This window comes from Eleginops maclovinus, chromosome 18, assembly GCF_036324505.1.
Source record: "Eleginops maclovinus isolate JMC-PN-2008 ecotype Puerto Natales chromosome 18, JC_Emac_rtc_rv5, whole genome shotgun sequence".
NCBI lineage: Eukaryota > Metazoa > Chordata > Actinopteri > Perciformes > Eleginopidae > Eleginops > Eleginops maclovinus.
This window is the reverse complement of record NC_086366.1, coordinates 17,984,479-18,480,621: the sequence shown is the minus strand read 5'-3', so window position 1 is coordinate 18,480,621 and position 496,143 is coordinate 17,984,479. Positions and strand designations below refer to the sequence as shown.

At 39.7% G+C, this 496,143-nt stretch overlaps 15 protein-coding genes across 26 annotated transcripts; 6 read left to right on the top strand and 9 right to left on the bottom strand.

Annotated features, from left to right (window-relative positions):
* Positions 1-2,837: 2,837 nt before the first annotated feature.
* Positions 2,838-14,523, top strand: postnb (periostin, osteoblast specific factor b). Of its 3 annotated transcripts, none has more exons than XM_063907580.1 (22): positions 2,838-2,975; positions 3,467-3,565; positions 6,543-6,607; positions 6,822-6,979; positions 7,059-7,223; positions 7,312-7,458; positions 7,816-7,957; positions 8,754-8,966; positions 9,082-9,216; positions 9,879-10,027; positions 10,247-10,383; positions 10,578-10,708; positions 10,797-10,927; positions 11,079-11,181; positions 11,265-11,332; positions 11,663-11,708; positions 11,800-11,829; positions 12,321-12,590; positions 12,675-12,722; positions 13,022-13,087; positions 13,178-13,213; positions 13,887-14,523. In XM_063907580.1, the coding sequence occupies exons 1-22, from the start codon at positions 2,857-2,859 to the stop codon at positions 13,913-13,915; spliced, it is 2,487 nt and encodes an 828-aa protein (XP_063763650.1). In that variant the 5' UTR covers positions 2,838-2,856; the 3' UTR covers positions 13,916-14,523. The 3 variants fall into 3 exon arrangements, with proteins under 3 accessions (XP_063763650.1, XP_063763649.1, XP_063763651.1); XM_063907579.1 differs by having other exon boundaries at positions 13,175-13,213; XM_063907581.1 differs by lacking the exon at positions 13,178-13,213.
* Positions 14,524-38,968: 24,445 nt separating this feature from the next.
* Positions 38,969-46,245, top strand: spartb (spartin b). Of its 3 annotated transcripts, none has more exons than XM_063906399.1 (8): positions 38,969-39,264; positions 39,713-40,551; positions 42,050-42,247; positions 43,483-43,639; positions 43,739-43,933; positions 44,026-44,184; positions 44,284-44,374; positions 44,566-46,245. In XM_063906399.1, the coding sequence occupies exons 2-8, from the start codon at positions 39,718-39,720 to the stop codon at positions 44,591-44,593; spliced, it is 1,662 nt and encodes a 553-aa protein (XP_063762469.1). In that variant the 5' UTR covers positions 38,969-39,264; positions 39,713-39,717; the 3' UTR covers positions 44,594-46,245. The 3 variants fall into 3 exon arrangements, with proteins under 3 accessions (XP_063762469.1, XP_063762468.1, XP_063762467.1); XM_063906398.1 differs by having other exon boundaries at positions 38,970-39,349; positions 45,121-46,245; XM_063906397.1 differs by having other exon boundaries at positions 38,972-39,264; positions 45,121-46,245.
* A 2,278-nt stretch (positions 46,246-48,523) lies between these two features.
* On the top strand, positions 48,524-63,683 carry LOC134879854 (serine/threonine-protein kinase DCLK1-like). Of its 2 annotated transcripts, none has more exons than XM_063906396.1 (16): positions 48,524-49,009; positions 49,368-49,740; positions 49,937-50,283; positions 56,588-56,687; positions 57,800-57,916; positions 58,029-58,123; positions 58,840-58,927; positions 59,023-59,192; positions 59,621-59,740; positions 60,025-60,171; positions 60,687-60,820; positions 60,962-61,039; positions 61,194-61,287; positions 61,409-61,489; positions 61,608-61,721; positions 63,003-63,683. In XM_063906396.1, the coding sequence occupies exons 2-16, from the start codon at positions 49,380-49,382 to the stop codon at positions 63,207-63,209; spliced, it is 2,253 nt and encodes a 750-aa protein (XP_063762466.1). In that variant the 5' UTR covers positions 48,524-49,009; positions 49,368-49,379; the 3' UTR covers positions 63,210-63,683. The 2 variants fall into 2 exon arrangements, with proteins under 2 accessions (XP_063762466.1, XP_063762465.1); XM_063906395.1 differs by having other exon boundaries at positions 61,191-61,287.
* Positions 63,684-68,253: 4,570 nt separating this feature from the next.
* nbeab (neurobeachin b) lies at positions 68,254-247,588 on the bottom strand. The gene is made up of 57 exons (XM_063906394.1): positions 247,009-247,588; positions 207,659-207,890; positions 206,435-206,535; positions 206,105-206,200; positions 204,960-205,081; positions 202,917-203,043; positions 201,366-201,485; positions 199,565-199,711; positions 193,641-193,838; positions 193,388-193,521; positions 191,512-191,620; positions 189,258-189,410; positions 187,581-187,749; positions 182,850-182,929; positions 182,017-182,079; positions 181,536-181,633; positions 180,982-181,074; positions 179,364-179,472; positions 179,185-179,266; positions 178,969-179,092; positions 177,806-177,998; positions 176,708-177,646; positions 175,603-175,820; positions 175,235-175,388; positions 173,903-174,083; positions 172,943-173,070; positions 172,560-172,667; positions 171,956-172,121; positions 169,849-170,266; positions 163,414-163,571; positions 161,771-161,894; positions 161,013-161,132; positions 160,106-160,234; positions 156,079-156,145; positions 151,561-151,625; positions 149,574-149,682; positions 147,465-147,631; positions 138,944-139,068; positions 131,261-131,407; positions 125,829-125,965; positions 104,728-104,845; positions 104,540-104,642; positions 103,763-103,878; positions 101,445-101,557; positions 92,197-92,337; positions 91,021-91,140; positions 87,354-87,506; positions 84,628-84,795; positions 80,095-80,183; positions 78,904-79,097; positions 78,046-78,117; positions 77,776-77,931; positions 76,923-77,093; positions 73,767-73,868; positions 73,245-73,441; positions 72,720-72,871; positions 68,254-69,995 (listed from the first exon to the last, which is right to left on the bottom strand). Exons 1-57 carry the CDS (start codon positions 247,279-247,281, stop codon positions 69,905-69,907), a joined length of 8,739 nt encoding a protein of 2,912 aa, XP_063762464.1. The 5' UTR covers positions 247,282-247,588; the 3' UTR covers positions 68,254-69,904.
* Positions 122,935-125,232, top strand: mab21l1 (mab-21-like 1). Its single transcript, XM_063906312.1, has one exon. It carries the CDS (start codon positions 123,289-123,291, stop codon positions 124,366-124,368), a length of 1,080 nt encoding a protein of 359 aa, XP_063762382.1. The 5' UTR covers positions 122,935-123,288; the 3' UTR covers positions 124,369-125,232.
* A 2,304-nt stretch (positions 247,589-249,892) lies between the features above and the next one.
* On the bottom strand, positions 249,893-320,669 carry stard13b (StAR related lipid transfer domain containing 13b). Of its 3 annotated transcripts, XM_063906756.1 has the most exons (18): positions 307,909-308,090; positions 305,451-306,543; positions 299,150-299,293; positions 297,835-297,981; positions 293,317-293,350; positions 259,869-259,940; positions 258,692-258,773; positions 256,568-256,631; positions 254,287-255,647; positions 254,005-254,175; positions 253,598-253,757; positions 253,222-253,420; positions 252,837-253,050; positions 252,274-252,388; positions 251,934-252,155; positions 251,353-251,570; positions 251,064-251,240; positions 249,893-250,793 (listed from the first exon to the last, which is right to left on the bottom strand). In XM_063906756.1, exons 2-18 carry the CDS (start codon positions 306,423-306,425, stop codon positions 250,676-250,678), a joined length of 4,473 nt encoding a protein of 1,490 aa, XP_063762826.1. In that variant the 5' UTR covers positions 306,426-306,543; positions 307,909-308,090; the 3' UTR covers positions 249,893-250,675. The 3 variants fall into 3 exon arrangements, with proteins under 3 accessions (XP_063762826.1, XP_063762827.1, XP_063762828.1); XM_063906757.1 differs by lacking the exons at positions 297,835-297,981; positions 299,150-299,293; positions 307,909-308,090 and adding an exon at positions 320,541-320,669; XM_063906758.1 differs by lacking the exons at positions 293,317-293,350; positions 297,835-297,981; positions 299,150-299,293; positions 305,451-306,543; positions 307,909-308,090 and adding an exon at positions 274,791-275,238.
* On the top strand, positions 320,234-322,834 carry hdac12 (histone deacetylase 12). The gene is made up of 8 exons (XM_063906760.1): positions 320,234-320,475; positions 320,568-320,711; positions 321,048-321,207; positions 321,298-321,494; positions 321,600-321,750; positions 321,948-322,064; positions 322,148-322,290; positions 322,422-322,834. The coding sequence occupies exons 1-8, from the start codon at positions 320,347-320,349 to the stop codon at positions 322,443-322,445; spliced, it is 1,065 nt and encodes a 354-aa protein (XP_063762830.1). The 5' UTR covers positions 320,234-320,346; the 3' UTR covers positions 322,446-322,834.
* Positions 322,835-322,876: 42 nt separating this feature from the next.
* Positions 322,877-329,604, bottom strand: trmt9b (tRNA methyltransferase 9B). The gene is made up of 4 exons (XM_063906759.1): positions 329,334-329,604; positions 325,754-325,956; positions 325,370-325,543; positions 322,877-324,991 (listed from the first exon to the last, which is right to left on the bottom strand). Exons 1-4 carry the CDS (start codon positions 329,468-329,470, stop codon positions 324,054-324,056), a joined length of 1,452 nt encoding a protein of 483 aa, XP_063762829.1. The 5' UTR covers positions 329,471-329,604; the 3' UTR covers positions 322,877-324,053.
* Positions 329,605-336,530: 6,926 nt separating this feature from the next.
* n4bp2l2 (NEDD4 binding protein 2-like 2) lies at positions 336,531-339,490 on the bottom strand. The gene is made up of 6 exons (XM_063907348.1): positions 339,372-339,490; positions 338,226-339,142; positions 337,781-337,905; positions 337,399-337,487; positions 337,241-337,317; positions 336,531-337,144 (listed from the first exon to the last, which is right to left on the bottom strand). The coding sequence occupies exons 1-6, from the start codon at positions 339,378-339,380 to the stop codon at positions 336,979-336,981; spliced, it is 1,383 nt and encodes a 460-aa protein (XP_063763418.1). The 5' UTR covers positions 339,381-339,490; the 3' UTR covers positions 336,531-336,978.
* Positions 339,491-339,959: 469 nt separating this feature from the next.
* brca2 (BRCA2 DNA repair associated) lies at positions 339,960-354,557 on the bottom strand. The gene is made up of 27 exons (XM_063907347.1): positions 354,459-354,557; positions 353,415-353,521; positions 353,029-353,262; positions 352,769-352,829; positions 351,989-352,041; positions 351,858-351,886; positions 351,629-351,740; positions 351,485-351,540; positions 351,137-351,221; positions 350,356-350,991; positions 345,997-350,244; positions 345,694-345,792; positions 345,544-345,613; positions 344,963-345,456; positions 344,687-344,877; positions 344,395-344,582; positions 344,098-344,268; positions 343,387-343,759; positions 343,142-343,297; positions 342,895-343,042; positions 342,593-342,705; positions 342,305-342,503; positions 342,044-342,210; positions 341,812-341,950; positions 341,474-341,730; positions 340,759-340,902; positions 339,960-340,676 (listed from the first exon to the last, which is right to left on the bottom strand). The coding sequence occupies exons 2-27, from the start codon at positions 353,473-353,475 to the stop codon at positions 340,314-340,316; spliced, it is 8,847 nt and encodes a 2,948-aa protein (XP_063763417.1). The 5' UTR covers positions 353,476-353,521; positions 354,459-354,557; the 3' UTR covers positions 339,960-340,313.
* A 1,666-nt stretch (positions 354,558-356,223) lies between these two features.
* Positions 356,224-399,517, bottom strand: frya (furry homolog a (Drosophila)). Of its 2 annotated transcripts, XM_063906732.1 has the most exons (62): positions 399,128-399,517; positions 390,740-390,939; positions 386,985-387,038; positions 386,009-386,148; positions 385,786-385,876; positions 385,578-385,657; positions 385,401-385,481; positions 384,341-384,509; positions 383,937-384,029; positions 383,733-383,831; positions 382,957-383,058; positions 382,518-382,621; positions 381,887-381,984; positions 381,671-381,768; positions 381,132-381,303; positions 380,855-380,987; positions 380,533-380,640; positions 379,776-380,031; positions 379,468-379,647; positions 379,295-379,381; positions 378,429-378,688; positions 378,032-378,221; positions 377,659-377,783; positions 377,339-377,396; positions 377,120-377,211; positions 376,762-376,934; positions 376,160-376,320; positions 375,514-375,624; positions 374,891-375,045; positions 374,288-374,387; positions 374,019-374,190; positions 373,370-373,626; positions 372,780-372,926; positions 372,514-372,682; positions 372,267-372,345; positions 372,097-372,179; positions 371,482-371,632; positions 371,245-371,348; positions 370,491-370,676; positions 369,577-369,778; positions 368,675-368,796; positions 368,387-368,574; positions 367,758-367,852; positions 367,079-367,659; positions 366,646-366,743; positions 366,397-366,567; positions 366,162-366,302; positions 365,445-365,624; positions 364,594-364,758; positions 364,231-364,305; positions 363,952-364,122; positions 362,380-362,580; positions 361,667-361,810; positions 360,707-360,858; positions 360,428-360,629; positions 359,989-360,138; positions 359,807-359,905; positions 359,626-359,709; positions 358,469-358,486; positions 358,134-358,244; positions 357,833-358,038; positions 356,224-357,738 (listed from the first exon to the last, which is right to left on the bottom strand). In XM_063906732.1, the coding sequence occupies exons 1-62, from the start codon at positions 399,318-399,320 to the stop codon at positions 357,480-357,482; spliced, it is 9,126 nt and encodes a 3,041-aa protein (XP_063762802.1). In that variant the 5' UTR covers positions 399,321-399,517; the 3' UTR covers positions 356,224-357,479. The 2 variants fall into 2 exon arrangements, with proteins under 2 accessions (XP_063762802.1, XP_063762801.1); XM_063906731.1 differs by lacking the exons at positions 382,957-383,058; positions 383,733-383,831; positions 383,937-384,029; ... (6 more) ...; positions 390,740-390,939; positions 399,128-399,517 and having other exon boundaries at positions 381,671-381,757; positions 381,877-381,984; positions 382,518-382,623.
* A 19,393-nt stretch (positions 399,518-418,910) lies between these two features.
* On the bottom strand, positions 418,911-470,808 carry b3glcta (beta 3-glucosyltransferase a). 4 transcript variants are annotated; one of them, XM_063907556.1, is made up of 16 exons: positions 470,682-470,808; positions 470,045-470,120; positions 464,207-464,250; positions 453,356-453,395; positions 444,997-445,106; positions 440,661-440,737; positions 439,875-439,986; positions 438,857-438,993; positions 438,663-438,726; positions 437,606-437,737; positions 432,781-432,850; positions 430,871-430,984; positions 424,286-424,385; positions 423,706-423,825; positions 422,691-422,835; positions 420,249-421,456 (listed from the first exon to the last, which is right to left on the bottom strand). In XM_063907556.1, the coding sequence occupies exons 1-16, from the start codon at positions 470,727-470,729 to the stop codon at positions 421,289-421,291; spliced, it is 1,557 nt and encodes a 518-aa protein (XP_063763626.1). In that variant the 5' UTR covers positions 470,730-470,808; the 3' UTR covers positions 420,249-421,288. The 4 variants fall into 4 exon arrangements, with proteins under 4 accessions (XP_063763629.1, XP_063763626.1, XP_063763628.1 ...); XM_063907557.1 differs by having other exon boundaries at positions 420,250-421,456; positions 470,045-470,176; positions 470,682-470,794; XM_063907559.1 differs by lacking the exon at positions 422,691-422,835 and having other exon boundaries at positions 418,911-421,456.
* Positions 470,809-473,339: 2,531 nt separating this feature from the next.
* wdr95 (WD40 repeat domain 95) lies at positions 473,340-487,075 on the bottom strand. Its single transcript, XM_063907451.1, is given in 32 exon segments — positions 473,340-473,657; positions 473,803-473,875; positions 473,978-474,159; positions 474,632-474,720; positions 475,119-475,158; positions 475,262-475,394; positions 475,965-476,023; positions 476,126-476,221; positions 476,321-476,483; positions 478,916-478,975; positions 479,364-479,409; positions 479,497-479,551; positions 479,890-479,969; positions 480,070-480,176; positions 480,317-480,419; positions 480,607-480,758; positions 481,240-481,345; positions 481,434-481,674; positions 482,215-482,284; positions 482,460-482,577; positions 483,137-483,183; positions 483,292-483,337; positions 483,418-483,469; positions 483,472-483,509; positions 483,634-483,718; positions 484,072-484,306; positions 484,745-484,810; positions 484,977-485,060; positions 485,148-485,201; positions 485,377-485,400; positions 486,347-486,546; positions 487,066-487,075. Coding segments are annotated over 31 exon segments (2,871 nt in total). The 3' UTR covers positions 473,340-473,657; positions 473,803-473,845.
* Positions 487,076-488,046: 971 nt separating this feature from the next.
* LOC134880496 (testis-expressed protein 26-like) lies at positions 488,047-492,413 on the bottom strand. The gene is given in 11 exon segments (XM_063907450.1): positions 488,047-488,061; positions 488,164-488,256; positions 488,259-488,317; positions 488,391-488,552; positions 488,725-488,881; positions 488,987-489,021; positions 489,024-489,148; positions 489,261-489,345; positions 490,004-490,043; positions 491,767-491,913; positions 492,222-492,413. Coding segments are annotated over 11 exon segments (1,110 nt in total).
* On the top strand, positions 491,688-494,421 carry hmgb1b (high mobility group box 1b). Its single transcript, XM_063907673.1, has 5 exons — positions 491,688-491,921; positions 493,035-493,190; positions 493,300-493,445; positions 493,541-493,715; positions 493,854-494,421. The coding sequence occupies exons 2-5, from the start codon at positions 493,044-493,046 to the stop codon at positions 493,980-493,982; spliced, it is 597 nt and encodes a 198-aa protein (XP_063763743.1). The 5' UTR covers positions 491,688-491,921; positions 493,035-493,043; the 3' UTR covers positions 493,983-494,421.
* The last annotated feature ends 1,722 nt before the right edge of the window (positions 494,422-496,143 follow it).

The window sequence follows — 496,143 nt, the reverse complement described above, 5'->3', positions numbered from 1 at the left end:
AATGAGCACATCAAATATGATGTCCTACAGTCCCAAACTTTATGAATTTGTTAAAACTAGCTCCACTTGTAATATTACAAAGCTGTATCATGCAAATACATAAGCTAATAATGATCTAAGGATAGTCAAACATAACTCTGAAAGGGGCAATTCTGCTTGTTGATTTTGATGTCATTACCAACTAGATAGGGAGTTTAAAACGTTGACATTTAAAGACTTTCTACGTCTTCTTTTCCAGTACTTATAAGAACTTCAGAATGTGCCGGTCACCTCCCCATTCTTGCTGAATTAGATATTTAGTTTATGTTTTGTTTTAACTACTATTGAATTGTGGATATTTAAACAATAAATCACTGTATAGAGACTTCACACCCTCCCCCATAAGTTACGTTTAAAATAGATAAACCCCTAGTGGGGCCAATCAGCCCTGCAGCAGCCACGGTTAAACTCCGGCCCATGTGCCTTTTCTGCATGTTGTCCCGTCTCACTCCACCTTTGCTGTCTGTGTTATCGATAAAAGGCAGAAAATGTAAAAATATAGGAAAACCTGTGCGGAACTTGCCATGGAAGCTGTATTCAGAAAAATTGCTCTCGTTTTTAATCTACAATCAATAACATTATTTGTGTTACAGTAAATACTATATTACAGCTATACCTAATGGTTATAATGTATTATAAAAGCAGTAAATTATCAGTTATTGGTGTTGTGCTTTTAAAGTTAGGACACTTATATACTGTATTTGCCCAGATTATCAACTCTACACCTTTTATATCTTGAAGCTGCCAACACTTTGGAGCATGAAGTCTTTAGATTCCTGTTAACCATAGCAGATGAGCACAAATCCTCTAACTTTAGAAAGCTTATCTGCAGATTGTTGTAGTATGTGTATATCTGGAAAGCACACTCAAATTAGATTTTACCTTTTATTTCAACTTAAAGAAGAATACTACCAAGACACAAAGAGAATAAACTGTATGTTAGGATGAAATGTAGCTACTTTTTCTAATCTATGTAACACATGTTGTCCTTCAGAATGTGTGTGTTTGTGCTTGTGATCATTTATGAAAGTATCTCAATAGAGAGCGTTCAGATTAAAATTGTAAAAGCATGCTGCATTTTATTATCACTGCAGCAAATTCATCTGAATATATATTTTCCCTGAAAGTGAGTGAAGAGTCTTCTGTTCCAAAATTGGCTGCTCCTTGGAATGTTGTGATTGTAAAGTTAATTTATTCCAGTCTTTCTGAGATTTTATGTGCAAATGTTTTTCTAAAGGTCTTGACTAATCAAGTTCATAAGAAGCTTACAGCTTTCAAAGTATCATTATCAACGGTGGTTCAGTCTGCACATACTGTATACAAGCATTAGCAAAGGCACTGGTTCTCTGTTGGATGTGTGCTGAGTTTTGATCCTGGGTTAGGATATTTTTTTAATGATTTCACCATCCATTGCCATCCAAGTTGGCATGGAGGAGATTACTTTCTTGGCCTGGAGGTTTAGCAACATGTGGTAGATTGTCTGGTGTAAGTAAAGCCACTTGGGTATGCTATCAGCAACATCACCCACTGGTAAAGCTTAACAACAGCTGCACGTTAAGAGCTTATAATCTTTGATGCCATGGGTCATTTTGGTTGTTAGTAATGTACCAAATATACTGTATATAATAGAAAATTGCAAAGTAATGCATGACACAGGTATGCTCACGCTGTTTGTAATTTGCACCTTATAATTCTTTTTAACAAATCTGGGGTTTGATTTTGTGCATGTGAGCCAATTCACACACTGTTAACTTAGTGTTTGTCTGTAGTTGTAGCCAAGATACAATTGCTAACATGAAAGTAAAAATGTCTGTGTCCTGTTAGTTCTCACAAACTCAGGTTTATTGGATTTAAAACAGAAACTATACTTTAAACTAACATTATGGTTGGATTGTCCGGTTGTTGGCATTATATGGCATTTTCAATATTTAAAATACAAACTAACCTCAGTAATTATTCTCTGTCCAATGTAATAATGATTACATACAAATATTATCCATGAAAGAAAGTGACGTGCGACTGACTGCCTGCACTCCCTACCACCACTAGGTGGAGCAAACTACACTCTGAAAGATTTATTCAGTTAGATTATGCAATTGTTCTTTGTTTGCAGTCCAAATAAGTGACACACAGTAACAGACAAGATGAATTTGGATTATGTGTACCATCTGCTCATTTTGTGTGTCTCTTTATGTGATGCTCATGTTCAGTTCTCAAAGAAATGTGCAAAGATATTTTGTAGCAGAACACTCAGAAGGGTACTCATTTAAGACATCTGTTACACTTTCATTTGGAGATTTTCCATTTAAATATATATCAAATAACAAAAGTGAGGTAATCTGTCCTGGTTATTTGCTTTATTTTGAATTCAATGCAATCTTCCCCAAGTAAAAGTCTGTGCTATGGCTGTCATGTGGATAAATGTATTAAAACAAGTGGAATAAACACATTTTGAATGTTTTAACATAACAACCTTTTTTTAGCAATGCATTTAAATATGTGTGCCTTTTAAATGTGCATTTAAGACAATTGTCAGACTAAAAAAGCATTTTATGAATGTGATGGTGTTCCCATTTTGTTTGTTAATAACCCCAGTAAATTATTTAATACGTGAAATAATCCACTATAATCCATTTTAATCACCAACAAGAAATGAAAAGGCTTGGTATATACAAATGAACAAAAGTTCTGGGTGGTCTATGCATGCACAAAATGTTGCCATCCTCCTTGAGTGGGGGGTGAGACATGTGGTATATAAACTCCCACTCTGAGTCTGCTCCCATAATCTGTCTGGAGGGGCTAGCTGAGAAATCAAGGATGAAGCTCCTTTTTGTAGCTGCCTTTGCACTTTTTGTGCTTTCTGCATTCGACAAGGCTGACTCTTCAGCTTATGACAAGATAGTTGCCCATAGTCGCATCAGGGCAAGAAAAGAAGGGTAAGATTCATATTTTTCATTATAGTTATATGATAGTTGGATTATTTATTTTTGAACACCCTTGTGATACCATGTTTGATTACACTGCATACATTATTAATTTGCCTTGAGCATTAAACACATCAGTTATTCATTTTATTTCTGCATGTATGTCTGTTCTGTTTTTCTGTGAATCTGCTATATTGTGTTTCAGTCACAATAGTTTCACTTACATAGCTCATGTATGATATTACATCTCACTTTGTAAAGGAGTAAACCAGCAGTGTTATAGTTTATTTCAAATGACTGAAAAACCAATATCATCATCTCAGTCAGCAGTAGCAGATGTTGTGATAATTATTTATGTTTGCCTGTGTTGTCTCAAAAGCAGCAAGGGAGAGTGTCTTTCCCAGCAAGGCTGTTTTTAACTTTTGCATGTGGATTATTTCCATTTCCAAAGAATATTTTCCCATGTTACCTGCCAATATTAATTCACCCTCAATTCTCATCAGACCCAATGTCTGCGCACTCCAACAAGTCATGGGGACCAAGAAGAAGTACTTCAGCACTTGTCGTAATTGGTACCGCGGGTCTATCTGTGGAAAGAAAGCGTGAGTGTTGTTTCAAGTTTCCAATATGACAAGATGCCTATTCTGTTTAAAGATTAAAGTACAAGCAAATTAAATGACTGACAAGTTTAACCTGAACATCAGTTGAAAACCCTGCATGAATACTGTATTTCGTGCCTGCTTTTTTAAGGGTTTTCATGGAAACTTTAATGTTTCCATAGAGACAGACATCTGTTATCTTACTTTGAACAAATCCACCGCTTAAAAGGAAAAACACATTTGTGGAGGCAGCCCTGAATTCTTTGTTTTGGAGACTGTCCTATTTGATCCTTTAAACCTAATGTTAGGGTTTTTATAACCTTGGAAGCCCGTTCGTCCTTGAAAGCCAGAGTGGTGAACCTCTGATTGCAGTATATGATGTGGCTGCAAAATGATGGCTATATTGATGAACGAAAAAATATCAATTCATTTGTTTTCAATCATTCTTGTCAACCTCTTTTTGTTCCAGTCCCCTCAGCACTTTTTGGTTCAAACATGGATCAAAGCAATGCCTCTTTTATAGTTCCCATCCCTCTCTCCCAACCACAAACACATACAGTACATTAAGTCTCAGTACTCCAAATAGACCTGGCTTCTTCACATTAATAATACCAAATACACGCTGCTCATCAAACTTTGTATTTCAATGAAAGTCTGACATAGGACGCATAGGAATCAAAGAAAAATATGATGTCAAAGTTACATTTAAATGGTAAACTGATGCAATGGGCTACTGGAAGCAATACCAAAGGTACTATAAAAGAGATTCCAGTTTGCGCTAAGCAAACTTTTCACAAAGAACCTCTGCATTGGAAGCATTAATATTTATATTAGTTGACACATTAGTTATCGAGACATAGATCATCTTACCTTACCAAACCCAATCTACAGTATAACCCTCCCATCTTTCCTCCCACCCTTTATTCTGCAGGCCCCGAAGATGTTTCCCACAATTTCATAAACACAATAACAACTTAAAAAGGGGTTTCAGTTCAATTATATGTATAATTCTGTCAATCAGCGTACATTGCACGGGAACTGATTTAAAAACAGCTGTAAATTTTGCCTTTGGAAGAATACAAACCTTTGACATTATCGATTTCTCTGATTTAGGAAGTCAGAGCAAGGACCTTTATATACAATATATTAAATAAGACTTAATTTCATTGAAGGTTACATTTTGGATATAATGTGATGTATGATAATACATGAGATATCTCCTACTGTACCTAAGAAGTTAAATAATAGTACCATCTTGAACATATATCATAATTAAGGCTAACTTACTGCTAGTTTATAACTTGATTTGGCCACCCAGAATAATATAAAATGATTCTGCTTACAAAGCAGCTCTGTCTCAAAGAAAACTCTTTACAACCAAACTGCCTATTAGTGATGGGTTGAATTGGAATAAAGCCACATAAAACCTTTTTTGTTTTGGAAAGTGTTCTTGATCTATGTGGAACAGTTATTTTATAGAGATGCTGACAAGTCAAAAGTTTCCAACACCATGATCCCTCTGTGTGGGAAAGCAATGTAGCGAGGGTTTTGCTGACTCATCCCAGTCCCTCCGACTCCATTCGATTAAATTATAGTTGTTCAAGGAGTGCAGTTTGCCATGACCCAAGATGTCTGGGTCTGTACCCTGTCTGAGACAGTTGACATATGTTTTAACTTAAATCTTAATGCTTTTATTGAAGGGTTTCGAATTCCACTACTGTAGGTTTTTGCCCAAGAGCAACTATTCACAATGGTTATATAAGTTTTCTGATCATTCATCCAGTTAAGATTTTGAGGCCAAAGTCACTATGTCCATTTTGAACTACACATGGTGCACATATGGAGCTTTTCCTGGTGTAGGAAACCACTGATGACACTCCTGAAGTGTTCCTATAAACTTTGAACACAATCAAATGTTTTGCAATGTGTTACATCATGCCATTTGTAAGCTAACAATCTTGAGAAAGAAAAACAACAACTTGATAATGTTCTAAACATTTGTGTTGATTATTTAATCACAGGGGGGAAGAAGCAACTTATTTGTTATAGTTTTCTAACAATAAAAACTTGGCATTCCAAAGTGCCCAGCCAACTCTGGACGCATATGGTTTTGTTAACCACTAATATATATCTGTGGTGTATTTTTATTGTTGCATATCTGTTAGTTATTTGAGGTCAAATGTTCATCTGCAAATGTCTGTTTTTCTAAGAGCTGGAAACAATGAAATAGTTCCAACATGTCTAAACCCGCTGACGCAAGGGGTACTGATTTGGCATATTTATATGTAGCAGCTGCAGCTTTACTATCCTACTCAGGCTACAGCGTCCAAAACTGTTTACAGTGCGTAGAAAGCAGAAAGGTATTCCTAAAGGTTTTACATCAATAAATATACATATATATTTTATATTTTATAAATCACAAATATTGTTCTGTAAATCATAAAAGTCTTTCAAAAAATGTCTAAAACTCTGGTGATAATTGAATGATGTTTTCAGTTTAATTCAACAGTGTTTTATAAATACAATCAAACCCTTTTTCTCTGTGTCAACCAACATAACATAAACCTCAACTTTAAACACTGCAGGTTCTCTAGGCATGCAATGTTAGTGTGTCTGAGGTTAACCAAAGGCCAAGTAGAGTCCAAACTAACTGCCCAACTTCAAAGAGGAGGTCTTGGTTATTTAAATCTACTACTGGAACGGTAGCAGTCCTTGAAGCTACTCTCCATGAGGTTTTGGCATAAGTTGTAGGATCACATGATGTATTTGGGTAATGGAGATATAGGAGATAATGACTAACATCTGGTAACAATGAACACAGTAAACGATTGTGGAATGATGGATCAGTTTGAAACATGGTAGCTAGAAACATTAAAATGTTTCCCATCTATGTTGAAAGAGACTTGAAAAAAGTATTTCAAATGATATTTTACTGAATTGAGATATACCCTTGTTTGTGATCCATGTTTTTCACCTGCAGGACTGTGCTTTATGAGTGCTGCCCAGGGTACATGAAGCTGGAAGGCATTCGTGGATGCCCTGCAGGTACAGTGCTACAATGTTGTACATGTTTAAAAGTTAAATGAGGACATTTCCTCCACCTGCAGAGCAGCTGTGTGAAATTAATCCAAACAAACTAGGAAGGGTTGATGTAGCATATTGTCAACACATAAATAATATTTCTTTCAAGTCTTTCATAAGAATGGCAGGGCAATGACAGGCATCTAATAATGCTTATTTGATGCGTTTTATTTCTTAGTTGCCCCGATCGACAATGTGTATGGCACCTTGGGTGTGGTGAAGGCCACCTCAACCCAACAATACTCTGACATCTCTAAGCTGAGGTCTGAGATTGAGGGATCTGGATCGTTTACCTTCTTTGCCCCCAGCAATGATGCATGGGAGCTTTTGGATGAAGTGAGTCAAGAACAAAACAAAAATCTGGAGAAGCTTTCTGTTTGTGAGGTTTTAAAATGTCCCTCTGTTCACCTTACAGACAATGAGAAGTGCACTGGTCAGCAATGTCAACATTGAATTGTACAACGCTCTCCATTATCACATGGCCAACAAACGCCTCTTGACCAAAGATTTAAAGAATGGAATGACAGTCACTTCAATGTACAATGAACTTGGTCTCCAAATAAATCATTACTCCAATGGGGTAAGTATTAACATATAGTATTATCATAGCAGTCCATTCAACTAGAACAACTTTAGTGGTATAACATTGATGTGAATGTTATGTGCAGGTGGTGACTGTGAACTGCGCCAGGATTATCTATGGTAACCAGGTTGCCACCAATGGAGTTGTGCATGTCATTGACCGAGTTATCAGCGCTGTTGGCAACACAATCCAGGATGTCATTGAGGTTGACGATGATCTGACAACCCTGAGTGTAAGTAAACTCATACATTGATGAAATATTTTTAGCACTTAAAGAACAAGGATTCTGAAGTAAGTGCAGCATAATTTACGTGTTTTCAAATGGGAATATATGCCTGAAAAGCAATATAGAAAAAAACATATGCTTAATTCAAAAACTGCAAAATTGAATAAAGCCCATAGACTTAAACATGTCTTGGCATTGAGTTTGAGGGAATTGAAAATCTTGCAGAGTATCTGTGATTTCATTACTTTGACATCTATTTATTTTTTAAACAGATTTTAATGTCTTGCTTTTGCAAATGTTTTAACTGTATATATTTTATTTTGATGTTCACTAAAAGTAATTATGCTGGTTATAACAATGTAGGATGTGGCTCAAAACTCTGGTCTGCTGGAGAAGCTGGGTCAGCCAGGACATTTCACTCTCTTTGCTCCCACCAACGAAGCCTTTGAGACTCTGGGCAGTGAAGTGTTGGAAAGACTTCAGGGCGACAAGGAGGTCCTCAAAGGTAAACATGACTCTTCTTCTCAGAGCTGTCGCTTAGTTCTTAAGACCACTCATTTAAAACATTTATTGAGGAAACTGATATTTATATCAGTGGTTGAAAATAGGACCATATATATATTCATTGATGAAGGTTAAGACAAAGAAATGCAATGATTCCCTAGCGGCCTTTTTCCTAGGCTTAATCCCCCATAAAGTGATGTTTCAACTTCCTCCAACGCAAAACAGATGGCGCCACAACGGATCTGGAACTTAAACACATCTGGCAAGCTGTGCATGACAAAGTTTTTTTAAAGCCTAATAAAAATACATCGGAAGATTCAAGTCTTAAGATTCAAGTAGTACATTAAGAAAATTGCAAAAATAGCACCACTTTAATTACAACAAGTTCAAGCCTTTCAATATGCAGTGACTCTAAGTTTTGAGAATCCTGGGGAATCTCATTCAAAACATTCAGGCAACACCAAGAGGAAAGAAACAGCTGCTCTATTGAGCAAACTGGTGAAATTGGCAACATCCCAAAATGATTTAGTAGCCCACAGTTCGCCTTACTTTGTGAGACCAGATCAGACCATTTCACACAAAGTTAAACAGAACTGTGACGAAATCACAAGCCTACTCACTCGAGGACCCAAGGGATCTAAAGGTTCCTCAGGTTCCCAGCACGTCATATCCTCAGCTGCAACATAACATGAGAAAGAACCTAAAACAGCCAAGGCAGTCAACCAACCTACTCAAATAAACATCTACCCATATCCCTCAACCACATAACAATTCAAAACTTGGTCCTGCGTTTTCAGCTCTCCTGAATTTCCACCTCCTGGACTCTGTCCAGTGCTCTGAGGCTATCATGGCTGGCACCTCCTACGAGACCCTGGAGGGCAACAACATTGAGATCGGCTGTGATGGCGAAAGTTTAACAGTCAATGGCATCAAGATGGTGCTCAAGAAGGACATTGTCACAACCAATGGTGTCATCCACCTTATTGATCAAGTGCTCATGCCAGACTCAGGTTAGTCTTGCATATGTTCCCCTTATTAATGATTACTTGATTTACTGCATTAATACATATATTGTTTTCTGTAATCCATATTTTAATGGAGTTCATGTTCCCTCTGCGCCTCAAGCTAAACAGGTGATGGAACTGGTTGGAAGTTCCCAGTCAACCTTTGGAGACATGGTGTCTGAGCTAGGTCTTTCTGCTTCCATGATGTCAGACGCTGAGTACACTTTGCTTGCCCCCCTCAACACTGTCTTCAATGGTGAGTAACACACTTGTGGTTAAATAAAGCATGCCCCTCTGTTTCCTATTCAGCGGATGGCTAAAGTCAAAGCCTGGATCCACTTCACCTCTTCTAGTCACATCCTGGAATAATTGGGGGTATTTTGAAATGTTCTTTTATTTACCTTTCATATGCTGAGGCATTAGTCAATAGATGTGTAAATGTATGGAGCTTTAGGGAAACTATAAATATGTTTGGCACACTGCAGAAGCTTAATGCCATGAAAAACTAAATGCCCACTCCCCCAGAGAACATTCCTGGACTTCACCCAAAGGGGGTTGAGATGATTTGTTTTTTCAACGAGAACGACAGAGAACATTTACCTTTATGAGCACGGTTTTTAATGGGTGTGAGGAATGCACTGGCAACAGCTGGATGTAAGAGGAACAGGAATCATGTCACATGTGTAGGTTACTTTGGTCCATCAACTGTGCAGTAAATCAAGTGACTGACAGCAGACATGTCTGTGATCACAGTTAGTTTAGCAGCTGCTGATCTTGTGTTTTACATTATGTTTAAAATAAGAAGAATACAAAAAAGCATTTATGTTACTTAAGCCAATACATCAGAAGGAAGTGTACAATGTTGCTGGTATGTTTACTCTGTTATAGGAAATATAAAACAATGAATTCCCTTTACAGATGAGGTGATGTCCATGGATCAGAGTTTGCTCAAGATCATCCTGGAGAACCACATCTTGAAGAGTAAAATCGTCTTGGGACAGTTGTTTAATGGTCAGCGCCTGGAAACTATTGGAGGAAAATTTCTGAGGGTCTTCATCTATCGCACGGTGTGTCTCCTGCTTTGAAGTTGTGCCCAAAAATTGTTGCTGGGTCTCACGAGAGACATCCTATATTCATTCCATCTGTTGATTACATAAGCGTCTTTATTAATATTTATTTATTATTATTGTACTTTTTATTATGTTTAACCTGTGTTATTTGACCTTCAATCGCCATATCTTTGAGGTATAACATTAATACCTTTGACTTGTGTATTATTTCTCCAGGCTGCGTGCATTGAGAATGCCTGTCTTATAAGAGGCAGTAAAGAAGGAAGCAATGGGGCCCTTCATCTCATGAGGACTCTGTTGAAACCAGCCGAAAACTCTATGTTTCAGATTCTGACAGAAAACGGAGGGTTCAAGTAAGTACAGAACATTTTTATTGAAAAGACACTGTTGGAGTTAAATGCAGCATAATAATCAAACCACAATTTTCTGTATCTTTCCATTAAGTCCACATGGCACATATGGTAATAAGAAAATGCTGTTGTTACAACATGTCCGTCCTTAGTGTTTTTTGTAACATAGTCTCTGTTTTTTATTCTCTTTGCTGCAGGATCTTTTTGTCTCTGATGGAAGATGCTGGCTTGACTGACCTGCTGAAACAGGAGGGAGACTTTACTCTTTTTGCCCCAAGCGACAAGGCTTTTGCTGGCTTGAGCAGCAGTGATTTGTCCTTGTTAAAGAGTATGTCTCTATATAGTCCTTTTATCTTTAATGCGTTACAAGCAAGGAACGCAAGTTAATAGTTAATGGTTTGCCATCTTTTTTTCAGGTGACACCAATGCACTCAGAACCATCCTTTTGTATCACATCAATAATGGTATCTTCATTGGTGGTGGTTTGGAGTCTGGGGTGACAAATCTTCTGAAGTCACTTCAGGGCAGCAACCTCAAAGTGATGTTTGTAAGTATTCAAAAATTCAGTACTCAATTAGTCAAATACTTTAAGATTCGTATAATGTACTTTGTTGTTTCTTTAAGTATGAAGCTATTAAATGTGTTTAAATAATTCAATGAAATAATAATCATTTCATTTTGTGTTTTACTTCCTTCAGGCAAACAGCTCAATGCAAGTGAACTCTGTCCAAGTCCCTGAATCTGATATCATGGCCACAAATGGAGTCATTCACTTTGTTAACCAAGTCTTGTATCCTGGAGGTACAATCTGGAAATGAAATGACGCACTCTCTGCACTGTTTTTTTTTTGACTGCCACAATTAACACCCGGCGTTTTCTTTCAGATATCCCTGTTGGAAGCCAGGATTGGGTCATGCTGTTGAAGAGGCTCATCAGTTACATGCAGATTAAGGTGACAAATCAAAAAAATACTTATTTGTAATAAAGCTGTAAGGCCTATTAAATACCAGTTGTCATTTTCAAAGTTTGTTATTTTTATTTCTTCTTTGGCTGCCAAAATACAATTTATGTAACTCAACATGAATTACAAGACAAGAATCTGCTTAAAAACAATCTGTTCAAAGCATCAAGCGTGGGTTTTGAACAAGGGTGTTATCATGTTCTCAGCAGTTGGTTTATTTTTATTTTACAGGGTAATCAATCACTGAAAATGAGCATGGTCCAACTTGAATCCATGCTGTTAGTGTCATCTGCAGTAAAATATTTCTTTCTTTTTTTGCAGTACATTTCAGGATTCAGATATCAGGAAATCCCCCTTACATTTATTAGTAAGTAGTACAATTATGATGATTTTGGGTTTTATATTTTTATGACATTCTTCACCGTCAATAATGGCTTAATATCTCCTGTCTTTATTAGAGAGGACCGTGACTCGTATCATCCAGGAAGGTACAGTAATAGTGATTATAGAGTATCATCATCATGCGATTCCTAATCAGTAAAGTATAACACAGTGTATGATATTAATAAAAATCTGTTTCATGCAGAGAATTGGAGAATAAATAGGAAGGCTACTGCTTTTAAGTTGAAACATGTACTGATTAATCACTAACACTTTTGATTATTAATCCATCTTGTCAAACATCATACAGTATTTGACAGCTGGAGTAACAATAATCTGAGAGAAAAAGAAGAAATCTCTTTAATGCTTCTGGATAATTGTGTAACAGTCAGCTATATAAATAGTGTTGAAACATTAACAGCAGTGCAAGAATACTATTTAATAAATATAAATAAAAGATGGCAGAAATACATTATGAATCACATTTTAGTTAAAGCAAACCTTTCTGATCCAGTGAAGGGTCAGTTTTGGTTTGAAACCAGCTTACAAATGGAAAGCTCCTCGCCTATAATGACACATTTCTTCTTTGCTATTATAGTTCCTGATCAGACTAAAGTCACAAGAGTTATTCAAGCGGATCCCTCTAAGACCAAGGTTACCAGGGTTATCCAAGGAGAGCCCACTATGTCCAAGGTTACCAGGGTTATCCAAGGAGAGCCCACTATGTCCAAGGTTACCAGGGTTATCCAAGGGGAGCCCACTATGTCCAAGGTTACCAGGGTTATCCAAGGGGAGCCCACTATATCCAAGGTCACCAGGGTTATCCAAGGGGAGCCCACTATATCCAAGGTCACCAGGGTCATTGAAGGTAGATATATTTCAGTTAAATCAATATGTAGGTAGTATTATATCATCTATCATCTCAAAAACTCATGTATGCTGTTGTCTGCAGGCCCTCAGTTCTCAAGCAGCTATGCCACCACCAACATAGCCCTGGAAGGTGAGTAAAACTCATGTCGCTACAAACACATTTACTACAAGTAACCCCACCTATAAAATAAGAAATGACCTCAACATAATACTATGGTTAGTAATCGGTGATTAAATGGACTTGAAATAAATGTGTAAATCTTATAAAATGCAATTAATTATATGTTAAGATACAAGGTGACTGTCATCATTGCTATATTAAGGCTGAAAAAACAAGAATGTAACCTGATTATTATTTAGGCAAACCGAACAACTCTCCTGTTTAAAATAATTCAGTTTTACTTTAGGGATGTTTTCTTTTTCCTTCAGGAACTGACATTTCAAGTCTTACCAACACTGAAGAGGATAGTGATAGAATTGCCAGGATTATCCAAGGTGAGTTTTATTAGTTTGTACATCTCAGTGATTGGAAAGAACAATTCGTAAAATATGTGTGACCTGTATGTTTGTTTGCCTTTATAGCAGGCAATACAAGAAGAACTTCTTCCAGGAGAGTTGTAGGTAAAGAAAATGAGCTTGTCCAAAAGAAACAGCTGCAATTTGTAATAAAAGCAGCGCTGCCTTTGAGCTAGTTGAGACTCATCTTGAGTCCGCTCTTTTGTTCACGTGGCATATTCCTCTGCATAAATCCAATGCATCCCTTCAGTCATAGTGGGTGTACTTAAAGGATTTATTTGACATTTTTGGGAAATACACTTAAACTTCTCATTTTTTGGCTGAAATTTAGATGAGCAGATTGATACCACTTATAAAAATTGTCTCATCTAACTTTTGTCAAAAAAAACAAATAAGCATATTTTTCAAAATATCAAAGGTATTAAGGTAATTGGCTGCTATCTGTTTTGCTGCCATGCTTGCCAGCACAACGCTCACGTGAAAGCTATGCTGTTACATGGTGCTAATGCTCCTGCTGCTGCGGTTCAAACTGTATAGCATTTTATAAGTCTCACATCCAATGCAGCATCCACATGTAGGCTCAGTGTCTATACGCTTTTGTATGCGTCAGGATATTGACCTCACTTCCCGTTCCCTGCGGTGCTGAGCTTATTGTTTCCTTGTGGGGACTGATGAGATCAGAGCCTTGATGCCTAGCTTCAATGAAGTTCATATTCAACATTATCATCATTCACTGACTGACATGTATGGTTCTATCCTTTTCCTTTTTAATTACCAGCTGGCAAAAGGGGGAGAGGAAGAGACTGAGCATGAACGGATGAGAAAGTCGACGTTGTAGAAGAAGAAAATGACACCAAACCAAGAGGTTGATTTGGAGTTGTTTTAATACAGGTGATACACCTAAAAGGCTGGTGACTTTAAATATACTGTAGGTGGTATAATTGACAAAAACAAACTTTTTCTCATAAACAATTTAATGGTGCTTTGAATGTATATCTATTTTGAGTGTGCTATGTCTAATAAAGCGTTTGGAATATGTAAGTTTGTGTTAAATTAACATTTTGGCATTGCTTTAGGGATATAAAGCAAGTTAAGATAACAATAAAATGTTTTACATCCAAGCCATTAGAGTAGCTATAAAAAACATTTCAGTTTTAAAACTCTCTGTTTCTTTGCCAGAGGAGAAGGTCAAAGCAAGTAGATTTTACTAGCTGTTGGGGGAAATTTATAAATGTCAGCAGAAATGATAATGTGTTTTCAGATTTAAACTGTTACATGAATGTTGTATTCCTGTGGTTGGAAGTTGTTTGAGGTTTCATGTAAATGTTGCTTGTATCATTTGGATAAATGTATTCAACTGCAGAATTTTTTCTTTCCTATTTTATAAACATTTTCTAATAAACTGTTTGAGAGATTGTTGTTTGGAGTATTTTCTAATGTACTTGGGTGGCCCTTGAAGGGCCAACAATAGTTCAGAAAAGAGAATCTAAAATCTAAATAACATGTCTACATTTTCCAAATTCAAATTCCTTAAATTACATGCTAATTAGATGAGGCATCCTCTTTAATGGAACAGTCATTTTTCTGTTTGTTTAGGCATCACCATATAATACAGCATATGACACATGCATTAAAACAACTTTGCATAATGTGAAAACAAATCAGCGGGTTTTATGTCATTAATAAGGATTTGATTTACAGTGGTCAAATGTTCATCAAAAGAATTAATCATATTTAAGATTGTGTTTTCAACAGCACAGCCAGTGAAAGTATTTGCTCTGGAGTTGCAGGGACATTGTGTGAGATGTTGTGTGCAGACATTTGGTACAGGCCCAGCTCCTCATGGCTCATATCCCAAAATCTTCAGTGCTCTTTATGGTTTTTGGATTGAGTAAGATGGTTAAAATCTGAGGACTGCCAAGAAACCAATACACATTCCTGCAGCATACAACAATACAAATATGGCAAAGTGTAAAAGGCATTGTTTTATTCATCTGTCATTTCGAATTAAAATAATTCACAGTGCAACAACAGGCTTTCTTGAGCCAGGCAGCTGGTTTCCCACTGCTTGGAATGATAGTGTTGTTATTTGAGTGTTGCTTTATTCAGTAAAACTCAAATGACATCTTAAGTGAACCATTCTGTCTGTTCATCCAGTCAGTGGGCCACAGAAAACCAAAATAAAAACGTGCACACAAAACACACAAGAACAAAAACATGCTGCTTTATTATCTTTATGATTTACTATGCAGCAAAATCACTTGATATGGCAAAAATAGAAGCTAGCCGAGGGGTCCTGTTGCCAATGACACCATAAGTCTCAGAAAAACCTCCTCAGCTGCCTGTATACTTTCTGACAGTATGTCGATTGAATTAAGTTTCTTTTATAATGCTACGGTGTGCGCTGGGAATTAAAAGAAATAGTCAACCATTGCATGTTTGGTTGTTTAAATTATATTTTGCCTTTTACTAAAGCCACTAATCGTTTTAGTTACCTTGGCAATGTGTTAACCAGCAGAGTTTGATTAACTAGGCAAACTCCTTAAGTTAAAGGCAAACGTTGCTGCAGGAAGAGTGAAAATGTTCTGCACAGAGGCACAGCAGGCTATATTTTATACATTAACAACAGACGGAAAATGGAGAAAACATCTGCTAGAGGATCCTTCTGCTTTTCCACTTAGTTTTCCACACTGTACTCAACAATCAATTATTGAGTCATTTATGAGCCCTGTGCATCACCAACAACTATTCAAATTTCACCTGACAGTTTCCACTGTTCATCACTGTCACCAACAGGCAGCTGTATGCTCAACCTAAAGGGAAACCACACATCACAAGTTTTCATTTATCTGTCAGGCGTTGGTTGTTTGTAATTTTGTGACCAGACAATTCATTAATAATTTAGTTTGAGTGCCTTCAAAGAGGCGTCAAGCTGTGGCTTTTAAACAAGACACAGTTCTTAAAACATGTACTTACTGCTAACTGAAATAAGTGTTGGATGAATAAATGAACTGCATTTTGTTTCTCTATATTCAGCCAAGGAAAAAAATAAGAGACTACTTCAGCATTATCAGTTTCTCTTGTTTTATTTTTTATAGGTAACTCTTGTGAGTTAAATGTTGTTTTTTTTTTTTTTTATTGCATTCTATAAAGTACTGGCAAAAAAAGTTGTTCTTGATTTAATTCACAAGTATCGTCATGTGACCTACAAATGTTGGAGTTCAGAGGAGGTTTCAGTCTGATTTTAATTTGTCCAAATCATATAAGCATACCAAGAGAATTCCTTGGCCCAGTAAAAGTGTGTATTGCTGAATGCCTTGGATGCAGCTGTGTGAAAGTGGCTCATCATCTGGACGCATCAGAGTCCAGAGTACTGACATGTTCCTGGCACAGCAGCTTTGTGTCTTGGATTAGTTTCCACTGAAGTGCCATAATGTATAGACTTGGCCACAATAAAAAATAAATCTGCCCGCATCCACATGAAATTAATCTGAATGCAGCCAAGCAGTAAGGCAATTTGAAATGTATTCATACTGAGGTGAACATGGATCAATAGCTTCCAACTGAGTTGAGTCCTGAGGGACAGTTTAGGGTCAGGGGAGGGTTTCTTGGGTTTGCCAAAGCCATAACAAGTCATCCAAGTCTGACTTTTGAAAAGACTTAGGCTACCTACAGATACTGATTATTTGCTTAATCGTGAATCCACTTTTTTGTTCTTCTGTTTGTCATTACTTCCACTTTACTGACATGTATACGCACATCAAACCTCAATTTCCCTCGGGATAAATAAAGCTTCTTGAATCTTGAATCTGGGTGACCATCAAGATAAACTTGTTGTTGTTGTTGTTGTTATTGTTGTTAGCTCTCCAAAATACAGACTGCAATATTTTCTTGGATAGTTAGGTAAATTCTATTGTTCTAAGGAGAGTACCATAAATACATGTTTACGGGACTATTATCGGGTAACGTTAGATATCAAACGATCCAAACACTATTACGCCTTCTCAAAAGTTAAGTTGTTTGATATTGTACAAAGTGGACAAGGATATATACATTTTTTTGTGATCAAATGTTTTTATTCAGAATAATCACACAGGGTGGCAGAGCACCATCACATGAGCGCTCTTTCAAATTACAAACTATATGCTGAGACAAAAAGAGGTGTCCCAGGACCAAAAAACACACAGGGAGGGAAGAAGGAAAGGGGAGGGAGACATAATAAAACACAACAGTAAGAATGATGTCTGCAGCTTACTAATAAGACATATAGAAACAGACATACACAAGCACACACATAAACAAACAAACAAACAAATAACATTGACGGAGGAACAGACACATAATAAGACATAAGGGACCAACCATATGTGCAAATAGAAGTAAGAAGGCTATAGCACACATCTACAGCATATTTTCAAAGACTCTGCAATGTTGAGCCAAGTGCCCAAAGTCTTTTCTGATGCTCCATTTATACGAGCTGTAGAGATCTCCATATATATGACATCCAAAGAGCAAAGGGTCCATGTTCGAATAGACAAGTCATGAGGTGGTTTCCAACGGGTTGCAATCATTCTCTTAGCGGCTGTAAGTCCGGCAAATGTAGCACGCTTTTGTATTTCATGTGATGCATTTTGACAGGCGTGAGATATGTCCTATGAATGAAATTGTAGTGAATCTGCTGATGGTCTGGATTGCGTGATATTTCTGGAATGTTAGACCATACATCATGCCAGTCGAGATCAATGTCCAGGTCTGGGCAATCGCGTTCCCAGATCCTCTCAATAGGAAGGCTGAAGCGGCCAGGTATCACCAAAAACTGATAAAGCTTGGATACCATACCGCTGGTTTTTTGCTGCATTGTAAATAATTTACTGATAGGATGGATGGGCAAAGATCTCTGCCAGAGGACACCATATGCCTTGAGTGCTGATCTTAATTGAAGGTAAAAGAAAAATGAGAACGTGGTAGACTGAATGAATTTTGTAAGTCGGAAAAAGGTAACAAGCCAGTCACGCTAAAAATGTCTTTTAGATAATGAACCCCCCTCTGTTCCCAATGTGGCGCTATTATAGGCCTCCCACCAATCAGGAGTGCTTTATTGTTGAATAGTGGAGAAAGTGTATGCCAATTGCATGGTATATGGCAATATGTTTCAACCAATCTCCAAGTTTTGATAAGATGAGAGATAATGGGGCCAAAGCGCAGCTGGTACTGTTTATTAGAGATACTGGCACAAAGAACGTCATGGAGTGACCATGGTTCTGTCATAGCACTTTCTAAAGCACGCCAGCACACAGAGGTATCTGGGTCGAACCATGTAAGGAGAGGCCTTAACGCAAAGGACCAAAAATAAAGTTTGAAATTGGGAACTGAAAGACCACCATCCTCTTTCCTCCTCTGCAGAGTAGACTTTTTAAGTCTCAGGCCGTTTGCCATTCCAAATAAATGTAGATACTGCTGACTCTAATTTGTGCCAATAATCAGAAGGAGGGGAAAGAGGTAGCATAGAGCTCACAAAATTAATCCTGGGTAAAACGTTCATTTTAACCAGAGAGATACGGGCTTGAATAGACATGGGGAGACTCATCCATTTTTCCATATCTTTCAATATGTTGTTCAGAGCAACAGAATAGTTATGCTTAATAATCTGGTTTAAACAAGGAAAAACCTCAATACCTAAGTATTTCAACTGTTTAACAATGGGGATGTTAGCAGGGACGATTGAATTGCAAGCAGAATCGTTTAGATGGAGTAATGCAGACTTAGACCAGTTAATTTTGAAGCCTGATAGTAATGACCCCTCAAGTCCGTCAAAAGGAATGACCCCTCAAGTCCGTCAAAAGCTTTCATCGCGTCAAGAGAGAGGAGTGACACGGGTGTCTTAATGTCTTCTGCAGCGTCAACAATGTGGAGAAGGCGTCTAACATTATCTGCTGCCAATCTTGTTTTTATGAATCCTGTTTTGTCAGAATTTATTAATTTTGACATATGTGACTCCAAACGACGGGCTAGGAGCTTAGCAAGGATTTTTAAATCAGAGTTTAACAGGCTAAGGGGACGGTAGCTAGAGCACTTTGTAGGATCCTTATCCTTTTTCAAGAGTAAGGATATCAAGGCAGTGTTAACATCCCTTGAAAATTCACCCTTCTCAATTAAGAAGTTCACCATGTCAAGCAGGAATGGACCCAACTGTTCCCAAAAAGTAACATAAAATTCAGGGGGGATCCCATCAAAACCTGGTGACTTTCCCTTTTGCATACTCTGTACTGCCATTCTTAATTCTTCTATAGTGATCACATTGTCTAAGTCAGCTGATTCCTCTACTGATAATTGAGGCAAGTCAAGCTGATTTAACCATCTGTCACAGTGTGTTTTATCTAAAGTAAGCTCTGATTCATACAAATTAGCATAACATGTCTGAAAGGATTTATTTATTTCAACAGGGTCAGTTCTGATATTGCCATCTGAAGATTTAATGGCAGGGATGTCTGAAAAATGGTCACTGGACCTGATTCTCATGGCAAGAAGAAGACTAGGTCTAGCGCCCTGGAAATAATAACGCTGTCTCGTTCTATGAATTAGAAATTCAGATTTCCGTTTCAGAATGTTGTTTATTTCTTTCTTGACTAGTGACCGTTCTAAAGCTATTTGATCAGTAAAACTTGTTTGCATCAATGAGTCTAATCTGGTGAATTCAGTTTCGAGGTTTTGCAGTTGGAGTGACCTAGCTTTGTTTGCATTCGAGCAGAATAGGATGGTATTGCTCCTAATAAAACCGTTTATCGCGTCCCACAAGATCCTTGGATCTTCTACAGAGCCAACATTAATTCCTGCAAATATCTGGATTCTGCAATAAACTGTGCGACATAGGATTCATTATTCAATAAAGAGGAATTGAAACGCCATCTAACAGCACGTTGAGACAGTCGGCCTAGGGTGGTGGAGCAGAGGACCCCTTTATGGTCAGATAGTGCCATTGGGAGTAGCACCGCTATATCAATTGAGTTAAATAAATGAGGGGATGCAAAAAGAAAATCTATTTTAGAAAAAGATTTGTGTCTACCTGAGAAAAAGGAGTAATCCTTACAGGTGGGGTTAACTGCACACCAAATATCTATAAGCCCCAAGCTGTTGGCCCATGATTTCAGAGCATTTGTGGACTGAGCCTGCTCCCCTGTGGCCTTTGCGTTCGACCGATCAATCTGTGGGTCCCAAACAGCATTGAAATCTGCACCAACAATAAAAGAGTAGTCCGTTAACTCCAACATGTGATTGGTGAGCGTATTATAGAAGTTGGCATCAAAAACATTAGGCGCATAAGCCGACACTAGAGCAATTTTCCTAGTATTGAATTCTATCGTGGAGATCACAATCCTGCCTATATCATCCGACCAAGAGGACAGAACTTTAAGTGGGAGATGCAATTGTGTGATAGAATCTATTGGCTAAACGGCCGGTGTCAGCCTGTAGCAAATGCGTGTCCTGTAATAATGCAATGTCAATGTTTCTCTTTTTTAGTAAGCCCAGAGAGCTGGCTCGTTTATGAGGGGCATTCAGTCCTCCACAATTCCAAATTAAAAATGAAAGATCACCCATTGTCAAAAAGGCTGCGCTCTAAATGAAAGTGTATGTGGAGAAGCATAGTGCTACCGCTCTTCACTTCGCTAACTCCTAACAATAGTGCATCCAAAGTTAAGTCCCTCACGACACAAAACACGTAAGACAGAGATTAACAACAACAGACGAGACTGTGATACGGAGGGGAAAGCGGGTGAAGGTGGGGAAACAGCCAAAGGGCAAACACTCAAAGTAGGTCTGTGATCCAGAATGGATATGGGGCAGCAAAAAGGGACACGTAGCCCACAAGTACCTGGTTGCAACGGCAACTGGTTCCACATTAAATAACGTAAAAATAAAGCACATTTCTCGTGAAAAACAAAAAGCACAAAATCGCAGGCAGTAAAGGCCTGGTTAACCTAGCTACTATGCCTAGTTAACCTTACCTAGGCTAGGCTATAGAAAGCAGTTCGATATGGCATTCAGTCTCTGTAATCATAGCAGATAACCGTGTAATAACACTAGAACAAGGATATTAAGACAAACCGAAGGTCCATGGTCAACAGGCAGATGCTTTATTCCTGCTCTTCCTCCAAGGCATTTCCCGCAGTAGAATCCGATGCGTCGGTCATCTCTGTTGCAGCAGGTGGATGAAAGGCAACTCGGTTCACGAAGTCCTCAGCATCCTCAGCGGAGGTGAATGCTCTATGCTGGGCGCCTTCCTTTATCTTCAGGGTTGCCGGCAGTGTTGTGCCAGTTCACAGCTTTTCTGAACTAGTTCAAGTTCAGTTCATACATGCTCAAAGTGAACAGTTCACGTTCAAAGTTCACAATTTTAATTCTGAACTAGTTCAAAGTTCAGTTCATTTCACTTTTTTCGTGAGATATTCAAATAAATACTTTTTTTCACACTACGAGCTAGAAATCACTATACGTTCTTTGAAACTGTTCATTGTAGACATTTGCTCATAACACTGCTATTGTTGGTTTCTTAACAGGTGCTGAAACTTGTAGCAATACAGACAAGATAGACCAGTTCTATACTTAGTGCAATGAAATCTACTAGCATTCAATTAAAAAAAGAATATATAATATGAAATATGAATATATTATTTGATATATATGATATTATATATACCTATGTGTGTGTATGAAATGAGCAAAACTCTTGAATTGCATTCACACTGGATGGATGTTTTAATTCAATGTGCCGTTTCAAATTCGAGAAGGACGTTGTCGATGTCCTAACTTGTTTTTGCTGCGCAGGTGGACACATCTTACACAGAAAGGAAAGAGTTTTGCCGTCGGGGTCTTGGTTTGCAAGAGTGTAAAATTGTTTTAAATGTTCGTGAGGAGAATCGGAGTCCGTCTCCGTGCCATCACTTCCACTAGCCATCTTGTTTGTTTTTTTTTTAAATCGCAGCGCTTTCTCTCACTCTCGTCATTGGTCTCTCTCTCTCTCTCTCTCTCTCTCTCTCTCTCTCTCTCTCTCTCTCTCTCTCTCTCTCTCTCTCTCTCTCTCTCTCTCTCTCTCTCTCGAGCCTCCAGCCCTCCGCGCTCTCGGCGTTGCTATGCCTAAGCCGCTCTGCTGCAATTCATCATGGGTAACGTCGTGCGGAAGCCAGTACGTTTCAACTATTCAACTCAACTATTCTCAGCCGGACACTACGTTGCCCGCAATGCATTGCGCATACAGTGCCAAAACTATTTCTGCGTTGATACATGATTTAAGCGGCACCTACAGGAGGGAGGAACTTTCTCTCTCGTTGCGTTTCAAAAGAGAAAACAGATGTCACACAGTTTTCAATGGAAAACAAATGCCAACGTTCATTTACAGTGATGTCTGCCGTTCATGACACATAATGTGAACTAATTCACGTTCAAGTTCTTTATTGAAAAATGTGTTGCGTTCAGTTCAACGTTCACGAAAAAATGAGCGTGTTCAATGAACGCGTTCTTTTGAACTCGTTCACGCACAACACTGGTTGCCGGATAGAGCAGGAAAAAATCAAGCGCCTTGGCTCGTGCTGAATCCATAGCTTGATGAAATGCTTGGCGACGTTTGACCGTGTGGTTGCTGTAATCCCGGGAGAAGCGAATTTTCCGACCATCGATGATGAGAGGAGATTCCCGCGCAGCCTGTAAAATCGCCTGCCTGGTTGTGTAGCGAAGCACGTTGAAAATCAGTGTACGATTAGTAGTGGCATTCTTCTTTGATCCAGGCCTATCACTGTAGATTCGGTGAGCTCTCATAATATCGATCTGAACCTCTGCCAGTTGTGGGAACCACTCAGACAAGGAGCGCGAAAGATATTGAATAGCATTAGAGCCTTCTAGCCCCTCTTCAAACCAATGACACGAATATTGCACCTTCGGTTTCTGTCCTCCATATCAGCTAGCTTCGCCTCCAGCTCTTGAAAAGCGTGGCCATGACTATCAAGTAGCCTACGCTTGAGTTGCTTTCCACGGTAGTTTTTAGGTTGTCCACATCAGACCTGATAGAGCCAAGGCTTGCAGTAAGAGATGCTAGCTGTGTTTGAATAGCAGTTAGCTTCTCGTCGTTGTCAATCCCCACCTGTTGAATCCGAGCAAGACGCAGCTCGAAGTAGCTTCGCTGCTTCTCCAGCAATGCCTCGGCAATGGCATCAGTATCATTGCGTTGAGGTCTGCCTTTGCTTGCCATTCTGCTTTAACTGACTTTTTCGAACATAAAATGGTAAAATGTCGAAGTTGGAACCAAATAAAACAACTATTTGACACGGTTGGGCTAGGAGCTAAACTTTAAGCCGCCATCTCTGTCAAGCTGATCACGTGACTCCCCCAAGGATACATTTTGGTGACTTTTGTTTTTCAAACTCTGTGGTATCTCTCATACGAGACGCAGATTCAAAAGTTACATAACCTGTCATGCTCAGACAGACTGCCAGCAATAATTAACAGACCATCATAAATGGTGCCCAATAAACAATTCTCTTTATATTTTAAAAGACAAGTTATTGAACATCTTTTGCCAAGATGTGTATTACTCTAATGTTACGTGGCTAAAAAAAAAAGAGAGAGAGAGTAAGCTTTTTTTTTATTGTACTGTACCACATCCAAATGTATTTTGTTTTTTATTTACTATCATCTAAAAATAAAGCTATAACTATAAATTATAATATAAGTATTATTCATTAATAAGGACAGTCAATTATCCATGATTATTTCCAAAATACGCAGACCTTGAATTTTGTTTGACTGTTTCCACTCATGAATACCAAGACATCACGTAATATTTTGGTAGAATCATACTTGAGAGAAAGATTGCAGGTTCATTCCCCTGGATACAAGAACAGATTTCCCTTGACGAAACTGTATCACTTTTGACAGCTCTTAATAAAGATAAAAGCAAACTTTGAATTTGTGAATTACAAATCTGGCATAGCTAATGAGGAACTGAATTATTGACCGAAATGTGCCAAACACATGTGCAAACTTTACACACACCATGATCCAACTAATCAAGCAATTTAGCATCAGTGAATATTACAATGGGTCTGCTGTTGCTTCGTAGTAAAAGCGTTAACCATGCAAATTGCTTTAGTGTTTTCAAAAGGAGCACTGCAATAAAGCCGATGAAAGGCTTTGGTTATTTGAGAGAAAGCATACCAAAAACCTACGAGTAAAATCAATAATTTAAAACAATCAAACTTATCCTAAATTTAAATGTAAACATTAAACATTTTGCAAGAGGGCAGAATTATTCATCTATTCAATTTTTTAAGAAGGCAAGATCTTACTCCATCAAAGATTATTTGGAAGGTATTGCATTTTTAACATCTTTCTAATTTGTTTTCTTTCTTTTGAAGTAAAACTTAAAGGGAACATTTGGTATCTTTAAACCCAGTTAAATAGTCTAATAGTAGACAATAGTCTAATGCAAGAATTATGCACTTTATTATAACAGAAAAGACATGCTCAGACAATAACCTTGAATGTGTATCATGGTTTCTTACACACATTTGTGTATAACATAGAGATCAAAACCTCAATGATGTATACATTAATCCTGTCTTCAGATGGATTCAATATTCTTTGTTTTATATTACTCTATACTATTCCAAATGACCAACATTTGGCTTTGGATAAGTATGTACAAAGCGGTAAAAAGCCCATGTGGATTAAACTCTCTCCATATTATTTTTCAAGGACATCCATCTACCAGCGTAAAGTTGGATGTAAGTTTGACACAATTCAAAATAAATATTCTCTGGAGCCTCCACTATAACGCACCAATCCTCAAGTGTTCAATTGGGATTAAATGATGTAGTATCTGTAACAAATTTTGAAATTCATTGAATAAAAGTCACATGGAAGCATTGATGGTCCATATTTCAAGAACAAACTATTCCTGGACACTTTTCTCTTTCTGGATCATGGTTCTTAAAAAATCACATATGAATAAACCGTGTGACCTAGAATGATATTCATACTGCGTCAATCCAAATGTGGCTTTATGAATATGTATCCAATACTTTTTCAGGCCTCTCCGCAAATTTAAAAATGCTTATGTGCTTGATAATGATTTCTCCTAGAACTGGATGGTTTTTGCTTGAAATGCATCTCACAGATTTTTGTGTGATTTTTACATGGTGAATTTTGTGTTATTGAGTGTCTTTGTGTTTAATGTTTAGATGCTTTTTATGTTTCATCAGCAAAATTAGGTAATGTAGATAATATGGAAGCACATTGTGCTATTTCCCTGAGAAATGCTATTATATTAATAGGTTGGTGATGTAATGTATACATTTTGGCCCAAGTACAAGCTATTTTTATCAAGACCATTTAAGATTTTTCCCTCTATCTAAAAAATAAAAGGAAAAGAATATTGGTCTTTGATTTGCAAGGCATTACACAGCATACAGATATAAAGGTATTTGTTCCATGGAAATGTAAGATGGAGTTATGGACAGGTCCCCTTGTACCTTGCAGAGGAAAATGGGTTGGATGCGGAGATAAAACATTTTCCAGAGAATGAGCCTTTCTTTCATACATATTTCATTTTTCCCTTCCTCATTTTTTTTCTTCCCAAACTGGTCTTTCCAACTCAACGCTTTTGTCTTCAGTGGTTTTTTTGAAGATGTCACTGGGAGTTTTTTGTTGTTATATATAATTGTGCATCTCATATTAATACTTTCTCAGTGCTAAACATTCACTATCTAAACAGAGAGACCAGCAGGATTACAACATAAAATGCAGGCCGCCTGACCAGCAGCAGCTGCAGTCTGTATGTTTTTTTCCCAAATTGGCAGAGCCACAAGGGGTATCAGCAGCAGGCAACAACCTCCCAAAAAAATTATGCAAGACAGACGGAGAAGATAATAATTTTACGGAAAATCATTATCTGCTGATAATGGCATTTAGATCCAGTATTTCAATTATTGTCTTAGTTTTGACAAATATGAGAATTCTACCTTCATTACAACCACATCACTGATTGAACTAATACTATACGTGTGTTTCTTCTGAGCGCTAAACTGGGCAGTTTTACATTTGATCTACTGACTTGTTTTGAATTATTAAGTGAAAGCAGAGCCCCTGCGTGCTGATAAAAGGACACATGAGGACACACATCATAATCCTTTGCCTTCAGGTTTAACATCTTAATTGCCTTGGCCAACACAAATACTGTTAAATTACCTTTCTGAACATGAGCCCTGGAATGCAGGACATGTTGCATGGCATAAAGAGGATCTTGACTATTTCAGAACCCTTTAAAAGAATGAATATGCAATAAGCTTATTCTGCAAGTCAGCTGATACAAAATAAATGGCAGTCCGGTAGCCTTGTTGGTATTAGTTACCTTATTACAGATTTTTTTTTAAACCTCAGAATAACAGCTGGGAAATGCTTTTTAGTGCAACTGAAGTGCTTCTGAGAACATTGTGGTAACATGTCTAAATAGGAGTTGAAGTACAGTGTGTGACGTTAAATTAGATTTCTGCTTTCCTCTGAAGCATCATCCTGCTATATTGCACACATACATTGAACACTGGTGTCATAACACTCTTTATTTTTACTGAAAATGTACTTGAGCACTTTTGGCTAACGTGACAGCTAGAAGAATGTTTAATATTGTTAGGAAAGTGTAACACCGTTTTAATTGGACAGTATAACCAACAGACCGTTTGCAGGTTTGGTTTCATGTGTGTTTTTTTCATGACTCATCCTTGGGGGAAATATCCAGATGTTTTCCACGTCTGGCATAGTGTTTAAGTATCCAAATGTTCACACCATACATTGATGTCACTCCTCCCTCTTACCCAAACCTTTATCTTTTGGGGAATACCAACGTTACATAAATTAGAAGTAGCTTAAAGAAACACTAAACTGTTACAGATTGAAATCATACTGTGTCAGTAAGTGCAACTTTTACAACCCAGACAATAATGTCAACATTGGATGGTTCTGCAAAACCCCAGAATATGTTCAATGCTAATGTTTGAAATTCACCACAATGACTGCACATCACACATAATGTCACACAAATCACACTCATGTTCAGCCTCACTGGGCACAATACATACATCAAAATTGGCACTGGATATAAATGTAAGCTGCGGAATTTTCCATTAAAGACGAGATACACCGGAATTCTGTCCTGACTCTTCTATAAACACATCTGTATAATGTCTTCTGTGGTTTCTGGAGGAGGTTATGAACTGCATAGTCTAATATAATAACCTGTGTAATCACACCAGGATTATCTCGACTTGGGCTTTGAGGGTAAACATTTTTAACAGAAAGCGTATACATTACAACTGTGGGCGTAGTGGGAAAATGTATTGCATTAGGGGAGGCTACGATGGTGGACTGTATCAAATTGCATATGTCAGAAATGTAGGTTAATGCATTCTTAGAGCTTGGTTACAAAGTTTAAATATTTTGGCCTCAGCTGCATGAATTCTACATGTTATTTTTTGGGAGTCCCACAACTTTATGGATGCTCTAGGGCTCTTTTGACCAAGTTAAAGTTACTAAATTATTTATTCTCTGACCTAAACCAGATTATATAAATGTGTCCCTTGTAGTTGCTTATATTTGGAGGAATCCAGTTCTACATTGTTTTTTTTAAAGTTACAGTTCATTCGGATGGATTAATGAACTAATGCACAGTAAACTGCCAAGAACACTCTGAATGATGGTACTTCAGGGAATGATGTTGAAAACTATAAACTGCACCTGGCTACACAAGTTATCCAGTATACAGGTTCACAGTATTATCCCTGTTCATTATGGGCTACATTTAAAATTTCAGTTAGCTTGTAGCCAACAACCCTCCCCTTCCCTTCTGTTCTTCCAGCAGTTCTGGGAGTCATGCGCCACGTAGATGGGATTCCCTGTACTTTTGTTGTCCAGATTTCCATCCTGCGATGTCGTCTCTATCAAGCTAGTTTGATAGATAGTCTGATGGTCTGAGACTTGGCTCAGTGTTTCTTCAGCGTTGCAGCGAGGCAAAGTTCACAGTTGACTCAGAAATGTGAATATTCTTTGGAAGCTTACTAGTCGAATCTTTAACACAAGGGACTTTGAGTATGTTCTTTTCTCTACAAAGTAAGACTTTTTAATTTGGTTTTGTAAAGGCCAAGCCTGACATAAGTCCTCTATCCACCATGTACTACATTAAGTCCATTATCACAAATTCATGTTGTAAAGCATTTTTCATCCCACAGAAATTCATTTTGAATTCAAGACTCACTCTTTAATGTAACTGACAAAATCTGTACAATGTTATATGCAATTACTTTACTAATTATTACTACATTCACAAAAACTGATCACTTGGATATGACTATTTCCTTCATTTAAAACAGTCAACAAAATATCATATGGGAGTTGAAACAGCTTTTTAAAAAAAGGTTTAAAGATCCCATTAGACTTTAAATGAGATGCAAAATAATGCTCTGCTACATTTAAAAGATGTCCCCCACTTCACTGGTCTATTCAGTATGCTCCGGAATCTTTGAGTTAACAACTTCTATAAATTGTATGTTGGGCTTTTATTGGCTGCTGAACTATTTGTGATGACGCACAATCCTGCTTGTATGTACATGCATTGAACTCAGATTAAGGTGAACGCTGAAACTTCCCCCCTTCGGCAGATCAAGTTGAAAACCGATTTATGGTTTAAAATGCTGCACATACATCTTTCAGCACAGCAAAGCAATCCAAGTAAAGTAACAGTGTGTCTAATAAAATATGTTGTCTGGAGGAGATAATTAATTGGTGTTTGAAGCTCCATGGAACATTTAAGCAGATTGTCAATGTTAGGATTTGTGTGGTTAATGGTAAACTAGAGGGTTTAATTGATGATGGTAAACAACAACAACTTTTAAAACCATGTTTTTGGGTTCATAGAGGCCATCTTTAACACCAGCTTCTGGCATTGTATTCAAACATAGAATTTATGACATTTCTAAATGTCATGTGTTTTCAGACCCTGTAATTAGAATTGAATGTATCAGTTGTAGCTTTGAGATAAAAAAATATATATATAGCAGAGCCACACCTACGTGGAGCTGATGAATTCCTCTGTCTGTGCTGGCATGCTGTACACATCTCCATTTTTCACACTTGAGAGCCAAAACCAAAATTGCTGTAAGTCCTGATGTGTTGAGACAAGAGGTTCTTACCTTGATGGGTTGGGTTACACAAGTAAATAAATAAATAAATGTGACTTTGTTTTACTGTTTTTATATTCTATCTATACTAAAATCATGATTTAGCCAAGACAACCAGAAGAAAGTTTATCTTTGTGTTGGAAGCTGTAATGTTATTTTCCTGACTTTGCTGAAGTGCACTTATCTCTTGAAACAAATCCCTCCTACTGTATTATACTCCACATTGATATGATACTACAGAAACACAATCCTTAGCAACAGTATTAACACACCAAGTTATCACACCAGGTCATCATTCATGCTTTTTTCCAACACCCATTACTCACACATACATAGCTACCTTGTCATGATGATAATACAGGTTTTTTTTGATCTCTCTAAGAGATGCTTTGTCTCTAAGATATGCTTGAACTAAGTTATTTTCATATCAGTGATTTAAATCCAACTTAAACTGCACTCTGCATCATACAACAAAAATCACTTAATTAATTACAAAAAGTAATTTACCTTTGCCTTTCCGAGAACCAGCACCTTATCGTGGTGGAGAGGTTTGTGTGCCCCGTTAAACCTCGGGGCTGTGTTGTCTGGAACCTTGTGCTCCTGGTAGGGTCTCCCATGGCAAATTGGTTTCAGGTAAGGGGCCACTCTAAGATTGGTTCAAAAGACCTCATGAAAAACACACTTGAAAGCAAGGATACCCGGCCCGGAGGAAGCCCGGGATCCCCTTCTGGAGCCAGGCCCAGAAGGAGGACTCGTCGGCGAGCGTCTGGTGGCCGGGCTTAACACGGAGCCCAGCCGGGCACAGCCCGAAAAAGCAATGTGGGCAACACCTCCGCTTCCCCCGTCCCGCTGGCCCACCACCTACGGGAAACAGCGATGGGGTCAGGTGCGCTGCCAGAAGGCAGTGAAAGCAGAGGGTCTCGACGGACCAGACTCAGGCGACAGAAGCTGGCTTTGGGGACGTGGAACGTCACCTCTCTGGGGGGGAAGGAGCCGGAGCTTGTGTGGGAGGTGGAGCGTTACCAGTTGGATCTGGTGGGGCTCACCTCTACGCACAGTGTCGGCTCTGGAACCTTACTTCTGGATAGGGGTTGGACTCTATTCTTCTCAGGAGTTGCCCAAGGTGTGAGGAGCCGAGCGGGTGTGGGGATACTCACAAGCCCCCAGTTGAGTGCCGCTTTATTGGAGTTTACCCAAGTGGACGAGAGGGTTGCCTCCCTACGCCTGCGGGTTATGGGGGGGAAATTCTGATTGTTGTGTGTGCTTATGCACCAAACAGCAGTTCAGAGTATTCAGCCTTCCTAGAGACCCTGAAAGAAGTCCTGTATGGGGATCCTGAAGGGGACTCCTTAGTCTTGCTGGGAGACTTCAACGCACACGTGGGCAATGATGGAGACACTTGGAGGGGCGTGATTGGGAGGAACGGCACCCCTGATCTGAACCGGAGTGGTGGTTTGTTACTGGACTTCTGTGCTAGTCATTGATTGGCCATAACAAACACCATGTTCGAACATAAGGATGCTCATGAGTGTATGTGGTACCAGAGCACCCTAGGCAGAAGGTCCATGATCAATTTTGTTATCGTATCATCGGACCTGATATCGGACATGTTTTGGACACTCGGGTGAAGAGAGGGGCGGAGTTGTCAACTGATCACCATCTGGTGGTGAGCTGGGTCGAGTGGCAGGGAAAGCCTCTGGACAGACCTGGTAAGCCCAAACGTGTAGTGTGGGTGAACTGGGAACGTCTGGAGGAATCCCATGTCCAGGAGGCCTTCAACTCACACCTCTGGCAGAACTTTTCAGGCATCCCTGTGGAGGCTGGGGACATTGAACCAGAGTGGGCGGTGTTCAAAGCCTCAATTGCCGAAGCTGCGGCGGGGAGCTGTGGTCTCAAGGTCTTAGTTGCCTCAAGGGGCGGTAACCCTCGAACCTCCTGGTGGACACCGGTGGTCAGGGAAGCCGTCCGACTGAAGAAGGAGGCCTTTCGGGATACGTTATCCCTGGGTACTCCTGACGCAGTTGCAAGGTATCGACAAGCCCGAAGGGCAGCAGCCTCAGCCATGGCCGAGGCAAAGCAGCAGGTGTGGGAGAAATTCGGAGAAGTCATGGAGAAGGACTTTCGATCGGCACCAAAGTTGTTCTGGAAAACCGTCCGACCACTCAGGAGGGGGAAGCAGGGAACCATCCAAGCTCTGTACAGTAAGGATGGGATGCTGTTGACCTCAACTGATAGTGTGTTAGGGCGGTGGAAGGAACACTTTGAGGAACTCCTGAATCCGACAACTCCGCCCTCTATGTTAGAGGCAGAGCTGGAGTATGAAGGGGGATCAACTCCAATCTCACGGGGGAAGTCACTGAGGTAGTTAAACAGCCCCACAGTGGATGAGATCCGCCCAGAAATTCTGAAGGCTCTGGGTGTTGAAGGACTTTCATGGTTGACACGTCTCATCAACATTGCGTGGAAGTCGGAAACAGTACCGAAGGAGTGGCAGACTGGGGTGGTGGTTTCCCTTTTTAAAAAGGGGGATCAGAGGGTGTGTGCCGATTACAGAGGCATCACATTACTCAGCCTCCCCGGGAACGTTTACTCTAAGGTGCTGGAAAGGATGTTCTGACTGATTGTCGAACCTCAGATTGAGGAGGAACAATGTGGTTTTCGTCCTGGTCGTGGAACGACGGACCAACTTTTTACTCTCGCAAGGACCCTGGAGGGGGCCTGGGAGTACGCTCATCCGGTCTACATGTGCTTTGTGGATTTGGAGAAGGCGTATGACCGGGTTCCCAGGGAGATACTGTGGGAGGTGCTGTGGGAGTATGGGTTGAGGGGGTCTCTACTCAGGGCCATCCAATCTCTGTACTCCCAAAGCGAGAGCTGTGTCCGGGTCCTCGGTAGCACGTCGGTCCGATTTCCGGTGAGGGTTGGCCTCCGCCAGGGCTGCGCTTTGTCAGCAATCCTGTTTGTGATATTCATGGACAGGATTTCGAGGCGTAGCCGTGGGGGAGGGGGTCTGCAGTTTGGTGGGCTAAGGATTGCACCACTGCTTTTTGCAGATGATGTGGTCCTAATGGCTTCATCGGTCTGTGACCTTCAGCACTCACTGGATCGGTTTGCAGCCGAGTGTGAAGTGGCGGATGAGGATCAGCACTTCCAAATCTGAGGCCATGGTTCTCAGCAGGAAACCGATGGACTGTCCACTCCAGGTAGGGAATGAGGCCTTACCCCAAGTGAAGGAGTTCAAGTATCTCGGGGTCTTGTTCTCGAGTGAGGGAACAATGGAGCGTGAGATGGGCCAGAGAATCGGAGCAGCGGGAGCGGTACTGCAGTCGCTTTACCGTACCATTGTGACGAAAAGAGAGCTGAGCCAGAAGGTAAAGCTCTCTGTCTCCCGGGCCATTTTCGAAAGAACGAGATGCGGATACAAGCGACCGAAATGGGATTTCTCCGCGCCTCCCTAGGGAGGTGTTCCAAGCACGTCCAACTGGGAAGAGACAAATGGGTAGACCTAGGACCAGGTGGAGGGATTATATCTCTTCGCTGGCCTGGGAGCGCCTTGGAATCCCCCAGTCAGAGCTGGTTGATGTGGCCAGGGAAAGAGAAGCTTGGGGCTCTCTGCTGGAGCTGTTACCTCAGCGACCCTGACGGAAAAGCGGGAGAAGATGGATGGATGTATGGATGGAAAATACCTTTGCAGCTAAATAAAGTTTGCTACATATTTTATTATTTATTTGTATTTATTTTAAATCTACTGCAAACAAAACCTTCAATATGTTTTTAATTTCGCTATCTGTTGGATTGCTTGTTGGCTGTCTTGATGTTGATGTAGCTGACCCAATATGTTTGGCCTTTCCATTAAACTGTCCTGCCAATGATACTTTACTGTCTTGGGAAACAGAACCAATAACGTTTGCATGTGTTTGTGAATGTTCCATTACTGGCTTTGTCATTAGTGAAGCTCATCTCCTTGATAGTCTTCAAGTATAGGAAATGACCTCTTTAGGTTCACACAAACATAATATTCAACATGCACATACATTTCAGCCAACTCATACTCCTGATTAGGGATTTATCAAACATGTTTTAAGACAGATCTTTACTCAGAAGCACACAATTTGTGCAGAAAGTATTTTATTGTCCTCAGGAAACATTATATTGCACTTAGCACCATGGACTGGAAGTATAAACAGAGTGAAACATCTTATCTAAATAGAGTGTAGCTACAATTATACTTCACAAAAAAATTCTTATGTGCTTTTGCCTTAGAGTTATCCACAACCTCAGAACCACAATTTCCTTGTTGATCCATGCACAGGCAAAATTTAAGCTCTGAAGCTCCCATACCCTTCGATAATTAAAATTTAAGAACAAAGAAACAAGAAGCAACAGGGCTAACTGAACTAAAAATTGCTTACATGTCACTTTTTCTGACACAACAGCCTCCCTAGATTGGGATTTATGGGAAACATGCCATCCTTTAGTGCAAATGACCTCAGATATCTCAGAATTTTCTCCTGAGGCAGAGCGTTCATGCACACAGTGCTGTCAGATTCCTGGAAGGACTCTCTACAATCCCGGTAGGGCTAATAACTTTTCAACAGCTGATTGATTTATTGCCTTTTATTTTATTCATTTGTTCTTAAGGTTTTCCATTATATTATACTTGATCATTCCTATTGTCATAGTGTTTCAGATTAATTGTTTCACCTTCCATATATAGCACACTTTGAACCACAGCTGTTAAAGAGAGGACGGTTTGTTGACATCAGATCCTTGTTTCACCTCCAGACTCTGCAGCTTCTTGGAGTCAGAAAAGAACAGGATCTCTGTGCACATAAATCACAGGGCAGAGAAAGGTTTACTGGGGAGTGTGATTCAGTCCCGCTTTCTATTTTTTACCCACCATTTTCAAATCTTTAAATTAGCCTCATGTGAGTTTTGAGGGTATCAACCAAAAACAATGAACACTTGTTAGAAAAAAGAATAGAACCTCAAACAGCTTTTAAACTCAATGAAAGTTGTTCATGCTGTTTCAAAGTCCTTCAATTTATTAACTAGACAAGCAAAAAAAGAGTGTACTGATTCGATCTGTTGAGCATGGAGGCGCAGTCTTCCTTTAACTCACGTTAGTGGAGGTTAAGCAAAGAGTCATTCCTTTTTCTTTAGCCTTGATTTTAGGAATACAGTCTAACACAGTCCTTCGACAACATCCCTCGTGTCTCACGTACTGATAATCACAGGTGACTGAACAGATAGAACTAGCGTGCCGTGCACCGTGTAGTGACGTCACATATTACGTAGTAATACCTGGAGTAAGCATCACAAAATAAAACGTAACACGATTTAACCCTCATCCGTCTTTTTGTTCTCTCTGTGAAACAACAAATGTTATCATTTTTCACTTTGACAAAATACAATTAACCAAACCACTGCTGGAATAATATTTTTAACCTGATTTATATGAAGAGTTGTTTTGAACTTGTTTCTTGAAACCAGAGCACAATTTCGGTCCCCGAAGGAAACTTATTCCAATCACACTGTGCTGTGGGGATAATAGTAGCTCAATAAATATGAGCCTCATCGTAGTGGGAAAATGGGGCTTGAAGTTCAGATGTCCATTACGAACTGCATTCATCCAGATGGGTTTTATTGGGATTGCACAAGACATATGTATTTGTGTCTCAATGATAACAAACTGTGGTACAGAGAACACAGCTGTTTGTTTTTGTTAGGTTTTAATAGGAAAAATGCCAGTTCAATATACTCTGGATATTTTGAGTTGTCTGGTTTAACTAAACCTAACAAACGCGATCCCACTATTCGGTCCTACGACGCTGGTTATCAACTCGGTAAATCAACCCAGGGTTTTCTCTGTCCCGCTATGAGCGCGTTCATGTGAAAGGGGCGGGGTTGGCAACATTTGACCAATCACAAACCCGGAGAAGCGTACTGACAGCGGAGCGTCATGATCATGAATGAAAAGTAAACTATCATATCATATTAAGAAGTTAAACTTTAAACATACATGAAATAAACATTTGATCCAGGATAAAACCAACATAGTTGTCTATGTCCTTCATCCTGTAATATGACATCATAGTTGTAAACTCCCCACACAAAGCTCTGATTGGTCATCAGGCAGGATTTCCATGAGTTGATCTCTATCTCGAACATAATCTGCTCCGGAGCAGGTTAGGTGTTCAGCATAAATTACCATGGAGATCTACCGGTAAATTATTAAGTGAACCAGCATCGTCGGACTCGCAAACCAAAAATCCTGCTTCGTCGAATAGGCCTCTGGGTGAATCCGTCTTGTTCTTAGCTTATTCTTATCAACCTTTAATAAATCAGTTTATCTCACTTACACAAAACACATGGAATTAATGGTTTTCATACATTTGTGAGGATATGGTAATTTGGTGCAGCATGCATTGCTCTATGTTGATTTCAACATCTGTAGACTTTGTGCTTTGCCATGTCTAAATAGTCAACCTCATGTGGCATTGATTCACATATTCCTTGTTACGTTACGGATTTGACCCTCATCCTAACAACACATCCGAGCAAAATAGCAACTTTTGATGAAGAACAATAACAAAACAACAAACAAAATAAAGAAAATATAAAGTGGGCATGGTGTCAACTTGGTAGCTACTATTATTAGTGACTCCCATGACTTTATTTAAAAGTTTTTTGCTTTTTGTTTACCTTTATCTTCATTTTGTTGTCATCTTGAAAATATTATTGACGTAAACAAACCACATCTGATTCTATAGATTTAAAACATATCAGCCTAAAAGAAAATGAAGACCAGATATGTTTCTCAAGCAACATGAAAGACAATAAATTAGTTTCTTCAGCCTGTTTGAGTGCCAGACATTTGGTGTTGTTAAGCTCACCAAAGAAACATAGTAAATAGTGTTCTTCCCTTTGGAAGTTGAGTTTGCAAAGGTCAACAATCTAAAAAATGTGCAGTATATTTTCAATATAGTCAATTCCTCCCTGATGCATAATAAACTAAACAATGCATGAGGGCAACTTAACTTATTCCAGAAAATCTTTTTTAAAAGAGTTAAAAAGACTTTAGTTTTCACAAAAGATGTATTAAAACAAAAAAAGTGCTTTTATTCACTTTGATTAAAATTTGGTAACATGCATAATAGTTAACATGGTCCTGACCAAATAATGATCCCCCAAATCTTAAAACATAAGAGTGTGTTTAGTTTGTGTGAGGACAAAAAAAAAAAGACTATTTGGTATAACCTACTTGAACAGGATGCACATGGGCAATATTAGCTCCTCATGTGTGAAGAGCGTGTCCAGTCGGGCCTCTCGGTTGCTGTGGTGTGTGTAGGATTTATGCTGACGATCTGTCAAACCGGTGATGAGACAGTTTTTTATTCATATGCCTTCAGGCTCATAGAGATCTTCTGGGCTCCGCAGAAACTGGCAGCAGCCACAACATAAATTGGGACATGAAAGATTCTGAAAAGTGACTTCTTGGTAGATTATGCATGTTTATTTGACTTTAAATGCCTTCAGCTTCTGCTTAATGCACATATGCTGGCAATTAAAGGCTCATTAGTGGCACATGAATACCAAAATGTTGGCGTAATCATTTCCATGCTCGAACAAAATGCCTAAATTACAAGGGTTATAACATTTTTTGATGAACTTGAACCCACAGTAGTATTACCACAACTTATTTTCTCGATTTCCTTGTCTAATCAGTTCATTCATTTTGAGATTTGATGCCCTCTGCAGATTAGATAGAGTCATCTATACTCCTCTTTATCAAACAAGCTTCTGTATTGATAGATAACTTAAACAAAACTCCAAGTTGATCTACAAAAATGTACACTATAGATTTCACAAAGACGTATATCTTAAAGACCTTTTTTTTTTACAATTAAAACTGTAAAGATGACATTATTGCAGCTAAACGGTTATTATTACGTGTGCATAGCCTATATCCAAACTCTGCTAACGTCTACTTGTCTAGTTACATTTTCCACATAAACACATTTTGTTGAAGTTGTAAACTTTTATATACAGTATTATTTTAGGTTAGAATAGAAGCAGTATCAATATGTTACTCTACTCCAACATGACCTGATGTATTTGAAAATGTACAAATCTTCTATGTGATTTTAAAATCTATTTTCTGCAAGCTTTGTCCTAGAAAGATCAGACTTAGTTTTCATTTGCATATGAATCAAGTCTGACTCCATCTACCTACAAATATTGACACAATGCTCTAAGAGTCTAGTTATGCCTGAACCTTCAACTAAAACAATTGATCTAATATGAATTATTCTGCACCCCTGGAGGTCAGAGATCAGCTCCAGATAAAAATGTCCTTTATTCATCAACTCACAAAAGAAATTCTCTCTGACATATTTAGTTCTGCTGCACCCTCAGGTGGTGGATGAGTGCCACTACACACTGATGGAAGGCATATCGAAACCATTAGTTTGTGACCTTGTGACCACATATTGTGATTTATTTCTGAGCCACCAAACTGAAAACTATTTATTATAAATCTCCAGTCCTATAATACTGGTCTGTAAGATGTCTAAATTTATATTTATATATGGTCTTTATTTTAGACTGGTTGTATAAACGTTATGTTACAGAGGTTACATTTCACTGTTTGCTGGCTCAACCTGCAGCCTCCATCTACACCTGCAGACAACTGCCATCCAAACCTCAACCTGCAGCTTCCGACTTCACCTGCAGCCTCTGTCTCCACCTGCGGCCGACACAGCAAACACCCATCAACTGAAACCTGACTGAGTGTGATGCTAAACTTCATCGACCATAAGGAGCTCCCTTTCCTCACTCGCCTTTGTACGCAAGCTAGTGTTAATAAGGCTGATTTATAGAAGTATCAAATATTTGTTAGTGCTATCTCAGTTAATCTTATCAAGCCTGTGGAAGTAATTAAATTAAAACTGTTTTATATATGTGTGAATATCTTATATCTGAGGATTGGAACTTTGGTAGTTTTGAATGAAAACTATTTTAGAGCAGACTCTTGTTGTTTAGATTTTTGATGGAGGTTTGGTGATGATTTTAATGTAATACTCCAATGTCCAGATTTTGAATTCCACATCTACCAGGACCTGATCCAGGACTGTGAGGAAGATTCCTTCTACAACAGCTGTGAACCAGAGAGGCTTCCTCCTTCTTCTCATCCGGTTCCTCTTCCGAACTGAGCGGTGCCACATTTTAACCCTTGAGGTTGACTGATGCTTGTTCAACTAATTTAAAGTGGCCCCAGCTCCTCAGTGTGGCCGCTAGATGGCAGTAAACACTCACAGACGAGAGTATATAAAATGGTGAGTGTTTTCTGTCCTCCAGTGGCCACACTGAGGAACTGCAACGCTTAGGTCACTGTTAGCAAGTGTATTACTATCAGTTCTGCGTTGACCTTGATTTGATAACTACTGCAGTTTTTCACGGTTGCCAGTAGTAAGCAATACAACACAGTGATTCCGAGTTTACAGGGTCGACTGCTTGAGATGAGTGTGTTTCATGCATGTATTAAAATAACGTGTATTTAATCAAACCACCGTCCATGCCACCCTGATAGTATTGTATCACTTCCGGTGAATACTTTCACAATAAAACTTAAGTACAGACACGTTTGACGCACATCACGTTGCATGTTATGTTTTCGTGTTGAAGCAGATCATCGATACATCCTGTCACAATACTTTGGCTTTTTCAACAGTTTAGCGAGAAGTCTGTGAAACATCCCTTCTCTACATTAAGGGGAGTTGAAAAGGTCCATCGGCACGACCTAAACTTTACTTACAGACAGAGGCAGAAGTTAGCATTATTCGGTGGCTAGAAGGATCATTTTTGACAACTACGTAACGTGAGCTACAAGCTAACCGAGCTAATCAAGCTGTTTTTCTGAGTTTTTCTTTTACCGGGGTGAGTGGACTATGGATACCTTTAGCTCATGAAGGACCTTATACTTACAATAATTGAACGAGTGATATTATCGGAAATCCCAGTGGTATGTTTATGTTGCTCTTACCACTATCACATTATGGTGTCAGCCGTTGTCTGTGTGTTGGAAACTTAGCGTTACTTTAGAGACCTATTTTACAATGGATGACGCATCTAGGGGGATCAGGTATCATTTGTTGTAATTTGGTAATTTATTACAAGTTTTAAATTGTAAAATTACTTGTGAGTGTCAATGGGGTGCTCTTAACTCTGTGACCAACGTTAAGTAATCATTAGGTTATACATATCCGAATGTATAAGGACATATTTTAAATTCTAGGTAGGGTAAACATCTGCTCTTGTGCTGTCAATTCTTTACGTTAGTTCTGTAAGCCCATGTTTGGTTGGATGCTAATTGTACTTTTTTCAGAGGGAATGGAGAAAGCTAAACAAGATGCATTCGACAGTGCCAGACTCCAAGTGATCAAAGATGGCTATGAGAGGGCCTTTGAGTGCATAAATAAAGGACTGTCTGTAGATGAAGCCGGAGACAAGACACAGGCCCTGGAGCTCTACAAGCAAGGGAGGAAGCACCTCCTCAGGGCCATCAGTGTGCCTTCCAAGGGAGATGAGTGTGTCGGCAGCTCCTGGGCATCAGCCAGGCAGATGCAGCAGAAGATGCAGGAGACGCTGGACAACATCACCACTCGCCTGGCCATACTGGAGACCAGCTCTGACCTTGAATCTACACCTACACTGAACACTAGCAGTAAATCTGACCCTGATGTGGCAGACACGTCCAAAGAAGCACTCTACCCAAAACTTCCTTCCAAAAACAAGCCAGATCCACCAAACCAACTTTCTGCTAACAGCCAGACAGCAGGGGCTATAGGAGGCATGTCTGCCTGCAGTAGTAAGGGTCTCCCCCTCTCACCCACCAGACAGCCTGTGGGTCCAGTGGAGCAGCCTCCAGCTTACTCTCCTCAGGCAGCTGATGGCCACCTCTCTGTTTCATATGGGACAGATGCAGGGGAGATGTCTTTGGTTGGGGAAGAGTTCTACAGTCGTACGTCTAACTCAACACCATCTCCCCAAAGTATGGGTGAAGACGGAGAGGAGCTGATGTACATCCCTCATGGTGTACAGATATTCTATGTCACGCCTGAAGGCGAGGTGAGCGCCCCGTCGTACCCGGGCTACCTGCGGCTGGTGAAGTTTACCAGTGAACACTCCGACAGTATGCCACACCGCCCACCAGCTTTTCTGCAGGTAAAAGCAAATCAGTACACACACACACACACACACACACACACACACACACACACACACACACACACACACACACACACACACACACACACACACTAAAACGCACTTTGTTACTTAGCCTGAAATGAGTTGATAAGCCACCCTACATGACCATCTGATGCAATTAGCAGGAAATGTCATCACTGCCATGTCACCAGTCTGTCTCGTGCCCTTTAACCTGATTTGATAATACATTTGCTCGGCTCATCAAGATCTGTCTGACTATGAGTCATCAGCAGGAGGAGGCTGGTTAATGATCTCTGACCTACTATGATCACATTAATATTGTGATTGTTGTTTACTTGGTGACCTAAGCCCAATTGCTTTATGGATACAGTTTCATGCTTCCCGGAAATCTTGCATCAGCATCATAATTGGTACCTCACTCCTTACCACAGTAAATCAACTTCCTCTACATCAAGAAAACTTTGATAATCTTATGACTATTTGATTAAAAAAAAAAAGTATATTATTTTATATATTTGGCTAAAAGTAAAAACAACGTCAAAACGTAACTTTTATATTTATATTATAAATGGGCTATGTTTCTAAGCAATAAACATCTATGTACACCTCAGGAAATCCTACACAATTGCCACCGAAGCAGATCTAGTGCCTGAAATGCAGTGATACCAGAAAATAGTTTCACCTTTACAGATCAAAATCATCAGCACTATAATACATCTTACATTTAGGAAGTTTATTGTTTGTGTCAAAACAATTAGGTTTTTTCAAGGACTGCTTTATGCTATGCTATGTTATGCCCAGTCTACAGACAGTCAGTCCTTTCTAAGTCTATTTTTGTTTGTAAATCAGGAGCTCATAAGAAACAACTAAGTGATAAGATAAGAAAGTAAATGCAAACATGTCAGCTTGGGTTAAAAGACTTAAGTCAATGATACCGCTTTTACTTCATCCACCTTATCCTGTCTTGAGCAAATTTGTGTTTCTTTTTTTTTCATGTCAATGTTTTACCCTGCTGTTTAAAACCACCAATACACACGTGGATCATGGGACTGAAATTTGACTCTTCATTGGGGAATTTCCCAGTTGCTATTTCCATCCGTGACATCAGTGATTCACAATAGTGCAAGTAAATAAAGTAAACCCTGCTTACACTGTTGTGTCCTATAATCCTATTAGACATGCAGAGGGAGAGTGTGTCCTCTGGCGTCTCCTCTCCTACTGTTCACTGTTATGTACTATATAGGATCACACAAGATCAACTAGAAAATGAGCATATTGTGTCGTCTTTAAGCAACATCTTTTTGCAGAGCTTTATTCCCCCTATAACATTGATTTAATCCTTTATCCTTGATCCTTGATAAATATTGAAATAAATTGAAGTGTTGGTCTGATTTGCATCTTCCTCACATCCTTACGTGTAGTTATTTATCCTCACATTGCCCGGAGTTGCATTTTTTATTTCCTCGTACCTTTTTGTTTTGCTACCTGGCAGGTGTGTGACTGGCTGTATCCTCTCATGGCCGTGGACTCCCCTGTGTTGCTGTGTAACACTGGTGTGTTTATGTTTCCGGACATGATGGCGTCGGCTCCAGGTTATTATGTCGGGGTGGTGTTGTCCTCTGAGCTGCCTACTGTTCACAGAGAGCTTTTCCAGGACCTGCTGTCCCAGATGACAGATCTCAGGGTACAGGTCAGTGTGCAGACAGTTTTGCAACAGCACACACATTTGATATTCTTCGGGGAACAAATGCATTTGCGGCCAATACATCTGAATATAAAACATTACAGCAATTTTTTTTTCAAGCGGACCGAATGCTCAGAGAAATGATCCTTTGAAATGTTTTTGTACAGTTTTCACATCAAAACATGTTGTCATAAGTCACCACAGAATTACACAAAGCCTTTTTGCAAATCCTCTTGTGCCGGTCAGGGGTACAGAGAGCTATTTTAGGAAAATGAGACTCAAGTTAGAGTGCTCAACCACTATTGGTAGTTACAGGCATGTGACAGTGGGTGTATCTTCCTATTGGATAGTGTTTGAAAGCTGCGATCTCACATATCAGAATCTGGTTCATAGATTTTTCCTCACACAAACAGACACTTTTTGTTTGTAAACTCTGCCTTAAAATGCAGCTGTCAGTCCAGGCTGATGCATAGTGTGGCATAATGAAGCAAGTTAGCACTTAAGTCACTTAATAGCCTTCACTCTCCTCCTGCCATCACTGACACCTTCTGCAAATACTGCAGATATTTAATCAGTCCCTTCCATGAAAAACATTGAAGTTACTGCTTACAGCATGCTTTGAGGCATCATTGTTTTTGCCTGGCGTGAAACTCTTGCTCCTGCTTACTTCTGAGCTGGCACACATCTCCAAGTTAGCCCTGCCTCAGCATTGTGGGGATTTGAGAAAGGCAGGTGAGGAGAATTAATCAGTTATAATGCTCTTATCAGCAGCAGTTGGAACAGCTTCAGAGTTTCGGCTGAAAGACAAGTGCCAGTTCAGCCATGAAAGAGGTGGAGACGCTGGCTCAGATCAATGCGAAACAAGGTCATTTTTTTGATGCACGCAATCAGGCTAGTCATCTTTTCTGATGGACCTGATTCCCTGTCAGCAGAGAGTAGGCACTTTTGTGTTGTTTACATTTTTTAGGTCAAGTGGAATTTCTCAAATTTGAGCACAAAGGGAGACTGTTTCATGATTGCATAGAGACCTTTTAAAATGACTATTTGTTTGTGGCAAACAAAAGCCACATTGTAACTAAAGCACCGAATAATAAGAGGAGCTGTTGTGTGAATGTAGGGTTACTTGGAGACAAGCTTCTGGACGACAATGTCAGCTTTTAACTGACATTTAGGTTTTAATTTAAGCCCATATTGTCTTATCTTTATATTGCAGTAGTGAACCAATGTGTCTTTATAATCAGGCTCCAGAAGAAGCTGCAGAGACCATTAATCTCAGTCAGAAGGTGTCCATCGCTACGCCTCAGGAGACTGCAACAGGGGTCACAGAAGAGGATGAGAACGAGGAGGAGAAGGCTCTGCCTGAGTGGAGTGAAAAGGTGGCAAGCGGGATTCTGACAGGTGAGGAAGAACTGCGTCTTCCCCTTTGTAAAAATCTTAATGCTTCCGTTTGTTCACTCTTTGTTAGACTTGCCTTGTGTGATCCTGTTGTTCTCTCAGGTGCATCATGGCTAAGCTGGGGTCTGGTGAAAGGAGCTGAGTTCACAGGCAAGGCCATTCAAACAGGGGCATCTAAACTCCGGGAACACATCACCCCGGAGGACAAACCCACCCACGTCAGCCCCACAGTCAGCAAAGGCCTCCACGTAGCCAAGCAAGCGACAGGGGGAGCCGTCAAAGTTAGCCAGTTTCTAGGTGACTAACTCATCCCCAATTAGCATATTAAACTGACCGTCTGTGGTTATGTAACAGCGGACCTCTCATTGAGTAATGCTTTGTTACTACAGTGGACGGGGTGTGCACCGTCGCTGGCTGTGTGGGGCGGGAGTTGGCTCCACACGTGAAAAAACATGGAGGCAAGCTGATCCCAGAATCTATGAAGAAAGACAAGGATGGGCGTTCTAACATAGATGGAGCCATGGTGGTGGCTGCCAGTGGAGTGCAAGGTACATTTATCACATCACACATATCCATAATAGGACATTTTTGACAAGAGGTGTAATATAATATGCCCAACATGCATTGTGTTCTATGGTTTTGCTCAGGATTTGCGACTATGTGGACTGGTTTGGAAGTGGCCGCAATGAACATCACTACAAGTGTAGCATCAGAGACCGTGAGCACCGTAAAACACAAGTAGGTTTTCCCTTCCATTTTAAAGGACATGTCTCACCATGGCACATGCTTTAATATCAAGCCATACCAAACAAATTGCTAAACACTGCTTTCTTAACCGGTTTTGACGTGTATGTTGCATATGACCTCTTGCATCATACATGCAAAACCAAACCTGCACTCACTGTTTTATTTTATAATTTACTTTGCAGATTTAGGGGTCTACAAAAACATCTTTGACTCACCTAAAGAGAATAAGTGACATTTTTCCTAACTAAAGGAAGCTATTCAACTTGTTTCACCACTAATCACTAAGCACAACTTCTTTTAATGAATTGGCTGTTGCTCAAAGCTCTGTAAAATCGTTGATGCTATTCTAATTCACTGCCTGTGTGGCAATTCACTAGATGGTACTGCTTTTCAGTTATTCCTTTATGTTTCTAATGGTACTTTCCCAATTTGCAACTTTTCTGTCCTGCCTTAAATTTAAATCTTACAATATTCTAGGATTGTGTTTTAGTTGTATCACTGCATTAGCCCAAAACAAACATTCCCATCTGAATAAGTTATCATTTAATGGTTTCTTCATTAATTTAAGCAAATATCAATAATTTGGAGATTTTGGACTTGCATGGGTGTAATGCTCACATAACACTTAACATACACCATGGCCTCTTTGCATTCCTTGCACTGCTTACTAATTATTCTCAAATCCTCTGTTTCTCGCCTCGCTGTGACCTCTCAACTTAATCTAACTTCTGATGAAGGTACGGGGCTGCAGCAGGACAGGCCACAGACCACGCGGTCAATTCTGCCATTAATGTCGGTCGCACTGCCTTCAATGTTGACAACCTGGGGATCAAAGCTATAGTGAAAAAGACGGGCAAGCAGACGGCGCATGCCATTCTGGAAGACTACAAGTGTCTGGAAAAACCAGAGAGTGGGAAGCAAGTGGAGAAGTCGGGCAAATAGCTGGTATTAAACTGCCTTATTATCTCAGCAATGCCTTAAACTGTAATTCTATCAAATAAATCTATATTTAATTTTCACTATTTATAAAACATGTTCTGTGTTTAAAAGATAACTACTGTTATTTGAAGATCCTATAGTTTAATTCTCCTAAGCACTTTAATCTTTATGTAAAATGGACCTAAATGAAGAGAAACAGCTAATTATATAACCAAGATTAAGACATGATTATACAGTATGTTGATACACTGTAACATTGTATTATCAATTCACTTGAAGGATATCAGTTTAACTCTGCTCTTTATACTAAGACAGCACAGAACTGTGGACTTGGCACGGGAACATTTCCTAATCTTCGTAACACATCTGTGTATTTGAGTTTTTCCCTTATAGGGTGAGTGCAATTTATATACTTTGAATGAAGGATTAAAATCAATATCTATATTTATCTTCAGATATCACCCTATCAGACCAAAAAGTGTTTTCCCTGTGTTGTTTAAAATGAGAAGTAATCACTGCCTCTTACTGTGCCTGCAAACATCTAACTTTATGTAAAACTGAAGCTGTCTATACCAACATGTATTTTTGTTACACCGTCATTAAGTACCGGTAAGAAGATGTTGATTCATATAGAGTAGGGGTGACTCAAATGTTAATGACTACTGCAACTCTTACTAGTCTAGGACTATGAAACCTAGATGTGTGCTCTGCTACAGCATGAGGTGTGTTCTTCTGAACTCAGTTCTGTGAATATTGTTTGATATTAAATCTATATTTTATTTTAGTGGACGAAACCATTTAACAAGCTCTGAGCTTTGGTGTGATGATAACTTTGCAAACAATTTTTCTTTTTAATGATCCGATTTGTGCTCATCAAATCCAGCTTTAAGGTAAAAGTTGTTTTCAAGTGGCTTTCAGGTACTCTAGTTTAAATTGTCTGAAAAAATAAAAAAATTGACAAAAACGTGATAATTATTAGTTTTATTTAGTAGATTTGGGGAATCACAGCTAACTTTTTTTTTTTAATCTATGAGCAGGATATTTTTGATCAGTTCTTTTTAAATCAAGAAAATTATTTCTTGAATATTTTAGTCTAATACCTCCAGCTAATGTGTTACAACATGTATGTTTACAGGATCATACTAATGGTTTATTCTTTAAGTGTTCTTATAATTAGGAACATCCATCCATCCGTTTTCCACCGCTTATCCAGAGTCGTGTTGCAGGGAAAGCATTCCAGCAGATTCCAACATCAATGAAGGAAATTTCAAATATTTTTTTCTTTTTCTTGTTCAACCAGGGTCAGCGAGATCACAAGTTTGTGTACCAAGTTTGATATTAAGTCGAGATGGTACATATTCTGATTGCCTGACATTTTATTTTATTTTATTTCTTAAAATATTCAGTTAAAATTGTTCTGCAGAAAAATACAATATGTACTATAGATGAACAGTTATCTGTAACAAAGTCCATTGGACCTTGTTCTAGTGGTGTGGCTAAGGTTGTTACTGAAGTCTTTTGAGATGGACCATAGACTTGGTCAAAATTCACTGCAACAGGATCCACCGGGCCAGGAGTGGCATTCTATAGCAGAGACGAGTGTGACCCCATCGGTGTTTAAAGGGCGCTGCCAATCATTGTTGATGGGAAAGCACACAAAGTTGGGTTCATAAATGCAGAGGTCGAGTTGAACCAGTTATTTATCAGACTGAAATGAGGTAGAGAGAAATTGATCCTGTCACACTTGCAGCATTTGTCCCCGGGGACATGCCGGTTTGTCCAACAGTATTGGGGAAGGAGCATGCATGGAGGTCATGCAGTCAGCTGGAGGAAGCATTTGATCTTTTGCCAGAGGGTGAGTGCATATTCTTGAGACATGATCTGAAATTAAATGTAAACAAACTCTTACTAAGGCTCAGTCAATACAACTACATCAACAAACACATAATTACAAAGTAAAATAATAATCAGCTATATACCTTGCTGTTCTTCTGTGGAAAAGAAGTCCAGGTTGCCAACAATGTGCTTTTTCATCTAAACACCTTTAAATCAGGGACATTTTGTTTTGTTTCTTCTGTTGTCTTTGTATGTTTCCACTCACATTGTGCTCATCGTTATTGTATAGCTTTATAGACCTATGGAAAGTCAGATGTAAGTTGTGAAAATTATCCCAGCTAAAGATTGTCTTTCCTTATGCCAATAGGCAGCCAATTCGTCTTTGGACAGTGGCATACAGTAGAATAAAACCGTTGTTGCTTTACATTTGACTTAAGCAAGTAAAGGTGGAAAATATATAGTGCACTTGTCTTAGTCAAGTACATTTTCATAATGCCATATACATCAGGGGCTATCTTTAAAGCCCTAGAATCCTACTGCTCTGGTGTTGAACTGTTATAGTGGGTGATTGAAAACATAACATGCTAAAAGTTGTAAAAGTAAAGTAGAAGAAGAAAATCAATCTCAACAAGTTTGTCAATAGTTTTAATATTGTTATGCAATCTTATCAAATGAGACTTCTTTAAAATAACCTTCCGATTTTTGAGGATAAGAAATTTGCCTTTAGCAAGCCAGCTGGACAAAAGCCATATACTAAAGTAATTGTTTGCAGCAGGTTGTACACATTCAATAATGCTGATAGTCATAAAAGTAGACCCATTGCCACAGTCATGCAACTTTTGGCCTTGTAAAGGTTTAACAGTCAGCTGTTGCGTGTTGCTTTTGATACAAAAATACGTGAAATAACCAATCAGTTTGTCTTCTGCTGTTTATTGGAGCACGTGTTAAATGTGTCCTTTAACCGCTGATCACACTTATCCATGCCTCGGAGTGACTGAGCCAATTAATTACCATCACCTACACCTGTGTGGGATGGTCTCAAATAATGCCAGACACGTAGGCACATATGTGTATTGCAGTATTCAATCTGTAACCCCCAGCATGTAAACGCTACCCGCTCGGTCTTTTTTTTTTTTCGGATTTCTTATAGCTACATTTTATTTTAGCAGTGGAATCAACCGTGTGGCAAAACATTTGCTTTGAGTATTTGAAACTACGAAACAGCTACTACAGGCTTCAGCTATAGACATATACAAACTATATAAATACATAATAACTGAAACGTTAACACAATAATACAAAGTGAAACTTTTAATGTCAGAGCAGTGATTTATTATATTTGTTAGTCACCTTACACATAGCAAGTTGGCTAGATATAGCTTGCATTAGATGGTAAATATAGCCTTTTGCATGATGTTGAAAAATATGCTAAAAGAAAGACAGCATTTAACTCCTTGTACGTTTTTTAGTACATGCACGGCAATTGGTGATTGCTAATAAGTGGATTTGTTTTACTAAGGAATGAGGTTAAGCATGCAGGTCAACATGAACGCGCATCGTAAAAGTAATCACTCATGGAGGTTTCGGTGAGGGTGCGCGCTGATCGCAACGGGAACGCGCAATGCTGATGACGCGCAAGCATGCCGATGTAAATCACTGCAATGAGGGGCGGGTGGAGGACACCGGCTACAGCCCTGCCTCCAAGACACACGACAGGCAGGCAGAGCACCATCACAGGGGCAACAAAGGGACGCATGGTTCCTCTCAGGCATCAAATGAATAAATGATCCATTGAGACAAATTCTGCCTACAGAAAAACGACTTTTTTTTCCATCTGTCCTCACCTCAAAGGTAAGATATTGCACCAATTCAAGAAAGGATGTGTTCTCTATACATGTATCTGTTATTGTTTTAACAATGCATTAAGCCCAAAATCCTTGCCAGGCTTATATGTTTAATGTTGTGCTATCCACTGTAATAGCATGTTCTTTCATTGCTGTTAAGATTGATTTAAGGCACACCATGGACCATGAAATGGGTGTGACATGTTACTTCATAATGTGTGTGCGAGCAGCAGCAGCAAAGCTTGTATGCTATGTAATAGGAGTGTTTGACTGAGAGCTTAATTTGTCCCTGTATTTCATGAGTTCAAATTAAATAGCTTATTCTAATAGTAAGCATTTTCCCTGTTTCATTTATGGTGTGATAGCACTACGCAGTCATGGAGCTGGAGCACTTTGATGAGCGGGACAAGGCTCAGAGAAATACCCGCAGGGGCTCAAGAGGGAATGGGCTCCCCAGTCCCACTCATAGCGCTCATTGCAGCCTGTACAGAACCAGGACACTGCAAGCACTGACCTCAGAAAAGAAGGCCAAGAAGATTCGTTTCTACCGCAATGGGGACCGTTACTTTAAAGGCATTGTGTATGCCATATCTCAGGACAGATTTAGGTCTATAGAAGCACTCCTTGCTGACCTCACAAGAGCTCTGTCAGATAATGTGAACTTGCCACAAGGGGTTCGAACCATATATACCATTGATGGGACAGCAAAGATCACCAGCATGGACCAGCTGGTGGAGGGTGAGTGTTTCTTAAATGTATGTTTCTTTTACCAAAATGTGTGTGCAACTTCATCGGTTTTCTAGAGCATAATAAGTCAGTGTTACACTATCATGTAAGCTTTGCTTTTTATCCTTCATGTACTTTCAATTCATGTTCCATTACCTTTTGCCTGTGGGAAAATAGAAAACCATTTACTCTGCCTGGATTTTTTCAGGGGAGAGCTATGTTTGTGCATCCATAGAGCCCTACAAGCTGCTGGACTACACAAAGAATGTAAATCCTAACTGGTCACATGGTGCAAGGACGGCTGTGTCCATCCGTGATCCTCCTTCACTTGGTAGTGCCAAGGCTGGATCCCCAGAAACCAGGGAGAGCAAGGACTTTATTAAGCCTAAACTGGTAACCATTGTCCGCAGTGGAGTAAAGCCTCGCAAGGCTGTACGTATCTTGCTCAACAAGAAGACTGCACACTCCTTTGAGCAAGTCATGACTGACATCACAGACGCCATCCAGCTGGACTCTGGTGTCGTCAAAAGGATATATACTGTTGACGGCAAAATGGTAAGTGTTAAGTTATCATTTGCAGTGTATTTTGTGAACCTCCTCCTTTGAGACTAATATTCTAACAGTGCATTTGTTTTTGTTTTTTTGTGAAATCTTGGAACCAACAACTCTTTTTGAATTGAATGCAGATTTAAAACTATCAAATAAACTTTATATAATAATCATGTAACACATTCTTTCGCCCTTCCGCTGTCTGTGAATGACTTTCAGTGCTCCCATTACTCCAGGGAAGAAGATGGTGAAGTTTGTTCCACATTTGTAACAACAATTAATCAGAATCTTTTGAAAAAAAAACTTGATTTCCATAAATTGAAGAGAGGTTAACTGTCATAAAGCCCATATTGTAATTTGTTTAACAGTAAGGTTTTTTCTAAATGAAGCTTACTGTTTACAAATTGTTTGCATTTGAAAGTCATTAAGCAATACAACCGGAACAACCTTAAGTGCTCTATGAGAGTGCCTTTACATTACACTTTTTTTCCTACCACTGATAATTGATTTGCTCACATGTGGTCAGCTAGAAGTCAAAGCAGACTGGTATAACCTTAACCAATCTGTTGATCACAGCTTGGCTGTGTGTGGTAGATTAATTTGGTTGTGGAGACTGGTATTCTTCATTTAAAGTATAAAAGTTTTCCACAGTCATAGTTTGCACATTATTTTTGTGTTACTGCATCGTGCATTGAAACTTTACATAACAACAATGCATTTGAGTCAGATATGGAGTTTATCTAGCACATTGAGCCCACTTTATGGTTCATAGAAGAAATGTAACTATTCCTCTGTTCATGTCTCTGAGAATACCCAAAGAGAGAGAGACGGCCCAGTAGGTTCAAAGTCAACTGGGAATAATTGCTAAATTTGTTACGAGAAATGGGTTTCTAGGACTCGTCTTTTATTCCTTCTAAACTGTAGCACACTATTGCATTGTACCGGTATTCACTTAGGGAGTTAGTACCAGATGCACCTAAATAACAAGCTGCATGAATTTGATAAAACTAAGTGTGTGCATTATTGAATTGAACTTTCTAGAGAGTTGCAATTATTTACAATGATACATTTATAAGCAAATGCCTTGTTTCACGATATTGTACCACTACATTCAATTAAATCCTATTCTTCTGGATATTTTAAATTACAGGGGATGTGGATATTTATGGTCCGATATAAATAGACTTAAGTGGCAACTGCACATAGAGCTTACAAAACATCCCACCTAAAAAGTCCACTCTTTAACTAAACATAACAAGTTTATCACTTGCTCTCCACATTAATATCATATCCACTCACTACACTACGTTTCTTACTTTGATGGTTCCTATGGTGATGTGATTTCCTGAGCTGGTTGCTAAGGAACAGCCTCTGCGGCAGAGCGGTGCAGCAGTAATGTCAGGACTGTAGGTAGAGTGTGAAAAGGGCCATACATGCAGTGCTGGGTCTGTCAGCCTTCTTATGCACATGGCGGCAAGATGGAGCACATGGCTGAGGCATAATCTATCTGTTCTTTAATGGTGTGTAGAGGAACAACTGGGGATTTTCACATCAACAAACAAATCTGCTTACACTAATAGGAATTTAGGTATTTTATAGAAGCATTCATGGACATGAAGTTGCAATAGATCGAAGTGAGTTGTACAAAGAACATACCATTTTAACTTTTTTTCTATTCTGCATTTGAATCTCACCAGGTATCACCTTTTTATTACCTATTTAGTTTCGAAGTTTCAATGTCATCTATTTCTTTTCCAAATAAGCTGTTTCATGTGCTTGTGAGTGCACCTCTGTGCTGTAGTTTCTCTGTTATTTTTATTTATGTTTACTATTTGCCATGTTGAGACCCCAGATGGCCAAATCAGCACCCATTGGCATTAAAAGGCCCGTCTTCATGGGTGCTTAATCTTTGGTAAATGACCCGCTTGTGCTGTTGGTCCTGAGACAGTCATTCTGTGGAAAACAATTAATTCAGCCACATACTTCTTGTGTTATTGTATTTGCTGCAGTTTTAACCAAATAGTATTCATTTTTATTACGATAGAACATTCTGATGATTCTCATTCAGTCACAGTCACGTTTCTATTTGTGGATTTATTTAGCAGGTGGCTCAGTTCGATGACTGTGATCCTTGGCCAAATGGATAAAGCCATGGTCTTGCTAATGGCTGCTTTTAATAAACCTCACATGTTTGATATCTTAAAAAAACATTATCTCTGAGTAGTACATATTTATATGGTAGAGAGAAAACCAAAACATGATAGAGGAACAGATCTACATATGAGGCAAGAAAACATGCCATGGTCCAGCTGTTGAGCGTGGGATGGACCAGAATTTTTGTTGCATGAGGAAGTATGTTTGAGCAGATTCAAACCATGAAATTCTACTCCCTGCTATAAATGATGCGGTTCTGCGCAGTAATCGTGTTGTGCACTTCTGTGTTTACGAGTCAACACTTCTTATTGAGATGGATGTCAACACGGCCACTGTGGACAGAGCCTGGCTGGAGGCAGAGGACAACTTCTCAACAGTAAAATGATATATCACTAGATGGGATAAAACAGTCCAATATATTATTAGATCTTTGCGCATGTGTCAGCGAGAGATCCTTAAACTGAAGTTTTCCAATGTTTTTCTTCGGTTGACCTGACTGCCATTTCCTGGTTTGGTCTATATGTGCCCACAACAATCTCTTGAGACATAGATTTACAAAATTCTTGTACGAATGTCACGTAGTGAATTGTGTTTAGCGCTTTTCTTGTTTAATGAATTAATAATGCTATTAATGGTAATTATGTAAGTGTTACTTGCTTGTGGTGACAGAAAACATTCTCAAACTCTATTTTTAGATCTCACTGTAATAAAAGAGGAGAAAGAGGGATGGAGGAGATAAACAGGCTGCTTGGCTTTCCTCTCAGCTGCTGCTGTGACTGGGCTGTTAATCACCAAAAAATGAACATGCCCAGCATGGTTCTGTTAAATTTTGTGTAACGAAGAACATTTGATCCGCTTCTTGTTGTTGGAGGCTACCATTATGCTTGAGCTAAAGTGGAATTTGATGTTGCTTTTTAATTGTAACACTGCAGAAACATTAAAGCATTTCAAATGAGTACTGGGAGATATGTTCTTATGAAATCTATCATCTGTATTATTAATGCTAAAAATATGTGGGATAGTATTACTAATCATTATGTATTTTATTCTGAACTCGCATGCGGGTGTGTCTTTATGGATGCCTTAATAATGCTGACTTGCACTTCTTAAGGCAGCTATTACTCTTATCGGCCTTTTATAGTATCTGCAGTTTAGTCACATAATTCTGGAGCAGACATCCTTTAAGTCCTGTTTTATTCATGTCAGTGAATATGCAGTTTTATATCCTTTTGTTTTATTACTGAAAATGTTTAGATCCTAAAAAAAATGTACAGCATGCTCTCACATTGCACATTAGAGCAGCTCATGCAAATGAACTCGAATAATTTGCAAATTCCATATGAAGGGGAGACATGTTTGTCACTCACGTGTTGTGGGACACTGCTGTGTTTAGTCTTGCACTTCAAAGGGGAGATTCAGCACCCTGGAGAGGTCCACCTGTCCACTGGCAGAGGGGATGTTGTATTACCAAGCTTCTGTTTCTTCTATTGTCTTTACTCCAGATTTATTAACTTCTGAAGCATGCATACCTCACCCCATGTGTTTTTTCTTTAGGAGCAGCACACAGATAAAACCCTGCAAATCAATATTTGCACAGGATGCTCCCAGACTGCAATGAGGCTGCGTGCATGTGTGTGCGTTAGGGGGATGGTAGGCCTGATGGAGCTGCTGTGTCACTGAGCCAGCAGGCGTAAGAAATCAATATAAACCCACAGAGTCATGATTGCCCTAGTTATGCCATTCAATAACAAGTTTTATTTTTTCTCGCGTTTCATGCAAACACTATGTAATTACAATCCTACAATAATGGAAGGAGTCTCTGTCTGTCTCAACATTTGCCTATTGCTTGTTTTTTTGTTTTTTTCATATTAGACTAAGGAGAGACATTAGGAGTTATAGCAGGTGTCAATCCCCAAAGACCTGAAGCCAGATTTCAACCCACATCCTCAGTGTGAAAGGTTGCCTAGCCTTAAGGATTTCTATTGTCTGTAGTTTGTACTGACCAGTGCTCCACATAGGAACTGACAGGGAATTTCAAAGCAGCCGTCTGGTCTCCTTGGCAACAGCTGTGCAGGTCTCCTCCCTTTGCGATCTCACACTCTTGGAGGAGGGGGAGGTGGTGGGATGTCAGAGTGGGCCCCTTTCTAAGCAATTTTTAGCAGTGGTTAGGGTTTGATGGGGGAGCAACCTCTGATTGATTTATCAGTAACCAGCAGAAAAAAATCCTTCCTTTGCTTGGTGGATAATCCAGCGTTTCCTTATTTACGTTAAAAATACACTGCCCGGCCAAAAACAAGGTCCCAAGCCTGTGGGGGGCAGTGCTATGATCTGAGGTTGCTGCAGTTGGTCTGGTCTAGGTTCAGCAACGTTATGCGCCCAAAGAATGAGGTCAGCTGACTACCTGAATATACTGAATGACCAGGATATTTCATCAATGGATTTTTTCTTCCCTCAAATTGTGAAAGAGTGGTTCAGGGAGCATGAGACATCATTTTCACACATGGATTGGCCACCACAGAGTCCAGACCTGAACCTAATTGAGAATGTTTGGGATGTGCTGGAGAAGACTTTGCACAGTGGTCCGAATCTCCCGTCATCAATACAAGATCTTGGACGAAAAAGTAATGCAAGACAGAAATAAATGTTGTGACATTGCAGAAGCTTGTGGAAACGATGCTGCAGCGAATGTGTCCCGTAATCAAGGATAAAGGCGGTCCAACGAATATTAGTGTGACCTTTTTGTGGCCAGGCAGTGTATGACAGCTGCATATGCTAATACCATTATTACTACTAATACTACACTACTGATGATGATGATGATGATGATGATGATGATGATGATGATAATAATAATAAAGTCCATTAGTAATTTATCTTGGGCTTAACAGTTTGGTTAAAACACATCAATCATAACTCATGAAATTATTAATGAAAATGTAATGAATTGTCTTTATTGTTGACCACTTTAAATTGGATATTTCTTCTAAAACCTGAGATCTAACAATGAAAAAACTGAATATTTCCACAATCATAACTTAGGAAGATGGAACCATGACATTTAATAAATGGTTAGAGGGCAATCTGGTTGACGGACTCGGGTGGCTTTCTTGTCTGTGGTTCGCTGCGCTGTCTAAGCACTTACGTCATCTTATTAGACTCATGCTGACCTCCATGTTTTTTCAATGATAGTGTGTTTACCTATTAGGTGTTTGCAATTGTCCGTCTTGATTTTTCAGTTTACCTACAATCTTTGATTAACTCAATACCAACATTTAACATAAACTATTTCGATTTTTAGCATTATAATTTGAGACAAGATAAATATCCACTTAATAAATAATATTAACTTGCGATCACAGGTTTGCTGATACATGTTTTGCTGCTTCCATCCCCCCTGTAGAGGAAATTAAAACATTTTCTGGCGTAATGCTGCAGCTAAGCACATCAATTACGCTTTTGAGGAGAAGGCCAGGACTCCATCAGCATCTTCATTTATTTATGACAATGCATTTACTGTGATGGGCTTCTGTCTTAATGAGAGCAGCAAATGTAGGCTTGGTCATCTACTACTCTCTTCGTAGAGACAGGGTATGCTAACATCCTTTCTTAAACATCAAAACCATGTCCTTGCTTAAGGTAATATTACACTTTTTAACAAATAATGTATTACAATTTCAGAGGTTTTAGGTTATTTTGTGGGTTGTGTTATTTATGCCACCACAGACTTAATAAAGAACATGCTCAATTTGAGGAACAATATGCTTGCTGTGATTGGTTGATTGACTTTATGATGAATAAACTAAAACTACACAGAACAATTAAACAAATCTCTCACAAGTGATGGAAACAGCATTGTCACGGTGTACTGAATACAATCGAACTGGTCTACTAGGAGCTTTTCTTTTCTCCGTTGTTACCCTAGCAACATTCCCATTTGCAGTCAGGCCAATAAACCAGACACTGTTGGATCCACCTGGTAGGTGTTTTTGTGGGAGATGGTCTTTAATTCACACAGTAAGACCACTTCATACCCATCAGTTTGTGAGGAAAATCAGGAGTCTTTGGAATGAACACAGAGCAATATCACTGGAAAGTACACATATGTCGAACTTGAGTTTTTTCTATGTCTAAGAGAATGAATCTCCATCTTCACCAGGTGTCCTGCCTTCAAGACTTTTTTGGGGACGATGATATATTTTTTGCCTGTGGCCCTGAGAAGTTCCGCTATCAGGATGACTTCAACTTGGAGGAGGGTGGTAAGTGTTTTCTTTATGATTCACCTTTTCACTACACGATTACTAGGCTTGATAATTCACTATAATCATACAGCGATATCTAAAACAAAAGACAATAAAACAATTCTAAAAGGTGTTTTTTGTCAAACAATTTATCTTTACTGTACATTTTGTCTCTGATAAATTATTGAAACTGATCTGTGTGTGTGACCTTTGGGAGGGGGGGGTGACAAAGCTTAACTGTTACTGAAAAGAATGTGAATAATTTAGGAGGCGCTGGATATTTACACATACTGTGAAGGTTTTTAAGCCGTCCTCCTTTGAAACCAAATACACTTCTTCTTAATATACTAAACACCTCAAACTGCTGTTGTGGTGCTTGCAAGTTTGTACTTATTTGTCAATGTATTCAATTGTGATTAGTGCTTCTGCTCATACTGTTAGAAGCACTACCAATACACAAAACAAATTGTTACCACCTTGTTGCCTGTCACCTTTTTTCACTTAAAAAAATCTTTGTCTAAAATAAAGAACCAGCTCACGTGAACCCATAAACTGGAACTCTAATTGCAAAACTTAGCATATAAAAAACCCACTTATAACTGAAAGTGTGGTAGATTAGCCTCCTCTTAATGGGCTACTGCTTAAGCACATATGTTATGCTTGCAGTTGTTGTAGTGACAGTTTGAATAAAATACAACATTTTCTTCAAATTGAAGACAAACTATATGAAGGCCTGTAGTGACTCTAATATACATAATTCACCGCCATTATTATTATTATTATTATTATTATTATTATTATTATTATTATTATTATTATTAACTTGACCTAGTTTTACTTATAGTTGTGGAACTAAGAAAAAGAGAGGATGTCATCACTCGTATTTTGTGGCTTTAAGGCTGGTCCTGAAAGAAAGCAGTCCTTATTAATCTTCTTGTATAATACCTACACACCTATTGTGTGTCCGCAGTATTTGCCGCTCTTGTTCAACACCTTTTATTACTCATCTTTCGACTTTTTCTGAAACCAAAAGAACTTGAGTGACTCCAGCAGATTGAACATTGTGAGGAAGCCTACTATTATGTGGCAAGATGTTGCTCCAGCTGTTTTTATATTTGTCTTTTTTATAGAGTGCCGGGTCGCAAAGTCTGCCTCATATGGCCGGCTCCCTTCCGGGCATGGTCTCTCCTCCCCAAGAGTTGGTGGGATGTCCCGCAGAAGCAAGTCTCCATCATCCACTGGTTCAGGTGTGTGTGTGTGTCTGTCTGTCATGTCTTTAGAGTGTTCTTAAAGTATATTTTAGTTTACGCTACAGTATTTCCTTACGATGCTAATTGTTGGTTTTCAAATTATGATCAGCAAATGGCACTGCAGGCAGTCAGCTGTCCACACCTCGATCTGGGAAGTCTCCTAGCCCATCTCCAACAAGTCCAGCTAGCCTTCGAAGACGACGGGTAACAATACATTTTCATTTAAATAAGTTAATGTCCTTAAGATTTATTTTATATTATGTCCAACATTTTATCAGATAATCTTTGGTAAAGGAGTACAAAAATTGTCTTCAACAATGAGTAATATTTCAGGACACTGATTTAAACAGAAACGTTTTAATATATAAATGGGTTTATATGCCTCTCATTCAGAATATGGTAAATATACATTAACCTCCTTGCTGTTTGTAACTGAGTGTTATATGTTTTATAGAGGTGTCTCAGGTTTGGTTTGTGTTTGTTCATGTATAATAAAGCTTCAGAGCTACCTTTTTTTTGTAATACAATTTAATCCCAACTGCAGCAGCACATTTTCCCTGTGATTATCACAGATCTGGGGAGAACAAACACATCTTGAGACTGCATAGCACAGTCAACTGAGGAGAGAAATCCATTTATCAGGGATACCATCATTAATTAATCATAAGGCTGTCTGGGGTGGGTGTTGTGGCTGTGGCAGAAGATATTCATTTCTTTTAATCCATTTTGGAACCACGTGCCAGTCTTTATGCAGGTAGAACGGTTGGTTTAAGGTTTCACCACACTTACTAGTACTCATAGGCTTTGTGTAAACTGTCTGTAATCCCATTTTTAAACGCTATATTTTCTCTTAAGTTTGTAAGACGAGTGCATCAGTGTGTCTTTCATTCTCAATTACATGGATGTCTCTTTTTTTCCAGGGATCTCAACACAGTGGCTCTTCTCTCTCTTTAGCTTCCACTAAGGTTTGCAGTTCAATGGACGAAGGAGATGGGCTCAGCAGTGAAGGTAGGACTCTGACTAATAATAACAGATTGTAAAAAGACTTTCTAAGTGTTGACCGGGCTAGTTTCCATAGATTTTCATTTTTTTCCCCCCTTCAGCTGAGCCAGTGGATGAGTGTCCCTCAGTCCCTGCGTCCATCGCGGAGAGGTACAAAGTGGGGCGGACATTAGGGGACGGAAACTTTGCCGTGGTCCGAGAGTGTGTGGAGAGATCTACTGGAAGGGAGTATGCTCTGAAGATCATCAACAAAGATAAATGCAGGGGAAAGGTGAGCCTGCCTCTTCATCTGCTGAAGCGTTCATTATCACACCTCCAAGTTTGACCTAAATCATTTTCAAGAGGGTTTATATTGTGGACTATGTTAATAGAGTTTAGTTTTGGACTCAATTGTGTTATTGTCTTCATTAGTCAGCAGATGGTGCTATCTCCTCTGGGACAATAAATATGTATAACTTTTTCAGTAAAAAAAAAACCTCATGAACCCTAATTTAAATATACATTCACATTTGTTATCTGTTTCTAAATTGGTTTTGCAGAAGATCGAGTTTCCCCACGGGGATTAATAAGAGTCCATCTTTTTTATTTGATCTGAACTAATGGCAAAAGATGCCTTACCATTGTACATGTCTCAGATATGCATGTTTATACATTTGTTGTTTCCCTATACAGTGTTTATAAATGTTCTTTGTTACCCAGGAGCACATGATCCAGAGCGAAGTGTCAATCCTTCGGCGTGTGAAACATCCCAACATAGTACTCCTAATTGAGGAAATGGACACCTATAGTGAGCTCTATCTTGTAATGGAGTTGGTTAAGGTACTGCTCATTGGGTAATTCTTACAAAGGAATGTCAAGCTAAATAAGTTTTAGGGCCCATTGTTAATGTTTTTAATCAATGTGTTTGTTCTATCCAAATTATTATTTGTTTTTTATTATCTGTTTTTTAGCATAACTTTATGATAGTCATATACTGTATATATTATATATCATATACATGGATTTAACTTGATTCCTGTTAATGGCTAAACCATTTAACATTGTTGAAAACTAACAACAGGTACTGTTTCACATCCTAATAACGCTCTATAAATATTCTCCAGGGCGGGGATCTTTTTGATGCTATCACCTCCTCAAACAAATACACAGAGCGAGACGCCAGCTGTATGCTGTTCAATCTGGCAAGTGGCATCAAGTACCTCCACAGCCTCAAAATTGTCCACAGAGACATAAAACCTGAAAACCTGTTGGTGAGTATGCCTCTTCAAAGACGCAGTGAGGCTGCATTGCAAAGACATCCCCTCTTCAAACCCAATAGATCAAACTTGCCTTTTAGTTTTTTTTTTTCTAGGAATATTTTTCATGCAACTTTTTGGTGTGTAATTTTAGTCTGTTATTACAAGCTTGCATTTTTATCTAACAAAAACATGAAAATTATACACCTATAAAATACATATGTGCATCTAACATTATAAAATGTGTACATTTCTTTACAAAAGCTCTTTACAAAGCCATTTTCTGTATCACTGTGGTAATTTGGACCCCGGTTTGTAACACATCTGCTCTCTGAAGTCTGATCTATCTGGTAAATAATATTGAAGAAGCAGAAGATCTAAGATTTTTTTTGTCAATGAATGCAGTTAGTAGTTTCATCAGCAAATTGAAATTCAAACAAGAGGTTCATCTCACTTTGAGGTCCTTAATGTAATATTTGTCCTTTTTGCTTATGGCTTCTTCCTTACTCCTTATTGTGTGTTTTTAACAGGTATTTGAACACCAAGATGGTAGTAAGTCTCTGAAGCTAGGTGATTTTGGCTTGGCTACCATCGTCAACGGGCCCCTCTTTACTGTGTGTGGCACGCCTACCTATGTAGCGCCAGAAATAGTGGCTGAGACCGGGTGAGTCAGAGGCATTTTCTGAAACATAAGTAAGGCATGTGCTTTTCATGTCAAATGACCAGTACAGTAACTGTTGTGGACTTGTGTTACTTGCAGAGGTTCTTTGTCTCTGATTCCTGTTATATTTTTACTCAATTACAGATATGGCCTCAAGGTTGACATTTGGGCAGCTGGTGTGATCACTTACATACTTTTGTGTGGCTTTCCACCTTTCCGTAGGTATGTGTTCCTTTCAGGAGGATTAATTCGATTTTTGATGTGAACCTGATTCACTGAATTAATGACATTTAATAAAAATATATATCAGGTTCTAGGCTATTATGTGGAACTTAGTTTGAGCTTTATGGGATACATGTTTTATTTACTACAGCAGTGGTGAAGATCAGGAGGCCCTGCTTGAACAGCTTTTGAAGGGTCAGCTGGATTTCCCGGCACCATACTGGGACAATGTGTCTGACAATGCCAAGGTGTGTGTGTGTGTCTGTCCTCATCTGCCAGCGTTATGCTCCATGTGAAACACCAGAATACTGTTGTCTCATGCTAGCATTGCGTGTCCAGTATAATAATGCAGCATGTCTTTTTATTTAGGCTCTGATCACTTTGATGCTTCAGGTAGAAGTGGATCAGAGATGCACAGCTGCGCAGGTGCTCGATCACCGCTGGGTTAATGTAAGTTCAGTTTTTTCACATTTGAACCAGAATCCCTTGTTCACAAACGGTATTGATAAGGAGTGAAGTACGGGGCAGCAGGTGGACTTTCTGAAACTTTGTTCTTTGAATGCTCCAGGATGATGGTGTGTCAGAGAATGAGCCCCAGCTGCCTGTGGCTGGCAAGATCAAGAAACACTTCAACACCGGGCCCAAGCTCAACAGCACCGCAGCAGGAGTGTCAGTCATTACAGTAAGCAATGATCTGCGGCCCTACACACAGACGCGGCATGAAGCGCTGCATGAGTAGACTTTTTTCTTTTGCGAAGATTCTTTGGATCTTATTCAAAATGGAAAAAACACATTTTGAACCACTGGTGGTCATGCTTATTCCCTTAAGTGTGCAAATGCTTTTTATATTTATCTGTAAGCTGTCATTACACATCCAGTTGTACCTTACAGTGTCTGTTTCTGCAAAACAGCAAATTAATCCACTACTCATCTCTGTATTTTTATTTAGTGACCTCTTGGCTATATTCTGTGTATCCATCAGTCCATCCATCTGCCTCTTGCTGCCAGGCCTTGCTGTGTGTGGCAGGTGTGTGGCCTTGCTGGCCTTTCATCCTCCTCCTTTAGATGGACTGTCAGCACCTTTTTCAGTAGATAATATTTCTTAAATAGTTTTAAAACTCAGCTTGATTTTTACAATTAATTGGCAGAAATGTAATCAATTTGCTTACCTTGGTAATGCCTGCCAATCATAATGGGCATCAGTTGCACTCCTGTCTCTGTCAGTTGGCACTGACATTCTCAGTTTCTTTCCTTTCAAACACAGCTGTTAACTGACTAAAGTTTAGAGTTGTGCACCTTAATGCTACTCAGGTCATTGATGCTTTGAGTTCAAGGTGTTCCTCTGAGTTGCGCTAATCTCTCTCTGCTCAGCTGAACGAGGACTTGACCATCCAGAGGTCAGGGTCTTTGGACCACTACCAGCATCCAGGAATGTACTGGATAAGGTATGACAAAGCGTAGTGCAAATATGCAGTGCTTCCATGATAAAAGTGCTGGCAGTCTTCATTTCCCATCCACCAAGGACTTTGACCTATTGCCCCTTAAGGTAGATCTTTTCCCGCCTCACCTCGCCTCTTCTTTACCTCTCAAAATCCATCACTCAATCACATTCCTTCGACTCACCAGTGCTGTGGCTGTTTCCTCTCCTTTGCTCATGCAGTTTACTTTATTTAGCTGTATCAAAGATGTCACACACCTGACCTTTTACAATGTTTTTGCTTTGTGTTGCTTATTATGGTTTTTTTTTTAGTGCTGCACTAGAGTGCTGTTCCACAAGATTAAGTTAAACTTTCTGTCACAAGAAGTTTAACTTTAACAAGTGAAGTAAATGCAGCTTTCTGGAGACAATTGCATGCAAACATTGGCTCATTTAACATTTGCCAAGTGTCTCATTGGTGGTTAATACTCCTCATCGTCGTGGTCTTGTAGAGATCTTAATAGCTGCTGTGTCACCCTCTCTCAGACCACGCCACTTGATAAGGAGAAGCAAGTTTTCCGACGAAGACGCAACCAGGATGTGAAGCTCTCTCCTCACCTACCACGCAGTATGGGTGCCGGCGCCTCACGCAGTGCCAACCATGGCCTCTCTGTCGCCGAGTTAACCCCTGAGTCTGAAGACTATTCCCCGGGTTCAGCTGGCACTGTCCGTTCACCCATCTCTCCGTTCTAACAGCCTAAAGAGGCCAAAGCACTGTCCACCCTTACATGGAGAAATGTGAGCCGGTGAAGTGCAAAACTGAAAGACCCAACAACGGGCTTACTCTTATAACTTGGACATTCTCACACTGCATACCTGACCTGTACCCGTTTAGTGTTTTGTTCATAAGATACATGGATTGAGTAAGATAAGAGACAAATGAGTCTTTGGATCAAAGAATATGCCGTAAGAGCATGCAACGATTTTAAATACAGCCCCCAACCCCTTTCAAAAAGTTACCAAACTGCTAAAGTCTTTTTTCTATGCAGCATGTAGTGGTTCATTGTAGTACTTTAGAGCCCTCTACTGGTCTATATTATGTACTGCAGGAAATACATTATACATGAATGGGAGTTGTAGTTTCTAAATATTATAGTACATCATTTTTGTGACGGTACATTTGACTTATCCTGGTTTGAACACAAATAAAAAAACCTCTAAATGTGACATTGACTGTAAAAGTCACCTTTCCTGCTGTGCTGTATAACATGTTAATTACACCGTACAGTACAGCAGTACTAGACACAAAGTTTAAGAGGACTTAAGGAACTTAAAAAACCTGTTGCTATAGTATACCATAAATATTATCTGTATTGAACTTTTTTTTTTGTGTGTGTAGGACAGATGTCCTCCTGCCACCCAGTAGCATGACTCTTTAAGAGAATTGAGGGCGCTAATGTTCAAATGTTGATGGTTCAGCTCACCTGGGCTCTTCAGAATGATTATCGAAACAAATATATTTGTTACCCGGTCTGTGAGAGTGGTTGTGATTCAGTGGTGGTACAGATGAATGTCTGTGATGTGTAGTTGGTAGTAAGTGCATGTTTAAAGCTTTGCCTTGGCACATATGGATTCAAGTGCAATTAGGTGCGTTGCTCTAAAAGTGCAGTAACAAATTACTCCTACCAATAAGTGAGAATGGATCTGTTGCTGGTATTACTGGCAACCAACTGACTCGCCTCTCTATAAGATGGGAGCAATTGGCACCTGCGCAACATTTTTTAATTTTTTTAACAGGTTAAATGTTGGTAAACAACAGTGCTTCCAGTAAAATCCATTATGTGTTGGTCCTTTCGATAAACATGATCAAATAATATCACTGAGAAGTCTGGCTACTAGATTGTATGTACTGAAATGTTCTCTGACAACTCCATACATTGGTTCACCGGAAGACCAAATATTCATGGCTGTGAATGTCTTGTTCCCTTTATCAGAGACTGTAACCTGCATGTGTGCTGATATGCATCCTTAATCCGTTGTTCTGGTCCTCTACTGTTTGATATGCGCCTGTCAACGATGAAACCATATTTGTTGTACGTGACGTCTTGGTGAATGCAGTTCCATTAAGGCAGACTACTGTATTGTCATACCACAGTTATGTTCAGACGTGTATATACTTATTTTAACTGGAATGTAATCTCTCACCACAGACTTTGTTGTAAAAGGGCTTTCACGTTTTTGACTCAATGGGGGTGAACCAAAAAGCACAAGGAAAGCAAGTTGCAATAGTGACTTTTTGGGATTATGTTTTCAAGACTTTCCAAATTCTGAAAAACATAAACATATACTGTTAATATACACCGTAACAAAGACAACTGGGCATGTCAGTATTAGTTCAAAGCAGATGGGGAATGTGAATTCTGTATTATATTTATCCATATTCCATTAATGTAGCCTACGGATGTCATAAAAAAAATCTAAATGAATACAAATAGTAAATTACTTATTTGGAATTAATTACAACAAGGCTTTTATGGTTTAAAAAAAATCATAGTTCCAACAATTTGTTGCTGAAACGCTCAAAGAAAAAAAAAAGATGATTAGTTAATGAGTCAGCGTTAATGTTTTATCAAGATTAAAGAAGCACAAACTGCAGCAACACATCCAGTCAGCAGGGGGCAGCATCATCAAGCTTATGATATCGTCTATAGATTTCACCATTCCAGGTATTTATAGCTTATAGCAGGGGTTTTCAACCGGTGGTCCGCGGACCCCTGGTGGTCCGCGGCGGCATTGCATGTGGTCCGTGACAAGAGGCCTATGTTGATCAGTTCACCATTGTTTTTTTTTAATATAAATTCGCTTTGATATTTCAACACATTTCCAGAATACCGTTACATATCGTGAAAAATATGTTTAAAATAATATAAAGGAAATTCAAGCTGACAGAATGTAGCCTTGCGTCTATCCAGTCTATGGTAGCCTGTGATTTGCTAATGGTAATGAGTTGCGTCGCTAACCTCACTTATTATTCATTACGTACAGTCTTGCGAGCAAAGTTGACACACATTTATAAGCATAGCCGACGAGAGTATTTTAAGATAGGTTGTAGTACAGCAAACATTTGTTACATATGTACTAGTCTAGCTATATATCTAGCACCAATGGATCGTTTTGTAGTGAGGAAAGTGCCAGAGGGACAGGCTGCCATGACAGAGGGTCAGGCTGCCACGACAGAGGGACAGGCCGCCACGATAGGGCAAGGACAGGCTTCCGAAGCGTCAACTTCGCAAAAAAGACGAAAAAGAAAATACAATGAGGAATATGTTAAATATGGATTCACAGTGACGACAGACAGAGCAGGAGAGGAGGTACCACTGTGTTTCGTATGTTCAACAATTCTCTGTAATGAAGCTATGAAGCCGTCGAAACTTACGCGGCATATGGAGACGCATCACGTCCACTTGAAGGCCAAACCCGTTGAGTACATGCAACAGATGTTGCGTGATTTCAAAGGACAGCAGGCTACCATGAGGAAGAGTGCAAAAATAAATGAAAACGCACTGAAAGCATCGTATCTGGTCGCTCTCAGGGTTGCAAAAAGTAAGAAGCCCCATACCATTGCAGAGCAGCTTATATTGCCAGCAGCCATAGATATGTGCAGAGCTATGGTAAGCGAAGAATGTGCCAACAAATTAAAAACTATTCCGTTGTCAGACAACACAATCGGAAGACGAATTGGGGAAATGGCAAATGATGTCAAAGACCAGCTGATGGCAAAACTTCAGACAGTTCTGTTTTCCCTTCAAATCGACGAGACGACAGATGTTACTAATGATGCGCAACTGTTAACATTTGTGCGATACGAGGACAGTGGCACTATGTGCGAGGAATTTCTTTTTTGCAAACCACTGCCCGGGCGAACTACCGGTGTAGAAATATTTAAAGCACTGGACGATTTTTTCACGGAGCACAATATCTCGTGGCAGAGGTGCGTTGCATTATGCAGCGATGGGGCCCGAGCCATGAGTGGCAGCAAGACTGGACTGCGCATGTAAGGAGGGTGGCTCCGGGGGTAATTTGGACACACTGCCTGATTCATAGAGAGGCTCTCGCCTCCAAAGATCTCAGTGTTGAGCTCAGTGGTGTGTTTGATGTCGTTGTCAAGACGGTCAACTTCATAAAACGAAACGCATTGAATACACGCCTGTTTTCATCCCTATGCCATGACTTGGGAAGTGAACACAGCTCTCTCCTTTATCATTCAGAGGTGCGTTGGCTGTCTCGCGGCGCTGTGCTCGCCCGTGTGTTTGAACTACGCGGAGCTATCTACGAGTTCTTGTGCGAGAAGCATTCTGATCTGGCTTCCAATTTCAACGATAGTTACTGGTTAACTAAGCTGGCGTACCTCACAGATGTTTTTGCAGAGCTGAACAAGTTGAACAGCTCCATGCAAGGGAGAGATGCAAACGTCATGCAGCTCTACGAGAAGCTCGACGCATTTGTGAAAAAATGTCAAAGTGGATCGAACGAGTGGAGAGCAATAACTTGGCGATGTTTCCTTCAGTTGAGGAATACCCTGACAGCACTGACATCAACGACACTATATGTGAGCATTTGAGGAAGCTTGTGCGTCAATTCGCAAAGTACTTCACTGATTCGGAAGAGTGGCGCCGTGACAGCAAGTGGATCCTGCTCCCATTCAGTGACGATGCATCAGTAGGGTCAAGTCTGACGGCTGTGGAAGAGGATAAGCTGATTGAGATGTCCACAGACTCTGTCAGGAGGCATATGTACGACACACAGCCCCTTGTTAAATTCTGGATAAGTTGCCAGACAGAATTTCCACAGCTTGCTGCAAAAGCAATGAGGTGTCTTTTGCCCTTTCCAACCACATACCTGTGTGAGAGTGGTTTTTCTACACTGGCGTACTTAAAGAATAAGTACAGGGCTAGGCTTGATCCAGAGAATGACATGAGACTGTCTCTGTCTACCATTTCGCCACGAATAGACAGGCTGTGTGGACTTCACCACGCCCAGATATCACACTGACAGGTAGGCCTAATTCTCCATGTTTTCACTGTTACGACCCTGGCGGGTTTAGGCCCCGCCCTGTGTTAATGGTAAGCCTGTTCTCTCTCCCTGCTTTTCTCAATCTCTCTCTGCTTTTCTCAATCTCTCTGTCTCTACAGCAGGTGATTGGTGACAGGTCTGTCCTGGCTGGGTTATAAAAGCCCTGACCAGCCAGCAGTTGAGGCTGCCTTGGTCTTCATTTGTTGGATTTTGGTTCTCCGGTGTTGTTGGATTTTTGTTCTCCGTTGCTGTTTTGTCACACACCTAGACTGACTTTGCATGACATTTTTAGTTACTTTTCCCAATACTGAATTGCACAACACTTTATTATTCTTTATTCTTTCTTTAAAATAATCTTTAATTTAATTTAATTTAATAAATCTACTTTTATTATTATAAAATCTGCGTGGCCTCTCTTTCATGTTTCATGCATTGAGCTATGCATGTAACACCAAATACACACGCGCACGCGCAGGCACATCAGTGGGCCGCGGATTGCTTTCTAGTCCGAATGGTGGTCCCTGGGACAAAACCAGTTGAAAACCCCTGGCTTATAGCAATAGTTATACATTGTTAATGGCAGTATTTTATTAACACATGCATGAATGTTTTGAGGGCAGGCTACACAAAATACCAGAGTAAAAGCTCAACAAGAAAACTATTGACACTGGTGTATTTATTCAATTTTATTAAAAACACAACAGAACTAATGAAAGCAGCTGCATTTTACAATGATACATTTTTATGATTTCATAAGCATCAAAGATATCCTACCCTTTTAAAATAAAAAATATGAATCATAACTTAACTTGAAATAAATGATACATGAAATTTGAAGTGAACGGCTATATTTCAAAAATTTGTCAAACTAATTTTAGATTCAGAATATTTTAGGAGGAAATTATTTCGGGAGAAGGTAGTTTGGTGTCTGGTAGACCCACTAGAAAAATCAGAATGCTAACTCAAAAATCTATTTGCATATTTTGTTAATTTTAATTTGTCAGCTCACAGGGACAGACTTCTCATTTATCAACAAAAATAGACTATAGTCATTTTTGGAACATTATCATGTTCATTATTAGATCCGTTTTTTGTCGCAGCTGAAACACATGTCATAATATTGCTTACCAATGCACTGATTTGCAGCACGGACTGATGGTCATGAATACACAGATTTAATATGGACAAGCAAACCTTTTTTTCAAAAATAGGAATACTTAAAACTGATATGCTGAAGTAACAGGACTAATGATTGCATTGCCAGCATTGTAGTCTTTTAAAACCTCACGTCCTTTTAATCGTCTTTACCAAACACCTTAAACAGTCATGAGATACAAATCTGTCAGGGAGAACAGGAAACAACAAAACAAACATTGATTACAGCTTTTTCAAATGTCCCGCGTGAAAATATTTTAGGAACCCACAGTAAATTACATTATTTGCCATTTATAATGAAATTGTCTTAAATTTAAAGTGAATATGGAAAATATCACAATTATCCTTTACACTGACATTATGAAAATCAAGTATTTCACAAAGGACTACGCTCACACGGATTTTAAACTTTTTTCCATAAAGACGATCAAACAACAAATGAACATTTAGTCTTTTCACACACACACACACACACACACACACACACACACACACACACACACACACACACACACACACACACACACACACACACACACACACACACACACACACACACACACGGCCACTGTTCTAACAATGAGCAAACAAGGGGCCATACATACGTATTACAACCAACGAATATCTGATGTTCAATGGAGACATTTAGAACATTTACACATGGCTCGCATGATGAAAAAGATGGCAACATGGTGGCTAGTCTAACAGCATTCAGATCTTTATCAGTCTTTACAGGGAAGAAACAATTTACACTGTCCATATTTACATCACAGGTTCACCTCTAGAAAAGTGTTCCTAGTGAGATATGTATCTGCCATACAAATGTTGTATAAATGCTCCTTACAGAGGATTCATTTTGTTTTGCATCTTCACAGTTCAGAACAGCAACTTAAAAGCTTACATCATGTGTTTGTTTATGTTATAAAGTTCATCTCAGTCTCTCATGCTCAGCACAACAGATCTGCTAAACACAGTGGGGGAAGTTGACGGCTGCTGCTCATGTAACACCTGAAAACCAACAGCAAATTCATTCAAATTCTCCTGGAAAAGACGGTTCCCAAGTTCCTTCAGAGGCCAGATGAACACATGTAAGCACACTTTGTCCTTTATAAGTGTCACCATGGTGATGTCCTGCAGCCCACTGGATGTCTCAGCTCAGTCTCTGGTTGGTAAGCATCCTTCTTAACCCTCCACACTAGGCTCCTGCTGCGTGTCTCTCCTCAGTACCTGTTTTGATGCTCGTAGTGCCACCGGTTGAAATCAATGTTAAATGCCACGATACTGCCAGACGCCATCCCTGTGATCAAAGTCCTGAAGAGCAAAAAAAACACACAAATGATGAAATCCTAATGTCAGGAAATGCATTATAAACTCAAAGAATTGTATAATTTAGAAGAATAGAATAACACAATTACAACAACATATTTGATTAAATTATGTAGGTTGTTTTGCAAATCTATCTACTGTATAATATGTTATTTCACATGTGTAACAAACCACCAAGTTTTACAAAATGTGTTCATTGATAAAAATGTGTTCCATGCATATTAACAGTTGGTTAAATAGCTAGCACAGGAGGTCATCAGGGGCTGTTACGGTAAAATATGGGGTCCCTCTGACAACTGAAGGAGACCATTGAGTCTTAGTATCTTTCTGCAACCCCTGTGCTCTTGTGTCCACGGCTGGCTGGTATGTAGGAAAAGCAGCTGATTTCACAGGGTCGTCTTATACTGCTACACCCCGAGGGCTTAAATGCTCAAGCACAATGAACAGAGCCGAGGCAGAATGCCCCGCTGTACATGAAGCTGCGGAAACATGGCTCCCTTGTGTTACCTAACGTCAACTCACTGAAGAAAGAGACTCACTGAATCACGGGGTTCTAACAATACTCAATTAAGTGATGTGTTAAGCGGTATTGAAAGTAAAAGACTATACTAAAAATAAAAGCTAATCTGTTAACAAATGTAATCCCGTATCATGCTATCATCTGTTTAGCTACACAGGTTGTGCCGTTAATCACGATGGTGCAGAGTTATTCTGCATAAGAACCAGGCCTCTGTACGGGCCGCACTGTAAGTGCTGAGGGGGATTTGGCCTGCGGCGGTGAAGTGCAGCTTTAATGTTCGGACTCTCTAACCTCTCTTCGCTGCCAGGGTCACATGATGACGTCAGGCTTATAGCCCGAGAGCAAACAGTGTCGCCCGACAACCCGGCACCCATTAAATGACTCCAGATAAATCTCGCAGAATGCAAACGCTTGGGAAAAACATGCTGCTGACTTATGTTTCAAGATAAGTACATTAGTAACTTTTGTCTCAATAGCAACTGTTAATTCCATTCCATCAAAAGGAAGCTGGGTATCCTTCTAACTAACATTTCTCTGACACTTTGTATCCATACATACACTCTTTTATTCTTTTTGGATGTTGTTTTGCACTCTGTCGCCTCATTTACATTTATTCATTCTGAATTTCATAATGATAGTAGGCCACCAGAGTTCAGTGCTTTAGCTGCCTTGTACGCTACTATTGGCTTTAAAAACAAACAAAGATTTTAATAACATACTGTGACATTTATTTAATCGACAAAGAGAAATGTAATAGTTTTTGATGAAGATTTGGGTTTTTTTTGGCACACCATACACTTAATTTTACGTTGGATACTATTTTGACTTTTATGACATTCTGTATGCTGCCTTATTTCATTTCATTTGAATGACTTTAATATGTATCTTATATATATGTATCTACTGCTTACTATACGTTTTACATGGCTTATGGCAATTTAATAGAATAATAGAACGATGTGTAATGTAAGAGATATTTCAACCAATTTTTGGTGAATTACAATATTATGATTGTTTTGGGGGCATTATTTGTGGCATACCGCTATGCGTTTATGTGAGGATTTAATCGTATGTACTTACTAAACAATTACTTCTTTAGATACGTTCTCTAATTTCGATTGTAATTCTATTTTTTTCTGGCATACAGTTGTTGTAATGACATTTTATAACATACATTAATAGGGATCTTTACTCTTTTGGACACTGTAAAAGATTTATAGTATGATACATAATATAGTTTGACACATTTGTCAAACATTCTATACTATGAGTGTTTTGCAGTGGCAAACTATTCAATAACTTTTAGCGATATATCATACTCTGACATGTGAACTATTACATGACGTACTACATGACCTTTTCATAGTTTGTATGAATACCTATATTATATATTTAATGCTATTTTAAAGGAATATTCAACTATGAAGTTTTTATAGTAAAATAACAATATGTTATGATTGTTTTTACGAAAGTACTATTTTTTGAAAGTATTCATGATATGCTAAAACAAACTTATAATGGCATAAAACTACGGCTTTATGGCATTCTGACTTTTTAAGGACATATACACATGAAACTCTGTTACGATTCACAGAGACGCAGACTCAGTAGTGATAATAAGAAGAAGGATTTAATGTAATGGGAAATGGGGGGAATGGAATCCATGAGGAAGTAGCTGACTGAGGAAGAGGGAAGGGAGTGATGAGCAGTGTCTGGAGCTAGTGAGGTGGGGCAAGAGAGGGAGGAGGTTTGCTGAGTAATGCAGGTGAGGGGGGGCTGGCAAAAAGGGAGGGAGGATGCTGGAGAAGATCCAGAAGCACAAAGAATAAAAGGATTGGGCAAGAAAAGAACAAATGACAGAACGATTGGGCAATTAGGAGCATAGGAGTTCATGCTAGACATACTATGACTTTTTTGTGGCATACTATATTTTAATTACATTAATTGCATATTTTTTAAATCATTCATAACCTGACGGATGCTTGCCAGGGGGCACAGTCTGACAAAGTGGCTAAGAAGTGTATATAATGTAAGCTATTAAAATTGAAAGTATCAAAAGACCGCCTGTGATTAAAACTCAATGAATGCATTTCATGATAAGTTCAGGCGGTGCATTTCGAAAAACTGTGATGTGTGGAAGACGATACATTAAGATGGCTGTAAATATTGTATACAATGTTCGCTCTGACCTTTGATCATGTGACAGGTCCATGGCTCGGACGCCAGCATCACAGCCAGGGTAGACATAGAGCTGTTTGAAGTCACAGGCCTGCCACACCTCCACCACGCCATTGTCTCCACCTGTCACCAGGTTGTGGCCATCACTGCTCAGGAGAATAGCCTACAGGAGAAAAGAGGGTATCTACATGCGACTTGCAACTTATTTTACTGTCCCTTCCTCGGAAATGTGTTTTACTCAACGAAACAGAGACCACATTTGTGATTGTGGAAGTACAGTATGAGAATGACGCGCAGCAGCTGTTTGCACGGCAAACTAAAGATTGACTTTTGTTGATAGATTTTTTAAATAATATGACATTTCATAATGTGATGGGCAACCATCAGTCAACATCCTGTTGCACATAACCATCCTCTTACCGAAAGTCAAAACAAGAAGCCATCAGTGCAAATACATACAGGTTAAGTTTGTAAGACTGAAGATAAACAAAGAACCAGCTCTAGTGGATTGTCCTGGAGTCAGAAAGCCAGCTTACCCTGGTGGAGTCATTGACCTCCAGCTGTGCCAGCAATTTTCCATTAATGCTGAAGTTGCAGAAGCGGCCCCTCTCGTAGTATATGATGCAGTGGCCCTCACTAGATACTGAGATAAGCCGTGGGCACTGATAGTACTCTGGCCCCTCCAGAGCCCGCAGCAGGTCCCCTGTGATGGTGTGGACCAGACATGGGCCCTCTGCCAAAGAGAAACATACACAGGCAAGGTTGAGACAACTGCTCATGTAAAATATCTAGTATTCTGTCTTCTAGTTAATTCATATGATGATATTTTTACAGTTTTAAAAGCTTATCATACAGAGATGGATTCCAGGATTTGCATGTTGTTCATTCTGGTACAAATGCTGGTCAAGAGTGATCTTTTAAAAATATTCTTGTCTGTTATGCTGGTTATAGACTTGTAACCAACAGTATATAAGCAAGCTTGAGGGTGAGTGATCCTGACTTCCTCTTTCCTCTCTGATGACAGTGACCTTAAAAGCGAGACAGAAAAGCACACTGACCTTTGGCTCCGCTGATGACCAGGCCCAGCTCAGCGCAGACTGCCACACACACAACTTCTTGGTCATGACCCGTCAAAACTGCTCGTGGAGCTGGGTAGTCACCTAAAGAACAAGAGAGACGATATAAAAACACATTTCTTGGTTTAATTGTTGACATTTACTGTCTGAGATTGAAAACGATGAATCCCTGAATAGGCCGTCTATAAGCTCTCTTTCTGCATACCCAGCACACCTCCATCAGGCAATAAAATCTAATAAACACAAGCACAGTGAATGTGACACACATCTGCTACCAGGGCGGTCCCTTTGAATTGTCATGTAAATGCAGGGATGCCCGGTGATGGCAGCCGAGCCACTTGATTTCATTGCATGTGTCATATGATTGATGACGGCCGGGCGAGAGGTTAGTGAGGGGAGTTTCATGGCACCCAGAGCTGACCTCAAGTCTTGTTTTTCAAAAGCACTGATCACCAATAAAGAAAGAACCCCACTTCATATTCTCTAATGCTGCTGTGTCTTATGAGTATTTTCCATATGGAATTCGCCACAAAAATAATCAGATCAGTGGTAATGATCTGTATTTAACTGGTAAGAAGTTCAGACGGAATAAAGGCAGGGAAAGCAGAGAAATTGTTAGTATTAAACGCATGTATTTAACCATTAGCGAAGGAGTAGCTACTGTAGGACATTTTGTGTGAACAAACAAAAACAAGGCTTTAGGCAGTCAAATTAGTGTTTATTTTGAAAACTTTTCACTGCCGTTTGCCATGCATATGTACATTGTCTTGTTTTAGTTTTTTGGCTTTATAGGTAACATTTTAATTTAGTTTAAATACTTGTCTTTATTGTATATTTTTTTGATGCTAAATCGTTTTTAAATAATACTTATTTTTTATTATCCTTATAGTTTGACTAAATAAGTTATTATTATTTTTTTTAATAATATTGCAACTTATTTTCTTAGATTGTTTATACTCGCACCACCAGACACCAAAGCAAATGCCTTGTGTAAAGGTACCTGGCAATAAACTTGATTCTTATTCTTATTCATAGTCTATATATTTAATTTTAATGAATAAAATTGAAGTAAATGAATTCAACATCAGTTTGTTCATTGCACCACTCTTCAGCACACTCCCGCCAATAAATATAACATTAGGTGGCATTTGGTGTCCACACATGACTCAAAGTTCAGCCGATTCAGTGAAAGTTTCTCTCTCCACCTGGATGACAGTAAAGTCCTGATAGATGATGTGGACATGTGTCAGACTGCCTCCCTCCTCCTCCTCCCCCCATCTCAGCCTCGAGCTCGGCATATCGCCTCTGCAGCTGTAGCGGGCCGGGCAGGGAGCTGGACTGTGATCGATGCAGCACGGCCCCTTAGAGACCGGGACCTGAGCAGGGCTGTCAGTCCCAGCACCCACTGCTGAGGGAAGCTGAATAGGACAAGTGTCAGAAAAAGCCTCCAGGGGGAGAAAGGGACCTTGTGCAGCTCACCTACCCGACAAAAGATTCAATCAGCCTGCACCGCGTACCCCCCACCCTCTCCTAGCCCTTGGGACGAGTCGAAGTCAGCCACCACAATTACCCGGTGCAAATATCCCCTCGCACCGGTGTGATGGGCTGGATCTGAGAGGCAGGGCCATGATTGAGCTGGAAGTTATTTTAATTATTACACATTTAAGACACATGCAGCCTTTTGGGGCGCGGGTGAAATCAATTTCTTTGGCCCTCCACGTCTGCGGGATGAGGACGCAGTGATCCGGAGGGCTGCCGCTACATATTCACACAACCTTCAACCAGCATTATAGAAAATATGATAGGCATGAAATCAGGAGAACAGGACTTGTGGAAACGATTGTTCAATGAAATAGCGAATAAGCAATGGAAAAAATAGATTTTGTTGCGTTGACATTTATTTGAGGGCTTCAAGTGTAAAGATATTAAAGGCCGGTAGTGGTTTATCCCTGATGATCCTTTCAAATGCCATGTTTATTTGAGGATGACTGATGTTTGCCAGCATTAGAGATTTGTATAACGATTATTGTCAAACATACAGTTTACAAAGTGAGCTGATTCTGACCCGGACTTCCTGGTAGACAATATATTGTATTACAGTGGGGACTTTCTAGCTAAATAAATACACTGAGTTATTTTCCTCTGCACTACCTTTGTTCTTCTCCAAAATAACTTCCCAACCCTTAAGTGCTCTGCATTCTTGACCAAAGCCAGATCAGTAACTTTTGGCTCCACAGTGTCCCTGACATCATGCTAAACTGATGAGATATTGATAAAAGATTGCAAGTAATTTGATCCAGTGAAAACACATCCTGTCTTTTGTTTCTTGAGATGAGTAATGTTTTTTTTCCATTTCGTCCGTTGAAGGTGCATTGTAAGCAATGGGAGTGTGAATATCAGGGGAATACTGTTTTCCTGCTGCAGGAACACCAGTGCTCTTGCCCCTTGCTAATTGGAGGCAACCAAGCTGAAATTCTTAATTAACTGTCTGAGCCTCAGTGAAGTTAATTAGAGAACACTCGCATCTAATATGGAGCGCCCAGATTCTGTGACAATTGGAAACACAAGATGTTATAGCACCCCACCCCCCCGTACACACATACTCTCAATGAATTGTCATCTAAAAATAAAACAAAAACTCTTCCTCCTCTCAAATGTGTATTTCTCACCATATATGGTGCTACTAACTTGTACAGTACTGTCTGTTTCGCCTACCCTGATGGATTGTTTTGAACACAGACAATCAGTGGGAATGAGCAACTAAATGAACTGAGCAGCAGAAATCACACACTGGGGTCTACCATTTTGAATGCCAAGACATCTGGAATCCTCTACTTGAAAGCAGCACAGCTCAATGCAATAAATCACACTAATATATCACAGCTACAGTGCAGATAAATTACCCTCTCCCTGTCTCTTATCATTATTTTATTTCTAGAGGAGAATTCCTTTTTCTCCAGTGTTGATCAAAGGCTCTTGCTTCCTATATAACTTGTTGAAAATACTAGCAATGAACTCATGCACATTTTTGAAGACTTTTATATATTTTATTGGTAAAGTATTAAACATTGTGAAGATTCCTGTAACTTTGTCCAGAGGGGGATGCTACTGTTCATGTGTGAGCACATGCATACTCACTGTTATTGGGGTTGTCGCCAATAATATGGTGCCGTCCGCTCCAATACCACAGCAGCAGTGTAGCATCCCTGGACCCAGACACGATGTAGCAGTCTCCCCCGATGTAAGACTCTGATCTGGCCAGACATGTCACCACGTCCCAGTGTCCAAAAACTATCTGGGTCAGCTTGCCTGAAGAAATATGTACAAACATGTTTTCAGTGTCAAAAGTTCCTCAAATGCAACATGGCAAAATGACTACCGGCTGTGTTTTTAAAGCTCCACTAAGATGAGAAAAGACAAAATATCTGGATTGTGGTTAATTCATTGGTTCCCAGCCTCTTTATCTTGTGATCGCTTCAAATGTTGGCGTGTAAACCATCATCACAGATATTTGGCTTTGGTGTGGACAGAGTTGAACAGTGATTTGTCCCTTTCGGTTTGTAATATATAAAGGACTTTTAGGATGAAAAGAGTGATAGTATGCAGTATTTGTTAGAAAATGAACAGATTTTTCCCTCATCCTTTCCATCCTTTTGACCTCTTGTGTTGTCGTAACCCCAAAGTTTGGAAGCAATTAGGTAAATACCATCTGTCCAGCTGCAGTAATAATCATTTATATAATTAAACGTGTGAAGTGCCAATATTTTTACCTTGCTCCTACTGAATCATCGCCAATGGATAGGAAATAAGCTTGAAAAGTAACTTTTTTATGTATCAGTGTGTTCAAATGTGTAACAGTGTAGTCATTAGTTTTCCTACAAGGCTTGTCGAGAGGAAAAAGCGACAATACTGTATTTTCCCATCATAGCGCTCAGTCCTCCACACATCATTGCACACCTCTATAGCAAATAGAGTTTACACTGTAACCTACCTGTCTCTGAGGAGTACACACGAAAGCTCTTGTCCCAGAAGCCACACACCAGTATGTAACGGTTGTCAGCTGTCACCACGAAACAGTGCGTGGTGATTTGGATGCTCTGGTCCACTAAATCTGTGATCTGACGCTTGTTGCTTCCTGTATTGTTGGCTGTGGAAAAAAAGGAAGAACAGAACTCAGACCCTAAAGATAAAATAGATATTAAAGCCAATGTTTGTTTGTTTGATGCTGTCCTTTCCATTGAAATCCAGGAAGCTTACTCACCAACCAGAGAATCCATCTCTATAGGAAGGTGATGGGCCTGCTCAAGAGAGTAGCCTGGTGCTCCTCGGAGACCTGGATTCATGCATGGAGGCATAAGGAAATTAATCATTGAGGTTTCTCACCTGTGAGTCTGCACATGTGCATTCTTACAAACACACATACCCCTTCATAAGGTCCATATCAGAGATATTCCCACCTGCCTTACTAGGATTTTTTGTTCTTTTTTAGTGGTGTCACACGAAAATAGAGACATTTTTCTGTGCAATTTGTATTTGGGGCCAGTTTTAAAACAGCAACATGCCTGAAAATATGGAGCCCTTATTATCATCATTATTCTGAAAAGCCAAACCACATTTCCCTCCTCTTCGACAGGATGGCAAGGGTGCTGCAGCTGTGTTCATTAGTGTGGGACCAGCCTGAGCAGCCACACAGTGTGGACTCTTTGCTCCTGAGCTCAGTGTGTCTCTGCACTGACAGATGGGGACGTGTGAGGAGAATGTGGTGCAGTTGTGGCCTAATTTCCAAGTAACCATTGCTTTGGCCCTCTGACCCTGAGGTGAGGCTGATTCTCAGGGAGGGGCTCTGTGGGTTATGTTGTTCACACATGTCTGAAAAGGAACATGTGGAAACACTCATGGCCAGCTTACCTAGGAGGTGCTTGCCTCTCACATAGCCAGCTGGCTACAGCTCTATTATGAGTGGTAGGCAGGTTTGTGTGTGACGGTGATGAAGTGATTTCACAGGGCGGCTGCTGTGGTAGGTATCACATGTGGTGTGGCACTTTTTATTTATTTAAAGGAGGTAAACATATGTGTATGTTTGAACACAACTCTGCCATGTGTGCTGAGGTTCACTGACCAACAGTGTTGTGCCATCGGTTGACGGCAAATACTCGGCTGCAGGTAACAGTGACTACAGCGGGGATGCTGAGATGGGGCAGAGTGTTGGCGGCCACATGAGTTACAGGAGAATTGGATGGAAACTTCAACACCATGATGACATCCTGCTGCAGCTGGTCCTTGAACATGAGAGGACTCTGTGGAAGAAAACAATAATTATTAGAAGAGAGAAAACACAGAGTGTAAAGGGTGGAGGGATGTGATGGCGGGACAGGAGGAGGAAGATCATGGAGCAGGAAGGGATGGAGAAGTTGAAGAATGAAATGATGAGAGAAAAAGTATGTACAGTATAAAGGCAATTAGAGTGGAGATTGGAGGAACAACCAGGGTCAGACACAGAGGAGAGCTGAATGCACTGCCCCCCCCTCTGGACAGTACAGTCAGATGATGGACTGGTCAAACGGGTAAGATATGAGGTTGTACACATGTGATGGTGCATACATGATACACATGTGTCAGACGGATTGAGTTTGGCCAACAAACAAGAAGCAATTAAAGAGATTCCATATGTTTTTAAAGATGCACTTATTTCAGCTCAACCTTTACAACAATGTTTTTGTGGAGCGGGAATTTAAGCGATGAAAAAGATAGGGATCATGACAATACTATTAGTTTTAAACCAGTTTTAGCTTTCATCTTCTATGAAAACATTAGCATCTGCTGAAAAAAGGAGGGAATTGAACTAAGAGGTCTCAAAGGGATCTGCCTTACAAAGTTTCTTGAAGGGAGAGAGAAACAGGGAGAGCCATGTGAGGATAATGAGGGCTAGGCTGGCTATTACATGGATTAGACAGGGCAGAGTAGCCTACAGCCGAAAGAGGAAACAACTGGGCCAGCAGGGAGCACTCTTCCCTTACACCACACTGCTAGTTGGCAGTTACCGCTAGAAACAGTGCAGATTACTGGTGCTGAGAATTGTTGTCAAATTGCGTGTCTGTGACCTACATGAGGTTAGATTCTGAAATATATTTTTTTGTTATCACAACAGAGTGGATTGAAGGAAATGTGTAGAAATAAGGAACATTTATTTTGTTCACACACAGGCCTAACACCCACACCACCAAGACTTGCAAAGGTCCACACTTCCTCTTTCACACACACTACCACCAGAGGTGCAGGGATTTTTCCCAGCATGCTCATTGCTCTCACCAGGTGCATGGCAGAGCTGCGTGGAGGATGTGGCTCAATAAGCAACTGAGATGGCGTCTGTCCAATGCTCTGGATCTGTGCCTCTGTGGCCTGCGGGAGAGAGGGAGAGGGAGAGAGAGAGAGCGGCTGTCACAATCAATATGCATCAAAGTGATGGGTCAATGCGTTACTTGACAATGCTAGCAAATCCTAACTCAGCCGTGCTTCTGAGGAAAGGGGGAGGTAAAGGGAGAGGGGAGCACTCCCAATCCGCCTGGGTGCTCCCCCTTCCCCCCTCAGCCTGCAGAGTCATCCAAGTGTTAGTATGGAAGAGACAAGCCTTTTCCTATTAACATGCTTCAGTTAACCATTCCCATTTCCAGGCGCAGGGGCCCCCACTGCATAAACGTTAACCTGGAGTGACATGCAGCTAGGACTGCAGCATGCCGGCCTGCTTTTAGATGTTATTGTGTTTGAAACAAAGGGGAAAAGCATGTCCATGTACACACACAACAGAGGCAGAAAATCACACAGCAGACCAAGGTGATTTGGTAGCGGGTACCTTGATGAGGGATGATTTATGGGGAGTAAACTGAGAATGGAAGCTTGAGAAACAAGAAAGAAAAACACAAATGACCAAAAGACACATATGGAATTAAGCCTTTAGTATTATAGAAAAATAACTTCCATTTAAAGGACAAATATCTCCCCTGCCATCAGTAAGTGAGGAAAAACACAAGCAGGAAGAGCTGCTGAGCTTGACTGAAAGTGGGGCACTCGATGGGAGTGATTGATGTGACTGGAGCCACTTCCACCATCAGAGGGGAGCTTGTAGATGTCCGTCAATGCCACTGTGCACAATGGAACATACATCGCTCAGCCCCTCGCCCGCCCTTCTGACTGCCTCGGTGACTAGCCCTCATTTTCTTCGCCTGTACACACCACTCACTATCAAAATGAGCTATTGGGTAGCACATGCCACAGAGGGAGATGTGGCGAGGGAAGTTTGGAGGTGATACTGAATAAGGACAGGCCACCTGCAAGCCAAGCAGTCGCCCCCAACACCCCCTGGTCACTTCCTATCTTCCACAGCACCAAAAAAGGCCCTGTCGCAGAGCAGTGAAAGTTTCATGTGAGTTGCTGAGCCCATTTGGCAACCATTAAGTGCTATTCAGTGCTCCTTTACAGCGCCGTCTTTCAAGTAATAAGCATCTGACATTATGGCTATTTAAGGTTAGGTTTAGGGTAAGGGTCACAGTGTCTGTTCAAATAACGAAATGTGATACTAAGATCAGAAAGGCTGAGGGGGCCATGTGCAAAACATCACCACATTTCTTGTGATGATTTTGTACCACTGGGCTGCTGCATATCCCACTTCTGTGGTCTTAGACAACTTTGACGCCCAAAGATTGGTCCCAGAGTGCGAGGGGGAGGATTTGTCTGTGTTTTTGTGTGTGTGTCGGGGTAAGGGGTGTCGTATTTGTTGAAGGTTGACTCAAGAACATGTTCCTCCTCTAGATGATCAAAATATGTCAATATCTCTGAGGAGCTTGGACAGTAATCCTCTGTGAGGTATGTCAGAAACTTATCTCTACCTCAGTCTGCGAAGGAGAACACTTAACAGGCAGTTCATTAGTTTAAGTCACTTCAGGCTCTGCTTTTTGGCTGATAAGTGACACTTATTGCCAAAGCCATCTGGATGATCTTCCCCCCACAGCAACAACCACCTTGCTTGGGTGAGCACCAAACATCCATCATAACACACTGTGTCTGCATGTCTGTCTGTGTGACTTTGTTCGCATCCGATTTTGGCATGAGCAAAAGTAGTAGCTGCTTTGCTCTCTCTATCTGCTGCCTGGTTCCCAGACTGGTGACAGAGAGACTCCATGGAGGATGATCCCCCAACAGCATCCTCCAGTGCACTCATGCAACGCAGAAACACAACAGCTCTGTCAGACAGAATGCAAACACGGCCTTGCAGTGACCCGCTAAGCAGCGTGGGATCATGCTGAGTCACGACACCTGAGATCAGCGGTGGCAACCACAAATATGAAGCTTTCACCCTTTGACAAATTGTTTTCATTAAGTACTTCTGGCTTTTAAATAGCAAAAAAAAAACAATTTAAAGAAACAAAGCAGCATAGAAACCATACAGACCCAGGCAACTACCTACTATAGGGTGTGTTACATGCTCCTGCTCATCCTTTATACTCCAAAGTTTTAGTATAATCCTATTTGAGCCTATTTAAATTGTTAAGTCCTAACGAAGAATTAGCCTGAGGGTGTTTTTTGAGTGACAGCTTGGGAGTTGACATGCACTTTTGTATGTGGGAGCAGAAATGTCTGGAACAATATGTTCACTAGTAGCTGATTGTTTCTAATGCAGTTATCATCTGTGACAATACACACCGAATCCTATTCTATAATAAAATTATGAAGGGAGTTTTTATCATAAAGGTCAAGCATTTAAACACTTGAGTCTCTTCAGTATGAGAATATCAAGGTGAAATCTATTTAAATATATCTCAGCTTCTTCAAAACCCTTCATTTGTTAGCTGCAGCACACTTTGTTGTCTTTGTCAACTCAGAGGGGGCGGGAGGGGCGGAGGCAGCGGAGGAAGAATGGAGTCCCACTGATGAATAATTTGTCTGTTTACTTCTGAGTGACACAGCGGGGTCTGAATCAAGGGGTTGCTGTCATGTTTTTCCATAAGAGAAGGCTGTCATGAGTAGCATCACATAGAAGGACTGCTGTTTCGGCAGTGTGCCCAGTGGAGCTGTCACCGTGCCCTCAACCAGAGGCCCGACGGTGTCATCATTTCCATCTGACACACAGGCGGAAATGATCTCTCATGACCTCTAATTTATTGACATTTCAAATGCCTTAATTGTTATGACTAATGCCAGATCTGCAGTTTCACCTGTCAGGCCCAGAATGAATCAATACCCTGGAGTCAATCTTCACATCTGGGCAGGTCTTAGCAAGTCATCCATTGGGTACTTGTCCATGCTCCCCCTCACTGAATCAGCCAGGGCCTGGCCTATGCGGGATAGTAGGAGAGGTAAACCATATTGTGAATAATGCCACAATAAATCCTGTAGGAAATTGCCTAATAAATGACCTTAATGATCCCATACTGTGCAGGAAACTCAACTTAATTCATTTCATAGCAGATCATCAAAGTATAGTCAAACTGATGTGATCTGATCAGCCTAAAGAAATACTGTACTCAAAAATAATACTGGCCGTAAAGCAGATATCCATCTAAAGCAATACAATGATATTTAATACTGAATAATTATAAAAAATATATATTTTAAATGTTACTGTACAGGTGGCTGTTGAAAAATGTAAACGACCTGCTTTGGAAAGTTAATCTTTTTCACAAGACTTCTTCAGACTGCATATTCAGGATCAAGATCTTAGTATGTAATTTATATGTTATAAATATAGGTGGTTTACATACACAAGGTTATACTTTCTGTTACAGGAAAGGAATCCATCTGGAATAAGAAACATGATTGAAGGTATGAAGGCTTGTCTTAATTAGTGCTCATCACATGAGCATAAGATCAGTTGCAATTATCTGAGACCGTTTCTCTCTCCAGCACAAATACAATCACATGTCACAATACCAATGACATCAGCTGGGCACAATTAGGGACTTTGAGTAGCAGGGACCCTAATGTGCAACTAACTAACCAACAGTACTGTCATCTCTCAGGGTAACAGTAGGTGGGGAGAAGACAGCTAAAAATCCCCTCAGCCTGATGCAAAATAAAGAAAGCATCACCTAAATCTTCCTGGAAAGGATGGAAACCAAACCTTTCACAATATGGTTTGGTAATTAGATCAGCCAAATCTTCTGCAGGTGATTTGCATAGTGGTCACTTGATAAATAAAGGCGCCCCTGGAAGTGACAGTATATAAATGACTTGTTTTGCAGACAGCAGATGGTGGATATCACAGGAGGAGACAAGCTCAAACTGGAAAGTACCACAATGCATGCCAGCTGCTGCAGTCTCTGGTCCCCTTTCCCTCTGCGCAATTAAGCTATTCACGAGTAGTATGGCCGAGCTAATAGATATTCAATTAATTGGTTAAGAACAAGAGGATTCACTCCCTCACATATTGACTGCGTGACCCCTGTTGATTGATCATAGAGCTCAGTCAGATTTATTGATCTGATTACAGCGAGGAAGACACAGTATATGGGGGAAGAAAAAAGCCCAGCACTGTGATGTTAAGAGGATCTATGAATAATGTAGACAGATATTAAAAGATTACTGTTTATCTGAGAGAGAGGAAATTAATAACCCAGGTCATCACAAAATGACACTAATCCCAAAACAAGTTGATGAGTCAGCAGCTCTGCCAAATTCTCTCACGGGTTACATTTGTGTGACACAATAATTGATTGACAGATGCGTGATATGAATGCTCCCGGAGCTCCAACACATGCCAGGACAAACAGGCTGTGCCTATGGTGGGGAAGAGAGGGGGGAGGGGCATTGTCTCCATGGCGATGTGTGTGTGTGTGTGTGCGCGCCTTACCTCTCTGATCAAAGGGTCAGTGATACTGTCCAGCTTGACGGAGTTCTCGTAAGTCAGGTAGTGAAAGACGTTGAGGGCACGCACCGCCTCCGGGCCTCGCTGCTTGTAGCCGAAAATAAGGTCAATCCACTGATGCAGCTGACATGACACAAACTCGCTTTCCAGGGCCTGTGAGAGGAGAACAGGGGCAATTAGAGGTGAGAGGCATCCCAGCAGCACATGGGCAAAAAGACACAACACAAATCTTACCTCCACACAACACTGACCAACAAAGCCAACTTCACTGTACTCAGATGACCTATAAGGGCATTGCATCACATTTAAACTCTCAACTCTAATGAGGAGTACTGCATGGGAAACAACTTTAATAAAGATAAATATTCAACCGGTTTTACTGCTTATAAATATTACAATTCTGGAAGGATGGAATATACAAGATAAAATAACAAGCTGCACTCCACCTTTTAATGTTATCAGCTAACTACATACTATATCACATTTCTCTGTCTACCTAAAATACCCAGCCACTATCTTTGCATGGAGACAAAGAAATTGGTTCAATACTAACAGGGATCCAATTTACTGTAAAACCATCTGCAGAGGCAACAATGATGAATTACTTGTGAGAGTGAAAAAGGGAGACTTGATTTCTTGTGGGAGTGTTGGTGAGAGATTCAGGATAGGATTTAAGGCTGATAATTATTATAAATAACCTATGGAGGCCATGCGTTGGGGGTTTGATGTATTGTTCCACAATACAGTACAATATAATTCCCATGCATGCTGGTGTAAGGCTTTGCTAGAGGAATTTACACTCCTCCCCTTGCGTCAGGAGTAACAGCCATTACCAACAAAGCCTGCTCGAGCACACAGAGGCAGAGTTTGCCACAGGGCATATCACTTCAATTGAAAGTGGCACATGCAAAGATGGGAAGTGGGAGGGAGGGAGGGAGAAAGGGAAGGAGGGAAGGGGAAAAAAAAGAGGAAGAGTGAGACAGAGGGGGAGGCAGGGGGAGAGATTCACTGACAGAAATGAAATAATAGATGAAGCAAGAGTGTGGGCTAGCGAGAGAACAGAACAAAAGAAGGCAAAAAAAGATGGAGGCAGAGGACTATGATTTTCTGGGCGTCTGAATGCACTAGTCTGCGAATGTAACAGTGCAGAATCACAATGTATCCTACAACGGTGGGAAAATATCCACAGTCAATCTTTTTTTCAGTCATTCCCTTTTTCCTTGTTTGAGAGATGCAGACATGCCCATAACAACTCCCAGCCTCTCCCTACCCCCCCACTCTGCCAGTATACAAGCCCGATAGAGCACGACCAGGCAGCGTGGGTAGAGCATGGTGAAAGGTCACCTCCATAAGACCAGCCCAGCTCTGTCACTCCAGCTGAAAAGGTCAAGTATGTTTCCAGAGCCTCTCTCTACCTCTGGTCTAAAAAAATGGTGGCCCATGAAGCCAGGATACAGAACCTGCATGACACAAGTGTATTTTTTGCTTCCCTATTAAGTTTATGTGCTTTTCAGAAGAAACTAGTCAATAAGTTGGCCTGAATTAGTATGATGGAGAATGCTTTTGCAGAATGTTTTCCATCATATGTGTCAGTTCACAAGGGCTTTTTCATAAGGGCCTTCACGAATCTTACAATATAAAGAAACTTATATCAAAGATTTTGGGGTTTTCAATTTTCAATTAGCATTCCCCCTACATTTGAGATGTGTTCAAAATGTATCTGCACTGCAGAACATGCAATGGCCATTCATCAAGCGTATAGAGTTTAGCTGTTGAGTTTCCACAGTAAGTGATTCCAGATTAAAAGGGAGAACAGAGTTTATCCGACAGAAAGAGATTGGTTGGATCTTTATTTCTTTCTCCGTCCTGCTCCTGAAACCTGCTGGGAGTTGTGTGGACCACATGTTGATAGGCTGTCTGTATAGAACGTGCACACGCAGACGCTTACACACATGCACACGGAGCCCTGAACGCTGCCAAAGTGATGAGGCCCGGCGTTACTGAATGTAACACTATAGGGCAAACTTGCCCTCAGTGCTGTCCTTTAGTGACATCACTGGGGTCAGGGGTACAGTGTTAGTATTGAGCGGTGCACGTTATAAGATGCTTCATGAATAAGACAAGGAGACACAAATGCATGGGAAGGTTAGAGGGAAGTTTAGAAAAATGGATTGCCGTGAGACGGAGGCAGAAAAGCTGACTGTAAAGAAATAGTTAAAAAAAATACTGCAGACCTATTGTACATTGTCAGAATGTTTGTAGTAATTATTCAGTAAATATTTATAATTAAAAAAATACACCAAAGTTAATAATGCTGCGTTGAAGCATTAGAATGAAGATTGACTAATAAGTATAACAAATCAAAATTAATTACAACTATAAATGCAAGAGTTAATAATAATAATAATAATTTTACTGTTGTTTACTTACATAAACATTGCAAATAGTGCTGTATTAATTTCTAATTATTTTTCTTAATTGGCACAGACAGAAAAGCAGAAAATAAAATAAAGAAAAAGATAAGATGGTTATTATGGTGATTTATGTTGATATATTAACTGAAGATTTACTGAAGTTTTTCCCTGGCTAATAAAGCAGTTACTGTCATAACTGCCCTCTAAAGTGCCTTTCTGTACATTTAAAAGCACTACACAAATAAAATATCATCTTTTCAGATACCATTGTTAATTAGGCACATGCCTAAAGCTTACCATCCTGTTGATCCTAACCAAGTCTTCAGGCTTCTTGGCCCAGGCTGGCAATTCCACGTCACAAACCATGGTCCTGTCCTCCCTCATTCCCAGGTGGTAGCCGTTGCTGTTAACAAACATCTCCGGGAGGTAGTAGAACTCAGGAATCAGTTCCTGTGTTTCAAAGGTAGTGAGGCATTCATGTTCAACAGCTCGCTGAAAAGACCACAATTTCTAATACCATCATGATCACCATATAATCGCCCAAAGATTCAGCAAAGTGCAATACAGACAGAGCCATGAAAAGCAGAGAGAAGAGGCTCTGTATCCCACTGAGATGAAGTGAGAATTCAAGGGGGAAAGGTAACACAAACAAACTTAACAGCAGGGCCATGAGAAGGCGGTGAGAGGTGCTAGTCCAGTTATTCCAGGCAGGGGTGTTAGGTGTGTTAAATTAAACTGTAACAGAGTAGGGTTTTTCTCCCTGGTCTCTGGGCTCTTGTGATGGGGTCAGGACCTGGCAGTGAAGGGGAAGTCAGCATGATAAAAGAGCCCCCGACATAAAACCTGGTGTGATCTCATACATTAAGGAGGAGAGCAAATATTGACCTGTTTGAGACAAGCCTTTTCAGAAGGACTTTCTCCTGGCTTGAATGGCCCTACTGGAATTTGAACATGTTTAACACACTAAGCACATAATGTCTTACCTTCAAGGCAACCATTTAAATGTTATGTACATCAACTTGAGGAGACTTGCTTGAGATAGGCAATCTACTACAGTGAACATTTAAAGGGCTTTTTCCCCCCTGAGTCAAATACAGGAGCTGTTAGAAACTCTCACACATACACATTGGCTTATTATTTTTCTTCTTAGTTGGATTTTCCGAAAAAATACAGCTTTCACAAAGCTTTATGGCAGTTGACTCTAACAAGTAGGCAATGTCCTTGAAAGAAGAGCATTTGGAAAAGGACTTGATTTGAAGTGCAACTAACACATGACACACAGAGATTTTTTTAAGTAAGAGGAAAATACCCGAGGATATTTACTGATTTAATTAACCCATATTTAACTTAAGAGGCAGATTAAAAAGCGACTTCCTGGCTGTAAAGCAGTCAATCCAAAAATAATGGCAATGCTTTGGATAGGTAAAACTACTAAAATGGCTGTTAAGCTATTCTTTAAGATAAGGCATTTGCAACCTAAATTAGTGTATTTATGCTTTATTTGATTTTGCAGTACACTGACCCTTATCCTCCTAATCATACAGCTAAGAAAGGATGAGTGAGTAAAGCCTCTGCACAATGAGGCATATGCACATGAGGAATGTAGATCCTCTACTCTGTCCTCATTAGGAAACATAGACAAGACAAGTTAAATGCTGTTGTCTCTACGCCTGAGATTATAAAGGAGGGTGCAAAGTATTTTAACTCCTTACATGAGCCTTGTTTTATGAATGTAGTGTTTGTCAGATTCAGTGGTACTTGGGAGTTTTATATTGCCTGTGGGATATATAACGTGCAGAGCTTTTAGGCCCCCATAAATCACTTGGTTTTGATAGAGCGAGTTAGCATGACATGGTACAGGCCAATAACCCTGCTGGTCTGCTGTTGGTCACATTTCACCCTCTGCACACGACAGGGAAAGGAGTAAAGTAGCCGTTTCTCTCTGTGTCTCACATTTACACACACATACACACAACTGCACTTTCCCTCCACTTTTTCTGCTGGTAAACTTCCTGCCGTAACTCACCGTCAAGCCGTTAAAACTGCCAGCTCTGTTTTCAAACCACCCTCCCATGGCAGCCATTAATTCTGCAACAGCATCGTAATGGGCTAACAAGTCAATCACACATGCCTCCATTGCTTTACACTGTGTCACCTTAATGACATGTTCGTCAAAATCTGTCACCAGTGGAGTTCTACTGGATTCTTTCAGACAGCATGGTGGCAGTTTTTGTGTGTGTATGAGACAGTATGTGTGTGTGCCCGCTACTTCCTAGAAAAGTCTGCTTCACGTTGCCCATGGTGGCCATGCCAGCTCAACATAACTGTGTGTGAACATAGGACTAAATGAGAGGTATGGATGCACAATAATAAATGGGGGGGGGGGGGGGGGGGGCTTGGTGGGTGCAGGATTATTTCCATTTGACTTGCTCTTTCAGGAGGTCATACCCATCAGGGGTTTAGCCTCCCTTGGTCTTGTCGTCATTACTGCTGGAGGAGGCCGGGGTTAATGAAGGAAAGACCCTGGTAAAAACAAGCTGCCTTTTAATCAGAGGCCTGATGGCCCGCTCGGTGTGCAGGGCCCAGGCTGACCTTAACCCCAGACGCTCCGCTCAGTCTCAGTCCCTACATGGTGGCTGCACATGGCATTTATGTGTTTGGCTACATGTTGGGCTGCCTTTCAGATTGCATGCATGGAAACTTATGCTTTAATTTGATTTAATTTTGGATAGGATTTGAGCAATGCCCTTTTATTATTTTGTGCAATAAAAACAACACATTTAAAAATGATAAACTAGGTAGGAGGAATACAATAGAACCCCCCCCCCCCAAAAAAAAAACAAAACAAAAACAAAACTAGAATACAAGTAATTATAAAAAGGGCAAGAATAAACATGTGATCTGTCAACATAACGGCCCAATGTATCATGAGTAAACCAAACAAGCGCTTCTAATACATTATGAAATACTGTTACTGATCCAGCATTGTCTTCCACAGTACAATGCCTCTCCTAATAGATCAGTAGCCGTCCAATGTGTGTAAAAACGAATGCATGCAGACATACAAGTAGTATAAAGTAGGCAGTATTTGTTAACAGGGTGGCGTTTGACTATTCAGCTGTTGGAAAGCTTGCAGCTTTCTGCCTTGCATAGTTGGCTCCCCCCCCACGCCCCCCAGATCGTGGTGAGTAAAAGCCCTGTCCCTACATAAAAGACTACATTTTAAATAGCTTTTGTCATTAATGCTTTATTAATTGCCCCGGGCAACACTACCCGATGCAGGGTGTGCTAGAAATATATGACACTTTGAGGTCAGTGCATATTCCTGCTGTGTGTTATGCAGTGGGCAAAATGGAGGCGAATCAGCAGGGTTCAGCGTTTTCGGTGACTGCTCTGTGGATTTGCAGAGGGAGGGCTTTGTCTTTCTCTCAGACACAGCCTTTGTTCAAACTCGTGAGTGCCTGCATGCACAGATACAAGATCAGTCCACCTCTGAGATAGTTTGTTTTCTGCATGTGATGAATCAAATGTGCATTTTTGAGTGCTAAGGACTCCCTGTACACCATGGTCTTTGTGATTCACTGTTTGTAGGAGGCATTCATTATTAATGGTATATATTTTTGCAGTGGTGTTGAGGCACATTAACTGAGGAGGGGGGCAGAGCGAGTCAGAGTCTGGTTATGTTTATATTGCCAATTATATATACTGTATAGTTGCAATTTGGCTGGTAGCTATGTTGCTGTAACTCACCTCAGAAATACAAACTCACAGTAAAACAATATCATAAAATCAACTAAAAAAAGGTGTCTGGCAATAATGCCCACATATTTTACTGTATGTATATCTACATATATATATGTATATATATATATATATGTATATATACACATATATATATATATACATGTATCTTTATAAATATAAAATATGGCTTGTTCTATTTTCCTTTTGTTGTGACTCTCACCTTTACATCCGAGATGTCCCTCTGACAGTTTCTCCAAGAGCGGGCGATGGCTGAAAAGGTGCGGTCAGGGTGGTCGAACTTGTCGTTATTGGTACTAAAGAGGAATGTGGTGAAAGGCTCCTAAAAAGAGAGCACATTTGACATCACAAAGATCAAAGATCTCCACCCAAATCTAAAGTTATCGTCATCTTTTTCATCCTCTTGATCTGCATTTCAAATGCAACCATTATAATTAACATAACAAACACATCAGAACTTTGTGGAACATTCTGAATCACCATGCAGCTTATTAAAATAAAAGTGAACAGTCTGAATTCATTTCAATATTTCATTGTCATTTTTTTCTGCGATAGTCTAAAGGAATCAGTCATTCATTGGATCCAAGCCTGGGGGGAAATTAATTAGTGATCTTCGTGAGTCCATAAGCCATAATGATAATTGGCTCAAATTTGGTTTTCTCAGTCTGAGATGGCGACCATTGCCGGTTGGAGCGGATGGATCACTCACCAAAGGAAGAAAGGAATTGTGGGAACAAACCCACAGAGGCTAATCTAACTGCTGTCAAGGGAGCTCCCTCAGTTCATCAGCCTTTTGCAACTAATGATTGGGGAGGAGGGGAAGTACAGTACAAACTCCCCATTTTCAAATTAATAAACTGACTTCAAAATCAAATGTACAGCAACTCAAAGAGTTATAAGGGCATGTTTTGTGGTGGACGGATTGGGAGAGTGCGTGTGCCTCCTCCTTCTCTTGCAGAGTAAATGAGGACAGTGCTCAGTAACCTTGATGGACATGTCTCCAGCGCTCACTGGGTTGCCTGAAACACATAAACCTGTCACAGCAGCCTCTGTAAATCATTACCCAGCCACTCTTTATTTAGTTCACATATGCCGGTTTACTGGCCTGTGAAATGTGTTTTCTGAGCGCCATTGGTCTAACTCAGGCCCAATCAAATTGAGATGTCGAGCTGTTTCCTGTGCAGAAGCAGACAGACCTCAAAGTAACAGCATCATCAAGTCTGACAAGTGACAATCAACTAATGCAGACTCAAAAATGAAAAGCTGTCTGAGGATGTGGGTTTGGCTTCATTCCTATTCGGGTGCTTGACTAATTTGGGGATTTTGAACACAGAACAATAATGAGTGTGAAGGTGGTTGAAAGAGTGATTTTACTTACTATTCTGACAAGCCAGTGCAGGGAGGAGGCAGCTGTGGAGTAGTGGGAGTTGTAATGACAAGGTGGCGTCTGGTCGTCTTCCCAGGTCTCATAATGCTCAGCGTAGAATGCTGCACGCTTTGGATTCAGAGCACCAATAGGCTGGAAACAAAAATGAAATAATAGGTTGAGTTTTTGGAAAGAAATAATTTCCTCCATATTTGCCTCTTTATTAAGACAGAAGTTTTCTCCTAAAAGAAACCCTGAAGAAATGTACACTTTTGTAAGTCATACACACATACATATACACATACTTAGCGAAGGCACCTACATTTTATTGTTTTCATACTATGCTAAAGATGCAAAACATACTGCTGAATTTATTATTTGTATACAAAGCTCTCCATTCCTGATGCTTCCTTTTTAAAGTTGTATTGTTTTATAGTTTTAGGTTTATCTTTTAATGTTTGTTTTAAAGTATAGCACCTGACCTGCATGTTTTGCATTCAGGTTTATCTTCCTCATAAGGAGTTTTATCTGTGAGTATGTCTTCTATTTATGGGATTTTGTACAATGTACTAAACATTAAGTAAAAGGTGGGCGCCATTAAAGCCATTCATATGAAATGTTTGTTATTATATTTGAAAAGTCATATATTAAAAATACAAATGCAACCAAAGTAAAAGTAACAAATGTCATTTAGACATTAAACATAAACAACTTTTTATAGTCTACAAGGGCCCATTTACAGGAACTACAAGACAACCATTGCTTTGATACCTACTTTCTCAAAGCAATGGCTACAACCTCAATATGGGTTAAATATGAAAACAGTAACTAAAGGCATTAGGTCAAATAAAAGTATTGATGTATTTAAACTGTTCTTTGTTTGGTTTAGTGTAGAGTACTATACCAGGCTCATGTCCTGATAGCATATTAACAACAGTGAAAGACAGGTTCATGATTTACAGACAGTTCCAGGATTTTAAAATTCATATTATTAGTAAGCTGTAAGTCATTGTGAATACTTTATAATAGAAGCAATATGAGTTCCTTTTTCTGCTCATACCATCTTAACTGGCCTTTCATCCAAACCACACAATCTGACTCAACTTAGAGTACTGTGTTATTGGGTCAGTAGAAAAACCACACTTCATGTGAAGTTGCTGCAATATATTGCTTGTTGAAACACTGGAATCCTGGAGCCTGAAGTCATAATGTTATACTTCTTGTATGAGCTTGGCTGGGTCAGTGTATCACCATGCAAGTCAATGCATAGTATGTGAGAGTATGTATAATAATCGGGGACCTATATACTATAAAAAGTATGAAAATAGGTATTTCTGGAACCAAAAACAGGTTTTTCTCATAGTGTATCCTCTCAGGACTACAGAAGAGGATTAGCGCCAGATGAAAACTATTTTTGAAATCTGAATTTGTCTCAGGATAATGACTTTAAACTCAGAAGCCACCTAAAAACTTTTGGTAAAAAAAACCCTCAAACTTATAAACTCAAAAAACAAGAACCTAGTTTCACTAATAGCAAATCTGTGATGTGCATAACTTAAACGTGTCTTACTTACTTACTTACTTACTTGGGCAAACCCACAAATTACACTCACACTTATAAAAGAGGGATCTGCATTAGAGGTACATTGTTTTTTTCTGCATTATACCCCTAGTTCTAATCTACTTTGAATTTCAAAATAAAAAATAAATGTAACAGCAGGTCTCATGTCCAGTTTTCCATCCAAACTGTAATATGCATGAAATGATGATGGAAAAATATTCACTCCATAAACTTGTGAAATAGATTATTAGATGGGACTATCTTTATGTGGCACATACAGGGAAAGGTTTTGTACTACAATATGTATATATAGCAGCAGAGTTTCAGCCTGTTGACAATAATACCATCAGGAAGCAGGAGATGTGATGTTGCAAACGCATAGCTGCAGAGAAATGTATTCAAGCCCATTGCAGGCAATAGAGGTACAGTACATCTACTTTGATTTACAGGTAAAAAATGTTGTTGCGTGCCTAGTTTAAATTAGTGCTTTACTATTTATCGTGTTAGGACAGCACACAGAATAGTAAAGAATAATTGAGCATAATTAAGATAGACTTGCAGAGTCTTAGTAGTTCCCTATTAGGCTACCTGTGGTGAGTCTGGCGAAGGGCTGGGTGAGAGTTCAGGGCAGTCAAGGAGCTTTACTCTGGGATTTGTCTGTCAGACCCCATTATTCTCCTGAACCCTAAAAATGTCCTGTTGCGCTGTCTTCTGTCTGAAATTTACAGCGGTAAGGTGGCAGGGGTGAGCAGGATGGCGCGCTGAGGATGGATGGAGGAGATATGAGCGTCTCCTGCTAAATGTTGTGGATAATCCATGTGGATTAACCCCGGCTGACCTGATTTACACCCAATGCACCCACTGAGCCAAACACTTTACTCAGCACTGCTACTCCCATCTGTGTTCAGAGCCCTTCTGTGTGCCTGGGCACAACTGAGGGGAATTTCCATGACTTAAACAATATAGTGTAATCTAATTATGCAACACCATGGCCTATGGTGTTACATCGCCAAAGACTCAATTCAATCATGACTAAAACTTTGAATTTTATAATTATATTCAGCTAGCAGTTATTTCAGTAAACATTTTAGATCATAACATTCAATATTATTAAAAGTTATAATCATTAAAAGTGTATTTGTTGTATTTGAAGAAATGCTTCCCATTTATTGTGGGGATATAAAAAATAAAAAAACTCACTCCTATATTTATTTTAAACTCATCCAATTATTTCATAGTAAGGCCAATCCTTGGGTAGCATGGTTAATTATTTACCCGCAGCCTCGGTAATAATTTCAATATTGTACTGACACCATCACTGGGTTTTTGCCCTTTGGCGGCTGTTTCATTTTCATGTGTTCTTAAGGCAACAAAATTACTTCCATTAAACATACGTTTATTGGTGAATAAATTGCTTTCTCTGCCTTTTCAATCACCCTGTCCAATATAAGAGCCTCCGAGGCATATTGGCAGTCAATATTAATATACTCAGTAACACTGACTCAGTAACAAAGGGGAGAGGGAGGCTGGTAATACAATCAATGGCAGCTTTTCCACCTGAAAGCCGTAGCTCAGAGGTCAGAAGAAATAAAATAAAAGCCCTCTATTTAAAATTCACTTATTTTAACATTATTAAAATGGCACTATTGTTTGAGCTGGAGACGGTTTGTATGCAACTTCAGCGACAGACAGACTCTCTTGGTCATTTTAAAGATTAGGTTCATATCCATGTGTGACACATGCCCTAAAGCTCTAAGTTCAAATTAAATGGGGCCATTTTTTTGTTCTTCCTTAAAATGTAATGGCAGTCCACATCAGTGTTAGCACAATTGAATAGACTGAAAGAGAAGTTTATTGAGATCTGCATAGATTTATGGGGTGATAATAGCCATGCATGTGACGTCTTGGCCCAGCTGGATCGGGGTGCAAGCCACAAGACGTCTCACACTCTGTAAAACCGCCGCTAGAGTAACTAATACAAGTTAGAGCTGTATGAAAGACCCAGTTAGTGCATGAGAGAGGCAAAGAATATGGAAAAGACTCCCCGTGCAATAAGTATGTATCATGGAAAGAATAAGCAGAAAATAAAAGCTAAAAATTAAATTAAAGCTTAAAAATTGGCTTACATAGGGTTAGTTCAAACCCTAAGCCTTACATTTACAGTTTGATTAATTGCTTTACTTGCCCATTTAATTGTCAGAACAGAATAACCTGAACATGAAACTATTTTGACCATACTATTAGTTTGTATGTGTATGTGATATATAACATGTCACTATCTGTTCCAGGGACTAAGCCTACCACAAACACACATCTTTAATGAAGAACTAAGTTAAAGGGAAGTGATCCAAAGACATTTCACTGACAAGTTATATCCTGTTAATTGTTCTACTTACGGCTAAAGTAAATAAGGTCAACATGTTCTCACAGTGGTGCAGTGTAAGCAAAAATACATTAAGACATTTTCTAAGTGACATAGAAGTACGATTGTTTTCATTTTGTTTACAAGAAAACAGTGTTTGCTGAGCTAAGTCAATTATACAGATTGCTTGGCAAAACAGTTCACCTACAGAACATCCCAGAAGTGTGTTGAACACAAATAGGGACTGTTGAACAGAAAATGTATACTCAACACAATGAAATGTAAAAAAACACAAACAAAAAAAAGCAGGAGAAAAATATATAGTTAGGGTAAACATATCAAAACGCTCAACTGGCTTTTTCCCAGGTAAAGAATCTAAAGCAAATGAAATGTATAGATGTAGTAGATCTTTTCTACTCTGTTTCTTCTTGCACTGTTTTAATTTTGTTTTATTGTTTTAGGTCCAATATATCTATGGTTGCAATGTTGGAGGAGCTTGGGACTTAAGATTTTCATTGCTATTTTGACACTGTAGCTATTTATATCCTGTATACGACAATAAAGCCTTTAGTTGAAAATTAAAGCTTGTCTGGTGAATTCTGGTCGCCTGTGTGTATAAAGGTTGGGTTGTAAATCAAAGTGTTCAGTTTTTGGATAGTGAGCTTTTTGTATTTTGTCAAAGTCATCATGAGACTACAGGCCTAATTTATCTTGAGCAATTCCTGGTTGTATGGTCTTCTTTTGCATTAAACAACTTTGTGTCCCAGTTCCCTTGGATATGACCGTCACGCTATAACTACAATAGTTGTGTTTGCAGATCCAATTAAAGTTGGTGATGAATATTCACACTCAGTCTCAGCTCGAGAGGTCTGTTGAATGTTACAATCTTGGTCATTAATTGAGTGAAATATGAGTTACTTTCCTCAGCATCCAAACAGACTATGCACACCAATAAAATAAACCACATGAAATTGTGATGACTATAGGTAGCCTTGAAAGAGACACTTTTTCTACATTATGCTCATGGACAGACAAGACAATGCACTCTCATCTTGGCATAAAGTAACTCCCATACTGTTGCTTGTCGAGGAGTTCAAGCATCAAATAATTAAAAAGGCTACTTCTAAGTTAGTCCAAATGCTGTACATCTCTATACTGTATAGTAAGCCTTGGCCATAAGAATTGCTATGAATATGGTGTATTTTGTTTATAAATGTCACATTCTGGTCAAATAACACTTTCCAAATATTGATATAAATGTATATACTGCTGGTATGCTGTAGAAATATATCAGGAAAATGTATTATTCATAGATCAATATAAATAGTTGTTGAATGGGAAATAAAAAAAACATTTATAATAAGGAAGGATAACAACCTCAGTGGTCCTGCATTTCCTTTATTCCGTCGCATTGGTTAATAATTCCAAATCAGGCTTTGCTTATTTAACTCTATGCAACAGCATTTTCTCTTCGCCATCACACTGATCACAGATATAAGACAATGAAAACAAGTGGTTCAGACAGTCCCACACTTGCTCCTATCTGAGTTCATTTCTTGTATAACACCTGACCCAGTTGAATACATCATCACGTATAAACTAAGTATGATCAAACTTAGATTCGGTTTCAGTTTCAATCAGGATCATTTCTGGTGCTGCATTCCAAATGCATGAAATGAACCCGGGTGCTGGTGAATGAGTGAACAGAGAGTACCTCTGTTTGTTTGGTTATATCTAAGCTACCTCCCAAAGAGACGCATATTGCATTTTATATTTCAGAAGTAATTACATTACAGTATGTTGCTATGGTGCTCTGTCAGGAGAAGTCACGGTCATTTTTGCTTGCCTCGTCAGAGGCAGTGCTGCATGCAGCTCCCGTCTAATGCAATTAAGTTGCTCAAACTCAAGATAAAGCAGATGTGCTTCCAAACAGCCCGACTGGAGTGGAAGTCAGGGTGAAGAAGGCTCCATAAAGAAAGGAAAAGTGTGGAGGGGGGGAGTTTACAGCAGAAAGGCTCTTTCTTCTTGCACAAAGCGTATCTCTTAAAGATGCTCAGTTTTTACTCAGTTCTCCACAAGAACCTTAAATACATAATTAAAAATGGTTTCTCTATCTCAGCATAGCTCATTCCATTGCATAATTACAAGGGAAATCAACACGTTTAGCACTATTGTCATTTTATTTATGGTGGAATCAAAATGTGAACACTTTATATGGGTTGAATAAAGCTCTTGTATGTCTCTTGGAAATGATACGAGGACATATGAACATTTCGAATACATACAAGTCTGAGGATAAAGTAGCACAGTATTAAACCACATCCGCTTCTTTCACATTCTTATGCAATTGTATGATTTCCGCCACATAATTTAACAGCTATGAGGAAGATTGGCTTCCCCAAATCTATCATCCACTTGTCACTCCATCATGAAATAATCATTAGAATCTAATGAAACACTTCACTGCATGAATGTATCTGACATCCAAATATGCAGAACTCTGGCCCTGAGGCAAAGCAATGCAGTGCTCAATAGCGCTGTTCACAGCTGACTGAATGCCCAACTGCAGGTAATTGTAGGTGTGTGCAGTATGTTTGGGAGGATATTATTTGGCAGATCAGCACAGAGCTCAAGCTATTTGTACAATGCTGTCCATCACCTGTAATTAACAAACAGGCATGACTCTGATCTGTGGGAAAGAAAACTCATATATTGTGCAATGCCAGCGTGGGATAATTTGACAAATAGAAATTCACTTTTCTGTCTATAATTTAGTTGTATCCAGTGTTTTGACCTTGGAGTAATGATATGACTATCACTATCTATCACTCAGCTCTGGAGTGACGTATGATTTTACTTGAGGTAATTTAATATAATTAATCTGCAGAATAAACAATTAAACACATAAAACAGGAATGAATGAATACGCTAAATGCAGTAAATAAGACTGCGTAGCAATTGGCAATAATTGAGGTAATCGAAGCTGTCATTTACAGCTTTGGTAGATTTTTCTTTGTCTAAGTCTTTAATAAGTCAGTTAATACATTTTTGGGAATGTTAATTTGTTTTGTTAACTCAAATCAATAATTTTGTAGATAAACATGTTATTGCTTTTGGCATTGAAACATGGGTACTGTATCAACACATTTGAATTGATACACAGTCATAGTTACCATACACACGGCTACACCCGATGGACATACACCTCAGAGAGACACACACCACCCTAATATAAAATGAACATGTCTCCAGAGACTCTGCAGCTACCTCTGATCCATAATTGAACAAAAGGGCAAACCAAGCCGAGAGGAGAAGCGAGGGGGCCTCTGTCCCTCCCTGCATCACTATCAGTGAACTTTTGGAGGTAAGAGCCCCGGGGTTCCAAGGACAACTGTCAGGAGACACAGGCTGTGAACTCATGCTAATGAAGGCAGCTCAGCCCTGTAAACAGCATGGGAGGATGTCACAGGAATACATTACAATACATAACTGTCTCCCCGGGGCCGGAGGTTTGCACATGGCTCAGCCGTGATCACCCGCCCCCCCCCCACCCCAAAAAAGACACACAAACATACGCACACACACACACACACACACACACACACACACACACACACACACACACACATCCCAGGGCTCTCGCAGCCCACCTGGATACCCCACAGGCCGGAGCAGCCAATTGCAGATAAGTGCTGTGATGACGGAGACAAGACACACACCTGAGTGATTTGTCCAAAACCAGCCAGGTTAACAGAAATGATAGAAGTGCAGCACAATTTTTCAAACTCAAAATTCTAGTTTATCCATGTTTCTTTGAGTGTTCCATAACAACTTTAATTTTCATTTCAAATTTCGGCTCTTCTCCCACTATGAAACACACGTCTCGAAAAAGCTGTAAATTGCAACAAACTGTTGAGAACTATGAAGCGAGGCTCTTAGTCAGTATGTCTGCGCTTTGAGGGAAACTAGGGGGGAATAAGGGAGCGAAAACGCGAGCGAGAGAGAGCTCAGACAGGAATGTGACTGTTTTCAGGTCAGTGAGCTGCAGTTTGTATGTGCAAGAGAGAGGAAGAGACCGAGAAAGAGATGTGGGGGTGGTAAACAAATAAACCAGGCCATAATTTGTGGTAGAGAGATCTGCTGCATTTTCCTCTTCAGTCAAAGACAGAGCAGACTAAATGCTGAACTTCATCTCCCAGGGTTGTAGGGCATTAATGTCATCGTGTCTGAGCTCTTGTGATTGGGCAGCGCTAGCAGGACGCTCACTACTGCACAGCTTGATGCATTTTGGAACCGCCATATTTAGAAAGACTTTCACTGCAACACTGTGCTCATGACCCGGTATCCGTTCATCCACCTTGAAAGTCTAATTCAAGCAGAAACTTAACTTGCTCAATAACAATGTTTTATTAATAGACATAACTTGCTATACTCTGCACATTACACTATATGATGAGTGCTTTCTGTAGAACGACTCGGCCTGGGCAACAATTTCACATGAATAGAAATCAGAGCGTTCTGACGCTCAAATTAATGATTTTAAATTATATATATTATTTGATTTGTTGTCTATTTGGGGGTCGCAGAAACAAGCTCTAAATGCAACATTGACATTTTGAAGTTGAATTAAATTAGATGTATTAGGACCCGTTAGCTGTAAAATAAGTAGAAGGTATTCGTCCTGAGGTCCGTAACAAATACAATATTCTATATGTGACAGCACGTCATAATAATTATGAAAATAATCATGTTATAATTCTTGGTGGGTTATCTCTATTAGCGAGTCCTTTTAATTGCAACTAGGCATGTCATTTTTTGTTGATATAGAGATGACAATTTAAATGGCTTTAACATTTTGATAATAGTTTAAACCACACGGCCCTACCTTCTTTGAGATCGTACAATCATTTTTGGGCTACATGTTTGAACTACATCTCCCTATCTATAAAGCTTTGAATTATGAGCATTGTAGGGATTACTATTCAATGCTCATATAGTTATACATTAAAAGTCTCTCTGATGTAGAAACCAAGGAGCCACTTTAAGCTCATAGTCAAGTATATACTCCTGTTTGAGCTGACACAATACAGATCCAAATAAAGTGAACTTACTTAACGTATTTAAGTGCATTGCAGGATGTTAAGATCAGCATTTTCCACATTCAACATTCCACCTCATGACTTTAGACTCGGCACATGATTCCTCAGCTATTAAATATGATATTCTTTTACAGTCTGGATCTTAATAAGGAAATCCCCTGCCGTCAGAGCCAGCTGCCCCTACTTGCTCCCCCTTGTCTCTGTCATACGGAGGTGCACGGCCGAGAGGCCTCGGTACCTTTGAGAGATCTCTGAAGTTCCCTGGCAAGGTCAGGTCCAGCTCCTCTGAGTCGTAGTTGGTGAGGACCCAGGGAAAGACCGGGTACTGGTTCAGGTCATTGTATGTCCTCCCTAGACACGAAGAGCAGACAGAAATCTGTGAGTGATGAAGGATTGGAAGGGAACAGAGGGGTTGAAAGCGGGGCAGGGTACACTTGAGGCTTCAGTTACATTGGGGGATCAGCATGCAACATTCCAACAAGCCCCCAATCTCAGAGCCCTCAATCAGACGCACTTCCTGTTTCATACGGCGTCTGCAAGAGAAACACATAAACTAATGGTAAGCTCTCTCTGCTATGAGAGAATGTTTTCAGAGCTCCCCATGCCTTTTCCTGCTGAGTGTACTTTGTCAATGGACTGTGGGAGTTACAAGAGGCCAGATGAGGCAGCCTTCAAGTTGTAAGGAGTGGATGTAAAGGAGTGTATAAAGATTCTTTGGAGAGTTATGACTCCCAACGCCTGAAATGTAGCTGCAAGTCTGATGCGCTGATTGGCCAGATGTGAGTTTCCTCTATTCTCTTGCAGTGGGAATATGGTTTTCAGATGGCAATATGTGCCACAGGAAATCTATGGGAAAAGCCAAGAGCATGTTGCCTGTTGTCATTAATGTTCTACTTTTTCTTTGAAGATGACACTGACACAGCTGTGAGGTCAGGTGGTGGCCAGTTGTAATCCAGGATTGGGATAGGGCTGCTATAGATGGTTTTGTTGGAATTTTTACTGCTGGTAATAAATCAAGTAAAAAATGTAGGCTCAAAGCAAATTGATTGTAATAAAGGGCAGCAATATTTAATTTTAACCGCTGAGAAAAATGAAACTGAATTGTAAAGGGATCAGTGGTAATTTCAAGGTCAACTTCAAAGTTACACTTAATCACATCATTACACAAGGAACATTACAACTAACACCTGAACATTAATAATGTTATATTTCACGATTGATGACTGACCAAGCATATCTCACATCAGCAATTTCAATGACCCGAAAAACATTGTCTTCTTAAAATGACCTTCTATCTCTATTGTAATGGCCAGGAAGTGGCAACTCTAAAGTCAAAATAAAAGGTTTTGTTACCTCTGAATGAAAGTTCTTGCATTGGTGTTAAAAACGATGCAATACACTGAAATGGGAACCTTATAAGGAAGAAATCTGCTGGCTGGGGCTTTTTTATAATTGTCGACAAAATGTTTTAAACTTACAGTGTCTAGCATGTGTGAGTCTGCTCAATCCTGCAGTGCTGAAGATTGGCATACCCTAATCTAGCAGCACTAGAGATAATGTGTGACAGGCTAGTCAATGGGAAAGCTTCTGCAGAATATCTACGATATTAGAGAAAGCCAGAGAGCTTAATTAGCCAGGTTAATGGCACACAGGGAAAAGAAAGCACCATCTGAGTGTGGGAGAAGAGTTGTGTGTATTTCAACCTGCTGCTGCTGGGGCCTGAGTTGGGTGGCAGGATGTTAATAACAGTGGAATAGTGTTTAATTAGAAGACCACTTCCCGTTCGCACCTCTTCTCAGCACATCACCCCCGCCTGTCTGCCGCCCTACACTATTCTGACATCCCTGTCAGCTCAGGTCATTACCAGGGACTTTTAATGAATTTTGGGCATGTTTTTCTGTCTGCCTTACATCTAATTAGCTGACAATAATGTATCGAACTCAAGCACGAGCTAAATATAAATATGCATGAATATGCAGCAAGAGAGAGGATGACACCTCTCAGAGCAGAGCAGTGTGCAGTCGCTCTCGCCTTCCCTGTTAGTTGCAGTTCAGATCAGAGAGTCGACAACAGAACCTCTCAACTCCGCAGACACACACATGTACACTCCCGCAAAGTCAGGCACTAATTATCTGGCAAAATCTGCTGCGCCGGCTCTTTGCTTCAAACAGCACACTCACATGAACACTGAATCTATCGCGCCGAGCACCACTTACGGTTACCATGGATTCTTAAACAGATACGACATACCCGGGGCCACTTATGGTAAGTTTCAGATGCAACTGACACATACGGTTCATTGATCATGATTGCTAAACTTAAAGTCATAAGACTTTAATGGTGGAGAACTGGTGTAGATAATAGATTAAAACTTTACCCTCTAACTGCTTGTGAATTCTGCCCAGATAAGGAGGAAAACAAATCAGAATCCATCTATGTAACTGATGGCTGAGAAACAGAGAATACATTAGTTTCATACTTTGGGCTACTGTTCATACTTAAAGCACAGAGTTTTACTTCATAATTACAACACTCTAAAGCATGAGGAATCCTTACCTGCGATAGTGTTGAGAAACATGAGGTACTCAAAGTTAGAGATCTCTCTCCTCTGCCAGCGCTGGGTCATGTTGGAGGACTTGAAAAGCTGCCGAGGGGTGGCCATGGAGATGCGCCTAAAACATTAAAACAACAAACCAGAAAAGAGAAGATCGCTGATTGAAACCTATATTCTTAAACAATTAAGAAAAGAACATTAAGTAATTATGAAGCAAGCTTACATTATCACAGAAAATTGATAGAATGATGACATTCGATAGCTGAAAAATAACTCTTGTCGAGCATGTCCGTTTTAGAATAAAGCTACCGAGAAGAAGTCAAGCTTCAGATGAAAAAACAAGTAGGGCAGAATGGCTTTCCCAAGTTAACATTTTGATTCCAGTAGACTGAAAAAAAGGTTGTATTTAAAATGTGTTTACTTGCTTTATATCCAAAGAATCCAAAGAAAAGACTTGAATTAAGGACTTGGGGATATGTGTATGCGTTGTAACAGTGTATAAATGGGCCTGTTAGCACCATGAGAGTCTAAAGGGAATATTTTGGTTTTCTCTGGTCTGTGGCCTGGCTGCAGCCCTGCAGTATAAAGTCTTCTGTCAGAGAATGAGGTCAGTTCAGTCAGGGTCAGTGCACGTACACTTCAATGACTGCAGCAATGGGATTTCAAAAGACTCTGCTGTGCATATGCTACACACAACACAAAGGATGCAACATCAGCCATGAATTAATTACATATGATAAATATTGCACAGTATTGTATTTATTTCTATTTGGACCCACCTTGCTTGCGGGAGTCCATAGCTGGTGCCCACTCCCACTCGAGGAAGACTATAGACCACTTTCTTTACCGTGGCCTGGTCAGGAAAGTTGAACATGACTGATGCTGTGAAACAGTGAGAGATATCCATTAGTGATGAAGAGCCGGAGAGGCATGGATTTCAAGTGCTGTAATTGGCACTTCCACTTACTTCTGTTGGCCATAAAGACCTCCATCGCTGTGTTCTGAAGTAGATAGCGTCGAGAGAATACCGCCCGAATCTCACTGAACATCCACTTACCATGTAAACCCTCAGTGTATGCTAAAACCTAGAAGGAGAAAGAGAGAATGTCCCTCAGGTTATAATAGCTGGATCAAACCAGAGATCAGGCCTACTCTCTATTTCTATATGTTCACGATACAATACACATAGTATGTTACAGATATGATGTTGTCTGATGAAGTTGAGTGTGCAACAGGCTTTACGTTATTGTTTAATGTTGCTCTACAGTGCTGTTGTTATTGCAGTTCTCAGGAGAGTTAGGATTGAAAGTCAAATTCTGAGTCAAATACTCAGATAAAATGTATTTAAACTCAATAAAATTAGCTGCTGCTTTGCTGCAAAAATGGACACAAAAGCAATCCGTGAGCCAAAACTGTTTTCCCAACTTTGTCAGATAACTTGACAGTAGATATGATCGGGGCAAAATTATCAATGTTTAACACTTATTTTCTGCTGTATAAATAAAGCTGGCAGCTACTGTGTTTAGGAACATCTTTGTGAACCGTTTGTGGGCACTACAGTACATCAATAGTCGGTTCGACAATTGGCTAGAGCTTTACTATTCATTATTTCACAGCAGGGAGTGAAACCTGCTGCTTGTTTCTCTAACCTTCAGGCTTCTTACATGAATTATTAATAACTATTCCATGATATTTATCCAAAATGCATTAGTACAGTCCATTTAATCCTTGTTTTTTTTTTAAATGACAGTATACTGGTTACTGAGACTTTGTACCACAACTCAATCCACCTTCTCCATACAGTAATATAAACTTTTCTACAGATTCTCTTTCAGTCTTATACAAAAATTCGGGTTTACTTAAAGAGCTGGACTCATACAAACTACTGTTTGGTTTGTGACACATAAATAATCAATAAAAACTATCAAAGAGAGCAGAGAGCAGACAAAGGATCATTAGTGCACGCAGCACCACTGGGACTGCAGGTCCACACATAAAAAAACAAGACAGTTGTTCTGACAGGTGAGAATGGTCCCCTCACACACCTTTCCCTTTCCCTTCCCCCTCCTCCTCCTCCTCCTCCTCCTCCTCCTCCTCCTCCTCCTCCTCCTCCTCTCTCACCTCCCTCTGAATGAACAATTTTGTCCAACAGCGTGAGCCGCAGAGCAACCTCATCAACTTCCCAGGTTATAATCACACATAGGCACTGTTCAGAGAGGGTATGCGAGAGAGGATAAAGATATAACAGGGTAGTAAGAAGGTGAGGCCCTACAGTACATGTGCGGGTGTGTGGGTGTCTGTATGTGTGTGTGTGTGGGGGGAGGCAGAGTAGGCAGGGTGGGAGGGAAGCAAGAGTGAGATGTTCAGCTGGGTTAGGTCTGATGTTAATGCTCATTTAAAATAGTGACAGGCTCGGAGAGTGCAGCTCGAGCTGGGCCGCATTAATTTCTCCCTGGAATAGCTCATGCCCGACCTCCGTGCCACGTCCAAAATCTCTGGAGCTCAATTAAAATTGGATTAGGTGAAGATGCTGGATGTGCAGCATAGCATCTCTGGTGCTCTCCTCCCAGTAATGCCCCGGCCTGACACCTCTGCAACCCCCAACTCAAACAGTTGTCATAGAGACAGCAAGGCCCGGAGGAGGCAGCGCGCGCTGACTGGCGAGGGAGTAGAGAGGGAAGGAGGTGAGGAGGAGGGACAACCATGGAGCTGTGGGCGCATTGTTGAGGGCCAGCAGTAGCCCCCCCCCCCCCAACACCACCACCAACACCACCCCGTTTTCTACAGCCAGATGTTGTGGAAATAGTCTTCTGAGTGCAATTCTAAAAGGCAACTCATACACATATGCATCATGGGAAGGCTATAACAGCTTACTTCATCAAGGCACTCCGGAGCTGTTATTTTAATCCATATCAAGTCATTTAGATGTCAAGAGACTTTAAATGGTTTGTCATTTTCTAAAAAGTCTCTATTCATTTTATTTGCTCCCAAATTCCTCATTTGTTATATCAGGTATTATTAAAGAAAATGTGACCAGCAAGTAGTAGAAAAATGCAGATAAGACAGGGTTGTCACTTCTGGATGTTAAGAATGGAAAAAGGCATAAAAGCAGCTACAAAATAGTAACTGATTGTAGATATAACATTGTTTTAGTGCTGGCTGTCTCTTGTTACCCAGCCAAAGTCAACATTTTGCTGCTATGACAAAGTACAGGCCAAAGCTTGCTGTCAACAAAAGAGAGGCTAAAGAGGAGAAAAAAGAGCTGATTTCAAACAGCCAAGATCAAAAAATTTGTCATAACAACAAAGCTTTGGCCCAAACCAACATGCAGGGGCCCCTGTAGACTTGGAGATTTGACAAAGCCCAGCCCTCATTTTTGGAGGCCCAGCTGTAAAAAATGCCATTTAATGAACCTGTCTGCTGAAGCTGTCCCCTGCCTGTCAGAGGTGTCAGCCAGTGACAAGCGCTGGGGACGGCCGCCTCCAGTCACAGACAGGCCTGCCAGCTGGAGACTTCGGCCCCAATCTAATCACGCCACCAGGAAGGGACCGGCGCTCTGCTCTTGGTCTGTCACGCTCAGGGCTGGGGGAGCAGTGAGGGGGTGGGTGAAGGGGTCTGGTATGGCCGACAAGTGCAGTTTTTGTTTCCACACAGGTCCCTCCACGCTGGCTCATTAAGAGCCACAGGCGCATGCGCTGCCAGCTGCAGGGAGATATACCTCCACAGCATAATAGCCTTAATGCAATTTAGCGTCTCTGTCCTCCCTTTCCTTTATTCCCCTTCTCTTCTTTCCCTGATTTGACAGAGGGCAGGCTGCATTCTGCCTGTAGAACATCACAGGTGGAGAACAGGAAAATATTGTGACAGATGAGATGAGGGGAGGCACAGGTGACACCAGTGTTTAGGCTGAAACTCATATATGATAATGTGCAGATGCTCAAATGGAGCACATCATACTTAAAAAGGAAAGGAAGCCGCTTCATGCATGGAAATAGATTCTAATCATATCTGACTTTGGAAAAGCTTTAACCCCACATTGGCTGAGGCACTATGACAGACGTTATTAATAAATCTAACGAAGCATTTTTTCTGAAACCTGATGCAATTTTCTCCCATATGGGACAATACAATCCCCCTTCACTGCATTTATACCAAAACAGGAAAATAATATAATTCAGTGAGACCTCCAAGCCAGCATGACTGATATATTTATATGAGACTGTGGAGCACCCTGACAACCTGGTATCACAGCATCTCCGCTGCATTCATCTAAGATTTGTCTAATAGGCTTCCACTATAAAGCTTCACAACTGCATGGTCCCAGGCGCCCAGAGAGAACAGCCAAGTGGAAGAATAAGGGGAGGATACGAGAGGCAGCTTCATTTTGAGTGATATGACTACTCCCCCAGGAGCGAGTGGGATGGATTTCACACATGGCAATTTGGAGGATCAGCACACACTGCGTATACAGTATTCAATGGCTGACCCCAGGCAATATGGGCCAAATCTGTGAAGAGGTTGAGCAGTCAGAGAAAGCATAAAACTTGGTAACAGTGAGAGCAGAGACCAACTCTGTGTGGGAAGGAATCATCAGCTAGAGACAATGTGGTAGACTGGGTCATAAAAAGTATTATGACATAAGAGGTTAAATCATAAGCTAAACAAAATCAATAGAACATACCTTAGAGGGTATGTTTACCAAAATTACAAAATAATAGAAATGTTTTGTTACCAACCCGTGTGATAAGCTATTTATTTACATAGTTTATTCAGCTTTATGTGTCCCCTAGATATTCAGTCTATTCAATACAATGGAAGTGAACTGATTTGTGTTTTTTTGTGCTCATGGAAATCAAGTTTAATTCTCTTTTCAGAAATAGTGTTTCCCAAAAGAAAAGGGGCCTTTGAGTTGTTTTATAATAAATATTTTCAATGAAAAATCTAACAGAAACCATACATCTGAGTACAACAATAAGCATGCAAGAACATATCATTTTATGTATTTTGTGTTTGGCTTCCCCTAACCTACCCTTTAAAATGTCAAATTTAGGAATAAACAGTGTTTTTCTTTCTCAAACCAATTCAGTGTTGGCGCACAGTGTGAAATGGACCTAATATAACCATTTTAAACTTTATGAAACCACGCAAACAGAATTCTTAGTTCTCTGACCACGATGTGCCCAAATCCCCACTTTCATTTCAGCTTTAATCCCTTTTCCATCCTAAAAGATTTATGCCTGAGCATCAAAGCCTGTTCCTCATATGATGCCACCTAAATGTGACAACTGTTTTGAAATGTATAAATATAAAAACGCAAAAGATTCCAACACATTATAAGTAGACTGTATTCCACTGGGTTCCTTACTGTGAGAGCCATATCTCAACTTCAATAAAGTAGCAAGCTCCTAATGCAGGTATTGGAGGAAAACAAGATACAGATTTGCATAATCAGTGTCACTATACATTTGGGTGGTAGCTGGAGTGTGGCAAGATGACACAGCTTGGGTGCTCTGGCAAGACCAGTGGGATAAAGGAGATGAATATGCATTAAATATGCTGACAGTTCACTGCCCCAAATGTCCAGCCAAGTTTGTCAATAACATTTATGTCAGGGATGGTATTTCACGCGCATTAGCAGGCCCTGCAGCGCTGTCTTCAACACTGCCATGGTAGGACAGGTGGGAGGAGCCATTTTCCCAGTATGCAATTTTTTCTTAAAGAGCCTCTTTAAATATTCTTTATATGTCAATGTTAAAATATAAACCCTCAAAGAAATGCAGTGGAAAGAAAATCCAAAGTTATTCAGACTTGTGGTTTTCCTCACTAATGATTCACAAACATTGGCAAAAAGCCACATGATGCCTGTACAACCCTTCTGAAAGGTTAGGAGAAACTTTGTAAAACTAGAAGCGCAATCTGAGAGTGCAGACCTGTTCCGAGGCTAAATGTCTGCTAAATGTTCTTCTTTGGCCTACACCCCTTCACCAAGTTTCGAACAAATTTGACTAGCAATTTTTTTCTGTAATATTGCTGACAGACAGACAAACAAACCAAACAGAAAAAATCCCTTCTTTGGCAAAAGTATTAAAATGAAAACAAAATAAAAAGTGCATTAGAAACAAGTAAGAATTGCGAGTGCATGTTCACACCTTTACCATTCATACAAGTAGAGCAGGAGGCAGAAATGTTTAACTTTAGGAATAGCAAAACTATTGTTTAAGTGACAGTACATCCCAAACACTGTAATACATAATCTGACTCTCACCTGTAATGCTATTTATAAATTACATTACTACTGTTTAAGTTGCTGCGTGTTGGAGATATTGATAGTCTTCCTTCTCTCCACAAATGGAACTAATTGGAACTAAATGGAACTCGGCTTATTGTTTTTCAAAGCTACAAATCAATGTGTCTTTAAAAATACTTAATAGAAAGCTTATCCCCATAAGGACGTTTCAACTGATTTAAATTTACACTGGTACTATTTGCCGATGAAGTTTGTTGTGATGTATTCCACTTTTCTGTATAGTATTTTCAGTGACCAACCACTTTCAATTGAAGTTTTAGGAACTAACCCTTAGTATCAGAATAACTGATGGTGCTCAACAGAACTCAAGTCTGTTTCCACAAAATGCAATTTATTTTGTCTCCTTCCTGTAAGTGGAAACCTAATGATGTTTTACAAAAAAAGTATAAGTAGCTAATCAATAAACAAACAAAGAGACACCACATTTAAACATACATATGAACATGCTCAAGTGATGACCCACTCAGAGCCACAGCCACACATACTGCACATGCACACACTTAGTGAGCACATCATCCAGATAAACAGCTTGAGGATGCCTTCACTAAAGAGCTTGGGAGAAGGGATGCAGTCATTTGGTATGGGGTCTTTCAGCAAGCTTTTCCTAATGGCACTTTTTCAGGGACTTGTCAGCCTTAAGATGACTGAAATCTCCGTGGCCTGAGTACCAGCTTCCTCTGGCTGCCACAGAGTGCCAAGCTGATCGCTCTAAATCCCACTTTTCTTTTCATTTTTTCCTGGTGGTGGTGCGTGGGAGAGATAGGGGCTCAGAGCAAGACAGAGAAGAAGAGAAAGAATGAGACAAGGATGGAGAGGCGGAGAGACAGAGTAGGAGTGGGACGGAAAGAGCAAGCGGTTAGACGAGAGGGCCTGATGAGCAATGAGCGCCTCACTCGTCCTCAATTAATCTTGTCTCTCTACCTTTGCTTTGCCGCTTCCCTCAGCACCAAGGTAATAATGACACCCTCATCCATTATCCTTTTATCCCTGTTATTCACTGGGAATTGCTTAATAATATGTTACAGATTTGGCCTCCTTGGTATAATTCTTTCTGTCATTTGCAGTATATCATCTGGAAAACACACAGCCCCCTTTCTGCTGGACGCTCTTTGAGGATTATCGTGGGTGACACCTTCGGGATGCAGCCAGAATCTGGAGCATCATTTTTTCAGGCATAAAGTGGAATTACCCTGACTTATCTGTCATTGCCAAAAGCACAACAAGCCATTCAGGGCCAAAGCAAAGGTGGAACAGGTTCTTATCGGCTTCTCTGAACGAGAGGGCTTGTAAATTTATGCTAATGAGGGCCTTTTGTCATACAGGCTCACCCCTTGGGGCTCAACGGGGTTTGCAGGGGGATGATAATCTGGCTGTTGAGTGCACTAGATAATTTGTACTTTATCCTCATGTAATTATATAGTTTAAATCTTTTTACCAATGCTAAGCCACGACATGAGGAAGTGTCTTAACCATGTCTACGGTTCTTAGCGGCGCTGGTTAGCTTGCATCAGACTCTCTCTCATAAAGTCACGTAGGAGGAGTACAGCACTGATATAATTACTCTGACTTTCTGTAGCCTGTGCTATGAATCCTCATATCATTTTTATCCACCTTAGCAGGCAGGCAAGAAGCCAAGCTAGCAGCCTGGGGGCATAGATGACAACTCAGAAGATGTGAAAACATGGTAGCGCAGCTGAAAGAGCCCTCCCCATTTTTGTCAAGAAAGAACAATGGAGGAGACCAGGAAGATGGACTGAAAGGAGCAAAAGTAAGTGCAGAAGGGCAGCTTTGCAGGGATTCTAAGGGTCCCATTGCTGTCCAGTGGGATTGTACGCCATCTTGTGAGCCTGCCAAAGCCGACAGCCCCTGACAAGCTGCCTGGGTTGCTGTAATTTGACTAATTACAATGGATTAGACCATATTAATGCAAGCTGTTTTCTCTAGGGTCACTGACCCACCCAATATGTCCCATGCTAGTTTCCCCCTATTTGGTGTGAACAAAACATGCACAAGCAGAAAAGAAGGCTTTTGGTTTCCTGAAATTATAAAACAGAGAAACATGTATCCGCATCCCTGAGATTATTTTTATAATGGGGGAGATGTGTTTCAAAGCAACCACAGCAGCGGAAGCTGTGAAATACACCCTGTACTTTCCTGAGGCACATCATCATAGGATGCTTTGATAAGAAAGCAGATCATTTGCCTGCTTTATCTCTCTCTGCAGGAAAAGGAAAAACAAAATAAAGACTTGCTGGCACTTTTTAATTTAATTTTAATTTAACATTGTGTCAACGCTTCAGATCAGGATGAACCCTGAATGAGGCACTGTCTTTACGTTTGGTTTGGTCCATTTTCTGAGGAAATGGTGTGTTTAAATCAATGAATATTTATAATTGATAAAGGACACTTTCTGCTCAAAGAAAAGTAGAAAACCGGAGGGAAAACTTATTTCTACAAAGGAAACCAAAGCAACCCTTATTTGCATTTGCAAAACTCCAAAATGAAAGGGGGGAAATGAGCCATAGAATGTGTGTGTTTTAATACAAGTGCTCTCCCAATTGTACTAAATCAATTTGAGTTTCACATAATGGAGCGGCAGCTTCACTGTTTGTATGTGCTCCTCTGCCTTGAACATGGTGTAATAATGGTCTTAAACCAGGCGTTATAAAGACAGAATACCAAAGAGGCTTACAGCCTTGGTTTCATGAAACATTTAGGCAAAAGTTCCAAGGGCTGAGGATGATGAAAGAAGGTAAGCTTGGAAATGGGTTTCTGGGATCCACAGCCCTTATTGTACAGAAGTCACATCGAATTAATACTGAGGGCCATTTTCAGCCTTTCTTCTCTTCAGCTTTTCAGAACGGATTAAGCTATGAAAACTCAGAAATTACGAAAGCACCTATTAGGCATCACCCTTTCTCCTCTTTCCCTTTGAAAGTCATTCAATGCGCTTCGCTTCAAATTGTTTGCATACTTGGAAGAACGGCTACTTTTTAAATGTGACATATAAAATGTATTTTAACTTACACAATAACAAACCTATCCCTGCAATTTGTAAATACTTATTCACCCATATCAACATTTAACTCTATTTTACATTTTATAACCAAATTATCCTTTTAAGCAGCTGTATATTACAATAAACTATGCTGTGGTTTGATTTGACAGTACAGGTCACTATATTTAAGCAATTTACTGAAACCCTCACAGTGTTTCCATGCTGATGCAGGGCCTGTATTGCTCATGCTCTCTGAGGCTCCCGCACCCCTCTTTGCTTTCTCAATGGCTCTTCAAAAGAAGCGCAGGGAGTGCATGAATTGTAATTATGGCTCCTAACAGGATTCAAGAGCGACCAAACGATGGCACTTGAGAAGCAGGTCGTGTGGAGTTAAACGGCTGTCAGACACTCAAAGCTCCACAGCATGTGAACAAACCCACAAAGGCTGGATGTGTCCACTTCTAGGGCCCTCCTACCCACTCTCCCTCTCATAGGGAGAGATTAAAAATCAAGTAAGGCCCCTTAAAGACCCATATAGCCTTTCTGCAGTTTCACTCTAAGTTACAAGAGTAGGTAGAGTGTTCCAGGTAAGATGCTAAACCTGACGACAACAGATACACAATTAGTCATTGAGAGCTGCATGATATTGACTTAAGTCCATATCAGTGAAAAGATGTTCTGTTTAAAGAAATACATCCAAAGCAAATCTCAGGGCAAATGAGACAGGACTACAGAAACATTGGAAGGGGGGAAGCAAAGGCTTTGTAGAGATCAGGTAATTGGTACCACCTGAGAAACCAATCTAACCACGGTGTCAGATTATCTCCCGACCTGGCCTTCAAAATAACGGAAAAGATCATCTGTGCTCCCCAGACAGTTTCAATGACTCACCAGGGCACAAGACCCCTCACCACACATTAAAGAGACCAGCCTTCAGTCAGGCGCTATCCAACTTCAGCCCCTTCCTACTCCCCAAAAGCACCCAAAAGAACCCGACCTGCAGCGTGAAGTCTCTATGCATGACCCTTATTAAACTCCTAATTGGATTGAGAGCCGCTGAGAAAAAAAATTCAACATCTCTCATTCAGCTGAGATTTTCTTTAGCATTCCTTCCAGTAGTTTGCCTCTTCCACAATAACATTCAAAATCAACTCACTGAAAACTTTTTTTTGCCCTTTTCAACAAATAACCAGATTTTCCATAAAGCATGGGAGTATGGGCAAAACCTTTTTCACCTTTTCTTTTAAGGCCTAGCACTATTTGATTTTCACAGGGTGCAAGTGACGGGCTGAAACAAAGCCCAGTGCTGGCCATTGTGTAGCCTTTCACTGTTGTAATGGTCTTAAAATGGCTACAAGCAGGGCCCTATTCAGTGGTGACCAGGCTGCTCAGCTCTCTTCTCCTTTTCCAAGATAAACTCTGCACTGAGCGGGAACTCAGAGGTCAGCTGATGAGCGAATGAGGGGCCGAGTTCACCCATAAGCACGAGTCTCAGTCTACCAGTGCCTGTAGAAGTTCTTAACACATTACCTCTAATTATGGGGAATAAATAGTGCCCTAAAAACAACATCAATCAAGTTCATTACAGAAAATAACATAATGACAATAATTACAATAATACCTCATTAAGAAAGAGAATGAGAGACAGGGGAGAATTAATAGCAGACAGGTGTACAACACACTGCAATTATGGAACCTGAAATTAGTTCATTGCCTCGAGGCAAACACAAGAGAAAGGGAAGGTTGTAAGTGAGGGTGTGTGTGTGTGTTGGGTGGGGGGCTGGTTTCACGGCTGGGAGTAGGACTGATAGAGAGAGGCTCACTGACAAAAAAAGGAATTGCAAATAAGCAAACAAAAATGTCTTAAATGTGTAAATTAGGGAGAAAAATAAGAGGGAAAAGCAGCTTTTCCCTGCAGACTGGTGCCTTAGATGAGAAGGGAGCAGCGAAACGTGATCAAGGGGAGCCGTGGAGCGGTGCGGCAGGCGTCAAGATGAGCACTCAGCCAGCGAGTGGCAGCTTCTCCTTTTCCAGTCAATCATTCATTACAGAGCCAAGTGCTGTGGAGGAGTGCCTCCTCTTTTTGACCTATCATATTACTGCTTCTGTAAACTCCTAATCCTCCCTTCGTTAGATGGTGTCAACAGCCGACATGCTCTCACCCTGCGCCCGTACTCCTCGCTCAGACACCTCCCAAACCCTGCCAAGACCACAGAATTGACACTAATAACATCGTTTGAAATTTAACAAGGTGGAAAAACACAACTTTATCCATCTTTTTGGTGCTCTCATCCTCCTTTTCACTTGTTTGTTTCTATGATTAAAAAGAGATTCAGACATGCACTGACTTATTAGTTAACTTTTTGTTTTACCATACATATTCAGGCCTCCAGTGAGCAACTGTCTGACTCTAGCTCTGCAATCATTCATTGGCTGGTCTGAGCGGCCTGCTTCTTTTTGCCTTGGGGCTTTTCCTGAGCAGGTGAAAGCCTGGAGGCAGGAACCTGCACATCAGCACTTCTTCGTCCATCATGACTCTTTCACAGGGAGTCCATCTCTTGAGCTTCTCTACAGCCCAGTGAGATAGCTACTATAATGAGTCCACCAGATGAAAGCCCAGCAGGACAAAACAACATTCAGATACATCTCCACTAACACTACCACACACACAAACACTGGGGTAAGCACCAATCAGGGAGTTGCTGTGTGAATGCTGTTATTTAGGTAAACAAAGGAGTCAGTTGCAGGCTGAAAAAAAGGAAACCAGATCAAGCATCTTTGTTTTGGCAGAGCTCCAAAAGGGAGTTTGGGGTGGGTGATTATGATTGCCATGCTGATCACAAATAACAGTAAACAATCAGGTTTATCACAAGCATGTGCAAACATATCCCATACCAAACTGTCTTTCACTCACTTAAAAACAGACCTCTGTTATCATACTCACACACAGAGATACATACAGTGTGCGTATGGGTTTAGGAAGGGTCCCAATTTAAAGCTGACAGACACCAGAGAGTACACACTTGAGGAAATTATAGCACGAATGGTGCTGAGTTTTGCTTAAAGTGACGCTGTCCTAACAAAGCTATACATGCTTGATAGCCAACAAAGTTCATTCATGTCTTAATGACGTACAGCACACAAGCCTTTTTTGAGCGGTATGAGCCTACAAATCTAACCCTATTGGAATATATATGTAAATTTGTAAGATAAACTTTGTCATGGTTAAGACACACCTACCATATAACACGGTTTGAGGGATGTTAATTACCGTATAAAATAAGCAATTGGCATCCTGTCCCATATGTCCCATTTTTTCCGTGAGGAAGATGGAAATGAGGTTGGGTAGATTTGATTGTGACATGTTCCTCATCTGCGCTTCACAATGTGTGGCTTTTCCAGTAACAGGCTAATATTCAGCACAGCTCACCCCCACCAGAACTAATGAAAGTAGACAAAATGTCTCTGCTGCCATCTTTGTCTAGCATCCGCTCAGGGTGAGCCTCCCTCTTTCCCTCCTTTCCTTTTCACCTCCCCTCTTGAAGGGATGGTGACAGCGGCATAAAATGGTGGCGAGCAAATGTTCCTTCCATGTGGCAGCAGTGGTGGGGGTGACAGGCCAGGCTGAGGCCAGCACTATCAGCAGTGTGTGGCTGTTGCTTTGAACAACCTGGATGCTCGCCATGGAAGATCAGGGCCGAGCTGATCAGACACCAGCAGCTACAAACAAAAGGAGCTCCATACCAAATCAAGAAACAGTCAGGGCAGCCAACCATCTCCAAAAACATATCAGTTCTTTGTTGTAATTGTTGAAATTAAACTTAGTTTTCCAAGGTTGTTTAGAGATTAATGTGCAGAATTAATTTATAAATTATTTTTAGAAAACGATTAAACCAACATGCTATTCTATTAGAGGTAAATTTGAGATATAAAACTTTAAGATGATTATTAAGTTTAAAGATTGAGTATGTCATACATGGGGACAAATTTGTCATTTTGGGTTATATAAATAAAAAGACTTTATATATGTATGTTTATGTACGCATAAATTAAGCTCCTGAACAAAGCAAACTCGCTTCATCCACCAATTTGTGTTTGAGTCATTCAGGGGTCTGTTAGTTAACCCTGAGCTCAGAGGATGATGAAGCAAGGGCATAAATCACAGAGTGAAACAAGGCCGACTCCTCCGATTCATTAATGGAAATGATCTGTCAATATGCTGGAGTCAATTCACACGTGTCAGCTGGGCTCAGCACACAATGGGCCAGCCAACTTATGAACTCCCAGCACCACTCCACCGAGTCCATAAAACAACTGGCATCGCCGCTGGGGAGCACCCTGAGACACCACCCTCTTGCACAGACCACCAGATGACACAGATGGGGCGAAACCAAACAAAGACGAGACTCCCTTTGTACAAAGAGGGACCCCTTTCAAAAGCCATTCATGCAACAAATTGGGGAAATCTGGCCATGCAACACTCTGGGTTTGCTCTTTTTTTAGCGTGATCCTTACGTCACAGTAAGTGAAATCAGATTTATGGCTACAAAGAAGGTTAAAATCAAGCACATTTTTAAGAGATAAAACATTTTTTAACAGTTTAGCTTTGTGAAACAGGGACAGGGACAAGTAGTGGACCATTAAATGTTTTACAACACTTGCTATCTTGCACAATAATGAGGATCAAATAAAGATAAGCTAATGACAATAACTACCAATAAGGATGATGCTTATCCATGCTATCATGTCCTCATAGTAAACAAAGTATTGTATGGCTAAATATACTGTAGAGCTAACTTTCCTACAGGACACAGTTGTATTGTTAAATCATGCTGACGAGCTTTCAAGCAAATATAAGTTAATTATAGTTTCTATTTTTTTGTCATCTGTATCAATTTGAGTAGCAGATAGTAATGATTCACAGGGATATATGACTTTTAATATCAGTCCCAGGTATTGTAAGCGAGTCGACCATGTTATGCGGAAGCAGTCTTAAGCTTTAGTGCTTTCAAAGGCAGCCCATCAGTTAGGGAGGTTTGTTTCAATGTAGGTCATTAAATATGTGCACACAGGCTTTCTCTTATTAGGCCCTCTGCATTTTTCTTTTCTTGTTCTTTCTCAGCTGCACACCCTTTGCTGCTGCAGCAATCTGCATAGAGGGACATTTGTCATCATTAGCCTTGCTCTGACAGTTGGCACCCGGCACCTCAGATCTCTAAGACTGGCAATTATGAACCCTTCATCCCTTATTTAGGCAACACTGCCTAATTTTATCATATGTTTCACCAGCAGTATTTGATTACCAACAGCCACAAACCTAGAATATGCCACCAATTCTTCCATTCTCTTTTTTATGTGCTTCTTACACCTATTCTAAGACCACATGACACCTGGGAGAGAACTGTTAATCTGAGATTTGAAATTGCTTATAAGACACAAGGGCTGCGGAGAGGACTGTAGATGAGCATCATGGGGTCAGTGGGCAGATGATTACAGTGCCCACCTTTAGATGCTAGACATCTCGCAGACATTAAGATTAATCACACTGCTGCTGCTGAATGCTTGCCTTTTACCACAGACAAGATGGTCGGGCATATAGTTTTCCCAACAAATAAAATAAAAGAATCTCCAGATAAACTAGTCAACAATCTAAGCCTCAACAATTTCTAGAAAACAGGAAAAACACTTAGTAAAGAAATAATAAACTAGCCACAAATCCTGCTCCAGTCTCCAATAAAGCCAATGTTAAGCATTGTCATCTACAACTAAATACAACGCTAAACTGCCTGCTAATAAAACGGGTGGAAAACACTGCACCAGCACTTTTACTGCACTCAACTGCCAACTGAATCACCTGTGCAAAAAAGTGCACTGAACACAATGTTAGTCTGTGTTTCCTTTTGTGAAGCAAACCACACATTTTCTGGATCGTTATTTTGGCAAAGGAAACTGAATTGTATTCATTCTAAATTCATGCAAATACATGCATGTAATTTATCACAAGGCTGACAAGCGTACCATATTGCAGAGGGGAGGGGTGAAGGGCCAAATGAAGCAGGGACAATCAATTAACTTTGATAATTTACACTTTTTTCCACCTCTCTGTTTTCTCAAAAATGTCCATCATTCGGGTGCATTAGGTGTGTGTATATGTTATAGATATGGTGCACAGTTAACAATTGAGTAGATCAGTAGAGGGTTTCTTAGAGCCTCTGGCTATGTGGTCCAGCTTCCTGACTTCTCCAAAGGAGGCTGCTAATACACAGCAGAGAATAAAACACATGAATGGACACAATCCAAAGGGGGTCCTCAATGAGGCTCTGGGCCCAAAAATTAACTGGCCTCCAACAGAGACGCCATATTGCTTGAAATTATAATGTTTCATTATTAAAAATCCCAAAGACAATTTAATTTGTGACAAATACAATTATAGGAAATGTGTCAAAGTGAGTGGCTATCCCATGAGATTAAAGTATATTATTTTCACAGTTTGAGAGCCAGTGTCTATGTCACTTATCTGAAGTGTCACTGCTTTTAATCTGATTTACATAGAAAAATGTCATCCTATTAAGTCTACTTTGACTAATCTGCATATTAGCTCTGGAGCTAGCTGGTAAACTCCCTTTGTATGGGACATGGCTTGAGAGTGTCAAAACTAAATGACCCCAGGAATTTAACGAAAAAGCATATGGCAGACCTTTTTTGTTTTCATGTAATTGGATTATTAAAATATATACCAGTCACAGGATTGCTGGTCATTAAAGGTCTTGATTCAGCTTAAAATCAGCTGAATGCTATCCTAATATAAAGCCATTAAGCAGTTTAATAGTCCTGAAGTACTGTAATACAGATAATTGAAACTAAATAAAGCAATCATAATTGTTATTATATAACCTTTTGTTTATGAAATACATTTATAGCCAAATCAATAGAGAATAGTGATGATCAAAATAGTCAATAAACTATCATGTTTAAAGAGAATGGGTTTTTTTCTTTTCCCCCAGGACACTCTTTAAGAATATTATTATTTTTCAATAAATGCTTGAGGCTACATACTCTGTTTTGTACGTAGAATAAAAATCATTTTACTACGATTATGCTCATTTGTAGATATGACACATACTGTATGTCTTAGTTTAATAATTGTATACATGTAAATAACTAATGCATGTACATAATGACTGCATAAAGCCTCAAGGATTAAATGTAAAATAAGGCAATACACATTTAATAATGTTAGCTACAATCAGTGGAATATCACTTTAAGTCACTCAAAACACGTGGGGTGTCATCAAAGAGCAATTTCAGCCATCATACAGGCACCATTGACCTTTTGGTAGTCGATGTTAACAGGACGATCAGTCTTGCTGGAAGAAAGGAAAAAGAAAAATGGAGGAGAAAAAATGAATAACTGTAGAGGCATGCTTTGGAACAAAGACGCCTTGACAACAGGGTCACATGCTTGTGCAAAATTAGGGGAAGTAGAAGTCATTGTATTGATTACACAATCGTGCATGCATTTTGCTCAGAAAAAGGCCTGGACTGGAATCAAAGCCCCATATATCACACTGGAGGGCCTCCAATAGCCTAATGGGATAGTGAATGAAGAAACAAAGCTTGTAATGTTGTAATGGTAAAGATATGGGTAAGAAGTTTTGATTGTCTAAGACTAGACCTGACAACTGCTGGAGTCTTGGGACTGCAGAGCAGGTTGAGTTACTGTGGGATCTGTGCAGCCACATGCTTTAGATTACGAGGTGATAATCTCAATGAGAATCCCCCCTTCTATCACGCATACGAATGGTCAAAGGACGGAGCACAAACTCAAAAGGTGCAACTGGATTCAGAGGTATCTGACTTGGACCAAGATATAGCCTGGAAAGTGAGGCTAGTCTGGTTTCAATAAAATGCAAGTACCTGCTGGGTCACAGACAGTGGGAGAGAGTGAGAGAAAAGACTATCAAAGCCTCAGAGGGCAGGAGGCTTTTAGCTACTCACATGAAAACCTTTCATAATGTCCTCCATATCCTCCAGAAATATGGCAATGAGAAAATATATTTTTGATTGTGGAATTTATCCAGCAATACATCTGAGAAAAACTAGAAATACACCAAATGTTTTTTATGTTTTATAAACCTTTATTTAAAGCTCTACCATGTCCCATATTTAGGATTTTAAGAAGAGAAAATGACACTACTCCATATCTGAAATTTCTGTTTGGTATGACAGTGTTGAATTATCACTGGGACTTGCCAAGAAGCCACAGCAGTGTGTCCATGACATGCTGTGACGATAATGGGAGTTACCTATCTATAAGGGTTGTTCCCGCACACACAAGACAGCTCCTGCTCAGCCGCATCCATGTAGTGAGTCAGAGCTGACGAGCGCCGCTCTGCCCTCATAATGTCTGGTCGTATGCAGTTCTTACTAGAGCAGAGATGAGTGTAAATGCCGTTGTGTTCCTTATCTGATCCGAGCAGCATTATCTTTTTGAAGTCCTCTTCAAAGCCAGCACTATACCTTGTGAGATGGGGTGCCAGAGAAATGATGAGAGCCAGAGAGGGTTTAGTGTTCTTGCAATAGCTCTTTATTGTGGATTACTGTCTGAATCAACCTGAGAGAGCTGTGCCCAAAAACAACACACTGAAACATTATGGGACTTTGCGTTAAATGGTCAGCCATGTTGCAGTATATATAAAATGAATGCTTTTAACCTAGTATTATCCATTTTTTGATGCATTCAAACTATGTTAATAATTATATTGTTTGTTTGTTGTAGTGCTGCTACTGTATCTTTTTTTGATTGCTGTTAAAGTATAATTACCCAATAATGTGTTGTGAAATACCAATTCATGTAATTAATGTTAACTTAATAATGAAATTTAATTTCTGGCATTTAAGAAAAACAAATAAAAACGTAAATAATTTTACAATATAATCTAACACTCTTTTAAACTATCTTCTTTTCGTTGGCAGATAAACACGTTACAACATTGCTAATGGGCTTTCATTTTGAGCAATGTAAGAAATAAATAAACATTTAAAGCACTCCTGTTATAGATGTAAATGTGTTATATTCTAAAAATACAGTAGCCTGAAATGATCAAATGACTGAATGAAATTGTTGCACAACACTGCAGGATGTTGCCTCGCAGCTAAAGAGCATAACAATCTGTAACAAGAGCGGGACTCGTAAACTCGATACATAAACACTCTATAATTAATGTGTCAAATATAATCACAATTATAAATATAAAAAACGCGAAATGTTTCAGAAATAAACCTGCTCAACAGACTGTTGAATTTAACTAACCCTTAAAGATACAATAAATAAACTGTGTTGAAAACTGGATATGGCTTCAAAAAGAAAACGCCTAAATATAGCAAAAACTCATATTTATTTTTTCGTTTCGTTCTTGTAAAAATGTACCTAAATTAAAAAAGGTATAATATTCTGATGCACCTTAATAAATTAGGTCTGAACCACTGGAGAAAAAGAAAATATTTAAATTATACGAACATGATCAACGTTTATTATCCAAACATATTTCACAATCCTACATCCACCTACGGTTTCATATATTATTCAATAACGCGGACTAAAAAAAATAGCAGATATAGTCCAAGAGAAAGCAACGTAACGCTGTGAAATTGTTTTTTGTTCTTCTCCCAAAATGCGTAGCTGTACTTCCGCTCCTGGATATACTACTACTACCTGTACTTTTACTTGTACATTGCACCCGGGGATGAATTTGTTTTCGATAAACTGGGAAGCGGTGACGCATCGGACAGCGATTGGACATCTTGGTTTCAACTCCTCCCTTATAATAAAGAGTGTGTGTGTCTCCTGTTGTAAAACACAGCAACACCGGGCGTCTGCGTCAGGAGGGCACACTCCACTCTGAGCAATTACGCGGACTCCTAACTGGCACAGTAATCAGAAAGAAACCAAAAGGCATTTTTTGAAATGGACTTTTAAGCAGGCCATCCTGATACATTCGAGGACTTGCTTCGTGCACTTCAATGCAGCTTTTAATGTTATGATATTATTATCACGGATGTGCTCTGAGCACAGCTTTAAATAGGTGTCTTATAAATAGGCATTTCATTTCTTTTTAAATAGATTTCTTTCTTCTCTAAAATTGGCTCCCGTACAAACCGCCGCGTTGGATCCCTCGGCTTACTGCGAGACTCCGGTGTACAACCCGGATCTCTGCCCAAATATGATAGCCGCCCAGGCAAAGTTGGTGTATCACCTCAACAAATACTACAACGAGAAATGTCAGTCTCGAAAAGCAGCCATCTCCAAGACCATCCGGGAGGTGTGCAAGGTGGTATCGGATGTCCTGAAGGAGGTCGAGGTGCAGGAGCCCCGCTTCATCAGCTCTCTCAGCGAAATGGATAATCGTTTCGAGGGACTGGAGGTCATTTCACCCACCGAGTTCGAAGTTGTGCTCTATCTGAATCAGATGGGAGTATTCAACTTTGTAGATGACGGATCACTCCCGGGTTGTGCCGTGCTCAAGCTCAGCGACGGCCGCAAGAGAAGCATGTCTCTCTGGGTTGAATTCATCACAGCCTCCGGTTACCTCTCGGCGCGCAAGATCCGCTCGAGATTTCAGACACTGGTGGCGCAGGCTGTGGATAAATGCAGCTACAGAGATGTTGTCAAAATGGTCGCTGACACAAGTGAGGTGAAGTTGCGCATTAGAGACAGATATGTGGTGCAAATCACGCCGGCTTTCAAGTGCACTGGGATCTGGCCACGAAGCGCTGCGCACTGGCCTCTCCCTCACATCCCCTGGCCGGGACCTAACCGAGTGGCAGAAGTCAAGGCGGAAGGTTTCAATCTTTTATCCAAAGAGTGCTACTCCCTGAACGGCAAGCAGAGCTCAGCAGAAAGCGACGCCTGGGTCTTGCAGTTCGCCGAGGCCGAGAACCGGCTCATTCTGGGTGGATGCAGGAAGAAATGCTTGTCAGTCCTCAAAACGTTGCGGGATCGTCACCTCGAACTGCCCGGAACACCCCTAAACAACTACCACATGAAAACTTTGGTTTCCTACGAGTGTGAGAAGCATCCCAGGGAGTCAGACTGGGATGAGAACTGCCTCGGAGACCGCCTGAACGGGATATTATTGCAGCTTATTTCATGTTTGCAGTGCAGAAGGTGCCCGCATTATTTCCTCCCTAATTTAGACCTGTTTCAAGGAAAACCTCACTCTTCTCTAGAGAATGCAGCCAAACAGACTTGGCGACTGGCAAGAGAAATACTGACCAACCCCAAAAGCTTGGAGAAACTCTGAGGTAAAAATATGTTAGTTCACCTCGTCTTAAAACATGTGGTAAAAAGGCCTAACGAGCTCATAAACGGACAGAAACACATTGCCAACCAATTTGCAAAGTCTTAGAAATGTGACTGTCTTCTGTCCTTGAATACGTCTTTGGCCTAGCCTCTTTTGATATTTTTAATGACATTTAGGTTTGCCCTTATCCCCGTGCACCTTTTGGCGGTGTCAATATTTCAGAGCAAATTTAAATTATTGGCTACCATTAATCCAGGAGGCCACACCAACAGTGGTTCCTTTCTCTCCGTGCCACACGGTTGCCTAAATCCGACATTTCCTTAAATAATACAATTAAGCCCCGTGGGAAACTTGGGAAATAAAATAAAAACACACATCTGTACATTTTATACTGTAAATACATTCATAGATTGTGATTCCAGTGGTCTGAAATTGTGAATGTTGTTCTGTGACACGTAAATAGGATCCACCTGTTTAAATCTACTTCTGAACTTTTTCTTTATCTGGTAGAAACGTTATTAATTTATACTTGCATCAGTGGTAGTCTGATTCATCTGTTTAAATGGACATTGTCTAATTTTTGAAGTTTACATTTTGATAGGCGTACAACATTTGCTTCATTGAAAACATTCCAGCAATTTACTTGAATTATTATTTAAAGTACTCGAACATGTTTTGGTTGTTGTTTATCTCTACCATGCTTAGGCCTACATGATAAAAAAAAAAGAAAATGATAACATATATAGTATAAATATATATATTACAGTTTAATTGAAAACAATGCACTTGAAATACACTGGATTATAACATCTGTGATCTGATTTTTTATTTCTGTCTTTGATCTAATTTAAAGCGCTAATAAAACGAGCTGTTTTATATTTGTGTCCCATTATGGTTTTATTAAATGTGATTTCAACAGTAGAACGCCTAATGCCATGCGATAGTAATATAATGCGATCTTTAATTTCAGGGTCTCTTGCTCTTGTAGGCGTTTTTTTTATCGATGTGCTTGACATCTTAAAAATATAGGGAAATAGGAATGAATAATTTTCATACACAGCATTTAAAAAAGACCTCCGACCAGTTAATATTTTCAAAATACAACCTCCCGTGCTAGATATGCGCGTGTATCGTTGAACCTGGATGACGAGTAGGCCACAATAATCATTTAAAAATGCTTCAATAACAGAGCACATTTTAAAACACAAAATAGAAATAAACCCGGACTTTGAACCCAATTTTGAGCACGTCATTAAACTTATGAAAAACACAACTTGGAAACATGGTGTAGCTCACCAAACGCGCTGTTCATGTATAACTAAGTTGTATTTAAAATATAGTAAAAGTGAGTATCTTCTTGTTGGCCAGTTGCAATAATATAAAACCCAACTGTGAAACACATAAGAAGCCAAACGGACCACTTTGAACTTGAGCGGCACACTTGCTTGCAGGTTACTTACCTTAGAGTCGACCCTTTTGAAGGCAGGGTCATCCTCGTCCACCTCGAAGTAGATTTCAGTGGTGGTGATGGACAGAGTCCCCCGGGCCACCAGGACGGGGGCAACAAGCTGGGCCGGGCTGTTCAGGACCACTGGGCCTGCAGAGAGTGGGCAGCCACATGCTAAATCAGTAACATGCTAAAATTATTATATTTATGTGAAATAAAGCAGGTGGAGGAGACGTCTGTAAAAATGTTCAGCACGTTTACATTGAGTATCGTAATAACATAGAGGCCTGTTTGCATCAAACTGCCGCATTTGGACCATGCACCCATAAACAATCATTTTCAAATGAAGTATTGTAAATCAGGCAAATATTATGCATTATTAAAGTCTTAATTTGTATAACCCCTATTATTCATCGACTTACAAATCAATGGAGCTGAACGCCCTGTTGTCTTTGTTGTATGGCCATATATGCGCCGCCTTTACGTACCTATTTGTATTATAATGAAGCACTTCAAATATAAAGATGCTTAATTATTGGATCGGTTCAAATTCAAAAAAATAACCTCGAGTTAGATAAAATAATCAATTTATTTTCCTCACATGATAATAGCATCATAACGTGTTTGCAGTGCCGGTCTGAAATCACAATGTATCACTGACATTCAGGGCTGCTTACAAGGGATCAGCTTATAAGTGCATTCCAAAAATAAAACTACTGCTTTTTATTCTCCAATGGTCTATGAAAAAACACACGTAAAAACAACTAAAAGATTGTTCTCGAGTCTTGATAATCCTCCAGAAATTAAGGTGGCTTTGTGACAGTGCCAGTTGATAGCGATCACATCTTTATTTCAATTCCCCCTCCTTCTCTTCCTCTACTTCGTCCTCCATGTTCTCAGATCAGTGTCGCTGTGGAGCACCGTAACAGTCATGTGTCTGCTCTCACACGAAAGCTCTGGAAACCAAGATATTTATCGATCCCTTAAACTCCAAAGAGCCACTTTAATGTCTCATCAATCTTAATCTGCGTTCCTCAGCCAATTATACCCGATAGTGTTACAGGAATACAAGTGGATTTCGGTCTCAACTCCCACAGCGCCCCTTCATCGCTCCTCAGGCTGCGCAGTCAGACCGCCCTCTCTGGGCTTTTCCTCAGCGTTGCTCGGCTCCATTAACGGTGATCCTATCTGCTGATGCTATCAGACCAGGCGCTACACGTTGCTTACAAGCTTCATATAAAAAGTGAACACTTCCACTGACCGGTTTTAATACATTTAAAATAACGTTAAGTCTATTCATAAAAGATAAAAAAACAAAACAATTGCAAGCCATATAATAACTATTATTTCTTCCAATTCATATTGTCTTTATGTTCACTACAGACCCTAAATAACATCCCATTCACCTTTTACTGAAAATAACACGTTTAGCGCTGATGTATTGTATTGTGGCCCTAAAGTGCTATATAGAGAGAGAAAGACAACATCCTGAAGCATTAAGCTACAGCATCCATTGCTCATGGGGAGGAAGAGGATTAGTCAGTAATCCCCTCAGGGATCTTTCCATAATTAGGGTATATGGCATTAAAATGTTTACAAGAGAATAATGAAATTAAGGGCAAGTTACACAGGATCAGCAGTGTACAGTATATGCTAGAGCTTGAATACCCGTCTGTTTGGTCTTTCTTTTAATGAAAATGTAAATATTTGTCAGATGACAGGCCAATTTAATGAAGTGAGGTGTGGTGGGAGTTTGGGAGAACTATTGACAAGAAGAGTATATTATCACCAATCACAATCCATCTGCCGGATGATCTGTTTACTTTTACACTTTACAAAATTAGAGAAATACAAGTGGAAGTAGGTTGACACCTGAACACTATCATTTATTCATTAACATGCATGTTGATTTATGGTTGTAACACACACATGTGCATGCACAGCTGCAGTCATTACTGAATACTGAGGCTTAGTGGCTTGTTGTTCATTTGAGTCATTGAAGCAGTGGTCATTTTTTCCACTGTTTTCAAAGCAAGCATTTATCTTTCAATGAGGTATGGATGTAAACACCTTGAGAAATGTGTACTGATCTGAAAACTATTTAATAGGGCTGCATAATTCATAATTAAATTAAAATTGACTAAAAATACTTCAATATTTAATTTAAAATGCAAATTATTCAGGGCTGTTAATATATGTTCTGTTAACGTAATCCCTGTTTCCTTAATATTAAGAAATTGAATGTATGCTTTTAAAATATATAAATATGACAACAAACATAGTTGAAACTTTGGCAAAATTGGAATATCATGGTACATTCAGAAGTGTTGCGATGGTTTAACCCTTTTATTAAAATTGGCCTTGTTCAAGGGATCAGTATTACAAATGGGCACTAAAATAGATTCAGAAAGGCCAAATGAGGGCAGAATAAAATGGTTGTGGCTGCTACACCACACCACGGGGTATACTAACATGGTTCCAGTATAGGAAGTGCCATTCAAGGCTCAGTCTATTTTCTTTCACATGTTCATCATAGGGTGAGTTATTTTGGATCACTCAACTTTAAATATCCATGTAAACAAATTGGATTGAATATGCAGAAAGGCCTATTTAATGTCACTGGAAGTATTGCAAGCATTTTCAATGTTTGTGGGGGAGCAAATCTAGCCATAGGTTCAGTAACCAAAACTGCCCGGGCCCTAGAGAGCAGGGGCCTCCCCTTTGGCAGCAGCAGCAACAGCAGCAGGCACTGACCTAAAGGCTGGCAGGAGGAGCCCTCTTGTTGACAAGGATCAAGTCCCAGATCTCTCATTAAGGCTGTTCATGCCTGAGATTAGATACAGACAGTGCATCCTGGTAAAAACATTACCCAAATACAGTGAGAGGGAGCTCCCCCACTGGTAAATACATGAACTTAACTTGGATTTAATATTTATTTTTTTATTCCAGCATCTACTCCTCAATATCAATGATGTCCAGCCTCACAAGTTGGTGCATTATTTGAATCAAGCTTACACATTATAAATGTAACATAAGCCACATAGCCCTTTTCTGTTTTGTGCAAGGCTATTAATGGATCTGTAGAGATAGCACATTGTGCTGGGGTTTTGGCCCCTTCCCTGCTCTTTTGGACAGTGCAGGGTTCATCTGACAGACATGCTGGCCCTGGGACAAAGAGGAGGGGTTAGAGATTCTTCCGTCAGATCTTAGAAGGGATTTCAGCAGTGCCCTGGTTCAGCCTGAGCCTACTAAGCCATGACAACTAGGTAATGTACACAGGGCTGCGTGTCTGGTGGTCTAATTTGGGGCATTATTTTTCTATACACTTTTTTAAATCACAATCTGCACCTGGGATAAATAATTAACATACATGTAACCCTAGTTTAAGACATTTTGGCAACATAATACATGTCACATGGAGGGATTATGCAATCAAACCTATGACAATTATGTAGTGTGCTTTGTAAATTGTAATTATTTTAACTTGGAAAACCTATTAACTATATCCATCAAGTTAGATTTTTATTGCAATTCCATTACCAAATTTCCATTTTCTTGTTCAGTTTTATTTCTTTTGAGAACATTCCAGCACAGTATTAAATTCTCTGAATTAAAAATATCTCTAACATTAGACATGATTGAAACACATTTTTTATACACATGTCAGCCTAAGCGCTAACATTCATATACAGACTTTGATCAGTGAATGTTCATTTTAAATCAACTTGAGTAGCCAATCATTTAAAATAAAACCACATCCAGTGACAACATCACTATACAACAATGACCCATACTTTTTTCTTTTAGACGAGAAAGCTTCACATTTGATTTAGGGTTAGGCTTTATTATCCTTGTCACTGCGATAAACTACATGTTTTTGGAATTCGGTAATGGCTGTCAGGGATGAATATTACTTTGTATTCTTCTAAACCGCCTGTATCATTCAGGCATTGAACCAGTAACAGAATGTACTTAAACGACCAATTACTTTTGGCATTATTGACGTGAATGTGTAGCATTAAACTCAAAATTCAAGTAAGCTCTCGAAATCTTACCTTTTAAAGTCAGGGTTGAGAAGCAGCGGATGGTCGGCTTGTTAGCTTGGCTCACACACAGACTGTGATGCCCGTTAAATTACAGGATATCTGGGAAGCCATTGCTTTAACAGTAGGTTGCACTATTGATTGAATTGCATCTGGCAAAGTATTAAAACTAAGTTAAAATACACGATGAAAAGCAAAACAAATAAAATCAAATGGGTTAAATAAATCAAAGATAAATAAACTCCACTTTTTATTGATAATTCCTCAGCTGTTGAGGGCCAATTCATCGCTAATAATACTTTACTGAGGCTTAATTTAACTGCAAGATAATAAAGTTGTTGTCTTTTCTCCCTTAACATCCACATGCTCACATCCACACTGACAGTACCAAACTTATGTCGTTTTCTTGGCAATGTATGTTGAAGTACCGTTAAAATATGACCATATTCTTTTATTTAAATGGTAAGACTTCACATTTTCCACCAAATTGTAATGGGAATATATTTACTGGTAAAATAAATGTTTACAGAATTGTATTCAGAAAAAAATTGTAACGCTCCAAAAAATTGCATGAAATTTTGCATCTAATCTTTTTACAAAAGTTGTACACATATAACTTTAAACTATGTTTGATTAGCATCTTCAAGATATTGTGTGACAAAGTTTTGGTATCTTGCCTCTCAGCTCTCATGGCCTTTTAAAGTGTTGTGGCCCCTATAGGACATTAGTCTTTCCTTTATTTAACAGTGCTCTTCAGTTACTTGAACGAAACACAATGATTCAAGAAAAAGTGTTCATGAATGTCTTGACATTGCCTATAGGCCAAGTGAAAAGTTTACTAAGGCTACTGTTAAATACATTTGAACAAGCAGTAAAGTAATTAATCATGGCTTTTAAAATCCTAAATATGAGACATAGTGTAGGATGGGATATATCTGGAATGTTAATCTTTCCAGTGTTAATCTAACTTTAATAGGCTTGCATCTGGAGATAACATTCTAGGAAGGAACTGTGCTGGGATCCAAACAAAATATAGCAGTTTAAGTAGAGTGAAGCTGCCAGTTAAAAACACAGTAGCAGTCTTTGACTCAAGGACTAAACTAATATTCACTGCAAAATGCAGAATGCAAAAACTCAAACTTCAAACATTAAATAAATATAGTTTGGATACTAAATATTAGCCAGATATCTCAGATGTTTCCCTGTTGTTTACACTATTGCTAATGCAACACAATCAGCAATTAAAGCCACACTGATCCAAACCCCTGATGCACCGACATTAAACATGTACTCTGTAACTACACCAGTAATTAGGAGTAAGACAGATGAAAGATAAGGGCAGATTCTCCAACAGAGGCGATGTATTCTTGGGGTTGATGGAGGTGCTGCTGTGCTGACTTACCGCCCATGTTGTCCATCTCCTTCTCCTGCAGCAGGCTGACGGCATCTTCGTCTCCCTCCAGCATCAGCTCGGTCTCAGGGTTCTGGATGGCCGCAGTTTGGATGCGGAAGACTTTCTTAGACTTGACCACCTGGTCCTCCTCTGTGCCTGTCAACAGAAATGTTTGGATGAGTACTGAATATTTCACTCTGACCCATAGTTCAGAATTTCCACTAATTATCTCAGTCTCCATTGATTTGTTGTTGTTTAGCAATACTCTAATATCTCATAAGTATCAAAAGGTTTGGCAAGCAAAGGTAAGGAAGTGTTTTGAAAGACAGGCAGGGGAATTGAATTTACAATACATAGCACATTTCAGTAATGCATAAACTGACATATCTAAAATGATACAACACATTTAGTACGAGACTGATGTAACAGCATACTGATTTAAGATTACATTTAAAGGAACAAGAACACATTTTAACACTGCATAACCTCAAAATAGCCTTACAAGGTTTGATTCTAATAAGGTTTAAACACATCCTCAAGTAAAAAAAAAGAAAATCATCATAAAATGCATCATCTAATAAAATATATGAAAATAAATTACCATAGAGAGAATCTCTGCTTGAAACAGATAATACATGCAGGCTGAACCTGATATGAGATGCTCTCTAATGTACTTGCCATAGCTTATAAGAGAATGTCAAGGTACACACGTTTGTTCACTGAATAAAATATCGTTTGCATGGTTGAACATCAGAGGTGTTTCAGCTTTTATTTTTAGACAAGGTCACATATGAAACACTATCTGTATCTTGAAAGACCAACAGCTGAGTCGGGGGATACATCTCAAACTCGTAGTCGATTAGAGATATCATTTGCTGCTTTTGGAGACCTGACAAGAGTGAGACTGAACAGACAGGACAATTAGGAAGATGCTTACAACAGGACATCATCATATGGCTATAGTGGAGCACACTCATTGAAAACGATGTGTTCGTACATCCTGCAAAACAAAGGGGCCTCACAATACATGTATCAGCTTGAATCAGCCCATCTCCAACATGTGCCTGCCACACGGCTGCTAGGAACGTTTATGTGAATTTGTTTTTCTGAAGACCAATGTAGGATATAACCAGAGGAGAAACTTGCGTGTATGAAAGAAGGGAACACATATCATGAAATGGGAGGTGGCTGACACCCGCCTGACATGTTTCCTTTCAGCAAAGTTCTTAATTCCTCTCTCTCCCCCCTGAGGAACATGTACCTTGTCTTGAAGAGGTCACATTTGACTGTTGTCAACACTGCTACTGAGAAAAAAGTCTGCTTCCTGCTCTGTCTCATATCTGGAGTGCTTTCATCAGACGGAGGGAAGAAGTCTGTGCGTTTTGGAAATGAATTCTGTGCAATGTTAGAGGAAAAAGCCAGCCAGCGGTCAGAGATCAAAGCAGAAGAAGGGAAACCTAAATCTGTAATTCTGTAAACCATCATTACGCTCCAAAAACATGAGAGAAAGTTCAGCACACAGGCTGATGTTCTGATTGGCAAGTCAGTACAGGGTTGAGTAGAACAAATAAACCATGCTGATTTCTACATGCAAATGACCAACATCAACTGTTGTGTGTGTGTGGGGGGTGGGGGGGGGGGGAAGCCTGGGGGGTGGGCAATGCAGTTTTTTCCGACATACAAAGTAATGTAGTTGTACATGAAGAACAAGAAATGAGAAGCTATGGCATGAAGGAGAAAATGTGCTGACATGAAAAGCGATCTTCTCATGAGTGATGGCCCGTAGACACTCTTGTATTGAAAGTGCACCATTTGTCACGATTAAAGGACCTGCTGTGCCATTGTGTCGTGGCAGACTCATTACAAGCATTTTCACATGTTCACCCTTGACCATTAATGGCAAAACAAAGACGATGACCCTTCCAAATATCTGAAATATTACTCATATGAATGACCTTGAGACTAAAAAAAAGAAGACAACTGAATATCAACTCATTGTCTACTGAAGGATTTCAACTGATGCGGAAACTCTTCTACATGTTTATATTAAAGAAAAGAAAATAATGTTGCCTATAATGTGTCAACTACCATCTTTGTAAATAACCTTACGAAGGGAGCAGTCTATCAGAAGCCACTGCAGTTGACTTCTCTGTATCTCACAGCCGTTTCACTTCATGTACACTCTCCAGGTCTTGAGGAACAGTGCCATGAAAAGCCACCACTCTCATGGGTCCTCTTGTTCAATCACTGAGTTAAAACTGCCTCAGAGTGCGCTAATTACACTCAGTAAAGTGCATGTCAGAGCTTTCATGACCCCGATGGAGGCTGATGAAGACCTGCCAGCTGCGACCAATGGAGGACGCCCCAAAGCACTCACGACTGGGGCTCAACAAGGATCCATAGTCTTGAAGGGTGCCTACCAAACATTTTTCACAGGTTAAAAATGTCTACCTTTTAAAAAACTAACCAATGAATCTTTATAAGAGCAAAAAATAAATCCTTACTCAGTTAAGTCAGAACAATCGTAATAAAGTGTTGACAGTGACACAAGTTTCAGTTGTTTTATAGCCATTTGACAAACTACGACTTACAAGTAAACTGTATTATTTAGAACATATTTTTAATTCAGCGTATTCTTTAAAACCTAAAACATAGGGGGATGCAAATCCTTTTTCATAAATGCCATCAAATTGCCTCTTTACATCTTTAATGTGAAGGTATTCCTATTGAAACAGGAACTGGTCCCAGGATATGTGTGACCAAGGGGATATATTACTAATACATGTTTTGATTGTGACATGTTTTGAGTATAATTCATTGGGTCTTTACTGTTATAAAGATAAATACATAATGTATACATCCCAGAGTGATAGAATCATGTAAATGTGTCCTTTTGCGAGCAAGCTTAATCAATCAAATCAAAGTACACTTTATTATCTTAGCTTCTGCAGTTCAACTATTCAGCATAGAATACATAAGAGTTGAAGGGCCTTTAAAATACGGTTGACTAACATACCTTTGCCAAGGGTCCATGTTTCTTCATGTACTGCAACGTTGGACAGTTTAGTGGCATAGGCCTTTCCTTTTTATAGCCCCAGTAGAGCATGTGAGCATGAGTTTTTCTAAGTCTCCTATGTATTATACACCCTGCCTCAACCACTTCACTGCCACTCCTCAAAGAGAATCCACACAATGTTTCACTTAAGTTCAAATAAAGTGTATGGGTTTTTCTCTTCTGGAGTAAAAAGCTGATTGCACAAATACTTTGGGTAATTCAATATACACAACTATAAATACAACACAAAATACATATTTGTTGCTCACTTTGAGAGGTTGAATAAGCAAAAGCAAGATCTGGATAATGCTGGTGAAGCAAAAATGCGCTCCACTAGTAGAACACTCAGAATGTTTGACTACTGATTTGACAGGCAACATTTTGGACACAGCTTAAGACACACAGCCATCTCAACCTTTTTCTAAACAATGACTTGAGAAGAGAGCTCAAACTCTGGAGCTTTCACAGGAATAATTCTGTGTTATGTCTCTTCCTGTCTGATCCCTGTAGATAACACGCATTAGTGTAACCCTTGCATCCTAAGCTTATTTACTACACTATCTTATAATGCACATCAGTCTGGTGCAATGACTGCGGTCATATTTATAATGTGAGCTCTATAGTATGTTTTAAATATATCTCTTCCATTTCCCAGACTCTATCTGTTTCAGATTCTGCCCTCCTACGCTCTCTCTCCACGGCTCCACATTCCACACGGAGGAAAAAAGTCCAGTCCATGGGATTGCATTACAGTTAGAGCGATGCAATTCTGCCCTCTGTCTTTTTCTTTTTTATTTACTCAGCATTGAAAGATGAAATGAGGGGGGAAAAATGACAACTTCATACTTCCTGTGATGCAAGCCATCCGTTTTGCAGAGTATGTGTTTTGAGACTGTTAAAGTAAACATTATAACTTTGATGTAGGGGAGTTTACACAGTGCAGACGCTTCCACTTGGCGTGATCTTCATTCAATATCCTGGGATGTGCAGTGTGCGTCTTCTGTGCTGCCAGAGGTTACAAACAGCCTCATCTTCTTTCCATCAAAACAGTGTTTAATGGTCCACATATCTGGAGCAGAATGCCACTCAGAAAAACCATTTCTGAGCATATCATATGTAATTACTGAGAGGCTGCATTCATATGACCGGCTTTGCATGTAAGCAAATGTGCTGATAACATTTGTCCAAGTTTAATATCTTTGATTATAAAGCTGGAAAAGGTTAATACCACATCCAGAGAGCGGTGCCTCTAAAGAGCCATAAAGATCTCTGCCCGGGGCAATCAGGTCTGAGAGAAGCCGCTCACCTGAAATGAGACAGCAAGGACACCCGGAGGTAAAACACCCCGTTAAACACTTGGATCAATATTAACGTGACTTCCATTTCATGCTTGCCCAATTCCAATCACCTAACAATATACTCTAATGCCGGGCCGTGGATGGCTGTAACAGGCCAGGTTATTACAGGCAGAGGGCAGAGACAGAATGTGCTGGCTAAGCTGTCAATGCTGCTAATAGACAACGAGGCAGAGTTTAACCTCACATCACACACCTTCATGAATGTACACACTCTCACACACAGACACACACATTGCACAAAAGCTTTTTGCACTTCAATGTTATGGTTTCTCTTTGCATATATGATACATCTTCTCTAAATGCATTCCTTTCCATTAAGAAGTGGGAAAAATAAATGTTCCCATAATGTCCCTTGGAAATTCACATAACAATATATCGCTACAAATATTTAATGATGTAATGTCCAAGAGAAAATGCTGAAGATTTTCAGTCTCTCTGCTGTCAGAAATGACAAAGGACAATCACTCACTTAAATGTTTCTTTGTGAAAGAAAAAACTTTCCCGCTTGCTTTCATTTTACCCTAGTGAGCTTGTAAGACTGACGCTCACCGTGAACACATCAGTATATTTCTACCCTCTTCAAACCCAAGATATTAGCTGAGCGTATACTGTCACATCCTGCTGTCAAACCAGACACTGTATTCAATTTGGACAACCTACTGGCTCTCCAAACTTTTTTAAAGCTTTAATAATTACTCTCAAGGGTCAACTCAAACAACCTCTTTGTATTTGTAGTCTGGCCAGTAAAAGGTTCAATAGAGTCCCTGTCAAATCTAGAACAAATTATGGATGTTATGTCTAATGGATATCTAACCTCTAAGCCTTTGCACCAGGATTATCTTCTAAAGTCAGGTCCTATCTTTAAAACCATGCAAATCTACTTTACAAGTAGAAAAACACTGTCATAGTAAATTTAAAACAAAAACTGCCAACTGTCACTGCCACAAAATCTACTGAAGCTCTAAAAAAGAACAAAAGATCCTTCTCATTTTATCTCATAACAAAATCTGGCCTCTGCTGTGCAACCACATCAAAGCCTGCTGGAAAAATCCTGAAAGTGCAGCTCACCTCTCGACGAGAGCAAAAAGGCCATCCGACCGCAGGCGATCCCTTTCACTTGACACGTTTATACATTATTTGGCTCATTAAAAACCACCGCCTGCCAGCAGGATTTCAACAAGTCTTCAGTCAACTACTCTGAGGCATCAGTGTTCAACAACAGAAACAAACCTGATAGCTCAAAAGCATATCACATAGTTTAGATGGAATCAAATGATATGCATTTGTGGCATTGTCTTTAGTAAATCCGTCACACTTAAGGAAATAATACAAACATACAAATTTGAGCTACGGCAAAGTACGTAAAGAGTAATGGGAGATGCTAACTGACAAAGCAAATGGAACAATGGAATCTGCTCAAATGTATATTTTCCTGCCTTAAGTATATTTAGTTTAGGAGTCTGTGAGGGTTCGATCCAAGCTACAGCAGTCAACATGTAGATGTATCCTTGGGCGAAATACTCAACCATGCTCCCGACATTGCCATGTGAATGTGTGTGAATGTTAGTTACCCCAAGCAGATGGCGCTTTGTACGGCAGCCTCTGCCCAAATGGCTGTAAATGGGTGAATGCTGACCTATACTGTATATGTTAACCTGTATTTGTTGAGGGGTCATAAAGACTGGAAAATATAATCTTAAGCAAGCATAAGCGAAGTTTACTCCAAATAATTCACACAAAATTAAGTGCTCATTTACAGAAACGTTATTGTTGTAGGTGGTTAGCCTTTGTTGCATCACTAATATACAGTAACTTTAAAATGGAAATGTCCAAGGCATAGCTTAATAAGCCTTTTAACACATTGTCATTGTACTATCCAGTCAACTTACCTCAGAAGTTCAACAAGAACTAGAGGATTTGTTTTAATTAAATATAATGTATCATTGTGTTTGTTACACCAATAATACCAATGCTATCAAATTAATGAATTAACTCAAAAACATTCATAAATAAATAAACAAACAAACAGCTAAACATGAGCAAATGTCAAAAACACATCATATAAATGGCCTTGGGGTATAAGCTAAAGCCAGACTTACGATGCCCATTATTACTTATTAGTTTTGAGGATTGTTTGCAGCATACTGAAACTATACACCAATAGTTGGCACATTGTTCAGTAAAAGTAGTTCGAAAATGTGCAGTTTTACAGGTTTGATGGCAATGTTAATGCAATGCAATGACATTTCTCACAGATGATAGTGACTTTTTAAAAGCCTTTAATTATTGGAAGCAGCTCAAAAGTGCTAATGTTGTGACATTTGTTTCCTTGAGACCTCCCACCAGCAGTATCAACATATATCCATAAGCCCCAAAAATTTGTTTAAGGCTACAAATAATGAAACGACCCGAAATCTAAAGCAGACTGTGCAATTATTACATGTGTGTCTCATATATGGACCACCTGCAGCCAAGGCAGCAGCTGGCACGCGTTTATCTGAAGTCCTGCCATGATCTTCATACAGCAGTCAGTGAGCTAGCAAAGCAGCAAGACGACATCCTGGACCCAACCATACAATCGACTTCAGTAGCTCCAAACTGAACCAGCCAGAGGTCAGTAAACATTATGATCATTATGCCGGTGTCTACAGTAATTTGATATTGCTATCCTGCCCATAATGCATTGCCTGTTTTCTATACATTTAAAGAAGGTGCTTACTCCATTAATTTCCAAATCAATACAATCCTCGTTGTGCAGTTAATACATTTGCTCTGCTATTCAATTACAGATGGGAGAGAAGGGCGACGGGTGTTTTATAGTACTAAGCAGCTTTCCTTTAAAAGTTCGGTGTTGCATGACATAAGGCAAAATTGACACAAGGTGCTGGGCAGCACTAAAAGACTGCTTGGGTCAATAAAAAAGTTTCAGGAAAAGTGAAAAGAAAAAGTTTCAGGCAAATAGAAGAAAAAAAGCGAGGATCCAATAAGTTCTTGAGCATGTGTTGTAATGAAAAAAAAAGTGTGCAATAAAATGGACGTGTCATGTTCAATTCTCTGGACTCATAAATATATCACCTATAAAAAATGACACATAGGCAATATGCTAAACTGTATAGACAAGCTCGGGCTAACTTTAGTGTCCTTTTAATGCCTTTTCAATGTTATTTTGGTGGCAATATTGGTATTCTATATTTAATACGGTGTAATGATGTCCTTCAATGGTCAGCTTAGTGTGGTGGGTTTAAAGACATCCTCTTACCAAAGGAATATTAAACTCACCATTTTCCTTCAGTGATTTGCATGTGACATCTAAGTGGGTGGAGCCAAATGGATTTCTGACAAATCTCCGCCTCCGCCGCAGGTCATCTTCCCAGTAGTCGAGACGCCAGAAGTCATGCAGCTGACTGTAAGAGAGACAGAAAGACAGGCAGGTTAGATAGAGCACACACCCCATAGTGATGGTGTGATTACAGCAGCCACTTCCTTTCAGAGGAAACATCATGAAGGGAAATCAGGCCACAGATAACAGATTTATTACACCGACTGGTGTCATGCTCTGCAGAGGCCTAGTTATGTTAGCTCTGCTAAAGCCTATAGCATCAGAACAGCAGGGAGCAGCAGCAGCAGCACCCATAAATCACTGGCTCTCCCATTAACAAATACAGCATCAAATTACAAGTATAAATGGCACAGCTTGCCTCCTTTTTTACAATGTTTTTTAACAAGTCTTGTAAATCAAAGGTAGGAACCTCAACGCAGACAGCGTGGGGTTTAATGAACGGGGTCTTGGGGCGGTTGAGGCATGAGCCTATAAAACAAGCCCCCTCCCTGCATATGTGGAGCCATGATTAAAATAATGTGCTGAAATATTCATTGAAATGATTCCCAGAGCCCTGGAGCCACCCGCCTGAAAATTGCATTTTTATTCATTATTAATAACATCGAATTAGGGTCGTAAAGAAAAAGAGAAAGAGAAGAAAACAGTTCCAGCATGTGGTAACCATCTTTGTAAATGATTATTCCAACATTAGTGAGGACCTGGGATAATTTTATTGCTTGCAGCTAATGCAAACCATTAAGCAGCAGCCTAGCATTAGGTTACTAAGTGCTGCTTGTTTCAACTGTGCACTAGCTGAAGATATTTCAAAGCCCTTATGTTTCCTTTGGAGGGAATTGCAGCAAAAGTATTTAATTTACCCTTTAGAGGGAGGAGTAATACTTAAAAATAGTGATGATTAAAATAATTGGTGTCCAGTTGAGCGTACGGTTACATGTGATTACATCAGCCTGGCATGAGGTTCATTGTACTTCATGTTGAGCCATATTTTAAGAGAAATGGCTACAATATGTGTTGATAGGGGAGAACATTACCCCCACAGTACATACTAAACATGCATTAGAGGAGCACACCTATTTATCCTATTATCTAAAATGCCTTTGCCTCCATATTATAATCACAAAAGCATAACATTGAATTTGTAACTGTGTAACCAAACCCTAGCAGAGATGTTTCAGTACGTGCAGGATACAGTAAGAGCTTGGCAGCAGCAGTCTATTGCATTGTATGGATTCTGCACCCTTCCCTGCCGCAGTATTGAAGCAGTCTAAACAGATTAAAGTGTTACAGGGGATCACAACACAAAATACTGCCTCCTTGCTCCATGCATATAATATCTACAAATGTCAGAAATCAAGAGGCTCAGGAGACTTAGCTGGGCTCTGACAGCAACAAGAGCTCAGTTTCAGTTAAGTATCAATCAAAATTGAGCATGTGTGTGTGCGCGCTTTGTGAATGCATAACGTATCACGAGCCGCTGTATGCAAAGCAAGACTCAGCGCCTTGAGCTTGTCCCTTGTCAATCTCCCTCAAAGCTTAACAGAGGAAAAGAGAGATGTCAGTGGGTTGAAAGGAGAAACCCACGTAAATGATATTGTAAATGCAAGATTACACTGTGTGAAAAATGTAAATCCACTGTAGGCAACTGAGCGATTACTGCTGAAGATTATGTCCCCTAATTCTCAGTGCAAACAGACAGCAGATGCCAGTGGGGGATAAATCCGCCACTTTGAAGATTTTCTTATAAAAGTATTAACTGCATTTTATTTGGTCAGCTTAAGGACGCTTATTGGAGTAAAACTTTGAGCCATTCATTTGTCTCTAACATATATTAAATGCACAACAAACCAAACCCTCAAGTCCTACTGATTTATGAGTTTGGTGCCAACATTCTGATGTGTATTCCCCTTTGATCTGTCCTGAGCAGATGGTTTCAATTTGACTGTGGTATTATGCCATTTGGATAGGACCTGTAATATTCTTACTGACTATGTTGTCAGTGCTTGACCGGATTTGGACAAAGTGCTGTGCTGAAAGAACTTCCTCTCAGAGGGTGGTCTGAATCCTGCTCAGGAGGATTGCTCTCCTGATTAAGATCTAGGGAGCCTTTGAGGTGCTATAAAAGGGATTGGCACCAAACCACCAAGAAAGCAATAAGGGTAACTTTTTCTTGAAATCAACATCATTCGTCTATTGGACCCAAAACCATATGGTAAAATGGTACTTGGCTAACACATGAACACATGAATCATTTAACACAATGCAGAAGATAACAATGGAAACGTATCCCTATGTTTATTAGGAATGCAGACAATATATTTCCGGTAAAGGTGATACAATTCAATTCCCCATTACCACAGAAAGCTAGTTGTCTCTATTGTCTGCGTAACAACAACAACACATTCTCCATACAATATCATTCATTATTAAGCAGAGATGGCTTTGGACCACCCTATTTTCAAAATCAAATGTGTCTGGCTTCATGACAACCATAAAGAATGGCAGTGAGCCAGCCTCCTAGAAACTGCCACAATTTATTAGCCCCGTCACCCATCAATCACCTAAATGGTTTTCAAACCGCATTTTAAAAGCTAATTTTCCAGCACTGATAACCTACAGGAAACAGGAGCACCATTATTTATGGAAGCTTCAGACTTGCTAAGTGCAGAAAGATAAATGTGGAAGAGGACTATCGTCTATTCTCTTCCCTTTCAAATAGGTATTTAAAGCACACCTTTTCTCAAGGAGACAGTGTGGAGGTTTTTGAGTTGCCAGATCTAACACCCCGTCTACCGGGAATGTGTTTTGTTGGTGAAAGGAAAGGGATAGTTGACAGGCATAATTCAAAATAAGATGGGGAGGAAAATAAAAATAAAAGGATTGATAACAGTTTTATTGAAAACTATAACATCATTCTAGTAGACAGCTGACAAGGGCTCATATTGGATTAGAGGGTGATATATTCTTAGTGCTGCAGTTATAATAGGGCGGCAGAGACCCTGTTTAGTTTTCTCCTATTTTGTCTGATTCTTTTTGGAGAACGATATTGGTAGTAGCAGTTGAGAACATAAATAAAATATTATATGTTTACAGATGGGCATCCTTACTCAAAATAGTGCAATTTTCTTGTAGGATAAATTTCCATTAGAATAAATACGAACTTTAGTTTTTCAAAGTTGCTTAAAACAGAAAGGCTAAATACAACATGTACAGGGCAGATTTGCAGACGGACGAGGATCTCAGGGTTAAAGATATTCTTTTCATTCTATTTATTCGCAGAGGATATTGTGTGAGGCGGTCAAGAGGAAGGACAGGGACATGCTGATTCAATAAAACACCATTATATTCCTTTTAAAAGCTTCCAATCGGTGACATGAGTAGGGGGTAATTATAATAAATACCAGTAATCAGTGAAAATTCTATTCAAAGGCTCTGGTTTGACTGGGGACTGGCTTTCATCACACACACACACTGGGACACTGAACACACGTCAATTTTTAGAGCAACTCAGAGGACAAGTGGTCTTTTCTTTACTTTTTAGTTGTCCTAATAGGGCCTGCGAGTTAAAGAGGCCTTGAGGAATCTGCTTCTAAAAGTAGACATACAAAAATAAAATAAGAAAAAGTAAAAATATAAGATAAAATGTCAATTTAAATTAAAATAATAAAAAATATACTTCATTGGTACCCTATGTGCAGTACCTTCCACAACTGAATTAGAGAGGTCATTCTGGCACCAGATTCAGTCCAGCCATGAAAGAAAATATCTAATTTAACCAAATGACCTCATGGAAGAGGTCCTTTGATTGAAAAAAACAATACAGATATGCTAATCTGTAATGACAGAGGTTCCTCACACTTCAGGAATACCATAAACCTGCTATCAGATACAAACAACATTGTCAAAATGTGCATTCTTTACTGGTTACTATATAACAGTGTATTCTTCAAGGAAATCAATAAATACATTGAAGACAATGTGCATCCAAAAGTGGTGACTGGCAACCACATGGTGATGAGCATTGCTCATTCCACTGCCTTCAAAGCAACCAATAAACTTAGAAAAAAGATAAACAGTATTTATTAAAAAAAACACATCAAGCATGATCATGTGTCTGTCGATGCCAAGTGTGAAGTGACTGTTTGGCCAACATCATGATCAGATTACCAAAGAGGGCTGCAAATGGTACAAAGGGCTTTCATCTCTTTAATTTCGCCATTTCTAATCATCACTGCACTCAACACTGTGGCAGACGTGAGGATGCCAGGCTCAGATCCAAATGCCTTTAGTTATTGGATATGACTTTTCTTTTGTAGATTGAGAGAAAGAGAATAGACACACGGAGGAATGGGTATTGGAGAAAGACGAAAGGGAAACAACACAGCAGAAACAAGATTAACTCCAGGTCATCTGGTGTAATGAAGACAGACGTATGCGACCAGACGAGGGATGAGGAGTCGTACTGTACTGTGCGTGAACCCCCCCTGGATCGCCAGCTTTGCGGATCCCCATCTTTCATCGGAAAAGGGGCACAGTCAAGCGATGCCCAGCTCAATTTCAACGCCCGATGAAATTGATGATTGTGTGAATGGGCCCCTTTCCAGAGATAATTAGCACAGTGTGCAAGGTTAAGAGTGCCCCACGGGAACAGAGCCTGGTGTAGGTCAAGAACAGATGCAAGTACAGAGAATATCAGATTGCAGGAACAAAGGAGCATCATGTTATAAAAAATACCTAATTAAATCAAGAATAAAAACAATAGCACATGCAAGCTGAAGCCGCTCTTTATTGAATCCTTTTTAGTGACTGGAAAATAAAATATGGTTTGCAGAGCAATGGTTCGGACCAAAAATAGCGATAGAGGCATGTGTAGAAAATAAACCTCCAAAGGCTGCATTTAATCCATAGCAAAAGATGGCAGTGAAAGGTATATTGATTTTAGAGTGGTATATTATCATATGCACAGTATATACTCACAAATTGTAATAGACTTCACTACAGTGAACGCACATTTTACAAGAGAGGGAAGAGTATGATGTGTATTTTGCTTCATTACATGTCAGAAAAGAGTAATATTATAGATTTATATCTATGTTATTGTCGCACTGATTTTTGTTTATACTATCGGAGACCTTGGCCTTTTTTCTCTGCCGCAGAGGGGCCATCAGACCCCGACCCTCTGAGGCCCTCTAAAGGTGCTCCCCCATTGTGCTGGTGGACTTCTATTAGAATTGATAACCCTTCCAGGCCAGACTAAAAAGTCTTTGCGCATCGTGAGTAAAAAGGTTCATTCCATCCCAAAGTTATTATCCACAGGCAGATTGTTACCATTCATCACGTGTGAGGGATGAAACTCACTGTTAGTCAAGGGAAACGGCTGTTTCACTGCCTTGCCACAGATCAATATATGCCGCCATTTTCCTTTCTCTCCTCTGCTACAAAAAGTAATTATACAGAAGAAATGTTGACAATCAATAGACTAGTCAGGTAAGGTTAAGGTCTGCAGTGGGGGCCAGCGAAGGCTCCTCCATCGGCTGTCACTGATGCTGCTGATGCGAACACGAACGCCCGCATGGGAACAAAGGGAGGTTTGTCTACTTCAAAACCTTTTACATTTCTGTTAGGGTGGCTGTGTCAAAACAATTAGTACCCGAGGAGTGCAGGCGAATGGATTGTAGAGAATGACACAAGAGGGAGTGACTATTTAAGTGTCAGTGATACGTAGGTGTGCCTGGGTGTCTGTTTGAGCCTGCATCACGCACAATGATCAATACAAATGCATTGTCTGTGGACAGTATTAAAATGCTTCTTTTTTATGAAATACAACTAAGAGTAACTCTGCAAAATATGTTTTTTATAAGTTGTTGCTGTCACACATTTTAGATGTGTGTGAAATAAACAATGGCTGCGTAATTGACTCTTCAGCAGGGTAACATAACAGCGGAACGAGGGCGACTTTATAGTATTGTCACGGTTAGCTGGTCTTGTGCTGCAAAAGTGGTGGACATTATTCTTCAATGAATTCATCAGCGTCGTCTTGACATCTACTTTCACTTCAGATGAGCCTGAACTTTATAATCCACTGGCAGGGTTCAGAGGTCAACAGCAGAGGGGACCAGAGTGCAGGGAAAATCACTCTCTCCCTGGAAAAAACTCTGACATCCAATTTTCAACTTGATTTATCAGTGTAAAGCTAAAATTGATAGTGTGTCATTACTGGGCAGAGAGCTGTCTGGCAGAGATGTATCAAAGCCTCCTCATTTTGATTTAGCACAGCGGATCAATACAACCCTATACTGTTTCAATTTGAGGGGTATTGATTTTCCTATGCCGACTCTATACAGGGGGACATTCATCATCAGGCAACCATATAGCATGATCTAACAGGGCACCATAGGGGCTGATCTGCTTATTCTTCACTCAGAACTCATGACTGCAGAGCAGCTGTTTTCAGAATATTTCCTTGTCGTAGGCTGTTGTCGTACGTGCTGGAAAACAATAGCTTACACTGCCACAAAGACAATAACAGCTCAGATGGAGTGGCCTTCAGAGATGCAGATAATGTGCTCTGTAATTCAGACAATAACGGATTCATCTAATGGCAGGCCAGGCGGTTTTATCAATCTAAGGAGAATCGTTGAAACACAAGCTGGTATGAAATAAATAAATAGCATTATACTTGTTTATGCCCCCTGACCGTCTGAGAATTATTTTGTTTATAATATGCTCTAGACAAATAATAAGTATCCTTTGGCAAGTCTCCAGGCAGAACTTAGGAGTAAAGGCAAAGCAATTTCTGAGCACGAGGGTGAAAACAAACATTAACAACTAAAGTCCCCCTCTCTCTCCCCTCCTCGCAGACATAACAGACAGCCACCTCAAAATGCTTGAGGGCTTTATATCTTACAAGAGCAGCATAAATGGGAAAGTTAATGTAGCATTGAATAAGACTAAGCTGCTGAACTGCAACACTGCCTTGAGCTTGTGAGCATATTGCATCATTTTTCTTCACCAGCAGGTTACCATTAAATTTGAATTTGTTGGAAGTTTTGCGGTATCATTTACAATGCACCCACGCTCAATATCCTTTTGTTTCAATGCAAATGCTATGCCTCTGAGAGGGGCCCCATTAATATTTGAACAACAGCCCAGAATTCAATCCAATACATTTTCTTAAGGGTACTTCGGTTGTATAAAAATGTAATCTTGAATACTGTAGCCTTCTCATTCACAGCCAAAATATATTTTTTCCATTTCACAGTATCTACAATATTAAACACAATTTTTGCAAGCGTCCAGCTTCTCTTTAGTCGTAAGAAATTAATAGCAACAAATAGATGGCCTCTTGAACATTTAATAAAACTGAAAACAACAGTGAAAAATGCCAATATACTTCACTGTGCATAATCTTACATCAATCCTAAATAAATCCCAAAATAAACCAAGTTTAGCTGCTTACGACATCTGTTTTTTTGGGAGCACCTCTTTGAACTACACTGCTAGTCAAAGACATAAAATAAAGCAGTAAAAAGTAATTACGCCAGATAGAATATTTTTCCAAACATGGTTTACGATATGAAACAAACCTAATTTCAGCAAACATGTTTGAACATCTGTATTGTATTTTCAAAAAGTAATAACAAGTCCTGAGCTACTGTTTCAAAAAAGAGGCACAATTTGTTTTGGCAAATCATCAGTGGTGCATTGTGCAAGATGCAGACTTTAAGTCTTCGAAGGACCAGGACTCACAGCATAATTTAGTATTCGGATTCTTGGAGTGAACATTTTTTCAAATTTTGTGTTTGACCTGCATTCAGTAAGGGTGATTTTCATATAGAATTGAGAAAAGCGTGCAAGTAGCAACTGAAGTTCCACTTTCAGGCTTGCTATGCTGTTAACAAAATATACAGTAACTCTTCATATTCTCAGCACTAGTGAATAAAATACATACTGTATGTTGTAACACCTCTGTTTGTCTAATATAACTAGCTTGATCCTGCCACTCCACTGTATCTGTGGGAACATGTGGATGCAGGTGAGAGGTGGGAGGCAGAGCAGGAGAGCCCCGCGGTTATTTTAACAGGGCCCATGGGGAAGTCTGCAACTACCACCAGGTGCTGGGGTGTGTTACTGAGAGGGTCAATGAATGCCTGGACAACACTGCAGAAACACCCCAACCCCCTTTCTGCTATCCCTGTCTGTTGGAAGACTGGCCAATCAGCTGTCCCCAGGGGATTAAGCCAGTCCACACTGTAATTGCGTTTGCTGACCCGATCGCTGACCCTATCGGATCCTGGGAAAATGACATTAGCTGGTGGTCCAATCCCTTCACTGCAGAGTTTTGTGAACTGCAACTTTTGTCCTCTAGGTTGGACCTACCATGGAGCGGCTATGGTTCATGTTAAAGACTTAGCGCGGCCCATGTTGGTCTGAAGGTGAACTTGTACTCATGTGAGGGCTTACCTCTGAGCCAGGGTCCCCCAGGCACCATGCTTGTTGGTGAGGATGTTGACGATTTTCTGCTTTAACTGGTTGGCCGTCACGTGGTCTCTGTGTTTGGCAGCACTGATCAGGTGATCGCACATCTTCTCTTCTTCTTTTCTGTCAGCAGCATATTGGGCACAGTTGGACTAATTTGAAATTTAAGAAAAAGAAAAGGAAGACAAATAAAACAGTGTGAACCTCGTATATTTATGGCTTTCAGTACAGTACATTGAACTAATAGAATTTGAGAATGTTTTACTTGAATAAAGCCAGAATAATGTATACCCTCTAATGGAGCATTTGTCACACTGAAGAATGTTATGGCTTCATTCAACACACTTGAGTGCATTAAGATATTAGCGGACAGCTGAGAGATATATTTCTGCTCCCTTGGAGGAGTGTAGTAAATCACGGCGAGCGCTTGAAGGCAGTCCATTCCCTAACTGCGGACAGATGAGGCTCCCTGCTAGGTAGCTGTGGATGGGGCTATTAGAGGAGAAAGGAAAATACTCTAATAGATCCACAAAGAATATAGTCTGTCAAGGGTAACAAATCGACCCTGCCATTGTACCAAGGGATGTGTTATGGTGCTCTGGAACAAAATGTACCACAAGGATACATTGATATCTGTACGTTGTAAAAATGAAATAAAAACAGACTAAATATTGCTTCATATCCAAGCATCAGAATGATAAAGTGAAAATAATTGTAATCTTAAAAATTAATTGGTCACACTATGAAAAACGGTGACATTGGTTTAAATCAATTTCCAGAAGTCAGTGCAGCTCTCTGAGTGTTCCATGTGACTAGAAGTAATGGTGAGGAGCACATCTGACTGACCCTATATCTGCTGCTGAAACAAGATTGTCTCACTATGCCACCCTGAGGGAACTCTTGCTAATATTCAAAATCTAATTTGCTAACAGAAGCTGGAAGTTAATTGAATTTCCTTCTTCAAATTTGAATTCTGTCAGATATTATACTTCAACATATTCTTCATACGGAAGATAACTCAATCTGTGCTTGTCACCTCGCATCACCACGTGATGCCGTGACAAATATCAAACGTTATTTATCACTTTACGGCATATGACGCCTCGCCCTGACACCAACTTAATTGTAAAAATGTCTTATCTGCGTCCTGAATCTTCAATCTTGCAGAGTGGGTAATAAAGTAACATCAGACTTCGATGAAAAGTGTAGGCTGTCTGGAGTTGGCAGACAGAACGGATGGGGCCAGGTACACTTCCCCCTTCTCCTGACATTGCATATCTAAGCCGTCTCTTCCAGTTTATCTAGCAGGTCAAGGATCCTCAAGAACTGTAAATCAAGTCGCTGTTTGAGGATGGCTGCTCTTCCCAGATAAGAAACTCATCACTCCACACATGTACAAGCTGCTAACAGAGGTGGTATGTGTGTGTGGGTGTGTGTGTGTGTGTGTGTGTGTGTGTGTGTGTGTGTGTGTGTGTGTGTGTGTGTGTGTGTGTGTGTGTGTGTGTGTGTCCTCCAATGTTTATCAACAACCAAACAAACTATTTTATTTTAATACAGAAATATGTGTCTCTGGGGCATTAATCGGCTTCATGTGCTTATTTGCTGACAAGCTTGCACTGACAAAAAATGATATTCAAGGGCAATGATTTTCATATCCATTTGAGAAAAATAAAAGCTAAATAGTTATTACTGCAAGATAATTATTATTCAGACACCAATAACATCTTGTTTGCTTTTCCTTTATTGTCCGAAACAGGAGTTGTTTGATACGGGTGGGATAAGTATAGACTCAGCTGGCTATCTACTGAGTTGGTACGCAAATATAAAACATAATATTTCTTGTATTTCCCTTTGCTACCAATGATTTAATAACTGTATATGAATTGTAATGGTGTGAAATGAAACCTCAGGAGGACACAGAGGGACACAATTACTGGACAATTCCAACTCTAGAAAATGTTAATACGAAATAGGATTTGTTTAAATTACATCTGACGAGCATAATGCAATTGTAATTTTCAGAACCAGTGACTGTTAATTATACATTACTTTCCATTTCACTTTAGGTGTAAGAAAGCATGGCACAGTGTATACCTCGAAATCTGCGTGTTTGTGGACGTCCTCTGCTCGCTGACGGTTCAGGATGAACTCGGCCTCGTTGGCAACCCGCACTATGTGGTCCTTCATGGCATGGCATAGCAACCTATAGATTTAGGGAGAACGTTAGATGCAGAATATAATGAATGTATACTAACATTACCTAGGAAATATCCAGTTTCATAGGCTAAAATATGTGATGTCCCCCAAAGAAGAAGTAGGGCCAATATACAGTAGCTTGTCATGGTGCAACATTCTGCCTGTTGAAAGAGCAGACTAGTAAACAGCATCATTTGTCTGTGTTATATTGCAAGGCTGCAGGTCAGTGACAGATCCCTCTGTAGCATTAGGGAGGGAATGGAGCATCATTAGAGCATGAAGACAGTCTGGCACACTCCTGATTGACTAAGCATCCTTTCCCACTGACCAGACCATCAACCCAGTGACCACAAAGCCAAAAAGACTGGCCATGAACAACTTTACACGTGGCTCAGGAGGCTCTGTGGTCTCCACCCACATTCACATTTAAATTCCAGTATATTTAATCTTTAAGAACACCCTGGCTACTGTGTGTAGATTACATGCCATTTTGCACACCATTAGGCTAGCTCTGTTTTAATTAAAGCAGCCCCTGTTCCTCTCCAGTGCTTGATACAGATTGTAATTTCCCTCCCGTCCCAAGGAGAGGCAGTAATCCCGGGGCTGCATTCATCAGCTGCTATTGCCTCTTTAACTGTTGACAAGCGCTCATTAATAGACAGACGTTCACTGTTCAAAGACAGGAGGCTGACAACGCCAAGCTTTGTTTTGAAACCGAGAATAGATAAGAAAGCAAGTTGACGAGTGATATATGGAGACGGGAAGAAGATATGCACTCCCCTTATCGCACTTCTGTGTTAATATTTCATAGAGGTAACACTATCAAATACAGGTAATCATACTTGGAATCAATGTGACAAATATACTTATTGTTTATCACCTAAAATCATTGACCATCCAAGTTAGAACCTTCTGAAAAGCTGTTTTGTGGTTATGAAATGAAAGACTATGGTCAACAATGTGATCCCTGTACCTTTTGCTTTTTAGATTTGGGATGTGTGCAGTAAAATAAAAATAATGATGGTATATTTAAACACTATTCCAGCATGGCAACCTGGGGCAGTTCTCTCACATGGATGCTGGGATCCAGCTACAGTCATGCAAGAGAGCTGAGTTGTAATATGGAGTAAAGTGATCTCTTTAGTAATTTCTTGGCACATTCAACATGTTTTAAACTGGCTTTGCTTTCAAACAGCTGTTCAATAAATCAAAGGACCAGCACAAAACTACCTGCTGTATGTGCAACAACACATACAGCATTGTCTTTGTCAGCCACGCCTTGTAAGGAAAACAGATTAACTAGATCAGCTACGTCTGGATCTGTCTAGTTAAGCAGAGCAGGTGTGCAGGGACTTGGAGTACCACAGGGAAAGTATGTATGTGTCAGCAGCACCCTGGACAGCGCCGTGTGGCCCTACAGACTGAAAGCCCTTTGTTCCAGGGCCAGCAGGGGACACAGGGAAGCCGGGCTGGGCTGCAGCGAGAGCCCGGGCATAGAGAAGGCCGAGCCAGATGGGTCAGCAGATGGGAGAGGAGGCTGAGCCGCCCCTGATCTGCTCTTTGGAAAACTGTGAGTCTGGCCACACCCAGAGACGAGAGGAAGAGGGAGGGAGACAGAGGAACACAGACATAGGGACGTACAGTATAACAGGCAGGAACTGAGATAAGAAGGCAGAGAATGAGAGCGGGTGACTGCACTCTAGTGTTGATGTTTTTACTTCATGCAGTCACAGTGCAGACACAGAGAGCTTAAGAGCTAAAGTATCTGCAACCTTTCTATGGCCACCAGGGAAAAGAAATATTTTTTAAAAGCACATAACAAGAACGATGAATAAATAATAAATGCTAGGCTGATGTTATGTATAACAGTGAATGGATACATTACCTTCCTTCGTTGATGAGCTCAATGAAAGCCAGGCCAGCGTTCTTCTGAATGGAGTTCTGCCATTCCTGAAATTAAACAATTTGTGATGAGGTACTCAGAGATGTTCTTCTGGGCTGTAAATGGTTGGTGAAAAGCTAAATGTATAATTACATCATTATAATATTAGATATTAGATATGGGTTTGCATTACATGGCATTAAATGTGGGTTTAGAGGAAATCATATCAGTATTGCCAGTTTTCCCAAAAAGGCTAAAAGCTAATAAAGTAATGAAAAAAAACACTCTCTTTAAGAGCTTCAGTTAAAACGAGTATCAAAATACAAGTTTAAACCAATATGCAATAAGATCTTTTAGAAATGCACGACAAAAATCACATTCACCCAAACTGCATATCTTAACTGTAATCTAGGTTACGTTTCATAGTTTGTTATTTAAGTAAGTAAATAAAGCATTTAGCTAATGTATCCTCTGCGAACACAATCATGGCTATAAAAAGCTGAAATCCTGTACAGCCGGTGTAACCATCCTTTCTTTCTCTTTGAAAAGATCTGTAAACACAGGAGAGATGTAATTGTGGGATGAAACTGAATCCTCTCGCTTAAATACAGCCATTTCCTCTGTCCCTTACAGTGACAGATTACCGAGCAGGCCCACTGAGCCCTTCAGTGTGCGACTGGAAGGGATGCGAGCCATGGGCCAGAGTGCCAGCACTTTCTCAAAACATGCTCTGGAAATGATTAAAAAGCAGTTTGAGAGCACGCCTTTCACTGTGGGAAATCCAGCTCTCCTGTATCCTCACTGAGGTGCAAATGGAAGACAAAACAGAGAAGGCCCAGTTCAAAAGAGGCGAAAACAAGATGAATGAAGGAAAAAACATCTCAGCCCCGGGTGTTCCTAATGTATTTGCAATTCCCATTAAAGGAGGCTTTGAATTAAAAATGTGCAGTAAATATTGTTACTCATTGTCACACAATAACAATACATTTGGGTAAATAATCTGTAGTTGTAGATGCAACACAGTGATATAAATATAATGTTTTTCTATGTGTGGACAAAGTAAGCCATATTTTTTTGTTTAGTACCAAAATAACTGACATTGACATTATTATGTATGTGCATGTGTTTTTGTAAGCAGTTGCCGTGCCTGACAGATACCGCCTCACGCAGGAGAACAGTCTGACCCTACGATGCGTTAAGTCAGGGAGATGGTGCTGACAAACTGCTGAGCATCTGGTCTCCAAATGTTCCCTGTGACCCCCTTCCTCTGCTACAGTATCTGCCTGGAATAAGCTGTTCTTGATTTGGAGAGGGATCATGTACAGTCTTCTGAGGTTCCATTTGCACCATGCTCACGTGACAAAAATAAATACAGAAATCACGGCAGACACTTGGGTGTTGCCGGGGAAATGGCAGCAGGTCAGTGTAGGTACGCCTATAGCATGAACTAGTCACATTTAGTATCTTGTCTGAGCTATGCTTGTTGACAGCTGAGATAGCACTTCAGAGGCTCTCTTTTGTCTTGCCTTTTTATTTATTTTTTAAATGGGAAACAGTGCTCCCAGAGGAGGCTGCCTCTGATTGCAGATATTCCTCTGCTGCCTATTAAAAGAGAATATTTCAAGACGTGCATTTTTATAAAAAAGAAACGTGATCCTTGACGTAAATGTAGACCATGATGACAGTGCAGCACCTCTGGCTTTTGGTATTTGGTGTAGAGCCTTAGATATATTTGAATTTACTTACAAAACTTACTAAAACTAGCTTGACCTATACAGAGTAAATACCATTTCCAGTAGGTCAACAATGTCCAGACTGTTGTATTTATTATGAGGTGAATATAACAAAACCCATGGAATTAAACATTTTGTACAAGACCAACTTGCTTATCTGATGCTGTTTTGCGGGTGGTGAAACCATTTGATCTTACATTCGTTTTTACACACAATGGCAGTGGAGACAAGTGCAAACACAGAAAAAAAAGGACAGGCGGTGAAGACAGAGATGGTGATGATTAGATTACAATGGTGTGAATTTCACTTAACTTCAACACTTTAATTAGAAAATCATTTTCAGATGTTTCGTGATCATCTCACCCTCGGCTGTATTCCCAGATTATATTTCATTCAGTGCAATGTTTAACCGGATCGGCCCTGCTTGACAGCAATTCAAGCTATATATATTTTTTGCTTTCCAAACATCAGAAATTGCAATGATTTAAATCAGGTAAATGAAAATGTAGGCATTTTTTGTAGTTAGGACTAACTCAGAAGCTAACCATTGCCTACCAACAAATCCAGCAGGCATGGTTTACATTTACATTATTTTAGTCATGTTTTCAGGAGCCTGACAAAGGAAAGTAAAGTAGTCACTCTTTATATCTTAGATGTAGTTTCCTCCTACTCTCTCACAACTTGCTAACACTGTGTTAGTTCCAGGACAGAACAGAACAGCTGCCTGCTACCGCTGGATATTTTTTAAATAAGAGAGAGGAAAATAAATAGATTGGTGTATTTGTATGTACAAAATAATTCACTAATAGTTGATAATAAACCTGTGAATTATTTGACCCAATATTCAACACTGGGACATTTTGGACCTTCAACAATGAGTTGGAGCAATGGTACCAATTGGACCCATCGTTCTCAGTCACCCATCTTTGCATTTACACTAGAAGAGTTTCTGGCCCCGATAAGATTTTCTCTCCTCCCACTTTCAGCCTGCTGAAATACAGCACTATGTATTTGTGGTGTTTCAATCCAACCTGTCAGTGTGTGGGAGCTTTTGCTTTTATCTACTCAACTTTGCTCTGGTATACTCTCCACATCTGGAGGCCTTCCATCACTAAATCTCTGTGGCTCCACTCTAGATCCCCCCAGTATGTTTAAGCTGTTACAAGAAACAGAGCTGCTTGACCTTTTCATTCAGCTGCCCAGACTGAGGAGAGACACACCGTGTCTGCAGCCACGGACAGCCACACTATGATTGCAGTGGTAAGTATGCATAAATAAGAAAAAGGCAGATCATTAGCACTAATTCATTCATAAAACTGACAGGTAACAAAACAGAGAGTGACCAAAGGTCAGCTCAGTGCCCCCCTTGCTGTCTTAAAACATTAATGTTGAAATATGTGAGGGATATGTTGAAGTTGTCATTTTATAGTGATGTAAGCCAAAGCTCACCTTCCCCTAAGATGCACTATATGATACCACAGGCATTAATTATGAGCACATGTCACAACAGTGTATTTGCTCATGGTAAAACAGCTCGGCATATCTCAGCTCTATCACCTGTAATAAGTAGCAGACACTGACATTACTCATCACAGTGTGATGTTTAAATCACATTAGCTGGCAACATAACTGGATTTGGTGATGGTGCAGGGTTAGGATACAAAGCAATGGCTCCTCTCTATCTGAGAGGTTGTAGAAGGACACCAATGGTCCAGTTTCAAGTCCTCGCTGTCTGATCGATATCTCCGCCTGGGTTTCATCCCTAGAGCCCCTAATGGCAGGAACCTCTGGAGCCGCAGTAATGCTATCTGTTTAAAGGGGGGGTGGACTCAGACCTTTAACAGCATGCTGACGCTCTCATCTACAATAAATCCTAGAGCTGGAAAAAGCCACTTCCCACAGATACTCTACAGACAGTGAATAAGGGAGCTCGTCAAAATCCTTCAAAAGAGCAACAATAACTCAAAGCTGGCTGCCCCATTTATGTATTTTTTTTGAGGGGAGGAAAGCCCCTGAATAATGGCCTCCATATAACAGAGGCTGAGCTCCCTGCTGAAGAGGGCTTTGGACTGCGGATACCACAGAGCGCCTATAGTGGCGATCAACCTCCTCGAGGCTCTGGCCCTGCAGTCTGGATCCACAAAGAGGCACCAAGTAATGGCTTCCTTATGGGCCCCCGATGCAAGACTGATGGGCTGACAGAAGGTATGTTAAATATCTCCTGTTCTAACTGCTACATTGAGGCTTTGACCTTCTCTAAAACAAGGGCTTAACAAGAGATCCAGAGGGTCAGCTTGGAGGTGATCAGTCACTAGCCGCGTTGCATGAATAGGGACTTTTTCTCTAAAGTAGGGATCAGTCAAAGTTCTGGGGCGTAGTGTGAAAGTATCTGTATTCTCAGAGAAATGTTCATGTCTTTATTTGTCTTTGTTTAGGGTACTATGAGTTTAAAAATGAATATTTTATAAAGTAAACAATCTTTTAAGCAAAGCTTCAGCAGATATTAAATCACGTGTTCTCTGATAAAAGACATTTGACCAAGCATTAACAATATACTTATTAAACTATCTACAGTTGTGATAAAGACCAAGCCTATTTCTTGTGTGTATAAACTGTATATTTTGACGAGTTAAAGAGGTCTTTAAATATTTAGTCCATTGGCACATTTAAAAGCAGCCACTAACAGATCTCTACAGTGCTGTCGTAGTGTTCACAGAAATGTGAGAGAAAGAGACAAAGACAGGCTGGGAAAAAAAGGTTGCATGGAGAAGGATAAAAAAATACTCACCTGAGAACAAAGCAGCATGACGAGCTCCACCACTGAGGTGCTTGACTTCATACACACCAGACCTGTGGAGATAAAGCAATGAACCAATTTATTAACTACAAACGTTTTTACAGAAGTATTTTAAAACACAGAATATCTTTGAGTATAACCTGCTATTTTTTCCAGTAATTCAGGAATATTACTAAATAAATATTCAGATTTAAATGTACCACATACAACACAAAACTCAGAAGAAATAAATATTGTTTTTGGCAAAAAGAAAATTACAGGCGGTGGCAAGTTAATTTGTAAGCCCCTTAAATTGAGCTTCAAATGTTTAGATCCTCAAGAAAATAATAATTAGCATGAACAGATGTACACACATGCGAGACCACCCTCCCCAACCTTCTACCCTCACACATACACACACACCCACAGGAGTGAACACCGACATTCACAGCTTCTTCCCTCATCTCCATTCTGTAGAGGGTGAGCCGCAGAAGCAGACAACTCTCTAATGAAACAAGCGCAGGTGTGAAAAGCTCATTTGCAGAAACAATGGCTTCCACTGGTCTCGTGTTCTGCACCTCCAGCTCCTTCTGTTTCACTTGGCGAGAACCATTAAAGGTGCAGTCATTAGTAAAGGAAATAATGCAACTCTGTAGGACTCATTACAGGCTGGCAGAAGCAGAACTCTGAGTCACACACACGCCATTGTTTCAGGGCGAGCGGGGTGTTGATCAAAGGAGGAAAATAATATATTCTTAGTATAAAAAAATGCCCGAGTTGATCACTGTACAACACTTCACCCACCTTATGTGTATGATGGTGCGGTTCAAAGAGGGTTATTTTCTTTTTTGTTAATTGTTTCAATGTTTGTTTCTTTTCACAAAGTTATAAACAAAACATTTATATATTTTTTAAAGAAATTATAGTATGCATTATTGGTTGTGATGACATAATGACTACATTCTCAGGGAGTGCCATTTCATTTTTACGCCTTTCAGCGGGGGAAACAGACCCCACACTGAATTAATAAATGACACTTGCAACAGTGTCTGAACCCTGTTTTATCTGCACTGTAAATACACTGTAAAAATTGGCTATAAAAACTAAAAAATTGTCATTCAATTAAATATCCTCCTGCAAATTTGTAGCCGCACCAATAACAGTCAAAAGACTTGAATTTGCACCTGGTTGTCAGGCCTTCCAAAGAGAAAATAAACAAATATATAAACTGATATCAGATATTAACATTCAATGTATGTAGTTGTGCTTGTGTAAATGCTGTAGTATGTTACAAAGAATGCAAAATATTCAGAAAACTGGATAGATGGATGTTTTGCTAACCATTTTCACATCCGTCTCTATTCATGAGCAGAGAGTGTCCGAGGGAGCGTATTGTAAATACTCTGAGAGGAAGTGACCCCTCTCTTGTACACAGAGTGCCACTGCTGACCTCTTGTTATAGCAGTGACATGCTGAGCCATAAGTCAGCCGGTCTGACACAGGAGTCAGGTGGCCAACTGACCCCGGCCTTGTGCTGGTACACAAACTAAATGCAATCTATTTAAACACGGCCTGCCAGTCCTTTCCTGTAAACAGGGCAGGGTTAAGGCACGGGTGAATGTGGCATTGTGGGGCAATGTGCCGGCAGGCTGGGCCACTCAGGGGACAGCAAGAAGCAGGCGGCAGGCATCACAACAGCAGCAGTGTTCACACACAGGGCTGAGCCACCAACTCCAAGTGTAAAGCTCAGGGTGCACTCAACATAATTGCTGCAGTGACCACGTCTGCAGGGGGGTAGAAGGAATAGGGTGAGGCAAAGGGGCACAAGGGGCACACGGGGGCTTGACCCCGAGCAATCTAAGGAGTGATGGATGACTGGTAATTACTGGTAAATGGAGCGCCTTTGCACTACAGCACAGTATTTCAACTGTGAGCCTGGGAAGGGACAGGAAGAAAAGGAGAAAAAGAGGGAACCGTTGAGCAGTTTGGACAAACACACTGCAGCTGGGACAAGACCCGAGAGGTTTCATAATATAAAGATTTAAAGTCCATGTGGTAAATCTGTGCATTTGTTTTGATAAACCTGCTCTAATTCGTGTCAGAGTTCACAGTCCCAGGCAGAGTTACACATGTCTGGTGAGGAGCATTGAGGCCCGAGCTGTCCATCTACGACCTTGTTTGTGGGGTTACACTCTCAGCTCAGCTCTGGTTTGTCAGCTTGGTCAGTCTGCTGACAGACTTTGAGTGAAAGGGTAACAGACATATTCACACTTGTCAAGGCTATGCTACCTGATTTTTTATTCCTTTCTCCTGAGTGTGAGTGAGGAGCCTTGGCCACATGCCCTGGCATACATGGCTATTTACATATATATATACACACACACACAGTATGTGAAAGCTGTATACACAATGTACGGCGGAAACTGAATGTTTGCTGAACTTCACCGGCTGGAATGGAAACATTTAAAATACTAAACACAAACAAACTGTGATATTTTGAATGTCCAATTACAAATTCTGATTTAGAAAGAAAAACAATCTTCAAATTTAGGATAAAAACGCTTTTAAAAAAGAATAAGCAACATCTAAACTAAATATTACATTTAAGATTGTGATTTAAAAAAGGAATATAGGCAGCAATTAAATACATTTTTGGGGTAGCTTGCCGTTTACATACTGCAAACATACCAATAAATAATGCTCAGGAAAGCAGACACGTGTCAGACAACTTCTTTCTGGATCCGGCTTTAATAAATGAAGTCACGAGAATGCATTCTTCCAGCCTGCTGTCATCCTCTGCACAGACTCTGAAACTAATATTGGTGTTGCTAACTCTTAAAAGACTTTGGCAGGGAGAAAACTCTGAGATATCATTTCAATTTGTCAAGTCAAGAGACTGCAGGCCACACACCAATATTCCACATTGGACACACACAGACAAATGTCTACAGAAACAGTCTCAAGCACTTGTGTGTGTGTGTGTGTGTGTGTGTGTGTGTGTGTGTGTGTGTGTGTGTGTGTGTGTGTGTGTGTGTGTGTGTGTGTGTGTGTGTGTGTGTGTGTTCTTGTATTAAAGCCAAAATAAGCTTTGCGAATAGACCGGCAGAGCGCACACGTGCAGGCAGAGAGTCCCTGAGGTTAGAGAGAGTGCCAACCTGGGAGCCCTCACACAACCACCAGGAAATAAGACCAGAGTAGCATGCAGCAGAAGCATTCAGCGGGCAATGTGCACAACCAAGCCAGTCACACCAGTGAAATATGCCAGTTCTGTTTAAATTAAAATCACGAGGCTTTAATGGGAAAGATGATAATCATAAAGGCTGTGACTCAGAGTACCAGACATCCATAATTCCAATTTTAGCTTGCAGTACTTTATCCCTTTAACAGCAACAAACCTTTACTGCCTTACCTTTTATACCAATACAAATTTGAAGGCTCACTGTTAGCACCCTTACTTAATTTTACATCCGTGTTATTGGATTTGGTCCGTACTGTGTGGAAAAATTCTTTCTTGCACTAAAAGAAGAAAAGGGTCAATTTACTTCTAATATAAATAACGGTCAAGGTTTTAGATTTCCCTACAATGGCAAACAGCAGACAAAAAACACTTCCCAGTTCATTTTTGAATAAAATAAAAAATGGACGATGAAAAGATAAAAATCCACCAAGCAGCAGGGTAACCTAGAGACGCTTAAAATATCACTGGCACGAGGCAAAGGCCACCAATTATTCCAACGTGACATCTGCCTTACTGTGAAACAGGGATGTATAAAAATACCACATATCGGAATAATCCTCGATATGTGGACTGAATCATGAAGAAAGCAAAAACACACAGCCATCACAAGATGAATGAAAGAGAAAGCAGATTTAATCAGTCTGTGACAGACTCCTAGCTTGTGTGCAAAATAGTGACTTTCCTGTCAACACCTACCACTGCGTATGCATCCATCAATGAGGCAGCCGGTGTAGTACAAACACGGGTGAGCAGGGTGGCTGGGGCAGTTTGAGGAATAAAATGTACTAGACAACATCTGTACCTTCTATGAGCAGCTCCTGCCCATGGCTTCCCAGCAGGGTGCGCGACAGGAAGGGCGCAAAGTCCACGAAGATCTCTCTCAGCAGGGGAGCCACCTTCTCCAAGGCCCTCTCCAGCTTTGTAGTTATGCTGTGAAAGAAAACACATCCAGAAAGAAGTCATGAAAGGGAAATGAGACACCTGGATAAGAGTAGGAATGTAAGAGAAGGAGGATTGTGCCCTTCCATCAAGGGTAAGGCAGGAATATGCAACCTCAGTGTCAACCAGGTGCACAGAGCTAATACTAGTTAGCAAGTAGCCTCATTGACAGGGTCTCTGAGTGCAGATGGTAACTAACACAATTCAGAGGAGGCAAACCAAGCTAGGTATCCATGAGATTAAAGCTGCTATCACCGGAGACAAGAGCTTATTTGTATGTTGTCAAAGAGGATTTCTCAGCCATTGTTTGCATTCTTTGTTGTGTTATGTTTCCAGGCTTACACATGTGATCACAGTTGTTCTGCAGACTGCAGAGGCAAGTTTCTTATCTCCTACACACTCACTACATGCTGCTGCCTGACATTATCCAAGCGCCTCGGAGAAACTGTGAGCTGGAGTCATGCAGCCTTACAACTCACACTGTATACAAGCAGAGATACAACTCAGGCTGCAACATAGCTCTGCACTCTTATGTTGCACACACAGATAGTAGTCAACATGAGCAGAGAAAAAAGGCTTGTTTTTCCAGCTAAGATAGGCAGAGAGCAGCAGGATAGGGAGAAACAAAAAAAAGGAGAGGAAAGGATTGGTTTAGTATGAGTGTGAGGTGTAATCTGCCTTCCTGCACCCTGGGAAAACAGAGCATAGGGATGACACACTGGCATTCAAAGCAGGGTGAGGTCTAGGTGGCTAACATAAATGTCCTTGCCTAAGACACTGGCCTGCATCCCTGGAGGCTGCTTGTAATCCTGTCAGGGAGCTAAAGGGTTTGAGCTCGGGAGGGGTCTGTCCCTGGCGTAGTGGACACTGGTCCACTTCACAAAAGGCGCTGAAATAGAAAGAACAATTGAAAATGAAACCACAGGCAGAACTTGCTTCACGTTGTTTTGTCACTAAGCTATTTTATTTAATTAATTACATATTTATTATTTTCACTTCATGGTGACACACGCAGTTTATCATAGCTGTTTTTCTGCTCATCTCAGATATGAGGCTCTGCAGCGAGACAGTCCTATCATTGACTTCACAGTTACGCTAAGTGATGTCGGTTACTGCTGCCATGGCAACTGAAAAGGAAAGAGAGAGAATCTGGAGAAAGACCTGGGCGCTCGGCAGTCAGGGGGAGAGCACGACTAAGGGCGCCTGTCACAAACTATTAGAGCAGATGAGTCAAGGTCACGACAAGATATACACACCGAAATACACAAATATACACAAAGAATTAGGCCCCACTTTAGCACCTGAAGACAACACACCTCAACTTTTATTTGCGGTCTTCTGTTTTTTACAATGCAGAGACAAAGAAAATACCTCCTTGAAGGGGAGTAAAAATTAAATGTGGTTAAAAGATAAGCTTTTCGTGTGTAAACGAGTACATTTTAAAACATTGGGTGCAACATTTGAATAATAATAATGTTAACCAACAGGAAATAGAAGTAGTGCTGAACAGAGAGGGCCCTGCTGTACCTCATGCTTTCTTCTGTGTCTTCAGGCATGGGTGCCACCGTCTGCACGGCCGGGAGATTCCTACTGGTGGCTCCGTTGACAAAACTGGAGGAAGAGGAAGAAGAGGGGGCTGCCTCCGTGGCTCCTGCAGGAAAGACCAACAGCAGCATACCATATTAGTATTACCATTTAAAATGTATTATAAATGTTGTTTTATAATCTTTACAAATTTAACAGAGAGGTAACAATCACATTTTAGGTATCAAAACACATTTCATAATAATAATAATAATAATAATAATAATAATAATGTATTTAAAAATAGAAGTATAAATAAAATCGAGCTCACATAACAACCTTTAACTAGGACAAACCTAATCATACATTAAAATCCAGTCTAAAAAAGGTTTGTTTTTGTTGATGTTTCCAAGGTGGGAGGTGGGTGCAGTCTCTGCTGTGTTCTGGGAGTGAGTTCCAGAGGGAGGGGGTGATAAGAGTGACATGCTGTAAATTATAAAGTTTTAATTGTTCTAAAAACAGCTTTGTTGGCAGATTATTTTATTTTTTTGACTGAAATGACAATTCAGTCCCACATCCAGAGGCTGTACATGGATGTCCTGGCACACAGAGAAAAAAACTGAAGGAAGAAAACTGAATGGCAAGTTATAAAAAAACAGCCGCAGTCAGGCTCGACTGTGGACTTCGGCAGTCAGCGAATTTCTACCAAGTTAAACAAATGAAAACTTGGTAAGCATGTCACATCGTGCAACCAATCTGTAACTTAATCTAAGTGCACCTACAGCACGCTGGTTGGCTAAACCGGTGCCAGCAGCAACATATGGAACTATTTTTCTTACTAAGTCACTGCATCACATTTTTATAAATTGAAATTTGTTTGGGTATCAAAGCTAATTTAGGCTATCCTGAGAGCAGTTTAAAGATAAACCCTTAGACACCAGTATAACATCACAGTGACTTGTCAAATCACGGGGTCTGGGTGAGGGCCTGTGGCGTTAGCTCAAAGCGCACTTTGACTTTGAAACATTTCTCACATTCCTGCAGAGGGGCTCAGAGAGGAGAGGGAGAGGGTTTTTTTTTAATGGAGCACATTAAAAAGGTGTTGGAGCTCCTAATGGTTCTTGGTGTTAAGTGGGTCCTTTCAGAGGCCTGGACTACGGGAGCCCTGAGGTGGAACTGGCTAAATGCAGCAGAGCCCAGAGAGAAGCAGCGTGACAGGGGGGGGTTGAGAGACCCTGCAGTCAATCAGACAGGAACACACTGAACACAGGAGAGCCATTCGTACAAATAATATTCCGTTATTATCTACTGGGGAAGATTAAAATGGAGTTGTGTGTTTTGTCTGTATCAGGAGGAAGGCTTGTGCCTGAAGGAGAGCCTTTTTTATTTGACACAGCAGAGCTGCAGCAGATGCGCATAGGAAGGTGCAGAGGGCCATCTAGTGGTTTCAACAGGGCCCTGCGGAGGGATACAGGCTCACATGATCCAGCTGCTTTGTTTCAATTCTTGGAATTGGTCGTTAAGATGAACAGTATTTACTCAAATTACAGTATAATAGTATCATTTGAAAATTAACCACATGACCAGGGCTGCATGTAGTGTTTTAAATATAGGACTATATTCCAGTAACCTTGTGTGTGACCTACCCGTGGTGTTGATCATGCTTTTGGGGGTCACAGAGGCAGCAGCAAAGATGTTCGGGGTGCTGCCAGCTGTCAGCCCAGCAGAGGTGCTGCTGCTGCCTCCCCCTGTGTTAACTGCTAGGCTGCCAGGGGAGGTTTTCTTCACAGGCACCACCACACTCCTACAGGAAACACACACGCACACAACAAGCACCATTCGCATATGCATGACCTAAAGATGCAAAATGTATTGAAAATATCAGCACAGTGAAGAGGAAAAGCTAGAAGTGGTGTTTGGGTTTCTCCCCGTCAGAGTGCTGTTGAGAAAGACAATACATCCCTACAGGTGTTACAGTCTACAGTTGTAGATGAACTTGTAATAAAGCCATAGAATTATGCATACATCTGATTTGTAGCCCTGCTATGATGATAACAAAAAAGACTGCTGAACAGTTGGTTAACTATGCTTTTTCATCAGGACAGTCGCCAAGAACCAGGCGGTAAAATAAATTAAGCCAGCTATACCAGGTAAGACCAAATATAAATGTTGAGTTAAGCTGAGAAGCCCAATGTGAGTATATGTTGAAACCTTGGTTCCCGAAGACAGCCCAAGAACAGACTAACTAATAATCATTTCTGATATACTGTATTGTAAATCCCCCCTCTATGTCATGTGTTGTATCATTTGTCATTTTGTACTTTTTATGTCTTGCAAAACTTAACTAACTTGCCATTGAAGTAAAAAAAAAAGCTTGTCTTAATACTACAACATTTCAGTACAGCCAGCATCTGGAGGCTTTTCATTACTTTTTTTTATTCAGAAATAATTGAAAAACAACTTTTATTTGAAGTTATAAAGGAGCATTTATAATCTTTATCATCTCCTACTTCTCTCAAGAGGAGCCAGCACGAGCAGGCCCAGACATTATTCAGGACATGGGGAAGGTAAACATCCGGACCTGTAAGTCCATCCGTCAGCGTAACGCAGGCAATCCAAACACATACACACGGAGGCTGGAGTAAATAAACCAGAGGCCAGCCAGACAGCTACTACACTTTCCCTTACATCTTGTCCTGCCACCGGTGGCCCTGGGCTGCCCTCTGCTCTGCTTGAAGGAGCCGAAAACATCCCCAACCCTAATGAGAGGCTCTCCAGGAGCATCTTGGCAGTAGTTACTGACAGACATTTGCATACTGTAGCTGCCGCCTGTGTTGGAACTTACTGAACTACGGCTCATTGAGCATGAGATTCAAGATCTTTGCCTTTGGCATTTGCTCTGTGCAGACATACAGAGCAGCATCTGGGCTTTGATGTGGATGAAGAGTGTTAGACATTTATCTGGATTACAGCCTACATTCATCCTATCCCTATATCAGTTTTGACTTATTAAAAAATAAAAAATGAAACTTTGAAAGTACAGGTGCAAGACAGTGCCTTAAATAACAGAAAAGTTGGAATAAACCATGAATAACTTACATTAGGTCAGAAAGGGAAACATATGATGTGACTGATTGTACCTCTAGTCTAGTCCCATGTATACACTTACATTATTGTATCAAATGAAAGAATACATATTCTACAAATGTACTGTAGATCAAAACACTGCATGTTTAAAAAAACTTTAAAAGTTTAAAACAATTCTCTGCAGGAATATCTTCAATGATAGTCCTGCAGAGAATTGTTTTTCACTAATCCACTTCCTCTGTATAATAATTAAATATAATCACATTTAAAACATGTAAAAACAAAGAAGAACTCATTTGCGGAAAATGTTCTTATTCCATGCCTATATAACATTCCCAAACCTACATGGTGCCTATCAACATTGTTGCTGATGAATATTATATGATTAAAATGTCTAACCCGTTGACTTATTGATAGAGAATAAGGGGCCGCAACCTTAAGGCAGGCAATTTCTCAGCTGTACAACCTGTGAGTCTGGGACGTTTGTGATGGAGAGTCATATTACAGGACTCATCGATTAGAAGCATTCATTCTGGCTTGCAGGAACACTGACAGCTTGTCACATTAAAGAGAGCAGTTGTCACATCAAGCTAGCAGTCAAGTCAATTTGACAAACATAAAATCCAATTTGGCGTAATTACCTTTTTCAATATAAAGGTTTTTTTTCCAAAATAAATCAGTTGATAATACAAGTTATAAGATGCAAATTGGGAGTTTGTCTTTGTGTTTATATTATATACTATCGTTGACATTTTGTTGTCTATACTGTAGGAGGTGGGCAAAAACATATTTATCTAAGAATTTCTATACTACATATCCTTCCAGAAATGTTTTTGTGGCATTTCTCCACCCCATAGTTTATGTGGATTTAACAACAACATTATTCTTATGGACAGTTTTTTCTAGACTTTTTTTTTGCCTTTCAATTCCTAAATATTTATGATCACACCACACACAAATCTGGAAGCTCATCTTTTGCAGCAGTGTTAAGCGAAAGTAAGGAATACCTGTTCATTTTAATTTGTAACTGGAGATATGAGAAAAATATCTAAATGTCTGCATATAAGGATTATTTTTTTGTACAACATTTTAGTTTAATTAACTTAAGACTGTCCTATGGTCTGTGCCAAAGGCTCTACAGTAAGATAAAAAGACCAACTTCCTAGGTGTTGTTACGTTATGTAATATAATGGGGTTTACAAAAAAATTAAATAAAATAGAAATGACTGCTAAGCACTTTGCAGACATAGGAATACTACAACTGGTTGAATGCAGTTTCAGCCTGTTGCTCTATATATAGTTCTAAATATATCGAGCAAATGCATGTATTATCTGAAGCTACCCAACTCTTAAAGCCTGCTCAGGGTGAAATAGTTCCAAAAAGCAATTCCTCCAACCACGAGGCTTGGAGGAAAAAAGTAATATTGTAATTTATGAATGATCGTCGTGGATTCCCCTTTATTTGCGAAAGCTACTGTACAGACCATCACATAGTGCTCAGAGAGAAAGGGGCAAAGCACATGAATTAAACATGTAAAGAAAAGCTTGTGGATGCTGGAGATGAAAGATACACTAGTGACCTTGTGTAACAGCAGACACACCACTAACCCAGCAGACCTCTGTTCAAAAGCAATCTGATTGGCCCAGGATTAAAGATGATGCAGTAGACTTGGTCCTGCAAAAACTCCCCGACAGGAAGGAGAAGAAAAGCTCGTCCTTATCACGTCTGCAGTTGGCCTTTGGGTTTGCAAGGGTGCCAGATAATGTCTTGTCCAATCTCCGGCAGTTACTCTGGGTGACACAGGCCAGGCCTTTGCTCTGTCACGAGCTAGCCTGCTGTCAACTGAAGAAAATACCCAGAAATCCTGTCTCAACAAAACATTGCAGTTTTTTATGTTGCAATTAAACTGTATATCCACAGTCCATGGAATAGATGAAGTAAAAATAGCTGCACTAACTTGCCCTTGATGTATTTTAGGCTTTTTAGTTATTTATCTCTTTATGACACATTCCTCAAAATGATTAAAGCACTGATGTTTTATAATACATTATATAGCTTGGTTGATTTTCTATGGACAAAAATACTACTGAATAATAGTGAACCACCTAAGAAAAAACCCTGGCAAAATAGTTTTTTTAAATTTCAAAAGAGCCATTGAAGTTTGAAAGCTGAAATATGAAATATGATCATCTCCAGAGATACAGCTGAGCCTCAAAGAACACGGATGACAATCATAATTTATTTAGTAGATCTACTGCTCTTCTCCTTGAAAACTCATCTTCAGATATCACTAGCGTTTTTTTGATTATGTGAAGCCGGCGTGGATGATATCTTGTTTTCCAAATGTACTTCTAGGTTGCATCCTCCAGCTGAGGCCTGCTGGTTCTTAGGCAGAGCTGGAACGTTACATTAAATCTACAAGATGAAGATAAAAACATGAACCTCTTTTAATGAATAATTAATTAGTAAAGTACTCATGAATCATGTATAGATTATCTAGCGCATATTTTATTAATAGAATTGTGTTAATTGGCTTGCAGAGAATAAAGAAAGGATTAATCTTGGCATTAATATTAATGAGGTATGCAGCTCTGGCGGACGACTGCACTGTAAAGTGTAACCAAAAAAATGTTTCCTACGAATGTTTCCAAAATCCAATGAATAAAGTCTAATATTGCTTTATTCAGAAATAGTGGGATAGATACAGAGAGACTCTGCTCACCATCAACTTTTAAATTCCCTTTGCTCTACATTTATAGAAAACCAAATACAGCCATGGAAAAAAAATGAAGAGACCACTTCAGCATTATAATTTTTCTCTTGTTTTATTATTTATAAGTATGTTTTTTTTTAATGTATTCTATAAACTACTGACAAGTTTTTCTCTGTGTTGAAATTCAACAAACACTGGAATGGCTGCCATACATGTAGATATAAAGATTTAAGAAAAATTTGGTCCGAGTGGTCTCAATTTCTTCCGGAGCTGTATAATATGGAGGCCAACATTATGGAGCTAATATGGAGACATCTGGGGAAGGACAGGTGTAAAAGCGAAGAAGTTTAGGATTACTAAGTATTTCTGTACTGTATTCCCATCTGGTCAAACGGACATCTGGATGCTGATTAATTTAAACCTCCTCCTTGAAGGTCTGCAGCAGAGGGACCTCTGTTACGACGGCCCCTGTGCAACCCATTTCAAGCCATTTCCCCCTCCTTTTTCTTTTTTGATGTTGTCACTCCCAATCTATTGTCGCCCTGACAGACAAATGAAAGGCATGTCCATGTCTGGCAGCTCATTTTGCTGGCAGGTGGCAAACAATTAGACACAGCAAATAGAGGCCGGAAGGGGGGAGTGACATGAAAAGCATGAAACAAAGTTGTATATGTGGTCAGGAGGGTTTGTGTGAAAGCATTTCAAAAATAATACACTTTGCTGTGGCGACTCATTTCAGGCTGCCAGTTTCCATTACGGGTGTGAGCGGTGAGGGCGACAGGGCCGGGCACGGTGTGGCGTGAGGCCGCTTCTGTTTAATCTGTCATCAACGCCCTGGAGACCCCCACCCTCTCAGCTGTCCTCTCTCCACATACTCCTCCATCTTCTCCCCTATTCATCAAGCTCACCTCAGCCCGGCTCAGCTCAGCAGCATGCATACAAAAAGAAAGGAGGCCCCATTGTTCCTCCTGACTCAGTGTGTTCTCTGCCGCCTCTCTGGGGGCTGGCAGTGATTACACAGACACACACTAACAGTCTACCCAAACGCAGTAGGTCCAGAGGACTGGATGAGTTTCTGTTTTATGATAACCAACCCAAATTACTTTCAGCAATATAGAAAGTAAAAAAAAAATGTGATCTTCAAAACTTTATCAACCATCAGAGATAGGGATCAGGGGCTTGAAGCTTGAAATCCCTGCAGGAACAGGTTAGTAAACTTTCAAATCCAGACAGATTACTGTGTGGGTTTATCTAATCCAGGAACGTAAATAAACCGCAGAAGTGCCACAATGCTTCAGAGACCTTTTCAAACACAGGAATTCCTTGCCGTGGGGGATGGATACAATATAAGTGGCCTGAAATGAATAATGTGTAGCATGCTACTTAGAAACCATTAGTGGTATTCTGGATTACTAAAATAAACCCAGAGGATCAACATCAGCATTTTACAGTCACTTGAGTGATAGCACGCACGCACGCACGCACGCACGCACGCACGCACGCACGCACGCACACACGCACACACACACACACACACACACACACACACACACACACACACACACACACACACACACACACACACACACACACACACACACACACACACACACACATATATGGCAAGAAATGCTAGCCTTCCTCAGAGGAATGTAAACATCATAGAATGATAAACAAACATGTAATGATTAATTATCTTGTTTTATATCATCCAGGTTTGTGTCTAATACCAACATTTCAAGTTGTGAGGTTTAGATTTTCATAGTCAATATCAAGTCTCAACATATATTATTACTTTGCATTGTGACTTAATCAGGCTTCATTTCCCTACATCTCCAGCAGGGGGGAACTCACTGTTCCAGAAAGACTTCCTCTTGTATAGAAGTCTACGAGAAAATTACCCTACTTCTTACTTGATTCGGTTTTAAAACTTTTACTCTTTTATTGTGTGTTTTTTGCTCATGAAATGTAATAACCATTTTGTAACTTAAGATGTATCTTCAGTATTCGGTTGTATTTACCTTTTTTTTTCTGGTTGCAAAGAGTAAACTCATTTAAACTAATGCCTCATTTTTTTTATATGCAGAATGAATATTCACTGTGATGGCTTTGTCAACTTGAGGAAGTGTGTTAATTGATCATTTGAAACAATTAACTAGAAACCATGGGATTCTGGATATATATCTGAAAAGCAAAAGCTAAATTATGAAAATGGAAGGTTTAAAGTCTTCATGATCTGTAGAATATGACTAAAAGAGACCACCACTTACACTTCCTCACCTGTCAAAGGAGTGGAACTGCATGGGCAGCATGGCCTGGGCCTGGGGGTTTGCAGCAGGGTCTGGGTAGGACAGGGGCTCCAGCCCAGCCTCCATGCCCTCTACTGGAGAGGCCACCAGGCTTTTCAGAATCTCCTTCACATTGATGCCCTTTTTGGGCTGGCTAATGCTGAGGATGGAGGAGGGCGGTTTCAGAATCCCCACGCTGGGTGAGTCAGACAGACTCTCCTGAGACTTTTTCACCTCTGAGGAGAGTGTAGAAATGAGCACTCCTGTGCTGTGCTCCAGATCAGAGCCGTTTATGATGCTGGCTAGCTGCTCCTCTCCGATACCAGAGTCTGTGCGGGGAAGTGAGCTTTCCAGGTGGAGGTCTGATTGTGCGGGATGGTCTTTACTGCTGTCAAATGCTAGGGAAGTTTCTGTGGAACACACACACCCATAAACAAATAAAATTCATTTTCTTTTATCTTGTTTATAAGTAACTAAAAAATCATTTAGTAAAACTTTTCAAATTGTTGTTTTATCAACAGACCAATACTCTAAACTCATCAACTTGATTTGTTACAGAACATCACATTAAAACAGTCATGTCATGTTTGGTGCTTTCGCTGCTTTAGTGAGTTTAGTGATTCTAATAGTCAATATTTAAATCATCTCTTGATCACTGCGCTATATGTCTTACCATATTATGCATATTGATCATATTCGTATAATGTGCCTTATAGAAGTAAGATACAGAGATTTAAAATAAGTAAACCAATGCCAAATAATTAAACTTTATTCCAGTGCCAGCTTTACATTAGAGGTGATTGAGCATGTATAGAAAGAGTCATGTGCCAACGCAGCTTCTTAGATCTCTCTCCAGAAGCTCTGATCCTCTAGAGATTATCTCTCTGTTATTCTCCTTCTATGCTAATAAAACATAAATCCTTTTATATCTTTATCTTCCTCCTGCCTTAAGCCCTGGAAGGCCCTCTATTTAAAAAGCTTTGAAGCGCTGATGCAGGAGTCAGCTGCTCTATGATTCTGTACACTGTACCCTTCTATGTATATGGGATGTAGACTGTGCATCTGTAGCATTCTGTCTCTTCGTACGCTGAAACTGCATTAACTATACAGCAAACAACTCTTGTCTTTTTTCCTAGAAACCTGCCGAAGTTCCTTTGTAGTGTGACTTTGGTTCATTTGAACCCAGTGGGTACCTACAGTAGATGCAAGGCCAGCTGTATTAATATTCATCACATGGCCTGTAATGAGGTCAACAGGGCCTGATTTAGCTAGCAAGTCGTCTGGCTTCCTGGTCCATCAGACAATCGTCTGCCACATGCCGCCTGGAAAATTCCCCCATTTTCTGGTGAAATTTATGAAGGCGGCAGTGTGCCTCTCTCCTCCCAGCAACCTCTATGATCCCATTCTCCTCTGGTGGATTGCTTGCCTAATGGGCACTGACAGATGGGGCTGAAAATAGCAAGCCTGGCTCCACTGCCCCAAAAACCCACAGTGGGCCAGCATACTGCCACTTTCCCATCTCTCAACTTCGCAGTGCTCATCTTCTCTGTCTTTGTTCTCCATGTGTTCCGGGCACTTCAAATTACACTTTCATATTTCCTTTGGCCTCTCTCCTCTTCCTCTTGTTTCTTTGATTCGCTTCACTGTTTGTCTGACTGGAAGTTGATAAAGTATGCTCACTCTAGCATCTCATAAGAGCAGGTTGGCACTGCAGCAGGCAATGCGTTAAACCTTTTTTGGCCTGATTTCCTTTCATGTGGCTTAATGTATGATTTATGAGGCATATACTACCTTTCGTTTCAGGGAGAACGATGATGCCTTTTCAAGTTCATAACTACCATCTCCAGCCTCGGTTTCCACATTTAATTCTGTGCAGTGCAATTAGCAGAGCTCATGAATTAATCATAGGTGAGCCAGAGGACTTCAGGCAGGATATTCCTGCTATTTTACTGAATGAGCTCTGAGCCCCAAGCTGGCAGCAGCACATTAGAAAGGAGCGTGGACACTCACCATTCATTTATATCAGACACAGTAACCACAAGGCAAGATTTGTGAGCGGGAACAATGGATGAAAGAAAGGAGGGCGCAGCTGTCAGCACCTGTGCTGGTAGGTGAGTTGATCTCCTGACGCATGCTGCGACCTGATTGGCTTATTCTGGCCGTCTCCCGTTGGGGCTCCAGGATGTCGCGGTACTTGGAGACCATAAGGACAGAGATGAAGTACACCACAGCTAAAGCCAGGAACTGGGCTTGCTTACTGTCATCCTGCGTATAGGGATCACAAAACGGTGATGTCACTTTCACACAATGCATTGCCGTGGCCTGAAATGCTTTCTCGGTGCACCATGCATGGAGAAGGGAAACACGTTCAAAGATCTGTCATCATTTTCAAACTTATTTCTAACACAATCTTATACATATAAAAACATATTCAACTTTGTGTTTTACCTGATGATTTGCCCATTTGTTCGACCAAAAACTGTAATGCTATTTTTATCTTCTTTACTTGCAGCCACGTCAGGTTCATTTCAACACACACACACACACACACACACACACACACACACACACACACACACACACACACACACACACACACACACACACACACACACACACACACACACACACACACACACACACACACACACACACACACACACACACACACACACACACACACACACAAAGAGGAGCACTCACCACATCACGAAAGACCACAGCGCGCAGTCGATTGATGTCCACATCCTGCAAGAGGCGATCAGGGTCCTTGATGGGAGACAAGTTACTAGGGACAGTCTCTATGGCTGTCTAAAGCATAAAGACCACACAATGTGACATGCCACTTTGTTTAGTTTTTTTATCTCTATGGTTTTTCTTCTGAAGAGATCAGAATAGGGTCAATTTCAAACCAAAGTATCTGCCAACATTTTATGTATTTATGTAAAAGAAGCTTAGATTAGGAGAGGTTGCGTAGAATCAGTACAGCTCTTTTCTTAACCACGGGGCAGATTGGTTTTGTTCTTTTGTACAGTAACATGCTGGGTGTAAATGGATTTTTTTATGGGCACATATAATCATCCTACCTTGTTGCAAGTCAAGGCATTCTGCAGGATTTCCTGAGGTTTGTTGTTGTTGTGAATGGAAGACTTATTTCCCCTGTCTCTGTGTCTCTGCCTGCACTCGAGACAGTTCCTTACAGCCACACAACACACTACACACACACACACACACACACACACACACACCATGCAAATCAGCTGTCATTTAAGAGTTAAATGGAAATTAAATGTTGATGCATGACCTCTTTAAATTAATCAGTTATCTCTGATGGTGATTTGTCCCCTGCTGCGGGGATAGAGACTGGGAGTGAAATCAGCAGCCAGACTGATTTCACTCCAAAGCCAGTGATGAGGAAATATATGTTTGCAAGAAGGACACTGAAGTCTGACGGCTATTTCCCCAACTCCAAGAGCACAACATGGAGTCAACAATCCGGGAAACACTCAAGCTCTCACCCACACACACACGCACGCACGCACAAACAGATATAGACATCTCTCACGCATACAGACAAAAGAGACATACATTCACACATATCAAATGTATATGCTTATTTTAAATTAAATTCACCACTTAAAAATTCACAATTTAGCTGTACTCTATTCCACACATAGGGGCAGAAAGATGTTGTGACTGCACTGCAAATGATTCTGTCTTTCCCCTAGGAAATCCAAAATGACGACCCTGTGAGTTACTTTTTGCTGCATCAAAACCCTGCACATTTTCAATTTAGTTAACTATTAGCAGAGCACTCCAAAATTAATTAGCTTTGCTGATGAAACAGAGGATTTTCGGGGATTAGAGGAATTATTAATGTGTGAACAGAATACTATATTGGCATTTTCTAGCTCATCAATTTGCCACAGTGACAGGCAAAAATATGCACTCCACCTCACACAGAGAGATACTGTTAGTGTTGTACTGTCTCACTGCACTGACTATCATTCACGTCGGCAGCGGCTTACATTCAATCATGATCTCACCAAGTCTGAGGCACTGACGCATCAGGCCGCCAGAGGACATGTTCTTCTCCGCCTCGATCTCACTGAAGTTAAGGGAGCTGGAGAAAACCAACACGTCTACCATCACCATGAGACGCGACAGGAAAGTGATGGCCGTCTCAGAGGACATGCCCTGAGTTGCCTCGATGTTCTCCAACTCCGTCTTGAAGAAGCAATAAGGAAGACACCAGTTAGATAAAACAAAATGTTCAATATCATCCCTACCACACTAATCTCTGTATCACAGATACAGACACAGTGGGGGCTCCAGGCTTCATGATTGTTACCTTAGGTAAGAGGAGATTATATTTAAAATTGTAAAAATTGGTGAAAAGTTTAATATATCTTTCAAACCACTAGATACAATATCGAAGCACTTCCATCACTGCCCAGTGAAAGAGCTTCAAGAATAAGCCAAATTGTGCTTTTTATACAAAGTCATCGATGATTGAGCTCAACCACCACTTGTAGCCTATAACTGTTATCAAGGTTCAAGGGTTTTTATTGTCAGATGTACAGTAGCTACAGTGTTGTTATGGCAATGAAAATCTCTAACAATGAAGCATATTATAGAAATACGTAAGACAAAATAATAAAAATAAAACTAAAACATATCACAAACTGAAACAGTAGTTTAAATTAGAGTGAAATAGTGCAGGTATTTTGTAAAACAAGTCTAAAAGTAGTGCAGATTAAGTATGACTTGTGTCAATAGTTATAGAAGAGATTGCACAATACCACTAGGAAAACAGCCTATAAACTAAATCTGGCTTTTTCAAGATTTAAAATGGCCTCTTTTTTTTTATTTGAAAAAAAAAAATTGATAAATCATACTCCAGCTGACCAATAAATATACTTTTTTATTAGTTCTTATTTTCTTTGTGTTAACATAGAAAGGTTTTCTTAGGATAATATGTGAAATGGTTGTTTGCAAAACACCAGAGGGATAGTACATTTTTAGATCTCTTTAATGAAAATAACACAAAACTGTTGTGGATTAATTAAAGTAATTTAAACATAATAGCATACATAATAACCATCACACTCGAGACAGGCACTGACTAAATAAACAAATTAGGATAACTAAAATCTATTTTAGTTTAGGACTGCAATTTATATGTGATAATGACAGAGGATAACAAACAAATATGACACACCAGGAGGTTCATTAAATCATATGTCCTCAGCATTACTGTGGCATAGTGAAAGTGAGCCAGAAGGGGGGCCAAACACATAAAAAGGTCCAAAATGATTTATTAAATCACCGCTAGATGGCAGTGTTCCCCCACAGTGAAGACAGTGAGGCGCACTTACAGTGGGAGAGGTAGCCGCTGAGAGAAGGGGTAAGATCCCTCCACAGGCGATGATGATGTTGTCTACCATTTGTGAGATGAGGTGGATGGTGTTGTGGACAAAAATAATGTTCTCATTGCTGTTAACAAAGTCCATGACAGATTTTGTGGAGTGGCTGTAGGAGTAGCAGGGAGAAAAATATGGGGTTAGTATGGGTAAAAGCATTTCTTTCCCCTAATTGTAGAAAACATATGGCAATATTACTGTGCAGTTAACCAAGCCCGTTTATAAGCAGACAGCAATAAAATGATATGGAAGGGTAATCATTGTCGCACTACAAGCATCATGCTCACCCTCCCTCTCAAGCGAACATAAACCGATTCACACACCTCCTCCAGACGTGGACGTCACTCTCCAGAGCAAACAGCAGGTCAGTGAGTAGCCTCTGGTGCATGGCTGACCATTTAAACTCTGGGATGCGGAACATGGTTGTGCGTGGGCCGGGGCTGAACTGCCGCCGCTGTTCCTCTGTGAGGGGCGTCCCCCGGAAACCAATGTCCGCACATATGTCCCTCTCCATCGAATTGGCAAGGTGGCCGTGTAGATTCTGATGTGGGACAACAATCAATAACAAACTTTAAATTAGGATACACAATAACGGTGCACCATGAGAAAAGATCAATCCTATTCTCCTCCAGAGATCAATAGTGCAACACTAATGAGATATAATGCTATTGTCATACTGATCACTATGGATGATGAATTGCCAAAATTAAAGTGAGTCCTCTGGTAACCTCTCTCTGCCTGTGGTCGAAGAAAAAAACACAACAAGCTCATTAAAACATCTAGGTCCAAGTTGAATGAGTCAGCAAGGTGATGCAAAAAAAGCACAGCGATGAGTTGAACTTTAGCAATTAGCAATAGGTTTAAAAATAAACCCTTCCTCCCAACAGCCCTCCATCAGTGACCCAGTCTGTTCAAAGAGCATGACCTCTGAGAAAGAGCACAGCTCATCTGAGAGGAGGGGAGCAAGGAACAAATCCCAGGGCATTGTTGCAGAATAATGCTTTGTCTATTTTCTTCCCTCCTGTTAGATCAGACAACTATTCCAGCAGCCCACTTTCCTGAGTCTCAGAGGGATGGCTCGTGATATGCACCAGGCCATCCTGTCCCCATTACAACCAGAGTGGAGGAAGGGAAATATCTCTGTGGGTCAGATAAATGAAACTGTTCACGAAAGGCCAATGCATCCTGACAACGGCAGACATTCTCTCTCCTTGCTGTCCACTCTTGGACCCAGATGCTGTAAGTGTTCATGATTTCCTGCAGTTAAATTTCCCTCTCGCAAAACTTTGCAGTTATTTTGAGTCTTGTGCAGTCAGTGAACCTGTACTTTCTTTCATGTGAAAATTGGAAAACTGACTTTTCGGTGTTGGATATTACCGGATGACTCAATTTATATGAATGAACTGAGCGATGAATAAGCAGACCGACCTGTGTGGTGGCTGTCGTCTGAATCTTCCTCGCCTCCTTGTCTTTGCCGGATCTCTCTGTGTCAGAAGTGTAGCTTGTTGTGTCTGCTGCGCTGCTACTCTTCACAGTTGAGGGGTTCCCTTCAGTTTCTGCTGCATCTGTACCCTCAGTGACCTCTGGGCATTTGGAGGAGGTTTCATTCCCAGAACCAGCCACAGGGCTGATGCCCTCCAAGGCGGCCTGTAGTTCAAACTCATCATTCTCCAGGATGCTGGGTAAGGAGCCAAGCTCAGAGCGGCCTGTCATGCGAGCGAGGAGGCCGAGTTCATCACTGGCGCTGGTGTGCACTCTGGGCTGTGTGCTTGGCAGGACCAGAGGCTCAGCTGTACTCAGATCAGGCAGAAGCTTGTCCACCATGCTACCTGCCACCTTGCCAAACAGAAAGTTGCTGTGAGGGACACTGTCCTTGTCATCATCTAGAGTAATTAGGGGGGCTGCATTGTGGTCATCCAGGCCGCCCCTGAGCTTTACTGCGGCAGCACAATAAACATTATCCAACAGAGAATCCACTTCCACCAGTGCTCCATTCTCGGATACTCCCAGAGTTTCTATATCGTCCAGCTTTACCTCCGTAGCCTCAACCTTCTCGGCTTTGATGTCCACCAGAAGGTCATGAACGTCGACGCTAACTCCATCTACCATACGCTCCTCATGCCCCTTCCCTTCAGCCAGCAGAATGCGAGAGTCCACACTCTCATCGTCCTTCTCACTCTCAGGTGTATGGGAGCAATCGTCCATTTCTCTGATATCCACTACACCATTGATGCCAGAAGCCTGCTCAGAGAGACCAGAGATGGTGCTGACCAAGCCCTTCCTTCCTTTTTTGATATTCTCCTCTTCCTGCCGCTGGTACTCTTCATACATCTTAGCCAAGTATTCTTTATGGGCCTCATATGTCACCTAGAAAAATAGAAATAGTAGAGGCAATGTTAGCAAATATTTTCTGATGCAAACGACTATAAAGATTTTCTTTTAGAAGAACCGAAGAGATAATATAGATACTGTCTGCCTCTACAGCAGAGGTCAGTGTTTCCTCTTTGTTGACAGTACAAAACTGACCTTAGAGTGGGCTATAGAGAGCGTGTCCACCCACACACGCCATCCTCCCCACTCATACTTGATGGCATGGTAGAGTAGAATACGAAATATGTTGTACACCATCTCAGTGATCTTCTGTTCGTCAGAGTTCTTAGGGTTGATGAAGCAGAGAGAAAACATCCAGTCCTGCCACACGGAACACTGAAGCAGGCACCTGCAATACACACATCATTAAGGAATGAATTAAGAAACTGCCATATGTAAGCCAGACACTATCAGTTTCAGTAATTTAAGTAAACTGTGATCCTCTTGACTTTAACACCTTTAAAATGTTTAATTGATGTGGTGGTGAATGGATAATTTTTCAGGACATTATACTAAAACTTTAAAAAGCGTTTAGGTAAATCACTATTTTGTTGTTTTTTTAACATTTAGTTATTCACATTTTAGTTTTTTGTAGACTAACCTCACCATCTAAATGCCAACATATTTTGTATTTGCCAACATTTAATTGCTAAAGCTTTTACTGGGTATTGGCTTTCGACGAAAAGAAGGCTTTATAAAAAAGGAGTGGTTATAAGTCTGCATTAAATCATCCTTACATTCCCTACATGTCATAGGAAGGCATACACCAGTGAATTTATGTACAAGTTGTTATGGTTCATCACATTAAATAGTTTGGATGATATGGCAACTGATGTACTAATTGTTTGTTTGTATTGCAGCATCAGCTTCTCACAGAACACACTGACAGCCAAGATTAAAAATGGGGGCATCAATTGAAAACAAACTTAAGAGTTCTTGTTTTTCTTATTCCATTTCAACAACTTAACTCGAAAAAGCACAATCTGACTTTTTAGGAAAGTGCATTTTAGGCTAATTACAGTGTGGATAAAGGTCAGTGGTTTCCAAAGACTTATAATTGCATTAGTAATATGTCTCAAAGAGAGTGTATCAGAATGTAAGGAGTTGTTGGGGGGTGAGGGAGAAAAAAAGAGAGAAAAACAACTGTCATAGACACATCTGCTGGAAATCATGATCATGTCCTCCAACAATGTGTTTGTACCTACATGAGTCTCTTAGTAATTATACAAGAAGGACCGAGTTTGCTCTTCACTTTGATACATTAAATAACAAGATAATGTATGGAAAGGTTGAGTGAAAGTGATTTAAATTCTGCTCACCGTCTGTTCTCTCGGCTGTTACTGAACAGTTTGATCATGTCTGAAAGGAAGAGCCTCCGAACCTCCATCAGCTCTGTACTGGGGGCGGAGTTCTTCAATAGGGTGGCTACCACCTTGAGAATCACTGACATCACATGAACGCAAACACAAATTGTGATTTTATCTAGAGAATACTTTAGACAGAATAAAACTCAATGTGACACATCACAGACTTACTTGGGTTCTGAATCTTGACAGTGGAGTCGGGCTCGGGATGAGGTTTGTGAACTACCTGTGTGCACACCTGCTCTGTCAGAATCTGGTGCGGGAAGAGGTGAGAAGACATAAGTCCCACATTCACAGAAAACTAATGTTGAAGTCATGTTGGGACAGTTGAGAGGAGAATGTTTGGTTACCTCGTACAGGGTGTTGTAGACCGTCACCGTCACAGTGCTGGTGTGCACCATGAGCCTCTCTCCCAGCAGAGTGAAGAGGCTGTGTGTGTGCATGATCTCCACCTTCCTCCTGTAGATAACCGCACACATAATGGTAAAGTGGCTTGTTTAGAGCTCCCTGAGTCTCTGAAAGGATCAGTGAGTGTCATCAGCTTGCCTCCCTAGTCTCACGCTCAGGGATGAGCTCTCTAGACAAGTGTCAAGAAGTGCCTGCTGTCATGAATTGGGGGAATTTCGTTAGAGGGGTGTAGGATAACGAAGTTAACCTGTCACTAGGAAAGACTTTAAGATACAATAAAAGCAAACCATAGGTGAAGTAGTTCAACTGTGACAAACTACAGACAATATAATTACTGGCCTGCCAATGCCTCAGCAGAGTTGGGACCTAAGTCAATGTTTTCATCGTCTACTGCAGAGGCTGGCAAATTGGACACTTAGGAGAAGAGCAGCATTTCTCTTGACTGCATGAATATTAACATTTTTGGGGAGAAAAGGGCAAACTGATGATTCATAGCCAGCTTCCATAAGTGTAACCTTAGACAATATACTCTTTTTCAGGATACTTTTTTAGCAATTAAGACAATGTTAATAAAAATACACTGCTGTAAGAGTTATAAGGAAACACAGAAACTTGACATAAGCTTAATTCAAATAGCCTGGCTTCTCTCTCATGCTTTGTATGGTACATTCAAGAAGCACTGCATGGCCCCAGAAAGCCTTTAGCTCTAATTATTCTGACTGACATTGACCAAGACACTAACTAACACTATCTTAAATCACTGAACTAATGAAAGAGAAATTCTATTGCCAAAAGTAATATGAACAAAGCACTGAAGAAACACGTTTCATTCTTAATGAGTTGCACAAGCTCTCAGAGTGAGCAGGATTGTGCTTTAAAATGTATGAAAGCTATTAAAGCGAGGGTTGAACGCAGGCTCTCGTGTCCCTGGGGGAGGTCTAGTTTGGGCTTATCCTGGCCTTTCCCTCCCTTCAGCAAGCACCGTTGTGAGCACAGCAAACTCCTGTATACTCTCCATCCATCCCTGCATCCCACATTTTGAATCTTCATTAGGGATTTCCTCTTCTGTCCAATGTGCAGCATAAAGCAGGTTTGCTACATGCCCGTAGGAAGTATATTAATAATTTCATGCTGTGGAACAGCTACTTGGACCTCTTCCACTATTCTCTTACGTGATTTAATGGATACAGGGCATGAGGCCAGGAATTCAGGTGTTCTACAAAGTGCAGCCTAATTTACCATCCTGGCATCCAGTCAAACGTTTTTCGGCTCGTCTAATTGTGCACTTTTTAAAAATGTGGCAGATTCAGATGAATCGTTGTCTGGATGTGAGGCCTTATTTATGATTTTGCAGCTTCATCGTAATGTTGTTTACTCGAAAATAGCTGGTTAACGGAGAACAACAGCACAACAACAGCAGTAGAAAACACGATAGACATGCAACAGACTGCTACTTTCAAAACATGACACATCATTAATCTCTTGACTTTTTATTATGAAAACCACTTATGAGTGTGTAATTACACAGCTACTGCACAGCTATTGAAATGGATTACTTACTTGTGGCCTAAATGCTTCAGGAAGTAGCCAAGGACTTTGAGGGATTGCACTCGAATGCTTTCACTCTTCGAGGCCATGAGCTTGTAGATTACTCTGAAATAGACACAAGTAGCAAGAGCTGGCAACAGCACACTGTCTGGACAGAATACAATATAACACTGAAGAGGAAAAGGACCTCCACTGGTGAGCTGACAACCCCTTCCCTACAGAGTGAATTTACATTAACATCGGATGAATGTCCTAATGAAGGCAGCAGCCTTTCCGAAATGAATAGAACTCCCAAGTAGTGCTACACACTGCACATTTATATTTTATAGGATGACATGGGGTTAGTTTGATCATCTGTGTCATATTGGGATATCAATATGTTAATATTGTTGCTTTTTCATGCATAGAGTTTTTTTTCCTCTTCGATGAGCTTATGAATTATTCATGCATCACGTAGACACGCAGCAACAGCACTGCTGTAAGGTGTTCAGCTTTATTTTGTGAAATCACCTCTTCATTGTGTGCCTTAATAGCAAAGGGATTGTGTCTTCCCCTGAGGGGCTTACCGTATTCCATTTCTCTGGTCAAAAGCAGGGATCATGGAGGCTGGATGCTCAGACATGAGGGCTACCACCAACTGCAACACATCATGCAGATTCTCATCCTGCAGACAATCCAGGAGAGAGAGAGACAATGAGGGATACAACAATAGAAAAGGGGTCAGGCGAAGAAAGACAATCATGTTTTTGTTCTTTGCTCAGACTGTAAATGCAACTGCAGCAAAAACATAATGCATGTGTCTTGCAGTATTAGAATACACATGCCCCGTGGTACACCTTGCAACAGTCAAGGAGTTGTGGCTGGTTATTGCACTGTGGAAAATAGGTTAAAATGAAGCATTCATCTTGATATAGTTTAAATGCTAGGAAAAAAAATTATCCCAGAAAAACATTGCTGAAAATAAAATGTGACCTTGTGGTTTAGTGCAGCAGTAAAGTGGCCCTCTGAGATAAATTGAATTCACTCGGTGCAAATTGACTCCTGTACCTCATGCATTGTTAACAAATAGTTCAGGATGCTCTGCAGCTCATCCTCCTTCACACCTCGGTCCTGAAAGAAGAAAAACACAGAATGTTGAATCATCTGCCTTTCTTGCTATTTTGTACAGTTAAGAATGTGGTACTAGAAATTATACAAGCACATGTGTTTCGGCCTTTAGGGCTTAGTGTGGGTGTGTGATTTGGTTTTCTGCAACCAAACAGATTGAAAGCCAGATAACTTGTTTGCTTGTGAACTCTGGTTTGGTGACAGTATGTAGACACCAAATCTGTTTGCTGTCCAATTTATGAATTCCTTTAACAACTGCCTTAAAAAACCCTGTTACACTTAAACTACATTAAAGAGTCCAATATAAAACTTTAGAAAAAGATCTTACTGGGGAAAATGTAGTTTTGTTGAAAATGTAGTTTTTCCCCACTAAGAAAAACTACATTTTTGTGAAATATGTAGTCTGGCACTTTGATTAGAATATAATGTATTATTAGTAATTCAACTTATTCAGTAAGGAAAACGCCAGTCATACATTTTCAAATTTGAGTTCAAAGTGATGTCTTATTTTGATCCAATAACTTAAATGATACAGAAATTACCAAAAACTGAATAAGGTTTGGTCATTACATGTTTCAGCACAACTGGTTTTATTCCAAGCACATAGTTTTTCTCAGGACATAAAAAAGAAATAGCAGTGAATTTATTAAGGAGCAGACCGGCAGAACGTCTTAGGGATAACAGAGAGGGTTGACTCTCTCCACATCTTCCCTGTGCAGCTCATAATCAAGTTGTGTGAGGTGCTGTGAGGCATGAAAACAGGTGGGATATACCTTCAGGATGAGTTGCTTGAGGAAAAGAAGCATGAATGCCCGCAGAGAAACTATTTCTTTCTGGGTCGGCCTCGGACCATCTGTAGTTGGAAAGAGATAAAAATACATTTTATATATAGTATATATATATATATATATATATATATATATGATTGATTACGACACATTCCTTTCATTAATATGTGTGTTCTTCTCCTTTGAGCTGTGAAAAAGCAGTCAACACAGTGATACTGTATCTTCAAAGGATGTTTTGCTGTATCATTAGCTAGGTGCTGATGCGCTTTACCTTGAATGTGTGTATCTCTGTAAACAGAAACATGTGCACATCAACAATTTGTAGAATATATTTTACATAAATTCAGCTTTAAGTTCAGCAGAAGACATTCAAAATGATTCATCCCACATGTATTCATCATTACAGTATGTGTTTATCCCACATACCCAGGTAGCAACATATAGCCCAGGCAGCCAGCCCAAGGTCACACCTGTCCATCACTTTGGCCAACAGCTCATTACAAATACCCAGAATGCCTCTGCCAACTTAAGGTCACTTTGGCTTGCAGAAGTTAGCCTCACAGTGCAATCCATCCCTGTCATGAAGTTCATTCAACACTGACGGGCTGAATGCTGTCGGCAGGTGTATGAATGTCGTGCAAATACAGAAGAATGACAGAATATGACAGAAGGCATTGATTAAATGCCAAATCACAGAGCTGCTTCTACTGATGCTGTATTGGGGTGGTTTGCACTGGAAGAAATTTTGACATGATCAGATCCTTTTCAATATGCTGATTTTTAACGAAAAAATGTTTGCAGGTACACTGAGCAAGCACACTAATAGGCTGCCGCAACAGGCACATAGATACAACAGACAGCTTTTCAGTCAAACACACACCAGAAAATGCAGGATATGGCATACATTAGCACTTATAACAATGAAAACATGAATCCCCAGATTAGCTGCACTCTCTGTAACACAAAGGCTCCATTTTGGCTGTAAAACGCAGAATATTTCTGTTCAGCCTTTGCAACCAGCCAGGTATAGACACTGTGACAAAAACATATTTTGCATTTGCAGAGCTATTAAATGACTGAAGCTAAAGCCTTTCAGGGAAAATTGGTCACTCTTCTCAATGCTTCTCCTCTCCTCTCAGCCCTGATAAACCCTAACCTCCACCTTGTCTGGACACATGTTCATTTGAAATGGGGACAGGGCCATGATGACAGATACCCCGGCAGCAGACACCTGACCATCCTGCTTGCCCAACACCCGGTCAACGTAATCAATGAAGAGTCTCCCCGAAGGTTGCAGGAGGATGGCAAGGGCCGCTGCATCCCGACACTGATTAATAGAGAGCGAGGGGAAAACCCAGTGCAGGGACAGAGCCTGACAGGAAGGGGATGATAAGAACATTATTACCGCAGCCACTGCACCCACGTTATTCACAACCAATTATCCTCGGCGGCTCAGCACAGCTCTTGTTTCTCACTCCCATATTGCTTTACTTCCCACATCCCAAGGGCACAATGTGAAGGAGTTTATTGAAAAATAATTGATGTTCATGTGATTAATGCAGGAATCTTATTTGGGCTTATAACTGATAATAAAGTCATGGCATACAGAACAGCATGCGTCCTCCATACTTGCGCAGGCCTTTAAATAGACAACGAGATTAATTATGTTTTCACTCCCTGGGTGATTTTAAATAAACAAAGGCTGATAAAATACTCTAATGCAACAAGTATTTTTAATCACAGCAGCTTTAATTGGTTTCCAGGATTCATCTCAGGTTGAAACATATGCTCTGCCTGCTGAAACTCCTCTGTTGTGAGCATTTGGAGTATGTTACCTTTGGACTCCAATGACTGAACATTTCTAAGACACAAACAGGGAAAACATTAAGGGAAAAATAAATAATGAATGGCTCAGGCATTCCATCTTTCTCTCAACAACTTTTCTAATGCTCCATCAAACCTTCATTTGATCCAGTGGATATCCCAAAGCCAAACCATTCCTTGACTTATGTAAACTCAGTCATTACAACAGATTAATCATCAGCATGTAGACAAAAAGTATTCACACTCCTGGATCAGAATATCCCTCTGATGTCACTGCTCAATCTTTCCTGAAATGCATCTTGAATTGAACTTGGTGACAAACATCTCTGAAGCCCATCTCATTACTTACTATTGAGTTAAACAGAGGCAGGGCAAAGACAGAGGCAGAGGGAGAGTGATAAAGATTGAGACACATTATGTGTTGCCTTGTGGATACTTATTACGCACTGGGAGAAGCTGAACAATAGGCATCTGTCTGCAGTGTTCCTGTGTATAACTGGATGAATCATTGCTTTAATTTGATACCACTCTCTATTAAGACCTGGGGAAAAAAAGGAGGTACTTCCAGCAACAGAGTGAGAAGCTGGAGGAGCTCCATTTTAAATGTGTTCTCCGTCTCCCTATAATTGAACACTTCATTATCTGCTTGGCTCTCTCCCCCTTTCTATGTGTATTTGTTTGGTCGTTAGTCAGTTGAGAAGGACAGAGAGGAAACTTGCCTATACTTGGCTGCATCACCGGGACCAGACCCACTCTGAAAATGACCCACAGAAGGAAGGCCACACATTTCAAGATATAGAAAAGAATTCTTTCCATTTTCCCAGGCCTTTACAATCTCAAGACTTTAGCGACAATCAGCTTAAGTTGTGTTTGAGAGAGGTATAGTTTTGGAAGGCTTCGCAAGTTACTTTAAGGGGTGATAATATTGGGCATAGCTAATGGAGTACAATATGTGTTTATGTGTAGGTCTTTGAAATCAAATGAAGAAAAATAGATGTCTGTGTATTAAATGAAGCGTTATCACAATACTGCGAAATCAGTCTGTGTGTAAACAAACATATTTCTTGCATCAGCTATTAACTATTTTTTTGAGCAGTGATTCTTACAAATGCTTTTTAAATATCGAGGTCTTTGAAATCAAATACAAAGTCAATCATTTACCACGACATAACTACAGTGAGTGTAGGTCACTACAGCTGCGGGAAAAAATTAAGAGACCACTTCAACATTATCATTTTCTCTTGTTTTATTATTTATAGATATCTCTTTGAGGACTTTTGTTGTTTTTGTATTCTTAAACTACTGACAACATTTGACTGTGCTGAAATTCAACAAACAATGGTTTCCGGAGCTGTATGTGTTTGCATTTGTCTCTCTAGACTCTTTGTTGTACCCATCTTAAAGTTGTAGTAAGCTCATTGGTGGCTGTGTCTCCTTACTTTGATAGTGTTAGTCCTCAAAGCTGCTTCAGAGCTGTGGCTGTCTTGCAATGCACCATGGTCTTTCACCCTAAAACACTTCTTTGTCTAGCACCCAACCCAGACGTCTACACATATCATGCATGTGTTAAGTCCACATATGACACAAGGTTATTTATATTAATATTCCTGCATTTTCTTTTGGTGTTTCTTATAACCCCTGTTGATCTCTCTGAAGTCATACAACTATTTGATCTTCTGATGCTCCGATATAAAGCAGAACTATACTACATTGCCTGATGCTACAAAGCTTCTCCCAATTGATTTTGACAGCAGTGAAAGCCACATAAAACCTACAAGGAGAGTCAAACGAAGGGGACGTAATAGAAATAAAGTCATGATAAAAGTTCCTCCCATAGCTAAATATAGCTCATCATCCTAGAGCATGAGCTCTATTTAGGTTGGGCTTTCATCCCTTATTATGTCTTGTAAAGTTTCCTAGCACAGCATAAGAAGGGATAAGGGACCTGGCACTGTGTAAGTACATGGGATAAGGAACAAATTAAAATCAGGGGGAAAAATGTCCATACACTGAGCCAACTTTCAGATGTGTGTGCACATATTATCCCAGCTAACCTCACTCTGGAGGTCACTTTCACTATTAGAGGGAAATCAATTAGGATCACTCCCAACCCTAGCAGATCATGAATCTAGGCCAGGTGCCTTGATGTGGCTTATAAATAGGCTTAAATACAGCCAACTCTGACACCGCCAGTGAGAATGTATTTCCATCTTGCAGTGTTAATAAATGTCATGTTTGCTTGAGATGAAGATTATTACTGGTACTAACAATGTTGATGGAATTCAGGAAAGAAAAACAATTAGAAGGAATCTCACATGACTGTACAGCACATCAAGGAGTCGGTTTCATGAGGTGAGGCAGTCACTGAGATCTCAGTCAGCGCCATTATAAAACAACACGGATCGTTTTAGAAAAGAATAATGGTTAGCAAAAGGATAAGACAGTTCAAGGACGATTTTGCTTCCAGCATGGCCTGCTTTGTGACATACTGTAGAGAGAGGGTACCACTCACACTACTGGCCCCAGTTTCAGAGGCCTGACACCCACACCCAGCACCCCAGTGGGATGACAGTATTGATGTGGCGTGTCTTCCTCACTGTCATCTGCTGTGATGGCCATCGTCTTAACGGCTGTCAGGCATGTGCTTCCATGTGGAGATGAGTCATTTGAAATGTGGGGGAGCTGCTGCTATTTCAGGAAGACACTTTGATAGCAGGCTTGTGACTGCACACAATGATCGTGATTGGTTTCCAATGATTTCCTTTCCGGAAACACTGAGCTTCACTCGGATGAGCCTTCAGATAAATGTGAAACAGCTTATTTATACAAAACTAAACAAAAAAAAACGTAGTTGGAAGTACGCTGGGGAAACAAAAAGGTAAATATACTCACCTAGACCCTTTGGTGTGATGCCGCTGCTGTCGGCAGGGTTGACGGCCCAGTGGTAATACTTTAGCGTGTGCATGAGCTGCAGCACCGTGCCCACTCGACGAATGGTGTTGTAGATGGTTGCCGTGCCAATGAACTCTGCAGAAAGGTATGTGTACAAAGAGAGCTGTACCTGGAGTGGATGGAAACACACACACACACACACACACACACACACACACACACACACACCCACACACACATGTTATCAAGTGCAATGAATAACTAATCTCCAATAACGTATACAATGTAGACATTCATTGTGGTGGATTGCACATGGAGCAGATTATCCCTGCAAGTTCATGGCACGGATGGCCACTGACCCTATATCTCTTAATGTCGCTGCTCCACTTTGTTCATTGATGATTAGCATGTCCTCTTTAATTAGCGACAGACCTGACAAGAATCCTTAATCCACCCTCAGTCCTTCCAGCTATAAAGCATCAATGGCTCTCTCCCTTATGTCATAAATTATAGGATATTAACAAGGAATGGTATTAACGAGTTATGATGACAGAGGGCAGTGTGGTTACATCATGTGATGTGGTTTGAGGTTACTTAAATTAAACACTGGAAATAACTGATCACCAACTGTTTGTGATTTCCATGAGGACAGAGCAGTGAAATGCACTTACAAAATTGTATTTGTCTACTCGGACAAGGTCAGTAAGCGCACATAATTAATGCATATATTGCAAGCTTCCATTCACACAGCTGGCTCTCCATACCCGGTGCAGCTAGAGGACGGGAACAGAGGAAACATGGACTTTGTAGCATGTCCTAAGGGGAAGAGCCAGGGTAGCTCTCTGTGCCGATGTAGCTAAAAGTGTTCTAACCCATTTCATTATCTCACGCTTTTTCTCATTTCCCTCTCTCTTTCTCTACGTTCTATTTTGAAGGAAAGTTACAGGCAAGCCTCCAGACACTTTTGTATATATTTCCTCCTTTTATTTATTCATGGCTCGGCCCACCGGCAGAATTCTTGAGGCAAATACATTTGCCACACAAACTCAACTCCTTTGATATACCTCATCTCAGTTTTCATGGGTCATTATTTTAAAAAAAAAAGGAAGGAAGGAGGCTCTTGAGCATTTCAAAAATGTGTTAGATTGAAGACAGACAAGTGGAAGCAAGTGATGACTTTCAGTGACTTATAGATGTTAGAATACATCTGGGGTATGTGCTCAACTCAACTGCTCAGCTATGGCTTGGTCAATTTGGGCCATAAATCCAAACTGTAGTTAGTTAAAACAGCCTCAAATTATTAATAATACTTGTTATAACTAAAAACATTGCGTTTGTATTTTCATTTTGCTCATAAATTTGAGTTTAAGAAAATCATAAAAACATTGGTAGATATTTGTTGTTGTTTTTTAAATCTGATACATACAGTATTTCATCCCTACTTTGTTTATTTCCACCTAAAACACGAGTGCTATTAAACATATTCAAAAACTGAAATTGTGAAAACTGAGAAGTGTAATACAAATTCGCAAACACTGAACACTTTCAACAACATTTACAGAAGCATGATAATGTAAAGGATTTTTGAAGCCTTCTGTGGCTGAACGTTTCTGATATGCTTCCACTTCAGCTCTCAGGCTCAGAACACTCATCCCTTCAGGGACTGGATTCCCTCACCTTGGCAGGGGTGTAGATCCAGATGGCTGCATTGAACAGGATGTGGTCACACAGCTGCTTCAGCAGGGGGGCCCCGTGTGTCAGACTGTCCAGATATTTTGCAAAGGAGAGGAATTGCTCTAATACAGCCCTGGTGATGTGTACACGTGATGACTGTAAGAAGAAGCACAAAGTCATGTTAAAAAATAATAATATTTCATATCCTATTCTGCTTTAACCATGTATTTATCTTTATAATTCTGACTGAAAAAATACAAACCTCTCTCTTTTTCTCCTTACCCACTTCTCTAAAAACGGTGTACAAACGAGCTGATCCAGATTTGCTTTCCTTATGACGTGATAAGGAAAATGTGGGCTGGCTTTACATTGAACTCACGGCAACGTCCCACCCATTTGACAATTCCCAACCTATCATCCCCAATATACAGTCGCGTGCTGAATCCCCTCCGCAGCACCTCTGGGTGTCTTTGTATTCAGCAGGATAGAATCAGAGGATGAAACCCTCTTTATTAGTCACATACATGCACACAGCAGAGCGCACACAGTGAAATTGGTCCTCTGCATTTAACCCATCCTAGTACTAGGGGCAGTGGGCAGCTATTGTGCAGCGCCCGGGGAGCAATGGGGAGGGGGGATTGGAGGTGTCCTGGTGCCTTATCAAGGGCACCACAGCAGGGCCTAGGAGGTGAACTGGGACCTCTGCAGGGATGTCTGCAGGAGGAACATTGTATAATAGTAGTTGTATAATACATATAATGGCGTTTATCTAGCGGTCAACACATATAAAGAACATGTCAAACTATGTGCTGTACCAGGAACAATGAGCGACGTGTATCAGTGTCACCTCTTAGAAAACTTTCACAGAGGAGAGAGAGCTGCATGGCGCTGCAAAAGGGCGTGGCCAGCTTCAGCTCAGAAATGTAAAGCTACAGTCAGAGTCAGCACTTCAGGAACAGGGCTGAAATAGAGGGGGCTGAGGCATGCTACAATGGGTGATCTGTTTGGTATTTTGAGCAAAACACTTCAGACATGTTTTGTATAGATATGGCCCTACAATATATTGTTCAAAAATAGCTTGATTGGGGACCTTTAAAGTACGTTTTAAGGTATTAAGTAGTGAACATTTCATCAAATAAAATAGAGTGATATGGACAAAAACCTGTTTTCATAACTTACTACTACTACACTAACAGGTGTATTGGAAATAGAGTGTATGCTTTATTTTATTGAAGGGCTATATTATGCATATGCTCAAGTCTTATCTTAACTATGCCTTTGAAGACTCTCAATCCTTTTTTGTCATTCGAAAGTTTTGTCAATTTCCGTCTGTGTCGACTCATTTAAAGGATTACTAGATTTTGTCGTTTATTCTAATGTTCTGTTGCAGCAAGATAGCAGGTTGGAATAACTGACACGTTGGTCTATTTAGTTCATTTGTCACTAAACCTCAAAACAAGGTTGAAACATTAAATTAGGACAAGTTGTAGAAACATTGCAGCAACTTGCAGAGAATGTCACTTTACGTATTTAGTGTAACCACACCTTCCTGAAACCTGTTCTCTGCCCAGTTGGGGACTTGGTGAGGGCAGAAGTGAAGGAAAATTAAGGCAAAGGGGGAAGGGTAGGTGTGGCATAAACAGATCACGAACAGATGGTACGATATGTGGAAGCCTGAAACCTGGCAGCGGGAAGGATGCAAAAAAATAAAAAGCGCAGCTCTCAGATGCCGACTGTCTGGCTGTTAGTTAACAGCAGCTGAAGCCAGCAGGCAGGCAAGTCACTGAGTGACAAAGTGGAGTCATTTCTCAGAGCTCTGAAAGAGACCACACTCTGGGGAGGCCTGCAAGCTGCTAGATCTGCATCACAAAATGGGTAAATAAAGATTGATGCGGTAAGAGAGAAAGGAGAGAATAGGTAGTTATTCCTCTTGCTCTTTTTAGTTCAAAGACACATTCAGGACCCTGCTACAGGCGATGGGAGACCAGACTGTTGACAGGCCTTGGAGAGTGCAGACACGATACAGTGCACCTTGATAGTGGGGAAGTTAAAAGAGGTTTCAAAAGCAGATGGGCTTGTTAGTAAAAAAAAAAACATCACAGTAAACTTCAAATCACAGTTCCAAGTGAGACATAACATGCTGTGATGAGCATATTATATAGATGTGGGGATAATATGGAAATGGCAAGTTATTATAAATTGATGTGTCACTGAGGTTAGGAGATATTTCCAATATGTAATGGAGGCTCTGCCGCACCTTCTCTAGCAGGTATCCAATCACCAAGAAGCCCTTCCCTCCCAGCATCTGCTCCTGCATGGCCACAGAGCTCTTGAGCAGCTCAACCAGAAAGGCCAGGAGAGTGGCGCTGCAAAACAGGAAGACACAACATGTCAAACAGGAACACAACATGCATTTATCCACACAGCTATTAGGTGCTGATGGAGTGATTCTATAAACAGCAGCAGCATGAGGACTCAGTGTGGCAGAGGTAGGACAAACAAGGTCATTTCTGATGATGTCAGCAATCAGCTGGGAACCCCAGCCCAACACTTTCATCCTTCTTGAAGAAGAAAGAGAAGAAAGACTGGGTGCACTGAGGATCTCTCTAGGGAGAGTGATCTGGGGGGATGACTGGTACCAGGGTGTGTGTGTGTGTGTGTTTGTGTGCATTTGTGTTAGGTGAGGGTTCATGGGGGCAAGTCAGTTCTCTGAAGATGTTTTTTTCTTTTCTTTGTTGGAGGGCTTTTCACTTGAAGCCTCTGGCTGAGTGACAGTGGTGCTCAGTGACACTTTTTAATCGGCTTTCCCCCACATCCTCCAGTGGCCTCCGCTCTAGCGCAACAATCACAAGGACACAATCACTCATGTGCCGGCTTGTCCATAGATACTGCACAAACAGTACATGCATACAAACTCGTACATTAAGTGTGAACTTCGCTCTGCTCTGTGTTTGTTTTCTACCTTGTACGTTTGCATTTGCTCCTTTCTTGCTTGTTGCTCCAACTTATCAATAACTGAGCTGTGGACAAAACATTGTGACCGTGATCTCTGTGTGCAATTGGTTTAGCCTCCGGTACTTCACTGCCACTCCAATTTGGCAGAACAGTAGCAAAAGTGCTGCTTTGGAATTGGCATAATTGGAGTAACATGAGATGCTCAGATCAAAACGAAAAAATTGTTGATCACTATTTTGGGATGCTGTTGAGAACAGCCACTGACTGGCATTATAGAGAGTTAATTGTGTTAGTTGTTGTTTGCAGAGGCTTTGAACTCCTCAGATGAACAGGCTTCAGAATGACTCAATCCAAAAGCCAAGACAAGGACGAAGCAGGTATTGCAGAGAATGACACACTGAGAGGAAAAGACCCTTGACAAGCTAGCGATAGAGAAACAGGGACAGATATGAGGGAGGAGAGGAAACTACAGAGGCGGGGGCTTTGGGCATCAGGGGGTTGAGCTGCTGTGTGGCCACACCCGCATCTATCTGCTACTGCTGTCCTCAAACTAACACGGATTAGAGCAAAGCTCAGACTCCATAAAGGGCACAGTGGGGAAGCTTTGGACTGACCAGCTCAGGATGACAGGGATGAGAGGAGTCCAAACCAGAGAGGAGAGATAATAATAAAAACTGGACTACAGCTTGACCAAGGCTGGTTTTATGAGCGGGCAGTGGATTATTTTGGATACATTATTATGTACCAATATACAGAAAAAAGAAATGTATACAGTATAATTAAGAAATAAGTGCTTGTAATACAGAAACCTACTCTTGTTATATTTCTTTTTTATTTCGGCGTTGTGATTTTTCTGCCTGTAATCATAACACAACAAGTCTATGACATACCAATTAGGAGAAACGTATTGCGTATTCCATATAGGCTTATAATATAGATATTTTAAAAAAGTGTACCCCTTGGACAAATTGAAAACATCATAAATATTACTTTAGTCTTCTCTTCTTAGTGTTTCTCCCCATCGGTCAAATTATAGCCTCGTAAAGAACACTAAAAGGATCAAAATGTACAATAACTCCTTACTGACCTTTTGTCTTTTGCAATTCCATGAATCTAATACATTGAGATGTACAAAAAGTGGGATATCTTTGTGCTGTAACAACATGTCTGCTTCTTACCATACAGTGGGCTCCACCTGGCTGTCATTCAGCTGATGGTAGTCCAGCTGAGCGAAGAGCGGGAAGAGCACCTGTATCCCACCGATGGAATGGATGGCACTGTGGATGGAGTGAGTCCCCGTGGCTTTTACATCCTGCGAGGATAATAACATCAACCTTTATGATGACATTTTGAAAGGAGTGCCTCAGAAATGTATTCATATATATGAGGGTGACACAGAGTTAAGAATCGGCTTTGAGCAAAGCAACTGACCTGTAGCATAAGAGCGTGTGGTGAGTGCACAAAGATGGAGGGATTTTCCTTAGGCGAGGACTGTAGGCAGAGCTGGGCGTCAGTGGCCTTGGCGTTATAGGTGAAGGCGATGGAGCTGGCCAGCTTACCGTCATACAACACCTGCTTGTGATGCTCTGCTAAGTGAATGTCGCTCTCCGACTTAAACTTAAACGTGCTCTGGAAACATAGAGAGAGAGGAAAATAGTTGAGAAAAGATAAGGAGATACATGGAGAGAGAGATGAAGTACACTTCACCCCATCAGGGTGTCTTTGTTGTTATCTTTTAATTAGAACTTCATAAAAAAAATATCCATTCAAGAATGAAAAATGACAAGATGTGTTTTTTGGGCAGGATTTATTTCTTGGCAGAGAGAATTAAAGTGGCCCTATTATGCTACTGAGGTTTTCCCTTTATGTGGTGTGTCATATTGGTTTTTGAGCAGGTAAATGGTCGGCAAAAGCTAACATCCCAAAGTTCCTTTCCTTAAACGCCTTAAATGGACTCCTTTGTTTACTTCAGTAACATGGTGATATCACTAAGTATCACTCATGCTTCTATTGGCTAGCCCTCCGACACATTGCACGTGATAGGCTAGAAGGTAAGATATGACTAAGTGGTTGAGAATTGACAACAGAGCCGTCCAGCTAACCAACCTGGTTTCAGACCGAGGGTGAAAAGAGGAGCTGCAGCACAGGCAGTATGACAAAGATAAAGACCTTTTGAACATTAAAGCATGAAAACGTGTCACAGTAGAGGTAAACATTACAAATATGAATCAGAATATGAGCATAATAGGACCCTTTAAAAGTAATTCAGTTGATCTATCTTATTCATCTTTATCATTCTGTAATGCTGTATGACACCACAAAGCAATTGTGCTTTGGCTTTTATGGAAACCGTTTTTATTAACAACAAGCACAACTTGTCAGGGCAGGTAGATCATTTATCAGTATGAAGTTACCTTGTCTAATAAAAGCTTCACTAAAAGGTGAAAGAAAGAAGGAAACGGGCCGTAATTCTGTTTCCAATAAAAAAAGGCATAAAATATAATAATAAACACATTTTATTTTGCACAGCACAGATTTTAATTTGATTTTATCTTTGTATTTCACGGGGGACATATACAAGTTTATTGTTATGATATGAAAGTACAAGTTGCAAATCTTTTGTTGGTTGGTTTAATTTTGTTTCACTTTTTATCTCTGTGGCTAGTGGATGGTAGTCTGTAGTTGTACAGCAGAACCTAATGATGAAAAGGAACAGGGACTGATGAAAGTTTCTTTAATACCAGAGGGGATTGTTTAACTGCATCTAATGTAACCCAGCCATTTACTCAAGCTTGTACTAAAGCAATTCCGAACCAAACACAGTCACTGCTGAGTCCTCTTGAGTGTGCTATGCCTGCAGTCTCTTGCCTAGCACACAGTAAGATGAATTATGTGTTGGTATTATATTCCTTTCTATCTTCCCTTGTTTGTACTGTTCAGTTACTTTGTACTAATAGAATAGGTGCACATAGGAGAAAAGATGATTAAGTGTGGCTGAAAAAACCTGCAAATTAAAACAAGCAGTCTGTAATTTAGTGTGTCCCCTTACATTGAAAGTAATCAGACTGCGAGTGAAAACATTGTGCAAACACCTGCTGACTTCACAATTCTATTCATTTGTCAGATTGTTTTATTGAATTGTGGCTCACCTGCCTCATACCAGAGAGAAAAAAGCAAAAAAAAAAGCCAACTTGATCGTCTACAAAGCAGAGATGCATTTATAAAACCAATAGCATCAACACATTGATATGTTTCAAGTTGTTGTTCTAACTTGATAAGGTTTTCAGGTCATTTTTTTTCAGTTGAGAACTCTTTTTTCTTATTATTTTCCCACTACAAATGAGTGTAGCAAAAATCTCCAAATCTTAAGGACAGTAACACATGCCTACAGTGGTAACTTAAACATTGTGTATTCTTAACATGCATATGAAGCCATTAAATGACTTAAAAGAACTGGGAGTTCCATTAGTCAGTGGCTCAGTATTTCATTCATTATTGCAGATATAACAAACAGCTGATCAATAACACCCAGGTCTTAATTTACTCAATCAATTAAGTGAAGCGAACATGCTTAATAAGGAAATTAAGTCCTCTAATCAGGCAGGTTGAATTATTAATGAATGAGAGACTTTTTTTTTTTTTTTTTCATCCCTCTCTGACTCATGAACAGCAAGTGGATGGTGATAAAATAACAAGAGACAGAAGCTGAAGTAACAGTGAGGAAACAACCATCTGGTCCGAAAGGGACTGTAGATAAATACAGTATGTTATGCAACACAAGCAAACTGGGTTCATGCAGATGCTTAAAAAGCATCTAAATCTGGGCTGTTTGTTTTCAGTAGGAGAGTAAATGGAACAAAAGACAAGCTGACTCGTTGTACTGAGTTGTACAATCGTTGTGAAATCTATTCTGAGGGCCTATAAACATTTAAGTAGGTGGCGAACTTAAACATAAAACATGAAGTGCTTCACATTATTCTTAATAGTGACCTGTGTATATCAGATTGAAATATTGCACATTTAAATCAGCTTGTTTTGAAATAGTTTTAAATCTTAATATGTTACGTTTTCTGATCCTAGAACCTAATCATCTGGGTTTCAGATTTGACTTTGGGCAAGTTAATCCGTTTTCCAAATCGATGTATGTCAAAATCCATGTACATTTACTGTCCCTATATCTGCAGCCTGGCAGCATTTTTCTATCGGGAATTGTACAGGAACAGCGAGAGTTGAGCCACATTTAATGACGTATTTTCTTCCAGTCAGACTATGATAAAGGAATGAGAAGTATTCTGTTCATCTGCAATGATCAAGTCCACACAGCAGCATGCATCTCATCAAGTAGTCTCTAACATCCTTCAAAAGGTCCTACTCATGAAACTCAACAGACAAGAAATAACAAGTTCCAGTGCCCTGGACCTTAGTGGGAGCCCTGCTGCAGTGTGAACATAATTATCTCATGCTTCGTGGCAACAGTAACAAACCTGTAGTTTTACAGTATCTTTTCACAAGTCTGCCAGTCATAAACAATCATTTAGGCAGAGCTGTCCTCTTTCTTTCCCAGTGCCAAAGGCTGTTGTGGACCAGGGGAATCTCCACAACTACATAAGAGAAACAGGCACACGCTCCCATGCTCCCAAGCTCCCAAGCTCCCATGCTCCAGCCATCATAGAAAGACTAAAGACTGAACAATTACATCTTTCCCAATGAATTCACTACATGTAAAACAGATACAAAGTGTCCTCAGTATTAACTCAATGTTTAAAGTGTATCCACCAAGAAGAAGTGATCAGCAGATCCAGGGAAATGTATCATTGCATGACAAAGACATTTTGAAAAGCTTTGATATTTTTCTCATGACTTATTACTTAAGTAAAAAAAAAGAAGTCTCACTCTTGTATACAATGATATATGACATGTGAATGTTGATGCAAATGAAAACAACAAACAGCTTGGTGTGGTAGTATTTAAACATTTGTAATTGGGAAAGGACTAAGAAGATGTCAATTGACTTTTGCCTATGTTCTACAAATAGCCCTACATTGGCAGGTATGTGTTGGCCTGAATGCTATCTCCAAAGGCTGTGAGACTGTCATCTAATGTTCAACGTCAATATTGTATTATTGGATGGCCTCTTCTCAGAGATAACATTTGTCTTCCGTGACAGGGGAGGACCGGGACTGTGCAGCTGCTCAGTCTCATCTACAGCAATCTGCGGTGCTAACTGCAGAGCCGTGCTGGCACAAATTCAATGGGCTAATCTGACTCATGTAGAACGCATATGGTAGTGATGATAGACGGTCATTCAGATAAAAGCCTCAATGCATTATTTGAAAAGAGCACATAAAGTAATTGGCCTAATTGTCTTGACTTGTCAATTTACTGACTTATATTTTGCTTTACAGACCATGATATTACCCAGACCTGGAAAAAGAAGAAATTAACCAAAGTAAAAACATTTTTATAAGAATATATGCCAGTATACACTTTTAACTATGTTGTTAGGCAATTCCTTTGTATGACTCTCAGCCCACAATCTCCTTGACTTTCCCCAAATCTTATGAACTCTGCTAAAACAGTAGTGATGAATGACAGTCCAATATGTTTCTGTTGGTATCTGTAGAACCGACCCGTCTCTTAATGTTATCACCAAATGTGTGGATATGTCAAGTGAGTCGAAAAACAATGGCAATATAGAGCAAAATGTGTTGAAACTTCAAATGAAATAACCAGGAGTCCATCTTGGTTAAAAGTGCAATTTCCATACAGCAATATGAGAAGAGCCCAGGGATCAGATTCTTCGAACAGGTCTGTCAGATTTCAAAACATAAATCATATAGTGTGGTAGAAAATCGTAACCCTGGGCAGCAATAATCTCTGCATTTCAACTAACCGCCAAAGTTACAGTTACACTCAACACAGTATGCGAGCAAGGGGAAGCATGTCCAACATCAAACATGGATGAGAGGACCACAGATCAGAAAATAAATCATACATTAGCTCAGATGTTTTTTTTTCTCTGGATTTGAGCAGAGTAGAAACAGATATAAGGAAACTCCCAATATACATACCGTAGCAATGCATGCTGTGATCTGCTGCACTCTGACTCTGCCTGATGTTCTCAATTAAAACAGACAAGCGTCTCATCCCTTGGACAGCACTCCCATTACCACAAACCAATCAGTGACCTGACAACTCTCTGACCTTTTCTCCCCAACTCACCTGGCTGGCTCTATCTTCCTCACCATTACCAAGCTTATTCACAGCCTCATCAATTGAGGGTAATTGTCTCGCCGGGTCAGCTCTTCATTATTTTCAGAAATTTGGGGGATGTGTTACCTCTCTAATACAAGGTCTGGAACCACAATTAGCGAGGTAAACGGCAAGTCAGCTGCCATTAGCAAAAAGACCAAACAATGAGTCCAACTGGGAAGATCAAAGCATTCATTGACCTGAATGAAAACAGCATTTCATAAATTATAGCAGCAACAGAATAAGAGAGAAACAAAAGTAGTATACATGAGAATATACACAGGGATATTAAGAATAAAAAATAAATATATACAAGAATAAACATGTATTAGAATAGAAAAAAAAGGAATATGTTAAACTCTGATCAGGTGAATGTTCACATGTACAGATATGTGAACAAGGTTAAATATATACATTTAAATGTTCAGGTACCAGTGCGGCTGCAGCTAAGAGCTTAAACCCAACGGGTGCCAAATAACATTTTAGATAATGTAAACTGAGATACATCCTGTGTTTAAAGCTGATTTGGCAGTCCATGTCATTCTTCCATTTGAGACCGAGTGGAGAGCTTAACACTGTGAAGAAACAGCGGCAGCAGTTTGTGAGCATTAGGAAGTGTGGCAGTCAGAGTGATAGGGAGCAGACTCTGAAACTAAGAATAAGCTGAGGGCACACTCCGTATCTCTTTCAAGATGAGTTAATAAAATAAATACTATTCAAATAAGGAAAATGTGCTAACCAAATATTTATTCCACCATGTCCCAGCTAAATCCCCCTCTGGGTAGGTCAGCATCTTTCTGTATTCACAATCTTTTGCCCCTTTGTCAAGAAGCGTGGGAGTGCAGCACCTGCAGCAGCTGATATAAGTCGGCTCGGGACTATCCCCTCAGATGGTCTGCAGCTCTCCTCGGTGTATTGTTATTTTTCCAAAACCACGTAATTTATGCAGTGTTTATCTAGGAGGAAAGTCATTGCTCCCAGGACACAGACACAAGGGGAAAGTAACATGGGGGGGGGGGCAGCAATCGGCATTGATTTCACAGATTGATAGATGATGCAGACTGCTTACATGGAATCTAACTCAGTCACCCTCAAGTGCATACCTTATAGCCTGATCCTAGCTGATGAATTGCAAAGATCTGTGCTGGATTGAGGGCTTCACTGAACACGTAGACGGCTCCTAGCTGCCCGCAGAATACTCTGTTAGCGTCGGCTGTCTCTGAGGACCCGAGGAAGCACTTATCGTAACTCTGAAAGAGGGACACAGAAAAAAAAGGCTTTATCATTTTATACTTTAGGACTGAAAGGAAAATAAATCTAAATTCAGGGAATGAGGAATGAAGAACATTTAATTATGCAAAATGGATATATATTCCCCAAGTAATTATATTTTCAGTATCCTTTATCCAACATAACATCAGCATCTGTGTTGTTTCAGTGTCAACCTAGACACTTCCCTACCGGAAAAAGGAAAACAATGTCTCTGATTCACAAACATAGGAAACCTCAATATAACCTGCATGAAAGAGTGAATATGTGCTGTGATTGTAATCAAGATCAAATCAAAGGATAACTTACAACAGCAGCAGCTAATTAACACATGCTGAACCAGACAGTACCAAGGCCTATAAGAGTGGGACTGAGGGGCATAGAAACGTTATATCTGTTTAAGGAGAATTCAAAAATCACATCAGGCTCGTGGCCAATTTTGGAAAAGCCCATCTTATCTGATTTAGGTGTTAAGTGATACATAACACTTCTTTAAACCACACAAAATTATGCTCAATAATCAGTCACCAAGACAAAGCTTTTGTCCTACTTCAAAGGATGGCAAAGCAGAAGAATGGCAATAATCTAAGCAGGAAGCAAATGATAATGCTATAATAGAAAAAAATAACTAAAAATGGGAATATTTGTGTTTTAATATCAAAGCCACACTACAACAGAGACAATAGACAAGGAGAAATACAAATGATATAGATGTAAAAGGCTTTTTTCAGGGTGTTATTATAGTCCCACTGCAGGTAACAACATTCTAAATGTTGGTTTACAATATTTTCTGAGAGGAAAAGTTATGCGACCCTACTCTCAGTGGCATGTTTATTTAAATAATCCAGATCAAGAGAAATGTTAAGATGCCAGGGTGCATATTATTTCCTTACTTGGTCATTTGATGTTGGGATGTGATTATGTATGCCACCTCATTAGACACATGTTTACATGTCCTTCATTTGGTTGAATAGAGTAATCTCTTGCTGTGTTTGCTCGTGTCTTTGTGATGCATCTGTTTCTGCACCAATCACTAGAAAGTATCCCCCTCATCAGAATTATGCTCACTTTTCATTCAGGTGTGGAAAAGCTGTCCAAAAAAAACCTATCCTCCACAAGCTAACAAGAATATTTTATGAACCCCACCTACTGTATGCTTTGACCTTTCATTTGCGCACACCTTACATAGAAATACATAAAAGTGCAAGTTGCTTTTTATTTCTGTAAATAGCTGTGTGTGACAACAGCTTTTATTATTTGCTTGGACATGCAAATGCATATAAAAATATATAATTTCTTTCAAACCACAATGCTTCAGTCTGATGGTATTTACACTGCTCAGATTCCATTTTCACTCAACATAAATACATCTGTTTAATATTCCACCTTCAACTCTCTACTCCAGTGCAACTCTGTGAGAAATGGTTATTCAGATCAAGAGCGAAATGTCGTCGTATATCAGAGAAATCCATGTTGCTGGGGTAAAACTCATTTTTTTGAATGAGCTCTATTGAAGATGTATGTATGTCAGTTTTTATCCATGCGAGACGTCGCTGCTGAGGTCCGGTGCCAAAAATCATCAAAAACAGTGGAACATCAGACAGTAGTGTGGAGGAGTAAAAGAAGAGTGCTTACATCATTCGTGTTGACGTGCCATGCCATGTCTCCATAAGAAACGAGCTGTCCATTGACATAGCATCTGATTTCACTGTTCCTCCAGCGGCTGTAGATGTGAACTATACTGATCATGTACCACTGAGGGGAAAAAGAGGGTCGGATTGAAACGTTTTAATAACAGAACCGTGAAATTCTGATTCAACTTTGAATAACTACAGAGCCATGGCCGTGAGGTTTGCTATCTAATGTTTTCAAAACCGCAGTGGAACATTGTGAATAATAGATCAGAGAAAAGGGTAAGAGGAAGCAAGACAACTCATTTGTCACTCTGCAAAATACGAGATGAAACACTAACTATAGCTCATTGAGTCAGGTGAAGTCTACAGAAAGGAGAGGTGACTTCATAAGATCTCATGTCAAATAGGTGCAAACAAAGAAAGAGACATTCACTTTAAACAGCCTTATGTCAGGAGAGGGAAACATGAATTGACTTGTAGTTTCATATTTCATAAAAGACTGAAAGCCTCTTCCGGTGGTCACAGCGTTCAGTGTTTCATCTCTCAACTTTCTTTTAATTCAAATGATAAATCTTCATTCATTTGATTTATCTCTCATTACTGGGCAAAACGTGCCTGGTCACAACTCTGGAGCGATATATGGATGCAATCTGTCACCAGAGAACAGCCTCAAACATTCATTGTGAGCACTGACCGGGTTATATAGGCCAACCACTCACAGCAGAAGGCAATAGATTGTCCGTCTCCTCTGTGACTGTGAGGCCACTGCTTATTAGTTTGACCCAGGAAGGGCGCAGTGGGCAGACTAATAGAATTACAGCCATCTACACACAAAGGTAGGGACACTTAAAAGAGGATTCATGGCTGAGGGGAGGAGAGCAAGCTGCACACAGATCATTTAAAACGGCACTTATCCGCAGATGTCTCAGCCCAAAAATCAATTAAAAACTTAATTCAACATGTTTTATCTTCCAAGAGCTTCTACAAAACGATAGGCGTTGGGAGGTAGTAGCGGTGGGATGAATGCTTGTTCCCAGGTGTTATGTCAAGGCTCTAATTGTTTGAGTCGGTTATCCTTCTCTGCAGGGACAGCTACGCTACACTAACATTTCATGCTAAATTAGGTTTCATTTTCTCATCTACATTTACATCCAATTAAACCTGGAAGACTCCTCTGGGGGCCGTAAACGCTTCAGGTATATGTGTTGACATACAACTTTGTAATTCACATAAAAGAACAGGTGGTGGGCAAAGAGTCAGCGGTACGTGTAGCCAAAAACGTAGAGTGTTTCAAATCAGGTGGGTAATTTCTTGTTTTTCCAAATCATTTTGAGGCCTTAATTACTTTCCTCTCAGTGCAGGCCAACATCATGTGAGCTTCACTTTATTTGGTGGTTGCTAAAATGCAATTCCGGTTCAGATGTGGCTTGCATATACTCTAAGTCGCTACTACCCATGTTTTGGAGTACGGCTGCTTCGATAGAAAAGGGTTAAGTCCAAATAACATAAGGATATGTTGTAAAGCAGCTGAAATGGTTAAAGCTGCTCTTACCTTCCTGGGCTGAAAGTCATACTTCACACAATGCTGGAAGCCTTTTCCTTTCGACTTCAGTGATGTGACGATCAAGCAGTTCCCAACAAAATGTGCAGAGTACCCGATGCCCTTGCTGGTCCGAAAGCTGTCAAAGAGAAACATGCTCAGTTAGAGTAAACATTAAGAGCTGCGAATGCAATTTATGTATTAGAGTTTAAAAGGCATTCTGCATTTTTGTGACTTTACTTCTATCTCTGGACATTTCCTCACCAACAATACTGTGCTCTCATACAAACCAATAACTGTAGGAAACTAGAGGCTTCTTTCTGCATAATAAGATATGGGCCAACGTAATATCTGAATGCCTTGCGCTAGGCAGACACAAAACAATTTGCAGGAGTAATTGACAGGTAATTGTTACGATACTTATGAGAATTATGATATTACGCTTAACCAGCTCGAACATGAAAATGCTCGAGGTGAGACTGCAGCTACTGCAAACTGCGCTGGCATGGTGACAACTACAGAGATGAAGACACAAAAAAAACACTTAGTTGATGATTACACTTCAGTGCTGCTCCCAGCATCTTATTGCTCTACTTTGATCTTCTTGACTCCCCAGATAAAAGATATGTCAAATCAGCACTATGAAGATGCCCTGTATACCGTCCGAGCTGACTATGTCCGCAGTCAAACACTCAGCAATTACCTCCTATCCTTGCCCTTCTGTCATTTACTCACTACAACTGGAGAGTATTTAGGTCTAAAGCCATCTTGAAAGCCCATGCCATCTCCATCCTTTGGGAGCATCTAACACAAACAGACCTCTTTGACAAGATAGATAAAGAGAGCACAGGCTTTAATATTGTGCATGCAGTGAGCCGCAGAGCCCCACACCTAGCTGAGCAAGCCAAGAGGCTCCGCTGAACAAGTCTGCTTGTGATTACACATCAGGACAAAAAACAGCAACCTTGGTCCGCTTCTGAAGATAAAATCCCCTTTTTTTGTACTACATGCCCAGCCACTGAGCCGTGAGGCCCTCAGAGCAATGCACAAACAGGATTAGCTTGGCATATCTCATCCTTTTTGTGACTCTGTCGGTAAGGAACGGCTGTCACATGAATACCAACAACGTAGCTCAGGCAATTCCTCTTTTTATTTTTTTAGTGTTTCACATCAGAGAAATACAGAAGAAGTCCTTCCAAGGTGATTAGACGCTTTCCTTCCATCTGTGTGATGCAGGTAAAGCAATGGCAGCCAACAAGTACAGAGAACTAACTGTTTTTTCCCCACCAATTAGTATGAACAGTCTTACTTGTCAGCCAACTCTACCTTTTCATCTTTATCATCCATATTCTCTTTCATTTCCTTCCACCAATATTTTATATGCCCCAATGTACTCAGCGATTTCCTCCCTGAGCTGCTCTCATAAACAGAAACAACAGCAGTTGAATATCACTTCACTTTTGGATTATTGATTTTAGCACTAATTACCCACAATACCCTGCAAGAGCCAGTATGTGGGCCTCATAAGGCAGATATTCAAATCTAAATGAATCCCTCCACAGAGCCTCCCACTGCAGCAGGCTACCTCTGCGACAGCAGTCGTTCATGCTTCAATGGATTTTAATCGGAATAATCTCACCTAATTCCCCTCTTTCTCTATTATAATACATCGACATTACCTGGAGGGAAATAAATAGGCTATTTCCCAGACCCCATTACATAAGTGTGTGAAAAATAGCGCCTGTAAAACTAGTTTAACCTTGAGAAATAAGTTCCAACCTTAATCTGCTTAGATGGGGAAATCAGTGTAGGTCACAGAGTATCACACAGCATATTGCTTTGTCAATAAAGCTGCCGGTAGCTTTATAGGCCTCTGCAGGGAGAGAGTGATTTCTAATACACGGCTAAAGCAATTAGATTGATGAAAAACAGGAAAGTGTCATTTTCTTCTCTCTGGTGTTATAATGTAGACTTACAGCACCCTGGTGAGAGAGCTGGGGGCATATTGAGGACACCGGGAACATGGAGCACAAATGTATGTTCTTATTTACTCACCAGTAGAGATATGGTTTGTCCTTGTCAACATTGATGTTATTCAAGGGATCCATCCTGAACCAGGTATTGAATGTAAACCCATTTTGATAAGGCCACTTGGCAATAGGAGGTAAAGCAATGGCCTGGGAGAGAATACACAAGAAGATTATGCATGAGAGAGGAATAGCACTGCCTTTGAATTAAGTCTAAGTAAAATGGACATCCACTATGGAGACCTCAACTTGAGTTGGAGCACAACAACAAGGTGTTAATACAGATCCAAAACCTATACGTCCTTTGAATGCATTAACTATTTGCATACGTCTGCATATGTTTCATTGTTCTGTTTTTGTAATTAATGACACATAGGCAATTGCAAATATGTTGTGACCTCAACATTGTTACTGGCCAACTGATCGCATTAAAGTTCCTGCTAATGCTGAATATTTTATGATGCCAAGTGTCCAGCCTTTTTTAAATAATAAATATTGCTGTATACGATTAAGGGCAAGACGTTTGACACCTGTTTTTTTACCATCAGTGAAAAATGATATCTAATAAAACGACTGTGATAACTCATAAACATACTTAATCAACATGATGTGACACGATGAAAAAAGAGCTAAAAAGAATGATCAGTAAATATACTCCAAGCTAATGTCATAGCAGGTTCTTCATCTTCCACCACACATGTACTCTACTATACCTCTTATTTTGTCACAATACCTAACAATCTTTCTTACACAGGGTTGGTTATTAAAATTTTTCCCATCCACAAACATTGAATTTATTTGCTTTCTTGATACACACTCTACAGTTTCAGTGGAGCTGTTTCGATCTACAGGTAAGGAACACTTCATACCCTTTTCTTATTATAAAGAAATCCTAACATTGAATAGTTCATGAGGCATGTTCGATAGGAATGGGTTACAAACCTGTGCTGTAATAAACATATCCTAATATTTTGACGACCAGCAAATAACAGAGGTACAACTTTTCCTAGCTTGATTAACTTTTTACAACATTTCTGCACCAAATAAGAGAGTGTTTGTTCTGCTAATTTGTGCGCATCAATCAGTTGTTTACCATACAGAGGTGTAGGTATCCATAAAAGTGCATATGTCATTTTAGAAGCGATAGTAGAGTGAAAACATGTGAAAGCTTACCGCTGCACTGCGTCCAGGAAAGTTGAAGAAGGCATTGGGACCGTGTCTCTGGGGCATCTGATTCAGCACCGACAGCATTTTGACTGCATGCTTTGGCTGCACAGGTGGCAAAGATTAGAAGAGAGAAGCAACAAGTGAAGGCTCTCACTCTGACTTTTTGGGCCGCAGCAAACGCACTGTCAATTACCTAAATCATTCATTCTGCAGTTTGTCAATTATAGAACAAGCTCTAAACAGATCAGTGTGATGGCTCACTGGGGGCAACTCAAGTGTCAAACCAACACACACTTCTGCCTGCCTCCCTACATTCAGTCCCTCGCGATCACTTACCCAGAGGTTGCCTTCTCCGCGTAGCATGCTGAAGAGCAATTTCAGTTCCTTCACTGTGATGCTGTAGCTGGCCAGCACTCCCAGCATGTCCACTAGCAAGTCTTTATAGAGAACAAAGCATGCAGGAATCATCAGAAAAGAGAAAGTAGAAAGAGAGGACTATTATCAAATACAGCTGCATCTTACAGATATTATATTTCATCCGCACAGCACAGGAGGTCCTCACAGGGGAAACAGATTAATATGCATCAACTCCTGAGATAATAAAAAACAGTCTCGCTAGTTTAGCTTCATTCTCAGTTTAAGGTCTGTGAAATTCCATGTTATTCATCATAGAAGCACTTTCACACTACACCACACAAATGATAGGCTAAATTGTTTAACTTGGAGGAGGAGAAACACCGCAGGGAAAACGCATTTCGATTTCATCAGCTGAAACATCATTTATGAATTACACAAGGTATGGATGTTATTTGCATCGGGAAAATTGTCAAAGTGACACTAACTTCCACAGACAATCCCCCCCAGTGACCTGAATACAGATTTGAGGGGCTTATTCCAGAAAATGAAGAACCACCAACTAGTGTTACTTACAGAAGGCAGCATGTTTAGAAAGAGTTCAGGATGTTACTGCTGTAGACAGTGAGCACAACACAAAAACTCTGGAAGGTTCCCTGAATAAATGAAGACTTGTCATGTGTCCAAAGACCATCATGAGGCCTCGATGCCAGCCGATGAAAAGAAACAACTGTAGTTTATTATCACATACATCTGTAATAATGTGGGGTCTATATTTACTTTGTGGCCTCATTGAGACTTTCGCAATAACTAATGTTACAAAAAAACATGTAAATGAACTATAATGATTCAAAAACTGAAAAATAATTCTAAACACTTCATGTCTTCCACATTTGTCAATATGCTTTAGCAATAATTAAATTCAATGAAGCCTGGCTTCACCGTTTTGCTTTTACATTTTTACAACACAGAAAATACTATGAGGAATATTAAATAGTTTCAGGGTGAAGGATTTGAAATGAACTTTTTCCATCCAAAATCTGAATCCTCTGCCAGTCTATTGAAACTCAAAATGCAGATCCATTAAAAGATACAGACAGATGGTGTGTTGCATGACTGACAGCAAAACTCAGAAGGCACAACCCATGAAAAAAATAGTATGTATTATACTTTTGGTACAAAAGCCCGCTCACATCATTATCATACCTGCAATCATGTCGTCCACCGAGCTCATTCTGAGCAGCACCTGCTGGATGAGGCCCACCTCAGTGCTCGTCTGCAGGTTTCGAACACTTTTCCGAAGGACAGCAGTGAACATGCTCCAGATCTCAGCCTGGCAGGTGACGTCACAGTGGCCCAACAGCTCCACCATGCAGCCGATGCTTTCTGCATCTTGGATAATGAAGTTGGTCTCCAGATCAAACTCACCACCCACCAACTGCAGAACAAGACGAGACAGAAAAGATTGGATTTGTATGCCTTTCACACGCTGCTTAAACGTTCTCCTGTTGATTTAATGTTCATAAGTGAGCGCTAAACTAAACTTTGGCAGCGAGGTTTGCTCTCTGAACCAGCTCTGTTCTTGATCATGTTTTTTCTTTGAGGGGAAATAAGCCAAGTGGACTCTGCCACACATTTTCCGGATCACTTCTTTGATGTTAAGAGTCTTGCCGGGACTGGAAAAAGAAAGTAAAAGGCTGTGATCAGATTTTAAACACTCAGGGAAACAAAATACCCTGGCAATTAATGCAAAAAGCAGAGGAAGGGAGTCCAATAGCCCTGCTGCCACTTTAGAGTCACAAATGATCACCACGATTAAGAAAGTAGAAAATAACAATCAATAATGCAGTTTTTCAAGTTCAACAAGCATGAAATTAGCCCTCTAAATAAGTGCAAGGGATGTATGGAAAGCACTGACAACAACCTGATGGTGTGCATCAAAGCAAGCAGGCAGAAAATGCTTCTCGATACCCACTGCACATTACTGTGATTGACAGGTCATAGCTAGGTGAAATCAAAAGCAGCCTAAAGAAGAAACGACTCTGGTCCACGGAGGTATAAAGGAGCCTCAACCACTGGCAGCTTGGACTTTAAGATTAGAGTGCAGTTGCTTAGCAGTTTAAAAAAAACTCATCTAAAAGCTAGGTGTTTTATTCCCTCCCAGGTATAACACACTAGCTGAAATGTAAGGGAAATCTTTAAGGGGAATGATGCGCTTAAGACTAGGGCTGAACATGTAATGGGGGTTAGTTCCCGCTGTGGGGGACCGGGTTTCGATCCGACCTGGGGACCATCTACCTCTTTCGTAACTTCCAACTCGGTTTTAATGAATCTTTAAAAAACATCAAGTGCAAACAGACATTGCAATGTGTTTTGAAAAAGTGTTTTTTTAATGATAACCAACCAAACCCACTCAGGGGTCACGCACTGCCCTTCTTTCCTTAAAAACATAACGCAAATGAGAGTAGTGCAATCCACGTCAACATATTACATTACTGTTAGGGTAGTGGGGCTCCCTTGCTGCGAATCAGTATTACCATCGTATCCCATGTAGGCAACCCAAATCGCCCCTGTACTACCCAAGCAGTGGCCTATTTTTAACCATAATTTATGCACAAAAAAGGGTTGAGTACATTTTTTGCAGTGAACTGTGCTGTGAGGCAAACAGAAATCACATCTTGCACACACTCATCCAGTCATCTCATCCTGAACATCTTCACAGATTCTTAAAAAAAAAGCTTTGAAAAAGTCTGGACATAAAGCTACTGACATCTCTCCCATTCCATACACGTGTAATGAGTCCTAATCATACTGCAGGTTACGTTGGCCATAACAAAACTTAAATGAATTGTGTTCGCGATCGTTTGGCAGGTTGTGAAGCAATTAGTCTGTAGGGGAGCACGGCGTATGGTGCAGCAATTTATTGCACAACGTTTACTTCCTGTGACAGCAGTAGGCCTACATCATGTCAATGATGACGGCAAATCTGTTCTTGTCATTCTGTAGCTCAGCAGGCAGAGGTACAGACAGCAGGGACAGCTGTATGTTGAGCCACATTCTCACATCTTTGTGGAAAGACTGACCAAGATAGTTCTGGTTTGCCAAAATGTGGGGATTTTTTTTTTTTCCTGTACAAAACATGTTGAAGTGGGTGTGTGTACCATCTATTTGTTGGTAAATAAATGCAAGAACTCCTCAAAACACAAACCAAGTTCCTGTTTGCTAGCCACCTCCAGATTAAAGTTAAAGGGGTTAAAACAGCATAAGGAATACCAATTTATCAACTGATAACGAAATAAGATTTTTCTTATGGATCCAGCGGGAGTGAAAGGTAGTTTACATAAAAGTAAGTCATCTTTTTCAGACTAAAGGCTCTCAACTCACACAGCAAGGAGTGGAACGAGCCATGAGGTGTAGACTGAACCTCTTCATTCTTCAGCGCCTTACCCATTAATTACACTATTCACAGGCTCGCCACCGTCTTGAGAGGTGGTGTAATTGCAAATTTAGATCCTCAGAATAATTTTTACCCATTATGTTACAAGAGGGAAACAAAGGCATGGATTCACTGATTACACGAAGTGAACAGCAGAGCTTGCCTGTACAAAAAGTCTACAGAGTAAATCAATGCAGACTTTGAATACCACTTGAGTTGAATGATGTGAACCTCATAATCAATACTAGAAGTAAATGACTAAATCCAATGTAAACAAGAGCTGCCTGAACATATTTCAACAGGAACGGTGTGAAAGAAGTAAAGAAAGTAAAGAAGTATTTGCTTAAAATCCTCATGTTCGAACGACATATCCCAGAAACCAGATCAAACTCGTTCTAACCATTCTTTCTGTGCATTATTTCATGTTTATTGTTGCTGTAAACCATCGATTAAAAGCAGAAAAATGCCCCAAAAAACATTTGAATCAAACAAGAAAGAACAATATACACTTGTATACTCCCACAGGACAAGCCTGACAAAACTGAAACTAGCAGATCTAAAGACTCTGAGAAAGACGTGTAATTGGGTCTAATCTGTTGAAGGGTAAAAAAATGTTGTATCGGCAAGGACTGTTTGTTAGAGCTTCATTAGGACACAATGGGCACTAACTGCGTTCCTCTACACAGATGGAGAACCTGTCAGAAAGACAACAATCTGAAACGCTCCATTAATTACACCTTCTTGGTAGAACAGCTAAGATGCCTCTTCTAAATAAAAAGGCATACGGCAGCTGGTTAATTGACAGCACAAGACCAACATGTTCTGGAACAAAATAATGGAAAGTTGGTCTGAAGGAGATACGGAAACCAACAGCTAAGGCTTATCATCTGGCTTATACTGTTCCAACAAACAAGATGATGAAGGTTGCAGTGTTGCCAAGATTACTGAGAAACAGGCTCAATGCATTGTTAGTAAACACAGATTCCCCTTAGTGAGCATTCATCTTTCAGGAGTAAATGCTGCAGTGGCTTCATAAAAAGAGTGTTTAGTGTACGAGGAACTCGCTGAGGTCTGGAGAAATCCGGTTTAAAAGCCTGGGAGAAATGTAAAGACTATAATGTATTTGACTGTACCCATTCAATCCGACCGATCTTCAGAAACAGCACAAAGCGGTGCGCTATGTGGTAATGGTAACAGGACTTGCGATGTGATGGCGCCTTCAGAGTCTGAATGTTTTATGTACCGTGTATCATAGTTAATAAGATATTTCTGTTTTACATTACCTAGTAGTTTCCGTCTACAACACAACTTATTGTTGAAAAAGGTGAATGCCGGACTGTATAACTTGACATTTCCCTTGGCATTAATCTTTCAGAAGTTTTTTAGCCGGTCAATTCACTTAGAGTTGTATATTTTACATACAGCCAAAAGAGGGAAACATTCAGAAAGAATGTCCGCTTCCTCTAAAACTTCACCAGCAGAATTAAACGTTTCATTTTCTTCTCAGCTCCCTGCTGGCTCTGCAGGACTTATCTAAAATACTGTAACAGCGGGAAACAGTGGCAATGAGAGAATAAAAGAGGCTCATTTTTCTGGCCCCTATCTCTGACTTCTACTCCTGATGGTTTTGGATGATAGTAGTCTGTTAGCCTTGGTCCGTTTGCCACAGTTAAAGTTAAACCAACTGCAGCTCAGCCTGGTGCTGGAATGAGCTCTGCTGCTAAATCCTTCCTCACTGAGAAGACGATAGCCCTATCAGGAATCTGCACAATACAGCAGGAGATGCTTTGGGATGGACACAGGCTCCAATACATCTAGATGCAAATTAGTCAAAAAAACAAATGGTAATATGACAATCTGACAATATACCTCATTTACTGCTGAGCTGCTGCAATCAATTACACAGCAAGGTAGTGCTAACATTTGTTGTACTCTATAAATTCCAATTTGTATCCATCACAATAATTCATTAAACATCTTCACTATTATACTCTAAGGAGAAAGAAACACTTTGTAATGCACTTTATGAGTTAGCCACTAGTCAGCCGGTCATTAAATTACACAACCGCAACCTAAAACAATATCATTAGATTGATTAATATCTGTATGAAAACAGGAATCACATTTCTGCATGAGTTAATTACTGCAGGCGTTAATGTTCCATTTGGTCACCATGCTGCCATGAATCTGCCAGTCAGCCTGTGTTGTGCCTCTGTTGTTAACAGTTGTCATTGGACACCAACATCTTAAACTCAGCATACTACATGAGTAAAATTGAGGACTGAAAAGCCTTTAGGAACACTTTCAGATGTTTTTACAAACAATAACACTGAAATGTTGATTGATAATGACACTATTGAATTGTCTACGGAAAGCAACCTATTTTTCCCCTGAATTGTTAAAGATTAAACTCATGTTGAAATTAAAAGAGAAAAGCTAGTTAACAGTTGATTGTTAATCTTGTAAAAGTAACTTTTTGGCAAGAAACTCGAAAACAAATGTTTCACAGAAATATATAATAGATATTAGAGGGAGAGTTTGTTGAATTAAATGAGATTAACGGCATTGTTTTGCTGATGTATTTAATTGGTATCAAGAACCATGGAATTTCTTTACTGGATTTCAGTGCACCATCGTTTTCTCTAAGTCTGTGTCTCACTAAAAGGTCAAATTAAATAATGACGGGCTGACAGAAGTCTTTCAGGTACTTCCAGTTTGTCTGTGTTGCAGTTGAGTTAAAGACGACTTTTCAGTAGGCATGGCAAATGTCAGCTTAGGCATTTATCTTAGCACACCCACCCAACCCATCCTCATTCTTATCATTTCCACTCCAACACAAAGAGAATTAAATATTCTGATGTTTCTTTGAATGCACCATAAGTCAACATCAAAGAGGCATGATAGTTCTATAAAGGCTGAATGCACTTGAGTTGCCGAGTCACACACACACACACACACACACACACACACACACACACACACACACACACACACACACACACACACACACACACACACACACACACACACACACACACACACACACACACACACACACACACACACACACACACACACACACACACACAGTGTAATGAAGAGGAGTAAATTAAGCAGCCAGCAATCCATTCTGTAAAATCCAAACACCCATGTGCTGGTTCAAATCAGGGTTTTGCAGACCGAGATAAAGCTAACCCATTTTCCTGTCCCCAGGAGAGGGGGCCCACGGAAGGAGGAAACCTGGCTCTTGCTGCTATGGCTGATCATAACATTTCAATTAAGAATATCTGCTCCGGATTATTAAAACGCTCAGCAGCTCAGTGGGGCTTCAGCTCGATGATTTGCAAAGCAGAGAGGACGGTTATAGAAACAACACTGGACTGTGAGGCAGGAGAGTAATACCACTTTCACCAGGCTCGAGCTGGCAGAGCTGTCAGAGTGCTTACATGAGAGCAGTGAGTGACAGCTAGCTCTCTAATATAGCAAAGAGACTTAGTGAGAAGGGCTTTCCTTTCACAAACGAGAGTCGAAACTACCTTAGCCATAATGACTCGCAGCCACCCTTTACATATTGGCCTGATATTAACTGGACTGCTAACAAGCTTCACTTTCACATGGCTGGCCGGTTAGGAACGGGAACATGTGATGCAGAGAAACCCCGCAGAGCGTGTTGTGTCTGAGGAAATTAAATAGGCTGAATTGTTATCGTGATTCTTCAATGTGCTGGGAGAAGTTCATTCCACCAAGCAGCCATTTATTTTACTGTGCAGAAAAATCATTTGGGGTGTGTGCTTTAGTTTAATTCTTCCCCCCTGGGCTCCGCTCTTAGGTTATGAGCCTCCATCAATTTTGATTTTTTTCTTAAAAAGAAATCTTTTTTGCGTCACTGCTATGGAGGCAGAGAAAAGAGAGGTACATCTGAGCCCTCAAGAAACCCTCCACTCTCAACTGCTTCTGATTAGGCCAGGGCTGAAGGCTCGCCGTCGCCATGGTGACAAGCAGCAAAGATTGGACTTGAGACAGTTTCCAAGGGAAGCCTACAGTGGCCACTAAATTGGGTGAAAATAAATAGAACTGATTGTCCTATTTACAAAGGCTGCTCAAGGAGTGGGAACATTGCAGTAAAGGAGTCTCTTGGGGCAGATGTGGAGAGGAGGGGTTTCCTCCATCCAGCTCCACCATATGATGTTCAGAGACAAACAGCACTGCAATCATAAGTAGAAGGCCAATCCAGGAAAATAAAAAGAAACATTGACGTCATCAAAGAGTCACTATATCTTAAAGGCCAATTCCAGTAAAAGTACTGTCCCCTGCAATGAAAACCCACCTAAAACCCGTTCCCACATGCACTGCAACATTGAATGTATCTAGATATTACCGGGAGGAGCTGTATGTGAGGATATACATTTCTTAATCATTCAGATCTTACATTACATGGACCTTACCCTGCTCCCTAGTATAAAGTCTAGAGAATTCCCATCGATCAAGTGGAAGTGTTGAAGGCGTTTCAATCATGTGGCTGCTGCAAAAACCAGAAGCAAGCGTAAGTGCCAACTGTGTCAGACAAATTACACCACATAGCGACTTACATACACTTAATACCATGGACATGCCTAAGTGAGCTATTGTTGGATTAGCCAAGGACTCTACAACATCTTGCAAGAGGTTTGATTTAACCATTGAACCATTGATTAGTAGATGATCATGATCCCCTGAAGCCACAGCCAAAATCCAGGGAAAGGCAAGGAAGTGTAATGTTTATAACCAGCTGTATAATCCTCGTCATGCCATGCAAACGCTACCCACTTTTCGTGTGAACCAAACAGATTTATTTTAACAATTTCCCGTTATATGTATAATGCCCTAGACGTTGTGCCAATTTTCATGTAAGGAAACGGCTCTAGTTAACAAAATAACAAGGTCTCAATTAAAATAACCTGCAGCTGACTTTATCTGAAGTGAAAAAGATTCACATATGCAACAATGAGGTATGAAGATGCAAAAAGAAGAACAAATTAAGTGACCACTTTGCAGCCTGTACTTGGCAGCACCAGAGGGAGTGCAACACAAAACCCAGTATCCATGTGGAATACGGTTTAGCAACACTCCCTCTCATCTCACAGCCACTTTAAAAACTATTTTTCACCAATGATGAGGCAAAGGCAGATGAATATCTTTGAACTGTTCCAAAGCAAAATAAATAAAAGACAAGTTGTGATATGATAATGTATTCTCCCCTTCACCAAAGCAATTGTATAAATTAGTATTTTTCTTCACAGATGCACAACAATTCATTATTTTCCTTCAACTCTTTTTTGAATCATCCCATTCAAAAATAATGAATTTTAGTTTTGCATCTCTGACATGAAACAACTCCAAAAGGCAATGAGGCCAAAATACATCTGAAAACCCATTGGCAATCATGTGCTATAATTAACTCTTTATGAGCTAAAATTAGCATGTAAACGGGCTACCAGCAAAATGTCAGGTTGCAATGTTGTTTCAGTGCAGCTCAAGTTGAGAATCAGAGTGTAAACATAAGCAGTTCTCATAAAAGGAAGCCTAGGTACAGATAGTCACTGCCTAATTTGTCTTAATACTGATAGTAAATACATTCAAAGATTGCTTCCCTGACAATCATGGGCATTCATTTGCTCTACTTCTTCAATGTGTAAATGTTATAAAGAATGACTTATAAAGGAAGATGTATAAAGATAATATATGAACACAGTATTGGGACAAAAAGGCACTGCCACTGCAGAAAACAAGAGCCTAAGGCCATTCTTTCTCTACTCTTTCTTTACCGAAATAAAGCAAGGCCAAGCCGTATGAGGAACATGGGGATGAGACGTTGACGGGGGAGTGTAATGTGTAAGAAATAAGCTTTGTGCCTCTCTGGTTACATTAAGTTTGATGAATGGACCTCACATCAAGGCTGGACCAGGCTAATGACCACACTTCAAATGCCCTATCTACCCACTCTGCTTCAGTGATGAGTTAAGCACAGAACAAAGCTGCATACTTATTGGGACAGAGAAAAATCATTCTTTTTCTTCCCCTTAAAAGACAATGATCATCTCAAACCCAAAGAGAGAGACTAAACAGAAAGGAGCAAAACAGGAAGGATCAATAGAGTGGCGCAGGAACGATGCCATGTCTCGAAAAATAATGTTGTCTTACTTATATTAGTTTTCGTCCTGTCCCTTTGTTGTCTTGCGCCTCCCTGTTTTATGTTGAAGATTAATTCCCCCTCTCGTTTCAGGTCTCTGTGCTCCCTGCCCCCGTGTGTCTCCCTCTTTCGTGATTGTCTACCCCGGCCTGATTGTTTCCACCTGTGTCTCCTCACCTTGTGTATATATTGCCCTTGTCTCCCCTGTTCAAGTGCTAGTTCGTCATACGTGAACGTCCGACATCTAGTTCCAGGCTCATGTATACTCCTAGACCCTTGTCTCAGTTACGTTTGTTCCCTCATACGAGCGGTTTGTGTTTCCTAGTATTTAGTTCAGATTTTTCCCCTCGAAAGAGTGTTTTTTGTTTGTGAATCCCATTGTACTGAGATCAATCCAGTAAAAGGACTTTTCCTGAAACCCCTTGTCTCCGAGTCGTGCGTTTGGGTTCATGCCCGTAGGTTCGCCCCTTGACAAACGAGTCCTAAAACCCGAAGTGAGTTAGCATTTTACCATTTCCGGTTCCCTCGTCTCAGAGTCAATTGGATTTCTCAGTAGGATTTTGGAAATAAAATTTCCTTTTTTGAAAATTTTGGGAAATTTTCGACATAGGTTGACACAAGTTTAAGACACCGGTCACGTTTTGTTCAACGACATTAAATACAGTTTACAAGTCTGAAAAACGATGGTTGTGAACAAGTGGCTGAATAGGACTGCAGAAGTTGTCAAGGACGTTGTACGTCATTGCGATGAACACGTAAACACTCCCGCTAAATTTGTTCGCCCCTGTTCAGCTTGAAAGCAAGTACCAGCGATCTTGCAAACTCTTAAAACAAACGCTTCAACTTGTACAATTTTGAATCTGTATTTAGGTCAGTTGAAACGATCTTAAGTTGACGTGATGTTGAAGTCATGCGACCATGCTTTAGTCGTCTGTAGTTAGTTTAAAGCATAACGTTAGCTTTTTGCTTCTGGCGATTAGATTTATGATTCGAAAATTGTAAAAGTGGGATAGACATGTGGAGATTATCCGGCTGGACAAATGTGCATTTATCAAACAGGTTCGTTTTCCACAGATCTTATTTTGTACAATATTCCAAAATCCTATGGAGGAATCGCATTGCTTTTTAGTCAAGGGAACCCATGCGCAGCTTATTTCTGGGTCAGCGTACAAAAATATGTCATCCCTGCACCACTCTATGGGCCAAGCTAGCTATATTCATTTCTTTCTTGTTTACCTGAGTTTTTGTTTTGTCACACTGTATATATTATCATGATCTTACTTTATTGGAAATACAGACTACCATTTTTCAGAAATATGCGGCACATTCAAACTACAAGACATTGTATGTCAGTGCATTAATTACATTACTGATCTTAGACCAGGTGTACTGATAATTCCAGTTGGAGGGACCCACAATTGACGCAAATGAAGAAGCTGTGGTAACAATAACAACAATAAGTCATTATGTGTCTGTGCCTCCCTCCTTTCTTAATTCTTCAATGAAAGAAATTCCTGTCTCCTATTCTAGAACTAGGAGCTATAGATAAACGCTGAATGGAATTTAAGCGCACATTGCGATGCATTTTTGGGGCATAATAAAATCGAACCTCTTGAAAACTGTTGCAGCGGTGTCTAGGACAACTTCCAACAAAGCCAAAGTGCTTCCAGGAACCGCATGAATTGGAGGCGTCATGGCAATGCATTCTATTCTACAATGAATTCTATCAACATGCTTGTCGTATTGTGGAACTGGTCATATCATTGAGCGGTATCAAGAGAGACAGAAAGAGCTCTTAGGCAATACTATACGTAATTACAGAAAAGTGACAAGAGCTTGTTTTATATATAGCTTTCTTAAATTAAAACATTTGATGAGTGGAAAAAGAGATGAAGATGTCTCTCACACAGGGAGATGGAGGGAGGGAAAGAGACAGAGAGAGAGAAGGACTTGCAATATAAATGTTTCTCAAATACTGAGCCTCACATTCTTGAAAGAGTGGACTTCTTCCTTATTCACTCTTAAATCCAGATTAATACTTGCGTTGCCACTCTTACATAACCATTTGAAAAGGCATCTTTTGAACAAAGGCCAACTATTTAACATTGGCCATGTGGCCTACTGAATTATAGGGATCAAATCTGCCAGTCTGTCGACTGAACACATAAACAAGCAGCAATGTGAACCAAATTATTTTTCTATCTTGCTACAGACTGTGAAGCAGCAGACATGTACATCATAATTGAGGGTTTCGAACATGATTGAATAGCTCGTCCTTGACAGGTGAAGAACTGCATAATGCCTCTTGCATCTGTGTGACACCTGGAGAATCGCCCTCATTCATTTAGAATTAAGCTCAGTCTAACAGCCAACAGGCAGCAGCACCTGGTATGTCTGAGTTTCCTAATACATCTCCTGCAATGAGGAGTCAATGTAGCGTGTGGAGCTACAGCTAGTCTAATTGACATCCAATAGTTGTTTAACCCTGTAAGGCCCCCGGTTGTAGTTTTACAACATCACTTTAAGTTATCCTAAAAAAGTCAGTGAATGTTTTTTAGTTTTTTTTAAAGACTACATTTACATAGTCAAAAGGTGCTTTTGTTCAGCCTCACAATGCTATTGGGTAGTAAATGTAATAGGTCCCGCCGTCTGGCCATAAACTCACACAACTTCCAAATCTCAAAACCAAGCAACATCTTTTAAGTAAAATGCCTCAAACATTTGTTTTTGTGATATTACAATGTCTAGAACATGTCGTATTCAGTTATTGTGGAATATGTTCATCAAATGTTATTAGGATTTATTTTATTTTAGAAAAATGTCCCTAAAAACGTACAAAACGTAACAAATGTGAAACCTTTCATTTCTGCACCATAGACTTCCTACAACATCTGAAAGGTAAAAAAAATGCAGTGTTTTTTTTCTATATTTGGGCTTTACAGGCTTAATAGTGTAACACATTTGCAAGTGTTAAAAACAATGGGATAATAAAATGTGGAAAGAAAAAATGAAGTTGTATTATCTAACAAACCACAATCCCCTTAATTACAGCTGAGGTGAGGATACCAGTAGCATTTATTTACAGGATCCACACAGCAGCATTGACTGCATAGCAACAAGCCCTATCCTACCAGTAAACACGGACAGGGCTGCACAAAATGTGACTGGACTGTGATTGAGACGTTGGGGTAGGTACATTGTTGTGCAAACACTTCTAAAGATGTACACGTCTAAAGACTGTGTATATGCTCCACTGCACTGAACGCCTGCAGCATACAGATGTGGCTGCAAGCCTCCAGGAGAGGATTCAGTCCATGGGGGAGTCGATCAGCGAAGATTTAGGAAAATCTTAACAATTAATGAAGACATGCTGTGTTTTTCCCTTCTCCTGATTTAATTAAAATTGGCAGCAGTTTATCATCTGTCTTCGTCAGTTTAGTGACAACTTTGTTTTCCAACCTTCTGATATTAGACTGGGCCTAGCTTTGTCGTAGTGAATCAGTAAACTGTTTTACTATGACAAAGTCAAATTGAAATACACAATGTGTAGCTAATGCAAGACGTAGAACAGTCTATAAATGATGTTATTAACATAATTGTTCTGTTTCAACTTGTTTTAATATGTTTGCTTTCAGACACATGCTTTTAAGGACAAGTAGTCTTTTATACTGTTTTGTTTAGCCCAAATCACCAATGAATTATTCCAGACGGATAATTTAACCTAATGTTCACTCACAGCATTAATTCATTTTAAATTCAATTTATTTGTCTCAAGTTTATTTCGTATCTAGGTCACCAATTAAAATACAGAAATGTTAATGTTTTTCTGAATTACTTCAAACCGTATTTCTAAATGAGGATTAAATATGTTCTAGTCATATGAACAATACATGAAGCGGTCCCATCAATCATCATTAGTACACAAACAGAAATGTGCAGAATGCCTTTTAGGGTTGTTAGCCTGTTTATAGTGAACGGATGTATTCAGTGTGCATAAAAACACGTTTCTCTTAACTCATTGGTTGGCTGTACCAGGGCATAGGAAATGGACACATCAATGTTTGTGATGATTAAAAAATATCGCTCTGCCTTTTCAAAATTCACAGGAGCACTGGGGTGATGCCGTAAAGTTTTGGATTTGTGTTAATTTTTAAAAAGTGTTTAAATGCTGAGCTCTAGCGTAGTCATCAGTTTTGTGAACACTTGACCCAGCCTGAGTAGAGAGTCAAGAGTGTAGTCATTTTTCCACTGGCTGCATTTCACTCCAAACGACAGGGTGAGTCTGGGTTAATTGGAGCACAACAGAGACACTGGAAGAGCAGATTCCCCTGCTAGTGTGAAAGCATTGGAAATACAGCTGTGGAAAAAAAATAAGAGACCACTGCAGCATTATCAGTTTCACTGGTTTTACTATTTATAGGTTTGTCTTTCAGTTAAATTATTTTTGAATGTTTTGTATTGTATTCTATAAACTACTGACAACATGTCTCTGTGTTGGAACTCAGACAGACACTGAAATGGCTGCCTTATATGTAGAGATAAAGATTTAAGAAACATTTGCAATGGTCTCTTAATTTTTCCAGGGCTGTATATGTGCCTGATTTCATTTGGCAAAATCTAGGTGGATTTTGATACAATCATTCTCATGATCAGTACTTTAATTTAAAAAACTTTACTTCCGAGTCACACTAGTGATATCCCACAACAAAGTGAGGATTTATTGAAGACTAGCCTTTATATGGAAAAGTTTAAGAAGTGTGTCTCATTGAGAAAGGGAAATGCATTGTATGTGTTTGGGAGTGAAGTGGGAACCACAGAAACATGAGCCCATGTTTAGCGAGGTGTTTTTTTTTTACGATCATTAAAATACAGTTGGGGTTACACATGGCAGATCAACAACAATTTGGAGCCCACTGTTGCTGAGACTTGGAAGACCTCAGACCAGCAGACTGAGCCTCCGGCAGCAGTGACACTTTAAAGCAGGGCGAAAATACTGAGTGTGAGAAAAAGAAACAGTGCACCAAAGAGTTGTTAGAGCGCGATTCAAAAAGAAACTCAAGCAGAGAAAAAAATGATTCTATACTGATAGACCGAGTCAAGATAACTTGCTTGTTTTTATTCAGGGTAAAAAGAAGGTCATTATTTTAACCCTTTGCTACACAAGTGATGCAGACCCCTTCTAAGGCACAACATGGTTACAAAATGAACTGTATTGACCATGAATGTTATTTCATGCATAGCTAAGTTTTTCTTTTTTTTGCTAAATTGTGTTGCTATACATGGGACGTGGATACAAAGAAATGTATACAAACTGTATACAAACATTATATTAGTTCATAAATTAAGAAAGGGAGAATGAAAATAGTGATTTGTTGTCAAAAACAAGATATTTAATACATACTTTGGATATTAATGGCTAAACATATAGATTGTATAGCTAAGATATAGCAAAGAAACACTCAGCCGTGCATGAAATAACATAGGAAAAGAATACAGGTCATTTCGAGTCCCATGGTGACACAAGTGATATAAAATGATTTTTATTAAAAAAGTAAGAAAGGAAAAACTAACAAGTTAATTGAGGAATACCCAAAATTCTGAATGATTAAAGTAGCTGAAAACTAACTTGGGTCACTTTTGACCCATGCTGTGTATCATTAAGGTAGAAGACCAGACCGGAGGAAGCCCGAGGTGAAGATTTGAATGCAGTTGTAGGGAAGGGTACAGTACTACTTCTACCACCAGTATTCCCACTGCTACCTCTTCTATTCATTTACTCATCACTAATTGATCAGTCATCAAATCGTATGAGTGTTATTAGACTCAACATCTCTTTGGTGGTCTATGGTTTGTTAAGGCAGAAAGAGATGCTGTGGGTAAAGCCTTGACAAAGGTCGACAGAGGACAGAGCATCTCCTCCTCTGATCTCCCTCTCATCTCCTGTGTACAGCAGAGAGACCGTGTCCCACCATGCATCGCAGCCACACCATATAATCTTATCTTGATCCTGAGGGTTTAAATCTTTATTTAATGTCCCGGTCTCTGCTCCCAGCCATAACATCGTGTGTCATTTCATTTCCAAGATGGAATCACATCCTGTAATAGCCAATTTATCCAAACGGGGGAGATCATCAAACTGAAAGAATAACACCAACAAAAGTACCGGGCTTCTTAACCTTCTCCCCCGCAAACAAAGAAACAGATGCACACTAACCATCATTTATTCATTAGTATCTTGAATGAAATAATTTGTCTCCTGGCAGACTCCAAGCAAACACTAAAAAGCTGTTTGTGGGGTATTGAGAGGAAGCCTGATCACACAAAAGAGCATAGAGGCAAAGAAACCCAATCTGAATACTAAAACCTCCTTTCATTGTCGAGTGTAAAAGGCCTTACCTTGGGAAAGGTGTGAACTCCATCTGTGTTCATGTTGTCTGCCAATAAATTAAGGAGAAAATAAAATGTAGCAAGTCTTGAAAACGACAGAAAGAGCCATTTGTGCAGCTGTCCGGACTTAAAAGTACAACGTGAGGTTGTTTGCTCACGTTTAAACCTAAATGAATAACCCTAAGCCTCAAAGAGCTGCTGTCATTTGAACGTGTGGTGTCACATTATTCATGATAAAACTTTTTTTTTTTTTAACTTATAACCTCCTTGCTAATCTGGAAAAGTGTTAATAAGATAACAAAAACGGCAATTGTAAAAAAAATAGGTTGTGAGAGAAGGTTTTTAGGAGATGAGTGGGAAACTATTGATTTTGAAAAGGTAGCTCTCTCCCAGGAAGCTCTGGATATTATTCAGATCCCAAAGCCAGAGGGGGGAATGAGTTGAAAAGTTAGAAGGTGAAGCTGGAGAACAATGAAAAAGAAGGGTCCTGTTATTAAAGAGGATCTTGTCAAATAGTTTCTACATTTATCATTTTCATCTCATCAGGAAACACTAACAGGGGGCTGAAGAACCTCAAAATGGGATTCAATGAAGTGAGTGATGACAGAAATGACACAGAGGCAGTTGAACGGTGACACTTTTTCCACAGAGAGCAGCTGCCTGTCTTGCTTTCAGCACCCAGGACAGCTCCCTTCTGGTGGAACCCAGCAGAGGATCAGCGCTACTGACGTCTGATGTGTGAATCACTTTAGGTGAAAGTGAGTTCTCACCCCCTCACTCATGGATTTATGATGGTGTAAAATGTTTTCATACAGCACCTTCACCTCAGCTTCTCAGTCCCATGCCAAACACCATAATGTGGAGCTGTCCATGGTTATAGAAGTGAGGTATTCCATCTGTCCTAAACTTTAAAGCAGTCTGACAACATTTGAATCAAAGCCCAATAATGCAGGACTGTTTTTGTTCAAAAGGAACTTAAGGAAAGAGTAGGAGAGCTTTATGCCTTTGTTACACTCAAAATGTTAGCAGGCCACACATACTGGGGAAGTAAGAAGTCTGGGTCCAAGGGAAAAAAGCTCTACGGGCCACTCTGCTGTTCCTATCTCATATTCACAGCTTACTGTGCGGCGACCTGTTTACTATTCTGGAGGTTGTATCATGTGGTCGTTCTTCTAATCCCGTGAAGCGCTTGGAATTGAAATGCTCACCTCTCTAGAAGGGAAGAGGAAGAAAATTAAAAGGCAACCTTGCAGGAAATATACCTCTCAACAGGAAGGAGGGTGCGCTGCCTGAACCCATCCAAGAGGAATCCTGACTGAGTGTTACACACACAAAACACAGCATCCAGGCCGGTGGAGTGGGGATGATAACACCCTCCTGGGACACGGCAGAGACACTGTGTACAGTTACATTTTCTGAAACAATGCTCTTGCCAAATGTGATGTAGAGCAGAGGCGTCAAGCTATGCAAAAATAAAACACTTTGTTCATATGATCTGAATAGGAACTCTCCAATAATCCGAGACAAGAAGCTGCTCTCTTAAAACTATCATTTTGTAATTTGGCAGCCAACATAACTTAATTATAAAATTTGACCCGAGATAGACAGTCACCTTGACAGTACTCTGCACTGCAGCATTATCCTCCTTGTTGATGCAGCTTTGTGATTTAATCACTGGAATGGAAAACTAAAACAAACAGTTCTTAATGCATCTCTGAATTTACGCCTAGCTCATTTCAAGCTGAGTAAGCACATCAGATATGAAGCAACAGTTGTGAACTTATATTTGCCTTACTGACCTTGAGATATTGCTTTAAATGAAGCTCACATTTGAAAAACATGGTGCTGCACTTACACAGGATGAAACAGAGAGCTGGGGAAGAGCAGTCGAGGGGTTTTGTGGTAAGTGTGTACAGTTTTCTTCTGTGGAATAATGCAGTCAAAAAACATGTGCTCTCTGAATGTCTTCTACACTGGAAAAGAAACATTGAAAAGAGCATCCTTCCAGGGATATGTGCTACTGCTGGAGGAGAGGAGAGGAGAGGAGAGGAGAGGATTGAAAGTCCACTGCTGATATAAACATCTCTTGCTTGATGGGAAGAAAAGCACACTGCAATGCAGACAACAGAGGGGGAGAGAGAGTGAAGACGGAAAACCGAGAGAGTTGAGAAGGACCTTTGGAAGGCTAGAAGGACCAAATATCAAAAAGGAGATGACAGCAGCGAGCCGTTGACTCCTTCCTCTCCAGATCATAAAGTGTCACTTCTGTTACCGGGCGGGGACAGGGACAAGATGTCCTCCAGGTTCAAAACAAGAGATCAGTATGCAGGTCACAGAGCTGGGCAGGGGAAAGGACGTGGTGGAGACAGCAACAACTTCCTCTGTCCAGCCACAGCAGCAACGACACTGCTCCCCCACAGACGGTTTATCAATACACTGATAGCCAGCCGTACTGGTTTCTTTCCCAGAGTCATTATGATATTGGCAAACCTCGGATCACACGTACAGATGCATCTAGATAATGACAGTGTTAGCCAAACAGAAAGTTCTTCAAGAACGACGTCATGCTAAATATACTTTCTAACGTCAGTTTGCTGTTTGGACTGCATCGATGGGATGCAGCATAGAGCCAAAAATGTAAGTTATTGTGGAGGAGTATTGACGTTTGGCTCACAACAAACGCACTGTAAACACAACCCATTGCTCTTCTTTCCAACCACAATAAGCAACAAATAAAACATTCCTCTGGGTTGGGGCCGATGCTTTGATTCCTGAAAGTGTAAAATCACAAGAATAGTGTAGCTGTAGGTCGAAGCTCTCCGCCTCACAGGGAATAAGATATTTCATCAAGCAGGGGTGCTTTGTTAAAGCTCTCTTCTCCCACTGGGTTCACGTACGATTAGTTAAGTAAATAAAGAAAGCATATATTTTCCTTATTAAAATTCATAAGGGAAAAAATGGAAATTGCTGAGCCCTAAACCGAGAACAGAGCTCATACCTTGTCACACTCTCACTGTAAATGCTTAATACGAGGATAAGCATAATAAAGCATTTCCGCTTTTTGGACTCCTGTTCCCTGATTCCCACACTCACAGATCCTCGCCTGGGGCATGTACATTTAAATCCCCATAATCGCTCTCCCTTTTAATACATTTATATTTATAAGTACTACCAAGCAACCATCAACTGGCTATACTTCAAATGCTTCGGATACCATAAAGAGCCTTTCAGTCCTATATCAGCAAAATACCGTAATATTATTGAAGGAAACATGGTATTGAGTCTAACACGATTAAGAGCAGTGGGATGAAAGAAAAAAGGTGGATTTTTGCCCATTTTAAATGACCTGTAGATATGCAACTTGTAAAAAAAAAACACTTAGCAACAGCATATGGGTGGTTGACGTGAACTCAAATCCAAAGTGAAAAAAATAATAATTCAAAAATATATGTCCAATGACATATAATTATATTCCCTTATATGTGAATAATTCAAAACTGAATGTGTCCATTTCTAATTCTTCATATATTTTGCATATTATTCACTTTTTGGTGTGGTAGTCCTAAAATGTGTCCACCGGTGCAACGACATAAAGAATGCCATTATTTAATTCAGAGAATGTTGGACAGGTAAGATAGATAAGCACAAGGCATATTAGTTTGTCCCAATTATATTTCCACATCAAACATACCCCCAACAAATTCAGAATTATGTTATTTATATACTATAAGATGTACACATAGAGACTTAACCCAAATGTCTGGGTTACATTCATTATAATTTGTATAAAACTCAAGGAATCTTCATTTCATCCTTAAAGCTGCATAGTGATGATATCATTGTTATACTATCCAACACTTTTTACATACATTTTTCATTAAAATACCTTTTCCCCTCACAATTCAATTTGTCGCACCGCAGGACATTTTGTTGCACCGTTGGACAACAGAATACTAGTATGCCTATGTTGTGTACAGTCAAATTTATTATTTTAAATTCAGTCAAAACACAGGTAAAATATATATTTTTAATTGAATTCCAGTGTTTCCTCGCTTTGTTTGTGTTTTTTTGTTAGCACGTTTATCCATATTCCGTCTTTGCACGAGGCGTTGATTCTTTCGCCTAAATGTATTTACTCTTCTTCTTTCAGCCTCAAGTTCCTTCATTAATTTCTCATTTTGTTTTTGTAGTTTCCGTAGTTCTTTGGTCATTTTAGTTTTTCTTCTTTTATTGGGTGGATTTTGGTTTCGGGGGGACTTCTCTGGTGTGCTACACAAAACGTGTACTGGTACTGGGACAGCATTGATCACTTCATGCAGAACCGGCCTTGCCACTGAGGCTCCATTGATAACTGGCCTTGAAATGCATATAAAAAACATGAATTTTAATTAAATATTATAAAATTTTAGTTATTTTGTCACTGTGGACACAAAAATTGAGCGTCACGTCAACCACCCATATATAGAACATTATTCGCTTAATAGTGCGTGGGCTTTCTGATGACTGTACTTCAGATCCTGTAGCATTATGGGGTGGCAGGTGAGGATTAAATGAATCGTTGGTTGTCCACGCATCATTAACTACTAGCGGTGGTTAGTCATTATCTAATAGCCAGTGGATGTGCACTAATCAGCTGTTCAAGCCCATAATGATTTTCTCTAAAGCAGCGAGGAACAGAGAGCTTTGCATATTCAACGTCAGGGTGAGGCGGGGGTCAAGTAGATACCCCGTCATCTCCGGTGCAAGTACATTAACAGCTTGATAGGAGCTTCAAAGGCATGCTGCTGGGAGTAATGGGAGAGGGAGGGACGGCCTGGCTGTCCTTTAACTCCATCTGCATCTGATGTTGATCACAGTTCAGCAGCCATGAAGATCTGGACAATTATATAGAGAGACATTTTGGGGGGAAGTTGCAAACTTTGACTATATCGGTGACGCAGGCAGGTAGTGTCTGTGCGGGTGTCAAAATGGGGTTTGGATATTGAGTGGAGGCCTTAAAAATGGGCAATACCTGAAGATACTGTTAGGGAAGATTTTGCTTAGGTGTTTAACCTTTGACCTAGTTCATCATGTTTTCCTTCCTCTGTCTGTATTCCCATGGCATAGTTATTTGGCCAGGGTGCTGTAATCTCCCTTAAGGAGGGGCAGCTTGGGCGCATTGTTGATGCCAGTTTCTGACCGAGCACAAGCTGACATAAGATTTAGAAGCCCTTCTTATCTGGAGCGCAGGTTCCCTGGCCTACATTCTTTTCCCATGGACGACAGCTTTAGTTGGATTTAGGATCCATATTTGTTTATTGGTCGGGCAACCGCTGTGTCAACTCATGGCTGCAGCAAATGTCTTGTCAATTCTCCAGCCGTTAACTTCATAATAAACCTTCAGTGTTTGCCATCAAAGTTCCAGCTCTTCCATGTTTCTCTGAGTTTCGTCTCCATTGCTCCAGAACTTTCCATCCGAGATACTACTGGAGTGTCTTGTTGTGATTGACATGTAAAGCCCGCTGCTGTTTGTCAGCCTGCATACTGCCTGCTCTCTCTCCACTGACCAGGTGTTAGTTACTATCCTCACTGCTCACCAATCATGCCATGTCTTGCCCTCAAGCATCAGCTGCCCTTTCTCACCAATCTGTCACCTCTACCATGGCAGGTCTATCCACTTCAGCCAGTCTCCACACCTCAGAGTCCCTCTCAGAGTCCCTGCCTCCCCCTGGTCCTGCAGTGTAATTACTTCACTGCTTACTGCCTGACCGCCTGGCCTGTCACTCCTGAAAATCTCTGGTCATTACCCAGTGACAAATGGACTCCCATTCTTCTGATGAAAAAAGTTGCATACTTGCCTTAAACATTACAATTTTGACATCCAACATGAAAAAAACCAACTATTTTACCACACAATGAGTAGAATTACATCACACACTGAAACTCCGACACAGAGAACATTTACAGACTGGACAAACCCCCTGCTCCTCTGTGAGGATTTACCTATGGCAGTTGGTATCACCCATGATTTTCCTCTCATGCCAGGTGGAATATAAAACCAGTGCAGCAGAATTTTATCTGAGGCAGGCTACACACTTTCCGGAGCTTTAATCCTTTGAATAAAAAAAGATGTACGCTGCTGGTGTACTAACACACATTCTCACGCTACACATGTAAAACGTCTAGAATCAAAGCAGAACAAAGCATTATAGAAAAGTTTAAGATACACACATCAATAAGAAAACACAAGATAATAGAAAAAAAGAATTTAGATAAGGTGTCAGGGTTTTCCTAGCCTTGGAACAACAAAATAACATGTGCAAAAAAACTACAGTATCACCTCATTGTTGTCTAGTATGCTGGTATGGAAACTTTAATATCACATGTAAAAGCACTAAGCAGATATGCTGTTTCTGGGGAAATAAGTCCACTCAAAAATACCGTAAACAACATTTCTGATTTGGGGTGAGGGGATTTATTTCCCTCTGTTAATCTAAATGAAATTGCAGTGCTGTCATAAATTAACTATATAGCAACTATGTACAGGACTGACGTTCAATTGCTAAAAGGTTAAAAAAAAAAATGACACCACAACAGTGCTTTCCATTCCTCAAGAAATAGTCATTCTGCTTAGCAAAAATATATATTAACCATATTTTCCAAGTCTAAATAAGACTTTTTTTTTATCCAAATTGTTTTTGTTACTGTGTGGCCATGCCACTGTGTAGTCACACAACCTATGTTTACAATGTACACTTTGATTTAAAAACATCACTTGAGGCTTGGTAGTGTTTCTGACAACATATTTAAAGACTTTTTGATTTCATTCACTTCACTTTTAGTAGCAGTGTGAAGACAACATCATTTTTGTCTCAATATGTATAGAGCTCAGTAGCAGATGTAGTAAAACTGTTGTCCCTCTCAGTGATGTTGTATTGAAATGAACAGGACAGTCAGGACACTAAGAGGTTAGTATTTCCTTGGCGTCATGTTCATGCTGGGAGAAAATGAAATAAGAATGAATTATTCAAGCTCAGCCTGGGTGCTCAATAGAGAGAAGCAGAGTAGGGATTCTCACACATCATACCTTAAAGCATGTGAATATGTCCGACTCAAGCTTGTAGCAAGCTGTGTTGCTTAACCAGACTGTGATATTCAGAGAAACATAAATCCACTGCTGAAGGATTTTGTTGGGACAGCGTAGGAGAGAAAGTTGTCCCTTGCCCTTCTGTAGCAGATTTTTTTTATATTCTCTGAAGGCTCCTCTGAACCGAGTCACAGCATCTAACAGGAAACAACATAGGGACCACGCTCATATTAGATGAGTCTAAAAGTCTGTTTTCACTTTTCCCTCCATTTGGAATTGAAATAGGTTATCAAACACCAAAAACCAGCAAAAGAGAGAAAGAACCAGCTGAAATAATTTACATGAAATGCTGTTATTGACATCCTCTTCACATTGAAGTGTAGCAGGGACAACTTGAGAAAATCAATCAAAATCTGAGTTTCAGACAAAAACAAATGCTTGCAAAGTAGACACAAACAGGACTGAAGTGTTAAACAGAGTCCATCAGAGACATATGTGCTACTTCTTAAAAAGGTTGCATATAAAACCAAGATGTCTTTAAACCGTGTGTTTTTATGAGGGTAAGCACATGTCTGTGAATGAGGTATGATCCCAGATTGACAGTTCTAGTATGGTCTTACTTGATTTACTGTGTAATTACTTGCATCATCACAAGCCGTCAGCTCAGCCCATTGAGCATTATGAGGCTGGTGAGCATAATGTGTCAACAATGCATACTCTTCCTTCACACAAGTGATCAAGTCCAGGAAATGGTGCCGACGGTACCTTGATTCTGCAGTGAATATGAATATCCGTTAATTTAACTGAGATTACCTACACTCCGATGGTCAAACATGAAGATTGTTCTCTGTACTGAGTGAAAGTGTAAATTAGTAACCTATTAAAATAAAACAGAAATTAATGCAGCATGGCCCCGGCCGTGGCGCAACTGGCTGGGGCACCTGCACCGTATGCCGGCGACCCGGGTTCGATTCCCGACCCGTGGTCCTTTCCGGATCCCACCCTGACTCTCTGTCCCATATTCCTGTCACTCTCCACTGTCCTATCCAATTAAAGGCAAAAAGCCCCCCCCCCCAATTAATGCAGCATATAATTACTGCCTGACATGCTGTTTCACTATGTTGCCTTGAGACAAAATTCTCTTGCAATATGCCTTTGTCAAATTGTTGTCAAAAATCTATCTAAAATAGCTATTCAGACAGAAATGCTAAAGCTCAGTATAGGAGTTGGACTTATTTCTGCTTGTAAAAATAGACATTTCAGGTCATAAGATTTGAAAAGATATTCTCACACTGCTTTTAGTGAAAACAAAATCAGCAACATTTTAAAAGTCACGGGCTGCCGGCCCTCATTGGCTAGAGCTGGTGGCTCATATGTGTAAACTGCTGCCTAGTAAACCGGTTCAAATCACAAGCTGGCCGAACATTCAGGCAATGTCCTCCCCTCTGCCTCCCCTTTTTACTCTAACATCTCCAATAAAGCCCCTCTGGCCCAAAAATACCTTTAAAACATTGGAATAAATACATGTATAGTAAGAAAGGCTCTGATTCGAGGGCATGCTCACATGCTGGGATGTAACAGACAGGGGTGTGAAGGAGTAACCTGAGTCTAGACGGACAGAGGAGCCAGATGGCTGTAGAACAGCAGTGTCACCCTAGAGTGCCAACAGTGAAGTTTTTCCACAGCGTGAAGCCCTTCATATCATCTGTCTTCAACAGGAACAGCAATCACCTCCACATATGGGGGGGAAAGTAAACATTCACTATAGTGAAAACTGCTGAAGGATCTGGGATTGAAAAAGTGTTTTTCTAAATGTTATTACTCGTCTTAAATGAACTTGTTATTCTTGTAAAGGAGGGCCCAGTATGTCTACTAACTGTACCTCCAAACGACAGACACAGCTCGTCTCCTTCTCGTGTGTCATATGTATCCCCATCTCCAGTCTCATTTTCTTCAGTGTCCATCTTTACATATTATGCTACTACTACCACGCTAGGCGCTGTACCCCATTTGTTTTGGGATTTTTAAAAATAGATTATAGCAAAATATTTCAGTTTGTTGTCCCACAGTTGCTTATCAAATTCAACTTCTTTGAATTCCCCAGGGGACTCCTTTCACTGACGCACCTCTCGAGCTTCGCCAGTTTTTAGGCGGTATTCAGTCAAAGTCAACTTTATTGTCAATCTTTCCATTAGTGTGTACGACAGAAAGTTCGACATACTGTTTCCCACAGTCCCGAGGTATATAAAAAAGGTAAAAGTAAAAATATACAATATAGAATCTGTATATACATTCACTCCTATATACCCAACTTACATATATAAAGGGCATAACTAAAAGAACAGTCAATATATACAAAACAACCCCAAAAAAAACCAGTTCCTTAAAAGTACGAGGTTGGATATATTAAGAGAGATGTAGTGCTAAGGATTGAGCAAATTATTGTTCATTTTCCTTATTGCGGTATAAGGAAAATGAATATTATACGATATAAAGTTCATGGTATTCGGTATGAAACGGTATACTGCCCAGCACTGCCCATGTGTGATGGTCAATGATAAATATATTCTTATCTCATCACATTTTTACTCACAACTCCCTTTTTAAACTGGATAATGGTCCGATCTAACGGTGCTTGTAAATGCAGAATGTCTAACTGTACTGGACAGAATGTGCGTGAGACAAACCATGCTACCTGGAGCCCTATGGCTGGAGAACAGTATAGAAATATGTGTTAAGAATACAGGACAGCATATTAAGACTAATAGGCAAAGAAATGATTGGACAGAAATATGATAACTCAGGCAACACACACTAATCTGCAGATGGCCCCAGAGAGAGACTTGGCAATGCTCTCTCACACATGGCAATCCTACGGCTCAGTACAGAAACACAGGCACACCGTCCAGCAACAAGCGATGGACCTGGAAGCACAAGCTGGCCTATGACTGAGAATAAATGTACTGACAGTGGCCGACTGTACCCCACCCCCGAGGTTTCATATTGGAGGCTTCCAAGTCAGACAGACAAGGTTATCTGGATCTGAACTGAGAGTGTTAAGAACAATGATTTAATCCAATCAGGGGCCACACTTCCAGGCATGGTTCATGTCTTACTTAATCTGGTTACTAGAGTAATCCAGTTGTATGCAGCATGTGTAAATAACATAACGTGTTTAGAATAACCTGGTTAAGCCCTGACTGCAGTATATTATATTTTGGGACATCAACATTTAGCCTGTTGGCTTGATTCTAATATACAGTACATACTTGCTGGAATGTAACTGAATGTGTGTACTTAAATCCCTCGACAGAAAGGAATGGTTGTAGATAAAACACTAGAGGTTTAAGGATAACGATGAACCCGTTTTTGACTCCTCTGCTAAATCGTTTTCCCGTCAATCAGCAGATACTTTTCTGTTTTTCCGCTGTTAAGCTCAAACTGACCCCCCCATATAATAGGTCACAAACTCAATCTCATAAACCAGCGAACATAACACTGTTCCAAAGGCGAAACACGCTTGACTGCTGGAAGCACAGTAAAATCATTCCCACACACTGTCTAAAATGACAGCTGTCAGATGGAATGAACGAACAAGACTCCACTGACAAAGCACAGCAGCTGAACACTCAGACATTCATCGAGGTAGAGTGTTCATGCAGTTGAGATAATAGAATGTATTTCTGTCACTGCCCGATCTGATCATGCAGTACCATGGCAAGTGGATCTCTTCAGTGTGTTTATTGTTGTCATTTTATTGGGATCAGCAAAAAAAGAGGTGACAAACATCTCAATTGCTTTGTGCTCTAACTTTGTATTACATTAAATATGTTGCTGTCCATTTAATACTGTGCCATGTGTCTTTACTTGACATTTTCCTTTAAGCCTCTGCTTACCTCGATAAGCACAAGCCTTTTTAAACATTCACTTGTCTCTCTGTCAGTTAAACTGATTAAAGAGCACCTCCTGGAGGATAGACAGAAGGGTTGGGAGGCTCAGTTTGCAGGCCACCTTTAGGGTGTTTGCTTGTAAGCATGTTACTTAAACCTAGCCTTTCCATGTACAGTCACTATACTCAGGTGTGACTATTTTGAGGTGTGCTTTTAAACAAATGACTGAAATTCACAAGTCAGTAAATAAGAACTTCCCATAGCGGCCTGTTTGTAACCTGAGGAATCACATTGAAATTGTCAGAGCCTTACTAATTTACACAAAATGACATATGGCTCTTGGTAGGTGTTCATGTCCAGATTCATGTTTCAATCCTTCTACAAAGGTAACCAATTATATTATTAAATGATAAAGTGAACAAAGAGAGGGATTCGATAAATGGTTCTAAGAATGGTTAAAAGATTGGTAGTCAAGTCAGCAATAAAATGTGATCACTAGGGCTTTGAGGCTTTTGGGACTGTCAGAGATGTAATGTTCTTCTTTGTTAGACTTGGCAGGGCACATTATTTTTAAGAACCTCTCTAGGCAAGTAGTGGCTCCCTAATTTGTTCAACACTCTTAATAAAGTCTGACAGACAGAACTGTTCCAGAGTAGTGGCTGTGACTGCAGCCCGACAGAGGGCTGGGAGGTCAGACAAACACTGACTCCTGGGTCAATAGACCGTCATAAATATAAGCCTTTTAAATAAAACTCAATGTTCTATGGGACTGACGGAACAGACTGTGGGTTGAATATTTACAGGAAAGACAGTGCCAGACTGCACTTCTTCAAACAAGGGAAATATTATCCACCCTCTGGCCATGAGTAGTAGCCACGGAGCTGCATGGATGATTAGAAACATTAACAGTGACCACTGCAGGCGTGTAGCCACGGGGACCTTTCCTACTTTTAGCCATAAAGATAAACTCAGAACAGTCTAATCATCGATAATGCCTCCATTGTGAACATATTGTTGTTTTAAAGTGCAATCGCAGCGGACACATGGATTTAGCTTGGCTGTCCTCCCGTGCCCCAGAGTTACGATGTGGCTGTCCTGAACTTCTACTCACCCCATTTCCTATCCTCTATCATCTATTACCCCTGTGTGCTGATGCAGCGATTTCTCCAAGGTCAAAAAGACACCTGCCTCAGCCATAGTTGGCTTTGTGCCACTGGAGGAGTAAGCCCTTCAAAGAGTGGAACAAAAATCGAACTCGTATTACTTCAACTAAATATATTCATATGAATGCAAAATGTGTAGGCAATGGGACAAGGTTTGCAATCAGAACAATTCTGTATTGACCAATCATGTCCGTGCATGATTTGGTTGCAGGCCGGTTAACGGTCCATGTAGAGAACAAATAAAGGTGGAAAGCATTGCCCGAAATGCAATCTCCGAACCCATCAGCTATTGTCCGAGAGCAATTTATCCTTTTGCTCTGTAAAAAGAGACTTATTTAGTGATGAGTGGCTTTAACGCTCTATTTGTCACACTGTGAAAGTGATTGCCAAAGACATTTTGTTTTTTCATCCAGCGTTTTGATTTAAGCCTGGGACCCCTGCTGAATGCCTTTACGGCCCAGGTAAGAGTAACGCCAGTAGATTTGACACAGCATACCTATGGACAATAATCCTGTGATACAAGATAACTAGAAAGTACGCCCACACTCTCTCCATAAACACACAGCCCTACACTCAGACTGTGTGCAAGTTGTAAGCCACAATGATAACCGCGTGCTTTCCGTGCTCTAAAAACCAGCACCTGGGATGAAAAGGCATATCGTTACTCGTTTGGATGCGACCTGGTCCCCTTTAAATATTGCACATTAATAAAGGAAGAGTTGTTTGTTGAATCCATCAGAATGGAAATGTAAGTGCAGTAATACACAAAACACGAAGATAAAAGGATGGAATTTCCTAAGTATATCAAGTAGGCCACAATGACCATTATGTCTAGTATTTTGTGTTTGTTCCTACTGAGTGACATGTCAAATACTTATGGGCCCGAAAGCTATTTTCTAGAGTTCTTAGAAATGATTTTTGGTGGGATTTCTGATTCCTCAACATGACCATGTTTTTTCTCGTGATACTATTAGTAAGAAAGTAAAATGTAATAATTGAAAAGAAGAAATATATATTACTGTCTCACTAGTATCTCCCATTGTTGACTTGTTTTGTTGTTTAATCCGCTCCCTCCTGTAGATTCTGTGTGAATGGAGCAATGCCTGGGCCAGATATGGGATAGACAGGTGGGATACTAAACTGTGGATCAATAAAATCAAAACACAGCCCGCAGCTTTGAAAAAGCCAAATACTCGATGAGAAGTAGAATATGCTTGATGCAATTTACAGAAATGGGAAAATAGAAGCTGTGAAAAGAGTGTGGATTTTCTGCCCAAAGCCAGGGAATAAGAGATAAAGTACTGAGACATTAATCAAAGCATGTATTATCAGTCAGAAGCATGATGCCAGGATTCAGCCATGTCCACGGCCTTTCACCACTGCTAACACCCTGGATTCATATTAACAAGCAGAGCAAGACTGCCACTGTCCCAAGCTGTGTTCCATATAGGCCATCTAATTCCATGCTGAATCATCTTCAACTAAATGCCACGGCACTAATCCTCCTCTGCTTGAGACTCTTCTGAGCAACAGTGAGGCTCTCCGGCCAGATGTTCCTTTCAAAGCAGTCCAACTCTCACGACTAACGGCATTAGCCAGAGACACACATTTAGCATTTAGCCTTTGCTTGAAAGTGGGCTTCAATATGCCCATGCGTACAACACACAGAGACTCAATTGCTTCCCCAAAAGCAATAAAAGAGAAATGCAGTGCACTATGAAGCACTTCAATGTATCCACTGTTGTATCATTTTAAGCATAATAATATTATGTGTATTTTTTTTACTGTAGGGTGGCTGTAGGATTTACACTGGCCTTGGTAAAGTGGATCCCTATTCAAATCAGTTTAAACATCGAAAATCACAAAAAGCAATCCATAGGGTGCTGTGAATCAGAATTAGCTCAATGCCAATATAACATAAGCAAAAAAAAACACTGATGTGCACAAATGGCAAAAGTGCAGTTTGATCACTTTATAGGACAAAACAAGCTGCCATATCCATTCATTAATCACAATTAGTAGAAGTAGAACACATGAAGGTGCCCATTAGTGTCATGAATATATGTATGAGCAACAGTTTGAATCAAGAGTTAAGCTCCACTGATGTTTCATTCAAGACGTGCCTTAATATTCAATGGCAAACGTGTCAATCAGTGTAGTTCAAAAGTTATTGCTTTAAAGCAGATGGAAAAATAAGCAGACAGCAGACAAAGTATGTCCAAGTGACTAATTATAAAATACCCAGTTTGAATGTGGCATGGAGGATAATGAGCCATGAAAATGGATGGTGTCTCCGTTCATTACGCTGATCCCCAAGTATTAATTGTAATCCAAACCCCTAACTCCCACTAAGCCCCCCAGTATTTCCCCCTTACTTTAGCTACATTAAATCAGTGTGTGATATAAGTCGGAGTCCTTCATGCTTCAATATCAGCAGGAAATGGTAACATCCCAGCTGTACTGGAGCAATAAATATAAACATCTGGGAGATTGATTGCGCTAACCTTTATCAAAAGCAAAGCCTTTGCAGGATTGCAAAAAGCAGCAGAGGATGAACAGAGCCCCCTCAGTTAGAATGGCAACACACGGCTGCAGTGTGGCAGCACTTCAAGACCAAAGGGAGTGAAGTGCGTATAAAACATAAGGTATTCCAAACAGAACCACCCCATCAACAATGACAGCATTGTCAGGCATAATGTAGAAATCTGTATTCACAGCACACATCATTAACTGCCTAGTGGCTCATGTGCAACACAGAATTACACATCTGTCACTTCCTGTAATGCAGACCTCAGAGGCCTCATGCTACTCGATAAAGTGAGTTACTCTTATGTGTTCCTGTCACTAGCAGCAATGGAAACATACAAAGACCATCTTTCTATTGACAAGGCACTGTTGCAACACAGTGAACATGTTTAAAGTAACTTTGTTTGTTCATGCACTGAAAATCAGAGTAAATGTCAAAGCACACAAACAGATCCATCCTGTCATTCACTGCCTCAGGGAAGTTGAAAACAGGAGCTTAATATGAATCCTTCCAGGACTTCAATGACTGACAAATCACCGCGTTTATGAAGAGATTCAAGTTGAAGAACAGGAATTATTTCATATTATATTGATTTCTATCTCAAATAGGACAAATGTTGCTAGCCAGATATGGTTACGCTGATATTCGATGCCCTGATTTCTGTGTTTTCCCACATATTACAAATTATGTTCAAGTTGTTCTTTTGCTTCACATTATTACACACCCTTTTAACAACCTGGTTACACGAAAGAGGGGGACCTTTGGAATTTACATGATTTAAATACATTTGCATGAATCACTTTCCAATGTTAAGATGAAAAGAGGTCTAACATGAGGTAAGGTGGTCCCAGAGGGAGGTAGCTGCTGCTATCAAAGACAAATACATTTACACAGATGTTGTGAAACGAAAATAAAATAATCCAGCAATAAATTATTCTTTGGATACAATGTTTTCCACTGAGAAAAATAAAAGCAGTGAGATGGCTCAGTTATCTGCTTATATCATCGATTTTGGACACGGAGATCATTTTTACTGGAGCTGATGAGAGAAATATTTAAGTGTGCAATCTCGCTTCTTTGTTAACTGTTGAGAGTGTAATAAGCGCAGTAACGATCGGCAAGATATATTATATAGGCCTAAACACTCTATATTTCATTGGTGCATAGACCTGAGTACTGTCCAAAACACAATCCAGCATTTTGGGCTAGAATAAACTGATAAAAGAGCAAATCTAATGCTGGAGATCTTTTACTTGTTATCCAAGAAAATCCATTTGTTAGGTTGCATGACTTCAGGGTGTACAAATGATTCTCCAACACAGAGACAATTCCAATCACTCACACCCTAACACCCAATTACACTGCTGACTGCTTTTGGATTAATTTGTTTTATGTCAAACACAAGTTCATTTTGAAGCTAGACCACATCTTATACAAGCCAAATAAACAACACAGCAAACATGTCGCCTGGCTTTCATTCACGTATTCTGGTTCGATCCAAAGATGACAAAGATTTCCACTACCAAGCACAACTGTACCAGATAATGACTGTCAGGAACAGGGCCATATATCTTATATGTGTTTGCTTTGGCTGTGCACTGTGATGCCAGTGCTCTGTTGCATTAGCAGGCTGTCACCCAGCTGCAGCCAGAGATATGACTTTGCATGTTATCCTGATCAGGGATGCAGCTCATCTCCATAGAAATGAGCATGTGTGCACAGGGCATTGTTCCTATGGGGGAGACAAGGCATTAACACCCAGGGTAGGTTTGGTTGACTGCCAAAACCAGCTCCACCTGGGACTGAGCCTGATTATTCACATTGCTGCTGCTGATAATCCAACACACTTCCCCTGGCTGTGAACAGGCCTGGTTAGCAGCAGCTTAGTACCTCACTATGCATTGCTTACAATTTGTATGTAGTGCTACTTGAGGGGGTAAAGATAGGATTGCACAGTCAGCAGCTATGGCATGTTAGGTGTAATGTTACAAATGCCACCATTCAAAAGAATCTAATGAGTGAAAGAGACTAACCCTTGACTAAGGAATGTTTTAAACACATATTTCAGACTTGTTTTTTGTATTCCTCTTTTCTCCATTTCTGTCAACCTCTTGTCTTCAAAGGTTGGTGGAGGAAGAGTGGTGCAAAATTGGACAAAGCAGAGTTAACATCACAGCAAAATGACCATCGCACATCCTGTGGTAGAGAAGGAATAATGTGCTTTTGAAAAAGATCAGCAAGGAACCAAATACCATTAAAGTCTAAATAGCAAAAATGGTCAAGTACATTAAATATGTATTAAATAAATATGTCCAAAGAAAATTTGAGCAAAAAGGCTGTAAGCACAATGTCTTAATTGTGTGCAGCTACAGGAAAGAAGAACATTATATGCCTAATTTGTTAAGCTTTCTGCCATCTTAACCCATTTTATTATCACAGGAATGTGTAGCTACACTTTTCCACATCATATGGTAAACAACATAAACAATGTCCTGAAAGACATCGCTTCTGGGTCAACCGGGCATCAGTTGTGGTAAACATTACTCCAAAGACCTGGCCCATGCATCCCAGAATGCACCCTGACACATGATGTAGGCACCAGCCAAATAATATACCATCAGCACATCTCTGGGGTAATACTGCTTGAGCGAGTAAGAGGTATGAGCAATGCGTGAAAAGAGTAAAGCATGGGGGGGAACAGAGAGGAATACTTCCATAGCCATTGTGCAGCTCTTTGAGATATCTCTTTAGCATTCCCTGAAGGCACTGGCTTTTGGTCATCAATGCAACCACAGAAGGTCTATACCAACATTTCAATGAAGCTAATGTTTCATAGAAAGATGACCTTCAGCATTCTCCTTAATTCCTATTCTGGCCCTGTAAATGTAGAATTGTTTTAATTTGACAACTTTACAGTGGTAGCCCCAAAGGTAGCATGAGTAGTTCATAGAAAGCATATTGCTGATTCTATGTAAACAATGTGCATGATTTTTCTTTTGTTAATTGATATAAAAGACACAAATCATAAATAAGATGGATCAAGGGCATCAAGACATGCTTGAATCAACCCGCAAGGATCTCAGGAAGAATAGAAATATGAGAATGCTGTGATACATAAAGCAGAAAAGAAAAAGATGGCCGATTGTTGACTTGTTTTGTATTATTGTTTAGTATTTCCAGTAGAAAGTTTTAAATATGTAATTCATCACTTTAACTTTGGTTGAGGAACAATAAATGTGTGCATGCTCCCTGAAACAATCAACAGTTTCCGTTTCCTTTTAAATAAACACATTTGCACCAAAACAGAATTTCAATTTCCTTCAAATCCCAGACAGATATTATCGTAGATCAGATGAAAATGCTCTGAAATGTGAAGGCTTTGCAGAGAACATTAATTAGTGAGGAAGTAAAGTAGTAGCATACTATAGCCCCCTATTTTGCAAGTGGAAAATATCTATAAAAGGCATATGAAAAGAATTTGATGAAGGGGAACACTTATGCATGTTGAGTAGCATGTTTGGACCTTTAGTAAGGATTAATGCTGAAGGGCATTTCGGCAGGACATAAGAAGAGCTAGGGGATGAAATAAAATGGACCATATGTCAGATCAATAACTAAGACACATCTTTTAGAATGTATTGCTATGATGTCTAACAAATCCAGAAACAGATCCAAATGTCAGAAGCATAAGTCATTTGTTTTCTTAGACAAAAACATTGCAGTGACATGCAGTGAGGAGCAAAATGGCACGGACGCATTAAGTAATGTTTGAAGAGGACATGTCAAACAATTGTGGGGGGGGGGGGGGAATTGTGACATTTGCAAAAAAGTAACACTGCCAAGAGATGATATTGATCTAAGATTTATCAACTGTTCATCTGTCTCGACAGCAGCAGAGGGATGGTTCCGGAAAAATTCGACCATATCTTAAAGCAGTTTAGACCAACACGAGCGTTTGATCTAGTATACATTTCTAATCATACGGACTTCCTTTAACAGCAAAGTTCCGCACCACTATTGTTTAACTTATTTTTCAAAAGAGAAAAGTTATTTAACTTTGGTCAGCTTCGATTCCATTCTCAATTAATTCCTTATGCATGTCCTGTTTTGCTTTACCAAAACTCAAGTTGCTTTACCCAAAGACCATTTTCAATTGCTATAATGGCAAAGTTAAATGTTGCCTTGATGCCGGCTTGGAATGATCTTTTCTTTTCTTTTTTTTTTTTGGTTATTTTTTGGGGGCTTGTTGCCTTTAATCGGATAGGACAGTGACAGGAAAGTGGGAAAGAGAGTCGGGGTGGGATCCGGAAAGGACCACGGGCCGGGAAACGAACCCGGGTCGCCGGCATACGGTGCAGGTGCCCCAGCCAGTTGTGCCACGGCCGGGGCCAGAATGATCTTTTAATGCAGAACAACATGTATTTTAAATGACTTCAAAATAACAAAATAACAACCTCCACAGAGCAGGATATGAAAAGCCCTCCCTTAAACCTTCAGCTCCTAACCTCTTTTATTCCAACCAAAAGTAAGTCCAAACTGTAACTGCAATTGATGTCTGAGAAAACAACATCAAATCACAAAGGCACCTCTCTTCCACCTCCATAACACTGCCCAAGTTCGCCACTTGTAACACAGTCCGAAGCAGAAATGTAAATCAAGCACTCATCTGGTTTGAAGTCTTGTTAAACACTCTTAACTAAAACGACACCGTCCTAATTATCTTTTAAAAACTAAAATAATGATATGACAACAACACATCTATTTCTCCCTTAGTCAGATAGCAGGTATAAAACCTTGTTTATGATCTGTACAGTTATATTAATTGCCCATTGCACAAATCTCATTTTACAAATGTTTTAAAACTTCAGATAAATATTCAACATCACCTTAATCACCAGTATTGATCGTCAGTGACTGGGAGTGTATAGGAGGACCCCCCCCCCCCCATTCTATCCAAAGATACAAGTTTGAAAATGCCTCCAAGTCATATGGCAGAGCTCAAGCGCCCGAGCTTATTTACTGTGGAATTACAACAACCTTGAAGGCATGACTCCACCACATTTTTTAACACATTACCTCAATCTCGATTACATTTCAGGCTGCCTATACTTGAAAGATTAAAATCACTGTCCTCCCATTAGTTTTGATAAAGGATATTGGCACAAAATGAGCATGTGGGTGTTTAAGAAAATACAACACTGTCACACAAAGAGAAAGTTGTAGGTCCATGTGGGACACCGGATGTGCCACCCCCTTTGCAACAAGCCCAAATATACATTCTTTAATGATCGTGAGGCTTGTTTTCACTCACAGCGTGCTGGAGCTTAACTCGTAGAATTCAGTTGGCAAAGGACAAACACTCTCTGGGCAGATCGCCAGTGCATGGCTGGGGCTAAGTCAGACAGACAGAGTTACTCATTCTCACATACATACCTATAAGCCAATTAGAGCCCTCCATCCTTATAAAGTATGTCTTCAGATAGTGGACAGTACATCCACAACCAAACCATTGAAAGTCCACTGAAGGATGGCAGATTATAGACAGCTGCACTGTTTGTTTTAAACGGACAGCTCTACTGCACCATCATGACGTTTTTTTTATTTATATATACACGTTTAAGATTTAAACGGAGGCTCGCAGAATTTAGCCAACTAACCACCTGTGTTTTATGACTTCTAATGTACCTCTATAATTTTAGTTTTTCAATTAAACCTGCCAGGGAATGCATATAGCTTTATGGCTAAATCTGACACATTAACATGATGGACTCAAGTGCTCAGTTATTAATGTGCATTGTCTCTTTAAAAAACAAAAGATACATATGGAGAGTCAGTACAGGTTCCTATGTGTATAAAGCCTTCCACTCTACACTTTGATCTTCAACCTCTGGTCTTGCAGTACATTATTCATTTTCAGGACTATTCAAAGTCGTTAGCGATCTGTTTGATCACTGGCACAACTTGGTTCAGGACAGATCATAATCTTGGCTTAATACAAAAATATTCTGCAATGACTTAGAATACTGAACACAATGTGATTATCAGCATTTAACTGAACTCGAACTCTTTCCCTATACCCTTGTGCTTTATGATGACTGAGATCTTACCATGACAAGACAGGACCAAGTCACAGGAGAGCACATCATCCACTAAAAAACAACTTCCAGAGATTCTGGTGCAGTACTCAAGTGAAGCGCTTCATTCACTTAATAAAGATTGACTCCAAACAAAGAGAAGCAGCAGTAAACAAAACATCCTTTCTTAGTGACAATGTTGATTGCTAGGTACTAATGACGAGCCGAGTGGCAGACTCCAGTCAGAACAGATAATCAGATAATCATCCAGCGCACTCTGCTGACACCAAGTCCGGAGAGCAGTCACATGGTTCAGGTAGGCCAACTCACCGGACATCATATCATCCTTATAGTAATTAGGTTGTTGATACAACAATAGGTCTCCCCTTCAGTTCTGATTCTATAACCTTTCTCTCAAAAGTGATAGTAACAATGATAGTAATCACAGTTCAATATTCATCAATATGCCTAACATAATGGAAGTTATAGTAGCATTTCTAAAGAACTAGTAAAAGTAATTCATTTGCTACTAGTCTGGTCGTAACAGTATGGGCATTTAAAATACTAAGTATCTGTCCATTTCTAATTGAAATGTATTTCAGGATGCTAATGTGCTTTATATCCAAGCAGGCAAATCAAAGTCATATCAAAAAAGCCAGAGGTGGGCATATATATAGTAAGAAGGTTTGCTGTAAAATCACCAACACATAGCAATACTGAGGTAACCTTTCTCTCTAATCCTCTTTCAATATAATACCATTTGAAATGCTTGCAGAAAAACCTTTTGTTTGGCAGCTGGCAAAGGAAGAATGATAAACATGTTTTAAATATCCATGTCCCAGCCTCTGCAGGCATTTTTTACATCGAAAATAGCTGCTCTTTTTACTAGGACTGTCCCATCTTAGTGGATTAGAATACTAAACGGTTGTTTGAGTCTTAGTCGAACACGATTTGTTTTGCCCATTAGCCGTTTTTTACGTTACTTTTAGGCTAAATGACTTTAGTCCAAGACACCATTCTGGTTCATTCTTTGTGGTTTAACGATCTATCCATTAAATGTATTCATCATTTACAAAACCTTATAAGGGTTAGTTGACTAAGAATTTATCAGCCATAATGGTGAAACTCACATCAATCCACAGCTGCAGAATAATCTTGTTCCCCAATGATTTATACAGGCTCAGTGGTCTCCAATTTCATATATTCATCAAAATCTGCAAAATACTCCACAGTCACTGCACCAGTACTTTTTTTGTCAAGCAATCCCATGAGATAAACAAAAAATTCAAAGCTACAAACATAATCATCTAACAGCAGGAGCTACAAACAAACAAACAAACAAACTGTATTTCTCCATATTTTAAATGATTGGGTCAAATATGAAGATGTGGACCATGCACATGCAAATGGGTAGAGGAAGAGTGGATTATGTTGCAGTTTCTATGCGTGTTTTGATGCTTTTTCCTTCCATGAAAACGTTGTAATCACAGGTAACTACGGAACTACTATAGCATTTGGATTAAACACAGCTCCTGTTCTTTATGAAGAAAAAATCCTAGGCTTTAAACACACACCACCTGTCTAAAAGGTGAGGGTTTCAGGAAGCCGGAATAAGCTTGGTAATAACTCTGACCTAACATGACAGTCAAAACCACCACAAGTTTATTTTGTGCATCAACCTCTTTTAGACAGCATGTAAAACTCTGTTGCTCCCACATGTCATGAGGATTAAGATGAGGATGTGCCCTGAAAGCTTTTTCCTAATTCACACCTCTCTCCATTATCCATCAGACTATTGGTGACTTTAATGGTGAACACGAAGGCTGTTGAGATACGTGACTTTCTCTTTTGTCAGAGAAGTTCATTGAATGATTAAATAACAAGTGACAATTAGCAAAGTAGAAATACTCTCTCTTATTTCCTCTTCCATCTTGGAGAAAGCAGTAAGTCAGCTGACAAGTATCATAGGGGTGACTGCTGTAAATTGCACATCTGAGTATGGGACAAATCCAGTTTTTCAAACATCATGGTTAGTGATACCTTTCTGATGGTACGTGCCCTTTTAGGCTCTCATTCTGGTAAAAAGAAAGGGCAATATCAGGTCCATGTATTATTCAATTTCCCATCTTGGCAGATCAACAAGAACTCTGTATAATTATTATTTTTTAAATAAGAGATTAAGACACCTTGTCATAATAGAGGATCCTGGTCTGAAAATCTAAATACAATTTTGTTCCAAGATGCTCCTTGAAAAGGGAAATACATTAATGTTTCATTACTCCACAAATTAGACCCCATGAGATACAGTTACAGATGCTTTTGGATCTCCAGGCCCTCTCTACAGCACTTCGTAAATATCCTGAATTTATGAGACATTCCTGTAGTCATGGCATATTACAGATAGGAGCGTTGTTTGCATGACAGCTTGTTCCACCCTCTTCCTTGGCTAGCATTATTAATGCAGTTTGTGATGTCATTTAGATGAAGGGGGAAATATATAACAACAGTGTCATCTGGTTCCAAGATTGCTATGGTTTATCTGTCCGCACATCATTTGAGTAAAGTTGTATTTTTGTTTGTAAATATATCATGTAAAAGTTCAGGGTTTTTGTGTGTGACTGAGAAATGTTTGGATAAATTACACTATGGTGTATTCACAAATTAGTTTAACATTTCAAAAATTGGTAAATAATTCAAATAAGTGTTGAACAAGACAGTGTAGACTGCAGTGCGTAATTTCTCGTGGACATTTCCTGTGAAAAAGAAAAAACTGCAAAGTGAAAGGGGGCAAGGTGCTATTGCAGTACAACTCATGTGTGAGCATGCCAAGGGCTACAATTTGTCTTGCTCCTCAAAGTGGATTTCTGTTGTGCCAGAATGGGTTGTAATTAATCTCTAGTGTAGTAACAAGGGCAGTCCACCTATCGCAAACAGGCCCTAGTGTTTTAGTCCTCCAGATAAGCAAAAAATGTATGGAGTAGCTCTACAGTCTCTTCATATCATGTGACACTGTACTTTTGGAAGAAATAGCCTTTGTTTGGTGACTCTGGTCATACCATCAGTTTAAACCACCAAACAATTTGTACTCACAACTTATTTCTCATTATTCTCTCACTTTGGCTGGAGCTCATCATTCAATGAATTAAGAGAAATGACTCTCTGTGTCTGTTTAAAAAGCATTACAATACCTTGTGTTTTACTGGGTTAATCTCATTAGAGGGTGATTGTGACCACAAAAAGCCCACATAAGTTAAGAGCAGATCTGGTATACAGCAAGAATATTCATTGTCTTTACAACACTGCTGAGGAGCTGCACTGGCCACATCACCACCAAACGCTGACCAGTATTTCCCAAAAAACACCCTGACCAAAGTTGTGATCCCTGGCATTACATGGAGACCCTTAGATCCAGGGCCCATGCCTTCTTCCACACACAGCACAGCAGACGTCCCCTGCCTCTGCTCACCAACATTAAACATTAAACAAAATACCTCTTCTGATATAAGTTCTGCACCATCAGGCTGAATGTATTCATAAAGTCCACTTACACCTTGCCTGACATCATCCACATCATTCACAAGCAAGCACAAGGAAGTTGGGACTTTGCAGAACTTCAAAACTTGAGATATGTTTCAGGCCTATTCCTGAACTCCCCAATCTGTGAACATGTGTGAATTTTAATTGTATTGACTGCGGTTTAACATATCCAGGAGTGGGCCTACTTGCACTGCGTAATAGTATAGTCATTAACACAGTTTTGAGTTAAAAAATAGTATTGCCAAGATTACATTCAATTGTTGCCACTGAACAGTACACAACAAGGAGGGGGGAAACGTTGACTTACCAAATTCAGCACCGTTTCAACAATATCCCTGTTGTTAACCTCTCCAACCTGGATCAGTCCGATGACAACAGCAAATTTCATTTTGATATTCCGGATTGGAACCGATGGATTGATAACCCCAGCCGGGAACATCACTGAACCTGAGCCGGACATCATCGTTGTCTCCCCGGCGGCAGCGGAGACTGCAGCTCCGTATTGCCTGTGACCTGGGGGAGGTTGTCGGTCCGAGAGCGACATCGAGCCGGGCATTGTCACCGGTCTCTCGCTTGTCATTTCCACCCAAACCGGGCGGCTATAAACCGGTCACACGCTATCTCCTTTCAATAAATCCAACCACTGCTCTGGAGATCAAAAATAAATGAAAGAGAGGAACCACTCGCGAAACCGTGAAAAACAAACACAGAAGCAAGAAATCACTCTGTCAGTTAAATCCAATCCGGAGAGTCCCGGTAAGAGAGTCCGCTGTGTTGTGGGTGCCAGCCGGTTAACTGAGCAGACTGACCCGCTCTGTGTATGTGAGAGTGCCGCTCTCTCAATGCGCGTCTTGGTGTCTGTGCTGCTGTCACCGCCATGTTGCCGCCCCCTGCCTGCGGTTAAACACGCCTGCGCTGCGATAATGGAGCTGGAGAGCCGAGCAGGTCAGCCGCTTCTCCGTGCTTTCTACCCGCCTGGCGGGAGCAGCAGACTGCGGAGTGCTTCCTCGTGCTAATAGCGTGGCAAACGAGTTAAAGCTTGCCAAACCAAAAGAAAACAGTGAGTGTAAATTTTCTTCAACATCCAATGTATGAAGTTATGTATGTTGGTGTAACCAGTGTGGCTATAAGTGAAAGTTAAACTAACGTAACACATTTCATATTTAGGTAACGCTGTAGAACGTGAATGTCGCTTCCTTTCAAACGTTCCCAAACAAAGATGAAAGTCGGAAGTTACCTGAGTTGTGTTTCCGGCATGAATTATATAATAATAATAATGATAATAATAATAATAATAATGATAATAATAATAATAATAATAATAATAATAATAATAATAATAATAATAATAATAATAATAATAATAATAATATGTTTTTATATTAGCATAGGCCAATATAAATGTAACCTTGCACCTAATTTGCATAATAGCATAACAAAAATGTTCCGGATAAAAATATATATATATCTCCAAAATATTTAATTTGTATAGATAGCTATAGCTACAGGAAACACACAGGTGTACATAATGCAATTAATTGCGGCATTCTCTGTGGATGCCTAAGTTAGCTGGCACATATAAAAGCAAAGACTAATTTCTACTATGGGTGCTTTAACGCTCAAGTGTCTCCAAAGGTTTATGGATAAAATAAACATTTGATTTATGCTGGGGAAAAATGCATGCAAACCTCAAATCGAAACTGAAATTATGAAGAAATATGTTATACATGTGTCAATATGATACAGGATACACTAAGACGACCTAATGTCCTTTTGGTTGTTAGAAGTATCCTATAGCCTTGCTAAAAGGTCAAATGAGATCTGTGTTGTATGGCCTTGCCAAATTGTCTGACACGGATATTACCACCAAGCCTATAAAGCAATCATCTTGAAACACATGAATGCACACATGGAAACATCTGACCTGAATTATCATTATCATCCTACAATTTCCTTCACTGTTAACACTAAGGTGTGCTGGTTTCATTAAGTTTTATATTCAGTTACATTTCCTGGATTAGACTGTGAGGCATAAAGGTGACCCTGGATAGTCATGTGCAAAGCAATACATCAAATCCTATTAGAATGAGATTAATTCCCTTGGTCAATTCTTCTTTCAGGGTCCTGGTGAGTATATAGTATTGTCTGCTTGTTGACACATCACATTTAACTGGTAGTTAATAATTAACCATAGACTGGTATACGTGGAAATTATTTGCTACCCTATCACTTGTGACCATTCATTCAATGTGTTATATTAATGAAATGTTTTAAGTTATTTATTCAGTTGAATAATGTGGTCAAATCATTAGCATAGATGCATCGCCTATATGTATTGTGTTTTATAGTAAAAGGTATGCATTTTACTGCCCTTTGGTCTCAATGTTTTAAATGTTTATAATTAGACAATCAAGACGGGTGTTTCTCTAATATCTTATTCATGTCTCATTTTGCTTTGCCCAAATTGATATGGACAAATATTTAAGGTATATAATAACACATAATGACAAAATCAACCAGGTTCCAGTGGTTATATAAAAGACACTCTGACAGCTTGGCAACAATCCTGTCCATCGTCCTGACCGACAGCCAGAAGCTCAGCTTGCATTTCATGACCTCATTAAACTGATGTGTGTCAGCATGTCTTCAATATGTCTCAAGTTAGAAATAATGTTCGGCTGCATACAGCTGTTCCTATCATGTTTATTTTTTTCCAGTTTAAAGCTAGATCTAATTTGCGATAAAATACATAAAAAACATGGTCACAATTATGTCAAATATTCTGCTGATCAAAAACGGCCACCTAGTGGACATAAATGTCAATCAACCATATGTGTTTAGCCCATCTTCTTGTGAGATAAAGCCAGACAAAACTAACTGCACTCTTCATTTGATTTAGCTTTTGATTAACTGATATGTTAGCATACAAATTAGTTGAAAGCTCCAATAAGGTGTCCATGTAAATTCATCAAACCATGTTGATGTGTTTCCTTCTAATGTCCAGTAGAGGTCACTCTCATCCCACATTAACTGGAATGTTGTTGGTGGAGGACTAGTTAGTGCATATGAACAGTACTCTCAGCCTTACTGACAATGTTTTTTCAAGGTATTTGTTTTCTTTCATATATCCATATATCTTGTTTTGTGTTTTCAATGTGAAAGAGCGATGAATATAATAATGCATAAAAACATTTTATAATTTTGATAGTTTTATTGTAAAAGGATGTCTTTTGTACTTGACTTGAAAATCCAGTACCATTAAGCAGGTATGAACAAGTCAAACCTTAAGTCATTCTTTTCACAACCACTCGGGGGTCGAAGTTCAATAAAATTAGACCCATTTCAAAATGGAAATACTGAGGCAAAGTAAAACCAGCTTACAATTTGTACCATGTGTACTACAGGAAGCTTGACACAGTGAAATAATCAATATATAGGATATTAACATATATACTATGTATCCCTTCACATATATACAATATATACATCTAGCTTGCATGTACAGTATATTCAAACACATATTTACAGTCGCTGGAGTCTACATCATAATAATTATAGCTTTAAATCTGAAAAGAATAACATATACATGCTTCCCAGAAGCGTTTAAGGAGCTTGAATGTCCTAGACATTGTAGATTAAAGTAGCAGTAATACAATATTATTAAAGATAATAATTATCATAATGAACAGGTTAAGCAACATTCATGTAAATAAAATCCTAAAGCTAAGGACATCGGCAGGATGATTATTTACCCATTGAGTAATTATGCTCAGCACCTATAAGATGTCCCCTTTTGTCATTGTGCAAGTAAAGAGGAGCTCAAATTTATTTTCAGAGCATTTTTACTCTGAAAAAAAATAATAAACTGTGCTTTAGTTCTGGGGTCCTGTCTATGCTTTGTGTCTGCGTGTTAGCAATGACTCAAAGGCTCAATCTTGATCTCAAGGCTGAGCAGACACACTTGGCAAAGAGTTTCAGATTTTGGTCTCCGGGCCGTCTGCGATAAGCGGCTGAAAGGAGTTGCGTATCCGGGCAGCTTCTGCGGCACAAAGGTGACCAAAGGCTTTGTTGTACCAGTCTGGAGTCCTTCCTCTGAAACAAAAAACTGTATATTCAATATACTATATTTTGAAAGGAGATTACATTTATTATCTCAATAATGCAAATATTACTTGTATAGGTGTAGGTAGAGATGTTGCAGCACAGGCAGTATTAGACAAATACAGCACTTTTTGAACATTAAAGCATGTAAACATGTTACAGTAGAAGCACAAAATACAAATATAAACCTGAAAATGAGCATAATATGTCGTCTTTAGTTATTGAGATTTTATGTCTCATTAAGATTTTTGTGAGACTTACTTCAAGTCCACTCTGCAGATGTGAGTTAGCCTGGACTTTCCTGAGCCGCAGGGCTCTAGCAAGTAGTTGGACTCCAGTACTATTGCTCGTACCCCTCCCACAGGTGGACAATCCTCATGCTCTATAGACACAGAAACCAGGGAGCAGGCACCTTTGGGCAAGTCTGTCCTCCAAGACCTTGAATAAACAGAAAGACATTGAGTATGAGCCCTAAGAGAATTAAACATTATAGCATTTAAAAAAGATATTTAGCTTTGCTTTGCTTTTCTTTTATTTATTTACCACTCACCTGAGTACAACAAAGTCCCTGCTTGGATGAGGGGGCATGCGATTGAGGACATACTGAAACACCTCTGTCTGCTTGTCCAGTGTCTCACACACTTTCCACTGCAGCAGGTCTACATCCCATAGGTGGCGCTCTCGAAGCACACGGTTCAACACTACAGATGGTGGTGCTTCAACCTCCACAGACACTCGCCAGCGTCTCAAAGGGTTCCCATCTCCAACCTGGAGAAACACAAGAAAACATTTGTTTTATTATTTGCACACATATATGCATTAAGTATGAAAGAAAATAACAGGAGAGGTCATGAAGACACAGGCTTGCAAAATCCCCCCCCCCCCTCAACTTACTAAGTTAATATAATTTAGAAAAATAAAACAAAAGATAAATGACAAAAATGAAAACAAACAGTCAAAACTAATAATAAAAATAACTGATAGATTAAACTTAATTTAAATGTGAAGATAAACTACTACTAAGACATGTATAAGGTACAGTGTTTTTAATAACTTAAAATATGTGTTTGAATGATGTATTATATGTTGTTAACTTGTAACTTGGAGTTGATAAGAGGTATAAATATGAACCTTCTTATAAGAGAGCTCTGTGTTATCAGAGCTGCTGCAGGACACCCAGTATTTTGACTTTTCCCGGGCCTCTTTGATCTGGTTCTGAAGCCTCCCCTCCATGTGAGTGTGGTACGTTCCATCCCGATCCTCCAGATGTTTGCACAGCTCATCAATTGTTGGTGCATGCAAGTCAGCTTCCACGTATGAATTACGCGACTGAGTAACCATCTCATGAGGGATCTAATGGGTGTAGGAAAGCATGTGGTAAGATTCATAGCAAATATACACAGAGAGAGGCATTGGGATATTGCATCGAGGATTGAAATTCTTGAATCATTACAACTACAGGTTCTTGTACCTCAAAGAGACGGTTGCACTCTACTATCATGTGAGCGAGGCCCTGTGTTGCTGCTAAGTTTTCGTTCAGGTCCTTCTGGTCTGGTCTGCCAGTGGCATACTTCTTCTGCATGGCCCTGGGGATTATGGGGAGACAGAAAGCTTATTAGGCCAGCAGAGTCCATGGGTCATGGGTCTCCACCAAATTCAGTATATAAACCCTTCCTCCGCTCTGCAGGAGACCCCTTTGATCCCTTTAGCAACAATTTCAACATGGTAAATTAGAGAGCTTTGCTTTGTTTGTACACAGCATGATCTCATAAAACACAGAGTTCTAAAAAAGTGCCACTGCCTTTTAAAATCATCTCAAAAAGAGAGCAATCTACTGCGCCCCTGAGGGTTGAGCAGACTCTGTAACCCATTTTTATGTCTATCTTTATGGAGTAATAGGTGAAGATAATCATGCAGGAGCTAATAGAAAGCATGCATGTCTTGTTTACTAGTTTTTTAGGGAACAGAATGGCATGCAATGTAGCTCCCCCAAAGACGCCTAACTGTAACACAAGAAAATACAAGAAAAAGTACCTTGGTGAGAGATTGTCTTTCTTGAGTATGTTGAGATGAAAGAGGGAGGGGGCCAAACACACAGCAATGTTCATGGGTGTCATCTGGTTCTCCTCCACAGAGGATGTGACATCGCTGAGGAAACAGAGCAGTGTCTGCAGCACCTCCCGGTTTTCATCTGACATCAACATGATGGCTGCCTGAACAGCTTGCAGCCTTTGGTCCTTCGGTACATCTGCACATAAATTGTATTTTTATTATCTCTTATATATGTCCTATATCTTAAGTAATACAAGAGAGAAAATGTGCAAATCCACACAGCTCTCCAGATTAAAACAAAACTAAGTAAGACAATAAGGTTTAAATCTGACACAGGATGAGAGCATGGACAGGTCTATGTCTTTACATTGGTAGATATGGAGAAAGGTCTCCCCCAGCTTGCTGGTGAGCAAAGGCTCTGGTAGATCCCTGAAGAACTGCTTCACCATGTCTGCCACATCGTAGGCAGACTGATCCTCATAGTTCACATTGTCTGGAGAATTCTCATTCATCTGCCTGAGCGCTTGAATTCGAGACTTCACCCCTGATTTACGGAACAGACCCACCTGGAAACAAAATGGACGTGTTAACTTGACAGCTGGCAGCAGTTTCACTCACTGACAATTGTATCTGTTTACAAATTGTGTCATCATTTTCTTTGAAACCTTGGACCACATTATTCACAGTAGATAAAGCCAACCATTTGTCACATCACATGTGAAAATCGAAGTACTGTGGCTTACCTGGTCGAGACACTGACTCCTCAGGTAACGCAGGGCCTGCTGCAGGCCGAGGGGCAGCGGCTGCCCAGAACGCTGCACATGCACTATGAGAGGCACACCGAACACATTCTTATCCTTATAGTCCGGTACCTTCATTCTTTTCATAAACTTTGGCACGGACCTAGAAAAGATAGAGACAATCACATTTACTTAAAATAAAATAGGAAAATAAGAGCTTGTATACCAAAAGGAACTATGGTTCCAGTAATCCATTAAGGCCTGTTAATGACATAGAAAGATTGTGTACTGTACTAATATAATTAGAGAAAAACATACAAAATGAGTTCAATGAAATGTGCTTTAACTGATAAAGAAAAAATGTAACCAATGCACAAAAAGTAGATGTTGGATGTTAGAATTAGACTTACCAGGTCCAGCCATGCTTATTGGACATGGAGTACTTCTCCATGATTGCAGTAAGGCGCAGCAGAGAAAACTTCTGCAACAAACTGAGCTGGCCTGCTGACTGGTTGGTGATCTGCAGGGACGCCACTGAGTGACTTAGGCGATTAGATATCTGAAAGCTGGGCCAACGTAACCTGGTGCCAGGAAAGATTAAACAGCAAAGGAAATCTTTTTTTTTTGTTCATTTACAATAAGTACTGATTCAAATATTTAATATTTAATTCAAAATAGTCAATTAATCTTACCGATTAGGTCTTGTGAGTGAAGCACCTACTCCTGAGTCCCTCCTCTCCCTGAGGACAGTCGATTCTATCTCAGCAAGTGATACTCTGTCTCTGTCACCGTAACTAGGTGTGGTCTGGCTTTCTGTGACTGAATTTCCCTCAAAGTCCAAAGTGATCTGACTGGAGGACTTTTGACCTGTATGTTCCATCTTGCTGTCCACCTGTAACAGTCCTTCTCCCACAGGCAACACATTTTTGGACCAGTGGTCCACTATCTGCTGTAGACCATTGACGTGCAGCAAGATGTCGTCTAGGTGAGGGAACAAGTCTTCCTTCTCCAAGTCTATCAGGTCTCCAGTGCTGGCATACAGATGCGAGCCAGGAACATTATCATACACACTGATGCGACTGCCTCTGGAGCAACACTGGGTGACAGGTCTGGATTCCTTCCTGCATGAGATCAGTGGGGAGTCCAGGTGCATGCTCCCTGTGTGCCAGTTGATAGACGCCCCATTGGTTGGGGACAGGCTCTCTATGGACAGTGCTTTGGGGAAGGTACCTGGCTTGTGGTCTTTGGGAATGTGGACCACCAGGTCTTCATATGAGCAGAACTCATTCCTGCGGTTATGTTCAGCAACTTTATTCACTTGGGTACCTGAGAAGATGTCTAGGTCCTCTAAATACATTCCACTGCGCTTGTGGTCAGCCCGGTGAGGTTTACGCTCTTTTAGGCTGGGTGTGCTGACAGCGCTGCCACTGGAATGGCTGCTACCTTCACTACTGGACTGGGATGGCAGAACTTTGTTGGGCGGTAATTCTGAAGCTTCAGCATCTCCATTAAGGATCTCGATACACTGCAGAGTCTTCAATGCTTGGGCCTCTTGCTGCAGCACCGGAGAGCTGATTACCAACGACTTACGACCCCTTCCCAGTGTTCCTCTGGATCGCAGTGTCTCCATGCGCTTCAGGAAGTCTTTGGCACGGGTGCGGCTTATCTTGCCATGCTTATTAGGTAGTGAGCCGTAGTGAGTAATTTCTTTGGGGAGGTGAGGCATTGTGAGAGAAGTAGAGTCTGGCATTGCTGCAGAATCGGAGCCGGTGCGGTTTGAGCAGTCAGAGTCCTCTGTGCTGAGGCCTCTGTGGCCGCTGCCCCCGCTGCTCTCACTGTGCAGGGAAGAGATCTCCGGCTCACTGAGGTCTGTCAGAACACTCTCGCTGCTGGTGGTGGTTCTCAGAGGCACACCGTAGCTGGAAGGCTGACCCTTTTCCTGGTTTCCCAGCAGACAGTCAATGTCCTGTAACCTGGACCAACGCCGGCTGCTCAACTCAAAGGTCCATTTGTCACTGATAGCAAACAGGTCCTCTTCATCAGAGTCTTCACTCTTGGGAGAGAGACATTTCATCAATTACTCTGACCTACATGATTTAATTTTGTACTTTTAAACTTTTTTGCATTTGTGTTTCTTTTTAGGTCTTTCATTTCATTTTCACATCTTTATTTATATATACCCAATTAATTCATAACAAATGCAAATGAATTAAAGAGAGCATGCATACAAAATAATGGAAATAATAATAGCCTATATTTTTTAATGGTTCTAAAAAAAAGACACATTTTCCTTCTTCTGTTTTGTGTAAATGTATTATTCACAACATCAGCTGGCTTGCAAGGTAATGCATGCTGTATACACTGAAACATAACGCAGATCATCTGATCCAATATGAACAGCTAAATAGGAAATGCAGGAAATGGCTGGAGGATGTATCTGCTCTGAAATAATAATAACATTATACTATCAGCCAACAGTGATAAAGCACCAGACAAATGATTCCCTTGACTTAAAGACCTTTCCATTATTAGACCAGGGCAGGAAAAATATCATTAATATATGCCAGCAGGCTACAATCCAGAGTGAAGACGGATACAAATCCCTTTCAAAAGGCATGAAAACATTTGTGTGGTAAGTAGATAATAGTAGAGAAAATACAATTTTCTTATGAGGGCATTGGCATTTGTCTTCTATTTCTTACACATTTGAAATTAAAACTGTATTTGAGTCAAGGAATAAAGCTTTCTGAGGGGTAAAAAAAACTCCCAAAAACTCATTAAGTATACACACACACAAAAACCTAATCTCTTTTTGTTTGGAGATTTTTGTTTTCCTGAATGCATTTAGGTTGTTGCCACACTTCACACAGTGTCACAGTGTTTCATACCTTTCATACAATAATCCTCCTAAAAATCAATAGACTACAAGCATCCTTTTGATGATGAAGCGGGTAATGTAGAGTCCACACTTACTTTCTTCTTAGGAAGGTTCACGTCAAGTTTCATAGAGGCACACTTGTTCAAGGTGTTGAGACGCCTGAAAGAAATAATAATAAATTAAGTTATTAACACAGAACCTTTTAAAGTGACAAAGTGCTTTACATTGTTAAAACAAGACCAAAAAACCTAGGTCAACAACACAATTCATTTAAAAACAATAAAACAATAAACGTTAAAGTAGAAACTAAATTCATAAAAGGGTAAAGTAAAAGTAATCAGTAACATTCTAAAATAAATTCTAAAACTTACAAGTAACCGGTAGACAGGAATGATGTGTTCTTGTCTTTTAGTGTTTCTTAAATGCTGAGCATCTGCACTTTGTACAAGCTTAAAAATGACCCAATGACAAAAACAGTTCTGGACGAACAAAATAAAAACCTAGAATAGCTTTCTAATGACCACGTTAGAAATAAATCCCATTCTGTTTGCTATTTATATCTTAACCAGATCAGTGGCAAGTCTGGATGTACAGCCAGACTCAGATGGAAATTCAGTTAGTCAGTGCCTGAATATCCTAAACCTAATGAACACCGGTAATTGAAGGTTGCTCTGTTATCTCTCTGTCAGCATCGGATCAAAGTGAGTGTGGCTTGAAAGGTGGTTTGCTGTAGTTCAAAAGGATAAATTTAAGGTAAACCAATGGATGAGTTAGATTTCTGTTTCAATCACAACATTTTTGATTAGTTTTTGGGGGGAATTATGAAGGGTTACATCAATCGTGTTTCACAACTGCTACACAATCATGCAGTCTGTAATAGCATTTCATATTTGCCTTTGAAACACAAATAAAGATGTCCTAAACTTAGTTGTCACAGCAGTAAAATGTTTTCAATATTTGGAATAAAACATACAGTCTATGTCTTGGAGAATATTCTTTGTGGTTAGAGGTTTTGAGGTTGTACAAACTGGGATATATAAAGTAATGAACTAAAAACTGTACAGGACCAATAATAGAACAGGGGGGAAAGATGACGGCATGATGAAGTACAATTAGCTCACTGTGACTTGGCTTTAAACAAAAAGGAACTCCTTTGTGGTATGATAATCACAAGCTCGGGCAGCTCCATATATTACCAAGTATCTCCAACACAGATTGACAGTATTGTTCTGTGATGGTAAATGACCTCAGTTGGAAGCTTTAACTATCCCCCAGGGCTGCAGACGACAAGGGTTAGCCAAATACGAAGTTCTCATGATTGTTACTGGAGATAGTGGGACCCAACTGAAGAGAGGATTTCTAAGTCGGTGCCCCTTTATTCCAGGGGCCTAAAGAGCTTTGAATGTGGTGGCTAAAATGGGAGGCTGCTTAGCCAGGGATCAGAGAGAGCACTCATGAAATGAAATATCTATCAGTTTCCATTCAGACACCCACATGGTTTTTATTTTTGAACACCAGACTGTGGTGTCATAACTGTCAACAAACCCATCCATATGTTACCATAGAGATGCTCGGAAGTCAAGGGCAAAATCAAATTGGAGGTGGAACTGTTTCCAATTGTCTCCCATTTATCCCGTGGCTAGTTTGGAATTTAGATGAGATGCTTTAGGGTTGTTTAGAGTCACAGTATATTGAGCTGTGTGAGGCATGCCTCATGCTCCCCCTCCCTCACTCGTGGGACGGTTGCCATGGTTACTCTGGTAACTGAAGTGCTGTTTTCATCTCGATTTTAAAAAGTACTTGAGCCGTCTTGTCGTACAAGTGAGAGATGTGAAGCCACCAGGTGTTGGCTAAGTACAGTTTTTGTATGGGTGTGAAAAAATGTATTATTTCAGAGTGAATCTCAAAAGAAAATAAAAGGCCCCCAAATAATGTTGTTATTTCAGTTATTGAGTGTCTATTAAATCAATATTAGGCTTGCCATTTAGGTCGACAAGGCTCTTACTAAATATATAGCCTCTACACTACCATATGTTTCAGCCACATCTGAATGAGTCTTCATTACCATTTGGTAGGCACTCCAGATACCTAAATGTTTACACAAAACCACTGACAGGGACTTCCATAAAGTTCAGTTTCCCTGCGGCAAGGAAATTATTTGTAGCATTGACTCATGTATGAGCTACCGTCTTTTTAGTGTCAGTCAAACGTGTCTTTACCTGCACAGAGGTTCCACGAGATCTTTGTCCAGAAAATCATGATCTCTTTTAACAGGGGTTATGTCAATTGGGAATTGGGAATCTAAAGAAAAAGAAGCAAAAAAATGGTCAGATTTGACATTAGACTTCTGGTTTCAGTAGTTCTCCTACAGACAGTGTGCACATCATGAATAAATAAAAAGATGTGGAAACCACATTCTTTCCAGAAGCACATTGAAGGCTGGGAGACCATCGAACTTTTGTATGTGATGCTAATGAGAAAAGACAGAATTTTCGCAGATAACAGCACTCAGGCTTGTGCAGGCATTACGTCTTTCTCTGAGTATGGGCCTCCTCTTACATAACTTAAGAGACTGAATCCAGACCCTCTGAATCTAACATTCCACAGCATTCATGTGAAGTTGTTAACTTTTTATGAAAAGCAGAAGCCGCAGTGAACACTTAGACCTCAACAAGGCCCTGCCTGTTCTTTAAGGGGGCAGACATTGACATATAATGTAAGCTTTGAAACGCTAATACATCCTGATAACAGATCTCCCCATTAATGCAGATTCCTTATATATGATCCCAATCATTAGGACTGAAGCTCATGTTTCAGCTTTCAGTCTTTTATCAGCTATTATCAGCGAACATTGCATGAGCTTTGGTACCACTATCAACAGACCGTCAGCAAACAAATGTATTGCACCAAAGCAAAGGGAGGAAACTACTTTAAGCTCAGATACAACCCATTTATTCCCATGACTTCAGTCTTTAAGCACAGAATACATGTTTATGTTGTAACTGTAGCTTGGAAAAGTGTAGACATTGAAGCAGCTGATATTCGTCTGTGTTTTGGTTTCTGGGGATCTGACTGGAGCCCTAGCTCCAAAGCATCCTGAGGACAGTTGTGTTAAAAAGGCTCAGTATGCAGCCCATGAAAACATAGTGTTGGAAACTAGGGTGACAGACCAGATGACAGTGTACCATTATTCAGTCATCATTTTAAAAAGCTCACCTTCAATTCTAACAGTGTTATGTCTGATATAAAACAGATATAAATAAAGCTGCAATACATGTTTTTGGTTGTTGTTTTTTTATTGGTGAGCTAGTTCATCATTCTCTATCTTTTTACCAAACAACACCCCGCCACCTTTGTGATGAATGTGTGTGGGAGTGCCCTGAGTGCTTGTATTACCTTCAAAGAGCTGAGCATACTGGGGAAATCCTGCCGCACGCAGCCAGTCACACGCCTCTTTTGCCTCAATTTCTGAAACACAAGAAGAAGTGTGTGTGTTAAAACAAAGATAAAAAGTGAAACCCAACCACATTAAACAATTTCCATTTTAATATTTTTAAAAAAGGAGCATTAATCAAAGCAATAAATAAAAAAGCCTCCGCATCAGCAATCCCCTACGAATACAGACTTGGGATACTCAGACAGATCTGAGTAATTCTCAAACTGGACACCTGATTTTTCAAGATAGCACGGATGTGATATCCAAGCTCACTCACATGAAACAACATGGGAACTTATATATCCATCTGCAGACTATTTACTTTTAAGGCAATGTGAAAGATACGACAAGTTATTGAACACTGTAAAAGGCATAATAGGTAATGAGACAGCGACATCACAAACCTGTACAGGGTCAGAGACAAAACCATATAAAAAAAATATACGTTTAAAAGGAGGAAACTAATTTTACACAACACAATTAGAAATGAGAAATAACGAAATATCAGGTTTAAGATTATCTTTATCGGATTTCTTTATCCTTTTTAGTCAAAGCAAGATATGGCATTGACTTCCTGGTAAACAATGCTCCGATCAGTCAGTCCTGCCAACCTACACACCTACACACCTACAGATCCGTCTACAGGCTTCAGAGCCGCCGATGACAAGCAGAGGAAACAGACCGTTGGCACCTTTCCATTAATGCTAATAGAGTCGGGGTGCCATTTATCACCTCTGTGAGACATGCTGTCTGACACACTGGTGCCACAGTACACAATATGCTTTACTTTGAGAAAGAAAATATATAATAATGTTTAATAATCAACTCAATAAAACCAAAAGAAAGAAGGAAACCAAAAGGAAGGGAGAAGCAAATGTTAAAATTCTCACAAATGTACTTGTAAAAATATATCTGAAGATGATTTTCCATTACTTTACTGACAAAAAAAAGATGTAGCTATTTTAGATACAAATATAAATATATTGTGTTTTTCTACATTCCTCTAAAACAATAAAAGAGTAACCCCTGTCTTTTTCATTTTATTTTACTTAGTCTTGATGTTCTAAAGAATTTATGAATTAGCTGGCACAAAAACATGTAAACAGGGATACAAACACAAGCAATTATTTATCAGCATAAATTGTTACACGTAAAAAATGTAATGTAGAGACAATAATTCCAATGTCAAAAGCTCCTACCAGTTCCAGTAGTTGTTTAAAAATCAACAAAGTGTATAATTTTCCTTTTTCACACACCTGTGTTCAAGAAAAGGTTTTGAGATAATTCTAAGAGTCCTTAAAGAATTTAAGGTCCACAAAAACATCCTGTCCAAGAGAAGATTCTTCAAGCTCCATCTCTGGATAAGAAACTCCTTTCCCATCACACATCTGAGGTCTCAGTTCCACTCCCTGTCTGTGCCTGTCACACTACAGCCGAAACATGAACCATGACCATTCATCACACAATACTGTGTAATTACAGCGACCGTAACCTTGCAATGAAGATACTGCTATCACCCATTTTACAAAAACTGTTGATCCAGGCAGACTCACCTGTGCTGCTTCACATCTGTGTCCCAAAGAAATCAATGAAAAGTGACTTTGGTCTTCAGACTGACTAGCAACTGAATAAATATTAACAGTTCCCTGTGTCCTTGGATTACAGAAAAGGTCCACTGTTTACCCCGTTAACCAGCAGTTGAGTAAACATGTGTAGGCAGCCAGGAGCCACTCTGCTCTGTTCCCACCTGTATCACCAGGAGCAACTATGCTCCACTCCCAGGTGGATGATATCTGGCCTGTATTTTTCATCTGCAGCCTACAGTGAGGGCGCTGCCAGGTCCTCTTGTGTCCCACAGCTGCAGGTTGGACCACTGGAAGTAACATGATCTGGGAATTCCTCTCTGTTTGGCATTCTGTAACACGATACCGAGACATTCTGTCCTCTCATCCTCTCTCTAAGGAAATCTCTTGTGGATAAAAGGCTGGGCGGGCATAATGCCAGAGAATGAGAACTTGTGTTTGCTCTCCACAACACACTGCTTTAAAACTGTGTACAGTGTAAAATTACAGTTGCACAAAGAGATGAAACCCAGTTTGGCCGTGACACAATGGCCCACAATGTCAAAGCTGTGTACGACTAAAGTATCTGACTGCAAGGGCAACTCCTTCCTTTACAATTCACTTGATGTAACATTCACTATCAAGAACAACATTGGTTATGCAATTCACTGCCGAGATATGACATGTTACAAAGTGCCGCAGGAAAAGATATGGCACACTTGGATAGTGCTCGGGTTGAGCAATGCCAACATTATGACAGCTTTAAAGACTTGTTCACATTCCACTCTTTCACAAAATATTTAAAAACAATATGGGTAAAACTTTCAAGAATTTGATATGCTTTGTTGTTATTTTTAGCTGCATCTGTCTGACAGCAAAGCTTCATTAAAAACAATAATCCTCTTCCTTTCATACTTTGGCAAAACAAAACAAATTCAGGATTCATTCTTTTGGGTTTAAAACAAGTCATCATCACTATAGCACAGGGCTTAATAAGTCTTCCCTCTAAAATCCTTCAATCAGCTTACACTATGGTTAATTTCCGGTAACAAATTATTGTGTACTTACGGGATATTTTCATCATACAGCCAGAGCGGTTCCTATATCCTTCAAGACTTACGAGTGTCTCTCAACATGTCAGAGCATCTTCATTCCCACGCTGAGCCACATTCCTGCTCTCTCTCTGAACACAGCTTGCAGTTTGAACTCAGATCCACAGCTCCTTCTTTTCCCTTTCTCTTTCTATCTACCCCCAACCACCATGTGCCGGTCCCAACACTAAATCTCTCCTTCAACCCACCCCTTTTCTGTGGCAGGCTCCCTAAAGTTCACCCCCTCTCCCTTCCCCTCCTCCTCCAGCTTCGTGTGCCTGACCCTCCTACCCAGCTCTGCCCACGACAACTCTTTTATACCCCACTCAGCACATTTTTGGCAAAGATCTAAGCTTCCTCTGAATATGGGGACTTGTCTGGAGATTCAAGACCCTGTTTTTTAAACTTGATTAATACCACCATTTCCTGATGTCAATTTGGCAAGTTTGCATAATGTCAGCTTTTATAATCTGGAAAGGATGGAGATTTTATCCAAGAAATGTCAGCTTTAACGTGGGAAATGTTTAATTTAAAAAAAACTAAAAGTGAAGCGTGGTTTAGAAAAGTCCAGATGTTGTTTCAGCAGGTCAATGAAATGGAAAAATGTAGGCAGCTGAACTGGGGGAAAACCATGACATAGACTGTCAGCAATCAGCAGCAGTGAATCATTCTCTGGCATTTGGCTCACAAGACTCCGCGCTAACATCATCAGACTGATATATTCATCTGTTACACCTCCGTCACAGACACTTTGTCTGAGGCTTAATCAATGAAAGAGAGGAACTGTGTGATCTGTGTGATCTGAGACAGCAACAGCACTGCTGTGTCACTTGACTTAAAACAAAAAAGTAATTTATAGCAATACAAGTAAAGACTTCCTTCAGTATAGATTTAATAAATGAGCTTATTATTTATTATTGCGTGCCTTTATTTACCTGCTGCGCCATTTTTTGCTGTACACTGTACATTACCCTGCTGTGGGACCAATAAAGGATTTTAGATTCTGATAATGAATGATATAAACTTAGTTTGAATAAATACATTATATTATTGTATTTGATGTGCTTTATGTATTATGGAATGCATCTACAACGGAATCAAGAAAAAGAAAAGCAAGGAAGAATCATAAAAGCAGCCACCCTGCAAAAGAGAACATTTTCCTGATTGAATGTACTATCAGCCAAATCCATTATAAAAGATGAGATCACAAATGTCCATGATTTGTGAGGAAAATGTATTAGTCTGTCATTAAAATAAGGAGCACTTTAAATACCAGGGATTTGCCATGGCGATGTGATTACCCAAGGACTTCACTTCCATCCATAATTTCCTTTAACGTAATTACTATTCCATATGTAGCCTGGCTCTACTGCGCCTGTCGCTTTGTGACGTTTCTGCCATTTCCTGTTGTAAAACACAACTCCTCTGACCCGCTGGGTCAGGGGCTGTGCACCAGGCGGCAAGCACAGACAGAATGACGCAGGCAGTCCACTTTAGTCACCTTTACAAACGATTTAACAATAAATACACTCGGAGCTTTAAAAGCACTCTAAAACAAACTGCTTAAAGTACTAACAGAGCAGACCTTACACATGTGTGTATCCAATCCTCTCCCACTCCGCATTGCCGCAGAGACATCTGAATGAATCAGCCAGACAGGCCAGACAAATATACAAGTAAAAAAACAGGAGTTTAAGCGAACACTGGGACGGTTGAGATTGTCTGTATTAAAAACACCTGGATGAAGAGAGCAAGCCAGTGATATGGAAAGAAAAAAAAGATTCCACAGTGGCTTGGCTGGCAGAGAGGTGTCGTCACGCTGGGAGGCATGGAGGAGAAGCGTCTCTTCCCCTTTATGATGCTAATTGCATACAGACACCCACTCACAGTGAGCAGTCAGGCTTACTGTAAAAGTAAGACTAGACAGCCAGCCAGGGGAAACACACTGCCCCTCTCCAGTCTGCCCAAAAACCACAGCATCTGATGTCTCATGCCCAAAATAGCCATTTCCTTCTGTCTCACAGTTTATAAATGGGCATAGGGGAGCAAACAGGAAGCACAAATGACTAAAGCAGAAATACGGACGAGATGACATGCTTGTGGACAGAGGACGATAGGAGATCTCTATTTGTGAGAGTCCAGGTCCTCTGAAGGGAATGCTGGCAATGCACAAGGTGGATTACTACCACAGTGCCCCTTGTCATTCATCTGATGTCGTGGGAATAAAGCCTGGCTGATTTCAAGAGTATTTTTTTAATTAACAAAGCTCTGTGTTTCCCTCAGACTCCAACATCCTCGGCACAATATGCCACAATCATCAGCATAACAGGAGGTGCAACTCGCTCACATCAAAACACGTCTTCACTTCACAGCTTTCTCGTCATCCACGGCAAGGTGTTGAGACAAAGGACAATAGCCAAATCTAAGAGATTATCTGTCTACAAAGGTGAGTAACAACACAGCCATTGTGGAAGTCACTTTATTTTTGATGCTGTGATTGGCACATGAGTAGTAGTAGTAATTACAGAGCGCCGGTGTTGAATCACCCACGGACTTCCAGCCCCCTCATTTGATCCCCTGGGGCAAACAAGGGACCTGTTATCCAGTAGCCGACATGGGATGCAGGTTTAAAATGATCGGCACAAGGCTGCGTTGCTAAGACACACAAGCAAAACTTCCTCAAATACAAATGAGCTAGCAAATCCTGGGCCTGCTTATGCCCTGTGGTCCACGCTGACCTGTGGAGAAATCTATTCAGCGTACCACAGGTCTTCAGCAACTAGTGTCTATACAAGCAGATATCAATGCCTCCTGCAGGACGGGGACTTGAGGAAAAAATGCAGTGCCAGCCCAGGAAAAGCCAATGCCAGGGTGGCATTAGCATTCTGAACCTGCGTAAGTCAGGGTTTCACAGACATCGAGGATTCATTAAAGAACCTCTTCATACATCGCATCACAGCCCTTTTAAATAGGGCGCTTATCATTATCATGTGAGCTTTTCCTCCTCTGTAAATAGGCAGACTGCAGATACATTCAATTTATAATACAGTCTGGTTTAAGAATCTTCCAATTTTTTATTGACTCCACTGGTAAAAGGCTGTCTGTCCACCTTTCACTTCACAGTAGACCCACACTCACAGCAAGAACTTATTGATTCTGAGCGTAAATAAAACCACCATGTGAGCTGCTGTTGTTGACCGTTGCCAAAGCCTGCTGGGTCAAAAGTCATCCGAGCTGTGTTTTTCTCTTGAGGTCCTGTATTGAATTTAAACAAGAGCACCACAGCTGTGGTAACACACTCCTTCACCTCTGAAGGACACCCAGAGAGAGGCTTCTTTCATCTTTAGGGGTAACAACCCATCAACTCTCTCTCTTTCTCTGTCCGTCTGTCTCTCTCTCAAGTCTGCAAATACGAGGCACAGCTCTTTCAGCATTTACATTCTGATAATGAACAGTGACAACACTTAAAAACATATACGCTTATTTCCCTTTTTCCTGAGAAGTATCAGTTACCAGTAGAATCATAATAAAAACTGAAGCTGATTTATGACATTCACACAATCCTGCCCAAGAACACAAAACCAAGATGGATCACTGCTTGACGGAGGGTTATATAGTTAAAACTATGTGGGGTGAGCTTTATGTTGTAAACATGTTTAAACTATGGAAAATCACTTCAAGTGGTTTTCAAAAGCAGACATACTGTATATGTGTTCAAAGTCACCATAAAACAGCCTGTGAGAGAAAATGGAGAGATTATCAGAGAGTCACTGCCTCTTCCAACCACAAATAGCCTGTCAGCGAAGGTTTTTACAAATGATCCCAGACCCAAACTGCAAAATGATAGCCCACTGGATCTGGTTAGGTGTCACAGCTAGAAGAAAAATAATGGGCTATACGGTGTGTGGGCTGTGTGGTCTCTGAACAAGTTAAGGATTCAAAGTTCAAGCAGTCTGTTATCCGTCTCGCTGTAGCGTCTCACATTCACCCAGTTTTGAGAAAATGTTCTTACAACCACATGTTGATTCCCTAGGGTCGCTCAGTAAACAGCAAAATGTGAGGAAAGTGTCGAGTGTACTACAGCTCCACACACAGGTGTTCTACTTCCCCCTTTAATCACACTACGGGACACTTAAAGACATGATTTCCAGCCGAAAATCCAAGAGGGTCCTTTGCTAGGAAAGGGACCTCTGACCCCACACTTCAAGGAAGGCGGAGACATTTCCAGATCCTCAAATACCTACTGTTTACCACCAGAATAGCTGAAGTAGGCAGAAATCTATCCGTAGAGCTTTCTGTGAAATACAGCTACTAAAGTGACTTCCAATCCAAAGGCAAGATGCAAAAGCTAAACACTTCCAGACACTGGACTGCAGCCATGTTCCCACGAATGTTTAAGTGTTTTGAGATCCAACTTGGAGGCCTTTATGTAGGATTTGCTTTCTTTGGTGATAAAAACATCAACTTTGGCTTTTGGAGATTTCCTTTTTCATTTCATCCAGGCATACCTCCCTGAAACCTGGGCTTTTTCCTCAACCCAGTGTTGATCTTTGCTGAGTAATCACTGTGCTATAGTTGTTCAGTTGGGGTTATTCAGTCTATTACCAGATAAAGAAGCAACAGTACTGGAAGACTAATGCAGGCTTGTCAGTGATAACACCCATCAAAGGCGAACTATATCTAGGATGATATTCTGCAGCTTTCTTGTCTCAGAAACGGTCATTCTTATCTCTGGTGTTTTTGGTCCACATTCAAAATATATTGTGTTAAGTGTATTAAAGTGAGCTGCTCAGAATTAATAATAGCATAACCAATCTTCCCAGGAAGCATATAAGCAGTAAGATGTAACAGATAGCTACTGTATCCGTGGGCTGCTGTGCTCCCCTTTGCACATGTAAGACCTCAAAATGGGAAAGTCAAACGCTGGGCCTGCCTGACTTTTCCCCAGCTTCGCTTTCTATCCCTTTGAAGCTCCCCACTTCCCTCTTTTCCCTCCTTCCCTCTCTGCTTTACTGTCTTCTTCCTTCCCTCAGCAAGACTCTGATCTGAGCTTTTACAGTTGTCTCTCCTCCTCGTCCCTGCAGCTCCTCCTGAAGTGCCCCATGTAATCTTCCAGTTTACTGTACAGCTCCGGAAAAAAACCACAACCACTTCACATTTTTCTTAAATCTTTATCTCTACATGTATGGCAGCCATTGTCTATAAAATTCCAACACAGAGAAATGTTGTCAGTAGTTTTTAGAAAACAATACAAAAAAAAGAATAATAATAACTTAACTCAAAGACATATCTATAAATAGTAAAACTGGAGAAACTGATAAGGCTGAAGTGGTATCTTAATTTTTTCCGGAGCTGTATTTTTTCTTACCAACATATACCTCTGGTTCTTAGAGGTGTGTTTGTGTTTTTGTGCATCCTGATTTGAAGTCCATACATGTCTTTTTTTATGTAAAGCACATTAGGCTGCATGACTTGCCATGTCATGCTGTTTTCCCACTCTTAATATATGGTTGTGTGACTGTAATTCTTCCGTCCCTTTGATAGCCTATATAAACACTGTAATTTGGTTTTTCCGTGAGTGCCATATAACACAACAAAAAGGAGATGACTATGAATTACTGACAAACACTAACCTAAAATCTCGACTCTAACATGGAAAAAGAAGGACTGGATAGTTATCAACATATGTTCTGTAAGTCCTGGCACCCAAACATATAAATGTTGCATCTTTTCATTAGCAGATGCTAATAAGGACAAAGATACCGTCAACTAACAAATTAGGTTTCATGTATGACCCTGGCTGTGTGAAGCACATGACAGGGAGGAGAAGAAGGAAACGCTGAATCCTGCTCCCTCCCAGTTGATCTGGATCCCAGGAGAGACTACGTAGGGTTCCCACCTTTCTTGGGAATGGCCTCAGAAGAGTCAGAGGGTAGAAAGCGGGCCAATGTCAGAACAAGGGCCCCTACCGTGAGAAAATCCTCTCCGGACATCCACAATAAAAGCATGGAACCATCCCTGTAGATGCTGGTCCTAATTAACGACATCAAAGTGAATGGCCACAAGACAGCCTTAGGAGCCTCACAGCGCTCATAAAACAGAAGAGGATGACACTGTCAGCGTGTGGCGTTATGTATGATGAGGTGCTGCGTACCAAGAATGCTACCCTATGAAAGAGATAAATTGTTCTGCTGTATCAGAGCGAGTCTCTCCCTAATGCACAGAGCTGTAATAGAAAATGTTGGACTATTTGTCATACGGGCCATCAATGACAGGCTGTGTTCAGACATTCTACTCCCTTGCTGAAAAGCCCATTAAATGAAGAGACAGAGGCTGAATGTGGTCTGAATGCATGCATGCTGCCTCATCCCTCAGTTTTTCCACCTCATGACATGTAATGTAAATTACTACCACAGGAGGGCAGCCAAGTACTGAACACTGGCGGATGGGGGTACTATAGTAAACTGTCAGACTGTCCAATATATGTGAAGCGTAACTACCACTAACTCAGGTATAATGTGCTTTGAGGTGAAGCCTGAAAATCAGTTGTTTAATTAATACAAATGTAAACCATTAACTTCACCTGGCAGTTACATCTATCTCCAAAACTCATTTGGATAAGAACGTGTGCATATTTGGATCATGTTGTTAAACAACGTACAAAATGTTTTATATGTACCTACAGGCTTCATTATCCCATGGACATTTTTGTGTCATAACTATGAAGTGATTCTTTAGGTGATAACATATTAAGTGTACTATTGGCTGGATGTAGGTTAATGACACTTTTCTCCCCAATGAAATAGCCTTTTCTCTCAGTGGAATGGAAAGACCTGAGAACAGGAGAGGTTTTCCATCGTGGCTCTGTTAATATGTGACTTTCCGTTCCTGTTACAGTGCAGCCGAGGCATTTCTCGAATCTCTTCTTAGTAAATGATTAGCCCTGCACATGTGGCAGCTGTCAGCTACTCTGGCTGTTTGGAACTACTGAGGGAGATTTACAGGAAGGATATGAGCTCAGTCTGCCACCTACAGGCAAACAATTGGAATCTACATAAGAGCTTTGTGAAAGTGACCTTTATTTATCTAAGGTTGGTTGGATTGAGTCAGTTGGTTCCTGACCGTTATAACATTCTTTAATCATTTCCTCATTTTTTTATCAGCAGGGCGGGAAAATACCAACTGCTATACACCAATTGTCCGTTTTTCTTTGACTGCTGCAGGCACAGTATCTGCTAAGGTTTACAGGCATTCTTAAGCATTTCAGAATTCAGAAATATAGATGTCTAATAACATCATGTACATCATGTGGTAGTGTCTTATTTGATAAAACATTGGGTGTCAATCCAACTTCAACCTCACCAAATATTTATCTTCAAAAAGTGAGAAAAATGTATTATTTTTATGTACCTGTGGCTACTTTATGTTCTCCAAGCTGTCTCAACATCATCAACTTAAAAAAAAAAATCACCTGTGGTATAGTTTAATGAACCACAAGCTTTACATGTTTACAAATTATTTGTGCCATAACTAGCAAGTTAGTGCTACAGGTAGACGACTGGCTAATCACATTGTCAAAATAACTTTTGCGCTCCTAGCCAGTATTATTTACTGACTCCTGAAGCTAGCAAAGTAAATCTGAATAGCAATCACCTCCACAATAGAAAGGTCCGCCATGAATAACAGATAAACTGACCTTGTGTGTACTAAGTACACAATGCATATGGCTACATCTTCACTTATCAAACTTCCATTTGAGTGAAGGAGCAGTTATATTTGTTTCACACACTGATGATCAAACGTGCCACATGGTGAGGCAGACCTTTGAATAATTAAATGAATAATTCAGCTCCTTTGAGAGAGGAGTCTTGAGTGGGAGAGGACAGAGTCTACCCCTTTTCACACCAGGTTTCCAACAATTATCCAGCTGCTAGTCAGAGGAAGAACAGAGGCAGGAGGGTACAGCCTGTCCTCTTCAAATGCTGGAGTGTTCCCGTCCCCTCTATGCTAAGCAGAGAAAAATCTTCTAGAGGAGTTGTACACTATTATCCTGCTAACCTCTTACAGAGCTTTCTTCTGAGTAAATGCCTTTAGAATTTGCAGAAAAGGTTTGTCGTTGAAATTCTGTTAGCCATGACATAAAACAGTTAGTGCTGATAAGATAAGTCAGAAAGGTAAAGTTGAACAAAAATAAAAAGGCAAAGTGTGTTCATATTTGCTGTAGTCCTGAGCAAATAGCAATATGATTAAAAACATGGCAGCAGGAGAAAGCATGTGGCAGACAGCACAATACCCTAACAGACAAAAGCCTTTCAACCATGACAGCCAAATAAAAGGCACGCTTTGTAACTCTAGGACACAGACAGATTAATGATAAGCACGCAGCTGTCATGCAATAACTTGTGACATTTGACACAAGATGCTCAACATCCTCAACCAGGGCAGAATGCACAAATGGCCTTCCCAGGGCAGAGATCGGAGCCGCTGGCTGCACCAAGGTCAATAAGCCATGAAGAAGGGCCACAGAGGGGTCACATCGGACAGAGCTTCTTGTCTGAAACACAGCAGCTCCTCAATGAGAAAAAGAACCAAACAGCCACAGTCAGCGAGGAAGGTTTAGTCACGGTGAAGCATTCAGCTGCTCAGCATTTCCACTTTCCACCAGATGAAGTTTACAGGACTTTTCCGTGGCTAAACAGGAACACTTTTGAACCACAGTCCACAAGGGAAACCGCCGGGAGCCATCATCTAGTGCAATAAATATGTGAGTTCTAAACTATATATGGACCTATTACTATGAAGGGATTCTGTCATATCCTGGCATTTGATCAAATCTGTGTTGAATTATTCAAATTGTGTGTATGAAGCACAACTGATATTCTATACATTGCATCCTCAATATCAAAATCCACAGGAGTACAAATAATGAACCCTAACTAATATAAATACAAAATAAAAGTAATATGCAAAAGCATGCACTGTACAAACTTAGCTATTAAAGGGTTTTGGCATGACACTTACAAATATTGATTTATAATAATTAGTTTACAATAAAATAGTTATTTTAATAAGATCATTGATTGGCAAACTGTGAATTGGATTCATGCAGTATAAATGCATTAGAACAACAACAAATGTTGAAATGCTGAGATTCTTCATTCTGTGGGCTGAGCAGGGGGAAATCAGAAAACTGCCGAAACAGTAGCACTACCAGAGTTATGGGGTATGGAATACTCCACAAAAATCTGAGAAGTACTTTCAGGAAAGGACACACATTCCTCCTCAATGAAAACATGCCCATTCCCTTGCACAACAATCCCACTGTGCAGCACTCTAACGCCTGTTTCTTACTCCACACAGCTGTGCATTTCTATCCATCAAGTCTCTGAGCAGATGACATGTACTGGTCAGAAAATATGCACTTGTGGGTTTTCAGTCTGTCCTGGTACTTTGGCAGTAGCTATATCATAGTGGACTGGACCCAAACACACACACATAGCTCTGCTGGCTTTAAAACACCATCAAATTGGAAACATGACTTAGACCCCACAGGCTTCCCTGGAATTTGGGGTGAAACAATACATGAGTAACTGCCCATCACCATGGCCCCCTCTCACTTTCAACCTGCTATGTCAACAGGGCTGTCCAGCTGGAATGTAGGAGCCACTGCGACAAATGGAGATCAATCGAGTGCCACTGCAGTCAGTCCCTTAAAATACTGTGTGCATCACACAAGTAGTGCTACAGACGCTGCTCTGCTGAGAAAAAGAAAGAAAAACTGCCACACTGAAAGTACATTGCTCAATTAAGGCCAATCAGATTAAACAGTTGCAATTACCAAAATTAAGCGAGAAGATTGCTCAAGGTTACAAAATTTCAGAGTTTAAGACAGCCCGTTAAAATAGTTGGACAAGAGGAGTTCTTTCTCTCTCAAGAGTATCTTTTTTTGTGTCTTTTATCTTCCAAGAAACTAACAGACACCTTTAAAATAAGTGTATTATCCACCGTGTGTGAGATTCATTAGTGAAATTAACTGCTTGATATTATCTGAGGTTAATTCAATGGAAACATTAACTGTGGTTTTCAGGATTCTGTTTTTTAGGTAATGTAGTAACATTTTTAACCAACCCTTCCTCAGTTGTACAGGTTGTTTTTCTACCTTTTCAGAAATTTGATTGTTTGCTTTTTATACATATTTTAAGCTAAACCAGTTGCATTTAAAAAGGAAAAAAAGGAAGAAAAGGATCAATATTGTATACATTAGGGGGACCCTCACAACTCATAGACGGAGATTGAGGCGATGCAGTTAATTTATCTTTAACAGTAGTATTAAAACCCCACAAAAAATGCCAACCTGTGCAATTACAACTCTTGAGTGAGTTAAAAGTTAAGTTAGTACATTATATTTAAAAGTATAAAAAGGTTACAAAGCAAAAGCTGTTAAAATTATTTGATCCCAACTTCAAACATGTACACATTTCCTGTCCTTGTCACATATCAACTAAATTGTTGGTTTGCAGACATGTAATCTGAAAACACATGGCAGGCTACATGACTGCACACGCCTGGGAACATCAGATCAAGAAGATTTCTCCCGAAAACAGGCGTACATACACAAGGCTCTGGGGAATCTTCACACATCATTCTCGTCCTCATAATCACAGAAAATGCCTCATGCGCTGCCTCAGCTCTCTGTGGTGATACAGGAATCCTGCCCACACAAGAGGCTGCATTATCTGACTCATGCTTTCCTCTGTGTGACTGAGAGGAGAACTATGCTGTGTGTTTAAATGTGATGGCTGAAGATGATGACGCTTCATCTGTTATGAAATCTAGCCTCTCTTTGATCTGGTGTTAGTCTCCTCACATTTGCAGGAGGGAGCAGGAGTGGTAGCATTTTGTCCTCTCCATTGTTATGCTGCCCCGCCCCCTCCCCAGACCTCACATCTCCAGGTAAAAGCAAAGGCGACAGGTTACAGGCCTTTGAGAAAGATGATTGGGGGTCAGGCTGCACTGTTGCTCTCCAGGCTTCATACAGCAGTCCACAAATGTGTTGAGGGCTTGTTAGACTGTCAGGAATGACATTCATGGATACCTCTTGTTTACAGTGTAGGCTTTCCTCTTGTTATGTAACTGATCATAGAGGTTATCACCTATCAGTGTTCGCTATAATCAGTCAATATTAACTGTTCACCACCACTACTCCCTTGAATACATATTGGCTAAAGGTCAAGATTGTCTTTCTCTGCAGACACACACACACACACACACACACACACACACACACACACACACACACACACACACACACACACATTGAGCCAGTTTAAGATGCTAGCCAGCTTGAAAGCATGTATTTTATTGTAACTCACAATTAAAAAGCTGTTTTTGTTACTGTGTGATGACAAATGAAGCCATGTTAAAATGCAACAGTAACACAGGCATTACATGCTTGTTTATATTCATTCTCTGCCCTAGCAATATATTTGCAAAGAGCTTAACACTAACGTTGGTTAATCAGCTTTAGGATCCTCAAACTGAAATATGATTGCCATTTTTATTCACCCTTTACTTTCAGTAATTGTGAAATGATGCAGTTATATGTGAGCTTATAAATGAAAATGTGAGATACATGATAGAAAGCTTTATTACAAAACTCCCTGTACTTGACAGAGTTTGAATCTTAACTGTGCTAATACGTCCTTACTTATTTGCTAGTATACCGAATACCAGAAGTGCAGCTGCAGCTGTCATGTTTTTTCAAAGATCAGTGAAAATGAATTCAGCAGGTCACTTCATTGCTTGATTGTTTCCCTTTCATATTTTGCACACACACACACACACACACACACACACACACATATACAATGTTCTCACTCTATTTGTCTTTCAAAGAGATTTTTTATTGAAGTGCCCAGGGAAAGAAAGCTAGAGATATGAACTGACATTTGTCAGAGACAATCAGCTGATCCCAGACAAATACGTTGATGCCCTTGCTCACTTGACACCAGGTTGTCCAGCTTTCACACTGTTATATTCATCTTATTCACTGCATGTTTTGACTACCAGCTCCTCTTACCCCTAGCATTCCTGGATGTATGACAGAAGGATTATTTTAAACTCTTAATAACTAACAGCTCACTCTTCAGCCAAGGCTCAAATACCTGGATGACTTCCAACCAAAAAGCTAAAGACTAAACTGTCACTCCTACCCAAACAGCTCTCCTACCTCCAGCGATCTTCTTGAGGAGTTGCTGCCTGGCAATGATCCTGCCCAGTCTGTACCCGGAGCGTCTGTGGTGATGGTCCATTCTCAGGTAGAAATCCTGAGTCTCTGGGGTCATACTCCCAAGACACTCGCTGCCTGTGGACTCTGGGAGCTCCCGAAACATAACTGAAACACTGTACCCCAAACAAGCCCCTGACAACTGGCTGATACACACTCACCCACACACTCTCCCACTAACAGAAAACTTCACATAGGCGCAAAAAGCCAAAAGTGAGCTGAGAAGGAAGGCACAGCAGAGCCTAGGGGGAGGAGTGCCAACACTTCAGTCTATCTCTGCAGGCCATGTGACCACATGGAGTCCAATGGCAAAGCAGCTGTGGGAGTACAGCCCACCTTGCCGAGCTGAATCCAATGTCTGTGTGAACGCTTGTCAACTTCCCCCTGCTCTGGAGGGAAATATAAATACCGTTGGAATGCCTATGAACTGAGAGGAGAGCAGGAGTGGAAGAAAGAGGGGTGTGGGAGGGCTTACAAAAATAGTGTTTTTTGGAGCCGCCCTGCACTAGAACAACCCTTCTGCTGTTGCCGGTCACACAGGTGCCAAGTTTACTGGGCGACAGTGAGACTGTACCATTTTAGAGAAAACTACAGAGGAAAAAAAAGACAGGGAGAATTTGTTTTCTTGGTTGGAGAATGGTAATTTCAGCTCCCCCACCCCCACCATGTAACCCCTAGCTCCAGCCACAGGAAGGCCTCTCAGCAGGTCTCCTCCAAGTGCCACCTCCTCAGGGGAAAGGACATTTTAGCCTGAATACATACGAGTGACCTAGATCCTCTTTACTCAACACAAAAAGAAAGATCAAGCTCCGACACGTCATCTGTTCAGTTTTGTTGGCTGTTCAATGACAAGAATCAAAGGCTCTTGTGTCACTGTGTCCCTGGTCCCATCATATACTAACACTATAGTGTATGGCATACAGCAATGTCTATAGTATGTTTTGAGAAGGCAATTCACTCTTACATGTTGTACTTACAAGAAGTGATGAGATCTATCAAACTTCAATTGAATAAAGTTGAAAAAACTAAAAATGGGAGGAATTACAAAAGACATCTGAAGAAATGTTTAAAGTAGGAACACGGTGTGTTACAACAATACATTGACATTGTAAACATGTTTTGGTGTTTAAGACTTTGAAGTTTCATGTTCTCTCATCTATTACTCAATTTCTTTAATGTTTAAGGTTTTTGACGTGGTTTCAGTATCTGCTTGCAAATATCTTGGCAGGTACAGTATCTGTATCGAAGTCCTGGTGTTTGTATTGTGACAACACTATTTGGGCCAATAACTTTTATAGAAAATCCAAACTAAAACTAATGCTCTCTTGATTTCAAGACTGCTTGTATCGGCCAGTTTACAACATGGAACAACAATCTCCTCACACCTGAGGTAAAGTCCACATCCGCACAAACAGACCCACCCAGCACCAGTCAGGGCCCCTGCCACTCTCCTGGTGGCTGTCCCAGCCTCTGCATACAAGCTTGCCTGTGTAGTGTAAGCAGGCGCCATACATGTGAATAGAGCACGAATGGGCAAGCAACCAAGTCAAACACAGCCCCTGTCTGTTTCACTCCATGGCTGGCAAATTCTACCCTAGCTTAAGCTCACAAAGACCACAATTCAGCAGCACACTTCAGGCGCTGCACGTTTTCATAAACTTCTGTGTTTAATAGCCCTCTCCACACCCTCAGGTGGAGCAATTTAAAAACGTTATTGTTGCTTTTTTAAAGGAACTAGGTGAAGGTATGACACTATTCAGATGATTTCATTTGGCAGTGACTCATTTTTGTACACACAAACACCTGTGTTCATTCATACTGTAAAGCATCACTTCAGGTCTCAGATGCTAAAAAATGAGTGGCAGCATTGTTGGCAACATTTAGATCTCTCTGAAGGCATGTCGGTGTTTTCTTCTTCTCTCTCCGTCTAGACCAAAACAATTCACAAAGTGCATCATACATATCGCCTTACGGAATCAATCACCCACTGCAATGCAACATCATAATGAATGAGATTAATGTTGTGTTTTCGTCTCTGTCTGCCCTTCAAATACCTCAGCGGGGATTGTGCAAGAGTGACGACATCTGCAGTATTTCCTTTGGATGTCCCTGTGCTTAACTTTGTGCCGCATGCCATAAAGAAATGGCTGTGGTGTGTCCTTAGTGGGAGTATTGTGTGTCAGGCACAGTGACTCCAGCCCTTATCAAACGTGTTCCAACATGGTTTCAGAGCTCAACTACTATACAGCATGGCAACAGGAATCCAGACTCAAGTTACACACACACACACACACACACACACACACACACACACACACACACACACACACACACACACACACACACACACACACACACACACACACACACACACACACACACACACACACACACACACACACACACACACACACACACACTGTGAGCCTGTTTAAGATGCTAGCCAGCTTGAAAGCATGTATTTTATTGTAACTCACAATTAAAAAGCTGTTTTTGTTACTGTGTGATGACAAATGAAGCCATGTTAAAATGCAACAGTAACACAGGCATTACATGCTTGTTTATATTCATTCTCTGCCCTAGCAATATATTTGCAAAGAGCTTAACACTAACGTTGGTTGATCACCTTTAGGATCCTCAAACTGAAATATGATTGCCATTTTTATTCACCCTTTACTTTCAGTAATTGTGAAATTATGCAGTTATATGTGAGCTTATAAATGAAAATGTGAGATACATGATAGAAAGCTTTATTACAAAATTCCCTGTACTTGACAGAGTTTGAATCTTAACTGTGCTAATACATCCTAACTTATTTGCTAGTATACCGAATACCAGAAGTGCAGCTGCAGCTGTCATGTTTTTTCAAAGATCAGTGAAAATGAATTCAGCAGGTCACTTCATTGCTTGACCAACTGTTTCCCTTTCATATTTTGCTTTTCTGACCTTTCTTTTGGCCCTTCAACTTTGAAGTATTTGATTGTGGGTCCAATAAGCCTGTCGACCATCTGTACTTTCGGAGATGAGCTCATATCGGTCTTGATTCTAATAATATTAATAACAGTTATATTAATAAAGCACATTTTTCTGTTTTGATCCCTATCCAAATGGGGTTTTCACTGATGTCACAAAGTTGGACATTAGTTGACAATTTGTCCAAAAAGTTGCCAACATGACAACCCTTACTGCTGAGCCCTGTTACAGTATATCTTGAATCATGGCCCCACAGATGATGAGTATGGAGGCACCAGATTGGGGTTTAGACACTGCTCTGATGTGGCATGATTCAGCAGCAGACACATGTAATCTGCACTGGGCAGCTCTGGCTCTGCATGGCTGTGTTTCCTGTGGTTAAAGCTTAAGAATAGACACAGGGTGACTTAAGATTTTCCCCCACACGAGCCACCAAATGTCTGAATTGAAAGCTCAGTCTGGAATAAAATCACACGTTCATAGCTAGATATCTGCAATACACGAGTACAAATATTTACATTTTATGTAATGGAAATAAATAGGATATGGCGGAAGGACGGTATGGTCATAGCATTTATTTGGGGATTGATTTGATCATAACCGATTTAAATAAAACAGCATTTATGTTATGTAAGGGATTGTTATGGTTGAGCACTTTAAATAATATGGTTCATTATAATTTCCCCAAAAATAATTTACAATGTAGTATGAAACACAATGATTGGCCGTTTGCATGGAAATGATCTAAAATAAATCTCACTATCCTCTCATTTTCCCTCACACTAGAGCAGTGACTGTTCAAAGTTGAGATTTTCATATTGTTGTGTAATTCATGGTGTTGTTAAATTTACTGCTTTGCGTATTTCTACAAAGTTTAAGCATATGAACATATTTTTACGAAGCAGAGAGAAAGGAGCTTTTCCAAACTTACAATTGTAATATTTTCTGACTTACAGCTGGAGTTTCAGCCAAAGATGGAATAATATTTCTGGATTAGTTCTTATCAAACAAACCCACCTACAGTGTAAAATAATGTCCTGCATATATTGGTGTAATTAAAAATAGTTTTGTGGAATAAATGTTTCTATATAAGGTGTGACATTTATCTGTATTTTTCTCCTGCTTTTCAGTTTAGCTGTGAAAGTCAACACCTGTTAATTAATCACACAAGAGCAGATGAAGCTGTGTCTTTCCAAATATTTGCTTACTGATGAGTAACCTTTAACAAAGCAGCAGAGTGCAGATAGAGTATCACAGCCAAACAATAATGTTTCATGCATAAGCTACACATTTGTTAGCTGATTAAATGACGCACATAATGATAAGCCTATCAGTTTGGACTAAAAAAGATTGTATAAAAAGACCACCATCATTGATTTGACATAATGCTGATTTCCCCATTGGCCATACCATTCCTGATGAGTTAATATGAGCTGGTCTAAAATACCTGACCTCAATTATGTAAAAATGAAAGCTTCCTCCCTCTCATACTTAAATCTGTTTCCAAAATGAAAGATGAGTTTGTTCTTCTCTGCCCCAAAATATCAGCCTGATGGGATGTTCGGAATCATCGTATTTGTGTTACAATTATCAAAAAAGAACACAAGGGACCTTCCTGGCAGGGATCAGATAATCAGTGTAACAAGATTATCTCTTTATAAGGCAGTCGGCTGCATCAAGTCTATATGTGTATCCTTGTTCAATATAAACAGCTCAGGGCCTCAGGTCTGCAGACAGACTGCCAGGCACACATGACTTAGTGTTCGTGTCAAATATCCATACAATGCAGTACCAGGCTTCCTGCACAAAATATAACAGTTTTGAGTAACGGTTTTGAATCATTTGAAACAAAGCTATCAACTTGTTGTCTGTATTTTGTTTTGAGCACTGAAACTCCTCCTATTAAATACAGAGCTGTTACCAAGTCATAGCTTTCCCTCTGGAGGAGCTGATGTGGTCAACCCACAGCACCTAGTGGTAGACTTAGGTTACTGCTCAATTGATTTATTCCCCTCTTTTCACACTTAAACACTCTCAAGGCCTTTGACAGTATTACTGCGCAAGGCATGTTACCATAAAACTGCACTGTTGTTTTTTTAAATGTATGTCTAAGTGGAGCTTCAGTGGAGCAGCATTACTAGGAAAACTGCTTTGATCCAAGTTAATTCCCAGCCAGGTATTCGTAATAACAAACAATCAAGGGAAATACAAACTTGTAATACATCTATGATAACCTTTCTATATCTAAAAAATACCAAGGTTAATAGGCTACTCTCAAGACAAGAGACTTGGAAAGCAGCTGCATTATTACTACATTACACACTTTGAAACAGAAACCTAATTAAAGGGAAAATATCTGGCAAACATTAAATGCTAAATAAAATCATAAGACTTGAATTACATGTATGTGTTACAAGATAGATAAAACCATAGTGCTCTATAAACATGTGATAACTTTAAACCAACAATCAGAAAATAATAAAATATTCTCTACCCCCACTGAGTACATACACTTTCCATTTCACAGTGCAAACATTAGCCTGCTCACCAGCGCCACTCTGCGGCAGCAGCACGACCCTGCTCATTGATACTGGAGAAAATTAACACTGACAAAACCATGCAGTCATAGATGTAGGCTACTGCACGTGTGCAAAATGTTTATAAATTGATTGTATTGTATCTGTATTCCGGCTTTCATTCCAGCATCAAATTCAACCAATTGAAATGGAATAACATTAAATGAATACAAATATATGTCATATAGCATAAAAAGAGACAGGACGTAAATGTACAATTAAAAAAAAAAAAAGGTGTACATTTTCCTAAAAGCCCTCTACAAATCTATTTACACAAGCCATCCAGCTTTACCCCCCACATATATATTTTTTAAAAATACAGCCATTGGGGTTTTAGTTAGCTGAAGGCTTACTCAATACTGTTAAGAACTTAGAGTTTCACATTATATTATTAAATGCATACTATTAGATGCACATTTAATATTTATGTATTTTAGGAGTAATAATATTTAGCATTACATTAGAAGACACATCATCTTCACCAATGCCAAGACAAATTATAACAATGTTCTTAATACCCCTGTTGTACCACTTTGACGACGCTTAATGCAGATAATGAAAGATCCCATTGCCATTATTGTTAAATGAATACTACTTTGCGAGTTGAAGGGGTTTTTTTCTGTCGTGGTGTGACCCCCAGCACTGCACTGTGTGGCGGGCTACTGACCTGCCAGCCTCCGCTCTCTAACATTCCTCCAGAGTAAATCCCAGGCTTTGGACGTGGAGCTCCGCAGCTGCTCGCTGAAAGACCGCCGGAGCTTCAGTTTCGCGGAGTTTCTTCTAGATGTCATCGCAAAACCTCCACTTGGACATAATAACAAAATCCTTTTCGTCCCACACAAACACGATATGTTGAAGTCACGCACGTTTATAAACTTAGTTTCTATACTACCCTATCAGCAAACCTGATGTTGGTGCCCGGTCTTCGAATGCAGTCAACATTTTGAATGAAAAAAAATATATATTCCTTTCGCTTAGAAACGGTAATCAAAAAAAGCGAGGAAAAGCAACAAAGTGATTGTAAAACACCAAGACAGACGTTCACACTTCACACCAGATGTGTGTGCGTCGGTGTGTGTGTGTGAAGTGATCCTCGTATGGCCAGCCATACACAACCACGATACCTTCAAATGCTGCGGGAAATATAAGAGTTACCAGCTGAGCGCTATATGATCCACCCAGCTGGAACTGGAAAGGAGGAATGGAGAAGTTGTAGGACTGGTGGTAACAACAGTTAATAACATTGATCATCATTTTATAATCGCTATTTTGCATGATAATATTAAGTAGTGATTATATGTATGTGGGCTATTTAATGTCATATCTTGTTGAATATTGTATTAGACTTTATGACCCAGCCAAAGTACAATTTTGACCCTTTGGCAATGTTTTTTGTAACCTTAAAGGAACATCACAAGGAGGCCTCTAACCTATATAATGTTCTGTCACAGTTATATAATAGCTGACTGATTGTTCTAAAGCGCTCCCAAAGAACACGTTCGTGTAGGTTTCCATAACCACGCAATGTTAAAATATAATATTTGCTGTATCTCAAGACATTGTGTTTCAACAGTATATTCAGACATCTCTTATGGAAAACTATATGAAAGTTTTTTTTGTTTGTTTTTTTTGGTTAACCCTATGGCCTTTGTTCAATTTGTGAAAACAAACTGAGCTTTCAAATATGTATAAAAAACCCTCTCTAATTCGAAGTAACACACATTTGGTTTAAAAAAAAAAAAGAAAAGTGGTGTGTCATTGAGAATCAAGTTGCAGATATTGGAATTATTAAAGTCAATTTAGATTTCATCCAAATACAGTTTGACAATGCTGTTATATTAGATACAATAATGTCTTGGTGCTAAACAATGTTGATTTCCCCTTCAATCTGCTACAGGATCAAACCAACAACCACAAAAGTTTCCTTTGTCACTGAAGACCAACACTGCTTCAGATAAGTTCAACATATTACTTAAGTAATGAACTCCACGTAGGGCACCTGAAGGCATCACAAGCTGAAAACCACTCAACACCCCACCACAAACAAACCTCAGCTCTCAGATGACACCGTTTAATACTGAGCAATCACTTTTCCCTGTCTATCCTCTCACTTTACTTTAATCAGAGGCAAAAATAACTTTGCAAAATTGTAGTAAAGTTCAGTTATAGATAATCCTGCGTCTGTGGTGATCAATAATGCATTTACAATTATATAATCTAAATGCATTTTACATTTTTTACAGTAAAACCTGGTTTTGGTTTTAAATCATCTTATCCTGCTGGGATTCCATCTTTTATGGATGTGTCTAAAACATTTGATTGACATTGACCTATTTATCAACTATCTTTAGGATTTTGACCTAAATTTCCCCCAGCAGGATGTGGCGTATTATTTTAAAACTTAGCGAGAGTTCAGCGAGTTCTCCCCAGGTAGGTTAGAGTAGGTCAACCCTTCAACAGCAACATGGGTTGAGTTTCAGCACCATTTATATTGTTGTCACAATATCTTGCACTGCAGACACCGATAAGAAAAAAAACCTCAGCTCACATCCAAAAAATAAACAGTCATTGTATAAGACTGCATACTAAACAGCTTTAGTAATCATAATACTCAAATAATTGTACCTTCTTTCATTGTGTGCCCGTTAAGGTGGAGCATGAGGAGTGGTGATATGGTCTGTACTTTCATTACCAGCTGGGATTACTGTTATAACAGGTTTGATACTATTATAAACACTCAACGACTGGCTGAAGATTGACAGTTTCTTATATGGACAAATCCTGGCTGCCCTGAGTTTGCCCTCTCTGTGTGAAGCTGAGCTAACATTACTTCATTTCAATGAAGAGACAGACCCCATTTGCCACCGAGCAGGACGGGTGATTTAGAGATTATCACAAGGTCACACAGAGAGATATCTGAGCGCGTAAGGGGTGTGCAGCTCAGGGGAGAATATTAACGAAGGGCTCAGTTTCCTATTTGTACGATCTAAAACTGAAATGATATGCAGCCAAAAGAGGAAAAATAGAGAGCCAGTAACGCTCTGATCTTACTGGATTGAAATACAACATTTACATATATCAGGATAAGACTCTGCTCTCTGCTCAAAACAGAGTTACAGAAACATCAAAGGGTGTACCTTCCAATGAAGAAAACATCCAAACTTTCTCGGTCATTTGCACTAAAAGAACTAAATAATTAAATGTGACAGCTTTTCATCTGCATTTGGATCTAAGTGCATTTGTAACTGTTATTTCAAAGTTTTGCAAGTCACAGGGATGAAAAATGTGCGATAAATTTGGATGCCTTTTCGTCAGAGAGGTAACGTTTTACTAGGGATCAGCTTTTTGCTATATTCAACCCCAATTGTTGAGCCCCAGGCTAAAATGGAGCATGGAGGAAAGAAAATACACTCACACCCTCAAACACACTTGTCTAGAGAACCTGTTTCATTCAAACCCGAGACTTGTAAGGAAGGGTCAGGACTAGGCCGAGTCAAGTACCTTGTTTTCCACTGGTTTGTAAACCAGGAAGTTTACAGAGAAAAGGCTGAAAGTGAACAAACTAATGTTTTACATTTACACAATACTGATAATAAATGTAACTATTTTGTGTATTTCTAAGAAAAGTGAAGACATTTAAAACATAACAGATATTAAGAATTGTATCATAAAATAACCCTTAAGGAATCTTCAAAACATCATCTGCCCATCATTTTGCTAAGCCTTTTTGTCAGGTTAATGAATGAATATGTCAAAGTCGTAAACAAGGTATCCATCTCAATGCCCGGTGACTGACAGGGCAGGAATGGACAGATGGACATTGCCAGTCCTGCCTGTCAGCCCCTGACAGTAAAAGTGATGGAGGAAGCGCAGCAACGAGGTTTCCCTTCCTATGACACGTGAATCACCAGAGAGGTAAACACAGCCCACTGCTGCGCCTCTCTTCTAGATTAACAAGAAAACAAACTTGTACATTAAAGTCGAGCGTTATCGCCTGGAGGCTCATTGTAGCGAGATGATGGCTTAGCCTCTGGTGCAGGCCTTGGCAATGAAAGTAATAGCAGATGCAAGGAGAGGAAACATCAATCAACTTGTGAATGTTTTCCCTTCGCTGACTCACCCTCTTGTTTGTTTTGGCCGGGCAGCTTTTAAAAAAAGCTCCTTTTCCCGTTCTCCCTGAAAAACTGGCACATTTTCAGGGCTATTTTTTGTCCACCATCTCTGTCCTCCACATACAAATAAACGTACACATTGTGATTTGTAAACAAGTTTACTACATTTCAGAGTGTGTGTGTGTTGCATTTGAGTCTGGTGACTGATGTGGAATGCTGCCCCAAAGCTTCAGTGGGAAAATCCCAGATGTGAGGAAACTGATTTCTCCTCTGTGATTGGGTCATGTTGTTGGCAAGGAGGTCTTACACCAGGCCCCCTTGAATAGTCTGTGAGATTGCTCTTCCCAGCGTAATGGAAACAAGGCTCGGGGAGCTGGGAGTGGGGGGGATTCTCCCCTCCACCTCCACCCCGGCCCCTGAAGGCTCGTCCCAGGCATGTGCTATAAATTTCCTGACCATATATTCCCAAGTCGAGTTCATTTTTCCAGAGGAGCCACACATGTGGTGTATATCTGGCTTTAGATTATGGGGTTGGGGAAGGAGGAGCCGACTTTGGTCCCAATCCATTAAAGTGGCCACTAATTCTGTTTTCTTATACTAATTCTGGGCCATGTGTTTAAACGTCATTGTTTCTTTCCTAATGGAAGTTGTTCTTGATAGAATCATTAATTCCTGAGCAAATGACCAATTAGGTCAAATCTGTTTTCAAAATAGAGATTAAAAAAACTGCAGATGTTCACATGACTCATCCATGTGCATACAAGTCTTACTGCAGCAGCACTTTGGTGCATAACTTGACTTTTGGTATACAAATAGAAAAAAACTTTATTTAAATATTCTAAAAATGTCTAGAAGTGAGGGCTAGCAGGGGTCAGAGTTTGTATAAAGAGCCTCGAAGAATGTAAAACTGGCATGACAAGCGTACGTGGCTATTGTTTCATTGAATGACAAAGCATGTAATGCTGTCAGGTCTGAAACTGTTAAAGCTGCATTGCCCACAAAAATGCATGGGAAAACATTTACACCACTGTCCAGCACCTGGTTTCTATTAGAGCAATGCGAATCTAATCACAGAGGTACATTTCTCTCTCAATCACTCTCACTGCCTCCATTTCTCTCTTTTTCTCACAGAGCTTGCAGATGGAAAACATGCTCATGTTTTATTGATTTTTAAGTCATTTTCAATCTGGTTTTAAGTCTCTCTTTCACTAGGGACTAATCTCCATCACCTTTCTGGTGCTGTGAAATACCCTTGGGGGAGTTTTGCTGCAAGGCATCTTCCCAGCAATCACCAATATATGCAGCTGGCAGGATAACTCTTCATAAATTACAGCTTACATTAGCATGACGTTAGCCTCCATGAAACAAATTCAAACAGGAAGTTAATGTTTATATTTCAAGATGAGCAACGTCCAAAAGGAGAAACTACAGTTTCACAAGAACCAAAAAAGAAAAATGACAGCTGCTTAAAATTAGTCCTACAGTTTGGTATTTCTTTAGTTCCCCTTCCTATGACATAGTCTGACACAGTCTTATTTAAAATTACAGTTCTGTCACTAAAGTCTCAAGGTACTACACATCAGTTTCCAACCTTTCCATTTAAAAAAACAAACTGCAACCATGTTAATCAACATCTATATGAACACTTTAAGTATTGTCAGGCCACATGTTTACAAGCTAACGTAACAAAACAGAAGAAAAACATTTGTTATGGCTCCATTATAATAAAAACGTTTTAAGCTTTCCCCTAAATTGCATATAGGGGCTCACTGTGAAACAGTTCTGCTGAACTCAACAGCCATGATAAGCCGGAAGTACAGTGGAGGTATTGTTTCAAACTGAGACACAATCAGGTCCTGCTTGGCCCTTAACTTAAAGCCGCTGAGCCAGAGAGCAGAGAGGATACAGGAAGTCTGCTCTGCCTCCGCCTGCTATTGCTCTTTGATTACCGAGCCAAATTGTTTAATCAGGTCTGAAACCACGAGAAAGTTGCAGTGCTACACTGCCCCTGGACAGAGCCTTTCTCAATGGCGTGCTATTTTTTTGTTATCTGGGTACAGGTGGAAGTGCACAGCTATGTAAATCTCCAGTAGCATGGTTACCCACGGCCTTGCTTCAGCGCAGAAGGACACAGGGTTTGGTGTGAGCCATGCCATGCGCTCTGCAAAGCCGGGATGGGGAGGCGAGGGCTGCAGGCAGCGAGAAAGAGTGGAGTCGCAGACTTATTGCCTCCCTGCAACATCTGGAATCTTTGTGGATTATTTCGGAAATGTGGGAGGCCAATGTGGTTACTGTATCTATTCGATACTGTGTGTGTGTGTGTGTGTGTGTGTGTGTGTGTGTGTGTGTGTGTGTGTGTGTGTGTGTGTGTGTGTGTGTGTGTGTGTGTGTGTGTGTGTGTGTGTGTGTGTGTGTGTGTGTGTGTGTTAGTGAGGAACTACAAAGTAAAACACAAGACTTGATAAGACTTAGATGAGAAAGAAGTTATTGTTCGGAATCAATCCCTCAGAGTAGTGAACATTCGTGGGAATGGTACACACACATAAACGCACACACAAAAGGAGATAACAGGACAGTTTGCTGCATCCTGGTGCAGGGCCCTGAAGTTGTGTTTGGACCGTGCTGGCTCATTATTTCCTTAATCTTGTTTCTGCCTTTCTTCTCAGTTGAGAGCTGGGCCAACCTGTTAGCTTTATGTTGGTTCACACACACACAAGTACACACACATTCACACACAGGGCCTGTCCTCTTGTGACTGGCCTGCATCCTGACACAGCTGCCTGCGTCCACTTCCACTTAGTTTATAAAACCCAGGCCTACATTCCTCAAGTCACACACGCAAAAGCAGCCTCACCTTGGTTGTTTTGAGGAAGTTGTTCCCCAAAGGATTTATTGCTTCTCTTGTAATTGGCAGTGTGGCTATAATTGAGATATCAGAACAATAAACCTGTTTCCTCTCACTGAGGATCATACAACTGGCAGATAACACGGATTCTGTTCAAACAGCTCTATGAACACGGACTATGTAATGATAGGATCAAACTTGATGATTTATACTTGGCAATAGATAATGCCCAAACATGATAGGAATAGTTAAACATGATGATATCATTTAGTTAAAAGGACCTTGAAGACATTGTTAAATGACTATATGTGCTAGTATGATAACTACAGTAATTGCAACGAAAATGTTAAAAGATTTCAGAGCGGGTTAACCAAAACAAAAAAAGATTCTATAATGTTTTCACAACCTTGAGAAATTACTGTATATACAAAGAAAAGTCCAGAAATACGTCCAGGCATTTTTCCCTCCACTTTTGCACTTTCAAACAGCCGAGCTGGCCGCTGCACTCAGGAAACCACAAGTCATTTTCCGTCTTTCCATGTGTGGAATTTTTTATGCACTCGTCATGCCAGGAGCAACCTTTATAGTCTGAGCTGGACCTACAATTGACGACTTGCTTGTATATTTAGCTTATGATGTCACTGATCTGGCACCTGTCAGGCAACGGACAGACAGGGAGCAAAAAGAACGGTACAATCTCATAAAAATGGATTTTCCCTGCTGGCATTTGCATGCTCTAAATCATGGTGTTTCATAATGTCCAGGTCTGCTTTTAATAGTCAAAGAGCAGATGAAAATGTTTAGCCATATTCGAAACTTGTGATGCTTCTGAGCCTTTTCTTTGAAATACTGAAGCCAATTTTAATGCAATACTCAAATTCCTTATGTTGACACAGAGAAACGCACATTTATTGACATTTTAAGCAGGCTTTCAAAGGTCATCGTCTTTATGTATTTCCTTCACAAAGAAAATGAGAGTCTCTTCTCTCTGTAAACTCAAACTAATACCTTTGGCCTTAAGAAAACACATTGTATTTTCTCTTTTATTTTCAGTTTAACTAGAATTTTACAGACCTGTTAATGTCTTCTACATTTATATACAGTCTGAAGGTACACTGCTTGATGAAATAAACAATGGCTTTTTGTCAATTGCTGAACATATGTAGCAGTTCTGCTACATATATGGAAACATAACTCAAACTTCAAGGTTGGGACAGTTTGTCTGTTGCTCATAACAAGAATATATCCTGTTAATGGTGTGATCCAAGGGTTGACAGGTGCCCACAATATTACAATATATTTGACTGTGAATGAACAAAAGTATGTAGGCCCACCTACAAATCCAGAAAAATCTAAAAGCTACAGCATTCAATAACATTTTAGACAATAGTGTGTTTCCTCTATGGCAACAGTTCAAAAATCAAGGTCCATAAAGAAATGTTTTCCCACTTTGTAGTGGAAGAATTTAACTGGCCTGCACAGAGCCCGACCTCAACCCCGTCCAACATTTTTGGGAGGAAAAAAATACAACCTTCAAACAGCATATCACGGTTTAGAAACATCAGGAAATAGTACAATTCCTCTAAAATGACCTCTTCCTTTAAAAAAATGGCCTCCCCTTGAGAACTATGTGACACTTAGCTAAATTTGGACCTTTTATGTCACAACAACAATGATTCCATAATAAAAACAGGACTGAAGTCAGTATTCATCAGAGACCAGTTAATACCAACACAGTTAATAATCTTACAGCTCAACACATCACATATGACTTACATTTTCCACCCACCAGCCTCATAATGTTGTTGTATAAGCTTTTGTGATGTGTATATTATGGTCTGTAACAGGCCTCCCTCTAGAGACAGAAGGAGAGACAGTGCAGCTGCCTGAGGTCACAGTCGGCCTCCAGCAGCAGGCCCTGACCCCGGGTGAGACTGAAGGCCTGGGCTCAATGGGAACAGCTGGGGAACATGCAGCAGCAGTCAAAAACACAGCAGACAACCCTGCTGCAATGCATTAGTATCTATGGACATTATATAATACCCACTGGTGCTTCATCTATAGCTGGACTGGTGATTTATATGGCAGTGTATACTCACTCGGGTCCCACAGAGGATTCATTTCACACTAACGCTGATGCTCACGTTGTCAGTCTCAAATTCTGGGACTCACAACTACAAGGCTGGTAAATGAAGATGCTAAAAAAAATGATGAGGTTTCAAATAATTTTAAATGTTCACATCGTGGATGGAATACTGAACAGTCCTACTGGGCACAGGTGCCTAAAATGTCAGGTCCTGCCCTGTCCTTCACAAACAGAATGTCACTTAAAGTAACAACTAGAAAGAGACTCAAAAATGATCACAAAGAAACATAGAATGACTACAGAGACACAATGACATGAAAAAAAAGCAGCAAAAAATTTTAATATCATAAAGCAACGACAAAGACACTCAAATTGACTACATAGCGACACAAAACAACTACACTTTAGCTGAAAATCCACCTAAGCCTCACCTTCTGATCAAACACCTGATGTGAGTCCTAAAAACACCTAAAGATGTGACGTGTTTTGAGTTACTGAAAGCAGCAACACTAAACAGGGATATCTAAAAAAGGGATGGACTTATTATATGAAGAAATAAACTGCTGAATGTTTCCTGGCCTTATTGTCAGATGAAGAAAAGGTACATCATACCTTTCAATTGACCTGTTATACACACATCGGAAGAAATGTTGCCAAAACAAAGAATACAAATCTAACCCATTACATCCCACATATTCAGTTCACTTCCTCTCACTTTCACAGTCCAGAGCAAATGCCAAAGTCACTTCTCACTGTGTGAAAACAGTTAGGATACAGATTACACACCTCATTCTGAAGCTTATCATAAGTTGACTGCCAGGGGGAAATGGCTACATTTAAACACTTTAAAGCATCCCTTTCCCTCCTTCTCCACAGTCTTTCACTGGGAGTCAGTCACACCGATGTGTGAAGGACATAGGGCTTTACAATACTTTCCTTACAAATAGAAAGAGGTCTCCAAGGGATTCACAGTTTCCTCTTTGCTTTTCTGATAACCAGTAGCAAGAGATTTCCACATTGAATGTAGATTAGCATATGTATTCAGAGAGAGGATCTGTGTAAATGTCTGTCTGTCTGTCTGTCTGTCTGTCTGTCTGTCTGTCTGTCTGTCTGTATGTCTGTCTGTCTGTCTGTCTGTCTGTCTGTAAGTGCATAGTGGGAAACTTCGGCCTGATAGTTCTGGGCCACAGACTGCTGTTTAAGCCCCATTTCCCCTCAGCCTGGAGTTTAGGAAGGTGATGTTTATTAAAACAAAGCAAATAACCATTAATTTATGCAAGCTAAAAGTCACTGAGTTCTGCATTGTTGCTTCTCCTTGGACCCTGTCAATATTTCTGTCCGTCTAAACTATTCACTGCTACCTCTATTTTTCTGTTTATTCAAATATTTTTTACAAAATACACATGAGCTGCGCACAAAAACAGAACCATTACAAAATGTAAATACATGTCTAAGGGCAGACAGATAAATGTAGCTTCATCCACCTTATCTGTACCGTATCTCTGAGAGGAACGCGGCTGGATGTGGGGCTCTCGGCGCTGCAGTGTCACATCGATTCGTTAAGTCTATGATTAATGTCAGTTCAGGGTTTTGAGGATGAAGATAGCTGGCTACTCTCACCAAAGGAAACCATTAATTTCCACACTGCAATTAAAGAGACAGCAGGGAATACATTTCCATACAAATTACACTGTGTGAGAGGGAAAAGGCACTTGGCCCATCATTTACTCAAGACTTGAAAAATGCTCTATAAACCTTAAGTAAGCCATTAGAAAATAAACATATGAGAAGAAGGATTAGGCTTTTTTTTTTCTCACTACATAGTCCAAATCTTCTCTGAGTGTGTCCATATGCGGTTTTAGGATGAAGCGCTGGGTTTTGTTTTTATGCCTCGGGTAAAACCAAACAACAAGTCAAGTGGGCTAAAAGGTCTAGTGTTTTTCCATAAATTCCTTGCGTGATCTTAAATAAATACAAATAAATAAAGGTTAGGAAGAGTTTTAAATCTCTCCGCATTTCCAACCTGAATTGGTTCTTTACAACTGGCTATTGTTAACCATGATGTTTAAATAAAGGTGTTTGTTTATGCAACAACTTGAATGTGTAGAGCAAGTGCATATGAGAGCAATAAAAAGTCTGCACTGCACATTTATAGCACAGAATACCCCAAAAAAATTCACTGCTGCATTTCTATTTTGGATCAGGACCAAAAGAATGTGCTTTCCTCTCTTGGACAATGTAATGAGGTGGACAGTGTTATGGACGATACTGAGAACCATCTGGCCGCCTCGTATCCGTGTCATAAAAAGTGGTCTACTCAGCCCAGCTGTGAAATACAAACAGGGAATATCACACCTAATGTGTATGACACCCAGCCAGCTTGGTCCTTCTTTACAAAATTCACAAGTCTCCAATTTTTTTTATGACTAGATTCAAGTTAAATCCATATGTTGATTTCATTAACTTTGTGACTAAAGACATTGGACAGTCTGGTTTGGTTTATTTTGACTCAGAGATCTACCTCAAAGAGGAAGCATGCGACTTCGAACGCAGCTTGCTACGACAATATTGTGAAAAAATTGAATGATAAATGTACTTGTAGAGAATTTCGGTGCCCTGTTGACAAACTTGTTGATGTAATACACGGTGGTCTCACACTCGGGTTTCCAAAGAACTACAGCTAGGAACGACCAGCGATCAGTCACAGTGCATATCACACAGACACACCAAGCAGACCACACATTTGTTAACTACTGCATATAAAAGATACATGGAATTTTTCCAGACCATAATGTCCACTTGTGCGTTACCATCATGCACAACAGAGGTCATGTGAGACTGCAACCTGAGCCTTCAATGGCATCTACCCGAATCCCGCAGCTGCGCCCCATGGGCCACATCACACAAGCCAAATATTTCCCCTCAGCAAAACAGAAACAATGATCTGGCACTCTGCCTAATTTTAACTGCCTCCCGCCAAGTGACCAATATATAGAAGGCATTTCAAATAAGAGACATTCTCGAGACACCGGCTGGAAGGCAGCTCGCAGACACCTGTGGCTGTCAGTCCTGTTCAATGCATCTGAGGCGGGAGCAGTGCCATGCATGCAAGGACACAGAGAAGGATCAACTTGCAGGAAGAAATTGATGATGTGCCAAACAGCAGCGCAGCCCTGTTTCAACTTCAGTACAGAACTGTGTTCAGACAGAGAGTTTACCTAAGTTATCAAGCCTCAAATCTGATTCAGAAATAAAGGTTTGCCAAGAACATAATTCTTAGATTGTAGAAGCCCATTCGGGCAAGCAAGAAATTGGTCACTCTATTTTTTAAGCCTCATCTCAATTGATTTATCTCTTCTTTTAAAGTCCAAAGCTAAGGCGGGTATTTACATTCTGACAGCAACTAATAAATCAAATGCGCTGACAAAATGGTATCTGGTATGTGTAACTGTAATGCTGTAATGACCAATATATTAGTTTGGCCTAAATGATAGTTGGCAACATTGGGCTGTTTTTTTCTGTTGGAAAGCTTAACGATTCTAGTTTACTCTTTACTTTAGTTTTTTCTTCCATGTGACCAAGCAAAGCTTTAAGGAAAAAATAAATAAAAAGTTTTGTCAGGTTAATCATGCTAAACCTGGATATCCCAGCAAGCACTAAGACAGAGAGGAAGTGAAACAACGCAAACAAGATGTCAGTGCTTCAAAGGCTAATGCAGACAGAAAGAAACACATTCAAAGCTCTCCACCTTATCTGAATTATGGACAACAGATCAAAACTGGCCCGTGGTTATGGAAAGATATACCATTGTCTTCCGATAGATCAATTTACACACATTGCATCAAAAAGCTGTCCAAAAACATAAATAGCTTCTTACCTGCCCCACCTGCATTGGTCATCTTGTTGAAAATCTACAACACAAAATAAATGACAAAGTATCAGTAATGTAATATTGAGTAGGGGCTAATCATCGGCTACTTAAACATAGCTCCACTCTGAAAGCTGAAAAAAAAGCATTTCACATTATTTGGCTGCAACAACCATTAGAGGCACACACATAGTTAGAGGATGTCTCTCTATATCTTCAATAGGGCAATTACTGATGTCATGACAAAGTCAATAGAGACAATCCACCGAAGAAAGGGTGGCATGATTTAGCACAGAGGCTAATGTGCTGCCCACAAGCCTAATACCCCACCTTATCAGTCCGAACACTTTAGAAGAAAAGCAACACAGGGAGATTGAAATGCTGAGCTAGACGTTAAAGACCTTTTCATTGAGGGGCATACTGTTACCTTGTTCATAATGAAAGTGGTGTTGTAAGGAAATATATGATACATATTAAAACAAAATAGGATTCTTACATAAAGCAGTGACGTCCTGGATTTAAATGGTTCATTTTCCTACTTATCTTGCCTACCTCTCTCCTTCATTTCCCCTCTGTGCCCCACTGGTCTGATTTACACTGTTGTTTGCTTTCCCCGCTTCCACATGTCTCCCCTAGCAGAGCCTAAACGCTGCAAAACTCCCAGTCTGCCTGTTTGCAATACCGTTGACCCTCCGTCATGACAGTGAACTGGCAGATAGCCCACATGGTGCTGATTCAAACTTCAATCAACATATCCGCAAAGGTTTTATTGGTCAGTTGGATTCCACACAATAAATAAGTCGTGTACTGCATGTTTCATGAGGCCCGCGGCCCCCCAGTGTTGTCATGGCAGCAGAAATGCTCGCAGTTAAAAAAAGCACTTGGCTGGTTGAGCAACCTACATGGCTGCCACTTTGCTGTGGCAACAAAAAAAACCTGATTGGTAGGATGAAACAGGACAAGTGGTTTTGTATATGTCTTTGTTGCAGGGTCTCTAACACTTTAAGGCCACACAGCAAAAGCTGTCGTAGGACAGCAGGCACCGGCAAGGCCATTTTTGATTAATCTAGACAAAAATTAAAGCATGGATGTCATGACCAATACAATTCTGGAATGTTATATTAAAACACCTTTGGTGTCCATGCTGCTCCAGGGTTAGCAGGCTCAGCCACTAGTTATATTCAGGCAAACAATCCCAACCGTCTCACTGTTACAATACAGAGAAACAATGAATATAGCAAAAGATAAACCAAATCTATGAACAGCCACTGATGTATTCTTCAATATTGACTTTAAGATATAGCACAGTCTGATACAATTTAATCACATAGTTAAACATTTCTGTACCAGAGTTTAAAAGTTGGGTGCAGAAACATGGAGGATCATCATCTCTTTACTTTCAAACTCTACACATGTCTTTGAAGAGAAGGACATGCAATGGACCTTATACATTACTCTCATAGGGCCGGCTTCAGACCCAGTTTCAGAAATAAATATGTGAAAATAACTACTCCAAAAACCAGATGCTGGGTCCCAGTGGAGATGTGCCGATTTGACAAGGCTTCAAAGACTTGAACACATCACTCTCTCCTTTTTTTTTTAACAGCCAGAAGAAAGAATTTCATCCTTGCGTGTTTGAGTGCTGACCCACTTTAAACACATTGCCATAGTTCAGTGTAATCGCAGTCAGATGGTGGACACATGTCAAAGGTTGCAGGTCAGGAAAAGTGACATCCTCCACGCAAGAGTGCAAGTGAGGGAAAACCCTGCATTCGGCAGCAACAACAAGGATGTTTGCATGAACACCCTGTCTGAGAGTCAACAGGGCAGTAACAGGACCGGTCAGTGCAAGTGACTCTGTTCTGCCAATCTCTGTCAACACAAATTAAAAGTGGGAACCTTCAACCTAAATATTTCTCTCCCCACCGAGAAAGAACAACTTCCTTTAACCAGCTATGTGTTGAGCAGCAAAGTCATATATAAAATAAATTGCAATGAAATCTCAATATTATTTGATCAATTAGGGGGCTAATTGTTTAGTCTATAACACATTAGAACAAACAATAGAAAAACGGTTAAATTGCTCATCTTGTCTGACCAACCCTCCAAAACTCAAAGATCTTTAATAAATAATCATATTAAACAAAAAAGAAAATCAATAAATCTTCATATTTGGAAGCAGTATGTTGTAAATGTTAGGCATCATTGATTGAGAAAAGAAAACTTTTCTATAAGTTACGGCTCAAATATATAAGTAAAACAGAGCTTCAAAACTAAGGATTTGAGAAAGCTTTGAGAAAAACAAACACACTAGGGAACATCTGATATAAAAAGGCTTTATAGCATCATCTAACTTTGTCTGAGCTATTATTTAATTCACTTAATAAGATTGGGAAGCCCAGAAAAGGTACAACTACAAACTTGAACATTTCTTAGTTTGTCTTTTACTGTTGGATCTTGGGGGGTGGGGTCAGGGGTTGTCAGGCAGGTGCTGATAACCTTTACCAGATACTTCCATAAAACATTGCTCCATAAATCCATAACTGGGTGCACGGCTCTGGCCTGTTTATTCTTAGACTCCAGGACTGTGATTCAATCTGTATCGCATTCTCGCTCCCTGCTGTCAGAACTTTTTATACGGACTCCAGAGCTCTTATGTAAGAGTCTTATGGGTCCGAGGGGGAAGAGTCTCTCTTCCTGTGCAAAGCTACTGACATATCGTCTCATCTGTTTTTGCAAACTTTACACATTCTTAAACCAGTGGACAAACTTAAATGAATAGTTTGACATGTTGCTACTTATATTTACATGCTTATTGAACGTTACTGGTTTGGGATTTTGCTTCAGCTGGACAGAAGTAGCCTAACCTTTGTCCTCCTCTTTCTAGTCTTTAGACTAGCTAAGCTAAGCTAACCAGCTGCTGTCGGTAGCCTCATATTCAACTACAGATATAAGCAGGGTATTACTCTTCTCTAAGTGACCTTAACTATTTGACAGAAATACAACAAGACAATTTCCTATGTCTTAACTACATATTTTCTTAAGCTGATAAAATTATATTCATCTTAATTTTCAGCCTTAAGAACACCTATTGTATTTTTTAAATGAATTATTCATATATCCTCATCAGATCTTGCCACTGAATAACATGTGATCTAATTTTACTCAAGGTTACACTACAGCCAAAATACTCTTGTCTCTAAATGATGTGAACATTCCCAGCTGTCCCCGAGCCACATTTTAACCTATGCTGCTGCTGTCATTTTCAAGAGATAGTTATGGGTTCCATAAAGAAAAGACAGGTGGCAACATATCTGAGAACTAAACACCATTTAATTTGAAGTACTTGATGCTCACAGACTAAATAATCTTCTTTGACTTTCAAAGCTCAGCTCTGTCTCGCCCTAGAAGTCTTCAGTGAGACCTTACCTATTGCAGTCTACAAGTATTATGGATGTTGTATTTAAAAAAAGCAAAACCAAATGTGACCAAAAATCCTATCGAAGTGAGATTGGAAAATGTAGTAGATTGTGATTGAATCACTACCGTTACTTTATAAGCATCTTGTTTGCCATCACATTGCCTCAGAGAGCCATTACGAAACCATAAAGCACAAGCTGAAAGGCTTTGAATCTAAATGCGCCTTGCATTATGCAAATCTCTCAGTTGTCTGTTTCTTTTAGGGCTGCTGAATAGTGACATTTATATTCTTTGTCCGGCACAAGTGAGTCCGGCTTGTTCAAGAATGGCTAAGCAGACCTTATGGTCAATGCAAACCTCAAATATTTACAGATGTAGAGGAAAGAGCATCTGCACAAAAGAACCTGCCAAAACTTCTCCTGACGGGTGGTGGATTTGTCTTTTCAACGCTATCCACTTAAGCAATTATGTGATTTTTGTCTTCTTCTGTCAACAGAGGGATCATGACATAGAGGTGATTGTGAAATGTAGAATGGTTATTTTCTTCATAAGGGAAATCAATAATAAAGTGTAGATAATTATTTTGTAAGAGGAGAAATCACTCCTCTGTCATTGATGTAGTCATCTACTTTTCTAACCTCAATTTAAACATAAAAACAACTCATACAGGTGAATAAATACCTACATTAAACATAAACTGTATGGCTAAAACTGTTTAGGAAAAAAGGTCAAGCTGAGTTTCATTTGATTAGTTTCAGAAAAAGTGATCTGTAGATAATTTAGGAAGGACACAAAGTGAAAATGTTCCATCAACGGACAGACATGAACTTTGAAATGACAGGGAGAAATACTTTTGGCAGTGCAGGAAGTCAACAGGTCATGGGAGTCACCCAAAAAACGCTAAAGCCAGATTTGGGTAAAAGAAAGGAAAAAGAAAACATGTGCAACCAGTTTTGAAGTGAGACACAAAGGAATGTAAGGTTCACATCCTTAAAGACGAGAACTGGACAACAGAACTGTTTGTAGCCTCTTTGTCCTACAGACTATCTGTACTGTATGATTTATTGTTGACGCCTGCAGGAAACTGCATTACTCAGAGAAACGTACCTTCTTCTTGGTTGACGCTCTTGTTGCTATCAAGGCGCTGCAAGGAGCAGAAGACCTGCACTGGCTCGGACATTCCCCTCTGTCTGGTCTTTGCAGGACTTCGTCGTTCATGGCTTGGTTTAACGTGGACTTTGAGACAGCACCCCACTGCAACAACATCACAACAACAATCAGGACTGGGTCCGTCTCTGTCCGGCCAAACAGACTAGGACAGGATGGTCTCAACGGTGGCCAGGGGAAAAGAAAACAAGAGGCTGAGGTCAACTGCTGGGGAAGTGAAATCTCCACTCTCAATTCAGCTCTGCAGCGGCACACAAAGAAGCCTGTATGTGCGGATCTTCTATTGAGAGGACAGAGATTATGACCTTGTCAAATATCCCAGTAAAGATGTCTTGTCTCGCCCAGTCGCCTGTCATTAGTTAAAGCAAGTAATGGTGAATGCCTGGGATGGTTATGCAGATGCCTGGGAGGCATGTGAGCCTCTCTCAACCATTCCTAATGGACCAAATCATACAAACTCCCTTCAATACAATAGCTCCTCTGTGCGGTACATACATATGGACCCCGAAAGAGCACTTTTGTTCCCAAATGCTAACTCTAGTGGGATATTTCATGAAACATGCCACCATGAGAAGAGCCCCTTTTAGAAACAGAGTTGCATAGTCCCAGTTGCAACCTCAAAAGCACAATAGCTGTCTGTTCATGCCGCACCATTCTGACCCGGCTAAAGCACTGTACGCTCTAGTATCACATCTTAAAGCTGTGGACCTACATCATAAAACAGACTCAAGTCAGAAGGTCCCTATGAGATGGTCTTGACAAAGCCCATAGTGTTGCAGACAGACTGTATCTCACAAGTCAGACACAGTAATGACTCACTAGAGATCTACATACTGACTCCCCTTTCACATACTGGGTTTATGGCTCGCCACTGGTTGATTTGACAAAATCTAAACCTAAAGTGGAGCACTTCAAAAAACTCAGCAGGACATAAATTCTGATGAACACCTGTTGCTTACTGGTCCGAATAATGCATCAGGACTTTTCTCCACAGAGCAAAGAGAATTGATTTAGTGAAGTTTAAAAGCATGAACAAGTATGCAGCATACGCTTCACAGGAATGTGTACAGTACCAACCGTGACAATGGACATACCATAAGGTAGTGAAATCTTCATGCTGTTTTATATCACTGCCAACATACAGTTCATTCTGAGTTTATTTTAAAGTATAAAAAGGGACACATCTCTCGTCCTAGCCTTGAAAGGTGTTGTGAGTGACAGCAGTCATGACGCCTGGGTGTGAACACACTCTCACCTGTTTCTTGCGGGTGGCACAGGGTGTGTCGGAGGGGGAGGAGTTTGCACTCAGAGCCTCCTCTATGTCTAGATTAAGCTGGTCCAGTTTCCTCATCAGCTGGCTCATTGACTCTGACCAGGGAGACTTGACCTGCGGAGACTCCTGTGGGTAATCAGAGAGCCATGTTTGAGTCAAGACAAGCTACTGCCGCTATCAGAGTACTAAGTCAAATACTGAGCCAAAAGGATCAGAAGCATTACCATCATTATTTATACCTTTTTTTTGTGCAAAATGACCCAATTATTTAGTGTAGTTCAATCAGTTTTTGTTTCCTGTTATCACGTATCACGTAAATTGTTGTCTAATTTTATCCAAAAGTTCAGGTGATGTTTTTTAGATTTCTCCCCCTAAATGTCAGGATTTTTGCATCACAGAAAGTTCAATTTAAAGGATAAATTAAAAGAAAAATGATTACATCATTCAATCACATGCACAATTTTATGTAGCCATGATAAACACTCATTTTTTTCAGTTTTCAGGCATTCATTTAAAATGAATGTCAAGTTGAGTCACTGACACTTCATCAAAATTGCTTGGAATCTTAATTATATGCTTCAGATGAACTTCATCAAAATCAGGAATTAATTTCTCTATCTAACTTTGAGACTCCCAGTAAAAGTAATTGAATTCAGTGGAAAAATTGGGTTCATTAGTTAGTCCAGTAATTACCTGTCATCCTTGCCAGACTTATTTTAACACATGAGAGCTTCCCAGTAAGGTGAGAGCATGTGTTGATTTAACACACTGCCCTGAACTCAAAAAGAGTTACAGGCAAACTCAAAAAATGATCTTGTAAATTGCCGAAGCTGCATCAGTGAGGTTCACTGCTGCCACACATGGAAATGTGATCTCCTCTGCCATGTCTCAGGGTGAAAGTGCAAAAGAGGAGGGCTGCAGACATGTGTGCCATACAGAGCATGATGGAATTCCCTGCACGAGCTTTCACTACTCCCCAGACACACTGTGTGTATAAATAGATCGTCCTCACACAGACAGGAGCAGTGTCTGAGGGAGGTCCAGCCTCATAAATCAGCAGGAAACACCTCGGTCACCAAAGCATAAATTAACATTGTTAGACCTGGAGAGGGTCACCGGCCGCATGCTCTTCGACAGCATCAGCGTGGGTCCTTTTCAAGAATAACAATTCAATTTCAGAATGTTTGGAAGGGTGGGAAATTTGGCCAATACTTTGCTTTACTTTGAGTTCCGCAATTTAGCCTTTAATTGCAGACTATCAACATCTAATACGTAGTGATATATAATCAATGAAGACATAGTATTTTTTAGATAATATTATATATTTTTTATCATAACTTTATTCTACCTTATTGTCTTTAATTATCTGTGTTAATACACCAGCCAGCAGCACGGGAACCCACTTATATACCTGTTTACAATTACATTTGCGGGTCTTGTGAAGCAGTTATTAAATGTTTGTATACTCCATGTAAATTCTAAAAAGAAAAACTGAAGGGAACTCAAGGTGTTTAGATTAGCAGGGTTATAAACTAGTAGATACAATCAGTATATTTGCCCCAAACTACATTTTGTGTTAAAAGCCAGAATCTAAAATATGACAGTCCTCAACAAAAAGCTTCCGGTAGATTAAATTATTAAAATGCTCAACATGTTGGGAAAATCCCAAAGATCATTTGAATTGTTGTTGGTTGAAAACAAGTGAAAGATCACAGCATTTGATAACCCTAATTCCAGACATACACAGCCAATGGTCCTTTAATGTGGATGGCCTGTACACGGCCAGTTAAAATTCCTTTCTTGGAATCAAAACTAAATACTGTGAAGAATTACTACCGGCCATGTCTAAATCAAGTCATTATTCCATTTATAACATCAAGCGCCTCAATGCACAATCATTTCATTGAAGGAGCTTGTCAATAAATGTTCTGATAGGAAACCACAATGTCCTGGACAGGGTGTGGTTCTTGTCTGAAGGGCTTTGATAGACTTTTAAATAGTATTACACTTGTTTTTACATTTACATTGGGTTTACTGGGAGCTGAATACAAATAAAGTGGAGGAAGTGGAGTTCAAATAACGAAAGGCCAACCTAATCCCATTTTGTTTGTGTTGGTTATCTGTTGGCATTCGACAGACTGTTAGATAAAATACTATTCAGTTTAAATTAATACTTTGGTGACATAGATCTTTGTAAGTCATAATTTAACATATGAATAATATTCATTTCTACTGTTGTCAGTATAAAAATCATTCATCATGAAGCAGTAAATCTGAATTTAAATTACAAATGTAGACATTGATAAAAACTATTTCATGTGGTATTTCCCCTAAATTGTGTGGAATTAAGGGACCAGACACCAGACGGTCCATTCCCCTGCTGCCCACCCAGAGTCGGCTGACTGACCTGACATTGGGAGAAAGTCTTTTTCCACTCAATCCCTCAGGAATGACCTAAATCTGGCCAATCCCCTACTGACCTAAGGCCTGAGGGGTCATCTTGGGTCACTGAGAGGAAAAAATAAAGCCTCTCTTCTCTGCTATGCCTGCAATGCACCGTGCTGACCAGGGAATATAAGAAAGGTTTGACATGGGATCAGTATGTTAAGACAGCTCAATCCTCTGTCTGCTCAACAAATAAAAGGCATTCACACGCTTTAATATTTTCTAAAGACTGACCAATTACTTCATTTGGGAACAGGTGTGATAGGTGAGCCAAGAATAATGGAGATGAACTTTTACTAAGTAAGTGTTCCTCTCTATATGAGCCTTATACTCCTTCAGAGAAATAAACACTGATTCCCAGAAAAACACTCTGCACACTATAGTTTCTGTTTCCATATTTCTAAAATATTCTTCCGGGAGTATCTGAATGTCAACACAGATTAAACACCAGACTTCTCTTGTTCTCTTTATGGAATCAGAGACTTGAAAAATGTCAGCAGTAGGGACATTTGTGAGATATGAAGACTTCCTTCTATATGGTAATTACATATAGTTATGTGAATCAAAAAAAGACTAAGAGTACTGTTGTGAAGTGAATATGTTTCTTAACAACTATTTGCCAAGTATGACAAAATGATGTTTATATGGTTGGTTATAACAAATAGATAAGGAGCAGGTCACATCCATGGCTTGAGTTCCTCTTAATTATCCTTAGATCACTGTAGCCAAAACTTTTTTTTCATTATACCCAAATTAAAAATTAAAATGAATGAGAAGCATGTGCAAATGAAACACTGAGTTCTGAATAAATCCTTATGTGAGCACCTCAGTGGGTGGACATTCCTCTAAATAAGAACAAGACAGAGGCTGACCAAACTGTTCCAAGTGAGTCTATGGACATAATGTTGTGTCTTGAAGATCTGGAATCAAGCCGTTAAGATGATAAGAACCATGAAATTGACCTTTATCAAAAAATATCTTTTCACTTGTGTTTCTAACTCTTTAGTTTAACGGCTAAAATCTGATATATAATATGTGATGGCAATTCTTGATATTCTAGGCTCAAAGACGGAAAACATTTTGTACAGGAAAAGGAAATGAAAGAAGCTGAATATGTTGCAAGCTGGACCTAACCCCTTGAGTCACACACACACAAATGCAAGAAACAGATTCCCCATTCTGGTACATGCTCAAGGCAAATGAGGAACACATTCATACTGTCTCTTTTCAGTGACATCCCCACAAGGTGCTGTTCAGGAATGTGGGCACTTCTACTTAGAAGGAGACAAATTCCAGAGAGGGCTTGACGCTCAAGTGAGACACTACCCTTGATTCATCTCCTGGTGCCTTTCCCCTAGATCTGGCCCCGGCATTTGTGTGAACTCCTCACACCATGGCAACTGAGCTGGTATGAGTCAATCCTTTAGATAAATGCATTAATGTTATCTTCTGGGGACAAAAACATGTGAGCTGACTATAACTTTATCAGCGCAAATTGGCCACATTGTGGACCCTAACACAACGTCTTTGACATGGAAATGAGTAGTTAAGTGTGTGAGCTCTGGGCTCGGTGCCTAGTCTGCGCCACCCACAGAGAGTGCCAGAGATCACCATGGAGGTATCCTAATGAAGCAGCCGGTCATGCGAAAGGGCAATGGCTACCTGGCTACTTGGAGGAATAATTTAGACACTTAATATTCTGTGATGCAAAACACACACTGAACACAGCCACCATGTTTGTAGAGAGTGGGAAGGATAGGAAGAGAATTGTGTATTTTTAGGGATATTTAGTTACAGTTTAGCTAAATGATGCAAGCACGGGGGAGTCATGAGCTGAACCTCAGAGGAAACTCTATGCATACAGTGCCATCATATGGTTATTGTTAGGAACTGCATCTATGAGCTATTCAACTGACTTCCCTCCGCAAGTCCCTTCAGACTTGTTGTGTTAAGGATGAAAAGATATGCATGCATTAATGATAAATACTGGTCTTTATGCTGTCAATATTTTTGTCCTTTTTACAAGGTGTAACAAACTGTGGTTTTAGAATGAATCCTCTTTTGTTATAAAACTTACATTAAAGATGACCGTTTTAAATGTTGCTCTAATTAAGTTATGTCTCTTTCTTACCACTATCCTTATGTTTTTTGTGGGTATGAGATCAGATTATCTATCTTGCATCTAGGTAGGTAGATACTTTATTGATCCAGAGGGAAATTCAAGGTATCCAGTAGCTTATAGACAACACACACAACATTAAAAAGGATGATATAAAATTAATCTTAATTTAAAAATAAGTATAGGCATAGGATGCTTGCAGTGGCAGGGCCTGACCCTGTGATCCAGTGTGCATTGTAATGTGCTCAAGGAGAATGTGCGCCATGGTGTAGTGCACTCATATAGTGCAATCTATATGAGTATGTCAATATGTAGTTGAGAAAAATAGCTTGTTTCACTACTATTTTAAGGTGTTTTTTCTTTGCTGCCTGTTGCATGAAAGTAAAGCCCTTCCTATAGAGATGCCCACCGTATGATAACAGAGCTTGTGGAGTGACAGCATGAGAGGAACTATCCTTCTCTCTTTGGATAACATAAACAACGGGCGCCCTGGATTCCCTGCATTCTTCCTCTCTTCTCCAAAACAACTCATTCAGAGCAGAGTGTCATTCTGCACATAAAGCTGGCATTACCTCAACATCTTTTCGACCAAAAGAAACAGAAGCTAATCCAGCCTTACCATTCACTCTGCCCTGTTTACTTGTAAACTAGAATGACAGTGATGTGTCGTTGAATATGTTCAATATGCTCAGGCTTTGACAGAAAAAACATATCCAAAGGCTTTGTACATATATGCCAAGGCTTACACAAGGCTTTAAAAAGGCAATAAAAAACAGCGTTGAGGGGTTACAGGACGGTGTTACCAAGGTCAGAGTAGCGGTTGTGTGAAAAAAGGTCTGAAATGTGCCTTGACTTGTTGGAGATAAAAAGAGCTGTTCAGCAATGGAAGGCTAAGTTCAGTGCTAATATGGCCTGCTTTGGGCTCTGTCAAAACACTGCTGCCTGTTAAGGGAGTAGAGAGAAAGCAGAAGCTGTTTGCATTCCTTCTAGGTCTGCGTTTCACCAGCACAAAGTGAAGTCAGTGAACTCCTACACACTAATACCAACAATGCATTATCTCACAGGTTAATGATGTCAGCTGCTAGGAGCTGGGAATATGGGCTCTCACACTGTGTGGACCTCCTTGAACGGGAAAAATAATGCTAAATAATGCCACTACAATTTTGTGGTCTAGAATTCTATACACATGCTTTTAAGCGTCTTTGACTGATCTTTTTTTACTGTAATTTAAATGAGTGTTAGGCAACTTATCACGAACAGTATTACATTAAAAGTATAGGTTTTTATTTTGATTCTCTAAAATGTTATTATTACATTTTTCTTCAAAAAGCTAACTTGCTGAAGATACAACTAAATGAAAATGAAAAACAGTATTGACACAAAGTGTGAATATGTTTGTACTGAAACTGAAATAAAGTTTAAAAATAAAAGGCTTTTATAGGCTTTATTAAAAGTGCATTTATTTAGTGTGGAACACAAATTGCATATTTAGATTAGAAATGTGTGACATTGTTTTCAGATCTTGCATTGTTTGGAGTTATTTCAGGAGAGACTGCTTTTTGTTACATTAATCATTTAAGGTGAACTAATTTGGAAAATTGACATGCTATTTTTTTTTTTCATGTCCATAATTTGTAATGCAGACCGATGCCCTTTCATTATCTTTTATGAATTGTATAAAGATAAATATGTGAATAACACAATGCAATAACAGCATACCTCCAGACTGCACCTTTCCCCCTCTGCTTCATAACCCGACTTTCTGGCTGTTTGATTGATTTCTGCTCGACTTGCAGCACTTTTCCTCTTCAGTTTGTCTTTGCCTGTGCTTCTTTGTCGTTGCTTGACCAGGTAGTCTCTATTCTGAGGCAGCTCTGAGAACACATCATCGTCATCACCATCATCACCATCGTCACCATCGTCACCATCGTCACCATCATGATCATCCTCTTCCAGGGAAGACTCTCCTTCCTCAGAAGTGTCAATGACAAAAACTTGATTGTCGGCCGCGGAGGGAAAGGTGTACTGTGAGAAGGTGATGGAGCTAGGTTTGTATTTCACAATGCGTGGTGGATCCAGGAGACTCGGGCCAGGATCAGAAAGATTGACGGATTCAGGGATGGTGGAAGTGGAGTCCAGATTGAAAATGGGGCAAGGGTCCTCTGGAGGCATAAAGACATGGCCATTTGACATTGACTCTAAGCTCTTCAAGTCTGTTTTTACACATCCCAGTATCATGTTTAATGTCCGACCACCATGATTCAGAACAGCCTGAGCCAACGTGCCTTCTGCAACAGAACCAGAAAGCAGACAGCAATTGTCATGTGATACTGAGGACACAATACCTGCTTCATGCGGCTGAGGGGATTCCAGTGGACTTTGGTCCAGGGGTTCTTTAGTGTGAATGACTGGTTGTTCAGGCTCCTGTAAGCTCACACCTTCCCCAAATTGAATGTTGTGGTCCCGGACACAAACAAAACTCTTCTTCAGCTTGTGTACGTTCTGATCTGGCTCCAACAGCAAGCTTTGGGCTTCAGGGAGACAATCATCCTCCCTGTGGTCTGCCGAGCCATTAGCTAAGAGAGCAGAGCTTTCTGAGGTCAACTCGTGTGTTGTTGAAAATGCTAACTTTTGTATTCCTGAAGCTGTCCAAGACTGCTGTGCCTCCAAACTCACCATAGGTGGATTCTCCATTGCTGTTTTGTTCTATAGTTTCTCATAATTTAAAACATAAATCCACAGGTACTTGTGCTTGATGTATTGGATTGCCATTTTTAGCCAAGATGCTCAGTCCCACCACACAGTAGATAACCTGAAATAAACAGAAAGGAAAGTATGTGAATGGAATGTGACACATCTGACAAGCACAGACAGATGTAGATTATTTCCAAGACAATAAAGGCACAACAACATGGACAAACATACTCCTTAAGATTGTTTCCGCATGTCTCTGCGTCCTGTAATTATCAGAGTCTCAGTTCACTGCCAGAGTTTAATGTAAAGCTGCTATCTCCTGCTCTGAACACCTCTGACTAAGCGCCATTCAGCGAGAGGTTTACTGGGAAATTTAACATCTGGCTCAGGCAGGGCTGTTCAAGTCTGGATCTGTTTCACAAACGATCAAGGTGACATCACTGCACAGAGGAATCCGATTGCTCTTCCCCAGTTGGTGATTTACTATGTACAAAACCATTCATCAGGGCAGAGGATTGTCCCTGGTCAACTATGGTTAACATCCCACTCACGCCTTCATTAGGCCATTCTTCTAAACACACCTTCGACAGGTCAGAGCAATCGGAAGAGCACACGGAAAAGCAAACAAAGCAATATTGTGCAGCTACAGATGATTATCATCTTATTTAGGCACATTCCTCGGGTGACATCTTAAGAAAGGAAAATATCAAATTCTAAAATAAACATAACCTTCACATTGGTTATCCAGTGCAATCCATATGTTTTCACCTTTAGGTTTTAACAGCAAAACACATGATTGTATAGACAGAAGCACTGAGATATTTCTAGAAAAACAATGTAATTTCTTGTGTTTTTCCTTGAAATGCTTAACAGAGCTGCTTCACAGAAAGTTAATTCATTTACACACGAGTCTCCGCTGTTACTGTGAGAAAGCTGCAGTTGCCAGTGCATTATGCAATGGCCTTGAGACACACAAAACACACACACACACACAAAATCTTACTTTGACGATACTTTTAGAAATGTAAAAAAAATGTTAATACTGTATAATAAATGTATAAAGAAATAATAATATAAACTAAAAAGTCTGTATGACCTACACAGTGGATGTGAGTCTACAAGAGATTATAGTTCCTTTCAAGAAATCCCCCGTTTAAAAAACACTATGCAGAGAGGGTCTCATTATTGTCAAATGAATACAGAGCAGATTTAAATGGAGGGAAGAAGTCACAGAGTGCAAATGAACTGAGAGTATCGACTGCCAAGCCGAGACCACAACTTATTTAGGAGAGTGAAAAAAAAAAGGAATCCAGGCTCGGAGAAATTTCAACAGAAAGGGACAAGTCTTTTCACGCACAAAACAACCAATAGTTTAACTGAAGAACTGAAAATGAGCGAAGAGAGAAATAAGGAATTGTCATTTGTTTCTCCATGTCAAGCAGAAGTCAGTCAGATTCAAGAAAACAGTAAACAAAAGACTCACCTGCTGGGTTAGGAAAAAAATGTCTGTGTTTCCCAAACAGTGTCACCATGAGCATGGCAAAACAGTGTCAGTGAGGCTTGTTCGAGTAAGCGCAAAGAGGGTTGGACAGCCCCTTGCAGAGCTACACGTATGTCCCCATAGGCCTGTTCTGCGAAAAGGCAAGCTTGTCATCACAACTACCTCCCCCTCCTCTTGTGTTTCCCTGGGGGGCTGCAGGAGTATTCGCTAACCATTCAGAATATGCGCAATAGAGCAGGGAGTATGTGTACTTGTCGGGAGATGGAAAGAGGAGGAGAAAGGAGACAAGGTTGGGGAGAGAGAAGAGGGAGGGAGAGGGTCGGTGGTGGTGGTGGGGGTGAGCAGCAGTGGTTGGCACTGTAAAAGAACAAGGTGAAATGGGTTTCCAGCCCTTACAAACAGACTGTGGGGAATGGCTGTGCAGGAGCAGGATGAACCGCAGCAGTGACCTATCGCCGATAAACACCGGCCTGAGGAATGCTTTCAAGTCAAAGAGAACAAAGAGTTGTGAAGCACCAGGATGTTCTTTAGAAGTAGATCAAGATGATATCTCCAAGAGAGGATTTAATGCTAAACTGGAACTAAAAGTATGTTTTATCGACTTTATATAGAGAATCTGCCAGTTAGGGGTGAGACTGTTTGCAATGTCACATTTTAAATCCTGAACTGAACGGACGGTTGGTGGTACTGTATCTTCAGGCTAAAGAAACTCACGATTGATAGTTGATTGACCTTCTGTTGAGTGTCTAAAAAATAAACATTAGACATTTCAAGTTGATAAAAGTCATACTAAAGTTAGAACATTGCTTCAATATACGCATCATTAATAAAGTCATCGTTAATGATGAGTCAAACAGAAGCTGCAGGCGATTTCAATTGGACATGAATGACGAATGATCTTGCAAAATTGAACCAAGGAATTTCTCAAGAAACAACAGTCCTCTTGTGAGCTTCAAATGCATGTAGGAGGCATAGCACATGTAGGACAGGTCGGTGAAAGTGAGTACACATGTGAGGGGCATGTCTGAGCATTTGCTTGATGATTGGCTGAGGACTGGTTGTTTGTGCAGATCCTGGGCTCTCTGATAGGACTGAAGTGCCGAAGAAAGAATTTCCGAGTTCTCACTCTGTAGGATGTCCTTGACGTTATACCATGGGGGGCTTTATTCATTCATTTGTTTACTCACTCGCTCATTCAGTCTCCTCACCAGGGGAGAAGTGGTGAATCCACAGCCACAGATCAACACTTGGACTCTGTTTGACCTCTCGAGAAATGAGTGCTGAGTAACTCCTCTCTCATTGATTATACTTTGCAATCTGCCCGCGGCTGTCATCCTCTCTAACCAATTTTTTTCTGACACCTTATTTGACCTTTCCCGAAAAAGAGGTCTTGTCTTTCTTCAGACTATACTATCTTCTGTACTGATATATTAACAATATGCAGATATTAGAATATAAATAGAGTAGAATATGAATACAACTTTAATTCAGACAACTTGGTATAAGACACAAGTAGCCTTTTTTCAGCCAGGTCTATCTGAGCTGTGCAGATGAACAGTCCAAGGCCAGTGGGAGTGAAAACAGTTCCCCTCCAATACAGCTGGAAGCTCTCACAAGCTAGTCTATTGTTGTTAGTGTGGAAATAAGAAAGAAAAAACAGCAAACGTTTGTGACAGTACAAGAAGAACATTGGCTATATTTCCACAGGGGATGTAGGGCAGAATCAGCACCAGAAGCAGAAGGGACTGTGGGTATTTAAAAAAGTCCCTTTACATCAGGCAAACAACAAGTTCTGTCTGGGGGCTTCACTATGATCAAGTCATTTCCATACTATCGTTTACATATGAGTAAGTCAGAAGTCTTTCATGGGGTTCTCAATCTCACTTTAGATTCAAAATGTGTGACTGTTGCTAGGAAAGAGGGTATGTTGTAAAGCCTTTTGAAGCTTGCATTACATCAATTCACTTAACAGAACTTAAATACTGATTATATTCACAAAAAGTAATTAGAGTGACATGTCGGAGCCTGTTTTGTGCATTCTAGAGGTTGAAATGAAAAAATATATCTCCTCAGTATCAATGCTAAATGTAACTTTTATACTCGTACTCAAATAGCTGTGTTGAAATAAATGTAAACAAGACAAGGCGTCCTGCTGCAGATTACCATATGTATGTATGTTAACACAGGACTGCTGGGTGGGGGTAAGGGGGTTGGTAGACAGGCTGCCAAAGCAAACTACCAGGGATGGCAGGCATACCGAGGCCCCCCCGACACAGATCCTCAGCAGACGGAGGAGGTCAGTGCCAACCCCTCCAGAAAGAAACAAATGTGATTGAAAGAGGATATTACTGTTTGTTTTTGGCTGATTTGCAGTGTGATAAGAAACATAATTTCCCATTCACTCACTCACCTCGGGTGTAAGAGTGTAACAGATTGAAATTGACAGAGTTCATGACCCGTTCACTAAAGAATTGCAACACCTTAGGGTGCAAAATACTTTTTCAAGGAATAATTAATTTCAAGCTAGACATTGGCATTTTAATCTATCACCTTTGTTAGTCTATTTTTTATTATAATCTATTTTGGACTCTATTCTTGTCTTTAAGTGTTTTAGATTGTGAAATGTGAAACTATCACGACTGAAAAAAAGATTTTCTGCACTTGCCGATTCACTTGCCCTCTCCTTCCCCTTATCAGTGCCATCAACCTGGCTGTCAAGACGGGGCAGACGTTGTCTGTGGTCTCTCATGGCACAGTGAGATTAAAGTGAGTGGAAGAGAATGGAACCAGGTGTGTTATTGAAACATGTGGCTGTATGGTTGAAGATTTGCCTGTGAGCTATGCAATGTGTTATTGCTGCACAGAACATGCGTGAGTTTGTTAAGGCCGCAGAGATGGACACGTTAAACTACATCTACAGTATGAAAAAGGATTCCTTCTTCACCTGCAACACTGACAACAAACTGTATTTTCATTGTAGGAAAGAATGTCTAAAAGCATAACAAAATGAAACTATATGTGTTTTCCCTGCTGTCACATTAGGCACTATTATGAAACATGAACCACCCTCGGCTGTAGAAAAAGACCAAAACTATTCAAATGTAAACATCATTAGAAGACATTCCAGCAATACCACAGTCTGACTCAAAATCTCTGCTGCTTTCCGACTCCCCTTCAGATTCCCAGCATACCACAGACCATGGGGCAGATGTTCTGCATTATCACTTCTCTCTGCAGCCTCCCTTTGTGTCTATCCCAAGAGCTGATCAGATCATCACAGAGCTGTTGTGGGTCCAAAGATAAGGACGTTTGAGTTCCCAATATTTAACGAGCAGATATTCAATTAGTATAAGGCTTTAAATTGAATATAGACATAGTAATCAATAAATGTTCTCCATTTTGGTTGAAAGCAACTGCTAGCTAACTGAAAATACCAGCTAACAAATGATCAAACAATGGGATATTTATGTAGTTAAATGAAGCAATCATAACAGATGAGAAATGTGTTGTTTTTCTCACTCAGCAGGTGACAACATTCACTATGAAATCAAGAAATTTGTAAGAGCATTTAAGAGTGAGGTTGAAAAAACATTGCTGTAGAAAAGTCTAATTTAGTTCACAGATAAATACTGAAAGGACGAGGCAAAGTAGACATAGTGCCTTCTGATTTGCGAGGCATTTAATGCAAAATTATGCACAGACCCTAATGAAACAGGTGTTCTCTTCTTAACAGGGGTTTGTCTCAGTTTAGGCTTAACTAAAACATTGATTAAGACATTAATTGCAGTCCCAATTGCTTGTACCAATGCAGGTATTTTACTTTATTTCAAACTCCAATTCAAGTTTTTCTAAGGTTGTCCAATCATTCAGATTTTAAAAAACGGTATCGTCTGCCTGACTTCTTTAGGAGTTGAATAACTGATAAAATACTAAACTTTATAACCTCAGACAAAGAAATCCAATTTCATCAGTGTGTCCTTTCACAGATCCATGATCTACATGCAAGAGCTATAGGTGCAAAACTGTCAGATCTTAAAAAAAGATTCTGGCCCCTGCAAATATTAGGTAGGTGTATATTTCTGGCCTTTCTCCTAATCATGAATTCTTGCTTTTTCATTGGCTCACACATTCATGCTTGCTTTCTAACCACACAGAACCCGCTGTTTTCCCACACGGCAGCCAAATTAGAAGTTGTCAAAACGTAATTATCAGGACATTCCCAGACAACGAATGATGCTGTAGAATAAAAATAAGTCCAGTTGTAATAATGTAAATTATACTACTGCACAATGATTTCATCGCCTGTTTTCCCAGCACATTTGTGATAGTCAGGGTAATGAGGGGTGATTCAGCTCAGCATTTCATGCGACCGGAGGGTTCCCTGGACGAGGCCGTCACCATCACAAAAAAAGAGCAGCTATAAATGAATCCACTCCAACAACAGCCTCCATCCTCACCTGCTGCAACACGCTCTGCCAGCTCTCGCAATACGCAAGCAAATTCCTTCCGCTCCGAGTGGCGAGGTGGAGAGTGAGGAAAGGGGGTTTTGTGGGCTCAATGTTGTGATTGTGATGTAGTGTAATTGACAGGTATGTCTGATGCAACAAACACACCGCCCACTTCCCTCCTGGGGTCGGATAATAAACATGTTTGTTTCCAGGAGCGTGAAAATACATGTATGCCAAGATGACAGGGTTATTCAGAGATGACAGGGTCGTTCATTTGGTTAAACACATATTGCATGCAGCAAATTATCGATCCCATCATTGTGTGAACCAAAGAGGCACAATAGGTCAAACAAGTTATATAAGAAAAGTTCACATGTCTTTTTCTGTTGAGTAAACTTAAACACTCTCTTTTAAGAGAGTGTGTTTTTTGACAGCAAAACTGAGAGTAAGAAAAACTGTATTCGAAAGGCTGACTCAAGGGTGCTTGAAATATTTTGCCTGACAAGAGAAGAGAAATTTAGATCAACGCTGAGCAGTTGTCAGCTTCTTTATTTGTTTGATAGGAATAAGACACAGGGCTGCGAAACCTTGAAAGCAGCTGCCCTGAAGCAGAATGCTGCTCACTAACCGCTTGCTCTCAGCTGTGGTTTCTGCGGTAGAAGATATTAAAGAACTATGCCAATGTGTTTAACTCGTACTACAAATCAAATCAAACTTCAATGTATTATTGCTCCATTCAGCCATTGACTTTCATTGATTTCAGAATGTTGCGCTTTTAATTTCATAGATATGCCATATAATACCCCCACATAACACCCCAACAAAACATGCAGAAAGATTCGGGAAAGTGGGTAAGCTGACTTCTCTCAGAGATATGGTTTGCATTTTTCTCAATATCGCTTGAATGTTTGTCCTCAAAGTACCTTTTCAAACACACACATTCCTACACTGATGGCAGGGCTGTCATACAGTGCCAAACTACCCGTTATTTAATCTTAATGAGAATCTTGCTCATCACCCACACTCAAACCCAACATTTTGGGGTTTAGTATCTTGCACATGGACACTACAAATGAGATGAAATGGCTGATATTCTGAATACGGCATGACCTGCTCCATCTGGTGAGTTCCAGCTGCCCAAGTTTTATGCATTTAATGTTTATTTTGAGGGACTATACAACTCAAACATGTTTTACGTCTGCTACAATAAAAAATAGAGGCATAGTGGCTTGTAAAATAATTAATGTAAAGTAAAGTGATTAGTAGTGTATGAGCTTAGACATGCAAAACCAGTGGTATGATCCTTTAAAAATACGAGTTTCCTTTTAGAAAACAGCCAAAGCAGAAAATAACTTCTGCACAAATTACACACTCTTTCTGTCTGAATAAATTGTTGTTAAAGTGTTGTTAAAATAAATTGGAGTCTTTTAATCAGTAATATGGTCCCTACTCCCCCTTCCTATTTGAAATGCCCAGTTGTTAATAAGGCTGAAGTCAGAAATTGATTTTAGCTCTATTATCTCCTTGCACTACTATAAAGAAGATTTCTCCTTTGCATCTGGGGCCAACGCTCCCATATTTTTTCTCATCTGCCTGTGAGTACACTAGCCCTTCCCAGTGGGGGCTGCACTAATCCCCATCCAAACAGAGCACACACACACACACACACACACACACACACACACACACACACACACACACACACACACACACACACACACACACACACACACACACACACACACACACACACACACACACACACACACACACACACACACACACACACACACACACACACACACACACACACACACAAACACACACACACACACACACACACACACACACACACACACACACACACACACACACACACACACACACACACACACACACACACACACACACACACACACACACACACACACACACACACACACACACATGACAGTATGCCAGACAGTGCCTTGAGCTGCCTACTAGCAATGTAAAACAGAGACAGATGGAGAGGCAAAACCAGACACAAGGACAGCTAATCCAATGTCCTTACAGAGGTATGGAAATGATGGCATTATCAAGCTCTGAAAAGCAATCATCATCTATAAAAAGCACCATTGTGAAAATGATAATGTAAAAAATTGTAAAATGTCAGAGTGGTTTCAGTGTGATATCAGAAATGATCCTCTGCCATTGTCATGTTTTGGTTAAACCGGAGGGGAATTGGCTTTGAAGGCTGCAGAGAAGGACAGAATAAAAAATTGGCAGGGTACTGACTTACATCAGAGAGAAGAATAGAGAGGAAACACTAGAAAGGATGACCAGTTTTTCATGGGTTGAAAGCTGAGATGTAAAGAGAGCTTTGATCACTTGAAATATCAGGAGGGAAACAACTGAAGGGTCCTTAATTCACCTTCACCATTCGCATCAAGTTCTCCTCTGCTCTCAGAAACAAATCAATATGTATGATGTCAAATTATAATTGCATAGGACAGGGCAGGAAAGGACAGACTTCAAGTCAAATTGTCTATCATGTTTTCTATGAAAAAACTCAAACCTCCCTGTCTAATATGTTTCAACTAGGATGCAAATATGTAAGGCTAAATGCATTGGTGCTTTGTGAATACAGTGTGTCATTTGGTGATGACTTTACCAAAAGGCCTTTGTTCAGATGTTTTTTTACACTCTAGGGTCAAGAAAAGGCTGTAGCCTAATTGTTGTAATTACTGCAGTATTTACTTAAGTAAGAGTAGCAAGTGTAAAAAAAAAACTGTGCTAAAAGGTCCTGCATATGAAATTATACATTATTATATTTAGTAAAAGTACTAGCAACAAAATATACTTTAAGTACCTTGAGTAAAATTTGTCATGATGCAAAATGGCCCATTCATGCACCATATATTTAAAAAATATTGGGTTATACTTATTGATGCATTAATCTGTTTCAGGGTGGGAATTTCACGATGTCTGTTCCTCGGTCTGGCCGTGATGCCCCGAAAATAATTGTACGTCCTACGGCCATCATGGCCTTTGTGGCCCTGATACTGTTAAAATCTCGAAGTTGCTTTAAAAGCGTTAGTGCAGTGGTCTGGTCTCTGAACTGCATTGGTCATTGTAGCTTGGATTGGTTGCGTGCACGTTGCACATCATACGTCGCATCATTCAAATCCATCTGCTTCAGACGACATTGAACTTGAAAAACTGTGAGTTTTTAAAGTTGCCATTTCCATGGTTCAACTACGGTTAGCTTAGCTAAATTCCCTCTCAGAGTGGGATTGAGTGAGTTGTATATTACGTTGTACTGACATGTATTTCTATAATTTTTCAATGAGTAAGGCTAGGCTAAATAAAATAAACACATTTGTGTATATGTCTTAATGCTTTGCAGTAAGGCCAGTCAGGCTGAAGGATGTGCACAAGGACTGAGACAATAGGGGACATAAGGAGAGGCACAGAGAGACACATACAGGGAAAAAGACAACAAGAGCCACAAGGAGAGACAGTAGATGTACAGGGAGAGACACAACGAGAGGCACAGTTGGAAAGTATGGAGAGACAACAAGAAGCACAACGAGAGGCACAGTTGGAGAGTATGGAGACACAACAAGCAGCACAGGGAGAAGCACAGACAGGAACCCAGGCAGGCCAACTGAAAACCAGGACCACAACAGCCCATACTGTGGACTCCTGGGGATATGACTGGCTCTGCTATGAAAAAGAAAGCGGTGTCGTTACCAAAATCTGGTGTAGCATATGTAGGGATTACTATGAAAGGAATCAGGGAAAGTGTCCTCTGAACACAAGTCTAGAAAAACTTTGCAGCAGTGAACCATATATTTCAGGGACTACAAATGTGAAAAAAGACACTGCCAATACACACAACAAGTCCAAAACCCATGCTACATCATGTCAAGTTTTCACAGCCCAAACAGCTACCATGTCTGAGACAAACCTTAGTGTCCGTGGAAAGGAAGCATGGCGTGGAGCTGGGGGTGACATATCATAACTCAAAAGCCTGTCACATCTTCATAGAGCACATTGCGGGGACCATGAGAGACCATCTTCATGCTGTGGTTAAATGTAAGCCATTCTACTGCTCCTTGCTCTTTGATGGAAGCATTGACAAAGGCACATCAGAGAAAGAGGTGGTCAGCATCAAGTTAATTGAAAATGGCACACCAGGAATCAGACAAGTTGGGTAAGATTTTTATTCTTCATATTCATGTGTTTGGATTTGTTTTGGTATGTCTTTGATATCAATCAAAAAGTCTTGTATTTCTGTACTCAACTCCCATTTCAGTTGAAAACAATAAGAGCTGCCAGTGCCACACAGCATGAAACTATTTAAATAACTAATTTAAATAACTTTGTATTTTTCTGCTTTTGCTTTTCAGTATTACAGAGCCAGATTCATGTGATGCAGCAGGAATACTGAAGGCCATTAGAGAAAAGTGTAAGGAGAACCGTCTTAACCTCAGTAACTGCTTGACTGCAACAGCAGCTGATGGGGCTTCTGTCAATTTTGGGACGACAAACGGTGTCCTTACCCATCTCCAGCAGGAATCCGCTTCGTGAATGATCAATGTGCACTGCGTCGCCCACAGGCTTGAGCTGTGCCTGAAGGGTGCTTTTAAAGATTCTTACTTCACACAGGTACAGTATGTTTAATTAACAATACATTTTGAGAAAATCGTTTAGTAAGGTTTTGCTACATGTTCTACTTGTATACTATTGTTTAAACCATCACAGTATGGAAGAATTTGCTTATGTTGCTTTTTCCGCCTCAGATTGATGAGCTGCTCATGCACCTCTACTCCCTGTACCGTCTTTCCAGCAAGAAATGGAAGGAGCTCAAGGCCATTGGAGAGGGTCTTGAAGAGCATGTCCTGAAGCCAAGTCGCTCTCAGGGCACAAGATGGATAAACCACAGGCAAAAGGTCTTATCCTCCCTCGCCTCCAACTACCGGTGCATCATAGCACACCTTCTGGAAAGGCAGGAGGATTCTGGACCAGATAAGCAGAAGCTCAAGGCTTACTGGAGGCAACTAACATCATCCAAGTGTGTCCTTTACATGGCCTTGTACCAGGATCTGCTGGTGGACCTGGCAGAGCTCTCCCTTGACTTCCAGTCAGATGAGCTGTCCCTTTCCTCTGTCAGGATAGGGTCATGGCTTCCCAGGCTGCTCTGCTGAAACAGAAGGAACAACCTGGCCCCTACCTGCACCCTGTCATAACTGCCTTCACCAACACTGGCCGCACTGGTGTCTTTATGTACAAGGGAGTGGAGATCAGCACCTCATCAACATCTGCTGAGGCCTTCCATCGCCAAAGGAGTGAAATAGTTGTCACTGCATGTATTGGTCAGCGTTTCTCCACATCCTCCACAGATCCTGTGCTCCTGGCTGCTGAAGTTTTCGATCCTGTTAACATGCCTGCTGAAGATAACGTCAGTGCCATTCAGCAGTATGGAGACAGTGAGCTGCGTAAGCTTTGCGAGCATTTTGAGCCACTTCTCACCAGTAATGGCTGCAATGTGGCAGAGGTGGAGAGGGAATGGTTAAAAGCCAAATATGATATTGTGCGGCACCACAAGAGGGAGGCCTTCCTTGTGCTTTGGCAGAGGATGCTGACGGAAAAGGAAAGCAAGTACCCCAACTTACTACATCTCGTCAGGATCGTCCTGGTATTCCCTGTTTCCACATCTCAAGTGGAGCACCAGTTTTCCACAATGAAACGTATGCAAGGAGACTGGGGCTTAAGGCTGTAGACTTCGACCGTCGAGGATCTCCTTTTAATCAAATCCAAGGGCTGTGACCCTGTTGCATACGAGAGCGAGGAGGCAGTGGCAAGGTGGTGGGCAGCTGGCCTCTTGAGAAAGAGACCAAACATTCAATCATATGGGCAAAGACTGAACTTCAACCCTGACCCACAGGAAGCTAGCCCTACTCCACTTACCTCATCCTCAAGATAGATCGAATCGGAAGATGAAACCCTCTTTATTAGTCACATACATGCACACAGCAGAGCACACACAGTGAAATTTGTCCTCTGCATTTAACCCATCCTAGTACTGGGCAGCTATTGTGCAGCGCCCAGGGAGCAATGGGTGGGGGGGGGGGGGAATTGGAGGTGTCCGGCGACCCTACGATTCCCAGTCCAAGCCCCTACTGACTGAGCCACTGTTGGACAAGTGATGATGAGTCAGATTAAAGAGACTCTCGTACACACACACACACACACACACACACACACACACACACACACACACACACACACACACACACACACACACACACACACACACACACACACACACACACACACACACACACACACACACACACACACACACACACACACACACACAAGTTTGCATGTCAGTGTATTGCTTGTTCATACAGTTGCATGTTTGACCTTCACTGTGCACTGCTGACTGATTTATGTACAGAGTTTGACCCTTGAAGGCTGTTTCTTCTGCTCTGAAATTAAATATATTTGTAACATATTAATAGAATTTTTGATTTGATTTGGGTTTTTGAATGGGAGAAGTAGTAGATGAGAACATACCAAACACTAATTATTCAAAGTAGAGTATTTCAATTTCCCTCCATCCATCCATCCATCCATATTTCAATTTATATACGGTAATACTCTAAAAGGAGGCATAGGCTATATGATAAAATGTTTGACATTATTGATATTAAAAAAGTGATTTGTTTTCCATGACATTTGTGTGTTTTTCTTATCAGAAAGTGAAGCTATTTATTTGTAAGCTCCACATCTTATTTTTTCCCTCAATGGCCTTTGTGCCCTAAAAAAATGTGTGACACCAAAGGCCAAATGGCCTTGACCCTAAAATGACAAAATTCCAAGTCTGCTGTTCATCACTTCAATGTTGCACTAAAAGTGGGGGCATTTGAATTACTTTAATTACTAATGAGTGGCTTAACCTTTAATTATATATGATAATGTATTAGTTCATTTAGATGTCGTTTGAATTATCCAAATCGGCAAAGTAGATAGTAACTAAATTTGTGAAGTAAATGTACTGGAGTAAAAAGTACAACATTTGCCTACAAAATGTAGTCGTGTAAGAGTATAAAGTAACATAATGTGAAAATAAGTAAAGTACCTCAATTTTTACTTAAGTATAGTACTTGAGTAAACTGTCTTCTTGGAAGTCTTGGAATCCTAAACTGCCATACATCTGCAGTAATCACCAGTGGGAAGTAACTAAGTACATTTACTCAAACAGTACTTAAGAACAGTTTTGAAGTACTTGAGTATTTTAATTTTTAGCTACGTGTTACTACTTCACTACAATTCAGAGGAACATTGTGTACTTTTACTCCACTACATTTATTTAATAACTTTAGTTACTTTACATATTTGGATTAATGATGTGAAATATAAACAACACTTAAAACAGACTTTAGTTACACCTGGAGTAAATTCACCAGCTACCCTGCAGAACACAAAGTTATTTAAACTAGCTGCACCTTTACCAGCTTTGATAACACTTTAATGCATCAATATTCATAATCAAAGCATGTCATATACAGTATATTATTCTGAAATGGACCAATCTGCAGAATGACTACTTTTACTTTTGGAACTTTAAGTATATTTGGATGGTAATACTTTTGTACTTTTACTTGAATAACATTTTTAATGCATGACTTTTAATTGTAACAGAGCATTCCTACACTCTGGTACTTCTGCTTTTAATCAAGTACAAGATCTGAGTTCTTCTCCTGCCTCTGGAAATAACTCTAAAGTCAGTAGATGGTGAGAAACCATGTCAGCAATTACACCGTGTTGTTTCCACTCCCTTACAGCAGATGGCAATATTACAGAGGACAAATACTTTGAAACATCCGTCAACAAAAATGACACCTTTAGCACGTTGGTAGCCTAGTTTCATAACACCAAACTTCGTAACACTCTCCTGACTTATGTTAGGGAGTTATTTATGTATATTTTAACGTCAGTCAGAGAAATGACGTGCATAAAACTAATATTTTCACGAAGACCTCGCTTAAAAGTCGGCCGGCTGCTCGGTGCAGCTTTGACTTCAAGGAGATGTTTGCATGATGAACAAGTAAGTCCTTAATAATCATACAAAAAGCATTTGAAAGAATTGTAACTCAATGCCTCCAAACTGACCTTACAGTGAGCCTTTGCACCTTGCAGGTAACACGTGAGTCCAGCGCACTTCCCATCATTCATCACAGCAAGTATGTGTGCGACCTCCCTCTCAACCACAGGTTTCCTATGGGCAAGTTTCCCCGCGTGCTGCACTTCTTAATCAAAGATCAGGTTATTACAGAGAAACAGGTGAGCAAGGCATATTTTCAACTACGAAACACTAGTGGTGATTTGTCATTGTGAGTTAGTTCTGTAATGCTGTCTAATGATCGATTGATTATGTGAAATAAATCGACCTTTTAGACAATTTACATTTCATAACAAAAGGATTTTAGTTTTTAAATATAATTTTATTGATTTTGGTTTTGGACAGTTGTTAGAAAACTACATTTAGACATGTGATATGTTTTCCAATGGTCGATCATTAAGAAACAGAAATTGATATAATAATAACACCAATTGCTACGACTTTAAAAAAAAAATCTTACAGTACCCTGTTAATGTAAATGTCCTTCTTCCCAGTAGGTGTGGGTCCCTGAAATAGCCTCTAAAGAACTACTCAGCTGTGTGCACACTGAAGAGTACTTAAACAACTTCATAAATGGAAAAATCAATGAGCAGGAACAGAGGAGGACAGGTTTCCCCTGGAGTGAAGGCATAGTGAGGCGCTGTCGATATGAGACAGGTGAGAAGAACATCAGACAAGTCTGGGCGATGTAACATCTCAACGGCCCCTAGAGATCACACCACATGACACCTTCTCTGTTATTGACAGGTGGGACTGTTCTGGCTGCTGAGGTAGCTTTGCAGAGGGGTCTGGCCTGCAGCACAGCAGGAGGAACACATCACGCCTTCCCAAGCTTTGGTTCAGGGTTTTGTCTCCTTAATGACTTGGCAGTTGCCGCCAAATACCTGATGGGCATCTCCTCGCACAAAAGGAAGATTCTGATTGTAGATCTAGATGTGCATCAGGTAGTGTTACCTTACCTCTTTTTTTTTTTTTTTCTCTTACGAATATGTCATAAGTCCCAAACTTGTCTTTGCATTTGATCGGCTCAAATCTTTTGAGTCCAACAGGGTGACGGCACTGCTTTCATTTTTAAAGAGGAGCCGAGTGTGTTTACATTCTCGGTGCATTGTGGGAAGAACTTCCCCCTCCGTAAACAACAGAGTGACCTAGATATCAGCGTGGAGGATGGGATGGAAGACAAGGAGTACCTCTCCACAGGCAAGCTCACACATAATAATAAATGCAATGTGTTCAGAGTTCAGAACCAAGTAGTGTTGTCACTAAATCAATTAAAAATAAATTTAAATTTTGTGTTTAGTTTTCTCACCACTCACAATAAAAAGTATTGCAGTTAGTAGTAAGTTATATGAATGAAGCACTTGTTCCCTTTAACTCACGTCAGATGTTTTAAACAGTCGAGACGCACCTTCCCTTGCTGCTGGAGACCTTTCGTCCGGACCTGGTTCTGTATGACGCGGGTGTCGACCCTCACTGGGAGGATGAGCTCGGGAGGCTGCGTCTCACTGACCAAGGTTAGCGACTATTTGACATCTGAGGATTTCCACCAACACTTGATTTCTGAATGTTTTTTGATTGACTCTTATGTATCTCCCAGGGCTGTATCAGAGAGACCTGTACGTGATGAAGACTGTCGTGAGCAGAGGTGTTCCCATTGCTGCCGTTATCGGAGGAGGATACTCGAGAGACATCGACAGACTGGCCCTCAGACACTCCATCCTCCACAGAGCAGCAACTCAGGTACACAAAACATAGATGCTTTACCAGATGCTAAATTAACCTTTCCAATACATAACTGTTTACCTAACAGTGTACAATATGTAGAGAGCTTCATTGAACATGATATTGTATTAATGTTCTTCATATTTCAGGTTTGGAGGGACTGTGGAATGTAAAACCTTCATGCCCCGAATCCAGAAGACCATCAGAGCCTCACCAGTACTTGATCTATTAGAGCCAATGCCAGTACCTATGTTTTGAAATTAATTATTTGGTACTCTGTATATTAATATGTTATCAAGGTAAATACATTTTCAAGAATTATGAAAACAGTCTTTTGGAAACTTCCTGTTCGACCATCTGCTCAGAGCTCTACTAATGATATTTGATTTGGGTGTCAACCTAGTGACAACCTAGTAGTGATTATAGAAAGTTGTTTGACTTGCTGTTTACCTCATCAAGATACATTCTCATTACTTCTATAGTAGCACCTTACTGTATCTCACTATGTACTAGTGTTTTTGAATTATATGTGGATGTCACAGAATAAAGATGTACCAAGTTTTGACATGTATGCTTTATGAAAGTAACTGCAACACAACAACACTCGTGAACAAACGTATTTAATAAAGTAAAACTCAAAAGTATTTATAACAGGTCACATAAGACATCAAGGTACCAGTGTCACTTCAGAACATACACAGTTGGTTCACACATATTGTGCTGTTACAGATGCGCACAATCCTTGGCTTATAGGTACAATAGTACGTTTTAAATTTCACCTATTTTTATGTCATTTACTGACATCAAGCAGCAACATATTTGTGGTACAGTGCAATGTTAATTCACAGTATATCAGGCAGTTGATTTGCTAAAAAATGCCAGTGGTATAGTTCAGCTTGGTACTTCCAAACAAGACAGTAAACAACTTTTTAAAAACATCAAGCACACACAAACATACTGGCAACACATTCTTGGAATCAAAAACACAACAAGCAAATGCACAAATGTCTTGGAAGATATTCTGCACAACTTTAGGCTCTTATGATAGTGTTATGAAAGTTTACGCAAGAGCAGTTTACACAGTTCTACCAATAATTTTCCTTCTGCAAGTTTAGCTCATTGTTAGATTTAAGGAATGTATAATTGTAAAAATAAACAGACACAAAGAAATACACTTTTTCTAATGTAATCAATGCATTAAAACATTTAACAGCAGGTGGAAGAGTATTTATCTTCTCACAAAATATCCAAGTCCAAAGAGAGAAACAGTGCATTTCTTAACATCTCTCTTGCAGAAATGCTCTTTTAACAAAAACAAAAAAAGTTAAAAGTTAAAAATCACTAGTGGCACTGATGCTCACTGTTGTTTGATAATAAAAAAACGAATATATGATTCTAAAAGAATGCCCAGGATATCTGGATACTGCCTGTTGGTTTCATAGAAGAAATAAAACAATGTGGAAAAGTATACAGTAATAGGCATTGAAAAGCACAATACGTTACTGCTGCAAAACCATTAGTGAGGCCATGTAAACTTTTGTAATGCTAGATACGGTTGGGTCTAGGACAACGAGAAACAAATACAACAAAAATCACAATTTCCAAACAGTTAAATTTAGCTCTGCAGCAGTGGAGTAGTTTAGTGTTTGGTGTACCTTCAACAATGTCTACATTTGTTTATTTTTACATTATCACTTTTCAGTCACATGAATGTGATCAAGATGATGTGTGAAATTGCTAAAAATTGAGGCAGTTATGCAACAAATGAAAACAAGTTAAAATCATATTTTCCACAACTGAACTTTCTCTGCCACCACACACCAGTTGGCATGGTCAAAGTAGGTGTGTTTGACATGAAGTTCTTCAACATGTTTCTCTATCAGCTCGGCCAGTTCTCCCTCCCTGAAGACGTGATAGTACCTCAGACAGGGGCCCTCCACCCGCCCCTCGCTCACCTGAGGACTCTTTGTGCTTTCCTGCTGCTGTTTTACCCGCAGCCCTCCTTCACTTTCATCTGAAGACTGCTTCAGATGCTCCTTCTGGAAAGGAACCAGGTCTGGCAGGGCAAGAGAGCCGCACTCCTGAGCTAAAGAAACTGAGACACTCTGGTGTTCTGTGTCATTGTTGCTTCCCCGAGCATTTTGTCCTTTGTGCATGTTTGTGACTGAGTCAAAGACGTCCTCCTCTGATCCGATCACAGACGGTGGGGAAAAGAAGCTTGAGACCTGTTTGATGAGGCCTCGTCCTCTCCCCCACTGGCTGCTCTTGTTCCGCTCATTCTCACCTGTGGGTGAGGATAAAGTGTTCAGGTCTCTGGAGGACGACCGTGAGATGGATAAGCTGCCAAAGTCAAACACAGAATCCAGAGACCTGGAGAAGAACCACAGTCTCTGTGTGCTCTGCTGTGGCGTGGTGCAGGTCAGGTCTTCTTCGTCTGCAACGGAGGATGTGCTTCTAACCTTCCTGTGCTTATCGGTGTTGTCTATGGCTTCGCTCATACTCTGAGCTGTGGCCCTCCTTCTGGGTTTGGCAGGCTCCCTGTCAGTGGGCGAATGAGGGTTGGGGTTCCAAGGAACGAAGATGTCTTGTTTCTCGAATTTACGACGTTTCTGCTCCATGGCCCACACATAGATCATAATGCGTCCGCCTACTTGCAGGGTGCGAGCCATCTCCTTTATTGCTCGAATACGACGCTCTTTGGTGGACAAATGATGGATAACTGTGTAAAAACATGAATTCATCAGAATAAAGTAGGAAAATGAGCAGGCATTTATTTAATTATGATTTTTAGTCACATTCAGCTCTTGCCAGCAACAAAAAACATTCTGCAAACTGTGTATAGCACACAACTCTAATAAACAGTGTGGGTGTCTACTTTTGTCTTTGCTCACTGTTACACACTTTTGTTGAAGGACACATGAATTATTTCAGACAGTTTGCTAAGCAACACAAGTGTGTGGATGTTTGTCATTATTTTTGACTTCATGTATTTGAGGCAAATAATGACTAAAGCAGTAAGGGTTCATGCACAGTGTGAATAGGGTGGTTTGTTTCTGAGTCATAGAAATCACAAAAGCTCCATGTGTTGGTCCTTTACCTGCAATAGAGAGCACAGCGTCAAAGCAGCCGTCTCTGTAAGGCAAATGCAGGCCGTCGCACATCTGGACCTCGTGTCCTTGGCTCCAGGCAAAGTCCACCAGGGGGCGACAGACATCGCATCCCAGCTTGAACACCTCCTTGTTGATGTGGAGATACTTGCCATTGCCACAGCCTGCCAAGGACAAGACAGTGAGCTACAACGCTAGCGGCTGATTGGAAAATGATCAGTGGTAGAATAACTTATACAAATGCGCCCTTCCCTTTCCTTAGGGAAGCCAGTTTTACAGTTACGTACTGTGTTTAAAATAAGCACAAAAAATGTATTATTGATCAAGTATTGTGGGTTGCTAAGAAATACATCACTGCTTGAGTTGACACCCACCAATGTCAGCCACGATGCTGCCTGGCTGCAGATCCAGCAGGAACTGTTGCACCTTTGGCCAGGCTTTATAGCGGCTATCGTTGAAATATGGAGCAATCTTGTCATAGATACTGTGCACATGGTCTCTCTCAAGCTGACTGGCAGCCTCCTCCATCATCTTCATCCAGGCAGCCTCATGCAGCGGCCTCACAGTATCATCATGCCTGCAGGGACAAACACAAGTAAGCATTATGTTTCATTAGGAAAATAAAATTCCCCCAAAGGGAACGGCACATAGGAGTCGGACTCTACATGCTTTTCAAAAGGTTCACCAACGTAATTTAAAGGACACATTAATCAGCAGACACACTCATCAAATATCAGGCAGCAGTGATGATTTAACAACAAAACCTCCATTTTGTACTTGAAGTAACCGCTACGGTCACGACCAGTCATCCTCTGCCCATCCACCCTGCAGTCCTCCATTAGGATACACTGATTTTCAGCACTATTAATAAAAGTCATTATGTTTATTTTTTCATTAATTGTGTCTCAAAAAACAATTGTGAATTAAAATTAACAAACAAGATACCAGTGAGGAAGCTCTTCCCATCCCACAGAGCACTCTGAAGGACCATTTCCACAGCAGCTGCGTCAAATTGTTTTAAACAATAACGTAAAAGCAAAAAGGTCAACACACACACACACACACATTGGTTGCAGACATGATGCAAATCCAACATCATAATGTCATTGTGAAAGTTTTTGGTTTTTTTTAAGATTCTCCTTTGCCACGTTTCATACTCTGTTGGAAAAGGCTTTTACACATTATAATATTATTCAGTGTCACAAGCATCAACTCCCATTCTAGGAATCCCTTTCATCTACCCTAACCCTCATTGATTCTGAGGAGGACTATCACTTTCCCAGGAAACCAAGATATTTGTGTGGGTGGATTTGGTCCGATTAGAAAATCTAAGATTCATCTCAGCACCGCAAAACTAAATATCACGTTGTGATGTTTCTTTTTCTTTGAAACATAATAGTCGCTGATTCATAATATTTTTTTTTTCAAATTGAGAATGACTGAGAAAACACAATCAGATCATTTGTATGAAAACATTATGTTTCAAAAACAGAAACCATCCATCACTGCCTAAGGTTATGTTTGTTAAACATTCATATTGTAGGTGAATCATAGAATTTGAGAACTGATAGCAAATGTGGGCATGAAGTAATTGTGATGTTTGTGGCAGGTCTGTTTTCACAGCTCCCACTGCAGCCCTCAGTTTATTAGGATGCGGCCCACAGCTCCTGCAGTGCTGATGCGGCTCCCTCAAGCACTATATGTACAAAGTGTTTTTCTATGTTATTATCCAAAGCACAATAGTATTTTATACAAAATATATCTTAATATGCAAAGTTCCACTTGACCTGAATGGTTATGTTTCATAATGTATTATCAGGAGGTTTCATTGCATCACAATTTCATGCAAAGCAAAGCCACACCAAAACACAATTTATGAAAAACATTGGAGACAAAGAGATTTCAAAAACAGATGTGTATAAAGGCACATGATGGCAAGGCTGGATCATTAAATCAAACTGTAATAATGTTAATAAGATTGTCAGCATGGCATCAGATGGTTTAAATAGGTCTGAAAAGATATTTAGCAAAATTACTATTTATAAAAAAAACATTGATATTTTAATGTTCATGCCATAGTAAGAAAAAGTCTAATTTGTAAAGTGTGTGCTGCTGGTTATTTTTGCTTTTATAAAATGATGCAGTCTAGGCTACATATCTCCAATTACTTTTTTCCTGAAGTTAATTTAGTATGCAAGTATTGAGGGAAATATAATTTAATTTGTGGGTATAGCTAGGATCTGATAGTAGGACATTATTGGTCAACTCACATGTAATGGATTGAAGTTGTCAGTGCCAATCAATAGAAGGAAGCATATTATATATCACAGCCATCATACATCTGGCATGTGTTTTAAGATAAATAAGCACTGAATATAAAATACAATATTGGCAAAGATACTAATAGATACTTGAAAAACCATTTATGTTAATCTTGTATTGTTTTGGACAATATTGTATTACAATCCACCTAATCAACAATATGAAACATTGCTTGTGGTTGTTTCAGTTCTCTATTAGATTGCACCAAGTTTAAAGTTGACAGTACGATGATATCTACCTTTGCTTTAAGTCAGTCTGCCTGTGAAGAGACTCACAATAAAAAATCTAAAACAGATGAAACCTAATGATCCATGTAATGCCAGTGCACTTTGATGATGAGGTTAGCTAGAAAGAAAACCAAGTGATTCCCCTTCCATATCTCTTAAAATACATTACATGGATATGCCCTTGAATGTAATACTGCCTAGTGCCCCTTTATGTGCACCAGTGCACACAATGAATATTGCTAGGAACATTAACGGCAGGATATTAGTAGCAACGGCAAGCCACAGATACACAAAAGGCAAATATGTCTCTTTATAAACTGATCGTGAAAGCCATACACTCAATGGGCATTGCCGGGCTTGTCCGTGTACTCCTTCGTTGGTAAACAGTGTGTGCAGCATCCCCTCTTCCTTCACTCAGACCTATTTCTGGACCTCCATCATCTGCTTCTCCCAGCCAAGTGGAAGGAAAACATCACTTATGTAATGTTGTAATATGGCCTCCTATGTGCTCAATTTCGCCATAGTTTCCCAGGATGCTCACTAAACTGTCACAGCACTGCATCTGACTGACAATGGGAACTAAAATTAAATCAAGAGGTTACAGATGTGTCCGAGGTAAAGCACATTCAAAATCAGTTATATAATATGTGGCTTTTGAATTGAGCTAGCCTGATGCATCTCCAAATCTCACAATTATAGATGTCAGTACAGATATGTTTTATTACAAAATGTTCCTGAATGACTGAGACCTTAGTTCACCTATCAGCAGTGCTTAAATGGGATTAGTGGTGTTATTCTGAACAGAAAGTGCTGCACAGTGATCCTGCCATCTGCCACTAACCACTGCATGAAGAACCACAGAGAACATGGTTTACACATCAAGGGTTTGCCTGCCATTAAATCAGTTAATGACCAGACATAAACATGTGGTGAGAGGTAGTCTGGTAAAATTAGACTCCCCTCACTGCTGCATCCATCTATTATTATCACTCTGCAATGATGTGTTTCTTTAAAATATGCCTACAATAACGTGCACATTTATTCATAGGTTTTAGATATAGGATAAGGATCAGACAAAATGCAACTCAATTAATTCAGAATATTATTGTTTGTCCATTCTGTGTGCTCATTTCAAAGTACTGTGATACAAAGCCATATATTTGTGTATTCTATTCATTTTAAGAATGGATATTAGTATAAAGGACTTGCACAACATATGGGCTTCCACTTTATGCCAACAAAGTTTCTTACATCAATTATATTGTACATACATATGTATTCAAGGTCAGAGTTAAGACAAACCAAAATATAATTAAATAGGGCAACTACTTCTACAATAATGGCAATGTTTGCATATTCTCTCCTGCATCCTTGTGATTATAAGCACAAATGCAAAACCCCTTACCGTAGGCTATAGTTAAATGGGTAAACCGCCGTGCAGTGATCCACCAGAAGCGCCTCTATGATCGGGTCGCTGGAGGTAAACTTCCTCTCCGATTTATACCATCGATCTGCCATCAGGGTCACAGGCACGCGCTCCATTCGGCGGCACCGAGTCCATTATTAACAACATCGCGAGGAAGGATAACGTGAGCGGAGAGAATTGCCTTCCGTATGTGAGCGCCAGCTGCAGACTGTCTGCCGTACATTATCAAATCCATAGCATGTTGAGCTTCACACCTGTCAAGTTAGGAGGGAATTACAGCAATACTTCCGGTAAGATGTTTCAAAATGAAAGCATAGTGAATGAGTATAACTTTTGCATGATACGCATGTTAACCCAATGAAAAGGCAATCCTCAGCCATTAACACTAGAGTTTACTTCCTTTTATTTCAGTACAACAAATATATATATATATATATATATATATATATATATATATATATATATATATATATATATATATATATATATATATATATGGCACATTGCAACATGTATGTTTTTCACTCAAAGCAGTCAAGGGTGGTGGGAAAAAACAAAAACAAACAAAGTAAAAATCAACATCACACAAATAAAGGGCTTACTGGCAAAATACTTCATTTTACATTTAAATTAATTTTATCCTAGGAAAAATATTTAACTCTTCCTTATGATAATGATTTAATGCGATGAATATTTCAGATACTGGTTTGTGCAATTGTTATTTTATTACTGTAACTGAATGGATTGCATCTCAAGGCTACTATATGAGGTGTCACTTGCTCATGGAATGATAAACATTCACACAACCTCACTCCGTTGGCCATGCCAATCTGCATAATACTTTTCATATTTCATGTCAAAAGCAAACGATTTAACGCTCTTAATTTGAAGGATTCATGCCTGAGTGTCCTGTCAAACTATGTTTGACTTGACTCCGCTGCTTGTTCGGTGGTGTGTAAAATGATGACCAGCTGTGCGGTTTAGAACACGATTGTCATTGGCTATTTGAGTCATGTGACAACCACAATAAACAACGTGGACTATAAAGCTAAGGGACTACGCCTCCTGACCCTTTTAAAGATGGTTTTAACATTTTGCTAATAGGACAGTGTTTTAACCTTAGATTTTACCGTCATTAAAAAGAACACAATTCCCATGTATTTGGTTCCATTGAGAGTAGGGTGGCCAGACGTCCGGCTTTTCAAGAAGGAGGACAAATACGCGTCCGGCTTGATGCTGCGCCGTCGCCGGACAGGGCATTGACAAGCTGGACTGTCCGGCCTAAAGCCGGGCGTCTGGCCACCCTAATTGAGAGCCTTGTTTTTATTTCCTCTGAGGCTAGGGCTGCACCAGGGGAAACAACTGAAAAGAGCCTAACCTAATTTCAGCAGTTTAATTTTGGGGCTGGCGTACATTTAACATACAGAATAGCATACGTTGCAAGTACACTTTAATCATGAAAGGTATACAAATCATAACATTACATTGTTTGAAGCCCTGCAGAGACCACTTCTTGTTTTATCACCAAGCAAAATTGATATGAACTACAGGGTCCGTCGCTGCTTCATGTGCATGCTGATTGGCAAAATAATAAACCAACAAAAGAAAATTATGAATGCCGAAATAAAAGAAAGAAGTAAACGATCTAGACAGTTTTGAGTAGTAAACAATTCTGCATTGGGGGTTGGTAATTAGCACACATTAGCATGTCGAATTTGCGTTTGTCCTCTGCCCCGTCATTTCAGTGTCAGCTTTGATTTCATCTGGCTTTTCAGTCACCAAGATGGTAAATGGCAGTGACTTAATTGTGGCTCATCACTGCCATTTAGGAAGCACACAGCAGCACTCATATCTGCCTCCTTATCATCATTCAGAGCACACACGCTCTTTGTACTCTGCTGCAATTAGACATCTTGACATTGGAAATAAACTGCACAAATACAATGTGGGACAATGATCAGCGTGAAATATTGAAAAGCAAACATGTGTCCCCTCAAGGTGAGGTTTAGAGGCCCATAAACAACAGTGACTTTATGCCATCTGTCACTTTAATCTATTAAATCATGGATTCATGTAGAAGTCAGGCTCCATCTTTCATAATGTTCTTGTATCAAAGACTCTCACCAGCCTCTAGCATGATGGCTGCCCTTTTATACAGCAGTAAATGTTCCTCAAAGCCATAACTCATCTCACAGTTTGAAGGACTTAAAAACAAGAATCTCTGTATCTGAGGAAACTAAAACATGGTGAATGCAAGACATAAGAGAGAAAGCTGATTGTCACAGCTAGTGTGATTAAAGCTATTGATAAAGTACATTTGGTCAATGTCTATTCATTGCACTCTTATGTTTTTATATCCAATCTAAGCAATACTTTTGCTTGACTATTTATTAATGTAGTCATTCAAATAAACCAAAATGGTTGGTAAATCTATCTTATTTAATGCATTTTTGTGAACAGATTACCGTTAAGTGTTCCTTATGGGTCAGCATGGGTACATTAGCTTCTCCACAGATTAAAATGCAAGCCTTTTCCTGTTTCTGATATCCTGTTGTTACAAAACAGCAGGATGTTGTATAGTTGTTAAATAAATAGCAGTTGGCTTTCCATTACTGGCAGTTCTGTTGTTTATTAAAGAAAGGCTTTCTAGGGTTTTCTTTCCGCTTTAATGCCGATCTATGAAAGCATGTTTGGAGAAGCTGGAGTTAAAAGATAAATGTACATTACATCGTTAGGAAGTACATATTATCCTTTCTTATAATAGAAAAATGATTTCAGATCAAGTGTGTGTAATACTGCACTGATTGGAGTGTGCAGATTCTTTTGATTATTGTCAACGTTAGAAATATTTTCTGTATAAGGTCAAAATATTGAGAATAACTCTATGTGGCTCAGGTTATAAAACAGGATAATCTTGTTATGATGTGAAAGCAAGCTGTTCATATCACCCTGTCAGTGTTTAATACTCCTGCTCATGTACCCACCCCGACTTTATTAAGGTCAACGCTTTTTTATATATATATACAGTATCTCACAAAAGTGAGTACACCCCTCACATTTTTGTAAATATTGTATTATATCTTTTCATGGGACAACACTGAAGATATGACACTTTGCTACAATGTAAAGTAGTCAGTGTACAGCTTGTATAACAGTGTAAATTTGCTGTGCCCTCAAAATAATTCAACACAGCCATTAATGTCTAAACCGCTGGCAACAAAATTGAGTACACCCCTAAGTGAAAATGGCCAAATTGTGCCAAAAGTGTCAATATTTTGTATGGCCACCATTATTTTCCAGAACTGCCATAACTTTCTTGGGCATAGAGTTCACTAGAGCTTCACAGGTTGCCACTGGAACCCTCTTCCACTCCTCCATGACGACATCACAGAGCTGGTGGATGATAGAGACCTTGCGCTCCTCCACCTTCCGTTTGAGGATGCCCCACAGATGCTCAATAGGGTTTAGGTCTGGAGACATGCTTGGCCAGTCCATCACCTTTACCCTCAGTTTCTTTAGCAAGGCAGTGGTCATGTTGGAGGTGTGTTTGGGGTCGTTATCATGTTAGAATATTGCTCTCCAGCTCAGTTTCCGAAGGGAGGGGATCATGCTCTGCTTCAGTATGTCACAGTACATGTTGGCATTCATGGTTCCCTCAATGAACTGTAGCTCCCCACAGCCGGCAGCACTCATGCAGCCCCAAACCATGACACTCCCACCATCATGCTTGACTATAGGCAAGCCACACTTGTCTTTGTAATCCTCACCTGGTTGCCGCCACACATGCTTGACGCCATCTGAACCAAATAAGACCACAGGACATGGTTCCAGTAATCCTTAATCTGCTTGTGTTCAGCAAACTGTTTGTGGGCTTTCTTGTGCATCATCTTTAGAAGAGGCTTCTTTCTGGGACGACAGTCATGCAGACACTCAATTTGATACAGTGTGCGGTGTATAGTCTGAGCAGTGACAGACTGACCCCCACCCCTTTAACCTATGCAGCAATGCTGGCAGCAGGCGTACGTTTGTTTTCAAGAGACAACCTGTGGATATGATGCTGAGCACGTGCACTCAACCTCTTTGGTCGACCATGGCGAGGCCTGTTCTGAGTGGAACCTGTCTTGTTAAACCGCTGTATGGTCTTGGCCACCATGCTGCAGCTCAGTTTCAGGGTGTTGGCAATCTTGTTTTAGCCTAGGCCATCTTTATGTAGAGCAACAACTCTTTTTTTCAGATCCTCAGAGAGTTCTTTGCCATGAAGTGCCATGTTGAACTTCCAGTGACCAGTATGAGAGGGTGTGAGAGCGATAACACCAAATTTAACACACCTGCTCCCCATTCACACCTGACACCTTGTAACACTAACGAGTCACATGACATCGGGGAGGGAAAATGGCGAATCGGGCAAAATTTGGCCATTTTCACTTAGGGCTGTACTCACTTTTGTTGCCAGCGGTTTAGACATTAATGGCTGTGTGTTGAGTTATTTTGAGGGCACAGCAAATGTACACTGTTACAAAAGCTGTACACTGACTACTTTACATTGTATCAAAGTGTCATATCTTCAGTGTTGTCCCATGAAAAGATATAATAAAATATTTACAAACATGTGAGGGGTGTACTCACTTCTTTGAGATAATATATATATGTATATATAAGACAGCTAACAAATCAAGGGTAATTTTTTAACGTTATTTCATTTTTCATTAATTAATTCAAAAACTGTGCACAAATCAAATCCTCTGAAATAATGCACCTATTTTACACTTAAGTATAAAGAACATAATCTACAAAATATATTCTGTGAGAATGATTGGGATTTTTTTTATTGTTATTGATTTACTGATTGATCTCATTTTCAGCATACTGCTCCTGAAGCACCAGTGTCTAGAATCCTATAAAAGGAGATACAGTAATTCACAATGACCAACATTGGAGTGGGAGGCATTGCCATCGACATGATGGATAGTAAACCCTTTTGAAAGCTCATTAAAAACGGGCTTTGCATTGATTTTCTTTCTCAGGGTCTTCGTTATATCAGGGAGACCCAACCATCCAACTTAGCCCTTAAGTACTCTAATTTCTGGCACCACTTCAACATTTGATTTACCAAGATCGGATGAGCTTTTATTTACTAAATTGCATATAATTTAAAATTGCCCTTGTGTCTCTGTATGTATGTTATATACCATGCTTATTCGTTTGCAGTTACATGCATAAAAACAATCAAAGAAACAATCCGTTACAAAATGACTCCATGACATTATCCCTATGACCTTATTATTATTTAGGTATACACTGTAGTGTACATGTTGGAATAAAAATGTACGTCCTTCTGCTTTTCCATTTCCTGTCACAGCTTCCTGTGGTACACAAAGCATATTAGGATACTATGATCCCAAATCCTGAATACACGTTTTTACTCGCCACGATTGACATTATTCAGGTAGTAGAATAAAATAAATCTGCTATATCTTGGCTCACACTAGACCTTGTATTCACTGCAGAAACGATTGTGATTCACACTGTTTCCTGCTATAAATTGGTGTGAATAAACCTCTGGAGAAAAAAAAGGAAGCTGCAGACAATGTACAATGCATACTGCAGTCTGAGTCAACCTTCAAACACCAAGAGGCTTGTTTACATCAACTTAATGTTACCATGCATTACATTTCCTTTTATTGTTATAGTAAGGCTTCATAAACCTACGGCAAGCTTTTCAACAAATTACAGCTTCTGGGTTAGTGAAACTCTTTTAAACCCGATTGGACAGTTTAACTGCAAAATGCACGCCAGCCAAGATGAAAGTGTTGTTGAAATATGTTTGATGGCTTTTTCTGTTCACCAGGAAGTGGAGACATTCATGGAAATAACAGAACAATGTAAAGGCAGTATGTTTCCCTATGACTGGTGCAAAATGTGATAACGTTGCAGCGGGTAGACTAAAATATCACGAGGTGACACACACTTGGTAAAAATATTCTTGTGGAGCCTGATCTTCTCCTTTGGGCTATTTTTAAACTTTAAATAGTGGAGTCTGCATAATGCCAGGCAAAGAGCAGGGAATGATCCAGATCTGTCACATGAAGCTCCACAGAAAAACATGGGAACTTTTTACAGGGAAAAATAAAACCCTGGTGATTAACTCCATGATATATTCAATGGCTAATAGAGACATTTGAGTAAAATCAGAATCAGATCACTGGCTCTCCACACGATTTCACTGATTGGTAAAAATAAATCAGTCAACAAAATCCAGCATCTCTGTATGCTGCTTTAACGCCAGAGAGAATACAAAGGGAATATGTGATTTCCGGTATGACACAATAATGACTGCCATCACACACACAGCCCTCTTCAAGCTCACTGCTTATTCTGCTGTTGCACTCTATGCACTGGTTTTCCGCACAGTAATTTAGCAGGTTTACATTTGTTACCAAGGCCACATTCCTAATGAATAGTGTGTACTACGGGTACAGTATATTTACCATTTATCACCTTCACTTTGACTCTCAGGAAGAACTTTTAAACGAAAAATACTGGACATATTGAAAGATACTCACATTATTTTTTGTCTCTAATTTGTCTTATTTGTCTCTAACCCACAACCTACACTGCCCGGCCAAAAAAAAGGTCACAAGCCTGTGGGGGCAGTGCTATGACCTAGGGTTGCTGCAGTTGGTCTGGTCTAGGTTCAGCAACATTATGCGCCCCAAGAATGAGGTCAGCTGACTACCTGAATATACTGAATGACCAGGTTATTCCATCAATGGATTTTTTCTTCCCTGATGGCACGGGCATGTTCCAAGATGTCAATGCCAGGATCCATCGGGCTCAAATTGTGAAAGAGTGGTTCAGGGAGCATGAGACATCATTTTCACACATTGACTGGCCACCACAGAGTCCAGACCTGAACCCCATTGAGAATCTTTGGGATGTGCTGGAGAAGACTGCGCAGTGGTCCGAATCTCCCGTCATCAATACAAGATCTTAACAAAAAATTAATGCAAAACAGAAATAAATGTTGTGACATTGCAGAAGCTTGTGAAAACGATGCCACAGCGAATGCGTGCCGTAATCAAAGCTAAAGGCGGTCCAACGAATATTAGTGTGTGACCTTTTTTTTGGCCGGGTCGTGTATATTAAAACACATGTGAAAACAAAAAAGGTCTCAGACTTATTATCTACCAGAAAAGAACATTTGTTTATTTTTTCCAACAAGGGCATTTTCACCCTTTTTTTTTCTCTTTTCCTCTTTTGTAGCAGTTTCAGGAACCCAGAAGTCAACAGAAACTTAACAACCAAATGGTAAAAACAATTAAGGTAAGAGGAAATCAACATGACATGCAGAAAGAACGGCCTTTGGTTTACATTTTGTTGAATATTGAACTGCAAAAGGACTGTTCTGAAATACCAGTCATTACTGTAAATACAAAATGCAAAAATAATGCACATTTCCTTTCCTAAAAATGAAACAAATGTCTTGTTTCTTTAGATAAATTTAGAATATACAAAAATATGGATTTATAAAATCACATAGAAAAGGAAGCGAATAATATTCATAACATTACAAAAGTTTGGTCTTCAAGTAAAATTATTTGGCTGGTTTAGTTCTTGTGAACAACTAATGGAAATCTCTCGTTCTCTTCCTGTGTGGCTGCTCTGGTTGGCGTCTCTGGTTCGAGTGAGGCGGCTCTTGTGAACTCATCACAATGTCTACAGATATGGGAAATGAAAAACGATCCTTCATCTGTGCGATTTTCTTCTTTAGTACACCGTGCATGTTCCTCCTGGAGGGGGAGAAAAGTTTTGTACTTCATGTTTCTATACATTTTTAGAAGTCTGCAATGGTATGTAAATATAATATGATAATTAAGAACTTGTACTTCTCCAGCTCATAAGGATCAAACTTCCAGCTGGTGTCAGGTTCACAAAAGTCCACTTTGTATCCTCTCTCTAGGGCCTGTTAATAAAATGTGGACATTTAAATAGGATCGATGAAGTGACCATAACCAAGCTCAACATTTTGAATTCCTATACCCACCATTTTTACATAAGGCTTCATTTCCCAAGCTTGAGCGTTGGTATTATCGATGATGATGGGAGATCGGCCATCATGCATAGCATCTTGAGCTGAAAGATACATTTAAACAACAAAAAATGACACAAAAGAAGATTGAAATTATTTCTTCAAAGGATATTGAAATCTCATCACACCCTATTTTGTGTCATCTAACATTTTACTTCCATAATGCATCCACTTCATTAGCAGAGACACCACTGGCTTAAACCACAGACCACTGTAACTATACTTCATATGTATGAATACACTCTCACACAGCAAAGACTGTCCTGACTGAAATTTGGCCGAAAGGCATTTGTGATGATGCAATGACATTTTACACAAAATAATAAATAACAAATACCTCTGTTGTGGTTCCATTCATGTGCTGCTCCAAGAAGAGCTGCTTCATAGTGGTAGCCCTCTTTGTGAGCAAAGTAGTCGTCTGTGCTCAGTATCAGCCCACTGGGACCAGTGGAGAGCAGCTTTCTGTGAGAGAGATGGGACACATGTACAATGAAAGTAATACATTCAGTCTAAAACTGTAATTAAGATTAAAACTCTTTTAATTTGACAATTATAGCTGCAACAAACATTTTTCATTATCAATTATCAGTAGATTATTTTTTATTTATTGTGTAAAATGTGAAAAGTCTATGGTGATATCATTAATATCTTGTTTTGTCACCACAAATATATTTGCTTTCATTTGATTTTTTTTTTTAAAGATACATTAGAAAAATTACTTGCAAATAAATTGACAATCTAGCTCTAACATGCGCTCATTTTTTTGTGACTAAATGACGTACCTGGCCAGTGTTGATTTCCCCGATCCTGGTAATCCCCTCATCAAAATCAGCACCAAGGGAGGACGGTATGTGTCCGTGTTGGCAGGGGGTTGGCAGTGACTTGCCCAGGGTTCACTTTCTGAATCATATCTCTGGTAACTGTCATAATGTTCACCAAACTGAGGCAATTCTTCTTTTCGTTCTCTGGACCATCCACCATTTACAATATCCGAGTGTACGTCAGGTTTACAACCCCGTTCATCCCTGTCAAAGTGGGGTAAAGAATCTCCATAAAAGCCCTGAGAGGGGTGACTGCTTGCATTGGAAGATGTTAAACTGGAAAATGTTGGAAAATGTGACTCCTCTTCAGGCTGGTTCATCATTCCAGAGCCTCTCCAGTTTTGATCCATGTGTGGCGGTGGGTTATGTGGATCTGGGAATGCAGATGGATGTGGTGGGCGATGAAATGGAGGTCTGTGAAAGCCTGGGTTTGTTGGTCTATTTGGTGTTTGGGGATAACGCCATTGATTTTGAGAAGGAGCAGGTGGCCTCGGTCTTCTGGGATAGTATGGCTCGTTTTGATACCAGTGGGACCAGGATGGCTGTTTCTGCCCACTGCCTCTGTGGCAGCCATCTGTCTCTGCAAATGTGCTTGTATAAACAACACTCTCCTCACGTACACCCTGAGTTCCTTGGCTGGTAGATGTCGTTTGAGCATTTTGTTTCCCTGGATTATTATTAACACCATCAGGTGTATCGATCTTCTCAAGCTCTTTGTAAAACTCACTCAGTGTGTCTTCAATGTCAGACTTGACTTTGGTTCGTTTTGTAGGAGGAAATGCTGGACCAATGAAGGTGGTGCTAGTGATCCCTACTTTCTTTAACACACGTTTTTTAATGTCATGAGAGGTCGTACCGGAGGATCCAGTATGAGACATCTGCATGGTAACAAATTAAAACACAGGCAACACATTACATATAATATAAATACCTTATATGTGTTGTTATTTTCATTATTAAATGATGAGACAGCACACTTAGGTGCAAACCGAAACTAATCCACTCGTTAGCTTAAAACACGAACTAGTTAAGACGGTAAAAAACTAAAACACGTCGGTGACCTAACATTATTTTAACGTAGTTAATGTCACGATTCGTTTTACTCACCGTATACATTCAAGATGCATTAATAACGTAAAAAAAACCCGTTTAAAAAATAAAACCAGCATGCACGTCATGCAGGTGCCTTTTGTTTACGGAAGTGGCATCATTCTTCTTCTCTCCTCAATAACGGCCGTGGGACAGCGCCCCCAGCTGGACTGGAGTGTGACAAGCTAAAGGTCTTCACTGAAAGATAAACATTATAATCCTATGCAGAATATAAAATGCGGATCCCTTTTGAAACAAAATATGACCTGTAGTAGACACGATTATAATCAATATACATTTTAAGGTAAATAGGTTAACGATAAAGATATATTGTATATTTTTTCAATTTGCTTATCTAAAATGAGTCTGTATAAAAATGAATCTATTGCAATTCCCTGTTAGCACTGAAGGACTGATTTAACAAACAAGAAACATTTTTGTAAACTTTTTTACATTGTTGTCAGTAACAATAATAATATGCATTTTTTTAGTTTCTTCATTTGTAAAACTTCTTATTCTAGTTGGATACACTTCTTATTTTGCTTCCAATCCAACCAGTAATTAATGTCGCTGAACAGCTACAACAACCAATTGTACCCCCTCTAAACTATCAATCATGAGCCTTGCATTTCCCTTTATAAGATATGTATTTTATTATAGAATGGACTTGCATAGTCACACCTAATTAAATTATCCTCAAAAAAATAGGGGATCATGGAGCCGAATTACAGGAATGTGATTCTTAACTTTCTGAACTTTCTATAAGAAAAGTACACTGAAGTGATGACATGAGTTTAGTCACCTGAAGAGAATTCCTCTCTCTAATGTGTCCAGTGAGACTACAACAACAATCCCAGAATATGAGTGTTATGTGGCTTTAAGCCTTTACATTCAGTCATTTGTACAGTTTTATTTCTTTTCAAAATGATAGCATGCTTGTAATCTCACAGTCTTGTGTACCTACAGTAAATCAGCAACATGTAAGTCTTGAGTATCAATCATAGCCAGTTCCTCGTCATTCACCCATTCATCCTCCACTGGAGTTTCAACAGGTTTCTGAGCTGGAGTCTGTACAGTTTTTAAAGTGCTAGGTGTCCCAGTCACAGACCTCCGAGGGGGGTTGAATGTCTTATTTAAACATGGTGAAGCCACCGAGCCAAACGGGGAGAGAGGTGGGTGTGACGGGACACGAGACAGATAGTCAAGAGCTCTCTTCATCTTCAGGCTGTTAGGGTCTTTCTCTGAGGAACAGTGTGCTGCAGGAGGCTTCCTGCTGACAGGTGTGAAGGATCCAAGACTTCGGACTGGCTGCTGAAATGTCACCTGCATAAAAGAACACATTTTTGGATTAATATAAAAGTTGTTATGAGAGTAAATGCATCCAACTGCAAGTACATGAACTCACACTTGTCTTTGTGTCCAGTCTTCTGACTGTTGTGAAAGCTGTGCTTTGTCTTTGCAGAGCTGGGGAAAAGACGGAACTCGTGCCATCAGATCTCACTAAATGTGAAAGCTTCTCCTCAGCAATTGTAAAGAAGTTATCCTCACCCTGAAAACACAAGATGAACATTTAAATTTGTGATTTCTTAATTTAACAAAACATTTATTGTATTAAAGTCAAATACTATGTTGTTCAGGTCAGGAAAAAGTTACCAAAACAATTAGAATCTGATCATAAGCATGCATCTGTGCAGTTTTATGGAATAAGTAAGTATGTACGTTTCTTTTCAAGTTTAAAATGAAAACAATGTATACAATCCGTGTTAGAGCTCAATATGATTGGCCACATGGATACAACTTTCAGTTTTCTAACATTAACAAATGTATGTCAAATACTGTTTAACACAAAGTCTTTTAGAGGTTAAGTCAGTAATTATGACAAACAGTACTTGAGATTTGAGAAACATTGCTATTCCTATTTAGCATTTCCATTCATCAACCTTCACCTGCAGCCTAATTAAATTATAGCTAATGCATTTGTGATTTCATCAAAACATTAGGCACTTTGGCTGCGAGAGCATTCAGCGTTTAGCGCACAAGGATTCTTAATTGAGAAAAATGGTAAACATTGTTTTGGACACACGCCAGCTGCTTGAAAGGTCTGTCATTAAGCACTGCACCTGGACCAGTTTTCTGAGTTGGCCGAGAGACTTTTGTAGATGAAGTTCCTTGGGGTTACTGGAAAAGACAGTCAGATCTCCAGCGTACACGACAGGAGTAGGAGATGTGGACTGTCCTCTCAGCTGCAGGTTGCTCAGAGCCAACAGAACATTTGGCTTTGCCAAATCCTCCAAGCCAGACTGAGCAAAGCTGCTGAAACAGCGCACTTTGACAAAGTTCATTTCCCCATCAGTCAGATAAAATGCAGGAGAGAAACCTGTGTTCAAAAGCACAAACAATCATTTTGTTAAGAAAGGAAGTTACATCAGGAACAGTACAGAAGTAATAATTCACCTACCCTGTCCATCTACGATGCTGATGACATATCCTGTGAGATCAACTTCTCCACACAGCGGCCGGATTTCTGTGTTTTGAAGATCCACAAAATGGGTAGAGACTCTGGGTTGAAAATGTGTTGATAACCATTCCTGAGAGACCTGAATGATAAAACAAATATTAGGTAATGTTATTTCCATCACCTATCTGACTTCTACAGGTCCATATGCACACTGTGATAGTTTCTACAATACCTGGAGGTCCTGAAACTGCGTTTTCTTTGTCCCAGTCAGCTGAACAGTTGTGTTACCAACATGTTTCTTTCCATCTGAAGTGGTGAGATTATAGACTTTGAATCGACAGCCTTCCTTCAGTAAAGACTGAAGATCCGAAGAAGGTCGCCAAAAGTTCAGCTGGTAAACTAAAATACACAAAAATATCAGTATAAGAAAACAGTTGTATAAACATTAAAGCCACCAGTGTACAGCTAGAATGAAATAAAAATGAAAACACACCACTGCCATGTTGGTCCATGGAGTCCGTGACGCAGAGTCTCCACACAGGAGTAACGTCTCGCTTTGGACAGCTACCTTCACTCTCTTCTGCATTTTCCAAAGCTCGTCTGAAGCGATCCTGCAGCTCAGCCTGGTTCTTCTCCATCAGAGAACATCTGTAGGCACGTAGAGTCTCCAACTGCCGTTCACTCAATTGAGCCTAGACATGCATGTGAAATAAGAGCGGAAGTAAAACTCTATTTGTGACAGAAATTCATTTAACTATCTGTTTAGTAAATCTCTTATCACCTCCAAATAAGCTGGGTCATCCCCCACTGCTTCATACAGCTCCTCTCCATCTTGAAGACTTGCAATACTTTGACGACTGATTGTCCGTCTTCTACGCTGAGGTCTGCTATTACCTGCAGATGACAAGTTTGTATATACATTTTCTGCCTTAATTAGTAGAGCTGAAGACAGACAGGAAAGCTGGTGAGAGAGATGGGATGCAGAGAGTACTCAGACACATGCTCTACAACCCAAGATGATAATTTTCTTATAAGCTTTTCCATTTGAACCTGTCCATAACATGCTGAAAACACAACTCCGACCTTTGTCCTCCTTTTCAAATTCCGCCTGAATCTTAGCAAACAGGATCTCCATAGCTTTTTGTTTGTTGCATTCATGTCGTCTCGCCTCCTTCTCTTCTGCGCGAACCGAGCGAAACACGGCACCTCCATCTGTTTTCCTCTCCATCCACTGGAAAAATGTGCATTCATTCAAAAGCATATTGTCAAAAGGGATCATAACATGAGCTTCCAGATATAACAGAGTATATCAATGCAAGACAAAGCGCACCTGTATAGGGTAGCTTCTCAGGATAACAATGTCCAAACATCCTACAGGTCCTCCATTGCTGTACAAACTGGAGATAGGAAGCAGGAATGGCCGTGGATCCTTGTGAAATCCCAGCTTAGTATCCCATCGTGCGGGTCTGCTGCTATTGGCACATATCTAAATACAAAAAAAGTCATTATCCAAATGTATGTTATTTGGTTGCCTCGTGGTGAGACAGATTAGCTTGGGCCCCTCTCTTAAAGTACCTTTAACATGAGAGATTCAGGAGCCTCCAGAGGAGCACAAGCATCCTGTGATCCCACCAGCTGAGCGCCGTGGATGATCAGCTTCCCCCCGACAGACACTCGACCTTTGTGGAGCATGGCAGTCAAAGGTTCATCCAGCTGGGCTTTAATGGCGTACCATCCATCTGTCAGCCACACAACTGCAAATGGGTTTTCGACCTTGGTATCAGCATCGTTTGGAGTCTTGGTGTCACTGAAACTCTGTCTGTTTGTGGAGTGACCCCTGGAGACAACCCTGCACACACACAGGACTAGGGTTTTGGCTGATGTGTCGTCCTTTTCCATGATCTTCCTCAGAGCCGGTCTGCGGCTGTGGTCCACCTCTAAATCATATCTGATACACATAAGAATAAATAACAGTTTAAAAAAAATTAAATTCATGTTCAATTTAAACATTTAATCAGTATCAACAAATGATCCTTTGTGCATTTAGTGAAATTTGGTAAGAAAATGTAAAAAAAATCTGCTCAATTCGTTTTTTGCTCATTAAACTAAATTAATGGAGTCTTTAAATCTGACACAAAATAGCAGTAGGCGATATATAATACAATTCTTAGTTTAGGGGCATATTTTTACACATTTTGCAACAATATGCATGGATGTCTTGCTAAGCGCACATCTTAGTAACAAACTACATTAAAAACAAAACAGGTAGGATGAACAAAACTCTACCTGTACTTCAGTTGAAGGAGAAGCTGCTCTGGAGTGAGACAGAGGCTGCCCATTGATTCTGGAAATGATCTTTCCATGGAGGCCTGCTTCCACACAATCCATCGGTAGTGATTGTACGCCCACGCCTCACTTGTTAGTTTAGGATCCACACCAGGCGTGTCACATAACGCTCTGTGGAGAGTGCAGAACAAGGGTATAATTGAGCCTTATTGCTAATTCCAAAATACATCTTGTTTCTCCAAAAATATGTTTCACATCAGAAGGCCTGATTTAAACTAAACTGTAGTTCACTAATACCTATAAAACTCTTCTTTCCCTGCAGTCCCGTCCTTGCTGGGGATTAGCCACCCTCCATCACCAAGCTGCACACCGCCTCCCTCTATTAATGCTTCCTGTCTGATGAACTGCTGTAAATTGAAGCGGAAAGATTCTGCAGTCTCACTGGTGATCTCAAACACGTGCTGATGAACTCCGTGACCATACAGCTGAAAAACAAAAACAAGAAGAAGTCAAACAGCCGTTTACATGGTAGTGAACTCATTTGTAACCAAAAACAACAAATCCATTGACAAAACAGTTCTGGCCTTGCCTGTTTTTGGGTGTATCTCGCAGGAGGATTTCCGTTTACTGCGGATTTTAACGGTATCCTCGACACTCCTGAGGTTTTGGTAAGAAACAAACTTCCCGGCAAAGGTCGAATGGTCTGACGCTTCTTCTTCCTGATCCTCATGTTTTGCATATCTCGTGCCAGCTCAACATTATGCAAATTCTGAAATATGTCTGTAGACCAAAAACAAACCATTTACCTTTGTAGTGTAGAGTACAGTTAATCATATTGACATTAATCATTCATCGTCTACTGCACCTTGGCTTGGGGACAATGTATCTTCCATTTGTGACGCCTCGGCAAAAGAGTCCTCTGATGCACAGCCCACTGTAAGGTTCTGATTATTCAGACTTTTATTTATAGTGCCATCAAAGGACACCGTCTGAGTGTCTTCTTTGCTTTGATTACCAGTTCCATCTGTAGTGCTCTGTGTTGTCTTAGTGGGTGGCACAAATGTGTTGCAGCTGAAGGGCGTTACAAAGAGATGGTGGATATTATCTTCTGCATCCTGTGGTTTAGAGGAGCTCTCTTGGACAATAGTTCTTTGTTTCTTGAATGGAGGAACGAATGCAGAAAGTGTTCCTGGGTTGACCTTGAGCACTGCATTCTTTTGACTCTCTGTCTTTGCAGTCTTGAGGAATGGAGGAACAAACGCTGGCGTCTTGGGATGTGCTGATCTGCTGTCTCTTGGGATCGATGGCTGTAGTGGTGTCATCTTTTGCAATCTGGTTTCAGTATAGTTTTTTCCACTTCTGTAACACGGAATATACATTACAAAGAGCTGCCAACCTTTCGTCAGCTGCTTCAAAACATGGACAAACAATTCCCAGGCAACTTACCCGGGTGGCTTTGTAATGTTTGGATGGAGGGAGACGCTGTATTTGAAAACCCTTCGGTCTTTCATCACACCTACAAAATAACACCAAGTGTTAATATATAAAACAACATATGTATTCTTAAGATAACTTGTTATAGTGCTACTGGTTTACCGGTTGGACAACTCGTCTCCGGACAGAGAGTTGAACCTTTGGGACCATCAACAGACCTGTCGAACTCTTCCAGTAATCGTCTTTTCAGGGGAGGCTGACCTAGAATATTCAAAACAGCAAGACAACCTTTTATGGAAAATAGTAATTTTTGTAACATAAAGTCATAGCTTAATGTTTGCTATATACAAGCATTTATTGAGTCACAAATAATGGTTTGATAGTAATGTGTAAAGAATGTATTTAACATCTGAAATTAAGCTAAAATAGTCAATACATCAAAGTTGCAAAAACTAAAACACTTACCAGCTATATCAGAGTCCTCGACTGATCTTTTCCCTGTTCTTGTTCGCTCCCCGGCAGATCTGACGCTGGATTTGGGGTTTTCTTGCAGTGGCACATTTTCTGAAGTCATTGAGAGACTTTGGCCAGCTAAACCTTCATCCTCTAACAAAGCTTTAGTGCAGTCCAGAGCTTCCTGGGCAAAAAACTTCTGCTGGGTTTCAGTCCAGCCGCTTAGGTTAAGTGACTGAACGTTAAGAACAGAAGACTCTTGTGGCCGTTTGATCCTACATCCCTTGCTGTTACTTGTCTGATTTGTTTCATAGTCCAACACAATGGACATTTCCTCTTCAGGGCTGTCATGGAGGTTGCCAGCCATTGCTGGGCTAATTTTGTCTTCTTTTAACTTGAATGCATCTGTATGTGTCTTGTCTTTAATAGAAATGCTATCAGGCAGGTTTTGAACAGCTATCAACGGGTCACAAAACCCAGTAGGCATGTCGTTGCCACTGACGTTTGAAGGCTCACATGTTTTTTTCACATCAATAACCCTTGATAGATCTGGTTTATTAGGGTCCTGCGGGCATGTCGAGTATGAGTTTGAAGAATGACACTTCCCATCAGCATCTTCTGTTAAAAGGTTTTTAGCTTTCATCAGATTGTTCCGTGACACATGGACTTTTTTTCCCCCTGCAGTTGCAAAACCACAATGTATTTTCTCAGTTTTCTCATCATGGCCTTGTTGCTTATCACTGTTCCTGTTGTCTGAAACAGCTGGAATCTCTGCACTGAAACTGATGTCACTGAAGAGAGATTTTGCCTTCTGGAGGGCCTCAGATGAAAATGCCACTGACTTACCACTGGCTGCAAGAAATACAGTACTCCTGGTTGGGGGCCCAGGAACTGGAAGCTTGCAATCGGTCGGTGTATCCTCAACTCCTTCACAGTCACTTAACAGAGTTTTTGCCTGCTTTAGTGCTGAAGATGAAATGGTAACCCCTTTGCCACTGGCCGTCTGAAATCCACCGTTCATTAGTGAAAACGTTTCTTCTTTCTGTTTGTTTGTGTCCTCAAATACATCACTATCGTCGAAAAGAGACCTAGCTTTTGGGATCGAGCTACCATTGACCAATGCATTGCTGGCAGAGGAACTCATGTTCTTTGAAGTTGTGCACAATGTAGAAGAAAGCGGCTTCGACATCAAAGATGGGTTTCCATGTAAAGAAGCAACTTTGATAGAATCCACTGTGTTCTTAAAATCATCTTTGTGAGTCTCCACATCATGGGGATGCAGCATCTTTTCATGGTCCACAACTAATGGCACATTTAGAATTGCAGGCTCTTCAGAAATGGTCATCTGTTGATCTTGTTTAAAACTTGAAAGGTTTCTCTTCTTGCTGCTGCTTCCACTCACATGTTCTATACTTCTCTTTTGTTTTACTGGCATGCTATTGTTACTATTCATAAGGTCACAGTCCTTGAAGAAAGCATCTGCCTCTTGCATTGCTCCTGCTGAAATAGGCCCATCATCAAATTCTGTCAAGAGATGTTTTGCTTTCAACAGATTGTTCTGTGAAACATGGGCTTTAGCTCCCCCTGCAGTTTTAAAACCACAAAGCATTCCCAGTGCATTTTCTGCATTGCCTTGTTTCTTTTCTCTATTCATGGGGTCTGAAACAGCTGGAATCTCTGCACTGAAACTGACGTCACTGAAGAGCGCCTTCGCCTTCTGGATGGCCTCATATGAAAATGCCACTGGCTTACTGCTGGCTGCAATAAATCCGCTTTTCCCAACGTGTGCACCAGGAACTGGCATGTTTGAACATGCTGGTATTACATTGATATCATCCCCAACTTCATCGCATTCGCTCAACAACATTTTTGCTTTCTTGAGAGCTGTAGATGAAATGACCACTCCTTTGCCACGGGCTGTCTGAAATCCACCAAGTTTAGGGGCTGTAACCTGAATGGAATTTTTGGGGAGATTACCTGTTCTCAAAGCATCTCCTTGTTTTTTCAGCTGTGGGTTTGCGTCCGCAAGAGGATTAATTTCATTCAAAAGGGACTCTGCTTTTTTCACTGCATCAGCTGACATAGATACCGTCTTTCCACGGGCTGTACAAAATCCAACATTGTTGCTGGATTTCTTGATGGCAGAGGAGCCAATACTCTTAAACGTTGTGCATGAGAGAGATGAAAGTGCCTTTGCAGTCGAAGGGTTTTCATTGAAAGGGGCATCATTTCCAAAAGATGCGTTCTTAAAACCAACATTTTGAATCTTTGCATTTTGTTGTACATCTGTATGGGGTGCAGCTGGTCCAGCATTCACATTTTCAGGGTCATTGATCAGTTCTTCAGAAACGTTTACTTTTATCACTTGGACATCTTTACAATTTAGAAGGGTCTTGTTATCACCTCCAGGCAACGGTTCAGCGCTCTTCTGATGTTTAATTGATAGGCCAGCATAAAAGTCCATAGTGTCACAGTCTTTGAAAAAAACCTCTGTCTCTTGCATTGCTTTTGCATTGATAGTAACCACTTTCCCACTGGCCATTTGGAACCCACTTGGACATGTGGTTGTGTCCCTCTTGCTGTTTTTAAAACTTTGAGCAGTATTTTCCTCTCTTTTGCTTGTGACCAGTTTGTCTGAACAGAGAGACTCCTTCAATTTATACTCTTTATCATGCAATGATATATCCTTGCGATGGTCTACAGTAGTTTTGTTCTGTGTGCTCAGATCCAGTCTCTGCTTGTCTGGTAATGTTTGACTTGTCACAAGATTCTCCTCTACATTTGCAAACAAAGCCCTTGCTTTGCTCAGACACATTTTTGAAACTTTCAAATTGTTAACTCCTGCAGTCTTAAATCCCATGCCAAGTAAAGGGTTGTTGTTCTCACGCTTGCTTGTTCCCGTGTGCAGGGCTCTGTCAACAGTTTTGTGATCAGTTGAAAGGATATGGCTACAGCTTTCAGTGGTAGACGCAACTTCAGTTGAGGAGTTTTCGTTTTTGACTGCACTGGACAATAAAAGCCCTGGGGATGTACTTGTAATGTTGGATGTATCACAATTTGTTTTACCATCTAAGACTAAGCTCTTTTTGTCATGTTTCACAGTTACTGCCAGATTCTTTTCTTCTGAACTAAAACTGTCATCAAAATCTATACCTGAAAGTAAGTCGGTGTCAAATTCTTTCTCAACTTTTTGGGGAGAGGTATTTTTTTCTTGACCGTGCTGTTTCACCTTTGCAATTGTAAACTGTGTAAATTCAAACTGGCTATCTGCTTCTTCCAAGAGAGTACACAGCTCAGTCACATCAGCTTTTTGTGAAGCTGTTAACTGGCAACTGATATCCACATTTTTTTCAGTTGAAGAAGGTGGGTTGTTTGAGTTAGTGTTTGGAATTTTCTCTGATCCATGACTCATTTCTTTCTTAGTGTCAAGTTCACTCTTGCTGGGCTGGTCACATTGAGTTTTCCCCCCATCATTCTCTTCAAAGAAATGCTTAGCTCTCTGTAGGTTGGCTAAGGAAATTTGAATCCCCTTATTGGAAGCTGTTTTGAATCCTGATGCATGGTCAGAGGGAAGAGAAACTGTGGTTTTCTCTGGCAGACTGCCAAAAGCTTGACCATTTAAGGGAATACCACTAATGTTATCCTCAGTTCCTTTGCTGGGTAGTTGGGCTGATGTACTCTCTGTGTGCAACTTAATCGCTCTGTCAGGAACCAGTGTCTGGCTTTCCTTGATTGCACTGGACAGCTTGGCATCCATTTCAGTTTCTTGTAAAACATCCTTGTCATTTCCTTTATTTGTAGATGTGAAAGGAGGGATCTTGTAGATATCAGATTTAAAATCAGACATCTGTTTACTTTGATCAGTCATCTCTGAGCGAGGAAGAACAAATGATGATGCAGTAACGCAAGCGCTAGCTGCAACAGCAGACTGGAATCCACTGTCACTGACAGCATTACAGTCATGGTGAAGTTGTGCTTGCATTGCTTTCTGTTTAGCTCGTTTCACAGCTGACAGACAAGCTGATGGAGAGAAGCCATTTCCAGGATTATCCTCTGCTACTTTACTCAGGTTACGGAGGTCTGACGATTGACTGAAGTCTTGTGCAAATTCTTTGCAAAGTTGCGACATGTCAAGATCCTGGACTTTTGCTTGTACAGAGGGAGGTAGAATATCTTCAGCGAGATTTCCCCGTTTCTGCACCTCATTCTTTCCCATGCAGGAATCGTATGCTTCATTTTGGGATTTCCCAACTTCTTTTTCTGAAATGATGATAAAAAATTGAAATTCAGTCATTATAGAATACATTTTTTATGTTTTTACAGAATGTATTACAGCATTGTTGCATTATTAATACATGAGGAATGTGTTACCGTAATCTGGAATCACTGGTGATGAATCCATTTTCTGAGTCTGTTTTTCTTCTCCTTGAATTTGTGGTTTTGATGTCCTAACAGTGTAAACAAATGTTCTCTTTTTCTTAGTAAATCCAGAGTCTGTAAGTTTCAACAAAGGCCTGGTTAGCTGGCCAGAGTCATACCGCAGTTGGTCTGTTAAAATAATGTTTCCCGCTTGCGTAGCTGGACTGTTATCATGGCAAGAAGCATCTACAGTAGAAGGTGGAATTTCAGATAAACTTAATGGAGACCACTGGGTGATCCCAACATCTCCAGTCTTTACCGGTGGTGATGAAGGAATCCTGCCAGGTTCCAGATCAGCTGTTCTCGGTTTATCGTTTGTTGACGAGACATCTGTAGAGCAGATGCCATGTTCTCTGGTTGGATTGATTTGCTTTCTTTTGATTTTTTCTGATTTTACTTTTCTCAGTGCTGAACTACTGTTGCTGAAAAATATAGAGAGAACATTTTCAGCTCCATCAAGAACACTTGCTACTGTTTTGCGAATAGCTCCATCCTCAATAGCATCTGGCAGCTTTTGTTTCCAACCACTGTCATTCAGAGGGGAGTGGTGGGACTCTGGATCCAGACCAGCCTCAGGGGAAACAACACCTGTTGATTACAAAGCAGCTATCAGTACAATATGCATTATGCATCTAAGATAGATAGGTAAAATCTGTTGCAATTCATGTTATTGATACTCAAGAGTTAGTGTACCATCTTGGATATACGCATGTTATAAAGAAAATCACAGTACCTTGAGAAACGGTAGGTGTACTACTGTTGTTGGGTGACACCACTTTTGATGCATTTGAAAGAGAAGGGAAAAGCTTCCGTACAAACTAAGAAAAAACAAGATGTAAAAACTGAGATTTAGAAGCCTTTTCAAATGCCACACCTGCAATCTTTAGTCTCAACTTTTAAGTGAGAGCTGGAAAGCAATCCTTTAAAAAACATTACAAAAAAAAAAATTTCTTCCTCTTGATTCCTCAAATGGCATTAGGTCAATAAACAGAATTCTGTCTGTGATACATTATAACATGGAAAATATGTTATAGCATTTTGAGAGATATGTTGGCCTGTTTGGGCTGGACGGAGTACTCACAACAACATCTTTTTCTGCAGAAACACCTACTGGACAGGGACTCTCATCAGCTGTTGCTATAAAATTGAGAAGACAATAATCAGTTAAAAAACAAATACATATAATTTTTATATTTTAAAACAACCAATTGAGTAATTTGCTTACTTAAAATTAGGGTGGATGGTACTGCTGGTGGGGTATTCAGAGAACTGGTCCATGATATATCCTGATTAATCTGTACTCCGAGACTTTCAGATATATGCTTGCTGTAGCTGACCTGAACATTCAGAAAACAGTGTAAATAGGGGAAAACTTTATGTATTCCATAAGGCCACATGGTAGTAACATTTGCTGAAGGTTAGTTAACATCAGTGTTGTATGGTGTTACACTTACTGGGGATTTTTGTGGGGTATGAAGTGGATCTGTACAGATGGCAAAAGCAAAACAATTATCAGTTATGATAAAAGAAAGAAAAAAATCTTCAGAAATGCAATTAAAATGGATGAAATACATTTGCAGCTCACCAAAAATCTCCTGCCTGTGAGGCTGGAAACATCCATTTTTAGCACCTGGGACCCTATAAAGAATGCAATAGAAATCAAAAACTGCCAACAGCAGTGACAATAAAAATAACACAATGATCTTTGAAGAAGAAGAAGAAGAAGAAGAAGAAGAAGAAGAAGAAGAAGAAGAAGAAGAAGAAGAAGAAGAAGAAGAAGAAGAGGAAGAAGAGGAAGAAGAGGAAGAAGAAGACATACTTTATTAATCCCTTACAGGGAAATTGCTTTCTCTACTCTGTTGTGTTGACACACATTAAACACACAGAGGATATACATGCACAAACACAGAGGAAATACATGCACACACAACCACAGAGGAGAGGTGGCAGAGCAGAGAGGCAGCCAGGTACCCGGCTGCCAAGGGAGCAGATAGAGGTTAGGTGCCTTGCTCAAGGGCACCTCGGCAGTGGCCTAGGAGGAGAACTGGCACCTTTCCAGCTACCAGCTCACTCCATATTTTTTTTTTTTGGTCCGATCGGGACGTGAACTGGCGACCCTTCGGTCCCAAGACCAAGTCCCTACTGACTGAGCCACTGCCACTGCCACTGCCACTGCCACTGCCACTGCCACTGCCACTGCCACTGCCACTGCCACTGCCACTGCCACTGCCGCCCCTTGAAATAGCTCCAAAACACTGATTACGAATATCTACACACATTAAAAAAATTACTATGCAAATTGTAATATTTTTAACATACAAATTTCCAAACAATATAGACAGCAAGCAGTAATTATTGCACCCACCTCTCTTTTGACAGTTGAAACAAGCATGGACTTTGTGTCGTCCATGGTAATGTTTCTCTTTCTAGAAAATACAAGGAAACATTATTTTTAAGATCGAACATCAAGAAAGAGTATCAATGCAGTCACAAGTAGGTAACTACATTTAAAAACAACTCATTTAACATGATATGTAAGGATATCCTGTATGAGCATATGGAATGTGCTATACATTTAGATTAATGCATAAATACATCAGTAGAAAAACTTTATTCAGACATTACCTTGTTCACTGGTGAAAGAATGGTCATCCCCAGTTTCGGGTGACACAATTCGACTTTGTCTGAACACTTTTGGGGTTGAAAACAGCTGACTCTCTACTGCAGTTTTGTCGAAAGGTGTTTTAAAGTTTCCTTCTTGATTGGCACACAGGTCATCTTGATCAGAAAAAAGGCCCTCGTTGGTGAATGTTTGAGCTGTCAGGGACACAAACCAGTCGGGGTCCAGAGGGCCCAGGTCTAGATTGAGAAATTAGAAAATAGTTTATGTAACATAAATGAGTTTACAACCTCCAATATACAGAATATTAAGTTTATCTTTTTTAATTGCACAAAAAAGCCCTTTATATTCAAGTGTAATTTTGATAAAAAAAGGGAGACTGTTGTCTTACCTTTCCAGATTTCATCTTTGTATGTGTCGTATATGTTTTTGGAGGGTAACATTAAATCCATTCCAGTTGATTTATGTGATTCCTAAAGTTTGTCATGTAGCACACACCTGAGAAAACAAAGCTTTTATTATGACATTATTTCAAACTCAGCAACTTATCCAGGTTAACCTTAGTGAGCTTTAAGCTGAAACAGTTGTAAAAAGTAGTGAAGCACATTTACTCAAGTATTGTACTTTAGTACGATTTTTGGGTACTTAGGGTACTTTACTTGAGCTTTTTTTTTTTTTCTATACTTGTACTCCAGTACAGTTTGGAAGCAAATATTTGTACTAACTTAACTTACTTATCTTTTTACTGCACTGCATTTTTTTTGACACAATTAATTAGTGTCTAGATTTAGATTATTAGCTAATACAAAATATAAATGAAATGAGACATAAATGATAGAAAATGGTAGGGTTAAATATCCAGCAGCAGTGTATAATGTAATGCAAATTAGCTCCACTTTTACCAGCTGGTATGAACACACTATAACATAAAAAATAATAATCCATTCATTTTATTTATGATTCTGAAATGGGATATTAAGCACAATAAGCACTTTTGCTAGTTTAAGTATATTTAGATACCAATACTTTTGATCTTTAACTTAAGTTAGATATTAAATGCAGGAATTTTGCTTGTGATAGAGTATTTATACACTGTAGTATTTCTACTTTTACTTAAGAACCATATCTGAGCATTTCTTACACGTCTGCTTAACCATGACATTTATTCTACATTCTGAGCACGACCAGTTTTGCATTAGCTGCTATTCAGTTGCATTATCATACGTCAATTTCAGTACTTAGGACAACTGATATTTTCATAGATGTCGATATTGTAACGTTGCCCAACGTTAGATGCGCAGCCATAGTTGGTTAGCAATGTCTAAAAAACACTCAGGTGTACTTATATTGACTGCTAACGTTACTCATTCACAAAACACACCAGACATTTAAGTACGTTACATTAATATTCGAAGTTAACATTATTCCTACGTACCATGGCAGCGTGTGTTGAATTTCATGTCTTGACAAGTCTCTTGACACAATGCTGACAACAAAACACAAAACCAACATATAAAAAGCTTTACAGAAAGTCTCCGAGCTAGCTATGTTGCCTCTGCTTCCAAAACAAAACTCGCGCGTCGTACACCGGAAGTCCGTCCGATTTCAAAATAAGAGTCATGTATACAACGGTGGATACAACAAGTAAAATTCATAATTTGACTTTACAACAAAGGGGACACATTACTCTTGGTTGACGGTAATGCTCTTAAACACAGGGGGTTTAACTAAGGGACCATTCATAAACTACCATTTTAATTACAACAAATGTTATTTTCAATGGTTTTGTGTAAAGATATTTGTTTCAGTTTTTTCAGTGGCTTCCTGCCTGTGACTCAAAAAGCACCAAAAATAGTTTCAATACACTGACAATAAGACACACCTTTTTATTGTTTGTTAGTTCAGCTTCTATTTTATATTTATACTTTTTATGACATTCAGCAGTTTATTCTTTAGAAACACTTTTCATTTTCAATCAATACTCAAAGTCATACTAATATTCCCTACACCATTTGTATTGTAATTAGGGCTGTCAAAGTTAACGCGTTATTAACGCAACTTCTTTTTAACGGCACTATTGTTTTTAACGCGTGTTAACGCGCGCGCGTTCAATGACCCTCGGCCCGCTCCGTAGTTGGAAAAAATATCAGGAAACCATGGTTACGTTGGAAAATGGAGAAAGAAGTCACGTTTGAATGGAAAGTTGAGCTAAAAAGCACTGCCGGGTGTTTTGTTCAACAAGAACGAGGTAATATGTACGTCCTGCAAAGTGAATTAAGTTTCCTGCGGAGTACGCCGAGTTTAAATGTCATTTGCTGTCCAAGTATAGCGCTAATTCAAAGAGACCCGCCCCCCCTCGCAAGCGGAGCAGTCTTTCAGCGGAGACGAGAAGACAACATAATAGCTAAATGGTGGCTATAGACTAGGTCAGTAAAGACTGTGGAGGATGAGGCTCTGTTAAATCGAAACGACCGCACATATGAAGTGCCAGAGCCGCCACTGTAAACAAGATTCGTACCTTTGTCGCGGATTGTTGCAATAACAATGATGTTGACTGTCTTGAATAAACATAATTACATTATGTATAATTAATAAGAATTATAACATTATGACTTATAATAAATAAACATAATTTATGATTAATTATAAAGCAATCATATTTGTCCACCCACAAAAACTTGAAAAATATCCTTTTTAAGGCACATTTAGAACAGATAAAAATGTGCGATTCATTTGCGATAACATATTTTAATCGACTGACAACCGTAATTTTAATATATACACTTTTACATATTGTTGTTATAACAATTTAATATCATAAAATGTTTTGTCTAGTGCCATACAATATATGCCTTTTACTTAACTTCCTGTGTTTAATTTTTTTTTTTTTACAGAATATATAAATAGGTTGGTCCTACCTGTCCAGTGTCCCATTTTATGAAAATCTTTTTGTCCTACTTTTCCAGTTCATACATCCATGGTCCAGTGTAGTAAGTGCTGCATTGATTTGGCAACCTAAAACTAACTTGGCGGGACATCAATGTGCAATACTAGTCGTTTCATGAGTAACGGTAAAGATGGATCCACACATGCTTAAATATCACTCAACATGTAAACCTATGCAATTTGTAGAGAAAAATAGTTTAGGAAACAAACAAACAAGACATTTGAAATCCCATTAATCACAAAATGAAACCACATTTAACAAATGTAAGTTTTATTTTATTGTTTCATAAGTGTACAGAACAACAAAGTACAGTACATCGCAAAGGCAGTAGTATTTACAAGGCGAGAGGGGAGAGGCTACACAAACAGTTCTTGCTAAAGCTTTAAGTCTCTGCAGCGATCCCTTTCACTTTACATGCAACTCTGTAAGTTCATAAAAATACAATCTTATGAGTCTGATCAAAGCCCCAATTGCACTATGTACAATTATTCAGTTAAAATAGTTTTGTATTTGTTCATAAACATACCATTAACCTTTATAGAACATAGAATTTGTAAGCTTGGCAGGTTTAAAATGAAATATTTGATTTTTATAAATCTAGTTTGATAAATGCATGTTTTTCTATAGTAAATAATATTAAATAACTTATCTAACTGCTAAAAGCTGCACAGTTAAAATGTACAGTAAGATGTTATAGGTAACAGGTAACCCACATATTAGCATGTAGGCCTAATGTAGGTTTGGGAGACGTTACAGTAGTTTTGCAGCATGTCGAAGTAGTTACAATTTCTGTAAATCAATATCCATAATTTCATCTTTGATGATAGACAGGTTTAAATCACAGACTCGGGCACCAGCACGCAACACAAGCGAACAAACACACACACACACACACACACACACACACACACACACACACACACACACACACACACATGCTCGCACACGTACTTGTGCGCACACACACACACACACACACACACACACACTAAAGACCAGCCACTTAAACCAAAAAATGAAGCCTCCCTTTTTCTGTACAAACAATGTTCATGTTTTCCAATGCTATTATATTTCAAATACATTCTTTCAGGATACAGTAAAAGTCTTCCACTTCTTTGTACGATTGCACATTTTCCCATGACAATTAAAATAACATAAATGAAAGAGAATCACTTAGCTTTGGTATGTTATTTGTTAAAGGTGAACATTGTTGACTTCAGTAGCACGTGGTCGCTTTGTGACAATTTTTACTATTAGTGCAATAAAAGCCATAGTCTCTCTTCTTTCTAAAATAAAAACAGTATTGCTGCACATCTGAAGATCCGACTTTATCACATTCTGATGTGCTCTAAGCAAGAAGAGGAAGGGGAGTTGGGTTATCCCCTGGTGAGAGCAGAGTACTTGTTAACCACTGAGATGATAGCAGCAGCCCCAGACAGGACAAGAGGCTAGGCGGGGAAAAGGGGGTATTGTGCAGGAAATGGGTGTCAAAATGCTGCCAGACAGCCATCAAAGAGTCGAGCCTGACACCCTGGAGTCTGGAAGGAAAGCTGTAATGGCTCGGTAGCCTTGCGCTCGTCGGATCATGTCCCGAATCTCTCTGTTAAGTTCCATTAACTTGGCAGAGATTTCTGTCAGGTCTTGTTTTGAGCCAACCAGAGCAAAAGTACCTGTCTGACCCAAGGTTTGATGTCTGAAGTAGATGTTGAGTAAGGTCTGAATCTCTTCCTCAGATGGGCTGCCAAAGATGTCGTTAGGCCACATTGTTCTGCAATGAAAATAGAAAATTGTATTTGTCTGACTCGGGGCATAATTTATTGGCGAACACTCTTCATCTACAATAAAACAACGCTTTTTTTCACCTGCACTCTCGAATGTAGCGGATGGCCGTTGGAAACTCATTAGTATTCAGACACTCGAGGAGGGCCTGCACAGCGGCCTCAGAAGAGTTGAATGTGGGCTCAGAGCAGGAGCTCTCACAGGCAGCCATCTCATCATTCGTCACCGAGGCTGCTGCTACTCTCAGGTAGCTCTTCAAGTCATTCAGCTCTCTGGATATATTTGTCAGCTAAAGGTCAAGAGGGATTCATATTATTAAACAGGGACATGGATTATATGGTGGATGTAATGATTCCAAGTCAAGCAAATGCCTGATAAACCTACCTCTGGAATAGAGCCTATTGCATGGACCTGTTCAATCAGCTTACAGTAGGATTGAAAAAGCAGCAACAGCTGAAAGTGGAGTTTGTAGAGTCTTTGACAGAGCTCCAGTTGCTGAAAGAAAGAGAAACATGTTTGTTGTCAAAAGGCGTTTCCATTGGACTAGTTTTTCTTCTTCTTAGGTATTAGTTCATACCTTGTCAGGTATAGTTCTACATTTGGTAGATAATAAACACACTACTGTAGAACTACTGCTAAATAGATGTGAGACAGAAGAAGTGGTGAAAAGGGCAACACATATTTAAAACTACAAAGAGGAACAAGTCTTTCCAACTTACAGCCAGAGATTCCATTTGCTACAAAGCAAGCGTGTTACAGGACAGAAAAGAAGTAGGGAAAACAGACAATCAAAAGAAGGGCATGCAAATCCTCATTGTGTCCATATCAAAGTGGGTGAAAAGTAAAAGCATAGGTCTTATTGGCATGCAGAGAGTAAAAAAGTGAGCGTCGGTGTATGTGCAAATTAGAACCGACAGGAAGGTTGGTAGTTGCTTTGAATTAAAGGTTACCCGTGGAGTTTTTGACATCATGCTTGGCTATGGACGTGTTTCTCTTTGAGTGGGTCACTGTTTTGTTAATCTTGTGCCCACACTAATTGACATTCATGCACATGAGCAAACACAGTAGACCCACTACACATTGCCAATGATGGTGGCACATTATTCTTTTGATCTACAGATGGCCGAAATACACCAAAACTGTTGCAATGTGCCAAAAAAAGAAGACCTTATGCCCGTAGATGTAAAAAATGCTGGATTGGGAATAATGCGCAATTTATTTATTTTTTATGAAAGGAAATTCACGTGGTGCTTAAAAGAGTAGGATAAACACATTGCTTTTTGTTAAGCATCACTAAATGAAACCGATACTTGTGTTTGTTTACAAGAAAACTCCACAGGGCAGCTTTAATCAAAAGGACAAGTAAAAAAGCCGAGCAAAGTTACAGTTTTGTCTGTTAATTAGCACTCACTTTCGTGAGAATCTCTTAGCTGTTAAGTATTAAGTTTTAGCAGCAAAAGTTTTCATTCAGCATTTTCCTTCCCTTAGTTGTGAAGTGAGCGTAATTGTTTACATACAGATCAAATGCAACTTTGGACAAAAATTACCACAATGCACATTTGAATGAGATAATCAATGACGTGCAGCAACTCAGGATTGTCTTTACATAGTATGAGGAAATTAGAGGTACACTCACAGAGCTACAGTTTCACACAGAGATTGTAATGCAGAGAGTACAGTATGAAAGGTCAGTGGAAGTGAATCTTTTCACATTTTCAATCATTTTAACTTAGTTCCATTCTAACAGAATAATGCAGCCTTTTATCTTTTTGCAAACTTCCTAGATTCATTAGCTTTAAACATCAAACAATATATTATATTATCATTCATTTGATATGCCAGCATATTAGTTTTAAACTCATATTAAAGCTTTTACCTTGTCTTCATGCTCCGATGGTTGACATGTTATCACGTTCCCCCCAACACTCCTGGCAAAGGTGGCCTTACAGTTGCTCAACCACTGTAGGTAACAGAGACAACAGAATGATATCCTAGACAAATCAATGACACATACAGGTGACATTCAGACTTAAAGGCTCAATATCAACAGTGCTTACAGTAAGTGCAGCCTCCTTTCTGTTGTTGTAAGTGTCGAGATACTCTTGAAGTTCCAACACACTGAATTTCATTTTTTCCAGTAATCCATAAGACATAATCTGTGAAAATAGAGTTTTGTTTAATTACCACTAACGTGACGTACAGCTTTAAAACATATTTACAACTGGAACATCTCACTCACTGTGTCTGCATCAATAAATAGTGTTGGGCACTCTGAGCATGTTGTCAGCATCTGAGAAGAGGTCAAAAGCTTTGACCCTAATCCTTTCAGGCCATCACCAAGGTAACTCACAGCGTCACAGGTCAACAAACAGAATTTGGTCTGGATGTTCTGCAATGCAACAAAATCAGGCTGGCTTTAAAAACGTTTAATGTCACATTATTTAAGGCATTTACATTCTGTCATTATTTCCACCCTGACATTCACCCTTGTCAGCTATATAAGTCAAGTGAACAACATCTGGTTAATTAATCTCTCAGTTTTCGAGTTGAAAGCATCCATGCATTGCCCTTTATCTAAAGGTTAATCATCCAGATAATTAATCCTGTTACCCTTTTAGTTTAATTATTCAGTTTGACAAGGCACAATGTTAATGAAATTGAGGGTGACGCTGCAATACCTGAAACAGTGATGAAAAGACATGAAAAGTGTACACTGCACAGGATCCATCCGAGTCGGACACAAGCTGATTGATGTGACTCCGCCAGGCCTCCTCTGCATCGTCGCATACTGCTGGCTGGAAAGCAGCGAGGATGGCGGAGAAGAAGGGGGATGGTGGTGGTGAAGATCGAGACATGTCATCTCTCTCCTCCTCTGCAACACTAAGACACACAAAGCCATGATATTAATGTTGTGTCTATCAAACTGTCTATTAGTGACAAAAGTTTTAAGTAAGTACCTTGGTAAGCAGCTGTCAAGGTCATGTTCTCCTTTGTAATCAATGTTAACCATGTTTATTGTCAAACTGTCACCACAATGAAAATCAAGGGGAGGTTCACTGATGGAGAGAGAGAGGTCGTCCTCGCGGACATTGCTGTATTCATCTTCTTGCTAAAAAAAAACACACGGAGGACACATGCTTTCACAGCAATTTGGCAAAATGAACTAGTCATAAACAAAAACTGAGACAGCATGCAACAAACGTTATTATTCACTGAATATGTTCCCTCTTTTAGGCTTAATTATTAAACTTGTGTGGGTAAAATATATAGACTAACCTTGGCGTGGGACCCTATGGACACTCCTTGTGATGTTTTTCTTTATTTAGTCAATTTAGTGTGCATGAATTGTGCCAATTCAATATTATTAAATAATTTATTCAGCCAGTATTGTGGCCCTGCACACTCATGTTTTGGGACAGGCAATGTGTAAACCTTTCTTGACCTCCCACATGCCAAGAGTTTTTATTAGTTGTTTCCCACACAAAAGCAGTAGGTATACACATTGCCTTAAACAGACAGACACAGAAAGAAAGAGATTTGTTTTTCTATTGCTGGCCACAACCCCCTAATACTGCCACAATTAAAAAAGGCACAGAGCCCATTATATCCCAAAGCATTATAGGTTGCCTGTTTGCAGGTTTTAGTTCATTCCCCTTTAGCATGCAATGACTTAAAAAACAAGAAAAGACCGCCTCATGCACTATTCTGAAGGAAGAAATGTAGAAAGGTCACAGCGACACAAAATAATAGTTAACGTAGACTGAACCCAAAGCACATACAACATCCAAGACATTTCAGAGGAAAAGATGCACCAGAATAACCCCCTATTTGGCAAAGTTAGTAAAGAACTCTAGTATGGAATTTTGATAGGAATTAGTGGTTCCCAGTATCTCAGACACTCTGAAGCCCTTATTCACCCGCTGCTTCGAGTCCTCTGGCTGTTGGGCCTCGAAACTAGGATTTTTGGTGTTCAGGGGAGTGGAATCAGCTGAGGTTGTTTCAAAAAAGGCAGAGGGAGAGTCCCTGTTACTGGTCTGTGATGTGGGAGAGAGGTTGACCATCTGCAAGGGGGAGACAAAATCAACATTGTTGGACGTTTTTGAAATGTTAAAATGTTGCTTGATCAAAACTTAAGTAAAAGTTACATGATTGTCAAATTGTAGAACGCCCTATCACCTTGCGAACATGATGTGCTCAGCAAACTTTATTTTAAAATATCTTGAGTGCAAAGCTGAAAATAACCTGAGGGTGACACAAGAGTAAAGCTTGTGTATGTAGTCTTTCAATTAGATGTCAATATGCTTTCGTGAGGATTGTGGTTAAAATCAATACCACAATATTGATTAAGGTTTATTATGTTTTTTAAAAAAGTTAAAATTTCAGAATTACATAGACGTTGTTATTAAAGTTAAAAACAAAAATGCTATTAAATGTAAAGTTTGACAATCTTACCTTCACAAAAAAAGGATTGGACACTCATTAGTAAGCAAGTTGAGTCTCCCAAAATTAAACGTAATTTGTTTTAATAAAGTCTAAGACCTGCAACTACCCCGTGCTAAGGATCATTTTCAATATGTATTTCCTTCACAATGACATTCATTTATTAGCCTACAAACAAAGGTGAACTTACAAGTTGTGAATGGGAGAGTATCTGGCTGGCGATTAGGGAGTCTTCCTCTGATGACTCGTCTGAGTCTTCACGGGGGATCTTGCTGAGGCTGGGCATGCTGATGGACAGCTGACTCTCCTCCAGCGGCTGCAGGTCACTCCGGTCCAGACTGTCCATGGAGCGTCTCCGTACACCCCAGTTGAAGTTGTCCACAGTCTCTCCCTGCAATAGAGAATGGCTTTGAGTTACCAAGCAACAACATGACAAGAACCATCTCTTCTCTAACACAAACACATGCACACCCACACACACTGTAAACACTGTAATACACACATTTACACTAACATGCAGTGCAGGTTAAGGGAGGGGGCCGTTTCTTGACTTTTCAACTAGACATGGCTCTGGAGATGTCAGCCAACTTCCACATTCCACCAAAGCTCCACATCAACAAATCGAACAAGAGAGACTTCCTGTGGGGTGACTAGCTTAATGGCTGCAACTCGCAGAAAGCAACAGCTTTGACTTCGAAATGTTTTGATGAAAGAGTTTGTATGTGGTCAAAAAACCTTCCTTACACCTCGTCAGGCTTTTCAACTCATAAAACTGTCTGCGTTGCACTTTGCTGACCACAGCAGTTGTTATAGTTTTCAGTCTGTGCGAATTTTTAGCAGGCACACGAAGAAAAGCTGACACTGTTTCAGGGTTCAAAGTCTGCAGCTTTAGAAGCACAAAGATAGTAATATAAAAGTAATATATATATTATATATATCTGTATATATATTATTTCTACCGCCTCATGCATGTTACTATCTTTTTTAAGCTTTTAAAATAAAACAAAGGGACATTCATCATCGCAACATAAGTGATGTTAAATTCAACCAGTTGAAGCCACAGTCTTCACAGCCCAAACTTATAAAATAACTAAAATAAACAATAGAACTAAGGTGCATAACTTACTGTGTCGCTTGCAAAAATCAGGATTTCAGTATGATGTGTATTAGATAACTGACATTGAACATAGTCTCTTCTACTTCTCTAAATGGAGGTAACATACAATCCACAATTACATGTACAGTGCACACCCATAGATTGAGTCAGATATGCAAATTATCAAAGTGGAAATAATGTCATATTTGTCATATCAAAACTAAAACTTGTCTTCTATTATGGTCCCTGCGTGTTGAGAGGACACATGTTAACACTAATAGTAGAACCTGTTTGTAAATAACACAGCATGCACAAACATTTTCTACTCCTTGCCATCAGTGTGGCAGTCCACTAAATTATACTGCACAAGCAAACACTCGTCACAGCAAGAAAAATTGTAACATGACTAAACTTACCTGTAACTCCTACATTAGCATAGACAGAAAAAGAACAGAAAAAGAGACCCCATTACAAAGAGCAGGCAAACCTCACCTACTACACTTAAAAATGCTCTTGTGCTTAGAAAAAAAGTCAAGATGTTTTTGCTAATGTCATTAGTCTTTTCGCTTTACAAGTTTGACCATGTTGTTGTCTATGAAGAGCACAAGGAGGTAGGAAGGAGGATAAATAATTATCTTTAGCACTGTTTGAGGTCCTGACACTCACCTCTCCGTCTTCAAGCTCCACATCCAAGAAGTCAAAGTCTCTAAACACTCTGAACTGCTGCTCTGAGGTGGTGTCATCCATGCTGTCTGGCTCCCGTGTCCCATCATCAGAGGACACCAAGCTAGGCTGGTGCTCCATGATGTCCAGCTCCCCACAACTGGAGAAGATCACCTACAAAGTACAAAACAAATATACATTAATTTAAAAAAGACTTTGGACTCTTTGGATGACAATTAAGTGTTATAACTCATAGCACTGCTGAAATAAAATGTGTCTTACTGAAGGATTTTTTGTGAGCCCCACTTCTTGTCCACACAGAGACAATACATTCACCAACTTTTCGCGTGTTCGTTTCTGCAGAAAAGAGAAAATGTTAAGAATTTGAACAAAACATACAGTTTACATTTTTATGCCAGTTATAAATTACGTAATATTGTTTAAAAGAGGAAGAGAAAGAAAGAAGAAAATCTAAGAGAAAAAAAAAGAAACCAAAAGGGAAAAAACTAAGAGTAATAATCAAATCATTAAAAAAGTGTGACATTGGTACAAATTGCAGCCATTAGCAAATTAAACATTTTTAATTGTCCTAACCCCTCACCCACACTAGTGACAGCAGTACAAAGATTGTGAAGACGTGCTCACCTGTGAAGACTGAGGCCTCTTCCAGCTGACTGGCACCAGGACGTTGTTGGAAGTGGATCCAGACGAGGTAGAGGAGGTGCTGCGGGTCACTGCTGTGGTCCTGCTCTTCACATCTTGGCCTGGAGAACGCTGCAGGTCATCATAACGCCGACCAATCACGGGCGTCTAACAGTGTGAAAAAAAAACAAACAGACACGTGCAGGCAGAAACTTCAATGACTCAGGTAATGTTTTTAGAAGAGAAATTCCATCTCTGCTTAGTCAATCCATGACTTTGGCCGTTAACATAAACAGAATGTATCTTTTATCAATGTTCACAGATTTTATTCCACTCGCCTTGCATTCATGGAGTATTTGAGAAGAAAACGGACAGACTTTTCCTCTGCCCTATCCCTTAGCCTAAATATATCTGGACGAGAAATGTCAGTGGTTTGTCTAGTATGTCTCAAGTTCCAAAACACACGCTATTGGCTATTCACTAAAACTCACTGAATCACGTACAAAGGACGGCAGCAAAGAGCTGACATAATTTCCTGTCATTCATGAACGACACAAATAGCTCCCTGTTCAGTTCCCACACATACTCCACGCTGTCTGTATCTCTGACATCATTTCCAGCTCTGCACTGCTTGGCGAATTTTGTTTGCTTTATAGCTAATCTCAAGGGTTTTGTTCAATACGAAATATCAGCATTAAGGAAGGGGAAGAAGTGTTTTCTTTCCAAAAAGCTTAACGAGATTCCACAGAAGGGCAACAGCCACCACACCCTGGAAAATACAGGAACCATTACCCCTCAGGCTACTTTCAAACCAAGTACACATTAAAAAGAAAGTCAGGGGAAGAGTCTCTTACCTCTGATATGTCAAAGTGGAAGTCCAGTGTTTTCCCAGGCAAGGCCTTTGAGGAGCGGTCCCACACACGGCTCATGTCCTCATAGGAGAGGTCACTCTGCGGGAATGAAGGCTGCACCAAACTGGCTGACCGTGAAACCACCAGCTTCAAGATATTTAGCGCTTCCCCCCAATGGACAGTCTGTAGACAACACAGACATACACACAGCAATTCAGACAAAAACACACACAAACTTATGTTTAGAAAGAAACAACCACAAATATCTTTCTGTGTGTTTTAATGTGCTTCTATTTTTGGAGCAAGTGTCCTGGCAGTGTGCTTACAGTAGGAAGCTAAAGGAAAATATGTTCAGTATTAGAATAGGCAGAGGCCTAGCCTGCAGCAAAAGGGCAGACTGTTTATAGTTTGGGTGTGTCTACAAATTTACTGCGCTGACACAAGTCTGCTTTTTTTCCCTTTTTCCCATGAACACTTACAAAAGGAACAGGAAACTCGAGACTCTTACTCAGAGCACAACGCCTAAAGCTTTCCAATGATCACATCTGATGTAGTTGTTCTGAATGTTTTCACTTTCTGAGTCAGAAAGTGAAAGTTACTAAAGAATTATCCTAAAAATATAAACAGCTATTAACCAAAATGCAATATACGTTGTACAACCACCACATATTATCTGGAGCAGGACATACATTCAGGTATTGATGTTTCATTTTGAATCACCTGGACAAATTTCTCAATTGTCTTGAGCACCTCCATGTTGAAGGGTTTAGCTTGTATTCCACTCAGATCCATGTGACTCAGGAGGCTTGAGATGATTTGTAAAAGCGTCTGCTGCATACTGGGGAGACCCTTCTCCAAAAGCTGTTACAACAGAATGAAATGCCATTGATTTATAAAGTGCTTTTTTAAAGTTGTGATATTAATAATAACTGTACAATGTTAACGCTGCACAAACCTCTGCCATGTATGTGACCAGGTTGAGAGTGATGTCCGAGAAAGCTTCATGAAGATACCGGCACACCACATTCACCCAAGAGAAGCAGTCTCGTGTGTAGGAGTGTGTTTTATACAGAGTCATGACGTGAGCCAGGTTGGAGAGCTTAGCATTTTTCTCTTCAAGGCATACCTGCACACAAAAAGGGTATCAGCTTAAAGCATATTTACCTTACCAAAATTGAGGAGGGAAACATTAATGGAGCCGAACCTGGGCTATCTTCTGAGCAACATCCTGACAGAACTTCGTGGGGCCATCAAAGTTCTGCACAAGGTGTGGGAGCAGGCAGAGGACATTCAAAGGAAAACCTAAAGAATGGAACAGGCAAATGATTTCAACATATACTTTAAGATACTTACTAAACCAAACCTAATGTTATTTACTTTTAGTTATTACTTTTTCCTTCATATTCTTAATCAAATGTACAACTACTAATGTCATTATTTCTTCACCTGTTATTAATTATTCATAATTTTATTTTTAGATGTTAGGATTGTGGGGTGGGAGGGATATACAGCAGCCATTGTAAAGCTGCTTGATAATTCGCCTTTTTCTTACTTTTTCTTAACAAATCATAATTTAACAATATACAGTCGTATAATCTGTCTTTCAAACCCTGTATCTATTTACTCCTAAAGTGTACCTATGGCTTGTGATGTGTCCACGACAGGCACTCGTGAAACAGGAGTGAGTTGGCAGAAGAGCTGAAGTGTGAGGTCAGTGGTGGAGACGGAGGTGAAGCCCTTCAGCAGCAGCTGCTGGAGCCCAGTGAAGCTGCTCCATTGAAGCTGGCTTTGCAGTTTCTCCAACTTCTCCCTGTTCTCCTGTTTGTCGAGCGACATGTGGCCCAGCAGCTTATTCAACAGTCTCAAAGACATCTGATACTCAAACTCAAAGTCTGATTCCATCAGCGACACTGCAACCCAGAAGATGGTGGCCAACAGGTTGCTGGGGTGGTTGATGTTGGTTGGGTCGTTTATGTTATCTTTGGATGAAGACGGGCTGCGCATCTTGGCTAACAAAACCTGCTGTTCACAGGCTTGGATACGGTCCAGCGTAGCGCTGCGAGGTGGATCAGACCACCTGTCCGCTTCTCCGAACTTCTTAGGGACAGATGAGCTCCTCTGATGTCGGCTTCTCTCTTCTCTCCTCATATTGAGCTGCCCGGTGCTCTTCCTGTTTGACAGCAGCTTGAGACTGGTGAGGAAATCTGGAGAGGAGGCTCTGGAATGAAAAAAAAAAACAGCACATTACAGTGACTGCATTTTTTAACATAAACCTTATTTCATAAATAAATTCATATATGTGAAGGAGCCACAAACCTCGTCAAGATAGCCATGAGATCATTGTTCTTGAGACATTCAGCCAGGTTATCCACTACAGATTCCAGAGTAAGTAATACCTCCATCACATAGCCCTGTAAAAGAGGAAAATAGAAATTACGTCCTGGGGAGGATTTCTTGTATCATTTATCTATAACAAAACAATACATTTCAGACAAAAAACAAAACAAAAAAAGGGATTGATTTGGTTAATATTATGTGGACAGATACTCCAATGATCAGCTGATTTATGATAATCTTGGATTTCTACTATTTGATGATAATTATCTTAATGCTGCGTTTATGTGCTCTTAAGAAGTTCAAATATCTGAGACATCAAACGTTTAGTGCTAAACAGCACTGAATTAAGTTGCTACTTCTCCTGAAAAACTCTTAATAATTGTGATACGGTATACACTAAGTGACTTAAGCAGCTTATTTTTGTTTTGAAGAATTCCTTCATTATCAACAACTCCTACTATAAACTAATTTGGTTACGGTCATCTGACAGTTAAAAAAGAGGCAAAAAAGACATTCCTAAGTTGATAAGCCCTAAGCACTTCAACCTTTCAATGTCAAATGCTCTGCTATCCACATTCACATGCATCAAGTAAACACACAGTACTAACCTGCACTTCTTCTGCATGTTCGCCTACAACTTCCACCAGCCGTGAGAGTAGGTCGGAGACAGCATGGGCAGAAATGGGCTGTCGGAGGGCCCGAAACACCTGGAAGGAACGTCCGGCGTAGTGACGCGATGAGCTACACAAGGCTGTCTGCAGAGCCACGTCACTGAGCTGCTGCTCCAGGTGGAAATCTAAAAAGAACACAAACAAAAATGTGCTTATGAAAATGAATTGTGATTTAGCCGTATTTTAATAAATAATGGTACTATATAGGATATATTAAAAAGTTACCTGACTTGGACTCTTTGAACACAGATACGACATGTCGCAAAAAGTTTGTCAGCTGCCCCGTGCTTTTTGAAATTTGGTTCTTTGCTGAAATGTCTTCATGGCACCACAGTGGTCCATATGCTCTATAAAACAACAGTTTAAAGGTTACTTACAACACACAGTATATTGTCTATGTGCAGATCTACTATTGGAGGACATGGGACAACACGCTGAATATTCTAATTAACCTGCACCACTCGCTAGTTATTGTGCTTCTGTTTAGCCTTTTCAGTTATACTTCAACCCCAAAACGACCATTTAGTTATAAACCAATTAGCCTGTTGCCTTGAATATGTGAAGAACTAAATGCTTAATTAAATGCTGTTCGACGGAGATGCAAGACCTGTAATTCCAAGTACTGTTTTTGCAGAAGGACTTTCAATAGTTATGCTCTGAGAGCAATACTGAGCATACTATTTTTTGTTTTTGGGATTATTTGTTAAGCATGTAGGCATGAAAGAAAAACAGGGCTCCTTACTAGTTAAAGTAGGTTAATTGATATACAAATAGTCATTTTGGGGGCGAAATATTGTCTGTACTCAAACTAGCAAAATCTATTCTAAACATGCAAATTCATTGAAATGCCAGGTTAAATAACTTCATTAAAATATCAAATGTATTCTACTACTTTAAGAATCTGTTGCAGTATGCATATTGCACCACAAGGGGGCAATCAACACCCAGAAATGTAGAAAAGCACATCAATGGAGGACCTGTTTGTTGTATATGTTGCATTTGTTCTGTAAAATACCTCCAGTCTTTTTTTTTTGCACCTGTAACTATAACTATATTGTTAGAGTACTACTTCTTGCCGGTAGCTGGAAATGATTAACTAACGGAAGCAAACTATACCAAATCAGTACCTTGTGGTTAAAAACTCAATGAGCTTGTTAGTCTTCTCATCCATTTTATTGGAAGTCACCAGCTCCTCCACCTCATGTGAGATCTCCGGCAGGTTGTTGCTGCTGCCGCCAAGACTCAAACTGGATGATGTGGAAGAAGAACTCAGACCAGAGTCTGGCACAGGAGACGTTTGACACTCCCGCAAAAAGTCAACACATCCTCCTGAAGACAACAGAAGAATAGTTGTGTGATCAGAAACAGGTTCCAGTGGTTCCTATGGATGTTAGATTTCATTTCCCGTAACAAGAGAACATGTAAGGAGCACTGTGTGTATTAACACGTTTGGAATTTTAATCCAAACTGCTTGCCTAGCTTAACTTCTTAGTTTTAAAGTAAAGATGGGAGTGAACATGTTACTAAAGAGATGGGGTTGTTTTCTTTTGATTTCAATGGTAATGTTATCATTGTGCGGTATGTTTGAAAAAAACAACACTATTTTTGGCGTACAAGTTGTATTTCAATGGTCAAATGGACAGAGCATGTCTAGACGTTTGCAAAACAAATAATCACAAGAGGAAAGAGGTTGGGGGCGGGGGGGGGACCAGCATATCTGAGCCCCAGCAGATGGCCCCAATTTGGGTAAGAGGATGAAAATAGAATCATGGAATGCTTTAATCAAGACCTTTGATATCCTCTGTGCTCAATATTGCTTTTGGCACAAGGTCAAAATATTTTCTCCCCTGATAAGAAACATATCTATCCTCTGAGAGGAAAGTTAGTCATTCTCTTTTGTTGTTGAAGTTTATATTAGCCAGAGAGAACAATGGCCAAGCTGCTCAGTCAACAGGTCTACTTCAACATTTCAGTAATGATGAATGTATTTGTAAACATCAAATCAAACAACTTAGTATTACTAAAAGACGTTATTCTGTACCTGAATGTAAATACTCCGGCTGAAGGCTGGGTTTGCAGGTGAGGGTCTTGGTGCTGTTGATCTCACGTGTCTGCAGTAAGACTGAGGCGATGGCCTGGAAGTTACTGTTACACGACAATGTGATGAGCAGGTGGAGGAGGAGACGCTTGCTGTGCTCGAACACCTCTGGACGATAGTGATCCATACCTGAGGAGAGAAACAGAACAGTCAGCCTGTTTCAGCACACTGTGAACTCAAACACTAGTTTGGTTTAGCCATGGCTAGAGTTTATTTATAGTTTTATTCTCCTGGTTTCACATCCTTGATACTAAATTTGCAAACTATTGTTTGTACATTAAAATTCAAAAAGGAAGTATCTTATTGTACTTAAAATACCTAACAAATTATTTTATCAAAATCTGCAATCAACCAAAGTAGGCTATTACAAAAGTGATAGTACTGTTACCATCAATCTAACAATCAATATGTTTGTTTAACTGTTTAACATATTTAAGCATTAACAATGTTCATTCCTTTATTTAATTTCTTAAAAAAAAAAAAAAAAAGTATTTTTCTATATATCATTTAACATATTTATCTTTATATGAAAAGAGGAATGGCAATATCATGTTTTGCTCCCATTAAAAATAATTCTTCACAATAAAAATATTTGAAATTGTGAAATTTGTACTGTCTTACATGAAATATTTTCATACATTGTGTAATAACTTCGATAAGCTTTTAACATAAATGACTGATTATAATATGAACTCACCCAAAAACAAAGCATGTAGCAGCAAAGGCAAGTGCATGGCCCAGTCCTCCCTCACACTGTGGTCCACCACCATCTCTGTCATGAAGATGATCGCTATATTACACCTTAAACAAACAAAGCACATACACTGTAAAAACCATCAATCAAAGGAAACACAACAAATAACTTATAAGCAGCAGTTTTGTCTTGCCATTTTAAAAAGAGGACATTTTGCAATAATGTATGCAGCAGGGTTACCTGTGCAGTGGTCCTCTGGGAGTGATGGTCTCTGGCAAAAAGTCCACCAGTGGAGCCCAACATCCTCCACTCAGAGGCATGGGCAGAGCATTGGGCTGATTGGTTTCAATGACTACCATCAGCCAATCAGAAAAGGGTGAAAAAGGTTCACCTAAAAAGTGAAGAAAAATGACACTGCTGACATCTGCCTCACACACATATGGCACATTTCAAATGTATGGTGTGTGGATTGGCCAAAGCTGGCTATGGCATGTGGACACAGTGAAGATGCATTTAAATGATCTACAACAACAACAAATCATAAAAGAGAACTTTAAGCTAATGAGTCTTCCTCACATTAGTCTGCAGGACTAATGCACATCAAGAGAGCATACAAAGCTGTTTTTGGGTCACTGGCAGCAGTGCAGGGGCCCTGGGCTTGACTGCTTTTATTTTGGTGCCAGTTCTCACAGAAGCCTTTTAAGAACCTCAGGGCACTTGGCATTACTCATGCATTATCAATCACACCATGTCGGCGACCATTTTACCCTCCAAACCATCCTGTGTACTTCACACTCACCAGACCATGACCACCACATTTGCTTCAAAGGTTGTCTGGTACAGAAATACACTCACTCTTATCTTCATCGTAAGATCCCCCGGAACTGTTGCTGTAGCGTGATTCCAGGCGGTTGTGGGCTTTCTTTATGTGACTGAGCCTGAGGTCAGAAAATAAAATTAATCATGATGGGTCATGCTGGGACTATAATTAATGTAATGATAAGCTTCAAGATCATATTGAGTACCTCTCCTCATTCTTGGTATCGTCTGTGTCGGGGAAGCTTTCATGGCCAGGAACAACAGTATTGCTACTCGATGTGGTGCCTAGAAAAAAGAGAACAATACGTATATATTTCACGGTATGTTCAAGGAAAGTCAGTGGGGCATGATCTTTAACACCAGCAGAGTTTCATTCCAACCACTGACATTTGTTCAGAGCAACACCATTGTATGTGGTTAATTTGTTCTTTACAGGGTTTTTTTCAGATGTACCTGAGGCTGCTGTGGAGACTTTGCTTGTGGCTGTGAATCGATAGAAAGGAGGGCTATCACAGTGCTGCACCACAGGGTTGACTGGATCTGTTTGTTGTAACTCGAAGATCAACTCCTCCATGGTTTGCATGGTGTTATTCCGGCACAGATAGATCACGACCTTCTTGATCTGAACAAATATTACAGAATATCAGTAAGAAAACAGAAAGGACTAAAAAAGAGGAAGCTACAATATTTTCTAGTTGAGCCCAAATGATATATCTTACATATGGCAGGAGGGTGGTGTCACTGCTGACACCACATAAGCTGATGAGAAACTGCAGTGCGGTCCTCAGATTGTTGCTCCACTTCTCATTGCTGATTAAAGCATTCCAGGCGTTTTCCATCTCTTGTCCAGGTAGGTCATCTCCATACTAAGAGGGGTACAAAAAAAACATAGCATCAGCATTGATTGACTACCTATGACTAGGGTGACCAGGTGTCCCGCTTTGTGGGGGAGTGTACAGCATTTGTATCATTTGTCCCACACATTTAGGAGATGCCCCGCATTTGATTGACAGTTGTCCATTCAAAATGTGGCTTTTATCCGAAGGTGTTAGAAAACAAGAGAGGGCTTTCACCATTAGCTGTGTCAGATGTCAATCAATCAACAGATAAATGTTTTTACTTCTGGTTTTAGCCATGGACGGTGACTCCCAGAGAGTTTTTGTGAGATTCTAGCTCTTACCAACACAGCAGCATGTATTGTCCTGCATTGTCCTGCACAAACGTACTCTTTGTCCCACATATGGCTTTTTGGCACCTGGTCACCTTACCCATGACCCATTTAATTTAATTTCCCCAAAAATGACTTTACCTTGGCGGTCATGAACATTAGGTTATTGAGAACCATAGATGTGGCCTGTAAGGAGCCCCAGCCATCGCCCTTCAACTGGTGGGATGACCCTGTGCTTGTAGTCCGGATAGAAGCCTCATAATCTGAGGTGCACGGTGTGAAAGACGGGAGCAGCAAGCCGCTATCCACCAACTCGATGTTACCGAGCCAGGGCAGGAGGTATGTTAGCATGATCTGCCTCCCGTTGGGATGTGTGGTGGGGAACCTCTGGCTAACCTCTGTAAGAATCAGGGGAAATGCAAAACCATCAGAATAACATCATCAGCAACTGCCAGGGTTTTATTCTACATGGAAATCAAACACATACTGTATACTTAGTTTAACCATAATTGCCAGTGTAATTCTAATCTGCATTTGAATTCAACCTAAACATGAGAGTCCCTTAATCAATCTAAGCTCTCAGTGTTTCTGTGGTCAGTGGGAGTGTCCATAGATAAAGATTGTGTGTGGTTGTTGGTGGAGGAAGATTTCTATGGAAGATGAGCAAGCAGCATTTAGTGGGAAGCCATAAGAAGATGACAAGTCTTTGCGAGAATTACAGCAGGCGAAAATACCATAGCTAACCCTACTGTGACCACACACACAGCACATATATGACACAAACAACTACCTGAGAATAGAGGAAGTGTGAGTTCTGGGTACATCCTGGCCAGCTGGCTGGAGAGCTGAGGCAGGGAGACACTGTACAGAGGTGGCAGAGGGCCATGGGTGCCGTAGAGGATGCTGTTTGGCTTCTGCTCCGCAATCTTCTTAGAATACACAAACAATTTAGCTTCAAGAATCTGTTGGAAGAAAGAGGACATGTGTGTCATTTATCCATTTGACCTAAAAAGACCCAAAAAAGCAGAAAAGACTTCTGTGTTTATTTGTGTATCTCACCTGCATTAGCTGCATTGAAATCTCATAGATTTCTCTGTTGGTGTCTGATGCCTTGAAAAGGACCAGATTCAACAGTGTCACTATATCACTTGGGTAGTTTCTACAAGTTGGGAAAGAGAGAGAAAAAAGTACTCAATGTTCAATGCTAAATGTAATGTGTGTGTTTCACATATAAAGTGAGGGGAAGGCTGACTTCAGACGAATAGTGAGCCCTTTAAGAGGATTAGCTGAGGTGATGTTTTGAAGCTTAGGCTTATTTGCCATTGGTTTTATCATAGCCATAGCCAGCGGGTAATTTTTAACAGTGCGGACGTTACCCTGAAACTAGCTAACTTCCCTTTTCAAAGGCACATTTGGTTTGGTGTTTTTTAATCCCCTCCTTAGCTGATGCTAATGTGAACAACCCCTCTCGCCTGCACTTTCCCAGCCACTTGGGAATGGAGATGGGGATGGCAGGTAAACAGTTCAAATCCTTCCTCATATGGCTTACTGATCATACTTGATGTACATTGCATTGCTACCCTAGATGAAAATTGTGTTTGTGCAAGGGCAGCTGACCTTCACCCCCTGATAACATAAGAGCAATATTGTGATATTTCGTACCTGCTGCCACATACTGTAGCGATGGCTTTGAAGCAGCCTGAGGCGAGCTGGTAGGAGCCTGTGTAGCAGCGATCCACAGCCCAGTTAAATAGGTTGAGCTGGTCGGCATTGAGCTCCAGAAGCAAGATGACGACTTCACAGCCAAGCTGGTGGACCTGAAACCAAAATAGATATCAATACCGTCTCTCATGAATTTCTCAATTTCACTTTTTTTAAGGATACCTTGTAAAATGTATTGAGGCTATGTGTATTTTTTCAAACACCTGGGTGAAACCATGTGAAATGAATAAGCTTTGCTTTTATCATACAAACAAGACGATAAATCAAATGTTCTTCTTAGTCTGCTATTTTTCAAGTGTAGTGATAACACAAATCAATTTTGAAAAGGAAGAATGTGTGAAATAAACACTGGATTGCTTTATCTTGTGTCACAGCAGACTGAAATAACCAAGACTAATTTACGTGCCAGTATTTCTCCATAATAATGGTGTTTAATAATAGTATGATCTTTGTGTTGGTAAACAGGAGTTTTCACAAAGCAGGCCCCAGCAAGCTATCAGAAGGGCTTTCTGTGTCAGTTCTTTGTTTAAATGCATCTTAGTGGTAAAGTATTGGCCACATACCCGCTGATCCTGGCAGGCGAGTATATTATCCAGCCACTTATAGAGGTATCCGTCTGGAGAGAGGCCAACGTTATCAAAAACAGGCCCGCAGCACAGCACAGCAGACATAGCCTGGAAGAATAAACAGTGAACAGTTGTAATAGGAAACACTGCACATACTGTAGCTCAGAAAGGCAATACAAAATGCATGGTATTATTATGTGGCATTAAACTACAGTTCTCATGTTTATTGACCAACAATCTGTTGTTTTTAACACCTAGAACTAAAAATGGGACATGATGTAATAATCTAATATTGGTGATGCCAAAAATTAGCTCACACTTTAGTTTAGCGAGTTCACTGTATTTAAGTTTGTCTTGTGGGTGGAAAATAATCCATACCAAAGTAAACATATAACCTTTATACATATCTGTATTCCAGGGGCTTGTTTAAAAAAAAAATATTAGATCAGTATACAAAACAGTATTATTCTACAATAGTCAGAGGTTTTGTGGATCTATTCTGCACCTGTTCTCAAAGTTATGTGATAAAGACGGATCAATCCATTACAAACATACCTGTTCCTTCTTCTTCCTATTAAGCCTTAGTGTGTAATACATGAGATAGAGTTTGTGAAAGACAATTCAATGCATGTTGAGTGTTTACCTTTAGGGCACAATATTGATATCTTGTGATCTGGTGATTCCTGTCACTGTAGCGGTCCAGAGGGGTGAACATGATACTGAAAGGACCGGCCCACTGACTGAATAGGATGAAGAGGTGATGCCTCAGACTCTGCTGCGGAAACAGGAAGCGTCTGTGGTGCACTGCGGGGAGACAAGAAGGCATGTCATACTTCTACTTATTGAGAAGTCAGCAAAAAGTATTTTAAACTCTTAACCACTTAAAGTGAATTTTCCATTATGAATAAGGGGGTTGAGGTCCCTTGACAGATCATTAGCCATCCAGTTGGGACTTGTCAATGCTTGGCAACCGATGAGTCATCAACTGTATCTGCCTGCTCGGTCCTTAAGCTGCACTATTTTTGCTTCTTCTCCCCTTGGGCTACTTCTAAATGTAGATCAATATCAGGAGTCTTGTGCTCCATGTGTTATGCTAACCCCAGCCGAATGAAAGCATATTATCAAATTATAATTCACTACCTAATGTGAAGGAGGGATGGATTTAATCAGGCATCCATATAAAGAAATGCATTAATGAGCATTATCTGGCCTGATGAGAAAAGCCCTTAGGCTCAGTCCACGTACCTGGAACACATTGGATGAGGTTGGCCACCATGGCACTGAAGTGAGCTCGAATGTCCTTGAGGATCTCTGCATCTTTGTCATTCTCAGCTTCCAGGAGCATCCGGGTTAGATCCACATACTCCAGGAACAGAGCACCCAGGGCAAGGGTGTCACGTTCCAGAGCTCCGTTTGTACTTAAGAAAAACAGTATTATTTCAACAACCACCAAACTGTTATACAGCAGGACATTATGAGGAGATATTAAGCACAAATGTTGATGTTCGCATTTTGTTATTCTACTTCTGCTCCCCCTTTGTGTACAGTGAGTGTCATACAGTGCAGTGTGGGGCTGTAATGTGTCAACTAGTGCCTCACTAACCTGTCACTGATGACACCTGCATCTGCCAGCAGCTCGAAGATCCGCAGCAGCTGCAGTCTCAGCACGTCTCGTCGTTCACGTCGCTTCTTGTTCTGGAAAAAAAATACTTAATTACAAAAGTGCTGGTGATTATAACACAATTCAAATAGTGATTGAGATTTCTTTTAGAAACAACAGTATATATTTTGTTCATACTTAATATAAATACAATGAACCAACCTCAGGTCTTCTTTCTAACGCTTCTTTCATTAGGGGATGTAGCTCTTCCACAAGTTCCCTGTGTGCAGGCAGTAAAATATAAAGAACCATCTTGAGGTAAAAAGAAAATGCTTTAATAATATATTTTATTTTATAAAACACTTTTTTTTATTGAACTCCTACTGTGAAAAGATTGGCTTTAAATTCACACAAATAAAGGTCAACAAACAAACAACACTATGGATTGCCGCAATCCATTTAGATAGCAACGAATCAAAACATATGTGAAATTTGGTTTAGCAAATATACTTTAGATGAAGACCCATAAAGTTCTGAAATACCTGAATACAAGGGAATTGGTGCGACCGAAGCCCAAAACTAATGACTCTGTCAACTCAATGCTCTCTGTCCTCATCAGTGGAACCAACTGCTTCAGAAGCCAGGCCACAGATGGGCTCCCGATAACCTGAAACATCAAACAAAGATGAGTCAGTCACACAAATAAATCTCTAGACTGCACAAATTACACTGAAACCCATCGAGCTAAAAGTCTGTGCAGTTAAAAATATATCAGCTGTGCAATTCATGGAAGACAGCTCCTGTGTAATTTGATTGCTCGCATCTATATGTCAACAAGCTCCGTATGAGCACCTGATCCTGAAGAGACAAAGCACTGAGGGAACGAATGAGGCCGGAGGACAGCGAGGCAGCTACCTTGTTATCATAGCTGACACCACTGTCAGGCGTGGCGGCCGAGATCTCAGGTGTCGATGCTCTCAGATGGCCCGGGCTCATGATACTGGGCTTGGCTACCCCAAAGCAAAGGATCAGGTAGTTTCTCCACAGGGTTACGTAATTGTCCCCACTGCCAGACGTGCTGGTCTTCTTTGCATACACTGGATTACTGAAACACAGAAAGAAAATAATCATTTGTATCCAAGTTGATGTGTGTGTGTGTGTGTGTGTGTGTGTGTGTGTGTGTGTATGTGTGTGTGTGTGTGTGTGTGTGTGTGTGTGTGTGTGTGTGTGTGTGGGAGTGATATACCAACAACAGAAACACAAAGAAGGGATGCACAGATAATAGGAAATAGAAGTGTTGCAGGACACTTACTTTGGGTCCACTAGGGGCATGAGCATCTGCATTCGAGTGAAGGCGTAGGGCCAGGCGTAGCTGAGTGCTGTGGGGCAGTGTTTGGGCAAGTTGTCCTGTCGGAGGAGGCTGTACACACAGAGCACCCAGGGGTCCTTAACAGACTGGGCAAAGATCCACACGTGTGAGGGGCTCCTAATGTCATAATGACTGTTTACGAGCAGTGCGTTCCACTCCACAAGCCACTGAAGGTCCAAGGGGTGGCCAGCTGGCAGGGTGGCCTGCAAACAAGAGAGAGGCACAGCAGGGTCAAAGGTCCGGGATATTCAAATAGCAACAATTTAACAATTTACTCATCCTTTTGTCTAAGAATAATTGATTTATGCTGAATAAGGCAGAGATTAAGGAAATAAATCATCAGATAATCACACAGTATAAAAACAACAATTATATTTCCCATATAAGGGCATTTCCTGTATTATCCGTTTCTCGAAAAATCTGGATTCTTAGCTTCATGTTGACAGCTTTATGATTATATAAAGGAGAGTCCAAAGGTCAACAGCTGCTCAGTTCCAGCTGTTCATTCAGTTTTTACATGCCGGATTACCAACCAAAGCTTTTGTCTTAGAGTCAGCGTAAAAGCATTTGCTGTTTATATCAGCCATATTCCACATGTGGCCAGATATTTAAATGACACCTGATCTTTCTATGAAAGTAGTTAGAATTTCTAGAGTTGACGCAATTAATGAGCCTCTCACATTTCCGTCTGGAAGTCACCTGATATGAATACAGTTTGAATAGGGTCCCAGGAAAAGTAAAATGCAAATAAACTTTAGACACATCTTGATTTAGACTCTGGGTTTAATTACAAGCTATCAACAACTTACTGTGTCCGAGACTGAAACGTTGACAAAACTTTCCAGGATTACCGGGCTGAGCTGGTCCATGATGTCTATCATTGGTTTATCATCATCCTGCAGTTGACAAAACATCACAGTCTGTAAACTCAAACATTTAGTATTTTGTCTTTTGAGTCTTTTCAACTTTAGTCTCATTTTACCTCAGACTGTCCAATGGTCATAAAGAGACTTCGTATCTCTTTCAGTATGGCAATGGTGAGTTTGCGGGTGCTCAGCTGACAGGAGCAGAGCAGTACGAGCGCCAGTCCCTCCATAGCATGCAGCACAGTGGAGTGAGGACGCTCTGCAGGTATCTTGAGACTTGAGCCCGTCTGCGATAGCTATGATAGAAACATAGAAAAATAACTAAAACTGATTTCACAGAACAGAAAAAAACCCTGAAGTCATATTCTGATACATTTTTCCAACCACTGACAAAAGCATGTCATAATTGACAAAAAGCTTGTACCTCAGCTGTGGGTATTTTAGAATTGTCATAGCTCTTCCCAGGGGCGGCCAGGGTTAGTTTCCACTGTGTGAGCAGTTGCAGCAGGAGTTTGAGAGATGTATCCAACAGTCCCTGGTGAGTGTCCTGGACCTCACGTAACAGGAAGTTAGTGAATCCAAACAGAACGTCGTCACGCCAGTCAGGAAAATCTACCAGCAGACTTTGCAAGGAGTTCTGGGCAATGAGCCGCAGCTCGTCATCCATGTGGATTGTCAATCTGACAAAAAAAAAGGTTTTAATACCAGTAAGAAAGTTTAATTTCAGGTAAACTTAGCCTGAAGATTACCTAACAGACAACATTTTGACAATGCCTGATGAACATAGTAGGTTTGTTTATAGTGGCCAAATATCTCAAATAATAATAAGGTGTTTATCAAATACTATTTAGACAGTGCCCTCCCACTCTTCCAACAATAAAAAAAATGTCATGATAGTTTTAGAATCCTACAGTATACATTGTGTGAGTAAAAAGTACTATAACTTGAGAAAATTACATAATACAGTTGGCTGCAAACAATAAAACAATAGGTTGAAAACACAAACTGGGACAGCAGGTAATTCAGGAGATCACTCTGTTGAACTTGTTTCTCCAAAACACAAACATTAATAACACTCCATCTGATTATCCATGTCATTATCATGTCAGACAGTCATCGAGTGTGCGTTCAGTGCTTTTGTCTACTTTATAAACGGGTTTTCTTTCAGAAAGGCAACTCACCGGGAGAGCAGGTCTATGAGTTCGGGCTTGGACATCCCGTCAGGCAGGATGCGAGGAATGGCAGCGACACATGTCCTGAACAAGTCAATCTTGGGCTTCCTTTCACCTCTGAAAAGATCACATTTTCAGTTGGAAAAGTTGATTTCAATGTGTTCAACTCCCTAGTGTAAACTGATCAAGCTTTGGGACGAATAACCCTACAGGGTTAATTATTTTAAGGATGGGTTAAGGATGGGACTGGAAAAAAACATTTAACACTCAGGAGCTCTGCCAACTTTAAATATTTTGGCAGCTCTGTCGACAGAATGGCGTTTGCACTCACGTGATCATATCCTCAGGCTCCTTGTTCAACATCTGAGCATTAGTCATCATCATGCAGCGTCCCACCTCCTTGTCCAAGTGTCTTAGGATGTTGTCAATAGCCTTTCGCACGTTAAAATAATACTGTGACATCCCTGGAGAAGGAAAAATAGTTGATATCAATGTTACCCATCTGCACATTCCCATTTTAATTCCACATTCGATGCTAAAGCTATCCATGCTATTTGAATCTGAGGATGTCCTTTTTGACATTCCTTACTATGGTCTTTGTCACTCACCAATGATTTTGGCCTCTTCATCTGTCAGCGTTTTGCTCAGGTAAGTCTTCTTCACTCGGAGTGTATTTCCAGAGGGTAAAGTGCATCCAGTGTTAGGCATGGGAGGCTCGCCGTCCTTCTGCTGCAGTTTGTCGGCTACGACCAGGAATGCTCTCAGTCCAATATTCATTCTCTGCACAGAAAAAAGTTACTTTAAATTGTCAACTGTTTTTCAACCGCTTTCAATATTGCGTTATTTTTAAATAAATTAAAACATTTGTACCAGCAGTTAATACAGGTGCAGACAGTGAGCTTTTTTAATGGTTGTGTGAGTTACAATTGAGGGTAAAACTGTGCCATTTATTTTTACATCGATAAGATAACTAGTAGTCCATTATGTTATGTTAACGATCACAACCCTTTTTGAACCATTTGAATTATTTAATGTTGGTAGCCCAGGACACTATATGATAAAGAAGCAGTCAGGAATAATTTTTTAAGCAGGGCTTATTTACATTTTTATCCAAACACATCATATCCAGTGAATGTTGAAGGCTTACCTCTGGATTAAGACTAAAGGCTTTTGCAGGTTTCCCAACACAAAGAAGGTCATAGATAATCTCTTTCATGGCAAAATCAAGTCTTTCCTGAAATAAAACAAAAAAAGAAGGTGACGTTTAAGAATATGACATGATTGTTAAGAGATGTTAACTACAACATTGTTTTTGAAATGTTTTTTGTGTGACAGTGAAACCTTTTCATTTACCTGTGCAATAAACTGATGATTTTGACAAAGATATTGAGAGGCATATCTCTGGGTACAACACTGCGGGATCCTTTTGGGAAAAGGTTTGTTATAATGGTGTTGAGGCGGCTGTGGACACAGAGAAAATAACATGTTATGAGGACACCTTAAACAAACATATAAAACATTTTAAAAGGTTGTGTAAAATTAGATACACAGCTGTTTTAATTAGTTTGCACAGTACTCCATTGCTTAAAAGGGGGTATATTTTTAGGACATGTACATTTGTGGCCCAATTAACATGTTTAAAATGTCTAGCTTGACCCGTTTGTGATTCCTCTTGTAGGCTCAGGCTCATAATAGTGTGTGTAAAGCTGATAAACTGGTAGCCCTTGGCACTAACAGCCAGGTGTCGGCCTGATAAAAACAGAGCATTCCTCTTCCTGTAAACTCTAATAAAATCAGGAACGAGAATGAAGTGTTTGCTGTAAAATTGCGACTTGAAATTACTTTTTTGTTCTTCCAATAAACCTGGGAATATTTTCACAAATATTCTTTAAGTAACAACAAATGTTTCAGCCCCTGAGACTAATTGGCATCTCACAGGTATTTACTGATCCATAAAAAAACACGGTTATAAAAGAGAAACCTGTTTTACTCACCCCTGTGTTGCAGTGTTGCTCTCACACTTGATTCTGATCATGTAGACCCACAACAGTCGATAAAGGGACTCCAATGCAACTCGAGCCATTTTCGGGTCTCTGCTCTGTAATAGAATTATAATAATAATAATATAAATTAAATAACATAACAATCTTAAAGTGAATTGTATGTTATAATATAATTACAGAATTACAGGGATTATTATTGTAATCACTTATGATAAATAATTACTGCCTGGATTCATTCAGAGCACTATTATCATGTCATGCTTACAATAAGATACCAATTAACAAAGTATATAAGAACAGTTTGGTTTGAAAACTGAAGCAAACATTATACTTTTAACGGATACAACCTCAATGTATCTGAGGAGCACTTTATGATAACCAAAGACCACTGTAGTCTGAATCAAAGTGGCTGGTTTCAAGGTTACGTTACCTTCAGATTTGAGAGGCAGTTGTTAAGGAAAATATGCCATCTGTTGAGGAAAAACTGCTTCTGGCTGACACACAGCAAGCACGTCACCAACGGATAAAATGCCTGCAGGGAACAGTTGGTGTTTAAGTGTTTTATTATTATATAAGGCATTGGTAAAATAGCTTCACATTGATTGAGTTTCAAGGATTATATATTGTCCGTTACGGGGATACCTTGAGGAACTAAGCAGTATTTTGCAACCATATCTGCATAGGTGCAATTTAAGATGTAAGTAAGTTTACTTTTAATGACATAATGAGGTTTTCTCCTTCGGTTATGCTTTTTGCTGACAACACAGCACTTTAAAATGTGTCTTTCAGCCTAATTGCTGCCTCAGGGAAATTCAAACCTTCTGTAAGAGCAAACTACACTTCCATAAGGTTTGTTGTCTTTCTATTTCACAGTGAACTGCCGTGGTGAAATGCTTTATTGAATATGCTTTGGAGGGAAGGGATGTTACAGACACTCATAAGGTTTATACTCCACTGCGATCATGCTCTTTTTTATGCTTTGTAATGGCAGCCTGTCTTCCCATATAAATGATTTCTAGTGTGGGCGATGATGTTCTAAGAGAGCATTACACAACAGTGACCTTCAGATGCTTGAGGATACACAGAGACCAGAGGCATCCAGGCTATGTAAGCATGCAGCACCAGGGTGTCAGAGTGAAAATGGAGGTGTACAAAACGTACAGGGCCAACAATCAGTGTCAATTTGTTTTCTGCACATTAACTAACCAGCGAGTGCTTCTTTCTGGAGGACAGGTCCAGGGTTGTGTCGTACAAGCTGTCCACAAAGTTCCTCAGGCAGGGAACGTTCACTTCATTCTTCACGGCCTAGGACCAGATCATATAAGGTTACATGACAAGACACAGTCCACTCAGGAGTAATTCTCTTTTAGCATTACCATGTAATAAATAAAGTAAAGAAAAACAACTTACTGCTGCAACAGGAACCAAAATTTCAACAAAGAGACCAGCCAAGGCGTGCTTAATGTCTTTGTCCTTAACTTCCAGGAAATATTGGGCACACTCCTGTTGAATTATCAGTGGCGAATGGTCAAACTTACACCCTTTAAACATACTGTACATTATACACTATTGTTTACTTAGGAGATTAACAGATTTAATACTGAATGGCCAAAAAATAATGTAATTGAATGCTGCATACCAAAGCTTATAGAAAACGTGGCCAAGGTGAAAGGGCAGCATTCTTGACAATCCTGAGAATATCCTGTTCATTTCTTTTTTACGCAATGGCAATATAGGCCTATATTTATGACGAGTATCAAAACTAATAACTGAAATATTATTCTATGAGTAAGGATTATAGAAGTCTGTTGTACCTGCATGAACTGAAAAGAGGCTTCAAAATCCTCAACAGGATACATCTTTATTCGGAAGAACTTGACTCCCATAATGAGGCTTATGGTACTCTGGACTACATATGGACTTTGCTCTTTCTGCCGCAGCTCCTTTAGCTCCGTCATAAACTTCTTTTTCACAGCAGGAAACCTGAGAGAGAGAAAGAAAAACCTAAATGAGATTCTATTAAGATGTGCCTCTCCAAATTCAGCACTTCCCCCAAAAACTTTGTATCACTTCAGAGACGTGTTGCAGAGAGAATATAGACAATTTTCAGTGAGCATGCCTCCAAAAATACCCCCCCACCCCCGTCTTACCGTCAGCATGCAGACTCTGAGTCTGTGCCCCAAGATGAACTCCTTGTCTAGCACCTGATCCCTTGCCCAAATTGAACCAGAGATGGGATTCTTCAGCTGGTCTAAATTTAGAAGGTAATTCATCATGGGAGCTCACTATGATCATCTCTTAACCTCTTCCCTGGAGCTTGGTAGTGTACTCAAACAGAATCAGTTTGGATCTTAATCATGTGAGGAGGAATTGTTAAATCATTTTCACACACACAGTGATTGAGAAACCACATGTGAATGATAAACAGTTCATGGTACAATTCCTGACCTCTTTCTTGACCTCAAAAGAAAAAAAAGGTTTCTCAGAGAAGTATATCCTGCAGGCAAGTAAGCAGGGCACACTTTATCAAGGAGTTAAGCAGTGTGCTCACTAACCATATCTCTATTTAAAGGGTTTGTTCCTTGCTGCAAGGATCTGAAAACTTCAAATAAACAGACATCAATTTCCATTCCTAGTTTGGTGAGAAGGGGACCTGTCTAAAAGTGTTTTGTTTCTACAGTCTGTTCCAGTCCCTTGAGCTGGGGGCTGTTTTGAAGGAAAGCATTAGGAATGATAACACAGCGTTATGATGTGGCATGACACCAAAGCCCATCAGAGCAGAGGATGAAGATTTATGTGCCAATGAAGACGGAGGGAAAAGTAGAACAAAATACAAATAAATGATATAATCACAGTTCTTTCTTTGTTACCTACTTGGACTGGGCTAATACTCCTATGATTTCAGCATAGAGGTCTGCTACAGTGTGCATGTTGCCAGTGTTAGGGCCATGATACCTGAGGGAAACACAACATAAGACAAACAAAATTAAAACGTAGAACAAGATAAAACTGAAAGAAAGTAGGCAAATTATGACAAAGACAGGAGCTTACCCCTCTTTGTATCTAAAGTGCTTAAAGGCTAAGTTAACGACTTCATTGACCAAACTGTCAAGAACCGGGTAGAGTGGCATCTAGTTTAGATAAGGGAACAAGATAGCAGAAGAGCGAATGTTCATGAACAACATATTAAGAGTTTCTTCTAATAACAGTTATTCCTAAGTGAGATGTAAATTATAAAATATTGAGATAGTTAAGTCACCTGTTTCAAAACTTCTATAAGTACAAGAGAGAAGATGAAGTCGATTGCCAAATCCCTCCTTTCAAGTAGATAATCTTTCTGCTGCTCATCGCTGGTAGAGAGAAACAAACAAGAGCAACAAGTTTTCTTTCATCATACCGTGCATGTGAGTGTCGACATTGCTAGTGTTACAATTTTTGTGTGACACATTGTTGCACGCAGTGATTAATTGAATGATTCTCACTTTTTTGACTTGGTGTTGGATCTTGGACGGTACTCATGCAACTCCTCCTCTAGTCCATTTTGTCTTTTGTACCAGTCAAACAGCGTGCGCAGGATGGAGGGCAGACAGTACTCAGCCAAAGAGCTCATGGTGCTTATCAGCTGGAAGAAGAAGATGTACAAATGACTGTTTGTGTTTGGCAGTAACATACCAAAGCAAGAGATGTCAATCAGTGTTTCCTTTGTTTATTTGGACTGCAATTTAAACCCAAATTTAAACAGCACAACAGAATGAGGTTACATTTCATTATATTAATCTGGGGCAGGGAGCTTTTAAGTAACGACCCAAGCTTCGTTAATGGAGAGAGATTGGATTGAAGGGTGAGCTGGTCCCTTTAAAGATTAAGCACAGACAAGGTGCCCATGGGGCAGCCTCCCTCAGTAATGGGGGAGGGTAAGGGAGAGGAAGGAACGGGTGGGATGGGCAGGGCACACAGGAAGGGAGGAGAGTCTAGTTGGGCTTGGGAACACAGCGAGCCCTTCATTCAGCACGAGGCCGGAGAAGAATCCTGGCTCTGTGTGGCTGCTGAAAGGCCTCACGCAGCAGCACAAACACACCCCTGTGGCTGTGAAAGGGCCTTCTCTGCAGAACCTCCAACCTGAGGACACACCTTGCAAAGAGCCAGTGCCAGCTCTCAAGGTAAACACTCATGCCCTTGACTGGGTCTGAAAGACCTTTAGGGATGTGAGCAGGGCATTCATCAGCTCTTTGATGGTTCAGAGTATCATAGTAGAGCAGTATATACAACTCACTTGCTTAGGTGTTCATAGGAAAAATAGTTTCATGTGGAAATAAAAAATGCAACAACAAAATCATCTTTTTACGTGAGGGTGAAATGTATACAGTTTAGCAAAAAGTGATGCATCAGATATGTAAATAAAAGGTCATATCTCCTTAATCTTAACAGCCCCTGTTACCGGCATTCAATGGCACTTACTTGGTCAAACTGAGGATCTTCTCCCCTTTGCAGCGACTTCGTTAAAGGCTTTTCCTGAAAACACAGAAAAAAAACATTTCTCAACTGTAGAATTTCTTATGTGCACAAAGTCAAATTGGTGTTTTCAAAAGTTTGGTATAAAGCTCTATCCGCAGAGTCCGCAGACTCTGTAAAGTATTTCTACACTCATTATAAACCAGCTAATGAGAGAGCCATCAATCTGTCTGATGCCAGGCATGAGCAGGCAGGGCCAGATATTAGAAATGGGACATTCATGACAGCCCCCATTATTACAGTCTTCTATCATCTGAGATAAAGTCCTTCATGAAAGATTTGGGTTAAACACAGTCTTCTCCTGCTGTAACGACAGTCCTAAATTCTGTCTGATACGTATGCTGCCTTCTTAGTTTAGTAGAAAATGAGGTGTAACTCCCTCTACAGAGGGATATGTTGTAAAAACACAACCTATATTAAACAAGACGAGAACATTGTGACACCTGAATCAAACATTATTGTATCAATTTCCTAAGCATTTATGATTTGTTGTTATCTTATATTTCTAATTGGTTCATGAAGAAGATATTGAGTTAGTACCTTTAAGAGACTTTTAAGTGTTTGACATGAATTATTAATATTTACTGTAAGTCTTCTGTTTACAATCACTGAAAAACCCATGAACTATAATGTTCGTCTTGTTAAATTACAAAACAAAAAAGAACTACCTATTGGGTCCAAACTATTGCACTTGCCACACATAAAGGTCTGTGTCAGTGGGTTAGCAGTAAGATCAAATTTAATAAAAACTAAAACAAAAGTATAATGTGAATTGGTTTCAATTAAACACACAAGAGCTACATCAAGTGATAATCTAATCTATCCGGGATAAAGATGAACGTAGCATAGGTTCAAATGTATGTCATCTTTTTTAACTTTGGTTGCCTTATTATCAACAGCAATATCACTATGTTTACATCAACACTATGTAGACTTCCCACCTAAACTATCCTTGCACAAATTGAAGCATCTGCTTTGAATTCGTTTTCGCTTTTCTGCTCTGCCACATTCATCCCTCTAATGTCTCAATGGTCAGACAGCCACATCACAGCACATCACTTACTTGATGATTAATCCAAAACAGCTATTAGTCAGATCTGTCTTGACAAAAAACGCATCTGAGAAGCTCATCCGTGTTAGAATAACAGAAAAGTTTATGCTTCTTGCAGTGTCTACCTTTAAAGGACTTCACTGCCAATAGTGGCCGGCTGAAGCAGGAATACTGTGAATTACCTCACAGATATACAGCATAAGCTTTTACTATAACCTTTTCTGCAAGCAACTAGTACATTTTCTCTGTACTGATTCATTATTACTCACTACAGATCGTTGATGATGCCGGATTAAGAAGAACAAATTCACCTGGATGATGAGGATAAACAGGACAACTGTTTACCAATAACTACAAGGCGGAGCTAAAACAAATAAGACAGCCATTTCTCCACTGAGAGGAAAAACAGAGAGAGACATCCTACTGTCAGCTCTTTAGAGGGAGTTACACTGACATGAGGGGGTGTTCACTTTCTCTGTGGTAATTAACACTTCCCTGCAGACCGGGACTGGTGACTAACAGGTTCCTATAAATCACAGTCCCTAAAACTGGAGACAGCCATAGCAACCACAAGTAAACCTACAGTATATTCAACCTTGTACAATCTGTATAAATTACTACAGCATAGTATGCATTGTCTTTATATCATATTTATGTTTCTACATTTTATTTTTATTTCTGTACTCCTGTTGTAAGTTGGGACATAACACAGGTTGAACAATGATATGGTCTCTGGGGACATAAGGCTACAGCTATGGTTTTTCTTAGTTATATGGATCAGCTCGTCATTGTCTGTTGACTTTCAGCAGCACTCGTAAGATACTAAAGTGGTTCTGGGAGCAGGTGGTGAGTGGTGCAGTGGCTCTTCTCTGTCGGCCTGCCTGCCTGTCTACAAGCAGAATTATTTATGACAGCTGTTGTTGGTCCTAAACATTAGACTTCTAGCTCCAATAGACAAAAGGTTTCTAAGAATTTGTTATCAGAACTATCCTTTATCTAATTTTCTTGAAATGATCATTAGTGAGTATCTTTATTCATAAATTATGATAAGAGTTACTGAGACATGTGACTCATAATATAATTAAAAGGGATCTAATCAGACAGAAGTCAGTTTCACATTCAATTATAAGACTATTTGCTCATTAATATTCAAGCCTGAACCTATTTTATAATTCAAGTATTAAAGATTAGACATTGAGCTTAAATCCAAGCAATTACTCTATATAGTTCTGATTTGTAAATGTCTCTTAAAAAAAGCCAAACCTTCTCTGATTCTGTTACATGAGAAACTGCTTTTCTTTGTCATACTCAACATTGGGAGGATTTGATTATTTGTTTAAACAAAGCAAGACATTTGAAGATGTTACCTTAGGCTCAGCAAAAATATTATAGGCAATTTTCTTTTATTTCTGGATATTTCGATAAATTTAACAATTAATGAATTAATAAAAAAAATAATGTTTGTTAGTTCATGAAAACAATGTCTATTTAGAGCCCATAGAGTAACAATACAATGAAGTCCTATTGTACTGGGAAATATAGTTCATATATTAATTCCTGCATAAAAATCAGCAAGAAATCTGGCAGGAAGTTTGGGAAAACCATGCTGATCAATCGTTCTGCTATAATATATTCTTTCATAATATTCCTGCAATCCTCTCTACAATTTCTCTTCTTACTGACCTTATGTCAGTGAGTCTGACTTCTCCCGGATTATCACAGCCCTAAATGTCTCATGCTTTAACTCAGCTGTATCCTGTAAACACTAGAGCATGTATGCTTCCTATTTTGTGCTGATGGAGCTCCTGCCTACACAAACCACTGTGCATTCAGCTGACATCAATTAAATATGACAAGGTAGTCATGTTCTCCACACTGTGTGTGCGAGACTCATTTGCATGCCTATTGCTTTCACAGTAGTATATCACAGAGAAGTTTAAATTGTTAAGGGCTTCACTAGCATGAGTCAGCCTGCTTTCTGTCAAAAAAACAAATATCAGCGTATGACAGGGTGAACATAAAAAAGGATAAGCATAAAAAAATGATGATTGGTTTAAACATAAATCTGTTATTCTCTATTGCTTTGTGGACCCTTACAAAACACATTGTCCAGTTGTATGGTTACTTTTACTTATATTACTTTACAGGTACTTGTGGTTAAAGTTTTAATTGTATGAACTAGTTCCTTACAGTTAAGAAAGCTACAGTCTCTCAGGCTTCCTGTCTGACCTTGTTAAAGCAGTTCACAACCTGGGGGTCAGGACACCCACAAGGGGTCATGACATGACTAACAAGGCAGCAAACAAGAAAAAAACCAAATTCTCAAACAGAAAACTTGTTTTTTTTCTGTGAAATATCTTCTAATCTTTTCTGTTTTTAATACTGTCAAATGTATTGCCTTTTTAACAGCCAGAATCTGCAAGTCTGAAAGTCAAGCTTTCATTTGACTCCAAGCAACTTAAATCATGCAACCTTTGATGAGCAGTTGCAATATTTACAAGGAAAAAAGAGTTGGAGGTCTGTTAAAGAGTACCAATGTCATGACCTCACTCCCCTTAGACAAGACCAACAGCACATTATTTTATGTGTTGTATCTTTTGCAACACTACAGGACACACTGAGCAGAAACCTTCACTCTCTGAGGACTCACCAACGGCTCGGCCATGATGAAGCGAATCTTGCGCTCTGACATTGTGGTGAAGTTGGCAAACAGGCTCTTTAGGACGTACTCGCCCGGCTTGCTCTCCGGGTCAATGCTGATGGGCATCATGGCTGGGGGACCCTTCTCTCCCTGAGGACAGCTGACTGCAGGAATTGGGGGTTTACTGTATCCGTTCCCCACAGGAGAGGCTGCACAAAGGAAACAATTTTGTTAAGTCAAACATTGCCAAATGAAGCAAAAACGAGTGGGACAGACCACAGATCTGTTGACAAGGAGAGATCGCCAAATAGAGTATTACTGAGAAGCTTCCAAACATGGACATAAAGTTCCCAACATGTTGAACATTCCTGAGGGAGACTGTCCAAAGGGCACCGGCTTGCCCCGAGCCGGCTCCTTCTTTCCTACTGCTACAGTGAGCAGAGTGCATATGGAAATTAAAACACCATGGCCAGCAGCTGGTGTTTTGATTTCGTACCAAAGATGTCACTGCCCTTTGAGGGAAGCAAAAATCTTGTGCAAGTGACCATCCTTCATCTCAGCGTTATGTTGTGGTCCACGTTTAATTATGGATGGTTTGCTTAGGCCATAAAACCAACCAAACTTACACACAAGTTAAAATGTCCCTCAGCGTTATACTCTGCTGCTTCCAGACACAGAAGTGCTAAATATAGTGAAGAACTGCATACAAACATCTCATTATAACTCTGAGTTTTATTTAGCTTGAAACTCTACAACCCCTAAATGCACGTCCACCTCACCAGCAGCCGTAAATCTGATGCGTAAAATATTCAGAGAGGACAGAGGAGACTTACTACCTCACAGTGAGAGACACATTTCCTTCAACTACTGACTCCTGAGTGTGTTACCGTTTGAGTGTATGCATGTAATCAATACATAACTACGTAACTGGAAAGAAGTCATCTCACTAGTGACAAAATCCTGCCAGCACTTTGTCAGGAGCACATATTGAGCAAAATAGATCAAATTAAGAGTTTAAATTCCCATTAAAAGTGGGTTTGGTTAGAGCATAATAACGTAAATGCAAAGCCCTGATCATTTGGCTAAGTAGTTTTGCGAGTTATTATTGAGGCCTTACAATTATGTTTAAGCACAACACATGCAGACCTGATGAACCTTGAAATTGAATTATGTAGTCATGTTGTGACAAGACAAAACTTAAAGTCTGTATTTAGCAAATGAATCAGATAATGGTTATTTAATTTAAGGACTCTGCAGTCTGCGAAAGAGCAGTCCAAAGCAGTGACAACAATTTTGAACACGTTTACAATAATTTAAAGGAAGCTGAACACAAATATGCACAAAACAAGAGTCAATGAGATACACATCAATGTGTTATGCAGAACAAATACAGGAGTTGAACAAAGTTCCTATCAGCGTTGCTTAAGAGGCTGTACAGAGTATGCAGCTCTGACAAAGCTGCACAAGAGAACCTGAAGACACTGTTGAACCAGTAAACAAGTCTTCTTCTTCTGATCTTTTCAGGACACGAGGCGCTTGGATAATCTGTCAAGGAATGCCCAGCATGTGTGACGATGTCGTATGGCTTTCAGAACATGCTTCCCTCACATGTGGCAACTCAGCACCTACCCAGGCCCTTGATGAAGCTGATGACGCTGGCCTTACTCCAGCACACAGCCGTCCCGTCCATAGTGGGGAAGGAGGAGATGGTATCCAGGTTCGTACTGAATCAAGACAAATGCTTGCTAGTATAATCCACCAACGTCCATGTCTTGTGTATCAGCTGGTACTGTCCAGCTGGGCATAGTTTCCATGGCGCGCAGAGCCAACGGCGGGTGTGTTTTAAAATGTGGGAGTAGTGTTTGGTACGGGAGACCACGCAATCTCTCACTCCCTCACTCTCTCTCCTACTCTCTGTGGGTGAGCTGCTTCTGCTATGGCTTCCTCTAGCCTTGTGACCAGCCAGTGCCTTTCAAGAGTGAAGGTCAGGCAGGAATTTTTAGCTGAGGCACAGCTCAGTGATGAGGTCCAACATGCAATGGTGGCATAGTTGTGGGACTATATTTAACCCTGGGGTACGCACTACACTGACGGAGCAACCCTCCCCTCTCCTAACCCATCCTACACCACGAGGGTCAGACCCACCGCAGTGTAAACACCATTGTTGATTATGCACTGCTTCGGCACACTTGACTTTAGGCATGTACTAAAATATTTAAAGTCACTGTAGTCCTCACAGTAAATCAATAACATATGAGATTTACATGTAAATTCAAGCAACAGTTTTTAAGTCTGCATGCACACATTTGATGTAACGGATATTTTACAGAGCATAACCCGGAGGATAAAATTACATTTGAATTAAGTGAGATCTTAATACTCCCACGCCAATTGCTTAAAATAGTGTGAATATTATGGCCTGTCTGTTGCTTTGGGCACTGTACTATGACTCTCAGACGTGACATGTGACTCTGCAAACAAGGAGCTCGGGCACAGTGTGCATTACATCATTGCCATGCTGAAAACACCCTGAGCATGGTGGTGCGCCCTAGAGGACAATGCAAACAGGCTAACAAGTGTCTCTCTTACACACACACCCACACACACATAAGAAAAAAAGAATGCAGCTCACTATATGCATCCGCAGATACCGTGCCTCTGGGTAAACAACCACTTTAGCAGTCGTTTGTGAACAGAGTGGGTGGATATTTAGATACCACTGACCTCCTCTACTGGACCAGAAATTCCAGTGTCAACTCAGCCCTTTGGGAGTATTTTGTCCAGCTGCTGTGAGAAACATTGACTCTGCATTTATGTGGGAGAGGAATGGGCAAGACATGCTTTGACCAATGCAAAACATTACTCTTTAAATCATCTCTCCACCACTGTACAGTATGAACATTGCATACTTAAAGGCTGGGTATAAAGGGACTCTGTTCTTAGATGCTCCATCAAAGATGGCCATTAGTAAAAAAGTGTGCGTCATGTTAGGTAATGAGCCGGAAAATGTTGTAGAATGGTTTTAGGTCAAAGGAAACAGTTTTAAGTCAAAGGAACCAACCAGTCCCTGTTAACAACCAAACGTGACACACTAACTATATTTCAGAACAAGTCACTAGAGCACACAGTTAATCTATGACTCAAATTAGTTCCTGGAACACTGTCTGGAGTTTAAATATTTGTCCTGAAAGATTTATCAAAAAAGGAGTTAACAGCTGGTGCCAATGAAGCAAAAACATCCTTAAACTAAAACGTTATCACAAGTTTGAGTGTCCCAAAATAAACAAAACTAGGGAGAAGGGAGAGAGTGAGAGAGTGGTTACAGACCTCTGTGGAAAGCAGATTAAAATGTCAGACCAAATTATTGACCATCAGCCCTGTTTTAGCAGGCTGACATCATGCTGAAAACAGCCGCCTGCTGTGAGAGAGTGTTTCATTTACAAAAACGCCAGCATTTGTCTGTCTGTATCTGCAGCTACACGGAGAGACTTGTCTTTGAAACTCTTTTGCAATTTCATTCACCATTGATTAACTATTTTTAGATCTTCAAAAAAAACAGCATGAGCATCAAATTGCACACACAGTTGCAACAGACTAAAATGTGGGAACTAATTCAAAAATGTTGGTCAAATGTGACAGAAAAAATGGGCATGATAGCATGTCATAACACAGATAACGGGACCTGGAGAACAATATGATTGACTTCTCATGGAGGGGCACTGCTGTGCTTACTGGCTCACTGCAGCCCATCTCCTGCTCTGATTGGTTGATTGCGGACCGGCCTTCAGTCATTTTTAACACCAAACCCTACGCCGCTGCTGCACAATGCCAGTTCAGTGCTGCTGGTTGTCAATGTTTTATTAGAGCTGGACACACCAGAGAGCACTGTCTAAAGGACCTTGACTTTGTTTACGTCGTGGTCACAGTGCAAACAGACAGCAGGAAAACACACACCGTGTCTTTACGCACTGATCAGTTATGTATCAACATTTAAAAAGATACACATCCATTTTGTCATTTTCAATATCAGCAATATATATGTTTTAAGTTTGATTTTTATCAACTAGATTGTCCCAGTTGCCATCTTGTGATTCTTTATGTAACAGCTCATGTAGACGGGAGCAGAGGGATAAGATTAGGAGATCACATATTAAATGAAAAATGTTAAACACATAGCCGTGGGTTGCTGCTGGTGATACAATCATGAGTGCCTGTACATTTATCAGCAAAGTGATGCACTCTGACGATTATGCAACATCATAGGAAGATGGCTCAATGTTACAAGCACAACATGTTCCATGGTACTGTATCTCCTTTTATTCAGATTTGACAGATATGCAAGGGCCATCAGGCTGCAGTAGACCTGCTATCACATCTAACTTCAGATCTCAAGTATTGTTAGAAATGGCTATAGCTACTAAATTGTAATTAGGAATCTGAACTGCAGACTGTGTGTCATCAGCTCAGGTCTCAAATCCTTGTATGACTACCTATTTTTCCACCTTTCTGTTTGTTTCTTATTTCAAAGAGAATTTATCTTTATAGTCCGCCTACTATATCTTACATAAAACTGAATTATGCCATGATCACATGCAGAGATGAGTCCTATCTCAACCTCATGTGCCACAATGGGAGGCAGAGGAGCTGCAACTCTGGGCAGAATACGCAACAAGGCTGAACCTCTACTAATCCTATTACTGTGCCCTTGCACCTCATAAGAGCTATTTAGATTCTGTCTGATATTCACAGACTAATAATATAGTAATATATGGCCAGACTTTAAAGCAGCAGAGATGACTTGCTGAATCACCATTAGCAAAATGAGAAGAACAGTACACAGGTTGATCACAGGAGTGGTGACTGTAAAACACTGCTGTGCACCCGAGTATAATGAGCAAATTAACTATTGCTGGATACTTGGATTTATATCCCGTTGACATGAGATGACTGAAAACCTTGTGGAGTGTGGTGCTCAGTTGCTAAAAGTAAAATGCTTCTAACTTTGCAGCAACTGGAGAGCTAAACAATACAACACACAGTCAGCTCAATCTGCAACAAGCAACAGCACATCCAGGTCAGACCACAACAGGAAAAAGAGGCTATAAAGTCAGGTTCCCAGTAGAGCAGCAGCCTCAGACAGCCACTCAGCTCTGTCAGCTGAGGACAAAAAACACAACAACAAGAGACAAACTGCTACTCACTGCCGCTCCATGATTTCAGCAAGGACTTGATGCTGATTTCAAAAAAGCCTGAGTCCTGCTGGCTGGCCATGGCTGCAGCTTCCCGTTGAGTGTCCCCCCTCTACTTTTGGTTTCCCTGCAGTAGCAGTGGCAGCAGCAGCTGAGCTGGGACCAGCAGGTAGCGCCTGCTGTCACCTCTCTGTGACGCACTCAATGCTGTGCTGACGAGACCCTGAGCAAAACACACAAGCACTGCTTCACCCCTCCTCTTGTGTCCTGTCCTTGGCTATCAGCCCTCGCTCTCTCCTTCCTTTCACACTCTCTCGACATCTCTCTCTCTCTCTCTTTCTCTCCCTCTAAAGCTGTGGCAGGCAGTGGGCGGCAATGCAAGCTCCCTTTAAATAACTGCGCGGAGGCTGAGAGTGCAGGAAGCAATCCTCTTAGCGGAGTGCAGTTAATAATAACTACTGTTTGTCTGCGTGCAGGGCCTGATAACGATGACAAAGCTGGGTTTGTGCGTCTTTCAGTGTGACAGGAAGCATCTGACAGGCTGCAGCAATGACAGAGGATATGGACAACGTGGGAAGTAAGATATATACATGTAACAGGCGACATCTGTGAGGACAGTGAAAAGAAGAAGACACTAGTGATCAGCAAGCAGACAGGATTAACTGCACACAAGGGATCTGCATGGGATCAGGGGCTGACTGATGGCTTTTAACCCTTTTATGTCTTTTAACATGTTTTATTTTCCCATTATTTATCATGCTATTAAATTGAATCAATGAAAAGAGAAAAATGTTTCGTAACATTGTTTTGATGCTGTTAAATCAATCGAACTGTCTGACTATCAATCTAAATAAAAATACACTTCCTTGTTGCTTTTTCCTGGATGTATAATGATTAAAACCAACATTTTGCTCTGTAAAAATCAGATGCATGTCATCAACATATGGACTATAAAACATCCACCAATCCCTCTTACTCCACTGCCCCTCAGAGCTCTTAGTATAATCCTATCAGTCTGTCTGTCCAACCAGCAACAGCCACTTGCCCTTCATTACATAACACACTCTGCCATGAAGAAGCCATCACTGGCTGCACTGTTTAGTAAACACACATTTCAGGGGCTCAGCTGTCCTGACTATACCCTGGCAGTACTGCTGGCTGCTCCTTACAATGCCTCTGTGTATATAATCCCAACATCCTGCCCACAGCGGTGAATTTGTTTTTTAAAATGTGGCATTGCTAAATAAACCAGCATGTACAAAAGTGCCGTTGTGACTTGTGCCATCATTTATGACGGTTGTTTTTGCAACTTGTTAAGCTTGCTCACAGTGACACACTCACTCATTTTGTCACACCATAAATGATTAACACTCTTTTCAAACATGACTGGTGACAATGTGTGTACACTTTGCAGAGCATTTCTGATGGTTATGCAAATCAAGTATATAGAAAATCTGAAGGGGAAGGCTACAAGTTTGTTTCATATAACACCAGAAGTTGAATTATATATTGCATTTTTGGTTGATACTGTAACAGCTAAAGAGAGAAGCTCCCAAAGTTTACGTAAAGTAGTATGTGACAATTCACAGGGATATGATAAGCTGTGGTTGGTATGATAAACCTTTCACGCAATCAGTGTCTTTTATTTCTTCTTCATCCCTCTATGGTGTCTTTTTTAGCATACCTATGCCTTTATCATATCTACTGACAGAACATTATTAATTAAATTCAGATGCTGCCAGTATCTTTGCTCCAAAAGCAAATATACAACCACTTAACACTGAGTCGATATAAGCATTTGAACTAGATACGGTCTCATTATAAGAGCGCAGACTCTCTGTAAATTACTATTATTGTAATAATGTTCTGATAAAGCTGAGGATAATGCTAAGCCACTATGTTCTCAGATATGATTTGGGCATGTTTAGAAATCTTAGATCTGGATAAAAACTGAACATAAACACTGAAAGGGCATATGATAGCCTTATCAGAGCAAATTTGACCAATTATGGACAATTGCTTGGCCCATTATGGTCACAGCAAACAGAGGTCAGCTCAAATGGATTCCTTAAACACTGAGGAAACAGTTCACTTCCCTGACCTATCCATCAGTTATAATTTGGTCAGCCTGACTTGTCCAGTGAGAGGCCCTCTGTCAGGGAAAATGGTTATGCAATTCCCGACTTTAATAATCTTTGACTTTTTTCAACAAGGCTGCTAAACAGGAAAAAGTTAAAGCAGTAATTTTGTTTATGTAGCTGTATCGGAGAAAGATTTGAGGTGACTGTACTAGAGAGCCATTCATCAGGCAGATATATCTAAACTGTCAAAGCAGATCTAAAGAGTAACAGATATACCAGAGAGGAAAAGTCAATGTTTGTATCACCTCACATTATAACAGATAAGAGTGATAACATGAAAATATCAGACTACCTTTATCTGGATAACTCGTACTTGTCGGCACAACTGCACCCAAATATTTAGACATAAAGCAGGGACTGTTTGCTGGCACACTGGATAGGATCTGTGTCACCTCTCAGACAGGAATCTTACTTTGATAATAACCTAGCTACGCAGGTCTATTCATTGGCAGCTTCACCAGTGGCAGATTTGAAGCAACACTTGCAACAGGTGAATAAATAAGACAAGCATTGCTGATTCCTGAACATTTTTCCTTAAATAGGCTTTAGGTGGACGATGGCTCGGACACATTAAGCACTTATTAAAACCATTATCAGGCTCTGATGAAGGTAAGGAATGTGAGCTATGTCTGTCCAGCTCAGCCATCTTTTTGGTTATCAGGCTTAAACACTTGACCCCCTGTTCTACTCTCACTCTCTGCCCCTGGCCACTCTAGTTTCTTTTTCTCTTTCTTGGTCACATATTCTTTAATGTCCCTATTTACTTTAAAGCCAAACTTCTACAGACATTTTAGAAAGTAAGGTAAGCAAATTTGGCACAATGAGCTCAACTACATAAAATCCAAAATAGTATGATACATTTGTCTCCATTATTAACAAGCCATCAGATATCAGAGTATGATAAATACAATGAGGAGGTGAGAAATTTCACAAAGTGATGGTATTAGTAGCTGACATTCCTGCATTGCCTCTGCGCAGCAATTTTCAATCATACACATATCTGCCAGGTTAAAAACAGAGTTCTTGCGGTGATTACCAGCGCTTCATAGAGTCAAAGCGGTACCTACTTTCAAGAATGGTGGGCCTCTTCTTGTGGCGCATCTTTTTGAACTTCCCTCTGAAGTCCCTAGGTGGGAATGGATCCAGAGGTAAGTTGGCAATGCGCCCCAGGACAACCTCATCGCGTCCCTCAGAGCAATCCGTCTCACTCTCTTCTAAAGACATGTTGGATGGCAGGGAGCCCTCAGATACTTCTATCATTCTTCCAAAGAAGTCATTTGAAGCTGTGCCAGGTTTCTCCCTCTTTCCTTTAGTGTAGTGTCTATTATTTCTCTTCCTTTTCCTTCCTCACAAACTTGCTTTGGTCGGGCAGCAGATATCTGCATCTACAGCTGTCAGCCTCGGTCTGCTGATGTGTTTTAACCCCTGCACTTGTCAGAGCAGTTCAGCAAGTCACAGTAACATTCATGAATTGGGCAGGTATAGGATTACTTAGACAGCCCCACCTCTTTTTAGCAAAAAAGCAAGAGGCAGAGAAGAGAGGGGCAAAGTCATTACTGAAGAGGGAGGGAGAGGGGAAAAGAGGCCACTTTGACAGCTACAACATCCCCGCCTACTGTAAGCCCACGAGGCATTCCTGAATAAATATCCTGTATTTGTCTTGGAGTCCACACATCAAAGTCTAAACACTCAAGGCTTAATCTGGCAGCGTAGGAGGCGCAAACTAATTTCTTAAATTTCGTTTACTCTATTTTAAAGCTGCACAATAACTCTGCTTCACTTTCAGAGAGGTTTGAAATAAATCCTCAACATGCACGGGCGAAAATCCTCATTGGTTCCATCAGTTCAGTTTAAAACATCTGCGCATTCCCAAGTCTTTCTTCAATATCCAGTCCTGCTGAGGTTGTCTCCCACTACTCTATATCCTGCTGTTTATGGCTGCTGTCATTGAGGAAAGGTGTGAAGTAACACGTAAATCCAGAGAAACTTTTACACAGTCTGAAGCTTAGGCTCTATTCAGTCTTTTCAACCACTGACGTGAACATTAACTGGACACACCTACAACATGAACCAGTTTTTCCAAGTGTGACCTACATCAGCAATACAAACACCCTGTGTTATTGGGTGAGGTGAAGGCGTTTTCTGTTTTAGGAAGAAACCACCGTTAGAACATGGAACAACCAGCCAATACAATCTGTTTTCACGTCACTGCTGTGTTTGTTACGAAAAATTGTGTTGCAGAACAACACAGAGCCATGTGGCCACCATTAAAATGTCAAACATTACAACTGAATATGATTAACTTCAGGGCTGACTGAACTTACAGAGTTTAAGTATGTCAAAGAGAACAGCAGCACAACAGGGAGCCCCTGGCAACAAGTTTCCCTCCGAGTCTAATGAGTCCAGCAGTTCACTTTTCATCCACCTGTCAAAGAAAAGGTAGCCTAAAGAAAACATTTACAAAGGAATGCTTCTGCAGCAGCACACTACAGAGAACTGTGAAAAAAAACAAAGAGCATTCATCGTGTTTCTACTACTCCTGCAGAGTAAAGGAGACTGAATTACAATTCGTTTTGAGAAGGGTCTTAACCTACTTAAAAAACGTCCTTCAGGATAAGAATCTTCATGTTGTTATAGTAAATAAACAAGCGAAGAAAAAAGGTGTCTTCTAAAGACATGCTTTGTGTTTTGGGTTGCAAGACAGGATCCCAAGTCAGTATACCAACAGTAGGAATCCTAATCATACACATCTTCATAGCCATCAAAACACAAACATATCACACAAGTCATGTCTTCCTGCCCTATGTCCATTCCAGTTAGAAATGTTTCATATTTGAAGGTTTTTCAATTTGTGTGTTGATTTACATTCTTAGGACTTACTTTAATCAGAAATGATTAATTGCTCACTCAGGGCTCAATAGGCAACTGCACCTTGTCCCACTTACTGTATATTCGTCTTCAGATTCAATATATTTTTATTTTATATATATAATATATAATCTTAATTAATGAGAAAAAATCTGAACAAAAATGTGAGTGACTGGGACACATGCTATTGTGACGCCATGTAAAGAAGTATTACTGTAAATGTCACAAGCTAGCAAAGAATGTTGCAGTAATAGTGCACCCTCTAGTGCTCAACCAAAATACATGTATCTTAAAAACCTTCACATCTGCTACAGTCAGCCCCGAGGTTTAAACATGTACTGTAGACAACATAAATGTGCACAGTTATTTGCGGAGTCAATTTATAACCTAAATCCGGATAGATAGAGGATCACCATTCAGTAGTAAATGCACAATTATTTATTTTTATTTTTGGGTGTATCAACTACAACTATAAACTTTAAGAAAACAGAAAAGCTTTTGTGTCAAATATTGTAACTAAATGTGAAGTGTTTCAACTATATAAACATGATTTTACAGATAGAGATGTGACAGTGGTTATAGAAACTAACTAGTGTATTTCAAGCTACAAAATATGTTAAAAAAGATAGCAACAAAAAAACCTCTAGGCCTTAGCCACTGAATACATCTACCACAAGACAAAAAACTACCCGATCAGATCCGTGATCAATAATGCAGAATTTTTTTTTTCAATTAAGACTTTTCTCTAAGTCTCAAAACAAAATGAATCAATGAAGTTGACCTAAGTTAAAAAAAAAAAAAAAAGGTCTACTGGGTCTATGTTTGTCTCAGTGCATGTATGAGAATGTGGAGCAGAGCAGAACAGCCTGGACTGAGAAACAAGGTTGGAGTCAGAACGGTCGCTGAAATACTCTCCGGCTGAGACACAGGGCTGTTACCATGGTGAGACACATTTAGATTGGCACAGGTAGAGAGCACGCCAAGATGAATAATTGATAGATATCAGGCGCTAATGTTAGCACAAACCAGCTGAAGGTTAAATCCAGCTATGCTCATGGACTGTAGAATATAGCACACCCATGCAACAAGTGGTCAAACAGGCAGCAGTACACTGTGGGAACTGAAGCTAGCTACAGATGACTGTTACGTAACACAACTTCAAGTGATACAAATATCCTTTTGTATGAATGTGCCACTGGTGTGCTTTTTACTTATCTGTTTTCTCTAGACACTCAGAGAACAAGCAGCATTAAGCTGCTGTACAGTGATGCGGTTTAAACATTTACAAATCTCTTGAATGCTAAGTGGAAGGACTTTGCATAATGAGAAAATAATACCACATGGGATCAAGGCTGTGAAGCTTCTTCACGTTTTTCAGGTCATGCGCGCCACATCTCTGGTTTTTGGGCAATATGATCCATCTATCTCCACGTTTGACACACTATAACATCACATAACAGGTGGAAACAAATGGGCACCTGTTCTCTGCACAGGGTTAGATCAACACACATAAGGACTATTCAAGGGCTGCAAACAAGCCCACCATCTGCACCTGTTCCCTGCTTGGCTGGCCTATTATCAACCTGCGGAGGGAGGGGCTTCATGCTGAACATTGTGGCCTCTGAAAACAAGAGACCAGGTGAGGTGAACACAATGCGTATCCACTTACAGGGAGGTGATTATGTCGTTATGGGTTTGTGCATCAACAGAATTGCGTAGCTTTTGATGGGAATGCATCATTTATGTATTTCTCCTGATGGATGTATGAATATTTGGCCAATGTCAGCATGGTACTAACTGTGAAGTACATTTTTCATTATCGACTCAGGCTTTTATAGCCCAGGGCAGGGGTTTATCTGAGGAACTCACAAGGGATAATAAATATCAAAAAGGAAAGACTTGTTACGTTGTATCCTTCATTATATCCACTGCCTACAGGCATGCACATACTCTCTTGTGAAGGGGAGCTTCTCTCTCCTAAAGAGGCCTCGATAATGTTATTACCAGCCTCTCTTGAAGGTGGTTCAAATAAAAAAAACTTAAAATGTTTATTCTATACTTTTAATGGTGTGAGGAGCAGGCCTTTTTTTATCCAGCTTAAAGAAAATAATATTTGCATTGACTTGCATTGGAATTAGAGAATTATAAATCAGTATTAGGGATATAAAATGTTTGATGCAAAGTTTGACAAAGTTTTCATGCGAGAGACTTTTTAGGTTGACATTAAAATGCAAAACAATAGTGTTTACTTATGTCAAGTCAGATTTAATGAAAATTATTTACAGTGCTCTTATGCACAAACATATTTGTATATATGTTTGTGTGCCATTAACACTACCACACAAAATATTAGTAAAAGTCCTCCTTTTTTCACCTGCAGGAATTTGAGGATCCTTTTGTGTAAATAAAACTGGCACACATCTTTGTGACATTGGGTCTCTAAAGGTATCAAAATGTTCGTCAAACTTCAGACAAACTTCCGATTTATATAATACAAGCAAGGTGTTTTTATAAATGCTATTCTAAAATGCAAATTAATGCAAATTTCCATCTAATAGATAGAATACATTACAGAAACTGTTTCGAATAAGGTTGAAATTATGTTTGCCAAACTCACTAACCACAGAGATTAAAAAACAAGCACCATCCAAAGATCCATCAAGTGTCAGCAGGGGGGAAGTCTATATGTTCATGTATGAGGCTGGATGATTCAAGTAGTCAATGACTTGGGATAAGGCATCTTAATAATTTTACAGTTTTCATTCACACACATTCACAGGATCATTTAGGAAGTTGCTGAAAGGAGAAAAGTTCATTTTACAGCCATTAGCTTAAGTCAATAAAGGGACCCACTTGATGATTATGCAACAGTTAAGATGAAAAAATAGACCAACATATTTCATTTCATTGTTTTTTCTTCTTTCAAACGCAACACAATGCCCTCAACGGTCTAAAACTTTACGGACATTTACCTGAGAGAGAAATGTGTTATTAAATAAAGCATTCCGTAAGTAAAACCCAAACTTTACTAGCCTTAGTGAAACTCTGAATTTCAGAATGTCACGCAGATGTACAATGGAACAAAATGCTTCAAGATTGGTTTTCTTTTTTTCAATTGTCAAAACTCAATGATATTTTGTGATATTTCTGTGACAACTAAACTCATTTAAAGACTTATCATTCAATTGTATTTTCAACACCTCAAAATACGATTTAACAAGAGTACAACTCGAACCTAGAGCACTATGCGACCGCACTATAACTCATGAAAGGCCTGAGAGTGGCTTGAAAACAACACAATACGGGTACAGCGCCATAAGATGAAGTGCATACACTTCAACAGACGTGCCAACATTTGAAAATATGATAAATACCTTCGGCTACAGCAGGTGCTTTGCTTTGCTTACTCCATCTCCACTCGAGAAGTGAGTCAAAGTTTGAGCCTTAGTGTCCCTCCAGGCGATCCACTTGTTCAGATGCACTTCTCCGCCTCGGTGTCCTCCATCAGCGCTAAGAGACAGACTCCGCCCCCAGCAGGCCCCCTGCTCATGTCCTCCTGAATAATGAAAAGCATGCAAAGCATTGGCTTTCCTCTGCATGCTGATCTGGCTCGGGGCCATGTCAGCGCCCGTTGGTGAGTCCGACTACACACTATCATCATAGAGGCTACAATACACTGAGTTAAAAATATCATGCACAGTTTAAGCATGGCGCTCAACAGGAAATGTAGTTATATGGAACAATGATTTATTCAATGTATTTTTAATTAGTTGTGTTGGCCTATTTATTATTAGTAGCCTATAGTCATAGGCCTATTATATTGAAATAATAAATAAAAAAAACTTGCAAATGTATTTCACTTCACTTTTACAACTTTTCTTAGCTTTTTATCTTTGTGAAAACAGCTAATTAAGGTTGGTTTGCAATACTTTTCCTTCTAATGGGCTTCTACACAATAGATAACTCAGCAGGAGAAGAATCCCCATAAAAACATCACATCAATACAACAGAATTAATGTTACAATAAAGGTACCTTAAATTAATAATATAATATAAACAGTATATATATTAAATTAATTATATATAATATAAATAATTAATAATATAATATATACAGTATATATATATATATATATTTATATATATATATATATATATATATATATATATATATATAAACTGATACCTCCTCCATAACTGTCTGTCTCAAAAGTTTGACCATATATTGAGTCATTTGTGTATAAACTGCTGCACACATCAAATATTTACACAGAATTTTTGTATAATGAGTTTACAGACTTAACGAGCTTCCTGGCTTGTCAGCCATTTCTACACCTACACAAGTTTAATGGTTGCACAACAAATCAATAATAAAATAATATGCAGGAGGAATATAAACTGTATGAATGATAATGATAGCACATTGCCTTGCCTAAAACAAACCAATATGGAAGAGTACCTATAAGCTGCAAATGGCATGTAAACCAAAATATAGTATAATCTGTATTATATTGATGTGTACAGTGAGTGATAGACCTCTTTTAACTTCAGGGAAATTATTGAAAGAGGACCAGCAGATGGCGTCAAAGAACGTAATAAGAGAGAAAATATGTTCAAAGAGAAAAAAGTGAAAGCAGCACCACTGACCTGTATGCTTTGAAAACAATAATGATGAGAATTATGAATATAGAATAATAACATATAGAATAATGTGAGAATTAGTGTTGGAGAGTGTACATAATACAACTTTAAACACCTAAACTTGAGAAAATACCATCTACAAATATCTCTCAGTGCTCTAATACATGTGTGAGAAATAGATAAAAATAAGGTCTTGTTTTTTGAAGAATGGCTGTGATATGTGAACTCAGAGCCTAATAGAGACACAGCTGTTGTTGTTAAGAGCAGATCCCCTGACAAGGCTGGTATGCAGTTCAATGGCTGGCCATCAACCTCTTACTGTTTTAGCACTCAGGGAGAGCAAGCTACTGATTCAAGATGATAGGATGCCCAAGAGCTCCGTCCAGACCAGAACAACAAAATTGCTTTGTCAACTGTATGCGCACACAGGGCTTGTCACGCTGACAGCAGAGCTGCGAGTCACAGAGCACCAGGTGCACTACAAGCCAAAACATTTTTTAAAGTTTTTTTTTTTTTAATAACAGAGAAGAAAAAAACGTGCATAGAAAACACATTGTTGTTCTGATTGAACCAGCATGTATTCAATTTTAATAAGAAACTGCACAGTTGCAATTTGCAATTAGCTTAGGAACATGTTTTCCCGTGTCTTTTGTCTTCTAAAGGGAGCCAGGTGTTCTTGGCTGCAACAAATTGCCTGTGGTGATATTTATGTTAGGGTAGCCATCAAGAAATAACACATGCATGCAACAACACAATAGAAAGACAGAATTCAAAGCAGTTGCAAAGCACCACAGCTCTGACCTGATCCGAGTGCTCTTCATGTTTTTTCGAGGAATAGAGAAAAATCCGGATAAAACAGGATGTGGAGGATTGTCACAGCACAGCACTTGATGTACACGTAGGTATAGTGTTCAGCACACGAAAGTCTGCAAACCAATTAAAAAGAGATTCTTTAAACCAGCTGTGGGAGCCATGACCCACACAGACATGCATAAAATCACATTAGCTACATCTTCAGAGTAAGCTTCATTTTACTTTCCAATTGGGGGTTGCTTAAGTTCAATCACTTTTTGACATTTTCAGGGTTATTTTGATACTCCTGCAGCTATTCCATGTGATATTTCTTGCTACAATGTGAATGTTTTCAGGTGGGAACCACCTAGCTCACAGCTGAAAGCTTAAAGCATGATGACCCTTGATTCATGTATTCGCTCGTTTAATGGAGAATATGGGTCCTCCTTTGAAATCGTTGATTTACAGCTCAAGAGTTCAGTCCCCCTCTGAGAGGTGGCTGCAGAGGGAGAAGGCACTGAAGTGCTGGGTCAGTAGGGGGGATCAAAGCTCTCATGTCTCGCAGTGATGCTTTGACTGCCTGGACTGTGCTGTGATGCAGGAACCCACCAAAAGTATTGATGAAGCCACATATCTGCAGTACTTTTTCAGCGAGCTCTGTAAAATGATTGGACACACTGTGATGTTTTGGGGCCACAGTGCTGCAATGGATGATGTGTGTGTCTATTCAGAAGATGGTGTAGTTTTTATTGCTTGAATCCCCATCAAAAATACCAAAGATTGAGTATCAATATGATAAACATAGTTCAGAGTTGACTGAAGTATTTGTAATTCGTATCAAAGAGAAACTTTCAGCACTGGAATCTGGGAGAGAAACAAGTTATTCACTGCAGATGGTGAAACTTAGAAATGGTTGGGAGTAGATACAGTATGTAAGACTAAGCAAAAACTTCAAGGCTACTTGTAAAGCTGGAGATGTATGTCTGGTATTAACTCTAACAAACAGCTGGTCGATGAAGCTATCTGTTTTCAGACAAATGCAAAGTAAACAATTTACATACTTGACCTGGGAATGAGTAAAGACAAAACCATATACTTTTGACCTTTTTATAGCGGGTTAATACTCAAGAAAACCTCTGTATCACCATTTTTTGGATCATCTCCAAAACCTCCCTTGCAAGCTGACATCTCCAAATGGCAAGAGTCACTGTTTTACCCAGCATTTATGTATCATCCATAAAATGCACAATGCATGCCCATATGTTCTCTTACTAAGGCTCTGATTGCTTTATGCCAAACATACCAAAGGGAAGAGATAGGCAAAATACAGTGGGGAGAACAAGTATTTGATACACTGCCGATTTTGCAGGTTTTCCCACTTACAAAGCATGTTGAAGTCTGTAATTTCTACATAGGTACTCTTCAACTGTGAGTGACGGAATCTAAAACAAAAATCCAGCAAATCACATTGTATGATTTTGAAATAATTAATTTGCATTTTATTGCATGACATAATAATTTGATACATCAGAAAAAACAGAACTTAATATTTGGTACAGAAACCTTTGGTTGCAATTACAGAGAGCAGACGTTTCCTGTAGTTCTTGACCAGGTTTGCACATACTGCAGCAGGGATTTTGGCCCACTCTTCCATACAGGTCTTCTCCAGATCCTTCAGGTTTTGGGGCTGTCGCTGGTCAATACGGACTTTCAGTTCCCTCCAAAGATTTTCTGTTGGGTTCAGATCTGGAGACTCCAGGACCTTGAGATGCTTCTTATGGAGCCACTCCTTAGTTACCCTGGCTTTGTGTTTCGGGTCGTTGTCATGCTGGAAGACCCAGCCACGACCCATCTTAGATGCTCTTACTGAGGGAAGGAGGTTGTTGGCCAAGATCTCGCGATACATGGCCCCATCCATCCTCCCCTCAATACGGTGCAGTCGTCCTGTCCCCTTTGCAGAAAAGCATCCCCAAAGAATGAAGTTTACACCTCCATGCTTCACGGTTGGGATGGTGTTCTTGGGGTTATACTCATCCTTCCTCCAAACATGGCAAGTGGAGTTTAGACCTAAAAGCTCTAATTTTGTCTCATCAGACCACATGACCTTCTCCCATTGCTCCTCTGGATCATCCAGATGGTCATTGGCAAACTTCTTGAGCAGGGGGACCTTGCGTGCGCTGCAGGATTTTAATCCATGACGACGTAGTGTGTTACTAATGGTTTTCTTTGAGACTGTGATCCCAGCTCTCTTCAGGTCATTGACCAGGTCCTGCCGTGTAGTTCTGGGCTGATCCCTCACCTTCCTCATGATCATTGATGCCCCACGAGGTGAGATCTTGCATGGAGCCCCAGACCGAGGGTATTGACCGTCATCTTGAACTTGTTCCATTTTCTAATAATTGCGCCAACAGTTGTTGCCTTCTCACCAAGCTGCTTGCCTATTGTCCTGTAGCCCATCCCAGCCTTGTGCAGGTCTACAATTGTATCCCTGATGTCCTTACACAGCTCTCTGGTCTTTGCCATTGTGGAGAGGTTGGAGTCTGTTTGATTGAGTGTGTGGACAGGTCTCTTTTATACAGGTAACGAGTTCAAACAGGTGCAGTTAATACAGGTAATGAGTGGAGAACAGGAGGGCTTCTTAAAGAAAAACTAACAGGTCTGCGAGAGCCGGAATTCTTACTGGTTGGTAGGTGATCAAATACTTATGTCATGCAATAAAATGCAAATTAATTATTTAAAAATCATACAATGTGATTTTCTGGATTTTTGATTACAGATCTCTACATGCTTTGTAAGTGGGAAAACCTGCAAAATCGTCAGTGTATCAAATCCTTGTTCTCCCCACTGTATGTACTGAGACCATCCTTTCCTGAACAGAATTGTCTCATGCTTTGTGTTTCTATTCTGCTTTTGAATCTGGTTATTTTCTCTGAGCCATCAAGTGTTCAGGGTCTCACTAGCAGAGATGTGACACTGTTCTCCACTGAGCTGTTCTGCCACCTCTTGTAATGCGATCTAATGCCACCAAAGCAAAGGCATGTTTAATGCTCTAGTGCATATGAAGACTAATTTTCACATGAAAAGAAATGTTCAATTAAAAAAGTAAAAGCATAATACATTCTGTGAGTGAATGTAAGAATGTGCGGCCAAACCTCAGACCAAAAGATAATCACCCCGCATATTAATGGTATTCTCCTTCACACCATTGGTCGGAGATAAATTCTCCTTCATTGAAGGGCCATACATTTACATAAAAAGGTCAAAAGGAACAAGGTATGCTGAGAAATTAAAAGACTATATATTATATTATTCAGATACATCAGTTACGATTGACTTAAGTGCAAATCAGGAGTTGGCAGCTTCAGACACGTAAATGATTTCCTTTTATGCACAGCTAGCCACTTGGCACACCATGCACGGCACTCTGCAGCCCCCATGCTCTGCACGACTAAGAGGACTTTAATGGGTTTTTCTCTCGACTCTAGATTTGGAAACAAAATCTACTGCCACTTGCTGGTCAGGACATTGGTGGATCACACATGTCTTGTTTGAGTGCAGTTTGCAGGGTCTGTGTTTCAGACACATAATGTAGCCTTGAGGTGACTTATAAGGAACTTGTAGCTTTACACCCTGATTGCTTTCAACAGGCACACAGTTCTGCCGATCTGCTTATCTACAAATGCTACAGACAGTTGCTAGTGACACTGAGTAATCTTTCAGAGACAATTTCACTTTCATATCTGTAAATAAATGATGGATATGTTCAATTAGCATGTTTTACAGTGATGGATACTTTCGACATTGTCATTTTCTGTTAGGAATGTGCAAAGCTGGATTGTCAATTTGATGTTATTTAGGATGAATGATTACCAACATTGGAAAAAGAAATCAGGCTATATCTGTTCTGTGTACCCTGAGCATCAATCTACTGTCAACTTTAAAGATGATTGATTGTTGCTGCCTCACTGGTGTTGGGCTTACATCATAGTTTGAAATAAATATGAAGACGTTTACATTTCTTTGTCCAATTCTGCCTTACTTTGCACAATCTGCTGTCTCTTTGTCATTAATGTGCTTTTTTGTTGTTATGATGGCTCTGTAATGCTTTCTGACTGCTCCACTTGTGAGGGTGCCATCATATAAACCAAATTATGGCAAAGGAATTTAAAATGAGTTTGAATTGAAGACATGGATGTGAAGCATAAAGACAACTAGAAAAATCCCTGTATGTGAGTTTGTGGAGGGGGGATGGGTATAAGAGCAACCTCGGTCACACTGTTAGGACTCTCTTGGAAAGCAGAGGCAGGTACTGTTTATTATTTTCCTAGACCTGATACTCCAATTCATCATCCCTTCTCTGTCAGGTTTCAATCTATCCTCTACCTGCTAATCTCCCCCCAGGGGATAGCAGGCCTGGGCCTAGCACAAAAGCATGCAGGATCGCCGCTTGTTTATCTTTGATTCGATCAACAATCTGCCTCTCTGGAAATATAACACACCACAAGATGACACAGCTTTTAGTTATGGGGCTACTGTAAGGAATACCACTCAAAATTAAAAGATAAATGCTCAGATCAGCCTATCAAATCACTTTAGGACAGAGTATAAATCACAATAACGTTTATGCATCCTCAGAAGCTGAAGAAGCAAACTCACATAATATTGAGATGTCATAACAGTGACAGTTGGAAAGGCATCATGGGAAAAGCCAAAACAGAGTCAAAAACTGTAAATGTATATAACATTGATAGTCATTATACACTATGGATAGGTTAGTGAGAATGTTGACAATCATTTCTAATCCTACTTGTTTTATACTGACATGCTACTTACAGACCCCAAACGTCTGTTTCAGATCTGAACATTTAGCTGTAAAAAAAAGCTGCTACCTGCCTTTTTTTTTGCAAGGCATGGAATCTGTCCTCTGGTTGTCTCGTAATTTCATTAGTGTGCTTGGATGTAAAGGATGAAGGGCAGTGATATCAACTCATTATCTGCAGGAATATGTATTACCCTTTGTGATTTACACCAATTTGCCTCACATAACCGGATTGGACAACTTCAATCAAAGCCCCTATCAGTGAGTATTAATCTCTAACAGAAGTTGAAACTAATTATATAAAGACAAACATTTACCCACACAGAGTACACTCGCAGAGAAGCAAATGCAGACAAATTACACTATATCGCAGACAATATATTCTTAATGCTTTTGTGCTTATAATGCAGCTATTACTCATGAACGTGATGTGTAATTCTGTTTGAGAAACCAAACATGGTTGATCAAAATGTTTAATGTTTAATCTATATTTCTAACAGTTTAATATCCTCTCCTATTTACTCAATCAAATGTATTGCTAATTACATCTGTGATGTTTTTTGAAATAATGCTTTGGATAAGTAGTGTAAACACAAACAAAAGGCCTTTCAGTCCAGAGGTGACTGCAATACAATAAAAAGCCATTACAACTTTCCGAAAGCAATCATGCCTAGGTGAGAAGGTTAGCGCCAGCGATGAGGACGTGCTTACTTGCATCTGAACTTAGTTTGCCTTTGACTGTTCTGTGAGAACGATGAAGTAAAGCATTCGTTTTTAAAAGAATGGTGAACGACTTTTAGCCATATAGTACAACAACGTTTCACTAGATTGTCAAATGGGGTAAACATGGGGATTCTTTATAACTTTTTGAATCTCCTACCTTGTCATCTATAAGGTTAAAACTTGAATGCACCACATACTGTATATGACTAATCTCGCAGCAGTGATGACATTCCCATAAGCCTAAGCTTTATGTGTGTTTATTGCTAATTAACAAATGTTGGCATGCTAACACACCAAACTTTGATGATGAATATGGTAAACATTATACCTCCTAGCCATTAGCATGTTAGCATGCTGATGCAGGCACAACAAACTGATGTGTCCAAGAACAGTCTAACAGAGCCTCTAGCATTCCAGAACACTCTCCAAAAAATAAAATATCAAAGAAATGTCAAGTACCTGGAGTCATACAATGCAGCTAATGCAGCTTTGACTACAAACAGGCACGTAAACTACACAGGGAGCACAGTGAGATTACTTCATAAAACAAAGTGGAGAGTGTTTCTATCTGGCCCTCTTCAAAGTTATTGTTCAGAGAGGACAGATGAAACAACAGAGCTCCATTCCATTTAAATGTCACGTTTCATTACATAGGCGTTTTTCCACTCATCAGTTGAAAGTTTTTGCACTCATCATCGAATGAATTTGCATGAGGCCTGATTTTTATGAGGCCATGCAAGAGCAATAATAATGGAGACAATAAAGACAATAATAATACTGACAGCCATTTAAGTGATATGAATGACCATTGGGACACATTAGTGTAGAAATACTGGACTGCTATAAGTGGATTCAAACTGAATGGCACAATTAACCTATCCTTGAGTACCACGAGTTATTGTTATCAAAGCAAACAAATTAACCTGGTCTCAGAAAACTACAACTGGACCAGTACTCTGTCTTTTAAGAGCTATGGCAAAGCAGCTGAAGGGCAAACTCCTTTGAATATAAACTCAGTGGTGCTCAATCTTGTTACATTCATCCTGTAGTAGGCAATACTGCTTCTACATCATCCCAGCATGCTCCTACATGACCAGGAATTAATCCAATAAAAAAACTGGTCCCCAGCTATTAAAATGTCATAATGGCATAAATTATTAGTCAAGCAGGAAAACAATTTGAATCATTTTTGTAATCTACCTGTAACCCCGTGTGCATGTGTTTATGTATATTTTGTACTCTGCTATTTTAGTTTGGATGAGTGGGCACTAATGGATCCAGCAATTAATGTTAACCCATTATTCCCATATTTATTTGCTGCTTATTCTTTTACAGTGCAGCATTTCTTTGGAAGATATTGTTATGATTGGGTCATATACAGAGTGTTTGGGCCTAGCGTGATGTTGTTATTATTAGATTTAAGGGTTAAAATTCCACTTAGCAACCGCATGCTAGAAAAAGTGTGTACCCCTAAGCTCAGTACTGTCAATTCTGTTACTTGAATATGACATTTTGAGAACTACCGTGGCCTTCAGGGAAGAATGAAATGCCTTATTTAGAGCCAGTGTTTGGTGTGTACTGTACGTTCTAAGCTAGTTCAGAAACATGGCAGAGCAACATAGTCAACTCTGTGAAGGAACCCCCCCTAGATATGAAGGGCTCATACTAAGCTAAAGTAAACACAATGATTCTTAGTTGGAGGGGATAATACACTAAGAAATCATTGTAAATAATATATTGTATTTCTGCTAAAAGATCCCCCTAAATACTAAACAATAGCCCTTTAAGAAAGTAAACCAGCCAGGAAATCTAGATCAAGTGTGCATGAAATAAATTGCTATTCAGTTGTCGCTACCATGCTGCTTGATATTTACCAACAGTTGTCAACACACAGGCAGGGGAGGGAGTTTTAATGAGGTTAATATTCTCTGTGTGGTGCCACCATCAGTACACATTCTGAAATTAACCATTTTCCAGGGAGAGTAGCCTGGTGATCTTTATTACAAGGAAAATACACAAAAAAGACAATTAACCAACATTAACAATGAACTCAAACTAGTTGCGGGTCACAGTTTAACACAACAATGATAACATTTTGAGATTTCAACTTTGGAATTATTCCTGGGTAATCTGGCAGCTCATTTTTAATTCTGCTCTTCATTGAAATTCATGCTTCAAAACTGCTCTCCACCTGACACATTATTCCTAATAAAGGGCTACAGGTCAAAAGTTCACAGTATTGTTATTCATGTAGTCAAACACTTTCACTCTGAATATCCTCACAAATGTAAATACGTAACTTTCATTGGGAATTTTGTTTTGGTGAAATGTGTATAGGTCATAAATAAGGGATCAAGACTGCATTTTATTAAAATAAATAATGACTAAAAAGCCATCATCAAAAACGTTTTTGGTAGTCTTCCCCTGTTCTAACCTGTACTTTGCTGCTGGCTGATTTTATTTTGAACATCATAAAACACCAATAACAACATGCCATAAGAGGATTATGAGCTATTCTGAAATGATTCCAATTTTATTTCCTACCGTCTACATCAAAGTCAGAAAACTTTGATGTTGAAAATGAAACATTTCTTTGAAAAATATTCAGACATGGTATTTTTATTGCTTAATTTCCTCACTTGCACATGTTGTTTCCATTTGTGTTTTTCTGTGTTTCTGGCAACTGTTACTGAGGGTAATCTTAAAATGTACCAGCTTAAAAAACAAGATGTCCATCTGGATGAAGTACTACAGTTTGATTTACAAATGGAGCTGTGATGAATGACCCATTTGGTAAACTAAAATACTGACATTAGGCAAGGCCATTGTGAGTTCACGGGATGTGTGGACACCCTTTCAGCAGCACTGAATCAGATCCCTCTACTTTGTAAGCTAAACTCACAACTGACTGCTACAGAACTAGATTTTTTGTTACGAACATGACCTTACTATGATGAAAAGAAAGTCTTCCCTTTACGGCAACCAAACACTTAAAGTGAAAAGTTCAAACAGTGGCCTCCCATCTTTGATCCAAAAGTGTAGAATGAACATGGCAGTACTTCCAGACTTTTCTTCACATATCAGAGCCCACAGCTGTCTTATGGACCTTATACTGCTTCTCCTTACCCACACCTTTCACAATAATTACATTTCATGCAGAGATGAAAGTGAACAGGTGGCTTTTTTCTCTGCTTTCTGTGTTTCAAATGTGTGGGAGGAATTCATTACACCATGTTGTTTCATTGCACATTTACAGTATCAAAGCACCTGCACACCAAGCTGCTTTGCTCACTTACTTATTTTTTGGTTATTAAATGTCATATTAACGGCAGTCTTGGTGAATTTGAAAGCAGTTTTTGCAACATACACTGAAATTGATGTGCCTCAGTCAAGGACAGCTGAATCAGAAGTGGAGTTGCTCCCCAGGAGAAGCAGTGTGGCTGCTCCTGAAAAGATGGGTCAGGTCAAATTGGGAGGACAAACTGTCCACACGTATTTATAAAGTACCAATGACCTCAAAGAGCTGCACCATGCCTACCCTAACACTGGGGGTACAAAACGCTGCTGGAATACTGCTGGAGCAAAATCATACAGTGCACATTTCCCTCCATGACAGTAATACCTAACTCTCCCCTAATCCCGCAGCTGGGTCACACCTCCATACGTGCAGCCCATACAGTATCGGGAACTGGAGGTGAAGGCTCACATAATCAAGTGCTCCCAATCCTTTCTCACTTTTCAGCAAACTTGTTGAAGTTAATACTTTTCCTGAGCCCATGACTATCAACAGAGAAGCTGTCAGCCTCTCCCAAAACCTTGTTAATTTGATCACTTATGGCTGCTTAAAGATCTCCTATTATGATATATTTGAACAATATGTTGTAGGGCCATATCTATACAAAATATGTCTATGAAGTGTTTTGCTCATAATACCAAACAGATCACCCATTGTAGCATGCCTCATACCCCTCTATTTCAGCCCTGTTCCTGAAGTGCTGATTCTATGACTGTCGCTTTAAATTTGAGCTGAGCTGAAGCTGGCCACGCCTCTTTGGAGCATCATGCAACTCTCTGTGAAGAGTTTTTAACTGAGATACTCAGCTAAATGCTGCCGTGATTAAACCCCATAATATGTTAAAAACCACATCAAGCATTATTTCTGAAATAATTATTTTGTCAGTGTTTACCACTAGAACGTTGTCATTATGAATTATACAACAACTGTACTCTAATGGTGCGTACACACCGGACGCGATGCGATTACATGTAAAGTTAATGTAAAGACGCGGAGAGGCACGAGTTCGCTCGGGCGGCGCGCATGTAACGGATGCCCCGGCGCGAATGTGCTGATTGAAGCGATTGTTCTTGCGTTAACCATTCAGCTGTACGTATCTCAGCCTGCTGTCACTGACGTTGAATCAGAAAACCAAAACAGTCATTAGCCGTTAGCACACAGAGCCCCCAGTTCCTGATATCTGTTCAGAAACTGGAGAAAAAGTATACATGTACAAACCACAGACTGTCTATGGCATGGTTAATACAGTCGAAAACTTGAGCGATAAGAGCAATGCGATTAGAGCGATAGGCGTCCGGTGTGAACGCACCATAAGTCCCTCCTACATCCTGCTGTCTGAATACACAGACACAAAGCTGCGCGAGCCTCGAGTGGATTCAGCTGCAGACCGTATATTGCGGACGATAGTTTGGGACCTGTCACGTGGGTTGGACGTTGCCAGGAGTTCAATGTAAAGCCAGCCCACATTTCGGTTATTACCTCATATCGGCATCAAATCTGGATCAGCTTGTTTGTACCTTTAAACAGTCTATTGTTTGTACCCGCGTTTTTAGATATGTGGGTATTTTCTGACACTTTGTGAATCAACACACCGGGCATATATATTTATGTGTAAAAGACATAAAAAACAACTGCATTTTGCACTTGTTTCCTTCCATAACAATATCAATTGAGTTGCAGTATAAAAACTAGAGTCACTCTCCAGTGATTTTCCTCATAAAGATCGGTTTACTTGTCAGGAGCAGCACCAATCATCAGCAGGTAACGATTCAAGGTCAGTCCTTACTGCCTTCAATGTGCGGCTGTTGAAGAGAACCAATAACTGTTAGTGTATTATTAGGCCATGGGGACACTATAAAAACTACATTCGGGTCATAAAAAACAACTTAAGATCATGCTGCCAACACAAAATCACAGGAAATGTAGGTTATTTTTTAAACTGTAAGTGCTGTATTTTGGTGATTTATGTTGAGGTTTATTTTTGGGGCGTTAACGTCTTGACTGTAATATCAATTTTATTTTTGCTCTTTTGGTATTAGTATCCATAAAAAGTTAATCACACAGGAATATATGGATACCGTAAGTACATCTACAGTATATCAGCAGACTTCACCCTCATCTTGGACAGCTAATACCCTCTCTCCCCATCAGGCGGGTGATACAGTGTCGCATGCAGCCTCTGCAGATACACAGAGTCTGTTGTTCCCCTGCCAATAAAACTGATTAACTCAGAAGGATAGTCTGGGTCCCCACAGCACAAACTCACATACCGCCTCACATGCTGCTTCACATCCCTATAGTATGCTTTCCTCAGTTCTTATTATTTATTTATGCTGAGCGTACAGTAATTGGACCCCATTTTTCCCCGTGGTGTATGTCATTAATTGTAGTTTTTATATGATATATATGATATTTTATTTTCCATCTGGAACTGCTTTTTTCATGTCGTGGCTGCTGCAACTTCCATGTTCAAGACAATTTCCCTGCCAACCAGAATAAAATATATTTGATCCAATGTAATTTTCTTTTGGAAAAAGAGAGTGACAATGCAGGAATCTCAGGATCTTATTTTCTGTCAGTGTGACACTATGACAGCACTATATATAATTTAATATTGAACTCACTATAAAATTAATCTTGTGTAAGCGGTGGTTAAGAACTTGTAGCTATCTGACCTTGAACACTTGTCCTTGGCCCGGCTTTTATTGCAACCCGCCCACTTACTGGTACATCTGCACACGTTTATCACCCTCTGTGTAAACCACTCTGCCTCTTTAAAAGAGAGCCCTCTCAAGCCCCGTATAACAATTCGGCACAGAGTTTCTTCCGTTAGGTGAAATTGTGCAAGCGCAATTATATTAACCTTAAAGGACACCTTGGAATTATACATTTACATGAAAATACTTTACTGGACAGCCTTGTTGGCATTCATTACCATGATTCACTTGATGCAAATAGACAAGCAAAGAGGTGGCTCCTGCTGGTGAACTCCTTTTGCATGCATAATGTTCAAAATCAGTTTCTAACTTGATTGGATAGTATCAGTTAAAATGTCCATTGATATTAAGCTGTTAACAATGTTAGCAGTGTGATAAATAAGGCTCATCAAATCCTGTCTCTCTTCATTTGGCTCAATTATGTGTTTTTGGGAATGTCAGTGAATAAAGCGTTAGTGTATAATGTATTTATATAAATCTAATACTGTATATATAAAGTATATATATTTTTCACTAAATATAAGAGAAATCTTGCAGTCACTGTTCCCTGCAGCGATGGAAAACAGATTGGCAACAAGTGAGGTCACAGAGTGATGATAAAAGCGTCAACTGAGCCAACTTTGACAGTGATTTGAAATGACAGACACTGTGGCAGTTTTTCTCATCTACTCCCTTATGGAGACCCTGCTGGTCACAGTGAATACTCAGAGGAAAACACACTCAAGTTCAAACAGATATAACTGAAAATTCAAAATCTTCAAAGTTCTATCCAGCCGATCTCTCCATGGCTCACACATTCTTTCATTTACAAAAAGCTTTGTGAATATTAATCCGGCCATTTGAACCCCAAATCTCACAAAGATGAAAGCACACATCTAAAATAATAAGAACCTAAACTTTCTTTATAGTTAATGTTTAATGTAATTATCTGTTTCACAGGAAGGACTCAGTGTAAATAGTATGTACAAAAAACCTTTTCAGCTGCTGTCCAACATAAGTCACATAATTCTAAAGGGCTAGTCCAAAGTTTTAAGGGGGCTTAGTGAGAGAAAGTATCTCAGACGCAGATATTGAACAAGCAAAACAAAAAAAACGATCTGCATAAAACAAGACATAGTTGGAAAATGTTTTTTCTTTTGGGAATTTGAACGAAAAAAAAACTTTAAATCTTATGCAAATGCAGGAGGAAATTTGTCAGGTAAAGCCTTGGAGACAATTACCAAGTCTGCCCACTCTCCTTATTGTACTGGTTCTTGAACAACTTTTGATAATCTTTTTTCAAGGCAAGATGTCATTCACAATAAACCCAAACTGGATGAACAGTGGGAATTACTGTATGAGGATACAAATGAGGACAATAAGCACAAAATAAACATAGTTACACAAATTCACAGAGCAATTTTGTAGCTCACATTACTTAAATTAAGGCAGGCATATGTGGTGTTTTTGAAGCACAAAAGGCAAAAATGTTTCTTAGTGACTGAAATGATCATCAAATCTATTCAAATCTGCATTGCTGATGTTTAGGCAAGGACGTAAAATAAATAATAATTAATGAGTTCAGTATTTCCGCATCAAGTTACAACCCTTAATGTGACAGGGGTCTGAACCAGCACTTACACCTTTATAGGAAAATAAAATAAAATAATAATAGCTCAATTAGCTCAGTTTATCTAAAAACTCAGATACTGTGCTGAACAAAAAATAGACAATGTGTTTTGGAAGAAATACAGAACTACACTCATCTCCCTGTTTGACTTTTTTTGGACGAAGATTAAAGCATTAAATTCAACATCAAAGTCTAACCCGACTCAGAAGTTGTTGCTGACACACTATAAAAATTGGCGAAGCAATCATGTTGTGTGGACCTGGTCAGAATTAAGGAGAGGATTTCCCTCATCTCTCAATGTGTGCGTGAGTCCCTCAAGGAATTTAACTATGTTTCCTGCAATAGGCTACAATTCATAGGTGTGTGAGCAGATGTCTCCTTGACTTACTGCACTGCTCAAATGCCTGAGGCTAAGATACTTTTCATGAACTGGAGCTGGCCTTCTGTGCTATTAGGACAGTGTAAATTTAGCACCACATTACTAACAGAGTAGAGGGACATTTTCTGTATTACAGTAGGTCTTCTATGGACTGACAGTAATGGCATTTTACAAATTTAATTAGTGCAGTGTAATTGATATCAAGCAATTCATAAAAATCTGGTCTTTCTAATGCTTTTGCCACCACGAAGCCGCAGCCGGCTCCCTCTCTTTCCGAATGAAGTATTACAGCTGCAAATTATTCTTTTAGGATGGAAAGCAGCCAGGAGGAAGGTTTAATTCTTCAACTGAGGCTCAACGACCTTTAATGGTCAGCAAATCATTGGGTCTGCCAATTCATTTTATTAGACAAATCATTTTGTGAGAAAAAAGGTTGTAATGAAAAATGTTCATAGATGTTGATAAAACTAATTTCTACCTCATTCTGCAGGATACCAGCCAATATTTTACGAACAAATATGTCTATGAAATTCATGCTCCTTTTTTGTTCCTGCAACTGGCTTCACATTGAGAAACAGATGGTCTTGGCTAACAATGTAATGAGGGTGTTTAGGTGAATCAAGTCAGTAAGTAAAAACAAAAGTAATGTAGAGTTAAGACGGTTATTTGCCTAAACAGCAGTTGGACCCTTTTAATAAGGGAGTAATTATAAACCTTCAGCTTACTTTAGAGAGCTTTAATGCCTTAAACTGCACCACAACAGCAAGTCTTTACTGTCTTAGTCTTAATTCACCTTTAACATACATTATACATAACTTTCAGTAGTATAATTTAGTTGTTATTAGTTACTTACTGGTTTAAACTAAAACATATTTTAAGCCTCCAATGAAAACAAAAACACACATTTCTGAAATATTTATACTTTTATGTCAAAATAGAGCACATTGTACAGCATTAGTGATACTTTTTAAAGACAGTATCTCCCAGAGAAGATCTCTGTAGGGTTCAGATTATTCATACGATATAAATATACACATATTGTGTATGCATATTTCCAAAACAACATGCAACTCAGTCATGAAGACACTCTCAGATTTAGTCATGGACACACACTGATATGGTCCCTCTTAACAGTTCAACATTAACAATACAAAAACATTTACATCTGTGAAGGACAATATTTCAGCTCCATGACCCCCACACACACACACACACACACACACACACACACACACACACACACACACACACACACACACACACACACACACACACACACACACACACACACACACACACACACACACACACACACACACACACACACACACACACACACACACACACACACACACACACACACACACACAGTGTGCTTAAAATGTTTATAACTCTGTCTTAGTGCTTTTATTAAGTCCATCTGAAGCTTTTGTCCTCAAGTCATCCTTCAGCCATTTGTTGAAAACAGCAATGGGGTCGATGTTCCAGTGTTTATGGAAAGAGATGGGCACCTGGTGAGCTAAGAAGTCTCTGGCGTAGTCCTCTGGGCGTGCCTGAAAGGTAAGATTGAGTACAGTAATTTATATCTGGAAGCAGCCACAAGGGACTGTGAGCAAGTGCTGCAGGCAACAAGAATGAAGGCATGAAACATTATGTTGAAACAGATAGTGCATACTGAAAACTGAGCGTTGGAAACTATTGTTTACATAAATGATTCAAACAAGAATGAATGGTTTCTTAATTTTATAGTCTGATTCATTGACAGAGTGACCTATAATTTGGGGTTAAATCAATATATTGCTTTGCCAAACTCATTTCAGTCATTTCGGCTAATTAGCACTCCAATCAAGACAGTGAGTGGTATGGATAATAATAATAATAATAATAATAATAATAATAATAATAATAATAATAATAATAATAATAATAATAATAATACATTTCAGCAATCTCAAAGTGCTACAGAGCACTTTGGATGTCTATTAGTTGACACACTTCTCACTTTTTAACAGAAGGCATGTTGACATGTCAGTAGAAAAGCACAAATGTTGAATTTATTAAATGAACTATCGCTGAAGACAGTTAGATGCTTCAGTTTTAGAGTCCTGGTATTACTGTATGCATGCTGGCTCACTGTCACGACTTACTGTCTTGTTAATGAATTGAGTAACACATGCTTTTCCTACTATGACTTCGACTTGATAAAACAGCCTCTAAAGGTGGAACATGGATGCCCATTCAGATCCATTGTAATTGTAATTAGACTTTTATATCATTTATATAGGGCCTAAATGTCATTGCAAAATATCATTAACCTTTACAAAACCAATTCTGCACACATATGAGTTGTCTAGTGATGTGACAAGCTATACACATGTAAGTCTTCCCATCAGCCCCATGTGACGTGAATGTGACATCATACTGCCTTACATACAGCATTTCTTCAGTTTGCTCTCAGAAATTCCTGATATCCTCGACTCATAAGAACTGAGACATGATCTATGCGAATCATGAGCAGAGGTCAAAATCAGCCAACAAAACTGAAAACACCTGTGGCGGTATGCAAAGCCTTTGATAACAGAAATTGGCCAGTTGTGTTGCCGACTACCAATAAGAGTTGTATTTTTACCAAGCCGAAAAACTTTTTCCAGTAACTTTTAGCATAAAACAATATTGGGATGGCATTTCTTTTTTAAAAAAGAGGGGAAAAAACATCAGTATGACCACCTTAGGTACAAATACACAGACAGGGACACAAAGAATGTTTTGAAAGATTGTGAATACAACCTGGTGGAAAAGTGCACTGTGGGTGACAGGCAGTCCAATGGCATTCAGGCACATTCCCAGCACCATGTCATCCGGCGCATCATTGCTGTAGCACTTGCAGCCGCTGTTAAGAAGTCGGACCACAGCCTCCCTGCTGAACACCATACTGCAGCCGCACAGAGACGGACATCAGAGAGAACTCATACTGAACGCAGCTAAAATCAGCCAATTTAACTGAAATGATCAGTTTGATATCATTGTTTGACATGACCGGAAAATAATAAGGATGTCTTTCAGCTGTCATCTTAGGCTTATTTTATTCAGCCGGTGAGAGGGCGGCAGCATTGTGAGTTAAACTGAAAAACAAGCCGCGAGGGAGATGTGGCTGCACAACAAGGATGCGACATCTCTTTGAAAAGAGACGCAATTATATATGAAGAAACAAATCTCGAGTTGCCAAAATAAAACTGCTCATTGCCACTCAAAACAGTTATTAGAAGATATCACTTTTGAGAAAAACTGGCAGTTGCAGTGCTGTTAAGTGTCACAGCAACTGAAGTATCTCATAATAGATTTTCTCACACTGCTCACTCAAATCTCCTGATTTATCTGTTGGAGAACTTCGCTCCAGCACTGACAGCTGCCGTATAACTTCTGCTTATTGTCCACTTTTTCTTGCACGTTATAAGGAAATATGTATCTTTAAGAATTTGGATTTTTTTGCTGTATATTTTCTTGCAGTAACCATATAGTTGTATACCGTAGTGTGAATATGAAATAATGGCCCCCTCCTGTCTTATAAACTGACCGTCTGTTTACTGCGTCTTGTGGTGATTTATTTTTATTGAGTATCTTGACGGCAATGCAGCCTGCAAACCACAATTTCCCTTCAGGGAGCAGCACAGCTTTAAACTGAATTTAAATGATGTATCTGTAAACTACAGATTACAGGTTTTCCATTATATATTTTATATTCTCTCTGTTGCATCTGTATCTTTCATCATTATTCCCAGAGCGTCCGAGATATGAAACTCACCCTCCACCTCCTGTGATGTAGCTGTAGCCACCTTGGCTCAGGCCGTAGCCGTACCTCTCCCCCAGACACACTGGTTCAGATGGGTCGTAACAGCTCAGCAAGACTTGCAGTCTGGAGAGGCTACAGGAAGAACAGATCAAACTCATCGCACACTAATAATCATTATACGCACACATGTCTGCAAGCACAAACATAAGAAACTGTCCATTTAAAAGCTGAAATGACTGCCTTCCCTCAGGAACTATAACACATCCAGAGGCTTCCACATAAAGGGCAAGCTGACGGATATAAGTGAAGCCAGATGGACCTGAATTTATGCTCTGAGCTTTTCAGATGTTCAACAGGATGGTAATATCACTGGAACTCATTTTCCCTAAATGACTTCATTTCCAGCATTTCTCTCTTTCGCTGTGCAAGCCTTTTCATGGCTGTGAGCAGAATCTGTTATAATGAATACATGTCACTCAAACGTCGAGAAAAATGAAAAGCATGGCATTTAAAGAATGAGACACTGTGTCCCAGTTGAAAAAAGGGAAGAAACACCGGATTGAAAACCTATTTCTGAAACATGAAAATATACCTGATAAGTGTGTCGTCGTCAACAACAAGGAGCCACTTGGTGTTTGGGACAGAGCTGGTCAGAAATCTTTGAAGAATTGCAAACGTTTTCCCACAGTGGCCTGCAAACAGAAACATGCTATCAATAAACTGGCCTGTACGACTTAATCACATATTGACCATGTGCTGTATGCTGGTATACAAAGATAAATGACCCTGTCACGGTAGGTATGTGAATTTACATTCACATACAAGACTGCATGAACAAAAACAGAAAGAAACAATTTGAAAGGAGTCAGGCATACTAAGAGTCACAACTAATAACTACAAAAACACTTCACTAAATGTCTTCTCTTAATGGACACAGCTCTGTTTAGTTTAAAAAGTGAATTAATTTTTCAGCATGAATACCTAATGTGGGAATTCTGCCTGTGTAGTGTTGCTATCGTCCTCTCACTGACAAAATAATCATTATAATATGTTTTTTTTAAACAATAATAGAAATATTGCAACATTTTGTTAGAAGACACAACTTATCTTAATATGAAGAACATGTGAGATTATAGCATCCAAACCTACCAAGGGTGCAGAACAGCACCAAAAATCACAAAAAGTTTGAATAAGTGGTATTTTACTCAAGGACACCTCAAAAGAATACAGGGCTTTAGGCGGACACAGCAGACACTTCAGTGATCAAAGAAGTGTCACACATTCACCTTTGTAAGATGCCTATCATGCAGCATTAAAAGGAAGTCTTCTCAATGCAAGGACACGTCGTCTCGAGCTTAGAGTGCAGGCAGAAAGCCGCTGCCTATAATCTGGCATTCTAAAGATATAATGATAAGGTATGTTTGGCATGATGGACAAAGAAGATCATATTTTTAGTCTGGCGTATTTGACATGTCTGCCAGGTGGAACAAAATGTTCTGCCAACTCCTGGAAATAAAAAAAGTGATGTGATAGTAGACAACAAATACAAGGAACCCAAAGAAATATACTCATCAAATACCTGCACGCCATCAGGACTCAGAGCTGAGACATGAAAATCCCTGGTGGCAAGCGTCACAAAGAATACTGAGGTCTTACTGTTTTATTTATAAGGCACCCACTGCGTTATTTTTTTCTCGAATCTCAATATAGAATAAGCAAAGACACCTTGAACTGCTGACAGGAATAAAATCAAAAAATGCAGTTTTAAGGCAGATCTCCAGACAAGCATGGTAATCTTATTTCTAGTTGGAGGAGGTTAGTGATTGGCAATAAGGGCCATGGCAACAGGTTCCATGTTCATGTGTCATGCACTTTCTATCATTTGAATGTCACCTCAAAAGAGAGACCCTAACATACTGCTGCATAGACTTGACTATGAATAGTTTCAGTTTTTAAAGTTTGCCTTCCAATTTCAAGGTTTTACATCACCCTCCCACTCGCTATACTATCAAAAACTTGTTACCTCTGTGGAAATCACCTTTCGACTTTCAATACTGTATTTATACTGAAAGGCTTTTCAGTTTTTAACAGACTACAAATTTCCTTATGATCACAGTTTGCAGCATGATTACCAAGAGAGTTTCAAATTGGGTGAATGCTTCTTTTCAGAGACCACCAAGATAATGTATTTGAAGGTTTAGGTGCAGCCTTTAGGTAAGTTTTCTTGATGTAATGCATAGTTTCCATCTATCTATCTTTATAAAAATAGGTCAATAAAAGAGATAAATAATGTATGTCCTGACTTTGAATCAATTTTAGTCTGATAATGGATTCAGAATCGTCTGCATATGTTTCATTTGACCTCTATCATATCATTTTATACGGGCTTATCCGATTAACGCTCTGCCTGGGGCTTACATTATATCCCCACGTGACTGACTGCATTGCATATTATTTTAAAGACACAGTGTGATATTTGTTTCATTTTCCATTGTCATGTTGCTGTTCAATCAAGAGCAATTCATCTTAAAATCTCCTTTTCTTTAGACATCTGTCTTCAACCACTGTAAAGGTACCCTACTGTTTGTATTTTGGGATGTAAATTGCATTTTAAGTGCTCTGTTTGATTGACAGTATGCATGGTTACCAAACAGAGAGTAGCTTAAGTATTTGGCTGCTAACCAAACTACAGAAAATCCCTCTGCCTTGATGATGGACAGTGGATTGCTGCCAAACTTCCAAGACTTAATTGTTGTCTCAAAAAAAGAAATGCTGGCATGCAGAGCAAGACAAAACTAAAGGCACTTTCTCCAAAATGATCTATGAGAAAGACTTATCAAACTCTGGCTTCAGAACATACTGGAATCATTTTTCAGTGTTTTCTGGAGTAAGCCATTAAACTCTTGGCACCCTGAGTAAGGTAACCTGTCCAGTTATGCAAATAAGCAGGTTTGAGAAGTCAGACAACATAAACTTGATTGTTTTTGACATGGCATTACCATCTGCCTGTTTGGAAGTATGCAAAATGTGAATGGGAGCAAACAGCATTTCTTGCCTTGATCAGAGTATCTGTTGCATGAAGGGAGAACATCATGAACATAACATAATACACTGCAATAATGATGTTGCTTTACTTAGTGTAATTAACCGATGACAGTTAACCCATTTATCACCTAGAGCTGCAACAATGAGTCAGTTAATAGGTTGATTTTGCAAGAAAAATCAAATGTAACAGTCGCCATAAAGCCACCTCGTAAAATGGGAAGATTTGGTGGTTTTCATAGCTATACATCATATCATAGAACAATGTTTTTTGTTAGGGTGTCAGACAGCAATGTTGTCCTGGGGTCTATTATAATAGTAGATAATATTAATATTAGTAGCAGTAGTGGTTTTGAAATCATTTCAAAGCCTGTTATAAATGTAAATGAAGCCAAAGTAGACTTTATAAACACCAATCAGTATAATGCAATCATTTACAATATGACCAATCAATGAGTCAATAAAACAAAAATAATAGTAAGTATTGAAAAAGAAAAGAGAGCATGCAGGTTTCAGCCAAACTTGACCCAACTCAAAACTATTACACATCATGGATGCATTATGAAGAGTGGCACTGTGGTAGCCTAGGGGATTGTACTGTGACCTTCCCTTTTATTATTTACAAATTTAAACTAGGTATGCCATCTCAAGTTGTTGTGCAGTTATGATGAGATGCATCAGTGAGGTCAGGATGTAGTGGTGGCTGCAATGATGTAAACAAAATACATGTGCATTTACAGAGGGGCAATTCTCAGCAGATAAGAAGAGAAAAGCACAAGGACTAGGCTGAACAAACTGCACAATCCACCCTAATGCTCTTCACAAACCAACAACATTAAGGTTTTAAATCAGATTGTAGCAGACGGGGTGAAAATCATCTTCAGAAACCTGATCAAACTTTCTTGGTGGCGAGGGTGCAGTAGTGATCGGAGCGCTTTGACAGTTGGTGCAAGAACTATCTGCACTTCAGTGTCAGGAAGGCAAAGTAGATGCTAGAGAATTTGTTACAAAGCAAGAAGCCGCTGGGACCTGTCACTATCCCCGACGAAGAGGTGGGGGAGACAAGGCGGTCCTCAAGTATGGGGGTTGCGTATCAACAACAAATTGGACAGATAACAGAGTAACTTTACAAGATAAGGTCCACTTTCATTCTTGACGAGTCTCAGCTTTGCAGCAGATAAGCCTGCTTTTTTAAAAGCAGCTGATGTCAGTTTACATCCTTCCCTGCCTCTATGCAAAGGAGTTCCTTGTTAAAGAACTGAGCAGCCTGGAGTCAGTAACTGAGGGAAGGCTGGAGACTAAACCAGACTCTTACGAACAACCCTTCACACCTCCCACAGTGTGCTGAAAGCAGCAGATGCATCATCCCATTATGTGCAACATGAGAGGTCTGAGGTGCTGTTTTGTGCCGACAGCCATCAGACTGTAAAATAAATTCAGCCCAAATGGGTTCTGGCTCAGGGAATCAGGAGGTTGCCGAGGCAGAGCGCTACCACTGTCTTTAAAAACGACCCTGGATAGCTCTGAGTGGTCTGACACTCCATTACATGTTTTCGTACATGTGTCTGATTATCATACATTATTCATCTCTAGCATCCAGCATCTCCCTCAGGAGAAGCTTAAGGATGTTGTTGGGGTTAAGCTTCTCCCAAGGGAGGATGGCTCTCAGACTGACTTGGAGCTGTGTTTTCCGGGACTGTTCCCCGCTCTCAGCCATACCTGTGACACCTACACTGGGAACACAGTGGGCATTGTTGCCAGGTGCAAGGAACACTAAACTATTGGTTTTCTACCCGTTTTCAACGTACTTTTGGGTTGATGTAGAAACTTCTTCCGTACGGTTTCATCAGCTTGTTCCTACAAGATGTTTTTGGTGTCTGCACCATAACATGAAATCAAAACATCAAAGAGGGCTTGCGCATCATTTGACATACTTTTTCAAACTGCAGTTCCAATATTGATGATAGAGATCTTGTCTAGAATGTTAAATGAGATTCTCTAAATTTGAAGGAATAGAGAAGATAGAGAAGAACTTGCCTCAATCATTCAAAATCTGGTACATTCCCCGTTTTTTGGTTGTGTTTACTGTGCTATGGAACGTAACAACAGTTGAACCAACAAAGAAAATAATGTTGGTTTTTTTTTTTCTCTGATTCACAACTCTAGCTCTTTGACCTCGCTGCTCTCTTGCTTGTTCGTTGAACAGGGGGAGAACTTTAAAAGGATGTGTGTTAAACAGCCTACTGTACATCCAGGAGATTGTTTTGTATATACTAAAAACAGGTATAAATGCCAAGTTGTACTTTTATGTTGTGGTTCCTGGTGTCTGCTCTTGTGGCCTGGAAACCAAACGGTGATGACAAGACCTACGATATAACTGCACCTGGCCAAGAAAATTTCAAGCAGATAACCCCCACATAAAACCAGTGAGCTTGATAGGTCTTGGGCAGATTGTGTTACCTAGACAGGCTAGCTGTTCTCTGCCATTATGCTAGCTAAGAGCTGCTTGCTGCTAATTAATACTAAAATAGGAGGGTTGTCGATCAACCATCATACTCTCGCCAAAATAGCATGGAAATTAGTAGCAAAACGACTATTATTACAAACAATGACCACTACATATTGCAACGTTAGTAAAGATGGACCCAGCAGTTACTGATGACAGATTTCCAACAAAGCTTAGGAAAAATAACATCTCAAGCTGCATATTGTCGAATACTGACAGTTCTACAGTCTGTTGAAATCAGCGGGGGATGTTGGCCAATCTTGTAGTGAGTAAATGTGCAGTTTATATCTCTCAGTTGGCGACAAGCTTCTCACATTCAAAACAAACAGAAGGCTGTGACACATTTATCACCTCAAAATTATTCTGAAAAACAATTAAAAAATCATGGTTAAGGACTCCTAACCTAATTGGGTAAATCTCAACTTTAGTAATACACATTTTATTTTTCTATGTAGCTCAGCTGACCCTGCAGCAATGTCCAAGGCCTGTTTCTGCTGTTGCAACTGAGGCTGAAGGAGTTTAGCATACTTATTTATTTACCAGGGACAGTGCACATTAATCAACATTCAGTTTCCACCTCAACGTAAATATGCCAGGGTTAGCTAATGACCTCATTTATATCTGTAGTCCCTGGGCATGTTTTTGCATGGTGGTATCAATACAATGCCTCAGTAAGCAGTACAGTAAAGCACATAACAACACAATATAATACAACACAATATGTTACCGTGGTGACACAAGTTTTGGTTTGCTTTAGTCATCTCTTCAGTTTATGTTCAACGGTTAGGTAAGTGATGCTCTCTTCACTCAACAGGAAACATGTTCCAGGATACTGACCACTCTGGTAGTTGCTCTTGCTTTCCTACCACTGCCATCCTTTCATGTAATGTACTGACTCATTGTGGGAGAAGCAAGCCCCCTCAAACTATAAAGATGAGGCAATCTTCTGGAAAACACAATTAAACAATCTGTAATTTTGTGTCGATATCTTTGTTTGTTGTGTGGGCTAGGTGAAGTTGAGATAGATGACCACTTTCTTTTTGACTATTTGTCTGCAGACATAATAATTGTTGAGTTAAATAACATTATTGCTGATTGCTTTTCGCATGTTGACTATAAAAGTTGAGTTGGGCAACAAAAAGGTAACCTTGTTGTTTTTAGTGAATATCTTGTGCAAGACAAACAATTAAATAACCTGCAATGTTGTTATGAAATTAAATATTTGGCCTCTGTTGCATTGTTAGTGTCTCGTTAACACATGAGGATTGGGCCCTTTGTGTGCAAGAAAAATAGTCAAACAAATTATCCTAAAAAACTATGGCAGAAGAAGATAGCTATTTGCGTTTCAATCAATTGCTTCAGTGTCTGTTTGTGAAAGACCTCATTTGGTTTCAGATTTGTCTTGCTTGCTCATAAGCAGCTTGTTAGGCAGTATGTGTGGGAGAACCTCATAGCACGTTGGCTGATTCTGTTGCTCGGTACGGTCTTATGACAACAGCTACCCAGATTTAATATATTAGTGCAGGCCACATTTTAATCATTAAGGGATTCAACTCTAGACTGACCCAAAGATATTCCAACAATGCCTTCATCTTTTCTTAATTCAACAAAATAAAAAGTAGCACTTACCTCTTTCTGTGTTTGGAACTCCTAAATTAATGGTTGGTATGGCTGGATCAGCATGGTCACTGTAGTACTCTAAAAAGAAGGCATCCTTTTCCCAGGTCTTCTTTATCACTGGAACTACAGTAACAGGGAGAATAATCAATACTGTTCACTGTTCAAAAAGTTTCACAACAAGCAGACCTCTGGTTCTGGACTGTGTTCACTTCCATGAGCAAATAAGCATTTTATATGTATCGCAATATATGGTTATTCCTATTTTTGTTGTCTGTTTAACAAAATACCTATTCTATTAGGGATACAATCATAATATTGATCATCAACAATTTTGTTTCTACAGTCCTTTAAACTCTTTTAATGTTCAAGATAATTTAGATGAAATATCAGAACGAGTCATTATTTGTAGAACAATAATTCAGTTTTTCATTTGAGAAATTTTAATCAACAAAAAGCACAAGAAGACCAGCAGTTCCTTTTTTTTCTTCTTGAATCAAAATTTCTCAAAGATTTGATTGGAATCTGAATGATGAGTGCTCGAGGTTTTGTGATGAGTTTCTGGGCTGTCGAGTGTGGGAAAAGAATAACCAGAGATGTGCAGGAGCAGCTCCAGGCCGTGTTCATCTCTCATAAATCAAATCAACAAAAGTGAATTAGAGTGGCATACCTCATAATGAAAGAATCAAACCAAAAAGTTGAGTTGGCTGACCTTACCTGTCGCTCAAGGCTCAGTAGGTCCAATTGAGCTCCAACTATCATACTGCTGTTTAATATAAGCACATTTAAATTATGGAAACCAAGCTTCAAATTAAAGGACGTGCTTGTCAGATGCTGAAGGTCAATAGATGCTAGAGAGTGGTTTAAAAAACAGACAAAATACATCCTACATGTCTTAGAACAAAACACAACCCATGCATGGTCTACCATTGGTAAAAAACACAACATAAGTTTAGCTGTATATCAGAAAACTGGTACAACAGTGATTTAGTGAAAATGTTAGTGAAGTAATAATGGGATACCTATGTTTCCTATCTCTATTTTGTTGTCGTATAAAAAAGGTACCCAATAATTGAAATGAGTTATTTAAGTTGAATCTTTCATATTGCAACAGTTATATGCATTCTGTGAACAACCATGAAAGGAAAAGGAGAGATCCCTGGAACTGCAGCAGATTGTTCGACTTATTTCATATGAACTTAATAAATGACTGCATGTTTCCACGTCCTCTAAATAAAAAGATGAGGATCATTGTTTTTGTATAACTGTATCACTACAGAAGTAAAAACAAAAGCCTTAACACTTTGTGATAGTGACATTTTATTATCAAAAAGCTGTTCCATTTCCATTTGTTATTGATCTAAGGTAACCTTTGATATAAAAATCCAATATCTATTTCCATCTGCATTTGAAACTGATAATGGCAGGTTGCCAGATGAAATGGTAATTAAGGTAATTTGTGCAATAACTTTTAAGTGCCATTCTTTGAATGTAGTGCACAATTTTCATACTGAAATTAATCCGCAATTTGATTTATTGACTGAACCTGCTACATATTTATCAGGTTATACGAAGATTAAATGAAGATAGCTTTATGCCATCAGAGCTTGCAAATAAACAGCTTAACAGAAGTAATTGCTTTTTAACATCTGCAGGATTGTCGTATGATTTTTCAGCATCGAGAAGTGCATATAATTATGAACTTCAAGGTTTTTTTCTCTTACACTAAATAGGCCTACTTTTAAATTATTTCAGAACTAATCGTATAATAATTAGAGCTTAATTATGACAATGAGGGAAAGCTCTTATTCAGTCATACATGTCACAAAGCTAATCCATTTAGTGAAACAACAGGTCAAAAGCATGTGCCATTTAAAGGTAAATTATGAATCAGATTTCGTGAGCGTGGGAGTGTGACTTACCTCTTTCACTGTGGAACTTCCTACACGTTTTCACAGCAACAAATACATCTTCTTTATTTACAGGCTCTCCCTTTGATGAAAATAGGAGACATTAATCAGAGAAATATCTCACATGAACATAACAGCACATATGATGAACAAAGTATCTATTTTATATGCAGCAACATTGTTCAAATGTAGTTTTGTGTGTGTCGTATCAGTTTTTTATCTTCAAAGTGAAATTAGAATTGGATATTTCAGTAAATGGTCTGAGGTCATTTGGCTGTCTGAATTTCTTCAGCTCTCCCTCTGAAACAAAAGACAAACAGCTGATAAGACTGCAGTTTATGTTAAAATTCAAGACTTTATGCTGAATTAGGTGTGAAATGTAATAGCCTTGGAGATGAAAAGAGGAGTAACATGCAAGCCTGGGAAATATGATAAATTAAATAAAAGGGATTATAAAACTGAAAATGTAACATCTATGATCCCTTCGTTATTACTTGCAGTCCAACATGGAAGAACCTGCAATACTTTTCCTTAATAAAAGCTCAAACACTCACACAAAGACACACTTAATCCTCAGACAGAATGCATTCAAATGTATGCTACATTAAAGACGTCATCAGCTTCTGCACATCCCATCGCATCTCAAAGAACAGTAGACATGATATGAAGTAAACCTCTAATAAAGCTTGAGCATAGAACTCATCTGAAAGTTTGAAGGATATTGTGCAAAAATCTGCAGCTATTACTTTAAATGGTTTCATTATCTACTGTTTGGAAACAATTGCTTACTTACACATGTAGAAGCTACAGAGCACCATTAGCTTTTATCTGGAGTCCAATATTCACTCTCTCAAATTCCTTTTCTTCCCGCCTCTGATGACTCCTGAGGGAAATATCTGGCTCTTTAGCTGATTCCAAGCTCTGCTATGTTCTCCAGATAGTCATTAACTGTGTCTGTCTGCTGTTGTCACAATGAGAGCAGTGAGAGGGAGCAAAAACAGTGTAGTTGGGGTTTGGACAGCCAAACAATGAGCTGGAACTGACTGTAAAGCTCCGTAAAGCTGATGGGAGTTACAGGTGCAGGTGACAACACTTTCTGCATGTTTATGTACACACATTTTGGAACACACACTTGACTATACTGGACATCATGTTTTGTTTTTTTTATATAATTTTCGGATAGAAAGGCAAAGCTTTGTTGACACAAGACCCCAAAAAAGGCCACATTTGATCATCATGTCTTATACAAAAAAGCCACTGTCCTGAAAAATAACAGGGCAGTAATGCGTCAACAAGTTTATTCTCCTAAAATAAAAAGGACAAGATATTCTAATTGTTGTACTTTGCCCCCCTAAATTTCCTCTGGAGGGTCTTGACTCTTGTACTGAAGGGGCCCCTACTTGGCCATTTGTCTTGTGAATGTTTAAAACAATAGCAGATTACTTTATGACCAATCTTGTTGTGTGTGATCCAAATTTCTCCCTGAATACTTATTAAACCTGTAACCTTAATCTTTCTCCACTGGCTGCTCAAGTATTGTCCCTTTGTCTGGTCAAATGAATGCAGTTTTATACAGTGGTATGCAAAAGTTTGGGCACCCCTCTGAGATTTCATGACAATTTGCTTTTCCTTTATAATAGAAGATCACAGCAACAACATTTGTTTTCCTACAAAGATGTAGACGTTTTAGTGTTTTCCAGACCAAAATTCTTAGGGTAGCATTACATAGTTTTATTATAATAAAATAAAATGCAAAAAATGGGATGTGCAAAAGTTTGGGCACCCTTATAAATAGCATTCATTTCAACACCTGTACGGATTTATAGCTGACAGGTTGCTGCACAAAATTGCTTTGATTAGCTCATTAGACCTTCAATTACACAGACAGGTGGAACCAATCATGAAAAAGGCTATTTAACATAGGTAATAGCTGGCTGTGCCTGGCCTAGGTTCTTTCTTAGGGAGTGGCAAGATGGGGACCTCAAAACAACTCTCCACTGACCTGAAAGCTAAGATAATCCAACATTATAAATTAGGAGAAGGGTACAAAAAATTATCTGACAGGTTTAAACTGTCTGTCTCCACAGTCAGAAACGTAGTTGTGAAATGGAAGGCCACAGGAACAGTCCGTGTGAAGGAAAGATGTGGTAGGCCGACAAAAATAGGGGAAAGGCACAGGCGAAGGATGGTGAAAATGGTCACAGAGAAGCCACAGACCACCTCCAGAGAACTACAACAACATCTGGCTGCTGATGGTGTAGTTGTTCACCGTTCCACAATCCAGCGTACTTTGCACCAGGAAGAGCTCATTGGAAGGGTGATGTGCAAAAAGCCTTTCCTGAGTGTTAATCACAAGAAGAGTCGCATGAGGTATGCAAAAGCACATCTGGACAAGCCAGAAGCATTTTGGAACAAAATACTGTGGTCAGATGAGACCAAGATTGAGTTATTTGGTCATAACATGAACAGGTATGCATGGCGAAAAAAACACACTGCATTCAATGAAAAGAACTTGTTGCCCACTGTAAAATTTGGTGGAGGATCTATCATGTTATGGGGCTGTGTGGCTAGCACAGGTACTGGAAAACTTGTTAAAGTTGAGGGCCACATGAATTCCTTACAGTACCAGGAGATTCTTGACAAGAATGTTCTAGAGTCAGTCACAAAGTTGAAGCTACGCCGGGGTTGGATTTTTCAGCAGGACAATGATCCTAAGCACCGATCAAAATCCACCAAGGAATTCATGCAGAAGCACAGGTACAATGTTCTGGAATGGCCATCCCAGTCCCCAGACTTTAACATCATTGAAAATGTATGGATTTATTTGAAGAAGGCTGTCCATGCACGGAGGCCAAGAAACCTGACTGAACTGGAGACGTTTTGTGTGGAAGAATGGGCCAAAATACCACCTGCCAGGCTTAAGGGACTTGTCTGTGGCTACAGGAGGCGTCTACAGGCCGTTATTGCAGCAAAAGGAGGCAATACTAAATATTAATGGAATTATTTCTTAGGGGTGCCCAAATTTATGCACATGCCTATTTTTGTTTGAATGCACATAAACATGTTTCTGTTTGACCAATAAAAGTTATTTCACTACTGAGATGTTTCTGTTACCATAAGGTATAACATATGTTAAAATGAAGTTGCTGCTTCAAAAGCTCAGCAAGTGACAAACTGATGCAGTGGTTTTCCTAAGGGGTGCCCAAACTTTTGCATACCACTGTATATAGTGATTTATAATTTATATTAATATAATGTAGGGATAACTATTCGGATTACAACAAACGTTTATCAGTCCTTTGAACACGTAATGCACAGTATGCATGCAGTAGGCAGTATGTGGCTTAAATCCTAAATGAAGAGCATTGAATATTTCAATTGTCAAAATAAGGTCATGGTGGAAAATATCTGCTGTACTGACATCCCAAATTCAACTCACCTCACCAACTGTCAACAAAGCTACTCTCAAAATTATTGATTATTCTTGTGTGCTTGCAATTGCCGCCTGAAGAATGGCTGACATGTCTTCGCAGCTCACAAACCAAATGTTCTTTCAGCAAGAGCAAACAATAAACTAACAATATATCACATACCATGTTGAAAGACATTTTTTGTAACTCAACACACAAACCAGGTCAGAATTATAATATAGTATAACACGGAATAAATGCGATAAATGCAAGTGCACCGGCAATATTGATGAAAGTGGACTTACATTTTTTTCTACATGACACTGTAAGTACCGGCCTTACTTACTGTGTGGGCCAATAATGATATATTTCGCCTCACTGGCTCCCACTCAGATGCAACGCAACATCAAGTAAGGCCTCAAGCTACTGCCAATTATTTCCTTCAGGATCATTCTACAGTAAGAAACTGCCTGACCCGAGACTTTTTACTTTTGCACGTGGAACCCACTGTTATATCTGTTCTCTGTATGATATTGTTTAAAAGAACCTACAGATACCATCATTTTTTTAAAGAGCATAGCTATTTTTGTAATAAAGTTTATATTAAACTAAAAAAGATGATCCTATTTAATGACCTATTAAAGTGCAGTATAGCACCAGTTTCTGACACTATCGCTGCTATATTTTGTTTCATTTAAATAACACTTCAACTAAATATTTTGCATTTCTATAAAGAGACACACAACCAGCTGATCCCTTAGACGTGTTATTTTATATTCACCACTTAACATGTGCTCATGTATGAAAAATGTGATGACTATGTGTGAAAAAGGGCCAAAAAACAGATAAAGAGGATAAAGGAGAAGAATAATTTTAGAGAATTGAATTAGTCATCGGCTCACACCGCGGCTCTACATGTGAATTTCCATTTGCTTGGAAAAGATATAATGCAAGGCGGAATCTAAGAAGAGGGAAAGCCAAAAATGTGTTTAAACAACGTTTAATGTTAGAATAAGAATTCAAGTCCGAGGTGGAGACGGATAACCATGACCACATTAAGTGGTCAAGGTTATGGTAAAAAAAAATTAAAGGACACAAAAGGATGTTGCTAAGCAACAGGGGAGGATGTCATTTTTGGTGGATGACTAAATCTAATTTAGTCAGCAAACTTCCTGTCTTTTTAGGTTAATTTACAATGTTCTACTGAATGGAGAATAAAGGCAGTAACGTTGACAGCTGCACTGTGAAATATTGGTGCTGATTCGATGTTGTAGTAGGCGCAAAAAGGCAGAATATTGTCAGCATCAGAGATCCGCCAACATATCACTATAAGTGTCCTCGGTTTTATGTTGTTTAATTTTGTTCTCTTACCATTTCCAGGGAATTGAGGACAACCTAATTGATGTGCACACAGAGCTTGTACTCACACACAGAGGAGGCACGGTGCTCAGAGACGTGGCACAGTGTTGGGTCTTGGGAGAGCCCTCCGGCTCAGTGCACAGCTCAGGAACGGCAGTGAGATGTGGACCGTTGCCATTGTCCCAGATATACAAGGCAACCTGTAATAAACAAATCACATTTGATAGCAGAAGACAAGATGCATTTGTTCTCACATCAAATGTAACATTTAAGACAGCTTTCAAAAGATAGACCAAAAGGGAGAATTTGAGAGCTGTTAAATATCACAGTACCTCTTTCTGATGAAGAGCAGAGTAAAATGTAGGATATAGTTTAACTTTTCTACAGGGGACGACGCAGGCGTTACAGTGAAAGAATATGTAATGAAGACAGTGGCATCAGTGCTGCCTGAACAAGGAACCGTCTCACAGAATAGGAACTACAGAAACTAAAAACTGATGTTTTGCCGACGTACAGCCTGCAGCTAATCTACTGACAGTGAACTGGAATGACATTCAGGATGCATGCCATATTTGTCTGTATTTGGCAGCATACAAGTAACCTTATTTTGTACTGAGGTTGCAGTTGCATGTTTGTGATGTGTATACTGTGGTGTTTCAAGCTATTTAATAATATTTTAAAACAACTTAAAGTCCCTTGATACCATTTGAAAACTCAGCATCCTTTAAGAAAGCACACATATAAATAACATATCGTATTGTAATTGGATCTTAGGACTGAGATCATGCCGTCTCTTACTGAATAACCTTTTACCAACTGAGCCTGATAAGTCCAATGCTGTGTTTACTCAACGAAATCCCTAGGCCTACCCGACTGAATTTCAGTGATAAAAATAAGAACCTCGATGCTGCACCATGACAATTCTCCAAAGAAATGAGATTTTACTTCAAGGTTAGATGGATTTCATGCCTTGCTCTTTTTGTGTAAATAAATTATAGTAGGTTGGCACTGGCTTGAGTGTGAGAAAAGAGAAATTTGTGAGAATATGGCTAAAAACCAGCAGTCTCATCTTCACTCTAGCAGACACAACAGGTATATAACCGTGTAAAGTGCATGTTATCTCACCTCATGTTTCAGGTCAATGGTGAAGTCAGATTTAAGTGGTTCATTTCTCACTTTGTCTGCGAGCCTAAAATAACAAATCACAGATTTCTGGTTGATATATGACATAAATAGAAAACTCCACAAAAAATGTTACTTCAATGATAACATAATGACTCAATTTCATAGATGCAATCAGATTTACTGCCCGTACTCACCGAACAAAAAGGGGGGTGCTTAAGGCCCAAGCAGCAACAAAGTCGGGATATTTAAACATGGAGGGATTCTCTGCAAACGCGTAGTGATGTATGATAGTCGACTCCTTGTCATGCAGGGGCTTACCCAGAAACCACTCCTGATAAATAACAAGCAAGGGACAGGATGTCAGCATGAGTGCAGGTAAGCTCTATCTCCTGTAAGATGTCACACTTTGTTATTTTATTCTTGTACCTTAAACATATTGACTTAATTTAAAACTTTTAACAATGCAGCTGCCAGAAAACCTTTGAAATTATTTTTAGTTACAACGTTTGTCACTGGCTGTAAAAATTGAAAGAAAAAAGATCTAGAGTCTTTTGATAATTGTTGATGCATCTGGAGTCAAAATAATCTTATATTGCAGAAAAAACACAACATGGGATTTTTCTTTTTGCAGAGTTTGATATGAAAAAGGATACTAGTCTGATGTCTCAGTGATATCAATCTTCTCAAATAAGCGTACTTCCAAAAAGTGCTTCAAATGTATATCTACTGTAATGAAGTTACAGTAAATTCTCCACGGGATAAGGTTGTGGATAATAATTACAACTATGGCTTGAGTACAAATAGCAACAACATTTTTTGATTATTTAAAAAAAACTGGATGGAGAAAGCTTTTGCTAAAATTGGTTTAGTAAATCTTTAATTAAACCCAGTGTAAAATTTTCTGTTTGGCAGCATTTATCTAATTCACTATTTATATTCAACCTACTCAACCAATATACAAGAGAAATCATTTCATGAGTGGGGACACAGAGCTTAAAGGAGGTCTACAGCAGAGACAGGAGTGACATGTCTGACAGGTTACAAAGTCAGCTGGCAGAGCTCAGTGCAGGAGCTAAACTGATACTGTAAGGATTGAACCAATGATCAACTAAGCTGGAGTTTTAGTCTCGCTGATGAAATTGGCATAGAGAGCCGGAGCAACACATACAGAAAGAGAAGGAAGGGGGTTTAGAGGGAATATTTAATACTAACTTTATTGTTGTCAAATTTTGAAAGGACTTGAACCAGCTTAGTCATCTTCACATTTGTTTCCTCCTCAAGAAATACAATCCAGGAGGAGTTTTTCCCGAAGGAGTTCGATAAGCTGAGGATGCACAAAAAAGAAACAAAACCAGAGTTAAATAATGAACCAGAAATAAGTGGAACATTGCCATGCACACACAAACTCAACAGAACATTGTTTTTTTGTTTTCATTTCAGGCCATTGTGAGGTAGTTTCTAACTGCAGCTTCTGACCTAGTCAGATCAAGGCAGCAACACAGTTTTCCCTTGAGGGGAGAGAGACAAAAAACATCACAAGCACACAGACTTCATTCAGGGAGGGCGGCTCTGTAATGATTGGGGATGCTTTTGGTGATCTATGTGCTAAATCTTTATGATGGAGGAAAAAGGCAGATTTAGAATACATTTCACAGCTTCCTCAAACCATTATTGAACATACATTGGATTTTTGAGAAAGCCAAAGCATGTAGATGACTGCAACTACTGTCATTATCATGCTGTTCAGGCCATCAAATGGTTGCAGTAATAGAGTTATTGTTGCAGTTATAGAGACATTAGGAATGTATTTGTTATAATGTGAGGCAATCCATCACAGTTATTGTGTAGATAATAGCTTCTGAGCAATCTGTAGCCCAAAAACGTGGTTCAAAATGTCCCAAAACCTAAATATAACTTCTTAAATCTCAGAGACAAAATTTCTGAATTTTTTTTCAACCCTTAAATCCACATTTGATCCTGAGAGTGCAGCATACTTACTTGGGCAGCAGAGGAAGGATACTCCAATCTCCCTCGTGATCTGATAAACTATGAAGAAGCAATACCACTGGTGGTTTCTGAAAAAAAAACCAGCACAAAATAAGATACGGGGATTTTTGTATTCCTCCAACAAAGTACCAGGAAAGGGACAAGCGTGTTTCAGAACTGGCTCATCAGCATTGTTATAGGACAATACTAGTATTTGGATGTTTTAGCCAATACAATTCAGACACACTCTTTTAAAGCAAACTATTGCAATCCAGGTTGGTGTTTTACATTTACAAAATATATATATTTCATTATCACACTACTGCACTTTGAGATATCTGCACTGCCGGAACTCACAGCGAAATTGTGACCAAAACATCAACAACAGTGAGTGTTTTTAGATGTTAACATGGAATGATTTGTTGTCAATGACGTTGGGTTCTGTCTTGTTGCCTTTCCATTCATGTGGTGAACAACGGTCCTGATCAGTCGCTGCCATTAAAGTGGTCACAGTTTTGCTAAAGTTAAATAACAAAATATCCCTCATTACACTCTGCCAAATGCTACAGTACAGTCCTTATGTTGGCACATCATGAGGAATCTCAAACGTTGCATCAGTGTCTTCCTCTTTGACTAATCAAGATTGAAATTGTATTTTAAGTTAAGTCTATTTTATGTTTTTGCCCAGATTTCACTCATTTGCACCATACCCAGAGTGTGTCCTGTTAGGCTTTACCACGTTTATATTGTGTAGTCTAAGCTTGGCTCAATTTAGGATTTGTTGCCTTATTGTTCCATGTAATTGGCTGACAAATCAAATATTTTCCTTGAAGAAGATAAAGCTTGCAAACAAACTGGTATCATACTTCATATTGCCTTCTGGGTTGCTGCTTTCACTTGCCCTAACAGAAGTAAACTGTAAGTAAGACGGAAATATCACTGGAAAAAAGCACAGGATATTTCAGGACATTACAGTGCACATAATCACATCCAAACAGGAGGAATGTTTTCAGTGCACTGCTCTGTAGTGATGACTGAGATAGAGTAGGTGTGTGCGAGAGCAAGTGTTTCACACTGCGATGAAAACAAAGCAGCAGAGCGTGAGACCCTGTGGCTCATTACTGCATGGTCCACTCATCGTGCAGGAAGTCAGGGTGAACGGTCTCCTCTCAGCCATTCTGTATGACAGCACGCACTGTTTGATTTAGGGGATGAGTCTGACATTTAACTAGCCCTATTAGCATGTTAGCGCTCATCTAATATGAGCTTTATCTTTTAACTGAAGCTGTAATGAAACCTACACATTTTTACATTACTCTCCTTGATGTTGACCCCATCACGGTCGAGTTAAAAGTTTAATTTAGAGTAAAACAAAATGTTTTCTTCAGATTATAATGCAATCAAAACGATTATGCTTTAACTTTAAAGAGCTATTGGCAATCCAATGATAAAGGAGGTGCTCAATATTAGGAAGCTGATTATTTTATGGCACTGTTTGCTATGAATCTGCCAAAGAAAAGAGCTGTTTCTTTGTTATTTGTAAGAAAAGAAGATGGTCACTGAACTACACTTTCGGGATGCAACTGAAGGGCATCCATGTTAACTTATTTTCTTCCCAGTGGCTTCTTAAATGCATTGTAAGATTATTCAAGTGATGCATGGGAATCCATTTAGAAACATGATTTATTTCACTACTACCGCTAAAGGTTCCTGAGTTTAATCTGGTTCTGTTGAATGTCTCCGTGGACATGAGCAGACTGTAGGAACATAGGCTGTGAGCAGCCACATAGAATTCACAAGTTCCTGTCAGTGGGAGGCTTTTTGATATCCGCAGATTTACACAGTCAGACAAGGATAAAACCGACACATTATGCCCAGGGTGAAAAAGGCTTTGAGACAGACATACTGATAATATACACATTTTATATCTCTCATGTGCACTGATCAGCTCAAACATCTTCAATTACCAATGATGCTGGCCTAAGTTTCAAATCTTTAGCAACACTAAGTCGGCTCTGAATCCTTTAGGACGTTTTTTAATCAAGTAGTTTTATATTCGGTTCTTTTGATCAAAACACAGGCCATTCTTTCACTGAGCAGCAAAATAGAAAGTCTAAATACAACTGAAAGAGAACGAATCAACAAAAATCCACACCTTCTGTCTTGAGTTTAAAATAAGAAGTAAAGGTTTTTTTTTTTCAGTTTTCTTATATCTTCTCTCTTTGTTTTAAAGACAATTGCGAGACATTAAAAAGGGGTTAAGTGTGAAGTTATGCATCAAGATAACAAGATACTGCAAATCAAGCATGGTTTACAGCTACAACCTAAAAGCATCAATTGACTTTGATCTTTTTCCTTCAGCATCGCACAAACACTGACTGTTAACAGCAGACGTATAGGTTTGTGTGTGTTGTGCCTCGGATGTGGTCACTAAAGTTGGGGGCGGTTATATTTATGATCAATTGCAGAGTTTACATTTTTATCTACAGTATATACTCTAAATGTAAATAATGGAGAGTTTTTTTCCTGCATTTATGTTCTGTGGAATCCAAAACAGTAAGCCACAATTCAGACACAGTTACCACAAGGGCTGGTATCCAGATACGACAATTAGGAAGGGAAAATGTCATCTATAATAATCTTTTTTGTTTCTTCCCAATTTCCTCCTTTTCTTTTGTATTTACCCATTTTCAGTTTGGTATTTCCTTAAGGATATTCAAGCTGTATCAAATTCTAAACATCTTTTTATTTTCTAAAACTATGCATACAGATTTGGCTGCAGATGCAATTAAACATTTTCTTTCTATCTACTATTAAAATAATAAGGTGTTTTTTTTCCAAAACAGGTCTGTGTGTTGATGTTTACCTGTGGCTGAAGATAACTCATTTTGCTCATAAGTATTTGGGTCTTATATCTCTTTGAAAAGCTGTCAAGCCTTTACTGCTGCCTCTTTGAGAAGTTCCTGATTAAAACCCTCCCTGGACTTAGTTTGTCTAATTGCATGCAACAGATAGTAAAATGCCAGACATCTCTGAGATCATAAATGCAAACACAGCATGATGTGTTATTCATAAAGTCTGTCTCTCCTTATGAAATGTGATGTCTATTAGTGTAACAGAATATTGTCATGATGAATCTTATCATCTGGCACAAAATGATGCCACTATTCATTACAGGAAACATGAAACAATCCTTTCAAACTGTTTCCAAATTCAACTAATTTAATTAAAAAAAAGAAATAACATTATTCAAGTGCATTATATTCAAAAACCTAGGCAAACTTTGTATTTTTTATAACCAAAACAACAGCAGTAAATATGTGAGCATCATTATGACAAACAATAATATATATTTTTAGTCGGGCACAGTCAGTGAAATGTAGATTAACATTTTGAGTCATCCAGCAGTTGAGGACACTGAAACAACAGCAGCAGAGACAACAAATCAGAGACCACAGAAACATAAACTCATACACAAAATCTAAATTGGTGTCTTGCATCAGGGAAAAACAGTGAGCAGTTCCTCCATTTAATTTACTATAATACAATTAGTGATGCTGCATTCAGTATTTAACTTAATGGAATAACTCATGTTTGACATCTTGCTCTGAAGAGATTTAATGAACAGAAATAAATTGGCCTTTTGACCTGTAAATGTGCTGTGTCTTCCTTTGACATAATGCTGATGCGTTTACTGATATTTTACAAATTGCATGAAATAATGAGTTATTTCCCCAGGAGAATACATTGTTTTTCTTTCCTGCAGCATTTTTTGAAATATCTAAATTTAAATCAGGAATTACAATATTAATTAAGATGAACGCTTATGGGTAATCATCGCTTGTCATTTAAATATTCCTTCACATATTCAGATATAGAAGGTTGATTTTTTGACAATAAGAATGGTATATCTGAATATCAACCCTCACAAATATCTGGATTTTCACAAAAATATGAAATTATAAGTAAGCACATGATCCGCTGTAGCAAGGAACTGAGGGTGTTGCATATTTCACAGTACCCTTTTACATTTCAGATGCAAGAGCTTTCATATGGAGGTTCCATGAATAATTCTTCAAGCTATCATTCAATATTCAACATTTGTAAGTAATTAACTGACAGTTTGACAAATGACAAACACTTGAAAAACATAGCTTTTTCTATGCTGTGCAATTATGTTTTTTTTCCTTCCAAATGGATTTCATATTTTTAGAAAATGTTAGAGCTTACAACAACTGTCAGATGTGACATTTTATACGTTTGATGCTTGTTACGTACATTATGTCTTCTAAAATGTATTCCAAAACAAGAGCATGTGTGCTTGAGTGAAAGGTGTTTTTAATCTTACCTCTTTCAGACCGTGAGCCTGCTGCAGTAAGTCTGCTCTCCGTGCTTCTGCCTGCCTCACATGGAAGGAGTTGCTCTGACTCTGGATGACGAACACTATCTCCCGCAGGTCTGGAAGAACAAACACGACAGAGCTGTGAGACTGCTCACATACTGTGAAAAAGGATCATGGCAATCGATGACCTTCTGAGAGCAGGACAAGATAAGAACCACGCTGTGAATAACTGAGGTGGTTTTGCTAATCTCCATTATTGGCCTGGTGATAATAACCAGCACTTCAAGAGCTTAATTGGCTCAGAGAGAGAGTATGTAAATGTCACAGCCCAGACTGTGTTACTTAATAAAAGATTACCAGTCAGAGGAGTCTTCCTCTGAGGTGCCGTATCCACCCATAAGGTTGACACGGCCCAGCTGTCCACTTTTTTCTGAGCTGCATTAACAGTTAAACTCATAATTGTTGCTGCATGGTAACGCCGAGGTTAACAGGGAGTCACCTGCTTAGTTTAAGAAACTGCTAAAGCGGGCTACTTATATGCTGACAATATGCTCAGATACCATCTTTGTCATTGACTCAGAGGCCTGTAGTTCCTCTTTATGTGAAATCCATTTACAAGGCAGCAGCAGTGACACAGCTCAGTGGAGAATGACATTGGCTGCACAAACACGTCCACATAAACCCGGTGGCTCTCACGACCACTACAATCAAAACTAGACCAAAGGACCGGGGGGGGGGGGGGGGAGAAAAGATCTACCATTCTGTCTTTGGCTCTGTACAATCATATTTGACGTCTCCTTAATCCGTTAGCTGTCCCTCAAATCAACCTGAAGTCTGCAGCACCTGGCTGGAATGAATGTGACAACAAAAAGGCTTTTCAAGAATTAAAAAAGCCGAAAGGTGGGAGCCAATATCGAGGTGTCAAGTACAAAGAAAAGCAGAAGACATGTCAGAGATTTCCTGCTATGACAGACAGCTCAGATACTTCCCAATAATGAGATGTACAGGGATTTAACTTTCCTCTTCATTTAAGCTCAAACCAAAATAACAGGCTTTGTGCCAAACAAAAACTCACTTGCATGACGTTTTAATTAGCTACTTAAGTATGTGTTCATCATATAGTCAGAAAGGGTGTACCAATCATAAATTATGATTACCAGAATGACTTTTTTTTTCCATAAAGCTTTGCAAAATGTGCGGATTAATTAAATGTAGTGTTTAAAAACATAAATAAGTTACAGCCACTGACAGGAGTCTAATCTTCCCAGTGGAATATTGCAAGGCAACACGAGGAAAAAGGGGAAGGGCGAGTGCTGACAATGGCAGGATTAGATGGATAGCCTCCTGCTCAACTTACACTACTTGAACCTATTCCCACCCTGGGTAACGATATTAACAGCGGGGTCAGGGGTAGACACTATGTCAGGGTACAGTATCTGTGTCACATCTTTTTTAATTAAGTGTTGGTGGGTGTGACTCCCCTTTTGCTCCGCTGATAACAAAGATCCCATTGATCCTGGAGCCCTGGAGAAGGGGGGGATTTACTTGCTAAATCTCAGCATGTCCATCTCCCAACAGATCTAACCTCCACCGGGAACTTAGCTTACAGAGCGATCACCACTAGACCACCTCTAAATGTCCTTCTGCTGAGTTTGCTAAATGAATGATTGTGTGTGTGTGTGCGTGCGTGCGTGCGTGCGTGCGTGCGTGCGTGCGTGCATGGTGCGTGCGTGCGTGCGTGCGTGCGTATGTGAGAGAATCTGGTTTCACATAAATCAGTGCATTTTAAAGCCTCAGGTGTGCTAGCAGCTTCCTGATACTGCACAGTACAGCAATATCAGCTGCATGAGACAAACAGCAGAAATCAGATAAGAAGGTTGCCAATTCCTCATTCTACAGATAAAGCGTACCCCCGATGTCAAAGCAGAGGAGAATCCGGGGTTAAAAACGAAACTAATTAAGACTGAATTCACGTGCCTCAACTCCGCACTAATGGCTTTCGATTAATCATCAAACAACGGGGAGAAAAGGAAACATCCTGTTATAACGCCCTTCTTCCTCCACCTCCATCATTCTGTGTCTTTCTCCTATCAGGTAAAAATCACCTCTGTGCAATACTTTGACACTCGTGGCAGCCAATGCAAGATTACAATGGTGAAATCGATATGTCTCCCAGTATTTAATTATAGGGCAAAGATTTAAAACTATGCCTTTGGTGCCAAGGATTTCACCTTTTAAGTGGATATGCGTGATGATCCACGGATGCCTCTGAGCTGAAAGGAATATGAATAAGAAAACATGCAGAATACTCTGTCTGTACCATGCCCTTGCATTGCTAGGGTGTTATAAGATTATGTCAAAGGGAAAGTTTAAGGGGCCTTATTATGCTTTTTGGGCTTTCCTTTTCCTGTTGTTTTCCTGTCCCGTCCAGCAGTGGCTCAGTCAGTAGGGGCTTGGACTGGGAATTGTAGGGTCGCCGGTTCAAGTCCCCGAACAGACTTGAAATATGGAAAGTGGACTGCTACTTGGAGAGGTTCCAGTTCACCTCCTAGGCCCTGCTGTGGTGCCCATGAGCAAGGCACCGGACACCTCCAATCCCCCCTCCCCATTGCTCCCCGGGCGCTGCACGATAGCTGCCCACTGCTCCTAGTACTAGGATGGGTTAAATGCAGAGGGCCAATTTCACTGTGTGTGCTCTGCTGTGTGCATGTATGTGACTAATAAAGAGGGTTTCATCCTCCGACTCTTGTGCGTTATATATACATATTGTAGTCCTTTTTTTACTTCACTATGTACCACTTGTACTTCTATTGGCTATGCCCAATCATAACTGGGCCAGGCAGCTAACTAATCAGAGCAGTCAAAGCTCTGGTTTCAGACAGAGGGTGAAAGGAGGTGCTGCTGCACAGCAGTATGAGAAAAATAAAGAGCTTTGTGCCACAATAGCAGCACAAAATACCTGTAAAATGGGTATAATAACTTTAACTCAGAAATTTTAGCACCACAAGCTTAGTGCGATATAGTCCTATTATATATGATAAAAGAAAAACCGCCTACGGCTGATATCTTTAACACTTGGCAGCTTAAACCAAAAGAATCTAAATTGATAAATGTGAATTGAAAAGTTCAGGAGAATCCAAGTTGGTGCACATCTTTAAAAAATACTTTTATTTTTTTAAACTTACACAAAAATTACATTTGTGTTAAAATGAATTCTCATTCTAGAGGCATGGCACGTAGCCGCTAGTGTGTTTGTAGACTCTTCCCTCTTCCCTTTTCTTGTAAAGCTTTTTCAAACTTGTGACTTACAAAGAACTATATAACAAAGGTTTTGTCTTCTTTTATTTGGCAGTTACTAGTGTATTTCATAGAATGTTGTCAGGCGTTTTCTAGGGAGTTTGTGGTCACTGCTATAGTTGCTGCTTGACTGGGTGTTTCTAATGTTTGCATGTTTTTTCTGTTTTCAAAATTGTAACAGGGAGGGAGTGCTTTTAATACCAGCAGTATCAACTCCAGTAGTATTAATAGCAGTTTTCCCAGGGGTGACATTATGCAATCAATTTATCTGCTTATTTGCTTAGAAGGGCAAAGATGTGAAACAGCATTCTCGTGCAAAACATGCCAGAAAGCTCGTTTCTGGGAGTTAAGTGAAATACAAGGATGCCTCTTGGCTGAAAATAATATGCCTCGAATGAAAAAGATTGAAGCTTGCTCGGGAGATGAAGCCAAAGCCCCGGTCACATTGGAACAGATGATTTTATTTTGCCAGGCTGATGGAACTAGAAAGCATGAGTCTAGCGTGCGTTTGTCTCCCCTCACTCATTCAGTATTCCACTGGGGCCACTTCACAGATGAAAAAAAAAATCAGCCTTGAAATATATTGGATGGAATGAGACACGGGGGAATACTGCCTCTTTCTTTCTCTGATCTGATGCCTTTCTCAATGCCACCCTTTAAAAAGGCCTCACCAACACTGTGTGAATGCTTGTCAGCACATAAGAGGGGTAAGGATCAAACTGATTAACGAATCAAAGACAATAAACTCCAACGTGTTTGAATTTCTTGGTGTGTGCCAAATACAACAGGGTGTAGTAAATATCCGCACTTGAATGTAAATTGTGCGCTCTCATAGTGGCCTGGCCCTCTAGTGTTGTCACCTCATTGACACAAATCAATAGTGACACTTCCTTAGAGCAGGATGGCAGACGTTGCCAAGTGGCAGAGGAGCTGAGAGCTCACTGACCTACAGGCACTCCTGGAGCTCTGTCATCTCCATCAGTGTCACAGAGCAGGTGTGTGTAGTCACCAGAGCTGTCACAAGAAGGTTTCCTTCCAGCCTGGAGTATCTGCATCCCCACAGTTAAAGAAATAATTGTCCACAGCAAGGAAACAACAGAGAGCATGCACAAATAAATGCACAGGCAAGTTTAGTGGAGAACAGAATTTTAAATCTAGTTCAGGATTTGGAGGGAGTGGCATAAAAAGGGAAAGCAGATCACTAGCTTAATTTCAATGATAAACGCCTGCTTGAGTCGAGAGGGAAATAATTCTGCAAGTGGAGCCATTAGGCTGTTGTGGTAACAATGAAACTGTCATGACAGATCCAAAGCTCTTCATTGCCAGAACATTTTCAGAGATTACTGAGGAAGTCAATAGCTCATTTCCATAGGCTGACTTCCTCAGCCAGCAGCTGATTGTGCGGCTGTAAAACCTGCTACACTCCAATGACTCACATTATTGAACTCCCTGAGACAAGATGGCACAGAATCATCCTTCTCCTAAAAACTCCTCTCCATCTCTTTCCACCTCACGTCCAAAACAGTGCATCCGAAAGACATTCCACACTGAAGAGAATTGGCTTGCAGTTTCCTGGCCAAACTAACCATGACCGTCACACCACACAGCACCAGGATTTAATAGCCAATCCACAAACAGCAGGTGATATCCAATCTGGCAGCCCAAATTCAATATTGCAAACTTTTTAGTCTGTTGAGTTTGATTTAGCCGTATAAAAATAATTTACCCTCCCTATAGGCAATCATCTGGCGAGGCGCAGGCCTATGTCTCATACAGCAAGTGAAACGATTTTCCATCAGCCCTCTTCTCATATTCACACAGACTTTTAATTGCCTTGCACACGATCAATAGAGAGCATGGTGTATTTAACTTTCAGCCTACTGCTGAAAAGGTCAGAATCATAAATATCTCTTAGTAAGTAGAGAGGAAAATAGAAGAGAGGGGGGAGACCGGAAGGAACTGTAAGGACACAAACCAATGAAGCGATAGGGAGATGTACCACAATTGCAAAAGAAGGAACGGAAGAAATGTGAGAGTGAGAGTGAGAGTGAGAGAGAGAGAGAGAGATGTATATATAGAGAGGGGAAAAGCTATGAGAAGAAGTAGCGATGCAAAGACTCACAAACTCACGGTAATCACACTCATTAGATGCTCTCTTGAGTTCATAACCCTATGGACAAGTGTGCTGAAGACTAATGAGAGTTGAACTCAACCCTTAAACCTCATTTAGAATCAATAATTCAGGAAGCTAGAATTCATAATAGTATTCCTTGACATCACTTGGAAATACAGTTATTTATCTGGTTTCTGAAAGGCTGATTTCTGTGCTTGATGGATGAATCATTTCATACCGCATACATTAATATATGCCAGCACTGTTTGTAACACTTTTGAGAATGCAAGTACGGTGTTCATTTAATGAGAAAAATACAGTGGCTGTGTTTAGCCAATAGTAATGCATACAAGCAAAAACAATGACATGCAGCCAGGCACAAGGAAACACGAGTGGTTGAGAGGCAACTAAAGAAAAGTATACACTTGGATTGTTAGTTGGTACGCAGAAAGAGTTAGTTTAACATCTTGTGAACAATGTACCTTCTGAGCATGCAATGGGAATGGCCCCAAGAAGCTGGCTCTGAGCCACTTCAAGAATATAATGCCACCTCTGAAGGGACAGTAGCAAATATGAAGTAAAAATATGTCAGTTTCCACTTTAACAGCTTCTCTTGCATTACTGCACATGTATGAATGTGTTCTCTAAAACAGGAGCAGTAAGTCCGAACATAGGACATGATCTGAAACTACCTTCTATACTTTAAAAGTTTAAAAGAAAAAAGGTTTTGAAATTCAATATCAATCATTTGTGTGACTCCTATACTGTCAAACTGAATATAAAACCTCATTTTAACTATTGCACATTTTCTTCTTCGGACGACCGGTCTCAAAAGGAAGTGAATTGACTGAATTGATTGGGCTAGACAGCCAAAGGCCTTACACGATTTTGATTATTATGACTATTGTACTCTGTGAAGCTGCAGAATATAAAATTGCTATAATACAGGATACAGTATTACAGCAATTTTTTAATTGTATCCTTTAATATAAACTGATTTAGAGAAGAAGAAGACGAAGACGACTAAAAAAAAAAGGCAAAGAAGACAAAGATGAAGATCAAAAACAAGAACAAGAACAAGAACAAGGACTGTGATGCAACAGTAAAATGTGTGAAAAACAGTCATTTGTTGATTGTATTGCAGCAGATTGTGTTACAATCAGTAGGGGCTTAGGGCCCTGGGCCAGGATACAGAGCGTTTTAAGCAATCATATTTTAATAATTCAGTTTTGAACAATTTATTTTCCTGGGGCATTTCTGTAGGTAAAGTTTTCCACGGTTTTGGTTATCCAAGATGCTAAGCTGAAAAACCTCAAACATTTTAAACATTCATGCCGCACAATATGCTAGAGGACCTGCAATGATTTTTAATGTGATATTTCAGATGTACATAGTGAACAAACTGCACATAATGCCTATTTTATTCAGACTTAAATGAGTTATCAATCCTCTAAAAGTCACCAGCTCCTTCAAAATAAAAGCCAGGTATACCTTCGATGTTCTCTGTATTTTTAAAGCAATAAAAAGCCAAACTTTCCTTTCTTCATCTACGGAATTTCTGCCCACGTATAATTTTCTCTTCACACAAGTGCAGCTTTTCTGCTGTGACAGGAAGGAAAATTACTATAGTGGTGCCAGATAGTGAAGCTCCATTTTTTTTAGATAGTTGTCTGTTTGTATTTTATCTCTGTGCTGAGGTGCCAAATGAGAGCATTACGAAGTTGCTTTTGTGTGCCTTCGCATCTGTGGTGACCCAGTTGAATGAACAACAGGCAGAGGACCAGAAAGCTCAAAACTCCTCTGCAGCCTCCCGAAAATCACTCTGAGGGTGATTGTATGAGCTCCCTGTAGCATGAAAGGCATGCATGAGATCCTTTTATTTGCTTGACTTATGAAATTCCTGGTAGCTGTCAGATCGATAAAGAGATGGGACTATATTTATGAAAAAGTCGGAGGAACTGTGGAGATTACATTTTCAAAGCAGGCATCAGACAAAAGCCCTTTAACCAACTTCATTAACAACATATTCAAATGTCAGCCTTGTCCAACATTTTTCATTTCAAAAGTTATGATTATATGAAGTGATAATGTATTCAATACTGTTCAGTTAAAACTGATAAATACTCTGTAGGTCATTCCTTTGAATGTCATCCAATATTACTAATCTCTTTATAATACAGACTGATTCAAATATAACAAAGACCCAATGATGGCCCAACTATCAAAGACAGCGGCAATATCCTTGATAAATATATATATATATATATATATAGACATATAATAATTAATATAGTCTCTGATAACATCTATAATGTATATCATGATTTCTCACCCTTAGCAGGTGTCCTTGATAAAGTCTTTCATTTGTCCCTTCACAAAGCGCAGGGCTACAGAATGTCTTTCAGATTCTGCTGGGAGTCAAGGGTCGAAGGCTAAATCCCATGACATTGCTTCTATCCATCTGCACTTTTTATACGGGAGGCAAAAACTATTATCGCTGGGATACAAAATATTATACCAAGCCTGCAAAGAGAAAGACACATGATATCTAACTCTCTCTTTAGAATTACGTTTGTAAAATAGTAATGAACAATTGAAGATACATCTGACCCTTAAACAAAACATTAGTAAGGACATTTCCACAGAAGTTAAGAGTTTATTAGAAAGCAAACAGGAACATGTATTTGTGTGATGAACCTTTTTCAGTTCAGTCAACTGAAAACATCATACTCTGTACATCATACAGTGGCATATGTAGGTAGGCTACCTTTCGTGACATCATAGCCATTGCTAATGTGACACAAAGGATATGCCCATTGGACTCCAAATGTTCTGGCACCCCGTGTGTACAGAAAATATACATTGTAATGTCAAAAGCTATTTATTTTATGTTCTTTTATCGTTTTTTCCCCCCTACACTTTCAACTACTTCTACCAGAAATGAATAAGACTTACCAAGTTGATTGTTGTGGATGACATGCATATCATCTTGGCTCTGAAAAGACAGAAATACTTACAATCAATAATTACAGCAACAAAAAACATCTTCAAATAGTGACCTATATACATCCACTTTTGTGTTTAACAAAAGATGCAGAAAATGTCAAAACATGGCTTGTGTTAAGGAGCTCAGTTTCAGCAAAATACTCCATTTCATCTTCCTAATCATTAATTAAGGCTTAGTAATGTGGAAAGCCCTATGGGTTATTTGGAGAAATAATGGGTGATACCCCACGTCATTAGTCCTTCTTAATTGTGTGGGTTTTGTGCCTGCAGCATTTAAGCTCAGCGCATTCGGCTCAATTAAGGAACTCAACACTGTTCCACCTCCAGAGCTGTCGGGGTACACGGCAGACCGTGGAGGGATGAGTAAATCAATCACAAGCTGAGTTAACTTTGAAGGGTTGTCTTTTACCTCCATCTTTCAGAGGAAATCTTTCAGTCTTGGGAGAAGGCGAGAACGTGCAAGTTCTGGCTCTTTCAAGAACTCTTGAGCGGCAGAGTATTAATAGATAATGACAAACCCAGGCCTGATTTGATTTATGACTTCCTCTAGACTAACAATCATTTTACTGGCAAGCTGTTGCAACCTTCAGAGAGCTTAACTAAGTCATAAATTCACTCTCAGTGGGTGTGGTGCAGTGGTTACAGAGAATCATATTTGGTGGCTGTTGTGTGCAGATGCCTATATGTAATGCCCTATCTCAGCACATTTGGTGGGAGGACAATTTCCATAATAGAAAAGAAACCTATTAATTTAGTCGATTTCCTGCACATGAACAATTTAATATGGTTGTCATGACCACACATCATTTTTGGAGGGCACTTGTTTCCTGCACTGTCGTATCTTTCCTGTTATATTAATCAAGTCCTGAATCAGGAGTCCTGACAGGTCTCATGCAGGCACATTTTCTGATGAAAAAAAAAAAACAGAAGGAAGTTCTCCATATTCTCGGCGGCATGCATATGTAAGGCTCTTTGTCTTTCCTGATTTTTCAGGTGATTAGAGTTAAAGGCAAATATATGCACAGGCAGGCAAGATCATATCAGGGTGATTTAATTCAGTGGGTACAAGACATCAGCTTAATTGGACTCAGTAGCATTAGTCATGCCTGCAAGGTTTCTGTCTCATCTTATCAAACACTACTCTGAAATAACTTCCTCAGCTAAACAGAAAGGGCACCTCAAGTAAGGAATGCATCTCACATACCCGGAGAATCTGACTCGTTATCAGATAATAACTCTAATTAAGCCTTGGTAAAGGCAAATACTCATGAAATAAAGTTGGTAGCAGTGACAGATACTGGCAGGTGCAAAGTTTTTCGCCTCTTCTTCTTTGACAGAGGAGACAGAAAATCACTGCAATGTAACTGTAGGAAAAAATAAATCAAAACCTTCGAGGGATGAATTAAGTGGTTGCTGAAACGTAACCAATATTATTGAATAGTGTCTATCTATAATACATAAGAGTGAACTACATGACACTACTGTAGATAATACCTAATGTTTTAAGGCAGGTCTTAATTGAGCTTTAATAAGAAATCTCTAAATCCAGCCGTATACTTTTATACATCAATTTGTATTGTTGCTGCATATTTCACAAGTTATTTTATAATGAGCTGTTGAAAAAAAGGCCTTGTATTCACTATTACAAACACATGTGCAGTGTTAAGCTATCTGTTTAGCCTTCAAGCTCATTATCCATTAATACTGTATACCTCCACTTCTCAGTTCATATTTAGTTATTTTTCAGTATATCTATATTTTGGATTGAATGCCTATATATCAGGTTATATTGTATTAATACTTGTTTTTATGCTTTCCTACATTTCTCAAGAACACTATTGTAAAACTCAAATTCTCTGCAGGCCAAATCAAATGATCCTGAAATGTGTATTTACTGGAAATAAAACCCCAAACAATAACACTAAATCAATGTTTGTTTGTTTTATAATATAGATGAACATATGATTTTTTTTTCCTTACAGGCACAATCTACAATCAAATGTGAACAACAAGGTGGATGTACGCGTTTAAAAAGTTATTCTTTTGATCTTTAACAAACGGCTTTAAATCCTGCTCCTTGATCATTCTTCAAAAGTAAATTGCAGTAGTTGAGTGATACCAGGGCTACAAATCTTTACTGGAAAATGATCTTATAATCTGCAGAAGAATAAATTCAGATCAGTCCTTTAATCTGCAGAAGAATGAACTCAGATCAAGTCAAACATCATTTTCACCATTACCGAGAAATGAATTATCCTCAGCTTGCAGAGCTCAACTCTTTCTGGCCTTGTATGCTTCTGCACGCAGGTAACGCTCTCCCTAATCTCATCTGACAGCAGGCTGTCAGCCATTTGCAGCGGGAATCAGAAACCCATAGGTGTTAGAGAAGGAATTGCTATGAGTCTACACTGTCTATCTATCTGAAGGGGTTAGTTTCACCATGCCTTGAGCGCTTTTGGTGTGTGGCACCTCAGCACTGATGCAGACAGACAGAAAGGTTGTGCCTCGTGTAGCTAAACCTCAGAACAACAGCACTGCGGCTAAGGTTTTCCCAAATGAGGTGTAAAGTGAATTCCATGATTATTATGTAATCAAGGACATAAGCAAAGACAGCCCTTTGAGCCCTGCCTTTGATTTGGAAGCTCTTCACAGACGTACAAGGCAAAGCTGCTGCCCCCTGCGACAGCTCTCAATCCCGAGGGCTCAGACGCTCCACTGATGTGAGTGACCTGTCAGGTTGCGTTAGCTTTCTATTCACTGATGGCAACAATGATTCAAGGTTGCAGGACTTTCTGAATTTTAACATGTGAGAAAAATATGTGATCTTTACAGATGCTGGCTGTCTAGAAGGACTTTGAGATCCTTGGGAAACAAGGAGGACACCATTATTAAATGGTGGCCCTTCTATATTTAAATTGACTGAGGATTAAAATGGTTTGTCAGGAAAGTGCAAATTGTCAGCTTAATTTAGAGGAGGCTTTCAGATCTATTGAGGTGTTTAAGAATTAAAACGCCTTGTGTATGCTTCCTTAAATGTCAGGGTGCCAAAAGAAGTGACGGATAAAAATGTTATTCAATAGTAGTTTTTCATTCACAAGGAAAAGCTCTTAAAGTGTGATGGGTTAATGATTTGAAATGTCTACTGCCTTTGAACATCAGCAGGCAATTTGTCATATCCTCTTTCTGCATTTTGTTGAATTTTAAATGAAAAAATGGGAAAACTAAAGGTTGATAACAGTCTTTCCTGAATCAGGCCAATTTAGCATCCCTGAGGATGACAGTCTAATAAAAGGGGTCATTCACTGAATAGTTACATACATGATATCATGCTAGAAGATCTAGGTTGAAGCTGCATGTCTCAGATAAAAAGTCAGCATCCTGACTAGTGGGTGATGTATGAAGAAGACATTATAAAGGGAAATTGTTAGATGAGACCATTTTTATTTGTAAGTTAAATCTAGGACACAGTATATATAAGTATATGTATTAAAAGTCTAAACTTCCCTAAATATAATAAAGAGCAGGACAGAAGATAAATACTACACAGTGTTAATTATAACCTGTAAACCCGCACAGCTATGTAGTTAATCATGCACTCCTCAACAGTAATGTTCACTTAGACCTACTACTATGCTCGTTGGCATACGTGCAGAGAATTGCAGCACTTTAAGACAGATGAACACACAGTGTGACACATTCTTTCTCTAATGCTCTTGTGTTTTTGAAAAGGCTAAAAAAAACCTGCTTTTCCAAACTTTTTTGCTCTTGTATAAAAACTCTATGCACACTGCTCTGGCATGTGGAAAAGCCAGATCTGCTGTGAGGAGAAGGGTTTAGGCAAAAGGTCAATTAAACTTCTAGATTTGAAATTGACCAGAGAGGATCCATATTGAAATAAAATATCTCTTGTAAAGACAGTTCAGTCAAATTAAAGCATTGGAATAGAAAAAGGACTCATTAGGCACTTCAATGTCATCAAATAGCAATAAAGTGGCAAACTTGGCAACACTGGAAAAACAGAGCACTATATGTTACCCTAATATGTAATTAATTGGTGATAATTGGATGGTTTCTATAGGTACAGTATAACATTTGTAATAGCATAGAAGAGCATAAAAGAGCTACAACTTGCTTAAAATGACAAATATATTAACCTTGTTAACAACCATTTTAGCCTCCATTTCTCTCCCTTTGTGAGACAGACAACGCAGACTTAAAATAGATCTGATAAACAGGTGGCTCAGCTTCATTAATAATCTGAAATATAAAAGTGTGAGTGAGCGACTAATGTTGCCGCATTTCAATTTCACATTTGTAACTTGAATGTAATTAGCAGGATAAATTACAGTCACGTCAGAAAGGTTTTTGATCTGGGGACGTCAGGCAAATCTGGAAAATAAATGATCTTTACATTACAGTACAATTTTGCTTATTTTTATTCTTCTATAAGCTGATGCACTGCTTTCTTCCTACTTTAATATGTTACGACTACATTCTCTTTTTTACTCAGCTTTGTGACTAAATGTTGTTTTTATCTGGACAATCAAACCTGCTTTTAGAGTATTTTTTCTTTGAACAAAAATCGTTTTTTAGTTTTCCAGATCCACTTATTTCAGCATCAATAATACTCTTGTGTTTTAGTTCATAGGTTCATATTGTAGGTTCATATTTTATATTATTCATCTATAATCGTACAATTTCTCACAGTAAAGCAGTTCAACAGGGCCATGCTCACTTAGTTAGAAGACTGTACGCAGGAGGCATTCAGCCTTGTTTTTCAAAGCACAGGAACAACTGTTGCCAACAGTCAACCAGACCGCACAAAATTGTTGACAGTGATCCAATTCTGGTTGCCTGGGGCAACAGTTGCGATCAAGCCCTGCTGTGTTAGTTATTTAGGGTCACAGAGTGCTCCCTGGCCTCTAGATGAGATGGCTGGTATACCTTTCATCAAATTTTACAAAAATAAAGACTGTTTTTACGCATTCAAACATAACTCATTGTAGCGTAGCAGTCTGATACACAACTGAAGACGACATCATGACCTTTTAATATTAAACTCAACGTTGATAACAAATAATTGATTGAAGGCAAATATTTCTTACCTCAACATTTTTTGGGTCTTTTCCGCGTTCAGCAAAGAGATAATTGCCTGGCTAAACTGTTGATATTTTATAGGGTTTACATGTTTTCTCCAGCTGCTGTAAAAGGTGGTAAAGGAGGTAATAATATTAATAAATGTCGTGCTATTTAGCAGTGTTAATGGAGATATGGTATCATAGAAAACGTTTCTGCTGGAATAAAGTAATTGCAGAGGAGTGGAGGTAATGGTTAAGTCTCTTCTTAGTTTTGTTTTTCCTCTGATAACTGTCCTCGGTAAGGACATGCTGGAGAATAAAAAGCTGGTATCCATAAAGGGACAGCCGTTTAAGCAGAACAAATTACAGTTTAAGTGATGTTTGGCAGAAAGCAAGACAACCTGCACACATCAGAGAAGATGCTTTTGTATAAACCAACATGATGACTTTAATTGAGTTGGTTGTTAAAGAAGGCGGCAGCTCTTTTCCTTCAAGAGTTTTTCTTACGTCAACAACTGATAGCACTTTGGATTGAGTGCACAGAGATGGTTATCTTTACTCTTTAAATATAAAAAGGGTGGAAAGTCTAAAAAGTGTCTCCTATCTGGTGAACAAGGTTAGACTATTTAGTGTAATTTTTCTGTTTCCAAATTGTGCCGTTTCCACTAACTACTGCTAAGCCTTAAGGTGAACCTCTAAAGAAATGCTTGTTTGAATATGAAGCTATCATTTAGCTTGGAAAACACATGAAACGGCTCAATGAATTAACAAAGATCAGCACTTTCAATTACTTCTGGTGAACTGGTTGTGTTCTTGTGAATGTTGTAAGACTTGCTGTTGCTTTTCCCTCACACATAGTAGGAACATCCCCTGAAGGCAAAGTAACCCCTTATATAACTAAGTTTCCTGTTTGGTCCCAGCAATTCCTTTTAAATCCTTTTACATCCACATGGTGCCAAAGTGACAGGAACAACTTTTTCCATTGGCTTTGCAAGACCCTCAGCAGGAAGTTTGTAAATAATTTCACACACTGTACTGTCCTCGTGCATTCTTCTCACAGTTTGGAAGTCCTTAGTGCATGAGATCAAGGCCCTTCTGCTTACAATCGCAAACCTGTAGTACCCTATTGTTTATGAAGCCCTGAAGGGGCAGATAATCACGGTACCTGTGCTCATCTTCGTTAACTTCTCCAAGTCGTTCTAAGTTCAAACTGATGCCAATCATCAGAGGCTTCAGGCTGTCTTCAAAGAAGGAGGGGGGCGAGGGTTGGAGGAACTTAAACATGCCTTTATATGCAAGCCACAGACTGTGTTCAAAGACAAGCACAGAAAATTACTGCTGCAACCGTAATTCCTGCTTTACATATCACATGTCTTTTGTAGCAATGTTAGATGCAACCACAGTATACTGATCAAAGCAGAGCATCTTTTCAGATCCTGCCTCCAAACTTTGAAAGATGATCATCTTTTCTCCACTGTGAGGGAGACATCACCGGCCACAGGGTTGCAGAACGCATTAAAAGATTGTTTATCAATTTTATAAAACATGTTGTTGGAAATGTTATACTACTTTGGTTGTTGCTACTTTGCATTCGGCCATCAGCGTTACCCATATCACACACACACACACCAGAGGAGCCCCTGCAGATTTAGCTGGATTTTAATCATGATGGGATAAGCCCAGCTGTTTGATGTTAATGCCAGATCTTCAATGCTGACCACTGGCCCAAAATTCATGTGAAACAGCTTCTACACAAACAGTGCTTGAAAAAGAGATACATTGGTGTTTTACAAATGTCGTGCTAACCAATTTGCAAAGCATATACAATTCCACAATGTCACCTTCTCGGAAGCCAGGTAAATACTTTCTATACATACAAGTGGATTGTTTGTATACTTATTTTTCCTATCCATTTGAAACCGCTAAACAGTAATGTTCTGCCATTTAAAAAAAATATATATATTGCAGATTGAACCACTGTCAATAATTAGTCCTGCGAGTTGAAAAGTCTACTGTATGTTTATACTCATTAAATAACACGCACGCACACACACACACACACACACACACACACACACACACACACACACACACACACACACACACACACACACACACACACACACACACACACACACACACACACACACACACACACACACACACACACACACACACACACACACACACACACACACACACACACACACACACACACACACACACACACACACACACACACACACACACACAAGTATTTGATTCACTGCCAGTTTAGTTAGTTTACCCACTTGCAAAGACATGAACAGTCTGTAATGTTTATGGTAGGTTTATTTTAACAGTCAGAGACAGAATATCAAAAAAGAAATCCAGAAATATATAAAAAAAGGATATAAATCAATGTGCATTTCATTGGGGGAAGTATTTGATCCCCTTGCAAAACATGCCTTAGTTCTTGGTGGAGAAAGCCCTGTTGGTCAGCACAGAGGTCAGATGTTTGGTCCACTGCTCTCTGCAGATTCTCTCCAAATCTTTCAGGTTTGGAGGCTGATGCTTGGCCACTGGAAGCTTTAGCTCCCTCCACAGATTTTCTATGGGAAGGAGGTCCAGAGACTGGCTAGGCCCCTCCATCACCTTAATGGGCTTCTTCTTTAGCCACTCCTTAGTTGCCTTGGGTCATTGTCGTGCTGGAAGACCTATCCATGTCCCATTTTCAGTATCCTCACTGAGGGAAGGAGGTTATCAGCCAATATTTTACGATACATGGCCCCCTCCATCATCCCCTCGATGCGCCCTGTCCCAAAGAGAAACCCCCCCAAAGCATAATGTTTCCAGCTACATGCTTGACGCTGGAGATGGTGTTTTTCGGGTCATAGGCAGCATTTCTCTTCCTCCAAACACTCATGTCGAGCTGATGCCAAATATCTTGATTTTGGTCTCATCTGACCACATCACCTTCTCATAAGCCTTCTCTGAATCATTCAGAGGATCACTGGCAGACTTCAGATGGCCTATACATGTGCCTTCTTGAGCAGGGGCGCTGCAGGATTTGAATCCATTATGGCGCAGTGTGTTACCAATAGTTTTCTTGGTGACTGTGGCCCCAGCTGCCTTCAGATCATTAACAAGTCCCTCCTGTGTAGTTTTTGGCTGACCCCTCACCTCTTTTATGATCATTGACCGTGGAGCCCCAGACTGAGGGCGATTCATAAGCATTTTGTGCTTCTTCCATTTTCTAATAATCAAACCAGTTGTCTCTTTCTCACCAAGCTGCTTGCTGGTGGTCTTGTAGCCTATTCCATCCTTGTGCCGGTCTACAATCTGTCCATGATGTCCTTGGACATTAGCTCCACCATGACTACAAGACCTGTCTTTGGTCTTACCCTCAGTGGAGTGGTTGTTATCTGATTTATTGACTGTGGACGGGTATCTTTTATCCAGGAAACGAGTTGACAGTACTTTCTTAAAGCGAGAGGACTTATTTAACCGGTCCTTGGGAGCTAGAATTCTTGTTGGATGCAAGGGGATCAAATACTTATTTCCAACAATTAAATGCAAATCAATTTATATCTTTTTTTTAATGTACATTTCTGGATTTTTTTTCTCTCACTGTTAAAATAAACCTACCATAAAAATGACAGACTGATCATTTCTTTCTAAGTGGGTAAACTAACTAAATTGGAAGGGAATCAAATACATATTTCTTCCACTGTATGTATGTATATATACATATATATAAAAATAATCTGAATTTTTGCACTAAAAAGGTATTACTGACAGAAAGGTTATACATACAGTTCATTGAAACTGTTTGAGAGTCAATAATCGTCCGTTAGAAGACCAATAATGAATTGCCTCATTCAAGAACTGGGAAATAATAAGTGTGGTGAGTAAATTTTAGAGTCTTCTAATTTCTCAGGAGTATGAAAAATGACTGCTCGGCCTATGGGTATGACTTTCTATAACCAACCCGAATGCTTTCATGACCTACAAATTTGTATTCCTGTCTAATTTGTTAATGTTGTTCTTTGGCTCAGGAGAACTAAAAACAGGTCAATAACCAGGTTTCCACTGCAGGTGGGCTTTGTGAAAAGAAACGCACTAAATATAAGACTGACTACAACACATATGAGGTTTAGAACACAATTTGGTCTTACTGTCCAACAGCGGGCTAGCTGTCAGAAAGTGTTGTTAAAAATGCAGGTGTATTGTGAATTTGTTAAGAAATATGGGGAATGTTGGGAGTTCTATGTGTCTGTGGCCCATACCAATGTCTCCCCTGAAACACTCAGGGACTTTGTTTACTTTTTTTTGTCAAAGCAGCATAAAGAGCAAAAAATAAAACAAATTGTGGATGATTATTTGTTATATAGCCTATATTTGCATTCTGATTTCCTGTGCTGTTCAATAAATGTTATATTGGGCCCAGGTGACAGAGCAGAGCAGTAAGTAAAGGTGCCCAGCTATCACTCAAAGCATTCACATGAATTGTGGCTAGTTCCCTTGGGCAAAGTCTTGAAACACATATGGAAAGTGCTAACGGAAGGCCTGCTGACAAACTCTCCCATGCTTTCTCTGCCAGCGGTGCCTCCTAGCTGCTCTCCATTCTCCTCTTCCCTTTGTTGTATCCGGTCATCCCCTCTCCTCAACACGTCTCTGTCTACAGTGACAAAAGCCATACACCTGTGGCACTTCATCTGCCTCCTCTGTGTTATACGCTTGGTTACACTTGGAAATAAAGGATTCAAATCAAATCAACTTTTAATCGTGACACATGTACACTACACAGCACAAGGTGTAATTTAGACTCTGCCTTCAACCCATCCTAGTATTAACAGCAGTGGCACGCTATACACAACCCCAGGAGCAGTGTGGGTGTCTCGTCCTGATTTCCATTGTTGCAAAAACTCTTTTCATTCTTAATGGGTTTCTTCTCCTGAATGGATGTCATTTACATATTTGCTTTGTAACTATTGACAGGCAGCTGTCCTTAATAGTAATATTAAAAGAAAAAAAAAACAATGTTGATAGTAAGCAATCCTGGGCTTTGACTGAGTAAAAGGCATACTGATAACATGTCACTATTATCTGACAGAATAAAACAGACATAAGCAAACTGTTTAAATCTAATGATAGCCCAATACATTGGTGTTCTTCTCCTAATGATAATGAAATCCAACCAAATTATTTTTTTAGTAGTGTTTTGTTCATTTTCAAAAACAATTTTTGAATTTAAAGTGACAAAAAATAGTACATGACCTCCGCGGGGAATAAAAATGCTTGCCACCAGTGAAAAAAAAAGAAAAAAGATAGTAATTTGCCCATTTCTGTGACGCTAAGCAACTCTGCCAGGAGACTTACTGTCAACATCTTCTCACACCAATGAGAAGTAGAGCAACTGAACATGTTAATTATTTATTGAGCAGCAACTGCAGGATTTGAGAATGCAACAGCGAGAAAATCATCTTGCACTTGAGGAAAAAGCAAATGGATTTGCATTGTGGAGAACATTAAGCTTCTGATCTGCGGGACAATACTCAATCCTGTTTCAAAACATCATGGTCGTTAATTTAAGCTGGTCAGGTAATTAAGGCTTCAATAGGAGGAGATGAGAACAGTAGATAGATGATTAACACTAATTATCAAGAAACTAGCCAAATCACAGTAGTTCAGACTGATCTGCAGTCAGGAAACAGAAAATCACAGGAGTGTTTTTTCTTACATGTGAGCCTTTTCCAGTGCCGCCAGCAGAAAAGTTGATATGAACTGTAAGAAAAGAAAAGAGAATGGTTATTTTTCAACATAATGTTACAAATAGCATCAAATCATTTTAAACTGAACCATAAACAGTCTCTTCTTTTATTACGGTAGTCTAAAAGCTGCTTTACACAGGCAGGACTAAACAACAAAAGACTACTTTAGGCTATTATAGTTGAAATACACAAAGAATTAAAATTAAAAAGATAACTCAGAGCCTAAGTCCTTCGAGCGGAGTATATGCTGGATCGTTGAGAGCACCATTCATCTATTCAAGTTTATAATTAGAGCAGAGAGCTTACAGCCAATTAAATTGCCATCATTTCTGAGATGAGGAAAGTCTTCTCAGAAAGGTTCCCAGGATTTAAAATCAATACATCAAAAAAAACAGCAGTGTCTCAGAATTCACACAGCCGTTTATATCAAATCAGGCAGCTTGCACTCCAACATCAGTCAGCTTCAAATCTGACTTTAACTAGCTAATATAATTCAGAAAGAGTTACACTTTCTCCTCCTGGCTCGCAGCGGCAGCCATTAGACGGCTACTGAGAGCGTTGATTAAAAACTAAAAAGCAAAGACATCTAGACACAATCCAGCAGAAATTCCTCTAATAGTATTATATCCAATGTCCACACAAAAACTCCTAGCGTACATAAAAAGGAACAGAATTCATAAAATAGATACAGTCTGTGTAATTTGACCGGCTACTGTAAATTGGCTCAAATGCAAGAAAACCCTCCTATTAAATTATTCAGAGGAGCGGATTTAACTTCAGAACACTTTAGTGTGTAAAGCCTCGAGTAAAGCCATCAGTTCAGAACAAACGAACAGTGTAATGAACCTAATTATTCAATCATGAAAGCATGAAAAAGACAACATTATGGCTTCTAAAGAAAAGTAAAGCATGTGCATGCTGATATAAAAATTGCTATTTATTTTGGGAAATATAATGATTTGCATTACAAACTTTATTTTTTTAGCAACAAAATGTCAGCTATACCAAACTTACTTATGCAATACAAATAGAATGACTCTGATTTCCTCTTGCCAAGTGTACAAGTATAAAATCAGATTCTTAAATCCCGCCTCTGTTTAATGAGATTGACTACACTATAATCCGGCATCTATGTTTTGAAGTGAAAAGAAGCTTCCTACAGGAATATGTCCACAACACAATCTGCTCATTCTGCCCATCTTTTCACCACCCTGGAGAGGGACAGGCTGAGACACAAGGAGCAATAGTAACTCCCCACATAATGCCAGGACTGCTGATCGGAGCACCGTGATCTCATCACCTCTTCAGCCTGCATAATCAAGTGTGTTGTTTCAAATCATGTTTTCCAATTGAGCCGCACCGAGGAGAACTAGTTTGCTTTGATTTTAGAAACTCTGCAAAGCGCTATACACGCTGAAACCTCAGAATAGTTCGGTTGAATTCCTTTCAACAAGATTCTCAATTTATATCGTCTTTGTAATAAAAGCAGATGGCTGATGCAATTAGCCAGGAAACACTGTGCACATAACAATGGGAAAGAATCAAGTTGGTATGGTGTACAGAGAAACTGTGTACATTGGGTACTTCACAGGACTATGATTTGCTTTGTAAGAGTTGAACGATTTCTTTCAAATCAGAAACTACCTGATTTAAAGAGCAATTAAAAAAATGATTTGCTACTTTGGAAGTGCTTTTGTGTCTGATAAAAGTTTTCACATCACTCAGGATTAAATGGCTACAGCAGGAGTGGGTATTAACGGAGACACAACATGAAAGCACTTTGGAGGAACTACACATTGTACATTACACAATTCACATGAACAAAAGGCAACTATCCAGGTGTTATAGTCACTTCAGTGCTAATTAGCAGTCAGTGTCAGCTTTAAAAAAGGGTCTCTAATAATCCTCATGCCCATATGCGTGTGTTAAAGGAAATATTAGACAACTGAAACCTAAAAAGCCATAGAAGAGGAGAGAATAGTGAAAAGCACAAACTGCAGCTGCACTGGTCCCAAAAAGCAATATTACTTCATCTGGAAGAGACAATGAAATCTAAAATCATGGTAGCTTTTCAATGTTGATAGTGACAATGCAGGTCAAAGCACAAACATCCCCAGATGGACAGCAATAAAGCTGATTTCTGCTCTTATCAACCACTTCTAAAACCAGAGACAGCCGCTTCCAACCCTGGAGTTCGTAAAGAGAGAATATTGGACTACTACTGGTGGTGACTGAGAAGATTCAAATGGGATTCTCATGTCACCTTGTTTCTGCCATTAAAGTGTGTTAAAATTAACACAGTTCACTTTCATCTTGCTTTATTCATGCAAAATGTATGGCTGCAGAGTTTTTGGGAGTCCACAGTCAACACAACACAGGTGTTGACTGCCGAGTCTAGCTGTTAGCTAACGCTCTGTGTGTCAGCACTGAAATTGTTACAGAAGTATTAAAACCACACTGGATGCTCCTATGATGTCAATGCTAATATTTAGTGCCGATGCATGCATTGTTTCATATGTAGCAAGGCAGAAAATATATTATGTCTATGCAAGTGTAACAACTGATGCAGCAGATAGGTGTTTTCTACACGGCACAATTTAGCTTAGCCCTTCTATGACAACCATGTTGATTGACTTTTTTGAACCTTGACCATACCTAGTTACTGAGCATAGACACTGCACAAAGCGAGAATTTTCAAACCCTTAGGGGTAAATGAAAAAAGGACATTGTCAATTAACCTATTCTGGGTTTGCAGAACTGTTCTATATGGAAACACTAGTCAGGCAAGATGGTTCATGCCTCAGAAAGTGTGATGGACGAGAATAAGAGTGATTTAAAAATGTATCAAAAGTCTCAATTCCTCCTTCTATAACCCCTATCAGTTTAACATACGAGGAATGGAGTCACGCAACTCAGTAAGAAACACTTCTGAACTCATGTAGACCGATCAATTTGCTTTGTGTTCAGTGTAAAAAGGATTCCACTTTGTCCTTATAAATCAAACATAGCTTAATGCAGATTTAACTCATTTTGTATTGTTGGTGAAAAACCTTTAAAGTGAATCACAAAATGATTTCTATAATTATTTCAATGATAAACATTTTGAGGTGATTGACGCAGCCAACCGTTTATAATAAAAGCTGCTCCTCAAAGAAGTGGCACAGATGGCACACAGTGTGCACTGCACATAAAATTGTAATAATGCATCATTTAATGTTAGGTATGCAAGAAGAACAAGCTTCATCTGGCATTGTGTCAAAGTAAATCAAACCTCCTTATTTTCATTTAGAACGCATACAGGCAAATCGTAACCCAGTGTTGCTTCTGGTTGGAATTATCTTAATACTATCTTTATTTACCTTCAGTGATCATAATTGTTCCATGTAAAACCTATGTGAAGGCCCTCAAGCACTTTTAAACCAGTAAGAGATAAAGTTATCTTTTCAGAATATGATGCATCCCCAAGCTTTGGGACTGTGGATGGCATCTCTAATGGCTGTCGATCAACTTCAGCAGGCACTTTTCAGTTGATGAGAGCCACAGCAGCAGCTGGACCTTGAAAACCTCTTGAATCACAGACCTCCTCATCCTGTCACCCAGCATGTCGAGAAGACTCAATGCAGCTACTTGTGTCTGCAATCTCAGTCCTCCAATCACTCAAAAACGTGTAACAGCTGGATGTCAACTTAAGGTTGTTTGTGAGCTTTTCCCTGTGATTAATTTATCATCTAATCATCATCACCTACAATGATCTAACAATACTTGCGTTAAGACAATTCTGAGTGAAAGCTCAAGACTCTTGAAGCTGAGGTGATGAAAATCTGGTGATGGAGTGATAAAGCCTTAAAATTGAATCCACATTTTGGGTCAGTACTCTCTCTGTCCCAAATACAATCATTGTAGTAGACCAAACATCAACAATCCCATTTAGACTTTATGGATTTAGCACAACTGCCACAATTGCAATGCGGCCTGTCTGGAATGCTGTAGCATTTAACTTGGAGGCTGCTGCTCCTCATCCCGACTGCATAACACTCACATGGCTCCAATGCACATCAGAAATGACAGCCTGTTGATGTATACTGGATCACATCATTGAAACAGCAAAGGTGGCACCATAATGTCATCAAATTGGACCTTGGCTGCACCTTGGTCTTAGGACCATGTATATTACATACAGGGGAACAGCAGCCCTGTCAAGAGTCAGAGCTGCCCACCTAACCATGCTCAACTCTGTGCCAAACACAGCTTTCACTTGTACACAGGATACCAGTGGATTGCAAGATTGACTCTGGCAAACCATACTGCCGAGCCTAGACTGTACTCTATTTTTGACATGTCAACATGCCTTAATAGTAGCCCTGAATTATAGGTTTTTGGACATTTTTCAGAATTGCTAAAAATGGAACATTCATCCCATTCCTGTTAATATAATAGTGAGACAAATGTTCATTTATGACCCCTAACAAGAAAAATGATGGTACAAAATGTCACAAATAATATTTGATATCTGCATTACAAAAGAACTTCAATGTGGTCATTTGGAAAGAAAGAAAAAAACAAATTATAATTTGATTTTAGTTAATAATTGAGTGAGTCAGGGGGCAAGAAAGCAGATGACCAATTATTGAGGTGGCAAAGTGTAGATTTCAAACTGAATATTATAGGTAGAATCAAATTAATAATAAATCACTGTTACCTGAAGATAATTCCTGCAGCGTTAAGATTCATATAGACCCTCCAGTTAAACTGTTAGCTCTGTTTGAAGTCTTCAACACAAAAGCTTTTTTATTATTTCCTGTGTATTGACCCAGGCAGATTAAGCAATTTTCTTGCAGTAACATCATATTAGCAGATCCTTGTGTATTCTGGCATTTCTTATAACAGCGACAATTTTCAGTCCAATCAAGGCAGACAGAGTCTCCTGCGCTCAGCATTTATCTCCACATTTCAGGAGGATGGCCAAATAGTACAAGGCCAATGCAATATTGGTCACTCACTGCAATTCTCTCCACAGCTGCAGCCTCATTGTGTGCTGCTGCGCCCAACCTAATGGACATGACACATCACTGAATATATTAGGTACTGTATAGCAGAAAATATGCAAACTGCATGTACTGATTTCTAAATGGTCAAATAGAATCACCTGAAATATTTGACATTAAGGTAAGTAAAAATGTAATCACGCACAATTCGACATATTCCTTCAACACACGTGTTTTTAAATAAAAGCACAATTACGCTTTTTTAGAAGTCTGTTAGGACTGTGGACATTTATTCCTGTGTCCCCCTTTAATGGAAACACAGGAATAAAGGACTGCACGTTGTTTACTCTTCTACATTTGTTGCTAAATTCATGGTACACATCCAGACTGACAGGAAGAATTCTGACTTTGTAAGCCTGACAATAGCTAGGGATTTAGGTGCATCTATGCTCGGTCTTGCCTCCCACTCGTGCACGGTGGATATATGACAGGAAGAAGCTACTTCACTCTTCGCATTCGTGAACAGATTATAAACACAAATGTTACGATTCCAAAAGGAGAACATTTTCAAACCTTTTCCCCTGACGAACTCCAGTGTAAACTTGCAGTTAGTGCTCTGCATAAACCCACATGGCGTGCAAATCGTCTTTCAACTCAGGAAGTTGAGGCGAATCATGGCTCCGCACTTCACAAACAGTTAGGGACTCACAAATCGTAAAACGCACACTGTTTACTGTTGAGGGTGTCAGTACGTCCCTCACAGAGCTGTGTGGTCCGAACCCACTGACATGAAGATTAGAAAGTAAAGTGGGTCCTACTTACAGACGGAGAGGAAAATCAAACAGCCTGCCACTTTTTGCCCGATGTGGGGGTTGTTCGACAGCATCCTGGGAGAGTCCTGTGAGCAGTGTAAAAGGTGAAGGAAGCTCGCAGTGCATGGGCTCTCTGACTGTGCTAGAAAAACAAAACACAACAGGGCTTTTCCCTTTTCACAGTTTCACGGAAAACGGGGAGTGGGTTTGTGCTCTGCTAGGAGGCTTCACGTTTTCTGTACGAGGCTCAGCGACGCGCTCTGCTGGCGGAAAGAGTTCACTGAGGCAGCCCGAGCTAAAGTCACATAGTTTAATGTATGGGTTTAGTGGTTCCTGTATCCTCAATTCCGTTATAAAAAGTGTGTTCAGCTCCGCAGTTTATACAGAGATAACTCTAATAGGGCTGCAGCCAATATCTGAGAAGGACGGTCAGGATTATTTTCATTAAAGATTACTTTGTCAATTAATTGCTTCGTTAAATAGTTTTTTTTAAAAACCTCAATAACCCTGACTATGTAAGCTCATGACAGAAATCAAATTACAGCAGAAAACATTCACAATTGCTGTTATTAGCAAACATCTGTCATTTCTGGTTATATAATATAACGTAGGCCAATATATCAAGTAGCCTACACATTTTAACTCACCACATGGTTTAATATTGTATCAAAGACCCAGTGCCAGAATACAAACATACCAAAATAAGCCTAAGAAGATAAAGGTAGCTACCTAAAGCCCTGAGTTTAAACACACCACATATACTTTGTGTTTTCATGGCAGGAAAAGCACAGCAGTAACTAATTGCATTAATTAACGGCTCTATTCAGTTAGAATAAGGCATGCCACTGCCAGTATTCCCTGGGTTTGGATCGTTAATGTTGTAAATAACTGTTTTGTCGAGACAACTGTCAGCTGTGAACAAACCAGTTAGGGCTAACAGTGCATGTCCCTGAAATTGATACCACAGTAGGCCCACAGTAGAGAGAGTTGTTGTGATTTAACCTTGGTGTATTCCAGGTAGAAACATGCACTCATAGAATCCACATGGAACAATTTACCAACACTTTTTGACCCACATATTTTTGAAGTTCTCTTAGTTTTTGTAAGATACATGACCAGTGTTTACTAAAGTCATACTTTATTTACATCGTTTACTTAAATTATTAAGACACCTACAAGTACTTGGAAGTCCAACACATTTTTTTCCCTGATTCACAACTCTCAGAACATCTTTCTCAATTTCAGTTAACTTGTACTTTTAAGAGTGGGACACCAAGCGCCTTATCGTCATTCTTATTTGTAAATAAAGAATGGTTATTTATTTCCAGCATAACTTTGACTTGAACAGGGAGATAATTACCACAATACCTGAAAGTGAAAAACTGTTTAGGTGTATAGGTCTGTAATTATGTGATGCTTGATATTATTAAATGTAAAATATGTACATGTACATCTGAATGACTACAATTAATTTACACTATGAGTGACTACATCACATTTAGTTTATCTAGAACAAATTTGTATGCTGGCTTACTATTTCAGCTGAATTACACATTTTTAGCAAATATGTCATGCTAAGGAAATCCAGACTTGAGATAAAAGTTTAACAAAATCTCTTTCTCAGGTTTTCCTCAGATATGAGTTATGTCATCTGAAGGGAATGTTTTTCGGAGGTCTGTAATGAAGTTAAGAGGTAATGATCCTAAGAAGTGTCTCAGTCCTGACCACAGTAATGGCTTCATTTAGCTTTTAAATAACAGAAATATAACATCAAATCATGCCCACTGAAATGTGCATAGAAAAGCAAGGACCAAGTTACAACAATATGTCAGTGTAATATTTATAACTGCAGGTATGGGATGTTAAGCACTGATGAATGTCAGGCTGGTCAGGCTGGTCTGGAGGACAAACTGAAGTCCAGGCAGATCAAGAACCAATGTGGGGGTCCCATTTTGAATTTAAGCCCCCAAAAGGACACCAGCTGATTATGATGTGGCTAAAGTGTTAACTTAATTTATCTTTGATTTAAACTTAAAGATGCTTATATATTAGTATGTTTTTTTTTCATCAAATACCAATAAATGATTGTTTTGTTTATAGGCCGATACAACCTGATATAGTATCATTAACTTTGATCTTTAGTTGTTTAGTTTGTCATCTCATGAATACATCATTCGTGTTAATGTACTAACTGGTCAATCCAGATTTGTGACCATTACCAAGTCTCTCCTACAGCTAGAAATTAGAAAAAACAAGAAAGTGTCCCCCTGAAATGAATGAATGAAACACAGTTAGGTTTTTTGGTTCATGTCACACTATTTTTAAAGAATGGGCGTGAACAAAACACATGATGTATGGTTAGCTGTGACCTATAATTAAGATGCTTCCCACCCAGAATATTTCATTCCTCTACTTTCAAAATTACAGATCTCTCCTTTCCTTTGGGTGCTTTTATTGTCTGAGCATTCCTGAGTAAGTCTGAGCTCCCACTTCTTTGAATTTGTTTTGGTAATGAGGTTATAGGGCAGTGCTAATAGTTACTGTAATCAAACAAGGGTGGTTGGGCAAACCTACCCAGGGATCCTCTTGTTTGTAAACATTAAATTGTGTGTGTGTGTGTGTGTGTGTGTGTGTGTGTGTGTGTGTGTGTGTGTGTGTGTGTGTGTGTGTGTGTGTGTGTGTGTGTGTGTGTGTGTGTGTGTGTGTGTGTGTGTGTGTATGTGTGTGTGTGTGTGTGTGTGTGTCACACTGTGCATGTCACAATTTATTATTCTTGCACACATAGGGGTGTGTCTGCTCACATATGGCTGGCTCTCAATCTACTTACAAATGGGCAGCTAAAAGTGTTGCATCCTGTCACATGTTCTAAACTACAGTAGTAGTGTACATTCAAATCCGTTACCCTGAAATTTATCTCTCCCTATTCTGCTTTTGAGAGGTGGTGTTTAATAAGGCACCCTCCATCCAAACATAAATATACCTGAACACTACCTGTATATAATAAAGGAAGTAGCGAACAGTCAAAACAAGATTGTTACGAAAGTTGTCATGCAGGTTTTTATTAATAATACACTGGATGCCAAAGCGCCTTTATACGATCCAAGATAATGTACTTAAAACAAGGATAACAAATCATATTTTAAATATAAATACATGTATTATGCAAACTAGGAAAGGTGGTGATATATCCCACTCCCCCTTTTCAAGATTTTAGAACTATAAAATTGTCTTTGTGAGAAAAAACTTCTTTTCTCACATTAAAACAGAGAATCAACATAGGCATTTATTTGGATTTATGTGTTTTCTTCTGTCCACCTGCTCTAATGCTCCACTATCACCACAAGCTATTCTCTGTCCGTCTGTCTCCTCAGCTCTTTAGTGCTGAGTATGTCATGCATAGTAGGAATTTAGAAATGTTTTATTTGAAGGAGTTCTATTACTGGATGCGACAATGATCTATTTTCCCCTTTTGCGATCAATACAGTTTCATATTTTTCAAATGACTCTAGTTCCTCCACCCTTCTTATAACAGGTCTGGTGTTGGATGGCTCCACGGCATGAAGCCTTTCAGAGCACAGTGGTTCGATAGCTTGTTAGCATGCCTGAGAGTTCCATGACAGAGCCTGAAATGCAAAAGAAGACACACTCACTCTGAATATAAGTTCATAATATAACTCTATACCTCTGTCACTTTTTAAGCTGAGTCTGGTGAAAGTCTTGCATAACATGTGTACAGCAGCTTTTGTTGGTGTAATGGTTATTACTCACCCTGTCTTTTGTTCCTCCGGGTAAAACCTGCCTTTAATCTTCCTCAATGTCTCACCTTACTGTGTGTCTCTGACTGCAATCATGACGTAAGAGGAGCAGGCACAGTTCAGTTTGGTTCAGAGAGACACATAGCTTACACAGATCAGATAATTTTAAGTGAAGTAATTCAGCTCACCTTATGTTCACCTCTATGAGCCCCAGACTTGTCAGGATCGATGTCATCAGAACAAGTTTTAACATTCAGAATTTCATGATGTGCCATGCTCAGAGGATCAATGAGGACCTCATAGGGGACAGCAGGATGTTTCCAAGAGGACGATATATGGACACTCCAGCTCTCAGACTGCCCAAAGGTCCCTGTGGACAAAGACTTTGCATTTCTATGATTTTTTTTAGATTGGGCAGCATTTTGCTGAAGGAAATCTGCCTGAATAAATGTGTACCAGAAAGTAATTCACATAGTGTAAACCAGCAGCCAGGAAGTATTTTAGCATAGAAGCGTTGGTTGTTTACGCACTCTCTAGGCAAATGTAATTAAGCTATGATGTAGTTTGCTGTTTGCCCTGTACTTGATGGGTACTTAAAGGTGACAGGGCACATTCACACTACAGGAGGAGCGGGAGTAAAAGGGTACTATAAGGGCCAGGCAGATTATTTTTACCCCAGGCCCCATAGTGGTTAACCCAGTCATGAATATTGTCACACTGAAAGAAGAAACCCACAAATAACAGCATTTCCACTTAAAGCACCGCTCCATGATTTATGTTGTTGGCATGGAAATTAATAATGTCTAGAAAGAGGGGATTGACAGATGCAAAATGTCACCCACCTATGTATTCTCCATGTGCGCTCCAAAGGCGCACAGTGTAGTCTGTGGATGAGGTAAGCACCACTTGATCATTGTCAACAATCTGCAGGCTGGACCAGAATACAGAGACATGAGATTTAATGAGAGAAGGCATTTCTGGCAGAACACCCTAAATCATCCACTCTGTTGGTATGTCTGATGGCAGATGCACCCCGCACAGCACCTCACCTATACTGATTGTCTGTTTAAGACCTTCCCACACACAGTTTCTTCTTTACTTTGATTTGTCTACTGCAGTAGAAGGAAGTTTTGCTGTTCTGCTGCTACCAATAAGTCATTCTAAAAAAAAGATTGCTTCCACTAAGGATTTACCCTTGGGGACTTTTAAGCCTACAAACAACCAACAAATTAAAGTAAAACACACAACCCAAAGCATAATTCCTGCATGATAGCATTTACCATATTATAAAGATTAGATAAATATGACTGACCATGATTTTTTACATACCCAGTAATTCTGCTGGTGTGAGCACGCCAGAAGTTTTCAGCTGAATGAAGATGAAAACACAAAGAGGGATTAATTTCCCACGTTCTGATAAACAGTAACAGTTTTTCACTGTATGTCTAATCATGGTAAAATATTCAGATTACCTTTAGGTGACTTTTGCCCAGCAGCAAACTTTTCTATGCTGTAAACATAGATGTAACCAATCCGGTCAGCAGCGTACAGCAACGTGTCCTTGTCTGTTTTTGCCAGTTTTGTAATCTTTTGTTGGAATTTAGACTGCAACATGAATATAAAAAAAGGCTTAAGATTTTACTTTAAAATCATGGCACCGACATCTCACCAACTTTTCATATGTATTATTTTTGCATTAACTGACTATAACAACTGTTACTCTCCCTGGAAACAGACAGTATTGCCTGGTTACTTTTGTAGAGGAAACAAAAGTTCATTCTAATAATAATACCTTGAAACTGTTAAGAGACATTGTTGCTAGGTAACAAAAGAAGTTGGGCTATGATAGCAAAGAACATTTAGGTTTAGTTTTTTTGTGTCTTTAGTGAAAATTAATGACTTATTAAAGTTTTTTAGCCTCAAAACTCAATTTCTGTATTCATGAGCACATTTTTTATTAGGGCTACCCATATTAAAGGTCCTTGGTTTGCATTATGTAGCTGCAAGGAAGGTTCCTGCAAGTGTTAAAAAACTAACACTAAGCAAAGAAACAGTTTGCCACATATTATCTTAATGCCTGATTAGCAATTTTAAGTATAAGAGAAAGAAAACTAGAGTCCTAGCCCTTGAGACCCAAAAGTAAAACCAAGAATATTGTTGAGATACATTTCTTACAGCTTTGAAACTCCCGGCTAATTTGTTTCCACTCAGCACATTCCAGATATTTATACAACCTTTAAAGGAGAAAATACATAATTAAAAGTGTAATGGAATACATTGTGAGAGGCTGTAAAATGCAATCATGTGCTGTAATTAGAGCTGTTCATTACACTGACCCATGGCTCCTGCCGACAGCAGAGCTGTAGCAGAGGAAAAGTGCTGCAACTTGGAGTTCTTAAAGAAAATTATACTTGGGACACTTTTATCCAGTCCTATGTAACAGAAAAACACATAGAATAAATGCAATGTTACTATAGACATATCAGAGTTTTTGTTAAATATATTCAACATCTGCCTTGCTTCAAGATCACCTTCAACATTTTGGTGTTCAGCAAGAAGAGGGCTGACTATCCGACACCGTATTCGTCCAGAAACCACGTTCCACACTATAATCTCTCCATCATAGCTGCTGGTAGCTAAGAGAGATGGTGGACACTGCGCCACACAAAGGATGTCCTCCTTATGGCCACTCTTCTGAGAAGAGAAGTGTGAGGTTTTAAAAAAAAATAACTGCAGGATAAAACATTTAAGAGTTTGTATTACAGTTTGTTATGAAAGATTCCTGCCTTTTTTATTAACTAAGAACATAGTGGAATAAGTCACTTCAAAATGTCTAAAAATCTAACTAGCCTTGACAAAACTGTTACAATATGTGACTAAATATTTTTCTCACTCAGTGAGTGAGTGAGTGAGAGAGTGAGTGAGTGAGTGAGTGAGTGAGTGAGTGAGTGAGTGAGTGAGTGAGTGAGTGAGTGAGTGAGTGAGTGAGTGAGTGAGTGAGTGAGTGAGTGAGTGAGTAAGTGAGTGAGTGAGTTCCCCAGTTTGTTCACAAAAAAATGTAAGGAAGTGCAAACAAGTGAAATATTACTTCAGCCACTGTACTTCACACTGATACTGATGCTTATTGTGCTTCGTGTTTACTACCACTGAACTCAACAGAAATATGTTCTCTTGGTGTGATGCTGCCAACCAGAAACTGTACACAAATCAGGGAAAAGCAGATGGCATTTTTGTCTGGCACTGATTACTAGACTTACTGTAAATTATATTCCAAGGCCAAGTGCAATATTTAACTGAACTAGGCCATGTTTTGAAATATTAATGAGTTGTAACATAACTCAGACAATCTGGAGGTTCAGAGAAGAAATCAACAAAATGGCGGCTAAGTGGATACCGGAAACAAACCAATATACAGTATGTTTCTGTATATAGAAGAACCCATTGATCTCCTCCCTGCAGGCCATTAATGAAAAACAATTATCAGGGAAGGCTCTGATATGGGTCACTATTCTTACTGTCCTCCCTACTGCATTATTTCTTCTCTGTTTGTTTTTCTATTTGAGGGTAAGTGCAACCACCATCCATAATAAAGGAGATGGGAAACAGAGCCTGGCCGTGCATTCTGAGTAAAACTGACTACTTCATATAGGTAAAATCAGATAAAGGAACTGTAATCTATTCTGATATTTTATATGGACTGTACACAAAGCTTTCAGAGCACACGGTAGCATTTATTAATGAAGTTGTTGATTTTACTTTAGAGCAAAGAGAGATTTTATAAAGTTATTTTATAAAATCACAAATAGTATTTCAGAATACTATTACTATTACTATTAATACTATTAAGAATATAGTATTACTTTAGAGGCTCAAATCCATAGCTTCTTTAAGGAGATTTTTCTTGGGACAGTGGTATTGCTTTTTAATATACAACATTTGCCGGACCTTTTGTTCTAATCTAAATATAATTTCTGTGCACACAATAACGGTGAATAAATATACTGATGTTAACCTATTATACACTGTAGGTAGTGCATTCGTTTTACAAAAAAACAATCTTACATTTCAGTAAAAACTTAGTGAAGCTATTTGATGTGACATCAGCAGTGATGTGTCTGTGAGAAAACCTCAATATATATTATATATTACATTATAAATTAGTTTAGCCCTACATACAATATAGGTTAATGAAATTGGCAGGAAAATTGCTATCATCAAGTTTTTAATAACATTCTCAAGAGTAAGAGAAACAGAAAAGGGAAAGATGGAGTATAAAAGTGAGGCAGGGTTGAAGGGGTAACTTGCTGCTTGATTTAAAATAAAACAATTCTGCAAGCAATGCTGCACAGTAGGGCAGAGATCAGGGAGGCTGACTTACCAATATCTTACTGAGTTTTCTAGCTAGTCAGCAAAAAAAGGCTCTTAGGACCCCGTTGTCCTCTGTGTGTAATATGAACAAACAACTGGCAGTGAAGCTTTATCTACACAGCCCTTTAGGTGCACCAGTGACTGAGGCAGTGCATAGACATAACTGGCTCTTCTAATGTGAAATGTACAATGATAATATGTCAACAGCATTGTAACATTGTACTGCAGAGCTAAGTTTTTATATTATTTGTTTTGTATACAGTATATCATATTATATGTATTTGAATGTGTTTCTTATCCTCATTGTTGTAAAATTAATATAGGCACAATATTTGTCCCTGAAATACAGTGGAGTAGATGTATAACATCGCAGCTGCATTGCACCACATGCAGGAAAAAAACAGTATTATACTCCTACACTGTAGCAAAAAAATGATGAATGAGGATGTAATTAAATAAATACAGCGCTAGCACATATTGTTTTCTTGCCTGATGTGTTTTTGATCATGCATTCATTTAGCAAAAACATCCAATTTGTGTTTAGGGCATTTTTATAATGCTTTTTCAAAAATGGAAGAATAATGATCCATCCAGTGTTTCTACCACTGTCATCTAGTTTGCTTGGAATCAACGTCACAAGGGAATACTAACTCTCAGTTGGAGCCCATTGAATAACTTGTCTTGGGACTTTTATTTTTGTCGGCCTGAATCTCTTTTCTTAATGTTATTGTCAAGACAATTCCCTATTCATTGCTCACCAGATCATCCTGCCATGGAGGCTGTGGCCTCTGGACATGATGAAGGCCCTCAGGTATGTCCTGATAAAAGCAAATGCCCACTTAGCAAACAGAACACTTCAAATGTGGATATTAAAACACTGTATAATGTTATTAGCTGGTCAAACATATTACAATTCTTATTAAGCAGACAATGATAAGAAGTGAGATCTGCCATGCAGCAAAAAAATGTGCAGTTTGTTCTAGTTTTATAATGAAATGCAGGCTATATGCCACATGAACTATCAGTGTTTTGTTTTGTTTTTCACCATTGCAGAATGGAGCTCAGCTGGTAATGACAATGTAAACAAATGACAATGGGATACAACAGGATGGATGGTTGGATGGAGGAACTGGAGAAATAATTGGAATGGGATTTCTGAAGCACAAATGACAAATGACACCAAAAACTCATGGCTTTTGTACTCACTGGGTAAATGTCAATCTTCCGGTCCCCGCCAACAGACATCACATAGCTTCAAACATAAAATTGCACAAGCTCAACATAGATTAAAATGTATATTGAACCAATAACACTTGCCAACTATCACATCATTACTCACAAAGACATGTGAACTTGCAGAAAGATGCAGTCGCACACTTCGTTACCTACACCATCTACAGAAAAGATTGAAAGTGATTTTTCACAAATACATATACAGCTCCGGAACAAATTAAGAGACTACTCCAAATGTTTCTTAAATCTTTATCTCTATATGTATGGCAGCCATTCCAGTGTCTGTTGAATTTCAACATGGAGAAAAATTGTCAGTAGTTTATAGAATACAATAATAGAAAACATTATTAAAAAAATTAACAAAGACATACCTATAAATAATAAAACAAGAGCAAATAATAATGCTGAAGTGGTCTCTTAATTTTTTTCGGGGCTGTATATAATATAGTATACAAACTTTTTATTTTAAGCAGAAGTGATGAAAAGGTCAAATACATACCTTTCCTAAGTGTTTTTAGGCACTGACCATTGTTAAAGTTCCAGATCTTAACACAACCATCTCTTCCACCTGTGATGAGTCTGCAAATAAAATAAAAAAAACACTTAGTTATAATGAAGTTGTGGCTAATAACATTTTATGAAAGTTCAATGTATTGACAAACTGTTATATGTACTGTACCTCCTCCCTTTGGGGTCAAAAGCCATGCATGTGATGGCAGACTGGTCTTGTGTTCCACAAAATTCAAAAACCTGCCGCCCAGTGTCAAAATCCCAGACTTTAACCACCTGGAAAAAGTAACATATTGAGTAAACTGGACTAATATAAGTAAAATGAATATGATCATGTTTCTGTTTTAACATTGATTGAATTTCACTGGAAATTTGAAGCTGGGTCAGTTGTGTCTGTGAAGAATTCATTTACTCACAGATCCCTCACTGCAGCTGACAACCTGGCGGAATTCTTTACTGTATCCGCAGCACATTACAGCCTCATCATGGGAAGCAGTCAGACGGCTGTGAAGCCTCGGCCTTAAAGAGGAAAAAAATAACCAAATTAATAAAATAACAGTTCTTCAAAAGTCTTCTCTGTGTTTTTCCTTACTTGAATTTTACAAACCAGCAACCTTGAATTAGTTCTGCTGCGAAATATTTTCAAAATATCTTCACAGCACATTGGATTCTATTATGAATAAAGCACAGCAGCTTGACAACAAACCTTATTTTCAGGGAGAGCACAGCCATACAGTCTGCTGCAATGTAGAAGGATTTTACAGCAGAGGAATACGAGCAGGCAGATATGTCACCATGAATCCCGCTGGCTTGTGAGTCTGCTGTAAACAGGCAACACTGATCTTGAATATCCCAGATCTGAAACAGCAACAGGTAAACAGAAGTGTTCAAAAATGTTCACCCAATGCTGTGCTAAATAAAAACTAAAACCTTGAATGTATTGTAGAAGCACAGAAGTCTTAACCCTAATGTGCACCATAGAATATTAATACTCTATATAATTTACGTATCATACATACTGTAGCTTATCTAGGTGGAGCTTCTTTTTATCCAGCTGTGCAGTCATGTTTATAATAAGGCATTGTGTTTTATAAAATAAAATAAAACTTTAACAGAAAAGTAACAATAACCTTTATAAATGTATTTTAATGTCTTCTGAATTGTAGAGTAGTACAGTTGAAAAGCAGGAAAAAATTCAAGTCAAAGACAAGGTTACATTTTTGGTTTTAAATTTCAAAAGTTACCAACATTTATTGCACAGCATCAAATGAATGCTGTACTTCTTGGATCATTAAGAACATGCTTAAACACAGAAACTTAAAAATGAATCATAAATCACCTTCACTGTGCAGTCTATAGAGACAGAGAAGATCTGACCATTCTCTGGGAAGATGTGCAGGTAAGTGATTGGAGCCGAATGGCCTTTCAAAATACCGTTAGGTTTCCTAAAAGGAAAAACCGAACCAAGAGGTGAGGCTTTTTTATTTATTGTTAATTATCTTTAGGAAAGCACACTGAATTCTTGCTCCTCACCCAGAAAAATGTGGGTTCCACATTCGTATCAGCCTGTCCATGCCTCCAGTGACCAGCAAACTGTGCTTCGGACAAAGGTCAAAGGTCTTGACACCTTTAGATATGGTGAAAACTGTCTGGTCACATGATGAACGGAGTTGTGGAGTCCAGCTCAGTTGGATTTTCTTGGTTTTACCTTCATAGCAGGCCTCTCTGATCTCATCCAACTGCTGCTCAGCGTCTGTTAGAGGCAGCACACAGCCTGAAGAAGAAGAAAAAAAAGTATTATGAGGTCACGTGTATCAGCATTGATCAAACATGCCTTCTGTAGCAAGGGTGAGCCATTATCAGAATAAATTACCAAGCATGCAAGTCTTCATGATCGATCACACACACACACACACACACACACACACACACACACACACACACACACACACACACACACACACACACACACACACACACACACACACACACACACACACACACACACACACACACACACACACACATTCTTGCATTGATTGGTGAATTTGTGATGGATGACTCATAATGTGTCATCTCTTACTGCTCTCCTACCAGGCTGCCTAATGTTCGACACCAAATTGAATTACTTTACACGGTAGAGTTTTTATCAACACTTTCAGCATTCATCCTTTTTTGTGGATCTTAAATCACAGAGAATATGCACGTGTAAGGATAGATTAAAACTGTTTTAAGTCACAATAATGAAACCCATAATATTGCTAAACTTATGCCAACATTTTTCTCTTTAAAAGCAAAAAAAAACTGAAATTACCTATAACGAGTGCAGTAGATTCTTCCTTTGATGAGGAGACAACAGCGTGAAAACTAGGAAAATATTTTGCCTAGAGTTAGAGAGAGGAGTTAGTGGCTCAGCCTATTTCATTATTTTCCGTTCATAATGCAAGTAAATTGTTCACACTATCTGCAGATAATGTAAATTGAAACTTGGCTGAATTCAGATTTTTTTTCTTTATACTAAGAGAAGTGGACATGCACGTGGAAAAGGTTAAATGTCACCTGTGTTACCCAGTCCTGATGAACCTTCCATCTGATAAATGTCACATTTGGAGAAAGCACCGCATTGTCAATTGCTATGTTTGGCATATTTTCAACCTTCGGTAATTTATTCCATAACCTATAAAAAAATAATTAAGTTGTACATCATGCATGAAACTGGTTACATTTCACAGACACAGCCTCGCCTACAAATAGTACAAATTGTAGTTAGCGTATCATTTTTCAACCCTGTTTCTTTGCTAATAGAGCTTTTTACCCGGCTACTTTGCAGTATTTCAAATAGTCCATCAACTAAATTGTAAAATTCATTTTGAATTGTTTGAAAGAAGGAACTGCACGGCTACAAACCTGATATCTGGTGAAAAATGTTCTCTCAGTAATAGCTACTTATTGATATGTATAATGTACTGAGTGGAGACCAGACATTTTAGTCCTCAATGAGATTTAAGATAACACATAAATCATTTTCCTGCTCTAGATGTCTGTCTAGCAAAGCTCAATATTACATATTTTTCGGAATTAATTAAGAGTTTCTTATATTATAACGAACATATGAAAATGTAATTATGTTATTACTTCATTCACTGATTCACTGAAAATAAGAGTTGAACTTTGAAAAAAGAAATCAAAAAGGAAGTCACAGACTGAATGTTTGAACATCTATACAAGAAAATTACCTGAGGGTATCTCCAACAGAGGATATTAACATGATAGTAACACATCCCTGGAACACAAACACCACAATTAACCTCTGCCAGTAAAAAATCAAGTAGAGTATAATTAATGATAAGTTTGTTTAAGGATGATATCAGGATTTAGCCAAAGGACCTACGTCCGTGTCTCCATACACAATACAACATTTATCAGGGCCAGTGCAGCTATAAGGAAAAATAAAAGTCATTATTGTGACTTATTATGACATTTGGAAGATATGTTAACGTTCAGTTTTGTTGCTCACCCGAAGTCTAAAGTCAAAGGCACCGTTTCTAGTGCATTGATCTGGCAGTAGGCTCCAGAGTGGAAAGCTCATAAAGCTGGATTTCTCTGTCCCTGCAAGATAAAAAAAAAAAGACGCACACAATTAGAAAAGCCAGAATAGTTTGTACCCTGCAGTCAATTTACTTTAAACAGAATCTGGTCTTTAATTATATTATTGAAGCTTTTGTCATATTACCCAGTTCCAATCATCAGCTTGTTAAACTCTGTCATCAGAATAAAGTCACTTGCCCACTTTGACTTCCTGCTTGCTGGTCCTACATCTGGAATAAAATGATGTTAGAAACATTTAGTGAGGAAATACCAGCTGTGTTATTCATGATCAATTAAATTAAAGGCAGTCTTATTATAAACCTCCATTGGCACAGAGCAAATCTATGAGCCACATTGTTGTCATGGGGGGACATGTTCCTATATTACTCTGGCACTGTAACCATTTGTTTGTGTGATAAACAAAAACGACACACTCATGGGCCAAGGTCTGTGCACCCAGTAGTAGGAACCAATGGGTTTGGGGCTTGCAGACATTATTTAAAGGCAGAGTTATGGTCTTTAATGTGCTTGATGAAAATAAAAATTAAAAGTATTTTGGTGAATGTACAAGGTAAAAAAATACATACAAATATATGTTGGGTCTTCAGTGGTTTCAGTTCAGGGCTCCAGTAGCAAACAACCCCGTCTTCTCTCACTGTTACAATGGTGCAATCATGGCTGGAGTGGATGTTAACGATGGGGAGGCCATGACACAACGTCTTCATAGAGGCTGGCAGAGTAAAAGCCACCTGCTTGCTGCGTCTCACAGTTTCCTGCTTCTCTTTGTACTCATGCATCATGTGTGTGCAGAACTCACCCTGTGTCACATCAATTTTGTGTCAGGTTAGGGTTGTCTATCCTGCACCTTGACAACCATACAATTTTTATCATGGCTTTATGAGTAGGGTTAGATTTCAGCGGTAGGGGGGAAACAAAAATACAGAAATACTTGTGGCAAAAACAAATTGTCTGTTGATGATTCCTGCTAGTTTCTACGTGTTACAATTTGTTACAATATGCTTTCCAAATTAATGAGTAAATGCGTTATCATGCAGTAAAATGTGTATTAAAATTCCTGGTTTAGCCTGAATCATCGTGTTCAGCTGAGTAACAGCTCTACATGCTCTACTTATTATTGCTGAATTACAACTGTCACATTTCATAGGGCATAGTGTGCAAAGTGTCATAAAAAAGACAAACCTCCTGAATGAAATTGATGCATGCTCCATAAGAAATAAATATAAATTTCATCTCACCCATGAAATCTGTCCTTGGCCCAAATAATCAATCTTCTTAAATAACCCTTGTATCTGCGCATTGCTCTGTGAAATAACAAAAGAATACTGAACAACGACACTTAGTGTAAATCAGTTCTGGCAATAGCTAACGCTCCTCCTTGATTACAAAGAAGTGAGACACAGAGAATGCAGGGATGAGAAAATCTGAGACAGAATAAAAATATTAGGAGGAATGTTCCACTGTCCTTACTGTCTTAGGCAAACCCAAACACTTCTTCAATAAATGTCCAAAACGCTTTGCATCAATGGATCTCGAGCCACCCCTTTCAAATTCCTTTACAAGGAAAAATAATGTCACATATTGCAGAAATGCATATCCAGACTGACAGTGAGTTTTTTTTAAAGATGCAGTTTACGGTACCTCGAATGCTAGTTTCAATTTCTGGAGGTTGTCGAGTGATATCGTCTCATCAAGCTTATTGGAGAAAAAAACAAACACTTGTGACATGTGTTATGATATCAACCAATTAATGCTGGTTGATTATGAATATTCAAAGAAAAGAGCACAATACAAAATATACCAGAAATATGGTTTATTTTGCAATAAAATGCTACTTCCAATTTTTTTCAGTCCACTCAAATGCACTCACCAGGCAGTTGATAAAGCATGCGTGCTAGAGAAGAGATATTAACACCATGTAATTATCAACACATATGATTAGGGCTTCACCTCTGAGTATAAATAATTATCTGTAAAGGCCATTTGTCTGCTATGAGATGTGGAGATGCTTTCACAAGGCGGGATGGCTGGCCATGTTCTCTGCGTCTAATGCCCTCTATTCATTTGGCTACGGTTTCCTAGCAACGGGTCATTGATCCATGACACTATTTGATCCATCATTAATAAATAACGGGGATAAACAGCCTAATTACTTAAGGATGTCAGAGATAATTGTTTTATCAGTCAGTGATGGAAGTGCTGAAAGTTGTCTGCTTTACAAATCTCTTTATGAAAACTGCATAACTTTGAACTCCTGAGCCTGCTCCTTCCAATCTGCCGTGGCACATTGCTCATTACAGTAAGCAGGAGAGTGTGACTGACATATGCACCGGCAATTTTAGCTGGTGTTCATGCTCCTGCATCAGTCCTTAATTTTTTGTCAGCTTGAATTTGAATACTGCTGAGGTCCATTTAAGTGGTTAGCTCAGCAACTAAATTCGGTTCTACTTTGGACTGAACCATGGCCAGCTCTGGCTCTGGGACAGATTGTCGTGCCCAATGCAGTGTCAGGCTGTGAGTACATTGATCATCAATGTAATTTAAAATGGCACTTTTGGAATTACCTCATTCTTTCTGCAGCTCACCTTGTGAGTGGGATATGCTTCAGCTGTAGCTGAGTTTAACAACGTCAGAAAGAGTGTGTAAACTATTTATCGTAACACTCTAGTGACACCTTGAGGCTAAATGCTGCAACTTAAAGAAAGCAGACTCAATGTTAAAAGGATGAAAATCTATCATGGAACTGAAACAATCCTAATTTAGGAGAATCTTTCAGTTTCAGAGGTCAAATATATCACACCTATTTCTATGATTTTAAATTAAAGTGTTGTAAACTGTACCTTGAGGCTGCACAATTTGCAAGTTGAGTAAATAATAGAGTGTTGTCGTCTTATTTGAGTCTCATCTCCAATGGTGATCGAGTGTCTTCGCCTGTTCTGTCTCAGCAGCTCTCGCACAAGCCATTCAGGCTGCTGTTGTCTGTCCTTGCTGAGGTCATCTGTGAGTTTCCCACCGCAACAACCTGACCCCGTCGTCCTGTCTGCAGTTCTCCACAGTTCACATATGATGATGGAGGATTGAGATGTTGGTTTAATTAAATGCAAGCACTGTTCTTATAGCAGATTGTTATGATGGGTAATTTTTGTTTTGGAACACATTACAATTATATGAGAAGCTTTTTATTTTGGTTATTTGTATTGTTTATTTTGTTGACACCAAGTATCCAACAATGTTACACATTAAAAACAATAAAAGTGCACTAGAAGTTATGCATATATTAAATCTTTGCAGCATGATTTTTCCATGGATATAAAAAGAGAGCAGTTATCAGACTTCTATTACCTGTACATGGTAACTCCTCAGTGCTGCCCCACTTGGCAACTCAAGCACCATGACAACAGTAAACATGTTCTTAACATTACAGAGAAACAAGGCAAAGGCTCAACCTTTTATTACTATAAGTTCTCCAGAAAATGAAGACACAATTGGTTTTAACTATAAAATGATCAAGAAAAATAAACGTGAGTTAATTAAGGAGAGAAACATAGTAGCAGATTACCTGGACACATGTTGGGTTTCTAATCTTCCTGAGGCTGAAGAAGAGCGGACCTTCATCCCCAATGGCATCCTTGTTAGTTGTTAAAGTTTAAAGGGTTGTCGTGATATAAAACGCAGCCTTTAGTGCAGCACATTGCCTCAGACACAATTTAAAAACACAGATCTCACATTAGTCTACCTGACACTCACTCTAACATTACACCTGAGCTGATCAGGTGGCCCCATGGTAGCTAAGGAACCAAGGGTGACAACTGAGATGACACTAAAGACAAGAACCTGCACCTTGTTGACGACCTTGTTAGAACCATGTTAAATCTTGTTTAAAACTAACAATGTATTGCTTTGTTTACATTGTACTTAAATTAGATGATTATTATAACAATCTTTAGGTAATACTATTTGAATTTTATCATTAATGTTGACACATGTTTTAATTTGCCTTGAACTACCGAGGGAATAAATAAATAAAAGCTAAATCATTAAATTTCTTTTAGATTGACATGGAATACAGTGTATCAGAATGCAAAACAGAAGGATAAAAAAGTGGTGCTGCTTGGGATATTATAAGCAGATTGAACCATTAAACCAATGTAATATGTTTTTAATGAGATGTGTTATCAAGCTGCAAACAGACGGCAAAACGTACGAGATAGCAGAATACGGGGGCAAACATGAAAGCAGACAAGTACTTTTTCACTAGTTGAGAATGTTTAATTATCACAGCACAAGGATTCCACACAATAATGATACAACAATTAAATTAGCCTTAATTATATTATGTTATATTGGTTATTACAGTTATAACCCCTTTCATTAGAAAAAGAAACATAAAATACAAAGACAGATAAACTCTATCATAAGCAACAAGGTTTAGAGAGGTCCTGCCAGCTTGATATCCTCTCTGGTGCGCAGTAATTACACACATTTGCTGGGAGTTTATTCACTTTCTCCTTTCTGTTTGGGTCTTTACTCCAAGCTGTTCTTATAGCATCCTTTTCTGTAAAAGCCAAAAGACATAGATAGGAATTACCTATATTAGTTAAAATCAGTAAGCAACCTATTCAAATGCTCAACAATGTTAAGTTGATACAGTATGTACCCTGCTGAGGTAAAACTTTGTGTAACTGCTGCAGCTCCATGGGCAGCAAAGCCTATCATATCTGTGACATAAGTGATTCTCTTTCCACAAAACCAGTCGTAGTTTGCCAAGTCTGATCTTCTCTGCTGAGCATGCCTTTGCACAACAGTAGGAACTGAAACACACAGAGGTGAATAATTGACAACAAAGCTTTAGGCTTGGTGAATTGCAAGCACTCTTATACACACCTATACCACCACTGGTCATGTTAGGATGTGTGCTGCTGCTATAGTGATAGAAGTTGCCCAGCAGTTCAGGTTTTTGCTTTGGCTCGCGATAATTTCCCCTCATCTCTGTATTAGTAGAAAGCTGCATTTCATGTCTGCTGTGAAGAGGTGCAAGTCTTCTTTCTGCAAAATAATATGATCATGTACTTTCAAATATGTTCCACAACAACTGTAAAATAAGCTGTAAAGAAGCTTTTTTGGTTGTTCGATTTTGACAGGCCTGAGTTGAATGTCAGTAGTTCAGCTGTTCTGACGTGTTCATATACACAAGACTGAACAAACAGACTAGACATACCTTGAGGCATACCCATGTAGTCACATGTGTAGACGGAGCTGTACTGCGCTGTCAAGGCCTTACTGATCCCCCCCTCAGACAGAGGATATTTCCAAGGAAAGCTGACATAGTCAGAGCTTTGTGCAGTCTCCTTAAGCAGCCTCCACATCATGAAAGACTTGGGGAAAATGTTTTGCTTTAAAAGTTACGATACACTGGGAGAGGTCTAGCATGCCATTTAACTATTCATGAAAATTGAGGCTAACACAGCCTAAATACCAACCTGACTGGGATGTGGGTTGTTTCTCCTCTGCCCGAGGCTGTTCCTGTGCGAATACGCTCAGTCTTACAGGCTGGCTTACAGCAAAATTCCTTGCTGTACACAGTTGATCCAAAAGGTCCAGACTGTGAATATGAGTCTGTAAATGAAGTTGACGCTGGGCAGCTACACATGCATCAACATAGACATACAATTATAAACACACTGAAACAATCTTACATAATTGTGTTTGCCCATTCAGAACTTTCAGGGCCATATATACATAAATATAACTTACAGCACAATCTCTGCAGCTAGGTTTGACCGGTAGACAAAGTGTCTTTTATTGGAAGTTTCATATGGATCCCACCATTGTTTGCCCACTACAAAATAAAGAAAAAAAGAATATAGAATTGCAACCCTGAATTGCTAATAGGTTGTGTGTAACAGTCTTTTCAGGCAAAACAATGTGTAAAACAAAACAAAATTTAAATCATTAGAGCAAATACTGTGAAAGCTAGAGTGTCAACCCTGTTACTATGATCCTCAATAGCGGAATAGATAATACAATTATAACCAAATAATAATAGTAGATACATAATTGATGTATTTGCACTTTTACAGTTGACAATCTTATCTTAAATGATGTTCAGATATACAAAATAAATATTTGGGAAAGTTAGGGGGGACATATGACAGTGGAAATAATGCCCTTGTTATGAACTCAAATTACACCTAGGCAAGGGAGCATGAAACAGCAGACTTGTTTGTTAATAATTATAATGCTTTGAACCAAATAATAACTACAGGATTGATCATAATAAATTGTGACACACTCAACAGTCCAAAATAATACAGTAAATTATTACAATGCAAATAGGGAGTATACACCAAACAAAGCTATATCACAGTAAAACAAGATGTAAAAGAAAAGTATAAGAAATTGCCTTCTAAATTAAATGTAACATGTTTTTGCAAATCTAAATGATAACCGTATTTTCAAGTAAGTTCAATCTTTACATATCATTTGTTTTACATTACCTTTGGTAGTCATTGGTGACCGTTGTTTTGGTGTATTGTTCTGTAGTTGTTTTCAGTCTATGGACACCTTTCCATTTCGATTTCCAGATGATAGTTCACATCATGGATGGCTTGCTGAGCAGTGTTACAGACAACTATGGATTTTTAATTCAAACCTGTTTTTAATAATTAGATTAGAACGTGTGTCTCTTAGTTATCATTTTTGATCTATGCAGAGATGATCCCAGCAGGGAGTTTAGGTGCTATGGACTGTGGTTATGGAGACAACATTTGAATGGCCACACTGAGCTGCTCAGCAGGGGAGATGTTACATAAAAAATTCAACATGCAAGCTTGCCCTGTTTATGTCTGTTTGTGACAGTGGTAAAGTGTACATTTAACCAAGTAAATTAATTGCATGCTACGAAATACTGTACAAAATAATTACTTTGCATAAGATGAATTATTGAAAATAAGGAAGGCTACTTCAAAGACATGCTCTCCTCCCACCTCCCTCCCAAGAAAACATATTTTTTAGCAATTTATTAAACAAATATTTTCAAAATATTTGAGTTCATATGAACACAACATATTATACAGAGAAGGAAATCATTCAGATCCTTCATAGCAGTTATCAATGAATCTTACAGTAGTCATTAAACTTAATTTTACCCTGGTTTAATTACTAAAACCTGAAAAAACAAAATCTCCATCATAACAATACCGTATTAAAATCATGCTAAATCCAGTAATATAATAAAGTACATAGTAGACTTCCTTATAAAGTCCTATAACAATTTTGTGTTGTATAGGCCTTTTTGATAATTTGCAGGCACAGTAGTAACCAGAGGTGGAAGAAGTACTCATAACTTGTACTTGAGTAAAAGAAGTACCAGGGTGTAGGAATACACTGTTACAAGTACAAGTCCTGCAATTTAAATGTTACTTAAATACAAATAGAAAAGTATTAGCATCAACATATACTTAAAGTACCAAATGTAAAAGTACTCATGCAGATCAGCCCATTTCAGAATAATATATTATATGTTCGGGGGTATAGTTATTGATGCATTTAAGTGTTATCAACCTGGTAAAGGTGCAGCTAGTTTTAACTACTGTGTATACTGCAGGGTAGATTGTGAATTTACTCCATGGGGTAACCAAAATTTTATTTTTCTAAGTGTTGATTAGATTTCACATTATTAATGCAAATCTGCAAAGTAACTAAAGGTATTAAATTAATGTAATGGAGTAAAAGTACACCATTTGCATTACAAAAATGATATACTCAGGTAGGAAGTAAAGGGCCTCAAAATTGTATTTAGGTTAAGTACAGTGTTTGAATAAATCTACTTAATTACTTAGTTTACACCACTGGTAGTAACAATAATCAACATTTACTTTGGCTTCATCATTCAAATGACAATGCAATTTGAAATTCATTTTGCAATTGAGAACGTATCATGCAAAGTGACAATGCAAGCCTCAATGCAGATTGAAATAAAAGCTTAATCATTAGCATTGCATACTTATTTGTAGCCTTAATGAAGTAGGTGCACATTGTAGCCTGGTTTTACTTTTACTACAGTAGTCTAAACATCGGTAAATATAACACCTCTCAAGCTGGCTGTTGTTTCCCGCTCCAACATGACTATTTGTTTTATTTTGTTTTCTGTAGAATAAAGGCGTTGGCTGTTTCAAGTTTAGCGCCACAGCCCTGCCGTGTTTTGGACAACCAACTGCACAACAAGCAGGACTGAAGCAGCGCGGGTCCAATAAGATACTCCAAGGAGCTGACGGCAGCCAATGTCCGACAGCCGGAGCCCGACACACAGGACAAACAGAGGCATCCTCCCCACAGCCTCCCCACAGCCGGTGCTTTTCTTTCCATTGTCTGGGACGTACCGACGTAGAGCTGGCTTCTTACAGTGCTGTAGGGGTAAGTATTATACATGTTAAAGTATCAAGAAGGTGACTATTGCGTACCTGTTATGAATAGAGGCGGTAAGGTTTAGTGCAGTATAAATCTGCATTGTAACCATTGATTATTTGCATGACTTAGCTGGATAGGATGCTAAAATTATATCAAGCTCCTGCCCGAGATAAATAATGTCATGGTCACTTAGCTGGGCAGTTATCTAACTCAGAAATTAGCTTAGACCAAAACTGACGTCAATAAACAAATCAAGGTGATACGCACGTAAAAGGATAACCCCTGAATGATCAAGTCAACTACTACGCTCTGGTTAGCGTAACATCCGCTAGGGTGTAGTGAGCGTAGCGTTATAGCTGCTCTGTTAGCCTGGTAATGGTGGCTGGCCGTGTTGCTATCATAAAAGCTAACGCTAGCTGGAAGGTGAGCGTAGGTTAACACTGCTAGAGCTGAAAGCAGCCCCAGTGATGCAGGCGGAGCATCCCTTTCCACGAACATTTCTACTTTTATTAAGACTTTAAATCCAATTATTTGCATTAGGATGCCGTGACATTCAGGTTAAATAAGAGGCCTTATAAGAGGCGGGGGGCACGTGATTGTTCGCAATCAAATCAGCCATTTTAATAATCTTCTCCTGAAATGAGCTCTGTGTCATGCCAGCTAGCTAGCACTAGCTTAAGGCTAACGCTGAAGGCAAGGGGACACAAAGCAATTGCAAGCCACAGTGGCTAACAATCAAAGGCGGTGGAAGCTAATGCTAATACTGCATCTGCATATTATATTAATAGGAGGTTAATAACGTCACCAGATAATATAGTTACAACACCACAGTTTTAAGTAACGTTGTACTATCAACTATCAACGTGAATGCATGTTAGAAGTACAGTACCAGGAAACTGATGTGTATTAGAGCATCTTGTTGGCCTAACATACAATGGGTTATTAGTCATTCCTGAGACCCTCCTCCCACCACCCGGTTTAAACAATAGGTGGAACTGACAAAGCAATAGGCAGTCCCTTCATTTAGGTGATATTAAGATATTACCACTGCTGCTGCATGAGTAGACTTGGGTGTATTAATTTTAAAAACAGATACTTATAATTCTTTTTTCTATTTAGCAATCCAAGATGGGAAGGGATCTGAGAAAGCCGAAGGGCAAAATGTCCTCATATGCCTACTTTGTGCAAACATGCCGAGAGGAGCATAAGAAGAAACATCCTGAAGCCTCTGTCAACTTTTCAGAGTTTTCCAAGAAATGCTCTGAACGATGGAAGGTAAAATAAATGACTTTTATCTGAATTTCCTTTTTGTTTTATAACCCAAAAATGTGTTTTCATCAGTGATTGCCTGTTTGATGTTTAACACAGTTTTTTCTTCCCATAGACAATGTCACAGAAAGAGAAAGGCAAGTTTGAGGATTTGGCCAAACAAGACAAACTGCGTTATGAGAGGGACATGAAGAATTACGATCCCCCCAAGGGCCAGAAGAGGAAGCGATTCAAGGACCCCAATGCCCCCAAGAGACCACCGTACGGGACCATAATAAAATTGCTACTCACAAAGTTTTTATTTGTTAGTGGCGAGTGGATTGTGATTTTTTATTTGATATATTTTTCCCCCACAGGTCCGCATTCTTCCTGTTCTGCGGTGACTTTCGCCCAAAGGTAAAAAGCGAGCATCCTGGACTTACTATTGGGGACACGGCAAAGAAGTTGGGAGAGATGTGGAACAGTTCCTCTGCAGAAAACAAACAGCCATATGAGAGGAAGGCGGCCAAGTTGAAGGAGAAGTATGACAAGGTAAATAGACAAAACTAAACCTGTTTTTCTTCAATCTGATAATTATGTTGTAAGGTTTTGAGGTAAAAGGAAACAAATGATATGAAGCTGTTAAAAAAGTAGTTTTCTCTATTAAAACACTCTTGATTGCCTCCAAAGGATGTCGTTGCCTACCGCACAAAGGGCACAGTTGAGCCAGCAGCTGCTCCTGCAGCAGCTGCATGTGACGATGATGATGACGATGAAGAAGATGAGGAGGAAGATGACGATGATGAGGACGATGAGTAGTCTACATGAGGGTGGGAACTGAATTTTTGTTTATGCCATATAACCCTACTATATTCAATTCACCATCTTGAAACATAAGTCAGATTGAACAACAACATGTGTATATTTAATGTTTTTAAGATGTACAGTGTTATTCTCCTTTTTTTGTAAAGTTAACACTACATATCTTTTGTTGGGGATTTTCTAGTGGTAGTACTTTATCTCCTGCTATATGTAACAGTAAAGGAGGACTTAAAATCAGTATAAAAGTAACTAGTCTTTAGGTGTTACAACTCAAAAATAAGATTCTGAGTTGGTAATGTATTATTCTTTATTTTTAAAAATATTTTTTTATGTGACGTCCCAATGTCTTTTTATTGTTGTTTGAATACCACTCTAATATCAAAAGCAGCTGTTGACATTGAAGAATGTCTTCAATAAAGGTCGTTTTTTTAAAGTTTGTCTTTTCTTCTTATTTTGTCAACATCACCCAAGGCTACGGGTAAGTTATCAAAGACCAAATGTGTAAAACGTAGCCCACCAATACATTATAATATTAGTAATGTATTCTAGCATACATACATAAGTCCAACACTGTCCAATCATATGTATACAGTGTAGTAGAAAATATTCTTAACTGGAAACAAGGGCTTCATAGTATCAACAAAATGTGTACTCTGTTTCTGATGCATCGGAGTAAAGCTATATAGACTATATATTCAGACTTGGATGAAATGATTGGCCACCCAAAACGGCAATCAATATACATACAGTAAACATGTCTTAATAAAATGATGAGCATTTGTGTAATTCCATTAAAAAAGGGCCTGAATGATTTGGACAAGGTAAGGTAATCACGACCCTACTGGAATATTGCATTTACCAAGGAATGCTTGTCAGATTTTGTTTTAAAAGTTAAATAGGTAATTCACATTGGTGTTTATCCTAATGCATAACAATAAACATGAATGGAGAAAATACAAATAAAGTCAAGGAATATAGAATAAAACTATACAAAAAGCAATAAATGGTTTTGGAACATGAACAAGATTTTGCTTCAACACTTTATTTTATTATTTTCCCAGAATAGCTCTGGAACATGAATGTTATTTGTTTGGTTAGTGTACTGTGGTCTCAAATCCAGAAGGGGGCGCTAAATTAGGTAAACTGCAGTTAGAAATGAAAGCAACAGTAACTGTCATTTGCAAGTGCCCATCCCACATACCTTCATAGCACAAAAAAACTGTAGCAGCAGTCAAACAAACATTTGTCAGATCAAAACATGCCTTCATTGCATTTCACACGGATACATTTGTACTTTCCCAGGCCTTACAAATGATCTCAGCCCAACTATTTAATTTCAATCTCACCTGAATCATGTACCAGAAGTTTTTTTTCTCTGAATGGAGGGGGCAACAAACCCGCTTCTTTCTATAGCTAATGATAATGCACGTTAACTGTTGGCTGACATTTGCTTCATTTCATAGTAAATTGCATTTTTGGTCAGAAAGTATGTTCACAATTTAGGCTTTTAACATCAGCTTAGTATATCTAATTCTAAATGTTACAATATATATATATTTTTTTATCATTGAAAGTGTATAATTCAATCCAAGATTTTTAAAATTTATTCATTAGAATTAGAGTTTTTTTTTTGTGACTCAAAGAATGACTCCAGAATGTTTGCAGAGTTATATTGACCACATCCAAAACACAAGATTAAGTGATGTGTCTCTATTCTAGTGTCCAAAGAAAAGGTTCCATTGTGGTTTTTGTGTGCTCTGAACCAGTGAGTCCAGGCAGGGATCTTTTGTGATCCTTAGCCAGGATAGAGTTCACTCTGCGTGTAATTGGAGACAGTCTCACGGTCACGGTGGTCTCACAGTCACTTAAAGGGTGTTCACATATCCATTTATCAGACTTTTTGTCAACGTGTTTGCAAATATGCATGGTACCACTACGGTCTCCTTTCAGCAGGTCTCACACAGTATCAGACTTTCATCCTCAGTGCTCCTGCAAGTTAACATTAACATCACAACAGTTGTTTTTAATATGGAAAAAAAGTAATGACGGTCACCCTGTGCATTGGTTACATTATAACAATAACCTTACTCAGTAAACAATAAATGTAATCCCATAAGACGCAGTTTGTGCCAATTAAGTCTGAATATCATACAATAGC

Coding starts and splice junctions, on each gene's coding strand:
- postnb (XM_063907579.1), top strand. CDS start 2,857: ATGAAGCTCCTTTTTGTAGCTGCCTTTGCACTTTTTGTGCTTTCTGCA. Junction 10,028..10,246: donor GGGTCTTCATCTATCGCACG/GTGTGTCTCCTG, acceptor TTATTTCTCCAG/GCTGCGTGCATTGAGAATGC. Junction 10,384..10,577: donor ACAGAAAACGGAGGGTTCAA/GTAAGTACAGAA, acceptor TCTTTGCTGCAG/GATCTTTTTGTCTCTGATGG.
- LOC134879854 (XM_063906395.1), top strand. CDS start 49,380: ATGGAGCTGGAGCACTTTGATGAGCGGGACAAGGCTCAGAGAAATACC. Junction 50,284..56,587: donor ATACTGTTGACGGCAAAATG/GTAAGTGTTAAG, acceptor CATCTTCACCAG/GTGTCCTGCCTTCAAGACTT. Junction 56,688..57,799: donor CTTCAACTTGGAGGAGGGTG/GTAAGTGTTTTC, acceptor TCTTTTTTATAG/AGTGCCGGGTCGCAAAGTCT.
- n4bp2l2 (XM_063907348.1), bottom strand. Junction 337,488..337,780: donor TGAATGGAACCACAACAGAG/GTATTTGTTATT, acceptor TGTATCTTTCAG/CTCAAGATGCTATGCATGAT. Junction 337,145..337,240: donor GATCCTTATGAGCTGGAGAA/GTACAAGTTCTT, acceptor CTCCCCCTCCAG/GAGGAACATGCACGGTGTAC.
- stard13b (XM_063906756.1), bottom strand. CDS start 306,425: ATGGAGAATCCACCTATGGTGAGTTTGGAGGCACAGCAGTCTTGGACA. Junction 258,774..259,868: donor GTATGCTCAGCTCTTTGAAG/GTAATACAAGCA, acceptor CTTTTTCTTTAG/ATTCCCAATTCCCAATTGAC. Junction 252,156..252,273: donor AGTGCAACCGTCTCTTTGAG/GTACAAGAACCT, acceptor TACACCCATTAG/ATCCCTCATGAGATGGTTAC.
- nbeab (XM_063906394.1), bottom strand. CDS start 247,281: ATGACAAGCGAGAGACCGGTGACAATGCCCGGCTCGATGTCGCTCTCG. Junction 206,536..207,658: donor GGTGGACGACATGATTGCAG/GTATGATAATGA, acceptor TTCTCTATAAAG/ACTTGCTAGTGGACATGCTG. Junction 79,098..80,094: donor CGCAGCTCTGCCATGCACCT/GGTGAGAGCAAT, acceptor TTCTAATAATTA/TTGTTTTCTTCCACAGAGTC.
- hdac12 (XM_063906760.1), top strand. CDS start 320,347: ATGTATATTTTAACGTCAGTCAGAGAAATGACGTGCATAAAACTAATA. Junction 321,208..321,297: donor GCGCTGTCGATATGAGACAG/GTGAGAAGAACA, acceptor TGTTATTGACAG/GTGGGACTGTTCTGGCTGCT. Junction 321,751..321,947: donor CAAGGAGTACCTCTCCACAG/GCAAGCTCACAC, acceptor TGTTTTAAACAG/TCGAGACGCACCTTCCCTTG.
- mab21l1 (XM_063906312.1), top strand. CDS start 123,289: ATGATAGCCGCCCAGGCAAAGTTGGTGTATCACCTCAACAAATACTAC.
- frya (XM_063906732.1), bottom strand. CDS start 399,320: ATGATAGAAGTATCTGAGGGCTCCCTGCCATCCAACATGTCTTTAGAA. Junction 370,677..371,244: donor GCTACATGCTTTGTTTTTGG/GTGAGTTCATAT, acceptor TTCTCTCCTCAG/GTATGGATCACTATCGTCCA. Junction 367,853..368,386: donor AACATGCAGAAGAAGTGCAG/GTTAGTACTGTG, acceptor CCTCTTTTACAG/GGCTATGTGATGGAGGTATT.
- brca2 (XM_063907347.1), bottom strand. CDS start 353,475: ATGGATTTAATGTTACCCTCCAAAAACATATACGACACATACAAAGAT. Junction 350,245..350,355: donor ACCAGTGATTCCAGATTACG/GTAACACATTCC, acceptor TCATCATTTCAG/AAAAAGAAGTTGGGAAATCC. Junction 342,706..342,894: donor ATTTGAAAAGGAGGACAAAG/GTCGGAGTTGTG, acceptor TGTCATCTGCAG/GTAATAGCAGACCTCAGCGT.
- hmgb1b (XM_063907673.1), top strand. CDS start 493,044: ATGGGAAGGGATCTGAGAAAGCCGAAGGGCAAAATGTCCTCATATGCC. Junction 493,191..493,299: donor AATGCTCTGAACGATGGAAG/GTAAAATAAATG, acceptor TTCTTCCCATAG/ACAATGTCACAGAAAGAGAA. Junction 493,446..493,540: donor AATGCCCCCAAGAGACCACC/GTACGGGACCAT, acceptor TTTCCCCCACAG/GTCCGCATTCTTCCTGTTCT.
- b3glcta (XM_063907556.1), bottom strand. CDS start 470,729: ATGTTTGTATTCTGGCACTGGGTCTTTGATACAATATTAAACCATGTG. Junction 437,738..438,662: donor CCATTGACCTGAAACATGAG/GTGAGATAACAT, acceptor TGTTTATTACAG/GTTGCCTTGTATATCTGGGA. Junction 430,985..432,780: donor GAAGTTCCACAGTGAAAGAG/GTAAGTCACACT, acceptor CTGTTACTGTAG/TTCCAGTGATAAAGAAGACC.
- trmt9b (XM_063906759.1), bottom strand. CDS start 329,470: ATGGAGCGCGTGCCTGTGACCCTGATGGCAGATCGATGGTATAAATCG. Junction 325,544..325,753: donor CAGCATCGTGGCTGACATTG/GTGGGTGTCAAC, acceptor TGTCCTTGGCAG/GCTGTGGCAATGGCAAGTAT. Junction 324,992..325,369: donor CGCTGTGCTCTCTATTGCAG/GTAAAGGACCAA, acceptor GTTTTTACACAG/TTATCCATCATTTGTCCACC.
- spartb (XM_063906398.1), top strand. CDS start 39,718: ATGGAGAAAGCTAAACAAGATGCATTCGACAGTGCCAGACTCCAAGTG. Junction 43,640..43,738: donor GGCAAGCGGGATTCTGACAG/GTGAGGAAGAAC, acceptor TTGTTCTCTCAG/GTGCATCATGGCTAAGCTGG. Junction 44,375..45,120: donor GTGAGCACCGTAAAACACAA/GTAGGTTTTCCC, acceptor CTTCTGATGAAG/GTACGGGGCTGCAGCAGGAC.